The sequence below is a fragment of the Natrix helvetica genome, assembly GCF_964273705.1.
Source record: "Natrix helvetica genome assembly, chromosome: 4".
Taxonomy (NCBI): Eukaryota; Metazoa; Chordata; class Lepidosauria; order Squamata; family Natricidae; genus Natrix; species Natrix helvetica.
This window is the reverse complement of record NC_138550.1, coordinates 146,444,693-146,930,834: the sequence shown is the minus strand read 5'-3', so window position 1 is coordinate 146,930,834 and position 486,142 is coordinate 146,444,693. Positions and strand designations below refer to the sequence as shown.

The 486,142-nt window shown below is 39.1% G+C and overlaps 7 protein-coding genes and 1 long non-coding RNA gene across 14 annotated transcripts; 2 read left to right on the top strand and 6 right to left on the bottom strand.

Annotated features, from left to right (window-relative positions):
- Positions 1-26,689: 26,689 nt before the first annotated feature.
- Positions 26,690-337,066, bottom strand: RIMS2 (regulating synaptic membrane exocytosis 2; the record flags this gene model as incomplete). 4 transcript variants are annotated; one of them, XM_081953026.1, is made up of 31 exons in its annotated part: positions 26,690-29,714; positions 37,614-37,753; positions 38,769-38,870; positions 40,209-40,321; positions 43,238-43,379; positions 64,931-65,172; positions 79,135-79,307; positions 101,598-101,698; positions 137,569-137,678; positions 138,718-138,891; positions 147,787-147,849; positions 149,085-149,156; positions 151,573-151,680; positions 153,317-153,382; positions 162,176-162,289; positions 165,211-165,367; positions 176,466-176,534; positions 183,018-183,171; positions 183,460-183,631; positions 185,549-185,679; positions 187,888-187,935; positions 195,848-195,960; positions 197,025-197,071; positions 197,543-197,666; positions 199,335-199,434; positions 204,505-204,624; positions 205,820-206,028; positions 228,627-229,540; positions 262,127-262,389; positions 288,262-288,490; positions 336,900-337,066. In XM_081953026.1, the coding sequence occupies 31 exons, from the start codon at positions 337,064-337,066 to the stop codon at positions 29,496-29,498; spliced, it is 4,956 nt and encodes a 1,651-aa protein (XP_081809152.1). In that variant the 3' UTR covers positions 26,690-29,495. The 4 variants fall into 4 exon arrangements, with proteins under 4 accessions (XP_081809152.1, XP_081809149.1, XP_081809150.1 ...); XM_081953023.1 differs by lacking the exons at positions 147,787-147,849; positions 149,085-149,156; positions 151,573-151,680; ... (10 more) ...; positions 288,262-288,490; positions 336,900-337,066 and adding an exon at positions 192,390-192,424; XM_081953024.1 differs by lacking the exons at positions 147,787-147,849; positions 149,085-149,156; positions 151,573-151,680; ... (11 more) ...; positions 288,262-288,490; positions 336,900-337,066 and adding an exon at positions 192,390-192,424.
- Positions 337,067-342,177: 5,111 nt separating this feature from the next.
- Positions 342,178-360,061, bottom strand: DCAF13 (DDB1 and CUL4 associated factor 13). Its single transcript, XM_081952582.1, has 11 exons — positions 359,840-360,061; positions 358,175-358,374; positions 356,940-357,047; positions 355,104-355,193; positions 354,063-354,218; positions 352,633-352,710; positions 351,718-351,800; positions 349,885-350,049; positions 346,165-346,300; positions 344,098-344,261; positions 342,178-343,108 (listed from the first exon to the last, which is right to left on the bottom strand). The coding sequence occupies exons 1-11, from the start codon at positions 359,907-359,909 to the stop codon at positions 343,021-343,023; spliced, it is 1,338 nt and encodes a 445-aa protein (XP_081808708.1). The 5' UTR covers positions 359,910-360,061; the 3' UTR covers positions 342,178-343,020.
- Positions 360,062-360,165: 104 nt separating this feature from the next.
- Positions 360,166-370,115, top strand: SLC25A32 (solute carrier family 25 member 32). Its single transcript, XM_081952583.1, has 7 exons — positions 360,166-360,502; positions 362,783-362,933; positions 365,607-365,692; positions 366,188-366,348; positions 366,879-366,992; positions 368,799-368,944; positions 369,771-370,115. Exons 1-7 carry the CDS (start codon positions 360,307-360,309, stop codon positions 369,883-369,885), a joined length of 969 nt encoding a protein of 322 aa, XP_081808709.1. The 5' UTR covers positions 360,166-360,306; the 3' UTR covers positions 369,886-370,115.
- Positions 370,116-372,453: 2,338 nt separating this feature from the next.
- Positions 372,454-381,825, bottom strand: CTHRC1 (collagen triple helix repeat containing 1). The gene is made up of 4 exons (XM_081949918.1): positions 381,531-381,825; positions 376,943-377,164; positions 374,572-374,788; positions 372,454-373,270 (listed from the first exon to the last, which is right to left on the bottom strand). The coding sequence occupies exons 1-4, from the start codon at positions 381,696-381,698 to the stop codon at positions 373,128-373,130; spliced, it is 750 nt and encodes a 249-aa protein (XP_081806044.1). The 5' UTR covers positions 381,699-381,825; the 3' UTR covers positions 372,454-373,127.
- A 9,588-nt stretch (positions 381,826-391,413) lies between these two features.
- FZD6 (frizzled class receptor 6) lies at positions 391,414-415,747 on the bottom strand. 4 transcript variants are annotated; one of them, XM_081950566.1, is made up of 7 exons: positions 415,615-415,747; positions 414,034-414,381; positions 406,151-406,347; positions 403,435-404,452; positions 401,717-401,865; positions 397,614-398,051; positions 391,414-396,932 (listed from the first exon to the last, which is right to left on the bottom strand). In XM_081950566.1, exons 2-7 carry the CDS (start codon positions 414,238-414,240, stop codon positions 396,767-396,769), a joined length of 2,175 nt encoding a protein of 724 aa, XP_081806692.1. In that variant the 5' UTR covers positions 414,241-414,381; positions 415,615-415,747; the 3' UTR covers positions 391,414-396,766. The 4 variants fall into 4 exon arrangements, with proteins under 4 accessions (XP_081806692.1, XP_081806695.1, XP_081806693.1 ...); XM_081950569.1 differs by having other exon boundaries at positions 415,666-415,747; XM_081950567.1 differs by lacking the exon at positions 415,615-415,747 and adding an exon at positions 414,471-415,570.
- An 87-nt stretch (positions 415,748-415,834) lies between these two features.
- On the top strand, positions 415,835-424,128 carry LOC309390802. The gene is made up of 3 exons (XR_014175180.1): positions 415,835-416,047; positions 416,716-416,816; positions 424,012-424,128. It is a non-coding gene; the product is annotated as an uncharacterized lncRNA (long non-coding RNA).
- On the bottom strand, positions 423,244-439,895 carry BAALC (BAALC binder of MAP3K1 and KLF4). The gene is made up of 3 exons (XM_081950570.1): positions 439,657-439,895; positions 428,991-429,163; positions 423,244-425,890 (listed from the first exon to the last, which is right to left on the bottom strand). The coding sequence occupies exons 1-3, from the start codon at positions 439,829-439,831 to the stop codon at positions 425,777-425,779; spliced, it is 462 nt and encodes a 153-aa protein (XP_081806696.1). The 5' UTR covers positions 439,832-439,895; the 3' UTR covers positions 423,244-425,776.
- Positions 439,896-456,610: 16,715 nt separating this feature from the next.
- ATP6V1C1 (ATPase H+ transporting V1 subunit C1) lies at positions 456,611-477,043 on the bottom strand. Its single transcript, XM_081953020.1, has 13 exons — positions 476,905-477,043; positions 472,566-472,710; positions 470,342-470,409; positions 468,859-468,944; positions 468,324-468,418; positions 467,103-467,194; positions 466,505-466,603; positions 464,887-464,955; positions 462,293-462,385; positions 462,119-462,212; positions 458,441-458,538; positions 457,534-457,660; positions 456,611-457,212 (listed from the first exon to the last, which is right to left on the bottom strand). The coding sequence occupies exons 2-13, from the start codon at positions 472,695-472,697 to the stop codon at positions 457,117-457,119; spliced, it is 1,149 nt and encodes a 382-aa protein (XP_081809146.1). The 5' UTR covers positions 472,698-472,710; positions 476,905-477,043; the 3' UTR covers positions 456,611-457,116.
- Between the last annotated feature and the right edge of the window lie 9,099 nt (positions 477,044-486,142).

Sequence of the window (486,142 nt, the reverse complement as noted above, 5' to 3'; positions counted from 1 at the left end):
GCCTTAGAATGGAAAATTCGAAATTAGAAGAAAAAAATACTGATAACGGAAAGCTATAAAGGTGTAACTGTGATTTTAATGTTTAAAAAATGTTGAATAAGAAACATATTTTTTTAAATGGTAAGGAATGATTATAAACATACAAAAATATAAACTGAACATCCACAGCAGTCACTATTCCACTGTAATGTAAATACTGAAATGCAAATGTAATTTTAAAATGCCGGGAGAAAGATAACTATTTTAGCTTGATTCTGGAAATACATCAATGTAGGTAGCAGGCGGACCTTTCTAAGGAAGGTACTTGAGTCACTTTCAAAGTAACATAGAAGGGATAAAAATCTAATAAATAAATAATAAAATTTGTATCACTTTAAAGTGGCCATGTGAATAAATCTGATTATCATGATATAGCATTTGTGAAAGACTACATGGTTGTCTGTAGGGGAAGGCATGGAAGAACCTGAAGGTGAAGTTAAAATAAGAATCAGCCTAAAATCTCTACGTAGCCACAAGGAAAATAAGTTCAGCCCTCCTTCTTGAATTCCATTGACCTTTATCTAATCTAAAGTAGGCATTAACTATCAATTGAGAGCATTCTTTGGCATAGGCATGATTAGCAATAAATCTGTTGAATTGGACCTTCATGTGTGGATCTCATCTTTCATGCTTTACATCAGGGGTGTCCAAACTTGGGAACTTTAAGACTTGTGGACTTCAACTCCCAGAATTCCCCAGCCAGCATGGCTGGCTGGGGAATTCTGGGAGTTGAAGTCCACAAGTCTTAAAGTTCCCAAGTTTGGACACCCCTGCTTTACATTGTCCCAGGGACAGAATTCTACCTGACTGTAATAAATCAACTTTCTCTTCAAATTCAGTCCATATAAAAAGTGAATAACAGTGTGAAAGATGAAAACTATTGATATAGTTATATTCCTCACTCACAGCCGTTCTGACTGGAATTGTTGTTTGTTGTGGGAAGTAGAATAGAGCCCAGTTATCTACTGTAACTGACTTAATCCTTTCCAGAGACAATTTTGAGTCACTGAGCTATGCTGGCAGAAGAATTCTGTGAGGTGGAGGCCAACCATCTTGCTGAGGCCAAGAAACCCTGCTATAGATGATCAGTGCCCTTTCCAAAGCAATGCCATGTGATCACACTCAGAAAGTGTCAGCTATAAATTGTAGTGTGGTAACTTAGGTTTCTTAGTAATATTGTCCATTCTTTCAACATAATGTGGTCTTGTGAATTCCCAGTAATCTGAGCGAATATTGTAGGGCAGGAGTCAAACTCAAGGCACTTGGGCTGGATCCGGCCCATGGGGTGCTTAGATGTGGCCCATGGGGCCACCATGGAAATAGAGAAGGACCAGTCTACTGTGCCTTTGCACAGTCCTCCCAAGCTCCGTTTTTGGCTGCGACGCCCTCCTGCAGCCCTCTGCCAGCAAAAATGAAGCCTGGGTGGGCTGCGCACAGTCCCCCGAGCTCTGTTTTCACTGGCAGAGGGCTGCAGGAGGCTGTCTCATAAAAAAAACAGAGCCCAGGAGGGCCACGTGCAGCTACCCCGGGTTCCATTTCACTGGCAGAGGGCTGAAGGAGGCCATAGCGACCAAAACCGGAGCCTCGACGAGTGACGTTGAGCTGACTATGCCCCCCTGGCCATGCCCCCCCAAGGTCAAACACAACCCCGATGTGGCCCTCAATGAAATCAAGTTTGTCACCCCTGTTGTAGGATAAAACTGTCAAATAAAACTTACTCAGGAGTGACTGCTGCAGAGCAATTGGGGATGCCAACTCACTGCCCCAGTTAACAACTTCCATAAATGCTAACACAGAGAGAGAGAGGGGGGGAGCGAGACACGGTGTGTTGCTGGTGCAGTGCAGATCTATTTTCATGGCCTGAAAGGGCTCTCATTTTAAAAAAATAAAAGAAAAAGAGAGAAGAAAGCTGCAGTAAGAACTGCATTGTTTTTTCATCTTTTCTTTCCATTCAATTCTTGAAATGCCCTGCCTAGCATAATCACAGCCTATCTCCTGGTTGCAGAGCTATGCTGTATGTCCTCGCAACAGTCAAGTTTTGATTTATGGAAGATTTTCAATTAATGCGCAACTGATACAAGGTGATGTTTTCACTCTGTTGTCGTACTATGCAGCGTGGAAGGCTTTCCGCGATGTTCTGTTTGTCCCCAGGAAGACTTTTGCAGAGTGTCTAGCAGAAGCAAATAACAGTAACCTGCCCAGAACCGTATATTCTCTTCCAAGCAATTACATTTATTGTTGTTATCCACATGGGTCTATACGAGCAAAGTCAGCTAACTGTCCATCTCCTTGTTCAGCATTCTGCTTTCAGGGAATAACACAGCCAAGAGATCTGCTTTGGGAATAGCAAATGTTGGTATTTGGAAACACAACTTTTTTCTTTTTCTTTTCTATTTTTCAGCCTCAGAGGAAGGTGCTGTGGAAGAAAAGCGGGATGCACCCAAAATCTTGGGCTCCCTGAGAACCAAGGAAAGCCACCGCGCAGGCAGAGATATTTAAACAAAGGCTACATATTCAACATCATGATCTCAGTGCACAGAGGTCCTGATAGAAACAATAGCATGAATAGTTTATAATGAGGTGCATAGGGTTAGAAACTAGCACAGGACAATACACAACAGAAATGTCAGCGGGATCTGCAGAAATGGGTCAATTTTTTTTTAAAAAAATGGAGGATATAGCCCCGGGCTGAAAGCCCTACTCCTGTTTAATGTGTGTTGCTGAGGTCCTAGGCTATTATCTACTAACAAACTATTAAGAGCCTTTATAAGTCATTAAGTTGCTTTAGTCAGAGCTGCTGTGTTTTAATCACCTTGGCTCTGCCTTTGCTTGATATAGCCATTGTTAGAATCAGCAGTTCGTTAATGCCTACCTTGACACTTATCGGAAGAAGAGACTGACTACAAATGCTTCAGTTATAGGAAGCGTTAGTCAAGCTCAGGGGTGTCAAACTCAAGGCCCAGGGGCCAGATCCACCCTGCAGGGTAATTAGATCTGGCCTGTGAGGCTTCCCTGAAAACAGCAAAGGACCAACCCGTGGTACTTCTGTCAATGAAAAACGGTCTCCCAAGCTCCATTTTTGGCTGCCACGGACTCCTGCAACCCTCTGCCAGAAAGGGTTGGGAGCTCCATTTTTGCTGGCAGAGGGCTGCAGGAGGCTGTGGTAGCCCAAAATGGAGTTCAGGAGCCTGTTTTGTTAAGGCCACCACTGGCGCCCCCGGCAGGAGTGATACGTGCACCCTGGCCATGCCCACCTCAGCCCTCCAACGTCAAACACAACCCTGATATGGCCCTCAATGAAATTGAGTTTGACACCCCTGATCAAGCTGATCAGTTGTGGATTTGTAATTTTGCTAAAGAATTTTGCAAGTGAGCCCAGTAGTGATATAAGGAAATGCAATGTACTACTTTGCTTAAGCTGTGGTCAAGAATAAGCAGGCAAAGGTCTGGAGGTAAAAAGTTTAGCATGTTAAAAGCACAGCCAAAGGTGAAGGGCTAAGCTAATTAAATGCAACCATCCCACTTGCTTATTGTGGGAAGTTAGCCTAAAATGTGCATGTCTTCAATAAATCAGAAACAAAAGTAATGATATATCAGGAAATTCTGATGTGTATATGTTGTTTTTATGGTCTAAAACAGTTTGTTGAATATCAGCAGTCATGCTTGATTTGAACTTAGGTCCCAAGCATTCATATTTACTTCTGTGCAGAAATAGAGTGTTGAACCCTGTAGAAAGTCAGCACCCACCCACCCTCCTAGAGAATGAAATATTTTGGGGAATATTAAAAAGACAAGATAGAATATTTCCCCTAACGGAGAAATAGGGAAAAATCTTAAGGTCGGCAGAAACCAGCTCCAGTCTCCCTGTCCCAGTCTCCCTGCCCCAAGTAGAAACTGAGGAGGCAAGCTTTTAGAAATGCCGATTTAATAATCTATTCAGAAAGACTGGGCCAGACAGAAATTCCAAATAAGCAACAAATTAGGCAAGTCAAAGTTTGACAAAATTACCTCAGACAAACACATAGGGTTCGCATTTCTCCTTTTGCCTATAGAGTCATCCAATACCCCTACATGACCTGATAGTAATCAAGGAAGTGTAAAAAAAAAACCACCTACTGTCAACTCCATTTTGTCAGCTCTCCCAAAACTGCACGTTGTGTGCATGTTGGTTTGCTCACCAATAAACGGACCTTCCTTTCTTAAGCAGCCTCCATTTTATTCCCAGCTTGGAACTGGACCTGGATTTTTCTTCCAATAACCCCAATTTCCTCTCTCAGCATAATTATTGGATCCAATTGCACTGGATAAAATGAACCCGGTATTGGGCTGGGTCAATAATGCCATGCACATAAAAAGGAGCAGGCCTCTAATCAAGGGTGGAATTCTACCAGTTTGAACAGGTTCAGGCGAACCGGTAGTTCCAATCATCAGCTGAGAGCGAACCAGTTCGCTCCAACTTTGACGTGGGCCCACCTGGCTGCCCCGGCACTATACTCACCTATATTTCCTTTTCTGAAGCCCAGTTGATTAGCACGGCAGAGTGGATGACGCGGCTAAGCAGTAATACGGAAGGTGTTTTAAGTAAACTGTGCATGCACATACAGTGCGCAAAGAATGCATGAAGCGTGCACCCAGTGAGCTGGTTGTTAAACTGGCAGGATCCCACCCCTGCCTTTAATCCTATAGTTGTATCCACCATCCTCATCTTCTCTCCCTTTAGACAACTCTGAGTACCGTCTACTCAATACTATCTACCAGTGGTGGGATTCAAAAAATGTTACTACTTGTTCTGTGGGCGTGGCTTGGTTGGCATGTCATGGCTTGGTGGGGCATGGCAGGGGAAGGATACTGTAAAATCTCCATCCCACCGCACTCCAGGGGAAGGATACTGTAAAATCTGCATTCCCTCCCCATTCCAAGGACGGTTACTGCAAAATCCCCATTCCTCCCAATCAGCTGAGACTTGGGAGGCAGAGAATAGATGGGGGTGGAGCCAGTCAGAGGTGGTATTTACCAAACTACTCTCCAAACTACTCAAAATTTCCACTACCGGTTCTCCAGAACTGGTCAGAACCTGCTGAATACCACCTCTGCTATCTACCATTTTAGACCTGAGATCAGAAAGTGGGTTCATTGCTGCCCAAGTCAAGTGACAAAAGGAAGAAAGGAAACTCATCAGCACTTTTCTGCTTCCCCAGGAGTAAAAATAGAAAAACAACACGCTATCTTGTTGTTACTTTTTCAGAAGATCCCAATCTTTCTCCTGGTAATTACTTCTCTTGGCCTATGGCTGAATTCTTGCTGGGTTTTGATTTATGCAACTCAATTATGTACTTCAGAGGAAAAAATAGGATATTTTGTTGAAGGATTAGCAATGTTGTTTAATAACATTATTAAGGATTGTTACATCACAGCTCAGTTTACTGGAGTCTGGTCAAAGAAATATATTTCATTTAGTTTTAAAAGTCACAAGAATTCTGGGAGTTCAAGTCCACTTGACTAAAATTTGCCAAGGTTCAAAAACATTAGCTTATATGACCAAAATAAAGTAGAGGTAGCCAAATGAGACCTTTCTTTTGCTATTTGCTACTGTAGAATTTGAATTTGTAAGGTTTCATTCCTATTCTTTTAATTTTTAGCTGTTGCTATTGTTTTGGTTTAGTGAATTTTAAATCGCTCCATAAAGAATAAAATAAACATAATGGAAAAGTTAGTCATTCATGCTAGTTTCCCCTTAATGTGCTAGTTCCCTATTAAACTTGACCTTCCTTTTTTCCAGTGAATGATGTAAAAGACAAGATCTTCAGATCATGTGACCAATGCTTCTTTAGCTTTGACAGAAGGTCTTGAGTGGCACCATATAATGCCACCTTTCCATAGAGGACATGAATTATCAGTTCATTTAGAACCATAACACACTTTTTTTTAAAAAAAAAACTTTCCATTATGTTATTGGAAACAGGATCAATGTAAAATACATTAATGGTCAGCGATTCATAATCTTGTCCACATTTTCCATTGGTGGCTTCCCTGCAATAAGTAAATCAACTTATGAGACAAAAACATTTGTAGACCATTACTCCGATCCCTAGAGCACATCAGTGGACACAGAGGATACAAAAGACTAAAAAATATAATCTCCCCAAAGTGATTGCCTTCATTCTCTGTTCACTAATAGTTGCTAAACTAAAGCAGGATGGTGAATTTTATTTCCTGATCTAATACTGAAAATAAACAAGATAGTTGTAAATTACTGTAGACCAGGGATATCAAACTCAAAGCCTGAAGGCCAGATGTGGCCCAGGGGTTGTCCTGGAAACTGTGGTGCCGCTGCCAGTGAAAACGGAGCTTGGGAGCCCGTTTCTCTGGCAGAGTGCTTGATCCACCACAAGTGCCCCGACATGAGTCATGTCGAGCTGGCCACGCCCACCATGGACAGCCCACTCTAGCCGCGTAAGGTCAAACACAACCCTAATGCGACCCACAATGAAATTGAGTTTGACACCCCTGCTGTAGACAGATTGAAAAACAAGCTGTTGCCTTGCGCACACTAACTTGGGAATGTCGCCAAAATATTTTTAAGTGGTGCAAACTTGGAAGTAGATGCAAATAAGCAGAGCCACTTACTTAGCAGGTGATTTTATGCAGTTACAGTAACTGAGGATTCCTAAAGGACCAATCTATTTTTGAATGTCTAGAACTCCATATTGTCAGGATTGCAAACTTTACACTGTTTGCGATATATTATATCAACTCTAATTGATCCTGGAAGTTGGTGCACATTCCAATGGTGACTTTGCTGAACAGGGAAATGGGAATTTTCCTTTAGTGCTGAAATTATTGGAGGTCGGCGTAGGCGACATTGATTCCCAAGACAATACTTGCACTGAATGTATACTTGCCTTGCAGGAAGCCCCTTTGAATATTGTGAATTCCTGGTAAACACACACAGGGTTACTCTTTCACAAATAGCAAGCAGGTTTTCTTTAAGATCTGTCAAGTAGCATCTTTTTTATCTCTGTATCTCTGCAAGTCAAGCTGCTTTAAATGATTCTATTGGGTCTTAAAAGGTACGTTTGATATGCAGTTGCTGAATATACATGGAGCTGTTTTTCCCCCCTGCATGATCTTGGATTCTGGAAGAATCTTGTGGCTAACCTGTCTTATTCAATCCCCAAATATAAGTAGGACATTCAAAACAATTTGATCACTCACCTGTCTTTGAAGTCTCATATAGGAAGATCTACCCAGAGACACAAAGTCCCTGTCGCTCTGGATGTGTAAAAACAACAGAACAAGCATCTTTTCTCCAGTGCCTATATTACACAGACATTAATGCTAGCTTGATTTTACTATTATTGTATAAATATACAAGGCACATAGAACAATTCTACACCTCCTTGCTGCTTTCATATATCAGCCCTGCTGCAACATATAATATTGCCAGGTTATGGTAGTCGTAGTTAAAACTCATAAAATAGTTGTCTGTGCCACACTTCAGTTTTAATGTACATGTAGCTCATTATTATAGATTAATAATGTGATTAATAATTACGATAGATTAAATTTTCCCTGTTTTTATATTCATTGTTATTTACTATACTTTAGATTTTTGTTTTTCTATTAGATTTGTATATAATTTTCTTTTTTCTTTTCTTTGCTTCTTGTTCCCTTAGTCTTCTTATGCTGGTCTTTGACCATAAAAGCTTGCTTTGATTTGATTTGGACAAATAAGCAGGTACCATTTTTCATGGAAAAGATACACCTCTTGTTCAATTCTCCATAACAGCATAAAACCTTTTGAAAGGAAGTTTCATCAGAAGGCAAAGATAAGAGGTTAATTTCCTACAGTATTGGAATTTAGGGTAAGGCTTTCGGAGAAGAAGTGATCCAATTCTATTATTACACGTCCAAAATACAGAAATCTGCCTTTTTGCTGAACTAATCCTGTGCCTGGTTAGAAACTGTTTCTATGAATAATTCAAAACTTGGTACGTTGTAGAAATAAAGCATTTGCTGACAATGAATGGAAATGTCAAAGTGAGTAATTAAGCAGCAAAGGCTAAAAATACTTTTTGTTTCCAAAGGATGATAATCACTGGTTCTGAACCATCATACCAAGACTTCTGCTTTTCATTTCTTTTTTTTCATGGGAACTATCATAAAAGGAAGCCCACTTAAGGGACTGTGGCATCACCCATGATCTTTCATAATAACAGCTATTATAAAAACTTTGACAGATTTAAAAGACCAGAAACTGTCATGCTTTCAAAGACAAGGTGGCTGGTCTGGGCCAGAATTCATAAGTCTGGATAAATGCACTTGTCAGAGAAACAAATCACCTTGGCTCCATTTCTTGTCAAAGACAAGCCAGCATTCTGTTAAAACTAATTGTTGCTTGAACATTCTTCAAGAAAAGTGCTGTACAGAGGTAAAGGTTCCCCTTGTACATATGTGCTAGTACAGCGATGGCGAACCTTTTTTGGCTCACGTGCCACAAGTGGGGGGAGCGCAGGGGAGTCGTGTGTGTCTGTGCCACACCCATAATGCAATGCGCGATCCCCCCAGTGCGCATGCATGCACAAAAGGCGCTCCCCCCAATTTTATATGCTTTTTTCGCCCTCCCCAGGCTCCAGAGGCTTTATAGGAGTCTGGGGAGGCCGAAAAGAGCCTCCCCCGCCCCCCCTGGAGGCCCTCTGGAGGCTTCAGGGATCGTCCGGAGGCTTCCCTGCAGCCTTCGGAATGCTTAAAATGACCCTCCGTACAAACCGGAAGTCACTTCCGGTTTGCTCGGAGGGTCATTTTAAGCGCTCCGAAGGCTTCAGGGACCATCCGGAGGCTTCCCTGACACCTTTGGAGCGCTCAAAACGACCCTCCATGCAAACCGGAAGTCATTTCCAGTTTGCTTGGAGGGTCGTTTTAAGCATTCAGAAGGCTTCAGGGAAGCCTCCGGACGATCCCTGAAGCCTCCAGAGGGCCTCCGGGGGGGCGGGGGAGGCTCTTTTCGGACTCCCCAGACTCCTATAAAGCCTCTGGAGCCTGGGGAGGGCGAAAAATGGCTTTTAAAATGGTGAACTCAGCTGGCCAGCGTGCGCATGCACGCTGGCCAGCTGACAGGGCAGCGCCTCACATGCCCTGACAAATGGCACAGGTGGCACGCGTGCCATAGGTTCACCATCACTGTGCTAGTAGTTCCTGACTCTAGGGGGGTGGTGCTCATCTCTGTTTCAAAGCCAAAGAGCCAGCGTGGTCCAAAGACATCTACATGGTCATGTGGCCAGCATGACTAAATACCAAAGGTGCACGGAACACTGTTACCTTCCCACCAAAGTGGTCCCTAGTTTTGAGGCTAACCTCAAAAAGTATTTGGAAGCTTCAACTGGTGCAAGACGTGATGACAAAAAGGAGAAAAAAGTACACCCGCTTACCACACTTTTAATGGGAAACTGGTGTCTAATTCTATCCCCTTCTCTCCCTCAGGTTTGCCCCACAGAAACCTCTCCTCTTCCCCACCTCTCTTTCTCTGTCATTACCGCCATTTCAGCTCATTCCCCTGACACACTTTTTTTGCATGTTTTTACAGTGCTTTTCAAACCGTGGTACACATACCACCTGCTGAAGTACCACCAGTGGTATCTGTACCATGGGTTGAAAAAACACTGATCTAGCCCAATGCAGACCTGTACCTGATTCATACAAATCATCTCAGATATGGCTCACAGCAGACAGGTGGCCCCACTTGTTCAGCCACCATGATGAAGCTGCATCTAGCGTGTCTATCTCAACGTTCTGGGAAAAATATAGTCTACAAGATTGAAAGTATAAGGGTTAAGGCAAGGAAGAAGTGAAGTTTTGGCTCCTTTAGGCAAATAACAAAACATAAACAGTAGAGAAAACAAACACCCAGCTTAAGTTTTTAGACATGGCCAGAATGATGTGGAAAAATATATAGATCTTTCTGTTTGCTGAAATGCATAGCTAATGTGTCTCTGAGAAACTGATCTCTTCCATTACCTGTCATTAATACAGCTACTTGATTGTCCTGAAATATAATTTCCAGGAAGCACTGTCTGGAACATCTAATGCTCTCAGCCACTTCACATTTTCCATCCTTTGTTCTACAATACCAATGCAGACTTTTCTGGCCTGCTGTGAAGAGTCCTCAGTCAATTCTGCTAACCTCCTGCTGATTAATATGTATATATTAGCCCAATGCATATCTACTAAGGGTCTGGTTTGTAAATGATGAGTGTCTCCGCAGTTTCATTCGGCTTGCCAGCCACTATAACCATTCTCATCTCCTGTCTGAGTTTTTCTTTCTTTCTTTCTTAAAATAGTGCCCATTAACACCAAAACTTCCTTTGCATAATGTCAAGTCTTCTGGTGAGGACATGGAAGTGGTTTTCTATTGCCTTCTTGAGGGATCTTTCCAACTTTCCAGGCTAGCCTATAGCTCTTGTAATCCTGGTATTTCTGGAATTACTTCTTCTAGTATATCACGCACTAAGTCCGTGATGAACCTATGGCACGCATGCCCAAAGTGGCACACAGAGTCATGTCGCCCAGCATGCGCGGCCTTGCTCATTCTTGCACTTTTGGGCATGCATACCCATGTGATTATCAGCTGGCCTTCACACATGCGGCAGTGCTGGAAACTCCAGAGCTGGTCTTTCGTTTTCTGGTGTGCGCATGCACATTGGCTAGCTGATCAGTGTGTGTGCATGCATGCCAAAAACCGAAAGTGTGCATGCCAAAAACTGGAACTGTGTGCTGAGAACCGGAAGTTCATTTTCCAGCAGGCGCAGGCGCCCTGGGTAGCTCGTCTTCCGGGTTGCATCCCCAATGAGCGTACACGCTACCTTTTTGGCATTTGGTGCCAAAAAGGTTCACCATTACTGCACTAAGTGCAACCCTGGTGAGCTTAGGGTTCAGTCAAAGTTATTTAAGTGCCTCTACCCACAGGGTTCCCTCAGCAGCACTGTAGGATTTTACTATTATTATCAAAATGAGAAAAGTAGTGTTGTGCATTGTATCAAAAACTCCCCGGCCTTGGGGAAAGTTTGCAACATTAGATGAGGCATGGGTCACAACATGGCGTTTGTCACTCTGATCTCTTTTGCCCCATCGCATGGGTGCCACTTTGAAACACAATTGCCATCTTCTCCATTAAAAAGCCATTCTGCATTCAGTTCATTAGCATATATGATCTCTTTCATCTGAGGACCAAATCATCCTTACTACCGCCTTCTTAATCATTTTGAGAAAAGATGCTCACAAGGGCAACTCCTTCAGTTCTACTTTTTCTGACAGGAACATGTGTCAATTCTTTTTTACTTGCAAGCACAAATTAGGAATCTCTGTTTTATGCCCAATGGTTGTTTTGTTACTGACCCTGATTTTAAACAATTCTCTTTGTAGCTTATACATATTATCTCATGTTGGCACCGCCACTTCTAATTCTCAGCAGGTCCTCCACAGGGGAGTTTGGGGAGTCCTCTTCGCTGCTTGTGTCCCCATTTTGTCTCCTCTCCTCTCCTCCCCTCTCTTCTCTCCTCTCCTCTTTTCTCTTCTCCTCTCTCCTCTGCTCTCGCTCCCCTCCTCTCTTCTCCCCTCCCCTCCCCTCTTCTCCTCTCCTCTCCCTCCCCTCCTCTCTTTCTTCTCTCCTCTCCTCCTCTCCTCTCTATTCCCTCCCCTCTTCTCTTCTCTTCTCCTCTCCTCTCCCTCCCCTCCTCTCTTTCTTCTCTCCTCTTCTCCTCTCCTCTCTATTCCCTCCCCTCCTCTCTTCTCTTCTCCTCTCCTCTCTCTCCCCTCCACTCCCCTCTTTCTTCTCTCCTCTCCTCCTCTCCTCTCTATTCCCTCCCCTCCTCTCTTCTCTTCTCTTCTCTTCTCCTCTCCTCTCTCTGCCCTCCCCTCCTCTCTTCTCTTCTCCCCTCCCCTCTTCTCTTCAATTCTCTTCTCTCTGTATGTTTTCCTGTGACTGGCAACAACCACCACTTCTGCCACCAGCAGTGTGGTCCGTTTTTGTTGGGCAATCAGTTCATGCCATCATAGTCCCGAGTAATTTTAAATAAAAAGTTTCATCAAAGGGGTAGCGAAATAAACCAATCATGACATTGCTAGGAGATAGACTAATGACTGTGATTTATTTTCTTGACTGCACATATTCAGTAGAAGAATTTCAAAGATTCTGTATTTAGTCTTTCCATGCTGAATAATTCTTCTTTTTTAATGAGGTTCTACAGCAACTCATCAACACTGACATCATGGAAAGGCATTGAAAGGGGGTGGTGACCTAGTTCATGTCTCAATCAAGACCCGAAATAGTTGTTTAGATCAAGATGAAGTTATCTGAGTTCATATAGTCCAGTATACTACTTTGTGTCCTTCAGACATATTCGTTGCCAACAAAACAGCTTAAGGTAGCCTTTCTAAAATTATCACTCTTCAAATATATTACTGTAGAATTCCCATTATTAGCATCATCTACTAGCTGAGAATTCTGGGAACTATAGCTTAACACATCTGAAAACCATTAAGCAGGCAACACCTGAGCTAAGCTAATCCTATTTATATTGACTGGCTAGAGTGCTTCATGGACTTCAGTGTGTCTTTTTGCTACATAGCTGTAGTCTAAGCAGAAGAGTCTAGAGCAGAGGATCTGACCTTGGCAGCTTTAAAACTTTGGACTTCAACTCCCAGAATTTCCCAGCCAGCCATTTCTCATGCTGGCTGGGGAATTCTAAGAATTGAAGCCCACAAGACTTAAAGTTGCCAAGATTGGACACCCCTGCTCTAGGAGGAAGAGAACATTCATACACATAGATATACTTGATTGATCCCATGCCTTAGAAGGCATCTAAGAGCACACCTAGTGTACTGCATCCGGTTTTGGTCCCCTCACTATAAAAAAGATGCTGAGATTCTGGACAGAGTGTAGAGAAGGGCAACCAAGATGATTAGGGGACTGGAGGCTAAAACATACTATGAACGGTTGCAGAAACTGGGCTAGTCTAGTGAAGAGAAGGACCAGGGGAGACATGATAACAGTGTTCCAATATTTGAGGGGCTGCCACAGAGTGGAGGGGGTCAAGCCATTCTCCAAAGCACCCAAAGGCCAGACAAGGAATAATGGATGGAAACTGAACAAGGAGAGGTTCAACCTGGAAATAAGGAGAAATTTTTTGACAGTGAGAGCAATCAACAGCTTGCTTTCAGAAGTTGTGAGAGCTTCATCATTGGAAGGTTTTAAAAAGAGACTGGGCTGCCTTCTGTCAGAAATGCTGTAGGGTCCGCTTGGGCATGGGGCGTGGGGGTTGGACTAGATAACCTACAAGGTTCCTTCCAATTCTGTTAATCTGTAATCTGTAAATTTTTGCATTCAGATATTCCACCTAGATATTTGTGTCATGTAATTCTTTGGGGCTGAAGTCAATGTTCAACAGCCTCTTTCAAGAGCAAATCAGGGAGTTGTTAAAGAAATGGAACACAGTGTGTGGCTATTCAGCACAGTACTGAAAGGTGAGTCATACCATGAGAACATTTGCAGTTGTTTTGCAGGCAGATAGGAAGGTGCTGCTACATTTTTAATAGGCTATCTTTGTAAAGAGGATCAAAATGAGAAAGAAGCTCCAGCTGTCATGGTTGCTCTGTAATACATAGGTTTTTTTTCCTGTAATATTTTCTATAATGCAGAGATGTTTTCAGTTCCAGCTTTAGGCACCCAGGATTTCGGCATGATTATTGTCATCCACACAACAGGGGGGGGGGCTTCAAAAATTTCAACAAGGGGTTCTCTGCCTGGTTGCTGGGTGGGCGTGGCCAATGTGAACATGGCCTAGTTGGCCTCCTGCACCATGACAGAGGGGCAGGTTTGCCTTCCCCAGGCTCCAGAGGCTTTCCTCAAGCCTCTGGGAGGGTGAAAACTGCCTCTCCCAGGCCCTCCGAAGGCCGGAAATGGACCAGTTTCTGGCCTTCCGGAATTTCCAAGAGGCCCATTTTTCCCCCTCCCCGAGCCTCTGCACGGGTGCTGCACTTACCTCACATCCAAAATGGGCCGTGTGGAGACTCCTGGGAGGGGCGGGGGTGGGAGGGATGGGGTGGGCATGGCCAGCCAGAGGTGGGATTTGGAGGTTCTCTGAACTGGCCATAATGTTAGCTACAGGTTCTCTCGAACCTGGGCAAACCCGTAGCAGCCCATCCCTGCATCCACAGAAGGAACAATCTTGATGCCACCAAAATAACCCCTCTTTAGCATATTAAAAAAACAACAGGCAAATTCATTATGGCCACTGCGTTTACTTTTTTTATCACATGCTATGAACACCCATCCCACAGACCTAGATGGAGAGAGAACATGTTATAAATGGATGGTAGTTGATTCATCAAAGTTAGGGAGGGTAAGGTGTGGGGTGAGATATGGGGAAAACTAGGTGGGTCTGCTGCAATGGGAAAATGAGTTATCAGTAGCTTTGGGGGCAGGGGGAATCTGTTGCAACTTTGAATGATCGCTAAGCAGTTGCAAGTTGAGCTCTACCATATCAACCTTGGGATGTTAGAGGTTTAAGCCAGCTCCCCTACTTAACCTTTTCATCCAAACAGGGACAGCAGGGACCCTCCTAAATCAGAAATGAAGCAGGCAGTGACTTTGACATAATTCAGGTGCATGTTGAAAATATTTAGCTTCTGAGATACAACAGCACAGCTAAACTGCTTGAGGCTATTATTGTACTGTATTATATTGTATTATGATTGTTACTGTACTCTCTATACTTTAATTCTCTCTCTCTCTCTCTCTCTCTCTCTCTCTCTCTCTCTCTCTCTCTCTCTCTCTTTCTCTCTCTCTCTCTCTCTCTCTCTCTCTCTCCCTCCCTCCCTCCCTCCCTCCCCCCTCTCATTATCTATCTATCTGCCTTCAAGTGTTATACAAAAGCTACTTCAAATAAGATAAAGTAAACATCAGTATTAATAGAAAATGAACAGACTGCAAGATTTATCAACTTTGAATAACTTAGGGCTAACTTAGGGCAGTTACCATATTTTTCGGACTATAAGATGCACTGGAGTATAAGACGCAGCATGATTTTGAAGAGGTCAATTGAGAAAAAGTTTTTGCACTGTGCAGGCCTCCCAAACCCTCTGCTTGCCTCATTTTTTGTAAAATAAAAAAAGGAGGGCATGCAGAGCTTTGGGAGGCTTGTAGAGTCCTCCTAGGGGCTGGGGGGGACAAAAACGAGCAAAAAAGGTTCGTTTTTTGCTCATTTTTGTCTTCCTCAGCCCCCAGGAGCACTTTGCAAGCGTTCCAAACCCTCTGCATGTCCATTTTTGCAAAGGGGGTGGGATTTCGGTAGGCCAAAAATGCTGTATTTAGTGTATAAGACACACCCAGATTTTCACCCTCTTATACTCCAAAAAATACGGTAGTTTGGATCAATGTTTGGTAATCCGTTTGTCTAGTTTTGCTTGCCAAGGTGATCCTTATCCTCATTATTGTTACCACTAATTTTTATTTACTGTGCTAAACTGATGGCAGGAAGCCCATGTACAAGGCATGTAGGTGCTCCACATCTATTCTTGTGGAATTGTACAGCAAGCCATAAATTAGATTGGTAGAAGATTGTATCTTATACTTGGCTGTTGACTGATGTGTGACAGGCCTCCTGCCCCCAAACATACGTTAGCTAATGGATTTTAGTTGTACTATAAGACACTTAAAAGCCAGCCCTAACATTTTCTCTTTCTCACTCCCTTGCTGTACATGGTTATTTTGCAGAGGTATTCCTCCAGCTCTATATAAAACAATAAAGTCAGCTAGTAGAACAAATAACTGTAAAATGACAGACCGAGTACATTTCTCAAGCTACAGACTTGTAATGATGGATCATATAAATGGAGATTCATACAGAAGTACATTCGTCTAATTCCTGATTCCCCAGTCCAGCTGCAACAAAGACAAAGATCTTCATTTTTATTGATTAATTAATTAAATGTATATGCTGTCCATCTCAGCAGTAAGATGACTCTTAATCTTCTACACATTTACCAAGAGACCTATGGGACATAATAAGTCAGAATCAGAATAAAATAGAGCTGGAAGGGACCTTGAAGGTCTTCTACTCCAACCCTCTGCTCAAGCAGGAGACCCTATACCATTTCAGAGAAGTGACTGTCCAGGTTCTTCTTAAAAACCTCCAGTGAGATTACAGATTTCAAGATACAGAAGAAGAAAAAAGAGAAGAATGGATGGATTTAAGGAGAGAAATTTTGATCAAAACACTACTGATAACCAAAGATAAACTGATTAAGGAAGCTGATGGAGGGTTTCGAGATTTTACAAGATATGTAATAAGCAACAAGTTGCAAAGAGAAGTCCAAACAAATTTGATTAAGGAAATAACCAGCAGACCAATTCCACAAATGGCAAAAGAAATAGGACTACACTATTACTGGAAAGACACAGGTTGAGATATGAAAATTAATAATAAAACACTGGTTAAATTTAGTTAAAATTAGAGCATTATGTTAAAAATGTAGTGATAATGATAAAGTTAGGTTAAATAATTGATAATGATAATGTACACATATATATTGGTTTGACAAGAAGAAATTTGGTATAAATTTTTAAAAGGGGAAAAAAGGGGGGAAAGTAAGTTAAACATAGTCAAACTATCGCTAAATAAATAATGATAATAATGTAATAATTTGTATTGACATGATAAAAGGGAAAATTGGATATAAATTGTATACACTGATTAAGAAAAGAGGCTTAAATTTTTGTGAAATTAGAGCATTATGTTAAAAATGTAGTGTTAATGAATAAAGTTAGATAAAGGATAACATTGTATATGTATGTATTGGTTTGATAAGAGGAAACTTGGTAAAAAATTTAAATGGTGAAAAAAGGGGAAAAAGTAAGTTAAACTTAGTCAAACTATTGTTAAATAAACGACTGATAATGATAACAATGTAATAATTTGTACTGACAGGATAAAAGGGAAATTGGATACAAATTGTAAACAATGATTAAGAAAAGAGGTTTAAAAATTTTTGTTATTAAATATAATTAATTTTTTTATTTTGAATGTGTTATAAAGGTATAATGTGGTTGGATGATATTGAAAATAGATAAGGGAATGCCACTATGTGGTTTTGTTTTAAATTTGGAATGTTTGTTATAAAGGGACGTTAAAACAACTATAGTCATATGAAGGATGAAGGATGATGATAACAATATATATAAATATATGTGATGTAAAATAGATAATTTGATATGAATCAGAGGCGATGACTGTGGAAGAGATGCACGAAAACTCTTTGTAACCAATTGACACACTTTCTACAATTTGTAATGGAGGATGATTTTGTTTGTTTTTTATTAAAAAATAAAAAATGGGGAAAAAAAACCTCCAGTGATGAAGCACCCACAAGTTCTGACATTCAAATCTTATGTCCAAGTCAGATGTTCCCAATCTCTTCAACTCATCCACTCCTTCATGAAGTTTCAGATTATTCCTCAACCCACAAAATTCCAATATGAAAATAAACTGGCTGTGGTGGTCACAGTGTTTAGCAGCACACTGAGTGCCAAATCAAAATATCTTGGCGGGAGGGGGGTCCTTTTGTTAATTACAAAGGGCCACACTGCTTGGATCCAGATACATACTACCTTGATGTATTATAACAGCCTAGACTTGTGGGAAGAACTTGATGTATCTGAATGCCAACATCAGTTAAAGAATTGGCTGCAGTGATTTCACATTGTTGTGCATATAGTAAAAATAATAACATGATTATTTTGTTAGTCCTCAACTTACAATGACAATTGAGCCTGAAATTTCCATTTCTAAGTGAGACAGCTGTTAAGTGAGCTTTGCCTCATTTTATGACCTTTCTTGCCATAGTTGTTGAGTGAATCATGGCAGTTGTTAAGTTAGAAAGAAGATTGTTAAGTGAATCTGGGTTCCCCATTGACTTTGCTTGTTGGAAGGTCTCAAAAGGTGATCACGTGACCCTGGGACACTACAACCATCATAAACCCATAGCAGTAGGCAAATGTCTGGATTTTGATCGTATGACTATGAGGAGGCTGTAATTGTCATAAGTGTGAAAAACAGTCATAAATCACTTTTTTTCAGTGCCGTTGTAACTTTGAATGGAACTAAATGAATGATTGTAAGTCAAGGACTACGGTACTTGTAATAAACAACCTCGGATAGTCCCATCTAACTTTGGAGGCTGATACTTTGTGGAACCCTGGCATTGGCCAACGGGACTGTGCTGCCCGGTCTTAGAATTCAAGAGAGGAAGAAGAGCATTAGCATCTGCCAAAGGCTCTCTGGTCCAGCAGCACCTTTCCACAATGGCCAATCAGAAAGCTAGGGAGAAGCCATATGTAGCAGTGGTGGGATTCATTTTTTTTACTACCGGTTCTGTGGGCGTGGCTTGGTGGGCATGGTAGGGGAAGGGTACTGTAAAATCTCCATTCCCTCCTGATCAGCTGGGACTTGGGAGGCAGAGAATAGATAGGGGCGGGGCCAGTCAGAGGTAGTATTTACCGGTTCTCCAAAGTACTCAAAATTTCCGCTACCGGTTCTCTAGAACTGGTCAGAATCTTCTGAATACCATCTCTGATATGTAGACAGAAATCTATGGAAACTTTAAATATAGACTGGACTCCATTGAATCCAGGAAATAATGACTGCTAAGCTCTCCAAATGTGGAAACAATATTTCACAATAATTTATGTGTGCATATATTTCCTGTAAAGTATATTTATGTAGCTGAAGAAAGACATCAAGACTATTCTCTTGTGTAAACAGGAGTCTCCATTTTAACTAATGGCTCTAATAGTGAATTAGTTGTGTTTAACTGTAAGATGAAACTTATATACCAGAATAAGAGATATATTTTTTGTTGAAAGACATTAGACAGCAAACCTCTTGGAAATAAAAACCCACAGGATTTTCATCAAGAGAAATATAGCTTTACTTTTGGAGTGTTTGTTGTTTTGGGGATAGATTTTGTCTTGAAACTTAGGACCACTAGAAAAACTAAGCACGAGTGGAGATGTCAGGAGATTGTCTTTTACTTCATTTTGTTTTATTTTATGAAACTAATTATCTATGTTATTGCTCTCTTTATCTGTTGGAATATTTTATAGATTGTAATAAAAAAACCTGAGAAAGATAAGATGTTGTGTGTGTAAACAAAGTAAAAATTAATTCATTTTTGGGAAGGGTTTATTTTTCACAAAGTTTCTGTCAATCTCCAGAAGAATAAAGCTAAAATCCTTTCACGTTCTAGGAAAAAATATTATTAGAGATAGGGATCTGTTTCAGTGTTGAAACATCTATGGAAACATCATCCAATTTAAGTTTATCAAGATATTCTTCACATATAGGTACATAGCGTGATTCATAATAATTAACATCCTCCTGATGCTTCTCATACATTCTTTTAAAAAACTGTATTAGTCTAACATTCATGCTCTCTAAACAACAAAAAAGGTCCCAGTTATATTTAGACATGGGCCTTCTTTCAACCTCCAGATGGCAGAGTTACTTAGCCTAGCAATTCCAAAGATGCAGCATCTTTGAGTGAAATATATCACTCACTGCAATGAAAAAATAACAGCCGGCATATTTCTCTCTTTTTTTATATAGTTTTATTATTTTTCAATTACAAAAATAAACATTCCATCTTTCATCAGGTGCTTTTTGTAACAGTGTTTTTCTGCTCAAAATAAGAAACTCAAACAAGGCCTTCCTTCCTTCCTTCCTTCCTTCCTTCCTTCCTTCCTTCCTTCCTTCCTCCCTCCCTCCATCCATCCATCCATCCGTATGTCTAGAGCATGGGTCACATCTTGTGGTTCTTTCATCTCTTGGCTGCGGTTCCGTTGCCAGTCGCCTCCACAATTGATAGGGTTAGGGCTTTTGGTTAGGACAGATAGAGGAAAAAAGATGCCACACTAGGAGGAGATTCTATGGTGAGGGAACCAGACTTCTGGCTAGCAGAAGGAAAAAGGACGCTGTGCTAAGAGGAAACTCTATCGTGGGGAAACCGGACTTCCGGTTGGCTTTCGGTTAGGACTTTTGTGGCTTTTTGAACATTTAAGGTTGCCGACCCCTGGTCTAGAGGATGTCAAAGGTTGCCTTTAGAACATGGTATGGTTTATGCAGCTACTGTTGCTGCTGAAGATAAGAAAATAAATTAAAGCTCCCTTTTGCACACTATGCCTAATTGCTTTTCCTCTTATTTGACCCATCAATCAGATTTTGTTGGGATGTGCTGAGTCCACCTAGCAATAAATTGGTTTTCCCCTGCACACACGCACACACACACACACACACACACACTTGCTCAACTTGATATAATGATTCTTACACCGAATTACTAGCACATTTCTAGGCAAACTTCTGCCTACTGGAGTGTCTTGTCTGGAAGACAGTCTGGAAGATTTTGTTTCACTGTTTGTTTCACTGCTGGGTTTTTTATCCCTTGAGTTTTGACATTGTCTGACATTATTTGGTTCCATGTTTTCTCCCAACATCCTTCCAGACAAAGCTTCACACAATCTGTTGCCTGAAATGGACTCACAAATCGAAAAGGGCACTCTTTCCTGTGCAGGTTTCTATGAAATCAATTCTTTACTCAACTTCTGTGGCTAAGTGACAAACGGTCTTCAGATGTGGCATTTGTGTCGTTTACCTCAGTTTATCAGTAACTCTTTGTCCAGTGTGGAATACACACATTGATCATCTTAGTGACTGCATTTCATTCCAAAGACCAGACTGGCAAGCAAAATATGATGGTTGTTGCCTCATTCAGGTAAAATTATCTCATGCAACTATGCCACTCTATACTCTCACTTTAGCATGCCCTGTTGTCAGGTGCACAAAATGTGGTCATAAATGTGTGCATTGGTTGGAAAATGTTTTTTTTTTAAATACTGTTTATTACAGTCATGTTTGCAAATGGTACCCCTTGACATAAAACATTTGGTTTAGTGACCGTTCAAAGTTAACAAATTGTCCTGGTCTTCGCATTTATGACAGTCACAATCTCCCCACAGTTACCTGATCAAAATTGGGGCACTTGGCAACTGGCATGTATTTATAATTGTTGCAGTGTCTGATCTGATTGCCATTTGAGACATTCCTAGTCAGCTTCCTAGAAGCAAAAGTCAATAGAGGAAACCAGATCCATTTAACAACCTTAATTACTGGAGCAAAAAAAAAAAAGGTTGTAAGTTTAGATATTAACTACCTTGCTACCTTCCTGTCCCAATTGTGGTTATAAGTCAAGGACTACCTGTAGTCAGAAAATGAGGAATGGCTACACTCTTTTGTTTCCAGCTTTATTTGTCAGGAAGCAGTGAATGAGTACACATTCAGCTAAGGCAGGGGTCAGCAAACTGCGGTTCTGGAGCCACATGTGGCTCTTTCCTCCCTCTGCTGCAGCTCCGTCACCGGTCGGCACCACAATTTTGAGAGGAGCTTTCGGTGGGGTGGGGGGGAGAGAAGCACATTGCGCCAGGAGAAGACTCTATGGCAAGGGGAGGGTTTTCCAGTTGTCTCCACAATTGATAGGGCTTTCGGTTATGACAGGTAGAGGAAAAAGTATGTTGCGCTAGGAGGAGACTCTATGGTGAGGGAACTGAACTTCCGGTCAGCTCCAGAATTGAATAGGGGGCTTCTGGTTAGGACCTTTGTGGCTCCCGGTGTGTTCTTTTCTGTGGGAAATGAGTCCAAATGGCTCTTTGAGTGTTTAAGTTTGCCGACCCCTGAGCTAAGGCACCTTTTTTTGATAAGTTAGATCCAGTGAAAACAATACTAGAACTCACTTACGTACAAGTACCCTGGCTTAATAACAAGTTCTTAGAGAACTACTGCATGTAATTCCAATATATCTAAGGGAGAAAACTGGGACTCCCACTGTTGTCCCAGTTGCACCCCTGCTGTGTCTTTTCTATTCTTTCAGTTGCTACAGAAATGAAACAAGAATGCAAAAATGCCAGGCCGCCATTGTGGCCAGGCAAGATGCTTTCAATTTACTTTATTTTACTGTGGGGAAAGAGCTTTTGGTTTTTGGCTTAAAACTGCAAGCTGTAAGCTGAGTCACTTTGTATTTGGACTAAAGCTGAGCACTGGTCACCCAGTAGCCAGAAAGAACATGGTTGTTCTGATTAGCTTTTGGTCTTAAGCAGGGATAGGTTTCAATTTTTTTTACTACCAGTTTGGTGGGCGTGGCTAGAAGAGGGGCATGTGACTGAGTGGGCATGGCCAACTTGACGTCACTCATGCACATTCAGTCACATGACCCCCCTCACCAAGCCATGCCCACCGAAAAGGTGGTGAAAAGTTTTGACTGGGGGGGGGGGTCCTCCAGCCGGAGCTAAGGGAGTGCCTGCAAACTACCCAGTAAAGAAAATAAGTTTTTGTCCTCCCCAGCCCCCAGGAACACTGCAGAGTGCTTCTAGAGGCTGGAGAAAGGCAAAAAGCACATTTTTTAAATGAAAAATGGTCACCCGTTTTTCATTAAAATGGGGACATTTATGCATTCCCCCAGCCCTGCTGAACCCAGAAAAGTGCTTCTGGAGGCTGGGGGAAGGCAAAAATGCCCCCTTTTTTGCGAAAAATGAGCCATCTCTAGGATCTCTCTGGGACTGGCATGCGCACACCATTAAAAAGGGGAGGGAAATTACATTTTTTCAATGAAAATTGTTCTGTGCATGTGCAGAACAGAAAATAAAGATGGTGGCACTCAAGATAGAACTGGTATAGTCACGTGTCTGTCCGAGTTACTACCTATTCAGCTGAACCAGTCCGAACTGATAGGAACCCTCCTCTGGTCTTAAGCAGCATTGCAGACTTGCAATACAGAAGTATCTATAGCAGGGACGTTGTTTGTTTGTTTTTTGCTAAGTTTGCAAGTGGCGGAAAAGAAACTTCAGCTTGACACTTCAAATAATAGGTTTTCTTCCTTATTTAGCACTTTTATGTTCACATTTTTATGCTCACACATTTTTCCTTAATAGCAACATTCTTTCTGCACGACTGCAAGATCACACACACACACACACACACACACACACAGGATATATCTCACCAAAATATGTTGATGCAGGTGGGAGGGGGGAGACTGTCTGAATTTCAGTCAACTCCCCTATTTTCTCCACTTTGCAGTTGTTAAAGAATTGGCTAAGAAACAATATGGGCACATACCACAAAATAAAAGCTGATTTAGTTATTCAGAATGACCAGAATTTCAGAATGGGGAAAGGACAAATCATGCTTTGGCAGCCCTGTGGCCAATTACATTAATTAAGTGCTCCAGAAGTCACATGATGTTTCTGGGAATTTTGACAGGACAGTCTGCCTGAAAATTAGCTAGCACCACCTGGGCTGGTGGTGCCCTGCTCCTTTAATACCTCCTGTTAGCGACCAACAATAAGCAGCTATAAAAACCAAGCCAACAAGCAGCCAGGTGTGGTGAATGCTGTGGTGGAGTTGTTATGGGAGTGAGAGGGAAGATGTTTTCTGTTCTTGGTGGAAATAGAGCCATTGGAAGCACTGTTATTTCAGCTAGCCATACCCTTACTGGGATTCGAACCTGGGCTGTATTATATCTTAGGCAGAAGTCTTAGCCACTAAGCCACAGGCTCGCCTCCTTATCAGTAGAGCCAGAGAAATAGGTATGTATTTGTGTTACAACCCCTGGTATGCCTAAATATGGGAGGAAGGTCACTACTCCCTCATTTCTGTCCTTCGGCTTATCACAGAAGACCATGCAGGCAGAAAACCATATTTTTATTTTTAATGTTGCCTTTTTATATTTGTGTTGTATTTGTACTGATAAATAAATAAAGGGAGACTAGTATAGATCTATTTCGAGCTAATTAGCTCTCATCAGCTAGCCATACCCTTACTGGGATTCGAACCTGGGCTGTATTATATCTTAGGCAGAAGTCTTAGCCACTAAGCCATTATATATATATAATGCAATGTAATATAATAAATAAAGCAACATATAAAAACTAAAATTAAGTTAGGATTAAAAAAAACTTTATAGAATAATCTCATAAACTTCAAAAGGATAAAAATCCCAAGTTGTCCATTTAACATTGGCTATTACAAGAGGGAGAGGTATTCTTACGGAGCTAGCCAGACTCATGGTTGCATGGGCCTCTGTGTCCTCCACTCAAGGCCGCAGAGCCAAGTTTTTACTCCATTGCAGAAGGCCAAGAGAGTGGGGTCCCTCCTCACCTCTGGGGATAGGGTGTTCCATAATGTGGGAGCAATGACAGAGAAGGCTTTCTTCCTAGACCCTGCTAAATGAAACTCCTTGACAAGTGGGGTTTGCAGCATTCCTTCCCTGCCTGAACAAGTGATGGGCAAAGCCGGTTGTTCCAATGCCATGTAGGGCTTTGTAGGTGATGACCAATACCTTGAATTGGACCCAGAAGCAAATTGGTACCCAGTACAATTCAAGGGGGTGGGGTGATTTAGTGGCTAAGATGCTGAGCTTGTTGATCAGAAGCTGGACAAATTAGGAGGATAGTGGAGTTGGGCTAGAAGAGGAGAGGAGGATGAAGAAAGCAACCTATTGAAATTGGCTCCTAGTAAACAGAGACTAAAAGGGACCCGGTGACTCAGTGGCTAAGATGCTAAACCTGTCGATCAGAAAGGTTCAGCAGTTCAAATCCCTAATGCAGAGTAATGGAGGGACGCTCCCGTTACTTGTCCCGGCTTCTGCCAACCTAGCAGTTCAAAAGCACATAAAAAATGCAAGCAGAAAACTAGGGACTGCTTTGGTGGGAAGGTAACAGCGCTCCATGCATCTTCGGCATTTAATCCTGCTGGCCACATGACCATGAAGACGTCTTCAGACAGCGCTAGCTCTTCAGCTTTGAAACAGAAATGAACACCACCCCTAGAGCTGGAAATGACTAGCACACATGTGCGTGGGTGTGACGTTTACCTTACAATTCATGGAGCGATGAGGTTACATTCTTCATTCATTCAGTATGGTTCAGACAGCTACACTCTGCACCAGCTGAAGCTTCCAAATACTTTTTGAGGTCAGCCCCTGTAGAGCGTATTGCAATAGTCCAATGAGATGATGACGAAGGTATGAGTGACTCAGTGAAGAGCTTCCTTTTATTATTGCTTCAAGAGCCATTTATTTAGCAATACATATTTTTCAACCTTGTGAAAACCTCAGCTTTGATCAAAGATTCAAAGGCATTGGACATATGTGCCATTGAATTGGTTTTGACAACAAACCATAGATTTTCTCCATGATGATCTATCCTAACTTGGTCTTTTAAGTCTCTCAATTGTATACTCAATCACACTGTGACTGGGCCCACTCACATTGCAGCTGGGCATCCTCTTCTCTTTATTTCCATCCTCCCCCCTCCCCCAGCATTGGAGCCTTTTCCAGAGAGCTAGATCTTCACACAATGTGTCTGAAGTAGGATAATTTAAGCCTGGTCATAAGAAACACTTTGCTTTTAATGATTCATCCTTTGAAACTATCTTTGCTCCATGTGGATAGGCTTAAAAGATGAATCACTAAACGCTAACAGAGTTTTTTTTTTCCTTAATAAAGGACAGTATCTCAAGAATTTGCGATTCCATTAAATTGATTTACACAAGCAATTGTCTTACCATAACATATATTTTTCCATAATCTTATGGAAGTATTTTCTCATCTTAGATTGTGTGGGATAATATTGCCTCCACCAATAAGTCACTAGATCATACTGTATATTTGGGACTTGTGTGTAATCATACAGGTAAAATAAACCCTGACAGGAAAACTGCTGGAAAAAAAGTCAAGTAGAGAAACTATCTGTGACTATTATGTCCTCCTGGTCCATTGAATAAAAACCCATCATCCTCAATCAGCATGAAGGCTGAAATCAAGTACATATACATCTTGGGGAAGTTTTCTTGAAAAAATAAAAGAACTGAAGCAGCTTATTGGATGGTGAAACATCTTTAAGGAAAAACAAAGCAAGTCCAATTGCTTTTTGAAAAAGCACCTTTGGGATAACCATGACCTAGAGGACTTAGAATTTCCATTGACATGCTTCAAAAGAATTTGGCATAAAATAATTTTAAAATTAGCCTTAAACTAATAATTTAACCAAACCAAAGCTATTCCAAGAGCAAAAAGGTCCAGGATGAGCAACAGTCTCTAATCTCTACTTAATTCTCAAATAATCATGTAGCACACAGTTCAATACATCAGATTAGCTTTCAGGAGTAAATGAGGTCAGGCCTTCTTCTTGATGGCTAGCTAGAAGGATTAGCAATACAAGTATACCAGAAAGCATTTTAGTGTGGCTAGGGCTCATAATCCAGGCACTAAGATCCCCAGTAATCATCACTGCCATCCCAAACCAACACACAGCAGGTTGATGGCCTCTTTATTGAAGTTACAGACAGGTTCATAGGTGCTTTTCAATTTTGACAGATGGTGTCTGTCTGGAACTTGGAGGACCATTTGGCCAAAGTCATCCAGCCATCTGAAAGCATGTTCATCCTTGTTCCTACTCTAGTATACTAAGTATTACCATGCTGGTTGTCAATTTTTATTTTAATAAATTCATGTATAAATATATATACATGATAAAAAGAACCACAAATTCTCTAAAGAAACATGTTTTATTTAAAGTCTTAAATACCATCACCAGAATGAGTTTGATTTACATTGATTGGTGTTCATCAAAAGGCCTTCTGTCTGCCTTTTCTCTCCCAACCTTGATTCCAGTTACTTTTAAAACAGACTATGTACAAGACAGCTGTGGTCACTGGAGGTATGCTATTTACATGACTAAATTATAAGTAGAGTTGCAGACATGTGAATATTTTAAAAAATACAATCAAAAATAAATACTGCATGATGATCAGTTACGTACACACTTTCCATATTGTCATGTCCTCCTTGTGTGAATTAAGAAATATTTTTATAGGAATATGCATAAAGTGTGCACCCACTGCATAATCACAGTATCAGGAAAAGAGTCGTACACTTTAAAAATGTTTTTTTTTATTTTTAGGGATTAATGCATGTGTTAGTATTCATTGATTGCTCATACAGGTGATTAAATTATTTCAGTCAATATGTTTTTAACCCATCATCATTAACCTATACATAATCTTGTAAAAGATCAATTATCTTTCTTAGCTAGGTAATTCTTTTATGAATGCAAAAGGGTTTGGTACGTAAACAGAACTCCTGTCAATAAGAATTCCCTTTGGGGTTCAGGTGCTGTTTGAGATCACTGCAAGGGTAGAATTCACCAAGCATTTTGACTGCATTAATTCCATTCACATTCAACGGTACTCATGCATGGAACATGTGCAAACCTTGAAGGAATTCTGTTCTGTTTTAAAATTGAACCATATAAAAGAAATGGCAGTATACCCATTTTTCCTTTTGCCCTCCTATAATTCATGTACATACAGGAATATGTAAATACAAAAGTAAAATATTCATGAGTATGGCCTTAAATTAATAGTTGCACATATTAAAATATTATTGCAATGCCTCATCATTAAACAATAGGTCTGTAAGGCATCTAAAGATACAGGGGAAAAAAGGATGATATACTTCAACACGAACAAGTTACATATCTTTTTATCAGGAAAAAATAAGATCTGGATTTAAAATTATCCACATTTCCAGTTACCCTAAATTACCTGATATAGGAAACAGGTGTTTGTTTCTTCAAATACCTGCAACATGTGCATTTTAGGTTCTTGGTGACGGGTGTCAAAATTAATAAATGTTATGTATTTTGTTTAAGGCGTTTAAGAATTTAAAAAAATCTGCAATCTCTTTGGGCATGTATTTCCCATTAATAGAAAGATTAAGTAGATACAGGACTATAGCTCAAATTATGACTTGAATGTCAAGTTCATATTCACTGATTTCCCCATCTGAGTTTATGAAAACTGAACAGAAGAGTTTAATAGGTAGCAATTTATTTGGCTCAATGGAAGTGATAAGATGCTGATATTTACCAAGACTGCTCTGATATTTCTTTATTTAGAAATGATAGTTCAACCTTTGAATGAATGATGCTGGTGCTGAAAACAAATTTATTGAAGATGTTTTACAAATGGCCACATGATTCCAGTATTTTGCTGTATAATTCAATTTGAAGGTGAGAGGGAAAAGTTTTTCATGCACTGTACAATAAACAGCAAAAAGTTCAATTTGTTATCAAATACATGCTGAATTATTGTAATGTACTCCCCAAGCCATGTTGCAAAATTCTTTTCAACATGCTTGAAAAAAGTTCTTAAACAATTTTTTTTTCTCAAAGATTTCAGAAATGCAGAATCAGTCTGTATCCCTGAATCAAATAGGGAGCTTGAGAGTAGTAAGTCAAAAAGTAGCAATTTCGAAGGATAATGATCATCCTGGGAGCCAGGACAGCAACGAGAGGGCAAAAGGAGGATGGGGGAAACGAGAAGGGGAAGAAGTGTACAATTTGCACATATTTTGAACTTTACAAGGCTTGTACCTTTTACATTTAAATAAATTTAATATATTACATTTATTTCTTGTCACATAAACATAATTTGAGTATTTGCTAGAAATTATTAATTTTTCATTGTTGTCTGCAAAAACACAGACCATGATTGGTTTAAAGAATGATAACTTGGTGTGTCTATCACCTTGTTGCATTCTCTCCCTTTTAAAACCATGCACTAGTGAAATTTATTTTTAAAAATAATATAAATTGTTGAAAATGGCTGATTTATTCTTCTTTTTTTTTGCAAGTTGCAGCCCCAAGAAAATAATTTTAAATGTTCAGCATAATCTGTGTCCATGCAAAAAAGTGTCTTTTTAATTCATACAGTACAGTATAGCCACAGAATTTTACTTTTCACTTAGTCCACGCTGGATTTGATTCTATTAGTAGCCGGAGTTACAAAGCCTGCCGCTCTAAGTCTTCAAGCTTTCTGATAAGGCAAGTTTCCTCTGCTGTTAATGAATGCAATGACAGCTCACTTTTCTTTTTTCCTTCTAGCACAACTTCTTTGGGTAGCTCCATATTTCTGTGGCATAACCAGGCTTGGGTGGGTGCGGGCAGAAAAGGGCCAGTAAAGAAAAGAGAACAAGAAAATAGACGTGCCATTGAAGGGATTCTTGTTGCATGAGACAACTTGATTCTTTAGTTTAATCCATGGCTTCAAATTGGATTAAAAGTTGAGTGTCACTGAACTCCAATCATTCAGTTCTTCCAGTTCCACTCCTTCACCTGAGGACTACCTTTAGAGCACAATGTGTGCAACTTCCTCTGAGAATACAGGATCGCTTTCTAGCCCTAGAAACAGGCTCCAAAGACGCAACATTAAGCATGCAGTGTTACCAGAGCTTGCGACCTGTTAAATATTTATTTTTTGTAACGCTGGTTGCTATGATAAAGTTCACAGCTGCTATGAGCGAGCGTACGACGGTCCTGTTGAACTTTCAAGAGATGATTGGGAAGCCCTTCTTGTAAGAGGGGCCAAAGTTGGATCTATTAGGGACGAAGGAGGAAATAGTTTAAACCAGCCGATCACCATATTGGACAGGTCCAGTTCTTCCAAAAGTATCTGTGCCACTCCCATAAAGGATTTATGATCCATACGCCCATAGTCTCCCCATACAATAATCTGTTGGATTAAAAAGAAATAATACATTTTAAGGAAGTAGCAAAGAAATGCACTATTTTATGGAGAATAGTTCTAAGATGGATAGACTGATAATGTGCTGATTTAATGAACCAAACAAGAAAAATATGAGCTGGAAACACTGCTTGGGGTCCAAATTACTTTGACTCAAGTTCATTCCTGGGTCTTTTCTAATTTCATCTTCTCCCTTCTGAGCCATATGATGATGTACCTAAAAAGTCCCTTAACTTTTGAAGAATGGAATGGCCTTGGATGGGTCATGTTACATTTCATCTCAAATGAAGATTAGAATTTAGATTCCAACAGAGCTAAATCCAACAACAACAAAAAATCTCTTCATTATTTAAAACATGGACTGATACATTTGATAACATCAAAAAAAGACTTTGCAAATTATGTTTGCAAATGCAAAAAAATATCCCCAAAATTTAATTAACACTAACCAGGGTTTAACTCTAAAATCCTAAAAGTCATTTATTTCACCTTTTACCCAGGGGTGAAATCTACTTACCTTTTCTACTGGTTCACAAATATGAGCATGCGTGTGTGCGCTACGTTTGCCCAGGCCACCTCCACGCATGCGCAGGACCTTCCATGCACGCGCAGAACATTCAAAACAGATGGGTAGGCGGAGCCTGCTACCAAGTGCGCCTGCAAACGTAACTAGAACAGCGGGGGGGGGGATCCACTGTGCCACACGATTTAGATTAGCTAGAAATCAGGAAATCCTGCCTTGTAGTTAATATAAATCGTGCGTCACAGCTGATCATTGGAATTTCTGGTTCGCTCAAACCGGTAGCATTTTTTTACTATTGGTTAGGGTGAACCGGTCTGAGCTGATAGCATTTCACCCCTGCTTTTACCTATAAGAGAAGGTAATTAGAATAAAAATATTTCTTTGAAAGGGTAAGGACTACAAGTCCAAGATAAACCTCTGATGATAACCTGGCAAGACTTTCAAAGTAATTTGCCACAGCCTTTTCTTAAAGTGTTCTTTCCACATCAGTCTTCAGGCCTGAAGGTCCTGATCATCCCCATTCAGCAAAGGTTATGAGATCTGTTCCTTAATAGTTAAGCTATTAACTATTTAAGGTGCTAGTCAAGCTAGCATCTTAAATTGGACCAGTGTAAAGACTTGAAAAGAGTTCAGCACTGCAACACTGGAGAGATTAAAAGTGGAACTTCATCTGAATTTAGGTCCTTTCATACCAGAATGAGTGGTAATCTGTCTTGAATCTCATTACTGATCTATCACTCAGATTTTTTTTCTTTTCAAACACTTTAAACTTTTTCAGGATGATAGATGTTTTTAAAAAATAAAGTTGGAAAGCGTTTATCTATTTTCTTCCAAAATAGATTGAAATTTATCAACCCAAATAATTGTTTACAATTTAAAATATGGCTATATGAATGATAATCTGGAAGCAGCTCCCAATAACTACAATATACCAGTTCACCAATTACGCTATGGGGCTTTTAATCTGCAGTCTTGGACTTCATTTTTATTTGCTGCGGTTTTCAGTTGTAATGTTGTATTGTACTTCTATTTAGGTCACAGCAGGAGGGAGCATCTAACTTACTTGGGCTAATTTTGGAAAAATGAATCAGGGTTAGACCTGATTAGCATAAGAATGGAAGACCACTATTAAATCTCCAGGCTAGACAGTTTTTGACTATGAGAATAATGCAGTTTTTTCTCCCTTCTACAAAGGGAAATAGAAAGAGTGAATGTGGAAACAACAGAGGATTAATTTTGTGAAGTATGCCTAGGAAGCTGTTTGGTAGAATTCTGTTAGAAAAAGTACAAGAAGTAACAATGACTAAAATTTAGGAGACACAATGCAGCTTTACACCATATAGTGATGGGTATAACACTTTTTTACACTTCAAATGGCTATTAATAAGCATGTGAATGTAGCAAAAAAATTGCTTGTTGATTTAATGAAAGTATATGACAGAATAAATCAGCTAGAATTCTGGAACATTTACGTGACTATAGAGATGAAGGCTAATTGCTGAACACAGTAAGAATGATATAGGATAAGAAATCAGGGGTGAGAATAAATGGAATGCCTAATAAATAGTTGAATGTTGAGCAGGGAATAAGATGAGAATGTGTATTGTCTTCTTTTTTTATTAATGCATTTACAAATAAATGTTGATGTCATTAGCAGTAAGTTGGTTGGGATGTGAATCTTTGAACAAAGATGATACTGTGTTGTTGGATAAGAACCCAAATGATTTGCAATAAATTACAGCTGTATGATACAACAAGTAATATAGAAAATGATGTAGCCTGAGGAGGAGGATATAACGTCGCGATGACATGACGTGCAATCTTAGGGCTCCAGGATCGCAGTCAATATATCTGTTGGTGGATGGTCCTTTTGGACCTAAACCGTCCCATAGATATGGTGAAAGGGAAGAGTATGTCCTGGTGATCTCAGGGACATCGCAAAGTCCCTGATCGATCCAGGAGAACCTCTTCTTGCCGGCGATAGAAGTGCAGCCATTGAAGCTGCTGAAGTTGCAGTGCAGCTCCGGAACGGGAGGAAAGCGGAAAGAGAAAGTGTGCCGTTTGGTGAGGAAATTTTATTATTAGACAAGAGATTACCCAAAAAACTCAAAGCTAAATTAAATTTGAAAACAGAAGAAAGTAAGTGGCGAAATTAAGCTATGTTAGACAGTGTGTTATCCCAGTTTTTAAATCTTTTTTCATGGATGGAACTTTTGCAAATGTATCCTATTTTTTAAACTGAACGGATTAGTTTTTCTTCTTCTGCTTTTTATTTCTTTTTATATTCCAATGGATTAAAAAAAATCCTTTATTTTTACAATGTTGGACTGGATGGTCTTTTGGTCCTTTTAAGAAGTTTTTTTTCTCTTTAAGCTTGGATTATAAAGAAGATATTAAAAGGAATACAAAGAGGCTGTAATAATAGAAGGAAAGGAAGTAACACTGTCACTTGGAGACTGGAGGCTTGGAAACACTGGTTTTTTTTCTTGCCTTTGATCATTTGATTTACACTTCAAGGTTCCTCAGCTTGTTTATTGAGAGTGATAGTGGGAAGAGCATGGGTTGTTTACACAGGTGCTCTTCAGGAGCTCTCTCAGCAGTTGGAGTGAAGAGAGGAGAGGGCCTTGACTTGAAAGAATATAAATGAACTTGCTTCAAATCTAACAAAAAGTTTTGAATGCTATAGTGGCAGTGTTTACAAGTTGGAAGAATGGCGCAACAGGAAAAAGAAACCTTAACATTGCAAATGATTATGTTTGAAACCCAAATTTTTTTAGCAGTAACAGAGAAAATTGAGAAGAGATTGGAGAATATGGAATGCAGCACAGTAAAATTTGATGGAAAAATTGATCATGTTTAACAAATGGAAAAAATGGAGGACAGAATTCTAAAAATTGAAGGAAAAAATAAGCAAAGAAACAAGATAACTGTTGATACTGATAGTAAACTGAGCCTGGCTGGAAATGGAAAGAGTAGAATATGGAAAGGGGAGATAGATGGACTGGAACTCTATCCAAAACTTCAAAGCACAGAAGAAGAAAAGAGAGAAAACTTGATGGGAGTAAGGAGAGGAACTTTATCAGAAGCACTACTGATAACCAAAGATAAGCTGACTGAAGTAGCAGATGGAGGGTTTCGGGTTTACATAAGAAATGTAATGAATAACAACTTGCCAAGAGAAGTTCATATAAGACCTACTAAATTAATCAGAATGCTAATGCTACAAATGGCAAGAGACATAAGACTGCACTATTACTGGAAAGATACAGGTTGATGTAATGAAAGCTTATAATAAAAATTAAGTTAAACATAGTCAAATTTAGAATATTATGTATAAAATGAAGTGATAATGGTTATAGTTAAACAAATTATTGATAATAATGCATACATATGTATTGGTTTGATAAGAGGAAATTCTATATAAATTGCAAATGGAGACTATGAGAGGAAGTTTAGAAATTAAATATAACCAATTCTTACTTAGAACATGTTATAAAGACGTAATCTTATTGTATGATTTTGGGAGGAGTTAATGGAATGCCATTATGTGGTTTTGCTTTAAATTGGAATATTCTATATAAAAAGATGTAAAAACTATTACAGTCAAATGAAAGTTGAGGTATGATGATAGCAATGAATATAAATATTGCATACTTGATTTAAAAATGTGTGATTTGATATGAATTATAGGTGATGACTGTAGAAGGGACGTACGGAGGTTTTTGTAACCAACCGTCACACTTTCTATAATTTGTAATGGAAGATGGTTTTGTGTTTTTTGTTTTGTCTGTTTGTGTTTATTTAAAAATTTAAAAAAATCAAAAAAGAAAGAAAATGATGTAGCCAAGATAAATATAGCTGTTATAAGAAAAAAATGGAGTTAATATTGGCAAGTTATACATAAATGACAAAAGACCAAAGCAAGGAGATAGGCTGTGTACTTTGGTAGAAGAACAAATGGATGAAGACATGTTCAGATGTGCACAGATGAGAGATAGCAAGTAGTATATTGGTATGTTACAAAATAAATATGTGGGGGGCAAAGCAAGAATTGTTATGTGTTTCTCTCCATTTTGTAATATGAAAGCGAGAGTTGATATGACTGGAGAAATAGAAAAGTAAGTTGACCACAGAAGGAATGGGTTATTTAAGAGGTATGTGTGGTAAAACAAGAAGGTAGAGTCAAACAATGATTGATTGCTAAATTAATGCAGATTGAATACAAAACAGAGTAATCAGTATTGGTTTGGGGTTCATAGAGAGGATGAATGAGAAATTCCACAACTGATATATGAAAGAGTGAATGGTTGACTGAAAGGCAAGGCCTGAGGCTGGGTGATTTTGATGACTTCCTCAGAAAGACATGAGAAGTAGAAAGAAGAAATGCATGAAATGAGGTATGGAGATAGTTGGAAAGTAGGATGGTTTGCAAAGATAGAAAACTTGGCAGAAGCTATGGTAGATTGTAATAGTATACAACAGTTTTAGCTATATTTTCTTTTTCTTATTATTTAATTTCTTTAGCTAACTCTTTCTTTTTCTCTGCACTCTGCATAAAATTGCTTATCTCAAATGGGAAAAACAAGATGGATGTCTGTATGTGTATGTTAAATATTTATGTAAAAGCAAGGTAGGATATTATTTGTTTATAAAGTTGGAAATGGATTCGCATAATAGAGAGCTTAAAACATTATTATGCCATAAAACAGCTGGGGGGAGGGAGGTTAGCCTTCACTATATTAAATTAATATCCGAGAGCAGAACAGGCCACAAGCAGAAAAACAACTTGCAACTGAGGCACAAAGGAATTGAAGGACAGGGGAAAGGCATATAGCTTAACCCAAAGGTGCTTTTTCAAGAGGCAACTGGACCTTCTGGTTTTTCTTTGTATGTATGTATGTATGTATGTATGTATGTATGTATGTATGTATGTATATCTCAACCTTACACGGGAAAAGACCCGAATACAACAAAACCAGTATATATATATATATATATATATATATATATATATATATATATATATATATATATATATATATATATATATATATATATATATATATATATATATATATATATATATATATATATATATATATATATATATATATATATATATATATATATATATATATATATATATATATATATATATATATATATATATATATATATATATGCCTTAAATTGCAACTTGAATAATGTCTCAGGTAGCCACCCAGCAAATCCTTTTGTACACTTCACGCTGAGATGGACACTGTTTTTGTTGTAGTAGCTACTGAGGTGTTCAGTGCACCATCTGGTTCATTACAGTACACAGAATTAATGTAAATGCTTACGATCCAAAATCATGAAGAGGGGTTTTATTGCCATATTGCTACAATGTTCTTCTCTTAGCTACCAGTTCACTCGAACGGGTAATAAAAATAGCTACCAGTTCACTCGAACTTATAGTAAGAAAATGCTACCGGTTTGGGCGAACTGGTATTTCCGACAATCAGCTGTGACATGCGATTTATATTAGCTAGAAAGCAGGATTGCATGGCACAGAGGATTGCCCCCCACGTTGTTCTACTAACCTTTGCAGGCGCGCTCGGTAGCAGGCTCTGCCCACCCACCCGGACATCATCAAGTCCATTTTTGACGCTCTGCGCATGAGCGGAAGGTCCTGCGCATGTGTGGAGGTGGCGTTCACATTTGCGAACTGGTAGCAAAGGTAAGTAGATTTCACCCCTGGTGCCACTCCTATAAAAACTCTCCATTTAAAAGTTTACAGTAAATAATTAGCAGGTGCTTCTACAGTTATCATTGTCACAGACTTCTGACTTCTGTGGTTAGCATGCCTATTATCAACCTTAGCTGACTCAGCAGCTGTGTTGAGTCTTCCTGAAGAGGAATAGTCTTCTTGTCCAAGTGCTAATGACCTATAATGGTATGTGGGAATGACCTTGGGAGACAGGCACGAGCAGATATGATGCCTGTGGATTTTCAGTAGTTTGCCATTCATTCTTTCTAGTGCTAAGAGAAAGTGTCTGGTCCAAGGACACTCCGCTGGTTTGTGTTGAAGGCAGGGCTAGAATTCATAGTCTCCTGGTTTTAGCATGGTGCTTTAATCGCAGCCCCCAACTATCTTTTGAAACAATTCTACTAGCTAGCTCCACTGGTGGCTTATTGGCTCTTATTGCCAGCTACCTAAAAGCTTCCAGATCATCACTGGTATGTTAAATCTGTAAACAACTTGGTAAAAGAAATCTAGTAATGTTCTTCCCACAGCAGGTATTAGAAGGTGGCTACAGAAAAATTCCCTTTGCTGAATGCCCTTTGATGTAGATGCAATGGAAATCACAGTCCATTTTTGTTGTTGTTATACTGCTAATTCTACAATGACTCTCTTTGCAATTGATCTCCTCACTCCTCTCTAAATTCCCAGGACAATTCTGTTTTCTTAAACAATGCTAAGTTGTCTTATACCATGTAAAGTTTGCCCTGCAATGAGTAGTTATTGTTAATGATTATGCAATGTATTACTATAGTGGTCTTTTCTTTTGGGGTCTGTGGTCATAATGTGGTCTATTCACCCTCATCTGCAGCTTCTAGTAGGATGCCTTCTCCATTATACACTTGTTTAAGCACTTCCATTCCCTAGGGAATCCTATTAACAATGCTATCCAGTGGTAGGATTCAAATAATTTAACAACTGGTTCTCTGCCCTAATATTTGGCTGGTTGGGAGTGGCCATGGTGGCCATGGGGTATGACAGGCAGCACTTGGCCTCCTGCACCCCTGGGAGCAAAAATTGGCTATGGGGGAGGGCGTGACACTCCCCCCCTCCGCATCCCATTTTTGGCCTAATAGGCCTCCTTGCACTTACCTGCGAGCCAACGCAGGGCATGTGGGAACTCCTGGAAGGGGCGGGGCAGAAAGGGGCAGGTTCAGCCAGCAATTTAACAACCAGTTTGGCTGAATCGACCTGAACTGGTCTGAACTGGCTGAATCCCACCACTGATGCTATCTTTATGGTCACTTACAGAAAGAGCTCCTTAATGCGGTTGCCGGCTCTTTGGAATGCTTTTCTTCCTGCGTGAGGGCTGCTTACCTTTACATTGGCTACTGAAACCCTACCTTTTCAGGGAGGTCTTCTCAATATTAAAGGTGGAGGCAAAGGTTTATTTATTTGCATTCATTCATTTATTCCTCTTCAATTGTTTTTTTTAATATGTATATTTTACATTAACTGTTGAACGGGAGTTTTTCAGGGTCCTTTTCAGTTCAACTGAAATATTTTATGGGAAGCAGCACAGGCATTTTTTTTAGATCAACAAATAAATATGATTCATCTGCATAGCAGTGATGCAAATTACCTGTAAAACTTTCCCTTGAGAGTTCTCTTCAAATGACAACAGCTGCTGGTAAAGAGGCTCCAGCGTCTTTCTTGCCACTTTTGTTTTCTTTTTGGCTATGCAGACCCCATTTTCTAATAGATACACCTTTACATAGGGTGCTTTGGAAGGAAAAATATAAACAACTGTTAAGAAAATGTTCACATTAGCTATGCCCTTGAGCAGTCAGTGATATTTAGCTTCAACCGAATATATCTTCACACAGTGTATTTATGAATGACCAAAATAGATTACTTATGCAAGCTTCTCATTCTCTTTGTCCCTCTTCCCTAGGAATAAGCAAATACTATTAGTATTGCTTCAGGGTTCAAAGCAGGAGGACAATTTACAATGGTAGCTTTGGATCCCAGGAATGCTAACAGTTTACCTTGGGATTCAGAGTTAACATAGTTTCAATTGGAAAACTGTGACCATCCTAGACCAAAAATGCTATGGAATATCTAGAAGCCTGGCACTCTGACAAATTAGCTATCAATAGACACCTGGACATAAACAATATCTATATATTATGCAAAAGAAACAATCAAAAGCCAAAAAGGGAACAAAAAGACCAAAGCACCTCCCAATCATCAATCAGCACCCAGATAAATATAGATTAACTCCGACAGACCAGTAATCAAGTAAACAATATCCTAATCAAGGAACTGCCAAACAAGATTGCCCAACCAAATAACTTTTAAGACTACCCTTATCAACACTGACAGGGAAAGTGACTACTATATAAACTGAAAGCAAACCCCACTCCTTACTAGCACTGATGATGTTACTTACTTTGGATAATCAAACATCTGCAAGAAAATAAAAAGCTCAGAGAACACTAAACATCCATCATACTAAGAGTTTCCATGCATATGCCCATATAGCATGATTAATTAATTTCATATATAAAAACTGACAGGGACAGAATTGAGAAAATTGAATTTAAAAAGTAATACTCTGTATTGTGCAGATCTCATCTCTAAAGAAAAAGGCCCTGCAGGGATGGTCAGTACTGTAAAGCTGAGGCTACTTTCATTAAAGGTTATGATTATGGAAAAGTTAAGGTTATAGACAAACAAATTGCTCCCATACTATCACAGCATTTATAGTTCTGGGAGCTAAGCACACTTCTTTTACCTGGCAGTGTCTTTGAACCTGGTTTTACAACAAGGCCTCGTGCTCTTATTATTTCTACTTCCAATTGTCCCTTTTTGTCCATCATTCCAACTTGGATATCACCTAAAGTGACAAAAAATGCAAGTACGTAAATAAAAAGCAGATACAAGGGTAGGAATGCATGCACACGCCCTTACACACATACTCACAGTCTGTGATTATATAAATAGACATTAAAGTAAATAATTAAATCTCTTCTGTACCTCGTCATCAGTTCAGTTGAACTGAAAACTACATTTGATTACTCTCGATTGTGCCAGAGTCTTACTTATAGGACTGAACAATAGAGTTTTTATTTCTATTGTTAACAATTTAAAAGGTAGGACGCCCTGGGATACTTCAATGGGGATAAAGTTGAAAAACATAGAGTGGGGGATCATGGGATGTACCAAGGTAACCAAAAATAGTGATGTGTGTGATGCTGCAAATACTACCTAGCTGATGCCAGAAAAGGCATTGTTCCATGTTGGTATCCATAATAGAACTTGGACAAGGGGTCCCAGGAGGCATGCAAGGTTGAAGTGACCCACGGAAGAAAGAAAGACTGCTAAAGGATATATTTTTCCAAATCAGACATATATCTAATTATAAATTTCCATAAGACTACCGTGATGTTTTCTAGCGGTTAGCTAGTCACAGTTGCAAGAAAGCCATATAGAATAGTATTAAAGTGCTGGATTATGAGAGAGGAGATCAAGATTTTATTCTTTACACACAGAAGTCACCTTGGGTCAATCTCTCCTTGTCACTACTACTTAACCTAGGGGTGAAATTCAGCAGGTTCTGACAGGTTCTGGCAAACCAGTAATGGAAATTTTGAGTAGTTCAGGGAACCGGCAAATACCACCTCTGGCTGGCCCCAGAGTGGGGAGGGAATGGGAATATTGCAGTATCCTTCCCCTGCCATGCCCACCAAGCCACGCCCACAGAACCGGTAGTAAAAAAATCTGAATTTCACCACTGAATTAGCCACAAGGTATATATTTATTTATTAAATTTGTTTGCCACTCATTTCACTTCGAAGTGATTCTGAGTTGCTAAGACATTAAATTACTTGAAAGAAAATCCCCGTCACTTGTGCACTGATAGTTTAGCTGTAAGAATGAGATAAACACCATGCAAAAACAAATGGGACTTGTGACCGCGCAGGTCAGCTGTTAAAGAAAACGACAACAGAAGCTCATAAACACCCTGAGATATGTGAGATTGTGTGTGTGTGTGTGTGTGTGTGTGTGTGTGTGTGTGTGTGTGTGTGTGTGTGTACGTTTAATGAGTGTTTTCCTTCCTCTCCAAATCTATTCTAAATCAAAATTATTCCAAAAAATCTAAAGTGGATATAGTGCTGGTTGACCAAGAGCAATTCAGTTTGAGTGTGATTAGTCAAATGCCAACATTTCTTACCCATTGCTGGAGTAGCCAGGGTCTGGCGTCCAACTAGCTGTGCAGGGCCAAGTCCATCCAGAAAATCACTGAATTGGCTGTCTGCTGCCAACCGCACACCAGGAAAGATCAAACTAATAGAAAGCACATTTATTTTTACTAAGGTGGTTCTATCCCAAAGATCCATTACAAATTATATTACAAATGTGGGCAACTTTAGTTACTGTATTTTTCGGAGTATAAGACACATCAAGGTTTTGAAGAGGCAAATTTAAAAAAAAAGGTGTTTGCACTCTGCAGACCTCCCCCAAATGTCCTGTTTTTCACGAAAACGGGCCTGGTTTTTGTTTTTTTTTAAGGGCATGAATAGCCTTTAGGAACCTTGCAAAGTGCTCCTGGGGTCTGGGGGGGGGGGCAAAATGCACAAAAACACCCTTTTTTCACTCATTTCTGCCCTCCCCAGCCCCCAGGAGCACTCTCCAAGGCGCCTAAAGTCTCTGCACGGCCATTTTGGTGAAGAGGGCAGGGATTCGGAGGCAACAAATGCTGTATTCAATGTATATGATGCACCCAGATTTTCAGCCTCTTTTTTGAGGGAAAAAGGTGCATCCTCCCACATACATCCCTGCGGCCAATTCGCTCTCACAGGGAGGGCCTTCTCCTGGTGCCGTCCACGAGGCAATGCCAACGGGCGACACCGAGGAGTAGGGCCTTCTCTGTGATGGGCCCAACCCTCTGGAATGACCTCCCCCCCGACATTAGAACCACTACTGACCTCCGCTCCTTCCGACAGAAACTGAAGACACACCTGTTCCGACTGGCTGGTTTGGCATAATTTATAACGTCTACCTCCTGGCATACACATTCTTACTGGTTTTTAGAGGGATAGTGTTTTAAATTTAACCTGATATTTTAAACTTTTGTATTGATTTATTTATTAGCTGTACAGTTTGGCATATTTTATCCTCCTCTCATACATGTATTTTATGTAGTTATTTCTATATTTTAATCTGTTGTATTTTAATACGGACTGTACACCGCCCCGAGTCCCTTTTGGGAGAGGGGGCGGTATATAAACGCTAATAAATAATAAATAAATAATAATAATAATCTTATACTCCAAAAAATACGGTATATCTAATGTACATTTACAAATATTATTTTATGACACAAAAATAATTTATTACTGAATATGCTGAATATTTTATTTGATCTTAAACATATTTTTGATCATATTACTTTGCAGACTGACCTGGAACCAAAAGATTCTAATATGAAAAAAAAAGCATATTTCACATTCTTTATTGTATGTCACAGTGTTTCAAATGTGGCTTTTAATATGATAATGCAATTGAGTGAGAGTTGCCTTATAGCACTTAGACTTATATACCATTTTACAGCCCTCTCTAAGCAGTTTAGTCAGGCTATTGTCCTCATTTAACCCACCTTGGAAGGATGGAAGGCTGAGTCAACCTTGAACCTGGTGAGATTTGAACTGCCAAATTGCAGGCAGCCAGCAAGCAGCAGAAATAGCCTGCAGTACTGCGCTCTACCCACTGCGCCACCAAGGCTCTATGGTTTCTGAAAAGAACCAAACCGGGCAGAACACATTTCCTGCTAATATTTTCAGTCAAATACTGAATTTAAATGTTGCTAATTAAATATATGTCATGTAAGCAGCTCCTCTGTTCTCAAGAGTATTTCATCTTCAAGAGTTACTCTTAGTCTCTTTCAAATGATATGTGAAGTATGACACAGAGTGAAGACAAAAGAGTTTGTTTTCAGCTAAGCATATCTGTTAGAATATTACAAAATGCCCTGCTTTACCAGATGGAATACAGCTACTGTGATGTCATTCTTATCTTCTAAATAATCTGGCATTTTTTTTGACTGGCTGAAAAGATATTTGAATCAACGTGAAGTATTTCTTTTGCAGTGTCATTGACAAATGATTGCATGGCTTGTTTTACCTCCTGTCTCTTCAAATGAACGTTGCTCAAGATAGCTAGCTTCATACATACAGAATAGTGTCTAAACTAACATTTCTGAACCTTAGCAGGTTTAAGATAGGTAGATTTCAAACCCTCATAGTTAGGGAATTCTAAGAGTTGAAGTCCTGGGAGACTGGAATTTCTGGACTAGAATCCTGGGAATGGCAGTCCACCCATCTTCAACTTCAAAAGGTTGAGAGAAACACTGGTCTAAACAGAGACCGTAAAACTCAAGATGGTAGTCATGGTGGTGCACGTGAAGTCCTGTCCCTTTCGTGCAGGTATGTGACATGCACATACAAAAGATTCGAGCTTTGATTATACTGCAGTAACCAACATCTTGGCTTTGTGCTGCTTCTAGAGATGCCACCGTCCTTTCACAACAGCCTTTTCCTACTTGGTACCTACCAACTGTGTTGAAGTAAAATTCCCATCATTCCCTTCTATCTTGCCTATTGGTCTACAGCGGTGGCCATGCATGCCAGAAAAAAATTGTGGGGGAAGCAGGACAGGCTAATGTTTGTATCCCATTAAATGCATATGCTATAACTGTCCTTTTACTTTGTTACATTTGTAAAGAAGGTGATAGCCTTATTTATATGATAGCCAGTCCAAACAACAGGTCCTGAAATTAGTATTGTGGGATATAGGGAAGTTCAGCAGGGGGAAGAGTAGCTGGTGGCAGTCTGGGTAGTCTCACGTCACCAAGTGATAGCAAGTTACTATCAACTACTCAAGTGACGAGCTCTGCTAAGATCCATGAAAAGCAACATATTTGTAGAATAAAAATATATATTTCATATCTGTCTGTCTGTCTGTCTGTCTGTCTGTCTGTCTGTCTGTCTGTCTATCTAGTTCTTGTTGGACAGGAAGTCGGGTATCAAGAGAGAGAGGGAGAATCACACTTATTGCTTTTTAAAATGATAATTCTACATTCAATTAACCTCACTGGGATTTAGAATGATGCATGTTCGTGTGCAATGTTGTGATCTTAAACCTAATTTAAATCAATGACATTTGGTTGAGTGATATTTACTTACAATTACAGTCAGGACTTACTTTCCCTCTGAGCTATAACTGTTCATGCTGCCATCTGCAGACTCCCTGCTGGCCTGACGTGTCATCCAATTTCTCATCTCCACAGCCAACCCAGTTTCTGTGCTTCTCTGTACTGTACTCTTCAGTTTTTTACCACCTGCTTCTAAAAAAAAGTAAAAACACTTAGTTGTATCAAGTATCCTTATAAATAGAAATGCATTTAAACGGCCAATATAAACACAGAAATTCAGAGTTGTACAATAACACTAAAATTGCTTAGAAGACATTATTTTAATGGTAGTTCTTACAGCTATCACCGGCATATGATCTTCAAAGTTAAACATGCACAGTCAACCAGTTTTATTTGCACTGAATGTATGAAAATAATTTTGCCTGGGTAATTCTACCTAGCAATTAAATTGGAATATAACTCAATGGACAGTCATTGCAATAATCATTGCATTAAGGGAAAGAACTTATAGTGTAAATTAGTTCAGGCATAAATAATTATATTTGAGCCAAGAAGTATCCTTTTATCTAGCCAGTAGAAACTACAAAAAGAAAGTGAAACAAGATATGGTATATATGCTTTGCATTTGTTGCTTAAATTCTTCATTATATTTCCCATTTCATTCAGGAGCTCAGAGGAGATATATATATATATATATAGCATTTTCTTCTATTTCCTTGAACAACTTCTAAATCTAGTTAAGTTAATTAACTAGAAGAATATTATTCACACAACAATGTTGTCTTTTTACAGCAGTCTCCCCATGTATCCACTACTTCGGCATCAGATATTGCTCGGAGGGTCGTTTTAAGCGCTCCGAAGGCATCAGGGAAGCCTCCGGACGGTCCCTGAAGCCTTCAGAACGCTTAAAACGACCCTCCGAGCAAACCGGAAGTGAGATATATTTGCAAAGTAAAATGGCATTTCCTTTCTAACAAAGGGTAATGTTTTAATCATCGCTTCCTCTGAATTTAGCAGGTGCTCTACTGAATTTGACCATAACAAGAAACTAGTATAACAACAGAAATATTTTGCTAATCCAAATGCTTCCCATAAACAAAACACTCTGACTGCTGTTTAATATTTAAATGCTGAATATTATTATGAATAGTTACAGAGGTTTAAATTGAGTGACAAAACAAACTCCAGTTTAATACTCAAACTCTTAAGGTAAAGGTAAAGGTTCCCCTTGCACATATGTGTTAGTCGTTCCTGACTCTAGGGGGTGGTGCTCATCTCTGTTTCAAAGCCAAATGGCTCTTTGGCGCTGTCCGAAGACTTCTCTGTGGTCATGTAGCTCTCATGACTAAATGCCAAAGGCACATGGAATGAGACCCACCAAGCTGATCCCTATTTTTCTACTTGCATTTTATAAGCTTTCAAACTGCTGGGTTGGCAGAAACTGGGACAAGTAATGGGAGCTCACTCCGTTACGCGGCACTAGGGATTCAAATCGCTGAACTGCTGACCTTTCTGATCGACAAGCTCAGAGTCTTAGCCACTGAGCCACCGTGTTCCTGACACTCAAACTCTTTTAAGTTTTTTTTTAAATTTATAGCATTTATCAATTGTTCCAATCCTGAATTAATACAATAAAATAGCAGAATTGGAAGGGACCTTGGAGGTCTTCTGGTCCAACCCTTTGCCTAGGCAGGAAACCCTATACCGTTTCAGACAAATGGCTATCCAACATCTTCTTAAAGACTTCCAGTGTCGGAGGCAAGCTGTTCCACTGATTAATTGTTCTAACTGTCAGGAAATTTCTCCTCAGTTCTAAGTTGCTTCTCTCCTTGATTAGTTTCCACCCATTGCTTCTTGTTCTACCCTCAGGTGCCTTGGAGAATAGTTTGACTCCCTCTTCTAATTATTCTAAGCAGTGTACTAAAAAAAACCACATAGTAACAAAGTTGTATATATGTATATTAATAATTATTCAACAGTTCGAATTTAAATATTTTAATTGTGAAGAATGAAATGAGTGTTAAATCCTGAATAATGTACTCATTTAGGAGGAAGTATAGTAAGCATAGAATTTATTTAAATGTATATCTTAATATGTTTTGAAGCATATCCAAACTGGTGCATCTGCTATTTTTATATCTTGCAGCATAAAGTACAATGCAGAACTGTTGACTATATTTAGTTAGGAAATAGTTCGCTATAGAAAGCTTGCTAAATAAGATGTCAAAAAATGGTCTATCACATGGAGAATGATGACAAGGGACTGTGATTTTAAATATTTGATACACTTGTGATTCAACAGTCAAACTTTCAGTGTTACAACAGTTTATTATTATTATTATTATTTTACCGTGCTTCTAGACCGCCCCCTCTCCCGAAAGGGACTCGGGGCGGTGTACAGTCCATATAAAGAATATATCAAAATACAATAAATAGAAGAATTAAATATGTACAGTTATATATGGAGGAGGTTAAAATAGAATTAAAAAGAACTGTACAGAGCCAGTATATATAAATATAGTTTTAAAACCCCTAGGACACACACAAATTAAATTAAAAACAATACCCCTAAAATAACCAGTTAATAGTACGTTTACCAGGAGGAACAGTTGTAATTAAGCCAGGCCTGCTAGTCGGAACAGGTGAGTCTTCAATTTTTGCCGGAAGGAGCGGAGGTCAGTGGTGGTTCTGATGTCGGTGGGGAGGTCATTCCAGAGGGTTGGGCCCATCACAGAGAAGGCCCTACTCCTTGGTGTCGCCCGTTGGCATTGCCTAGTGGACGGCACCAGGAGAAGCCCCTCCCTGTGTGAGCGAATTGGCCGCAGGGATGTATGTGGGAGGATGCGATCCCACAAGTAACTAGGCCCTGTGCCATGGAGCGCTTTAAAGATGGTAATCAGGACCTTGAAACGCACCCAAAAAACCACAGGTAGCCAGTGCAGCTCGTGCAGGAGAGGTGTTACGTGGGAGTACCTAGTACTCCCCATCACAGCCCGTGCGGCTGCGTTCTGAACTAACTGCAGTCTCCAGGCGCGTCCCAAGGGCAGCCCCATGTAGAGAGCGTTGCAGTAGTCCAGGCGGGACGTCACCAGCGCATGAGTGACCGTGCGTAGGGCATCCCGGTCCAGTAAGGGGCGCAATTGGCGCACCAGGCGGACCTGGTGGAACGCCCCCCTTGCCACGGCTGCCACATGGTCATCCATTGACAGCCGGGCATCAAGGAGGACGCCCAAATTGCGCGCCCGTTCCACAGGGGGCAATTGTTCGCCCCCTATGGCCAGCGATGGAATCAGCTGGCTGAACCGAGGTGCCGGTAGCCACAGCCACTCAGTCTTAGAGGGGTTGAGTTTGAGTCTGTTGTCCCCCATCCAGACCGCGACGGCTTCCAAACACCGGGACATCACTTCGACAGCCTCGTTGGGGTGGTTTGGGGTTGAAATGTACAGCTGAGTATCATCAGCGTACAGGTGGTACTCAACCCCAAAACCACGGATGATCTCACCCAGCGGCTTCACATATGTGTTGAACAGGAGAGGCGAGAGGACCGACCCCTGTGGCACCCCACAAGTGAGTGGCCTCAGGGTCGACCTCTGCCCCCCTGTCAACACACATTGCTTCCGGTCGGAGAGGTAGGAGCCGAACCACCGCAGAATGGTACCTCCGACTCCTATCCCCACCAACCGGCGCAATAGGATACCATGGTCGATGGTATCAAAAGCCGCCGAGAGGTCTAATAGGACCAGGATAGAGGAACAGCCTCTATCTCTGGCCCTCCAGAGATCATCGACCAACGCGACCAAGGCTGTCTCCGTGCTGTGCCCGGGTCGGAAGCCGGACTGGCGTGAGTCTAGATAATCGGATTCGTCAAGGTGTCGTGGAAACTGCTGCGCCACCACATTCTCGACAACCTTCGCTAGAAAGGGAAGGTTGGAGACTGGACGATAATTAGCTAGCTCCGTTGGGTCGAGTGAAGGCCTCTTAAGTAAGGGCCTCACCACCGCCTCCTTCAAGGCGGTTGGTAAGGATCCCTCACCCAATGAGGCATTCACCAGGCCCAGAAGTTTCCCCTTTGCAGTTTTTAAAGCTACAAACCACACTAGTAAAGTTAATTTATTCTTCATTAAAGTACTTCTGTTGCTTTTCCTCAAAGTAGTATATGGGAAAGGTAATTAATCTCTATCCTCTAAAAATGTATTTGTAAGTACAGTTTTCTAACTCCTTGAAACGTTTTCTTACTTATGGGTTCATATTTTTTCATGCCAACTTTCTAGACAAATTTTCAAAAAGAAAATTTGAGTAAATAACCAAATCCCTACCAATCTTGAGTATTCTCCCCCATTTAATACATATTTCTTTGCACCCACATTTAAAAGTACACTATAGTGCCAAAAGTATTCGCTCACCCGTCCAAATAATCAGAATCAGGTGTTCCAATCACTTCCATGGCCACAGGTGTATAAAATCAAGTACCTAGGCATGCAGACTGTTTTTACAAACATTTGTGAAAGAATGGGTCGCTCTCAGGAGCTCAGTGGATTCCAGCGTGGAACTGTGATAGGATGCCACCTGTGCAACAAATCCAGTCGTGAAATTTCCTCGTTCCTAAATATTCCACAGTCAACTCTCAGCTGTATTATAAGAACGTGGAAGTGTTTGGGAACGACAGCAACTCAGCCACGAAGTGGTAGGCCACGTAAACCCGTCCAACATCAGTGTGTGACCTCACAAATGCGCTTCTGAAAGAATGGTCAAAAATTCCCATAAACACACTCCTAAACCTTGTGGACAGCCTTCCCAGAAGAGTAGAAGCTGTTATAGCTGCAAAGGGTGGACCGACGTCATATTGAACCCTATGGATTAGCAATGGGATGTCACTTACAGTAAGTTCATATGAGAGTAAAGGCAGGTGAGTGAATACTTTTGGCAATATAGTGTATATGCATATATGAAAGTAAGTTTTTGTATATTTGCCAGAAACCTCACATTGCAAGAAAGTACCCATCCAGGACACACCAAAGTATTAATTATATATAAACTACATATTTAAATGTAATTAATGTTTACTAATTAAAATCAATTGCCTGTAAAATAAGGTACTGTACTGTACTCATTTTCAGCCACATAAACTGCTTAGAAGTACCAAAGAACAACAAGCATACACAGTACATGTATTTATATACAGATATAATTCCCTTCTTCTTTCCAGCAGAAGCAGTGAAAGGAGAAGGAACAACAACAAAAATAACAACAATAAACAAATAATAAGAATAGACTGAATATGGAATAAGGAAGACTATCCCCATTAGACATGGAAGGAAATTAGAAAGGAAGAAAGGGAAAGAGATAACCAGTCAAAGAAGGGGGGAAATGAGAAATAATCCCTCTTTAGGTTTTACAAAAAGATTTAAATATGTCAAATTAGCAGTGTTCCAAGTAACAAGTAATCTTCATATACACCTTCAAAAGCATCCAAACTTTAAACATCAAAAGTTATGGATGTAGTTATTTGCCCCTCCTCCTACTTGCTTAATTATGATCATGCCTTCTGTAGTTTCCAGCCAGATGTACCCATTCCCCCGCCTACCCATTTTATTTTGTAATGTTTAGAAACACTGCTCTTCTAAACATCAGTTGTCATGAAACTTAGGCAGGAAAGAATTGTTCTGACCAAGGCTTCCCGAGAACATAAAGCAAACTCCTTGTCCCGACAAAAAACCCTTTTCGTAATTTACTGTGAATTCTGCTCATTCACATCCAACAAAGTCTTTCAAGGGAGGATTTACCGTCACAAACCTTATCTGGCTTGGAGAGCTGACAGGCCGATATCTGCAAAACTTGTCAAGGAGTCTCGGAGAGTCACAAACCAATTAAGCGAACTAATGTTCTCCTGCAAACTCCGCTCCCCCTTCGCTCCTCTTTTATTTCTTCTGGGAGGGGCCATTCATCGTCCACCTGTGGCCTTACTCCCAAGTCTGTCAACTCTGTGCATGCGCACACTGGGAACAGGCTCCAGCTGTTCATCTGCCTCATTGATGTCTGACTCTGAAGGCAGTCGATAACTGGCATATGGCTCTTTCCCCCTCTCTGCCTCTGACACAGAGCTCTCATCAGAGCCTTCCCCAGACTCCCAGACTGGTCCATGTTCCTCCCCAACCTCCTCACTGTCTGAATCTGCTGCCAGCTCTGCTGGCTGCTGGCGGGCCACAACAAGAATTGAAGTTCTGGCTGGTATTCATGGTGCAAATTAGGTTACTGGAGTTAGACGGGCTTCAAACGCCTTCCCTTCTAATCACGGAAAGGACAATCAGGTAGTTAGCAATTTAATAGTGCATACCACAGAATTTATAAATTTGCATAATAAAAGCCAGGAAATCACATTAGCAATAAAGAGGTGAGAAATTCAGTTAACATATTTTATGGAAATTATTTTATTTTGGAGAAAGGTTTTATTTTAGAGATAGGCTAAGCCATGATGAAGCATCAAAGCTATATTCCAGTGATAGAAGTGTTATGGATCTAAAAGGGAAGTTATCTATAAATGTCAGAGAAAGAGGATATGGGGAAAGAACAAAGTTGGTTCATTACTGTATATGGAGAGGCAACTCAACAGAGCAAATAGTGTCTCAGTTCAGAAGGAAAGACAGTTCACAAGAAAACAGTTATGTACAGTTCATCCTGCATTAAGAAGCCAATTTGATTCGTACAAAATACAAATAGGCAAAACGGAAACATCTATCAATATCTTACAGGTTTGCCCCCATGGATTATCCATGCAGCAGCAAGTAATACCTCAGGTAATAGGCACTGCAATAGTCTTATTTCACTAGTGGTATGCCTTCTGGTCTTGAGCTGTTCCCTTTTGTCTGTCAATACAGGAGGTATTTTTATTTATGTGGCAAGTTTCTTCTAGTGTTGAAGAATTCAAAGTCTCAAGCACACAGAGAAAGCAAAAATGAATGAGTCCTTGACTTACGGCCATTTGTTTAAAGATGGTTCAAAATTATAGCAGAGAAAGTGACTTTATGACTTTTATTCACATTTATAACTGTTGCATCACTCTTACAGTTATGTGATCACGATTTAGGCTGTTGGCAACTGGCTTGCACTTACAATCACTTGTGGTTACGTGATTGTAACCCACAACTTTTTTTTTGGAAATTTCTGTCAAAAAACACCAACTGGGAAAACAGTCATTCACTTAATGACTCTGTGATTTTTGGTAACAGCTACAGTGATTTATTTAACAATTGCTGTAAATTTTGTCATTGGACCTAACTTGACTTATGGTTGCAACATCTTAAGACAGAAATCCCGGTCCCAACTTGTGGTCATAAGTTGAGGACTAGTTGTATTGCAAAGGACTGATAGTGTGACCTCCCATGAAATGGCTGTGAGACTCAGCCCTTTAATGAAACTAATTTAATTTGTTAAATTAAATTTTAATTTCTAAGTACTCAATATAGAGCTCTAAAACAGAATTCCAATTTGAAATTACATAAGCTAAATAACTGAAAATTCATCTGTGAGACTATAATTTAGCGTGAATTAAAATATTGTTGCCTTGTATACAATGTACAAAATTACGTAACATTATGAATACTTAATATGAAATGCTATATTTTGGAATAGACATGCATGTTTTGATGTGATTGGGTACACCAAACATTGCAAATAAAAATGCTGAATAGAAAACCGAAGTTGAATAGATGATAAGCAATTTTAAATATATTCTGTCACTGAGATTGTAAATCCTCAATTTAAATTGATCGTATCTTAACTCTACTACTAAATATGCACGGTCCTTCCATGAAACCCTTCCATAAGTGAGCATATGCAGCAATAATCATATCCTTAGCTGATCATGGACTACTCTGGTTCTATCAAAATGGCTGCCATTACACATAGTCAGTTCAAAAACATATTTACAACCCCCCCCCCGGCAAAATAAACATTCCAAAACTGACAAGGATGATCCCCATACCCACCGCCATCACCAGTTTGTTTGCATAGAATATATTTTTATAAAGATGACTTGCTTTGTGGCATGCACCTTTTCTTTAAAAACTGGAATGTAAAATAAAAAAAATTAAGCCAATGAAGGGGCAAGTAATGGCAGAATCAAGAAAGATTTTAGTTGGCTCCAATTTACCTAAAAACAAGAAAAGAGTTAAGGAAACAATTGGTCCATTGCTGGGAGAAAGTGGCAAGAAGGTGACAAGCAACAGGGAGAAAGCAGAACTATTTAACTCATGTTTTGCACCTGTCTTTACACAAAACGATAAAACAGTCCAACCTATCAAAAACAGCACCACAAAAATCAGATTAGGAACATAAGTTGAAATAGGGAAGAAAATGGTAAGTGAGCACCTGTCTACCCTAGATGAGTTCAAATCACCAGGATTGGATGGATTACACCCCAGGGTTCTGAAGGAACTGGCAGACGAGATCTCAGAACCACTGAACTATATCTTTCAGAGATCCTGGAGCACCGGGGAACTACCAGAGGACTGGAAAAGAGCTGATGTGGTTCCCATCTTCAAAAAAGGGAGAAAAACAGATCCAGGAAACTACAGACCTATCAGCCTGACCTCAATACCAGGAAAGATTCTGGAAAAGATAATCAAGCAACGAATTAGCGAACACCTAGAAACAAACAAAGTAATAGCCAAAAGCCAACATGGGGAACTCATCAAATTTGCAGATGACACCAAGCTGGCAGGAATAGCCAACACTCCAGAAGATAGGCTTAAGATACAGAAGGATCTTGACAAACTTCAACATTGGGCACTATCTAATAAAATGAAATTCAATGGTGAAAAGAGTTAAGTTTCTACATTTAGGCAAGAAAAACAAAATGCACAGGTACAGTATAGGTGGTACCTTGCTCAACAGTAGTAACTGTGAAAGGGATCTTGGAGTCCTAGTGGACAACCATTTAAATATGAGCCAGCAGTGTGCAGCAGCTGCCAAAAAAGCCAACACAGTTCTAGGCTGCATCAACAGAGGGATAGAATTAAGATCACGTGAAGTGTTAATACCACTTTATAATGCCTTGGTAAGGCCACACTTGGAATACTGCATTCAGTATTCCATGATGTAGAAAAGATGTGGAGACTCTAGAAAGAGTGCAGAGAAGATTTGTTTCCTCCTCCGTGTATGTATGAGTGTTGTGTATGTATGTACGTTTTTGTGTTGTTATATATCTTTTATGTTTATGCTCCATTGTACGCCGCCCCGAGTCCTACTTGGAAAGGGAGCGGCTAATAAATCCAAATTTATTATTATTATTATTATTATTATTATTAAGAGCAACAAAGATGATTAGGGGACTGGAGACTAAAATATATGAAGAACGGTTGCAGGAACTGGGTATGTTTAGCTTAAGAGAAAGAAGGACTAGGGGAGACATGATAGCAGTATTCCAATATCTCAGAGGTTGCCACAAAGAAGAGGGAGTCAAACTATTCTCCAAGGCACCTGAGGGTAGAACAAGAAGCAATGGGTGGAAACTAATCAAGGAGAGAAGCAACTTAGAACCGAGGAGAAACTTCCTGACAGTTAGAACAATTCATCAGTGGAACAGCTTGCCTCCAGAAGTTGTGAATGCCCCAACACTGGAAGTCTTTAAGAAGATGTTGGATAGTCATTTGTCTGAAACGGTATAGGGTTTCCTGCCTAGGCAGAGGGTTGGACTAGAAGACCTCCAAGGTCCCTTCCAACTCTGCTATTGTATTGTATTTCTAAACACTTAAAGTTTGTATACTGAATGTTTTATAGCTCATTTTAAGGTCTTTGTGTATTGGCTGCAAAAATAGGGCAAATTTCTTGAAGTACTAATCTTTATCACATAATGCCGCAGTAGCTATGCTTAATAAATGGCTACCTGCGTATGTGCATAAAATGCAGAAGTAAGCAACTTTTTGATGACTGGGGGCTTCATTTAATGTATTTTTTAATGTTGAGCAGATATGGCACGTAAGAAGAGAACTTGGGGCAATGGTGCATTCTTTCTTTGGAAAAGCAATTTGTGGGGGCAGGGAGTTAATTTTTAAAAACTGCATTAAGTATCCTTAGAGATATAAGCAGCAGTTTTTCTTAAATTTTTTAAAAATGGCATGAAATTATGTTACCAATTTTGGTCAAAAGTATTTCTAAGGAGCATAGAATGGGATTCAGAGTTCCACGAGGCCTCAAGGAATCTTTATTTCGTGGATCTACATTTATTACTACATATATTAAGATCTATTCAGTGCCAGCCATTATATATGACTGGGATATAATTAGTATTAATGTTTGCAACTTTAAACAAAATGAAATGCAATGAAATAATTTCCTAATATTTGTTAGGAATACAGTGATTGGAGTGTCAAGTCTATATAATAAATTGAAACGGAACATTTCTGACCCAGTTAAAAGCCTATTTTTACCCAGGCACCTAAGAAATGTCAGTAAGCTCTTTTCTGCCTACTAAATTTAGCTTTGATTTGTCACAGTTGAAATTATGTTTTAAAAGTCTTAGGATTTTAGAAATCTCATATTTAAAAATCATAACTTCCCTGCTATGATGTACATATAATATGCATATATACTTGTGTGACTGATTAAGCTTTTAGGCAGAATAGCACTTTTTAGTCTGTAATGCAACTGCTGTATTTTTATAGTGGAAGCAAAGCTGATTAGAAAATTATACTAGCTGGGGAAAAATGCTACTTTAAAAGTCAGAATCATTTTGCAGTTGTATGACATTAGCTGAGAAGACATCAAGTGAAGTAGAAAATTAGGAAATATTTCCACACATCTGATTGTGATGCAAGCATCTATGAGAAAAATGAGGAAAAAATATACACATTGAAAAGATATCACAGCTGAAAGTAATAATATCCTAAATATTGTGCATGCAGTATAAAAAGTCACAAACAAAACTTGGTGGTGAAAATGAAATCCGTATTCCTTTTATCTGAGCATGGGGCGCAATATTTTTGCACACAACAAAGATGATATTTCTGTTGAAAGTATCAAACTATGTCCTCCTCCTTACCTGCAGGACAGCTGTGCCATATTCTATAATGTTTCTGAGTGAGCAAGATAGTTTTTCTCTATGATTATGTCAATTGTGAATCCCTATACAGTATATCTTTAATTCCCATTCAATTAAAATTGCAAAGGATGTTTGATTTTATGACTAATACAATAATGAAGAAGAGAAGGTTATACTGACTCTGGAATGTAAGGGAAAAGATACAATTCATGGACACATCAGTAGGACTGCCCTTGATCTTTTGTTAGCAGTGTCTACATAATGCACACACACTGAGAGAGAGACGGAGACAGAGAGACATATTTTAAACTATAAAATACAAACTAGCGAGAGCATTTTAGTCCTAGTCTATAATCATATATAATCATCATCATCATATGAATAGCAAACTTATGTCTGCAAAATAAGCATTCACAGGGAAACAATCTCAGGATAATCTAATTTTAGTTTAAAGATAAAAAATGGGAAAAAATATTCCTTTACGTCTAACTTACTTTTCAATTTACAATGTTAAATTTAAAAATTGATGTAATTAAAGGCAATTATCACATCTCTGTTTTCTATGTCAGAATTAGGGAGAATTAAAATGCACCTTTTATACATTATACTAACAGCCGCAGGAGAAGAAATAATTTTTTATTTGCTTTTACCGCTCACTGATATAATACAGTCTTGACCAATAACCCCCTACACATATAAATATAATTCCTTTTTTTATAACAGCCAAGTCTATCCGCAATAGCTATGTCACATGTCACCGGAATAAACATGGAAGAAAGGTTTTTAGTTGATTATGTATTGCAAGCTGATTTTCAAGCTTTTTATAAAACCTGTCTGTACACTTCAATGAAAACTAAATTACTGCATAAATATGGTACTAGAACCGATTTCTATGTTGCACTCTATGTGGGGTTGTATTCGAAGACTACTCAAAAGCTTCAGTTGATTAAAAAAATACAGAAGATGACTTGTTGGCAGATGAGTGTTCTGCTATTCACATATAACACCAGCGTTACGGACTCTACAATGGTTACTAACAGGCTTCTGAATACACCACAACGTGCTAACTTTGACCTATAAAGCCCCATCTCACTTTGCATTCCCATAACTGTAAACTCCTTATTCCAAGTGGAATGCTTATTGTTTATGTGCCACTCATCTCAATTTCCAAAGCAAATTCACCAATCCTGTTTGTGTGTTCTGATGACATGCAAGGCAGAGGTAGAATAACTCCATTTCAACAGTAGTGCCATCCCTCTGGAATTACCTCTCCAGAAATCTGTAACTCTTTTTTGTTAATATTTAAAGAGGCTGTGAAAACACAATTTGGATATCTTTGGGATACTCATTCTCTCACAATCCTCGGAAGGAGATGCTGACAATAGGTGGCTCGTTCCTGGTATTGGTAAGTCAAGGATCTCCGTCAGTATAAGGCAGTTTCATATGTTCCCAGTGTATGGTTGTGCAAATAATATAAGTAAAAGGCAGTGATTCATTTCTGCTATAAACCCAAACAGGTAGCTCATAGGAATTCAGTCTTCCATTTCTTTGGTCACTTCACTTTTGCAACCCTTCAGTCTCTGCATGATTTCAACAACCACACTATATAGGATGCCATATTTTTATCAATTGGAAAAAAATGTGTAGATGCCAGTCTCGGTATAAGAAGCAGGAGAGGACACGACTGTATACTCTTGTCAATGAATGTTACAGTTGCTTACCAAAATATTTCAGAGTTGCACTACTAGCCTAAAATTAAAACAGAAGATATGGCAATTTCTTAAATTAAAATCAATGTAGTTCTGTAATGTAGTTTTAATTCAGGGTTTTTACTTATTATCATTTTTAAGCTGCTATTTTCACAACATTCTTCATCGTAACACATTCCTAAGATATTTAGTGGTGAAAGCAGTATGAATGAAAGTATTACCACCATCACCGGCCACCCTCCACATTAGCATGTCATCTTGTAGAAAAGAAACATATCCAAGGGTCTCCACAAATCATTGGCCCTCTTAGTGCGCCACTCATGATAGCAGCAATGTTCTCATCCACCAGGCTATCATGCACCCAACCTTGTGAGATTTGCAGAACAAGCCATAGTCCACCCAGGCTGCCAGGTGTCTGGGAGTCTGTCTTCCTGCCTGCTCTGCTGAAACAGTGAACAATATCTTCTGGGCAGTATCTTCTGCTGCTCATATGCTCCTCTAAGCTGCTTCACTTCATATTCTTTATAGAGTTCTTGCAGGGAAGTAAAGGATGGCCATTTCAATAGAGAAGCAGAGGTTGCTCTGGATCTGTGCCCAATACATGTTGTAACCTTGTATGACATAACCATTACTCCAACAAGTTTTTGTGTTGCAAAGCTGTCATCATCTGGTAGTAACTCAGTTTATTAACCATAACAATAACAACAGTGATCACAGAAGGGATGTCTTCCCTATTATTTAGGAGCAAAAAATAATCAAAGACTGCTCACATTTGAAGCAAGAATCTGGATTCTTTGGCCTCAGCCAGTAACCCAAGGCCCCAGCCTCTACTTATAACCACAACTGAGCTAAAAACTTTCCATTTCTAAGCAAAACAGTTATTAAGTGAGCTGTCCCCCATTTTTTACCACAGCTGTTAAGTGAATCATGTGGCTGTTTAAGTGAATCTGACTTCTCCCATTAACTTTGCATGTTGGAAGCCAGATGGGAAGGTTACAAATGGTGAACACCTAACATGACCCCAAATTTAAATACATGCCAGTTGCCAAGTACCAAAATTTTAATCATATGATCATGGGGCTGCTGCAATGGTCGTAAGTGTGAAAACTGGACATAAATCACTTTTTTTAGCACCACTGTAACTCCGAACAGTCAATAAACAAATGGTTGTAAGTCAAGGACTACCGTGTTTCCCCGAAAATAAGACAGGGTCTTTTCTTTTTACACACAAAATATGGCTTGGGCCTTATTATGAGGGGAGGGTTTATTGCTTTGGGGTTGCGGGGCGGCTGCTCTCTTGCGAGCGGGCTCCAAAAGAGCCGGGCACAGACTCATGGGTGAATGGCTGTGTTGCGCTGTCGCAGCAGTGCAACACAACAGCCATGAAGCAACCACGCTCACGAGCAGCCACCCAGCAAACCCCCTTTCCAGCCATGCAGAGCACCATTCACTGACTTAGGGGTATCGCCAAGCTGCGTGAGCGCCTGTTCGCCACTGCCCAGCTGCCACGGCTTGGCGCCTTCAAAATGCCAATGAATGGCACTCTGCACAGCTGGAGAGGGGGGTTGCATGAGCACTGGGCAGAGCCAGGGCACCTCCGCTGCCACCGCCATCCCAGCATGGCTTTTTCGGCAGCTTCCAAACTGAGTCTTCTGGCAGTGGCCACTCTGGGTGTACGCTCTATGGTTGTATGCTCTGCTGACAGCCAGCCCACAACCATAGAACATATGCCCAGAGCAGCCACTGCCTGAAGACTCAGTTTGGAAGCTGCCGAAAAAGCCATGCTGGGATGGCGGCAGCGGCAGTGGAGGTGCCCTGCCTCTGCAGGGAGAGCTGGGCCAGGGCATTGTGAGGCTGGGAGGCGTGCGAGCGGGAATAGAACAGCCACTCGTGCAACCGCCTTCTCCAGCTGTGCAGAGTGCCATTCACTGGCATTTTGAAGGTGCCAAGCCACAAGAGCCAGGCGGCAGCGAACAGGCCTCCACGTGGCTTGGCGATACCCCTAGGTCAGTGAATGGCGCTCTGCATGGCTGGAAAGGTTTGCCAGGTGGCTGCTGTGCCCGGCTCTTTGGGAGCCCGCTCGCAAGAGAGCAGCCACCCGGCAAACCTTTCCAGCCATGCAGAGCGCCATTCACTGACCTAGGGGTATCGCCAAGCCCCTCTTCAGCTGGACACAGCGCCGCTCACCAACCTAGTGGTATCCCAAAGGCCCCAAGCAACGCGATCACCTTTGTCCCCTCCGTTCCCACGGCTTAGCACCTTCGGGATACTGGTAGGTTGGTGAGCGGCGCTCTGCCTGGTCGGAGGTGGGGGGAGGTACAGTAAATGTTTTAATAACAAAAAAGGGGGCTTATTTGTGGGGGAGGGCTTATATTTTTGCCCACGAGAAAAATGTGGCATGGCCTTATTATCTGGAGATGTCATATTTTCGGGGAAACACGGTACCTGTATAATAAATAATTATTTTTGAAGTCAGTCATTGTAAGAAAAATCCTAAAGCAAAAGGCAATCCCCGTATAATTTGTTTTGTGCTTCTGGAGAAAAGCTTGATAAATAAATCTATGAATTATGGAAAAGAATTTATTTAACCTCTGGAGACTCTTCAATGACTTTCAGGAAGCTTTGTAAAAAACTGGATTTTATTGTTACTGTGGAAATACACAACTATAGCAGCAGGAACCTTACGAAGTATGATACACATACTTTCATGTGTATCATAATTCATAAAGTTCCTGCAGCTATATTTTATAAATAAAAATAATAAGAGCTGGCACACTTCCATTTAACATCAGCAGGACTTTGTCATTTTCCATCTCCTGTAGCTGTCTGTGCCAATAACAGAAGCAGAAAGAGAAGTACAATATACCAGCAATATATTTGAACAATGTTTATATTGGTTATTTTTTCTTAGCTCATCATTTGAAAATAAAGACATCTGTTTAGGCCAGTGTTTCTCAAACTTGGCGACTTTAAGTCCTGTGGACTTCAACTCCCAGAATTCCCCAGCCAGCTATGCTGGCTGGGGGATTCTGGGAGTTGAAGTCCACAGGACTTAAAGTCGCCAAGTTTGAGAAACACTGGTTTAGGCCATTGCAACTCTGAAAGCAAATCAAAAGATGCAGACAGTTGAAGCTGCTATGATCATTTTCTTTCCCAAATGAAAGCCAGGTTTGCCAAAAACCACTTTGGGTTTAACATTCCTAGTATTAAAAGACTCTCAGAAGCTGCTTCAGACCAAAGATGTTTGTCCTAACTGTTCCTCACTATGTTCCAACTCGGGGATGTCAAGCTCAATTTCATTGAGGGCCGCATCAGGGTTGTGTCAAGGAGCCATGGTGGGCATAGCCATGGTGGGTCTGTTTCTTTATGTCATTTCTATACTGACACAATCCAAGGAATTCTTGGCAACTTCCATAACATGGAAACATTAATACATCCATGTTAAATTTTAAAATACAGTAAATGTTTTTATAACAAAATAAACCACAAAGTTCAAGTAAACAAAGATAAGGGTAACATTAAGAAATAACAATAATGTAACTCTACAAATAAAAGATACCAGCAACTAAAGCACCTGTTAATTAGAATGATCTCTGGAATAATTTGGTTTTCAGCATCCTTCTTCAGCAGCCTCAAGAAGGAAAATAGTTTGATCTGCACCAGGAAATTGTTCCAAAGGATTGGTACTACTATTAAAAAGTAGAACTTCTTGCCTTCATTTCCAAGAATTGGGAATTAGGGACAGTTTCCACCTGTTGGAATACCTTAATGTTCTACAGGTACCCAGATGCCAAGCCATAAGCAAGTTTATAGAATAAGCACTTTAACTGTACCTAGAAACCATCTGGTAACCCATGAAAGTCCTGCAGCATAGGTGTACCATTCTTGCAGCATCCAGTATTGTATCCAGGACTAATTGTAATTTCTGAGTAGTCTTTGAAGCATTTGTGTATAATATTATATTATATACCGCCCAAACCTCTGTCTGAGAGAGATGGGCATTTTAGGAATATGGAATATAAATAAATAAACATAAATAATATAAATGTGTGGTTCACATTGCAATAGTGGTGGTAATGTGGATGCTACTGTAGTCAGGTAAAGTTGCAAAAATGGGAAATGTTCAATTGTCCCTGTAACCATTGCTTTCACTTGCTAAAAAAGCCATGAATCCAGTAAGTCTGCACACCTTAAATATATTCCTTCAGAAGTAGAAATTGTCTGTCCAGATATAACATTAGTATGAAAGGAGAACTGCAATGTATAAGCAGTCACAGTAACTGTACGGCTTGTGTTCAATTTAAATCTATTCTCTCCCTTCCAGAGATTTACAGCTTTCCCCCAGGATAAGATGTCAATGACATCTCTTCTTGAATGTTTACTTGGTTAAGAGCAGAACAGTGATCAGCTATTCTCCCAAATGGTCAGATGACCTTTCCCAGTGACTTCATATGGATGTTAATATGTAGGACAGAAGGACTTGAAGCATTAAACAAGACAGAGACCACTGAGGCAACCTCTTCTCCCTCACTAGTCCTGACTAAAACTACCTACTTTATTTGTGTTTCTTGTTTTGTCTCTTGTTTGTTCTGTCTACATTTCTATTGCTGGAGTTATCTTTCAGTTAGGACAAGTTAGTCCATTTCGCCTATCAGTCTTCCAAATCATCTTGCTTTGAATCTTCACGTTTGTAGGTAGTAATTTGCAAGATGATTTTTTCCGCCTGCTACTGTTGATCTTGTTCCATCACCTCTAATTTATGCCATACCATAAGGAATGCTTGATCAAGTTACCAAGTTATTATTATAAAAAAGGAATGTTTTTCAGCTCATATCCAAAGGGCCCCATTAAATGTTTCATGAGAGAACAGTATAGCATCCTTGAATAAAACTTTGACAAATAAATATTCTACAGTAAAATCAAAAATTTCTTTTGGTGTGATTTCTAAAAGGCACAGCAAGATGCCTTTCCTTTACAGGCCCTGAGCATCTCTCATTGTGTACAAGGAGAAAAAAAATGTAGATGCTTTATTTCTTTTTCCCTAAGGAAGCTTTGCATTTTAAGGGTTAATGGCGTAAGCTTTATAGATGCTTAAGAAATCTAGCTCATCCCTTAGAACTCCAGAAATACCCTTCAAAATAACCCTGTGCACTTTTGGAACAAGAAGTATAAATACATTATTGTTACCCTGAAGTATTCTAATTTATTATTTAGAACATATGGACAGTATATTTAAACATCTAACTTATATAATACTCAATTTAGTAGAATACCCAAGATGAGGAAGATGAGGAAGAAAGTATAATTTGCGTACCTAACTATATTCCCAGCAAATCTTAAGTAATCCTCCACCATCATATTTTATAGAAAAATTATTTGGGGGGGGTGTTGTCTCAGGCAATTATAATAATATAATATTTAATAAACTGTTACAATAAATCCAGGTTCACATATAAGAATGGGATATCAGAAATCCAAAGCAAACTAAGTCATTTCTTTAAGAGAGAAAGGAAATAAATTTCTGAATTATGCCATTTAAATATAAAGATTCTGAAATCTTTTGATAAATCTATCCTCACTCTAAGACTCTGAATAAGAATTGTAAAGGAGAGCCACCATTCCCATTAAAAGACTACAAAACTTTTAGCAGAGATGACGATAATTATTCCGCCCATTCCATCTGGTATAAAGAAAATAGAACATAGTGTAACTCATTAAATTTAAATGATTGGTTCCTCCATTATATCCCTATGTGTGTGGTAACCAACTCCATGATATAAATGTGCAAATCACACAAGTGCTTATTAAAGTTGCTGTTAAAAACTAATAAAAACAAAAGGATTTTTTCCAATACTTCTTTGCTAAAGATGACAGAGAGTATCATTCACTTCATATTCTGATACAAGCTTATAAATAATACAAGTTATGAATCAATATCTAATGTGAATTGCAATGCTGCTGTTTGTTCAGTACTAGCACTTCTCAGACATTGTAATATAATTCTCTAAAATTGCATAGCAATGTATACAGAATGTTTATATTAAGAATAGATGGGACAAAATGCATGAATTACAGTAGTAGAAAGGAAGAATTAGAAAAGGAAAAGTCTAGGAGATGCCTGCATAAAATTACATACAAACTTTCAGGAAGATATAGAAAAGGCTAGAAGGAACAAATACCTAGAGAAAATGAAACATTCTGAAAATTTGACAAATACACATATTTTGTGCTTTTTCTATATAATGTGATTATTACCCCCTTATACTCTAGTGAATGTAGCAGATAAGGAAGACCTTTGCCTAAATCTCTTCCAAATATGATCCTGTTTTCCAGGGCTTAGAAATGCTTCAGCCCTCTTTGCCTGCATATTTCTGTTGAGGTCACCGTCCTTATTTTCTGCACTTATCTTCTGAAGTACAGTACTTATTATTCCACTCCTCAACAATGCCAGTCAAATGAGATGATTTCTACAAATACTTTGTTTTAAACATAAACACCTGCAGGACAAAAATATTCATATATACAAAAATTCATCAATTCATCAATTTTCATATGAACCTTGCTTGATCAATTGAACTTATGAATTCATACAAAAAAGTTGATGTAATTAGACTAACGTTGGCAGCAGCAAAATATTAGTTAAGACTTCAACATAGTTAAGACTTCAGAATTAAAACCCCTGTTAATGTCAAGCATAGAGGTAATCACAATTCTAACAAGTCACAAGCATGACAGAGAAAGGATTGGGAACCATTTGTTCTGCAGCTTGCTAAATATGACATTTTCATTTAGATTAAAAAGGAGATTATTTTATAGGCATAAATTATAACTGCAGGTAGTCCTTGAGTTCTGTCCATTCATTCAGCAACTATTAGATGTTATGACAGCACTAAACAAATAGGACTTTTGATATTTTCCCAAAGTTGCAGATCATGCAAAACCCCTGTGGTAGTGTGATCAAAATCCAGGTGCTTGACAGCTCGTCAAAATTTACTACTACAGGGGCACTTCAACTCCCCCCACTCACCTATCTCCACCTGATCTCCGCCCTTTTGGTTGAGCAGAATCCTTGCCAGATCTTACTTCACAAGGGCTGAAGTAAAGGCCTGGGGCTTTCAGCAGTTTCAGCTGGTCACCACTTGTTGCAGGTTTCTGGTTTAGTCCAGCATCACTTGATCATTATCTTGAGTGCCACCTCAAGATCGTGCAATGCAAACCACCGCCCATCTTGTGCTCTACTCTCCCTGCCAATCTGCTGCCGATGCTCCACTTGTCCTGCCATCCTGAAGGTTTCCGCTCCTGCACTCTTCTTGCCTTGTCGGCCTTGCTACCTCCTACTGATCTTCACCATCTACCTCCTGCTGCTGATGAGGTGCAACCAGCCTGGCCCTATGTGATGCCACTGCTCGCTGTGCCAGGCCTTCTTCCCGAGACCACACTGTTCTTCAAATTGCACAGAACATTCTCACAATGCTTCAGGAGGCGTCATATGTTTTCCAAGCACAGAGCCAGCAGGGTGGCAGTGCGTATCACGCAGCCCAAAAGGCACAGGGACAGGGGAGGAGGTTAGGGGAGTTGAAGAGAAGGCATTCCATTATCTTCCTGAGGCCCAAAGCCAAGAGGGACCAAACTGAGAGTGGCCTGGATCAGGGTGTATCCTCACCTAAAATCCGGTGGGATTCAATTAACTCTGGCAATGGTGAGTGATGGGATTGCCATTGCTAAGTGATGCATTCATGTGACCACATAACCTTTCAGTCCCAATTACCATCATAACTCAAGGACTACCTGTATGCTCATAGATGCTTTATATAAATGAACAGATACCGTAGGAATACATCTTCAAATACAGTTAGATTGAAATTGCAAGAACATGAAACTGACGTCATTAAGTGCACCCTTTGCTGTACAAATATTTAGTATTTATAGATATAACAATATATATTTTAGGAAATGGACAGTTTGGTTGAACTGACAATTACTTGCTTTTTATGTTTAGTGCTAGCACTAGTAAGAGGAAATAGTTATTCTCCAAGCAATTTTGCATTGTTCTTAGTACGATCTGTCTCAAGCCATTTTCTTCTAATCCATACAACCGCTATGTTATATAATGTTACTATATAATAGAAATTAGGACACAAGTCAACCACTTCCTTTGAATGTATGATAAATAATAACTGAAAGCCAGATTTAGTTGTGCTTCTTGTATGAAATGTTGATTGATTGAAACCATTAAGAGGGATACATTTTGAGCTATTCATTCACAGGGGCTGAGCCATGCAAAGGATGCAAGAGAGATATTAAGGCACCATAACTGCATCCTGACACTTCAAAGACAAGTATTGCTATTTAAAACTCTATTTCAGATTGTTACATAACTTTGCACATCAAGTAGGAAAAGCCTCAATCACGCTTAATCAAGCAACAGTGTCCTACAGAGAACTTTTTCAATTAAAATGTTTCGTATAGTTACTTTGATTATCTAATTCATAGACCATTTTGAAACATTGATTATATTATTTGCTATGGCATTGTATTTGAAAATTAAATATTGTTAAAAACATAGTTCAAAAAAAATAAACGGACATCTTTAATATTCAGCAGAAGTTAAATAATAATCTAAGTAGAAGTTAACAATAAACTGGATGAAAAGGGATTATTTATAAATATATATATTTTTGCTTTTGTTTGTAAACTTCTTTTTGTGCATAAACATTTTAGTTTCGAAATATGCTGCAAACACTCTTACAAAGCATTCATTATAGCAATGCATCCCATCTAATGGTGATGAATTGAGAACATTTCTCCCTTTTCTAAATTTAGACCTTCAGATTTGCATTTAGCCCCAATACTGTGGTAGTGCTAAAGAAATGCTGAACAATCATTTTCGTAAGTCATAAACATTCTGAACTACATTAAATTTCCCCTAAGAATGTAGATTATAAGCTTAAGGTTCACACACAAAAAAAGAATGGAAACTGGAATTTTAATCCTACCAGTTTGGCTGAGTTGTGAGGTGCTCCTGCTTTTCCGTGAAAGTCCCACGATAGCTACCATTTTTGCACCAATACTGGATCGCCGTTTTTTGCCACCTGCAGCCACAGTGCCCACCGCTGTGTCGGATTGGCTGCCATCGTTCTTCTCTAGTGTATACATCTCCCCACTGATGCTGGTGCTTTTAGATATGTTCTGTCCTGAAGCGCCAATCTGTCTGCTTTGCATTTTAGATGTGAAAACACTGTCAGCCAGGAGATGAATAGACAACGGCATAAAAGAAATAAATAAATAAAAGAAAAATAAATCAGTAAAGGAAGGTTTCAGACCGAAAGTTTGGGATGACTTTTGGGAGAAGCAATTAATTCACACAGACATTGGTTCGTCACCGAAGTTCAAATGATTTAGATTTCTTTGTAGTTCATTGTCCAATAAGTTTTGTAGTTATTATTTTGTCTCATCACAAAACTTATTTGTAACTTTACTGAAAAGCTCTGGCATTGTGATTATGGTACTCTAAACAGTAATATTATAACCATGTAAGAAATACATCGTGTATGTTTTTATCATTTATTATTTTTATATATGAATATCAGTTATCCACTGATGGCTTGCAGGTAGTCTTCGACTTATGACCATTCATTCAGTGACAGTTCAAAATTACAACGGTGCTGAATAATGTTGTGAAGTTCTGGCTGTTGCAGTGTGCCCGGAGTCATATGATCAAAGTCTGGGCACTTGTCATCCCTTCTGCAATTACAACCAGAGGGATGCTGCAACTCCCCCATTTACCTATCTGTTCCCATCAGTGCCCTTTTATCCATCTGCCACGCAGATGATCATTTTTGCCATATTTCTTGCTCCATCTGCTAATGAGGTATGCCCAGTCTAGCTACTGAACTGTGTGAAGCTGTTTCTGCCCAGGGATAAAGCACAAACAATCATATTCCTGCAAAGGGGTATTTCTTTGCAAATACTTCCTGGGTAGGGCTTGTTCTGATCTAGGCTTTCCAAGAGCATGTAGCAAACTCCTTGCCCCGACAAAAAACCCTTTTCATAATTTACTGTGAATTCTGCTCATTCACATCTAACAAAGTCTTTCAAGGGAGGATTTACCATCACAAACCTTATCTAGCTTGGAGAGCTGACAGGCCAATATCTGCAAAACTTTGCAAGGCGTCTCGGAGAATCACAAACCAATTAAGCGAACTAATAATCTCCTGCAAACTCCACTTCCCTTTCACTCCTCTTTTATTTCCTCTGGGAGGGCCATTCATCGACCACCTGTGGCCTTACTCCCAAGTCGACCCCTCTTCTTTAGCTGTTCCCTTCGTCTGGCAACTCTGTGCACGTGCACACTTGGTACAGGCTCCAGCTGTTCGTCTGCCTCACTGATGTCTGACTCTGAAGGCAGCTGATAACTGGCACACGGCTCTGGCGCCCTCTCTGCTTCTGACACAGAGTCCTCATCAGAGCCTTCCCCAGATTCCAGGACTGGCCCATGTTCCTCCCCAACCTCCTCACTGTCTGAATCTGCTGTTAGCTCCGCTGGTGGGGTGAAAGGGGTTAAAGACTACTTTTAGCTTTCACTCCCCCTCCCCTTTTTATATTGCAAAGGCAGCCTCATATAGTGCAGGAGCTCAGTGCAAAGTGGTTTTGGGGGGCACTAAAGCACTTTTAAGCCGTTCAGTACTTTTTCCCCCTTTTTCACTGCACTGCAGGAAACCAGTTCCATACAAGCTGGCACCCTGGCAGGGGCATGAAGATGGCAGTGTAGGTCAGCTAGAAGTGTGGAGCACAAGGCAGCAAGTGCAACTGGAACTGTTTCGGGGTATGACAAGCAGTCACAGCGCCACATCATTCTGTGTCTGCTGCTTTCCCTGCAAGAGCCGCCAAAAGTGCAGAGGCAGTCCCTTATTTACTGAAGCTTGGAGCAAGAAGGGACCAACCAGGGGTGAAATGCTACTGGTTCGCCCAAACCGGTTGGAAAAAAAATGAAACTAGTTCAGGCAAACCTGTTTTTCCGACAATCAGCTGTACCGTGCAATTTATACTAGCTAGAATTGTCAGATTTCCTGCTTTCTAGCTAACCTAAATCGCATGGCACAGCAGATTCCCCCCCCCCTCTGTTTCCTTAACTTTGCAGGCACTTAGTAGCAGGCTCCACCCACCCGCACAGACGTCATCACATCTTTTTTTACGCTCTGCGCATGCGCGGGAGATCCTGCACATGCTTGCACTCACATTGCTACCGAACTGGTAGCAAAGGTAAGTGGATTTCACTCCTGGGACTAACCTACTTGTATGCATATTTATCCAATCAGTCATTACACAAGATTCTTGTTTAATGACAAGATTCTTGTTCAATGCTAAGGAAACATGCTAAAGAAAACATTACATTATCTATGAAACTTAATTTTTTAACATTATATGTGCATTCAATCATAGAACGTGCATCCTAATCTATAGTCTAAATTGCTGCAGCTTAGAAATAGTTTTCATGCTTCACAGAAAGTTAGTTTATTCTTATAAACAGCTGAATAACTATGATTTTTTTGTTTTAATTACATTTATCTTGGCACTTCTCAAGGAACAATCGCTGATAAAATATTTTGTTATTTTTCTCAAATATCTCTAGTCCAGACCCTTGGAGGTGAAGATTAAATGAAGGATTGACACAAATTCAATTTGGGGTACATATATGCAAATTGTAGGTTATGTTATGTTGCATTATTGATTGAATTATTATTTAGTTTTGTGGGAAAACGAGAGGAAGCTGTGTATGCTGTCTTGACCTCCTGCAAGAAAGGCAGAATCTATATCTAACAAATTGGATAATATTCTGATTATCTTCAATAGGGCTTTACTTACAAAGAGGGAGTGTAAAGATAAAGGTGATCTGAAATATATGCTAATATGAATATTCACAAGTATATCAGACCTACAATGCAATGAATAGTTTGAATTCTGTTGCAGACATGCATACTTAGTGTATTTAAGAGTGTAAAACACAGTTTAAAAGTTGATTTCCTTGACACCCTAACCCAGTGGTTCCCAAAGTGGGCAGTACTGCCCTCTGGGGGGCAGTGGGATGACTTAGGGGGGGCGCTAAGAGGCAAGGGGGGCGGCAGGGGGCGCTAAGAGGGCGAGGAAAAAAAGATAATGTACTGTGTTGGCTGAGAGGGCCCCTAGATTGGTAGCTTCCCCTTAGTTAATTCTCAGATGGAAAGGAGAAATTTGCTGAGCAGAAGATGGACTGTTTAAAGCCCATCGGCACGGGCAGAAGGACAAAATTACCCAAACAAACCTAGAAATAGTTGCGGGTTTCCCTTTAAGCAATGTCACCACCCTCCCCTCCAATCACTGCCTTCCTCCCAGGAGAGGGGCACGCGCCGCTTCAACCGCTCGCCCGCCAATACCTCCATCATCTTAACCGACCGGCTTGGCTTGTGAAAAGCTTTTTTTTAAACGGTTGGTGGGTGGGGAGATCGTGCACAGTGTTGTTAGGGGGGGGGGGAAACCATCAATCGAATTCTAGTTGAGCTTGCGAGAGAGCTCTTTACCACTGGTTTAAAAAACGGTCACATATTTCATGTCATCCTTTTCCTTTGAATGGATATGCTGCTGGGTAAAAGTAACTGGGGGGAGGGGGGTGATGAGTGGAAATGTGGTCGCTCCCTTTTGGTGGTGTGGATTTTGGTTAGGGAGGTTTGGAATACCAGCAGGAGGGAGCTCGCATTGCAATCTTCCATTCCTAGCCTTGGAAATACGGGTGTTGTTAAACTCACGGGAGCTTTCTTTGATATAGGTATAGTATACTATATGTATATACTACTATAGTATAGGTCAGGAGTCCCCAGACCTGGCAACTTTAAGACTTGTGGACTTCAACTCCCACAATTCTCCAGCCAGCATATCTGAGAGTTGAAGTCCATAGCTGTCTGGAGAATTCTGGGAGTTGAAGTCCACAAGTCTTAAAGTTGCCAAGTTTGAAGACCTCTGGTATAGGTTCTCCTGCTTGAGCAGGGGGCTGGACCAGAAGACCTCCAAGGTCCCTTCCAGCTCATTTGTTCTAAGTTTATAAAAGCTCCACTCAATGCTGGTCGCGGGTGGATTTTCATCCGGAAACGCCAACATTTCTGCCTTCGCCCTCCGCAGCTCCCGGGCGCGCACGGACGGAGGTAGCCACAGTGACACCGAGGCGATCCGGGCGGACAAAAGAGCGAGCGAGGCAGCCCGATCCTCGGTCACTCGCCCGCCGGATCGGATCGGCGCCATTCTGCCTACCTCCGTCTGCGCGCCCGGGAGCTGCGGAGGCGGAAATGTCGGCGTTTCCGGATGACGAAGGCACAAAAGCGACTGTCGACTGTCGCTTTCGTGCCTTCGTCATCTGGGAGCGCCGACATTTCTGCCTCCGCCCTCCGCAGCTCCCGGGCGCGCCCGGACAGATGTGTAATATTATAATATTATATATATATATAGTATATAATATTATATACTATTATTTCATGAAGAGAGGTGAGGCTCAGCCTCCCTTGCCTCCCCTGACCGCACATCACTGCACTGGATCATGTTCAACAATTTTGTTGAATTAATATTAACCAAAAGGTTTTTAAATTGGATTTTGAATAAATGTGCAATTAATTGTTGCAGTTTTGAATTTTACTGTTACTGTCTTCCTTCCATCATGCAAACCACCCAGTCACATGACCCCCCAGCCACGCCCACCAAGCCACGCCCACAGAACCAGTAGTAAAAAAAATTGAATTCCACCACTGGGTGGGGGCACTGAGGATCAGTTTGTAGCACCAAGGTGGCGGTGGACTGAAAAAGTTTGGGAACCACTGCCCTAACCTATAATGGAAACAAACAATTTTTAATTCATTGTCATTCAGAATTGTTATAGTGGATATTTATGTAGCCCAATTACATTTATGATTTTAGATTTTACACATACACATACACACACTGAAGCTTCCTATAAGAGAAATACTATATATTAAGCTAAACTGAACATAAAAATTCAGCTGAATCAATGAAAGTGGAGCATAAAAATGTCATAATTTTCTAAAAACTATTTTCACTATGTTTTTAAATTTAAGGCAATAAGCCATCAAAAATACATGAAATAAACAAAATTGTAATACAAGCTTAGGTAACATGATATACTGCTTATTAATATTATTAAATAAATTGAAAGCTTGCGGGAAAGATTTCTATAATAAGCAGTTATGACAGGAGTTAAAAACTAATACATATATTGTTATATGTAACGACTAAAAATAACCCATTGACTCAGATAATGGATTTAAAATAGGGCATGCAGAGGCTTTAAATAACTAGAAAAACCATTGGGAAAGTTAGTAAAATTAATGCAGTATTCGTAATTAAACATATACTTTTTTTTTACAAATACGTTAATCTCTGTTAGCAAGACATTTCGTTTTATTGTTTACAAGAATGCTTTTCAATTGGAGGATATTGTTCATTTTTCACTGCATTCTATTATAGACTGAGAGCCAGTTTAGTGCAGGGGTAGAAGACTATGACTGTGAGCTCTAACCCCATTTTAGGCACAACGCCAACTGGGTGACCTTGGGCCTGTCACGCTCTCTCAGCCCTAGGAAGTACACAATCACAAGCCATTTCTGAAAAACCTCACCAAGAAAATTGCAGGGATGTCTCTAGGAAGTTTCCAAGAATGAGACATGATTGAACAGAAGAGGAAAAAACTTTTACTTTTCTGCAACATTTTATTATATATATTTTTGTTGCAAACAATGTTTTGTTGCATAATGTCACCATTGCAGGTATGCTTTTGAAACAGAAGACTAGTGTGAGACAATGAGATCTCAACTCTTGCCATTTGTTTCCTCTTAAGAAAATTTTCTAAAAAACCAACATTTTAAAAAAGTATGGTTGTATTGTTCTTGGAGAGAACGAAAATCATGCAAAACAGAATATGTGTAACAATCTTGGAGGAGGTTTTTTGTTTGTTTGTTTCAGTACTTTTGTCCACTGATTGAATGATTTTTTTCTAGGTTGAAACTTTTCTGTTCCTGCCTTCTGGATTCTTATGGCCTTTTTGTCTCCCGAGAAATATTTGGCCATGTATATATGCCTTCAAAATTTCCTTCATACCGTTGCTCATTTCTTCTCTCCCTTTTGCTGTCCAATGGCCATACTCTGCTTTTAAATTCCCAATCCCAGCATTATGGATTCCTTTCCAGTTATTTCTACAACCAATTCTCATGTCCGAGAGATTTTGTTCCGAATAAAAACAATAAAGTCAAGTCCAAAAACTTCTCTATTACTGGAGAGAGATAGGAAAAGAGATAAGAGCAGGGCAGTACATTTTATATATTTTATTTTATTTTATCTTATTTTATTTTAATATTTTATTTCATTATTATTCTATTTATTTCATTTCATTTATTATTTTATTTTATTTACTTTATTTTATTTATTTTATTATTATTTTCTTTGCTGCCCATCTTACCATAGGATAACTCTGGGTGGCTTACAGTTACATATACAGTTAAAACATAGAAAGTTAAAATCAGACATAAAAACTAAAGACACATGAGGAGGACAGGAGCTGGGTGGGGAGGAGATGGGACCTGTTATTACTCAATCAACCACTTCCATTGGGCTGTTCCCCCGCTATTTTAATTGTTGTATGCCGCCCAGAGTCACTATTTGTCATGGTACGCCATAAAAATTTAATAAAAAATATAAAGGAGGAGGAGCTTCCAACGATGGCGGTCGCCTCCTGAGCTCCGGAGTTGAACTATGGAGCGCCCGACCGGGTAAGGACTGCAACCGGCCCTATGACATCAGAGGGGGCTGAGAGTTGATAGCCCGACCACCCTGGCTTGTTTTGGGCCAGTTTTGGCCTTCCAGGGTGGTCGGTGAAGATCGGAGAGCAGGAAGGAGTTGAAGATCGTAAGCGGCAATCGGCTGGGAAGAAGCCTGTGAACATGGCGACGGCGCAGTGCGGCTGCGCGGGCAGCGCTGATGCCGGCAAATTTAAAAAAGCCGAAAAGCCGAAAAGTAAAAAGAGAAAGGAACAAAGGGAAGGAACCCCGGAGAGCCCCCAGAGAGTTACCGGAGGCACCGGAGGGTCATTACCAGCATCGGGGGCACAGGGAGGAACAAGGAAGGAGCAACGGAGTGCCGGAGAGCACCGGAGAGGCACCAAAGACATCGGTGAGGCTCTGGAATTATGGCTGGGGATGATTTGGAGCCTGGAGGCCACTGGAGATCATGGCTTGGGGATATGGACAGGCTTGAGCAGCTTGAGCAGGCACTTGGAGCCATGGACAGGTCTGAGCAGCTGCCCAGCCTAAAACAATCAGGACAAGAAGGCCCCCCCCACCCATTAAGGAATTTTTATTCACCTGGGGCCATTTGAACCATCTTTCTCCCATTTACCATCTTTGCCTCTCCCCACCATTTGCGACACTTGACTACCTCCCATTTCCCCCCCTCCCTCTGAAGTTACCATCTAGTTACCATTTAGACATTATTTACCATCTATTTACCACCTATTACTTACCATCTTCCTCTGAAGTTACCATCCAGACATTACTTACTATTATTTACCATCTAGACTTTAAGACTCTGGTCCTTCATTGAGACCCTAGCCCTGCCGGCTATGACCTATCAACTTTGTTTTATCAGTACCTTACCCTATTGGGACTTTTAATAACGTATTCGAGGTTAGACTTGCTCCGCCTGCGGGAGGCCCCTCTCTCGCAGGCTTGGCCCTTGGCTCTTTCAAGGGCCCGCCTCGAGGACGGGTTCGTGGACCCCGAGAGGTGCAGGAACCGGAAGCTAAGGGGATTTTTAGTAAAATGTTTTTTATCTTTTTTAGGGGGTCCCAGGGTGGGGGGGAGGGTTAATCAGACCGGGAGGAGGGCCAGAGCCGGACAGACAGGTGAGTCCAGGAAGGACAGGGATGCGGTGGAGGGGGGGAATATAAAGGTCACTAAAGCAGAGGGTTGTCCTATTACAACGGTCGCGGGGAGGAGGGGATGCGAGGACAGGATAAGATCCCAAGGTCGGTTGGGAGACCGCGGCTGTTGGTTACGCCCGGTCGCTTGTACCAACCCCTGCAGTCTAGGTGGACAGGTCCTACAGAGCCAGGGCCTGCGGCTGATGCTTTGCAACGCAAGGTCTGTCATCAACAAGGCCCCCCTCATTAATGAGTTGATCTCAGAGGGGGAGCTAGACCTTGCAGGGATAACGGAGACCTGGTTGGGCCACGAGGGTGGTTTACCCCTCGTGGAAATGTGCCCACCGGGTTTCCGTGCATTCCATCAGCCTCGGGCCCTGGGTAAGGGTGGAGGGGTGGCGGTGGTTATGCGGGAATGTTTAGAGCCGAGGGAGTTCACTGTCCCTCAGATACCCGGGTGTGAGTCCCTTGGTGTGAACTGGGGCCCAGGGAGGCAGTGGGGCTTGCTGATTGTATACTTGGCTCCTCGCTATGCATCAGCAGCCCTGCCCGAGCTCCTCGAGCTAATCTCAGCGACGGCAGTTGAGACTCCCAGACTTTTGGTCATGGGGGACTTCAACTTGCCGTCAACGGGAGCGGCTTCCGAGGTGGCTCGGGAGTTCATGGCTTCCATGACGGCCATGGACCTGACCCAATTAGTGCAGGGCCCCACTCACGAAGGGGGCCACACACTGGACCTCATTTTTGTATCTGAACAGTGGACGAGTGATCTGGGAATAGGGGATTTAGTCATCACGCCCCTGTCATGGTCAGATCACTCATCCCTCCGGCTGGACTTCCCTGGCGCTATCCCCCACCGCGAGGAGGCGGAACCAGACTCAATAAACTGGTACCGCCCCAGGCACCTGATGGAATCTGATAGATTCCAGACAGAGCTTGGGCCAATTCCTGTAGCCTTGTCCCGCTCCCGCTCCGAGGACCTGGTGACCGCCTGGAATAGGGCGACGACTGGGGCCTTGGACCGGGTGGCGCCTTTGCGACCTCTCCTGTGGCATCGACCCACCCGGGCTCCTTGGTTTACTGAGGAGCTTAGGGTGATGAAGCGCCACAGGAGACGTCTAGAGAGCAGGTGGAGGTCCTCACGCTCCGAATCTGACCGAACACAGGTAAGAGCCTATTTGCGGACTTACCTTGTGGCAATAAGAGCGGCCAAACGTAGACATTGTGCTGCTCTTATTGCGTCCGCGGATAACCGCCCTGCCGCCCTGTTTAGGGTGACCCGCTCCCTTTTGTCGCAGGGGGCGCGGGAGACACCCTTACAGGGTAGAGCAGAGGAGTTTGGAGAATATCTTCAGGACAAAATCGATCAGATCCGGAGCGGGTGGGCCTCCGTCAGTGGACCAGACGAGCTGCCAACAGCGAGTCTTGAGAGACCATTCTGGGAGGAGTTTGACTCTGTTGCCCCCGAGGATTTGGACAGGTTGCGTGGACGGCTGCGACCTACTACATGTTTAACGGACCCGTGCCCCTCCTGGCTGGTACTGGCAGCCTGGGAGGTGACACGAGGCTGGCTCCTGGGCCTGGTGAACGCCTCATTGGGTGAGGGATACTTACCTACCGCCTTGAAAGAGGCGGTGGTGAGACCCTTGCTCAAGAGACCTTCGCTCGACCCAATGGAGCTAGCTAATTATCGTCCAGTCTCCAACCTCCCCTTCGTGGCGAAGGTTGTTGAGAATGTGGTGGCGCAGCAATTTCCACGACACCTAGACGAATCCGACTATCTAGACCCACGCCAGTCCGGCTTCCGACCCGGGCACAGCACTGAGACAGCCTTGGTCGCGTTGGTTGATGATCTCTGGAGGGCCAGAGATAGGGGTTGTTCCTCTATCCTGGTCCTATTAGATCTCTCGGCGGCTTTTGATACCATCGACCATGGTATCCTATTGCGTCGGTTGGAGGGGATGGGAGTCGGCGGCACCGTTTTGCGGTGGTTCGGCTCCTACCTCTCCGACCGGAAGCAATGTGTGTTGACAGGGGGGCAGAGGTCGTCCCTGAGGCCACTCACTTGTGGGGTGCCACAGGGGTCGGTCCTCTCGCCTCTCCTGTTCAATGCATATGTGAAGCCGCTGGGCGAGATCATCCGTGGTTTTGGGGTTGAGTACCACCTCTACGCTGATGATACTCAGCTGTATATTTCAACCCCAAACCACCCCAACGAGGCTGTCGAAGTGATGTCCCGGTGTTTGGAAGCCGTCGGGGTCTGGATGGGGGACAACAGACTCAAACTCAACCCCTCCAAGACTGAGTGGCTGTGGGTACCGGCGCCTCGGTTCAGCCAGCTGACCCCATCGCTGGCCATAGGGGGTGAACAGCTGTCCCCTGTGGAGCGGGCGTGCAATTTGGGCGTCCTCCTCGATGCCCGGCTGTCAATGGAGGACCATGTGGCAGCCGTGGCAAGGGGGGCGTTCCACCAGGTTCACCTGGTGCGCCAATTGCGCCCCCTACTGGACCGGAGTGCCCTGCGCACGGTCACTCATGCGCTGGTGACGTCTCGCCTGGACTACTGCAATGCCCTCTACATGGGGCTTCCCTTGGGACGCATCCGGAGACTGCAGCTAGTTCAGAACGCAGCCGCGCGGGTTATTATGGGAAGTACTCGTTACTCCCACGTAACACCTCTCCTGCGCGAGCTGCACTGGCTACCTGTGGCCTTTCGGGTGCGTTTCAAGGTATTGATTACCATCTTTAAAGCGCTCCATGGCATAGGACCTAGGTATCTGCAGGATCGCATCCTACCACACACGTCCCTGCGACCTATCCGCTCACACAGAGAGGGGCTCCTCCTGGTGCCGTCTGCTAGGCAATGCCAGCGGGCGACACCTAGGAGTAGATCCTTCTCTGTGATGGGCCCAACCCTCTGGAATGACCTCCCCCCAGACATTCGAACTACCACCGACCTCCGTTCCTTCCGGCAAAAGTTAAAGACTCATCTATTTCAATCAGCTGGCCTGGCACTTTCTTAGTTTTACCTCCCGGGGATATTTTAATTGGGTTTGGGGTTTTAATAAGCTTTTAATGTACTATATTTATTATTCTATATACAGTCTTGCAGCCTCCTCCACCTACGTATTTAATTATTTAATTTTTTTATGTATGTATTTTATAGCGCATTTTAGTGACTGTACACCGCCCCGAGTCCCTTTCGGGAGAGGGGGCGGTCTATAAATATGAATAATAAATAAATAATAAATAAATAAATAAATAAATTCAGTAGTGAAAGAAAAGTTTGTATTTTGCCTGTGTGATCTGAAAAAGTCCTCAAATGTGGTTCTTCATCAAACTGAAAAGAGATACCAACTGGATGCAACCATGTTTAGACCTGAACCCAGTATTCTATAACACTTTTATTAATGACTTGGATAAAAAGGTAAAAAATACTAGTTATGATATCAGTAGAAGAGATAAAACTGGGTGGGATAGTTACTAGCCTAAAATACAGAAGTAAAATTGAAAACGATCTTGATAAGTTGGAAAAATAGATAAAAGCAATAGATTGAGATTTAATCAAAGTCTTCTCCTAAGAAAAATAAATCAAGTGTAGGGCAAGAGATATTTGGCTTATCATTAATATTTGAAAAATATTTTGTGATTGCAGTAGAATGGTGTGGCTAAAAAAATCCAGACACACTTTTAGGTTACAGCTATATAAATCTATTTTCCAAATCACAATTCTAAACTCAACCCGTTAAGGAAAATCTGAAGAACAAGAGAGTTACGTTAACATTCTTCAAATATCTAAAAGAATGTCACAGAAGAAGTTATAACAGATTGCAGGACACCAAATAGTGTACTTCAATTCCAGAAAAGTTTCCAATTGGGGGAAAAACAGTAAAGTCCAGTTGAACCAGTTACCCAGAGAGCTGGTTGGCTCATTTTCAACAGATACATTCAAGCATCCAAGATATTTCAGTTTTAATTACTGCACTTAATGTGGTTTTGGATTCAATGGCTAAATGGCTTCCTAGAGGATCTATGATCTGTGATTTCGTGAAAAGGCTCATGTTCAGAAAACAAAACCTGTAATAATATCCCTATTTCTGAAAGCTTTAAAAGATATAATACTAATAATAGCATTAATAATTATTGATCAAAGTATGTCCCCGCCAAATAAGAATAGAATTTTATAGCATATTCCCTCAATTTCCGAAAGATTCTGCACATACATTAAAAATGGATGGCTTGAGTAACCCATTATTATCCTCACTGATAAAAAATATTCTTTTATGAGAACAAGAATAAAGAAAAATATAGCCTTTTCTTCATATGGGTTGTATTAATGACACTAAGGCCATCCGTATCAATATCCATTCTGCCTAAAGAATTCTATGTGCATTGCTCCAGAATGTTATATTTCTATATTGTGAAATATGTCGATATGACAGAATTCTGTTAAAATGACAAAAATCTAAAAACTAGATGGCCTTTCTATACTTATCTCATGAATTTCAGCCTAATGTGAATCAAGGTCAATTGTTGGCCTTAATTTCTATACTATACAACAGTGGTTCTCAACCTGTGGTCCGCTGACCTCTGGGGGGGCATGATGTCATCACAGGGACTCTACGAAGGCTTGAAGAAATGTTATGATTTAAATCCTGAATTAAGTGTTGGGGGTCCGTGGCCATGAACCATGGCCACAAAAGGTATTTAAAGGAGATCAGTAGTGAAGAAAAGGTTGAGAACCACTGCTATACAAAATGGGCAACATTTCTGTAATTTGTTATTTATTTTGTAAAATAATTTAACAAAATAGAACATTGGTTGACTATTAAAATAGTAAGCTAAAATGTAATGATGGATACAAAAAGGAAACACAAAGATGCTACTGCAAATGATAGAACCCTCTAATAAATGGAGATCTAATTTTACCTGAGATCATCCTGTGAGTATCTCCTTTGCAAATCCTCTTTATTGCTTGTTTCTGTTCCTTCCTCAGTTATCTCCTCTTGGGCCCCTTCATCCTCTTCTGCTTCTTTATCTTCCTCATCACAGTTCTTTGTCACCTCCTCCCCTTCCCCCTTTTCATCATCTTGTTCATCCAACTTTTCCTCCAGTTCCTGATTCTCCTCTTCTTTCTCAAGGAATACTTCCCCATCCCCTTCCTCCCCTCCCTCTTTTCTTCCCTCGTGTGATCTTCCGAGGGTAACAAAAATTGAGGAAGCATGCAAGCAAATGAAAAAGAAGACAGAACCCAGTTAGGAAAGCAAGACAGAATCAAAACCTTTACTGAACTGAGGGTGGGAGAGGACAGCCACAAAATAAATACTAAATGGCAATGATGAGGGGGGGGGGGGAAACATGCACTCAATTCTATGAACTAATTAAGATAGACTCTTACTATTTTTAAGATCAGAAATGGCAAGAAGTCTGTACAATAACATAAATGACAAAAATATCTATATAACCTGTTTCCCTGAAAATAAGACCTTCCTGGATATTAAGCCCAATTGGGCTTTTGAGCACATGCGCTAAAATAAGCCCTCCCCTGAAAATAAGCCCGCCCCAAAAATAGTGCAACACAGCAACAGCCATGAGGTGATCACACTCGCCGCCTCCTGCACCTCAAAAATAATAAGACCTACCCAAAAATAAGGCCAAGTGCTTATTTCAGCGGGTCAAAAGAAAATAAGACCCTGTCTTATTTTCGGGGAAACACGGTAGATATTCTTTTAAGATTCAGGGAAAAATATTTATGAATCTTTCTGCATGTGTTGTACACAAATACACATCTGTAATACTGCTCTATGGCTTTGTGAAATTCATAACAACTACCAACATTAAATATTATATTGGAGGAATCTGAAGGTGCATACAGCTGTACACATAATGAAGGCATCATGAGCTCTTCACATGGAAGACAATTTGGCTCTCTACAATCAGAATTAAAGCAGGCCTATTTTAGCAACATCCTAATGAGGTTTACATTACCATACTGTATATTTATGAAATGTAGTCATTAAGATCCATACATGACTTGCTATTATAATACAGAACATTTATTTTAAATTGTCCTATGGTGTGGAGTTTTAGTAAACAGTTTGTTTTGAAAGTAAGTAACCTACTTTCAAAGAACATAAACGAATACAGACGGCTACACTGAAATTTCAGAAAGTGTACTGGAAGAGATAGGTACTGGGATCCAGCTCAATTCATGGAAAATAAAATTAAAGCAGACCTGTAGTTTCTTACCTAATTTTCTTGTTTCCTCTTGGCCGTTCTGATTGCACAGACATGTAACTAGTGCTGCTAAAACGGGATGCACTGCTGGTCCTCGAGACTGCTGATACATCGCTGACATCACTGTCTGAAGACTTGTTGGAGACATTATCAGAGCCCCGTTGAGGGTCCCGCCCAGGACGATACTGTAATACAAAGGAACTATGATGTTCAAGGTAGCCTTAAAGGGATCTTGTTCTTTTAATAATTCACTATGCAGGCTTTTTATTTGTCTACAGAGGGTAATTATTATTATTTTAAAATCTCAATATTCCCCAATAGCGAAGATTTAGCTTACTTAAAAAATCTCAAATAATTTTTCTTTAATGTGCTCAAAGCAGTTTGTGTGGTGTAAAAATGCAATCAACAGTAAAATAACATTACACAAATATTTTTTAAAAAGAAGGCTATTTTAAAGTGTATGAAGGCCTGCAAAATCTGAACCAATGTCTGTACCAATATAAAATTCTTTTTGCAAATTTTTTCATACATTTCATAAAAACTGAGACAGTGTTTTAGGTTATCATTGTCATCACCCAACAGTGAGATATAACAATCAGGGAAATTCATATTTAGTTGTAACAGGGATATTACGAACTATCTCAAAAATGTTGCCAGAGTTTTTATTCTTTGTTTTAGCTTTAACTTTACACAAAATATAGAATAAATCAGGGGAGGTCTGCCACGGGTTTGCCCAGTTTCGGGAGAACCCACACCTAGTGTTATGGCGTTTCTGGCTTTTGCAGGGCCTCCGGAGCCTGGGGGAAGCAGTTTTCGCCCTCCCAGAGGTTTGAGGAAAACCTCCGGAGCCTGGGGAAAGCAAAAACACCCACTCACCCACTCACATGGTGCAAGAGGCCGACTAGGCCATGTCCACCACGGTCACGCCCATCCAGCAACCGGGCAGAAAACCCATTGCTGAAATTTTTGAACCCCACCCCTCGATTAAATAGTTGTCAACTTTAACATAAAGGTCTTTGTAAGTCGGATGGTTTATATCTTATCTTGTATGCAACCAACCAATTTAATTTATTCTATAAACCACAGTTTAATTTAATTTAATTTTATTAAATTTATAGATCGCCCCCTCTCCCCGAAGGGACTCGGGGCGGTGTACAGACCACAATAAAACAATATACAAATTAAATATTTTTAAATACCCATAAAACAGATTAAATAAAAGGCTGTACAGTATAGTTAAAAATTAAAACAACCTAAAAAATCTACCCCTAAAAATTTAAAATACAGGCTAGAGGGACACAGAACTACAGTTAGGCCAGGCCAGCTAAGTTGAACAGGTAGGTCTTAAGTTTCTTACGGAAGGAGCGGAGATCAGTCTTCATTCTAATATCGGGGGGGAGGTCATTCCAGAGGGTCGGGCCCATCACAGAGAAGGCCCTACTCCTGGGTGTCGCCCGCTGGCACTGTCTAGTGGACGGCACCCGGAGGAGTCCCTCCCTGTGAGAGCGAATCAGCCACAGGGATGTATGGGGCAAAGTTAAACAAATGTGTCCATAAAAGATTATATTAATTTTTACAGCAACGTATCGCAATAAATGGGCATTTGCATTCAAGCTCTGTATCTTAAATAATATATACCTTATTATTCTATGGAACTGCATTCATTATATTAGGATTGGTGAATACCTTTTCCCCAAACACATTACAATATGGCAGTACCAGATGGCTGGAGAATTTACAAAGAAAGAACTAAACCGAACAGCAGATAAGTCGTTCTTCTGATTGTTTGAAACATTTGAGTTTCTTGCTAGGTAATGTATTGAGAGAGACTTATGAAATCTAGAAAACTGTAGGAATGTCAGAGAAACTGTTTTGGTAACAACGGAAGGGCAACCAATGAAGATAATAACCTGCTAATTCCTTTCCCGGAGTTAATTTGTGAAACATGTTGCAACAACATTTTGGGATAACTTTAAAATGAGAAATTCGATTAGCTAACAAAGATTCATGGCTGGCATATGGGCCATATTACCAATTTCCATGTTTACAGGCAGTTCATCTTTATGCCAGATGTTAAAATATACAAAAAGCCTGATATTGATTTTAATCAATGATATTAACTCTTCTTGATTCTAATAATATTGTTTTTATAATTTTATAATTTTGAATTTAGAACCATACTAAGTCTTGTGTAGAGAGAAAGTGACATAAATAAATCCATAGCAGTAAAGAAAAAGCATGAATTTTAGAAAGAAAGGCAATGTTAAATATTTTCACAACCTCTAATTTAGTAATGCTAATAAAACATTTGAAAGAATTAAAAAATAGGAAATTATTTTTAAATTTCTTTAAAAAATAAATTATATTTACAGCATTACATTGTATTATATTTGTATTGTATTTAAATGTGTTTTAATGTGTACTTTCTGCACACACTCTGCATGGCAGGGAGAATTTAAACTCAAAATTATATATAATATAAAAGTATAAACTAAACGGTTACTATGCACAGATATAAAATATATATTCTAAAAATTAACAAATTGTTATAAGAAATTGGAGAAGAATTCACTTTAGAAATGAAATAAAAAATTCAGAGAATAACAAATGATTAATGGGATAATTTTTTATTCTATTACTAAAAGTTCTAGACCAACCTTTCCCATTCTAAAAGCTGACTAGAATGAAGGTATATTTAGATATATGAATTTAAGATCTAGATTTAGATTACTTTCTACTCCAAAACATTTATAGTACAAGACAAAATAAAAATATGAGATATTGCATTTATTTAAAAAAAAATTAATGCAACTTCCACTTGTTTGCACTCAACAGGATTTTGACCAAACAAGGCAGTTTTTCAAAACTTCAAGAAATGTTAGACCGGTTTCTATACATTAGGAAATATGCATTTTTAAAAACAATGTGAAGGAAAGATGCTTATCTGGTTTCTTTAAATATTCTCATAGCAATTTAATTTCTAAGCTCTTTGGTATTTTTTCTGAAATGTGCAGAGATACACTGTTTTCAATAGTCTGAATTCAAAACATGTATGTTCAGCTCAGTAAACAGTCAATACTGATATTCATACTGATATTCATTTTATCATCTGCTATAAATCTTGTATGCTAAACCATAAATAAACCATATATAAATCATATATGCTTCTAATCAGTTTTCATTCAGTTCGCATTTATTGGACTGGTTCCAAACTTATATTATAAAAGAGAGCATCATGAAATAATAGAGCTGACTGTAGTAATAATTATAATAGACCCACAGGAATCAGTATTATTTTTAATCCATTAATTTGAGTCCATTATCTTCAAGAAACTTTAGTTTAAGCTTCTTAAACTTAGTTACCACATATTCAGTAATCATTAATATTTGTTGTTTGTCATTTTCCATATTTCTTCTGAATGTGTTCATTATATCATATATACCTCTGAAAGAGAAATGTATTATTTAATGTTCCGAAGACAGAAATTACCAGTTAAATTTGTTCTAGCTAAAAAGATATTTTTTTAAAAAATGTATTTTTAATAACAAACGTACTTGAAGCATTTCTTGCTTTTTGCTAAAAACAATTCATGCTTTATCTGTATATATTATTTCATGTTTTCTTAAACCTGGATTAAAGCTGTTTAAACAGCATCTGGGAGTCCTATCATTATTGCAGATATTTAGTAAAATACAGTTAGTCCTTATAACCATTTGTTTAGTGGCAATTTGAAGTTACAGCAGCACTGAAAAATTATAATCATTTTTCACACTTATGACTATTGCAACATCCCCACCATCACCTGATTAAAATTTGGATGCTTGGCCTGTATTTATGACGGTTATAGAGTCCCAGGGTTATGCGATCACCTTTTGTGACTTATAGCAAGCAAAGTCAATGGGGAAGCCAGATTCATTTAACAACCATGTTACCAACTTAACAAGTTCAGTGATTCACTTAACAACTGTGGCAAGAAAGGTTGTAAAATGGGATAAAAATCACTTAACAACTGTCTTGCTTAGCAATGGAAATTTAGGATTCAATTGTTGCCATGAGTTGAGGACAGCCTGTTATGGGATCCAATGTCATGGGAGTATCTGAAACTGATAGGAAACATTACAAACTAGAAACAGTTAACTACCCTGATTCCAAGTGCTTATTTCGGAGGTCAAAAGAAAATAAGACCCTGTCTTATTTTCGGAGAAACATGGTATTAGTGTTTGAAGGCAATAAAAATCAGGAAATACCAGCAACTATATTGAAGTGGATCAACACTCTTTGAAAGGGGTGAGGGACAGAATTATACAAACAGAAACTATATATTGGCATATGGGTCAATTTGGGTCAAAGAGGCCATCTACATTTCGTTTGAACAGCCCTCTTTCAACAGGAGGAGGGGATACAACACTACCTATCTTTTGTTTACAACATAATCCTTTCAGCAGTTCCAAGAAGGTTCCACACCCATTTGCAGTCTTTGGGTGATTCTTGAAGTACAGATAAACCTCCAAGTGGCCTCAACAGCTCTCAAAGAGTCCTAATGACCAGAGGACCACAAGGAATATACATAAATCCTTCCATCCTCCACCCTTCAATCAGAACCGAAGAAGCTTCTTGGAGGAGAAGCAAAACGTCTTCAAGGAAAAAGAAAGTCCAATTGCCTTTTGAAAAAAAGCACCTTTGGGCCTATCCTGCAGAATTAAGTTTCTCAATGAATTCTGAATGAAAATTCACAAAAAGTGACAAGGAATAGTCTACTAGTAACATTTTGCCTTTTTGGTCAGAAAATATACATAATTGTAAACAATTTTTGAATCACAGCTTCTTTTTTTCACAGATGGTTACTTTGGAATAATTTGGGATAACAAACAACTTTTTTTCTGAATCATTTATGTCATAGAACCTTTTCTCTTGAGAACCTTTTATTTTTATATGCCACCAAAAGCCAGAGTATTCTAATATTTATTCTAATTCTAATATTAATATTGCTTAGCATGTTGAATGATAGCCAGCAAATATGTGTATTTCTTGATAATAGAATAATATTTCAATTTCTTTTCTCTTTTTTTTTGTGGATGTCCCAAGAAATATTATTTTGCTTTTTTTGTTGTTGTCATTATTCATTTTGTTTGAAGGGCTATATTGTGCTTGGTCCTCCATTCTTATGGTAACTTTTCCTGTTTATTTATCCCAAGAACGTTTAGAACTGATTTTATACCAAAAATACTTTTGATCAACATTTGCAAGTCTTTCTTTCTGCTCCAACACTGGAAGTTTTTAAGAAGATGTTGGATAACCATTTGTCTGAAGTGGTGCAGGGTTTCCTGTCTAAGCAGGGGGTTGGACTAGAAGACCTCAAAGGTCCCTTCCAACTCTGTTATTCTATTATATTCTTTTGCCTCATAAGGCAAGCCAGATAACATTTTTCCCTTCAACTTCTTACTACAAATCTGGTATTTTTCATTTTAGAAAACTTCTTTTATCACTTGTACAAGATGACTTCACAATATATCTCATTGCACCTACATTTTTAATTACCATACTTTTCAGAGTATAAGATGCACCAGAGTATAAGATGCACCAAGATTTTGAAGAGGTAAATTTAAAAAAAAGGTTTTTGAACTCTGTAGGCCTCCCAAATCCTCTGCACATCTCATTTTTTGTGAAAAACGGGGCCTGCAGAGAGTTTGAGAGGCCTGCAAAGTGCTCCTGGGGGCTGCAGGGGGGGTATGGTAGTGCAAAAACAAGCAAAAAACGTCTCCCTCTTTTTGGGGGGGAAAGGTGCGTCTTATACTCCAAAAATATGGTAGTTACAGAAATGAAGAGAAACTTTTTGTGAAAAAAAGGATACTTTAGTCTAAACTAATAAACTGATAATTTAATAAATAGGAAAATTGCCTAAACTAATTGTTTAGCAGATAATTTATGATGACATATGCTTGTGGGGGAGGGGGATTGCAATTAAAAAATGTATTTAGCTAGGCTAAAATTTCAGGGGAATCTATCACTATTTTCAATGCACACATAAGACTTCATTTCTAGCCACTGGGATATACTATATGATAGAAGAAAAAACAGATACAGAAGCACAACAGCACACACATGAAGATGTTGTGACAGATGATTGTTGGAAAAATGAAACCTGTTTTCCTTCTTCCTAGATAACAGTAACAAGTTTACTGAGCTGAGGAAGAGATATTGTATAAAGCAAGACAGCTTAGAGGAGCCCATCCATAGGGAAGTTAAATAACCATGTGATGGATGCTACTGTCACTGATGCTAGTGGTGGGGAAAAGACTGAACCCTAAGAAGTAATTGTGAAGGTCTGTGTGTCTTCCTAATGATCCATTTCAATAAGATTAGTAACTGACCCAAAGAAATTTGATGTGAATAAAGTAGTAAAGGTAAAGCCAGACAAAATCGAAATCCTTTGTACAAAGAGTCTATTACTATACAGGAAAAAAGACCGTTCTAATTAAATTTTCCTTTAAAACAAGAATGACTTGGGAGATTACTATTAAATGATCAGCTATTAATTAAAGCATTTAATTTGCATAAATAAATAAATAAAATTGATTTTGCATTACTTTGAGGTAGATCATTGCTTTCCATCTTGGTAGAATCTGACAAGATCACAATCCTGCATATATTAGTAATGTCTTAATGTAATTACTATAATGTATTTTATTTCAAACTGAATTAAAAGCAATTCAAAATTTTCAATTCAGGTATCACATGGCATCTTTATTTTAGCTACTGCTGGGGTTACTAGTTCACCTACAAGTACAATTCAAATTGCAGAGCATTACTGCTAAAGATATATACAGGACAAGATACTTACAGGGCTATTACTCTATCAACCAAGTATTTAAAACCCTTGTATATACCTCAACACCATGACTGTGCCTGACAGAGCATTATGTAAGGTCAGCTGCTTCTTCACCTATATTCCATCGGAAATTGAAAATTCTCTTTTAAACCAGCATTGGATTATGTTGTCACTTAAGATCAATTATGGATCATGAACTTCTGTTCCTTATTTCTCCTTCTATTTCATAATTAATGCAGTGATGTGTTTTAATGATTTAACATTGCATGTATATTTTAATACTTATCAGTTTCTTTCAGCAGCTATTTTAAGCAAAGAAAAAAGGAGATTATTTGCCTTTTAAACTTCTGATTATAAAAATTTTGGGCGGTATATAAAAGTGAAGCATATTAAACAACAAATCCCATAGTAGCATTAAATTATAAACTGCCACCCAAGATTTTTAAAGCATTTATTTTAAAAAAATACACAATGAAATATTGTTACAGGTCAACTAGAAAAGATATTTTTAAAGCATTCTTTAAAGTGCAAATAGCAATTCTAGTACCTCAGAAAAAGTCAGCCCCACCCTGGAGACAGACCTACCCAGTTAATCTGAGTAAATTGTAAAAATTTTGCAGGAAGAGGCGTCTTAGCTAAATGTAAGTAAATACAATCAATAGTTGGCATTCAATAGGTTGGGCTGATCTACCATGTACCTGTAAAGTATCAAAAGTGATTCACAAATCTAGGATGAAAGATTTTAAATTATTTTGACAGAGCAACCTAATATTGAGAACTTTTTAGAATGGGATGTCATCCAACAAAATCTTAAACAGGATAGATTGGATTGTACCCGGATATATGATTTTAGCTACTACGGAGATCAGTTACATGTTGTAGTTGTATGTTAACCTAACTTGCTTTTGCCTTTTGATATTAACACAGGACAAAACATAATAAGCTTGCTATCTATAATCGTTGACTAAGTTTTCAGTCTACCCTCCGAGATGGACCTAGACATACTGGTATGTCAAAGAAACATTTATCGGACTTTGTGTCTATTACATTTTAAATGCTGGGGGGGGGGGAGAATCTGCAGGTATTTTTTTAAAAAAATCATTCTTGATAGTTTACCATTCATATGAATCAATCAAAAGATATCTATAGCAGTGGCCCCCACCTTTTGGGCACCAGGGACCAGTTCTGTGAAGAGAGGTTTTTCTGTGGAGCAGAAGGGTTTCATCTGCATCCAGTAGATGGGGCAGAAGGGTTTCATCTGCATCCAGTAGATGGGGCTTTGTTTCTTTGCACTGCCTGGTTTCTGGCCTACGTGGTCTATTGCCAGTCCACCGACAGGGGATTGGGAACCCCTGGTCTCTAGTATGGTTCTTTTGATCTTAAACATTCAATCTCCACTTTTCTTTTTTATGAATGTACAGATTGGGAGTAAAGGACATGAGAAGAGCCATGATGGCACAGTGGTTAGAATGTAGTATTGCAGGCTAATTCTGCTGACTGCTGGCAGTTTGGCAGTTCGATTTTCACTGGTTCAAGGTTGGCTCAGTTTTCCATCCTTCTCAGGTCGGCAAAATGAGGACCCAATTGTTGGGGACAATATGCTGACTGTAAACTGCTTAGAGAGGGCTGTAAAGCACTGTGAAGCGGTATATAAGTCTAGGTTCTATTGTGATTGCTATGTGATTCATGATACTCTGCTTCCATCTGAAAACAAGTGAAATGCTTTCTAGAATCTAAAATTTATTTATTTATTTATTTTATTTTATTTAATTTATAGACCGCCCCCTCTCCCCAAAGGGACTCGGGGCGGTGTACAGACCACAATAAAACAATATACAAACTTAGATAATTATAAATACCCATTAAAACAAATTATATGGTAGGCTGTACATTATAGTTAAAAATTAAAACAACCTATAAAATTTATCCCTAAACATTTAAAATTTAAAATACAGGCTAGAGGGACACAAAAGTTACAGTTAGGCCAGGCCAGCTAAATTAAACAGGTGGGTCTTTAGTTTGTTACGGAAAGAGCGGAGATCGGTCGTTATTCTAATGTCGGGGGGGAGGTCATTCCAGAGGGTCGGGCCCATCACAGAGAAGGCCCTACTCCTGGGCGTCGCCCGCTGGCACTGCCTAGTGGACGGCACCCGGAGGAGTCCCTCCCTGTGAGGGCGAATCGGCCGCAGGGATGTATGGGGCAGGATGCGATCCCGCAGGTAGCTAGGTCCTGAGCCATGGAGCGCTTTAAAGATGATAGTCAATACCTTGAAACGCACCCGAAAAGCCACAGGTAGCCAGTGCAGCCCGCGCAGGAGAGGTGTTACATGGGAGTATCTGGTACCTCCCATAACTGCCCGCGCAGCCGCGTTCTGGACCAACTGCAGCCTTCGGGTGCATCTCAAGGGAAGCCCCATGTAGAGAGCATTGCAATAGTCCAGTCGGGACGCCACCAGTGCATGGATGACTGTGCGCAGGACACCCCAGTCCAATAGGGGGCGCAATTGGCGCACCAAGCGAACCTGGTGGAACACCCCCCTTGCCACGGCCGTCACATGGTCATCCATTGACAGCCGGGCAGCCAGGAGGACGCCCAAATTGCGCACCCGCTCCACGGGGGCCAGCTGTTTGCCCCCAATGGCCAGTGATGGAACCCACTGGTTGAACCGGGGTGCCGGTAACCACAGCCACTCCGTCTTGTAGGGGTTGAGTTTGAGTCTGTTACTGCCCATCCAGATCCGTACGGCCTCCAGGCACCGGGACATCATTTCGACGGCCTCGTTGGGGTGGTTCGGGGTAGATATGTACAGCTGAGTATCGTCAGCGTACAGATGGTACTCAACCCCAAAACCGCAAATGATCTCACCCAGCGGCTTCATATATATGTTGAACAGGAGAGGCGAGAGGACCGACCCCTGCGGCACCCCACAAGTGAGCGGCCTCAGGGTCGACCTCTGCCCCCCGTCAGCACACATTGCGCTCGGCCAGAGAGGTAGGAGGAGAACCACCGCAAAACGGTACCCCTCACCCCCAACCCCTCTAGACGGCGCAATAGGATACCATGGCCGATGGTATCAAAAGCAGCCAAGAGATATAATAGGACCAGGATGGAGGAACAACCTCCATCTCTGGCCCTCCAGAGATCATCCACCAACGTGACCAAAGCTGTCTCTGTGCTGTGGCCAGTCCGGAAACCGGACTGGCGCGGGTCTAGATAATCAATTTCATCCAAGTGGCGTGGGAACTGTTGTGCCACCACACTCTCTTCAACCTTTGCCAAAAAGCAAAGGTTGGAGACAGGATGATAGTTAGCTAATATAGCTGGATCCAGGGAAGGCTTCTTGAGTAGGGGCCTCACCACCGCCTCTTTTAAGACGGCTGGCAAGAACCCCTCTCTCAAGGAGGCGTTGACTAACTCCTGGAGCCAGCCTCGTGTGACCTTCCAGGATGCCAGTACAAGCCAGGAGGGACACGGGTCCAGTAAACATGCGGTGGCTCGCAGTCGACCACGCAACCTGTCCATATCTTCGGCAGTAACAGAGTCAAACTCCTCCCAAGATGGTCCCTCAAGACTCGCCTCTGGCGCCCCTCCTAGACGACTGCAGGAATGACAAGGGTGGCATTTGGGATTCCTTCAAAACTGTAAATTCTGAGGAAATAACCCTATCCTCTATGAGAGGAGCATTGTCATTGTGGGCATGATCCTTCACCTTCCCGATTGGTTTGACCTACAGTCAAGAAAAATGGGAGTGGGTTTAAATGATTGCAAATTCCTTTGGGGGCAATAGTGCCAAACTTAAAAGTCAGTGGTGTGCCCCCTTCTCAAGACACTACCATTGAACCAGTTAATGTGGATGTTTAAATAAAAGTGGTTGAGAATGAGGTAGGATGTTAGTTACAGAAGATTGTGAATACTTAATGAGGAGCATTTGCTTTTCTGATACTGGAGCTATATCCTCATGCTTACCTATTGTCAAGTATTAAATACTAGAAAGCAATAATTAGTATTAATTTTTCAATTAAGTTTGGAATATACATACATAGCACCTTTTATTGAATTTTCCTGTAAAAACACTAAAACTCTGGTATCTCTGGAAATAATTGCTTTATGTTAGTTAGATACTTATGCAATGGAATATTATTATTCAAACTTTTTTCCCATGCCAAATTGACTCTATTTGTAAACTCATAGAAAAAGATGGTGTTATGGAAAAATTGATTGGAAGATTTACTTTTTTTCTTTATTAAGTTTTTGGTCAAATTTTGATCAAAATTCCAACAACTGGCAACTAGCTCTTATTTATGGCGGTTGCAGTGTCCTGAAGTCATGTGATCACCTTTTGTGACAAGCAAAGTCAATGGAGAAGCTGGATTCACCTAACAACTGTGTTTCTAATTTAACAACTGCAACAATTCACTTAACAACTGTTGCAACAAAAGGGTCATAAAATGGGGGGAAATTCACTTAACAATTTTCTTGCTTAGCAATAGCAATTTTGCACTCGATAAAGTTGTCCTTTGTACAGAACTACCTGTATAAAAATAAACAGTCTTTGGAAGCTTAATTTGATTGATCAGATTTTCTGTCCATATTTCTAAAAAGTGCTCCAAATAGGATCATTCTTGAGATTCATTATGTTATATAACCTAGTACAGTACATCATTCTTCTCAGCAATCCTACCCAAATTTGAAATTATTCTACATGTTAGATCGGGTAAAGGATAGGCACACTCAGGCTTAGGCAGCAACAGCTCTTTATTAACTCTTAAACAACTATGTACAATTCAGTGAAGGTTCAGTCTGACAGCAGCCCTTTTATAGGGAGCTGTCAGACCCTTCGACCAATCAGGTTGAATCTCTGTTCCCGCCGGAACAGAGGACCTTGGTGTAAACCATTGTAACTGACTCTGGTATCTAACACCCCTCCCCTCTTAGATGGGATCAACCGACTTGTGACGTAGTCACGCAGGTAGGCGTGCTTTCTGATGGCTCGCCCAGACCTGCGCTGTTCAGTTGGTGGGTGTTCTTCAGTCAGGTTGGACTAACCTGTTGACTCTGCAGCTTCGCCTGGTGGAAGCTTCTGGAACTTTTCCCAGACCACGGCTGGAGCTTCTAGAGCTGGTTTGCTCGGAGCTCACTGCGGGTTTGCACCGCTAACAGATAAGTGCCCCAGTACCATGCCAGTGTTAGATCGGGTAAAGGATAGGCACACTCAGGCTTAGGCAGCAACAGCTCTTTATTAACTCTGAAACAACTATGTACAATTCAGCGAAGGTTCAGTCTGACAGCAGCCCTTTAATAGGGAGCTGTCAGACCCTTCGACCAATCAGGTTGAATCTCTGTTCCCACCGGAACAGGGGACCTTGGTGTAAATAATTGTAACTGATTCTGGTATCTAACACTACAGTTCCAAAAAATAGAACTTAGACTGGCTCAAGACATTTTGCTGCTTGAGGCCAATCAGGCAATTACACTGCTACGTATCTATTTTACCATAATGTGGAACCAATGCCAATTAATTTATTTTAACACTTGAAACAGAAGATCCCATAAACATTTCTATTCAGACCTTACAATATAATTAAGTGACATATTAAATAACTAAACAGTTTCTCCTTACTTTTCAAGACATTCAAAAATTGCTGCTAGAAGTGACTGATCCTTCTTTAATAGAAGCATAAAATAAATTTTACTTTCAAGGTAACTTGTCTTTGCTGGAAGTACCACCCAATGCAGCTGGAAACAAATAATATTAAACATATGTATGATCTTCATTGTCATTATACTTAAACACAGCGTAATTGGTTATATATAGATATAGATATAGAAAGAAACCTTAAAATATATTTTTAAGCTTTATCTAAGTGAATAGCTATTCCCTTGTCAAAATTGACAAAACATGTGCAAGCTCTGAATACCACATTGTGTATATGCGAAGACATTTTTGTTGTTATTAACTTCTAGCAGTTGTTTTTTATATCTACGTATCACATTGGCATAAACAAATTTCTTTTCACAAAAAATATAGTCTATAACAGAAACATTTCTGTGTCTCACATTTCTTCAAACCTGAGCCCTGAAAGTTTCCAAAATATTGTAAAAACCTAGTAAAACAAACAATACTCTTTTTTCCAACTGCACATGTGGTTTTCAGGTCTGAAATTTAGATAAATTTATATCAGTATCTTATCATTAATTGTCAAACAAGAAAACTGTCAGTATAAAATCTTTCATTTGTGGTCATAGTTTTTTTGAAATATGATAATGTAAAAAAGCAGCAGAGAATTGTAAGCTACGTGAAATATGTTTACAATACTATAGGTAAAGGTTCTACTCGCAGATGCGTGCTAGTCATTCCTGACACTAGAGGGCAGTGCTCATCTCTGTTTCAAAGCCGAAGAGCCAGCGCTGACCAAAGACTTCTCCGTGGTCATGTGGCCAGCATGACTAAACACCAAAGGCGCACAGAACACTGTTGCCATCCCACCAAAGGTGGTTCCTATTTTTTCTCTTTTTATTATTATATACATTTTTTTAATTTTTAATTTTCAAAACAGACACAACACAAAGAATCCTCCTTCTTTACATACTGTAGAAAGTGTATCAATTGGTTACAAAAAACTTTCGTGCATCTCTTCCACAGTCATCAACCATAATTCATATTAACTCAAGTATTTTAACTCAGATATATTTATACATATTACCATCATACTATCCCCATTATCATTTGACTATAATTGTTTAAATGTCTATCATAAAATATATCAAGATTTAAGACATAACCACATACTGGCATTTCATTTGCTATTTCTAACATCCTCCAATAACACTGAATCCTTATGGCCTATTCTGGCTAAACATCCATAATATTTAGTAACAAAAATTTCTAATCCTCCATTCCAAATCACTGTTTACAATTTACACCCACTTTCCTTATGTTGTACCCATGCATATATATATATATGTTGTTATCATTATCCCTCCTTTATTTGACTGTGTCCTTTATCATAACATTTTCCCCCCAATAAACAAAACTTAACTAAATCTAACTAAGTTCTTTTTTATTAACCTTTATATATAACCAAAAAAATTCTAATCTTCCTTTCATAGGTACCATTCAATATTCATATCCAATTATTACTTATCATAGCAATAAATATGTATACATTATTATCATTATCAATTATTTATTTAACTATATCTATTGTCACTAAATTTCACTAAGTTTAACTAGTTTTAGATCATACCCTTTCATCTATCAACCTGTTTAGGTCCAATTGGACCACCCAGCGGCAAAAGTATTGGCTGCGGTCTCGGAGGATCAAGACCGCAGGTCCATATCGTCGCGACGTTGGCTCCTCCTCCCTTTGTTTCCTATTTTTTCTACTTGCATTTTTTTACCTGCTTTCGAACTGCTAGCTTGCCAAAAGCTGGGGAAAATAACGGGAGCTCACTCCGTTACGTAGTACTAGGAATGTCAACCTTTCTGATCGACAAGCTCAGCATCCTAGCCACTGAGCCACCACGTCCCTCTTATACTATTGTTTTAGACATAATATGTACAGTGAAATCAATGAAATCCTGGCATTCCAGCATCTGCTGTTGGAGTCTCAACTACTCTGAAAGAAATGTGGAGCCATCTCCTGGATAATAGCATTGTGCTTCTTAGGAAAGGGCCTTTGCGAGGCCACTCAAATACCCCCAGGCTAAAGCTGGCATAATTCATCCCCAACTTTATTTCAAGAAAATAAATCTATTTAGGTAAAAAATTCAGCAAAATTCCTTTCCTATCTCCAGCCATAGCTGGTATGTCCCAGTAAACTTTGTAAGTACAGATGAACTTCCCGAGTCCTGGTTTACCAGCAAATCATGTTTTGTTACCTTTGGTTTTTATACTTTATTAATCATTTGCTGTTTTCATAGAAATAAGTAATATTTAGATTCGCAGAGCAAAACAATATTTGTTTATATCCTATACAGGTAGTATTTGATTTATAGCCGTTTGTTTCGTGACCATTCAAAATTGCAACGGCACAGAAAAAAGTGACTTATGACCATTTCTCACTGTTGCAGCGTTCCCTTGGTCACGTGATTTACATTCAGATGCTTGACAACTGGTTCATATTTATGACGGTTGCAATGTCCAGGGGTCATGTGATCAACTTTTGTGACCTTCTGACAAGTAAAGTCAATGGAGAATCCATGTTAACTTAACAACCATGTTATAATGTAACAACTGCTGTGATTCACTTAACAAATATTACAAGAAAAATTGTAAAATGGGGCAAAAGTCACTTAACAGCATAAATTCTGTGTTCAATTGTGGTCATAAGTAGAGGACTACCTGTACTTATTACTCAAGGATAAAGAAATAAGATAAATTACTATTCTCAATTCCAAAGCATAGTTTTTTTCAATTCTAAACTCCAAAGTATATTTTTCAGAACTCAAAAATATATTTAGCTTAGCAATGACATATGCCCGTGATGGCGAACCTATGGCATGTGTGCCACAAGTGGCACGCGGAGCCATTTGTCAGGGCACGCAAGGCAGCTGAGTTCACCTTTTTAAAAGCTATTTTTCGCCTTCCCCAGGCTCCAGAGGCTTTATAGGAGCCTGGGGAGGGCGAAAAGAGCCTCCCCCGCCCCCCCGGAGGCTTCAGGGACTGTCCAGAGGCTTCCCTGAAGCCTTCGGAGCGCTTAAAACCACCCTCCGAGCAAACTCCGGTTTGCTCGGAGGGTGGTTTTAAGCGCTCCGAAGGCTTCAGGGACCGTCCGAGGCTTCCCTGATGCCTTCGGAGCGCTTAAAACGACCCTCCGAGAAACCCGGAAGTCACTTCCGGTTTGCTCGGAGGGTGGTTTTAAGCGCTCCGAAGGCTTCAGGGAAGCCTCCGTACAGTCCCTGAAGCCTCTGGAGGGCCTCCGGGGGGTCGGGGGAGGCTCTTTTCGCCCTCCCAGGCTCCTATAAAGCCTCTGGAGCCTGGGGAGGGCAAAAAATGTAAAAATGGGGGGGTCGCGCGTTGTGCGCGCATGCACACTGGGGGAGTCGCGCGTTGCATTATGGGTGCAGCACGCCCACACTCGACCCCCCTGCGCTCCCCCCACTTTTGGCACGCGAGCCAAAAAAGGTTCGCCATCACTGACATATGCTGAGAAAAAATATTCTAGAAATACAACATTTTTCTTCAATTTCTATTACATTGGCTTGTATTTCCAGATCTGTCCCTAAGATATCTAAATTACTTAAATCTTCTAGTATATTCAAAATTACATTCATGCCTCTCTGATTAGGTATCCTATCTGCATTCTAGTTTCTTGACAAAATATTAGTTGTCATAAATAACACATCCTTTATAATAACAATTTCTCTGTTGATGTTATAGGCGGAAGAAATAACCTTGAGGAACAGCCTCAACCAAGAAAACATAAAATGAATCTGAGTAGGGGGCAGAAGGGTAATTTGAGAGTGTCTCAGATATGACTAAAGTGGGGGAGGAGGAAAGTGCATTCAGACTTGCATGACTCTGTTCCTAAGACCTTATAATAAAAGTAGCATCAGCTAAACTGTTCCCCCCCCCCCCAAACGAGCAAAAAGTGGCCTGTTTTTTTGTGAAAACAGGCCCATTTTTGTTTTTTAAAAAGGGCATGCTAGCCCTTAGGAGGCTTATAGAGTGATCCTGGGGGCTGGGGAGGCAAAATTGAGCAACAAAAGGCCCATTTTTAAAATAATTTCTGCCCTCCCCAGCCCCCAGGAGCACTCTGAAAGCCCTCTAAAGGGAAAGCAGGGCCATTTTGATGAAGAGGGTGGGGTTTTGCTGTATTCAGTGTATAAGACGCACCCAGATTTTCAGCCTCTTTTTTGAGGGAAAAAGGTGTGTTTTATACTCTGAAAAATACCCTATTCCATAACATTCTGGTTAGCCAAATAGCTAAGTCTACTATTAAGTTGATATGTAACTGGTTAAAAAATCATAATCATGAATGATTCCTGACCAAACCAAAGGAAATTAACAAGTAGGATAATATCAATCTAATTATAATGTATTGCATTTGTAAGGTTACTGAATCAAAATAGATTCAATGTCAGATAAACACAGTAATCACACAGGAACACACAAATACCAACATGTTGGGGAAATACTCAAAAACAATTCTAAATACCGATCATCAATTATGTGGATTCTTCTGCAAGATTCAATGCTACCCTCTTCATTTTATTAATGACTTGAATTGAAGGAATCCTTATCAGATTTTCTAACACAATTTTTTACAAAACTAAAATGACATTCAATAAAATTCATATTAATAACTTTATTGTAATTCATCCAGAGAATGAGAAGTAAATTAAGATGTTGAATGTCTATGGAGATATACTATAGTTTAATTTCTTCCCATACAGCTACTGTGTAGCTTTCTCAAGAGAAGCCTTAAGTAAATGCCAGTTTTCCCAAAACTAATTTTGTTCAGCCAGTTTAGCCTAAAATTCTGCTTATAACAATGTTAGAATATTAGCTGATTCTATTTATAACAAGTGGAAATGTTCTGCTTTTTATTTTATGAAACAACTATTTCCAATGTCCAAAGAAAAGAAACACAAGACAATACTTTACAAAATAGAACAGAATTTCTAAACTAAAAAAACACATTGGAAGATGGTAAAGATAAGTCACTTGTTTTAATATTGTCAAGAAAACTTCAGCATTTCTATATAGATAAGGGCTGCAGCTATCTTTTTTGAAAGGGCAATTTTATTCATTAAATTTGTTGCACCTGTATGAGTAGAAATGCATAGAACCATAACCTTCGCAAATCAGTGGGAGTTTGCATGCAGATGTAGTGATTTTTACAGTAGAAACCTCTTTTGTACTATTTTGTTTTGCTGAAAAACCTTATTTTATGCTCAGAAGAATTTATTAGAATATAAAATAATAGGATTAAAAGAGGCCTTGGAGGTCTTCTAGTCCAACCCCCTGCCCATGGCAGGAGATCCTGTACCATTCTGGACAAATGAATGTTCAGTCTCTTCTTGAAAATCTCCAATGATAGGACATCCACAACTTCTGGAGGCAAGCCATTCCACTGCTAAATTGTTCATTAATTATTGATTAAACTTATATGCTACCCAACTCTAGATGACTTTTAAATAGTTTAAATGTAATATAAATAGAGATCTTAAATTTAAAAGTCGGTTAAAATAAAATGGATTTAGATGGAGAGAAAAGAAGCAAAGTAGGGGGAAGGTGGAGCGTTATCTTTAGACATATCCAAAATCCACACGCCCATTGGGACCCCAGGCTAGTTGACATAGCCATGTTTCAAGCCTTCTTGGAAGGCCAATAGGGTGGATGTGGTATGACATTCCAAAGGGCAGGAGCCATGGCAGAAAAGGCTCTTCTTCTGGACACTGCCAGCTGAAATTCATTGACCAATAAGGGCCACAGCGTGGCCCTTCTGCTGGGGGGATAGGCTAGTCCCATATTGGCAAGGCAGTTCCATAGATAGGCTGGATTCACAGATACTTTGAATTGGACCTGGAAGCAAACTGGCAACCAATACAGCTTGTAGAACAGCAGTGAAACATGGGCCATCCTAGGGCTTCAGGAAATGCCTATACAGATGTGTTTTGCTGTATAGAAGCGTCTGGATACTCTTCAAGAGTAGCTCCATATAAAGTGCATTGCAATAGGCCAAATGTGAGATGACCATGGCTTGAGTGAGTGCACGGACTCCCAATCCAGGAAAGGACGCAGCTGGGGCACAACACAAAGTTGCACAAAACCTTTCCTAGCCATGACTGCCACCTGTTCATTGAACAGGAGTCATGAGACCAGGAGAATCTCCAAATTATGCACCAAACCTATCTGGGATAGTGCCACAAATATTTGTGTGTGTGTGTGTGTGTGTGTGTGTGTGTGTGTGTGTGTGTACTGCTCTTACTGCCATGATGTAGGCCTTACAAGCATCTCTAAATCATGTCCCGTCGGCTTCATCCCTTGTTTTCCTCTAGCAGCACTCTAGATGTCTCTTAATTGTTTTCAGAACTCGTAGTTCCTCCATGATATAACCAATTCTATTCTTTTACTTTCACATAAAAGTCAGCAGAATTGCAGATGTAGGAATAAACCAACCACCAGATTTTGCTCTTGCTAAAATAAATGTAATCCTGAAATATTACTTTATATGCAATCCTTACTTCATGCATATGTAAAGAACCACATTCTTCGTGTTAATTCAATGAAATCATTAAATTTGATTAACACACGCCTGCAAAACTTGACTAGTTTAAATCAATTGATTTAATTTATTAAATTAAATATCCACAGACTTTTTTTTCAAATGTGCTCCTAAACAGATTAGATATCTGATTGCCTACAGAAGAAGCAATTTCAGGTTTAGCAAACAAATACAGTGTAAAAATATATCCTATAGGTTGGAATAATGATTCAGTCCATAAATGTCAGATCAGTAATGATTCATTCTAGATATGTTTCATCAATGTATTAGCCTCACATATATTCCAGCATGGTATTTATAATGTTTGGTCGTGCCACAGAGTACAGCAGAACTTGAAATCTCTTGGTAATCTCTGACTGTCATCTGGCCCATGGAGATGGGGATAGAATGAAAAATATGTTGTGATGTCAGGATGTAAGTATGAAAGTATCGAGATTTACGACATATATTTTCATTTTTAAATCATTATAGTACATAGCAGTCATCTGTGATAGAGTCTTTGCTCAAAGTGATAGAAGTGGAATTAGCTTCATCCACTGGAAAGAGGGAATGATTACTACTTTATATTTTATGTACAAAATGTGTATATCTAAAGATGTATATTTCATTTCTGCTTATGAGATTTATGAGCTAAGCCACTTTCATAATGTCTGAGGGTTAAGCTCTGTAAGAAATCTGTAAGAGTGTGCAAGCAGCAGAATATCAGAATATTGAAGCTTGTAACTTTCATGCATATGTAATGTAATTAGTCAATCAGTCAATTCTCAAATGTGTAATCATCCAAGATGTCCTACATAGCCAACTACAAAACTGGAATCCACACTATCTACTTTTCATTTTGATAATATTAATTTAATGTAGAAGAGTTCAATAATCTTAATGAGACCAGAACCTTAGTTGAACAAAAAAAAAAAAAAAGCATTTTGTGAAAGTCCACTGGCCATCTTAAAAGAAGGCTAAAAACTATCAGGCCCAAAACCAAGAATGCCACTTGCCAATTCTTCCAAGCTTTTATTGTTTCATAACTATAGCCAAAATTTTGCCAAAGTAAGAAGTTTGCTGATTTTATCTGTGGTGCCTTTGATGTAAGGGAGGAAGGCGATGCCGTTGTCCTGTTCTGTGTCTTGGTTTTTTTTTTTTTGGGGGGGGGGGAGTCTACCTTTGGATTAGGTTCATTCCAAAGAAAAACAATTACCAACCTAATCCAAAGGGAGACTCCCCCCCAAAACCAAGACACAGAACAGGACAACGGCATCGCCCTCCTCCCTTACATCAAAGGTACCACAGATAAAATCAGCAAAATTCTCCACAAACACAATATCAAGACAGCCTTCAACACTGACCAAAAAATAGCCAACATCTTAAGAAACCCCAAAGACAAAATCCAGCTAGAAAACCAAGGAGTCTACGAAATACCATGCAAAATCTGCCCTGCAACATACGTAGGACAAACAAACAGGAGAATAAATGCACGCATCGCAGAACACAAGAACGCAGTAAGAAAAAAAGAAAAAACTTCCTCCCTTTTCCAGCTACAAGACATGAAATTAATTTTGAAGGAACCAGGTTAATCTCCAAAACAGAACACTTCAACAAGAGAATAATTATGGAAGCTATCAAAATAGAGAAACACCCCAACAACATGAATAAACGTGACGATACCTCCCACCTACCAGACATCTAGAAACTAGCCCTAGTCAACAAACGAGCCCCACCCACCACCCAGGCCATTACAACATGAAACAACAATGTACACACAGCCAGCACCAATCAGCACCAATCTACCAATCATGATACAACCACACAACCAATCACTCCACTTATTGAAACAAAGCCAGCACTCCATACTCCCCCACCAAGATTTATAGAAAGAGGGCAGCTCCGATCACACTTTAAGCCCAAAACCCAGCCTGAAGATGGTGAGTGAGACCTCGCTGAAACGTTGCCAAGACAATCTCAATCTTATACGGGAAAAGACCCGACTACAACAAGACCAGCATATATATATATATATATATATATATATATATATATATATATATATATATATATATATATATATATATATATATATATATATATATATATATATATATATATATATATATATATATATATATATACACACACACACACACATGCATACATGTCAGCTACAAATCATTTGTATCAATATTTCTAAGATCATAATGAATATAAGGAAAACATTTGCTCATAATTTGCCACATAATGAACAGTCAAATAGTGCACTAATTTACTAAGAGTATATCAGTCTTTTTCTTAATCAAATTAGATGAATAAGCAGGACATAGTGTTACATTGTTTGACTAATGTTTATTGTGTTCCAACAGCAAGGTTAATACCATCAGCCAATCATTCTATACAGAATTCAACAAAATCTATCTATAGGGTTGCACAGAGCTTTGGATTGAGTCACAAAATGGTGTTGCAGAATGTATGAGGCACAAATGTAGCAGCAGTCTGCAACTCTTTCAAGAAAGTATGTCTTTTCCTAGAATTGTGAGTAGTTGCACAGAATACGTTATAGGCTACCTGGGGAAAATGTAGCTCTTCCAAAGAGCTAAGAAATTGAATTCCTCTGCATTTATCTTAATGGATGCCAAAGTAAATCCATATGCATCGGAGCAACTAAGCACACCTCATATTTATGTGTCAGATAGTAATCATCTGCTCACATCCGTAATACATTACACAAAGGATTGGATGTGGAAGCCCTCAATGTTGAATTACAAAATGAAGGTTTCAAGATATTTCCTCACACAAGGGTAAAGAATGGAGTATAAGGCTTTAACATTAACTTCAAATATTTATTTCATCATCATTTATGGGCTACTAAACTCATGGTTGATTACTGCACTTCACCACAAAATTAATTTGACATTTAATACTTTTAAAATGGACATTTGTTTAACATTCCTGGTAATTTCTAATCTTGGTAAACTAGCTCTTATTCACATAGAATCATGAAGAATTTGGCACAATTATTGATTTGAAAATGTCCCAGAATCTTTTAGCTCTAGCTATACACATTCCCATGGGAGAAAATACCACTGCAAGAGATTGTCTTGCCTTTTATACTTTTTGCAGAGAGCACCTTTTGAGTGCAAAGAAAGAAAGTGGGGTTTCTGTCAGAGAACAAAGCCAGATGATACTCTCAAAATCTTTGACCTTTGTAAGGGCTTTTCTAGAAGCTTAGGTAAGGGGAAAAGTAGAAACTGAAAAAGAATTCTTGTAGTCTAATTTACTTCCTAGTGAAAACATGCATATATCAGCATTGCATTCTTAATTACCGGTAAATATGCTACCCATGAAACAATTACTAGCATCTTACTGCCTCATCAAGTCAGACAATTACATATTTTGCTGTTTTTCAAAACAAAATGTCCTTGCCTTAGATGGATAATCTTGCTCCAGCCTGGAATCTGATCCTGCTACGTGTTTGTACTTGTTCATTTTCATTTGACGATTTCTTTCTTCAATATCCAGAGTACCTGTCAAATTCAAAATAAAACATGAATGTGTAATTCCAAACCAGTTTCAGTATTCTTAACCAAGACGGAGAACATTTAAGAATTATTCAAATATAACTTCAAATTAAATCTATGATTTTGTTTATGACGAGTAAGACAACTTCATTGCCAAATATCAAAAGACCATTATGAATGTAACAGTTTTAATTTCAATCATATAAGTTATGATATTTTAATTTAAAGTTAAGATTGCACATAAATTATCAAAGGGGGGAGGAATCAACGTCTTCTTATAAAAACAGCACATTAAAAAAGACAAGTTTGAAATCAATAACATATAATATCTACTATTCATCCATATCCTTTTAAACATCATAGAGAGACAATGTAGGCCTGGATAGCTTAATTGTAACATGACTAAGTATTTCTATTATTTTAAACACATTGGATTCTATTATTCATTCATTGAATCAATGATCTAATGACTTACTAGACATGGGTGATAATTCTGATAGCATGACTCTCGGAGGTATTCAGAGCTCTTGACAGAGCTAGATAATATCTGAAGAATCCCCCAAAGTGTCTTTTTAAAGATATTATATTCCTCAGATTCTTTTGAGATCATCAAATCTCATAAAATTTGCCAGTTCTTATGTGAGCTATTTTGAGCTCTGAACGGTAACAACTGAAATGCTGGGAAATTTTGGCTGGATTCTTTTTGAGATTTTTTTTTTAATAATGTACACTTTTATTTTTATTTTTTGTTCCCAGTAACTGACAGGTTTGCCAGTTCCTGATTTGGAACATGCTAGTATATCATGAATTATACATGTACCGTTTGCAAATCTTGAAAAATAGGTTGACTTTAATTTTCTAGAACTACTTCTTTAAGGATAAAACCTTTAAGCAGAAAATTGCTTCCCCCCCCCCCTTTCAGCTAATAAATAATATTTGGGAGCAAATGTCAAACAAAAGCAGGTGTAAGAGAACATTTTGAAGGAAATGCTAACAAAATATGCCAACAAAATGGCTACTTTAGCCATATCGTACAATTAACTAGTCTGGTCTAGATTAAAGAACACTACATAGTATTTGATATGACTTCCGTGCTAGCATGGAACAACAAAACCACAAAAGGCTTTGTGAACTCTATAAACAACATCAAAACTGAAATCTGCGAGAAGCAAGAGAGAATGAACAGATGAGGGCATTTTTCAAAATAGACTCCTTTTTTCTAAGCCATTAAACAAATATAGGAACCGCTGAACTACACCCAATATTCAATAATTGTAATTAAGAGAACTGCACATGTAATTTGCATATCAATCACAACTGAGCTCAGCATAATGTTTTCAAAATAATACATGTGCATAAATTAATAAACAGGACAACAGAATGAGGTCAAAGTTTTCAGGTGTAATATTAACTTTTAGAGGTGAATTATATGATTGTAAGATATAAACTGAATAGTGTTTTTTTCGAGACTAGAATCAACATTGGAAAATGTCTTTCGTGACATTATAGACAGATAATTAAAACAGTGACATTATGGTTTTTAGAGATCACAGATGATTTACCCAGTTCTTGTTCTAGCTGAATATTACCTTGGCTGCCCTTCGATTTATCTTTTCTACTTATACAAAACACTTTTTAAAGGTATATTATAGTCTAAATTTGATCATATCAGTTTTGTAAAAAGGCATTAGAATATTGGCAGTTTCAATTCTTCCTTTAATAAACCCCCATATTTTCCTGTTTTAAGGAAATTTAATGAAGCCATTACTTCATTAAACTTTATCAGTTAAATGGTAGATTAGCTTTCTTGTGTATCCTCACTAATTCAAACTCACCAGTGCTTATAGAACAATTATTTTAGAAGGGCAACTGTATCAAAACCAATGACAGCAGTTAATGGCACCTTGAGTACTAATTTATTTATTATCACATAAACTTTTAAGGGTCACAGTACATCAAGTGATAATTTTCTTAATCTTTAGAGATAAATAATTATTGTTTTATAGAAATTAAGTTGATTCCCCCTCCCATGCCCCTTGGTGCATATCTTTAGGAACGTACTTACAATGAATCATTTGTCCTTTTAAATCCACTCCTATAATCTAGGGAAATTATTTTGGCAGAGTTTGTTATGTCTTTGTTTTAATTACCCTAAATAATTGGCATCATTAGCAAATGGGGGCGCTATCTGTAACTCCATATACAGTATTGTGGTTAAAATCTGTAGTATCGAAATGCTGTAAATATAAACAAAAAAAAACCAAAACAGAAGAAAAACAAGCAAATCATGTGACTTCAAATGCTCGATTTATGCTGTGTGCCACCATGTTTTCAATGTTATAAGGATCCCAGTTATACTGTATGGAAACTTCTGGCATATTGGCATGTTTCATGGTTAAAATATAGGCTGCTGGTGTCTCATTTCCCTAAGGTTGTGATTTAATCTTAAAAATCAATGACCCACCAAATGGCTTCTATCATTCCATCACATTTGTAAAACATAAAGATTAATGAAATTACATTACTACTTACAGCACTGAAAAGGATCAAAATAAATGATATTTAACATATGTTGCTATTTTGTTTTGAGGGACAAAATCTGAAATGTTTTTACAGTGAAGTCAGCAGTTTCCCAAGACACGCATAACATTTCTGAATAATATTTTGTTGGGCTTCTTTCGTTCTCCCACTGGTAAATAGACTGTAGTTCCATTAAGTGTGGTGATTAGGGCCTGTAACTAGTAATTGCCTTATAATCCATAAAATATAGGAAGGGCCTTTTGAAATACAGTGTTTTTAGTACATGGTGCATAATCTATGTACAACCATATGCTGTATCATCTACAACAGTGTTTCTCAAACTTGGTGACTTTAAGTCCTGTGGACTTCAACTCCCAGAATTCCCCAGCCAGCTATGCTGGCTGGGGGATTCTGGGAGTTGAAGTCCACAGGACTTAAAGTCGCCAAGTTTGAGAAACACTGATCTACAATAAAAATAAGGAAATATTTAATCATTTTGGCCTCATTCTTGGGTACTGAAATATGAAAATGAGTGGTGGAAGATAGGGAAAAAACAGAAACGATGGATTAAAAACTGAATTAAATTTATTAGAGTATTTATTTTATTTTATCTTATTTTATTTTATTTATATTATGCCTTTTTTATTATTACAAATAACTCAAGCCAGAAAACATACCCAATATGCCTAACTCCTCCTATTTTCCCACAATAACCCTGTTGGGCTGAGAGAGAGTGACTTTTCCAAGCTCAACCAGTTGGTTGTCATGGCTAAGGTGGGACCTAATTCAAAAGTGTTCTCAATGGAATGTTAAGCAAATAACTAATGTGTAACAAAGCTTTGCTTTGAGTGCTGAATGTCCCGAATACTAGCTTGTTAGGAACTGGTTAAATGAACATTGAGAAAGACAATCCTTTGGAAGATTCAACTAAATGTAAGTGAAAAGAATAGATTATTGGTTAAATAAAACTGCCTAGACGGCAGTGATATTGTAGTAATTAGTTGGGTAGCACATGTGGACAGCCAAGAAAACAAATATTTTACTTATTTATTTAATTATTTTGTCAAATATGTATGAGATAGATCATCAAACAAATCAACCCAGAGTTTTCATGACAGGCACAAATGACCAAAATGGCTCAAATTATTTTACTTTAGACACACCACGTGAATACTCCCTATAGAAGCCCCTATGCTGGAAATGGTAGCCGGAAAGAGAAGAGTACAACCAGCAAGGAAGATGGACACATATATGATGAATGCATTGTTGGAAGACTAGGACAGATCATCATGGAGAACATCTACCTATGTAGTTGCTAGGAGTTAACACTGATTTGAGGGCACATAATCAATCAATCAAGTAATCCATCAGTATGTGTGTGTGTTAGTCTCTGCTTCTGTCTTTGTCTCTCTCTGTCTCTCTCTGTGTGTATATGTATGTGTGTGGGCATGCGTATGTGTGCACACATATGTATGGTGTGTATAAGAATCCCAACAATATTCCAGTAAGCTGGCCTCTGACCAGAATCCCATGTGGCACATGGATTTTTGAGTCACATATTGAATTTCTGAATGATGCCAGCAATACTAGATGTGATGTAAAATATAGGACACCAGCATACCTACGCTAATTCAGTGGACAATCAAATGATGGTTTCAAGTTGCTATGTTACTTAAATAAGGGACTCACCCATTTTGACTAATAAAAATATCCCCAGGTCAATGGTACATATTCCTGACAGGCAAGATATTGCTATAATGCCAAACTAATAGGAATTAATTAGTTTGGAATTAAGTTTTTAAAAAATTATATAGCTCAAATAAATCCTTTCATATCCCTCAGTTTCTCTATGGATACAAGTAGATAATTTAAATTCATTTTATGTGAATGCAAGTATGTTATCAGCCCTTAGGAAAATGTTAAGATCCATATATTAACACTAACCCACTTACCACTATAAATGAAGTATTTATTAATACTTATTTATTAGTACTTATTATTATGGTGCACATCCCCCGTAATTTTTTTCATTATATGTATATGTCCAATTAATTTAATCAAAAATGCTACCAATAAAGAGATTCACAGCTAGTCATTAGTACAATTATTGAACACTGGATGAGAAGCAACACAAACAATATTAGTTAAAATAGAGAGATTTTATATACCTCATTATTAATTGTAGGTATCTTTTCAGAAATACACCAACACAAAGTAATACTACCCATTCAAAGGAAAAAAGTGATGACAAACTAATTTAACTTTAGAGGCAAAATAGATGTAAAAGGCTAAAGCTGCTTTGGTGACAGCATAGCCCCACGAATTCTAAGGAATCCCTAGTAAACTCACTTCTTGAAAAGCAAAATCTAATGACAGGCTTATTATAAAAGTTTGTTAATGCAAAAACTACTCGGAACTATATACTGTATAAGGAAGGAAAGAGGTGTTCAGACCCAAGTCACGTTGGCAAGGCAGAGATTAAATAGAGTCAATTTATTACACACTTAACACAGCGCCAAATGACCCATCAATGCTGCCAGTGAAGCTCTGCCCCAGCCTCAGTTTTTCCTCCATGGCCAACTCCTCGTAGGCCAAAAGGGAAGCCACAATATCCACAAGTACCAAGTCTGCCACATCAGTCCAAGGTTCCAAAAACCAAAGCATGGTCTAAGAGTCTTTAGTCAAAGAGCCAAGTCCAATGTCCACAAATGGAGTCCGAAGTTCAGAGCCAAGAAACATGATGCAAGATTCTCAAGGCCGACAAGGTGTGCATCAAAGAAAATAGGTATTCCTGATAGATTTCCCCCTAGTGTCTGGTTAAATCACCCTTCCCCAGGTGTTCCTTGTGAAGCATATGGGGCTGCTTCCTCACGAGCAACCTCACCAACTTCCTCTGTGCCTCATTGCACTCTGCTCTCCATGCCATTAGGCAGGGGAGACAACTGTTCCTTGTCAAAGGTGGCCTGGAGCCTATCATCTCCACTGTCCCTCTGCAGCTGATCTACTCCTGCAGGCGTCTTTCTATCTGGTCGACTGCCTCCTCCCACTGCCAGACACCCCTGGGACTGTCTCATCTTCTGCCCCGGAATCTCTGCTTATTCCAAGGAGACTGTGTCACCAACTCTTCCTCCTCCAAACCAGGATCTCACAGCACCATGACAAAAGGTATGAGTAACAACTGGATTTTATAATTGGAAAAGCAGGGATCAATTTTGTCTCTACTGATATATACATCCATAACCTTAAGTTTACCTCAGTTATGGCCATTCCTGGACCAAAAAGTTCACCACCACCCCAAAAAAATCCTTCAGAACCTCAAGGACACAAGAAAGAAGGAAATATTGTGTTGTTATTCACACATAAAAAGAACAGACTTAGAATATCCTCTGGCAATTTTCTATTATTCAATTTTTTAAATTTAACTCATTAAATTTCTAAGTTACCTATCTCATGGAATAGCAACTTTTTGTTGGCTTACAATATAATAAAGAGTTGAAAAATTAAAATAAAAAAATTGAATAGAATTATAATAATAGAATAGTTAAAAGTTAAAAACCAAGATGATAGGGATGAGAATCTTTTTGTCAGGCCTGCAGCCAATTCCTTTTGGGACCATTTGCGTCATCAGCCACCCTCAAGTAGTAGGCCCCAGGCCAACGGCAGAGTCAAGTCTTTAGGCCTACCTGGAAGGCCAGAAGTATGGGGGGGGCAACCTCACCTTCAATGGGAGACTATTTCAGAGCGCAGGGGCTAAAGCAGAAAAAACTCTTTCCCTGGACCCTGCCAGCTGAAATTCTTCGGCTGGCCCTTTCAACTGGAATGAATGGGGCAGATTGGCATAAGATGGTTCCTCACATAGCCTAGACTCATGCCACAAAGGACTTTAAAGATAATGAGCAACACCTTGAATTACACCCAGAAGCAAAATGGCAGCCAGTGTCACAAATGTACCACCCAAGTGGTCTCCAAAAATGTCCATGCCATTGCCTTCTGTACCAGGTGCAGTTTCCAAATACTGTTCAAGGGTAGCCCCTTGTAGACCATGTTGCAATTATCCTTCTGGGAGATGACCACGGCATGAGTGACTGTGCACAATAAGTTCTTTTTTTCCATCTTGATCATTTTTAGTTCCCCAAACAAACCTAACCATAATCCCTTCATCCATGCATACTCGATGTGGATTAATAATGATCACATATATCTTAACTAAAACAAAACTGGCTAAAATGAAAAAAAGGAGCACATTTATCCAATCTTTTCAATATAAAATGGATATTCCAGATTAACTATCTGTCAGGGTGTATTGGGAGATGGCTTTTCAGGGATATCACCGATGTGTCTTAGAATCTGAAAGAAATGTTCACTACTCCTTCACATTTGCATTTAAACTTTACATTTACATTTTGATTCTCACCACCCACTGGAGTACAAAATGGGAGTGATCAGAATCCTCCCCCACCACATTGAAGGATTGCCTACCAGAAAAGAGGGAAAAGAAAAAGAACTAAAACACACTAAGGAAGTCCTCAGAACTTATAGCTATCACAACTGGGTCTTTATGAAATTCCGAAAAAGACCCAGCAGGAGTTCCTCCATACCATACAAAGATGAGAACAACAAACAAAACCATGTTGTCATTCCAGACATACATTGCAGAAATATCCGAAAAGCTCAGGAAGATTTTTCAACCAACACAATATGCATGCACACCCAAGAACACACTAAAGCAGAAGCTTGTCCACCCCAGGATAAAACATCCAGACACAACCTGAGTAGTATGATATAAGCAGTAGATTGCAGTACTTGATCTGCTAATATTCAATAATAAAGCTGCTGCTAGGGGAAGTGAAAGCGTTTCACAATATTTTTAATTAGGATTGTCTAATCATTCATGATATTCTCCTGTATCACATTCCTTCTCAGGCTGGTAACAAATTCATATTATGAACTGTAGATTTAAAAGAAGAAGAAAAAAGGACTGGCTACAAACAATAAATCATCAATGGACCAAGTAGAAGACGTTAGCAGTCTTCCTCTGACTCTTTTTAGAACTACATGGTTCTGGAATGAATGAAAAGTTTATTACAGTCAGAGGACGCAAGGACAAACATAACAGCAAAGAAAGAAAAATTATATACATGTTGACATTCATGGAAAACAAATCATTCAGGACATTTCTTCCTGAATCTAATTATGGCAACCAAAAATTTGGCTACCACCAGACACACTGGGCCTAAAATTAGTATATACATATTTAAACAGCCTGGTTGAAAATTAGTAAGATTTGTCTCAGATCAGTTGCAATCCATAAATCAGAAGTATGCATGCCACCAACTCTATTTCAATTACTAAGACAGATTCTTTGTTCAAAAGATAAACCCAGGACTGTTTCTTAAGGACCTGTGATGGATTTAATTACATTTTTGCAAAAATGCTCCGATTGTTAGTTAAATATGTGGTCTTCAGCTGCTGCTACTTAATGTCAGGTCAACTTGCAATAAAGCCCACCTCATCCACAATTTGATCGTAGATACTTGACTTGCATTATCAAGACCTGGTTTAGCACGGTAAAGGGGGTTCTCCTCTCTGAAATGGGCTTTCTGGATTTCAAATGTGGCATAAGCCAGGACACCAGGGGAGGAGTGAAGGTATGACGGTTGTTGTTTGTGAATTTCTTGTGGCTTCCAGGGGCCTTGCCACAGGCATCATCAGATATGAAACCCTCTTTAAGATGCTGAGCCAGAGAAATCAGTGGCTGTTGATTTATCTTCTTCCCTGCAGTGTAAGTGCATTCCTACCTGAGTTCCTAGACCTAGTGGTGGAATTGGCAGTTGTTCCCCAGCCTCATATGTCTGGGGGATTTCTCTGGGCCCAGGGCTTGAGACAACACAGGAGTTCATGACCACCGGGGCAACATGACCTTGGTTCAACTTATTCATGACCTGATCCACTGGATCTAGTGTTTGTTTTGGCACAGTGGCGTTGTAATCTCTTTTGGTGGGCAGTTAACATCAGTACAAGGGTACTGTACAGTACAGACACAAGACCACTCCCTGTTGGTTCTAGAGTTTTTAACAGCTGCCCCTCAATGCAGGGAGGTGGAATCTATTATGATAGCCTATCATAGGTTTTAGAGGAAACACGCTTTTTTCTGAAAATATGATTCAGCATAAGCCCTTGTTGTCCCTTGGAATTAGAAGGGAACGGGGATAATGAACTAAATTGTGCCTATATGGATTTTCTGTGTATACAGATCTCACTGAGCAGCTCGGTTTACCGAGAAGGTCCGCAATGTAGCAACACAAGACACATAAAGTGATAGGAGTGAGACAGAGTGAAGCCAACCGAGCACAGATAACATACAAGGACTATTTATGGGGATAAGGGTGGTGAAGCATAATTATTTCTCTGCATCAGGAGATAGCAGCAGTTTTAGGTAATCAGGTCCCTTCTAGATAAAGACAGATCACCCTTCAGGGCTGCTGTGAGGAATATTCCTCAGAACGTGGCAGATAAAGTTTATTGAGTTTGCTCTGAGTTGAACATTGGCTGGGTAGAAATGACAGAGGCATGTCTGAGCCTTTTCATTGGCAGAGACACAAGCCAGTTGATCTCAAGGAAATCAACAGAATATTAGTAGCTATGAGCTCAGCCATCAGTGTTCTAGACTCTGTCCCTACTGGGAGGTGGCATATGGCTGGTTAATAAGGGGTGGTACTGCCTGTCTTGAAGGAGAAAATGGTGCACCCATTTTTTAAGAGGCCATCCTTGGACCCAGCTGTTAGATACATTTTATCTAGGCTCCAATCTCCCTTTCTGGAGGAAGGTTGTTAAAAGGATGATAGGCAAGCAGCTGCAGAGGATCCTGGATGAAGCAAATTATCTGAACCCTTTTCAGTTTGGGTTCAGGCCAGGGTATAGCACCGAGACGACATTGGTCGTGCTTGCTGATGACCTATGGTGAGCCTGGGATAGAGTGATGTAACAGTTCTGGCTCTCCTAGATATTTCAGTGGTTTTCAAAGCCATTGATCATGTTATCTTCTGGAGGCTGGGAATGGTAGGCAGCATTTTGTGTTTCTCAATGGCTGGTTTTAGTCAGTGTTGCTGGGTTAAGAGTTGCAGTATGGGTTGGGCTCAGGTCTCTCCCCTCTCCTTTTTAACTTCTACATGAAACAGTTGGTTGACGTCATCTCATGGCATGAGTATGGTGTCATCACTATACTGATGATACCTACTATACATCTCTAACCCTGACCGGACGAGTGATGCTGTTGCAGTGCTGCTTGAGTGCCTGGAGGCTGTAAGAGTGTAGATGGAAATAAACCGATAACTGATCAATTCTGCCAAGACCAAGTGGCTTTGGATTATTCACCCCTCTCCCCACATTCTAGTGACTTATCTTTGCATGCGCCTGGAATGAGTTGGGGTACAAATTCGGGTCCTCTTGGACTTATGTCTCCTCTTGGACTTATGTCTCCTGCAAGTGGCACCATGGCTGGGGAAGGGTTGCACCATAATTGCACTCTTTCCTGGATCAGATGGCCTTGCTCACAGTCACTCATGCCTTAATCACCCTCCAGTTAGATTATTGCAATGCACTTTACATGAGGCTGCCTTTCAAAACCACTCGGAAGTTACAACCAGCTGCTTTGCAATGTTACACCTTTATTAGGCAAGCTGCATTAGGGACTGGTTATTCTTTTAAAGCCCTAAATGGTACAGGGCCTGGTTATTTGCATCACTCGTAGACAAAGTGCCTGAAGAACTATTGATGGAGGTTCATAAGATTGGACAGCAACTAAAAACCATCACAAAGAAAAAGAAATGCAAAAAAGCAAAGTGAATATCTTATGGGACCTTACAAAGAGGTGAGTAAAGAAAAAAAATGAAAGGCAAAGGAGAAAGGGAAAGATATACCCAACTGAATGCAGATTTCCTGAATAGCAAGGAGAAATAAGAACCCCTTCTTAAATAAACAATGCAAAGAAAAAGAGGTAAACAATAGAATGGGAATGATTAGATATTTCTTCAAGAAAACTGGAAATATCAAGGGAATGTTTCATGCAAAGATAGGTGCAATAAAGGACAAAATGGTAGAGACCTAACAGGAAAAGAGATTAAGAAGAGGTGGCAAGAATACTCAGAACAACTGTACAAGAGAGGTCTTAATGTCCCTGATGCTATAATTGCTGTCCTCGAGCCAGACATCCTGGTGTACAAAGTCAAGTGGCCTTTAGCAAGCATTATCAACAACAAAAATGATGCAATGCATATTTAAGTATTGCATTCAATATTCCAGAAAATGTGAAAAACATAACAGGATTGGAAAAGGTCTGTTTATGTTCCAATCCCAAAGAAGGGGAATGTCTGAACTGAGAACTATCAGTAATACAAGCTGGATTTCAAAGAGGCTGAGGAACTAGAGATCAAATTACCAACATTTATGGATTATGGAAAAAGCAAGGGAGTTCCAGAAAAATATTTACAAAGACTATGCTAACGTCTTTGATTGTGTAGATCACAACAAACTGTTGCAAGTTCTTAAAGAGATGAGAGTAGTAGACCACCGTACCTGTGTCCTGAGAAACCTGTGTGCAGATCAAGATGCAACAAATGGAACCAGAAATGGAACAATTGATTGGTTCAAAATAGGAAAACGAGGATGACAAGACTGCATATTTTCAGTCTGATTATTTAACTTATATGCAGAGTAGATGATATGAAATGCCAGGCTGTATGAATCGTAAGCCAGAATTAAGATTGCGGAAAGAAATACCAACAAATATGCAAACAATACCACTCTAATGGTAAAAAATGAAGAGGTACTAAAAAGCCTTTTGGTGAGGGTAAATAAGGAGAGTGCAAAGTTGGCTTGAAACATTAAAAATACCAAAGATCATGGCATCCATCACTTCCTCACAAATAGAAGGCGATGAAATGGAAGCAGTGGCAGATTTTATTTTCTTAGGCTCCAAGATCACTGCAGACAGTGATGGCAGCCATGAAATTAAAAGGCACTTGCTTTCCTTGGGAGCAAAGCTATGGCAAACCTAGAGAATATATTAAAAAGCAGAGATATGATCTTGCCGACAAAGGTCTGCATAGTCAAAACTATGGTTTCCCAATAGTAATTTAAGGCTGGGCCATAAAGATAGGCTGAGCACTTAACAATTAATGCTTTCGAATTGTAATGTTGGAGAAGACTCCTGAGAGTCCCTTGGGCTGCAAGGAGATCAAATCAGTCAATTCTACAGGCAATCAACCCTGACTGTTATCAGAAAGGATAGATACTGAAGATGAAAATCAAATACTTTGGCTCTCCAAATGAGAAGAGAGTATTCATTGGAAAAGACGCTGATGTTGGGAAAGATTGAAGGCAAAAGGAGAAGGGGACAGCAGAGGATGAGATGGTTAGATAGAGTCATCAACGCAATGAACATGAATTTGGGCAAACTCCAGGAGTGGAAGACAGGGTGGTTTGGAGTGCCATGGAATCGTGAAGAACCAGACACAACCTTGTGAATGAACAACACACTACATTAAAAAACACCCCCCCCCCAAAAAAAATCTCCCTCAATAGTGGGGGGGAAATCCTACATTTAATTAAAATTTAAAAAGAGCAAACACCCCAATATATAGCTTATTTTTTTCTAAATATGTGTTCATGTATATAAAAGCCCACTCAAAGGCAGATTGGTTTCTAAAACATTAATTGAACACAGACAATATGGTATCCTATAGTCCAGTCTTGCCTCTCTGTCAGTATAAAAGTAATTCAAAGGAGGAGAGCTGACTAATTTCATTAAGATGAGATTTACTATCGGGAGATATAACATTTTCTATGAGTATATAATCATCTTTTTTGCAACACTCCAAATACAATCTATCCGATGTTTTTCATAAGATGAAATAGATAGATGGATGGATGGATGGATGGATGGATGGATGGATGGAGAGAGAGATAGGTAGGTGAGTAGGTAGGTAGGTAGGTAGGTAGGTAGGTAGGTAGGTAGGTAGGTAGGTAGATTTTAATGAAATATTGACATATGTAGCCTTTAACTTTTTGAAGCATCTGGTACACCATAACAATAATATCTAACTAACATGGAATCAGCCAGTTTGGTTAAAATATCAGGTTAGAAACTGGAATATTGTGAGTTTTAATCTCCCCTTAGGCAAAAAGCCAAGTAGAATCTCTCTCAGCTCTTCGAAGAAGGCAATGCCAAAGCACTGGAGAGCATATATACTATATACTAACGTTCTGTCAAATTTATTACGGTTAAAACCCAATTTTATTTAATGATACACTGAGAGGTCCAACAGATACCCACAATTAGGATAGGCAATTCAGTCATTAAATGAAGCAGTCACTAAGTGAAAAATCATGACTCTGACTGTGCTTACAATCTTACTTCACTTTTCTTTGTTTTACAGTACCATGAAGATTTTAAATATGACCACTGGTCACAAAATCACTTTTTCTTTATAACAGCAAATGATTGTTCCCCCTTAGCAAGTACTCTTTGGATTGTAAATTGAGTGAATGTGACCCAAATGTATTTATTAAATCTTATTTTTTTGATAATAATAAATGGTTTAATTTTCATAAAAAGTCATTAACAACTTTAAAAGGGGGTGTAACTGAGATTGCAAGGACATCAAGCCCAAACAATGTAGACGCTAAATGTTTTAACTGTATATACAGCCATGTAGCCTTTCTAGGTAAATTATATTCCTTTTGTGGAATTGCAGATGTCTTAAATGCATTGTTACTTATAGTTCATTAGAGATAGTAATTTCATTATGAATCCACATTCCCCCCCCCCAAAAAAACCCAGATTTTACCAGTCATTTTCAAATAATGCCAGAAAGTAACCAAATCCCTATTCTAATTAGTACCCAGTACTTATCAAGATTGCAAGAGTACTAAATAACAACTCTCAAACTGAACCCACAATCATATGCATTTAATATTATTTCCATTGGAATACATGATCCAGGTTAACAAATAAGCACAAGGGTATTTGTGTAAAATCACCATACTCTTAAAAGAAATGTAACTCTTAACAAAGAGTTAAGAAATTCTGACTTTCTGTTCCTTCTATAAAAAAGTTTGCCATTAACTTATTAATCTGCTGAAATATTTAAATGGAACAACATATGCATGCTCTCAAAATGTGTATAGTCTTGAAGTGAGATTTTTTTACAGCATTAATTCTTCCTTGCAGGTTCCAAATATAGCCCTTTCATTTCTTCTGAGGTGCAATCTTATTTCTTGTCAGGAATCTTGCATCTTATTCTTAAAGAATTCAAAGCACCATTCTTGCTGACATCATATGTGTAGTCAATAGATACTTCTTGTATTCTTCTTGTTCCTTCTGGGCCATATTGTTGACAGAAAGCAATTAGTGAAGAAAACACCCCAGAGCTTCCAGATTCTTAGAGCCTCATAGTCAGGGGTGAAATTCAGCAGGTTCTGACAGGTTCTAGAGAACCAGTAGCAGAAATTTGGAGTAGTTTGGAGAACCAGCAAATACCACCTCTGGCTGGTCCTAGAATGGGATGGGAATGGAGATTTTGCAATATCGTTCCCCCAGGAGCGGGGAGGGAATGGAGTGGGTGGGAATGGAGATATTGCAGTATCCTTCCCCTGCCATGCCCACCAAGCTACGCCCACAGAACCGGAATTTCACCACTGCTCATAGTCCCTTGAAGTGTCTTCAAATTTGTCCCTCTCAGTAAGTTTCCAATCATTACTACTTCCTTTTCTTCAGGGCAAAAAGAGAAATCTTTCCCTCTGCAGAACTCTGCAGAACTTGCAAAGTCTTCTTCCCTAATCTGTGAAGCTCGTTTTCATTCAGAAATTTAAAAGTTCATAAAGGATGCCCTGGAATCTATTCTGCAGCTCTTTTTGACACTGAATTTTGATAATTTTTGCCTTTATGACATATTTTTCCATCTCTCTCCACCCAGTTGATTTTATGACATGTTTTTAGAGGTTTTTCGGTAATTGTGCTATTTTCCAAGTGCTTCCTGAGTCCAGTTGAAGAATTCTTCATCTTCCCTGATTAGCTGGAAGATGGACAGTTTTGTTTTTAGTTCTGTAACAGTAGATTCACAGCTCAAGAAAGATTCAGAAAAGAGATGGGAAAACATTGACAGACACAGACAGAGTTTTCTGGAAAATGAGTAGATAATCCATTAATTCAGAATAAAGGTAGAAAGAAATGAAAAAATCTCCATCCCAATGAGGTGAAAGATATTATAGCATATTATAATGTGAAAATAATCCAGTGGTTTAAATTTCTACAATTTAATCTCAGGGCATGCTCCTGCATAGCTTCAGGACCTTCTGAAAATCACACAAGATACAGGCATGCTTTTGTGCCATTTTTGGAAGCTGCAGAGAAGCATTCTTCAAAGCCACTTCAAGAATGAACTTCTCCTGCCTTTGATAGGCTGCAAGGGCCTGTCAACGAAAAGAGAGCTCTCCTTGAAGGTAAGTGGCAGATCATTTTTTTAAAAAAATGAATAAATACAGGAAGATTAGTTTCTCTTTTGTTCGAGGGAGGGGTGCGTGACATGCCAGCAAAATCAAGTTAGACATTTTTTGAATTTTTGACATACTGAGTCTACAGGGTTTACCATCATTATTTTATTACTTACATTCAAAGAAAGAAGCACAAATTTGATTCAAAAATACTTTGTTATCAATCAATCAATCTGGTCTTGATTATTGCTTTTATACCATATGTACTTTTTATACACAGTACCATAAATAGATCCTTTACACTGTTGTATTGGAAAGAAAATGTAACTAAACACACTTTCTTGCTGAGATTGCAATGTGATGTATGTCATCCTGGGTTGTTAGATGCGCAAATCAATGCAGAGTCTTCAATCGGTGCAGGGATGGCTGACTATTATATTCCCAGGAAAATCAAAAGTGCATTTTTCCCCTTAAAAATCTGTAAAGCCAGAAAGATCTTGTAGAAAGGACTGCAAGAACTATGTATACCAGTCAGTACAAATATCACTGTAATTTTAAGGTAGAAATAAAACATAATTTTGTAATAAAACTATTTATGAAATTAAAGTATCATAAAATGTATAAAAGCGGATATGTCTGAGACCTACTGAAAATTACCTAACAATTATTTATCCAGACAATTTATATCTATTCACAGAAACTCTGGGCAGATTAAAATATTGGAGTCATGCTGCAAATCATCATCAAATAGAAAATAAACTCCATAGAGAATTACCAAAATAACATTAGATTATCATCATTTAACTAATTCATTTTTGACAAGTAAATGGTTAGAAACTGAACAAAAATTAACACCAATTCACACTGAAGTATAAAGATATGAATGTCATTTTCGCAGTAAATGTACAGAAGTATGACATAGGAGCACTTTGGAGGCAGTGAATGCTTTCTGAGAGACTTATCTATATACATAAGACTAGCTGAATACCCGTGCTCCGCTACGAAACTATGTGATCGGGCTTGATAAATTGACACTTGAAAATTAATGAATAGTTACCATTGGCCTCTCCTCTCCCCTTCTTTCTCTCAGGCTTGCCCTACAGAATCCTCCCTTATCCTAGCCTTTTCTCTCCCTCAGGCTTGCCCCACAGAAGCTTCCTCTATCCTATCCCCTTCTCTCCCTCAGGCTTGCCAAGTTCAAGTTTTCAGTTGGGAGGGCGAGTAGAACGTCTAACTCCTTAGCATCAGAGCATGTTAATAATAATATAATAAATACTAATGCTCTGATGGTCATTTCGAAATATCCTTTATTACTGAGCACCTAGAAGCCAAGAGGAACATACGTGCCAAATTTCAAATCATTTCCTGATTCCTGTGTGAGTGTTTTCACGTTTATATATATATAGACGTCCCTTGGCCAATGTCCTGGGTGACAGAAAGTTTCAGCATTTGACTAATGCTTGTGCTTTCCATTGAGCACGCCACCTGTTTTAGCAAGCAGAATTGTCACCAATATTTCTATAGCCTAAATGTCAAGTTCTTCTTTTTCTCCACATCCAAGTTACTATTTAAGGTACTAACTTACAACTACTCTATGAATAAAAAAATATAAGAAAGAATTATGGTTCTTTGAAACTTTAACCATTCAGTGATTCGCATCAGGTTCTAGTTGCTTACATACAATGCCTATCAACCATGCTGCTCCCTTTCAGGGAATAACAGAAAAGTGAGTTGTGAGCAAAAAAAAAATCAAATCTCCTAAAAGAATTAAAAAGAAGAATAAATCTATTTACTAGCTTTCTTTACTTGTGAACCACTCATTCATGACTTTATACATTCTCTGTATACAGTAGTATATGTACATTTGTATCCCCAACCAACATGCCATGATAATTTTAATTCATTTATCTATAAATATGTTAAGCAACCACAGAGGCATCAAACAAAGTTCTCTGATCAGTGTTAACATTCACTATGCATTCTATTTATTCCCAAACATCAGAATTCTGACAAACACTTCCCCAGCAGGATTAATAAATGAATCTCTCTGCAATTTATCTTTCCCTTTGATTTATGAAATAATAATAATAGCATTCTTCTAATACACAGTAATGGAATTAGGAAAGTTTAAAAAATCCAGAAGCAAACCACTGCTGTGTTTTAGCTTTTCCCCAGTTAAACAATTCATACAAGCATTTTTTAACCATGTTACAGAATTTATAACTTACAACATTCCTTTCAATGACAATCATCAACATATTATTATCATCATCCTTAAAATATTCCTGCCAGATTTCTCTCATTTCAGCTTCAGTCCAATAATTTTACCACTTTTACTTTTAAATTTATTCATTATGCAAAAGGCTTCCCAGTTATCTCTTTTCAACCACTTCAAAAATATTTTTATTTCAACTTTTTCTGTAGCTCTTTTTATCTTAGCCATTCCTTGCTCTCTTTGAACTACATTTTATGCAATTACCTTTTCCCCCTATTCACTTTATATAGTACCTTTTATCATTTTTATCAACTATTTTATATGCATTTTTCTTCATCTACAGCCTTTTCATTTTATACCTTCACTATCGTTTTAATGCTTCCAATTAGAATAACTTCAAATACTTCTGTGTCATTCCATAACATTCTTTCAAACAGTTCCCATGCCCTCTTTTCTTCATATTCAGTCTCTCGTTCAGACTGTTAAAAAATTTATCATTCTTTTAATATTTTTTTCATATAATACTTGTAATTTCTTTTCTCATCATTGTTCTACTTTAGCTTCCTTCATTAGTTTCCTTTTTCCATATGCATTTCTAAGATGTATTTTTGATGCTATGAAAAAAATAGTCTGCTCTTCTTTCATAGTCTTTCATTTTCAGTAATTCTAGGTTTCATCATGATCACTCAAGCCAATCAGGCTTCTGAATTCCTTGTCCATGTGCACACAGAGCAAACTTAAGTCACCAAACTCCAAAGGAATCTTTACCCCAACCTATGAGTCCATGTGCAGATGCTACGCCCATACATTTTATGCTACCGCTATGCATTCTGCTGAACTAAGAAATAAAAAATTATGCAGAGTTCTATTGTGCATTCAATTCTTTCAAACTCATTTCCTCCAATTTGATAATATAGTTTTGGACTTCCCAATCCTCTATCATACTCTGACAATATTTACCATAGAAACCTATGGTAATGTCAAGAAGATACATTGTGACCTAATTATGAATTTTATTGCTTTGTCTTTTTGATTATTAAGAAAACAATGTTCTATTTTCACGTTCTGGTGAAAAAGTCAGTTTTACCTTGAATAAATAATATTGGCATTTTAATATGAACTGATGTAATCTGAACTAATATAAGAACCAAAGCACAAATATCCTTTGGCTTCTGAGCTTCTGGAAATATTGCAGTGCAATAAATATGGATATAACATTGAAAATTATGCATAAAATGTATACATTTTAGAGAAAATATGTACATGACATAGATTGAAAAAAAATGTTTCCACAATGCATTTGCATATAAATTCCATATGAAATTTCATGCAGTTTTAATGTGGAAAATGTGAGTGAAACAGAAATGTTTGAAAAAGTCAAGCATTGTAGAAGTTGAAACAAAGATTTGTCTATATCTTCTTCTAGCAATATTGGACAGGGGGCTGACTTTCTCATCAAGTAAATAGCAATTCTGCAAATGTGATTGCAGAACATTTTAGCTTAAGTGCATATCACCCTCTAATTCGTCAAAAGTTTGCAGTAAAAAATATTCTAATTTTACCTGACTTAATATTTTAAGATAAAGCGAAATAAGTGAAACAAAATCTAATTTAGGAATTTTTAACTCTGAGCTTATGGCTTTTAGAGAAACACTCTGGGAGTATCTTCATAGCATGACTGATCCATATAGCTAGGCCCCAATTAACAGATTCTCTTCCATGTCATCATTGGCAACCCACTATGTTAGGCTTCCTGGCCACTGCAAACATTTCCTAGTTTGTTTATCAGAGCAAATCTACAATGAAGTTGGTGATACCATAGATAAAATAAATCCTGAATAGTATGGATGTTGCATCATAATCCCTTTCTGAATCTTTTTACAGTATGTGAGATACATCTTTAAAAGATAACATCTCACTTGAATTGGTGTTAATTTATTGGTAACAATATAGAAAAGTGTTGGTGTTAACTTCTGGATTTTGTTTTATGCTCAGTTTATTCTATAGCCCTGTAATTTCCTTTTGGTCTCACATCCATCTATTCATTAGTTACATCTGAAAAGACACAGATAAGTATACGGATCTTGAGTACAAGTATTTGATTTAAAATTCAAAGCCACATCTTAAAATCTTCACTTGCATTATTAATTTAATTTAATTTAATTTATATCCCGCCTTTATTATGTTTACAACTAATTCAAAGTGGAGAACATATTCAACACACCTTTACTCCTCCTATTTTCCCTGGCAACGCTGTGGGGGTTGGGCTGAATGTGACTGCCCCAAAGTCTTACATACACACATACACACACACACACACACGTTACAATCAAACATTAAATCTGAATTGCACCTTTTTAATTCTCTATCACTGTAATTCAGCAATAAATCTGTAATAATAATGCTAATATATTAAATACCCAGAAATCTTAACCCATGGAAGGCTATTAATATAAATTTGTAGGATGAAGTATAATGTTTTGATATTATACTGAAGTGTACACATTTTTACGTTATGCATTAAAGCATATAAATTAGGGGAAGGACTGGTGACTATTTCTATTGATCACCAATTTCCCCCTAAATTTTTATGTTTTAATGCACTATTGACAAAATTAGGGAGGGAGGGAGGGAGGGAGGGAGGGAGGGAGGGAGGGAGGGAGGGAGGGAGGAAGGAAAGAAAGAAAGAAAGAAAGAAAGAAAGAAAGAAAGAAAGAAAGAAAGAAAGAAAGAAAGAAAGAAAGAGTAGAGGTATAATTATCAATGAAAAATGAAACATGAGAGATGTATTGACAAAGATCACCAGACAAATTAAAAACAAAATAGAACAGTAGAAGAGACAGACCTGGGTTTCTTCTCCGTGATGAGTCCACTTCTTCTGTTACCACATCGTGCAATGGACAGACAGAGACACAAAGAAGATGGACGTGAGTGGATGTACTCAGAAGGTAAAAACTGACACTGAGGGAAAGGGCCACAATTGTTTGAGAAAGAAACCTGTAGTGCATAGTCAGTCAATGGGAAAAAGAAAAGACAGCAAATACTAAAAGGAGTAATTTATCCATTTGAACAAGAAAGGATCAGAAAAGGATCAGAAAAATAAGTTAGTGATCTTTTTTTTTAAATGCTTCATCTATCTTTGTATTCTATGTTCTATGTTTTCCTATGCCTAGAAAAAACAAGAAGCATTGTCTAGAAATGTTAGTTTTGCTCAAGGATATTCAGCTTAAACATTTTGAGATAAAGTTAAAGAGGAAACCTAATATACTGCTATATTGGTTACTCTAAATTTTTAAATAAGTTGTGGTGTAAGACAAATAAAAATGATTTTTTCTAGATGGCCCACTATAATGAACATTTGTAAATAAATGCATATGTGAGATTGCCACATAGGATATATTAAAAGTGACTGATTTCACCTGAATTGGTTTTACACTAATAATGAACTCATGACATCCTACTGAATACTTCTTTCACAATATTGTAGTACTTCATTCAAATATTTTATATCTCATTTAATGATCAAGTAATTAACAGAAGCAAATTTAAGCAGAGTAACTCAAAAACATTCTATTAAAATTTATCTTTCAAGCAATATTGTTTCTCTGGGAACATTTTCAGTTTCTTTTATGGGCGTCTACAAACCTCTTAGCATAACTCATCAGCTTTGAATCCATTCTAATTCACAACTTTCCTATCTAGACTATCACTTCCTGAAATAATTGAATCTCCAATGGGCACAGTGAAGTTTCACTGGTGGACTAGATTTTCTGTTAAAGGAAAGTAAAATCTGGCATCAGGAATCTGGATTATAGGAAACACTATAATACTGCAAAATACAAGAAACATCTTCCTTCAGTCTAGGGATAGAGTAACCTAGATTGAATTACACAATTCACTAAATATGATTTGATGCTATGTTACAATTGATCATTAAATGCAAACTGTTACTTTACTATTATACTGTGGTCTCTGCTGTTCAAACTATTATACTATTAAAGTGATTTTATTTTATTTCACCTTAAGCACTTTATGGATTGTATCCATTTTAGAGAGTATGAGCATATTGGGTAAAATATAAGTAATTGAATAAATAAAAATAGCTAAGTAAGAAAGTAAGCATTGCCAATATGTCATCCAAGGAAACATGATGCTCAAGGTGCAATCTTGCATTGATAAAAGTCTTAATATATTGGGAGCTATTTGAAGTGCAAAGCATCCTTTGTAATAAATCCCATTAGGTTCAGTGGGATTACTGCCAGGAATACGAGGCCATGTCTTTTTCATTCAGTATTATTAAAACATACAATTTTTAAAGATACAGTCATCATTTTAATTAAGACAATAACTTATTCTTACCAAAACTTAAACTTAATAAAGCTTTACTATTCATAAAAATCAACTGGCTTCTCATTATTTTATTTTATTAGTTTATAAGTCACCTGACCGCAAGCAACTGAAGATCACATTTAAACATTTAAAAACAAGTCATAAAAAGTATATTGAAAGAAACCACAACTCTTTCCATGGAAACATTTCTGAGCATCAAAGTCTACAAATGAACAGAATGTTATATATATTCTTATAGATACCATATATATCAGCCCTTTGCAGATATTCAAACTGAAGATAAAGGAAACATAGAGAAAGAATCAACTCCCATCTTTAAAATCATCCTCTGTCATTGAAACTTATGAAGATGATATTAACCACAATATCAAAATCCATTTTTACATTAGAAGATGGCCCAGTGTAAATCTAGAAATAATCATCCCACAAAGGAAGAAAATATTTTAATGCAGTATTTCTTATTTTTAAATCTTCTATCAAAAAACATCAATAATGCATAGAAAACATATCTGGAATAAAGAAATACAAAAATCATTTAGTGCTCCTTTAAAAGAAAAGCAACTCCGTTGTGCTATAATAAACAGTTACACCTACAACTTCCCATATGTTGTTTTAGACATGTTATAGATAATGAGGAGGGAGAGAAGTGCCAGAGCTGAAAAAGTAAGCAAGGAATTAAGAGAAAATACTGCTTCCCAATTAGACTACTTATTGGAAAGAGCAATTTCCTCTTCATCAATAAAATATAATTCGAAGGAAGAGAAAGAAAGTACTTTCTCCTCACAATTCATTATGAAATTTAGGACCCACTTCCTTAGCAGGGAAAATAAGACCTATAACCTACTGCTTCTATCAGTACCTCTCTTTATATGTGCTTCTAGGATACTCAAAATTCAACTTCCAAGTACAACAATGGCAGTTTTCTAAGGATTCAAAGTTCTAATTAATTGTTGTTGTTTTTTGCTTTGTTATTTTCCTTTCTTGTTAAGGACAAATCTCCTAAAGGAATCTCATAATCTACTTGGTTCTTTCATCTTCTTTAATTATTCCTCCCCTTTGCATTTAATTTTCCCATCCACAACTCTGACTGTCTTCTTCTATCTCTGTCAAATAACCTCACTGTATTCCCTTTTCCCAATGTGAAAATGTACCAGTCAATCCTTCCAAAATAGCTTTTGATCATTCAGGAAAACTTCCACACATTTGAATTTGGTTTTCAGGCGCACATGTTATGACAAAAGGAATGAGCTCAATATCTAATTTATGCCAAGCACTTTTTCTATTCGATCTGCATTCTAACACAAAATTTCTGCTACTCTAAAAAAAGAAACTGTGCCACACGAGTAAATCTAAATCTACATACTAAAAAATAAACAAAAGAACCACAAATTTAGAAAAAAATTACACACACACTGATTACAAAAGCATGAAATGCAACAATTTTATAGTATCATGCTTTCAGATGGTTTCCAAAACCCTGACAAACCTGGCGGGGTATGATGTTTCTTTGTCAGAAATGATTTCTCATCAGTTACTGTATCATTCACCTTTTTCTGCTGGTCTTCCCATGTAACTTCTAGCGTAAATCAAAAGAAACCAGAACTTGTCAGAAGGATTAAGCAATTTCTACAAGATACCTGTCATTATTTGATGCACTTTATTATTGAATAGTACATAATTACTGGCAGGATCAATTTATGTTCTATTCTTTATTCATATTGATTATATGGGATTTGCAAAGATTTAAGCACATTTAGTTTGGCATGTATTATTGTACACATACCCTACATGAATAATACCCCCACACGATATAAACAATACTATTCAAATTCATAGATTCTAACACATTTACTCTGTGCCAATATTGGAAGAGATCACAATCTTAAATTTGACAGAAGAAAGTGAACAGAGAGAATAATAGAAATTGGAGGCTAAGATAAAAGTAGACAATCCATAGACTTCATTAGCAGTTAAATCAGCTTACGTAGCACAAGTATAATTTGCCCACAAATTCAGAAGAAATGTTTTCAAATAGGTATAATATATAAAAGATATATAAAGTTAATGTATTGCCAGTTAATAATTTAAATAATCAAGAATTATTTTACAATATAGTAATAGCAATAGCACTTAGACTTATATACCCCCTCAGAGTGCTTTACAGCCCTCTCTAAGCAGTTTACAGAGTCAGCATATTGCCCTGAACAATATGGGTCTTCATTTTACCGACCTCGGGAGGATGGAAGGTTGAGTCAACCTTGAGCCGGTGAGAATTGAATCATGCTTCCAACATTTTAATGTTATTTTACGAGTATGCTAATACTTTTTTTTATTTTGAGTTTTAAAAATGACCAGGACACTTTGTTTTTCAATAATATAAAAATATGTATTTAACAAAACAAAAACCTTATCCATCTTTTGGATAATAATATTACAAATTAATGAAATCATTTAAACAACCATACATCTATAGGTTTCCATGAGACTATTTTTGTATAATTTATTATATAATGATTTATATATATATTTATAATATAGTAAATAATCATCAATAATCAATTTATTATACAATAATACATACTTCTCTTTCATACTTATAATTATCAAACCCTGGTTAAGGTATTCTACATATTCTAGGTACTTAAAATCCATTAATGAATATGCAGATCTTAAAACAGGACACACAAATAAACACTAATATATAAAAAGCCTGTATTAAATAGATGCTCATTAGCAAATATTTTCTTTCATTTGTTATGAAACTCCTCCCATTTTGCTTCACTGATTATTCTGAATTCTAATATTTGGAAGGAACCTTTCCATGTGCAGTTCATAATTTTAGATACTACTATCACATTCTCTTTTATTCACATTGTTTTTATGATCTTTGTCACTGAATTGCTTCAGACCATTTTATTTACCTTTTATGCATTTTACTAGCTACCTTTCTTCAGGGATCTGAAATCTTCATAGTATTCCAAATATTCATTAACCATTTATATAAAGAGTTTATTATACTAGCAGTCTCATTCTTTTCTTTCCAGATGATTTGCAACACAGAATTTTATTTTTGTTCAGCAACCACACATTGTGACATTTTGCTATAAAATGTTTCAGCAGCAGCACACATTTCCAATTCTGCAAAACTAGTACCGTTCAACATAGACTTTCTGAAATGTCACAAAGAAGCAATTAACAATACATGCTTTGCTTCAGAATTCAGAATACCAGAACATTAATAAAATCTATGAATATGAAAACAGTATTATTAGCACTATTCCTTTACAAGTTTGACATTAAAATGAGGGGCTTAGAAGGCAATGTGACTGCAAAATTGAACATAGTTACATACTTACTTGGGGCCTCACAAAAATGAAACCTTTTTGTGCTCACAAATAATGGAATCAATATGAAACAAAAGACTGAACTTATAATAAAAGTTTGATAATACCAAAGAGATCTGTTATATGGGGGGAAAAGAATTTTGTTGTATTTTCTTAGTAATAGCAGAGCATTAGAATTTAAGCTATATATCTCCCCCAGTGCTTTACAGCACTCTATGGGAGATTTACAATGTAAGCATTATTTGCATATTTTCCCCAACAATCTGGGTTCTCATTTTACCGACCTCAGAAGGATAGAAGGCTCAGTCAACCTTGAGGCCTGTCAGGATCGAACTCCAGACTGTGGGCAGAGTTCCACCTGCAATACTGCAATTTAACCACTGCACCATCGGGGCTCCTTTAATGTTACTTTGCAAGGTTCAATATTTCAACAGTTCACTGCATTCAGCAAGTGACAATATTGATTTTATTCTGGTACAATCCAAACGCTTATCTCAAGTATTAGGAATAAAAAACAGCAGCATATCTATTAATCTGAATTCTCAAAAATTTAGCAAATATAACCCAGGTTATACTTTTTTTATTTATTAGCATTATATCTGTCTTTTCTAGAGGAACTCAGATTGATATGCATAGTATTCTCTCCTGTTTTTCAAATAAATATGCCCTGAAGATTGAACCAATAAGAGTAACTGGCCCAAAATCACTTAGTGACTTCTATAGATTAGATCTTGGTTCTGTCCAGGGCCAATCCAAAACCTGAATTGCTAAACCATGCTGGCTCTCTGTTAGGATTTCATGTGTTTACTGAAGTTATTATGTTCTTTCATTCTTAAAATGCAATATCCTGAATTATATGATATGCTATACTTCAGTACTAAACAAATACATCAAATATGGAAAAGCACAGTACCAATGAGTGATTGCCATTTATAGGTATCTTTAGAGCAATGTGCTCCAGGCGTAGAACTATAATCCTAATAGTAGTATAGCAATAGAACTACCCCTTTTACAAGAGGTATTATATTGCTACGCTAGATATTTAAAGATTTAACAAAGTAATTATGGTGAACAGATTTAAAAGGCCACGCTTTTTACCTTGCATTCACTATAAAGCTAAACTTAAGTTTAGATAGAAATATATTTTGCATTTAGCATACTTCTTAATTCTTCAATTGGCATATTTTCTAATTTTCCATGGTTGATAAACAGTGTCCTGGAAAAGTACTGGTCATTAGCAAATCTATGATTAAATTTTGAGAAAAGAAGAAGCTTTGAGAATGATTTCCTCTAGTAATAGCTCTACTTAGGTAAACACATAGAGTAAGCACTAAGCCAATGGTTGTCAACCTGTGCTCCACAGCCCCACCAGGGGTGTGCAATGTCATCACTGAGGTTTGCAAAGGCTTGAAGAAATGTTATTGTCAATTTCGAACCGAACCCAGCAGCAACTATTTTTCAGTTCCTCAGTTGTCACACAGAGGGGAAAGGGGGCTGTAATGCCTTACTAGACACAACAAAGAATTTTCTCGTGAGAACCAAGGTCATCTCTACCAGAAACGGATACGGTCGGGGAAGGCGTGCCTGGAGAACCTGCCAATTAAAGAAATTGGCCAACATGATCTGTGACATTTGGGGATGAGGTTAGTTCCTATTTTAATTATACTGAAACCATGGGAAAGATATAGAGTTGGTTTTGCTTTAGAGCTGTGCCGATATGAGGTACTCTATAAAGAAGATCTTTGAGGAGAATTCTAGTATCAGAGTTTTGATTTGCTTGGGTACATTAGTTGGAACCTTGATACTTATGATTTAAATCTTGTCTTGGTGGTCTGTGGCCACAAAAGATATTTAAAGGGGGTCCAAGGTGAAGAAAAGGTTGAGAACCACTGCACTAAGCAATAAAGAAATAGCAGAAAAAAAATTGGTTGGCCAGAAAAAGCTCTTCTGGTTTAACAAATTCCTTGGTGAAATAAAAAATATTTAGGTATTTTTGCAAAGGTTTTTGTTTTAGATATTTTATGAAAAATATAGCTGATTATAATGGACAGATACCTATTATTTTCCTATAAATACCACTGAATATAAAAAGAGCAAATAAAAAATTATTGATACCTATCTTGTATATATGAATAGCTAATAAAAACCCCTTAAATAAAAAAGTAATAACGCTTAATAAAAATTGCAGATACAATAGATACTGTCCTTACAACAAAATGTTGCCATGCATCTTCACATCTCTAATAAGAATTCATTTATTCAGAATTCCAGCAGAAGAGAGACCTTGTTATTCACAATCTCATTATTCACTTTTGCTAAATATAACCTATTTGTATTATCATGGTAAATAGTTTCACTATACTGTATTTGCAGGTGACGCCATGAGGTTCTGAAGTACCAGCCGTTTTGCACGCAGACAAAAAAACTGCATCTGCGTCCAATCCATTTTTCTGAGCAATCTGCAACATTTATGTATTCTTTATCCAAGGACAGGGGTGCAAAGATTCTGGGGTGGCCAAGATCTAACAGCCTCATTTCTGCTTTTTCTTTATATTGGGAGAGAGTGGGTGATTTTTCTTTTTAGTGGGTGATTTTCTGTGTGATTTATTTTTGGGTCAGTTTTCAGGGTTCCAGAGCTAAAGTCTAACTGAACATAACTGTACACTGAATGTAAGCCCCCCACCCCCACCCACCCCGAATGTCCACCTGTGTACCATGCTCAGATAGATAAATTTATTATTCATCTTCAAGATTCCACTCATTGACTTAACTTCATCCCTACATAACTACTTTAACAAAGACGCCTCTTTTACAAAGAGAGGGATTTTGCACAAATATTGGCTTTCAAGCATGGTATATGCTAGTATATTTGTTCCTTCCTTCTCAGTGGACACTCTTTGATTCAGTGGAATATCAAGGGCAGAGCCGCAAGAACAATTGTTTCTGGGAGCAAGCAATGGGGAACTACAGTATCTGGCAGCACAGCAGCAATTGAGGAATGGAGACGTTAAAAAAAAATCTGCTCTGGATATTTAAAAATGCAAGATACACCATTGCTTTGATTACAATCTTATTTGTACATAATCACCTGAATTAGTGTCAACGGATTGCAGAAAATTAGATTTCATACTAAGGTTTAGAAAAAAGTACAAGTTGACTTTTACGAATGAAATAATTGTGTCTTTTCCACAATTTTCACCTCAGTTGCCTTTACATAAGTTTTTCTAATACTCATGAACATGCTGTAATTTTTTTCATTATTAGTAAGACCTGATTTTTTAAGAGAGTGTGCACATATCATGATAGAAATGGGCATACATGCTACAGCAGAGCAAAGCTAAAAAGCTAATAGCATAACAACTAATACGTAAACATCTGGAGTATGCTTTCTGCATATAAATAGCAGCAAAAGTAATATAAAATCATACTGAAAAAAGAGAAAAACATCAAGCACACAAACAACCGATCTATTCTTCAATCAAAATCCATTTAACCTACATTCTGTTTTCAACAGTATCCATTCCAATGTTTCTCTAATAAATATAAACACGGCATGGCATGAAGGCATGTTGGAGCTGCTCTCCAATATTGTCTGTAATCTGATTGTGAGTGCATCATAGATGTAATTTCTTACTAGAAGTTTAACAAGGCAACTCATGCATATATTTATTTACACAATCCACATTACATTATGTTGCAATAAGAGAATATATATCCTCAAAGAGATGCCTATTAATCGGAGGAGCTTCATCAGATTAGACCTCTACAAATTCTAACTCACCAAACCAAACCAAAGGCAGCATCATACTAGTTTGTTAAATGTATCACAAAATTCAAGTTTTCACTTGCTGTCCCTAACTGCAAAAACAAAGGGCTTTTCCAAGCATGACCACAAAGTGCCAGCAGTTTGATACATCACTATTTATAGCATTTTATTCCAAATACGAGAGAAAATTAAAACTGTTTTAACCAAAGATAAAATTAACACTTAATTAATAGTTTAGATTTTTCTGTTCATTGGTATATCACAAACGATATCCATTTTTTAACATTTTCAATAGCAATCAATTTTAACATCTGAAATAAATAAGAAAATAAATTAGCTAATTAAGTTATCACTGAATTTCAGTAGTAATTTTTAACAGAGTTGCTAATTTTACTTCATGTATTTATCTGACAGGATATCCTGTCAGAGCGAAATGTCTTCAAAAGAAAAAAAAACCAATGAAGTCCAGTTGCCTCCTGAAAAAGCACCTTTGGGACAATCATGACCTGGAGAATCTCTACAAACTTTAAAAAGAAGAATGCCTTCTAGCCTCAGCTGCTTTCAAATGGGTTATAACCAAACACTTGGCCCGGGGTGAGCATGCTAAAAGGAAAATTCTGGTTGAAGAAGACAGTTCTGCAAATTTCTAAGCAGCAAGCTATATAGGGACTTATAGACCAAAGCCAGAATTTTACATGCATCTAGAAACCTATTGGCGATCAATGCAGAATCTGTAGCAGAGGTGTGAAATATAGCTGTTGTATAATGCTTGTCTCTAAACAGACAACTGCATTTTGTGCATATTGTAGTTTCCAAGTAATTTTCAGTTTCAAATAGTCCACATTGCAGCACATCCACTTCTATTTAGTGATTACCTTGGTTAGTGAATGTTTGCATATTACAATGGTAATAAAAAATAATAATTTTCTAACCAATGCATTTACAACCAAATTGTGTATACTTGTCAACAATGCATGCTACAGTAAGAGTAATGTGGGCATAGCTCTACAGGATAACTTTATCTCAATGAAATGACAGTAAACAGCAATTTTTGCAGTATCTCTGTCTCTGTTTCTCTTTCAGTCTGGTCTTGCTCTTACTAGATGATCTAGTCATTCAAATGAAACTCAGTCACTAAACACAGAGTGGGTGTAATCCAAATGTTTATTAATGAAGATGATTTACTGTTTTAAGATCTTCATGCTGTGGTTAGGGCTGCAAATGGCACACCAGCTAAAACTGAGTAAATACCCTCCTGTCTTTCCCCTGGGGACTATACTTGCCCCTACCCTGTTGACTTTCCACAAGGCTCTTAAAAACTGGTTTTATTGTCGAGCTTGGGGCCTGTGGTATGATTGAGACTGTATCCTGAATATGTTACATACAGTGCTGTATGTAACATATTCAATAAAATACAATTTTATTTTGGCTCTTACTCTACATTTATTATTTATTGTTGTGCTATGATGTTCTTATTTTGTTTTTATTCCACATTAGCCATCTAGAGTAATAGGGTTAAGATGGGTGCCCATCAGTGGTGGGTTCTGGATCCTGTTCCAACTGGTACGGTTGGAACGAGCTCGGCGTCGCCCACAAGGAGGCGTGTGGTGCACACGCATGCGTTGTAGCTGCAAACTATGCTGCCGCAAGCCTCCACAAGCTCCAACTCCTCGGCGGAGCGTCACACAGGCGCTGTACACGCCATGCGTGTGCACGGAAGCGCCAAAAGCTTTAAACATGGTAAGGAGTTCGGGCGAGCAGGTGGGCCCTCAAGAGCACCGTACCGGAACGGTACCTGGTGCTCCGGGCAGGCTCCGGTACGCCTGTACTGAGGCGTACCTCCTGCAACCCACCACTGGTGCCCATATAAATTGAATAAATAAGTAAGCCTGAATTCTGATTGAAAGGGATTCTTCTAACATCTTTTAAGGAATTCTGTGTATTCAGGGAGCCGCCGACTTACAACCAATCATTGACTGACTGTCACAACAGCACTGAACAGTGACTTATGACCATTTTTCACACATACAGCCATTGCAGCAACCCCATGGCCATGTGATCAAAATTTGGACACTTGGCAACTGGCAAGTATTTATGATGGTTGCAATGTCTCGGAGTCATATGATAAGCAAAGTTAATGGGGAAACCAGATTAGGTCCATTGTCAATAAGGCCCCCCTCATTCACGATCTAATTTCGGAGGGGGAGCCGGACCTCGCAGGAATAACCGAGACCTGGTTGGGCCACGAGGGAGGTCTACCCCTCGTGGAAATGTGCCCGCCAGGTTATCGAGCATTTCACCAGCCTCGGGCCCAGGGAAGGGGCGGTGGGGTAGCAGTGATTATCCGGGAAGACTTGGAGCCGAGAGAGTTCACTGTGCCACAGACATCCGGGTGTGAGTCCCTCGTCGTGAGATGGGGCCCAGGGAGGCAGTTGGGCCTGCTGATAGTATACCTGGCTCCTCGCTATACATCAGCGGCCCTGCCTGAACTCCTCGAGCTGATCTCATCGGTGGCGGTTGAGACCCCCAAACTTGTAGTGATGGGGGATTTTAATCTGCCGTCGATGGGAGAAGCATCTGAGGGGGTTCGGGAGTTCATGGCTTCCATGACAGCCATGGACCTGACCCAGTTAATTCAGGGCCCTACTCACGAGGGAGGCCACATGCTGGACCTTGTTTTTGTCTCTGGCCAGTGGACGAGTGATCTAGGAATAGGGGACCCAACTATTATTCCCCTGTCATGGTCAGATCACTCACTTCTCCGGCTTAACTTCCCTGGTGCTACACCCCGCTGCGGGGAGGCGGAGCCGGAAGATATTAGATGGTTCCGCCCCAAGCGCCTGATGGAACCAGATAGGTTCCAGACGGAGCTTGGGCCACCTCCTGTGGACCTGACCCGCCCCCGAGTAGAGGACCTGGTAGACGCATGGAATAGTGCGACTGCCGGGGCCCTAGACCGGGTGGCGCCTTTGCGGCCTCTCCTGCGGCGACGAACCACCCTGGCCCCTTGGTTCACCGAGGAGCTAAGGGTGATGAAACGCCACAAGAGACGCCTAGAGAGTCGTTGGAGATCCTCCCGTTCCGAATTCGACCGAGCACAGGCACGAGCCTATTTGAGGACGTACCTTGTGGCATTAAGAGCGGCCAAACGTCAATATTGCGCCGCTCTTATTGCGTCCGCAGATAACCGCCCTGCCGCCCTGTTTCGGGTGACTCGCTCCCTCTTATTTGAGAGACCGCGGGAAGCCCCTTTACAGGGCAGAGCAGAGGAGTTTGGGAAATATCTACAGGACAAAGTCGCTCAAATCCGGATGGGATGGGCCCCTTTCAGTGGTCCAGCAGAGACGCCCGTGGCGAGTCTTGAGGGACCGCTTTGGGAGGAGTTTGACTCGGTTGCCATCGAGGATTTGGACAGGTTGCGTGGACGTCTGCGACCCACCACATGTTTATTGGACCCGTGTCCCTCCTGGCTTGTACTGGCATCCTGGGAGGTTACGCGCGACTGGCTCCTGGGCCTAGTGAACGCCTCGCTGGGTGAGGGGTCTCTACCGGCCGCCTTGAAAGAGGCGGTGGTGAGGCCCCTGCTCAAGAAGCCTTCCCTGGACCCAACGGACCTAGTCAATTATCGTCCTGTCTCCAACCTTCCTTTTTTAGCGAAGGTTGTAGAGAGTGTGGTGGCACAGCAGTTCCCACGCCACCTGGAGGAAAATGATTATCTAGACCCGCGCCAGTCCGGCTTCCGACCCGGGCACAGCACGGAGACGGCCTTGGTCGCATTGGTTGATGATCTCTGGAGGGCCAGAGATAGGGGTTGTTCCTCTATCCTGGTCCTATTAGACCTCTCGGCGGCGTTCGATACCATCAACCATGGTATCCTGTTGCACCGGCTAGAGGGGCTGGGAGTCAGGGGCACCGTTTTACGGTGGTTTGGCTCCTACCTCTCTGACCGGACGCAACGTGTGTTGGCAGGGGAGCAGAGTTCGACCCGGAGGTCACTCACATGTGGAGTGCCACAGGGATCGGTGCTCTCGCCTCTCCTGTTCAACACATATATGAAACCGCTGGGTGAGATCATCCGTGGTTTTGGGGTGGGATATCATCTGTATGCTGATGATACTCAGCTATACATTTCCACCCCGAACCACCCCAATGAGGCCGCCGAAATGATGTCCCGGTGTTTGGAGGCCGTACGGGTCTGGATGGATGGCAACCGACTAAAACTCAACCCTTCCAAGACGGAGTGGCTGTGGCTTCCGGCCCCCCGGTTCAACCAGGTGTTTCCACCCCTGGCCATTGGGGGCGTGCAACTAGCCCCCATGGAACAGGTGCGCAATTTGGGCGTCCTCCTAGATGCCCGGCTGTCCATGGATGACCATGTAACAGCCGTGGCGAGGGGGGCGTTCCATCAGGTCCGCCTGATGCGCCAATTGCGCCCCTTATTGGACCGGGATGCCCTACGCACAGTCACCCATGCGCTAGTGACGTCTCGCCTGGACTACTGCAATGCTCTCTACATGGGGCTTCCCTTGAGATGCACTCGGAGACTGCAGTTGGTCCAGAACGCGGCCGCGCGGGTGATTATGGGGAGGACTAGATACTCCCCTGTAACACCTCTCCTGCGCGAGCTGCACTGGCTTCCTGTAGTCTACCGAGTGCGTTTCAAGGTTTTGATTATGATCTTTAAAGCGCTTCATGGCACAGGGCCTAGTTACATGCAGGATCGCATCCTGCCCCATACATCCCTACGACCAATCCGCTCACACAGAGAGGGACTTCTTCGGGTGCCGTCTGCCAAACAGTGCCGGGGGGCGACACCCAGGAGCAGAGCCTTCTCTGTGATGGGCCCAGCCCTGTGGAATGACCTCCCCCGTGACATCAGGACTACTTCCGATCTCCGCTCCTTCCGGGTACAGCTGAAGACCCACCTCTTTCAATTATCTGGCCTGGCTCAACCGTAAACTTCTCTTACTCCTCCTGACAGTTCTTTTAAATTTTAAATAAAAATCTTAAATTTTAAATTGTGCTTTACAATTGGGGTATTTTTAATGGTGACTTTTAATTGTCCAATGTGATGTAATTTGGTACCTCCTCCGTGTATGTATGTCCTGTATACATGTATGTTTATGTGTTGTATATGTTTTTATATGCCCCACTGTACGCCGCCCCGAGTCCTGTCTGGAAAGGGAGCGGCTAATAAATTTAAGTTTATTTATTTATTTATTTATTTAATTAAACAACCACGTTACTAACTTGACAACTGCAGTGACTCGTTTAACAACTGTGGTAAGGAAAGGTAGTAAAATGGGGCAAAACTCACTTAACAACTGTGTGGCTTAGCAACAGACATTTTGGGCTTAAGTGTGGTTGTAAGTTGCAAACTACCTGTATTATGGCCATGGTGCCATTATAACATTCTTACTTACAAAAGACCATATACTTTATTTTTTTTATAAATTAAAAATCCAATTTTCTTATAATTATTTATTTATAATAAAAATGTTTATATTTTATATGATGTAAATTTTAACAGTTGTAAATATCTTCAAACAAAAAAGACAAAGTGAAATGCAAAGTGAGTTTAATGGTTTTCTGAAGTTATCTATCTCGGGGAATTAAATTATGCCACTCTAATATATAAAATAAATGAAAAATCTCATAAAATACATAGGAAATAATCCATGTTAATAATTGGACAATCATTTGACAGAGAGAGTATAAGATCTCCTGCCTTGAGCAGAGAGTTAAACTAGAAGACCTCCAAGGCCCCTTCCATCTCTATATTCGATGTTCTTTTATGATATACACAATGGCTCTATGTGATTTTTAAATAGTTTTTTAAAATGTATTTATAGACACAGTCTATATTATGACAGTGTCTATAAAGATATGGAAAACCACACTTAAAAAAATAGATTGAAAGTTTATGTTGAGGGATAATCTTGTATTTAAAATATATGAAGTTCTTTTTCAGGGATAAATTGTAATTCATCTTACACTGTCATTGCGTAGGAATAGTATTCTTCACTTGAAGAAGATTTAAAAACATTCACTGAACTTAAAACTTTTTAAAAGTTTGATTTATATCCAAAATCAGTTTACGACTATTTAGCAGCCAGATCCTCAATCCTTTTTCCCTTTAGCTATGAGCATATCTAAATATAGATAAATAGTGGAGGGGAGGTGTATGTTCCAGCATAACTCTGGAATGCCTCGAGCAATTTCAACCAAACTTGGTACACAGATGACTTACTCTCTTGAAAAAAATATTGTGGGGGTAAGACATCCATAACACCCATGGGGGGGGGGGTGTTCTGTTAAGATACAGCCTGTTGTGTCTTAAAAATGGTTTCCACTGTACTGCCGTAAAATGACTTCTACTGTACAGCGCAGTAGAGCTACCATGGTAACAGCTTCACAGTACTCCACAAGGGAGCTTGCTCTGATCAGTGGGGAAATCCAACATTAGAAATTATGTTTGGTCTGGACATTTCCCCTCTATAAATAAATACCCGGGCAACGTTGGGTTATTGGCTAGTTCTAAATAAAAGATGAATAAAATTGGCTTGTCACTCTCTTAGTCAGCTATATCTGTGGTTCTGAGAAAGTGGTTTAGGCTAGAAATGTGATGTCACCTAGCCAGCCGTTTATAATGTGGGGTATTTATTAATTTTTAACTAGGCGAAACAATCAAATTTTGATATAACATTCTTTGGCTGTTCATAGTAGCACTGAACAATCATTTTTCTCCAACATCCATATATAAACTCTATCCCAGAAACCTCTGAACAATTAATATATTTATTAGAATCTGCAGCTTAATTTATGTTGCCATCTATAACTGATTCACATAGGTGGTCCATTACGGGTAGAGTATCAAAATTCATAAATTTTAGCCATGATATATACATACAGTATTCATACATTATTTTCACTGTTAGAATCTTTATATGGCTTCTATAGTACAACCATCCTGCATAGTCCAAATTGCTATGAATAGAATAAAACTAATAAGCATTTGCAACCCTCTAAAAGACAATAGTAATGCCATTTTAAAGATAAAATTCTAACCTACATTTTCAGAGCTCTGGAAATAAGACAAATTAAAATTCAAATGTTTTTAAAATATATAACTATTTTCTTTTCTTTTTTAACGTCTTATAATTTCTTTTAATTTAAAATGCTCACTTACTTCTCTCCAGGGTCCCTTTTGGTGGGAGTTGTGGCAACTGTCTACCCCTGCGTCCTGCCACCGGAGTACTTGATGGGCTTGTTTGGGCTGACCCCGAATGAGCATGTGACCTACAGGACACATCAACAGAAACCCATCAATTGCAACATATATTTATTCTTACATATAGTTTGAGAACAAAGGAATGATTAATGGCTTTTGTGCATGTTGAACTTTGATTGAAATTGAAATGATGACAGTTCAACCTTAAAGATTTTTAAAAGCGTAGTTACCAATAAGATTTATCTGGAAACTAAGAGAAGTGATACTAAAAAGATGGCACAGAATATGTTTTGTCACTGCATCTGTTAAACATATAAAGAAATATATGTAAAGGTATATGCATACTGAGACATACTGAAAGAAAGTAAAAAAAAAAAGAAGTATATGTATAAATATGACTATTTCAAATTCCAACTAATATTGAGATGATGATTTACACAGTCATGAATTTGATGGCAGGCAATAAAACAAAAGTATATTTCAATGAGTGAAATAATAACATCATTGTTACTGATTCTTATAATTCACTATAGAAAAGCAAAGAAGCCAGACAATAATCTGATTTGGACAAAATTAGATTAACAAATACCTTCTCCAACTTCATTCCATCATTTATATTTTTTTAAAAAAAATCAACACTGTGTAATCATGAATAAAATACATTACAAAAACAAGACAAATGCAAAACATGCACAGAGCAAATAAGAGAAAACAGTGATTAATATATCAAATTAGTACAAATTTAAGAAAGTATCATTTGATGTTATGATTATTATTATTCCATAAGCGATGTCTGATGATCACATTTAACTACTTCTTCTGTAAGAGAAATACATGAGAAATTATGAAGTGTTTGAGAGTAAGAAATCACACAGGATTCCTAATAAATGAGAGATCACAAACAAATGTAAGTAATTGTTATTAATTATTGTTAGTAAACAAATTACAATGGCAGCCACACCATTATATCCCGATGGAATATAAATAGTGTGTTGACGTTGGCAGGGTTAGTATCTACAACTACTGGTGATCAGCCAATGATGAAAGGAAGTTTTTGAAAAAATAAAAAAGTGAGCTGGTGGGGCAGGATTAATCCATCTGTTTCACCTCGATAATGCAGGTGAGGGAGGGGCAGATCTTCCAGTCATTAATGAAGGCATCGATCTCATGAGGTTTGACTCAGGACGCTCAGTGGATCGGGAGCGGGGGCTGGGCCGCTCTAGCACTGGACGCTGTTCTGTTGATCTGGATCTTTGATATGGTAGTCTAGGTTCCCAATTCCTGTAATGTTAGTCAAAAAGCAGCTCAATTGACTTTTATCTGTGGTTATGCATTATGCTGCAGCACATTGGATTTGGAGCTATCCAACATAAGCTACTTTTAATAACTTTTTAAAGTTTTCTTCTTGCTAACATTAAGTGGGTATAAAGAAGTATACTTCCTTAAAACGGTCATGTGGAGAAAATTATTTAGACAGTTTAATAATGCAGTGGAATAAAATCTATTAATTTTGCATCAAGTCGCATTACTATTTTGGGAAAATTCAAAAGAAAAGATGCAGTTCTCTAGAAATATTAAACAGATTATTATTATTTTTTTTAAAAAACCATATATTCCATTATCTGTCAGCAGTTATTTATGGTGGTTCATTTCAACAGGATCACTAAATATGAACAAAGGATTTTTGAATCACAAAAATCCTGAATAACATTTCTCATTTACTATGCATTAGTTTAACAGTCAGGTATAACTGTAGCAAGAATTAAACAATTTTAAATGAGAATAAACGTATTTGTTATTGAATAAAGTATTTGGCATATGCACATATTGCATAAGCTGTTCTTTTCTGCAAAGAAGATCCAACACATCAGATTCAAGGACATCCAAGAAACCAAATGGAAAAATATGGAAAATATTCAAACAATTATCCAAAATTGCTCTAGCAGAAATTAATTTTAGGCACTGGCTGTAAACTGGTTCTATAATATAGTAGGATTTTTTCAAAGTGTGTTATTCAAAGATCCTTACATTCTATAAAGTTTTCTCTCAATAAAGATAACATATTGACTGAGAAAACAATTAAATACTGTCATACATTTATTTTAACTCATGAATTTAGCTTCAACTGAATATTTAAAGTTTTACCTATTCAGAAAATAAAATTAAAATTTAGCATTAAAGAGAGCCAAATAACACTAGAGAGTTGTATTTCAGTAAAGCATTATCTAGAGAAACTCAAGGGGGGGGGGGGGGGCGGAGAGTGTCTGATTCAATAAAGTTAATTTAGGTTCTTTTAAAACAACTGAAAAATGTGCTACAATATTGTTCCTCATTTATTTACTGTCAAAAGAGAAAAAAGTGAGAGTCGAATATACACAGAAGTGATATACATTCATTTTTAAAAACCACGATAAAATAAAATAATATAGAAGAGACTCTATGGTCAAATTCTTGCCTGCTGATGCAAATTTCAACATAACCAAATGTAGATATTTTCATGAAGATATTAGTGAACTGATCCTGTGATAAATATATATATATATATTACAAGTAGTCCTTGACTTACAATCATTCCTTTAGTGACAATTTGAATGGCACTGAAAATAGTGACTTACAATTGGTCCTCTCACTTACAATTGCTATAGTATCCCCACAGTCACGTGATCTAAATTTGGGCGCTTGGCAATCAACATTAATTTACAATGATTTCAGGCTGCTGGGGTCATATTATTGCCATTTGCAACCTTCCAGCTGGCTTCCAACATACACAGCCAATGCAGAAGTAGGATTTCCTTAATAACTTGCTTAACAAGTGCAGTGATTTACTTAACCATAGCAAAAAAAAAACAACAATCGGGCATGACTCACTTAAGAACTATCTTGCTTAGCAACAGAAATTCTGGTTCCAACTGTGATCACAAGTTGAGGAGTACCTAAACTTCACCTTAAGGCCTACTAAAGAGATATTATTAGGAGTGCTGGGATATAATAAAAAGAACAGTGCAGCAATATGCTAGGAGAACTATGTCTTCCTTTGAGCATTTTAATAAGACATCAAACCTCACTAAAATAAAGATTTTCCGATGAAGAACAGATACCAATATTGATATAAATAACAGACATCAATAAAGATATATAAAACAGTTCTCTATTGCAAAAGTTCAACACTTACAACCGATCGCTTTGCAAATCCAAATTAACAACTGATTAATGTTCCTTCCATTTGATTGTACATGAAGGCCTCACAGAAAAGATCAAAATAATAATTTCAGGGAGCAGTGCTCATCTCCATTTCAAAGCCAAAGAGCCAGCGCTGTCCGAAGACTTCTCCGTGGTCATGTGGCTGGCATGACTAAACACCAAAGGTGCACGGAACACTTTCCCACCAAAGTGGTTTCTATTTTTCTACTTGCATTTTTACATGCTTTCAAACTGCTAAGTTGGCAGAAACTGGGACAAGTAACAGGAGCTCACTCCGTTACACGGCGCTAGGGATTCAAACCGCCGAACTGCCAATCTTTCTGATTGACAAGCTCAGCATCTTAGCTAGCCATTGAGCCACAGGATTTACCTTCCTACCAATAAAATGATTGGGGGTTTTATTGGTAAAATATTCAGAATGCCTGTATTCTGAATCCCTGTATTCATAAAATAGTTTAAGCACACTAAACTGCATGAGTTGAAATGTATAGCTCTTGACATGCCAATATCAAAGGTGTATAAGGAAGGAGAGATACCCTTGCAACAAACACAGAAGAACACTATAAAATAATTTTGAACATTTCCTTAACGGGGGGAGGGAATATATTTAATTAGAATTTATGCATTTTTATCCTGCCTTTATTATTTTTTTAAAACAACTCAAGGTGGTGAACATACCTAATGCTCTCTCCTCTTTTATTCTCCCACAACAACAAGCCTATGAAGTAAGATGGACTGAGAGAGAGAGAGTGACTGGCCCAAAATTACCTAGCCGACTTGTATGCCTAAAGTGGTACTAGAATTCACAGACTCCCGGCTTCTAACCTGGTGCCTTCAACCACTACACCAATTAACTCTATTTAGTTGCAAATCTGAACAAGAATGTGGCAGCCAAGCAGCAAATTACCAAATTGCACATAGTTCCCTGAATGTAGGCATTCAATTTCTGCAAATACTTCAAAAAGTAAAAATAACTTAGAATACCAATGCTTCATATTTTAACCAGAAGAGTTTGCAAATGAAAAAAACCTAAAGTGTCTATCAGAGTCCACAAACATTTTAAAATTTATCTGAAAGAATGGAATAAAAATAATGGAGAAGAGTTGATTTTACTATCTATCTACTATCTATTAAGAAGCTTAATATGAAAAAAGAGTCCCAATGTTAGAAAGGAAAACACGCATATGAAGATCAGAGAAAATTGATTTTCTCAGTAATAACCAGCTACCTTAAACCATTTTGTAGTAGACAATCTCATTTTTTAATTTTTTTTTTAAAAAATTCCTTTTAATGTCTAATCTATTTCTATTACTTCTTGGATTTTAAAAACTTTCAGAGAAAATTCTTGTTTCACTTTATGTTGAAATGCTTTCTAACAATATAAAGTGAATTTAAATCCTAACAATTCATGCATAATTTATGGTTTGACTAATGACTATGTAAAGCTATGGAAGAATAAAAACAAAGTACTCACAGTTATTTTTTGCATTATGAAAATTATTTTTACATTCAATTATTTTATCAGTTGGTTGAAGATCTATACAATAACAGGAAAATAGTACTGTACATATTTATACTTTTTAACTGAGCATAATGGACTAAAAGTCATTTGGAATTTAGGATTTAGGTATTTGCCAAGTCCTTCAAGAGAACAAAATGACATTAGTTAAAAAATATTTTTAGCTAAAACGTCTCGTGATAAGAAATGAATTTGCAAAATTACTTTGCTAATGTTGAAATAAAACAATGGAGATTATCTTGAGCTTTCCTTTTTTTATAATTATACATAAGTAGAAAATTGCAGACACAAAAGAATAAGTGGAACAAAGTTGAATTCATCAAGGCCAAAGTTTTTAAAGTATAGACTTTTAAACTAAACAAACAAGAACCACAAGATGAAACAATAGAAACAATTCATTGCTTTCCAAAAAAATATTTATCTGCCTTTCTTTTGCACTACATTTTGTTTTCTGTGCATGATACGTAGCATGTCATGTGTTCAAATTAAACAATGAAAGCAATAATGTCAAATAAAAACATTAAAATGCAGCAAATTATGGTGCATTTTAATGATCACATACATACAATGTTCTCTAGTTTCTAGAGACAACAGAAGCACTATAAGAGAAAACACACAAATTATGCCTAGGAGTCACAAGCTTAATCTAACCCAAATACTTTTTACTGGGAATACCTGTCAGTATCTGGGGAATACTGTTGGATTTCAATCCTTGGACATGCTATTCTTCTATTAGCTATTGGAATTTTGCTGGTGGTCACAGATATAAGATAACCTGTTAGCACAATGTTAATAACTAATGGTATAAATAAATTTCTAAAGTTAACCAACTGTTAAGCTGTAATAGCAATAGCACTTAGACTTATATACTGCTCCATTTATGATTTATATCATTCTCTGAAGGGCTTACAAATCTCAGCATATTGCCCTCAACAATCTGGGCCCACATTTTACTGACCTTGTAAGGATGGAAGCCTGAGTCAACTTTGAGCTGGTCAGGATTTATCTCCTGGCAGTGGGCAGAGTTAGCATGCAATACTGCATTCTAATCACTGCACCACCACGGCTCAGAAACAAAGTTAAAATAACACAATATTGTGTAGCTTGGCTGAATTACTTTCAAAATAATAGTTACCAATTAAAGTTTATACTGCTAATTCAAATACCCAAAATTTACACACACACACACACACACACACACAAACACACACACACACACACACACACACACACACACACAGTATTTATTTTAAAATCTGGTGAAATATCCGAACAAAGAGTCACACAAAAAAAACACCTTATATTGTATATAATTTCTGCCATGCATATAAATAACACATCAAACTGCATATGTTGCTACAGAACTTCTACACCTGCAGAGGATTTTATCTTTTCTGCCATGCCTGTGTGAGAGTTCTTAAGCAAATATTAAAGAAAGCAAGAAAGTCCCTTTCAAAATATGCAGCAAAAATTTATGAATTAGAAGCAAATAACAATTACAAAAATATTTTCCTTTTATGGCAACTTTGTAACAAATTCCTTTTATGGCAACTTTGTAACAAATTAACATAGTCTGTTAGGAATCTACAGACAGAAAAATCAAAATCCAGATTTTAGAATCTTTGAAAATTTACATTAACAAACACTTTAACATTTAGCTTAATCTTAGATTTTTTTAAAAAAATATATGATATATCTTGACATCAGATCTCTCTACATAATTTTATATCCTTTTTGTAATGTATATTTATATGAGAATAGTATGCAAGGCACCTAAAATATCAGAGTACATAAAAATCTTATCTCTTACATAGCTCATCATATTTGACAATTCTTTAACACTATCATTCCTTTATTATGAATATGGCTTGAATATGTTACGGTGAAAGTCCGAAATCTGGTGAATGTCGACATTCACCGGTGAATGTCGACATTCACCAATCTCGCTTGGTGTATGTCCGAAATATTTGCTAAATGCCCTTATTTCTGACTTACACTGGCGAATGTCGACATTCACCAAGTACTAATGGTGATGTCGGAGATTTATTTGTTCTTCTCCGTATTTCGGTGACGTAACGTTTTCGCCTCTCTTTGAGAGAGGAGGAGTGCGAGAGGATCGCCTCTCTTTGCGAGAGGAGGAGTGCGAGAGGATCGCCTCTCTTTGCGAGAGGATCGCCTCTCTTTGCGAGAGGAGGAGTGCGAGAGGATCGCCTCTCTTTGCGAGAGGAGGAGTGCGAGAGGATCGCCTCTCTTTGCGAGAGGAGGAGTGCGAGAGGATCGCCTCTCTTTGCGGGAGGAGGAGTGCGAGAGGATCGCCTCTCTTTGCGGGAGGAGGAGTGCGAGAGGATCGCCTCTCTTTGCGGGAGGAGGAGTGCGAGAGGATCGCCTCTCTTTGCGAGAGGAGGAGTGCGAGAGGATCGCCTCTCTTTGCGAGAGGAGGAGTGCGAGAGGATCGCCTCTCTTTGCGAGAGGAGGAGTGCGAGAGGATCGCCTCTCTTTGCGGGAGGAGGAGTGCGAGAGGATCGCCTCTCTTTGCGGGAGGAGGAGTGCGAGAGGATCGCCTCTCTTTGCGGGAGGAGGAGTGCGAGAGGATCGCCTCTCTTTGCGAGAGGAGGAGTGCGAGAGGATCGCCTCTCTTTGCGAGAGGAGGAGTGCGAGAGGATCGCCTCTCTTTGCGGGCCTCCTCTCTCTCGCAAAGAGAGGCGATCCTCTTGCACTCCTCCTCCCGCAAAGAGAGGCGATCCTCTCGCACTCCTCCTCTCGCAAAGAGAGGCGATCCTCTCGCACTCCTCCTCTCGCAAAGAGAGGCGATCCTCTCGCAAAGAGAGGCGATCCTCTCGCACTCCTCCTCTCGCAAAGAGAGGCGATCCTCTCGCACTCCTCCTCTCGCAAAGAGAGGCGATCCTCTCGCACTCCTCCTCTCGCAAAGAGAGGCGATCCTCTCGCACTCCTCCTCTCGCAAAGAGAGGCGAAAATGTTACGTCACCGAAATACGGAGAAGAACAAATAAATCTCTGACATCACCATTAGTACTTGGTGAATGTCGACATTCGCCGGTGTAAGTCAGAAATAAGGGCATTTAGCAAATATTTCGGACATACACCAAGCGAGATTGGTGAATGTCGACATTCACCAATTTCGGTCTTTCACCGTAACAAATATATTATAATCCGTTAGTGTTCAACTACTCTCATGTATAGTCTGTAGCATCTACAAAAACTAAAATAAAGTAGGAAATTGCCGTTTATACAATAACATGATTTACCATACTTTGTCCAAAAATGTATTTGTCACCATTGTTACTTTATGTACAAAGTACATGCAGTTTTGTGTCTTGGTAAGTAAACACAATTGGTTTTATTTATAGCTTAATACCAAAGGCAAGACGGATGTTTCAGCAGATTTATAGCAGTACAAAACATCTATTAAAAAACTACATAAACCTACTGACTCGATTTAATAGACCTGGGTTTTTTTGGGGTGAGGAGAATGCCCTTTTAGGCAGTTTGGATTCCTCATGATTGTTTGGACTAGTCCCTGCAGTTATCTCAGCATGTTTCAAAAATATTTTCTAAGTTACAGGTAGTTCTTGACTTACAATGACAATTGGGACCATAATTTCCATTGTTAAGCAATGCATCGCTTAGTGATGGCAATTCCGGCAGTCCCTGCAGCAATCATTAACCGAACCCCACTATCATTAGGTGGGGCAACTTCCCGCCAGCTTCCCACAACCAAAGTCAATAGGAAGCTGGTGAAAAGTTGCAAGTCCCAGATAAGCAGGCAGGCAAGTAGCTAATGCCGGGTGGAGCAGGGGGGGGGGGTGTGGGGTGGGAGGAAAGGTCAGGGAGGTAAAAGAGTAATTCAGCACAGGCCAGGTACACAGGATTGCAGAGGTGCATGAGGGGTGAAGCACACATTGGGAAGGGGGTGCAAAGGGATGAGAGGCCTAGCACTGGTCAGGGAAGGTGCGCAAGTGGCTGGTGCTGTACAAGCAAAGAAGAGGTGAGAGAGCATGTGTAGGTGGGTGAGATTAAGCTCAGCACTTTGCAGCCTTCCCTCCTGACTTCTTCATTTACTTTCTGCGTTAGCCAGCAAGGAAGTTGCAAATGGCAATCAGGTAATTGCACAGGGCTGCAACCAGTTGTAAGTGATATACCAGTTGTCAAGTCCCTGATCACAATCATATGACCGTGTGTGTGTGTGTGTGTGTGTGTGTGTGTGTGTGTGTGTGTGATGGGATGTCTGAACCTGGGGGACCTGTTATAACCACCATTTGTTCAGCGCTGTCCTAAGTTTGAATGGTTGTTGAAGAATGGTCATAGGTGAAGGATTATCTGTATTCAGAAGTGGTGCAAGCACACTGTATACTATTCAGTACTCTGGCCTTTAGTTTTGAAGCACTTCTTCCAATTCATTTTTATGTAATTTTTAAGTTTTTATTTCGTTCTTTCTATCCACAATAAGTCAATGAAATAATTATGTTGTTGGCATGATTTATGTCTAAACTGTCACCCAATTTAATAAAATGCCCTATTTGTGCATTTTGAATACATCACTATCATAAAATGTATTGATAGGTGAGCTCTATTAACAAATACAAGGGTTGCAGATTAGACCGGGAGGTAAATGAATCTGTCCATGACAGAATTAACAGAATAACAGAGTTGGAAGGGACATTAGAGGTCTTCTAGTCCATGAAGTTGAGAAATGTTTGGAAGGTCTCTATTTACTTCACTTCATGAAATGATACCAGAAATTGTTTTTTTCCTTCAGGTTTTTTTTTTTTAGATTGTAAGCTTGTGACCATTTTCTGTGACAATCTTCTTTCCACTGTTTTAATCTAAGGCACTAAGATTCTTTTAGGTTGTTATAGAAGAATAAAAATGCCTAGCAAATCCCTTTCTCAAAACATGAACATATGTTTAACTCCACTAAAAATCTGCTACCAGAATGTGTTTATAGCCTTCATAGAATTCCTTCTCAAAAGGTGAATCCATTCACTGATATTTTTGATATGACACAAATACAATTAAAATAATTAAACAGATTCATCTTTTTGTAGCCAAGGGCCCAATTCATTTTGGATGGCTAAAAATGTCTTTTTTTTCCCAATGGCAACAAACTAATTAGGACTTACATTATAGATTTCATTAGGTTCCTACCGATACCTTGAAATGGCAGGAAACTATGCAATTACTTTTCAGTAACCATAAGTGGAGAGAACGTATAGGGCTACTAAAGGGAACCTGAGGGCTGCATGCATCCCTGTGGATATAGGGTATCTATACCTGAATTTGTAAAAATGACTGGATTTGTAAAAATATTACTAATATCTAATGCTCATAGAATTGGGTTTTAAAAGGGAAGTAAAATATAAGCTAAAATAATACTCTATTTAAATTCTAAATACATATCCTATATTACAGAATCGTAATACTTTATTCTATACTCACCTGTGATTTTCAGCTGTACCATTGACTACATGATCTGCCCATGAACTTGCACCATTGTAATACCTTTGCAATGCAGTTAAAATAAAGACAAGTTATAAGTATGAAGTTATTTTCCAAACATTTTTTTCATGAGATGTATTTTTATCTCAGTAATCAGGCAAGGATTTCAAATGTTCTCCTTATATCCTTTTCACTACATCTTGAAATACATTTGGAGAATTAAATCTTTTGAAAAAAAGTAAAGTATTTTATTCTATAAAAGTATTTACCTTTTGATTAGGGCGTTTAACTATCTAATACGTAATATCATATCATAATTTATTGTAAGTCACCTAGAATTGCCATGCAGTGTGAAATTTTTTAAGTAATTAAATAAATATGTCAGGTCTTGATAGAAATATTAAATGACATGATATTTATTTGATGTAGCATTTGATCCAAAGGACTTTCATTTTCTTTTCAGGTACAATCTGCATAGCCTAACAATCATCACAATCTTATTTTGCATCTGATTGTGAGTATACTGTAGCTGCCACAAGAACTCTGCAAAGGCAATAAATATAGGAGAAATCTATCATGAGATAGATGTTGTTTATGATACCTATTGTTGGAAATAAAATAAAGCCTTCCCATCAACAGAACAACTCTGAATGTAGACTTTGCATTTTGTCTAAGTAAATTTATTTATTATACAAAATAGCCCAATAAATCTGATAGTGATATGCATACTTATAAATAATAGCAGCAACAAGAATAGTGAAGTTATAAAATTGCCAATATCTATATAAGCAGTAAACCAAACAGATATTAAATATATGACAGGTGGGCTTTATTATAGCATCCTTAGCTATTTTTAAGACCACCCAATTTAATGAATTATATTAGTCTTAGATATGAGCAAACAGTTCAAATTTAATCACCCTAGATATTAAATAAGATTGCTCAAGCTTCACCAGAATGGCAATCCAATTTTATAGAGTATTCCACTCACAAAATAGCATTTCAAGATCAGATATATTTGAAATAGTTACAAAATCATTGAAAAGTCAAAGCAGCCTATTTTAGCTCAAATTGGTTTTAATGCAAAACGTTTTTCACACTTCTGATTAGCCTTAATCATCCTGAAATTACATGTTCTTCTACCGTATCTACAGTATGTTAAACCAAATTAAGATTCCCATCATCTATGAAGGGTGTGAAGTTGATATTCCATACTCTATAATCCCATGTCTACTATCTTCTTCCAAATTCTTAAATATATGTATTATTTACATATCTATCTATCTATAAGTAAATACCTTTCGAGAGCAGGGGAAATAAATGTGTCATCAACATATGCATTAGGCTCTCTTCCCTCCTTCCTACTCCTCCTGAACATAAAATAAACAGTAAAGATATTTTAGAATAGCCTTGCATACTTCTGCTGATGCATGATAATGGCCAGCAAATATCAAGCTACTTTTAGCACAATACTTTTAGCACAAAAATAACGTGTGTCCTGAAAACAGTTATTTTCCAAATAATTCCATATTCAGACAAGACTTACATGCTTGTGATGACCTTACATTCAACAACTATGTTAAGACATTCTATGCCCCAACTAACAAAAGCAAGGCTTTCATAAATTCAGTCATGTGAACTGGCCTATTACTGAGGCAAATGAACAGCCAACAATATGTAGTGCAATATATCCAAGATAGTGAAATCAGGACATGATAAACGCTTATCTCTGATGGGCGATTCACCAGGTCAAGCCAATTTTTGCAAACTTTTAAAAATTTGAGAAAATGAAATATTCATTTCCAACAATTCAAGTAATGGTGTTCCAAGCCTCTCACTAAAATGTTTAGCTTAGCTATTAAGTCAATCAACCTTGAGGACTATGTGAGAGGGCGGGGTTGAAGGTGACATTAAAATGCTTCTGCACGTAATATTCAATATTACTTATTAGGGATGTTATAGGGGTTTTTTTCAACTTAAATAATACAATTGACCAAAACGGAATCTGTTATAGCACAAAGGGGAGTATGGATACCTTTTTCAAAACATTCTGTGGCTTAAAAGTAGTATATAAAAAGTATAAATATGGGAATGATGAGTAATAGGTATAATACTAGCCAACAGGATGTTCTTTCACCATAAGCTGAGTGTCGTCCAAGTTACATTCTTACTTGTGGCCAAAAATGAGGCCATGATCATTTATAATTTAATGATTTTTAATTTAGATTACAGAAATCACTTTATATGGAACTGCCCTCGAAAAATATTCAGTGTTCAGTTAATGCAAATGCTTCAAGTAGACTTTTATCTATGATGCCCTTTTAGGTCATGTAACTATCAGTTGTAGAAGAATTTAAATGCTTTTTGTTTCTGAGCAGATCCAAAATACTGATTTTGTTGTATAAATCCTTAAAAGATGTTACATCCAAGCTATCTAAAAGTTGATTTCTTCATTTTCAACTTGTAAATAATTTCTGATCAACACTAGAATTACAACAACCATCAGCCACAGAAATTATTTATTTATTATATGTATAATAAACTAGACTTCATTATTTGCGTATGAAAATGCTATTGAAGCTTACATTAGATTTTTATTTCTCCTATCAAAATGGCCAGGAACCCATTACCCTAGGAAAGTTTGGGGCTGTAAATGAGAAATCCAAGGGCTGCAGAATGTTCATTCCCACTATGTATTATAAATTATATTAAGTTTCAGTTGGCTTTCTGAAGGTCATTGAGGTCAGTGCTAGCCCTATCTTGTGAAGGATCATTCCGACAACAGGTACTGCAACAGAAAAGGCACTTCTCCTGATTCCATCAGATGACTTGAAGTGTGTCCATCCTAGAACATGTGGACAGGCACATATCACATATTTGGGAAAAGCAATCTCAGTAACAATACAGTCCCGTTCCACATAGAGCTTTAGATCTTCAAAATAACCTTTTCCTAATCTAATTGGAATTGTCTGGAACAAATATAAAATCCTACGTAGTATATTCATCTTGCTTGTTGATATTCTCCCTATTAGTGACAGTTGTAAATTTTCCCAGTTTGCCAGGTCTGTCACTATCTGTTGTTTGCGTTTATGATAATTATTCTCTTTAAGTTAACTGCATCTTTACATACCACACAGAGCTTTATATGTGATAACTAACATTTGTAATTGCACCCAAAGGCCAACAAGGAAGCCAGTGCAGTTTGAGAAGTAGGTTAGTTACATGAGCATATGACTGATGTGCCCAAGACTTCCTGCACTGCGGCATTCTAAGCTTATTATAGCTCCTGGAGTATCTTTAACTGCAATCCATGCAGTCATGTTGAAGTAGTCCAGCTGGGAAATGACTAAGACATGAGTGACAGAAATGAAGACCTGCTGATCCAGGAACAGATACAACTTGCACACAAGATGGTATTGTCCTGGCTACAACTACCAACTGGACTTGCAGACTGCAGACTGCCTGAGTGGGAGAGCGCAACTGTACAATGTATCAGAATCGAACAAAGAAAATATCTAGTTCCCAGATCAGAGTAATTCAAAACCAAAATACTATTTTTGACATTGAATAGTTAATAGTGTGCCGTGAATTCTACAAATATCACCTTCAAACGTTTAAGTGCTTCAGATACATTGTACAAAATAGTATTTTCTCTTCACTTTGTGGAAGTTGCGTTCACTGAATTCCATGTCTCATTCAAAATAGCAGTGACAGCTTTTCACACATCGGTATATTATGCATTTATGCCTAATGTTGTTAACTAATGATACTTGGTATATGTTATACCTCTCAAACTCAGAGTAAGCACCCTCAGAATAGGTACGGCACATCCTATGTGATCGAAGTAATCTGATTGCATCTTCACAAACGTTAGGATACAATGAGTGATCCTTGCTGCCAAAACATAAGCAATGAAACATGAAGGTAAAGTAAGAAACAGACAAATGAACATAGGCATGAAGGTATACATGAATGATAGAAGAAAATAAAAGGGTATGAAAAATGTATTCATTAATTCCCGTATTTTAATGTATAGTGTGGATCAAAATAAGAGATTAAGCATCAACGTGTTTTGGATTGAACATTTAAAAAGAAGGGTATATTTGAGCACTTCTGAATTTTATGTGAAGTAGCCTAAGAGACAGCTACAAGAAACTTTATTCATTATCCAATGAAAATATAATTAACATGCAAGCAATATGGCAAAAAACCCAGCCAACTACATAAGTGGCTCAGAGGTCAGTTGCAAATCCCGGTGCTACCAATTCGCTTGTGCTCGCGCGCGTTTGTGCGACACTTCTGCGCATACTAAGAAGCATCCGGGTGGGTAGGCAGAGCCCACCTGATCCGGGCAAATCAGGAGCAACCTACCTCTGAAGTGGCTCTCCAATAGTATCATTAAGGTAATTCTGATATAACATTTCCCAGTCATACAAGAGTTGCTTTCCAATAATTAAAAAAAAGCATATATCTGCAGCTGAAATTCATTTCTCCCAGACATAATATATATTATTAATGCTAAATACTGGTAAGCATGGCTGAAGTCTGAATTGCTCCACTCTTAATTAGCAGTATAGGAGAACCCCTTATTAAGACAAGATCTCCAGACTTTTAGACACAATTTTAAGTTTGTGAAATTATTATAGCTATCATAATATAACTACCTAGTTCAGGTGTTGGCAATCTTTTTATGCAGTGATATGGGATCTCATTATAATGATACAGACGGCAAAAAATTAAGCAGAAAATCTGACAAGATTTGGCCTTCATTAATTCCTGGGATTTTATGCATTTATACAAAATCCTTGGTGATCTCAAATGACAACCCCAAATCTCTTATGTTTTAAAAAACTGAGTAGTGTTCGGCTATTTTTTTTAATAGCATTTGATTGCATTAAATTACAGATATTGTAAAATATACAATCATTAGCTGCAGAAAATGGGAGAAAGCACTCTTCTTACTAGCACAAATTCAAAATGGCATACTATATACAACATACTAAATATTTTAGTTGCCCGATATAATAACAAAGTTCCTTTTTAAAGACATTAGCTAGTTGTTATAGAATTTACAGCTGGCTAATTCCTGCTGGATCCCTGTTCTTTCTGTATTCAGATCCTATTTTATTAAATATTATGCAACTGGGAAATCATTGATAGGCACAGGTAAGATTGCTAATGAGAGGGAGGGGGGGAGAGAGAGAGAGAGAGAGATTGTGGATGATAATATGGAATAATGGTTTACAGTGGCATGTGTGGAAAAAGTTATAGCAATGTTGAGCAGAAACTAATATCTGGAAATTCATAAACAAAGCATGATAACTTTAAGAACAGGGCAAAAAGTGTTATTGCATAACATGCTGTCAATTGATTAGACAAACAATGAATGTAAGGTAGTACTTTTTTAAAGTCAAGTATTAATATTTGCAAAAGGCTTTTTATTAAGCCATTCAGTGACTTAACTAGTATGAAGCAAAAATATAAGTAAAAGCATGCATTTATACACAGTCACACACAGGAAAGCAGATACCTGGCATCTCTATGATGGTAGTCAATGGATTGAGTGTGATGGGACCAAGGCAGAGTGAGATAATGACTGAAAGCATAGCAGAAACAAAAATAAAATTATAAGACAATAAAATTAAGATAGAGTAACATATATAGATATATATTATAAAATAGAAGATCTTGAGCTCACAAGCACAAAGATGTAATTTTTATACAGAAAAAATATATACATAAAAGGGATTGATATATTAATGTGCTTCTCCTGATGCAATACTACTATAAGCAATTAATCCTGTCCCCTGCACACCTGAAATGTGGATATTATGCAACTCAGTTCAAGGTACTATTGCTTTGATTAATGAAGGTGGCTGTCCCATCACTATCATATTTAGAAAAGACTTAAGCAGTAGGTTGCAAGATATTTACAGATATTTAGGAATATTCCAGAATAAGATATACACAACTATCTTGGCATGTCAGATGGTTGAGGACATTACATTGTACTGATTTCACCCTAAGCATGATTAATCAAAAAGTTCATAAAGATGGAAGCAGTCTTTTCCTAAAATTCAACTAACAGAAAAAATATTGAGAGTCAGAAGAAAAAGGGCATGGAGAAGAAAGAGGATACAAAGACTGACATGCTAAAAAAAGAATCACTAGATTCTGTCTGGTAAGCCATAAAGATACAGGTAGTCTTTGACTTAATGACCATAATTGAGCTCCAAATTTCTGTTGTTAAGTGAAACATTTGTTAAGTGAGTTTTATCCCATTTTATGCCCTTTCTTGTCATGAATCAGTGCAGTGGATAAGTTGGTAACATGATTAAGTGAATCTGGCTTCCCCATTGATTTTGCTTGTCAAAAAAAGGTTGAAAAAGGGGATCACATGACCATGGGGACACAGCAACAGTCATAAATATGAACAACTTGTCAAGATCACATGATCATAGGATTGCTGGAAGGGTTGTAACTGTGACAAACAGTCATAAGTCACTTTTTCAGTGCCACTGTAACTTTAAACCATTACTAAATGAACTGTTGTAAGTCGAAGACTACCTGTATTGCTTCAGATTATTAGAAATTCTTAACAATTATTACATTATGAATTTTACTAACCCTTATAACATTGCCTACTTTTGTCAACTTGAGTTTGGTTCAAATATTAGTTCTAAAGGATTGTGATAAAATGTTTTCTTTATGTCTGTTTTAATCCAGGATTATTTACAGAAATAATGGATGTTTTCCCTTTTTAATATATTGTAATATTTATGTAATTTTTCTACTTTGAATATCCTTAATGTATTCCTTTTATCCTTTTTTCTTTTTTCTGTCGTATAATAAAAGCATACATTTTTTTAAAAAAAGAATCTGACATTCCTGTGTGAGAATGCTGTGAATAGAAAAATCCTAAAGAGAGACCAGTGGCCTGCAGGGCTTCACTTTGCCTGCTGCAAGATTGTCCACTCCCATCCATCTGCAGGCCTCTCTGACTATTTGCATTTGGGATGCAAAAAACAGCCTTTACTGGCAGACAGTTTCTTTAACAGAAGAGACATCAATCTCACCGATGACCTTCCATGAGGTCAATGCTTTCTCTTGAGCACAGGCATACACACACACACACACACACACACACACACACACACACACAAAATTAAGGGATGGCTCACCCAGATTGCACCCTACCTCAGCAGCAGCTCATAACACCTGCCTCCTTGTTATGGTCTACTCTAACTCATCAGAATCAGGGGCTGAACAGCCTGATCTGGCACACAGTAAGGCTCAGGAGCTCCAATCACCTGGAATAGATCAGGGACCTAATGAGAATGAGCAGGTGACTCAGATGTAATAAGAGACCAGATCCTGGCAGAGTGCCTAGACCCACAATGAGCCAAGTGGTTTAAATGACAAAACAAAGATTTCTCAGCAATAGAGGTTAACAACACTTCAATCAAGAGACTGACAATACTGGATCTGTGATCTTATTATTCTGGCTCTTTGCTCTGCTCTTGGCTTGAAGTCTCAAATCAGCTGTGAAATATTCTGGTGTCTGAACTCTGATACAGATCACTAATTTCTCTTCCATTGTCACATCCCATTTACCAGGTGTGGGTGCTATTGGTGCATTGCCTTTTGTTTCTTTTAGCTATGATCTTAAATTGGACTCTGTTGATCTGTCTCTGGATCAATTCATATTCAAACCTACCCAGAGCTGCATCCTAATTGTACAGAAAGATCTCACATTTCCTGTGTTTATTCTGGAACTTCTGTGCAACTGCTCAGCTGGGCATTCTACCTGTCTTCTGAGGGTTTATTATTACCCATCATTAATCCAATTGTAAACCCAATGGTACTGTATAACTGCTGATTCTAAAACAAAGTACAGTTTGATTCTAACCCCAAAATAGAGATATTTGCTCCTTTCTGCTTTTGCAACCAAATTGGGACTTTTGCTGGCAGAAGAAAAACTCAAGAGAAAAACTTTCTCAGCTCACTCTTAGTGTTTACATTGTGCAACTATGGCGTTTCCACATTACAAGTATCCTGAAGCTAACTGAAAGACATTTGAGAGATTCCTAGACTGATTCCCAGCATTTCTGGAACAGTACCATCTTTATATGAGTCCCACCCATTGTTGGCTCACACAGTGTGCTATCTGGGCTAGCTGCTAAATGGGCTACTCTGCTGTTTCACTGGAGCATCCATTGAATAACGTTCACCATTTCATCATAAGATTGAAAACAAGCAATTAGCATGTCAAGAAGCAAAACCAGGGATGCACTCAGTAGCGGGATATGTAACGGATTGTCAGGCTTTGGCTCCACGCTTGAACTGCAATAAGGCTTTTTTGATACAACAGTCCCAGAAAAGTTGAGTGGATAAAAATATAGGTGATTCATCCAGTGACCATTCAAACTTACATCGGTGCTGAACAAGAGGTATTTCCAACTGCTCATCACACATACGATAGTTGCAGCGTCCCTGCAGTCGTATGATCATAATCCAGGTGCTCAGTTACTGGCTCACAATTATGTTATTGCATTGTTCTGAGTTCACGTGATTGCCATTTGGAACTTTCTTTGCCTGCTTCCTACAAGCAATGTCAATGGGGAAGTTGGCAGGAAGTTGCAAATGCGAGATATAATGTTGCAATTAACAGCCTGGGATTTACTTAATGACAGAAACTGGAAATACCGGAATTTCTGAGTGATATAGTCATATAACATTGCATTTTGCAATCACATTGATTAGTGACAGAAATTCTAATCCCATCATTAAGTGATGACTACCTCTAGTCTATAGGATAACATGGTCAAACTTGAAGGCCCACTGCATTCAGTAAACTGCTAGAGCAGGGCTGTCAATCTCACAGCCTGCAGGCCAGATGCATCACGCAATGGCCACGCCCATGCCCGGTTTAGGAAAAGTGGAGGGGAAGTCATGATATGTCTTTAAATAGATTAACTAAAAGTGTCTAAATAAATCTGGTCTTGTCTTTTGCTAGAGGAGGGTTTATGTTAGTGATAGAAAGAAAAACATGGTCAGTCCTCCTCATTTAACCGATGCTTTTTCAGTAAGCCATAATTTCTTACATTCAGTTCTAAAGGCATGAGATATACAAGATTTCTCCTACTAACTTAACTATGGGAAGAAAAAAACATTGTTTGCAAGAGGGTCATAAATCAAGGTTTGGCATCTTTTTTTCTCTCTTTTTTTCAAATGAAGAGGAATTTTGTCCTCTAACTGGTAGAGCCAACTGGTTTTATCAACCCTCCAAATAAGGGTTGCCAATAGCCAGATCCAGCCTAGTTACTCAATGTTTCAACTTGTTTTCTCCCAAATCACTTTCTTTTTCTCTTCCTACTTTTGCCCGGTATATGGATTATTCTTCTGTCAGGCATGTCTCCCTCTCTTCTCTAGCTGTTAAATCATCAAGTCTTTAATTGTTGGGATATTTTCCCTCATGACACCAGGTTTTTCCAGTGAAAGGTCTGAGTACTCATGAATCTCATGCTAGTTGCACATATGTGCTAGTTCCCCTTGCACATATGTGTTTGTCATTCCCGACTTTATGGGGCGGTACTCATTTCCGTTTCAAAGCCAAAGAGCCAACGCTGTCCAAAAATATCTCCATGGTCATGTGGCTGGCATGACTAAATGCCGAAGGTGCACGGAATGCTGTTACTTTCCCACCAAAGGTGGTTCCTATTTTTCTACTTGCATTTTTACATGCTTTCAAACTGCTAGGTTGGCAGAAATTGGGACAAGTAACGGGAGCTCACTCCATTATGCAGCGCTAGGTATTCGAACTGCCACCCTGCCGACCTTTCTGATCGACAAGCTCAGCATCTTAGCCACTGAGCCACCATGTCCCTTTGAATATACATACATACATACATACACACACACACACACACACACTGTATCTATATATATAAATTCCTTTCAGATATAGTGATAACATCAAATAGGAATTCTTCAGAGAAAAGGTTATTTTTTTTGTTTACTATCTTTCTTCCCAAAAACATTTAGGGAGAATAAACCTAAATCTTTTCATCCGATCAGTAAACATCATTAGTAAGAAAGCAACACAGTCTATGCCTAAGCAAAGGTGGCTGCTTTAATGAACAACATAGAGATCTTACTCTCTTACTGAAGCAAGTTCTAAAGTACTTTTCCCAAATCATTTTCAAAGCAAGCACAGCATTGTTACATCTATTGTTATTTTTAATTAAATTACATTTATATGTCAATAAAATATACCTTATGTTTTGTTATGCCATTACAGTACTCCTAATAAATTTACTAGTACTGCTTAAAATTTTTAATGTACTGCATTGTTTACAATATTAAATCAGGATTAAGTTTTAAGGCTGCATTCTTTCTATGCCACAAATATTTCTGAATGACTTGGAATCAGTTACTGCCTCTAGCCTAAACTCTCTTATTATGTTGCCATTACCGGTAAGAAAATATAGAAATCAAGTACCCTGATTCCATGGATACAGAGCAAAAAATAAATAAAAATGGCATGGATTGGCCCTGTTTATATTTCCCTTAATGTTTGGCAGTAACAAATAACTATAGATTTACTACATTTTTCAATACAGATTTGTGCACACAAGCATTATTTTTAAGCTGGTAGTACCACAACCTCCTAAATCATAATTGAATTTATATAAACCTCTCTTCCAAATATTTCTATGGGCAAGAAATAATTAAAATGTGTTTCTATATTACGAAGATTTTCTAACTTGGTCACAGCGCAACTATTTGCATAAACAAAATAAGAAAAAACATCCTAAGTGATTTTTGACAGATTTATCAGTTTCCCTCTGCTAGTTTAATCAGGTTTTTAAAAATGTTGAATCTTGCTGAAATTGCTTATGACCCTGGGAGATCTCAACTCAATATGAACATGAAATAAGTGAGTGTATGTACTTGATAGTCTTTATTTTTAATTTTATTAATTTTAAACTAGCCCCAGTAAGATTCCGGATCTATTTTTTTTTTTAATCTAGTGTTATATTGAAAAGAAGAAAACGGGTATTTATTTGTGGGGACAAATGGAAAGGAACTAGGGAAAAATCCTTGGAGCGTGTCATTTAGTGCAACCATATTGGTTCAGCAGTTATTGCATTAAAAGGAGTTCATTGTCACAGACCAGATCTAGGAGCAAAAACAGCAAAGAATAACATGCAACAAATAAACGTCTTATTATAATTTACTGGACTAAGAACAGTTATTTCAATATTTGCAAAGTTTCATAGTAAATAAAGAACATAATAGAAAATAATTCTGACACAATTTTGACAGAATTCTGTCAAAACCTTCCTAAGATAGAGACTGTAACTCAGTATTATGTATATTCTTTCAAAAACAATTGAAAGAAAGCTTGTATAAATCTGAATTTATCAAGTAAAGTTATTCCTACTTAACAGCATCCAATGTGAAAGTTTCTGCACTATAGATTTTAAAAATCTCTTGAACAATAGCACATATCAGTTCTGAAAAGTATCTTTCCCTTTTTGAAATTCAAAAAAATCCTTGTTTTCTAACATAGCCTAAAACAAAGGGGATTTATCATTAAACAGTCTTATCATATTCCTCTAAAATACTAAGTCAAAGTCCCATATATAATAAATGATATTCCAATGAAATAATATTTTTATTTAAAACTATTTCCATATAAGAATTGCTTCTCACACTGACAAAAATTCACCATTATATAGACAACCCGAGGCAGGTCCACTAACATAGCACTTAGACTTATATACCGCTTCACAGTGCTTTACAGCCCTCTCTAAGTGGTTTTACCGAGTCAGCATATTGCCCACAACAATCTGGGTCCTCATTTTACCCACCTCAGAAGGATGGAAGGCTGATTCAACCTTGAGCCTGGTGAGAACTGAACTGCTGGAAGTCAGCAGAATTAGCAAAACTGCATTCTAACCACTGTGCCACCACAGCTCAGGGAAAAGTGCTTCCCTTCCTTCCAGTATACCATATGACAAGGAGAAAAACACTCAAAATCTCTATTCCTAATTAGCTACATTGGTTTTAAATTGAAATGTAGTCCACTTGCTGGAATTCTTGTATTAGTGCTTGTTTAGCTTTCTAAATCTTGCTAAAGAAAGCTATGAATTCATGCTTGGTAAAAATTGTTTCATACCTTTCATGCCTCCATACCTCTGGAGAGAATGAACCTGGTCTCAGAGATTAGAATTTAGTTTAAGAATGGGAAACTAAGAGAAGGAATAAATGTAATTTTTTATATTGGAAAGATGTGCAAAGTACAGGACTGGGACAGGACTGGAGCTGGAATTTGTGCTACTTCTTAAATAATAATCTGTAGTTAGGGATAAGCAGCTAAGTGCTCATAATTGCTAATGACAATTAGTAATTTTAACAATTGTTCAAGAAAGTAAAATAATAATAGCTCCAAAGTGCTATTAAAATCACAAATAAAGTAATAAAGTACAACGTGAACCCATTGAAATATAAAAAACTGAGCTGGCAATGGCTGGTTTTAAAAAATGAATCTTATGGTCTTATTATGGCTAGTTCAATGAAAATGTTAAGCAATGTGTGATGGTTACAAAAAGATCAAATTAATTTTTAGAATGGAATCATTAGGACAATTCATTTGGATGACATTAGGAATGAAACTGAGAATGAAGGACCCAATACAGTAATGTTGTTATAGGAATCTATTGTACTTGAAAAATAGTGCCACATCTGAAAATATTGTGAAGCTGAAGATTTGATAAGAAAAGAGAGGCATGACAACAGAGATATAGAAAATAATGTATGGTGTGGACCAAACATGAACCAGAGTGAGTGCCTAGTTAGAACATATACTCATGCATGGAAACGAATCCAGCACCATTCAGGACTGACCAACAAAAAAATACTTTATACAAAACTTGTAAATCATGAGATTCACTGTCTTTTGCAGTGCATGACTTCTGAGAGCCATATTTTGTAAGTTTTATAAAGAAAGACAAATTAACAAAAGCCTGGGTTACCTACCTATGGCTAATAGCTTATGCAATTACTACCATTCACAATCCACAATCTTGCCCTTTAAATATAAGATGCTATTGACCAACAGTATAACAAAGCCATTGCTTTTCTGTCTATGGTTATGAGTTTCCAGAATGCCTCTGGTAGGCCACTATATAAAATAGCATACTAGAACACATGGAGACATTGGTTTCATCCAGCCAGGTTATTTTTTTTTTTATCCACTCTTGATTACCAGCATGAAAACAAAAGCAGAAAAATCATTAGCATCCTAGAAAGGCCTAGAAAGATCTTTTCATGCATTACTAAAATGTTGGAATCTGCTGGCACCTTAACATGTTAATTCAAAGATCTGGATCAACGTATCCAGTGAGTTGGCAAGTCATGCACAAAAGAAGCAGTAGTAGATCTTAAAACCAACATTCTAGATACTGTGTCTTACTTAAGAACATAAGACTTGGCTGAGGTACTGGCAGAGCATTGATATCTCAAGAATCCTGGACCAGTAGTGATGAAGGAGCACAAACAGGAAATTCACCTGATTCTGATTAAAGGGATATGATTTCCTCCCCTCCCCCATCCAAGCCACAAAAGCAACAGCTTTTCAGCTGTAAAGAATGCACATTTTGGCATAGGCATGGAAGGAAAAATTAGCAAGATTGATTCTGGTCCCATTTCTAATTCAAATATACAGACCAAACCATGGAAAAATAATTAAAATGAATACATTTATATGTATTTATAAGAGAAGAAATATTATATTTAATAGAGATTCTCAAAAGACACTTTTGCACTAAGCCCAATCTATGAGATGAACATACTTTGGAGGTCAACAGCTGTACTACATGTGTTTTCTGTCCAGAGATAAATGCTGCCTAAAAGATAAGTATATATTGTTTAAAATATATTTATGTATAGGCAATCGGTGCTAAAATCAAGTATAGAATGTACCAGGAAGCTTTCCAATTATTTGATATATAAATATCAAATTATTATATTGGTAAATTATTATATATTCCTATTTCTAAAGGCCTTAACAGACTAATTATTATTTACCTTAAATGAATTACTATTCAAAATCAAATTAATAGTCAAAATAAAATAAAAGCCTCATAGAATAAAACTCTAACTTCTTTAAGTTAAAAGGTACTTGCTGCCTTCTATTTTTCTGACAGGAAAAATGCACAGTATAAATACATAATATACAACACAATACCTCTAACAAAATAATAATTTCAAAAACAGGAACAATCCATTTTTTTCTACCCTAATTTTGTAAACCAGAGAGCTGAAATGGCTCTGCCTGTAATCTCTGTTTCCATTGTTTATTCTGTTACTTCAGAATATCTACCTCTCTCTGTCAGGACAGTTGTGGTCATCCATTATTCGATGTCTATCCATTCGATTCATGGTATTGTAATGTGCAGGAGTAGATCGGGTCCCTCGAGACCCATGTTCCACATTCCTTGAAGAAACAAAACCATCAATGTTATAGTGGGGGAAATGAGCAAATCCCTTTGCTAATCTCTAAAATGATCTTTAGTAAATAAATGCAGACTGTCATATTTTTCTCCCTAACAGTTTTTTCTGGTCATTAATACATATGCTGGTTATTTAAATTCTGGCATCTGATGCAGCATTTTGGAAAATGCTTTAGCATCCTATAAATCTTTACAATCAGATAATTGTAAAACAGGAAGTCGGTAGCCTCTTAATCGATGAGAGAAATTTGAAAAAATTAAGCCAGATTCTAATGCCTCCAATAGGTGGGAAAATTGTTTCCTGAATATTTAGATTTGCTTTTGCCATATCCTAAAATTGTTGTGCTGTTATATACAATTCTATTGCCCATTAACTGACCAATCTTATTTGGAAATAAAATGAAATTCCAAACAATCTATCCACTACAGAGTAAGCATGTAATTTAAAATTATTCATGCAAAATAACCAGTATTTATTGAAACAAATTCTAATTATGATAAATAGGTATCTTGATGAATTTTATTGGTAATTCACATTATTTTCTCCAACAATCTGGGTCTTCATTTTACTGACCGCGGAAGGATGACAGGCTGTGTCAACCTTGAGCTTGGTGAGATTTGAAATCCAAATTGCAGGCAGCCAGCAGTCAGCAGAAGCAGCCTGCAGTACTACACTCTTAACCACTGCGCACCGCAGCTATGTATGCTGATATATTAAATATTATAAAATATAATTTAAGTATTTTCCTCCATGTCTTTTTAAAAACAATGTTTAACTTTTGGCATGATGAACACACCTTTAGAAAATTTGGCAATTGATATTTAAAATGAACTTTTAAACTTTTAAAAGAAGTACATAATTTTCATAAACAATTGAAACTTTCACTCACTATAGGCGGGAATATTTTTTCACAGATGTTATAGGAGGCGTATATTAATTTTATGATATTAAAAAATCAAAAGAATGGTAGGACCTTTTCTGACTAGTACAATTTATATTTTTAACTTTTTTGTCAATTAGAAAACTTAAAATATGTGTTAATTGTCCCTTAATGGGCCATTGGACGAAAGATAAATACTCTGTAACTAAACATTAGGGTAGAGGAACAAAAGTTATAGGACCTTTAATAAAATTATTCAAGTTCAGGGGTTTCAAACAGCCTTGGCCAGACTTTTCTGAACAGAGTGGTATCTTTGACAACAGCACACACACACACACACACACACACACACACACACACACAAAACTTGTCTTCCTCTTTACAAACATATAAATAATTTCTAACCAGTCTTACACCAACTGAACCTCAGCAAGATGGCTGCATCATCATGTCTTCTCAGGCAATTCCTAATGTGTAAGGCTGACTAATGTTTGTTATTATTATTCCCAGTTACAGACAAGACAGGAGTATAATTCTGATATTCTCCACTTATTCTTCCTATCCCCATGCATTTGTTTTCTTCAGTAGTTTGATATTTCTTGCTTTCTTCCATATAGTATCCAGGACACAACTATGTTGAAAAAAATTACATCAGAACTGATATCTATAATGGCTTCACTGAATATTTTTTGTAAGTTAATTCCACACACTACCTAGTTAGAAAAGCTCATCTACTGTTGTTTGGAAGATATTAAAATAATAAATTTTGGGGCTTTCATCTACCTGCCAAAAACTGAAAGTCAGGGCTTCTTCTCTCATGACACATATGTATAGACACAAGTTTCCAATTAGATAGCACTTTTGTGTGGATTTTAACCTTCCTGTTATTGAGCAACCTTGAATAAAATAATGAATATAAATGGTACATGAATAAGTAGTCTAATCATTTTCTTGAGATAATATTTTCAGATGTTAATATGGCTGTTTATACATTTCATTTTGTGCATACACATATATAAACTTAACAAGTCTCATTAAAATATTACCACACCACTGACTAATTATTAATGTGAGTCTGACTATTTTGTTATCAAGAGAAAAAGATTATCTATAATATATACAATGAGGACCTCAATAAAAAATATTTTCTGGCTTTTGTATTTATTTACTGAAAATATTTTACTATAACCAATAAATTTTAAACAGGCAGAATATATCTCAGACCAAGAGTACAATGTAGAAACTGCCACTAGAATATGGAATCACTGATATTCCAGCATGAAATTCTCATATTAAAAATAAATAACTGTTAAAATCTCCCAAGAAAAAATGGTAAGCAGAATAAAAAATGATTATTTAAAATAATGGTAATTACTATCAGTACCACAGTTCTAACAAGACCATTGTATACTTTTCTCACCTCAGTGTTTCTTGTCTGGGTGCAGAAAAATACTTACAGCTTTCCATATTAAACAGAATTTTAAAAAGTAGAATATCATACTACACTCAAATGGAAGATTTATCAGATACTGGACGTAAAATTCATCTGAATGGTGATAAATGATACTAATATAAAAAGTATTTTAATCATTCAATGTTATAACATAATCTTTGTGTATGTAAATATTCATTATCTAATTTCTTTATATTATATAAATTCATCAATGAATAATTAACAAATGTTATATATTATTATACATCATTTATTTTGTGGACACTTGTACTGTTTTAATGTTTTTTGCCTTATTACTTTACAGTTGTTTTATAATTTTAGAATTGTAAGTGGCCCAGAGTCACTTGGTTGAACTGGATGACTATAGAAATTGAATAAACGGCTAAACAAATAAACTAAGCACAGACAAATATGAATAAGCTAATAAAACAGAGTTATTTGTTTTAAGTAAATAATTAGTTTAAGATTTTCTCTCTTTCATTTTTAAAAAAGTTTTATAAAGTCATGTTTTATCACGGTGTATTTTATATTGAACCCCAGCCTTCCCCTACAAGTTTCAACTACAAATTACCTTTGTAATGGAGGAACACTGGGAGACCACGATCTAGTTCTTCCTATACTGTCACCACGGTGAGGAGAGCCTGATCGAGAGCAATGGTTGGATGACATCACTTGTTCTGGCACTGATAATGTTGAGCTTTGAAGATCTCTTCCATTATGTCTGTAATCTACCAAAAAAAAAAGAAGAGAAAGCTAAAGAAATATACAGGCTTATTGATTGGGTTTTTTTAAGTAGCATAGATAGTAGAAAATTTTTCAAATTGCTCACATCAAACCACATAAATTCACAAAAGTTAGCCTTCGTCAAATAGGGCCAAAAAACCCATATAATTAAGTCATTCATTTCCAACAACAGTCAGCCAATAATTTTGGAAACCCCAAAAATGAAATAGGTTTCTGTTAATGTTTTATTTCTTTCCCAAATAAGTATAGAAAGCAGAGGCACACACAATACTGTATCTAATGCTTGGCGACATCATAGACAGCTGTGCATGCAAAACTATTTTCACCCCAAAAGGAATTATGTAATATTTATTAACCCCGAACAGAATGGATAACTTTTATTTCTTATTCTTTTTGTGGGGAACAATCTTTTTGAGATTTTCTGAAATCTGAATCATATCTACTTATTTTTCAGGTATTCTTTTGCTTGGGCCCTCTTCCTACTAAGTGTCGAGGCTCTGACTAATAAACCCAAGCAAATCAGAAATCTGAGACATGGCTCCTTCTCAAAGGTCTTCCTTAATGAGTACATCATATCGGCACAGCTTCAAAGAAAAACCAAATCTATTTTTTCCCGTGGTTACAGTATAATTAAACTAGGAAATAACCCCATCCCCAAGTGTCACAGGTCACATTGGTCCATTGGATTAATTGGCAGACGCTTCAGGCACTCCTTCCCCAACCTTATTGGTTGCCAGTAGAGATGACCTTGGTTCTCATGAGAAAGCTCTTTGTTGTGTCTAGTAATGCATTCCAACCTCCTTTCCCTCTTTCCCCCTCCGTGTGAGGAACAGAAAAATGGATGCTGCCAGGTTCAGTTTGAAATTGAAACACTTATTCATAGATCCTACAGAAAGTATTTTTGTGTAGTCTTGGCCCCAAACAACTTTAAACTCTTTAATAAAAACCGATTTCCTTAGTTTACCTGATGTAATGTCACAGAATATTTCCTGCCATCACAGAATTTTCATTGTAATTTCTAAAGATGATACAGCTTTGGGGGTGGGAGAGAAAAGGCTAACTGCTGGTATAAGCCTTCCTTAGGGAAGTGTCAAAAAAGATAATGCCCTATTTATTCTTATTGATAAAATTTCTCCATAGGTACATAGTTGTAAGCAACAAAATTGAACAAAAATTCTTCAATTACATGAGGGAGAAAACCATTATTGAACAAGTTAAAAACATAAAGATTAATAAAATGAATGGTATATAAAATGGAATGATATTTTAAATAAAGCTGCCCATCATCTAGCAAGTGCTAATTCAGAGCAAGCTACTTATATATAATGTGTTCATTATGCCTTTTCATTGCTTCCCAGAGGAAGTTCTTTAACGGAGCCTACCGTATCTTAATTAAAAACCTGGAAGCTGGGGGAGTTTGTCAACGAGTCTATATAAACTGATGATTTTATTACAAGCAAGATTATAAAAACACAAGGGAGGACATCAAAAATCATGACACAAGGTATAAGAGAAGCTGAAACTGGAAAAATGTAACTTAATAAATCTAAAACGAAAGAACCATCACGGTTATTTGCAGGATAGTCACAACATATACAATGTGTAGAAGGTGGCCCAGATTCTTGGACTTTGAACTATACCATTGACCAAAAATTTGGTATACTACTTTTATCTGGCATGTGCCAGATAGGAACAGCTTTGAGAGGGACAAATATGGAGTAGCAAGGGCAAAAGGTGATACCTGCCTAAAAGTCAGCCAAATCAACCCTGACAATCAGTGGGGTGACAGATGTTGCAGCTAGATTGGGGGTAACTTGCAACAGAAAAATGGCAAAAGACACTCTCCTCTGGTCCTTGTTGCTTCTCCAAAGTCTCTTTTCCTGCCATGAGATTCAAACCTGGAAAATCAATTTTGAGGGAAATTTTGGAATTTAGCATTTAATCTTGAAAAAACGAGGCATGGAGGAAGAAGGAAATGAAATAGAAGGAGGACTGCGTTTGCATTTAGGGTATAGTCTTACAGCTAAAAGAAGTATAATTTGCACTGCAAAATAATTCCCGAATGAGAAATAATTCATTACAATATTTTCAAAAGTGTATGGGTAAAGGAAAAATAATTTGTCATAGCTTGTTATGGTGCAGGTTAATGACAACTGCTTGAAGATTCAATTACAAATAAAATGCATCAATGAATATATGCAGATACTTTTAAAATGTCTCACCCTAATAGCACTGCTATTATATCTGGTTCTATTTCTTTTTTCCCTAAATTTCAGTCATTCAATTTCAAAATTCAAACTGCAGTAAGAGGAAGAAATAATTAAGGTATTATAACCATGCAGTCTCCATGAAAAACATGCATTGTCACCATATGGCATTAAGCAAAGAAGAATTGTTTGCTCTATGGAATGGGACATGGATTCTCGAGCTTAGGAACCAGAACTGCTATGCCATTTGTAACCTAAAGAGAAACTGCAAATATTGTGGGTGCCTAAATCAGTGTTTCTCAACCTCAGCAACTTTAAGATGTGTAGACTTCATCTCCCAGAATTCCCCAGCCTACATGAAGCAAAAATATCTTAAGGCTGTTGATGTTGAGAAACACTTAATTACTATAGCCTGGAAGTCCCCTTCAGTACGAGGTATTTCAAGCAGATCACAAAGCATGCAATTTATTTATTTTATTTTTATCCTGACTTTATTGTTTTAGAAATAAGTCAAGGCAGCGAACATAGTTAATACTGCTTCCTGCTCTTATTCCCCCCATAACAACTCGGTGAGCTGAGCATGACAAGCCTTCCTAGCTGGGCTAGTTTTATGCCTGAAGCACAACTTTGGTATAGTTGTACCGAAAACATTGTACGATGGTACAATGGTACAGTTCATTATATCATTGTTTTCAATAATTTGCCCTATAAGTGGAAATTTTATTTACGAAAAGAAAGGTCTATTTTAGCATTGGGAAGATACGGTAACTGTTTTGCTTAAAAACACTAATCATTACAGTGCTGTCCTGTCCAAGATTTATGGGAGTAAATGTAGTTTACACCAGAAAATATTTAACAAGTGGAATATATATTTTTCTCACTAAGAAATAATAGTAGCCTGGCAATGTTCTTGAAAACATAATGAGAGAGTTTCACATAAAAACAGAACACAAATTAGGTGGTTATTTACAGCAAATAAATTACAAAGTTAATACCTCCCAATTAATACTGAGAAAACTCTTTATCCTCAATGGTTTTAAAATATTTTAATTAAAGAAAAGCTCTAAGTGCCTCTCTCTCTAATCTTACTTATTTAGAAATAAATGTATTTTTTTAAAAATTTAAAGTACATATGCTGTTCCTCCCATTTTTTACTTTTGAAAATGCAAATTAAAATAACGGGGAAAAATAAGACAGCCATTTATCACTACTATAATGCTACTTATCCAGCAACTGACTGTACTCACAAGTGTTAATAAGATAGGTAGTAAAGAAATAGTAAGAAAGGAATTGCTCTTGAAGCAATATAGTGTTTAAACAGAGGCTGAATGGCTGTCTGTCAGAAATACTATAACAGTGAATTCTTGAATTACCTGATCCTTATGAAGAAACCATTATCCTTATGAATCAATCAGAACTGTTAATAAAGTTTATTACATTTGCTTCTCAGAAGTTTTAGTAAGACTGTATAACCATGATTATGTAAATACAAACAAAATAGGCATTTTCTTGTCCAACCATTTAAGCTGCAGTTGCCCTTAGGGAAAGCAACTATCAAGTCCTTATCACTGTGTTTCACCTGAAGGTGGAATAAGGACCATACATGTTATTGCCAGCAATATATAATACCAAAAGGGTGCTACAACTTTTGCAAAAGCGAAAAGCAAATATAGCCCATGGCGTTATCAATCCATAGCTCCAATAGTGGGTTTCCATTGTTTTTACTACAGTTCGCTCATGCGTGCACGTGTGTGCGCGTGATGCTTCTGCATGTGTTGACGCTTTTGCGTGTGCGCAATGCTTCTGCGCATGCGCAGAAGCATCCGGGTGGGTGGGCGGAGCCTCCCGCCTCTGCCACTACACCCAATCCAGGCCGAACCGGCAGAAACCTCCTCTGCATAACTCTAGTTATTGCTAGGGCAGTTTTACTAAAATATAAAGTTGTACATTTTTTCTTTTGAGGCAATGGCTTATTTACATCTATGGGTGCAGGGGCGCAGCAAAAACAGAAAAGATGTAGTAAATGTAATCAAGTGAATATATCCATTAGGAATATAAGAACAGGATGAACATAGGCTGAATTCAAGGTTCTTAACTGAAACATAGATGCTAAACCAATGAGAAGAAAAGCCCCTCTATAGTGACAGCAGGATAGAAAACAAAGAAAATAATCATCTACCATTTCAACTTTATTTCTCAAATTTCATGCTATCCCGGTTAACTACCATAGGGTTTTTACGAAATAATACAAGCTCAAGCTCATCATTGTAAAATTATTAAATTTATATAAAAGATTTCCATATATTTTATTACTACATGTAATTTTGTTTATGGGGTTTTAATATTTTTTCTACTCTTAATCCAGCAATCCATATGTTTTGCCTAGGAATAAGCATATATCATTTTTTTCAACAATCCAATCAAAGTTTGTTTCTTGTTCCCTGCAATTTTTCCAACAATTCTTGTTATCTCTATGCATAACACGATCACAAAAACTTTTCATATTTTCATATTATACTCATATTCTTTTCCTTCCTACTTCTTTCGGATAAGATTTAGTTCTTACCTAATGAAATTTTTTTTTAAATGTGTAACTTTGCATAATATTTGAAAATCATAATTGCAATCAAAACCGCCTATTGTGAACTAAAAGCAAACATACTCCCAAAAGAAAAACCACACCAAAAGAAATAAATAGGTTCAAATCCTGTTTTTTTTCCTTACCCCCAAAACGGTAGGATATTGCTAAAAAAAAAGTTTGATTCATTTGCCAGCTGACTGAAGTTATAACTAATTTCAAGCTTTATGGTATTTCTACACCAGTTTTCCCTTTATGTCCTTAAAGATGGTTTCACTAGTTCAGTAGGAAGCAATGCTCTAATCACATGAAATGCACATTCTGTTTGGAATCAATAAGAAGCAGTGGTGGGCCCAGCATCATCCACATGGACGAGCGCATTTGTCTTACTGCCTCCGTGAGGCTCCGCAACACTCCAGCTGCTCAGTGGAGCATCGCGCAGGCACTATACATGCCATGTGTGTGCACAGAGGCGCTGAAGACTTAAAAGACCAGTAAAGAGCTGGGGCGGGCGGGTGGAGGATCTCTGCTCAATACCTTTACAATTACCGGCTGCCAATAGGGAAGATAAGAGCCTGGAAGATGATTATTGAATCCAACAACTGATTTATTTATTTTTTGGTTAGGAAGGGATGCACTATTATCTCCTTTAAAGGTCAAAGAACCACTCTGTCAAAAACACTGACACCATCATATGCACCCAATACCAGGTCATCTCCCAGGCAGCTTTAACAATCCAAGAGGAAACTGGGTCTAATAAACAAATGGCCATGTTCATAGTCTGAAGGCCCCTGCCCATGTCATAAGGTATTACAAACTCAAACTCAAGCCAGATCACTCCACAAGGCCATGGTCCAGCATCTCAATGGGACCAAATCATTTGGGATCCAACTAAGTACATCTAAGCAGCTTCCTTTGCATGATAAACCAAGTATTCTTACATCAGCCCTATATATATATGCCTAAAGATGTTTTTTATCTGTTTTAAGGGATTCCAGGGTGGGGGGGAGGGTTAATCAGGCCAGGAGGGGGATTAGTGCCAGGCGAACAGGTGTGGTCAGGAGGGGAGTGAGCGGAGTGGGGGAGGGGAGGGAGAATGATATTCCAGTGGAGGGTTGTCCTATTCCAACGGTCGTAGGGAGGGGTGGGTGCGAGGATGGATGAAAATCTTGTAGCTGGTTGGGAGACCGTGGCTGCTGGACACGCCCGGTCACTTGTACCAACCCCCGCACTCTAGGTGGTCAGGATCTACAGAGCCAGGGCCTGAGGCTGATGTTGTGCAATGCAAGGTCCGTTGTCAATAAGGCCCCCCTCATTAATGATTTGATCTCGGAGGGGGAGCTGGACCTTGCAGGGATAACGGAGACCTGGTTGGGCCACGAGGGTGGTTTACCCCTCATGGAAATGTGCCCACCGGGCTACCGTGCATTTCATCAGCCCCGGGCCCTGGGTAAGGGTGGTGGGGTGCGGTAGTTATACGGGAGAGTCTAGAACCGAGGGAATTCACTGTCCCACAGATATCTGGGTGTGAGTCTCTTGGCGTGAAATGGGGCCCAGGGAGGCAGTTGGGCTTGCTGATTGTATACTTGGCTCCTCACTATGCATCAGCGGCCCTGCCTGAGCTCCTCAAGCTGATCGCAGAGACGGCGGTTGAGACCCCCAAACTTCTGGTTATGGGGGATTTCAACTTGCCGTCGACGGGTGAAGCATCTGAGGTGGCTCGGGAGTTCATGGCTTCCATGACAGCCATGGACCTGACCCAACTAATTCAGGGCCCCACACACGAGGGAGGCCACACGCTGGACCATATTTTTGTCTCTGGACAGTGGACAAGTGATCTGGGAATAGGGGACTTGGCTATTACACCCGTCATGGTCGGATCACTCATCTCTCCGGTTCGACTTCCCTGGCGCTACCCCCCACCGCGGGGAGGCAGAACGAGATTGTCCTAGATGGTTCCGCCCCAGGCGCCTGATGGACCCGGATAGGTTCCAAACGGAGCTTGGGCCACTTCCTGTAGCCCTGACCCGCTCCCAGATGGAGGACCTGGTGACCGCATGGAATAGTGCGGCTGCCGGGTCCTTGGACCGGGTTGCGCCTTTGCGGCCTCTCCTGTGGCAACGAACCACCCTGGCCCCTTGGTTTACCGAGGAGCTAAGGGTGATGAAACGCCACAAGAGATGCCTAGAGAGCAGATGGAGGTCCTCACGCTCCGAATCTGACCGAACACAGGTAAGAGCCTATTTACGGACCTACCTTGTGGCATTAAGAGCAGCCAAACGTCGACATTGTGCCGCTCTTATTGCGTCTGCAGACAACCACCCTGCCACCCTGTTTCGGGTGACCCGCTCCCTCCTGTCACAGAGGCCGCGGGAAGCCCCCTTGCAGGGTAGAGCAGAGGAATTTGGGGAATATCTGCAGGACAAAATCGCTCAGATCCGGAGTGAATGGGTCCCCTTCAGTGGACCAGGGGGGACGTCAGAAGCGAGTCTTGAGGGACCACTCTGGGAGGAGTTTGACTCTGTTGCCGCCGATTATATGGACAGGTTACGTGGGCGACTGCGAGCCACTACATGTTTATTGGACCCGTGTCCCTCCTGGCTTGTACTGGCATCCTGGGAGGTCACATGAGGCTGGCGCCTGGGGCTAGTGAACGCTTCATTGGGTGAGGGGTCCTTACCGGCCGCCTTGAAAGAGGCCCTTACTCAAGAAGCCTTCTTTGGACCCGGTGGAGCTAGCCAATTATCGTCCCGTCTCCAACCTTCCCTTCTTAGCGAAGGTTGTAGAGAGTGTGGTGGCACAACAGTTCCCACGTCACTTGGAGGAAATCGATTATCTAGACCTGCGCCAGTCTGGTTTCCGGCCCGGTCACGGCACGGAGACGGCCTTGGTCACGTTGGTGGATGATCTCCGGAGGGCCAGAGATAGGGGGTGTTCCTCTATCCTGGTCCTATTAGACCTATCAGTGGCTTTTGATACCATCGACCATGGTATCCTATTGCGCCGGCTGGAGGGGGTGGGGGGCACCGTTTTGCGGTGGTTCTGCTCCTACCTCTCTGACCGGACGCAATGCGTGTTGGCAGGGGAGCAGAGGTCGACCCTGAGGCCGCTCACTTGTGGGGTGCCGCAGGGGTCGGTCCTCTCGCCCCTCCTGTTCAACACATACATGAAGCCGCTGGGTGAGATCATTCGTGGTTTTGGGGTTGGATACCATCTGTACGCTGATGATACGCAGCTGTACATCTCCACCCCGAACCACCCCAACGAGGCCGTCGAAATGATGTCCCGGTGCCTAGAAGCCATTCGGGTCTGGATGGGGGACAACAAACTCAAGCTCAACCCCTCCAAGACGGAGTGGCTGTGGCTACCGGCGCCCCGGTTCAACCAGTGGACTCCATCGCTGGCCATTGGGGGTGAGCAACTGGCCCCCGTGGAGCGGGCAATTTGGGCATCCTCCTAGATGCCCGGCTGTTGATGGATGACCATGTGGCAGCCGTGGCGAGGGGGGCGTTCCACCAGGTCCGCCTGGTGCGCCAATTGCGCCCCTTATTGGACCGGGACGCCCTTCGCACAGTCACTCATGCGCTGGTGACGTCTCGTCTGGACTACTGCAATGCTTTCTACATGGGGCTCCCCTTGAGATGCACCCGAAGACAACAGCTGGTCCAGAATGCGGCCGCGCAGTCTATCATGGGGAGTACGAGATACTCCCACATAACACCTCTCCTGCACGAGCTGCACTGGCTACCTGTGGTTTTTCGGGTGCGTTTCAAGGTGTTGATTACCATCTTTAAAGCGCTCCATGGCACAGGACCTAGCTACCTGCGGGATCGCATCCTACCCCATACATCCCTGCGACCAATTTGCTCTCACAGGGAGGGACTCCTCCGGGTGCCGTCCACCAAGCAATGCCAACGGGCGGCGCCCAGAAGTAGGGCCTTCTCTGTGATGGGCCCAACCCTCTGGAAGGACCTCCCCCCCGACATTAGAACCACTACTGACCTCCGCTCCTTCCGTAAGAAACTCAAGACCCACTTGTTCCAATTAGCTGGCCTAGCCCATCTATAGTTCTATTTTTATCCTCCTGACAGTTATTTTTAATTTTTAATTATTTTTAATTTTGGGGTAGATTTTAGGGGTTGATTTTAACGTTGTTCTTAATTGTATTTTACTGTACAGTTTGTATATTGCCTCCTCTATCTATATGTATGTATGGTTGTTTTTTACCCTGACTGTACACCGCCCCGAGTCCCTTTGGGGAGAGGGAGCGGTTTATAAATTTAAATAAAGTTAAAGTTAAAGCTGATTAATGTTTACCAATTAATACTGAGAAAATTCCTTATCCTAAATGATTTTAAGTATTTTAATTAAAGATCTGTGAATGTATTTCTGTCTGTTCTCCCACATTTGGAAATCAATGTAACAGGGAGGGCCTTCTCCAGGTGCCGTCCACTAGGCAATGCCAACGGGCGGCGCCAAGGAGTAGAGCCTTCTCTGTGATGGGCCCAACCCTCTGGAATGACCTCCCCCCCGACATTAGAACCACCTTGGACTTCCGCTCCTTCCAACAAAAATTGAAGACTCACCTGTTCCGATTAGCTGGCCTGGCATAATTAATTATAAATGTTACAACTATGAACTCCTGGAAGCATACTCTCAACTGGTTATTTTAAGGGTAATGTTTTAATGTTTTAATTTTAATCGATTTTAGGGCTTTTAGAGCCATATTTATTCTTCTGTACAGTACTTTAATTTTAACCTCCTCCACATATATACGTATATTTATAGTTGTATTTATATTTGTATTTTATCTGTTATTTGTTGTATGGACTGTACACCGCCCCAAGTCCCTTTTTGGGAGAGGGGGCGGTTTAGAAATGCGAAGAATAAAAATAAAAAATAATATGTTATAAATAAGAAAAATAGGACTGCCATTTGTCACTATTAGAATACTACTTATCTAGCAGTTACCTGTACTTCTAAAAATTAGTAAGAAAGGTAGTAAGGAAGTAAGTTTTAATTAGCAGTCAGAGCAGCCAGAAACCAAGACCACTAAGGCTCTGATGACCAGGAATGAATGGTGGAGGTTGATGGCTAAACATTGTGATTGTTTTCAAGCAGTGAACCAAATGTCCCTAAATGCAGCCATGCCCCAATATCTGCCAGCCTTTCTCTGCCCATTATAGCAGGTATGTTCCTCTCAATTCTTCTTTCCCCTCAATTCTTCACCCATTATTGCCATCTCCAAGGCCAGGGCATACATATTCAAACTTGCACTGATCTCCCCATACCCCAAAAGCCCTAAGAATCTATCCCAATATCTAGAGCAGGCATGTCCAAAGTGCGGCCCGGGGGCCAAATGTGGCCCTTTTTCAAATTTCAAGCGGCCCGCAGCCTCTTCTCCCCACTGGAGTTATTTGTTTAGTCTTTCATAAAATACCGTATTTTTCAAAGTATAAAGATGCATCTTTTTCCCCTCAAAAAAGAGGCTAAAAATCTTGTACACTCAATACAGCATTTTTTGCCTCCCAAAACTCTGCCCCCTTCACCAAAATGGCTGTGCATAGCCTTTAGGAGGTTTTCAGAGTGATCCTGGGGGCTGTGGAGGGCATAAATGAGCAAAAAACGGGCCATTTTTTGCTCAACTTTGCCTCACCTAGCCCCCAGGAGCACTCTAGAAGCCTCTTAAAGGCTACTCATGCCCTTTAAAAAAAGGCCCATTTTCGTGAAAAATGGGCCATTTTTGGGAGAGTGCAAAAACTTTTTTTTAAATTTGCCTCTTCAAAATCTTGGTGCGTCTTATACTCCGAAAAATACAGTAGTTAATTCGCATTTAATGTTAAGGGTTCAAAGAATGTCAGGCTGAATGATCGGCCGCACACATTTTCACATCACCAAATCTGGCCCTCCTTGCAAAAAGTTTGGACACCCCTGATCTAGAGGATTCAATTTCCCTATCAACTATACCTGCCTAAGCACTCAGTGACCCAAAGAGGGAGCTTAACCCTGGCCCCACTCCTTGCCCACCTACCCCTCCTAAAGATAGGGAAACTCACACCACTGGCCGAATTGCTTTCTAATGTAGCTGCATGTCTTCTGTTTTGGAAAACAAATCCTTCCAGATAAATAAAATAACCAATATGAACTCTTTCGTTAGCAACCAAATTATTTTAAAACATTGCAGAAATAAGCATGGCAACTTTTCATTCAGACACGATTGTGGAAGAAAGAAGAGTATGAATTCATCATGAAAAATAATATTTAAGAATTTTAAAAATATGTCTATAAATGTTTTACCTGATACTACTCCTATACCATCATCACAATCATAGTCTGAGATTTCACTATCACTTATTCTTTTGGATCCTGCAAAAAAGAAAAAGAATAATTAAAGATTGATCATAGCTATTACAGTAAAGAAGTGACATGTTTATTAAACTTTACTAGTAACGTTAGTAGAAATAGTTAATTTTGCATACATTCATTTTGTGAGTAGACAGAAAAATGCTATTTCAAGAATTAATTTTGCTAGCATATGCATTGAAATAAGTTAATAAAAAACATCAAAGTCAATTGCTACATCTAAAAAGCCAGACACATAAGAAAAAATATATTAGGTTTACCATTTTATCTGCTTGTACACAAGAGATGTCCTAATATTTGCAACGAACCAAATATAATTGATTTATCAACAGTAAAAGAAGCAGAAAACATAATCCTCATTGGGATTGCAAATATATGATACGAAAACTCTTTTTAAAAAATATATAGTTAATGACTAAACATATTTTATAAATACAAGATCATAAGATTCCTCAGTCATAATTGAGGAAATAGGAATCACTCAAATACATTTTTTCCTCCTTTTATCTATTATACAAATTTTCTTTGCTATCTTTTATCACAGTCAATTGATCTCTCCTTTGACAATTATGGTTAACTCTAATTGTATTTCTTCTTAAACTAGCATTTAAAGTTTTTTGTCCTTGAACAAGTTCCTACAAACTTCTTGGCAAGGTTTTTAAGAAGAGATTGGATAGCCCTTTGTCTGGAATGCTTAATGGGTCTCTTCATGAATGGGAGATAGGGGGTTGGACTAGAAGATCTCCAAAGTCCTTTCTAACTCTGTTATTCTGTAGTGAAAGAGTTATATATGAGCAACAGAAATTACAGAGAAGGCAATATTCGATTCTTCAAATTGTCCTCAGTGCTTTCTCAGAAATTATGTGTTGATTCTTTGGGTTGTGAAACAACACACTAAAAAATCAGAAGAGAAAGAACTTCAATGATAACCTTTATTATTACAAATTAATAAGTAAAAAAAGCATCTTATCATTGCCAATACTGAGCAAGAAAAGCTTCAATGGTGTGTGCTGTTGGGTGGGTGAGGATTTAAAATCTGCATGGACTACCTTTCATTGCTGGAAGCAACTTCTGCATTTGCCTTCCTGTTCCCATATTTTGTGCTTTCTTGTTTCTAACTCCTACTCTCAACCTCAGCAGGTTCCTGATCAAGTCTCTGGCTTGTCTCATGATTCTTTCAAAATATTGGGGTTTTTTTTCAGATTAAAAACTAAATGACCCAGTTTTACATATCCTCTTCAGCAGGGGTGGGATTCAGCTGGTTCGGACCAGTTCGGGTGAACCGGATGCTAATTTTACATCTGGTTCACCAAACCAGTAGTTGCAAGGACTGGCTGGCCCTGCCCACCCCTCCCCTCCCTAGAGTCTCCATATGGCCCATTTTGGATGCCAGGTAAGTGTAAGGCCGGTGCAGGAAAACGGTCCTCCCAGAAGTTCTGAAAGTCCAGAAATGGGCCAGTTTTCAGCCTCCAGGGGAGACTATTTTCGCCCCTCTGGAAGCTCGAGCAAAGCCTCCAGAGCCTGGGGAGGGTGGAAACTCCCCCTCCGCTGTGGTTCAGGAGGCTCAGGAGGCCACGCCCACCATGGCCACATCCACCCAGCAACCCGGCAGAGAACCTGTTGCTAAAAGTTTTGCATCCCACCCCTGCTCCTCAGGTACCAATAAATACCAAACACACGTTCCTCTTTTGCCTTTTCTAACATTACTCACTTCCCATCAATGCTTCTCCTACTGAACCTTTTGTCCACTATATGCTATGCCCTAGTATAGGAGTGTCAAAGTTGATTTCATTGAGGGCTGCATCAGGATTCTGTTTGACCTTGGTAGTCCAGGTTGGATGTGGCCAGTTCGACATCACTCATGTCAGGGGCGCCAAGCACTCTGTCAGCAAAAATGGGCTCCCAAGCTCTGTTTTCTGTTGCAATGGCTTTCTCCTACCTTCTACCAGTGAAAATGGAGCTTGGGAGGGCCAGAGGCAGCCTCCCGAGTTCCATTTTCACTGGAAGAGGCACCATGGGCTGGTCCTTTTCTGTTTCCAGGACAGCCCTGATGGCCAGATCTAAGCACCCCATGGGCCAAATCTGGCCCCCGGGCCTTGAGTTTGACACCCCTGCCCTACTACCTTCTCAAGATTCATACACAATCTTACACACCATGCTTGCATGAATGTTGCCTTTCTGCTAAAGCAAGGATGTGAAATTTAATCCAGATGACCAAGGAGTTGAAAGAGGAGGTGGTCCCTCGGAAAACCAGGTCCAAAGCCATTTAGGGTTTTAAAGGAAGGTTGATTTAATTTGAGGCTTTAATGTAAAACAGAAAATTGGAGGTATTTATTTGCTGAATTGATTTAGGAAATCATATCCAATTCTATGGTGGTTTCATTTAAATACAATATTTCTCAGAAGTTCAAGTTAATCCATTTCTAATCAAATTTCTGATTCAAAACAAATGGTCTTCCAACAGTTGTAAAAAAAATCAATATAGAGCTACGATTATTACAAATAAGATTGGTTATTTACTGGGTTTAAAAAAAACACAGCTGGAAGAGAATTATTTATAAGTGTACACATATACTTTATGATTGATACCATTGATACTATAAAGGAAACATTATTGCTCCATAATAGTCCTGTATAGTGTCATATCAGTAAGGAACTATAAGTAAGTAGTTAGCATATTAGTATAATTTTTAAATTTAACTCAAATTGTCATAAAGTCAAGATATTAATATTAATACTATATTTACTTTATATTGAAACACAGTGAATGAATAGTTAGGAAGCTGTTCTATTTTTTTAGCAAACTGTTTATATCACTAGCAAGAACTGTACAATTAGAAATAATGCAAGGATAAAGTCTAATTTTTAAAAACAGAATAAGAATCCAAAGAACAAATAAGCAACTGAACTGGACCACAACTAATAGCAGAGGCACATCAATAGCATTAGAAAAAAAATCACAAGCAATAAATGGCATGCTTTTAAATTACCTGGATTATATGAATATGAGCCTTTATCTGGAAAATTTTAAAATGAAGTGATATCAGAAAAAAATATATGAGGTTTTGACGTGTAACAGAAATGTACTTAATTTGAAAGGTTGTCTATAATTAAGTGCAACCGCTATTTTTATTTGACAGCGCGTACATGAATTATTAGTTTTTTAGAACTTTTTAGAGGTTATATATACACTGTATTTATGTCCAGTGGCACTTACTCCATAATGATCTGGTGATCCTAAAACCCATCAGGGTACTTTAGTTATTTACACAGAGAACTTCATTCTGTTAGTTCTATTTGGTAGCCAAACACAAGATAGAGTATCGATATAATTCCTTAACTGGTGATTGACTCAATAATCTTATTTCCCCCGTAGTTTCCTACTTAATTATCAGGGTTTCCCTACTGTAAATACACTTGCATTTCTCTCCAGTGTATCATCTCTCCCTATTGCAAGGTAACATCCTCCTTTTCTCACATTGGTACAGACATGTTCAGCATTATGAGTAATGTCTGTGAAGTTAGTGGTATCATCAAAGAACTTAAAGCCTTTTCCTTACAAAAAGATGGCCAGTTTGGGGAAATCTGATATCCAGGGGAATTATGTTCCAGAAATAGGCGCCACAGCAGAAAAGGCATATGCTTCTCCAGTCCTGTAAAACGGCAATGTTTAATGGAAGGGATCTGGAGTGTGCCCACTCTGCCAGAATGTACCAGAAACAAGGGGAGATGGACAGTCCCTCAGATCAACAGGTCCTCTGCCATGAACTGCTTTATAGGCACCTTCAATTACAGCTGGAAGCCAACTGGAAAACAGTGCAGCTAATGGTGACACATGGGCTTACTTAGAAGGGTCTTGCACCAGTGCATTTTCTACCAGCTATAGCTTCCTAATGGACTTTGAAATCAGCCCCATGTAGTGCACATTGCAACAAACGAGTTGCAGTGATGGTACCAAATTCTGAGCTGATGAATTTCAAACAGAGTCTGCCTTAAGACACTGTTTAAAAAAAAGCCCTTGGGAAATTCCTATTAATGTTTCCAAAAATCAGCTTTATCGTGAACTAGTATTGAAGACTCTTTATTGAATTGTTACTTCTTTCTTGATTTTGCCACCTACATGAGACTCGAGAGGGTTCATTAAAAGCATTGTTCTATTTTTTTAAATAAAAGACACATACAATGCCCAATTGTGGTTTGGATTCAGGATTAGGTACCTTTAATTCTCATGATTGGTTATTTGTGTTCCAATTCCTTCTGCCGCAGCTTTAAAATGAGGCAGTTCTAAATCCATCATGTTGCCTGTAAACCAGAGGACAAGTCCCAATTCAAACTTGAGAGGTCCTTGGTGCTCTCTGAGTTGGGTTGTTTACTTGCAGATATTTCATTACTCAAACTAGGTAGCATCATCAGTGCTAGTGATGTTGATGACTAGTACTGATGATGTTACCTAGTTTGGGTAATGAAACATCTGCAAGAAAACAATCCAGAGCACCAAGGACCCTTCATATCAATCCTGACCTACAAACAGAGGTGGATTCCTACCAGTTCGGCCCAATAGATAGTAACTCAGCCGCTCACAAACATGAACCAGTTCTATTGTCATTGGCGCCATCTTGATTTTTGGTTCATTGCATGAACAGAACAATCTCCATTGCAGAAATGTAATTTTTCCCCTTTTCTAACATTCTGCACATGCACAGACCTTTTTAGATATAAATCTTTTGCACATCGAACCGGCAGTAATGCCAGTAGCAACCCACCCCTGCCTACAAATATTCTCTTTTATTAGTACCCAGTTCAAACTGTTCATGCTCTGATACGGACCCAAAGTGTTTATGGAAAATACCGTTTTATTTAATTGACACACCACACAGTAAACTATGGTTCACTCCCACTAAAAGTTGATCATATTATAGAAGATTTTAAAAACTATGACTATAATCTATGATGGAAAAATTGAATTATTCTTTAATTATTCACTACTGGAATAATTGAACTAGACTACTGTTTGGTAACATTACATATTACATAAGGAATCTATTCAAATAAGTACATTAGCCTAACATGCCCAAAGCATTTATTGTACAAAAAAAAGCAAAAAATTAAAAGAAGCATGAAGGTTATGTTTGAAAACAAAAAGAGAAACTTTTTTTTAACCTTACACATCACACAATGGTAGATCCTTGAAATATTGGAGAATTTTAATCCTTGAAGCTTAAAATACTATAAAGATTCCTCTAGGATAAAAGATTGAGGCAGTCTGGTTTAGAGAACAGGGCTCGTATTTCATTCTTCACATACTGAATTGCTCAACTATGTGAACTGCATTTCATAATTCATAATGTACCAAGTTTTGATTTGTTTATTAAATGTATAAGCTGCCTAATTCCACCGTGACTATGGGTGGTAAAACTTGCATACAAAACAGAGGGGCAACTTTTTTTTAATATTTCTTTTGTTTTTCTGTCCAGGAGGAAATGTCAAGGAATCCAACTGATCTTGGTATGATGCTCAAAGGATTCTACTGCCTAACATGTTATCTTTATAATCATATATTTATACACATGTTAACATGTAGCTATAAGGAAGTTTAACGATTTTAAGTAAGACACATCTGACATATTTGTGATGCAAAGGGAAGCATAACGTAAAAGAAGTTTTTAAATTTATATAAGATTTATATTCATGGATTTACAGATATATTTGTTTTAAAAGTCATTTTCAAATCATTTTTTAAAATATTTCTTTTAAATTAATGCATTACAATTTAGGTTTTTTTTCTTCAAAATGTATGACTGAACCTCCAAATATTTTTTTATTATAAATATTAATTTTTCCAATGCAGGTATCTTAGTTAACCATTTGTTCAGTGACTATTTGAAGGGATGAATGATGTTGAATAAGGAGACTTATTGTCATTCTCAAAGTGTTGGTGGTCACAGTGTCCTGAAGTCATGTGATCACCATTTGTAACTTTCACTGCCAATTTCTGACAAGCAAAGTCAATGGGGAAGCCAGCAGGAAGTCACAATAGCAATTACATGACACCACACCTAATGATTGGGATTCACTGAACAACCACAACTGGAACTGCAAGAACCAACATTAATGGTAACATGATATGATTTACAACCATGTCACTTAGCAACGGAGTTAGAAATTACCATCATTAACCGAGGACTACCTATATTTCTAAACTGTTGTAAAGGCCACAATTGCATTGTGACAGCTACATGGAGAAAGTAATACTGTACATAATATAAATAGGCAAGACAACAAAAAGGAACTACAGAAAACAAATACATTTCTCAATAAACAATGATATATATATACATACATACATACATACATACATACATACATATATATATATATAAACCGAAGAGATACTATATTATTATGGTATGCATTTTCGCTCCAGAAGAAAGCATTTCAATTAGCCCGTTTGCAACAAACACAAACTAATAGTATTCTATAACCTACTTTGCAACCTTCGTGTAGGGCTATCCCCATGAAGCTGTCGGCGTGGCAAATATGGGGAAGGATGGGGAAGTGGCAATGAGGACATATCATGAGTCTGAAGTTTGTACCAATGAGGCTCATCATCCAGCAATGCTGTCTCTAATTCAATAAGAATCTAAAAAAAAGATAATAAAATAAGAACTGTTCAAATAAAACACATCATTTGTGCTATAACTGTTTTATAAAATACGTACTATGTGATATTTGTATATTTACTTAAGTTAATGGAAACTGAACAGCTTCAAAACATAGTTTACAAGGTATATAAAAAAGATAACTACCAGCAATAAGGCAGAATGCAATGTGATGCAGATTTCTTCATTGTAGAATTTACTGTACCTTTGTGCCTATGGAGATAACATTAAATATTTATTCCTTATAATCAATAAATAGCATTGATTACCTCTCCTAAAAATTCACTTTCTTCCTCACGAACACGAGCTTGGTCCCAAAGAGTAATTTCCAACATTCGCTCTCGAAATTCTCTCCGATGAACTGGAGAATAAATAAAGGTTTGGTTCCACTTGGGCTCCAATGTTTTTTTTACTGTTTTTGTTCTTCTTTTATTTTTATCACTGTAATTAAGAAGTACATATTAAAGATGTTGATATTACAAAGAATAGTGAAAATAAAATATTTTTAATGGAAGGACAAGTTTAATTCCTTTTACAAAATTCCTGAAATTGGGCTTTACTTCTGAAGTAATTACTTATTCCACAATATTTTTTATTAGTAGTTGCTATTTCAATATGAACTGTAGAAAATCATGATTAGTACAAATAGGATGTTGTAAACAAAATCATACGTGCAAGCCGCCTCGTTTAATAATTTTATCGGTTCTGCATTTGATCCAAAATTCAAGGACATATAGGAATTTTATTGTCAAGCAAACATTATAAGGGATATTCATAAATTGCTGCCCTTCGATAGTAATTAATATAAAAGTTATCACTGAAAAATGTATTTATGTACTGAATAGGTTCACTCACTTCACACAAATATCTACAAATATTCTGAAAACTATGGATAGGCTGCTACGCAGTACACTGGTTGAGATGCTAGAAACACATCAATATTTCCAAAATAAGCTGAACTAAATTATCAAAACAATGGATTGCCAACAGACTGATACATTATCAATACGCATCAGATGTTATATTCTGCAGAACTGTTTTCCTTTTTCATTTGACTAAAAACCTCCACTCTACAAAAATTTTTATATTTTAATCAAAATAGTTATAAAACATCAGCAATACTTTTGACATGACAAATTTTAGCAGATAAATTAAAATATTTTATAAAATAGGTATGCAAGCATTAAAAGAGTTCATTTCAAAATAATGTCTGGCAAATAATCTAAAGAACATACTATAGTAAGTGACAGAAATGTTATTTGTATGTTTAGTAATGTTCAAAGGTCTGAGCTTAACTATTATGCCTAAAGCAAAATTTATTTAAAAACCCAATTTTGTACCCTGCCTTGAAACTCCCCTACTTCAAGAACCCTAACTAAAAACATAACTCAACATTCAAAATGGAAATATTAACATGATTGTAATTGCAACAATTAAAGCAAATTGGGGAATGTCAATATAGAGAAACTGCTATATTTAACAAACATTTCAACATCAAGAAACTTTTTGCTAAATAAATATTATTTAAAATTTATTTCAAAATATTTAATATAACACCTGTAATTCAGTACAAAATGAGAAGCTTAGAAAAGAATTACATATTAATTTAAGTAGTATTTTGTGGGCTTGAGGGTGAAAATAAAATACAGAAGGACAAGATTGGCAATGACCATTTGGGGTACAGTAAGACTGATTTCTAATAATTAATAAAAAGGTTATGAAAAATAACTATTACTTATTAAAAAATAAGAAATATGGGAAATAGAAATCCTTTTGTCCTTCCTTCCTTTCTCTCTTTCCCTCCCTCTACAGTCCCCTCTACATTTCCCCCCCTATATTTGATGTGTCCTAAAATTTGGGCAAGAATACCATAGACTCCTAGATTCTCCAGACTTTGCTTTGGAAACTTCACTATGTTGATAAAAGCAACAAGACTTCCCATTAAGCATCCCATCAGGCCAAAGACAGTGTTCTATGATGACTTAAAGATCTAGATGTATTATTGATTTTGGAAATTAAGCTGTATGCCTTGGAACCTGTTCAACCAGTCACTGTCCACACCAATAAGCATTTATATTGCAGGCATGATCCATAAAGACAATAATCTGAGGAAGCACATCAGCATGTCTGATTTATATATTTATTTATTTATTTACTCATTCATTCACTCACTCCTTTTGACTTAAAAGGTTAAATGGGGGATATGGTAATCCTTCATTATTGTTAACAGACAAGCCCTGATAAAATACTTTATTATTTAATATATTTGTACAATTATATATTATATGGTTACATTCTGTTAGATATTATTCACAAAAATTCATTTATAACAATACCCACTAATTTTGTTCATACTACCTTCTGTCAGGAAGAAAGTAAATCTTAACGTAGGGATTCCTTGGTCTCCCATCTTCTCTTGAAGGGAGATCTTTTGCTCCCAATATTGTGACTATTAATTGATGGCCAACTTTGTCATACCACAACTTTATCTGTAAAGAGAAATTATGAATTAGGCAATTTTTCTAGAAAATTACAAGATGAAATAAGTAAATTTAAGATAAATAAAATGCTTAATCTACACTGTATTTTATTATTGCAATGAATATTCTAATTTGGCTGTCTGGTGTTTACCTACTCAGAATTAATTGCCAGTGAGTTTTATAGGTAGGTTTGTGTCAAGGTTACATTTAAAGCACAAAATGGGGGTTATACTATATTAAATGTTTTGTACATTGAAATGTGAACCCTATGGACTTTATAGAATACAATCATTTATCTGTGAAATGATTTTACAGACTTTTCTTCAAATATATATTTCAATTATATTAACATTTTACCATCCTGTTTTGCAAACTGAAAATATTATTTAATCCCTTACATAGCTCTAAATTTCTTTTCCTCTGAAATTTTATATTAAAGTTTACTTCCCAAATTTGCTTAAAATTCATGTAAAGATGTAAACAAATAATTGTTATTCTAACCTAAGCATTATGCACACCCAACAAATCTCTGCTAAGTTAAAAAAAATAGAAAAAATTAAAGTTAGAGACCATATAGATATGTCCTGATCTACAATTATTAAAATCAAATGCAGGATAAAAACGAAGTTTATCACCCCTCCACTAAGATAACTGATGGTTTTGAATGAAGTTGAAGTTTTCTTCATGGACCGCTGATTCTTTCCTACATTATACGGAAAAGGGTAACTGTGTCTGGCCATGCCATTTTAATTGGATTACAAATAGTCTTCAAGTTATGACTGTGATGAAGCCTGCCTATGATGGTTGTAACTTATAGTGGTTGTAAAAGATTGGTCATGTGACTGATCCAACTTTAGGGCCTTTTTTGCAGCAGTTATTAAGCAAGTTGCCATGGTTGTCAAGTCAACCAAGGATTCACTATAGGGGGTCATTTGTCAAAAAAATGGAAGTAAATCCTGGTTTTCAGCAAAACTGTCATAAAATGCAGTCACATGACCATAGGATGCTGCAAACGGCCATAAATCTAGCCCAGGTGCCTGAAGTGCAATCACGTGAATGGGGGGTGGAGGGGCAGCTGTTAGAACTTCAAATCCAAGTTGTTAGTGCCCAACTAGGTAGGTCTGTCAGAACTTCAACCACTCACTAAGGGACTGATTGTAAGTCAGGAACTACCTGTAACTAGTTATTTTCATTAATATCAGATGAATAATACAGTTGTAATTCCAAAATATTTTGATCCAATGAATGTCACAATCAATGTGACAATCAAAATGTGCCATACTAACTTCTTAATTTCAATTCAAAGAGTCTCCTATATACTGCTCAAATATAGCCTGGTTTTAATAACATTCAAGTGAGTAGCTTGTAATATTATATTTCTCAAGGACTATTTTGGGAGGATTAAATTGTTCAACTAAGCTGGATTTATTAGGAATTGAACTACATATATCATGTCTAAATTCAAAATCACCGAATATTATAAAAATGAGTAATGTTCCATGTTCAAAATAAAAGAAAATAAAAATAAAGAGAGCATGCAGCAAAGCAAAATAAGCATAATGACATTCTTATACAATCTACAGGTTGGTTGATCTATAGTAGCTTAAGGAATAACCAATGAGAAAGGGCAAACAATTTGTATTTGAATAAAACAGGCAAATATAATCAACAGTAAACATCACAAGAAATTATAATCATTTATATTTCACAATTTCAATTAAAATCTTAAAATGCCTGCAGATGCAAATTACTTAGATGAGAACAAATTTATTTGCCCATCTTCTCAAGGAAATGTCATTTAGAAAATGCAAAAAAAAAGAAGAGAATGATTTAAAGAGACATCAACTTTAATATACAAGGACAAATATCAAAACAGATCACTTATTTCAAGGTACACAGTTGCAGAAGAGTTTCAAAATTATTATTACTATTAATATCTAGTAATGTCTATGGCTCTTTAAATGTAGGTAAAATCAAAACTAAAAGCTAGTTGTCTCTTTAAATTTCAGTGTAGGGTTCTGATAACCATGCAATATTTTTCAAGCTGTACACAAGACAATATATTTGTTAAGATGGTGTAAAACAACACATTCAAAAATTAAAATGGGAAAACGGACCAACGGTGACATTTTCCTACTATCCATTTTCCAAGAAAACAACAACAACCAAAAAGGAAAAAAAAAACTTTAGTTTCTGTCAGGCAGATTAAGCCTTTACCTGAACCCTAGGAACAAAAGGCGCTGTTCTTCTACTAAGGCTTTGGCTCTGGTAAGCAAAATTAAAGAAAAAGCAGTAAAACAAAGCCAAAAAGACAACACACTAGAAACTAAAAGACCAAAATTAAAACAAGGACACACAACTTTAAATAGTGCCATACACCAAGAACACATTTATTTAAAAGCAAGTGTTAAAACTGATGTATTAAAACTGTAAACATCCTTTATGTTCCTCCATTAATAAGATTTTTATTCGACTTGCTTCACATTGTGATTGGCGTGTCCTGAAGACATGTTTGTCTTTATTCACAGTTGTTTAATATTCAGGTCCTTTCCAATGCCTTTATTAAGAGACTTCTTTATGTACAATGCAAGTTAAAATAACGCCACTTAAAAAACAGTACGATGCAAATTTATAGCCCCTTAACTGAGTAAATCCCATTAATCTCCATTGGTCTTCCATTAGAATATATAGGATTATATTACCCAATGTCATGGAATAGAAACGAAAATACCTCAATTTACCCTTACAGCTGGCCCTTAAAATGATTTAATAGTGAAACTCGTTACGGGGTCTCACTAGCATTTTCAATGAGCTCATTTATTTTAGCACACTACCAATTAATATGGTTTGCTTTAATAGTTTCAAAGGAGTGGTACAATTTATTTATTATACTGAGTCAGTGCTTAGACTGTAAAAATGCATTTCATTAGCTCACTTCAATAATCTCTAGATTATTAAAAGATCATCTTTATACGCTTGTACCTTCTCATTAGGAGGATAAAAAAACTAATAAATTGTTAATCATATTTCTGGAAGTGGTTTAATCATGTTTGCTGTACTTTCTATATTACTGTATATATTTATCTCCTATTTGTTTACATATTCCCTTATACTTTTTCTTGGAAAAAATAAGGAAATGAATTCTTCATATAGCTCAAAAGCATTTATAATTGGACATCCACAAGAGGATGTCATTAGGTCATCACAGACATACGGAAATCAAATTCTATATAGGTGATCTTCCTTAAACAAATTATGTAATTCACATCATTATTGTAACGATGTCATGTCATAAATGACATCTATGGCTTCCATTAGGCGCCTATGGGACCTATTTATTTATTCATCCATTAGACATGTATTTATACAATTGTCAATTTATTTTAGTGTTCAAGACCACTTTAGAAAAAGCTGCTTTGCAGATTATTGTCAGTTTCAAAAGTGACACTGGGAAAGTCTCTGCATATTCTACGGCCTCTCTCTTTTTTTAACAGTTTCTTTCTCTTTTTCATTTGAAAGAGCAAATGGTAGGTCCAGGATAGCGGAAGCTGAGATATTCAGTTTCCTGGCAACAATATATAACAGTCATAGCATGAAAGAAAGGAGACTTAGAAGTATAGGTAGAGGCATGAAGGTATGAAATAAAGGAATGAAATAAAGGAAAAGCAAGGCATTGGTTTTCAATCCGTGAGTTGTAACTCTCTAAGAAGCTTTCAGTCAAATTAAGAGAAATTGCAAATCCCAGATCCACAAAGGGAGCAGGGAATGTATGACCTAGGAAGATGAGCAGATGTAGGCAGGCATCAAATCAGATCAAATCAAATGAAAGCAAATCAAACCTTTACCGCGGCCGTAAACCCAGCAGTCAAATACAAACAGTTAAAAATGAAATATATGTTTGTGTGTATGAATAAGGAATTAATACAATTTTTCAAACACAAGGAGGGAGGGATGGTACATATGGAAGAACACAATTGGGCAATCTGGGAGAATACATCCAACTAATGGTAAGACAAGAGAAATAGCAAATAGAATTCAGGCTGTGTCAAGAAATCTCTTCAGGATAAGATGGATAAAAGCCACCTGAAATTTCTTATATATCAGAGTGATAAAGGAACCTATGGGCCAGAATCCACTGGCAATGATGATAATTGGGATAATTGTAAATTCCACTGCTAAGTGATGTCAAAAAGTGTGATGCCACATGATTGCACCACTTAGCAACCATAATCGTGGTCATCCCTCTGCCATCATTAAGCAAGGACCTCCACACAATTTTCTGCTGTGGAAGAAGGAGGAGAAGCCGGCAGGAAGTTAGAAGTTCCAGGCGGCTCACAAGCATGCAAGCAAGTGGATACTGCCATGTGAGGGAGGGTGTCCAATTGGTCGATGAGTGCAATAGGAACATGAACCGACTGGATTTGGGCAGAATTACTAGAGTGAATGAAATCATCCCTCCCCATTGACTTTGCTGGTGGGAAGTTGGCAGGGAAATTTGCAAACGACATTTAACCGTGGGATGCTGAGAGCCAGTTGCTAAGCTCTCAGATCGCAATCATAGAACTTTTTGGGCAGGTTATAAGTACTACTTATTCAGTACAATTGTAACTTCATACAATTGCTGAATGAGTATTCATTAACCAAGGACTGCCTGTACTAAGTTGTTCCTGATAATAGGTGGTAATATTTTTGTAATGCTCCATCAGTAGAAAGCAATGTGTCCAGTTTGGCCAAACTGAAAGCCCAGCAAAATTTCAGAATATTGATGGTAAGAGGTTGAGGCTGGCACTTGGGGAAAAAAAACCCCATCAGCTAAGGGGCTGGGAACCAGACCTAAATTGATTTGAAGATCAATGTCCCAGATATTCTTCTTAAGAATATTACTATTTTCAAAGTGTAATGGCAACGGTTCTCCAATAAGATTCATAGGAAGTGAAGCTTGCCAATAACTTAAAGGTCATTTTAAAGCAGTCTCCAAAAACTAATGATGCCAAAAGTTAAAAAGATACTACCAAGCTTCAGTATCCACAGAGATCAAAATGGTATCTAAATATAAATCAATATTTTGAATTCATTTTAGAATTGCAAGTTGTAATAGACTTAGATTAAACGGGAAATTTAAATGGATTCTAGGAAGTCAAGCTTTCTTCAAAGAAAAAAAAGGCTTGAAAAAGCTGAGTAAGGATCTTGGCTATAAAGTCTTTGCGTACTGCATGGATAAACTGAGTTCCATTTGAATGGGAAATCTCAAGATAGCTAAAACGTTATAATGACCAACACTTGTCAAATATAAGTAATGTTTTCCCTAGAATAGTGGGAGGCCTAAAACTGCACTCTAAAGTCAGAATGGGATAACTTGCCGCAGCCAACTCACCACAGCCAATTCACCACGGCCAACTTGCTGCGAGACAATTTGATAATTCAATTTAATTATTTAAAATAATTTTTAAAAATATTTTAATTTTTGTCATTCACATTTCATTTTGTCACTCTTTTGGCATCCTTTCTTTAATGATTGTATTCCACTGTTTCTTCGATATTAGTGTAACACTTGTTCCGTGGCAAGTTGTCCCACAGCCAGTTGGCTGCGGTGAATTGGCCTTGACCAGTTGGCTGTGGCCAGTTGTCGCAGACCTCTCTAAAATATTTATGTATGTACCTGCTTGATAAATATGTATGCATCTCCTATTAATTTTCCAATTATGACTTTTATGGTGCACTTATTCTGGGTTGTTGTTGTTGATAGATAGGATTACAACTGTGTGGTCTGGTCAGTAGGAAAATATGATGAAATGTCAACATGAGTCAATAAGACATATTCATATAGCCCAGCAATCTCCTCCCCCACACCCACTTAGTAATTGCAGAGGAATAAAACATCCTCCAGAGTAAAGGCGATTACATAAAAAACCAACACAGTAAGTTATGTAATGCCATATGTACTGTAGTATTTTAATTGAGTAAGGTTTCTGTTGTGGCCCAGCCGGTGCCGCTGCCGCTGCCACCAGACTCCGAGAGTGATAGTCCCTACGAGTCAGCTCCAGAGGAGATGGGCGACCCTGGACAGGATTCGGAGGCTGAGCAGGGATCCGAGAGTCTGGTTGGCCACCAGGAGGCGCCTGAGGCATGGAGCAGCAGTGAGAGCCAGAGGAGGAGGACTCCCGATGCCATGCCTTGGAGCAGCGGGGAAGAGTCACGTGACAGTGACTCAGGACTCAGTAGGGAGTTTCTGGACGCCCGTTACCGGCGCGCCCACAGACACAAGGAGCATGGGCGTAATTATAGGCGGTAAAGAGCTCTCAGGTGCTGTTTGGGAGGCACCCTTTTTAGGTTATAAAAGGGTTGACTTTGGATACGCCCTTCGCAGCAGTCAACAAAAGACTTATGCCAGAAGCTCTAGTCTGGGATCCTGGCAAGCTGGATAGCTGCTTTTGTGTTCTGTTCCTGTGAGTTTTGTCTTGGTGGCTTGCTGCCACGGAACCTCTTGTCTGTTTGTGCAATAAACCTTGTTCCCTTGTACTGTTCCGGAGTGTGTGTGCTGTGTGGGCAACGGAGGAGGGGGGGTCAGAACAGGTTTCTATATGGTTTTTGCATGTGCTGTTTTCTACCCAAGGTGTTAATATTTAATATTTATTATATGCAACATATAATTCGCATTTAAGATTGGCAAGCTATATAAATTTTATAAAATGAATAAGAGTGAAAATAAAAACCCTTACAATGAATGAGAATAGTCTCACTCTCATTCTTTTCCATTGACTGACTCTCAAGGGAACATCTGTCAAAAAGGAAAATATTGTACATAATACTGTAACTGTTCTAAGTTCTACATCTTTTCTCTATTCCCGGTCATGGAAAAAAAAATTCTATTCAGCATCAGAATGAACTGTAGAGGCAAAACAAGCCTCCTTAATTATAAAAAGTTTTAAGTATAGTTCAAATAATACAGATGAGTAGGTTACTATATGGAATGTGCACATGAAATATTCAAAACTAAATAACATCTCATAATGTTGACATTCGTTTTTGGTGAATCATAATAGTCTATTACAAATACTCCTCAACTTACAACAGTTCATTTTGTAACCATTTAAAGTTACAACAGAACTGAAAAAAGTGACCATTTTTTTGTTACAACCTTTCCAACATCCGCATGATCATGTGATCAAAATTCAGAGGCTTGGCAACTGATTAATATTTATGACTGTTGCTGTGTCCCAAGATTATGTAATCATCATTTGTGTCCTTCTGACCAGCAAAGTCAATGGGGAAGCCAGATTCACTTAACAACCAGGTTACTAACTTATCAACTGCAGTGATTCACTTAACAACTGAGGCAAGGAAGGCCATAAAATGGGGCAAAACTACTTAACCAAAGTCTCATTTATCAACATACATTTTGGGATCAATTGTGGTTGTAAGTTGAGGATTACCTGTATATTTATATGGCCATATAATTTCTTACTTAACCAAGATAAAATATGGGAAAGTCAGCAGGAACTATTATCCATCATTAACTTCATTCTCTCTTTTCTTTCTCTAGGATTAGATTAGCATTCTCCAATAAAAATATATTTAGGGACTTGCCAGGGGAAGAAAGAACACATCTTTGTGCTTTCTTTTCTTATTATTAATATTCATTATTAGTGTTTATTAATGAGTCTTGATGTAAGATGTTTGCAATCTTGAGATCTTACAGTAAGTATTCTGGAAGCAGAGTTATAATAAATAAATTCATCATGTTGGGTCAAAAGTAACTGTAGATATCCTGCAGTTGAATAGTTTCAAAGAAATCAGACCCTTTCTAATTCAAAAACTCTTAAAAAGCACAGTTTTCAACAAAAATAAGTATGTTCGCAGAGCACTACTAGATTACAATACAATAGCAGAGTTGGAAGGGACCTTAGAGGTCTTCTAGTCCAACCCCCTGCCTAGGCAGGAAACTCTATACCGTTTCAGACAAATGGCTATCCAACATCTTCTTAAAGACTTCCAGTGTTGGGGCATTCACAACTTCTGGAGGCAAGCTGTTCCACTGATTAATTGTTCTAACTGTCAGGAAATTTCTCCTCAATCCTAAGTTGCTTCTCTCCTTGATTTGTTTCCACCCATTGCTTCTTGTTCTACCATCAAGTGCCTTGGAGAATAGTTTGACTCCCTCTTCTTTGTGGCAGTCCCTGAGATATGGGAACACTGCTATCATGTCTCCCCTAGTCCTGCTTTTCATTAAACTAGATATACCCAGTTCCTGCAACCGTTCTTCATGTTTTAGTCTCCAGTCCCCTAATCATCTTTGTTGCTCTTCTCTGCACTCTTTCTAGAGTCTCCACATCTTTTCTACATCGTGGCGACCAAAACTGAATGCAGTATTCCAAGTGTGGCCTTACCAAGGCATTATAAAGTGGTATTAACACTTCACGTGATCTTGATTCAATCCTTCTGTTACAAATTATTCCATCACAGCATACCATATTTTGGAGTATAAGACGCACCAGAGTATAAGACGCACCAAGCTTTTAAAAAGGCAAATTAAAAAAAAAGTTTTGCACTCTGCAAACCTCCCAAAAATGGCCCCGCTTTTTTTTTAAAGGGGCATGAATAGCCCTTAGGAGGCTTGTAGAATGCTCCTGGGGGGTAGGGGGGCCACAAATGAGCAAAAAACGGTCTGTTTTTCACAAAAATGGGCCCATTTTTTATCAAAAAAAGAGCATGGATAGCCTTTAGGAGGCTTATAGAGTGCTCCTAGGGGCTGGGGGGAACAAAAGTGAGCAAAAAAACCGCACGTTTTTTGCTCATTTCTGCATTCCCCAGCCCCCAGGAGCTCTCTGAAAGCCTTCTAAAAGCTATGCATGGCCATTTGGGTGAAGGGGCGGGGTTTCAGGAGGCAAAAAATGCTGTATTCAGTATATAAGACGCACCCAGATTTTCAGCCTCTTTTTTGAGGGAAAAGGTGCGTCTTATACTCCAAAAAATATGGTAAGTACGCTGCAAAGTAATTTACATTTCAGTGTGTTAGCTCAGAAAAGTAGATTGAATTTAAACTAACTCAAAAAATATGATACACTTAGATAATTGTGTCATGCCACCAGCCATGGTGTCATAAATTCTACTCATCAATTCAAATGTTCTCTGTTTATGTCTTTTCAAAAAAAGAATAGCCTTTCAAGGAACTTTCAAAGAATGAAAATGATGAATGGTAATTTTGTATGATTAGTATAATCAGCAAAAGATATATGGCTTCTGTTGGCACATTATCACCCCAGGCCCATCTAAGTTAGTTACCCACCTAACATTTAATAATGAAATAAGTAAAATTTTAATCTCTTTTATACTTTTGCTGTGTATTCCTTTGCAAAATATTATAATTATGTTAATATTGTGCAAAACACATTGCACAAGTACACACTACCCACTCACCCAATCTCCAATGTAAACATGTACAAATTTTGTTACATTTTAAAAGAATGTTGAAAACTGTTCTACTGTCCTTCTTGTCTGGATATGTTGTAGAATGGAAGCACTATTATGATTTCAAAATAAAGAAACAGAAGAAATAAGAGCTGGTAGAGAAATAACCAAAACAGTCCCATAACAAACTAAGACCCTGAGAACCCCTCAATTTTTTTTAACTTTCTTTTAATATTTAATATTTTAGAAAATAGAAATGATTAACTGCACATAGAGTAAACATATTAATTTAATTTAATTTAATTAGATTATATTATTGTGGATCAAGACATGCCTACTTTTTGGGAAGCATCTTCTGGTACTTCAATCAAAGACCAAGTATAGGTTACTTGGTATTACCTTGAAATAAGACTACCAGTCCCTGACATAACTATCTGTCAGGAAAGTTGTGCGGGTGGCTTAAATTACTGTACATGTAAGTCTAATTATCTAATTCTATCAATAGAGGATTGTATTCCCCTTGAATATTGGTTCATAGTTGGTGCATGTAGATACAATTCTGTTACATATAAGATTCAATGAATTTAGTATTAACATATACATATTCCCAAAACAGTATAAAATGGCTGTAGACTACTTGAGAAAAATACTGAATGAAAAAATAAATCAAGGTAAAACCATTTTAGTACATACTTGACATTGACACTTAAGGAAAATTTTATTGATTAAAAAAAACAAGGATTATTACACTCAACAATTGTTTACATACTGAAAGTTGTCCAGATAAAAACTGTGGAACATCTCTCAACATCCCAGGACTCATGGGAGAAGTGACTGATATGGAAGGCCGATCCATTTTCTGAGATTCAAATGAACTAGAACCTGAAAGTATAATTCATTTTAATTCATTAAATTAGCAGATACATAATTCTGTATGTGTATATGTAAAAGAAAAAGCATTCAAACATTGACAAGCATACTATAAAATGTATATATATATTATATACCCAAAAATATTTAAATATGGTAGAACATTAAGCAAATGAAAACAATACAGCTATAGCTGAACAAATGTGGATCGATAATTAAAAATAATAAATTATAGATATTATAAACCATGACAAATCTAAAGACTAAAATTCTGCAATTTGCTATGTTTGGCTGTATTTGGCTCGTTAATGGAACTGATTTGTTTCTCAAATTACTCCTGGATTAAATAACCTTCCGTAACATTTTACAATTAGAAAAACAAATTATAAAAATGGGTATTTTTCTTTTTCCAGAAAGTATATTGCAGGTTTTTTTCATGCTGTGCTAGTAAAACACTGAAGCTTCTGACAACTGTGTGATATATTTAATGTTTGAATTTTCCTAAAGCCATAAAAATATTGGGAAATTTAAACAAATTCAGAAAGTCAATATAAGGGGAAAGTTGTGTGGTTATTTTACAAGCATTTTATATTGAAACTGTTGTTCCTTTTGGTATCTCCCACTGTACAGTAAACGGTGGGACAAAGCTAAATCTTATACCGCTTTATCTGCAATCTTCTATAAATTTACTTGAGCCCATTAAACGCAGTACAGTTTATTTCCAGATTAAAAAATAAATAGAATTGCTAAATCTGAATGACCGAGACATTTCTCAACAGTAACAACATTACGATTTTAAACTCTCTATCATCATAATGTACATTCTATTTAATGATTGCAGTAAACAAAGGAGATTTAAAAAACCTTAAAAGATAGGAAAAACATCAATTTTAATTTACCGATAATGTTTTATATTTTTCAGTATAGTAAGAACCCATTAACATTGTATTTACTGACTTCTGACAAAACAGTTATTAACGAAAGAGTAAAATATAACAAAGATATGTGTGTAGAAATAGAGAAGTAGCTATACCTCAGTTTTCAGATGGATATTACATCTAAAAAATAAAACTTACTGGACTCCAACTGTGCATGCGTACTGTCAGGTATTCTGGGAATATCCCTGCAATTATGAAGAACAAAATATAATCATATTGTATCTAGCCATCACAGCTAGCTAGTATATAATAAATGTGAAAATAAGGGAAATATAATAAAACACTAGAAACATCAAAAATATACTTATTCAGAATATGTTTCTGAATATCAAAATCAAATTCGAAACAGTATTTTGTCTTCTTCTATTCAGTTGTATAAAATGCAATACAGAAAAATATATGGATGATCTTCATTGTCTTAAAAAGCTTTAAAAATGTAACATTACATAAGGAGATCACATTTAACAGATATCAATAATCATTGCAGTAATTTGATTATTAAAAGGAAGCAAAATAATGATAAACATTTATTGGTTACAGAACACTAAACCTTCTCTAATCTTTTTGTTTTTGTATGATATAAACTCAGCATGAACATTAATGAGACTACGTGAAAGTTTTAAATAATTAAAGAAGCATTCTATGATATAACTCACCCTATTGGCCTTGAAACTACAAGTTCCACTTGTGGCTCTGGTTTGGATTCGAGAATGATGTTATACACTTCTTCAAAAGTGGCTCCTTGTAAAAGCCTTCCATTCCATTCTAATACTTCATCACCTAAAAGTATAACCATCATAATATCTTTAATGAAGAAAACTATCTCGGAACCCTTATCAGTATAAGTGTCATTTGATCATTATAATTTGCTAAAGTTTTTTTTAAAGGCTATATGTGAGCTTTGTTCAATAATACATAATGCATTTATACTTAAATAGAAAATATATCCATTAAAAGAAAAATTTACTTTAATTAGCATATTACTCCTTAAAATAAAGTATGTACAACATTATTTCACCTTGCATTACTTATCTTTTTATATATGTTCTATAGAACACTGCAACTGAAAACAAAATAAATAATAAAAATATGCAAAATAAGACAATGACTTCCACAACCTTCATGTTAGATGTTGATTTTAAATAGCACTTGCAACAAGTGGCTTCTCCTGGATATAACTGAAGGACACATTTAAGTTGAGGATGAAACCATATGCCACTCTCCGAATGAATGAATGAATGAATGAGACAAATACATATAGGGTAACTAAGATAAATAAGATAAATAAATAAGATAAATAAATAAGATAAATAAATAAGATAAATAAATAAGATAAATAAATAAAAAGATGGAAGAAACACTGATGATGGTTGTACTGTACATTGGAAAATCTGAAGAAGTAACTTGGGGAGAAAATCTATCCATGTGGTCATTAAGAGTCAACCAAGTTGATGGCAAGTAACAAAAAGATGGGGATCTACGAAATACGTTAGCTATAATCCATTATAGCCACGGTGGCACAGTGGTTAGAGTGCAGTACTGCAGGCTACTTCTGCTGACTGCTGGCTGCCTGCAATTTGGCAGATCGAATCTCATCAGGCTCAAGGTTGACTTAGCCTTCCATCCGTCCGAGGTGGGTAAAATGAGGCCCCAATTGTTGGAGGCAATATGCTGACTCTGGAAACAGCTTAGAGTGGGCTGTAAAACACTGTGAAGTGGTATATAAGTCTAAGTGCTATTATCCCAGGAACTTCGAACACCAGTATAAGCAAATTATCTCAACCACATTATAGACAACAAATGTTCTTTATTTTCAATGGAACTTCATTAAAAATGCTTAGCCTTAAAAAAAATCTATCTCACTAGTAATATTATCTCAGACACCACGAAGACAAGATTCTATGAAAAAAAGAGAAATGTCTGTTTTCTTTTTACTATCTAAAATATTTTCTCTTCCTTCATGTAATTTAAATAGCAAATTTAATTCTAATTTCTTTTAAATTAAATAGACTCTTAGTGTCTATTTACTACTATAATCAATTCAAAATATTGAGTTTTAGCTTTAAAACTGTAAGCTATAAGGGACAAAGTTATTTGAAAAAGTTTCTGAATATGACCAAATATTAAAATGCCCAAAGAAGCATTTTCCAATTCACACCTTATTATTTTCAACTAAATAACAGATACGGAGTATCGTATCTTCTCACCATTATCATTTGTTTCTTATTTATCTGCCATAATTGTAATTATCATTATAAAAATATACACATCACATATGTAGGGGGGGGAAATCTAAGAATGAATAATCTCAAATGTTACAACAAAGTAAAAAATATACTGCTACAAGCAAAGGTTTTTAATAATACAGTTGTCCATCTCAGTGTTGGTTACCTACATTAAACCAGAACTATCATTTCTCAATTATAAAGTTTAAAACAGTTCTCATACCTGGCCTAAGATGTCCAACTGTGTCAGCTAAACTTCCTTTTTTTACTTTGGTGATAAATGCACATAGTCGACCTGATTCAGTCATCTTTCCTCCAACCACCTGTTTAAACATATGATTAAAATTACATTTTAAAAGTTCATAAAGATCATTTTCCTGAGCTTTAATTTGGTACCCAAACTTACATCAAATCTATTAGAATTACCCTTGTTTCCCCCAAAATAAGAGAGGGTCTTTTTTATTTTGACCCCCCCCGAAATAAGCCCTTGGCCTTATTTTTGGGGAGGTCTTATTATTTTTGAGGTGCAGGAGGTGGCGAGCATGGTCACTTCATGTCTGCTACTGTGTTGCAATATTTTTGGGAGGGCTTATTTTAGTGCATGTGCTCAAAAGCCCAATTGGGCTTATTATCTGGGGGGAGGGTCTTATTTTGGGGGGAACCAGGGTAATTGATCAGGGCACAAAAAATAGGCCAATATTTTCTTATGGGTATTTTCCAGAAATATTTGTAGCTGGTTTAGTTCAGATCTGTTAGTTCGATCAGATTATCTCCATCATCTCAAATTTGCAGATGACACCAAGCTGGCAGGAATAACCAACACTCCAGAAGATAGGCTAAAGATACAGAAGGATCTTGACAAACTTGAACATTGGGCACTATCTAACAAAATGAAATTCAATGGTGAAAAGAGTAAGGTTCTACATTTAGGCAACAAAAACAGAATGCACAGGTACAGTATAGGTGGTATCTTGCTCAGCAGTAATAATTGTGAAAGGGATCTTGGAGTCCTAGTGGACAACCATTTAAATATGAGCCAGCAGTGTGCAGCAGCTGCCCAAAAAAGCCAACACAGTTCTAGGCTGCATCAACAGAGGGATAGAATCAAGATCACGTGAAGTGTTAATAACACTTTATAATGCTTTGGTAAGGCCACACTTGGAATACTGCATTCAGTTTTGGTCACCACGATGTAGAAAAGATGTGCAGACTCTAGAAAGAGTGCAGAGAAGAGCAACAAAGATGATTAGGGGACTGGAGACTAAAACATGAAGAACGGTTGCAGGAACTGGGTATGTCTAGTTTAATAGAAAGCAGGACTAGGGGAGACATGATAGCAGTGTTCCAATATCTCAGGGGTTGCCACAAAGAAGAGGGAGTCAAACTATTTTCCAAGGCACCTGAGGGCAGAACAAGAAGCAATGGGTGGAAACTAATGAAGGAGAGAAGCGACTTAGAACTGAGGAGAAACTTCCTGACAGTTAGAATAATTAATCAGTGGAACAGCTTGCCTCCAGAAGTTGTGAAAGCCCCAACACTGGAAGTCTTTAAGAAGATGTTGGATAGCCATTTGTCTGAAATGGTATAGGGTTTCCTGCCTAGGCAGGGGGTTGGACTAGAAGGCCTCCAAGGTCCCTTCCAACTCTGCTATTGTATAAGGTAATAGAATACTAATAATTGTATAAGCTAATGACAAATTTCATATATAGAAGCTCTATGTATCTACAGAGCATATAAATATGAGCTGCATATTATTGCTACAGCAACTTGATTCACTATAGTTTATATGGTATTTGGACACACAAAAATTGAACATACAACTAACCCTCACTTATCAGCTGCCTTGTTTAGCGACTGCAAATGGCAATCACATGACCCCAGGATATTGTAACTGTTGTAATACACGCCAATTGCCAAGTGCTGAAATTTTGATCATGTGGCCACGGGAATGCAGTCGTAAGTGTGAGACTCAGTCAGAAGTCACTTTTTTCAGTGCCACTATAACTTCAAATGGTTTTCTAAACAAATGGTTTGAAGTGGTATACAAGTCCTCTGTTATAATGACAGAAAATGTATCACTTCCACAAACTGAAAACATTTTTTGCATATGTATATAAGTGTCCAGGTATTTATGCATAATTTCATTAAACAATTTTTTGTAACACTGCAATTCATTCCAAACTATATTTAAAAGTGTGTAATGGAATCCTAGTGCATTTTTAAAAACTTCAACTTTTAATGTTTAAATTATAGTTGTGGAGAAGCAACCTGCACTGTGCAAATATGAGAAATATTTGTTACACATAGGGAGACAAAGATCTACTGAAGAAAAAACATATACACAAGAGATAGTATGAATATATTGAAGAACTGTAAAAAAAAATCCCTAAATCAATTAATATGTACCACTAAATAACATTTTGGAAAGTGAAGTTGAATGGGTCCTAGAAAATACTGCAAACTGCAAAGCTGTAGGAATTGATGAAATGCTAACAGAAGTGTTTTAAACTTTGCAAGGTGAGGTAGTTAGAGTGCAAATGAGAATTTATAAGTCGCTAAAGTGAAAGTGAGCAGTGGCCAAGCGATTGAAAAATATAAATGTGTATTCCAACATCAAAAAGCACTGTGCTAAAGGATGCTCAGATTGCTAATGAACTGTATTTCACACGATAGTAGACTAATTATCAAGATTTTGCAATATAGACATCAACATTACTTGAAAGAGAACTGACAGATATACAATCTTGATTCAGAAGAGGGAAGAGCAATGAGGATCATACTACCAATATTCAATGAATAATTGAGAAGGCAAGGGAGTTCCACGAAGATATCTATTTTTTTTCACTATCATTTTGATTATAGATGGCAAAAATGTAAATGAACTGGATCATTTCATTTGCCTATTCAAAAACGTGGATGATGATTAAGAAGCGGCAAATAAGAATAGAATATTACGGAACTAAATGCTTTACAACTGGGAACAGATTACCCCAAAATTGTATACTGTCGTCCAATTTATTTAACTGATATTGGCTCAAAAAAACTAACAGGGATTATAACTATATCCGCTACTTGGGAAAAAGACTGTGACAGATACAGGCAAAATATCTTTAGAATGGTATATTGAGTTCACTTTCTCTTTTTATCAAGCTCTCAGATCAGAGAAATACAGGTGTTACATACCCTCATTTACAAGGTTTGATATGACTTCCGTAGCCTCAGAGGGAGGAATTCATTATTACACAGTATATACTGTGTAATATACTGTATATATACAGTATATACCTTGTCTGGCATTTTTACTTATAGAGACCATCAGGGAGCAGTACATAACAGGTTTCATTCTTTAGTTAAGAATTATCACACATCTATAGCCATGATCTTTCAATGGGGCTCAAATCCCTTAATGGGAATTGAATTTATGTAAAATGAATGAAGTCATACAACTGAGGGCATGACATATATAGCATCTGTACTTTTCAATCTTGAGGGATTGAGTTTTATTCTCCAGTTGCTTCCAACTACATTGTCAAGGAAAGATCATCAAAAATTTAATCAGTAATGTACATGTAAATAATTATATATAACACTTTGGGGCAGATCAGGCTAAATATACTAAATATAGCCACGTATGAAAATGATGCACAATATTTCTAGTCTATATTAAGCCACACTAAATATAACTGATCAGATAAAGTTCCTGAGCAGCCTATATTTATTTAAATTTATGTTAGTTGAGGTCAGTTTAAACTTAAGTGAGTATAGGCCTGCATTCATACAATATTATTTGCCTTTTCATTCCAACTTTCTTGTTTCTTGCAAACCTGCTCCAAATTTGCTCAAATACTCTTTTTGAAGTTCTTTTGAGTTGAGATTTTGAATTGATAATACTTTAATTTGATGTTTTTATTTATTTGTTCAAATTTTATTGCTGCCTAACTCACATATGTGATAGGACAGCTCAGTTAAAAAAAAACCAAACAATACAAAGAAATGATCAAAATATTAAGAACAAAAATTTTATTGCTGCCTAACTCACATATGTGATAGGACAGCTCAGTTAAAAAAAAACCAAACAATACAAAGAAATGATCAAAATATTAAGAACAAAAACTATTAAGACACACTTAAACAATTAAAAATTATTAAAGTCCAGAAAAACAAATTGCAGGAGATTGCAATCCATTTTACTAATAGTACTACCATTCTGCAGACTCCACATCATCACTGGATCCCCAGAAATGATGACAAACCCACTTCTTGGAGCCCTTTTGGAAGGCCAACAGGATTAGGACCAATCTAACTTCATGGAAAATGATTTTCCATAGGTGGAGTGACCTCCTCCTGGGCCCCGTCAGATAATATTCCTTCGTGGGTGAGACCCGTAACATGCCCCTTCTCCCAGATCTGATGGGATAAGTAGTTGTGACCAGAAAGAGCCAATCCCTCAAATAACCCAGTCCTATGTCACTTGGGACTTTATAGGTCATTGCTAACATCATAAATAAACCCAGAAGAAAAACTGGCTACCAATGCAACTCACAGAACAGAGTTGTAATGTGCTCTGATTTTAATTAATTTTAATTAATTAACTATTTTTAATAGTTCTTAATAAATTTATAACAAGAAAAAATAAAGTATCTAGAACTGTGATGGCGAACCTATGGCATGCGTGCCGGAAGTGGCACACAGAGCCACCTCTCCAGGCACGTGAGCCATTGCCTGTTGCTCTTCCAGATTCCGGTGTGCCAACCAGCTGGTTTTCACATGCGCAGGAGCACCAGAAACCAGAAGAGAAATCACCCAGTGTGCATATATACACCAGGAAGACGATTTTCCGGTTTCCAGCATGCGCATGAGCACCAGCCAGCTGGTCTTCCCATGCACCAGAAACTGGAAGATCAGATGGCCGGTGCATATGCATGCACCAGAAACTGGAAGTTCATCTTCCCAGCACGTGTATGCGCACCGGGCAGCTGCTCTTCCAGTTTCTGGCACACACACATACGGGTGTGCTCCCGTTTCAGCACTTGGTGCCAAAAAGGTTGGCCAACACTGATCTAGAGAATATTTATTTATTCAAACTTATTGGCAATGGTGGGATTCAACCAGTTCGCACCACTTCGGAAGAACCAGTTGTTAATCTTCTGAGCAGTTAGGTAAACTGATTGTTGGAAGAAATCATTAGGGCAGAGAACCGGTTGTTAAATTATTTGAATCCCACCACTGCTTATTGGCCACCCAATTCCAATGGACTCTGATGATTAAGAACTTTTTGTTAATTGGTTGTAAGTAGTAGCTTTGTTTTGGGAAACAGTATTAAGATATATTAAAAAGAACAATTATTTCTAATAAAAATATTTGCATCTGAACTGAAAAATGTGACTACTAACCTTAAGTCCAAGCATTGCTCCTGAATCTCTAGGCACGCTTCCATCTTTTAGGCGTTTATTTAACAAAATTCGGCCAATTAAGCCATCTCCCTCTTTGGATGGCTGCCAGGTTACAGGATGCTACAGTATACATTAAACAAAATAAAAATCAGCAAAATTAAATTTGTGAAAAGGAATCCCAGCATCACATTTATTTGGCATTATTAAGTACTGTGAAATGCTATGATTACACTATTACTGCTTTTGCAGTAGGAATCAAAATTCGTATCGTTCTATTAGATTATCAGAAGTCATTTCTCATTTCTTCCTAAATAACTATACCAAATATACCTAAATCATACCTACACATTGAAAACAAATTCAGCTTATCATTATGGATCTGAAAACAGTGAACATCATTTCTGAATATAGAGAGCATGAATGAGGGATTTAACACAAAAAATACTTCAAAACGTAACAAATGAATTATGATATTCAGTAATTAAAAAGCCACATATTACTTGAAAATAAATCCCACCATGTTCAGTCTCTAAAATTCATTTAAATGAACTAATAATTTAAACTTTTCTCTTAGCTTTATCTGAACAGTTAATTCTTATTTACTATACATAGGTACCAGCATAATACCTATCAGTATTTCTGAAAAATTTAGCCAATGATTTCAAATTTAGAACATCTGGTTTTGTATAATCATAGCACTTTTTCACATAATGTACTAGTTTCATGCTCTCACATGTACACAAATAAACATGCACATTACATTTGGCAACAGTGATAGCTTATAACAGAAAGCAAGAAAGAGCAATAATAAACCACATACAGCAGATATAACTACTACCCCATAATGCAGATAATATCACGGTGACAAAACAAATGAACATGGCAATGAAAGGGAAAAAAGAAAAACAATTCTGTCCAAATAGATACAGTTCCCCCTCTTCCATTTTTTTTCAATCTGGGAATTAAACTATTAATTTAATTTCCAACCCCAGGGGCATTAAAGTGGTAATTAAACATGCCAATCCAAAAATAATTCTCATTATTTAATCATAAAGATAATATCACCAAAATAGTATTGCATGTCCATAAAAGCAATGCTTCTTTTTAGTGCCTGGATAATTTTGTTCTTCCTTATACTTTTGGGTGTTAATACCCACACAGTGATCCATAATTGTGGTTTTGTTTTTCTTTTCTGCACCTCAAGAAATGTTAGATTAGACCTGCCTTTGGATTCTTGATCTGTTTTAAATGAGTGACAGAGAGCAAACAAAGACCAAATGAGCAGATTAAAATGCAGGCACCACAAAGCCAATACCTTTTCACTATGGCTATGTTCCTCATTTAGAGTTGTGCTACTACAAGTGTCTACCCCAGAGTCCTTAATCTGAGGTTCACACCATTCCAAGTCCTCTTCCAAAGACTGGCCACCAAAACACACCATTTTCTTTTGTCTTTCAGATAAGATGTTAGAGTCCGACAAAACTGCCTGCTCACTAGTTTTTCTTTTTCCCCTTTGACTGTCCCCTACAGGCATGGGATAAAAAAGGATACAAGAAAGAAAACATGCTGAGATGTAAATAAAACAAAGAAAACATGAAATGGTAAAGGAAAACTAAATGGTAAGGCTCCACATGTCTCACCAAAGACATTGGGGATGCCTCACTGCTATGCCAAGATGTATGGTCCCAGCTGTAGTCCATGTCTCCTGTGAGAATCAGACAGACAAGATAGTGCAGCAAAGGAAAGGTGAAAGGAGGGATAGACAAAGATATAATAGATTTTGCATTTCTATCATCCTGCCTTTATATGCTTTACTCACTAGCATGTTATTTGGAAAAAGAAGAAATCCCAAGGAAATATATATAGTACAAGATAACATTCATGTTTGTGTGCATGTGTTTGTATTCTGTATATATGATATGTAAGATTTTACAGATTTGGTATCACTAATAATACATTACGTGCCAAACATAAAAAAGATATGAGTACATGACTGTTAAAACCTTATGTATTTCATAAAAAAACATAGACAATTTATTGAAATAGAGCTTTTATCTGATCATTTTGAAAATGAGTAACTCCATTGAAATCAGTAGCTATAGAACCATGATGGCGAACCTATGGCAGGCAGAGCCCTCTCTGCAGGCACGCCAGTCATCGCCCCAGCCCAGCTCCACCGCAAATGCACACGCACCTTCGGGTCCCTGCCGCGCACGCAAGGGGTGAAGCACATGCGGGGGATGTGTGCATGGGGCACATTCGCATTGCATTTTGGAGGCTTGCACAGCACCCCCACGCCCCGTTTTGGCTTCCATGTTGGTGCAGGAAGTCTTCCAGGCCCAAAACAAGGGGGCGCCATACGAGGCCCCCTGCGCCCTGCTTTGAGACTGGAAAGCCTCCTGCACCAACATGGAAGCCAAAAATGGGGGAGGGGCACATGTGTGGGGGCAAGGGAACATGGGAGGGTCACGGGTGCACGCATGGGGCATGCAGGGGGGTTGTGCATGCATTGCATTATGGGTGCCGGTGTGCTTTCAGCATGCAACAACAAAAAGGTTACCCATCACTGCTATAGAATCTATATATTCTTTCTTAATACTGTTCTATAAAATGGCTTTTAAAAGAAATCTTATTAAATAAAACATTTCTTTCTTCTAATCTCTTTAAAGTACTGATACATATAAACTACAAAAAGGAATTTGTGCAATGCTAATTTCCTGTCTAAAATGTTCATTTCATATTTTCACAAAAAAATGAGGCAACACCAATAAGGGATTTGAGACAGATATAAGCAAAAGTGTTGTCAATTTCTGCAATTTTACTTGAATGTATTTATTTAAGCAACATGGGAAAAGCTGAACGTTCATTAATTCTTTTCGGAGACTCTATTTTCCCTATTCTACAGTCTCCCCAATGCACTATTAATGAAATGTAAATCTTCTGCTTCGGTAGATACAAATATTTCAAATTTCTGATACATATATGATGGAAGTGAAGTAATGATTAGCACACAGAGACATATAGCAACTTCAGCAACTCTTAAGTAAGCTACACCTTTTCCTGGGGTTATGTGTATGCCACATAATCCCCCCCTCCAAAAAAATGATTTAAGAATTTAATGACAATGGAATTTGAATTTAATTTTATAACAGATACTTGTTACAGTTCAAACAGGTTCTATATTATATTGTTATGCCCCATTATATTGCCATTTTTGTTTCAAAATGCTGGCAAAATATTATTGCCTCCTTTAAGATAGTACAAAGAGTCACTAAACAAAGATGCACTAAAGCAAAATGAGACATATGCAAATATAACCTAAAAACATCTTCCCCAACAGCTTTCTTTGGGCCCTAATAAGATGAATTAAGAAATGAGGATTGTGCCTTTTATGGTTACAAAAATAGATGTGATTTCAGAAGATATTAATATTCATAAATACGCTGCAGTGGTTTTAGACTGCATTCCAATCACTTTAGTAAGATTCATGTGGAATATTACACCCAGTTTTGGATATAATAATTCAGAAAGGCATAAATTAGTTAGAATGAACAGTCCAATATAGGAAAAACTATTTTATTAGAAAATGTTGAAGGAATATTTAGAATTGAAAAGTGTTAGGAAATTTATTTACATTTACTGGCCATTCCAGTAGACACTGGGTCATGTACAAAACTAAAATATATATATTAAAACAGCTAAAAATATTCAGAAAGACAGCACAGACTAGAGCAGTGATGGTGAAACTTTTTCACCTCAGGTGCCAAAAATGGCCTGTTTTCCAACTTCCGGTGGGCCTGGTAGGTCCGTTTTTTGCCCTCCCCAGGCTCCAGAGGCTTTCTAGGAGCCTGGGGAGGGCGAAAAATGGCCCAACACGAAAACCAGAAGTTTGGGAACTGACTTCTGGGTTGCCCATTGGGCCGTTTTTCTCCCTCCAAAGGCTTCAGGGTCCAGAGGACGAAAAACGGCCAAAAATCAGCTGTCCAGCACACACATCAGTGGTGGGTTTCCAACATTTTTAGAACCTCTTCTGTAGGTGTGGCCTGCTTTGTGGGAGTGGCTTGCCGGCCATGTGACTGGGTGGGAGTGGCTTGCCAGCCATGTAACCGAGTGGGAGTGGCTTGGCAGTCATGTGACTGGGTGGACGTGGCCAACTTGTAAAATGTAGTGAAACTCACTTAACAACGCTCTTGCTTAGCAACCAAAATGTTGGCTCAGAAACTCTGGCATTTGAAGCACGCAAGTCTTAAAGCTGTCAAGTTACAAGACCCTTGCACCCCTAACCCTTTAGAAAAAAAACCCAAGGGGTGTTCAAACTTGACAGCTTTAAGACTTGTGGACTTCAACTCCCAGAATTCCTCCTCCAGTCATGTTGGCTCAGGAACTCTGGCATTGAAGTGTGCAAGTTTTAAAGCTGTCAAGTTACAAGACCCTTGCACTCCTAACCCTTTAGAAAAAAAACCCCAGGGATGTTCAAACTTGGCAGCTTTAAGACTTTTAGAAGGACTCTTAGAGGTGGGCAGGGCGATTGGTGCGTATTGGCAGGGGGAAGAAGCTGGAACCAGTTCTAAATGTTACTATGACTGAACACTAGGTAATTGTATACATACATACATACACAAAAAAATAAATAAACAAATTTATATTAATAGGATATTAAATTACCTTGTTTCCCTGAAAATAAGACCTCCCCAGATAATAAACCCAATTGGGATTTTGAGCGCATGTGCTCAAATAAGCCCTCCCCCCAAAATAAGTCCTCCCTGAAAATATTGCAACACAGCAGCAGCCATGAGGTGACCACGCTCACCACCTCCTGCACCTCAAAAATAATAAGACCTCCCCAAAAATAAAGCCAAGCACTTATTTTGGGGAGTCAAAAGAAAATAAGACGGGGTAAACATGGTAACACCTAAAATATTAGGCATAACATCTCATGTGAAGATTCTGTTTTGTTTAATTCACGGGTTTAGAGTTATTGTATGTTGTGTGAATTCAACCTAGGTGCCAAAAAATCAAATCCTCCATTAGAGTTAGACAACTATTAATCTCACATTAAAATATCTTAAATAATAAGACAGCTGAATATCTAGTAACAAAAATAAATACTCTAAAAAACAGTCAATATATCCAACGTTGGATTTAGATATTCAGATGTCTTAATTAGATATTTTTAACATGAATGTAGTGAGGTAATGAAACCATTATTACTTAAAAGCTGTTCTCATTTGTGCCTTAATGGCTGCCCATTCGTTCTGACTAAAGCATGAGATTTCATTATCACTTCATTTTCCAAATCAGGCCTATAAATTTTTGGATCCCAAATAAGAGGAAAATTAATCTTAATACTTGGATCATAGTCACCACCACCCTTTATCTTCTAAAACATTAATATACATTTTTTTAAAAAAATTCCAAAACAGTCTTATTTGTACTTGTGGATTTTTTGAAAAAAAATGTAATTGACAATTACCACATTGGTTAAATTTGAACAACAATCCAGGCTAAGACATGTGGGTGCTATTTTGTATGATCAGCATATTGTAAAAACTCAGAAATTTGAATTAATTCAGTAAATTAAATTTCTATCCATTACAAGCTAGCATATTATGTGAATACAGTTTTTTTTTAAAAAAATAGGACGTTCATAAGAAGTCAATTAATTAACTGATGAAATAAACCGAATCTACTAACAAAAAAATAAATTGCTTTTGGCTCACAGCAAAAAGGTCTTAATTTAGGATTCTATTTCTCACAGCAGCCACCTATATTCTTGCATAAAATCCATAAGCAAGACAAAACTGTAGATATCACCAGCTCTCAAGCACCTGGTATTTAAAGAAACACTGTCTTGTCATTATATCTACCAGCAGTGACGTGCGGTGAGTTTTATAGCTGGTGAGGCTGGTGACGTCATCAGGAAGACGGGGAATGGGACGACGTGTGCTGGAGGCTGAGGCTGCCTCAGCCTCCAGCACACGTGATCCCATTCTCCATCATCCGGGAGCGCCGACAACATTTCTGCCTCCGCAGCTCGCGGGCGCGGACGGACGGAGGTAGCCAGAGTGGCGCCGAGGCAGTCCGGCGGGCGAGCGACCGAGGATCAGGCTGCCTGATCCTCCATCGCTCGCTTGCTCGCTCTTTCGTCCGCCTGGACTGCCTCGGCGTCGCTCTGGCTACATCTGTCCGTCCGCGCCCGGGAGCTGCGGAGGCAGAAATGTTGTCGGCGCTCCCGGATGACGAAGCCACGAAAGCGACTGGGGAACCCAGTCACTTTCGTGGCTTCGTCATCCGGGAGCGCCGGCAACATTTCTGTCTCCGCAGCTCCCGGGCGCGGACGGACAGATGTATATAATATTATAATATTATATATATATATATAGTATATAATATTATATACTATTATTTCATGAAGAGAGGTGAGGCTCTGCCTCCCCTGCCTCCCCTGACCGCACGTCCCTGTCTACCAGCCATCAAAGGGGGACTTAATCTTTATTTAATCTTTTATTTCTTCTTTTAATGCCACTCCTAAATTTAAGTGTGCTGCAGCCATTTTTTATATACAATTTCACCTTTAACCTTCTCCCCATCCACAGCGAATAAACTATTTTCTCTTCTATCTTACTTGCCATCATTCATCTAATTCCACGGTCGGAAACTATGGCCTCTTTATGACTTGTGGATTTCAACTCCCAGAATTCCTGAACCAGGTGGCTCAGGAATTCTGGGAGTTGAAGTCCATAAGTCATAAACGGGCCATAGTTTCCCACTCCTGATCTAAATTGAATTTTACAACAAACTCAAAAGCAATAGAATCATTTTGCATTATGATCCTAAAACGTTTCATCATTTTCTTTAAAGATGCTCCTTTTTCAAGAAGTGTCATTCATTTAATCCACCAAAAACTTAGCTGAAAAAAATGCAACCAGATAGACAGGGAAAAAAATTCAGTCTTCCTAATTTAGACCAAACTTATAACTTCCTTCCTAACAGGATAAATAAATGAATAAAAACACAGATGAGATACATGCAAATACTAGCTTGAAGAACAGTTCTTCCTCTGAAGAAAACTTTGCTTCTCATTGTATCACATTTTCAGGTTCATCAATATTATTTTACTTCTATGATTTTAAAATAACATATTTTTGGAGTATAAGACACCTTCAAAAAAGAGGCTGGGTGCGTCTTATACACTGAATACAGCATATTTTTGCCTCCTGAAACCCCACCCCCTTCACTAAAACGGCCGTGCAGAGCCTTTAGGAGGCTTTCAGATTGCTCCTGGGGGCTGGGGAGGGCAGAAATGAGTGAAAAATGGGGCATTGTTTGCTCAATTTTGCCTCCCTCAGCTCCCAGGAAGACTCTATAAGCTTCCTTAAGGCTATGCATGCCCTTTTTTTGAAAAAAAAGGTCCATTTTTACAAAAAACGGGCCATTTTTTGCTTGCTTTTGCGCCCCCCCTCCCCCAGGAGCACTTTACAAGCCTCCTAAAGGCTATTCATGCCCTTTTGAGGGGTGAAACGGGCCCGTTTTCACAAAAAACTGGCTGTTTTGGGGAGGTCTGCAGAGTTTCTTTTTAATTTGCCTCTTCAAAACCTCGGTGTGTCTTATACTCCAGTGCATCTTATACTCTGAAAAATATGGTACATGCAATCTTTGTCCCTAAATAGATAAATAAATATTTAATTATCTATGTTCCACAATTCTGCTAGATGCAGTTGTCATGGACAGTCTTCAGATAAAACTTATCTCCAGTGGTGGGATTCTGCCAGTTCGCACCACTTTGGGAGAACCGGTTGTTAACTTTCTGAGCAGTTTGGTGAACTTGTTGTTGGAAGAAGTCATTATGGCAGAGAACCTTTTGTTAAATTATTTGCATCCCACCACTGGTTATCCCACAAGATAACTAGGAACAAAATGCAATTCCCACCTATTCTGTTTTATTAAGTCTATCTAGCTAGTAGCCAGTACTTTTAATTTCTATACCCAGTAATATTGGAACAACTTGATTCCAGAAGTTGTGAATGCTCTAGCACTGGAAGTTTTTAAGAAGACATTGGATAACTATTTGTTTGAAGTGGTGTTTCCTGCCTAAGCAGAGGGATGGACTAGTAGACATCCAAGGTCCTTTCGTATTTCTATGGAGTTTACATTTGCTTGGAGCCTTTAACTTATGGAAAATTTGTATTCCTTCTGAGATCAAAATTAAATTACTGCTTTAATCTGTTTACCTTTAATAAATTTATTACCTTTAATAAATACTGCCTTACAAATAGCAACAAACTTTCTTGATCCACTAATAGCAGTGGTGGGTTGCAGGCGTATGCCCCGGTATGGGCGTACCGGAGCCAGCCCAGAGCACCAGATACCGTTCTGGTACGGTGTTCCGGAGGGCCCACCTGCCTGCCCGAGCTCCTTACCTGTGTTTTAAGGCTTCTATGCTTCTGCGCATGCACATGGCACATACAGTGCCTGCTTGACGCTCCACGGAGAAGCTGGAGCATCACTGAGCATCGCGGAGGCGCTAAAATGGTACTGGTTGGAACGGGATTTGAAACCCACCACTGACTAATAGCCTTAATATTATTTTACAAAATAATACTCTGTGGGCTTTGCATAGACCCTTTGTTTCAAATGTTTTTTCTAACATTTATAGCCTGCTTTTGTAGAAATTATGTGTGCTAATTCCACAGTTCCCACTACTTCCTAAATCACCATTCTGGGTTACAATAAGGGATTAATAATACATCCTTGCAAGCTTCTTTTAAAAGTTTCAGATCATATGTGTAAATTATTTTGATAAATCAAAAACAACAAATTCTGCTAAAGTGTTCCAATGCAACTGCTAAATATTATTTCCAAATAGTAACAATATACAAGATGTCCTGATTCACACTAATACAACTGATAAAATTTGGCTTGAAGTTGAGAAGTCTTTTCAATAGATTGTAAGGGAATGGTGTAAAATAAATAGGAAACACTCTTAGTAAGAGCCTTTTTTTTTTACTACTACTTCTCATAAATCTAATTTAAAACTAATCTTGCATGAAGGCTAACTAAAACGTAATATCAACTCAATGAATGTGATTAGTTATGCATTAATCCTTAACCTCCATTACTGGCAAAAAGCAGCATCATAACATTTACCAAAAACTTTGATTTAAGCAAGAGTTAATAGTTACAAAAATTACAAATTCATTAATGCATTGAAAGTAGGGATTTACTTTTGCAAATTTAAGCTGCTCCTTTTAACTTACATTTTCCTTAAACACATTCCGTAATATCTCATACTGTGATCACATGCAGGTTAGACTATATACACAGACTGAAAATAAATATTATAGGGTAGAAGGTGCCAGTGTCATTGTTCCACAATTCCTTCTCAATCTCTTTATTTCTAAAGAAAGACAGATGTTGTTTCTCCCACTATAAAGTTAAATACCAGGCAATTTTATTTATAAACGTTTTGTGTTAATTGGTATTGAGAAATCTATTCCGGTAGTACCTATTTACCAATATCCAACTCAGCATTTAATATCTATCTTATATCACCCTTCTACCATCTATAAACACTGCTTCTACCATTAGTAACTAGAACAACAATTTGCATATGGATTCCTGAATTTCATTGTTATTCAAACTCATTTTGGTAAACCATTAAGTTTGAAAGACCAACAGGCACTAATAGGCAACAGAGGTTTAATCTGTAGAATGCTGTTACATTGTTAAATTATCTTTTATTTTTAAAAATCTAACAAATAAAAACAATGTAACATAAAACCACTAACCCAAAATAAAAGCATTTTTAAAAAATTTAAAAAGGTGTTAAGAGCCATTTAAAAAGCCAATTTAGTTAGATGTGTCTTAACAGCTTGTCCAAATAGCAATTGAGCTATTTGCAGGGAAGTTAAACCAATGACGGTAATTTACAATTTGTATTCTTTTTTGCTGCAGAAAAAAAGTCTTTAACTGATGAACCAAAATATCTGGAGACAGTTAAAACTAAGTTTCTTTTTGTGGCATGCCCAACTGGGCTCACACCAAAATAATTCAGTGGAGTCCTAAAACAAACCCATGTGACCAGGGGTGGGATTCTACTGGTTCGGACTCGTTCGCTCGAACCGGTTCGCTCCCACGATCAGCTACACCCACCCCTGCGCTTATCCTACCTTTATTTTCTCAGCTGAGTTGCGCGGCGGAGTGAATTGCCGCGCGTCAGCTGTTTTCCTTCCCAAGCAACAATCCAGAAGGTAAGAATTCTTTGAACTGCGCATTCAAGTGCAACACATGTCCTGGCGCATGCATGAGCAAAATGACTGTGCACAAAGCAAACTGGTAGTTAAACCGGTAGGATTGCCCCCCCCCTGCATATGACATGTTACACACTGTCGGTTTGTTACACGATAATGATAAAAGAAAACATCGTAAACTGGAATGTCTTTGACAAAAAATTGATTGAGCAATGCCATCTATCAGGACCATCGAAATACACCTTCTCTGTAGCCTTACAGCTTAAGAAGGTAGTCACTAAAATTATCTTCCCCACAAAACCTTCACACCAAAAAAAATGGAGAGAACTTTGGTGATCCTGAATAAATGCTATTCCACTTGAAGTGTTTTAAGCAAATTTAAGTTTATACAGGAACACTGGTGTTCTCTCCATTTTATTTTTGTTCTTTTTGGTACACTGAAACATAAAATAAGCAAGTGCTTCCAACAAAGAAAGGCAGCTTTGTGCGAAAAACTTCAGTATGACTGTAATTCATATTACATAACTGGCATCCACATATTCTCCAATTTCTAAGTAAACAAATTATATAACAAGAGCCCTCAAAATGAATCATTCTCTAAATGTTCACTAAAGCATCAAATATAAAACTTGAAATAATGTAATTTACATCCCCATTAAGAAAATAACACATTTTTGTAACTTCTTTTTGTGACTGCAGAGAAAGATCATGATATCTATCGGTCAAAATTTCTTTCTTAAGATTCATTTTCAAAATAGCAGTCACGACAAACATAACATTGGTGTGGATGTTCCTAACTAATCACCTCAAACCTTCAGTCATAAATATTTTGCTACTGACCTGCATCTACTTTGCAATTTGTTCTTTGCAGGTGGGCCTGCTTCTAAACAATACATAGAGCTGTAATCACTCGCTATTTCTAAAGATCACCATGGGCCAATCTGAGAAATTTTTGGCCTTTATTGGGGCATAGATTAGATTTTCATATTGGGATTCATGAATACTTAATTCTTTGAGGAAAACCAGTTAAATGGGTAGTACCTAAGGGGCTTTTTTAAAGAGGCAACTGGACTTTCTGGTTTTTCCTTGAAGACGTTTCGTTTCTCATCAAGAGCTGAAGAAGCTTCTTGGATGAGACGCAAAACGCCCTCAAAGTGAAACAAGGAAGTCCAGTTGCCTCTTGAAAAAAACCACTCTTGGGACAACCATGACCTGGATGACTTAGAATCTCCATAGACAGTTAAATAGGTATTAAAGGTAATCCTCAACTTATGACCAAAACTTGGACCAGAATTTAAGTGAATCCCTGCACCTATTAAGTGAATCATGGGGCTGTTAAGTAAATTCGGCTTCTCCCATGATGTTGCCTTGGGAAGGTTGCAAATGGTGATCATGTGACCTTGGGACGCTTGCAACTGTCTTAAAATACATGTCGGTTGGTAAGCAGCCAAAGTTTGATCATGGGTCCACAAGGATGCTGCAACGGTTGTTAAGCATAAGGATCAGTCATGTGTCACTTTTTTCAATGCCACTGTAACTTCAAACAGTTGCTGAACGAACGGTTGTCAGTCTAGGAATAGTGACAAAGTCAGAACAGCGACTTTGAATCAATGTATAATTATTACTTTAAGAATTTTTCATAAATTTAAATTGAATGTGATCTCCCTAGTTCACAACAGTGGCAGCATTTTGAAACAGGTTTTGATGGCACAGCTTGGGCTTTGATCACTTCAATGACATCTGGGATGCTGGAATCTCCAATAATATCATATCAGCCATTGAAAGTCCTTAAAAATATTAAAGTGGGAATGATGGATGTAAAATTAAAATTGATTCATCAAATGTTGCATTTCAAGTTTACTGGAATCCATGAACAACATTTTGAAAGAATGGGTATCAGTTTTCCTTTGTTGGAAATGTAATAAATTTGAGAGATTGCTGACCAGGATTAAACCAACATAAATCTTCTAATCGTTAAAATTCCATATGATACTTTGTCATTTTCATTTCATTTTCCACTAATCTATGTATTTAATAGATAGATGGCTATATTAAACATATCCAGATGTCTTAAAATATATGTTCTTAGTAGTTGGCACAAAGCTGTAAAATATAATTACTAATGATGTGCTAGTAAATAAATCGCATCCAATAAGATTATTTCTATAAATAACAAACAAAATTCAATGTGTAATTCAAATTAGTTTATATACACAAGTAAGAAACAAAATAGATATGTTACCCAGCTTGAATAATTAAAAAAATTATCAGCAACTATCAGAAATATAAAACAATTTTTAAGGTCCACATTATTTTTATATTTTGAAAAGTCAAGCATTTAAAAGCAATCTCTGCAAAGATAGTCCAGATTCCTTATAAATACAAGTAGTCCTCGACTTACAATTATTCATTTAGTGACATTTTGAAGTTACAATGGCACAGAAAAAGTGACTTACAACCATTTTTCTTACTTACAACCATCGCAGTTTCTCCGTGCAGGGGGGGGGGGAGATCAAAATTCGGATGCTTGGCAACTGGTTCATATTTATGACGGTTGCTGTGTCCCAGGGTCATATGATCATCTTTTGAGACCTTCCAACAAGCAAACTCAATGGGGAAGCCAGATTCATTTAACAACCATGTCACTAACTTAACCACTGCAGTGATTCACTTAATAATTGTGGCAAGAAAATGTGTAAAATGGGACACAATTCACTTACAAATGTTTCGCTTAGCAGTATAAATTTTGGGCTTAATTGTGGTTGTAAGTCGAGGACTATCTGTATCAAAAGTTAGAGTCTAAAAGTATTACTATACACAAAACCTGGGGGGGGGGAGTTTGGTGTAAATTATTTCATAGAAATTTTCAAATCAGCAACAAGGGGGCTAGGGGAGTGAATGGTGACATGTGCAACACATGGATGATAACATTGTCACATTTTATGTACCCACATTAGATACCAGGATGTAAATAACTTAGCTCATCGTATCATTGTTAATTGTGTCTTTTGGCATCACCATAGTTTTCTACAGACACTAATAGATAAAGCAGATATAAATCGCAATGCCAATTTACCATATATAATTTAATTGAACTGTGCATTATGATGGCTTATGTTGAAAAAGAAGCAGAAACAGGGACCACAGTATGCAGAAGCTATGCCGTACAGGTAGTCCACAACATGGGACCATGAACTGGAGTTTCCATTGCTAAGCGATGTGATAAGAAAGCACAACATCACCCAACCGCATTGCTTAGCAATGGCAATCCTGACACTCCTCATTGCCAGCATTAAATAAATTCCACCATGAGGCAAGGACTTAGCCCAATACTAGTCGCTCTGAGTTTGACTCTCCCAACTAGAGGTGGTGTTCTATTGGTTCAGACCAGTTCGTCCGAACCAGTAGCGGAAATCGCGGGTGGTTTCACCCACCTGCTCCGGATCCATGGCATCCCATTTTGGCCTTTTTTCCACCAAAAGTGCATGCGTGGAAGGTTGTGCACATGCGCGGAGGTGGCGCTCTCTCACACACATTTGCAAACCAATAGGGAAGTTAAGTTACCACCCCTGCTCCCAATCCCAAACCTCAAGTTCTTCCAAGAGATTGTAAATATTCCCCCAATCTCTGCCTTTCAGGTCACTCTTCACCCTGTCTTGCTGGCCAGCAAGCAACCCTAGAGCCACACGGCTCTTGCCATACTGTAACTCAAAATCTTCTTGGCATGCCCGGCTTGACTCCTGCGCTCTGAAGCCCCTGGCACTGCAGCTGTCTGTTGTCTCCTTTCTCCCATATGACCGGCTTGGCCTTTTGCAAAACCTTTGCTAGTCACTTGAGGCCATCATTCCCAGGTCTCATAAGGAAACTGCCGTATGTGTTTAGGAAATTCGTGAGGAAAAAAGCTTTATGCTGATGGCAGCTATCTTGCAAGGGGCCAGGCCAGGCTGCCTGGTCAGCAACAGGAGAAAGACAGAGTGACAGAAGCTGTGGAGTGAGGGCCCTAAAGGGCATATATAACGGAGGGAAGACAGGTGAGGATAGGAGTTGAAACCACCCTGCAATCATAAATGCAGGCGGGTTGCCAAGTGCCCAAAGGACTCTGCAATGGCAATAACTTAATGGACCAATCATAAGTCCCTTTGTTCAGCTAATTATTCAAAGAGGGCAGAAATAAATCATTAAGATCTCTTATGTTATGAACAAAGAGATGTAAAAGAATTCTCTTTCCATTCAGAGTCACGACTCTGGCTAAGCACTCATTCTTAAAATAGGAGAGACACATGGCAGTAATGGAGGCAAGCCATAGAAGTAAGGCAGCCTCAGGCCTCAAAGCTCCTGTTAGAAACTATTTCAAAGAGTAAGAGACTTTGAACAGGAGTCCAACCCTTGCAGCTACAAAAGCACCATCACTCTCACCACTATACAGATAACCAGAAGTCACGAAGTGAAAATGTAGAGCTGCACTGAGAAGGGCTTGCTGGCGTTGGGATTGAAAGCTGATTAAGGCCAAGTATGCTCATAGGCTAGCGATTTCTATATTTAAGATCACCTAAAGCCATGATGGCGAATCTATGGCATGCGTGCCGGGGGGGGCACGCAGAGCCCTCTCTGTGGGCATATGCACCATTGCCAGCTGCTCTTCCAGGTTCTGTTGCATGCATGCGTGCCGGACAGCTGGACTGGTGCAAATGCACAACAGACCAGCTGCCCGGTGCATATGTGCGCAATGGAACCCGGAAGAGCAGCTGGCCAGTGCTCTCTTCCGGTTTCCGGTGCTCTGATGCTCAGGCGCACGCACGCATGGACACACGCTCCAGTTTCGGCACTCGGTGCCAAAAAGGTTAACTGTCACTGACCTAAGGGGTCCTTGGTGCTCTCTGAGCTTGCTTGTTTTCTTGCAGACGTTTCATTACGCTAACTAGGTAACATCTTCAGTGCTAGTAAGGCATGGGTGTCCAAACTTGGGAACTTTAAGACTTGTGGACTTCAACTCCCAGAATTCCCCAGGCAGCCGGCTGGGGAATTCTGGGAGTTGAAGTCCACAAGTCTTAAAGTTCCCAAGTTTGGACACCCCTGTAGTAAGGAGTGCTGTTTGCTGTCAATTTATATTCTGGTGTCTTGCCTCTCTGTGTGGATGGTCTTAGGAATTCTTTGGTTGGGCTGTTTACCGATGGCTCTTTAGCACTTTCTTGATTGGGGTATTGCTTACTTGATTGTTGATCTGAAGGTAATCTTGGGGTTAATCTATGTTGATCTGAGTGCTGATTATTGGTGGAGAGGTGCTGGAGTCTCTTTTTTTCCACCTAAGTACAGTACAGCATTGGAAAATATTCCATTACAGCATAACCTTATATATCAATTATATAGATCTTTGCAGTTTGGATTTTATATTACTGCCAACTATAATGCAACTACTTCCTCCCAAACAGCATTTGAAGACATCAGGGCAACTGATTCAAACATTACTTTAATCAAGGGGAATATTTGTAGCTCTCAAGGTTGACATGAGAGGGTCCTTGGTGCTCTCTAAGCTTGCTTGATTTCTTGCAGATGTTTCATTACCCAAACAATCATCATCAGTGTTATTACTTTAATCATGTTATTTTTGGGGAATTGAGCAACATAAATAGAGATTCAGTATGGCCACTTGTCAGATGGCTTACCATTTGAATAGCTAATTAACGAACTTGATGGCCAGGACAATCCAATACAAATGGGCATACAATCTATTTAGGATGGTTATATCAAAAAGGTGTCTATAAAAAGTATAATTGGGGATAGCTCCATTAAGAATAAATTAAGGAAAGCTACTTCAAATACAAATATTAGAGAAATATGTCCAGAAAAATATTTTAAGAAAAATTATGTATCCCAACAGATGTAGATTTTAATTAATTTTGTACTTTTTGTACTTGTGCTTTCCTTTTTCCCCTAGTGTCTTTATTTATTTTAGAATCAAGAACATAAAAAAGAAAAATGAAATGAAAAAGAAATCTACAAATGATATAAAATTAAATAAAAATATTTTAGTGCCACATATTGAATCAATATCATATTAAATCATATCATATCAATGTAGCATTCAGATCATTATTACAATTGAGTTGATATTTGTCTAGAAATAACAGTAAGTATAATTAATCACTATATTAAAGCCTTCTATTAAGAGAAACACAAAGTTTAAATGCAGTACATGTCCATTTGTAGAATTATAATCCCCAAATGTTTTCCAAGTTGAATTAAATTTTGTAGCAGACTTGTTTTTCAAATATGACTTTAGTTTTCACATTGATAGTTTACTTTGCCCTTAGTCTATAGATTCCTGGATAATTTCTGAAGTTTTGGGGGCAAGAAGTTTGTAAATGGTTCGCTATTACTTTCTTCATAGGACTGAGAAAGAGTGGCTTTATGACTAAGGCAGGATTAGAACTCACAATTTCCTGCTTTCTAGCCTTGTGCCTTGTCCCGATGCCAGATAGGCTCTCCATAACTCTTTTAGGATTCTTAAATAATCCTTCAAATTTAAAAGAAATAAAAACACTGGAAAATCAATTATTTTTTGTTGGCTCAAGCATTTAAAGGAAAAATTGAGTTGCAAAACATGCTAATGTGGACAATGGCCTGAATTTTATCACAACAGAGCTACAGCAGGGCATCATTTGTCAAAGCCAGTTCCATGCAGTGGTTTAAGGTGCTGACCTGAAAAATTGGAAATTGTGAATTCTAAGCTTCCTTTAGCCATGAAACTTGGCTGGGTGACTTTGGACCAGTCACGCTCTCTCAGCACAAACAATCTTATAGGGATGCTGTTATGAAAAAAAAGTAGGACGCAGAAGTATTAGCTGCATTCACCACCTTGAGTTGGCCACATATTTTAAGAAAAGATGGGATTAAAAGCATAATAATAATAAATATGTTATCATTCAGACACGCAGTTAAAGGGATAGCTGTTCAGATAACCTAGTGCTTGACTTAAAACAGCAATTGGAGCTGGCATTTCCATCACTAAGCAATGTGCTTGTAAATAGTGTCCAATCCATACAGTCTTAGTTGCTATTGCTAATTGCAACTTTGAATAATTTGCTAATTGAATCCATGCCATTAGGCAAGGCAACTTCCTGTTGGCTTCCCACAAGTAAAATCACTAGGGAAACTGGCAGGAAGTTACAAATTCCAGGCCTGCAAGTAGTTATGTGGCCATGGGGATGAAGGAGAACAGACAATGAGAGTGTGCAAGGGTGTAAAGAAAGGTGAGTGTGCACATGAGGCACCAGTCAGAAAGCACTGCATGACTCAGGGAAAGTGCACTCGTGTGCACAAATAGCCAGCATGGCACAAATGCTGACGAGTCTCGGAGGTTACACAAATGGGGAAGACTTGACCCTGTGACCTATGACCTCCTTTCCAGCTTCCCAACTTCCTGGAAAAGTTGGTGGGGAAGTTTGCAAATGCAATCATGTGATTCCCCGACACTTGACAACTGGTTTTAAGGGTAAACGAGTTGACAAGCACTAAGACTGTGATCATGTGACCACAGGACTACTCTGACAGCCTGAACTCCAAGGGCCCCTTGTAATCACCATTCATTCAGCATGGCTGTAATTTGGAACAATCACTGACCAAATGATCAGAGGTCAAGAACTACCCGTATTTCACACATACGTAACTTTGGAACTGTAAATTTGACATTTAATACTTTTCTGGGCTGACTTCTTTTTCAAACATTTTATTTAACTTCTACATTTTATGAGTGATACCATCATGGATAAAGACACTTTTGGTTTAGCAGAAGATATATTTAGATTTTAGAGATTTAGGTCAGAGGAGGAGCTGACGTCGCGACGATACGGACATGCGATCTCGGAGCTCCGAGATCGCAGCCAATACTTTTACCGCTGGGTGGTCCATCTGGACCTAAACCATCCCGAAGAGATGGTGACAGGGAATAGTACGTCTTGCTGATCTCAGGGACATTGCAAAGTCCCTGATTGATCCAAGATAATCTCTTCTAGCCGGTGATAGAAGTGCAGCCCCAACTGCTGAAGTCGGGACAGCTCCGCAACCGGAGGAAGCGGAAAGAGAAAGTGTGTCCATCTGGTGAGGAAATTTTATTTTTACAAAAGAGACTGCCCAAAAAAGATTAAAACCAAATTAAACTTGAAAAGAAAAGAAAATAAGTGGCGAATTTAAGCTATTTTGGACAGTGTGTTATCCTTTTTTTAATTGTCTTCTATGGATGGAAGTTTTGCAAACACTTCCTACTTTTTAAAGTGAAAGTATTGGCTTTTCTTCTACTTTTTTTTTTTTACTTATGGATTAAATCTTTTTTTTTCACAATACTGGCTTGGATGGGTTTTTTATTCTTTTTATTTTGTACCATTTAAGAGCCTTGTTTCTTTTAAGCTTGGAATATAAAGTGGATATAAAAGGAATATAAAGAGAGCAGTAACATCAGAGGGAAAAGAAATTACACTGCCACTTGGAGGTTGGAGGCTGAGTTCTGGAAATATTTTTCTCTCTCTTTTCTTTGATCATTTTGACCTTGCACTTCAAAGGTTTTAGCTTGCAAAGGGATAAGATGAGTTGTTTATGCAGGTGCCCTTTGGATGTCTCTTTGGCAGCGAGGGAGAAGTGAAAAACAAAGCTTTGTTTTCCAACTAGAGTGGCAGTGTTTATAAATTGGACAATGACACAATACCAAGAAGAAACCATAACATTACAACAGAGTATGTTTGAAATTCAAAAATTATTAGAAACATCAGAGAGAATTGAGAAGAAATTGGAAAATATAGATGGTAATATAGCAAAATTTGATGAAATTGAAGATAGCCAGCTAATGGAAAAAGTGAAGGTTAGAGTCTCAAAAACCCAGGGGAAAAATGAACAAAGAGGCAAGATAACTGTGGATATTGACAGTGATCTAAGCGTGGTTGGAAATTGAAAGAATGGAACATGGAAAGGGAAGAGAGATGGAAAGAAGCTCTATCCCAGATTTCAAGGTATAGAAGGAGAAAAAAGAGAAAAATTGATGGATTTAAGGAGAGGAACTTTGACAAAAGCACTACTGATAACCAAAGATAAGCTGATTAAAGAAGCTGATGGAGGGTTTCGAGAATTTATAAGACATGCAACAAGCAACAAGGTGCGAAGAGAAGTCCACACAAAGTTGATTAAGGAAATAACCAGAAGATTAATCACACATAAGGCAAAAGAAATAAGACTGTACTACTACTGGAAAGACACAGGTTGAGATATGAAAACTATTAACAAAATACTAGCCAAATAGTTAAAATTAGAGCATTATGTTAAAGTGATAATGGATATAGCTAGATAGATAATTGATAATGATATAATGTATACATATGCATTGGTTTGACAAGAGAAAATTTGGTATAAATTTTTAAATGGTGACCATGAAAGGAAGTTTAGAAATTTTGTTATGTATGAAAGCCTATAATATCGAAATTGGATTGATCATGGATATAGTTAGATAAATAATTGATAATGATATAATGTATACATATATATTGGTTCGACAAGAGAAAATTTGGTATAAATTTTAAATGGTGACCATGAAAGGAAGTTTTGAAACTTAGTTATGTATGAAAGCCTATAATATTGAAATTGGATATAAATTGTAAACCGAGATTAAGAAAGGAGGTTTAGAAACTTTGTTATCAAACATAATTAATTTTTATTTAGAGCGTTTCACAAAGATAGAATGTTGTTGGATGATATTGAAAATAGACAATGCAATGCCATTATATGGTTTTGCTTTGAATTTTGGAATATTGTTATAAAGGGATGTTAAAACAACTACAGTCATATGAAGGATGAGGTATGATGATAGTAATATATATAAATATATTTGATGTAAAATATATAATTTGATATGGATTTTAGGTGATGACTGTGGGAGGGATACACGAAAGTTCTTTGTAACCAATTGACACACTTTTTATAATTTGTAATGGAATATGTTTTTATGGTGTTTGTTGTGTCTTGTTTGTTTGTGTTTAAGGGTAATCAGAAACAACAACATAACTATTACACTCTATATCTAATAAACCCACTTTAAATCCTTTCCTTGCATTTATTAAACACACATACTTAATATGCAACAAATAATCTCTTTATCTCTTAAGGATAACCAAAACCTTTGAAACAATATCATCCAGTGCTAGTAAACAAAAAAAATTAAACCTTAATGGAAATAATAGTCCATCAATTTTAACCTTGATCTAATAAATTGCTTTTGTATTATTTCCTTTTTTTTCTGACAATATTTAGTACCTCTGATTCTCTTTGTTTCTTCTTTCAAAGTCATTGGTAACTTTAGGAAGATCCTTTTGAATATCCACCACAAATAAAATATCCAAGTCTCTCTTCATATTCTCATTGTCTCTTCTCACAAAATCATTGACAACTTTAACAAGCTCCCTTGATAAAACCCACAAAAGAGTCGTAGTGGCGCAGTGGATAGAATGCTGTGCTGTAGGCTACTTCTGCTGTCAGCTGCAGCAATTCGGCAGTTCGATCTTAACCAGCTCAGGGTTGAGTCAGCCTTTCATCCTTTCAAGGTCAGTAAAACGATGACCCAGATTGTTGGGGGTAATATGTTGACTTTGTAAATCGCTTAGAGAAACCTGTAAAGCACTGTGAAGCGGTATATAAGTCTAACTGCTATTGCTATAAAAAGGTTCTCCACATTGCTCTTCTGATTTAGTATTTGTGTGTCTTTTTTTACTTGTGAAAACATCAGCTGGTTTTGTTTGTATATACAATATTTCCTTTTTCTGTTTTAAATTCACATTGAAATTCATTTCAGCTTATCTAATGAAGTTTGTTCCTCTTCTGTGACACCTTCTAATATATCTATAATAGCAGATGCCTTTAAAATTATTTCCTAAATCTAATAATTGTTTTTTCATTGGATCCACAGTTGTATTTGTTTCCTTCTGGTGCCTTCTAGTCATCTTATCAAGTCATTTTTGTTCCCAAATGTAAACATGGGAAGTTTCTCACAGGGAGGATTTAATTAATTTCCAAGACTTAATTCAAGTCTATCTGAGCCCTTAGTCCATTAGAGCTTTCTAAAATCTACATTCCAATCACCAATTTGTAGACTATTCCATTTTTTTCAAAACCTTCAACTAGTAATTAAGTCATTAAAACTTTTTTCTTAAAAGATTAAAGGCTTAACTGGTGAATACCGGAAAAACCTCTAATTCTGAAATTTCTCAATCTTTATAGAACAGTAAAAAATATACAAAGTAATTAAGATTGGAGATTTGGTTGAACTTAAAGTCCATTTAGGATATATTGAAAACTATAAGCTTGATGGAATTCTATGAATCCCAGCTGTTTGCAAGCTGACCATAAAAAACTCAATTCCTATCTACTTTAAAAAACAAACACCACCAGCTGTTTGGAGTGCATTTGGGTGATTTCTAGATCTCTCCTTTCTCCAGAGAGAGGCTTCAGCAGTCCAGCTCCTGCATCCAACTGCTGTTTTCAACTGTAATGTCTCCTGCTCTTCGTGGAACATCAGTTCACCATTTCTCACCTTGTTCATGAGAAAATAAATGTATGTGTGGCTCTTAAGAGTACCAACATTTTTTTTGTGGGGGGGAATGTAATGCTTGTAGTCCTGTATTACAGATCAAAAGTAAAATATTGAAGAGGGCAGCAATAATTTATAAAAAGTCAGGTTTTCTCTCTTTTTTCCTTTATAACACAAATATATTTCTTCAAAACAGCAACACAGAAGACATATAATTGCAAGGTAAATGTTGCAGTCCAAAGAACACTTATAAGGAGATGAATATTTTTTTTATTTTCAATTACCGTAAACATATTTAGGTTCCTGATATAAATATAAAACATAAATCTAGCAATACATACAACTCTTTAAAATAGTGTAAATATTTTGGTTTTAATAATTTAACCCCATAGTTCTGAAAGTTTAAATCCTTATAATACCTCTTTTGACAGGAAAGGAAAAAGAGATGCAATTATAGTACCTTGTTAAGAATAAAAGAACCAATTGTCCTAGATCAGTGATGGCGAACCTTTTTTGGCTCGCGTGCCACAAGTGGGGGGAGCGCAGGGGGGTCGAGTGCGGGTGTGCCGCACCCATAATGCAACGCAAAACGCGCGACCCCCCCATTTTTACATGGGTTTTTTTGCCCTCCCCATGCTCCAGGGGCTTTATAGGAGCCTGGGGAGGGCGAAAAGAGCCTCCCCCCGACCCCCCGGAGGCCCTCCGGAGGCTTCAGGGACTGTCCAGAGGGTGGTTTTCGGAGGGTGGTTTTAAGCGCTCCGAAGGCATTAGGAAAGCCTCAGACGGTCCCTGAAGCCTTCGGAACGCTTAAAACGACCCTCCGAGCAAACCGGAAGTGACTTCCGGGTTGCTCGGAGGGTCATTTTAAGCGCTCCGAAGGCATCAGGGAAGCCTCGGACGGTCCCTGAAGCCTTCGGAACGCTTAAAACGACCCTCCGAGCAACCCGGAAGTGACTTCCGGTTTGCTCGGAGGGTGGTTTTAAGCGTTCCGAAGGCTTCAAGGACGGTCCCTGAAGCCTCCGGGGGGGGCGGGGGAGGCTCTTTTCGCCCTCCCCAGGCATCTATAAAGCCAATGGAGCCTGGGGAAGGCGAAAAATAGCTTTTAAAAAGGTGAACACAGCTGGCCAGCGCGCGCATGCGCGCTGGCCAGCTGACAGGGCAGCGCCTCGCGTGCCCTGACTAATGGCTCCGCGTGCCACTTGTGGCACGCGTGCCATAGGTTCGCCATCACGGTCCTAGATTATTTGCATGTAAAGCTCAAAGTGTAATATTTTAAGAATAGTAATAATATGAGGTTTTAATGGGAAAAAACCACAGAGTAAGTTCACTATACTATATTCTAATATATCATATTACAGAATTACACTTTTTACAAGTACTTCACTTACCCTGCATCAGTTTGATATCACTGCCTTCAAATGTCACATTTAAAAGCATAAAATTTCCTACACAAGACAGATGAAATCTAGAATTATCAATAGCTGTAGTTTATTACTTTCAATCTGTCAACTTCAATTGTTTAGCAAATTCTTATCAGTTATTAGTACACAAAGATCAGTAGATTTTTCAAAAAATTAAATGTACATTTTTGTATTGCACTGTTTTAGTTACATATAACATGGGGGTAATTAAATCACTTGATTTTTAAAACCTTAAAGCTGCCCCTGGGGTTAGGTTGAACTGTATCATGACATGAATATTAGTGTGGGAAAGGTATTTAAGACTTTCCCCAATTCTATTTTATTGACTCAAATTGATCTTCCTGATGTTGCTATAAGATCCATCATAAAACAGAATAATACAAAAATAATATACCATAATACAGAAATTGGGATTTTTGCCATAATAAAAATAATAGATTTTTGTGTTTTGTATTTATGTGAGAGGAGTAAAAAAAAAACCAATTAACAGCCTCTAAGAACTATGTTATCTTCACACTTCATTCACAATTCAGCGCTATCCACTTACTGGTTCTGTGTGTTTGGTTTTAAACTAGGATGCATAGTTAGTCAGAAAAGCAAGAACTAATCTATAGTTTCATTCAACTTTTGCCCTGAAAACATGTTTATAAAAAGCAAATAAAAACAAAAATATTCTATCGACTACTGATTCATGTAGATTTGAAACTATTAAAAAAGAGAAGATAAAATTTGTTAAAACTCTACTGAAATTAGACAAACCACTTTTTAAAGCATCAGCATGAAGAACGTAACCTCACAGTAACTGTGTACTTCTATTGTCGTTTCAAATCTCGTACGTAAAATAAATTTCCCCTCTACTTAAAAGGCAAACAGAAAAAAAGGCCTTACCTTTTTCACTAACACTTTCACTTTCAATCTCTACATCATCACAGCTTGTATATTCTGGTGTAGAAGCCAACTCTTCTTCAGAGCTGCTCAATGACACCTGACGCATTTTACCTCCTTTTTTTGTTTTATGAGGCTTTGGTGGTGGAGGCCTAACTGATTCCGACTGATCTGAACTCAACGAATCATTTCTTAACATGGTTTCCATTTTTTCACGTTTTGTCTTCCGCACGGCTGAGCTTGGGTCTAAATGATGCTGTTTTCTTAATGGATCAGTTCTCCTCATATCTGGTCTATCAAAAGGTATTGGACTCCTCCTAGGTGTTGGAGGACTGTGATTTGCAGTTCTCTGCCTATTGGGACTTAGTCCCTGAGTCCTTTCCATTGAATACGAACGTTGGTCCATGGCAGCTCTGCGTTCAGAGACAGACCTTTGCCTGGATGGTCGGTCCATTCTCATCATCGAAATCCGGGAATCTTCCAATTCAGTATTGGCCAAAGACACATCACTGTGTCTTCTTTCATGACGTGCACGCGAGACTTCAGCATGAATGCGCATTTGCTCTTCATATGGTTGGGGTTTGACAGGATAACGAGCCAAATTAGGATCACTTCGGTATCGTGCTTGATATTCTTCCTCCCTCCGCTGCCTTTCATATTCCCCTCTATTTTGCATGTCATCTTCCTCTAAAGGATATTCCCGTGAACGTCTGCGATTTCTCCTGCTAGAATCCCTATAGTCATCGATTTCAGGTTCTTCGTATGGTTGCAACCCATGTTGTGAATGTCTGTCTGTATAATCTGATGGTGATCTTGGCATTGCAGCATCTGATGTTGCATACTGTGGATAGTCGTCTCTCTCCTCCAGCTGATTGAAACTTCTGTTCTGATCTCTGGGTATTGATGGGCTTCTTTTTCTAAGCAATTTAAAAGAAAAGAAAAATTACTAAACGTGTATCTATTGCAAATTGATTCAGAAAGCATTTATTCCAAATGACTGAGATACAATAATGTGTTGCTTGCTATACATAACCTAACTATTCATAACAACTCCAATAGATGACTGTTATTTTAAGTTCTACCTTGTTTCCCTGAAAATAAGTCCCAACTGGAAAATAAAACCTAGCATGATTTTTCAGGTTGCTCGTAATATAGGTCCTACCCCCAAAATAAGCCCCAGTTAAGATCATCAGACAGATGGACGCAATTAGTGCCATATTTTACCTTATTTAACCAGAAAATAAGTATGCGTGGAATGTCAACAAGGAAGTTGACAATAAGCCCTAATGCATCTTTTGGAGCAAAAAATAATGTAAGACCTGGTCTTATTTGGGGGGGAACACAGTAGAAAGTCAAATACTTAAGGATTGTGTATGCCAGCTTTATACAATTTTGCAATACTTGTTAATAAAATGTAGTATCCAAAGCATAGATAACAGATTCAAATGTCATTATTTACATCCACAATGAAATAGAGATAATGTACATTATATATATGTCAGCATATGTAGAATGCTGCATAGGTTAAGCAGTCTTTTTTCCATATATTTTGCCTTTATCAAAATGTATTTTTCCCAAGTATAAGTTTTAAAATATTTGCTTGCAGCAGATAAAATTATGTTCTAACTTGCTTTATTAATGTTATTAATTCTTGTTATAGTCTCAACCTCTCATCTTCTATGTCTTATAGGATCTCTATACAAGGTTTATCAAGATGATTACCATGAAAACATCTTTACATTCTAAATATTCACTAATATACTGTATTAGCAATAAAAATACTTCAGACTAATGCTAGATGCAATAAAGTAATGCAAAGAAACTGAATAAACAAATAGTTTTTGGGAAATTCCAACTATACTTCACTACTGTTTTTCACTTAGTTTTGCAAAAAGCATACATTTCAAGTATTTTCACATTATTTTCCAAAACGTAATCTGGAACTAAGCTGATGTCCATGAAACTAATAATAATAATAATGACCAACTACAAACGCAGGTAGGAAAACTTTAGTCCCTAAAACATACATCATTTAAATCTAATTAAAATCCCATTGGAACAATACAGTGATCTCTATTAAATGTAATCAATCTCATTAATCTCTTGAAATTTTTGTAAGCTATATTTTACAAGAAATGTTATATTATTATTGTTTACATCATGCCATCCTATCCTGTTATCAAAATACAATCTAAGATAATAAACTACTTTGTTTCAAAGGGAAAAAATATTACAAGACTCTCGTCTAAATTATCAACTTCCCATTATATAAAAATAGATGTTATATATTTTGTAATGGAACATACGAATAGATAAAATGCTTAGAAAAGAGAATTGAATACCAACTTAGTCACATTTCAAATAGACCACTGAGATTTCAGATATCATTTGTAATATAATAAGACTGGCACTAAGCGTATATATTTGAATCCTTTTTTTGTTTCTTAGAAAATACAGAGTATTCTACTAGGCATCCTTTTCTTAGCATTTATCAAATACAATACAAGGAAAGCAAATCATATTTTAAGTACAGTATGTTGTTTCTATTAAGTGAATATCAATTGTATTTTCAAAACTCTGCCTGTAAAGGTGACAGACAGGTCACAGTAACACTCTTTAAAATCATGAATTCTGAGAATATACTTGCTAAAATATAAAACAGTTAGGCATGCATTTCTTTTAAACAAATTGTTTCCTTAAATATTCTTCTCTGGCTAGACAAGACTTTTATTAGTTTCATAGTAATATACAAAGCTCTTTCTTTACCTGTTAATCAGCCGCTGTACATCTGGGAAATCAGAAGTATCAATTTCTGGGCATCCTATGGCTTCACTAAATCCTGATAGATTTGAGGATACCATATACAATTTCACTTGTTTTAGGAGCCCAAAATAGCCTTTTCATATAAGTTCCCCACCTTAAGTACAAATTAATGAATATATGAAGGGAACAAATACAGGTTTTAAAAATTACTAGTCTCTAATCTGAATTGTGATCTAGAAGAAAAGTTACAGAGAACATGAGATAGGAGCTAGTTTAATACTGTTGTGATGTGCTGTATATAGCTGGAGGTCAAGTAAGTATTACCCGATAAGGAGGATTATAGTACTTAGTTGATTAGTGATTTGTTACAGTATTGTTTTCTGCAAAATGCACATCATCAGACATTTTTGAACTATTTAAAGTATCTTTTTAAAAAAAAAAAAAACCCTACATATTATATTTTAAAAAATAAGGAAAAAATACCTTCCAAGTTTAAAAGTTTATATTCTTTTAAACCTGTACTTCTAAAAATATCTTAAGTGTAATGTTACTGGAACACGAAAACACCAGCACTTTCCATTAAAATATATTCAAAATTCTTAAAAATGATTTATCTGAACTTAAAGTCGTAGGTTTCCTTGATGGTTGGGTGACTGTTCTAGTTTCCAGGATCATCTGCCTACCATAACATCTGTCAGCTGAGTCAATCTTGAAAAGTTGGTGTGCTCTGGGTTTTTTTATTAGACATCAGCTCTCAAGAGCTCAGAAAGCACACCTTTTCGGCAGCAGCACCTGCTGTCTGGAACGAGATTCAGATGGCCACCCATTCTGCTGCTGTTTAGAAGAGGTATAAAAGCCTGGGCTCCTCACCCAAGTCTTTGGCAAAGGAGAGTGATATTCTCAATTTCACTGCATTTTCTGTCTGTTATTTTTTATATTATATTGATTTTACTGTAATTTATTTGATTATTGTGAATCATCAATAGCCAGTCAGGTATCATACAAATTTAATAAATTATTATCTGTTCACAACAATGTGAAGTCACACCTACGAGTTCTTTAGTTCATGTTAGCCTTCATACGCATCAAATCCTTCCCTAGAACCTAGGATGCTGTAATGCATGGGTCATCAAACTACAGCCCTGGGGCTGGATACAGCTCACCAAAGCCATTAAACTGGCCTGTGTGGGAACACAAGGCTTCCCCGCCCACATTGCCCTCCCTACCCGCCGGCCCCACCAGCCTTTTGGAGGCCAAAAACGGAACACGCTGAGGCCTCGGGAGACCAAAAATGGGCGTGTTTTTTGCCACCCCAGCCTCCACAGGGAGAGAGGGAGGGAGGGAGGGTGGGACACACACACACACACACACACGGCAGCCACATCCCTTCACTACCCTGCTTTCCATTCCCGGGAGCATAACAAATTAAAGTTTCATTTGTGTGTATTGCTTAATGGACTGCTAAATTGCCCATGCCCACCCAGTCACATGACCACCTAGCCACACCCACCCAGCCTGAGGAACCATTAATTGGCTCCCTGTTTAAAAAGTTTGAGGAATCCTGTTGTAATATATCAGTGCAGTAGATGAATGGATCCAAGCACTATGGCCTTTTGCAATTGACTGATGGAAATTTTGTCAATGTGCGGTTCTAAGTTTCTGCACACACTTTTCTAAAATAATATCCAGATTTTTTTTGGCTACGGCATCCAGAATTGAAACTGTTCACCCAATTCAAGTTTACCTAGGCTCACACACTAAATTCTATCTAGCGGTTTCAATCAGCATATTCCTATTGAATATGTTAGGAAAACCTATGTTCCATAAGAGCAGTTCAGCAGTACAACTAATTACTCACACAGATAGTCAACTTTCTTTTATTGGATGTGTTCAAGCAGATTTAATTTGAAATCCTAACTGAGCAGAGCATTCACTTGGTTTAATTACCTGTTCTATTATTTCATATTCTCACGATTATCCCCAAACTGATTCTCCAAAATAACTTCTTATTTTCATTCTTGGACTTATAATGGCAGGGGTGTCCAAACTTGGGAACTTTAAGACTTGTGGACTTCAACTCCCAGAATTCCCCAGCCAGCATGGCTGGCTGGGGAATTCTGGGAGTTGAAGTCCACAAGTCTTAAAGTTCCCAAGTTTGGACACCCCTGTATTATGGCATTGTCTGAATGATATGCGAAATCAAAATGTTTATCATAATGGCCCAGTTTAGGCTATGGGTCATTTAATGAACAAAAAGGAAATACATCTTAAAACCAGCTATGCCTCACTTTTCTTTTGTTGACTTCTGCAGTAAGTCCCGTTTTGTTCTGTTTTAGGAAAGTTATCCTGCTGACGGACTTTAATAGCTCAAACCTGCCCTCTACTCCTTTTTATTTTTTTCCAGACCAATGGACCGTCAGAAAGAAATTATGTAAATGGATTTGGGCTCTGTCCATCTGTCTTTCTGTCAGCAGAATTTGGTGTGACAGCAAAAGCTTAACAACAACAAAACTTCAAGTTAGAAAATGGCTTGAATTTAGTTGGCAACTGCAGGGCAAAAAAAATCAGGAAAAAAAAAAACCCAACATGTCCTAGATTTTATCTCACCATATTTATTCTTGGTTTTGATTATATAGAATAGCATAAAATAAAATCAGCAAGACTGCAACAAACCTACAAAAAATGCTAGGTTTTCAACAGAGAACAGTTCCTACAAATTTTGCTGCACCCTTGGATTCTGATCTGGACAGCTACTGTACATTAAGAATTAGAGAACTGATTCTTAATTTATAGATACCATATTAATAATTGGATTGATATTGATATCTGAACAAGTACTGTATACATACTAGTAAAATTAAATAAAGCTCTGTTTAAATTATTATACTGACACAACTTACATGAAGTTCCAAAATAAACTAGAAAGGTATATGAAATCAATATTATTTCAGAATTATCTGGACTAATTTGAATGCAGTGGACTTTGTATTAATGTAAATTAGATTTCTCTTTATGTAAATAGAATTGCCTAATACAGTTGCCCACAATCAGATTGCTTAGACCAGTGGTGGGCAACCTTTTTTTTCAACTGAGCCAAATCTCGCCAAAACCACGATTGAAATTTACTTTGAGAGCCACATTTTTAAAACCGAAAATACATAGGATGGTACACTGTTTTTAGTTTCAATAAGTTTTTATTGAGAATATTCTGCATGCAAGTATCCACATAGGTCGGGAGGATACAAATAACACAACTAATAAAACAAAAACTTTAGAACGATATTATTTATCGATAACGTTACATTCCGTAAAATTTGCCTTACAATGTAGAGAAAATTACATCCTGACATTGACTGACAAAGTCACAACCACTAATGTGAACATTGGCCTTGCATTTCCTTGGATAGTTTGAGTAAGTCAGGTTTGTATGTTGTTGTTTTTAATTTCATCTCTCTCTCCCACTTTCTTTCTTTTTTTCTTTTTCTCTCTCTCTCTCTCTCTCTGGCTCTTTGTCTCTCTCTCCCTCCCTCCCCCATCTCTGTCACTCTGTGTGTGTGTGTGTCTGTCTGTCTCTCACTCACTCTGTGTGTGTGTGTGTCTGTCTCTGTCTCTCCCTCTGTCTCTCTCCCCTCCCTTCCTCTCTCTCTGTCACTCTGTGTATGTGGGTGTGTCTGTCTCTCACTCATTCACTTAATCACTCACTCTGTGTGTGTCTCTCTGTCTGTCTATCTTTCTCTCCCTCCCTCCCCCTCTCTGTCTCTCTCTCTGTCTGTGTGTGTGTGTGTGTCTGTCTGTCAGTCTCTCTCTGATTCCCTCCCTCACTCCCTCTCTCTGTTCCTCTCTCTGTCTGTCTTTCTCACACACACACACACACACACACACACACACACACTGTGGTCACCTTGTTGAGTGTTCCAATCACATTTGAAACACTCAACAACTGGCCTGCATTTATGGTATTTTGCAGCATTCTGCAGTCATAGGACCAAAATTGGTTATCACTCGCCCAGGCTTTTGCAGAAGCTTCCCTCCGAAGCCCGAGAGGAGGGAGGGGAGCGGGCACCCGGCACACAGAAGAGCAGCATTAAAGGGTGTAAAGAGCCGCATGTGGCTCCCGAGCCGCGGGTTGCCCACCACTGGCTTAGACCAAAAGCCTATTGAAAAGAAGAACTTTACTCTGTTTCTGTAGTTAGAATAAAAAGTACCTATCACTGGGTTTTATTATTATTTTTAAGCATTTATTCATACAGTATTATTCTAATTTAACATGCTACTTCAACAACTTACTTTTACCATACTTCTATTCTACCAGATTTATCAGAGGTTTTACTCTATCAGATCTATCAAATTTCTATTTTCACCAACTCGGCTTATACCTCTGTTTCACCACTTGGCTATCATCCAATACAATTATTCACTGTGTCTTTGGATTATCACTGAGTTCCTTCTTCTCGCCCTGTCTGACTCTTGTCCTGGCTTGAGAGAGCCGCTATATATTTCAATTACCCTTGACTTTCCAGTTCCCAATCTCACTTCTTTGCCATAGATCTGCCAGTGGTTGAATCTGCTGTAAACACGTTTGATCCACTAATACAGCCAGCAGTATCATGATCAGCTCATAACTGGAATAAATTATGTTCATACTTCTACTACATATTTTTGCCATCCTACAAATGGACGTGCAACTGACATTTCAATTCTGTCCATTATAGCAGCCCTGTGGTTGCATGATCACAATCCAGACATTTGGATGCCCAGTTCAAGATGACAACTTTGCAGGAGTTGCAGTCATGTGACTGCCATTTGCAACCTCCCCCACTGTCTTCCACACATACAAAATCAATGAAAAATTCATCAGGGAAAGTCACAATTCACTCCAATATGTTCTCACTGGTTTTCCTAAACTAGCATTGTGCCCTCCATCTCTTGGCTTTCCTGCACTTGTGCTACTTTGCATCTTCCACAGTCTACTTTCGCTCATACTGCAATGCACCCTACACTCCTTCCTGCACTCACAATTATGTGGCACAACTCCCTTCCTTCCCTGACCTCCCTCAACTCATGCATGGCCTATAGCAGGCCTCCCAGGGCTTCCCAACTCCCACTTCTGCAGCATCCAAGCATGTCTTATCTGGGACTTGCCACTTCCTGCTTGTTGGGATTGCCATCACTAAATGATACAGTCATGTGACATCATACATCATGACCGTTTTGCTTAACGACAGGAATCCCAGTACTAATGAACCATGGTTATGCAGTGGTTAGAGTGCAGTACTGCAGGCTACTTCTCCTGATCACCGGCTGCTAGCAGTTTGGCAGATCGAATCTCACCAGGCTCAAGGTTGACTCAGCCTTCCATCCTTCTGAGGTCAGTAAGATGAGGACACAGATTGTTGGGGGCAAATATGCTGACTCTGTAAACCGCTTAGAGAGGGGTGTAAAACACTGCAAAGCGGTATATAAGTCTAAGTGCTATTGCTATTGCTAATTGCCTTCATAACCTGAGGACCACTTGTATTTAATTCAAAATTTTCTAATGACTCTTACTTTTTTTGAGGACACACTGCATACAAACACTGTACACATTGGTCTGTATTGCAGCATTCTTTTTCAGTTTAGGGAATTTCAGGAACAAATAGCATTGTGTAATTTTTAAGTGTAAATAATAAAAAATGAAAAAACACCACCACATATTGCTAAAATAATTTATTTTAATATTATTTTAAGAATATGGTCTGGTACATTTCAAACATTTACTAAAAAATATTGTATTGTAAACAAATCAAATAAAAAAGTTACTAGATTTTTTTGGTGACATCTGCAAGAGAATAAAACTTCTAGTTACACTGTTAAACTAAAGGAAGGCATTCTGGATACAATTTGGTACTAAAATTTGGGACATTATGTTAAATATGTCACCATTTATATTTGCTATGATAGTTACACTGCAAAGACATTTTTAATACTATGTGCCACAGTTGCAAAAAATATTTAAATTGGGTTTAATGAAATGCGAGTAGCCCAATTAAGAAAAAACAATTGTAGCTGCAGAGCTATATAATTGTTTCAAAAACAGCATGCAAAACACTGTTCATTAATCTATAGTTTCTAAAATATTGGTACTAATATTACCAGTTATTATATATTGTTTTAAAAATCTAAAAAATAGTAATTATTATAGGCAAAAACGGAGCTGGGCCAAAGACAGATAATTAGAGAACTTTAACATTTTTAGCTTAGGAAGGTTACTATTGTGATATTTATTCCAAAGAAAAGCATGCTCTTTTTCTTTTTTTGCAAAAGGAAGACTTGATCAATTAAGAATTTTCAGCTCTTTTGTGTCTCAACTATGAACAATTATCTACATTCAGAAATCAATTGTCATGTGTGTCCCTCCCTCCATAGGGAAGCCTTTTCTTTATTATGAGCAGCAATTAGAAACAGGTAAAAATAATTCCGGACAATAAATTTTCTGTTCTGATCCCAAATAGTTAAGAGAAAGGTAAATTCCAAGGAATTGTATTGCTCTGTCCAGTTTATACCAATATCACAAGAAGATTATACACACACACACAGACAGACAGACAGACAGACAGACACATGTGTATTGGCAAATTATATCTATATCTATATCTATATCATCTATATCTATTTCTATCTATCTATCTATCTATCTATCTATCTATCTATCTATCTATCTATCTACCTGTTTTAAACACACACATACACACCTATATACATACCAGTACGTACATACATACATACCATACATATATACAGTGCTGTATTCAATTATATGGGTCAATGAAATTTGCCCAGAGCAATTCTAAACTCCACTAGAGTTAAAATATTTTTTTTAAACATCAAGCCTCTGATAATCCAATATTGGGTTATTAAACTTCGAAAAAGCAACAGCACTTAGAAATAAGTATATTGCTGGTTTTTATAAATGAATAAATTTTAAACTGCTTATGGGTCATTAGACCAAAAAAAGAACCTAGCCCTACTTTAACAAGTTTAAGATAAAATCTGATTGATTGATTGATTATGTGCTATCAGGTATTTAATTAAAAGCATATTTTTGGATCGATGGAATAAATTTGCATTTTCCCCTATAATTATAATACAGTACTTCAGTTGCAATATAAAAGAGAAAAGACATGAATTATTCTGTGGAGGAGAACACTGAACAAAACAATAAAACAGGTTTTAGTGAAAAAGTTATATTGGTGGATAAAATATAAACACTGAAATAAATGTTCACACTGGATGCATATTGGCAATGATTTACTGTAACAGTCCTGGGCTTGTGCAGAAAAATATGCAGCTTCAACACAGCAGAGTTAGGAATTGTAGGAAAATCACTCTTGTTTAGGAGAGCATAGAATTCCACAGTATCGCATGCCTATAGGCCAGAGTACAGTAACATTAAATGCAGTGGCATTGCGGTGTTGTTAGTATAAGCAAAGGAATTATCGTATAAACAGGAAGCTGTTTATAGCTAATAAAAGGAAAACCACTTAATAAGCTTTTTAAGTGTGAGGGGGACGAGACACTTTAATAAATGTTATTGTTAATGTGCAAAGAATGTGAGGTCAACTTCTCGATATGCAGAAAATAGAAGTCCTATATTATTAGGACAGTACAAAACCATGCTGCTGTTGAGTATTAGCTTTAACATATTGTTTCCCAAATGAGCTTTCAGCATCTCTTCACGGTTTATTTTAGCTGCTAATAATTAAGGAACATTTCCTGCTTGGCTAATTTCTTTCTTTTTATTCTCTTCTCCAAAGGAATGTAAAATATGATTTCTTTAAAAGATGTGTCGTTCTTGTTATTATACTAAGCGTTATTTTAAAAGTGAAACCTGACATTAATTAAGTCGCAAAGTTCCAAATATTATACACAGCTTTGTTTTAAATAAAACCTCAATGGGACATACCTCTAGGTTAGTATACACATGACCATGGTCTAAATCCTAATAATACACATTATTCAGTTAAGAAAAACTGTGTAGTTACTTTTATAATATCATGAAAAGAATGACAAATAAATGCATATCAGTTGGATTAACCCTTGAATTAAACACAAATGTGAAATAAATAAATGTTCCTCTCTGTCTTATAGCTAATAAGAAAACTGAAACATTCAGTTCCTTATGAAAAATGTGGAGGCCCTCATAAGTAGAGACCTTTAAAAGATCAGCAATTTGTACAATTGTGTACATTTAATTACAAAAATAGAAAGGACTGAACCTCTATTGATGCCCTATTTAAATTCTTCCCAGCATAGTACTGAAAAAAAAACACGTTAGGATCTTTTAAAGAAGCGAAATATTCCTAAACCTAAAATGATTATATTAAGATCAAGGCTTCTCTCATTAACAAGTCAATTGGAAAATGCATATTGCTACATTTCATATTAGATTTAAAGGCACAAAAATCATACAGAGAAAGAGGGATGTTTTCACAAAAGTAAGCATATACTCTGAAGACTAGGAACTGTAACAATAAAAATGAAGAGGCTAGAACAGATTTTTACATGGCTGAAAGGAGTGATCTGAAGGCCTTGGGATATGCACTTAGGAGTACATGCTGTGTTTTGTAATAATTTTTGTTTTGTTTTTTAAACTGGTAGGATTATAGAATCTTAAATAGGGACATAGATTTATATGGCTACACAATGTATTTATGCTTCAAAAGGTAAAGATTATGGTAAGATCAAGGTAGATTTAAATACATTTAAATGCTTGAATAAAATTAACGACATTCATTGTAAAGATGTCTTTTTTCTATCATTTTATTAAAAAGCAACCCACAACCCCTAATGAAACAGTGGTTAAAACTGGATGACCGACTGCAAAGTGATGGCTTCATTGTTGTGTCCACTTAAGAAATATTTTTGAAAGTGCTAAACAGAAAATCTTTCTTCCCCACCGACACTCACACAAACACACATCAAGAATACATTTTGCACATTTTGCAAGTAGCAAGCAGTATTGCTAATTAACACCTACAGTGTATTGTTAATGATAATAGCATTTTGAAATTAGCAATTATTTTGCTTAACATTCTTTGAGTATTTCGTATCTGAATGAAATCTGTACTTGCAGCTACCTAATCATGCTATTTAAAATACTTGCAAAAAATACCCACGTTAGCATGCATGTTTTAATGCAGTAATGCAGTCCTATTATTTTAGCATAATAAATTTAAATATATTTAACCAAAGCAACAGATGACCAAGGATGGATTCATTAGTGTGTCACGCATCTTTATACATCAAGATCTGTTTATGTAATTGCTCACTGAAAAGCAGACAACAAACAGAAACACAGAGAGAGAGACACACACACACACACACAAACACTGCTGTTACCACCGTTCCAGTGCTGAAGGGGAAATGCTCTATTATTACTTACCTAGCATTATCCAACGTTTGTGCAAAAAGATCATTTTGTAAAATATTTGGAGATGAGAAAACCCCATGAAAATGTGATAACACTGAATTGCAGACCTGTCGCAATGTCTCAAATTGCATTTTTTTCCCTCCTTCTTCCCTGCTATTCCTTCTTACTACCTGTGCAAAAAAGTCATCTATTTTGCAGTCACCATCAAATGCAGATACGGCAATCAAGTTCCATATTTCTCCTGGTCTCGATAAAAATCGTAGCTAAATGTGCAGGGATGGAGAAAGAGTTGTAATGTCATTCTTCTAATTCAGTTGTAAAAAAACGTAGGACGCACACTGATTTCTCATCACTAGAGCAGGAATTCCAAACAGCAGCAGCAATCTTCCTGGGCATTCCCAGCTGAAGTGTGAAGCCGAGCTGCGTTCATGTAGCCTCCTCATATTTCTTGATGCCCTCTTAAAAACACACACGGAATAAATGCTGCCCTCAGGAGTTTCAGCACATCTGGCTGCCAGCAATAAAATCTCAGAAGTAATAAAAAACCAGGATGAGCACCCGCACAGTTACTACTGCCTAAAAGGAGGAGGAGGAGGAGGAGGAGGGGACATCCTCTGCAGCTTCTCCTCCACCCTTCCTCCTCTGGGAAAAAAAATGACTAGCACCAATGACAGAATACATAGGTCTTTTTTCGTTTTAGAACTTGACGGCAGTGGCACAAGCTGAAGGACCCTTCTAAAAATAGTAAGAGATTTCTAAAGCATCCTATGGAGTAAGGAGACGATGGGAATACATTCATTGCCTCCATTTTTTTTAAAAAAAAGCTGCATCATTATCTGCATGTGATAAGGCTTATTCTGTGATAAAGGCAATTCTGTCCTTTGCCAGTTTAATTTGGTTTCCATGTACAGCTAAAGAACGTTACAGCCGGGGCTGGATTATGTTGCATTAGTGACTGCACACCTTGCGCTCATGCCACCAAGACAATTGTCATTTTTTTACCCAAATTTGCAAAAAAATCTCCCACAGCAATTTTCCTGAGTGATCCAAAGGCAGAAAACCTGCAGCAGCCTTTTGAAATTTGCTGCATTCTATTCAGTAACGGAAAAAGGAAATTAAACCAAGAAAAGAGTCTTGACATATTCAAAAGCATATGACTGAAACTTAGCACCCCTTGAGCTGATCAACAAGACAGTGGCTAGATAGGAAAGGGGGGGGGGAACCCTGAAATACAACTAGACTGTATAACAAAACAATTCCACTTGAATAGGTAAATATCATGCCACTGTTATCCATGGTTGTGTGTCCTATTGGATCAAATTACTGTGCAAGAATACAAGCTTGCAGATACGATCACCACTAAAGGGAAGAATACCAATTAGCACATTATACTTTGGAATGTTTAATTTGTACCAGCCACTTACAATAAGAAACACCATTAAAGTTTGTGCACTGAAAATGATTCAAAGAGCTAAGAAAAATGGAGTGAGGAAACTACTGTGATCATTGGAAAGTTTTATATTTGGTATCTGAAGGTAAGTATCATTGTTGTTCTCAGATTGACCTACATGTAATAAATGCACAGAGGTATTCCAATGCAGCATAGAATTTAACAAATTTATTTACAATTTTAATCTTATAATACTACGTATATAGATCTACTCAGAATAAATTCCGTTAAATTCACTGGTATTCATTATTGTGTATCAATGTAGTGATGGAAAGAACTGGAGTTAGTGTTCTGTACACTACTTTGCTGCCCCCTAGTGTTCATTTGGGCAATATGCCTAATTTAGATTAACCTTAAATACTAATTGTATTTAAGACTGTATGTTCCTTTTTTTATTTGCTCTCATACTAAAGAATAGCTAACGAGTAACTGAAGAACAGGGAAGTATGGGCCTATTTGTTTTACTTCCTATAACATTTTTTTCACTTTCTAAGTATATGTTCCATTTTGCATGAATTTCTGACTCAAGTCCAAATATTTATATGTGTATCAAGATTTTGCAATATATGCAAGAAATTTTCCATAATGCATGCTTTTTGCATACTATTATTTTCCATGATATATATCAATTGCAGTTATACTCCATATAGAGAATTATTACAATAGATAACCAAAGCAATCACAGGAACACTTTTGTCCATAAATTTTACACGTAAACAATTTCGCCAGTCCTATCAAATGTTTGTCACCAGATTCTGAAGGAAAGTTACTAGTAGAAAGAATTGGGAAGCAACAAGGTGAAGAACCTAATCTGAGATTCTGGATAATACTAGCCAGGATAGGCAAATTATTTAATATTAAAATTATCTTCTTGCTCAAACTACTTCTGTTCAGTGACTGAAAGTAAGAACATTGCTGGAGTTGGTATCAAGGGCTCGCCTGTTTAATAATAATAATTAATAATTTATTAAATTTCTAGACCGCCCCCTCTCCCCGGAGGGACTTGGGGCGGTGTACAGGAATAAATTTAAAAACATACAAACAATCATATACATAGCTATAAATCAAATTAAACAACCCCTGTACGAATTTATAAAAATTAAAAACATTAAAAACAGACCCTAAAACCAATCCTAAGAATTTAGAAATAAAACTGAGGTGGGAAAGATGGAATTAGGCCAAGCCGGCTAGCTGGAATAGGTGGGTTTTAAGTTTCTGACGGAAGGAGCGGAGATCCGTAGTCATTCTAATGTCGGGGGGAAGGTCATTCCAGAGGGTCAGGCCCATCACAGAGAAGGCCCTTCCCCTAGGCGTCGCCCGCTGGCACAGCCTAGTGGACGGCACCCGGAGGAGTCCCTCTCTGTGTGAGCGAATCGGCCAAAGGGATGTATGGGGCAGGATACGATCCCGCAAATAACTAGGTCCTGTGCCTTGGAGCGCCTTAGAAGTTGCTAAAAGGGGAAGGGCATAGAAAAGCGCAACCCCAACAAAATCGGCGGAGTCACAGGCTTGGGATTTCTGAAGTAAACTACCCAGGATCGCAGTGCTTTCCAATAATATATTCTTATAGCAAACTGAGCTGAATGGCGACTCAACTTCTGCTCCTGTTTAGAAGTATTGCTCCCTGTTTGCTGCCTGCCTGCTGCAGCACTTCCAAATAGGAATATAGCCAACAGTCAGTGTTTTCATCTGCAATATTTATTTACTCCCGAACACGAAGCCCAGTGTCAGGCATCATACCAGGAGCATTCTAACAAAGGGAAGAAGCATTGCAGAAGTGCCACCGTGAATGCTGAGCAAGGCAAAAGTTATTAATAGTGGGAGAGCAGCAGGGTGGCAGCAGACCAGGAAGAAAACTGAGGAATGGACTATCAGAAAGCATCGACGGGGTTATGGTAAGTCTAAGAGGCCTGGCACTTGAGGGGAGTTGAAATCTGAGCCAAAATTAGTACATTAGAGGAGAGGAGAGGTTAATTGGCGTGATTTTGCTTCAGCATCTTAAAGAAGCAGGTTTTCTGGGACTGGGCTGGCCTAATATAGAGCAGGGATTTTTTTTTCTTCTTTTTAAAGAATAAAGTTGTGTTTCTTCTAGGAGGAGAGAATTTTTTACTTCCTTTGCTTTCTATCTACAGTTGTCCAGTGGAAAACTATTCCCTTTGAACTTAAAGGAAAGGAATAACCTTTTTGCTGAGGATTCTGAATATCTAAGGCAGAGGTGGGGAACTATGGCCCCTTTGTGACTTGCATAGCTGGCCCAGGAATTCTAGGAATTGAAGTCCGCAAGTCATAAAAGGGTCATAATTCCCCACCCCAATCTAAGGGATTCCACAGCAGTGGCACATATTAAAGCCGTGATGGCGAACCTATGACATGCGTGCCAGAGGTGGCACATAGAGCCCTCTCTGTGGGCAAGTGCGCTGTCACCAGTGGGTCTTCTGGTTTCCAGCGGATGCATGCGCACCAGCCAACTGGTCTTTGAGTTTCTGGCACTCCAGCGCACACAAAGACTGGCTGGCCAGCATGCTGGCATGCCTGCATGCACACCGGCCAGCTGGTTGTCAGGTTTTCGGTGCTCCAGTGCATCCGTGTTCAAGTTTGGGCACTCAGTACCGAAAAAGTTCACCATCACTGTATTACAATATCACCAAATGGAACTACATAAGAATCAATAGAATGCTAAAGTATTTAGATAAATATTCCCAAATTCTTATTCTAACAAGGTAGCACAGTGGCTACAATTTCAGGGGCAATCTACCCCAGCCTCAATCATAATTTTTCAAAGAGATTATTGTAGATCCCTACTTATTGCTTCCTAAAATGAAAACAATGATGTTTATAGACACTATCTTTGGGAGACACAAACTTATATAGGGATGTGTTTTGTGCATACTTCTAAACTATTCAAAAGAGAATCACTTCAAATCTTCTGTGACCACAACACTTCTCTGATATTCATTAAAATACCTTGACTTCTTGACAGGATTTTGCACACAGAGAGCTATGCTTGCCTAAGAATGTTCGAACACTTCTTCCAATTCATTTTTCAAATATGTGTAGCCATAGTGAGCTTTATCTAACAAAACTGTCACATATTGGGTTCATCCACACACCATGCTTGTGGCAGTACAAGGACAGGCCACTAACCATTTCCTGAGAATAGGAGCACACAGCACACAAAGTGTTCAACTATCCTAGCCCATCACAAAGGTATATTTTCCCCACCTTTTCTTGCTTTGAGTCAAAAGAAGTATTTCCCAGCTTCTGCCAAAACAAAGAGTGTTACATGGTTCACCTGCGATGCTTTATTTCAGAGATGTCAAACTCAAGGCCTGCGGGCCACATCCAGCCCGCAGGGTGGTTAGATCTAGCCCGCAGGGCTCAAACAGCAAAGGACCAGCCCGTGGTGCCTCTGCCAGCTAAAACGGAGCCCGGGAGGACCATGTGCAGCCCTCCCTGGCAGAGGGCTACAGGAGGCCAAAAACAGGCCCGTGACGAGGTGGCCACATCTACCCTAGCCATGCCCTCCCTGCCTCCCCCGAGGTCAAACACAACCCTGATGTGGCCCTCAATGAAATAGTTTGAGATCCCTGCTTTATTTTGTAGTATGTAAATGCCTCTGATTGGCAACTGTGTTTTTTTTTGTGTGCCTTCTCCTCTCCATTAATAGGCTGCTGCCCTTCAAGGCCATTTCATCCTGGGCTGCTGGGGTCCTGTCCTCTTCTGAAGAAGCTGAACATGATGAACTAGTGAAATAATGGGTCTTTGTTTTCCTTTGTTTTACCAATAGACTATTGGAATGACAAACTTTGCTTTCCTCCTTTTTGTTTCATTAGCCTTTAGGTGCAGCAATAAAAGGCTTAACTTTTGTTGTCTGTTTTGAGCTTGTTCATTGGTCATCAATGACATAGTAGAGCTTTTCTTGAAAAAAAATAGATGAACTTGACCAGAGTTCTCTCAATTATTTCTTCTAGCCCAAGTGACAGGCAGCACAATACAACTGTGTTGTTGTTTTTATTCCTACTGTCCAGCAATGGATGGATGGGAAGTCATCGGGGTGGGGCATAGCAGGTCAGAGGGGAGACATCATGCCCTCAGAGACTGACCACAGAAATAATTGCTACAAATAAGCAAGTTGCAGTTGCCATGGCTGGTTCCAACTTAACAAATGTGTTGGTGCTGAGTGAGCAATGAATTAATGAATACACAGTGAACCTCAGCAGAGCCTCCTTTCTTCATTATTGTCTGCAAGTTCAGCTACCGTGAAGACTTTTGATATTTACCCTGATGACTGAAACTATAGTTCCAAAAATATGAAATTAGAAGCCTAGGTAACCACTGTCTATGACAGTGTTTCTCAACCTTGGCAACTTTAAGTCCTGGGGACTTCAACTCCTAGAATCCCCCAGCCAGCACAGCTGGCTGGGGAATTCTGAGAGTTGAAGTCCACAGGACTTAAAGTCGCCAAGGTTGAGAAACACTGGCCTATGAGAAAGGAAGGAACAGCTCACTCAAGATTCACTTCTTATATCTTGGAGGATCAAACCTGGGTCGGTCACCAGGACCAGAGGTTTAGTCTTCTGAGCTTTCAGACTTGTGCTGAAGCCTATCCTCAGGGAACATCTCTCTCACCAGAATGTTCTCTCCCATTCTGGTTTGAAAAAGGAGTCAAAGAGGCCATCTACATTAAGATTGAAAGGGGAAGAGATACGACACTGGCACTTTTCTGTTTATAACAATTCAGCAGTCCCATGAAGACTCCACACCCATTTGAACTCTTCAGGTGACCCTGAGGGCCCAGGTAAGCCTCCAAATGGCCTCAACGACTCTCAGAGAGAGTGCTAACAACCAGATAACTGCCAGGAATATAAATCTTTCCATTCTCCACATTCATTTATTCTGGGACATATATATTTGCCTTCTTTCGTGACTTGTTTACATCTGCCAATAACCAATGACTACAGCAGCCTAATACATTCAATTTTCCTATAAGCATCTAAAATGTTTTAGCATCTTATTGTGACAGGATTAACAATCAACACTATTCACTGGCAACATTAAGTTCTATGCTCATTTTCCTTACTGTCTTGGCTTGTGAAACAGAAATCAATGGATAATCCATTTACACTGTGTGAAGCTACTTATTGTTGTAGCCAAAATCTGGCTCACTTAAAGCAACCACATCACATCAAGATACAACTTAAATTTATTAGCATGCATACTATATAATGTACACTGAACTTGTAGCAAAGCATTGCTGAGCTGTCTTAAATAAAAGCAACACCAAGCTTATATATCTTTGGCCTACTACATTTCAAAGGAAAGAAAAAGGTAGACATAATATAAATTACAACATGATATTAGGATGTTTTTGATCAATCCACCTGGGTGATCTTCACATTTTTTCTCCCTTCCTATTAGTTCAGCATGTCACCTGAATCATTTTTGAGATATGGCCAATAAATCTATTTGAATTGGATTCACCACCATCTATGATTTGCCTCTCTATACTGGTGAACTGTTTAAAGTGCCCTTATAAGAAAATATTCACCTATTTTGGTTTACTGGGCCACTGATCCCTATTCAATTCCTTCCTCTGTCATCATTCAGGGTCAATTCAGCTTGCTGTGAATGTTTTGTTATAAAGGGAAAGGGAGCTCACTCCATTACGCAGCACTAGAGATTCGAACCGCCGAACTGCCAACCTTTCTGATCGACTAGCTCAGCATCTTAGCCACTGAGCCACCGCATTTCTGTTTTTTATAATGGCACCTTAAATAGTTCATGTGTATGGAGAGGCACCCCATAAGCAGTGGTGAATCCAATCTTTTACCATCATAATACTGAAAGTTGCTGGCAATTTATCACATTGTTTTCATATGTGAATCTAAGGGGCTCTTCCCTCCAGCTATCATGCTTAATGATATCAATATATAGGTCTTAATATTATATTTTGGGGGGCCTTTTAGTGTAGAGGATCCTTATTTTTATTATGATTTTGTAATTGATTGTGTTAACTTGTAATACAATTGCATTTTTATTCCATATTTATAGTTAGTTGTACTGCTACTACTACTGTATTAGTTCCAAGTGAGGTATTGAATAAATAGACTTCAAAATTGTAAACAGGTACTTTAGGAAATAATCAACTAGAGACAAAAGGGGCATCAAAGGCATTTCGTCTGGGATAATTTTATCATAAAGAAAAAGATATCTAAGAGTAAATGGAAGGATAATGTTAAAGCATTGTAGCACGAAAATGCTAGTAAAATTATAGTAAGGTAGTAAGTACAATGCAGCCCAAAATTTCTCATTAATTTTGGATTGATTGATTGATTGTCATGAAGAAAACCAAGAAGTTCAGGGAAAATATAAAAAAAAATATACCAGTGAAAAAGATGAAATGAACATTAGCATATTGTTGTAAGGCCTGCATGTACATTTTAATAAAATATGTTATTATTTTATTAAAGTTACCCCAAATTTTCTAAAGTGCTCTGCAAAATATCTCAGCCTAGCCATGATGCCACTGTAGCATTTGCTTGAAAATGGGAAAGTGAGGGATTGTACACCCAAAATAATGAAAACTACAATATTCTCATTTATTATGCATCAAAACATACCTTCAAGGATGTAGAAAGGACAGTTCTTTATTTAGATTAGGTGAATCTACTGCCTGTCTTTTATACCTGTGTTCCCCATGGTGAACACACAAATAAGATGCATCATCAATAAATTGTTTTGAGTGTTTCCCTTTCACCACAAAAGTTACTAATCACTGCTAAAGCTACTGATACACATCTCACTTGTCTCTACTGTTAAACTAAAACTGAATATTTAAGTAATGTTTTTAAGTACAGTTTGAGACTCAGCTGTTGTATTTTTAGGATGCACAGAAAACCGCAGTGATAGTCAGATTGCACTTCAGAAGATAAATCAGATACTTAGTACAGGATTTGCAACAATACAATCAATTTATTTTATGGATTTTATTCATTTATACATCGCCTTTCAAAGTAAAATATTTCAAAAATAGCCCATATGAGTAATAAAGCAACAATAAAACAATAGACTACTGCAATGCGGTCTACATGGGGCTGTAAGAAGCTGCAACTGGTCCTGAATGTGGTAACGCAGACAATTAGGTGCATAGCTCATCTCAGGCTCATGTAACACATTTCCTGTGTGAGCTGCACTTTTTACCAGTAGGGTCCTGGAAACTATTCAAGGTGCTGGTTATTACCTATAATGCCCTTCATAGGTGCCTGTTTATCTAAAAGACCATCTGTCTTCTCTGTCTTCTGTCCAGCTTGTATGGTCAAGCAGAGTTGGCATGCTCCAAATCCCATCCATTAAAAGTGTCACATCATGAGATGTAGGAAGGGTGCCTTCCTTTGCCCTCTGGAGCACCATTCCCACCAAGACACATATGGCCTCACCTTGGCTGTGTTCAGAAGAACTCTGAAAACCTTGCTCTTTTCCCAGTTCTTAAGTCAAAGGATGGCAGATCTCGCATGCCTGACTGCCTTTTAATGGTTGCTTTTCTTATGTGTGGTTTGCGGTTTTCATTGAATTTATTATTTTAAAAGGTTTACATCGTTGCCCATATTTATCTTTATGTTTTAATTTCTATTTCACCATTATTGTAATTTATTTTTACTTATTACATGCCACATACTGCTATTCAAAGCAACACTGGGTGGCTTACAATGTACTAAAATAGAAATATAAAAACAATTATGAATATAACAATTAAAAGTACAATAATTAAATATAGGCAGCCCTATGAGGTGGGTTGAGCTAAGAGAGTGTGACTGGTCCAAAATCTAGTCCTACCTTTCATGCCTGAGGTAGGACTAGAACTCATGGTCTCCCAGTTTCTAGCCTGGAAACTTCACCGCTAGCCAAACTGGCTCCATTGTAACCATAGGCCTAGATGGCTCACCAGACATTAAAAATACCGTGTTTCCCTGAAAATAAGACAGGGTCTTATTTTCTTTTGACCCCCAAAATAAGCATTTGACCTTATTTTTGGGGAGGTCTTATTATTTTTGAGGTGCAGGAGGCCCTTTAACCTCGGCCCGCAACCTGCGGATCAGCTGATCCAGAGAGGGCCAGAAGTTCTGTCTTTGTTTCTGGCACACTCTTGCCACCTCTAGTATTACTGGGCCTGCCGCTCTTTTTGTGGCTGCCACTAAGAGAAGAGGCATAGTATCTAGGGTGTGCGCGTGGATGGCAGGTGCATGTGGGGCGCGTGGGGCATGTTCCCCCAGGAAATGGCAGAGACCAGCTGTGCATGCATTTAAATATTTTAGGGGAGGGCTTATTTTGAAGGGAGGGCTTATTTTAGTGCATGCATTCAAAAGCCCAATTGGGCTTATTATCCAGGGAGGTCTTATTTTCAGGGAAACATGGTATTAAACCCCAAATAATGTAAAATAAAATAAATAAAAACTCATGGTGCCCCAAGGCAACACTCTCTCACATAACCACATACCATCATGCTCAGCAACAAACCCATCCTGTCCCAATACTTATGGGAAGAGACCATTCTTCAAGGCCTTCTGAAACACGAGGAAGGTGAGATCCTGGATCTTGGGAGGAAGGGTTTTACACTGGGCAGGGGCAGCAGTGGAGAAGACATGTATCCTAAGTCCCACTAGATGACAACATTTAAGGAAGGAACTTGGAAAACTCCTCTATATCTGACCTAATGGAATGGGGGGAAGTCAGTTCCATAAATAACCTGATCCTGTTCCACTTAGGGCTTACAAGCTTTATAGCACTTTGAACTGAATCTGGAAATTTACCACAAAGCAGTACTGGAAGGCAGCACAGCTCTCACAGCAATGGTGTAATATGGGTAAAGCAGGAAGTGCCCAGAACTGTGCTGCTACATTTTAGATTCTACATTCTGTTGTAATTTCTGCATGATCTTCAAGGGCAGCCCTATGTAGAGCAGATTACAGTAATCAACCAGGAAACGACCATGTATGAATGACCATGAGAAAGGCTTCTCGGACCAGGAATGGGTGCAACTGATGCACAAGATGGATCCATACAAACAAGTGTCCTTAGACAGGACTGCTATTTGTTCTGCAAGCAGTAACCATAAGTCAAGGTGGACCCCCAGGTTGTACACCAACTATGTCTGGGAGAGCGCTACCTGAGCAAGAATGACATATCAATAGACCCAGGAGAATCAAAACCCCACAGCTGGTTTCTCCCCATTCCCTTCAACTCTTCAGCATTAAGCCAACATATTACTTGCCTGGCCAATGTGGAAACGTATAACTTGAAATCATCAGCATATTGGTAATACCATACCTCACACTACCAGATAAGCATTTTCAGAAGTCTCATGTAGTTATTTAAAAAAGAGCAAAAGACTTGAGTAACCAGCTCAAATTCCTCCCAGATAACCAAGCTCAGACATGGCCCAGTCACTACCTGCTCAGCCAACATCTAATTCCAAGACAAATTGAATGACATTATCTAACAGATGCCGCAAATATTACTCATAGCTACTCTGCAAAGGCTTCTCCAATCCCTCCTTACCCAAAAGGGACCTAATCATTCTGAATTAGGGCCATTGGCCAGCTAACTGCAGCACAAAAAGAGTAGATTAGTAGACTCACTTTGCTGCTCTAATCATCGTAAGATAAGTCTTAATAAAGGCTTTTATCTGTGACAGATCAGTTTCACTCCTCATCTTTCACCAGCAGGGCTTTAGGGATCTCTTGGGTTTATTATCTCCTGCAGTTCCTCAGATAACCAAGGAACCATGCAAGATCCACAAGTGCAGAATCCATACTCTTAATCCTTTAGTCACTTGGAATGAACTGATTGAAAATGCCTCTCTTCCCTTCAGAGAAGTGGTGGGTTGCAATCGGTACGCCCCGGTACAGGCGTACCGGAGACTGCCTGGAGCACCGGGTACTGTTCCACTGTCGGGAGAGAGGCGTTGCTGGCAGGTACTACGCATGCGCGCACCACGCGTATGTGCATGCGCGCTGTGGACATCCATGTGGATGACACAGTATGGTTGGAACGGGATCCGGAACCCACCACTGCTTCAGAGGGTGAGATCTGACCATAGCTAAGGGATTGACGTTGACACTATGTCCTGGTTCAAGACAAAGACCAGATCAAGTGCATGACTTCAGTTCTGGGTTAGATTCTCAGTAGGTTGGATGAGGTCCATGGTTGCCACAGTAGCTATGAACTCCAGGCTGAAGACAGGCAGAAGTCGCCCAGAATCTAGGAACTTTTTCATCAACTCAATCACAGAATCTAGGAATTTGGACAGGATGCTTCTATATTGGAGGGACATAGGTAAGTAAGCAGCAGTTCCAACTTATTCATATGGCCTAACCTCGTGGCATGCGTAATGAGCCCTCTCTATGGGCACACGCGCCATTGCCAGCTGCTCTTCTGGTTTCTGGCATGCATGATCTTCACAAGTGCTGGAGCCCTGGAAACCTGAAGACCAGCTGACTTACGCGCACCCAAGACCAAGTGGTTGGCGCATGCATGCGCACCAGCCAACTGGTCTTTGAGTTTCTGGAGTGGTGCACATGCTCTGGTTTGGCCACTTGGGGCCGAAAAGGTTCGCCATCCCTGGCCTAACCTCACAAATAAAATCTCACATCCATGCCCAGATGGTGCCACCCTTGAAATCCAGGAGAGAACATGCCAGAGAGGATAACCCCGTGCCCAACCAGGTTTCAATCGTGCTAACCAGAACAGTCCTTTAATCCATAACCTAATCATTGACAAGGAAAGTATTTTTTTGCTAGCCAACCTGATATTAAATAGCAACAAGCAAGCAGATGTTGAAGCTCTGGAGACCAGTCTTGTGGCTGAAGACTGGATGCCAGAATATGTCATACTTCCCTGTGCTGTTCATTAATTCAGTGCTTTCTCCTCCTTCCCCTTACCCAGGTCCTCCCATTCCCATCCTGAAGAAACCCAACATAAGCAACAGGAGATACTGGTAGATTAGCTCCCACCCAAGTTAATGGTGCTTCCGAGACCACTCAGTGGCTAACCTGAACAATCTCCCCTATCAAACCTTCTCTATCCTCTCCCTAGCCACCCCACTCTCACCTGAGTCACTTAACAAGCTTCACACTCCATAACCCTGGCAGGCTGAACCTGGTCTTCTTCTTCTTCTCCATTTCTTACCCAAAGACAGGAGATTCAGCCCCCTCTCCAAAATAACAACTTAAATATATATATGCTTGCAAGTCTTTCCCTACAAGCAGAAGTAGGTTCTTACCGGTTCGGACCGGTTCAACCAAACCAGTAGTGGTTTGGTGGCCTGGGTTGCTGGAACCAGCAGAGATCAAGGCCTGCCACGCCCCCGAACTGGTTCGCGTATGGGGCCGCCATCTTGATTTTTGGTTCTGCGCACGCGCAGAACAATTGTAATTGCACAAATGTAATTTTTTCTCTTTTTTTAATGTTTTGCGCATGCACAGACCTATTTTTGTGCAATGTGCACGCACGCATAGCAGGCGTCTGGCATGCATGCACACGTAGCGCGCGTCTGGCATGCGCACACAACATATTTGTGTGCACCGAACCATCAGTAATGCTGGGAGCAACCCACCCCTACCTACAGGCCACCAGCCACCATAATTGAAATAGTGCCAATTCATCTAAATCCTGAGTCCCAGAGAAAGAGAAGAAGTTGCCAAAATGAGTGCATCCATAGGAGAAGAACAGGTCAATTCTTCCACAAGACCACCACCTATTCCAGGTCCCACTGCTTCTGTCTTGGTATCCATCCTCTTTCAAGCAAGGATTCTTACTCCCAGGAAGCTGTAGCCACAGACCCCTCACTATAGTCTCCTGGTCCAGCCAAGTATCCTCCTGTTCTCGGCACAAGCCAGGAGGTGGAGAATGAAAAATAAGGTTGCTGTTAACCTGACTTCCTCCTCTCTGCATCACTGTGCCTTCAGGAGCCTGTTAAATGCCACCAGTCAGCTGCACTGAAAGTAGCTGATCCTAGCCCCACGAGGCACTGCTGACAGGCAACCATACCCTTCCACACTTTTGAAGCTGAGACGCTCCTGCCCCTCCACCAGTCTACCACTGTCCAGCCAGATTTAGACAGGATTTTCTCAGCCGCTGCCTCTTTTGCTCTTCACATCTCCCTTGGCAACCTTTGGCTCCCCAGCATCACTTGCAATGCATTGCACAGCGGAAGAAATCACCAAACTTCACACACCCACAGCAACATACAAAAACTCTCAAAAATTATCCCAGCCATCACCCATGGTACCCAGGGCCATAATGGGGGGGGGGGGATCCTGTATGATTGTTTTTACTGCTCAGAACTGTAGAATTTAGCAGTCTTATGCATTTATAGAATAAAATAAGATAATGATAGTGAAGAACATACAAACCTCTGGTGACAAATGCAGGCGTGATCTAACATTTGAATACTTGGCAATAACAATTTCCTTATGCTTTGCTCACCACCGATTTTGGTCTTTTTATAAATGAACACACACGGGTGAAAAGTGCCTGGGAGGCTATGCTTCAAAGCAGAAGTGTGACAGCACATTGGGCTACATTCCAATGACGTGCTTGTGCCACAAGCGAAGTGTGGGGCATGAACAGCTAACCTCAGTCAGCTGTGGGACTAGGAAGGGGTTCAAAGAAGTCCACATGGATTTGAATTAAAGTGCCTTTTCTGGCTAAACATGTCTTGCAAATACTGTGAGCCTGTCAAAAAAATGTGGCAATTCCTCTTGCCTAAGAAAAAGAAATGTGGCTAAAAAGCGGAACAAAAACCTTGCTTTGCATTATAGAACTCATTGCCAGAATCTTTGCAGAGAGTGATAAGTTTCCTAATACTGATTGGCTTCAGGGGCTAGTGAACCCTTATCATTCTTTGTTAGGCTTCGTACAGGCATTCTTCCTGTAGCAATTTTAAACACTGTCCTTGCCAATGCAGGTCAACAAGCAATGAACATCAAAAAAAAAAGCCTCAGTAGAATCTCTCATATCTAAATAAGCTGAATATTTCTTTACACCCATGTTCCTAAATATAAGCAAACAACATCCTAAACAAAGCAATTTGGGAACACCATTTATATGCCCAGCATGCATTAGGATGCAGGGACCCACTGTCCTATTTGCAAGTTCTTTCTTGTGTCCTAAATACCAGGGATGTGCATTTTATATGTGTTTCATTTCTACTTCCTTCATGGGTTTATGCCCCCACTAAGCTTGCTATGATAAGAAACAGCTGGCTTCTTTGTTGTTGCTTTTCTCTCTCATTTAAAGGCTTTCTTTGTCTTGCAATCGGGCTTAAGAGTGTTTTGTCTTCTGGCAACTTATTTTCTTCCCTCTATGGGTAGGTTAGGGAAGGGGATAGAGGCGATGCTTGACCATTAACAAAGTGGATGTTATATAATGAGAGGAAGGATCTTGCTGAAAGGGACAGACATATAGAACAAGTAAAAGCGTGGGGTTTTTTTTCCTCCTCTTGTTTTCTTTCCTTTGCACTCAGGTCTGATCTGCATGAGTACAGATTCTCTACCATGAGTACGGACCACTGACCTCTTCTTAATAACAAGAACACACAACACCAGTGTGTGCCTGTCCCCAGTCCACCAGGAAGGACAATCTCTGACTTGTCCATGCTAAATGTTAAAAGTAGCATTTTATAATTTATGCTGGCACAAGCAGAGTGTCCAGTTCCCCGTGTCATTGAAGGTAAAGATATTTCAATGTAGTTCATAACTATATGCCGCCGCCTCCTCCTCCTCCTCTTCTGCCTCTCCACCAATTAGCACACAAGAAGTGTTGAATATGATGAGAGGTCAATGGAGGACAAATCATATAAAAGGTTAGTCAATGGAAGCAGCATCCTCAAAAGCCCACCCAATTAAAGAAAAATACTTAAGGATTACAGAAATGGGAATCTACTAATTGGGGGCTTTGGAAAGTGCAGTCCAGGCAGAACGTAAGCCATCATTCTTACTGAAGTGCAGTAAGGGGTTAACATCTGGAAGTGTATTTCTTTATCCATCTTAATGCCAATCAGTTTACATACAATAGTCTAGCAGCTTAATGTTGGAGCTGGGGGAAATCCTCATTGTCTAAAATGGAGAAGGAAGTGGCAATGAAGCTTTACCAGTATTCTCTAGGTCAGCGGTTCTCAACCTCTGGGTCGTGATCCCTTTTGGGGTCGAATGACCATTTCACAGGGGTCGCTGAGACCAGCGCAACTCTAAAGTTTAGACTCTACCTCACGTTCCTTGAAATCCCCGTGGATGGGCTCTGGAATGGCCACGCAGCGTGTCGCCGCAGCTCCACGCCGTAAAAAACATAGGTGCACGCGCACACCTCATACAATTAGCCTCGGAGACTTCGTAATGGCGGGAAAGTGTTCCTGCGAGGGAGGAAGGGGCTTAGGTCCTGCTCCGGGCTGTAATTGTGCGGGGCGTGCACGTGGCTATGTTTTCCATGCCTCTGCCAGGTACTTTTAACTATATCTAAATCCACAACCAGACCTGTCATCAAGAGCCAAGCTCAGGAGCCTGAATTGGCCCCATTCACACAATGAAAACCTGCTTGCTAAAAGTACCATAAACAATGCACAAAGGAAAAGAGCAAAAATAAAATGCAATGCAAGTAAAGAATGTAAAAAATGATACAAGTGGAATTATTATTAAAAATAAAATGTAACAGAGAAAATGATATGTATGAAAATATAAAGTTGGGTTTCCTGAAATGCCACTCCAAGAACCCATCAGAGGAAGTAAATAAGCAAGGGCAACAACGGAAAGGAGGAAAGATGAGGAGGAAAAGGAAGAAAGGGTAAAGCAGAGGGAGTAAAGGAGGGGAATCAAGTGTAGGAGAGAGGGTAAGAAGGAGGAGGAGAGAGGAGGAGGGGAGGAAAGAGAGTGGAAGAAGAAGAGAGGAAGGAGGAGGGGGGAAAGGAAGAAAGGGTAAAGCAGAGGAAGTAAAGGAGGGGAAGTAAGAGTAGGAGAGAGGGTAAGAAGGAGGAGAAGAGGAGGAGGGGAGGAAAGAGAGGAAGAAGGGAGAAAGGAGAGGAGAAAAGAAGAAGGCAGAGAAGGGAGGTAGAGAAGATAGAAGGAGCAAGGTTGTTGCAAAATAAAATGGGGTGGCAAGAAAGTGACCCAAACCGTATTCTATATATTTGTAAGAAAATGATGATTAATGATTAATGATTAATGATATAATTAATGGTAATTATAAGAGTGTATATTTTTGAATGAACTTGAAAGAGAAAATAAAAAACTTTTTAAAAAAAATAAAAATAAATAAACAATGCACGATGTTTGCCCAATAAATTAAGGTTAAGCTTACCACCACCACCAAGGTTAAGAGCACTCCTGCAAACAACCCCAAACCAGGTTGAAGATCCATCCAGGCAGGGTAAGCAAGTTTGTGAATGCAGCTGCAGGCAACTTAGTTAAGGAGGCTGTGGGAATAAAGCCACTCTGTGTCTCTGTGTATGTGCGTGTATGATTGTATAGCAGTCGAGGTTGCTTCCTCCAGGATGTGATTCTTTTCAGACCCAAAATTTAGGAGGAGACAAGATATTGGCTGCCTCTATAAAAAAGATGTGGAGACTCTAGTCTAGAAAAATGCAAAGAAGAGCAACCAAGAGGATTAGGGGACTGGAAGCTCAAACATATGAAGAACAGTTGCAGGAACTGGGTATGTCTGGTTTAATGAAAAGAAGGACTTAAGGGTGATATGATAGCAGTCTTCCAATATCAATATCTACATTACGATTCATAACAGTAGCAAAACTGCAGTTATAGAGTTGGGGGTCACCACAACATGAGGAACTGTATTAAAGGGTCGCAGCATTAGGAAGGTTGAGAATCACTGCTCTAGGTAGAAGGGCTCCGTTTCACTGAGAGAGTGAAATGGAGACTCTATGTTTCCTATATAATTATTGTTAATAAATATGAATGTTTTCTGACAATCAAAATATAGATATGATTGGGTTAAATGCACCGTAAACAGGTGCTATGACACAAAAGCATATCTTTGAAAGGCATAAGAGCAATAGCTCTTAGATTTATATACCGCTTCACAGTGCTTTAAAGTCCTCAATAAGTGGTTTACAGAGTCGGCATATTGCCCCCAACAATTGGGGTCCTCATTTTACTGACCTCGAAAGGATGGAAGGCTGAGCCATTTAGAATAGTGATGGAGAACAAATGGCACTGCAAATTTGAAAAGTAGCCAAACATCAAACATAACGGGGAGAGTGTGTTGCAAGGCAGAGTTAAAAGTGAAAGCCACAGCAGCTCAGTTTCGCCAGGATTTGGTCAGCGTCTCCCTCGTCCAAATCCTCACAGCCTCCAGGCACTGGAATAGGACTTTAGCAGGATTGCTCTTTGTTCCCTTTTAATTATACTGTTGAACATCTTGCTACACCGTGTTGCTTCAACATATGACATGATTAGAATTTATTAACATTCTAACATTTAGATAGCTTAAAGCAGAGGTGCCCAAACTTGGCAACTTTGAGACTTGTGGACTTCAACTCCCAGAATTTTCCAGCATAGCATAGCTGGCTGAAGAATTCTGGGAGTTGAAGTCCACAAGTCTTAAAGTTGCCAAGTCTGGGCACCCCTGGCTTAAAGTATTGAAAATATAGCTTCCGCAGCATTATGTGTGTTTGGCCCAGGGTCAAGTTGTACAACCAGGAATCATCCACTTGCTGCTACTGCTACTATTGTACCCCATTCTGATGGGTGACCTAACCAATGGCTTCATGTAAATGTTAAACAGGAGTGGCATGAGACTAGAGCTCTGACACACTCTGTAAAGCAGAGGCCTTGGGCTTGAACTTCTCCACCCCCAATGAATACTGACGGGAACTAGAGCAGAAGAGGAGAAGCAGCATAACATAGTATCTCCCACTTCCAGTCTTCTACGTCAGGCCACAAAGGCACTTTGAGGTCAGTGAGAAATCAAGGAGAACACAGGCACCATCCAATCCCACGCGAGGTCATTGACAAGTGCAATCACGGGGATCTCGGTACCAAAATCAGGTTTGAATTCTGACCAAAAGTAATTCATATAGGCACCACTGCTAAAAGTCACTGCATTCCAGTGTTTTTCCTGTTTCTTCTCATTTTTTTAAGAAACCTAGTTACCGCTATCATACTAAAACCATGATGGCGAACCTATAGCACGGAGCCATATCTGCCAGCATGCAAGCCACCAGCTCCAGCCAACATGTGCACAGCGTTCGGCTGATTTTTGGCCTTCCGGAGGGGGAGGGGAGGCCGTTTTCATCTTCCCCAGGCTTCAGGAAAGCCTCCAAAGCTTGGGGAGGGTGAAAAACACATACCAGAAGTTCATTTCCTGGAGCCTGGGGAGGGCGAAAACACCAGGCTCCTAGGAAATACCAAGCTCCATTTGGAGGCGAGCAGTGTGGCGCATGTAAGGGGGGAGCATGGGGGAGATTGTGCGTGCATGGGCATTTGGGGGGCGTGCTTTACATTATGGGTGCCAGCACGCAGGCACGCTATTGTGCATGCGCCCTTGCATTTTTGGCACCCAATAGCGAAAAGGTTCACATCGCTGTACTAAAACAAAAGTAAGCAATATTTTTGTATTGGATTACTTGTTTAATTTTGAGAGCAGATTGAAGAGCAGAAACAAAATGAATGCTCTATAAAGGGCAGCTGGATTCAATATGGCCAGTCACAAAATATATTTTTTCAGAAGAACTACTTATATTTTCTTGATGCAAAATAACTCTGAATTTTAAACAGTTTTCATGAGGAGTGGGGGGGGGGACTGTGCCGTTATTAATTTTCTTGACCTCTTTAACGGACATACAGATACCAGTAGATAGACAGACAGATTTAAAAGTCATGGAATATATTTAGGCCTTGAAAACATTATTTTGCAATGGTTCCAGTTCTTTGTTTCAGTAGTATCAGATAAGTGGATAAAATTTGTCAAAGATATCCAGGCAGTTTAATATGTTGCCTGCATGAATCCACTAGTTGTCTGAAGCCCTAGAGTAAGATACCAGTTTATTACACTCAGTCTTGATGTCAAATGTGTCCATTAATTTTGGGGACAATTCATTTGTCCTATATAGAATCCAGAGGGTCATTGCTGGCAGACGATGGCATATATTAAATTGTAGGAAGAGCATGTAAAGGCACTTCTAATCCTGTCTTCCTATTTGTTGGGGCAAACCGCAGAGTAGACCAAATAGGACTTAAAACAAGAGTAAAGTAATATCCGACCATTTCAATTTCCCAGGACACTTCATGATAGACTTTAAAGTGGCTGTTTTGGAAAAATTGAATTTTAACAGCACCATCTAGTGATAAATTGCTGAACTCACATACATCAAAAGGTTTCACACAAACTCAGATCTCAGTGAATACAATGGGGCTTTTTTCACACATTTTGCTTTTTTTTTACAACTGCTAATAGATAGTCCTGAGGAGAGGGAGGTACAGCCAGTACATTGTTCCGGGGCCCATGGAGCTCAAAGGGGGCCCATGAAGGGGAAAAGGAAGATTTACTTCACGGCCATGTGATTCACTTAATAACTGCAGATATTGACACAGAGTTCGAAACAGTGAACTCATGGATTTTTGGCAAAGCAGTGATCCACCGCCACACATGCCCCACCCCCCACAGCATGCAGGGCAGGGCACATGCGGGAGGGTCATGCGCTCATGGGGGGCATGTGGGGGGCATACATGCACAGGGGGTGCGCACACTGCATTTGGGGGGGGCATATTAGTCTTGTTGCAGCACATAATAATCCTCTCGGTGACCCTGCTAATAGATATGATATGTATAATCTGCATAACCAAACTATCAAGTGTTTACATAATGTATCATTTCTGACTGTGGGAGGAAAGACCCCACAATAGATCTTTATACCAGATGGAAGGTTTAAATATGAAGATATGAAAATATGAAGAGTTAGTGAGGGAACTAAACTTCATCTGTAACATTTCCATACAGCAGTTTCATCACTACATTTTACACGAGCTGCAGTTTGTGAAGCCTATCAAGAGCTCTTATGCTGTGCAATATAAAGTTACCAGATTATGAACTAGCGTGATTAGGCTTTCACTGCTAAGGAAAGGGATTAACCATACTGGCCGGTCAAAACTTGCCAAATAAGCTCCAAAACACATACTTTTCCAGTAATAACGATAGACTACATTTACTACTGTTGCAGTCAATCTACTTGGTTTCCCCCCTCACAATCTTTGGTGCCCCATATCCCTCCGTTGCAGTGAGTGTGGCATGCCGGTAAGACCAAGGCATTAGACCTGCCTGGAAAATGAAGGGAGAGATGGCAGCAGGAATGGGGCTGCAGCCATAAGGAGGTAGAAAGAGGGAGGGAAGGAGTGGTAGTGGCCAAGACGTGTCCCTAATTTACTCCCATCTTGCTCTTGAGCAGAGGTCCCAAACTTGGCAATTTTAAGACTTGTGAACTTCAACTCCCAGAATTCTCCAGCAGCAGGCGGGAGAATTCTGGGAGTTGAAGTCCACAAGTCTTAAAGTTACCAAGTTTGGGGACCCCTTCTCTTGAGCAACAAACAGCATAAAGCCTTATATTAATTGATGTGTCCTTAAGATTTCATATTACTTAAATAAAATAAACATTCATAATTTATTATGTTTTATTATTGTTGTTTTATATTTATTTGCTGAAAAGGTGAGTCTGGTCCATCATCAACTCTCAGATGTGGCCTCACGTGGTATCGAACTGATATATAAAACAGACCTGCCAACTCCTAAAGTAGTTAAATATATCCTTAAATTCTTGTTAATAGAATATATTAACAAGATAGCAACTGTTTTTTTTAATAAACTAAGTCAGTTCCTTACCTGTCTGCTGGGTCACCCACCACCTTTCCTCCAGAACCGTTTATGGACTCTTGCCTTGTAATCCCTTGGGATCTACTTCGTTCTAAGGCTGACTGTTCTTGCAGCTTTGTTTTTTTGTCCTGAGGTGCTTTTTCATTCTGCAGTCCTCTAAAACCCTCTTGATCAGACTTCTGTGGGGTGTTAGTTCCGCTATTATAAAACCAGGCTCCAGATTTTGTGAGGATTTCTTGTTGCTTTCGACATGAATTACACACCCACATTACCTACAAATAATACACAGAAAATGTTTTTGAAAGTAATCTTGACAAATTCATACTAAAATGAGATGCAATACCCTATTTCCCCGAAAATAAGACCACCCTGGATAATAAGCCTAATCGGGCTTTTGAACGCATGCGCTGAAATAAGCCCTCCCCGAAAATAATGCAACATAACAACAGCCATGAGGAGACCATACTCACCACCTCCTGTACCTCAAAAATAATAAGACCTCCCCAAAAATAAGGCCTTATTTCGGGGACAGTAAGTTATTATAGAACATTAAAAATAACATTAAATGGCAATGTTTTAAATTAATACAATTTTAACCATTGTTTTTTTAAGATTAACTACTTATTTAATCCTATTTAACAAATAAAGTCCAAGGTTCTTTTCTTAATACAAGAGCATAAACAACGTATCTTATGGAATTTAATCCTTGATAAGAAATTGTTTTAAAATTATAATCTATACATTTTATAGGCATTTATTATTTCTAAAATGAGTGATTTTGACAATACTGTCAAATCAGTTTCATTTTATTTAACTATCAAATTTTAAGAGTCAGCTGAAGTTTTCCAGCTAAGCATTCTGTTTTCTGTAGTATCTCCAGAACCCAATTTTCCAACAAAAATTGCCATTATTGCCCAATAATTAACATATTATCTTGGATCATAGAAATGAAATCCTGAAATGTTAATAAAATATACATATTTTATTAATAACATTATTTTATGCAAGAGACTGCTACATTAAATGCCCAAACCCCAACCCTGAATTCTGAAAAATATTATCAATAGGCTATTTTTATAGAAAATCATGTAAGTGCCCATAACTGTGCCACTGTTTAGTAATATTTTCTCCCAAACTAATAATAGAAAAGTATGAAATCTCCAAGTATTTTACTGGTAGTAAAATGTTGGTAGCACAATCAGAAATAGTAGAATAGTTCATCTTTGTTGATTCAGAGCTTAACAACCAATGATTATCTTTAATCTTTAGTCCTAAAACCTTTCAAGGAGTTTTAGTTATATTAATGTGCCACTGTAATTTGACATCAGAGAAATATGTTTGTTTACTCAGAAAGATGATCTTTTTATCACTTGAAAAACTAACAAAATCACAACCAAGTTCAGAAGAACATAGTCAATTTAGTATTATTGCTAGGCTAACACATCTGATTTTATAATATCAGTCCTTCCACTTTGCATATATTTCCAATGGGTTTAGACTAAAACAATCCTCCTAGAATTATAGTTTTCCTATTTTGATGTATGTAATGTGTTTATTTTTAAGACTGAAATTGTAGGTAACCTTCAGGGAAATACTTGAAAATACACAAACCTACATAACAGCCAAAGAGAGGTGGTGTATTTAGTCTGTCTGGTATTATTTTTGAGGTCGTTCCAGTTACCCTATCTCCCAGGCCTTGTGACCTCCCATCAATTGCTTCATCTCATTTCTCTACTAGAATAATAGTTACACCAAAATCTTATGATGATGGGAAGCATTTTGGATATTTTTTGTTCAAAAAAAAAAGTCTATCTAAAATGTTCAGGAGAAGAGGCATCAAAAACCTTAGAAAAGTTTATTTTAAAAAAAAACCCTTCATAGAAAAGGAAAGGGGATATTGGTTAACAGGTTCCTTTAATTGCTGAATCAAGCGTGCCTCATAAACCTCATAACATGCCAAGGCCTTTGAATAATCCTTTGGGGTGGATCATATGCAATAGAAGCAGCGGGTAGATAAAGTGGGAAGGAAGGCCAAGAGCTCTCTCATCAGGAAAAGAAAAATAGCCTCAGGCTTCATTCTCTGCAGATCAGCATCAATTTCAGCTGAGAGTAAAGTTGTAGGACCAAAATCAGTTATTACTGCTTGACAGGATCTATTTACCAAAAAAAAAAAAATAGCAAAAAAAGAAAGAAGGAAATAAACAAACAACTCTTTCAGCTGTTCTGTTCTCTACTGTACATATCATATAAATTGCACAACTATTTTCCGTATATATTGATACAACTTCTGAAAATAATTTCAATTGTTCTACAATGTCATTGCTCTGCTTGGTATTGGAGTCCCTCACAACCGCTTTAAAACAAACAGGATAAGGAAAGTATAGTTTCTGAAATTTTTTCCAACTCTTTCCCAGTAATGATCATGCAGTCATCTGTATTTTTCTCTATAAAAAAATGTTGTGCCTCTGTATATTTGTGCACATCTGTGCACAGTTGAGCTTCTGGTTTCTGGTGTGCACAAGCTGGTCTTTGCACCCGCATGCACACCAGAAACTGGAAAACCAGATGACCAGCACACATGCACACATCGGAAACTGGAAGCTTAGCTTCCCAGCACGCGCATGCACCCCGGGGAACTGCTCTTCCAGTTTCCGACGCTCCCACACGTACGTGCTGGGGAACTGCTCTTCTGGTTTCCGGTGCTCCCCACGCACGCACTCCCGTTTTGGCACTTGGTGCCAAAAAGGTTCGCCAACATTGCCATATACCATTGGCCTTTGCTTATAGGAAACCAGAACATCGCAATTGGCAACCCCATGATTCTGGGATGCTGCAACCTCATAATCATAAGCTGGATGCCGAAAGCCTGGATCGCAATGGCATGACCACAGGGATGCTGTGACAGCTGGGACTTTGAGGACTGGTTGTATCATAATTCAATGTTATCACACATTGCATGCAATAGTGCAGTACAGCCAGCTCTGCTTACAGCTCTTCAGGTAGCAGTTCATCTGGCAACTGTAGAACTGGCTGCTTACTCACTGTCGATTTTCTCTCAGAGTCTGAGCTGGCCATGAAAGCACCCTAATATCACCTGAAATTCTAACAAGAATCAGAGATCCAACAAATTTGTATCCTCTTTTGCTGACACTTTCATTTGTCAGAAGGAAGAAGGAGAAGGAGAAGGAGAAGGAGAAGGAGGAGAAGGAGAAGAAGAAGAAGAAGAAGAAGAAGAAGAAGAAGAAGAAGAAGAAGAAGAAGAAGAAGAAGAAGAAGAAGAAGAAGAAGAAGAAGAAGAAGAAGAAGAAGAAGAAGAAGAAGATCTGATAGCCCCAACCTAATCCCTACCCAAAGAGAGGAATTGGTTGAAGAAGTGAAATGAGAGCAATTTACTATATTGTTGCCTTTAATTCATTTACACTGTTTTAACTAAATGTATTGCTAGGTAAGTTAATAAAAATAGTTTGGTCATTAAACAAAACAATATAAATAAATATGGCATAAAAAGATCTTGATCCAGTATCCCACTTTTAAAATCATTACAGTTCTTAAAGGTAAAGGATCACCTCGTACATATGTGCTAGTCGGTCCTGACTCTAGGGGTCAGTGCTCATCTCCGTTCCAAAGCCGAAGACCCAGTGCTGTCCGAAGACGTCTCCATGGTCATGTGGCCGGCATGACTAAATGCCAAAGGTGCACGGAATGCTGTTACCTTCCCACCAAAGGTGGTTCCTATTTTTCTACTTGCATTTTTTATGTGCTTTCAAACTGCTGGGTTAGCAGAAGCTAGGACAAGTAACAGGAGCTCACTCCATTATGTGGCGCTAGGGATTTCAACCGCCAAACTGCCGACTTTTCTGATCGACGAGCTCAGCATCTTAGCCACTGAGCCACCTTTACAGTTCTTAAATATATACAATAAATTACTATCATATGTCTGACAAATTTGGGAGAAATAGGGTGAATTAATTACATTAATAATGACAATTAACATTAAGAATAATAATTATGCAATAACTATAATTGTATGTTGGATAAATTGTTCACAATTTTCTCAAATGACAACATTTTAGAATGTTTCAACAATTTTCCATGACATATCTATATATACCACTTAGAATTTAATTATATTATAATTTGTATTCAAATAAAATAACATTATATTTATATTATACATGTCTTAATTTTAAAAAAGTGGAAGATGGATTATTTTGAAAAATAACAACCTTTTTTTCTCTGTTCAATTATGTCTGATTCTTACAGACTACCAGGACAAGTCCCTGCAGTTTTCTTGGGAAGGTTTTTAAGAAATGGTTTACAATTCCCTCCTTCCTTGGGTTGAGAGTAAGCGATTGGTCCAAAGTTTCCCAGCTGGCTTTGTGACTGAACTCACCATCTCCGGCTTTCTAGTCTGAGCCTCTCACATAACAAACTGAGCCTCAATCTTCATTTTCACAGGTCTTTTTTTCCCCTCCTTGTGAGAAACTTCACTATTTATAGCAAAAGATGAGACACCATCTTGTGTTTCATAGTGGTATTGCTACACTCTGAAATAATAATCTAGCATGATTAAAAAATTGTCCTCTGCATGCTTACTTAGAAATAAACATTGTATAATCTGGTATTATCTAGTAATATATTTAACTGTAGATCTCTTTTTAATACCAGACACTTTAATTCCTTGCCAAAAATAAAATGTGTGAAATCTGCTTTTTATAGCGTAGAAGCAGTAACTTAAAGCTCGATCTAAAATTCCACCCCTTTTGAAAATTCTCTTGAGGAAAATACACTTGAAAAAATGTTATTTATTGATCAAGTCACAACTAACTACAAGAGCCCCTGACTCAAAAACCAGTTATTTTTGACCTTTCAAAGTTATGACAGCCACAGAGTAGGTAGTTTATGATCTGTAGAGCACTCCTAGCTGTTGTAAATTGTCACACCTCACACATCACACAGCCACATGATTGAATGTGCGACAGTTCAGCTTTGCAACCCATTGTGGCATTCTGTGACCGCATGACTGTGATTTTAGAATTTTTTTTCTGGTTTCTGGCATTTTGTTTGCAAATTTTCAGCAAAAAAAAAATGCAATCAAATGAATGGGTTCACTTAACGACTGCCATGGAAAAAAGCCATAAAATTAACTTCTGATTCATGTGAGTCATTTGACCTACAATTGTAATGATTTATAACCAGATTTCCAATCCCCGTTAGGATTGAAAGTTGAGAACTACCCACGTGGTTATTCTTCAAAGCAACTGTAGATTTAAATTTGGGAAAAGACAACTGAAGGAAACAATACAACAGTCCTCCTCTATCTGTGAAAAGTTGTCATCTAGAAGAAGATTGCAGAGCATTGGACACAAATATGGTCTTAAGTTACAAGAAAGCAGATTCTGGTTGAATGTAAAGAAAAGGAGGCTTTTATCTGGGAATGGTATTATTACTTTAATTTTAACTTTATTTCATTATTTTATATTAAAAGTCTTATTTCTTTTTATAGCATATACAAGTACACCATGTGCCATGATATATAAGGATAGTGATAATTGAGAGTATAAATATTAAAAGAAAAAGAAAAATGCCAAAATGTTCACTTCTGTACTAACTTTATAAATTTGAATAACGATTCATAAATAACAGAATTACAAAAATAAAAACAGCCTTCAGAACTCATTTTTAATCAATTACCCTATTTTTCAAATAGATATAAATATCTAGAATATTTTGGTGAAAAGTATTCACTTCCTTTTGGATTTCTGCATTTTTGCTTATCTTTGTCACTGAATGTTATAAAGAGTCTTACTGATGTTATCAGAATAATTTTTCCCCATTCAATTATGTCAATTCTGGAAGAATGCCTAGACCGGGGATGGCAAACCTATGGCACGTGTGCCACAGGTGGCACAGGAGCTCTCTCTGTGGGCACGTGAGCTGTCACCCCAGCTCAGCTCCACTGGACATGCGCGCACTGCTCCCACCACTCAGCTGATTGCTGCGTATGTGGCAGACATGCATGCGTGCGTGCGGGGGCTCCCCCCGTGGGGCATTGCTGGTCCCAGGAGGCTTCAGGCAGGCATACTAGGCCCAAAACGGGGCACAGGGGGTCACACATGCATGTGCATGCGCGAGGGGTCGCACGGGCATACACAAGGGAGCACAGATGGGGGTCACACGCACATACACAGGGGGGGCAGGGGTATTGCAGGGTGCATTGCATTATGGGTATAGGCACGCACATACGTGCTGTCACACACGCATACGTGCTTTCGACACATGAGGATAAAAAGATTAACCATCACTAGCTTAGATCAATTCTTGCAGTTTTCTTGACAAAGTTTTTCAGTAGTGCTTTGCCATTGCCATCTTTCTAGGGCTAAGAGCACATGCCTGGCCCAAGGTCACCCAGCTGGCTTCGTGCCCAAGGCAGAACTCAAGCTTATGGTCTCCCAGTTTCTAGCCTATGCCTTAACTTTGCCAGATTTTCTCTCACCAGAATCCTGCTGATTTATAAATGGAATCTGGGTATACAAATAATAGAAAAGAATGCATAAAAAACATTGATATCAGTCTGGAAAAGATTTCAAACCTGTTTAAGCAATCCACAGACAGAAACAGTATTGAATCTTTCAAAGAATGGTTGTTCTGTTAAAATTACCCCACGTGTGCAGCCTAAAATGATGCAAAAAGTCACACAAAAAATCCATAACACATCCAAGCAGCTTCTGGCATCTCCTGACTTGGCTCATGTCTTCTCCCTCAGAAAAATATTGTGTACATATTGGGATTTGAAAATAGCAAATGGAAGCCATTACTCTCTAAAAAACATTGATGCTCATCTCAATTTGCCAAAATGCACCTGGATGACACCCCAAAAAAACTTTAGACCACTGAATCAAAAGTAAAACTTTTCAGACTACAATATTGTTATGTCTGGTGAAATGTGAACACTTTGTTCCATAATAAGAAGGTCAGAGTGTTAAGCATATTAAGCATGAATAAAGTTATGATTTGGGAATGCTTTGTTGCCCATAATCAGGACAATTTGCCGTCACTGAAGGAAGCATGAATATTGCCTTGAATCAGAGAGCTCTACAAGGACAGAACAGAATGCAGAATAATAGAGTTGGAAAGGACCTTAGAGGTCTTCTAGTCCAACCCCCTGTTCAAGCAGGAAACCCTATAGCATTTCAGATAAGTGGCAGTCCAATCTCTTTTTAAAAGCCTCCAGTGATGAAGCACCCACGATTTCTGAAGACAAGCTATTCCACTTGTTAATTGTTCTCACTGTTAGGAAGCTTCTTCTTAGTTCTAGGTTGCTTCTCTCCTTGATCAGTTTCCATTCATTGTTTCTTGTCTTGCCTTCTGGTGCTTTGCAAAATAAGTTGACCCCCCCCCACTCTTCTTTGTGGCAGTCCCTCAAATATTGGAACACTGCTATCATACCATCCCTAGTCCTACTTTTCTCTAGACTAGACATACCCAATTCCTGCAACTGTTTTTCATATGTTATAGTCTAGATGTCAGTCCATCTATTTTTAAGCTGAAGCGCAAATGAATCATTCAGTAAGCCAATGTTGTCAAACATATATACAAGTCTATAAGACAATAGCTAAAGATGAAATACATTTTGTATTTTGCAGTGGTCTCATCAAAATCCACTTCTAAACCCCATAGAAATGTAGCATCAAGAACGGAAATAATCAGAAACTAAAAACTCTCAAATGATGCTAGTTAGTTCAGAAGGAATGGATCAAAATTTCTCACAATGTGAAAGACTGAACACTAATAATAGGATTTGATTACCTTCATTTGCATTTCAAAATGGTGCGATTAGTTACTGAATGTAAGTGACCTATTTCATGTTGAATTATGGTATACACTTTGAGATCTATGTGGACTCACATTCCTGCTTGAAGAGAAGGATACCTGTTAAGGATTGTATGCAATGCTTCAAGTATTTTTAGGCCAATTCTTTTTATGTAAAATAGTTTTTTGGGACATTGATCGAAGTATAAAAATTGTCACAGCTTTACTTTGGCATAGCAATGAATCAAGAAATTAAAAGATGCTTCTTCCTGGAGTGGAAAGCTATGACAAATCTAGGCAGCATACTGAAAGGCAGAGACATCACCCTGCCAACAAAAATGCATATAGTCAAGGCTATGGTTTTCCTAGTTGCAATGTATGGCTGTGAAGGTTGGACCATAAGAAAGGCTGAGTGCCAAAGAACTGAGGCCTTTGAACCAGAAGTGGTATTCTGGCGTTTCGCCCCGGTTCAGGTGAACCAGTAGCAGTGGCAGGAGACTCCACCACCTGTCCAGATGTTATCACGGACACTCTGCACATGCACAAAAGGTTCTCTGAATGCACAGAAACGGTGCGTATGAGCGAAGCAAGCACGCGCATGTAAACGGCTCCAAACTGGTAGCAAAGATAATAGGAAACAATTACTTCTTTGAACTTTGGTGCTGCAGAAGACTCTTGCGAGTCCTTTGAACTGCAAGGCGATCAAACCGGTCAGTCCTAGAGGAGATCAACCCTGGCTGCTCTTTAGAAGGCCAGATCCTGAAGAGGAAACTCAAAATACTTTGGCCACCTAATGAGAAGGAAGGACCCACTGGAGAAGAGCCTAATGCTGGGAAAGATTGAGGGCACAGTAAAAATGGGATGACAGAGAATGAGGTGGCGGGATGGAGTAACCAAAGCAGCAGACGTGAGCTTAAATGGACTCCAGAGGATGGTAGAGGACAGGAAGGCCTGGAGGAACCTTGTCCGTGGGGTCGCGATGGGTCGGACACGACTTTGCAACTAACAACAACAAAGCAATGAATCTCTTTTCAGAATGCAAATATGTAGTCATGAACTTAACAAAGGAAGATCCAAGAATGCAGTTCAAATATGTTTACTACAGATGAGAAAGGTAATCTTATAACTAGGAATCTAGCAATGCTTATGTTAGCTTCAGATTAAATATTTTTTTCATAATGACAGACTTTGGCCACCTGATTTGCAGCCTTGAACTCTGAGGACACCTGCCCAGCATTTTGATAATGGGCTTGTCTGGCATCAAATGCTTCGCTTCATTTATTTATGATTCAACCCTCACATAAATTAATAATAACAATGTTTGATTACCATTATAGCATTAGCATTTAGACTCGTGTGCTTCACTGTACTTTACAGCCCTCTTTAAGCGGTCTAAAGAGATAGCATATTGCCTCCAACAATCTTGGACCTTGGAAGGATGGAAGGTTGAGTCAACCTTGAGCCTGGTGAGATTCAAACTGCCAAATTATATTGTATTTTGTTTATGTTGTTGTTGTTTATGTTGTTGTTGTTATACGATTGTATCACAGCGGCCAGTTGATTCGCCGGATTTGGCATTGATTACTAGTCGGGCCCCACCCAGGGGCCTAGGACGTCGTAACGTATTTTCGTAATATACGTGCGGATCCAAGCAGTGCGGCCTTTTGCATTTGACTGATGGTGATTTTGTCAAGTTTTAACTGTTTTAAATGTAATCCCAGGGCTTTTGGAATAGCACCCAGTGTGCCGATGACCACTGGAATTACCACTGCTGGTTTGTGCCATAATCGTTGAATTTTAATTTTTAAGTCCTGGTATTTCGCGACTTTTTCATGTTGACCCTGCTATCACCTGGTATTGCAATGTCTATGATTGTAACCTTATTTTTCTCAACCAGTGTGATGTCTGGTGTGTTATGCGCCAGTATTTTGTCTGTTTGTATACGAAAATCCCACAGGATCTTGACCATCTGATTTTTGGTATTATTATTATTATTATTATTATTATTATTATTATTATTATTATTATTATTATTGTGAGACCTGAACCCTAGGGGTAGAAAATAGAACTGCTATTAAATTCTGGCAGGTTTGTTTGTGGTTATCCATTTAGATAGAGTTGTAATGTATGCTACAGCATATAGAATCAATCAAAATGTGTTACATTGCAAACAGAATAACAGAGTCAAAGAGATGGAAGGGATGTTGGAGGTCTTCAAGTCAAAGACCCTGCCCAAGACAGGAGCCCTTATACCATCCCAGAAATTGGTTATCCAATCATTTATTGAAAACCTCCAGCCATAGAAAATCCACAGCTCCGAAAGACAAGTTATTCCACTGATTAGTCATTCTCATTGTCAGGAAGTTCTTCCTTATTTCCGGGTTAGATCTCCCTCTAATGAGGCTCCACCAATTGTGTCTTGCCGGGCTCTCAGGTGTTATGGAGAATAAATAGATCCCCTTCTTCCTAGTGACAGTAGCTTAAGTATTGGAAAGCAGTCCTCATGACTCCCCTAAGCCTTCTCTTTTGGGGCTAAGCATACCTAGTTCCTTGAACCCCCCCTTACCATTTTTGTTATTCTTCTCTGCACTCTTTCTAGAGCCTCAGCATCTTTTCTGTATCATAAGAATAAAGGGAACAGAACATTATCCTTAAAAGGTAGCAGGGGTGGGTTCCGGCAGGCACTACTCCTGTTTCGCTCATGTGTGTGCCGTGCATGCGCATGCACAGTGCAATCAAAATTGCTCTGTGTATGCGCAGAACTGAAAAATAAGAGAACCGGTTCGAGAGGGTGGAAGTCCTGGGTTGCTGCCAGTTCCAGCGACCCAGCCTGCCAAACCACTACCGGTTTGGCTGAATCGGTCCAAACCAGTAAGAACCCACCACTGAGAGGTAGGATACTGGGAACCATAAGTTCAGCTATCTATACATTGGACTCTTGGCCCTCCTTGTCCTTTTGAAGAAATGTCATGCAATCAGGTTCTGACAACAGTGACAACTTTTCTCTGAAAGAGGTGCTAGTTTATTCGTTTTTTATTTGATTTGCTTGTCATTCCTTTCTCCTAGTTCCACTGGCTCTAAAGAAGGTGGTTGCCTGCTCTAGTGGTGGGTTCTGGATCCCAGTGCAACCGGTATGGTGCAATGTGGCTGGGCACCCACTATATGAACATGTGCAGCACGCACACGTACGTACAGTGTGTGCATGCGTACTTACTGCCTGCAATGCTCCGTGACGCTCCAGCTGCTTGGCAGAGCGTCACGCAGGCACCGTACACTCCGTGCATACGCGTGGAAGCCCCAAACAGCTCAAATACAGGTAAGGAGCCCAAGCAGGCAGGTGGGCCCTCCAGAGACTGTACCGGAACAGTACCTGGTGCACCCAGCAGGCACCGGTACACTCGTACCGGGGCGTACCAGTCGTAATCCTGCACTGGCCAGCTCCCCTTATAGAATTGACCATGTTGAATAATTTTTGTCTTGTTTCTAACCTTCCCTTTCTAGCTTTCGTTCAAGGAACAAAAACTTTGCACAATTTATTCTTATATGCCAGGTGAGACCTTTCTTTAATTGAAGGATCCACTCAAGGTCTCTCACCTCCCGACTGGATTACTGCAATGTGCTCTATGAGGAACTACCGTTGAAGAGCATGTAGAAGATGCTGATGGTGTGTGGACACTGAGGGAGGGAGAAATGAGGCAGCTATGAACATATCACATGTAGTATGTTATAGCCTTGCACGTGAATTGCCTTGTCAGTATGCTTTTAAGTGCAATTCAAAATTGTATGTCTTCTTCATTCAGCATTGTCATAACCTTGAAAGGTTGCTGAATGAAACCTTTCAATACAAATAAATCAATAAAATAGATAAGCAAAAGTAGTATTCCACAGAATTACACTTATTTGAGATTATAAATCTGTTCCTTGCCAATAAAATAGTGTTGACTGAAGAATGCCATTTGACCTGAACTGCTTCTTATTCTCCTTCTTATCAACTGTTATTTTTAGAAAGATATATAGCAGAAACAGTGTTTATTATAAAGTATAACCAGGGACCAATGCCACTAATTTTAACTACCAAAATATAGATTCAGTACTTTTAATTTTATACATTTATATCATTCCTTGTAGTTATTTCAATGATCAATAACTTCCTATTTCTTTCTAAGCATCATATTTCAAGGGTATTGATAGTGTAGTTACCAAAGAAAGCATAGAATAGTAAAAGTGGATGAAAGAAGATATTTTTACCCTAGAACAAAGAGAATTAAGAGTCCTGCCAAAAAGAGTCAACTTATCTTATGTTGCTCCACAAACACTAGAATTAGATCCTGAACCACAAAACTGAATTAAATGCAATAAATAATAATGATACTACTACTACCTACTAAATATAATTTTAACTGAAAACACCACACAGATGTAGACTACCGTATATAAAAGTAGAGACATTTCTCTCAAACTCCAAGGGAAGGGGGGGTGAAAGTTATATAAAATTTTGTGTAAGGGGACATGATGTAATGTAACATCTGTGTCTCTGCTCTTGACAGCTCAAGGGAAGGTGGAGTATGTAGTACATTCTGAAAGATTAATTATATGATCAGTTCGTTAGAAGACAACACTCAGGAGACAGTACTTTCTTATTTTCAGAAGTACTTAAACAGAGACGATCAGCTCTGTAATTTCATACATCTTGCAGGTTCTGCATTAAAAACAAAATGGGGACTACCTTCATGATTCCTTCCAAATTTGACCATGTGATTGTGCTTACATGGCCTGAGGTATGGAATTCTTTCTAGTCCAATTCCTTTGGGAATTAATTGCAGGGATTTAAATAAAATAGCTTCAGAATCAGTATCTGGATCAGTGGTAGGTTGCTAACCGGTTTACTACCAGTGCGCTCGCACGCACACGCAATGCAAAAGTGTCTGGGCAGGTGGGTGGAGCATCCCGCTACCGCCACTACCGGTTCGGCCGAATCAGGCTGAACCTGGAGCAACCCTCCTCTGATCGGGATCTATGTGGAGTACTAGAATCAATCTTTCACAGTATGATGGCGCTATAAACTATTTTTTCCTCTTTTGCTATATTTACTCCTTGCTTTATAATCAGTGATTGCTTTGTTAATCTCAAAAAACCCATTGATTTTATATGACACCAATGACAATTGTAAGGTAAATGAGGTAACACATAAAAGTATAGGTTCTGTTTGTGCTACATTAGACAAATGAACCTATTTTTTCTTAGCATATAGTCACCCAAAAAGCTATTGATAAGATCTGGATTGATGAATGTGTCTACTTTGAACCTCTTCCTTCCTCCCCCATTCAGTTCAGGACTATAGAGTCTCTTATTTTGGCCTTTTCTCTGGAATGTTCTGAGTCCTCCCTAGGAAACCCCGTGCTCTCGCCAACATTCTCTCCATCCTCCTCCAAGTACACATTCCCTCACATTCGTGATCGTTCTTCATTTTTAGGTGAAACAAACCAAGATGGACAATAATTGAAGATACACGTGATCACATGAAACTGTCCAAAAATGTGTCTATGTGCTTTGGTGTCAGTTGGTGGAATTCATTCTATTCTACTTGTCAAAAGAACTCTAGCTATATTGATTAGGAAATTATCTCTGCTAATGTATGACTGAACTAACTGTGGAATTCATCATAAGCACAAATTTATTATATTATATTTATTACATTTAATCCAGCAAGGAAATTCAGTGTGATCAATTCCCTTGCTGGATTAAAATATAATAATCCTATCGCTTTCCAAAGTGGCTGGATGGCATTATGAAGAAGTAATTATAACCACTGATACATTCAAATGAATTCAGCATAAATCTTCAGTAGCCAGTATGCACAGAGACAACTCTTGTGATAATTACTTTGGAATTAAATCACTGTTATACTGAGTTTTAAACTTTATGCTTTTTTTAAAAAAAATAGCACATCATAGACTCCCATTCTTATCTCCATGCTTACGAACCCAACCATGTCTTAAGGGTCTTCTGAAACACCAGCAGGATTGGTACCAATCTAATCTTGGAAGGAATAGTGTCGTAAGCAACAATAGTCCAAAAGTGCAGTAAGAAGCAACAACAGTCCAAAAGGCCCAACAGTCCTGCAAGATGGCGTTATTTAATTGATGGGACGTGCATTATGTACTTCTTGCTAGCTTAATAAGACATGTAGGGGGGGAAAGGGGGGGTCCTGCAAATAACCTGGTGAAATTCAGCAGGTTCTGACAGGTTCTGGAGAACTGGTCGGAAACTTTGAGTAGTTCGGAGAACCAACAAATACCACCTCTGGCTGGCCCCAGAGTGGGGTGGGAATGGAGATTTTGCAATATCCTTCCCCCAGGAGTGGGAAGGAAATGGAGATTTTGCAGTATCCTTCCCCTGGAGTGGGATGGGAATGGAGATTTTGCAGTATCCTTCCTCTGCCATGCCCACCATGCCACACCCCACAGAACCAGTAATAAAAAACATTTTGAATTTCACCACTGGGTTGGACTAGAAGACCTCCAACGTCCCTTCCAACTCTCTTATTCTATTCTATTCTACTTAGGTGCAAGCTCCAAGTTAAGCTAAAGAAAAAAGCTGACCAGTTTCCATGATATGAACTTGAAACGAAGCAAGATAGAAAAAGTTATTAATACTTTGACCTTGGACGTTTGAGAAGGCTCCCAACAATACTGCGGACAGCCAAGAAAACAAACCAGTGAATCATTGAAAAAACAACTCAGAGTTCTTACTCAAGGCACAAATGACTAGGCTTAATTACCCTACATTACATTATATGGGTCCTACATGACTTCGCAACTAACAACAACATGCGAAGACCCAATTCTCTGGAAAAGTCTCTGACGCTAGGAAATGGGGAAAGTAAGAGAAGACTATGACCAGCAACAAAGTGGCTGGACTTAATTGCAGTGATTCTTCTCATTAGGATTACAAGGCTGGATTAAAATAGAAGACTCCTTGGTTTGCCTGCTCAGAAGTGTAGCAGAGGTCTCTGATCCCGGAGGCTGTGGCTTCCATTGATATGTATTTTGAGTCTGGATAAAGTGTGTTGGACGCTCATAATTAAACCTGCTGGATTGATACATAGAGGACACAGATGGGAGACTTGAAAGAATGGTTAGGGATTGATCATCACAAGAAAAATCAATCAATGGCAGGGGTGTCAAACTCTTGACATGCTGTCGTCACATGATGTATCACACTTTTCCCCCTTCGCTAAACCAGGGGTGGGGGTGCCCAGCGCATGACACATCCGGCCCACGGGCCGTGAGTTTGACACCTCTGATCTATGCCATTTTTAGTAGTAAAAAAAAATATTCATGGGAAATAATTAATTTAAATTGGAGAAATCCAAACCTATTTCCTTTATTCAGCAACATTTACATTTTAAAAAACTGGAGGAACTTGTTCCTAGCTCCCCATTTTTATGACTCAAAAAGCTACTACGATAAAAAAAAAACCTGCTTCGCAATGAAAAGAGGTAAAATGTAGCCACCCTAACTACTCTTTTTAGCTCATAAAGAATTTAGAAGTGTTTCAGTGCTGATTCGCACTTGGAACATCATAAATGCTAAAAACAGAAGTACTATCTTCAAACACCTAGGCACATGTAAAAGAATGTGCTATAATCAGAACAGCCTTCAGATTTGAATATTTATCTTCTCTTAAAATACTTCACCACAGAAAAGACAAGTCTATGTTGCTCATGAATGGTGTGAATTAATTTTCAGTCATACATCTCTGATACGTATCCAGGTTTATTCATAGATTACTTTATTTCCATATTATTATTCCCTAACTAGATGCCATACAGTATTTGGAACTATATCAGTCCCAGAGAATACAGCCAATACAGAACTTATAAAGTTGTATACTAAAACATCTGAAAGGTGATTTACCGTATTTTTCAGAGTTTAAGACGCACATTTTTCCTGCCTAAAAGAGCGTGGAAATGTTGGTACGTCTTATACACCAAATACAGCCATTTTTGGCCTCCAGAAGCTCCATCCCCACATCCCATTTTTGCAAAAAAACGGGCTGTTTTTGCAAAAACGGAGGCTTTTTTGCCTTTCCTCAGCCCCCAGCAGCACTCTGCAGACTTCAGCAGGGATGGGGCAAGGCAGAAACGGGGGCATTTTTGCCTTGCCCCAGCCCTGCTGAAGCCTGCAGTGCTGTTGGGGGCTGAGGGAAAGCAGAAACTTTTTTTTTTCTTACTTACCTCTTTGAAATCTTGGTGTGTCTTATACACCGTCTTATAGTCCGAAAAATATGGTAATTCTGGCAGTAGCTATTTATTCTCCTCTTCACTATCTTGAGTCTGTGATTCATTTTGTTAATAAAACTGTTTTAAGTTGTTAACTAAAATATGCAAATATCCTGAACAGATCGACGGTAACAGAAAAAGTCAACAAGTTAGTAGAAATAAATTAACAGGATTTAATAGAATTAACAGTGCAGTTAAAATGCATCAATGTCTATATTTTCCAGCAAGTACATATTCAATATTAATTGGAAACTATATGTTAGTCTACTATTCTGTTTTGGTAACATGCTACTATTCATTTAATATTACATTTTTGAATTATATGATTAATCTTAAAAAACAGCAAATAGCAAACAAAATTCTATGGTTATTTATGACTACCTAACCAATTAAATTGTTACCTAAACACTTGATTTCATGGAGAAAATCTATGTTGTCATTAGAAGTAAAAAATGACAGCACATATCAATCAATAAAGTACTTGATTTTTTTTATTAAAAAACCTATTCTACTAATAGTTAAAATAGATACTGAGCATTTTCTGATCAAAACTGACAAAAACTATCCAAATATGGGTTTTATAATTAAGTTTCAAATATGTAGATCATAAAAAATGTTATTTCTATGACATTTGGTGATAGTGGAAAATGAAAATATGTAAAGATATTTATAGTAACTGTACTTTAGTAAATACACCCATTTAATAAATTTCATTTGTGCATGGAGTTTATGACATAAAAATACATTGCAGCTGCTATAAATTGTTATATATGCCAAAAATTGATTGCTTTATAAATTCAGAGAGTTTTTTAAGCCAGCTTACTGATCAAATTATTTTACTAATATTAAAGACCGGCTAATTCATAACATTCACCCTCAAAAATCAGTCCACACAAATTAAGAAATGGATAACTACCTGAATTCCTTTCTTTTTTCTTGATCTTGTGGATCATGACCGAAGGCATCTCTTGATAATTAAAGCAATTGCAACTGTAATTATTCCTTTACAGGATTTTATTTTTAAAAAATAGAAATGTCATTTTACAGACTTAGTGAATTTAAGCCTAAATTGCTTCTTTTAAACCTATTCTTCATAGGTAGTTTTCTCTTAAATACAGGAGGTAAATAAGAGGCTGCTCTAAGTATTAATTACTGTTTCAAGCAAGAAAAGGAGGATATCCATTTGCAAGCAAAGACTTATAAGTAATTCCCAAATTTAAAGTACCAGCTATATTCTATAGGAATTGTCAAGACAAAATTCTAATCACAAAGCCCAGGCAAAGGCTAGATACATTCAACTTTATTCTCATGTCTTCATTATCTATCTAGCAATCTATCTATTCCTCAGACGGCTTTCCAGCAGCTGAAGCCAAGTCTATCTTATTAAATGTTAATAGCCTGCTACTGTGGCATGAAGCCCAACTGTACTCAAAAGACTCTTAGGTGTGCTATTACACACCTGTGGTTAAAACAACGGCTTAGCTAACTTTTATAAAGGCATATGACTGAAACCTAACAACATTTGATATTGTTTCAGAATGCCTCACCAGGTGGCAAATACAATTTAACAGTCAAACACCATTCTGGCTGTAGAACTGAAAAGACTTTAGCCTATGCTTCCGCTAGGTTATAACCTATGCTTCCGCTAGGTTATAACATTTATAAGTTATAAAGTTATGGTAGAGTTAGAGCCTTCACTTTGCTGTGTATATCAATCAAATAATTTAAGTATCATCTCAGAGTCATTGCCCTTAACAAACTAATATAATTTTAACATTCAACCTCCAGAGTTGGTTTGTGTCTTTTTTGCTAATTTCTTTTGCTCATTGCCCTGGCTCCAAAGTTTATATATTAGTAGAATTCATATGATAGGAATTCACATAATGTCTTAACGGTGATATTGAGTTCCTGAATGAAAAAAGGAATATACCTAATAAATAAAACCACTTCTTTTGCCAAAATAAGTTTTAAACGGTTACTTTCAAGTTAACCTATTTTTAATCATAGTGTCCTGTGTTACCCAAATCTAGGACAGCGAGTTAATCTATGACAGGCTAATTTATAACCTCTCAATTTGCAAAACAGTCACCGGATCCATGGATAAGGTAGTTCCAGCCAAGCCTTGATGCATCACATAGACATACTTACTGTGACCCAAATTAACAAAATATAATATGAGGTAAGTGATCTCATTAATTTTAAAAAAAGTTTTTTCCAAGATCATTACAAGAAGAAAATAATATAATGGAGATTATCTTGTATTAATGTGAAATAGCTACCATTTCTGTATGTTATTGATCCTTCAGCCAAAGAGAAATAAAGCATATGTATATCTCTTAGCTATTTTTCTTAAAAGTTAAGTATTTGCATCTGTTTTTATAGACGTAACTGGCTGTCACTGGTTTTAGAGAGATATGGAAGAAAACAGGCAAGTAGGAATCAGAATGGACAATGTTTATTGGCAAATTAAATAAATATTAGATTCAGATAGCATTTACTCAATTTTCTTAAACAATTCAAATGTGAAAGCGCATCTATAATTGAGCAAGGATAGCTACAGCATACTAGGGCCTCCTTTTGCTCTGGTGCAATCAGGGCCTTCTTTTGCATGCCTGCATTTTGGCAGTAGGTAGGGCTGAGTGACGTGGCAGCTAGTGGCAGCAGGTAAGCAGGTGGCCCAAATAGCAGAGATGGGGGGAAATAGGTAGATGGGGGAAGCTTTTCCTTATTGAAGTTTGGGACTGGGAGGCACCAGGTCAGGAGTCCTCAACTAACCATCGGTGGGATCTGGTTAACAACAGCAAGAAAAACTGCTGGGATTACAGTTGCTAAGTAATGGGGTCACTGGAGTCACTCTTTACAACCTTATAACTTAGTATCAAGGGACGTGGTGGCTTAGTGGCTAAGACTTGTCGATTAGAAAGGTCAGCGGTTCAAATCCCTACTGCCGCGTAATGGAGTGAGTTCCTGTTACTTGTCCCAGCTTCTGCCAACCTAGCAGTTCGAAAGCATGTAAAAATGCAAGTAGAAAAAATAGGGACCACTTTGCTGGGAAGGTAACAGAGTTCTGTGCACCTTTGGCGTTTAGTCATGCCAGCCACATGACCACGGAGACATCTTTGGACAGCACTGGCTCTTCGGCTTTGAAACAGAGATGAGCACCACCTCCTAGAGTTGGGAACGACTAGCACATATGTGCAAGGGGAACCTTTACCTTAATTTAGTATCAGAAATTCTGGTCCCAACTGCTGTCATAACTCAAGTATACCAATACCAGGACCATTAGCTTTTTACTTTGCTGAATTTAAATGTTCATTTTTAATATTGCTTTCTTGTGCAAATTTCATGCCACCCTCAATTTCAACCCACAAAATCTGATCTGTCAAATCAGTCAACATTTTTAATCAAGACACAAGTATCTGTAATTTTTTTTAAATCACGTTTTAGGTTTAAGAGAATGGTTGTTTATTTAACCTACGTGATTAGCCAAAACGTTGGGTAGCTCACAATAAGCCAGACAAGAATCTGGCTCCCAACCAGTGGTGGGTGGCAGGCGGCATGCCCTGGCACATGCGTAGCAGTGCCTGCCAGAAGCAGCAGCCACCGTACCGGAACAGCGCTTTGGAGGGCCCGCTCGCCCATCCTCGTTCCTTACCTGCATTTGAAGGAAACGGGCTATCTGTGCATGCACGTGCAGAATATGGCGCCTGTGCAATGCTCCACCGAGCAGCTGGAGTGCACAGTTGGTAGGTGCACATGCATGCGCAGCGTGCATGCTCATGGTGCATGCCCGGCTCTCGTTGCAGCGTACCTGTTGCAAACAGGAGCCGAAATCCACTACTGCTCCCAACCCAACACTCTATAATACATCAACAGTCCCCCTAGACTCCAAACTCATCCTCCCCCAATGGTTAGGGGGGGAATCAAGTTTCATGGTCTTCCAAAATTTTTACTTCAGTGTCAGTGTTTCAAGTTTAATTTCAATTTTTACAATCATTAATATTACATTACACTCGTAATAGTAATCCTAAATTCTATCAGGCTGATAAATCTTTCTTTTGTCAGGGACTCCAGTGTAAAGCAGCAGAATGAGGAAACTCACACTACTTCCTTTGCCACTTAATTTCAGCCACTGGTTTTCCTTGATCATATATAGAGTGGCATGGGAGTTCACAATAGGTCAGATCAGAAGCTGTATTTTCTGTACAGGGGAGGTGTATATCTACCAAAATAAACTGGGACAGGGACTTGCCTCCAAATACTTGTCTCAACCAGCACTTTAAATGACATAGCCATGATCTATTTCAAGAGATGCATTTGTAACTGTTATATAGTAATCATAGAGTACTCTTCTCCTACTCCTCAAATTCAAATCAAAAGTATTACAAAATGCATCATTATTTTGTAATTCACATCTAGTTTTCAAAGGAAAAATCTGCTGAGATCTCAACAGATTTAAACATATCTTGGAGTATGTAATAATAGCAATAGCATTTAGACATATTCTGCTTCACAGTGCTTTATAGCCCACTCTAAGGAGCTGACAAAGTGCATATTGCCCCAACAATCTGGCTCCTCATTTTATCGACCTTGGAAGGACGGAAGGCTGAGTCAACCTTGAGCCTGGTGAGAATCGAACTGCTGGCAATCAAGCAGTATTAGCATGCAATACTGCATTCTAACCACTGCACCACCACGGCTCCTAGTAATAAAATTATTATACAAAACAACCATGAGTGAGTGAGAAAGTCCTTAAATATATCCCAATGATGAAAGTAAGTAAGAATTTTGATAGGTATAGAAACAGTGGTGGGATTCAAATAATTTAATAACCGGTTCTCTGCCCTAATGACCAGCTGGGTAGGCAGTGGTGGTGGTCATGTGACTTGGTGGGTGTGGCCCACTCAATGTCATTCACGTTTCGCCTTAGCTGTTACAATGTAATCAGGGTTAACTGGAGAGGCAGTTTCTGTAAGCAGGGCAATAAAGATGAGGCTAGAAACAACATCAGAATGTTTCCTTCCTGCCTGCCTTATCCCTGTAAAGTGGAAAAAAACAAAAGGAGATTTCTTCCAACAGCCAGTTCTCCGAACTGCTTAGAAAGTTAACAACCAGTTCTCCCGAATAGGTGCGAACTGGCTGAATCCCACCACTGTATAGAAACCATCATATGTGGGGGCAGGGGGACGACAACTGTATATGGCAATACAGTAGTTTAGTTCATTGTTAGATCGCAATTATGGAATATATATTTATTTGTTCATAGATGCATACATCTAAATACTCCTAAAATTCTTGTAACTGTTGAATACTTTATAATATTCAGCTGGGTGAAACAGTGCATCATAGGGAAAAACTCTGTTTAAAAAAAAAGTATCTTAAGTGAGCTAACATACAGAATGCCAGGACAATTACTCTTGAGAAAATGAAATCTGGGGATATTTCTTTTACCATTTCAGTGGTGCTACACCACTGCTGTTCAGCACTCTGGTGTGCTATACTCAGCCATGGTCATGTGATCCTTATTTTTAATGTTTCTTGATAGCTTTCCACAGGTTGCTGGGGGACATAGAACAAATGGATATAATTGTTGATGCTCCTTGCCATATTCCCATTATCAAAGTATTTGCATGTGTGAAACTTGCAGGGGGAAAGTAAATGGAGAAAGTTGCACCTTTCTCAAGTTAATCTGCACTTGGGCTGAACTGGCCTTTTGTGTATTCTCTTGCTCCCTTCCCCACCCAGTAGCAGCTACTTAAGGGAAGGGAAGGGAAGGGAAAGGGAAGGGGAGGAGAGGGGAGGGGAGGGAATGGGGTTTCCAATGCTCGCTGCCAGCTTTCCACAAGGAAAGCACATGGGAATGCTGACAGGAAGTTGGAAATCTCTCACACACACACTGATTTTCTGCCCAGCCAGGCTCCTTCTATATCTCTGTTTAGTAAGGAAATATATCATGGATATTTCTGGACTCAGAGTGTTTAGAATCATAGACTAGCAGGAATAAATAAACAATTAAAAGCAGAGCAACACTTTAAAATATGCTGTTGTTTGTATGATACAAAGTAATTAATAACTGCCTGCACATTTAGTCAAAACTTGCAAATAAATAGATATAAGTCAATATAAAAAATGATGAAATAATATGGAAGGTGATATTTAAGCCTTCTAGTCAACACCTTGACAGAAGGTGACAGATGGAGAGAATTAAGCACATGACTGAGAAGTAATTATAATCTTTTTTTCCCTTGGAGTTTGGAGGAAGATACAAGAGAATCAGTTATCCTTGATTTGAAAATAAACATTGTACATTTTATTTACTTCGTCAAGGAAACTAAAGTAGCAGGAATATTGGGTGAAAGTAACCACATAATGTTGAATGTTAATAAAAAGGGGAAAACTAAAGCTGAATATAATTATTTTATTTATTTATTTATTATTTATTTATTTGATTCAATTTATCAGTCGCGCCCTCTCCACGAAGGGACTCGGGGCGACGTACAATCAAATATAAAGGTGTGTGGCATGGAGGAGGTAAATACATCAACAATTAACAATACAAAAAGTAAAAGCCACAAAGTTAAAATAAATAACAATAAAATTAATACAATTAAAACAATTAAAATACCCAAAAGATTTAAATATACAGTTTAAAATTTGCCAGGGAGGTTAGAAGTTCTGATTAAGCCAGGCCAGCTAGTTGGAACAGGTGGGTCTTGAGTTTCGTGCGGAAGGAGCGGAGATCCGTCGTTATCCTGATATCTGGGAGGAGGTCATTCCAGAGGGCTGGGCCCATCACAGAGAAGGCCCTACTCCTGGGCGTCGCCCGCTGGCACTGCCTAGTGGACGGCACCCGGAGGAGTCCCTCTCTGTGAGAGCGGATTGGTCGCAGGGATGTATGGGGCAGGATACGATCCCGCAAATAACTAGGCCCTGTGCCATGGAGTGCTTTAAAGATGGTGATTAACACCTCGAAGCGCACCTGGTAGACCACAGGGAGCCAGTGCAGCTCGCGCAGGAGAGGTGTTACATGGGTGAACCTCGTTCGCCCCATAATTGCCCACGCGGCCGCATTCTGGACCAGCTGTAGTCTCCGGGTGCATCTCAAGGGGAGCCCCATGTAGAGAGCATTGCAGTAGTCCAGACGGGACGTCACCAGCGCGTGAGTGACTGTGCGAAGGGCATTCCGGTCCAATAGGGGGCGCAATTGGCGCACCAGGCAGACCTGGTGGAACGCCCCCCTCGCCACGGCTGCCACATGGTCATCCATAGACAGCCGGGCGTCTAGGAGGACGCCCAAATTGCGCGCCCGCTCCACGGGGGCCAGTTGCTCGCCCCCGATGGCCAGTGATGGAGTACACTGGTTGAACCGGGGGGCCGGTAGCCACAGCCACTCCGTCTTGGAGGGGTTGAGTCTGAGTCTGTTGTCTCCCATCCAGACCCGTACGGCTTCCAAACACCGGGACATCATTTCGACGGCCTCGTTGGGGTGGTTCGGGGTGGAAATGTACAGCTGCGTATCGTCAGCATACAGATGGTATCCCACCCCGAAACCACGGATGATCTCACCCAGCGGCTTCATATATGTGTTGAACAGGAGAGGCGAGAGGACCGACCCCTGCGGCACCCCACAAGTGAGCGGCCTCAGGGTCGACCTCTGCTCCCCTGCCAACACACATTGCATCTGGTCAGAGAGGTAGGAGCGGAACCACCGCAGCACGGTGCCCCCTACCCCCAACCCCTCCAGCCGGCGCAATAGGATACCATGGTCGATGGTATCAAAAGACGCTGAGAGATCTAACAGGACCAGGATAGAGGAACAGCCCCTATCTCTGGCCCTCCAGAGATCATCCACCAACGCGACCAAGGCCGTCTCTGTGCTGTGCCCAGGTCGGAAGCCGGACTGGCGCGGGTCTAGATAATCAGATTCCTCCAGGTGACGTGGGAACTGTTGAGCCACCACACTCAATTGAATACATAGGGATTAGAAAAGTCATTTTAATCCATTTAGAAATTGGACTCAGTGCCTATTGGCCTCATCCAAGCTACTAAATATATACTACTAAAATTATTTGTATTTGTAAAATTTAACTGGACAGAACAGAGCATCATAAAGGCAAAACTTTTTGAAACAAGATACCATATTTTTCAGAGTATAAGACACACCTTTTTTCCTCAGAAAAGAGGGTGAAAATCTGGGTGCATCTTATACACCGAATACAGCATTTTTTGCCTCCCGAAGCCCCGCCCCTTCACCAAAATGGCTGTGCATACCCTTATGGAGGCTTTCAGAGAGCTCCTGGGGGCTGGGGAGTGCCGAAATGAGCAAATAACAGGCTGCTTTGCCCCCCCCCCCAACTCCCAGCAGCACTCTATAAGCCTCCATAAGGCTATGCATGCAATATTTTTGACAGAAAACAGGCCCGTTTTCTTTTTTTTTCTTTTGGAAAGCTCTTTAACTGATTGATTAGAATTAGATTGATCAAGCGCTGTGCCAGCAGAAACAAAGTCTTAGGTGCTGCAGATTGTCAGCCATTTTCTTCTCCAGCACATGGATAAATACACCTGGAAACATCTACCTACCTACTCACACTCTCTCCCTACCTACCTACCTATCTACTGTAGTTCTCTCCCACTCTATCTCTTTCTAGTTCTCTCTCTAACCCTCTACCTACCTACCTACACTCTCCCTCTCTCTCCCTACCTACCTACTGTGTTTCTCTCTCTTTCTTTCCCTCTCTAACCCTCTATCTATCTACCTACCTACTTTTTTAAAAAATTGCCTCTTCAAAACCTTGGTGCATCTTATACTCCGGTGCGTCTTCTACTCCAAAAAATACAGTACCTCAAATGGAAAACTGACTGAATATGTGTAAAATTTGGGACCCATGAGTCCCATGGAATTTGGCAAAGTTTATAAAATATTTTACGTTCTTAAAATTTACCGTGTTTTCCTGAAAATAAGACAGGGTCTTATTTTCTTTTGACCCCCAAAATAAGCGCTTAGCCTTATTTTCGGGGAGGTCTTATTATTTTTGAGGTGCAGGAGGGGGCGAGCATGGTCACCTCAGGGCTGCTGCTGTGTTGCAATATTGTTGGGTAGGGCTTATTTTGGGGGGAGGGCTTATTTAGCGCATGCGCTTAAAAGCCCGATTGGGCTTATTATCCGGGAGGTCTTATTTTCAAGAGAACAAGGTATCATAAAGTATTTTATCACATAATATATCATAAAATATCTCCTGAGGTCAACTCTTGGTGTTTGACAACTCTAAACAGTTCAACATGGGCTATTTTTAAGGCAGAAAAAATCTCCCTACATTTTAAAGATTTTTTTCCAGTGAAGGCAGGATATTAGCAGCTCTGCTGATGTTGAAGGCATGGAGGAATTTGATGAAGAATTACCTCTGAAATGATGAACCAAGGGTCACAGGTTGCTTAGTAATAAATATATTTAATTTTAGCAATCTCTGAATGAAATCAAATTTTGTTTTGGGCCCACCCATTACAATATGTAGTGCAGTCTCAAGTATGCCAATTAACGTGTGGGTCTTACAAATTGACAAAGGAAATTCAAGGAAAGGAGGAATCAGAATACTATTCAGTTTGGGGAAAATGGTACAAATGGGTAGATGATAGAAATAAGAAATAGGGAAATGTAAAAGTAATGTATAGTAGAAGAATTAGGATATAGCGATAAGAAAATGGGTAGGAAAGATAAGTTAAGATACACTAATGTAAGAAAAATATGTACTATATTTAATATATACAATATATTAAAGGCAATATGATAGTCTAATATAAACGGCTAAACATAAACAAATAAGGAATAGTACATGAAAAGGAATGTAAAACTGGAATGTATAGGATGGGAAACAATAAAGATGCACCGATAGGTATCTGCTGTGCGATGGAACATTTAGTTCCTGTGTTATTTGTAAGTTACGTGTTCATTTTTGTTGATATGTTTAAGTGTTTTAAATATGACTTGCAAAAGTGGTAGACAAATGAAATAATCAACGTCAGAATAAAAGTTTATATAACATGTACATACCTTGTTTGAACGTAAAGATACTCGTCCTCCACAACGTGCACAAAATTTAGTTTGGCAATATGAACAGTTATGGCCACAGCCATCGGCAAATTTTGTTTTGTGGCAAATGCCACAGGTTGGAGCATCGCCCTTCTGTTGCTGCTGCTGCTGCTGCTGTTGCTGCTGCTGAGATTCTTCACCCATTTTCTTCACCTGTTCTTTATACATTTCAAACTGTTGGTGTAGTTTCCTGCACGCACCCAAAAAAAAAAATTGTAGATAAATATTCGTATATATGTAAGAGTACCCCCCAAAAAATGTAAAAAAAATTATACTGAGTTTATTTTTTAAAAAAGTTAGGATGCATTATCCTAATGAAGATCAATTTGGTTGTTGTTTTCATGCGATGAATTAACAGAGCCTGGTGTTACCTTCAGCCTAGTGCTTCCTCCCTTGAAGGTAATGGCTAAAATCTGAAAGCAATAAATGCACACCATTCCACTCTATTGTCTCTATTATGAGAAGCTAGCCTACACGGAACAGAAAATATATTATGAGGATATGCATCCATTCTACGGAAAAAATAAATTAGGTGACCTCCAGGTTACAAAGTTTTCCTAAGAAGAGAATGAGTACGTAACATTCACTTTGCTGGTAATATTAACAATCCTCTCAGCAATCCTAACATTAATAAAGCTTTTTTTTTTTGTGAAGACAATACTTAACTCCTGTGATTTTACAGACATAGAAATATTTTCTTGGCAGCAATAGGAGAAAATGCATCATTGCCTTCTGAGATGTTTTTTTAATTTCCCAGTGTGGCCTAAACCCCTAGATTTTCTTGCTAGTCTCCAATGGAAGTATTAAGCAAGCCTGATTCTGTTTCACTGCTTCACTGCTTCCATAACCTGGGCCCTGCATTTTCAGTTCATATCATTTCCATAGATATGTTTCCATGGTTCTATTATACTTTGACTACCTCTTTTCCATAACATTTCAAGTATATTTCTTTATCTGAAAAACAGAAAAGTATGGGACGACTTATAAATCTTGGGGGTGACTGACAGGTCCTGTATTCCAGAAGTAGATTAAATGATTTTCAATCTGCATTATATATACAGTACATTGAAAATTGTGGATTATCAAATATAGGATCTACTTTCCACTCTCTATATGAGGCAGAAGAGATATAAGCTTTTTAGCTCTGATTTTGTCTATAATGTACATAAAATTTATACATTCTAATCACATTACAGGCTAAGATCAATAACATTTATGAAACAGTTCATGAAGACCATTTAGACTCATATTGAGTATATGCTGCAGATAAGATTTGGTCAAAAGAAGAAATTATCTGAAATAAAGTTGGAAACTCCCAAAATAGTGCTGAATTGAATTTTTTTCCAGAGCTTGTTAGTATTTCAGAAATATGTAGACATGTAAATAATTATGGATGGATGGGCTGGATGCATGGATGCATGGATAGATGCCCATCTATCTAAGAAATACTTAGCTACTCATCTTATGTACAAAAACCTTGGTCACTCATAGAAACAATAATAAGCTTCAAAGAAAATATTAAAGGCATTTTTTTTTAAATTCACAGTGCTCCAAATCAGCATTTCTTAATATATAAACAATTACATTCTCTGAGCTCCACTCTCATCTAAACTCTAGGCTTGGGGAAAGTGCAAGCTTTTTGAGGCTTTCTAGGAGAGTGATGGTGAACCTTTTTCGGCTCCCGTGCCAAAAGTGGGGGGAGCACAGTGGGGGTCGTGCGCTGATGTGCCATACCTATAATGCTATGCGCATGACCAGCACCCCCCCCCCCACTCCAGAGGCTTTATAGGAGCCTGGGGAGAGTGAAAACAGCCCCCCCCGGACGCCCTCCGGAGGCCTCAGGAGCTCCCCTAAAGGCTCTGGATGGGCCGGTTTTTCGAGGAAGCCTCCGGAGGGCGAAAAAGGCCTCAAAAAAAGGCTGAAATTAGCTGGCCAGCACCTTGCGTGCCCTAACAAATGGCTCCACATGCCACCTGTGGCATGTGTGCCATAGGTTCGCCATCACAGTTCTAGGAGGTTAAAAGAATGAGGCCTCACTTACAGAGAAGCAACTTTCCTAGGTCACTTTAGATACCACATTTAAAAGAAGAGACCTGGAGCATGCCCACTTTATCTAATTTGGTAGAAGGGGAAGATTCCCTTTGGGAGAGACAGTACTGAAAATAATTTGGCCCCATGCCATTCAAAAGCTTTAAAGATGATAAACAGGACTTTGCATTGTATTTGGGGGAAAAATATTTGCCTACTGGCCAAAATTAGAAGATTGCACTTAGTGAGCAAATCAACTCTCTCAAGGAATAGGTGAGAAATCCGGAGATACTTGCAAGAAGCAAAGGTACCTAGAGATTTTCATTGCACTGTATGAATACTTTAATTTTATTAAGACAAAATAAATGATTAGTAACATAGAATGCTATCATGTTGAGTTGCTGAATTAATCCAATTCTCCTTAAAAATAACAGAACTGATTTCTGAAATAAAAGGGGTACAATGAGCATTAGAAAGTAAAAGAACATGTAGTTAAGAATAATATATTGTAAAACTACAAAATATAAAAGGAGAAATGGAAAAATACAAGAGATTGATGAATGTGGGATACCTGTTTAAGAAATTGGATAAATATAGATAAGGATAAAAATGTTTAAACGCTACTGAAATAAAGTATATAATTTCAGTAACACTAAACAATCTCGGTTTCTGTAACAACAGCCCTATGAAAACAATTACACATAACAGCTCTGAACAAATAAGTGATAACTAATGAAAGAAAATAAGTTATTTTGCATGTCAATTTTCTTGTCCTTTTCATTGAAAATATACAATAGTGAATAAGTTTGTTGTATTTTATTAATCTGGGAATTCTGATTTAGCCTGGCAATGTTCCATCTACCAAGTATATTTTTATACTTCTTTGCAAAATTAAAAATTAACTATAGAGAAAAGGCCCATATGGCCAATAAAACATAAGAGAAACAGAAGTTAATTTCTAAAGGTTAATTTCTAAAGGTTAATTTCTACAAGGCATTCATATGAAATGTGCTTTCTTCAGTCTACATCTCATACTGCAAGCTTCCTCTGAATGAATATATATTTTATTCTTGTTGATAACGCATTTACGGATTATTCTTTGGTTTCCACAACTTTAATTATTAGCTACTTCAGAATACAGGTAGTCCTCAGGTTACGTCCATTCATTCATTCAGTGTCCATTCAAAGTTATGGTTTGCTGAAAAAAATGAATATATGATCAGTTTCTGAAGTTCCAGCTATCGCAGCACTGATCACGATCCAGGCCTTCAGGTGCCAGCTTGCTATTGCATCACAAGGAGCTATGGTGATGTGATCATCTCCCTTGCACAAGCTGCATTGGTTATTAAAGAAATTGTGGGTGTGTTTAAGGGTGCTTGATGTCACCTAAGGTAAACGTTCCCCTCGCATATCTTTCCCAACTCTAGGGGGCAGTGCTCATCTCAGTTTCAAAGCCAAAAAGCTGTCCGAAGACATCTCTTTGTGGTCATGTGGCTGGCATGACTAAATGCCAAAGGCACATGGAATGCTGTTACCTTACCATCAAAGGTGGTTCCTATTTTTCTACTTGCATTTTATGCGCTTACGAACTGCTAGGTTGGCAGAAGCTGGGACAAGTAACGGGAGCTCACTCCGCTGGGGATTCGAACCGCCAAACTGCCGACCTTTCTGATTGACAAACTCAGCGTCTTAGTCACCGAGCCACCGCATCCCTTGATGTCACCTACAAAGCTCTTTATGCCATGGGTTGACTCTCTGATGGAGAGTCTTTCTCCCATTGTTTCTGTCCAACTTCTAAGTTCTTACAAAGTATCATGTTCCCATTCCTATCTATTAAGCAATCCTATTTGATGGAATTTGAAAGGATGCCTTCTCTGTTGCAGCAACTGCCCTTTGAAAAAGTATCCTCCCTAGCCCAGGGTTTAAATAGCTTTTACCCTGCTCTGCTTTGAAGATAGGTGGAGTGTATATCTACCTGAATGGAGACACTTACACAGCAATGTAAGTATTGTTGGAATTTGTCAATTGTCCCTGGCTATAACCATTTTTTCTTACTTTTTATTTATAAGTGTTTTTAATTTGCATGACCCATAGAACCATCATTGGTTGGGTGGCTTTATCATTTTAATAGTGTGTGTGTGTGTGTGTGTGTGTGTGTGTGTGTGAAGACACAGCTATTGGAAAGGAACTAACCATATTATTAAATATAAGTTAACATTCTGCAATGTTATGACCAATTCTCATATTGTGAAAATAAAATGCCCAATAATATATTAATCTACTTTTAACATTGAAATGTACACGCCCCCCCCCCCAGACATTATAATAACAGGAATTAGAACGAGATCATTCCACATCATTTACAAATTCATGAGAGTGCTAAATTATTAAGCAAGTTGTATCCTTTTACTACTGCAACAGTATTATTCTTACTTGATGGTTTCCCCTTTAAATGAATAGAAGAAAAGCACAGACAATGGTAGGGGTGCTAATGTAGTCAGAAATCAGAAGCATTTTCCACCCCATCATCTAACCTTACAATATTCACATAAACTTATTATAGAAGAAATAGGAGTAATTATTCATGAAAGAAAAGTGATAGTGATAGAGACAGTGATGACCTACTACCAGAAATAATAATTATTATTATTATTATTATTATTATTATTATTATTATTATTATTATTATTATTATTATTATTATTATTATTATTATTTAGATTTCTAGACCGCCCCCTCTCCCCGGAGGTGCTGTAATACTGTAATACTATTTGTCATATGAATTTGGGGCAACAGATCTTAACTATTTGTATAAATAAAGCTTCAAATAAAAGAATAAGGTAGAGGTACTAGCAATAAACACCAGCCTACACAAGAACAGACCTATTAAGCTAACAAACTAAGACATGAGTGCAGGAGTGGGTTCTGGCTGCTGCGACTGCCAGTTCGTTCAGGGATGCACTTTGTGCGCGCGCTCGCACATGCCCAGTACTAAAAAAGCTTCTGCGTATGCGCAAAAGCAAAAAAAAAAAGATGGCGATGCCTATGGCGCCACCGATAGAACCAGTTCAGAGGCGTGGCAGGCTGAGTTACTACCTACTCAGCCAAACCAGTGCAAACTGGTAGGAACCCACCTCTGCATGGGTGTCAAACTCGCTGTGTCACATTGATGTCACGTGACATATCATGGTATTTTTTGCTGTCACAAAGCTGGGGTGGGCGTGGCCTGCATGTGACGCATCCAGCCCATGTGCTGCCAGTTTGACACCCCTGAACTAAGATAAAATCAATCAGGCTACACTACACATTTTCACAATGATATTTCCAACAGACACCTATCCAATTCAAGCTTTGGATTTATCAAATAAACAATGTTATATATACTACACACTTCATACAATGCCTATTATTTAAATGGCCAAAACTTTCAATCTACCTCCTCTTTTTAGTAGACTTATTCTTGTAAATAACCGCTCTATTTGAAATTTGCTTAAAGCATGCTATGAAGGAAAGATACTAGCCACTTTCCCTACCAACAAAGGCACTTACTGGTCTGACTAAATACTGGAATCAATCAGCATGGAAATTTAGCCAATATGACAACCAGAAAATTAATTCTTCCATATTTAATTAAAACTAATTTAAGAAAATATATGAAACTCAAAAAAAAAAGATAGAGGTAAAGCACTTTTCATTGCCATACATCATATTCTTAGAGGCTGTTTTCCAAGTGACATTGTTGTCTGAATTGTAGTAAAATGTGTTTTTGTGGTGTTAAAAATATTCTTTCCTGTTTATCAAAGGTTTTTAAGTATTTACATCTCAAGGAAATGCTGTCCTATTCTTTTCAGCTTTTACTGATTGCTTTTATTCAGTAGAATTTTTGTTGTTGTTACTGTTACAACTGGGATTGTTTTATTTGGGCTGTGACCCTCCAGTTTTGTATTAGACTTGACTTAATTTTCCCTCTGTAGATTCGTTTATTTATCTTCCTATGGGGTTTTATGACTTAATCAATTACTGTTTTATTTTAGGAAGAATTTCTGATTTTTAGATTAGTTCTCTGTCAGTACATGCAAAGCTTTATTCCAACTTCTACTTAATTACTGTTTCATTTTGGAAAGAATTTCTAATTTTTAGAGCAGTTCTACTCAGTACATCAAAGCTTTATTCCAGCTTGATTCTCTGAAAGTCTTAAACCATTGTATAAATAAATATCTTATTTTACTAGCTCTAATTTTAATGTGTAGTTATTCATTCAACCTACTTTTATTTTATAATGACATCTAGGTGGTATGTACAGTAGATAAATTTTCTGAAGAAATACCTCCCCAAATCATAAGAGTATAAAACTTCCTTTACCTGCAACAAATACTATGTAATGTAGAAGTGCTAGGAACTGTTCTCAGTTAGAATCATCATATTCATGATGATTCTGTAGTAACTGAAAATCATATCTCTCATAAGAATCATATTTATGTCTGGCCAGGAGACCAGTGACTTGCTACTTTTCCTACCAGCTTCCCCATTGGCTTTCTTTGTGGGAAGCCTACAGGGCAGGTTGTAAATGGCAATCATATGAAAGAGATACTGAAACCGTCATGAATGCAAAATGGTTGCTAAGTGCTTGCAAACTCCCATTAGAAACAATGTAAATAATTTTAATGCGTTCCCGAACCAGACAATGTACATTTTAAGGCAATAAGTAAAAATATAGAGTTGTATATCATTATTTTACATGAATTATGCATAATTAACAAAAATTAATCAATACCGCACTTCTATTGAATAAAATGAAAACTGAATCCATGTCCTAATGGGATTATCCTGTTCCAGTCCACATGCATAAACTCACAGGGAAATTTAAAAACTTTATTAGGAAAAGTCCCACTCCCACCAACTGCAAAGTCCCCCTGAATCCAAGACTGTACAGCTTAGGCACAGGGTTGTATAGTCTGCAGGCAAAGGCACAAGACAAGTCCACGCACCATCTGAAATCCAGGCACAATCCAGAGTCCACACACGATAATTCCATGTCAAGGCACAAGCCCAAAGTCCTAGAAGCAGATCTGAAGTCCAAACAGGCAATCACACGAAGCACAGGTCCGAAGTCTCATAGTTGGAGCACATGCATGGCAGAGAAAATGGGTAGCTGCTTCCAATGTCACATTGCTCCATCTGTTGAGCTAAATAGGTGCATGCTGGTGAAACTCATTAGGAGGGACAAAGCTGCCTCCTCACCAGTGGCATTGCTGACCTCCCTTGTGCCTTCAGTTCAGCCTCTCTTGTGTCCTTCAGTTCAGCCTTATGCATTCTAGGATCTGGTAAAGGAGGCAGTTTCTTCTCATATCTGCTGACTGGCTGAAGCTATGACTCTTCTCCACCCTATGCTTAAGACTGGGTCTCCAAGCCCTCCAGTTGCAGCTGTATCTCTCCCTTCTCTCCAGGCAGGCACTCATCTGGTCGTTCCCCTGACAGCCCTCTGAGGTTCCTGGCCTTGCCTCTTCCTCTGACATGTTCACTCTCTGCTCAGAGGGAACAGAGACTTTGGCATCTTCCTGACCCTCCCCTGAAGGCCACGGAGTCAGCTCTTCCTTGTCTTCTGGGAAAGCATTACAGGGATGGTGGGAGGGGACTGGTGAGGAGGAGAAGGTGCATGGAGTGTTGCTTGAAAGGGGAATCCCCCTCCAATAGAACACTGGAAACATGCATTGCTGTGCCCAGTCTTCCCTCTGGTCCATGCCTGACACAGAAGCTGCTGAACCCTGATTGGCTGAGGAGAAACTGGTGCCACTATATAAGGAGCTATCAAAGGACTGGCAGCTGCTGCTCCTGTTAGCTGAATGAATTTGAATTGTAGGCTTATAAGCCGCTCCCTCTCCTCGAAGGGACTCGGGGCGGCGTACAATAAAAATACATATCACATATTGCACGGAGGAGGTATAAAAAACTCACATCAATTATCACAATTCATAAAATGACACAATAATAATAGGATTAAAAACAATTTAAAAACCCTAAAATTTAAAATTGCCAGGGGGATTAGAAGATAGAGCTATAGTTGAGCCAGGCCGGCTAGTTGGAACAGGTGGGTCTTGAGTTTCTTACGGAAGGAGCGGAGACTAGTGCTTACTGTCAGCCTCCAATGTTAGCAATAAAGACTGTTAGCTTTTACCAAATGTCTCACCTCAGTATGTAAGTCCCCTCGCACTGGGACATAACATGCATTTCAGATGTTCTTTCTCTTTTCTGCCTTTTTTCAATTTGCACCACAGGCTCTGAAGCATTTTTGTCACCTTCACTATCCAATGAGGACTGCTTCTGTCTTCTTTTCAGAATTCCTCAAAAGTGTGAAATTGTTTGGTCATTGAGTAAATTCACATTTGTGTTTGCCAGAGCTTTGTCCAGATGGTACTTCTTCACCAAGTTTTGAACTTCTACCCATTTTGCACACATTTCTTTTATCAAGGAACTGGGGACATCCTCTCTTATCTCCTCCTCACATGGAGAAATCTCTTTAGCCTCCTCTTGTTGATACTCCTTCTGTAGTTCCAGCAGCTCCTCAGACTCAGGTCTTCATGATGTTCTTCCACTAATTGCTCAACATCCGCAGCATTGACCTCCAAACCCATGAAAGAAACAATACCCTGCACAATTGTCAGGCTCAAACCCTTAAAAGTCTCTCTGAGTCACAGCTTCTAATCACAAATTCTTTGATGCCCAATTCATTGTCCTATAAAAGACTTCGTTCCAGGCCTTATCAATAAGATGAAGGCAGTGCAGGATATTGAAATGCTCCTTCCAGAATTCTGTGAGGGTCACCTAGATGCCGGAGATGGTCTCAAAGGCCTCTGGAAAAGCACCTTAGTGTACAAATTGGTGCACAACTTTTTGAAGTTTAAAATGGCCTGCTAATTCATGGGCTGGATGAGATAGTGGGGGGGGGGTAGAAATCTTACAGTGATGAAGCTGAACTCCTGCAGTTAGGAATCCTCCAAACCTGGAGAGTAGGAAGGTACATTGTGGATTATTAGGAAAGCTTTCAGAGGCAAATCTTTCTCCAGCAAATATGTTTCATATTGTTTCATAAACACTTCATTTATCCATTCGGTAAAACATTGCCCCCTTATCCAACTTTCCTGTTTGCCCTCCATATCACAAGTCTGTTTGATGTTTATGACACTATGCTTCTTGAAAACTGACAGGTTTTCGCTATGATAGAATAGTAGAGGCTTGGTTTTTAAGTCCCCACTAGCATTCCCACACAACAATAGAGTAAGCCTGCTCTTCATTAGTTTGTGGACTGGTGATACCTTCTCCTCTTTTGTGATGTAGACTCTACTTAGCATTTTTTTCCAAAAAAGTTTGGTCTCATCAGAGTTAAAAATTTGGCTGGGAATAAAACCTTCAGATCCTATGAAGTCATGAATTTCAGGGACAGATTCATCAGCAGCCTTTTTATTAGCACTCGCTGCCTCGCCATGCCTAACAACACTATGGGTATCGGCCCTCTTTTTAAAATGATCAAACCAGCCATGATTGACCTTAAAAACTTCAACAGTCTCACCACTTGGTCCCGGTTTGTTTTTCAAGAGATCAGCATGCAACAGTTTTGATTTTTTATATATCATGCCTTCCGACACACTGTCGCCCACTTAACTGCTTCTCGTTTGCCCAAATTAATATCAGCGTTTCAACTTCCTTGAGTGTTTGGGAATGCTGCTCTGTTACTCCTTTAACTTCTTTCACAACATCAGCTTTTTAATTGCTTCTTTATTCTTAATGATGTTGGAGATCATTGTTCTAGGCATACTGTATTCCCTAGGAAGATCAGTAATCCAAATACAAATACCAATCTCATATTTGCCTACTGTTTCTTTTCTTTTTTTTGATCCATGGAGGTGCGAAGTAATTTTCTGCTCAGCACTACCATTGCTCAATTTCTTAGGACCCATGATTAGAAAAAAGTATAAAAATACACTAAATGACCATAGAAGCTAAGATAAAACCTCAAGGAGATGTGTATAGGGCAGTGATGGCGAACCTTTTTGGTACCAAGTGCCCAAACCAGAACTTGTGAGTGCTGGAGCACTAGAAACCCAAAGACCAGCTGGCCGGTGCACATGCACGTGCCAGCCACCTGCCCTTTGGGTTTCCGGTGCGCGCATGCTCACCAGCCAGTTGGTCTTTGGGTTTCCAACGCTCCAGCATACAAGACCAGCTGGCTGGTACGCATGCATGCACCAGAAACCAGAAGAGCAATTGGCGACAGCATGCATGCCCATAGAGGGTTCTGTGTGCCACCTCTGGCACGCGTGCCATAGGTTCGCCATCACAGGTATAGGACAAGAGTTATCGCATGATTAATGTGTGGCCCTTTGTTTGGGCTGGAAAGGGCAGCAAGTCACAAGGCAGCCAATATCAACAAGCTTTAGCTTGCATGTCAAGTATCAAACAAGTGACAAGAGCCAGGACACAATTTTCACATCAAGTACTAAACTTGACGACTTTCAAAGCCATCGAGGACCAAGGTACCATTGTACAGGCATAATGAGCACCATTGTTGAGCTTCCATTTGAATTAAATGGATCTGAGTCAAAAGCATTTGTCTTCAGTTTCTTGTTGAAGGAGAAATAATAAATTTGGAAAACAAAATTATTAATTAAAATTAGGTTCGTCAAAAACACTTTTTAACAAAAACATTCCATCAAATAAAATTCTTTGCAACTCTAGTAACAAGTAGGCTTTGGAGAGTTTAAGTTGGAAATTAGATTGCAATTAACGATTTAGATGTTTGCATGTGAATTAAATCTTTTTTGAGCAGTGGGAATGCATTTTTTTCTCTAAACCAATTAAATAGATTCACTGTGTATAACTGAAGATACCAAATTTTTATTTTGATTGACCACAAAATGTTTTTATTTCAACAATTGTTATTCGAGGGGGGGGGACCCAAAATACTGCTAATGTATTATCATTATATTCTCTATAAGACTAATTATAAACCACTGATTAACAAATAAAAATATAACCTCTAAAACTACTAGAAATTAATTTGGATTTCTTATCCTTTATTTAATAATTATGTTCATTATTTATCTCCTTCTCAAATCTTAATGGGACAAGTAAAGTGAAAGCAATATCACATTCACAATTCACATCAGCAACTTAAATAGCAGGATTTTAGAAGAAAAACAATATATGTAGCATCTTTCCATAAGATTGGAAATCTCAACCCACACACAGACAAGCAAGACTTTGTTCAAATTTTCACCTGATATAGATCTGTCAGGATAAATGGTTACAATCTGTTGCTTGTGTGTTTAGCATTCATATGAATTTTATTTTACTAGGGCACACTTCATATATTAAATTAAAAGAATTATAATCACAGTGCTGAATTCTTCACTTAGAATCTCCCTGTCAATTGGGAAGTTATGCTCATGTAATTAAGCATATAATATGTATTATTATGCTTAATTAATTGTATATTGCATTCCATGAGAAAGGAAAATCTTAATTGTGTATATGTATTGAAGCTTAGAAAATAGAGAACTGTTCTTGAAATATTTTAAAGATTTTGAGCGTGATGGGGAGTGGGTAGGGGAGAGAAATATTAGAGTCTTAAAAAGTGACCCCCAACTATAAGCAGCAGTAAGGTTAAAGGAAGCCTGAGAATTCTAGAAGGATGAAAATAGTGAAACTGAATATGCAAAGCTACTAAACAATGGTATATTGAAATAAAAAATATCACTCAACAAATACAAGTCAAAGTCATAGTTTTAAAAGCACATACAAGATGCTTCTACAGGCGTCATATCTGTCTGAATGATTACGAAAATGATCTTTTTAAAATGGAGTGCAGGACAGATAAAAAGAGACCAAGAAATGTATCATCTCTTAACCAGCAGGCGTTTTAACCTTGATAAAACTATATCACACCAGCTAGTTCAGGGTTTATTTTTAGTCACTTAAAAGAATTCTTATCCAAGCAAACAGATAACTTCACAGTTTCTGTTTTGCTACATCACAGTCAAAATAGCATTAAGAAGGTCAGTGGATTTCAATGGAATTGTTAGTAGACTAGTTGGAAACATCGAATATTTAAAAAAATAAAAACAGAATTAAGATTCATAAGTTATGAATGGATATATTTGTATATAGCTCTGATCTAATATTCATGTTCCTATCAATTCATAAATAACATATCTCTTATGATAGTAGTATTATATCCTAGACTAATCCCAGAAATATGATCTTCCTCAATTATATTACCTTATGTATTATGAATACTACATACGTAAGTGTACCTAAACCATGGCCTGCATTTTTCAATATTATTATAGTTTGTATAGATAAAAACTAGCGTTGAAATTTAAATTCTAATTATCATATGGATGGCAATAAATAATATAAAATATACCTATTAGAAATTTTCAAGAAAATTGTATATAATAAAGATAAAATGTTTTGTCTCTCCCCCAAATTATGCAACAAACCATTTTCAATGCCTGAATAACTTTCATAAATTAGTAGAAATGTCTGACAAAGTTATATTTTCCTCTTTTATCTTCATGTATTATTCTGCTAGTACTGAAACAATAGTAATTTATGTGCCAAAATATTTAAGAGGTGAATATAACCAATACATAAAGATAGAGTTTAATCCATTCCATCATATTCAATCCTCCAAAATTGAGACACTTTTAAAACTTTAGAAAATATAATATACACTGTATATTCTGCTTTAAAAACTATTGATGTTCAACTCTTTTAAATATACACCTATGTATTTTATTTTGAAATTTCCGTTACAATCACTGTATTTTTTAAAGGAATTAATTTCTGACTTTCTCCTCAAGGGGTAGCCATTTATAAATGTCACCCAAACCAAAAACATTGTCAGTCAAAGCCTTTGACAAATTGACAAATATTGACAAAGAAAATTCAGTGGCGATGTATAAAGTATTAGATGTATATAAATTTTTTAGGCAACTAAAATGGATTGAAATTTCAATTGTACAGTCATATCGATCATGTATATTTATTTATCTAAAAGTTAAATATATTTAATATTTAAAGTATATTTATTTATGTGAAAGTTAAGCAATGTTACTTAACTTTCTATATGTTTTGGTTCTATATGAACGCAAGTGGCGCCTTGCATTCCCATCAACCAAATTAAAGGCCAGCTACAATTCATTTTATCAATGAAAATTTGAAAAGCAACATTGGTTATTTAGTGTAGTTTTATACCTGCTAACGAATTAGTATATAACACTGTATTCAGTGGAATTTACTCCCCAGAAAAACTGTATTAAGAATTCAGCCTCAATTTAAAAGATGTTGTTTTAGAGTTATTACTTAAACATACCCTTTGGTATGTATCAATGTTAGAGTGAAACTAAATCTACACACAGTAGCTTACTTACGTCTGGGGTTCCTTCTCATTTTGTTGTTTTTGCTGTGGCTGAAGAACGTTATTTACCAGCTCAGTGAACCCACTAAAGGGAAACCACCTGTTCAAATAAGCAAATAATGTGACTGAATAATCAAATGAAATCATAGTAGTATAATTTTTTTTCTATAATCATTATCATCATCATCATCATCATGTAAATGCAGGAAAGCTACAGCCAATGGAAATGTTCACTGCAATTAAGTCAGCCACAATTAGGATTTAGGGGAGAATAGTTTTAAACCAGAATAATCCGCAAGCAGGTAGCAAGAAACCACATCCAACTGAAATGTGGATGAAATAACACACTGAAAGCAGCTCTTACAAGCCAATCCGAAAGCAGAAAACTAACTGCAGCCTATCTGGTATTAGTTTAAAACCATCAAAGGTGCAGAAAGCAGAAAATGGCAAAAGTAGAGAAGTAAAGCCCACTGCACTTGTGTTTTTGGTTTTTTACTTACTGTGTCACTGGTTGTTTTTGTTCTTCTTTATCCCTAAAAAAATAAGTGCACAACTGAGTGCAGTGTATATAGGACATAAACCCTTTTCTATATCTCTCATATCTGAGTGGTATCAGAAAAATATTTTTTTTATTTAACTACACCTTGCATCCAAACCAGTTTTCCACTAGACAAAAATATTAATGTAGTATCATAAAACATAAAATGTACAATGACTCCAGGAAATAAGATACTATGGTCAGTATCAGTGGTAGGATTCAATTTTTTTTACTACCGGTTCTATGAGGGTGCAAAATCTCCACTCCCTCCCAATCAGCTAGGGCTCAGGAGGAAGAGTATAGATAGGGGTGGGGCCAGTCAGAGGTGGTATTTACTGGTTCTCCAAACTACTCAAAAGTTTCGCTACCGGTTCTCCAGAACTGGTCAGAACCTGCCGAATACCACCTCTGGCCAGTATCTAATGTTTTTACAGAATTAATTGAAATACTGGAATCTTAAGACATATAATTAGCCATACAATCTCCAATTTAAATTTGTAGTTTGAGTGTCTACAAAGTATATAAAAAGCAATTCACTATATAGAGTAGTAAACTAAATGAAACAATCAAAAACATTGTTATTGATATATTCATGAGGTAATCACTATCTTCAAAATTAGTTCACATTTTTCAAATATATTTGTGATAAAATAATTATTTGATTTCCTTATAGCCTGCCCCACAAGATTCAGTTTTAAATCCATAAGATTCAGATGCTCCAACCCTTCCATAGGGCTTTGAAAATCTGGTTTTTCTCTCAGCCTGGAGGCAGAATGCTGGATGAACCTGTCTGTAACAACTGGAATACTGAATGATTGTAGATTGGCCTCAGTTTATATGATAGCATGTTCTCCTCTGGGCTATCTTAACTGTTTGGTTTTGGTTTTAATTGTGTATTAGCTGCCAGAATCACTATTGGTAAGTTGGAAAGTCCTACAAAGTGAATAAGTGAATAGCTCAACGAGGCCCTCATTAAAATATCTAAGGCCAAAACAAGTTTCAAAATATGACAAACTGCCAAATAGATATCCAACTACACCTCTGATGTGCTTCCAGGTGGCAGGCTTATTGTTTCATGGATTCTGACTATGTCTGAGATTTTTATAGCAGTTATGCTCTTGATTATACCTTGACCTCAGGGATTTGGAATCTCCTTGTTATCTATGCATCAGTTGGCTGGTTGGACATGTTTGTTTCCTCTTTGTACAAATGGTTGGAAATACCTTTTGCCTCCTGCTTGACTGGTGCCAGACATGCCTCTTCTGGCAATTCTTTGGCTAATTGAATGGATCTCCTGCTTTACAGATATATTATAGTAAATACTCTTCTTGGTTCATTTGCTTCAAGATTTCACCTCACTGCATGTTATCAAAGAATGAATTGTTGCACATGGTTGCTCTGTATAACTTGGGGTTCACCTTGCTGTATCCTTTATTCTTCTTATTGTATCTAACCATTCTGTTCTTCTTCGCCCTGTTACACAGCTATGAACATTTCTTACTTGAAATGTACATACAAGCTCGGTAGCCAAAAAGATGGTTTTAATGGTCTATATTAAGATTCATGCCATGCCATCATTCATATAGTGTCTTTTCTATGGCTTCTGTTGGTAGCCAAGTTTGTAGGTAGCCAAGTACCATAACTTCCTCTCCCTAGAACTTGTTGAATAGATTAACATCTATCAAAATGCTTGTTTTCAGATCCTGTTAGACAACCATTCTTTCTGTCAATCCAGTTTGCTCTAGAATATAGGTTACATAATCTGGTGTTTCATGTTCTGTTACTTCCAGTGTCTCTGTGTTCTACTCCACTGTTATTTCAGAAGTTAATTAACTGGCACTAGACTATATTGCTTACCATCTTCGTGTATTCTTTGAGTTTTAGACTCTCATTTTGCACGTTTTTGCACTTTATAGCTATGTCTTCTGTATTGCATGGTAATCAACGAAGATGATGAAAAATCAGTGGCCTGAAAGTCACTTTTCTTATCATTCCCATATAGTCACTATGAATTACATCCAAGGGACGACTTGATCAGCTGTTGATGATATTCGGTAGTGACATGTGAGTTGTCTTTGTCATTCATTTACCATAATGATATAGTCTTATGTCTGTTCCATTGTTTTGACTTGTAAGTTACTTTATGGCTTTAGAGATCACAATTCTGAGTCATCTATGCCACAGGCAGATGCAATTCTAGTGAAGAGGTTTACCAGAGTTGCTTACCACTCTGGTTTCTTCACTCTTTACCTCTAAGGGAGGTGTGTGTGTGTGTGTGTGTGTGTGTGTGTGTGTGTGTAGGATAAATTGCAACTGCCTCAACAATAATGTTCACTTCATTAGAAACTCTACATGTTTCCATTGCAGTGTACAATCTTTATCAGGCATTTCATAGAAAGTAGACTTCTATCTATTACTTATACAAACAGATATCTTTTGTTGGGTTCTTGCATTTCAGACTGGTGGTGAAACATTTTACAACTCCATTTCCAATTCCTTGCACTATTAGACCCTTCTCATATGCTAGGTAAACTTTTTCATTGTTTCATCTCATTCTATTAAAAGTTCTTTGTTGTTATGCAGTTCAGAGATGGGTTGCTCCCGGGTCGGCCCGGATCAGCTGAACTAGTAGTAGCGATGGTGGGAGGCTCCGTACACCTGCCCAGATGCTTCTGCTCATGCGCAGAAGTGTTGCGTGTGCACACACATGCACAAGCGAACCAGTAGTAAAAAAAATTGGAAACTTACCACTGATCCTGGTTCCTGAATCTATCTTCCATCTGACTCCATTGCTTCCTTTGGCTGCTTTATAGTATTCACTCTGTGACTCCAATTGCTTCACTTGCTGTCATTTTTCCTGCTAGTTTCTCTTTGGTGGCTCCCATCTTATTTTGTTCAGTTTTCCAAATAAGGTAGTTTCTCTTTAGGCATACTGCTTTTTTGCAGCAAAATAATATAGAGAGCTCTCCCTTTCTTTCTGTCTCCCAGCATAAATACAGTTTACTTGCCTTCGTTCTTCCTCTTGTAGTGATGCGTATATATCAACCAAATTCCTTCTGTCATATTCTAGCATAAATTCACAATATAGTCTTCCCCCTAGGCTGTGCATAAAGCGCTATTTGTTTGCGTGCACCTTCAAATCAACAAGTGTCCACATTTTTCTTGGCAACATTTTTGGAAGTAGTTTGCCATTGCCTTTTTCTTAGGGCTGAAAGGGACTGACTAGCCCAAAGTCACTTAGCTAGCTTTCTACCTAAGATTGGACTGGAACTCATAATGTCTCAGTTTCTATGTGGTGCCTCAACCACTATAACAAACTGGCTGTCATAAAGAACTATAGGCTTTGAATTAAAAGGACAGCAGCAAAGCCTCTACACGTTTATCTCTAATTTCCTCTCCTCTTTTTAAACTTTTATTAAAACATTATAATATAAAATACAATGAAAATAAAGATTAGACAAGGGGGAAAGAGGGATGTAGGATAATAAGAAAAAAAGAGGAGAGGGAAGCATTGACTTCCAACTCTTTCCACTACAGTAAAATATTAACTATAGTTACAGCCTCCTTTCTGCATTACATTTAGTAATTACCAGCCATTTCTGTAACTATACAATTGTACTATCTTCTAACTGAAGTCTAAAGGGGTTTTTTTGCTTCTATTTTGAGCAAAACGTCCAGAAGTAATTCCCAAATGGAAACCAAACTGGATTAAAGTTTATCTTAGTTTAAAATAGTTAACATTGCCATCTCAATCAAATCCATTTTTCCTGTCCATTTTTTCTACTGTAAAAAGTAATATATATATTTCTATTTTCATTAATTAGATTTATGCATTGTCATAATCTATAATAGCAAAAATTGCATATATTCTTTCAAATTCTTTATCAAACAACCCTAAAGAAAAAAAACTTCCAATTCCAATGTTATATTCATTTTAAAATTGAAGCTTTAAGAATTGTCATCTTTACAGATACAATTACTTCTAATACATTGTTTTATTTTTTAAAAAAACTTTCTACTTATAATTCATTATAAATTTCTCATTGCTCAAACATTTCACACAGTATTAAACATATTTATTTTCCAAATTCAGTTTCAGCAATATTTTGCCAATCATAACAGTAACTTGTTCATTTTACTTTTAAACCCACTTATTAGCAGTACAAAATAATAAGTTTTCTTATCCAAATTTAATATTTCTTTTAACATGTTAAACCAGTAAGGGCCCTAGCTTTCTGACTCCAATTTTCCTATTACATTTAAGTCACCCCCTCCAACTTATCCCAGTAAAATAAAATCTTTATCTTCAAAATAGCTACTGAACAGGTGCTAACTATTTTTCCCTCAGAATGTTCTCAGATACTTCACCCTCATAATGAGCACTCTTACTGTCAATTCTTATATTGCAAGAAATCAACTTTATCATTCACTTTGTCCTTTATTTGTGATCTCTGGGTCATCGATCTTTCTTCCGAATGCTTGAATCGTTTGATTTATTTTGTCCTGAGCATTCCTCCAAGACGTTTCTCATGAGATCGAGCCATCTTACCGGCCTCCTGTGATAGTATTTCAGTTTGTTTTCCATCTTGTTTGTCTCGGGGTTTTATAGAGTGAAAAAAAGTTTCTGTATTCTGTAGTTTTTGGCTCCCTCTCATGGTCAAAGAGTAAATATTTTAAATATATATTTGCAGATCAGCAGTTGTGTCTTGGCCAATCGGATTCAGTTACAATCCGAAGATTTTACCCTCCCTCCATAAGAATTCAATGTCACAATTTATAACATCCAATGTCAAATGATCTTAACAGATTATTATTTTTTAATTTTTTTAAAAAAAAGCAAAATTAAGCCACTACATTTTATATCCAGATGTTTCTCAGAAAAAGTTAAGGAAAGGAAATATTCTATGCTTCCTGATTTTAGCTCCCTGCCTATAATCCTCTTCCTTGTCATTTAGTAATGAAAATATCTCTAAAGCAGCACTGTTCTTTCAAAAAGGAATATCAGACTGTGACCAAAAAAGGAGTTTCTTTTAAATCTGTAAAGATGATAAAGTTACAGATGCAATCTGAGTTGGTCATTATGACCAGAGGTTTATTTTTCCAAGTCAGTCTCTCTCTCTCTCTCTCTCTCTCTCTCTCTCTCTCTCTCTCTCTCTCTCTCTCTCTCTCTCTCTCTCTCTCTCTCTCTCTCCTCCCCTCCCTCTTGCCCTCTCTCTCTCTCCAGAATGTCTTCTCTCATCACACATTCTGGAAAGAGGGAAGTTCCCCGAGGATGGGCTCCAATCCGAGTCCAAAAGCTTGGAAGAATAAACCTCTGATCCTGGTGACTAACTCAGATTGCATCCTGCAACATTATCTTGGGATGAGTATATTTGTCTTCATCCATAAACGATAAAAGTGTTTTAGAAGTAGAAAGCACCACTTATTGTCTCTTTGAAAAAGAAAGTTTCCAAAGCAACAGCTTTTTCCAGAATGAACTGGCTCACTCTGTCTACCAGTTGGCAATTCACCAGCCAACACTGTAGTGCCATTACAGGGTCCTTTGTCAAAGCACTACTGTCTGGAGGATCTTGTGGGGTCTGAAATTGACCACATTTTACCAGACGTCATTTCCTATTCTGTACAAATTCAATTTCCTATGCTGTTCAATTTCTACCACTAAATTCACATTTTCCTACCTTTTCTAGGAGTTCTGCAATTTCCTAGGAGTTCAGCATCCTACACAGCTTTGAGCAGATATAGTTCACTGTTTAAATCAGTCTGCTCAAGAGGTTTCTGCAACAAATCCCTCATTCCTTTAGCACAGTGGTTCCCAAAGTGGGCGGTACCGCCCTCTGGGGGGCGGTGAGATGGCTTAGGGGGGCTGTAAGAGGCAAGGGGGGCGGCAAAGGAGTGCTGGAGGTGGCCTCCTCTAGCGAGCCATTCAGAACCAGTTTGCTCACTCACCCCCGCCCATCCAGAAGCTGCTCAATTGCTCGCTCCCCCACCCATCTGCACTATGCTAGCCCTGCCCACTCACTGATTGGCTGGCTCACCAATCGCCCCGCCTACCTCTAAGAGCCCTATCTAAACCTAGTTATCTTTTTTTCTGCTTGGCTTTCTATAGATAGGGTTCTTAGAGGTGGGGGGGACAATTGGTGAGCCAGCCAATCAGTGAGCGCAGGGCTAGCATAGTGCGGACAGGCAGGGGGAGTGAGTGATCAAAGGGAGGCCACTTCGCCTCCCTTGGCTCCCACTTTGTCTTGATGAGGTCGCTGCAGCTGCGGGCGCGGACGAACGGAGGTAGCCAGAGCGGCGGGAAAGCCCAGGGGGCGAGTGAGAGAGCTACCTGATCCTCCATCGTTCGCCTGCTCACCCGCCCGGGCTGCTCTGGCTACCTCCGTCCGTCCAAGCCCGGAAGCTGCAGCGACCTCATCAAGACAAAGTGGGAGGCGAAGGGGCCTCGGTGCCCTGCCTGATCCTCCTTCGCTCGCTCGCTATTTTGCCTGCATGGGGTGCCTCAGCGGAAGCCAGTTGCTGGCGGCCAGACCTCGCCTCCCCAGGGCGACGGCCCATCCATGCTCACCGTCCCAGTAGCGCTGTGGCTGCCCCGCCTGCGAAGAGAGGGAGGGAGTAAGAGTGAAGGGTGGGGAAGAGCAGCAGAAGGGGTGGGGGCTCCGCATTCCCCCCCACCGGAGCCTTCCCAGAGGAGGTGGGGCTGGGGAATGTGGGGGGGGGCGCTGTCTGGGGTTGGACTAGATGACCTCTGGGGGTCCCAACCGGCCCTTCTGACTCTGGAGACCAGAAGCAAGCAAACACACGCACACACACAGCAGAAGTGTCTGGTTTTGAATATAATCCTCCCTAGTGCTTGGGGAAAAAATAAGAGGAACATTTGGATATACATTTTGAATTAACTTGGGAAGAAAATTGCTAAAATCACTTTTAGCTGTGTTCTGCATTAAGGATTCATGCAGCAGCATTTCTTGTTGAATTAGCAGAGTAATATTTACAACAGCCAGCTAAGATAGTTTTATCTGTCTTATAATGTGCGTGGGTCGAGGAGTTAGGCATAAGTGCAATGTTTGCCTGTGATTATATAATAAATTCACAGCTTATACATTTGAATTAGATGTTTTTCAATTCATGTTTAACCTATACTTGATATACTTGTATTCAATACATAAGGTGTTAATTATGTCAATGGAAGAGATAGGAAACTGCATTAGTGATATATATGTCAATGTGTTGATTTGTACTAAAAATGTTTAGTTTAAAGAAGTTATAAGGAATCACAAATATGAGTGTGGAAAATGTAATGTAGTTGTGGATGACCCTTTGCATGAGTTGGGAAAAATAAAAAATCATAATAATAATTAAAAATATAATGATACCCCAAAGAGATAAAAGGCTACATTTTGCTAGAGTTATTCTTTGCTTCCAAACTGTTGAGGAAGGGGATTGGACTCCATTGTCTATATTTCCCTTTCCATCCCCATGGTTCTTTAGTGAAAATTATAACCCAAGAATATATAGATCTGTTAAAATGTTCCCATTCTCACTTTCCATATTGGGAATCCCTAGGTACCATGCAATAGTCTCATCAAATAATTCAAGCAAATGTTGGTGACATTGAGCTGAAGCCAAAGTTCAAGAAATCGTACCAAAAGTTTTGGTTACAGAAAGAAATTTCTGATCACTATCCTGCACTATGGACAGTGGTTAAGAAGCTCCTTGTTGCATTTCCAACATCATATTTGGTGGAACATGGCTTCACTGTGGTCATCCAACTTCCCTCCAAGCAAAGAAAATGACTCCAGATTACTGAATGTGGTGATTTAAGACTCCTGCTAAGTGACTTAAAACCAGACATTGGGAAACTGGTATCACTTCATCAAGCCCATCCATCACATTACGAATTTACTGAACAGTGAAGTAGTTACTAAATTTTACTAAGTTTACTAAGTTACTAGTTACTAAGGTTCTTGATAAATGACTATCAGACTTTGAAAACCTGGTATCACTGGATCATGTTCAACAATTTTGTTGAATTAACTAACTACAAAGGTTTTTAAATTGGATTTTGAATAAATGTGCAATTAATTGTTAGAGTTTTGAATTTTACTGTTACTATCTTTATTCCTTCATGCAAACCGCCCAATCACATGACTCCCCCAGCCACGCCCATCAAGCCACGCCCACAGAACCGGTCGTAAAAAATTTTGAATTCCACCACTGGGTGGGGGGCACTGAGGATCAGTTTGTAGCACCAAGGGGGCGGTGGACTGAAAAAGTTTGGGAACTACTGCTTTAGCAGCATTTTCTCTTCTTATTTAGTCACTCACTTCCACACACAAACTTAGTATAAATCTTCCTTATCTGTCTTTCCTATCCCAAGCTTTTGTTTTTTGTGCCGGTCTTTTGTGTTGTAATTAATTTTCATAAATCATCCTTAGACTGCAGAATTTCTATTTTAACTTTTGATAGAGGATGATTCTGAACAGTTTAGCCTCGCCTTTTTTAGGTTATAGCTTTTGCCTGCCATAGGTATGACTATTCATATGGTTTTACATATTTTACGCACACTTTGGAAGTAGTAGTTAAGATGCTAGCCTATAAACCAGGAGATTGTAAGGCTGCCCTTCGGCATGAAAGCTGGCTAGTTGACCCTGCGGCAATCTCTTTTTCTCAGCCCAAACCATTTCACAGGGTTGTTGTTGTGGGGAAAACACAAAGTAGGGGTATTAAATATGTTTGCCACTTTGATTTACATAAAAAGGTGGGACTTAATAAAAAATATTATGAATGATCACACATTCCATCAGAATCTGCTTTCCAAGGACTCGGAAGAGGCAAATGTTGTTTAATACTGAAGTATTGCTGCAGGATATAAACAGTTCCAAGGAAAGCTGCTTTTGCAATTGGCTGGTTTTCTCAAGGCCAGTGGTGCTCAAGCAGTGCTCCAGTTGTTTTGGGTTTGCCCCAAGGCACCTATTACTCTTATTACTAACTTTGCTTTCTTTTGGCACAATCGATCTACTTCTATTTGCATGTCTTTATATTTTATGATTTTCTTCTATTCTTTCTCTTCTATTCTGCTGTCCTCAGGTATTGTGATATCCATCATCCAGACTTTTTTGTTTTTCTTATCAATTGTGATTACCGTATTTTTCAGAGTATAAGACGCACCAAGGTTTTGAAGAGGCAAATTTTTAAAAAGTAGATAGGTAGATAGAGGGATAGAGAGGGAGAGAAAGAGAGAGAAATACAGTAAGTAGGGAGGGAGGGAGAGTAGTTAGGTAGGTAGGTAGATAAAGGGAGAGAAAGAGAGAGAGAGAGAGAGGAATACGTATAATAGGTAGGTAGGGAGAGAGAGTGTGTGTAGGTAGGTAGAGGAAGAGAGAGAGAGAGAAATACATAGATAGGTAGGGAGAGAGAGAGAGTAGATAGGTAGGTTGGTAGGTAGGTAGAGGGATAGAGAGAGAGAAATAGAGAGGGGGGAAATACAGTAGGTAGGGAGGGAGAGAGAGAGAGTAGGTAATAGGTACGTAGGTAGATAGAGGGGGGAGAGAGAAATACAGTAGGTAGGTAGGAAGAGAGAGTAGGTAGGTAAGTAGGTAGATGTTTCCAGGTGTATTTATCCATGTGCTGGAGAAGGAAATCGCTCACAATCTGAAGCACCTAAGACTTTGTTTCTGCTGGCACAGCACTTGATCAATCTAATTCTCATCAATCAGTTAAAGAGCTTTTCGAGGGGGGCGGAGTTTTTGCATTCTGCAAACCTCCCAAAAATGGCCCATTTTTCACGAACGTGGGCTCATTTTTTTAAAAAAGGCATGAATAGCCTTGGAGGGGGGGCTTGCAGAGTGCTCCGGGGGGGGGCAAAAACGAGCAAAAAAATGTCCTTTTTTCGCGAAAACAGGCCCAATGTTTGTCAAAAATATTGCATGCATAGCTTTATGGAGGCTTATAGAGTGCTCCTGGGGCCTGGGGAAGGCAAAATTGAGAAAAAATGCCCCGTTTTTTGCTCATTTCTGCCCTCTCCAACCTCCAGGAGTTCTCTGAAAGCCTCCATAAGGCTATGCACGGCCATTTTGGTGAAGGGGCGGGGCTTTAGGAGGCAAAAAATGCTGTATTCAGTGTATAAGACGCATCCAGATTTTCAGCCTCTTTTTTGAGGAAAAAAGGTGCATATTATACTCCGAAAAATACGGTATGTCTGGGGTGTTGTGTGGCAGATGTTTGCCTGTTTGAATTCTAAAGTCCCAGAGAACTTTGTCATGTTCATCTGTTATGTGATCCCATAAATTCTCGCTTACAGGCAAGTGATCTTTTTTGCAGATATTACAATACACTACCGTCTTTCCCCGAAAATAAGACAGGGTCTTATTTTCTTTTGACCCCGGGAATAAGCACTTGGTCTTATTTTCAGGGAGGTCATATTATTTTTGAGGTGCAGGAGGCAGCGAGCGTGGTCACCTCATGCTGCTGCTGCTGTGTTGTAATATTTTTAGGGAGGGCTTATTTTCGGGGGAGGGCTTATTTTAGTACATGCGCTCAAAAGCCCGATTAGGCTTATTACCCGGGGAGGTCTTATTTTCAGGGAAACAGGGTATTGTTGCTACCTAGTCTCATCCTTGTTTGTAGACAGTCTATACAATATTCCTGCAGCAGCTAACTAGGCGATGCACTGTTTCTTCAGCTTCTTTGCAGAGATGATATTGGTTAAGGTGTTGGCCTAGAAACCATCAGGCCGAATCCTAGCCCCACCTTAGGCATGAAAGCTGGCTGGGTAACTCTGGGTTCTCTCTCTGCCAACCCACCTCACAGGATTGTTACTGTGGGGGAAATAGGGAGAAGGGGGGAATGTTATATACAGTAACAGTGGGATAAAGCTAACAAATAAATTTGCTATCTATTGCTGCCCTCAATTCTAGCATTGTATGCCTGTGTCTTAAGGCTTGGTCTTTTATAGCCAGAATTAGCCTCTGTCTCTTCAACATTCCTGTTTTTAATCATTGCCAGGTCATGTTATTTGCTTTGCCTGCTAGGTTTTTATGTACTGGCCACATAATACTTTTCTTTGCCATGTATCTTTTACATGGCCATTGGCCAATGCCATTGCATTAAAAAAAAACTAGCAGGCAAAGCAGATAAGAAAATCACAATTTATGGTTGGTCGTACAGCCAGCCAGATGTTTAGACTGAAAATAGTATTTCTATCTAACTTACATCCTTCCCAAAGATCTAGGATAGGAGATATTGTTGTTTGATGGTGTTGAAAGTATTGTCGCAGGATGTAAGCTGTTCCAAGTAAAGCTGTCTTTTGCAACTGACTGATGGTAATTTTGTCAATGCTCGTGGCCTTCAAATGACACCCAAGTTGTTCTGGGATTGCAACTGACGTGCCTATTACGATTGGTACTGTTTTTGTTTTCTTTTGCCAACCTTTCTACTTCTATTTGTAGGTCTGTGGTTTTCTCCAATTGATTTCTATTGTGCTGTCTCCAGGTACAGCAACATCTGCTATTTATTTGTTTGTTTGCATTCTGCCTTTAGGGCACAGTGGCTCACTGGCTAAGACACTGAGCTTGTCGATCAAAAAATCTCTAGCGCTGCATAACTGAGTGAGCTCCCATTACTTGACCCAGCTTCTGCCAACCTAGCAGTTCGAAAGCATGTAAAAATGCAAGTAGAAAAATAGAAACCACCTTTGGTGGGAAGGTAACAGCATTCCATGTGCTTTCAGCGTTTAGTCATGCCGGCCACATGACCACAGAGGCATCTTCGGACAACGATGGCTCTTCAGCTTTGAAATGGATCAGCACCACCCCCTAGAGTCGGGAATGACTAGCACATATGTGTGAGAGGAGCATTTACCTTTATCCTGCCTTTATTATTTTTTACAAATAACTCAAGGCAATGAACATGTCCAACACAACTTCTTCCCCCTAGTCCCCCCATTGTAACAACTCAGTAGAGTGGGGTGGGCTGAGAGAGTAACTGGGCCAAAGTCACCCAGCTTTCACAGCTAGGCAGGCCTTGAACTCAGAGACTCCCACTTTCTAGCCTGCAGCCTTAACCACTAGACCAAGCAATCCAGATTTGAAATGTTTTATGGTAATTTTCATCTGACTTGTGCATTTTATCTTGGCCAATATCTTATCCTGGCTTTTTAAAAACTCTTTAGGATAAAAGTTGATGCTTTGAATGAATGTATTTCAGAATATTTAAAACTTTGAAATTCAGTCTTCTGGGTGATTCATGCACCAGTTTAACCACATTTTGTTTGCGCTTCATTTCCGCTAAATTTTATTAGTCTGTTTATTAGATGATTTTGTTCCACATGAATAGATTTAAAAATATAATTAATGTTTTATTTAGTGTAGTAAATGGTATAGGAAGGGTAACCATGTTCATTCATGCAAACGCTTCCTTCAACCTTAAAGGTAAAAGTAAAGATTTCTGATTCTAGGGGGCAGTGCTCATCTCCATTTCTTAGGAGCCAAGGGATTCAGTGTTGTCCAAAGACATTTCCATGTTCATGTGCCCGAGGTGCATGGAACATTGTTACCTTCCCTCCAAAGTGGTACCTATTGATCTACTTGCACTTGCATGTTTTTGAACTGCTAGGTGGGCAGGAGCTGGGGCAAGTAAGAAGAGCTCACCCAGTTGTGCGGCATTTGGGTCTTGGACCCAGGCTGTTAGCTTTTCCAGCTGACAAGCTCAGCATCTTTAACCACTGAACAACCGCACCCTCCTCCTTCAAACTTAGCTGTTACTGATTCACCCAATCAAATTTCTGAATAAGGAGGCTAGAATTCATAAAATAATAATACATATAGTCAATTTATGGCTGTAAAGGAGCCTACCCCACTACCCCATAAGTGATGATGGTCATAAAGTTGATCATCATGTGTTTAAGGGTTATTAAGCAAATCACCATGGTTGTTACATGAACCCATGTTTTGTTATGGAATTTTTTGTCGAAAACCAGAAGTAAACTGTAGTCGTCCTGTAACTTCAAATGGTTACTAAACAACCGGTTGTTTGTCGAGGACTATCTGTAGTCATAATAATACTTTAAACATCTGGCTGATGATGAGAAAGACAGAAAAAGTCTGGATTGTTTGGTCTAGTGATTAAAGCTCCAGGCAAAAAAGTGGGAATCTGAGTTCAAGGCCAGATAAAATCTGGTTGACTTTGGGCCAGTTACTCTCTCTCTCAGCCCACCCCTTGTTATGGGGAGCATAGGAAGAAGAAGGTGTGTTGAGCTATTTGTAAAAAAAATAAAAATAAAGGCGGGATACAAACAAACAAATAAATAAATAGCAGAAGTTGCAACACCTGGAGACAGCACAATAGAAAAGAACTGGAGAAAATCGTAGACCTACAAATAGAAGTAGAAAGGCTGTGGCAAAAGAAAACAAAAATAGTACTATCAGTAATAGGCACCTCAGTTGCATCCCCAAAACAACTGAAGTGTCATTTGAAGACAATGGGCATTGACAAATGACCATCAGTCAGTTGCAAAAGGCAGCTTTACTTGGAACAGCTTACATCCTGCAACAATACTTTTAAAATGTTTTCTCAAAAACATTAAAAACAGATTAGTTCAAAAATTGTTAATCATTTCCCACTTCACACCCTATTGAAACATTCCTAATTTGGTTTATTAAAATGGAACCTTTGCAAGACGTCTTGTTACATTCGCCTTAAAAATAAAGCCAGGATTAAATAGATTCTTTGCCTAATGTATGTATAAAGCAGTGGGTCTCAACCTTCCTAATGCCATGACACTTTAATACAGTTCCTCATGTTGTGGTGACCCCCAACCATAAAATTCTTTTATGTTTTCCGTATTTTTTCGAAAGTATGTGTTTTCCGATGGTCTTAGGCGACCTCTGTGAAAGGGTCGTTTCACCCCCAAAGGAGTCCCAACCCACAGGTTGAGAACAACTGGTATAAAGTATGTATAAAGTATAAAGATACAGAGAATATCTACGGAGAACTCCTTTGTCAGCCACCAGGCTCCTTGTCTTACTATGGTTTTTAAGTTACATTAATAATTACAAAAATAAATATACACAACAAGCAAGAGAAATATAACAATCATTAGTCATTAACACAACTATGATATCAGTCCCTTCACACACTCAGGAGCCTAGGCCTAGGCCGCTTCCAGTTTGCTCGGAGTGTCATTTTAAGCGCTCCGAAGGCTTCAGCAACCGTCAAGAGGATTCACAGAACCCTTCGAAGCGCTCAAAACGACCCTCCGAGCAAACCGGAAGTCACTTCCGGTTTGCTCGGAGGGTCATTTTAAGCACTCCGAAGGCTTCAGAGACCGTCAAGAGGCTTCCCTGAAGCCTCCGAGGCAGTCAAAACTGCCTCACAGAGAGGGACTCCTCCGGGTGCCATCCACCAGGCAGTGTCAGAGGGCGGTGCCCAGGAATAGGGCCTTCTCTGTGATGGGCCCAGCCCTTTGGAATGACCTCCCCCCAGATATCAGGACAACGACCGATCTCCGCTCCTTCTGCACGAAACTCAAGACCCACCTGTTCCAACTAGCCAGCCTGGCTTAACTAGAACTTTCTAACCTCCCTGGCAATTTTAATATTTTAATATTTTATACGTAAATTTTGGGGTTTTTAACTGTTTTAATTGTTTTAATTTATTGTTATTTATTTGAACCTAGTGGCTTCCATTTGTATTTGACTGTTAAATATTGATGTCACCTCCTCCATGCCACACTTGTATTTTGATTTAATTGTACGTCGCCCCGAGTCCCTTTGCGGAGAGGGGGCGACTGATAAATCGAAATAAATAAATAAATAAATAAATAAATAAAACGACCATCTGAGCAAACAGGAAGTCCGTTCCTGAACTTTCGGTTTGCCCGTAGGGCCGAATTTTTGCGCTCCACAGGCTTCAGGGAAGCTCATGAAGCCTCCGGAGGGCCTCCGGAGGGCCTCCAGAGGGGCAGGGGAGGCTCTGCGTGCCACCTTTGGGTTCACCATCACCGGCCTAGGGTATATCAGAAAACCAGGTCTTTTGGAGCTTCAGTAAGGCCAACAGGTTCAGGAGCAAACTAGGTCTAGAGGGAAAATGTTCTAGAGGAGAAGTGCCTATGGCAGAAAAGTCTGTGCCTACCAGCTAGCATTCTGCCCAAAGCATGCCCATCTTGCCAGACTGGACACTCCAAGCCACTCCCACCCGGTCACATGGCCAGCAAGCCACTTCCACAAAGCAGGCGACACCTACAGAAGAGGTTCTAACATATTTTGAAACCCACCACTGACTGTAATATAAGATAGGTGGATAGATAGTAATAAACAGATATTTAAATAGAAACAAGCATGGGATTAGCTTTAAATTCTGAAGTAAGGAATAGGAGTTTAACTTGGTACAGTAAAATAGTTTTTGTGGCAAACAAATGCAGTCTTTGTATTTGTGTCTCATGACATAAGAAAAAAATACTAACCAAATAATAAAATCTGTATCATGAAGTCATTGTGCAAATACTGCAACTTACATGTTTGCATCAAGAATAAAGCTGTTTGTACTATACAAATTTCACAAGGACCGAATTTCCATCAGGATGTTAGAATAAGTGTCTCATCATTTTTGTGTTAATGTTGTTTGCTAGCAATTTAGTTATCTTTCACATTTGTATTTACTGTTAAAGTTCAATTTGGTAATTGTACACAATTAAATAAGTCTCTTCAGTGACTTTTAAATGTGAAAGCTGAAAATCTAAACAAACTATTTTATTGTGTTTTTCCAGAGCAGATATGTTTTACTTGCCCCATATTTCTTTTAGTATGTTTGGTGGAACACTCAGATGTCTACCATATCTGGGTTGCAAAAATCCAGATGAACTCTAGGTGACAGAAGAAATAGAGAAAGCTCTATTTTTTTGTTGCCATCTAGCAGTTGCCTAAAGTCAAGCAGACCAGATATTTACTTTACTTTACTTTATTTCAAACTTTTATACCGCCCCCTCTCCCAAAAGGGACTCGGGGCGGTATAAATAGATATGGTAGACCTAGTCCTGTGGTGGGTTTCAAAAATTTTTAGAACCTCTTCTGTAGGTTTGGCCTGCTTTGTGGGAGTGGCTTGCCAGCCATGTGACTGGGTGGGCGTGGCCAACTTGTAAAATGTAGTGAAACTCACTTAACGCTCTTGCTTAGCAAAACCAAAATTTTGGCTCAGAAACTCTGGCATTTGAAGCACGCAAGTCTTAAAGCTGTCAAGTTACAAGACCCTTGCACCCCTAACCCTTTAGAAAAAAACCCAGGGGTGTTCAAACTTGACAGCTTTTAGACTTGTTGACTTCAACTCCCAGAATTCCTCCTCCAGTCATGTTGGCTCGGGAACTCTGGCATTGAAGTGTGCAAATCTTAAAGCTATCAAGTTACAAGACCCTTGCACCCCTAACCCTTTAGAAAAAAAATCCAGGGTGTTCAAACTTGACAGCTTTAAGACTTGTGGACTTCAACTCTCAGAATTCCTCCTCTCACTCTTCATCTTGATGATGTGCGGACGGGTGGGGGAGGCAGCTGGAACCGGTTCTAAACGGCACTGTAGGTTTGTAGGACCTCTTCTATAGAAGAGGTTAGAACTGGCAGGAACCCACCCCTGATTTGTCATAGTTAAGTTCTGGTACAAAGAGAATTCCTGAATGTTTAATGAAATAACGATCCTAAGTCATATTTACCAAATAATTGTTCTGAAGTAGGAGCTCAAGGCTCTAGTTACCAGCAAATTAGGGACATTCATTTGTGTTTGTTTGCAGTTGTATTCATTTAAAATGAATAGAAACCTCATTCATGAAAAGACAGCATGAACGTAGGAGTCTCTAAATACAAAAGTGTCATTAATAACTAACCCAAATAACCTGAATGTAAATTAAACAGGAGGAGGAAGGAGAGGTATGGATGTTCACTGCCTTGAGTTTCTTATGAAGTAATAAGGACAGGATAAAAATCTAATGAATCAGTAAATTAAATAAATAGATAAGTGATGAAATGCTATTAGGTCTGGGGCATTATGTGGCAGGTATTTTGTCGGTTTCAATTCTAAAATCCCAGAACACTTTAGCATATTTATTTTTTATTACTTTGTGGGTTTGTAGCAACAATTTGGTGGGCCACTATTTCTTCGGCTTTTGTGCAGAGGCAGCATTTGCTACCTGTAGCCGTCTTCTCAATTCTAGTCTTGTATGCATTTGTTATTAAAGCTTGGTCTTGTGCAGCCAGAATTATCCCCCGTCCCTTTCTTCAGTTTTCTTGTTCTAAGCCAATGCCAAGTCTTATTATCTGCTTTGCCTGTTTTTTATGTACCATCCATGTAATGCTTTGCCTTGCTATGTCTGTTTTCTGTCCTTCATTTGGTATTTGTTATAGGCCAGGTTGGTGTCTACAGCATCTTATCACCACTGATCAGCAACTGTGTCTTCAATTTTGCCACTGATCTTTGCCCAAAGTTTTTGATGTTTCTATTGACACCTATTATTTCAAGGAGGAGGAGGAAGAGGAAGAGGAGGAGATGGTTGAAGGTAGATAATATTTTATTTTGAGATTGTAAGGCCAGAGTTTGGTTCAAGATGGGCAACTACACGTTTTAAATATTTAAATAATTAAATAAAATTAAACACCCCTTTCAAAAAAATATTTATAGAAGAAGGAGGCAATAGCAAACCACTTTTGAAAATGTTGCCAAGAAAACTGCATGGAGTTGCCCAGACATTTGCCAGGAGTCAAGATTGATGCAACTGCCACTCCAGTATATCAAAGCTGGAGATGGCATCTAACACTAGAGCAAAGGAATAAGTGAGCAAGATGAGGGTGCTACTATTTCAAATCTTGCCAGAGTTTTACTAAGAAAACTCCAGAAGTTGTTGAGGCGATTGTGACAAGGCACAGAGGGGAAAAATAAAGGCGAAGGCTTCAACTTATTAAATTACATATATATTCTGAATATTATACAAGGGTAAATTAAAAAACACATACCTATGGATAGAAAATGTTCTTATATGTACCAAAACACTTTTAAACACGGTATTATGCTAAGAAAGCTGACAAGTGGTTTGTGACAAATGCTGCTCATAACTCTTTATTTAACATAGAGCATTGTGTTGATCAGTAACATATTTTGCACATACAATAATTCAAAATGGTAGAAAATGGATCAGCTGCCATTTTGTGTCATGAGTTTCTCTGGTTCTGATTACTAGTATCTTTGATGTGACTTCTCCATAACTTTACTAATATAAAGTAAATATTAGCAGTTAGCATCTAGGATTTGCAGCATTTTCTTTTAATGAGCTTTGAAACTGTAATGCTTAATGCATGTTTAGTACCACATCCTATCCTCAAACATCAAACAAATATAAAACCCAAAAGTTATTGTCATGAGGCTTACTGAAGAATATCAATGTTTTTAATCTTACAATGAAATTGGCATTGTAAGAAACTTCGGAAATTGCTCTCAGATGGCGAAGGTAATAAAATTACCATTTATGCACTGATTTTTTCCTAAAGTTTTGTACCTTTAATGAGATAATTAGCTCATAATTAATTAAATGTCCTCCCTCAGGGAGTTACCAATGGAGAATTGTATGTGATCAGGGAAGCTATCACAATCAAAAAGCCCTTTGATGTGTTCTATTTAGTTAGATTCTTACAGCATTTCTGCACCACAGCCTTAAATTTCTCTTATCTTTTATTGATTGTTGCTGGACTCTTAAGACGACTTAAGAAAATTATGTGTGAATTGGGTCATTTCAGCAGCAGCTTGTAGACTTTCAGTTATTACAATTCCCTTTGGACAATTCTTCTATTCCCAACTTTCCATGCCAAAGCATTTATAATTGCTTTCATTTCTCTGAATGGATCTTACTGGAAATATATACTGTTTTGAAAACTGTTAATGCTATTTACAAAGTTAAGCTGGGGTGAAATTCAGCAGGTTCTGGAGAACCTGTAGTGTAAATTTTGAATAGTTTGGAGAACCGGCAAATACTACCTCTGACTGACCTCAGAGTGGGGTCAGAATGGAGATTTTGCAATATCCTTCCCCCAGGAGTAGGGAGGGAATGGAGATTTTTCAGTATCCTTCCCCTACCACGCCCACAGAACCAGTGGTTAAAAAAAAAATTGAATTTCACCACTGAAGTTAACACATGAAAATGCACAGATACTCAGGCACAAGTTTAAAATAAGAGTTTAAATTATTTGTGTTGGGTTCAAAAATAACTGTGAAAAACACTTTTGGGGTGACAATATCTGGAAGATTTTCATGGATATGGAAAGCAATCATGAAACTTTTATCTATCTCCCAAAATCTTGCCCATATACTTCCAAATTAGCCCAGACAGACTTCAAAAGAAGAAACTACTCAATTTCTTAGAGTCAAAAAAAGAATTTGAACTACTGAAAAGTTCTGTGATTGCCAGCATTTACAGGAGAAAGAAACTGTATCCTTATAGTCCAACAAGAGACAAGATGATTAATTAAGAGCACGGAGGATGATTCCAAGCCTCATTATTGTATTCTTGAATTTATGGGCTTTTTCCAATTTTAGAACTGAAACAGCCTTTTGCTTCTGAAGGGAGGCAAACAAATGTATATTTGCATGTGCACAACCCCATTTGCGCAAGTGGCAGGGGCTCAAGTCAAGCATAACAGATATAAGTATAAACATGATTAAGAATATAGGAAATGGATATGAATAAGTGGGGACAGTGGACGGTAGGCATGTTGGTGTGTTTATGCACAACTCTTTACAGACCTCTTAGGAATGGGTTGAGGTCAACAGTAGACAGTTTAAGGTTAAAATTATGGGGGTTTGGGGATGAAACCACAGATTCAGGTAGTGCATTCCAGGCATTGACCACTCTGTTGCTGAAGTTATACTTTCTGCAATTGAGTTTGGAGCGGTTTACCTTAAGTTGAATCTATTGTGTGCTCGTGTATTGTTGCAGTTGAAGCTGAAGTAGTCATTGACAAGTAGGACAGGTAGGACGTTGTAGCAGATAATTTTGTGTACTATACTCAGGTCAGACTGAAGGCAGTGTAGTTCTAACTTGTCTAAGCCCAACATTTCAAGCCTGGTGGTATAAGGTATTGTGTTGCAAACAGAGGACTGGAGGACTCTTTTCGTGAAATATCTCTGGACTTGCTCAATTGTATTAATGTCTGACAGATGAGCTGTATTCGAGAATAGGTCTAGCAAAGGTTTTATATGTCCTAGTTTGCAATACAATATTACCGGAGAAGAAGCTTCGCAATATTTGATTAACAACTATTAATGCCCTTTTGGGAATGCTGTTAACAACTATATTCTCTTTCTCATCTCTTTCCAAATCTCCTGTTTTTTCTCTTCAAGCAAGCACTGATCTGATTTCTCTGTTATCCCTTTCCCTATTGTACTTCCTCTCTGGCCACCATTTTTCTTTGCATCTATCATCCTATCCCTATTTTACTCTCTTTGTATAACTCATCTACTATCCTTAAAACTTATAACAATTGTTAACACTGTGTCGTACTTGTTTAAGATAAATTTATCTCACTTTTCAAACTGAAAGGCATCATAGGTAGTCCTTAACTTATGGAGACAACTGGGACCAGAACTTCCATCACTAAATGATGCCGTTGTTAAGTAAATCCTGCCCAATTTTATGACCTTTATTGCCATAGTCATTAAGCAAATTATCACCATCATTAAGCAAATCACACAGTTGTTTAGCAAATCTGCCTTCGCCTATTGATTCTGCTTGTCAGAAGCCAACTGGGAAGGTTGCCAAAGCCAATCTCATGACCCCAGGATACTGCAATCATTGTAAATACAGGCTAGTTGCCAAGTGCCCAAATTTGGATCACATGACAATGGAAATACTGTGATGATGTTTAAGTGCAAAGACTGGTCATAAAGCACTTTTTTCCCCACTGTTATAACTTTGAACAGTCATTAAACAAATGGTGGTAAGTCAAGGACTAACCTATCAATAGTTTACAATTAAAAAAAAGACGTTGCCCTCTGTTGTATAGAATATGACAAAGAAGGAACAGAGAATAAACAGGAAAAAGAAAGAAAACAATTCATGTTTCAGAAAACCTCTAACACAGGAGTGTCAAACTCAATTTCATTGAGGGCCACATCAGGGTTGTGTTTGACTTCGGGTGGGGCAGGAGGCATGGCCAGCATGACATCACTCAGGGGCACCTGTGATGGCCCGAGCGCTCTGCCAGTGAAAACAGGCTCCCAAACTCCATTTTCAGCTGCAACAACTCCTGCAACCCTCTGCCAGCAAAAGTGGAGCTCAAGGGGGCCACGTGTGGTCCGCCTGAGCTCCATTTTTGGCTGGGGCGGCCTCCTGCAACTGTCTGCCAGCAAAAACAGAGCTTGCGAAGGATACACGCAGCCCTCCCCAGCTCCATTTTCACTGGCAGAGGCACTGCAGGGCAGTCTTTTGCTGTATCCAGGGCAGCGGCATAGGCCAGATCTAAGCACCCCGTGGACCAGATTCGGCCCACGGGCCTTGAGTTTGACACCCCTGCTCTAACAGCTAAATATGGGCTGGCTCAGGAAGATCAGTGGTATTCAGATAATACCACAATCCTACTGCAAATGTTCATGTTGCTATTCTTTATGGCTTCTCTGACCTTTATAACCTCAGGATCAGCAAAACAAACAGAACAACAAAAAGTCACTTCTGATAGCCTAGATACAAAATCAGTGATAAGGATATCCTTTCTCACTTGGAACATCTCCCAACATCCCCTTTTTTTCCTCTTTGCTCACAACTTCACTCTCACCCTCTTTTCAACCTTTATAGTACTCGTTGCTTGCTAGCCCTCTGTCCCTTTTGCTTTAGTTGATTCTAGTATACACAATTGGTGAGCACCATTTTATTCTTTATCTCCTATAGCAGAAAATCCTGGGCTGGCTTAATTCATATCACAACATGAACTGTTTATGGAACCACCATCTTTTAGGCTCACGGGTTGTTGTTTTTTGGGTCCTAGTCTAAATATATAAATTAATTATATTTTTGAGAAAGAAACGCAAGAGATTGACGACAGGATCTTCTGCAATCCAAAATGTGCTTTCTTAATAATAGAAGTATTTTTAACATGGAACTCAGCACAGGAAAGCCAATCTCTACAACAGATTGCTTAGCTTGAAGATCATGTTTATTCTCATCACTCTTTATCTGTAGACATATGTTTCTTATCTATCTTTTTTCTTAATTCAATATGTACTTAACAAAGTACATGCACAGGCGAAAAAGAAAAAAAGTGTTAGCATTTCCAATATGTTTAAGAAAGGGCTAGAGCTTCAGTAAATATAAGGAAACAAGCCAAAATTAAATAGATTTGTTAAATTCAGATCTCACCACATCTGCTAAACTGTTGTTATTATTATATAATAATACTGAGTTTTATTTTATGTTGAACTGATATATCTGCTGATAGAAATATAAAACTTAAAAGTACACATACTAATTACTAGAAACAGTTCTGACTTCATTGTTTCTTTTAACATTTCCTGAGTCCTTTACCATCTATGACTAAATTAGATATATTTAACTCTAAATTGGATGCTATTCTTGTCTTTACCACCCACAGATATTTGCTCCTTTAGAGACATTCACTCACAAACTCTCAGTGTTAAGAGAGATTTAGGGAGAACTGTATTAAAAGAAAGGCAAGTTGTGACACAGACTAAGACATCATGCACAACATATTTCCATATTATATCATTGAAGATATTGACCATCATCCAAATCTCTCTCCATATCTACAAATATATAGAACATAAAATCAAAGGGCTGGAAGCAACGTTCTAGTCCAACACCTACTCAAGGCAGGAGACCTTGTACCATGCTGGTCAAATGATTGTCCAATCTATTCTTGAAAACCTCCAAGGTTGGAGAAAACGCAGAAATTATTTTAGTATGCAAAGCAGCACATATGAATGATTCAGTTTGTGAATTTATGCTATTCAGGAAGTCAGTTCTTTGTGCTATTCAAGAAGTTAGTTTTTCAAACTCTCCAAACTTTCAGACAAAAGAGATCATTTCATTTTTTTTTAATATAATTAAAGTTCTACTCCCAAGCACAGGATATAACTCAGACTTTATGAGATTATCTTTTTAGATAAGCAGCAGATTGCTAAACATCATTTTCTAAATCTGCATGGTGAATTTCAATTCATTATTCACATATTAGCTTTGTATATAGAAAAGTCTAAAAAAATGTAGTCAATGCTTTTCTAAAGTCCAATTAATTAAATATGAGTATAAGATCCAGAACTTCAAAAGTCCTCATAATTTAACATTCTCTCATGCCTGGCTCACTTACAATAATTCAATAATTACATGAGTTCCTAAACATCTTAAAAGATACATTTTCCATTTGTATGTTTAAAAAAATTAAATCATGTGAGGGAAAGATTCATTATTTAGTTAATAAAAAAACTAATTGGCAATTTGAACAACAGCCAAATTCATTTTATATGAGCATACAACTTTCTATTTCATATAGGAAATTCTTTTCATGCTTACCCAGGAGTAGAATAAATTTTATTTAATTAAATTAAATTAACTTCTAAAAATATGAAATAGATCATACAGTAAGGGAGTCTTACATATAATAAATGAAGGAAATCAAAGTACAGAAGATGACATTTATCTATGATGTAATTCAGTGCACAAAAGAATTGCACCTTAATGACTAACATTATTGGAAAGTATTCATTATTACAAGACAACATTATCTACTAATACTTATTTTAGAGTCATACTTTATTTATTAGAATAAAATATGAGTTGTTAGAATTATAAAGTAATTTATGAGAATCAATTAAATAGAATAACAAACTATTCCTAAAACTATGCATATTATCCTAAATTGTGCAGGGCATTCCATAGTTTGGATAAACAAATTAGAATGGCTAGCAACATTTAAGAGGGAAATTAAAAAGCCAGTAATAATGATATTAATGCTAAAACATCAGTGGTCATTCATAGAGTATATATCTTTGCTCAGGGCATACAGAAATAAAATAATAGAGCAAAAATAGATATTATCCTCTTAAATCAAATACAAGTCAAAACAATATATTCTTATCATTTCCTTCAGTTTCTTTCTGTCTTCCAGACAGGACTAAATGTCCCATAATTCTCAATTAAAATGTTCTCAGGTCATAATACCCTGGGATCATTAAGGTTATAGTCAGAGGTGGGTTGCTACCAGTTCACACCGGTTCGGGCAAACCAATAGTGGAAATTGGGACTGAGTCGCTGAACCAGTAGGGATGGCAGGCCGGCCATGCCCCTGAACCGGTTCCCCGGACGCCCCTGCCATTGCTGGCTTGTTTTTTAGTCATTTTTTTTCATGTTCTGCGCATGAGCAGAACAATTTACACTCAACTGCACATGTGCACGCGAAGCACACACGCAGTGAACCAGCAGCAATGCCGGCAACAACCCACCCCTGGTTATAGTGTTATATGTCTGGAGAGATGTCCTAGCACCGTGATGGCGAACCTATGGCACGCGTGCCACAAGTGGCACGCAGAGCCATTTGTCAGGGCACGCGAGGCACTGCCCTGTCAGCTGGCCAGTGCGCATGCGCGCGCTGGCCAGCTGAGTTCACCTTTTTAAAAGCTATTTTTCACCTTCCCCAGGCTCCAGAGGCTTTATAGGAGCCTGGGGAGGGCGAAAAGAGCCTCCCCCGCCCCCCCCCCGGAGGCTTCAGGGACCGTCGCTGAAGCCTTCGGAACACTTAAAACCACCCTCCGAGCAAACCGGAACTTCCGGGTTGCTCAGAGGGTCATTTTAAGCGTTCCAAAGGCTTCAGGGACCGTCCAAGGCTTCCCTGATGCCTTCGGAGCGCTTAAAACGACACTCCGAGCAACCCGGAAGTCACTTCCGGTTTGCTCAGAGGGTGGTTTTAAGCACTCCGAAGGCTTCAGGGAAGCCTCTGGACAGTCCCTGAAGCCTCCAGAGGGCCTCCGGGTGGTCGGGGGAGGCTCTTTTCGCCCTCCCCAGGCTCCTATAAAGCTGCTGGAGCATGGGGAAGGCAAAAAAACATGTAAAAATGGGGGGTGTTGCGTGTTTTGCGCGCATGCGCACTGGGAGGGGTCACGCGTTGCATTATGGGTGCGGCACGCCCACACTCGACCCCCCTGCGCTCCCCCCACTTGTGGCACGCGAGCCAAAAAAGGTTCGCTATCACTGTCCTAGCATATCACAATTGCTAGTTGCTTATTGCAACAGGTATTTGCTATAGAAAAATCTCCCTTCACTAGCAACAGGACCTCTTTCCTTTCCTTTCATTGTTTTTACAGTTGAAGGACGAAATGTACTATATATAAAAAGCAACATACACTTGTTTTTTTCTAATTTTGTGTCTGTCAGAATATACATAACAAATGATTCTGACTTTTTTATTAGAGTTGCTGTCTATCCCAATAGATGTACACTCTTCCTGAGAGATTAATGAAATTTAGAGCACAATTGTAATTTCATAAGGACCGAGTAGGATCTTGATTCCACTTGGTTTCCAGAATGTTATGTCTATTAATTATGCATAGATTGAATCTGAATATAAAAATAATAGCCAAGTTTGGTTTCATTTAATTCATAAACAAGTAATCCAACATGTGATATGCTAGCATGAAAAAATAATACCACTACCCCAATTCAGTCAATTCAATTAAAAGGATAAATAGGATCAGTTATATTAGTACTTCATTAAACAATCAGGACTGCTTTGGGCAGCCTTTCAATATAAAACTTATAAACACTAGTTTCCTATTGACAGTAAGGTTCTCACCATGTAGATTCAAGAGGCAATAAATGGGCTCTAGGAAAATTCTAAAGATTTTCATAAAAATGTAATTGATGCCAGCTTGTCAGGAAAAGATTACAATACCATTTCTAAACTCACCACTTTACAATCAGAGGCAATGTCAAATTTATTTGGGACTTGATTAACAGTAACAGAGTTGGAAGGGTCATTGGAGGTCATCTAGTCCAACCCCCTGCTCATGCAGGAGATCTATACTAGGGATTCAAACCGCCAAACTGCCAACCTTTCTGATCGACAAGCTCAGCATCCTAGCCACTGAGCCTCCTAGCTTATAATAATGAATTTTTCAAAAAGAGACCACCCTGTTAAAAAGCACAAAACATCCTGAAAAGATTTAACAATATAGCTGCTTACTTTAAATGTCCTTAATAATATATTCAGTTAGCAAAACTTAAGTACAACCAGTTTTAGCATATCAAGTTTTAGGACCATTGAACCATAGAGTTCAAAGGAGCAATTAAGCTAACTTGTTCAATATTATGCCATCTGACACTGCTAAGCACTACCTTAATTTTCTTTTTTTCTGTTCTTTTGGGGTTTTTTCTGTTCTTACTTTTTCCTTCCTTTTTTCTAGATTTATATGGCCATCCTTCTTAAGCAATCTGGGTGGCTAACAACAATAATAAAACCAATAAATAGAATAATCATAAAAATAATAAAAACAAAACAATAAACAAAAACCCTTACTGTAAATGGGATGTCACCAACAGCTCTTGGGATGTCACACTCAGCTACTCTATTTCTATGTCTTCCACCCATACAAACTCAGTGACTCAGTAAAAAGGCAGGTCTTAACAACCTTCTGAAAGGATAGAAGGATCAATGGTGTATTAACCATTAAGCAGACGAAGCACGTGCTTAGGGCACCAGTCCCAAAGGGGTCACCACAAAGTTGAGAAAGAAAGAAAAAAAAGCCAATGAAGATTTGTACAATATGTACAAAGGATGTGGGCACCAAGATTTGTCAGTGCTTAGGGGACCAGTGAGCCTTAATCCGCCACTGAGAAGGATGAAGGGTCTGTCAAATCACCAGTGGGAGGGTATTCCACACTGTAAGGGCAGCCATGGAAAAGGGATCTTTCCAAAGTTCCATTGGATGGCAAGATTTCAGGAAGGGAACATGGAGAATGATCTCTCTATATTATTAGTGGCACAGCAGATATGCTTAGGGAGAGGAAGTCCCTCAAATAGCCAGGTCCCATGCCATGCAGGGCTTTAAAGATAATTAACCAGCACCTCGAATTGCACCCAGAAGGAAAAAGGGCAGCTTGTGCAACAAAGTTGTAACACGGGCGAACCTATGGCTACCCAATACTGTGCATGCTGTTTTGTTCTGGACAGTTATAACTTCCAAGTGCTTTTCAACCATAGCCCAATGTGAAGCAAACTGAGTAATCCAATCAGGAGGTGACTAAGGAGTGAGTGATCCTGAGCAAGGCCTTTTGCTTCAGGAAAAGGCATGACTGGTGCATTAAAAAAATGTGCAAAGCCCCCGCCCTCCTCCCCATAGCTACCACTGACTCATTAAACAGGAGTGTGAATTCAGAGCTCCCAAATTATGCATCCGCTTGGTCCAGGGAAGTGCAACCCTGACCAGATGACAAGTCATCAGATCCTGGAGGTCCAAATACCCAAAGCTACGCCATCTTGCCGGGGTTGAGCCATCCAGACTCTTGCACCCTCCAGGCATTTAAGACAGCATATAACATCATCATTTGCCCAGCCTGGAGTATAGATGTATAGCTGGATATCATCACTATACCGATGCTATACCATGTGCCATCACATGATTTACCCAGTAGTTTCAAATAGAGAATAGAATAGAATAGAATAGAATAGAATAGAATAGAATAGAATAGTTGGAAGGGACCTTGGAGGTCTTCTAGTCCAACCCCCTGCTTAGACAGGAAACCCTACACCACTTCAGACAAATGATTATCCAACATCTTCTTAAAAACTTCCAGTGTTGGAGCATTCACAACTTCTGGAGGCAAACTGTTCCACTGATTAATTGTTCAAACTGTCAGGAAGTTTCTCCTCACTTCTATGTTGCTTCTGTCCTTGATCAGTTTCCACCCATTGCTTCTTGTTCTGCCCTCGGGTGCTTTGGAGAATAGCTTGACTCCCTCTTCTTTGTGGCATCCACTGAGATATTGGAACACTGCTATCATGTTAAAAAGGAATGGGGGGGAGACTTGAGACTGTGGTACCCCACACTGCACCCACCAATACTGATTGGAACCAACCACAAAGAAAGGAAGAGAACCACTGCAAAACAGTGTTTCCCATTCTTGGTTCCCAAAAGTGGTCCAGAGGATATCACTAAGAGCTCTAGGAGAGCCAGGATAGTTGCAACACTCCAATCCCAGGCCATTCAAAGGTTATCAGCAGGCATGACCTCTGCCATTTCAGTGCTACATACTAGCCTGAACTCAAGCTGAAAAGGAGCCAGATAATCTGCTTCATCCAGGGCCCTCTGAATGCCAATCACCCACTCCAAAAGAGAAGGTTGGAGACTGGACAAAACTTGAAGTGGATGGTACCTTGAGATGAATGAAATCACATCTCCTTCATGTTGAGCTTGATTCCTCCTGCAGACACCTCTGTTCTTTTGGCAAGAACACTTGGCTGTCTGAAAGACTGATACTCCAATTGGTATTGGCCTGGCCAATTAGATTCACCAGGGAGAAATTGTGATAGATTCCACATGTTGAAGAGATTCAGGGTTCTGAGGTGAAGAGTAGCTGTAGTGAGGGCCAGCTGATAAGAACTCTAGGGCCCACAATAGGCTGACCATGGAGTGCCCCCAAAACCGAATCACAATGTCACTGCCCCAAGGCAAAAAGATCCAGCATCTCACACTCCCGCATGTGAGTTGTGCCATGAATAAGTTTTAGATAGTCAACTACAGTTATAAAACTGTCTCTCATGCAGTATTCTGCTTCATTTGTTTTGTTGTTTATGCTTTTTTTAGTAGTGCTGACATTGGGCAGCAATTGTCTCATGGCAATCAGCTTTCTTTCTAAGGTTTGGGGAGGCGGGGCTTGGAAGCCTTTAAAGTCTCAATGTTTCAAACCATGTTCTCCTGATTAGATGTTGCCATCTTTCTCTTTACTATCATATATGAAGGCAATGAATATATTACATTTGTGTAATATGGTTGTACGATATTGCTTGCCTGTCTTTCTATTGTGTATGTCTTGTATTGTATTTTATCTATGAAAATCACAGAGAGTCATTCTGATTACAGCAGCACAGTAGTATAGACAAGCTAGATGAGCCAAACAGATGGAGCTTTTTTCCTTCTATGCTGATTCTGTCCTGATTCTTTCCAACTTCTCAATTTGGTCTACAATCTTCAGATTTCCTACCCAAGTACTAAACAGGCCTGACACTGCTTACTTTATTTCATACATCAGCAACAATTGGCTAGTTGCTTCCATCTATCTTATATCTAAAACCATCTTAGGACATGGCTTATCATGTCTTGTAAACTCATCCAATACCTCAGTACAATCCAATGCTCAAAACTATTTCAATAAATTCGATGGAGTAAATTCACTGGATGGGTAGCATTTAAAAGTTTCAGGTTGCTTTTAGCTGGTAGAATTTGAATGGTGGAAAGTGATACATTTGCTTCAGGGGGACTTAACACTCTGTTAGTACCTTTATTTCCACCTAAAATAACAAGAGAATGAAGCCCATAACTGCCATTTTATATATATATTAAATATATATATAAAAAATAAATATATATTATATTTATTACATTTATAGACCGCCCCCTCTCCCCGGAGGGACTCGGGGCGGTGTACAGACCACACAATAAAAACAGTATACAAAATTAAATATACTTAGATACCCCTAAAATCAAATTAAATACTAGGCTGTACAGTATGATTAAAAATTAAAACAACCTAAAAACCTACCCCTAAAAATTTAAAATACAGGCTAGAGGGACACAAAACTACAGTTAGGCCAGGCCAGCTAAGCTGAACAGGTGGGTCTTAAGCTTCTTACGGAAGGAGCGGAGATCGGTGGTTATTCTAATATCGGGGGGGAGGTCATTCCAGAGGGTCGGGCCCATCACAGAGAAGGCCCTACTCCTGGGCGTTGCCGGCTGGCACTGCCTAGTGGACGGCACCCGGAGGAGTCCCTCCCTGTGAGAGCGAATCGGCCGCAGGGATGTTCTTGCTATTGCAGGGATTTTCTTGCTATTGTTTGGTGTTCTGATTTGAGGTTGTTATAGAGGTTGTTATAGAGCTTGCATAATCAAGACTAGGAGACTAATGTGGCCCTGAACTGGCCATTTGAGTTCTAAAGCACTTCCTGTATACCTTGTGGGTGGCTCAAGATTGTTCTTCACCTTTCTAGCTATATTCATATTGAGACCTATTAGTCAGAATGCTACAGAAGAAATATTATTGGTCTTGGTAGACTCTTCCATATTCCTCAGATTAGAAATATAATACAAGAGGACACATGTTTAAAGTCATATGAAAATAAACTACCTTATAGAGAAAAATGACATTCATTTATGCATGAGAAATCTATACTTTATGACACAGATTAAAGTGAGGCAAATAAGCTAAAGACAATCAATCTACAGACAACTACTGAAACTGTCACATAAGATTAAATTGTAATATGTATATAAGTACATAAGATAAAGTAGTAAACCTATGGTGATATGGGCAGCAAACAAATTTAATAAATAAGTAATATTTACTTGTCAGATATTTAACACATAGCCCACCATCAAAGGAAAAACCTAATTTTAACAGCAAGATTTCCCCAGGACAAGCCCAAGAAAATCTGTCAATAAGAACGCTTCATGGCTTTACCCAATGCCTTCAGAAGGCACAACTTGCCAAAAACAGATACCTCTGCAAAACAGCCATTTTATATGTCATCAACTTTCAGCAAATCCCAGCAGGAGTGAATAATGCCCTTATCAGTATGAACTCCTGCTGATTCTAACTTTGCACCATTTCTCTTTGTTTCTTCAAAGAAGCATAGCAGAAAAATCCTTGACTGCAGTGGGTTTATATATATAATCATATAAATTATATATGCATGATTTTGCTCTAGGAAAGGGAGAAAAAGAAGGGGGGAATGGTGTGACAGATGCCAGTGACATTATTGAATGCTCTTCTGATAAACACTTCAGTACCATAGTGATACTCATTAGAAAATCTGAATAAAACAGAAAGTATACAGGAAAAAAGCAGACTTAATTATCCAGCTGGCTTCCATTCATCATTTATATAAAACATTGTATAATTTATTCTTTAAAACACAAACTTTTGTTAAGAATGCTTTCAATGTCAACTACTTTTTTGAATATGAAAATTAACTGTCAACCCCACTAGGTAGACCAAATCAAGAAATCAATGCGACAGGAAGCCTAGATTTACAATTATTCTGCATGACTATAAATAACAAAATTTTGCAAATTTCATTGTGTTGTACTTCCCTATCCCTACCTCTACTTATGCCCCAATGAATCAGGGATGCGGCTGAGTTGAGCCACTTCCAAATATTATTTTTGTTTCCCAGGGCTTAAAAAATGTTTCAGTTCCTTTTGCTTAGGTAATGACAGTTGCATATTTTTGTCAAGGTCATCTCCCTTACTTCTATACATTAACCTTTGGTGAAGAGATATTTTAATTTCATTGGAGAATATGGCTACACTTTTTAAAACCACTGGTTTTAATATTTTTAATAAAGACTTAAGATACAGAAACATTATCTGGAAGTTACTTCAAGAGGAAACAAGTTATTAGATTTGAAAATTACTTTTGCAATTATTGACGAGAAAAAGAAAAACAGTATTAAATCTTTAAGCAGTGAAATTCAGTATTTTGCCAATTATTGTTAGAGAAAAATTTAAAAGAATTTAAATATCAATCTTTTAGCAATTAATTCAGAAAATATATCTTTAAATAATATTGAAAAGCAATAATAGAATAAGAGGTAGAAAGGAAATATCTCTGCTTTTAAAGAGCCATATTATTAAGAATAATACTTATAGTTCCAGTAGGTTAGAAGTTGTCCAAATAAACAATATATCTGAGAGAGATTATAACGTGTGTTAGTATACCAGCATTACATGTGCAACATGTGTAATATGTAGTTTTACAGCGAAAATATGTGCAAACAATGTCAGGAATTTCCTATCTTCACAAGGAATATGTGAAACTATTTCTGTGACTTAACAGAAAAGATACAATGGGCAATATTTGAGATGTCTGTAGTCACAAATCAGCCTTCCAATCTTTTCAAGGACCATATGAGGCCATCAAATGACATGCTGATGTCATTCAAAGGGCACAGTTGAAATTTTTTCTTTTTGTTGGGGGTAGGTTGGTGTTATAGCAGGGATGAGACCAACTCTTGTAACAAATAGCTTCGTATCTCTTTCTCACATGATTTTTCTCTTCTTTTTCTTATCAGTCATTACTACAGAAGTCTAATTGTCAATCTTCCAAATTTGATAAGTTACTTCATTTTTAAAAGATGAAGTACTTATAAATAATCTTTCAATGTTTTATTTAAAATACGTTAAAAGTTCTGATCAGTCAGTTTGGCTTTCTTAAAGATCTTTTTCATGTGTTAGCTATGTGACTGCATAGCATGTGCTAGCTATTAAAAAAAAAGGACTGACACTTGTGGAGTCCAGTTAATGAACAAGCCTTATTATCATAAGCTCTATCAAAAATTGAAACACTATCAATGGAGTTGTAAAATATATTTCTGCTTAAATACTTTTTATATCTATTTGAATCTTCCTTTCAAAAAAATTGGTCAACGATTCTGCATTAATTTGAAGCTACATCATTTAATTATAAAACCATTTTACTTTTAAAACCAAAGTTAGGTGTATTTTCTGTCTGTAGAAACAACATATTCTAAATCAAAATTACATTTTAATCCCAAAGACTATTGTTAAGCAGTCATTAGAATAATAATTAGAAATATTTTTGTAAATGTTAATTGTTATTAATCATTTAGAATGTCACATAATTTAAAAACAAAACTACATTATTAATCTTTACGGAGTCATTTAGCATTAATAGAGAATACAAATTGTAATTTTAGAAGTTACTGTAAATTATTAACTAGAGTTGGACTAGCATGTATGGGTATGGGGTGTGGGTGTGGGTGTGGGTGTGTACATGTTGCAGTGGCTTCCCTTTAATGGACAAACAAGGTTTTTTTGTATTTTTAAACTTAACAATACAGTAATGACTTCTACCTCTCTCTCGACTGAAGATAAAAATAATCTAAGCAGAGTAATTTTTTGTCAACCACAGTATTGTTCACCATACACTAATTCTAACACAAGTCATCAACTAAGCCCACAAAGAGCTATCAGTTCCAAATTTGAATCAGTTGTTCAACAAAAAAATGGCCTAATATAACTGATTGATCTGATTGAATATTTTTAGAAATGTTTAAACTTTAACATATTTATTCTGATCTCCTTTCGTTTTCAAAAGGCCCTATGCTGTTAAACAAAAAAAAATGTGATTCCCCCCCTCCCGCCCCCATCTTTTATAACATTGTATTTGAAGAATATAAGCAAAAACAGGCAACTGCTGACCAAGAAAATATTAACAGGCAAAAACACTTCAGATGATCCAATGTACAGGGATGAACTCCATGCATTTATTGTCCATCACTAAAGTATTTAGTCAGACAGGAAATTTCATTATCCACAACACACACACACACAGTGTGTGTGTGTGTGTGTCTTGTTGTATTCGGGTCTTTTCCCATGTAAGATTGCATGGAAAAAGACCCAAATATAACATACCTACACTCATGAAAATCTACGAAAACAAATGAATATATATATATAAAAAAATAGACCAATGCTGATAGACTGTGCCAGAGGAAGGTAGCAAGAAGATAAACGAGGAAGAAGCACAGAGGCAATTGACAGAAAGCCGGTATCCTTAACCCTGCCTGGACAGCTCCTGGTGCTGAAAGAGCCTGAAGCGGAGCTCTCTCTAAGCAGCTATTAGCCCACGACTTAGCGGGACCCACAGGTGCAGAGACAAGGTGCGCCTCTTGGGAAGCAAGAGGCAGGTGGAAGGGGTGGGAGGGCTACACATTATTTGGGGGAAGATGGCGGCGTCTCCGAGCCCACTCCAAGACCGGCAGCAGAGAGAACCTGGGCTTCGGAGGGACAGCGATGCCCGGGGCCAGCTGCCTGAGGCAGGCGAGAAAAAGCGGCGAAAGGAGCAGCCGCCAGACTCGACTTGTCTAAAGCCCCGCTGGGGCGAGACGCCCCCTTTAGACCCGCCATGCGGCCGCCGCCACTTCCTGCTTCCGAGACCATCCGCTTCGCAGGGAGCGAGTGACAACAGCACCTGTGCGGCCATGTTGGGTGCCTGGCCCCACTCCACGCCTGGACGGCGGAATAGGAGCCTGAAAAGCCGGGAGGAAGGGAACTCTCGGCTCTCTGCCTTCCCACCTCCAGCTAGGGTGGACGGGACCAGCGGCAGCCACAGCCGGGAGCCAAGACACCGCCGGGCAGCCTCCTGCGCCGCTCCCGGGCGATCCTACCAAGGCCTTCCTGCCCGCCCGATGCCCGCCGCTAGGCTGGCAGCCCTCCCCGAAAGCAGACCCTGTCCGTGGGGTGGAGGCCCGGGCAGCTTTCTCCTCCCGGGATGGAGAGCCAGAATTTGGGAGGGTGGGGTGGGGAAGGCGGGGGTATTGGGGCGGGGGAGAGAAACGTAGCGCTTACTTCAGCACGGACTGCTCCTTCTCTTCTTCCTTCTTCTGGCGGTCCATGACGGCTTGAATGATCTTCCTCTCTTCCTCCGTGAGGTGGCTGAGGTCGGGCATCTCGGGCGGAGGCGGCGGAGGCGGAGGGGGAGCAGGGCCGCCTCGGGGCCCAAGAGGAGCCGACATCTTTGGTCGAGGGAGCTTCGGCGACAAACACTCTAAATTGGGAAATACTGGGCGAACTCAGGCGGAGGCCGCCGAACAAGCAGCGGGCGCCGCCGCCGCCGCCGCCGCCGCCAACGGCGCTGAGTGAAATACATACAAATCAATACCCTTTAATCAATGGGCAGCTTAATTAATGCCCGGCAGGGGTGAGGGCGGCGGGGAGAGGGGACCGTCGCCCGTGAAGGCGGGGGGGGGGGGCAAGGCGAGAGGAGCGGCGACCAACCCTCCCCTCCTCACCCAGCCACGCACCAGCCTCTCACCTGCTCGGCGGCGGCGTGGAGGAGAGCGCGGGAGGGGGCGGCAATAGCGGCCGGGGGGCGCGGGACGCTTGGGAAGAGGGGAAGGGGGCTTCTCCGGGGACATGCACGGCGGAGGGTCTCGCTCGACATCCAGAAAGCGAGACGGAGGGGGGGAGGAAAGGATGGGAAGGGGGAAGGAAGGACAGGGGTGGCCGAGGAGAGAGTCGGGGCTACGCTATCTGCGGGTGTCCCTCGCTTGCGGGGAGAGCGGGGGTCGCCTGGCCCCGAGGGGGCCCTAGCGGCTCCCGGAGAGCGGGACGGCGGCGCGTGCTGGAGTAGCGGCGGCGAGGCGAGCGGAGCCCCGCGGGCGCCCCGAGGCGCAGAGCGAGGAGAAAACCCTTCGGGGGAGGGCAGGTCCCGGCCGCCAGCAACTCCAGCCGGCTCATAATTCCAGCCCGCTGTCCATGGAAAGGACCGTGGGGCAACGCAGTTCCAGCCGGAGGCTTTTCCCTACCGCGCCGCCGTTGCCGCCGCCGCCCCTAGCGGCCGTTTATTCCGGCCCCCCCCCACACCGTTCCTCGGCCAGGCCCTGCCGCCGCGGCCGCCCCTCGTGGCTGCTTCGCTCGGCGGCTCGTCTCCCGGCTGCGTTGCTGTTGCTGCTGCTGCTGCTGTCGCTGGCCGCTCGCCTAACCCATCGCATCGCGGAGCGGACGGGGACGGTGCGCAGATTAACGCGGGGATCACGGAAAGGAGCCGCTCCTCGCCGCCCTCCTCTCCCGCCCGCCGTTGCCGTCGCCGCTCCCGCGCGCGTCCCCTCCCCGCCGCGGCCGCCAACCACGTTTCTGCCTCGTCGCCCAAGGCGCGGGAAGGAGGGGGGGAGGCAGGGGGGACTGAAAAGGGTGAAGCCGATTCCACCAACCGCCAGAGGGGGCGCCCGGGAGCGACACGTCACGGCCGAGCCTGGGTTGACTGGCAGAGGTTTGGGGGGGGGGGGGGTTGGTCGATTCCCTGAGCGAAGTCGCCGGGAGGGGAAGCGTTGCGATAACAATCACATGAGGCAGGCGGGGGGGGGGGGGAGGTGAGGTGCTCAGTGACGAGCACCGAGGATCTGCTGAGCAGAAGCGGTGGGGGAGTCGGGGACAGAAAGAGGCGGCGCTGCGGCCGTGGACGAGGATGACCAAGATGGAAGCGAGGAAGTGACGGGGGGAAGAGGCCCAAACGCCGCGCTTGGGGATTGGGGTTACGGGTGAGGCTGGGCCGGGAGCGGGAGGTGCAAACCGCCAGAGTGCAAAGGACAACAACTGAGAAGAGAAAAACATATGACGAACACTTGCAGGAATTGGGTATGGCTCGTCTGGAGAAAAGAAGGACTAGGGGAGACATAAGATCACTATTCTAGTATTTGAGGGCTGTCACAAAGAAGAGGGAGTCAACTCTTTTCCAGAACTCCAGAAGACAAGGCAGGAAACAAGGAATGGAAACAAATCAAGGAGAGAAGTAATTTGGAATTAAGGAGAAACTTCCTAACAATGAGGACAATTAACCAGTGGAACAGCTTGCTTTCAGAAGTTATAGGTGCTTCATCACTGGAGGTTTTTAAGAAAAGACTGGACAGCCACTTATCTGAAATGGTATAGTCTCCTGCTTGAGCAGTTGGACTAGAACAGAGGGATAGAATCAAGATCACGTGAAGTGTTAATACCACTTTATAATGCCTTGGTAAGACTTGGAATACGGCATTCAGTTCTGGTCGCCACGATGTAGAAAAGATGTGAAGACTCTAGAAAGAGTGCAGAGAAGAGCAACAAAGATGATTAGGGGACTGGAGGCTAAAACATATGAAGAACGGTTGCAGGAACTGGGTATGCCTAGTTTAAGAGAAAGAAGGACTAGGGGAGACATGATAGCAGTGTTCCAATATCTCAGGGGTTGCCACAAAGAAGAGGGAGTCAAACTATTCTCCAAGGCACCTGAGGGTAGAACAAGAAGCAATGGGTGGAAACTAATCAAGGAGAGAAGCAATTTAGAACTGAGGAGAAATCTCCTGACAGTTTGAACAATTAATCAGTGGAGCAGCTTGCCTCCAGAAGTTGTGAATGCCCCAACACTGGAAGTCTTTAAGAAGATGTTGGATAGCCATTTGTCTGAAACGGTATAGGGTTTCCTGCCTAGGCAGGGGGTTGGACTAGAAGACCTCCAAGGTCCCTTCCAACTCTACTATTGTATTGTATTATTGTATTGTATTATAGAAGACTTCCAAGGTCCCTTCCAGCTCTATTCCAATTGATTGCTTTGGGAACCGAAGTGCTCAGAGGCTCTTCAAAGCTTGACCAGGATCCGCCACCCCTCTCAGTTTAAGTGCTCTGCCATTAACTTTACGGGCACTTGAACGAACTAAAGCGGGGAGACAGCTAACGGGGAGCAGCAGGCAGCTGCTCCTTGGCCTGGAGATAGGGAAAAAATTAGATCCAGGAAACTACAGACCTATCAGCCTAACCTCAATACCAGGAAAGATTCTGGAAAAAATAATCAAGCAACGAATTTGCGAACACCTAGAAGCAAACAAAGTAATAGCCAAAAGCCAACATGGATTTGTCAAAAACAGATCATGCCAGACTAATCTTATTGCATTCTTTGATGATGTGACAAAATTAGTGGACCAGAGGAATGCCGTTGATATAGTTTACTTGGACTTCAGTAAGGCTTTTGATAAGGTAGACCATAACCTACTACTAGATAAAGTAGAAGAATGTGGGTTAGACAGCATCACCACCAGATGGATTCGTAACTGGCTGACCAACCGCACTCAACGTGTAGTTCTCAATGGAACTGCATCTACATGGAGGGAAGTATGCAGTGGAGTACCCCAAGGCTCTGTTTTAGGCCCAGAACTCTTCAACATCTTCATCAATGATTTGGATGAGGGAATAAATGGGGAACTCATCAAATTTGCAGATGATACCAAGCTGGCAGGAATAGCCAACACTCCAGAAGATAGGCTTAAGATACAGAAGGATCTTGACAAACTTGAACATTGGGCACTATCTAATAAAATGAAATTCAATGGTGAAAAGAGTAAGGTTCTACATTTAGGCAACAAAAACGGAATGCACAGGTACAGTATAGGTGATACCTTACTCAGTAGTAGTAACTGTGAAAGGGATCTTGGAGTCCTAGTGGACAACCATTTAAATATGAGCCAGCAGTGTGCAGCAGCTGCCAAAAAAGCCAACACAGTTCTAGGCTGCATCAACAGAGGGATAGAATCAAGATCACGTGAAGTGTTAATACCACTTTATAATGCCTTGGTAAGGCCACACTTGGAATACTGCATTCAGTTCTGGTCGCCACGATGTAAAAAAGATGTGGAGACTCTAGAAAGAGTGCAGAGAAGAGCAACAAAGATGATTAGGGGACTGGAGACTAAAACATATGAAGAACGGTTGCAGGAACTGGGTATGTTTAGCTTAAGAGAAAGAAGGACTAGGGGAGACATGATAGCATTGTTCCAATATCTCAGAGGTTGCCATAAAGAAGAGGGAGTCAAACTATTCTCCAAAGCACCCAAGGGTAGAACAAGAAGCAATGGGTGGAAACTAATCAAGGAGAGAAGCAACTTAGAACTGAGGAGAAATTTCCTGACAGTGAGATCAATTAATCAGTGGAACAGCTTGCCTCCAGAAGTTGTGAATGCCCCAACACTGGAAGTCTTTAAGAAGATGTTGGATAGCTATTTGTCTGAAACGGTATAGGGTTTCCTGCCTAGGCAGGGGGTTGGACTAGAAGACCTCCAAGGTCCCTGCCAACTCTACTATTGTATTGTATTGAACAAATTGTACTCCCCAATTAATGTGTCTGACTATTTATACAATATATGGTCTATATGTGGTGATGAAGTTATATCATTTCACCCGAATGTGACTATAACTGTTAAATTATTTTTGCATACAATCTTAAATATATGAACTTTATATATTACTTTAAGTATTATAAGCTTTTCAAATTGTTTCAGAGTTGTTTAATAACACCTTAGGTTTTTGCTTCCAGATGTCACAGCATACAATACTTTACAAAAGTTTTGGAATACAAACATTAATATTTTAAATACAATTGTATTTAATATCTAATCATTTTAATATATATGTAAGTTTCTTTCCTATTCTTATTTGCATATGGTTTTTTACTTTTCACTTTTTATATCTTAGTTTATCTTAGTAATGTTTAATAAAATGAATTAAAAATAAAAATATGCAGTTAATATAGGATTAAATAATTTGCTAGTTTCCATAACAAATTTGAAGTTCAAAGAAACAGCTGTTTTCCAGATGATAAGCAAGAAAATGGTGATATTATCTGTTACATAAGACAAATTATTTAAAACTTTAATTGCATGCTAGCTCAAAGAATAATTGTTTGATTTTAGATGGCGAACTGGGTATAGAAAGTTTTGTAGAAAATCTCAGGCTTGAGCAAAGTTTATAACTGAGGCTGGAATCATAGAATTCATAGAAAGGAATGGCATGCCAATCTCTGAATACAGCATTTTCATTACTATATTAGGTGAATGATTTGATTCAGTCATATATAAAAATGCAATATAAAAATATTAATAATCTATAGATGGTACATACTTAATGTATTTCAATGTTATTACTAAAAATAATACAGCCAAAAATTAAGACGCTGCTTAACCTCTTAAACTTTAGAGAATGTGTTATTAATTTCAGTACTGTGTAATAAACAAACTATATGGATCAAGAGTTGAAATAAAATAGTGGCAATAATCACATTCAAAATATAATTATTCCCATTTTACATATAGGACGGTATACATTTCTATTCAATGAAGTTTTATTTACATATACACAAAGTAAAAATACAGATAGTCCTCAACTTACAACCGTTCATTTAATGACTGTTCAAAATTACAATGACACTGAAAAAAGTGACTTACGTTGTTTTTCACAGTTATGACTATTGCAGCATACCCAGAATCATGATCAAAATTTGGATGTTTGGCAACTGGCATGTATTTATGATGGTTGCAGTGTCCTGGGGTAAAATGTGTAACCTTTTGTAACTTTCCGACAAGCAAGTCAATGTTACTAACTTAACAGTTGCAGTGACTCACTTAACAACTGTGGCAAGAATGGTTGTGAAATGTGGTCAAATTCACTTAACAAATGTCTTGCTTACCAACAGAAATTTTGGGCTCAGTTGTGGTGATGTTGGGGACTACTTGTGATAGCTGAATCAGGATGCATACTTACAATAGATGTAGTTTACAATAGAAAGTGAATTTGACGCAGTTTTTTTTTTAATTAAATGGTATCCAAATATTTGGGGAGCAAATTTGCCAATCTAAGAATACTTTTATTCACATTCTTTTAAGGCACTACAACTTAACATTTTAGAAAACTTATTGCAACATTCTGAGTTAGTTCCGTCTCCTCTAGTATGCAGTATTTGCATGTACTTTTCAAGATACTTTCACTATCGCTGTTTACAAGCAATGCAGCAAAATAAATACTATAAAGATACCACAATTAGCCACACCATAGCAACTACAGTCTCAATTTATTATTCTCATATCAAAAAGCAAGATTTTTAATTACATATTGTAACAAAGAAATATATCTCACATATAAATCATGCCCATAGTAATCTTATATATGTTTATTTTACTACAGCCATAATGTGTTTCTGCTTTTCTGACACAAGTGGTACAGATCCAGGCTTGCTATGTTTACGACGGTTCAGTTCCCTGGAAAGAGACATTAATATATATTTATATATTTCATTGTTTATAAAATAAAATTACTGCTACATAACCAATATTCATATATTAGAATGTATGATTATATTTGGAATACAATTAATATATTAGGTACTGGATTATGATCCTGGAAAGGAAATAAATTTTGAGACACTCCTTCAGGGCCAATTCAATTAAAATTAAAATTAAATTTGGAATATATAATCAATATTCTCCTGTACATGCTGTGCACTGGGCTAATATAGATCTTGTTCAAAGATAAGATCACCTCACATTTGTACAAAAGATGATTAAATTAACAGATGAATTCTATTCAGGTAATAAAAAAAAGATGGCATTGCATCTACTGCTATCTGAACAGCAGTAATTTCTGCTGTATCGGAACAAGAGCTCAAGGAGTGCATTCTCCTTTTTGCTGTCCTTCCCACCTCAATTTAATTAATAGGATGAACCTGATTGGGTAGCCTAAAGAAAAACAGAAGTTCTATTGGGAGACTAAGTTAGCTTTTAAATACTTACACAGATACCATTAAAACAGATTTTAATTCTGATGATTGCATGGACAAGTGCTGACCATCTCAATCTGTCTCTCATAATAACCTGTAGGTCTTCCAGGATATTCCAGTAATGACTCTTATCCTATTCCCCTTCATTATCCATTGTCTAATTCCCTCAACATAGCCAAGCTAATTATTTCTATCCTATTGATTTAGATACTCCAGCTAATTATTTCAGCAAAGACATGTTATTATGGAATTAAGCTTGGAAAGGAAACAATGTATTGTCCAATCCAGCATCCTGTACTTTAGAAACACATCTAATAAATCAAAGCATGTTACTGTCAGATTTGTTTTATAATCAACTAGAAAAGACTCCAAAGTCTCTCTAGAGAATTTCCACAGTCCATTCAAAAGTAAATAGACAAATGGAAAGAATAATAGAATACATTTAATTTTAAAAAATTAAATAAAACATACTTCCGCCGACGAGCTTCTTTCATGATGCGTAGCTCTTTGGCTTGACTATATATCATCTTTGGTAAGTGACGATGGCGATTTATGCGCTTGATCTGGGGATGATGCTGGAATTTTTCTTTCAGTTTCTGATTATAGTTAATAGCATCTCTCTCTCGGGGAGTAAGCTAGAGGGAAAAAATCATAATCTTAAAACATATATTTAACAATGATGAATTCCACAATACCAGAACAGATTTATGAGTGTGCCATATTTCATGAAATCTAGTTACCTTCTATATAACTGGGGAAAGTCATGGAAGTGCAAGATCTCAAAAAATTGCACAAAGTAATATTTGGCAAATAAGTGTTAAATTGGACATGGGAGGGAGGGAGGGAGGGAGGGAGGGAGGGAGGGAGGGAAGGAAGGAAGGAAGGAAGGAAGGAAGGAAGGAAGGAAGGAAGGAAGGAAGGAAGGAAGGAAGGAAGGAAGGAAGGAAGGAAGGAAGGAAGGAAGGTTCATTCTAAATTTGTACTGAAACCAAAGAAATTGATTTTAACTGAGAAAATCTCTGAAGATGTATACATCTCTGATTATTTTTATTCCAATAGAAAGCACACCAATAAATTCAATTAAAAGGCAATTATTTCATTGTGCTAAGTCTGGTTGATAAATCCCTGATTTAACCAGGTTAAATGAGAAAAAGTCCTTATTTTGATCATCAGAATGATGCAGAATATACCTCAAAGTCCAATTGGATTTAACCTAGCTCTCAAGCAGAAGAAATGTAATTCTTTTTCAAAAACTGCTCATTTAGAGAGACAGACTAAACATTAACCTTTATTAGCTGTAGGAGGTATTTTCCACCACCCATCGTATTTCATTTCTTTTCCTTAGTCAGCAGTACATTTCAATCATCTCTATTGTGCAAAATGTCAATACAATCCAAATTAAAAGGTTTTCATTTTAATTAAAGGCAATTACATTAAAATGGTAGCTGACACAACCCTATTTCTTTCAAAGGAATTAGCCTTTTTAAAAATATTCACAGCATGTCTGGCTTGATGCTGCTCATTCTAATTATGAAATGAAGCATATAGAAGAGTAAGAATGAGCTCTTAAACAATCAGTGACCAAATTTGTAAGCCCAGCCAAGCCCATTTTAACTAGGGCTTAGAATTAGCAAGGTAGCGCTTCATATTGCAACATTTTATACCAGCTTTTATTTATTTCCACTATTTATATGCTGCCAATATTATAAACATTCTAGGCAATTTATAAAGATAATAAATTAAGATGTCACAGAAGTCTCCAAAATGCAACAGATTGTGTTTACAGGTAATCCCCGATATATAACCGGTTATTTAATGGCCATTCAAAGTTATGACAGCCTTAGGAAGGGCGCTTTATGGTCTTACGACTGCAGGATGCTGTAAGCATCATAAATTGGAACCAGCTGCCAAGTACCCAAATTGTGATCATGTGACAATTGGAGTGTTGTGACAGTCATAACTTCAAAGGCATATCAAAAATCATCTTTTCTGAGGTCATCAAAACCTGGAACAATTAACAGTCATAGTGAAGGCTACCATATTTTGGACAAATTCTTGACTGCAATGGAAGCAGTAAATCAGTTTCATCCAGGTGCATATGGAGCCAGGAAACCAGCTTATTGTTGTCTTTTAATCATTTTGTCTAAAAAATGAAATATCTGAGTTGGGTCTATATTATTATATTATTGGGTCAGCAACCTAAACAAAATCAGAATACTACAAGGCCCCAACCACTCTAAAGTAACAGCAAATACACAGTACTGGCAGACTCTTAGATGAGATGGAATTCCATAGCAAACTATGCTTGACCCAGTCACTCAGCTTTCATTCTTAAGGTGGGAGTAAAACTTGCAATCTCCTGGTTTTCTAGCCTGGTGCTTTAACCACTAGCCCAAACAGACTTTCTCGTTTAAGACAAAATAATTACAATGAATTATAGTTATTACCAAGATTTAAGGTTAGCAATCAAGTGCTTTTTTGCCTGTCTAAAGGAAATACATCTGCTTTAAGCCTAACAATGAATTTGTGGTTACTTACCACACCCAGCTTTTCAGAAGCATTTGCTTTCCACAAACGAATGTTCATTTCATCAGAGCCACACAAAATGTATTTATTGTCTGATGTCCATTTGACAGTGATGACATGTTGCATTCTCTTTGTATGATAGATCTCCCTAAGAATAGAAAATAGCTTGCTTTCATTTTTATTAGAAATATTTTATGGTATTTTTAGAGGGCTGTGCAGCTTTGGGGATTCAGCTCCAAAGTGTGCTTGGAATGGTGTCAGAGCATAAAAGCAGCATATGAAAAATGCTACACTTGTGAAACCAAGCACTTTTTACAGATTCATCCCAAGATCTATGAAGCCCTAATATTTCTAAAAACTATCTGATTATACTGATCTCTATTATCAGGCAAATACCTGAAAGTTAAAGTCAAAATAATAGATATGAACAAGTGGGTCAGTAATAATCTATTACTTTGTTTGGAATAGAATAAAATAATTTTAGAGAAAAATTAGAGATTCAGAGAAATTAACCATCTTTTTTCTATTAAAAGAGTTTTTAATAGTGAGCAGAAAAGCAAGGATTGAAAAGAGCAGCTATTTTTGAACTCAATCCCATATTTGCCTTACGTTTCAGCTTTTGTTTTGGCTTCTGTGAAAATAATCAATTATATTGATTATGACAACTATGTTGAGTATGAGCATAACCATTCCATAATATTTTCAACTTTCATATATACAACCCATTAAAACTCTGACTTCCAGGCTGCCCTCTTAAAACTAGTCTAATATTAAACAAATGATATATTTTATAATAGTCATTACTTCCTCAAGTAACAAATTAATATCCAATTTTTTATGGTCTTAGTACAATTTTTAGTGTCACAAGTTTCGAATTCTTTATGGATTTTAGGCCAGGAATGTTCATGGTCATTCACAAATTGGATCACTTCCCATTTGGATTACAACAATTACAACATGGGGTTACCATAGAAGACCACTCAGAGACTACCATTGGTCTGGGATTCAACATCACACATCACACAGTGTTGCACACTAGGTTTGCCATGTTACACACCAGTTGTGTGAGCTGCATTGGCTCTGGTTTCCTTCCAGGTGCTAGTTATTACATTTAAAGCCCTACAGGTAGCCCACTGCCTCTGCCACCAAATGCCCACTTGATCTTCCTCATCCTTTGCCCGCCTCACCTCAGCTAGACTCGCCATCCTGACCAATGCATGTAGGAAGTACCATGGAAATCTCCCATAGGTCAGTGGTGTTCTCACCCACTGCAGGCAGTTATGTGCCACACTATGCACAAATATGGGGCCTCCTTTCATTGAAGAATGACTTGTTTGGTGTGCAAAAACTCCAGTGCAGTAGAAGGATCTGGCTGGCTCATGAAAGGAGGCCATGGTCAGTAAGCAAAAAAAGACTGGTCTGAAAGAAAGCTACAATGGCACAAAAGAAGAACCCAGTTTGTAGTGTCCCATGGTGCAGGGGCAGGCAAGAGGGGCAGCGGGCAGTAGAATGCAACATCCTTCTCTCTGAATTCTAATAGTCCCTACTCTTTAAACTTGAAAAGCATTTTCTCCTAAGCACTCAGATAGAATGTGCTTGGCATGGAGGCACATACTGTGGGCTGCTTTTGAAAGTTTAGTTATGGTGCTAGGTTTTGGTGTTCGTTTTACTGTTTTTTATATTACAATACAATACAATAGTAGAGTTGGAAGGGACCTTGGAGGTCTTCTAGTCCAACCCCCTGCCTAGGCAGGAAACCCTATACCGTTTCAGACAAATGGCTATCCAACATCTTCTTAAAGACTTCCAGTGTTTGGGGCATTCACAACTTCTGGAGGCAAGCTGTTCCACTGATTAATTGTTCTAACTGTCAGGAAATTTCTCCTCAGTTCTAAGTTGCTTCTCTCCTTGATTAGTTTCCACCCATTGCTTCTTGTTCTACCCTCAGGTGCCTTGGAGAATAGTTTGACTCCCCCTTCTTTGTGGCAACCCCTGAGATATTGGAACGCTGCTATCATGTCTCCCCTAGTCCTTCTTTCTCACAATTACCGTTGTTATATTGTTCATACTTGGGTTGTGAGCCATTCAGGCTTTAAAATAGGCAGCCATGTAACTGTTATAAGAATTTTTTTTAAAAAAAATTGTTGGAACTAATCTAACAGAAGCAACTATTCCTCTTTAAAAAAAACATTTTGTTCTCATAACAGGTTGTGAAAACAAATTACTCATAGAGGACACCTGTAATAGAATATCATAGGGATGAATAAGCTGATTCTTTCATTTAATCACTCAAACATCTGGCTCATTTACCAAAAGCTCTTAATAAAATTAATAAACAAAGTATGTCTTGTTTCTTCTGACTTCTAAAGTTTCACGTTCAGAGTTTAATTAGGAACATAAAATAAGCCCTGGCATCTGGGGCAAGAGCACTGTGATAAAAACCTATATAATTAAGTCCATAAATTTAACATGCTTTTTTGCTATGTATAGAGTTATGCATATTTATGAGACCCAAAGCTTTTGAAGGGATATTGTCAAAAACATAGTAAAGCCTTGAAAATTTTCAAGAAGAAACTCTTTCCCAAATGAGAGTTATGGATATAAGCATACTGAAGAATTCTTTAGAAGCTTTACTTGTTCCCAAGCTGAAATTAACTATAAAACATATCTCAAAACATTTAAGAAAGAAATTAGCGTAAATGTTTCTGATTTTTATTTAGTTGTTTCTTATCTAGATTCTAGAAGCCAGCTGATATAATGCAAAATCACACTATGAACGTGAGCCTTCTTTATGAGATTTCCTATGCCCTAAGCACATAGAAAGCACATATATCATAAAACCTGCATCACAGCTGCAGCAATCATGCCAAGAGCACTAATTGCGAAAGCAGGGAAAAATACAGATGACAGCTTGAACGTCTTATGGAGAAATCTGTATTCAATCTCCACATCCATTACAACTTTGCGCAAACTGTGCTGCTGATTCATCAGCATGTATCCCTTTCTATAAGCAAACCATATTTTCTATTTCATCTAGAGATGAAATTGATCTTAGTGCCCATTTCAGCAGTGAGCATCTAAATCCCTTCGCTTAGCAATAGTTAAATTGCACTTAACAATAGCTTAACTTTCATGACTAGCAATTTATATGACATAGTTACAATCATGCTGGGGAAAAAACAAAAAATCCTGAGTAAAACACAAATTCATCTCCATTACTGGATTCTGTCCTAAGAAAGTGCACTCTGTGTTAGATACATGAAACAAATCAGAAGATTTTTGAACCCCAAAACATTTTAGCCCAACTATTTTTTATAGCAGTATCAATGAAAAGCAGAACAAAACACTGAAATGTACCAGTAAAAATTTCAAAGCTTAATGTAATTGTAAACTAGGAATTGTGGTGCTGCAGTGGTTAGAATGCAGTATTGCAAGCTAATTCTGCTGACTGCCGCTGCCAGCAGTTCAATTCTCACTGGTTCAAGGTTGACTCGCCCTTTCATCCTTCTGAAATCGGTAAAATGAGGAGCCAGATTGTTTGGGGCAATATGCTGACTCTATAAACCGCTTAGAGAGGGCTGTAAAGCACTGTGAAGCAGTACATAAGTCTTAAGAGCTATTGCTATATCTTTACAAGCTATTCAATATATTAAAATCAAATTGAGAGATTTAAGACTGGTAGCAAAGGAGGAACTCCAGAAGTGTATAATTATTATAAATACAGTCACTGACCTGCTATGACCTTTATCTGCAGGAAAAATGCGAATAGATTTATCAAAGCTGGCAGACACAAATTCTTTTCCTGTAGGGGAGTAATCCACATCCAGGACTGCAGACACATGGTCCATATGAACCATTAAAGCCTTGCCAAGGAACCGCATATCAAAAGTATATAAGCTACAAGAAGAAGAAAAAGGTAAAAGTATTACTTCTACTTACTTTATAATTGTTTGATCAAATGCTTTGGTAGAGATTTACCACCCAGTGCCTATGGATATCAGACACTTATCAGAACAGTGCCTCTAGTCCTCATCAAAAAAAAACTTTTTTTAAAAAAAAGCTGAAATCTGTTTGAGAAAATATATCTAAGTTATCATGAAAATGTTCTTGATTTAGGACTGACTGGTTAATGATCTGGGAAGCTGAGAATACTGCCACTTTCATATTAAAAGCAAGTGAACAGAATAATGATCAAATCTAAACTGCCTTAAATTCAACTATTCTGCTAGATTTTGGGATAACCCCTGTATTTGTTCAGAAATAATACTCTTAAGCTGTCACTGACATTCAAGAAAACATGAGGAATAGAAGACATTTTATCTGCTTTGATAGAGGACCACATATTTTGGAATTAGGATAGGAAATTGTATTAGCATTTCTCATATTCTGCTTGAATAGAACCCAGCAAAGTGGCGGCACTCAGCTGCCTTTTGTTGACCTCAAAAAGCTAAGCATGGCTGGATTTAGTTAGCTATTAATTTGTAGTTTCCCATTTTAGGAAATCCCAAAATTAGATTGAGAAGATAAAAATGCATTCTGGAAGACAGAGATAAATCATTTGTTGGCAAGAAATATGCCTATGAAGTATCTCAGCTTGAAGTGAATTTGAGCTTGCCTACTTAAATAAAAGGACACAATTCTCTTTCCCAAATACAATTCAGCTTTCAGCTTATGTGGAATCCTGATACCTAGCCAATTTAGAAAAAAATAGTTCATTACAGCAGAGAATTTAGAATATAAAATAGAGTGTTTAACTCAGATACTTAAGTATCTGAGGCAGTGCAACATATGAAACCTTATATATGGGGATACACAAGAGGCACTACATGAGTCAGGAAGATGTGCAATTAGCATCACTTGGGTCAGGAAGGGTACACAAAAGGCAGGGGAGACAAAGTGAGGGTTGGAAAGGGTATACAGGGATGTGCAAGTGGCCATCACAGTGCCAACACAGAGTATCTGCGGGACTAGCTTACACCAGCAACTTGTAAGCTTCCCTGCCAGCTTCCCCGCTGACTTTCTGGGGAAGCAGGCAGGGAAGCTTGTAAATAATGATCCCACAATTGGGAGGTGCTTTGCCACCGGTCATAAGTGTGAACAGATTGCAAACAGAGTTTTTCTGAATTTGATATCCTCTCAAAATAGGTATTGTCAGAAATACACCAGGTGGTAAATCCATTCCATTGATGTTTGTTCTTGTACTGCTTCCATTTAAATGTCCTGATCAGTATTTTATTTGTATCTGCAATGTACATTTCTAATTACATCAATTTTTAAATTACCAATTTGTTGCTAACAAAGTATCTTCATTAAGCAAAGAGTATAAAATATTGGAAATAGTTCCTTAGACTCCAGCTAAAGTTAAAAATGTAATAGTATTTTAATAGAATAACCTAATCAATCAGATTGCACTGTGCTTATATTCTCTTTTTAACACAATCTCTCAACAAAAGATTTCTTATGGAACAAATTACAAATATTATTTATTAATGCATCAACTTTTACACATCTTCTGAGAATCTAAAGCAGTCAAAACTGAGAGCAAGCAAAATCTGTATTTCTTACTTGTAATCCTCATTTGCTGCAGTGAAAATGAAAGCTTCCATAGGATTCCAGCAAAGTGTATTTGTTCTCATATCCAAAATAACCTGAGAAAAGTTAAATATTATAAAGTAGAAAAAACGATCAATAAGCGTGTACTGTTCATCACAATAAACTATACACTAAAAATAAATTGTATAACAATATAAATGTATGTATAAATATATACTAATTATTACTCTGGGTTAGCTGTTCTCTCTCAGCACAGCCACCTTATAGAGTGCTACTGTTGCAGAGAAAATAGGCAGGAGCCCTATTTAAACATGCCACCTTGAATTGACCAAAGGCAGGATAGAAACCAAATAAATAAATAAACATTAAGAAAATGTGCTGTTACTGGTTAAAGAACTGTGCAATCTATGCAACTTCTCATGTTGATGAAAGCATCACCATATCCAGATAAGTCATAAAACTCAGATAGGTAAAAAAAATCCAGCATAATAAAAATAATTAAAGGTAGTCCTCAACTTACAATAGCAATTAGGACTGGAATTTGTGTTGCTAAGTGATATGACTGTGAAGCATAACTCCAAATGTGGAAGCCAGCAGAAGCCCAGCAATTGGCTGCTGCTGGAGGAGGAGTAAGTGAGAAAGATACAGTGAGACTAAGGGAGATGACAAGGATGCGAGGAAAGCACAATGAATTGCACACAATGCAGTGAGGCTTAAGGAAGGTGCAAGGGAGATGGGCTGACTGTTGGGTAGGATGTGCATGGGAAGTGAGGCAAAGATCAAGGAGGGTGTGCATGGGTGTGTAAATGGCTGGTACAGTGGCATGGCTAGCAAGCGCAGAATCTATCCAAATATCAAATGAAATGGTATTCAGCACAATTAATATGCATCCCTGCAAATGGGTGTTTTTAAGAGCACATTTATTACCTTCTTTAGGGCTGTTGATTGTCTCATATCATACAGCACAATATTTCTGTCTGAAGTACAGCTTCCCAAAAGATTCATCTGAAAATAATTATTTAATAATTGTATGTCAAATATGAAAGTGGACAGATTTAGAATTTGATTATAATAGCATGACAGTTTAAATGTCATTATTTAGGAAATGAATTTCTTAAATGTAACTGAAATTATTAATCAAAAAGAGATGTAATATGTAAATGACCTATTTTAACTAGCATAAATATCCTTATATTGGTAAACCTTTCAAAGACGTGTGTGCAAAACAGCTGATCTTTAAAAAAATATGTTGCTTAAAAAAGAACAAGTAGGCAGGATTAAACTCAAACATTTTCTAAGTATTCAAACTGCCAACAATAATCCTTCATCCATTTTTCAACTGTTCTTGGGTAAAGAGGATAGGCTTTCTTATATTCCCCAAATAGTACTTCAGTGAGAACAGGATTCTAAAAAAATGCAGGATTCACAAATGAAACTATCCACACATATTATTTTTAAGCCTCACTGCTCTCAAGCTAAAGTGATAAGCTAGGGCTCCTCCCGCTCCCTTGTCTTGTTGCAGACATTCACCTTCTACAGGTGGACAGGACTGCCCTTCATTGTCTTAGCATTCACTTGCCATGAGGTTTGTACAGATCTCTTCATTTCCCAACGTTTAATTGTATTGCTCTTCTTTCTGCAAACTTATTACTGCTATTCAGCAAGTTACTTTGCCACCATTTAAAAAATCCATTTGCACCTTAATATTTGATCCAACTGTAGTTTGCTATCCATGATTCCCAAGAGTTAAAATTAATTCAGCTTAGCTGAATTAGATTTATTCTTGCAAAACCAAACTATATCCTTCCTTAAATATCAATATTTTCTTAAAAATGTAAAACCATATTTGCTGAATAATGGCCTTAAAGAACTGTTCAATTGAAGACTGTTTTATTCAAATGAATTTATCTAATCATTTGCAATTTGTCATTCTCCTTCAGCTTTATTTATGAAGGTTTACCTCTAATTCCTGTGGCAGACATCAACGTCCACATGGTTTATGGCCATATCCATGTTGCCAGTATTATTTAGTGAAAATAATTTTAGCATCATATATAAACTAATGGGTGGAAACTAATGGGTGGAAGCAATGGGTGGAAACTAATCAAGGAGAGAAGCAAATTAGAACTGAGGAGAAATTTCCTGACAGTTAGAACAATTAATCAGTGGAACAGCTTGCCTCCAGAAGTTGTGAATGCCCCAACACTGGAAGTCTTTAAGAAGATGTTGGATAGCTATTTGTCTGAAACGGTATAGGGTTTCCTGCCTAGGCAGGGGGTTGGACTAGAAGACCTCCAAGGTCCCTTCCAACTCTACTATTGTATTATTGTATTATTGTATTGTAATGAAATTATTACCTCAATTGGATTGAATTTAACACTGTTTATGCTATCGACTCCCCAAGTCAAAGAACATATAGGACTAGTTCTCTGTTCATCCCAGATATCAACCTGATGACCACAAGTAGCAAATATAGGTTTCTTCCAATGATGATCAATCCCAGTGTACACTGTCTTGAAAATATAAAAAACAAACATAATCAACTACTGGATATAATAGTCAAAGATTTTAGGTCAAAGACATTAGTAACAGTCTAAGCAAAGACATCTTTTTTGTGAAGGACCTGTTAATAGTTCTTTAAATGGTCTCTATATGGCAGAAGCTATTTCTTCTACAACTAGCTATGATCCAAAAGATTAACTATCATCATGGCAATTGGCTCATCTGAGAACAGAAGGAAGTTTACAGATGTTGATTCCTCTCATTAATTCTTGAACCTATCCATAGCTTCAAGAAGCATGTGCAGTAGCCTCTTTCTTACATTTAAAATATTATATATATTTTAAAAAATTGTGTTAGCTGTATAAATATTAAGCCCTCTTGAAAGATTTTTAAATTATATACATTATACTACCACTACATAGCATAACACAAATAATCAAATTTATGGCATTTTAGTGAATTTGATATTAGAATAATTCATTTGTGTGCGTAACCTATGCCTTCCAGACAACAAACTTCAATGCCCATCAGTTTGAGCTAGCATGGCTAATAACAAAAAGATTATAGTAACTATAATTCAAAACAACTGAAGAGAATCAGATTTTAACTATATGATCATACTTTCATCAAACCTACAGCAAGTTAAAAACAAATCCCAAATGAGCAGCTACTGTTGGTTTTAATAGCTGCTACTACAATTAATAGTTAAATCATAGCTAAACAATGACTCTTCTTTTAATCAAACTTCTAGAAAGTTTTACAACTGCTTATCAAACCAATCTATTTCATTTCTGTTAAAGGAAATGAAAAATCAGTTACAGAAAAAAAAATCAGAGTTTTAATTTTGTACATTGCAAAACAAATTTAAGAAAATAATAACAATTAATAATTAGTACCTTTCCAAGAATGGTATTTATTGGTTCTTCTGCTTCCCCATAAGCTGGTGCCTCCATTTTCCAGTGCTTCACTGTTTTATCATCACCCACCTGAAGATTTGGAAAAACGAAATATTACTTTTTTACAGTATCAGTTCTTTCTACAACTAAAACTTCAGTTCTGAAGCCTAAAAAAAAGTCTGGAAAGGGCACAGGCAGTCAATCAAGTCAAATATATGCTCTGTAAGCCCATCTACAATGCATCTTTTCAACTTTGAATTCAAAGCAGGGTGGATAAAAAAATTATGCTTTTAAAAAAAAACCAGTTTTTTTTTTCAAATTTAAATCGGGGTTTTTTTAAAATTTAAATTGGATTTTTTAAATTTTTATTTTTTTATTTTTATCTAATTTATTTTAATAAAATCCCTTTGGAGTAAAAATCCACCTCAAGATAGTTTTCTATTTAAGATACATTAATAATTTAACTTATTCAGCATGAAATGAAGCTTAATTATCTAGCATGATAATATTCTGCAATGAGTATTGAATGAGTAAAATCATTCAATGAATCCAAGCTCTGCAAGGAAATAGGAAACCTTCATTTTGTTTGCAAATAGTAATATTATAGATTTTAACTACCAGCAAGAATGAATCCTTGCATTTAAAGAGCACCTTTCATTTCAGATCCATCATGTTAGGGCCTGCTAGTGGGCATCCACTCAACTGCTGCCTGCATGCCTCTCACCTTGCTATGTCACTGCCATATCACCAGTCATCCTATTCAAGTGAATGGGACTTTTGGTGAGTCAACAGCAGGTCAGAGGAGGAGCCGCTGTGGGACAGAGATGACAGTTGCTTTTTAAAAATTATAGTTTAAATCGTGTTGATTTAAATCAAGCCTTTTTAGCAGTGATTTAAATTGATTTGATTTAAATCAAGTCCACCCTGATCCAAAGCCTAACACATGCTTAGTAATGGCTTTAGAAGCAACCCTTTCCATTGTAGGTTGAAAGTATTATGTAAATGAAAATATTAATCTTAAATATTTTCCAACCTATCCAACCTATCAAGTAAATGCAGTGCCAATTTTTCATATTGTTTTCAAACTTGAAGAAATATTCTCTTATTCCATTTTATGTTTATTCCATAATCTTGGCATTTTTATAAAACAGAATTTAAAGAAAAATAAACAACATCCATTCAAAACATTTCACTGAATATCTGACACAGTGTAGTGAATTGTATTAATGTCATAAGTCAAGACAGTTACTTTTATCAGAAAGATCTAAAGAAAGTAGTATATATTCTATGTGAAAATACACTGAATCAAGCAGCACAGTTAATATAAAAAAAACCCAAATGGACTAATATAGTACTTTATGGAATAGTTTTAAAATAATCATAAATAAATTCATATTCCCACCAAACAGAAATTATATTATCTACAGTGAAGCATATACTGCAGGGCCACCAGGATATAATTACTAAATTGTTAGAGTGAAGCAAAACTAACAATTGCACAATTTACTAAACGTTTAAATCACATTTACCTTTCCATTCCAGCTACCTATTATCTTCAAAGAGAAATCTAGCTGTTTTCGCTAGTTTTGAGACTTCAAAAAAAAATGAACAGGTTCTGCCGCAAAAGGTTTATCTCACAATTTATACTTCCAGGAAGAAGAGTTTATATTCAAAGTGAAACATTGTCACAAAAAATAAACTATAATAAGAAACAAGAATTGTAGACTAGAAGTGCTACAATGTATAAACTGTAAGCTAAACAAAATGCAGCACAAAAAGTAGCAAAGGGCAACAATAAGCATTAAATATCACTCCTTAATTTTCAAAATTACTCACAGTGAAGAAAGAGGTGCCACAAAAACGGGTACACATTCCTCTTACAAAGCCCTCGTGTGCTTGCAATGTACGGATGCATACGCGCTTCATCAAGTTCCAGATTCTAACCTTATAAATCAACAACATGCTTATATCATAATAATTCATAATGAAGTATAAATATACAACTGTTCATCATCATGTGAAATTTAGAAATAGGAAATACTGTATTTAAATATATACCAGCATGTTACAACAGAAGCAAACTAGCATTCTGGGAGTTAAGCAAAAATTTAAAAAAAAAAACAAAGCTGAAGAGTATCAGGAAATTTTTGTAATGGTTAAATTGACAGGCTTTCATTTGACAGTTTAATTTTTCCATACATTTCATAATAAGACTTTACATTGATGCAAGGCTGAAACTTAATAATTTTCCAACAGTTAATGTCTTATTTCCAACAGTCAAAATAGAAACAAATCCAATTCAGAACTAAACATTTGTACATCTTTTGGGGTATAAGCAGAGAAAGACATGGGAACTGTTCAGATAATATTGCCTTTAATCTCTATATGCTTCCCATCCTGGCTAAAAAACTAAATAAAATTAGCTAGCAAATCCCTTATATTATTTCTAGAGATCACACATTTCCTGTTGTATTTCCTCAGACACCTATATTTTAAGAAAGAACAACATTAGTGAGAAAACAAGAACAAAAGTAATGGCAGCCATAAGTTACAGACTCCAGATTTGTTGAGGTATCCATAAGGTTTTAAAGCAGTGGTTCTCAACCTGTGGATCGGGACCCCTTGGGGGGGGTCGAACAGCCCTTTCACAGGGGTCGCCTAAGACCATTGGAAAACACGTATTTTCGATGGTTTTAGGAACCGAGACACCAATTTTAGGTTGGGGGGTCATCACAATATGAGGAACTGTATTAAAGGGCCGCGGCATTGGAAAGGTTGAGAACCACTGTTTTAAAGCAAGTCTATAGTCTATGCCAGTGATGGGTAACCTTTTCGGCACCGAGTGCTGAAACTGGATCGCATGTTCATGTGCCAGAGTGCTGGAAAAAGAGCAGCTGCCAAAAGCACGTGTGCCCACAGAGAGGGCTGTGTGTTCCATGTCTGCCATAGGTTCGGCATCATGGGTCTATGCCACAGGAGAACAGTTAGCAAAATCCATGAAAAGTTTTCAGAATTACACTTAACAATCGCTAAGAAAACATACGCTTCAGTCATCTTAAAGTAATATTTACCTCTCCATCACATGCTCCAGACAGAACTGTAGACAAGCTCTCTGGATGTTTAGCCATGCAATTAACTCCATCTCGATGACCATCTAACGATGCAAGGAAAGGTTTCGCAAATATGCGATCTAATTTAGTTGCATTTAGTGCCCTTGTGTATTCCCGTGGAATTTCAAATGGATGTAACGCAGGATCGTAATTTCGCGGAACTGGAAAGAAAGCGAATGACACATATATAAACATATTGCCATCCATGAAGATTGTCTCTTCCCCAAGATGAGACCAAAGATGATTCTGGGAAATAATTTTTTTCCCACCTTAGATTTACAATTAATTTCTCAATGTTTTAATGTGTGCACATATTCTTTGGTGTCCGATTTACAAAGACTGCCTGGACAGGTTTTGTAGGCAAAGTTTTTGTTTTTTCAGAAGTGGTTTGGCACTGCCTCCTTTTTAGGGCTGAGAGAAGGTGATTGGCTCAAAGTCACCCAGCTGGCTTTGTACTTGAAGCAGCACCAGAATTCCCACGCCCTAACCCAGTGGTGGCCAACCTTTTTGTCATTGCGTGCCAAAAGCATGAGTGCGTGCACCCCCCCATGCACCCCCCCTGTGCATGTGACCCCCTTGCGCTCACCCTGACCCCTATGCATGCATGCACACACGCGCACACACCCATGCCCCGTTTTAGGCCTCCCTGCAGCCTCTTGGGAGTAAAAACAGGCTGTGAGGGAAGGGGACGCACTACATACCTCCACACACCCCATTTCGGACCTAGTAGGCCTCCCGGGACCAAAAGCGCGGACTCACACACACACACACACACACCCCATGCATCTCCCGCATGCGCAGCAGACACCCCAAAATCAGGTGGCCGGCGGGGAGGTGCACACACAAGCGGGATGGAGCTGAGCTGGGACGATGGCTCATGTGCCCACAGAGAGGGCTCTATGTGCCACCTGTGGCACGCATGCCATAGGTTCGCTATCACGGCTCTAGCCTTATACCTTAACCACTACGATCAATTTACATGCACCATCTTTCAAATCCTAATTATGGCGACACCCCACCCCACCTCCAAGAACTGAACTCCATCGAGGGCACCTCATATCTAAAAAGGGGACCTAGAGCTGGGCTCACCAATCTTGGCCACTTTAAGACTTGTGGACTTTAAGTCCCAGAATTCTTCAGCCAGCTTTGCTCCACAAGTCTTAAAGTGGCCAAGGTTGGAGACGCCTGAGTCCCAGAGACAAACTCAGGGCTCAGACGGAAGGCTAAATCCAACCTGCTAATTCTCCAGGTGGGGTGGGGGGGAATCTTCCTCAGCCTGACGAGAACTGGGCCAGGCGAGAAAGTTCATAACGAAAGCAACGGGTCCCTTCATAATTCCGAATAAACTGTAGGCCAGGGGTGTCCAAACTTGAGAACTTTAAGACTTGTGGACTTCAACTCCCAGAATTCCCCAGCCAGCATGGCTGGCTGGGGAATTCTGGGAGTTGAAGTCCACAAGTCTTAAGGTTCCCAAGTTTGGACACCCCTGCTGTAGGCACTTAGTAGCGCGCCCCCCCACACACATACACACACTCGGCTGCTTGGAGTGAGGCCGGTTTCCTAGGGAACGCCCCCCCTCCTCCCGCTCCCTATCCTCCCCCCCCCCCTTCCTCTTCTCGCGCTCACCCCGCTGAAGGTCCTGCTTGGTTTCGCGCACATAGTCGTCCGGGTTCCTGCTCAGAACCTTCACCCTCATTTTCCGCCGTCGCGGGGGAAGTCAATCCGCCTTCCGAAGGCCCCACCACTACCACGTGTGGAAGAGGAGAATCTCTCCCGGAAGGACTTCCGGATTGAGGCGCTACCCCAGCACGAGGCCCCGGAGAAACTTTGAAAGCAAAAAGAGCTCTGTAGTAAGGCGAGAAGAAGCCGGCCGCCGCGGCCGCTCACGTGACTACTAATCCCGCCCTCGTGGAGGGCCCGGCTGCGAATGCTGCCGGGCGATTGGAGGATCAGCCCTGAGCGACTGTCTGTGGCTGCCTATAACAAGGAAACGGCGGGGAGGTCAAAGGGAAATCTAATGTCTACGGGTCTCGTGCGGGGTCTTTTTTTTGTTTTCCTCCGTCCCCTCGGCTGTCTTTGCTTCTTTCCGTTTCATGAATTCCGCCGCCGTTCCAGGCGTCCCGAGTAAGCTGGCGGGCTCTGCTGCTTCCCCCTCGGCTACTTCGGCCCCCGCGACAAAGTCCTTCTTCAGGAACGTGCGCTACGAGAACCTGCTGGCCGGGGTGAGCGGCGGCGTTGCCTCCACGCTGGTCCTTCACCCGCTGGACTTGGTCAAGATCCGCTTCGCAGGTGAGCTCCCTTCTCTTCTCCCCTCCCGCTGCCAAAGGAGCGGGCGTTAAATGGGCGCAGCGGGATCGTTGCTTGCGGGGTGGGTGGGTATGTGGCTTTGAATTCACAAATGCAAGGTGGGGTATAAAAGAAACATTGAGAAGAGAAGAGAATAGAGAATAGAAGATAGAATAGAAAATTGGATTGGGTTGAATTGAGTTCTTTATTGGCCAAGTGTGATTATTATTGGTCAGGTGGGATATAAAAGAAACAAGAGAAGAGAAAATAGAGAATAGAATAGAATAGAATAGAATAGGGAGCAGAATAGAATAGAGAATAGAAAATTGAATAGAAAATTGAATTGAATTGAATTTGTATTGGCCAAGTGTGATTGGACACACAAGGAATTTGTCTTTGGCTCCTATGATTTCAGTGTACAGAGGAGAATAAAATATATTCATCAAGAATAAAAGATACAACACTTAGTGATAATCAAGGTTACTAATAAGCTATCAAATCGTACTAGGAAACAAATAAAAACAATATAGATTGAAAGATACAAGCAACATGGCTATAGTCATAAGTGGGAAGAGATAGATACTAGGAAGGAAGAGAATAATAGTAATACAATCTTAGTAAATTATTTGACAGTGTTGTGGGAATTAGTCGTTAAGCAGAGTGATGGCATTTGGGGGGGGAATAGTTGTCTTGGTGTGCAGTGCCCTATAGTGGCGTTTTGAGGGTAGAAGTTGAAACAATTTCTGTCCAGAATGTGAGGGGTCTGTAGATATTTTCACAGCCCTCTTTTTGACTTTTTTTAAAAATAAGAATTAACTTGTGCTCCTTTGGGTGTATTTCTGTTGCTATTTTGAAGTAGATTTATTTCCAGAAATTTCCCCCATCAAAGTTAATTCCTGAAAGGGACCAAGGACTGCCTTCCATCCAAACTTCTTCCCTGTTTCAAATTCCAAATTGGCAAGCTGAGGCTTCCACGATACTACAGTAGTCCTCTACTTAGGATCACAATTGAGCTCAAAATTTATGTTGCTAAGTGAGAAATGTGTTAACTTTTGCCCTTTTGTACGACCTTTCTTGTCACAGTTAAGTGAATCCCTGCAATTAAGTTAACATGATTGCTAAGTGAATCTGTCTTCCCCATTGACTTTGCTTGTCAGAAGGTTGCAAAATGTGATCGCATGACCCTGTGACACTGCAACTGTCATAAATATGAACCAGTTGTCAAGCATCTCAATATAAATCACATGACAATTAGTATTCTGCAATGGTCTTAAGTGTGAAAAATGGTCATAAGTCACTTTATTCAGTGCCGTTGTAACTTTGAATGGTCACTAAATGAACTGTTGTAAGACGAGGACTACCTGTACTTGGAAGGACAACACATAAAGGAAAGAACTACTCACACTGTGCATCCTCTTCACTAGAAATTGACAGGACTTTGATATGACAAGTAGTCACTGCCCCGATTGTATTCCTATCTTCTTCTTTAATGTATGTGTGAGCCTTGGTGGTGCAGTGGTTAGAGTGCAGTACTGCAGGTTACTTTTGCTGCCTGCAATTTGGCAGTTCAAATCTCACCAGCCTCAAGGCTGACTCAGCCTTCCATTCTTCCGAGGTGGGTAAAACACGGACCCAAATTGTTGGGGGCAATATGCTGACTCTAAACTGCTTAGAGAGAGTTGTAAAGTACTGTGAAGCAGTATAAAAGTCTAAATGCTATTGCTATTACTATGTATATGTCACCAAACACTGAATCTAATCTTTGGTTCATTCAGTCTTATTATTCCACTTTAGCACACTATGCATCTATTTAAGTTAATCTTTTAACCTGAGTCCAGATACTGAATTTTCTGCATAAAAAATGCTGTTCCAAGAAGTTCTTTATTACCTGGATGCTTCTGTTAAATGAATTTAGAGATGTATACATCAGCTGCTTTATCTGCCTGTGGAAGAGATGCTGTGGACACTATTAACTATTAGGGAATCAGGATGAGTTGTTGTTAGTGTAATTATGGAGACATAATGCATAAAATTGGGAGTTTTGTTCTCACCAGGAGGGAAAAAAACATACTGAGGTTGTCTTAAAGCAGGGGTGTCAAACTTGCATCGTCACATGACGTATCGGGACTTTCCCCCCTTTCACTAAACTGGGGGGAGGGGGGTCAGGATGCGACGTATCTGGTCTGCGGACCGTGAGTTTGACACCCGTGTCTTAGAGAGACTCACGTTGACCATTGATTCAAGAGCATAGTTTTCAAAATGATTTCCAATTTTTTTGTATAGTGAGTGATGGCTTGGAGCTGAGACCAAAATACAATGGTATCTTGCATTGTTTGTCAACCATCTGGAAACAAGAAGGATTACGTGGTCTGTACCAAGGAGTGATTCCAAATGTTTGGGGTGCAGGTGCCTCTTGGGGTCTGTATTTTTTCTTGTAAGTTGAAGCTTTTTAAATGTCTCCCAGTTAATCCCAAAATAGTTTGGGTTTTTCCCTTTTTTTTCACTTCCCCCACAGCAGATTAAATATGTTAACTTCGTCATCTATTCTAGGCTTTAATTAGACGTTTTTACAGCATTAATCTAATACTTGTCAGTAGCCGATACTTGGTCTCACTACTGCTCCTTCGGATTATTCTTTCCCAGATAATATCAAAAGCTTAACTTACTGTTATGAACTTCAATAATACTAGACCACTATTTCTCAATCTTGGTAACACTACCCTAGATCATTCAGTCATTTTCATACAATTGGGGCTTTTAAATTTCTCTCACTACCATAGCTGTCAGAAATCATTGTCCAGTGGTTGAAAGGCAACTTGTGCAACTGATTTTTCTTTTCCTTTCCTCCTCCCCATAGCCTCATGTACTCCCCAAGGTCTTCTCTGGAGATTTGGAGTCTTATCTAAGATTATTGGTTCTATTATACAAGACTGCACGGGAGAGCAGAAGCAGGTAGCAAGGGATGTTGCAAGCTCCTGTCCATGATTTCAGATAATTTCTCTCTTTGCATCACATCTATCAGAGTTACGTGTCGTTTTGGACTGAGCTCAGAGTTACGTGTCGTTTTGGGGGTACTAACATGGTACCTCTCTGCAACTCTTTGAAATGTTTTTCTAAGAAAAGATAAAGCTGCATTTTAGAATTGAAAACAGTGCTACGTTTGCATCCGTGTTCTCTCCAAAACATTTTTTTAGAACCAAATCTGAAACACTGCACAGCTCCTATTTTTTATATAACACAGCACTGCTGTTTAGGATTGTGTCTTGATCACCTGGAAATATTTATAGTTTATACCAGGAGCTTCAACAGGGAAGAAGGGAAGAGAAGCATCAATTGTGTAAACTGCCCTCCCATTTATTGGCCACTGAATATAATTAAAGATTGTCAAATATCATCTGTTGGGCTTTGGATTGTCACTTTCAATACCATTTCCAAGCCTCCTACTTTGGCATAAATATATTGAGAATCCCATTTAAGTGAGAGCAGGCCATATCTTATCATCCATCGAACAAAGTATGAAAAGCTTTTTATCAAAGAGCATAGGGTCAGTTTAAGAAAGCTATTCATATTAACCAGGCATGTCTGAAATGGCTATTTAATTCAAGACTATATTTGGTGAGTTTATATTCTAAATTCCATTCCTATAAGAACAATATACACAAATCTGGGATCATACAACGGCATGCAAACATTCAAATTCCCCAAATTTCTAATCAGCAAGATGGTAAATAAGCAAAAACGAGGGTTATTGCAATCTTACTAGATTTTGTATTAAATGTATACAGCAATCCAATAAATCAGTGATGGCGAACCTATGGCACACGTGCCATAGGTGGCACGCGGAGCCCAGGGCACGTGAGACGCTGCCCTGTCAGCTGGCCAGCACGTATGTACGTCCTGGCCAACTGAGTTCACCCTTTTTAAAAGCCATTTTTCGCCCTCCCCAGTCTCCAGAGGCTTTATGAGCTTCCCTGAAGCCTCCGGAGCACAAAAAAACGGCCCTATGGGCAAACCGAAAGGTCAGGAACGGACTTCCTGTTTGCTCGGAGGGTCATTTTGATTGCTCCGGAGGCTTCAGGGAAGCCTCCTGAAGGTCCCTGAAGCCTTCGGAGCGCTTAAAACGACCCTCCAAGCAAACCGGAAGTGACTTCGGTTTGCTCGGAGGGTCGTTTTGACTGCTCCCGAGGCTTCAGGAAAGCCTCCTGAAGGTCCCTGAAGCCTCCGGAGGGCTTCCAGGGGGGCAGGGGAGGCTGTTTTCGCCCTCCACATGCTCCTATAAAGCCTCTGGAGCCTGGGGAGGGCGAAAAAAACATGCAAAAATGGGGGGTCGCGCCTGTAGTGCGTGCATGCGCACTGTGGGGGTCGCGCATTGTATTATGGGTGCGGCACACCTGCACATGATCCCCCTGCGCTCCCCCCACTTATGGCACGTGAGCCAAAAAAGGCTCGCCATCGCTGCAATAGATGGTGACTTGGACAGCCTACAAGAATAAATTCCCAATTAGCAAACTCCCACCCACCTACCCCCCACCTGACAACAACATCCACTTGATGAGCTCCATATCATCCTGGGATCCCCAGGTCCACTGACAAAGCCCTTTTGAAACAGTAGGAGGGGGAGAGAGACGATGGCCTCTCTGCAGGCATGACATTCCACAGGGAAGGAGTCACAATGGAATAGGCTCTTTTCTTAGCCCTAGTAAGTAGACATTCTTGATAAAAGGGACCCATAACATACCCTGTCTTCCCAATCTGGTGGGTCAAATATGTAGATGTATTGGGAAAGGACAGCCCTTCAGATACATGACTCCAAGCAACATAGGGCTTCAAAGGTGATAACCAGCATCTTGAATTGGATCCAGAATTAAATTGGCAGCCAATGAAGCTCTGCAAGTGAGTTAACATCTGTACAAATCCAGACTTGCATAGGCAAGTAGATAAAGAGTTTTTAAAAACTCAAAAGTCTGCATGGCGTTTTGTGATATTCCCGTAATATACTGGTATTTTTATTAACAGCCAATATGCCTCAACTTTACTTAAACAGGTTATTTTAATGATTATATAACAAGTAATCTGGATTTGCTAATCTTCATATTTGATTATTCAGCTACAATGCTATTAAAGCCAACAAGACAGAGAATAAGATGGAAAACCTTGGAGCAATTGAACATCTAGTGTCAGCAGCTGAAGCTGGTAAGAAATATATGAGCTATTTGGAGCTATAAGTATATGCTATACTTTGTTGAGTTATGTTTAGTTCAGAAAACAATTTTGAACATCTAAAAATATATGTTTGTCCTATTGAAAGTACAAATGCTCAACTTGCTGAGTATTAGATCTTTAAAAATGATTTTCTCTAACACTTTTTAAGAAATTCTTATCCATACTTCCTGAACTCAATACAAAGATACCACATATGTATTCCCAGTTTTACAATACAAGTTATGCTGAAATCCATGTATCAAATGGATTTTCCTTCCAGGAAAGTTGATTTAGGATTATAATTGCAGTTCTATAAAACTATTTGGTAAATATTTGCTACACAAGTATAAATACTGAGTTTTTGGGGAAATTGAAAGCATAAATTCCATGTGATGCACAAATCAGAAATTTTCAAATTATGTTTGAAGTGCTCTCTGTAATACTAAGATGCTAGCATTGATAGGATTTTCAAATTATATTTGATAGGCGTGATGACTTTGTGTATTACAAACCCAATATGGGTAACCAAGACTCGGCTTGTGTTACAATATGAAGCTGGCGCTGACCTGTCAAAGAAGCAGTACAAAGGAATGTTTGATGCTCTTATTAAAATATACAGGCATGAAGGTATACGTGGGCTATATAAGGTAAGTTAATTAGGCTGGTCAAGAGTTCTAGTGTTAGTATTTTATTATTAAATATCCTGAACAGATATTGTATGAGTTTCGGTGCAAAAGATTTGTTGCTAAACATCAGTTCTTGTTCATGTATAGTTGAAATATCTAAATTGCAATAAAGAGTTTAGTTTATTTTAAAAAAATATTAATAATTGTAGAATGCACATCATGGAATCATTGAAAGATTGAAATTAAATGTCAATTAAAGATAGGTTGAAATTGTTAAACAAAGTTTTATTGGTTTTTTTAGGGAATAATAAAGGAAAAGGGTAATGGAAAGGTTACAAATTTAGAAAATGACTAAGATAAACTGGTGCTTAAATCGGCATGGTCTTTATAGAATTCATAAAGCAGACTGAATCTTTTCTGTACAAAGTATAATTTTGACCATTCCATCACTGTAATGTATTGACAATGCTGGATTTTAAACTTATAACTGTACAATTGATATGATCAGTTGGATGATTTTTACTTTTTTTTTTTACATTTAACTATTTCAGGGATTTGTACCTGGTCTGTTTGGAACTTCACATGGAGCCCTTCAGTTTATGGCTTATGAAGATTTAAAATCCCGATATAATAAATATAAAAATAGACCATCACATATGAAACTGGTAAGATAAATTATAAATTAGAGGCTTTACATAAAATAAAATGTTAGGGCTGTGCAACACATTCAAAGGATATATCACAAAGCATCATAACTTGAAATGTTTAAGTCAAATACATCTTCCAGAAGACATGAAGTGGTTATTTGGAAGGCTTTCCGAGGTCTTCACTGGGGGTATGTGTGTGTGTACAGCTGATTCAATATATGTATACTATACAATACATGTATAATATATGTATACTTCATGTACATTTTCTTGTTCATTAAGATGTTTTTTCTCATGTTTAATTTGATACTGCAATAATTTGGTGTGTGTCTCAAGAATTGAAGGATATACTAGACATAAAAGTGGCAGTTCAACTTTGTTATAGGATAATGATACAGTATGACTTAATTATTTGACATGGTACAACAGTTTGTTAAGTTTTCAATTGCCTGATTAACTGGAGTACATTTTATGTACTTCTTATACATTTAATGTATATGTACGAATTTGTGAAAAGCAGGGCTCCATCGGTTGTTCGTTTATTTGTAGAGGTAAACATTTCAAACTCTTTATTTCAGATTAATATTACAATAAATAGTAAAAAAATATCATCCTAAAGGTGCTTTTTTCAAAAGGCAACTGGACTTTCTTTGGTTTTCCATGAAGACACATTTTGTGTGTCATCCCAGCTGCCTCAGTTCTGAGAATCTAAATGTCTATGGAAAATCTCTGAGAATAATAGACCATATTTTTTAATACCAAAAATGGAAAAAGATAAACACTGTTTGTGATCATTGCCTCAACATTGGACAGATACTTACAATGATCCTATGTAAATGTTTTTTAAAGGGGGGATTCTCATTACTGTGGCTCTTGTTTGAGGCTTGCCCATATGAAGAAGGAAAGCTTTAAGACCTTGGTTCTGCTGTACCTGACATGCACTTATAACCAAGTCAGGAAATATTGGTGTCAGGTGTATTCTGTCCTTGCCTGATTTGGTATGTAGGCATATACTAGTCTTGCATAAGGAATGCCCAATTTGTAGTAGATCAGATTCATGGGATTAGAAAAGAAAGTGGGCTAGTAAATTATTAACGTTTTGAAGGACAGCTTCCTAAATTTTATTTAAATTACTCTTGCATACGATGGTGGATTTTTACCCATCTTGACTTTCTTGTTTCTTGCTGGATATACCAATTGATGCCATGGCAGGACCCTCGTTCTTTTTCCATTAAGATTTTGCTGGATTTGTCATGAAAGGCTGAAAAGCATATTTTGAAGGTATAATGTTATGAAGAACAGTGGATTTATCCATCATGGAGCATGGTTAAAAAAAGTGTATTATGTTGTAATGGAAAGGTGCTGCTGCCTTGGATTATTGTCTTGGATTGATATGCATGCCTCTCAATTTTTGAACTGTCTAGCAAAATAATGTAGAAAGTTACCAACATTACTTGACAGCCAGGAGTTTCGTGTTGTATTTAAACATGAGCTATTGCAAATACATGTGGTGTTTTTCTCCTTTTTTTTATTTCGGTATGGTCAAACAAATACCTAAAACTGACTTTTCGGAAAGAGAAATTGCAGTAAGCTTTCCAGAGGGTGCAGTTACCACAAGTTTGAGTAAGGGTGCCTCACCCCCATCAGTCTTTTGTGACGCGTTTCTGCAATGGCTTTGCACAGCTGTGTAAACTATCAACATAACTTTGGAGCAACATTTGCATAGACTGAAAAAAAAAGAATACACTGCTGAGTTAAAAATGGTACATTTCTTTAATTTTACGAAAGAGTTGAGAACTAATATTGGTCCCTTTCCATTTTTAGAGCACTTTAGAATATATTACCATGGCAGCATTATCCAAAATATTTGCAGTCACAGCAACATACCCGTATCAGGTTGTGAGGGCACGTCTCCAGGATCAGCACAACAGATACTCTGGAGTACTTGATGTCATCCGTAGAACATGGAGGTAGGCCTGGGAATGAAAACCTATTAAGATTTTTTCTTTATCCTCACCTTCATTTTTTCAAGATTATTAAATATTTATTTCGGAGGGAAATGTGGAGATTTCTGCATTGGAATTAAAGCAGAGAGCTGGGAACGTTCCCCTTAGAACTATGAACCAGGGTGAGAAGATTTTTTCAGGTTTCAGCAGAGGGAAACAAGAAAAGCCAAATATGTGACCTTGTTTTTCTCTCTTCCCCACTTATTTTCCTTCAGTGTAATAGCGTTTAGAATATAAGCCTATGAACACGTATAGTTTTTACATGGGGACCTAGCAATACCAGTCACCATCCAAATATGTGCAAAAACTTTTGACTGAGATATTAGTACATGTTTATTTGTACCTTCCTAAAATCAGAATTTATCTAGGAATTATGATTTAACATTTCTATATTTGGAAATATAAAATTCCTATAAAGAATTAGTAATGAGCCAAGGTGGTGCAGTGATTAGAATGCAGAATTGCAGGCCAATTTTGCCAACTGCCAGCAGTTTGATTCTTACCAGCTCAAGGTTGTCTCAGCATTCCATCCTTCTGTGTTCGATAAAATGACCCAGATTGTTGGGGGCAATGTGCTGCCTCTGTAAACCGCTTAAAGGGGGCTATAAAGCATTATGAAGCAGTACATAAAGTGCTAGTGCTAAATGCTAATTACATTCACAGTCCGGTTTTCTGCAATAGATAAATTGACAATAATCCAGGAGTACAGTAAGAACAGTATAAAAGTAACATTTGAGTTGGTTATAAACCAATTGGAAGTTTTACAGAAATCTCTTCTGCTTTTCCACAGGAAAGAAGGAGTTCGTGGATTTTATAAAGGAATTATGCCCAATGTAATACGAGTCACTCCTGCATGTTGTATCACCTTTGTAGTATATGAAAAAGTATCTTATTTGTTACTTTGACTTAATAATAAATAAAGATTGAATATTGACTCCATATATTGTTCTGCACTTTTTCAGTAAAGCAGGAATGCCAACACCTGTATGTCATAGATTTTTTTTCTGGATTCATATTTGTTAGTTTCATTTGTAATACCTTTTAAATGACCAAGGTCACCCGCAAGTTGGTATGTTTAAGATATATTGTATATTGATCTCTGTAAGTATCTCAAAATAAATTGTTCACATTATCATCCTCAGTGTATTTTCCTTTTACTCCTTAGTAAACAAGGCTTAATATGAATTTTAAAAAATAATGAATAGGGCTAGTCATACATGTAGTCTTCGCTTAACAACTACCCTTTATAGCAACTATAGTACTATTATAGTACTATTCAAAGTTATGACAACACTGAAAAACTAATTTTATGACCGGTTTTCATACTTATGACTGTCTCCATGTTCCACAGTTATCATTTGTATGCTTCACAGCTGGCTTCCAACAAGCAGAGTCAATGGAAAACCTGGAAATAAAATTGCAAGTCATAGTCACATGATATCTTGCTTAACAACCATGGAGGAAATTGACATTCTAAATCCAGTGTGGTCATGTCATGTCTCACTTAATTGTATCACTTAGCAAAGAAATTACCGTTTCCAATTATTATTAAATGATGACTTAGTAATGCAGTAACATTTTGCTTGATAAGCGAGACTATCATGCTTTTCTTATTATTATGAAATTGGGACTAAAACTAAAGGTCTGTGCTGAAATAGTTAAATCAATATTTATAGTGAAACAATTATATGACATTGGAATGAATAAAAAGCATAACAATGGCTTGCAGGTAAAAATATAGCCGTTTCTGCCATTGCTCCAATTGTATTGCTGTTTGATTTATATTTTGCCTGTCTTCCAAAAATGTAGACTTTTCTTTTAACCACTACCCACTCAGAATGATTTGTTCACCCAACATATTGCTGTTCCTGCTACCCCAATCTACTACTTCCAATCTAACCAAGACAGGGGAAGGAATATTAGTAACTGCTGAACAGTCTAACTACATTGGCCTTAATTGTACTTGGATTTGCTCACAAAGAAGTATCACTGAGTTTTTAAGTTTGCCTAGAAATATATAATTTCTTGTATATTTATATTTATCAAAATATTTGTAATCTATCTATCTGTGGGTCTGTGCTACTTAAAGTAGCACCGTAATCCTTAATAAAGGTTATGAAAACAAGTTTATAAATCTTTGAAGAAAAATCAGAAGGGTTCACATATAAAATATTTTCTACCTGCTTTAACAAAAAAAATACCAGAACAAACATTTCTTCTCAGAAAGGAAAGGAAAAAGTTCATTACATTTAGGGCCAAGGTTTTTAAAAATGTGAATGAACTCACTGTTTTGCCTCCTCTTTGGTATGACCGGTATTCTCTTAAAATTGTGGAAAACTTGAACAAATTATAGTAAGATTTTCAAAAGGTACAAAAATCTAAATTTCACATTTTAACTACTAAGACATAGATAGTTAAGAATATTTTGTTTGTGATCTAGTAAAATGATTTAAAAAGTTATATGCTACAGAAACACTATACCTTTTCTAAGTTAAAGAATCTGTTGACTTAATTTTTAAAATTCTGTATAAGCTAAAGGTTTTTTAAAACGGTAGCACTCAACAAAATTGCAAAAGAATTACCAGTATGAATATAAAACTCTTATATGTGTATTTCCACACAATCTAATTTTGGAGGTTTCATATATCATACTGATATCAAGTCATACAAATAGGAACAATGGGCAATGTCTCTAAACTCTGCCAGCAAACAGCTAAGGCTAATATTTAAGAGCAAAAGTTCCCCCAAAAATTTACCATATGTATTTGTAAATATTTTAAAAATTAACCTTTTGTTCATATTTGTAGTATCCTATAGTGCAGGGGTGTCAAATTCGATTTCATTGAGGGCCACATCATGTTTATGTTTGACCCCTGGGGGGGCTGAGGTGGGGGGGGCAGGGGGGGCATGGGCAGCATGACGTCACTTGTGTTGGGGGACACCTGTGATGGCCCGAATGCTCTGCCAGTGAAAACGGGCTCCCGAGCTCCATTTTCGGTTGGGACAGCTTCCTGCAACCATCTGCTAGCGAAAATGGAGCTTGGGAAGTCCTCACGTGGCCCTCACAAGCTCCATTTTACTGGCAGAGGCACCACGGCCGGTCCTTCGCTATTTCCAGGGCAGCCCTGCGGGCCAAATCTAAACACCCTAACGGCCAAATCTAGCCCCGAGCCTTGAGTTTGGCACTGCTGCTATAGAGGTTAAATTGTATGGGAATATGGTGTACATAGATTTTAAAATCATGTTCATTTATACATTTCACTAACTTTTGTTTAAACTTTTAGATAATGATTCACATTCATACATTGACTTGCTCTTACATTTTTATTTAAATTTTAAAAAAAACATATATCTTCCGCCATGCCTGGCATAGCTTCTATGCATATATAATACATCAAGATGACAGCTACACACTAGATAATAAAAATACAGGTTTACTAAATTACTGTACTACAATAATATTTACCAGGTCATTTTTCAGATCAGGTCAGGTTTATTTTATTGTTTCCCACATCACAAGAAAATTAGTTTTCTAATTTCATTTCAATAGGAACTTGAAGCTTAGGAAACAAATCATACATTGGGGGAATGGAGAAGATACACTTGAATAAAAAGTTGCTTTTTAAAGATATAAAATTAACATTGGCTATGTAGATTTTATTTTTGAACAAATACAAGGATATATAGAATTGATAGAAAAGTAACCATTAATACAGATTGCTCTTTTAGGATCTATATTCCAAAATGCTGTAGAAAAACGCTAAGGATACAAGGAATAAAAAATGGAACATTAATTGTCTACTGGTATTTCTGTAAAACCTCCACGGAGACCAGCACCAGGCTGCCTCCTGTGGATTCAGGAGTTAAGTAGACCCAGGCTTGGTTAGCACAGACCATGAATTCCCAAGAAATCCAAAAACATCTTGGAAACAAATCACGTTTGTGTAGCTGGCAAAAACTACACATACACTTAACTGTCAAATCATCTAAAGTCAAACGTGGCTCAGAAGAGATTTTTACCGTATTTCTATAAATAGATTTGTGCACTATAATCCAATGTATATTTTCATGTAGAAAAACAAACCAATAAGAGGTTGCATAAAGTCCTGGATGTTGTTTTGGGGATAGCAAGAAGAGGTTGAAAGCTCTATTTTGGCAGTTCCTCTATAATTATGCGAGACACCGAGTTCCATCCCGTTGATGCATCTCCTTTTGGGTAATCTGAGCAAGTCCCAACCCAAATAGCAACATCCACCAATCCAGCATTGATTCCTTCACATAATCCTTCCACTGTTTAAAATACAAAATGCATTGATTTCACCCATAATTCATTGCAAACATTAAAGACTTAACTAGTGGAAAATGGTATTGAGCATCGGTAGAGGCAATCCGCAGCTACAGTATTTGGTTGGCAAAGATACAAAGGGAAAGAAGAATGCCTAACTAACCTCACCTCCCTTGCCATGCAAAGGGAAACTGAGGTCACAGCCTTTGTTGCTTTTCAATGTTCCTTTGGGCCACATGAGGAACTTTCTTGCCCAACAACAAGAAAGTTTCCTCTCGAATCTCTCACGCCCTTCCATCTCAAGTTCCATACATGTTATCCTTTTAAAATACATTTTGCACATAAGAATTAATATGGGAGAGAAATTGCACTTCTTCCTTGAGGTTTTTTTTTAAGGAAAGTGAACAGTCATTAAAATATAAAAACCGCATTGCCCTTTTAAAGGTAAAGGTTCCCCTCGCACATATGTGCTAGTCGTTCCCGACTCGGGGGGGGGGGGTCATCTCCCTTCCAAAGCTGAAGAGCCAGTGCTGTCCACAGACGTCTCTAAACTTTGAAGGCGCACAGAACGCTATTACCTTCCCACCAAAGGTGGTTCCTATTTTTCTACTTGCACTTTTTACATGCTTTCAAACTGCTAGGTTGGCAGAAGCTCGGACAAGTAATGGGAGCTCACTCTGTTACGCGGCGCTAGGGAGTCAAACCGCTGAACTGCCGATCTTTCTCATCAACAAGCTCAGCATCTTAGCCACTGAGTCACTGCTTCCCTTCATTGCCCTTTTAATAGAAAATAAATGGATTTTTATTTAACTGTTTATCATTTCTTTTGGATGGCTGTTTTTTTAGTCTGGGTTTTTTGCTATTGAAATGGCACTGCAGAAGATAAAGATTATTATTCTCTGCATGACTTTTATTTATAATTAATATTGTACTCTCAATTTTCTGGATTTAGATGGCATACCATGTACCATAACTTAACAAGTTGATTCAGTTTCTATGAAACCCCAAGCCAAAATATGTTTGGCTAGTTTGTCGTCCAGTGTTTAGTGACAATCCAGAATTCAGACATGGTTAGCATTTTATCTGCTTCACAGCACTTGAGTGAAATGCTTTAAGATTGGGAAAGATTCTAAATTTAAGCTCCTCTGACTATTTAGCATCTGAAAAGAATATTGAGCTATACCAATCCATTGACTTGTAAGAATTTTATTTGCTATGGATGATTACATCTCCAATCTCTTCATCATGTAACAGTAGGTGCTTTAGCATCAAATGCTTGCTTTTATGATATGACTCCAGTACATACCTGAAGATGTGCGATGTATATTAATAGTAGAATTTAACTCCGGACTTCCTTGATCTAAATAAATTATAGCTTCAATGGGAAGTGGTCCAGAGCACTCAGCCCCATTAAAAGTAAAATACCAGCGTTGACAACAGGCATTTCTACATTTAAGTCGAAGTGATCCACTGAAAAGAACTCTTAAAGCACTGTTGGTACGCATCTTGGTGAATGTACATTCCTGTGAGACAAAAATAAGTGAAATTTTGTAGAAAATACAATTATCTTAAACATTGCTCTTCTGCAACAGGGACAACCCTGGAGTTATTCATAAAGACCACTTTCTATAAAACTCAGATAAAAAAGTGATGGGGGGGTGGAAGTTGGTAAGTGCCAGTTGGTAATGATGAATGAATTGTTCCAATTGAGCATTCCTTGTACTTAAGATATTTTTTTAACTAAAACAATTTATCCATAGTGAAACAGGCAAGGCATCATTTCATACAATACATTTTCTGACTGAGTAAGCTTCTTTGTGTTGTGTGTATTGATGAAAGTGCAGTCACAGTTTGGGTAATTTGCTGAAGAAATCAGCTGAATGTGTTGGCTGAGTTCACACCTAAGCCAAGTTTACAAACATCAGTGGCTGGATCACAGACTAAACCAAAACCAAACAAGCCATATTGTGGCTTAATGTGCAGATCCAATCAACGGATACATCTAGATCAAAATGTCTAGTAGAAAATCTGGAATCTTTTTCAACCCCTCTCGGGATATGCCAGACATGTTTTAATGCAAAATATGCATTCAGCTACTAAGCTCTGTCAAAAGTTAAAGGTTTATAATCACAGATACTGTTTTGTTTTAAATGCCTTTCTCTTGAATGGCTTTCATGTATTAATCAGTCACTCTGAAGCTGCAAAAAGTGACTGCCTATTTTGAATAATAGTATTAAAAGCCCATCTGCTATTAACTCATTAAAATTGTTACTTCCTCACATAGGGTTAGGCAGACAACTTGATTGCAATCATGTTGAGGTGTTTCCTGTCTAAATCCTACTGCTGTATTTAAATCTATGAATTATTGGTTTTCTGCCAATGCTAAATTCAATTTGAGGATCCAACTTAGGCTTACTAGGACTTTGGTCAATGAGGTCAAGATGTCACCAAATAGGACCAGGCCAAACATTGGGTGCCATCCGGGGTCATAGTCAAGTGGTTTAAGGGGGGGGGGGATGAAGCCCTGCAAATACCCACTGTATCCCTTAAAGCAGGGGTGTCAAACTCAAGGCCTGTGGACTGGATGCAACCTACAAGATGCTTAGATCTGGCCCATGGGACCACCCTGGAAACAGCAAAGGACCGGCCCACGATGCCTCGGCCAGCAAAAATGGAACTTGGCAGCCCCTTTTCACTGACAGAGCATTCAGGCCACCACAGGCACCCTCCGACACGAGTGACGTCGAGCTGACCACACCCACCCCGGCACCCCAAGGTCAAACACAACCCTGATGCAGCCCTCAATGAAGTCACGTTTGACACCCCTGCCTAAAGCATCCCCCAAATATTAAAAAAATTACAATTTGGGGGTTTTAAGAGTGCCTGGAGTTTCTGCAATGCTTAAGGTACACCAAGGCATCCACAGGGGATCAAAATGATGGCTGTAACTGTATAATCAAAGACCCACTTATAAAAAGGGGCACAGCTTCAGTTTTACGGTTGAAACATCAAGCATCCATTTTGACTCTCTCCCTTACTGAAACCTAAAAAACAGGACAAACATTTCCGCCAACTCCAAAGATGATCTAGAACCATACATGGCTGCAGGCAGGGGTGGGCTGCTGGGGGTTTGCAGGAGTTCGGGAGAACCTCTAGCAAGATTCTATGCAGTTTGGAGAACACCCCAAACCTACTCCTGGCTGGCCCCACCCACCCTGTCTCTCCCAAGAGTCCCCACATGGCCCATTTTGGATGCAGGTAAGTGCAGGGCACGTGTGAGGCTCGGGGAGGGCGAAAAATGGGCCTACCAGAAGTTTGGGAAGGCCAGAAATGGGCCTGTTTCCACCCTCCAGAGGGCCTCTGTAGCCTGTGGGGGCCGTTTTCGCCCTCCCAGAGGATCGAGGAAAATATCCGGAGCCTGGGGAGGGTGAAAATGCCTCCTGTGGTGCAGGAGGCTGACTAGGCCACGCCCACCAGGGCCATGCCCACCCAGCAACTGGGCAGAGAACCTCTTGCTAAACTTTTTGAAGCCCACCCCTGGCAGAAGGCAATCTACCTTTGCTAAAACTGGAGCCCCTAGAAGTGAACAGATGATTAGTCAAGCAAAAGCAATATGGAACAGATTTCTCACCATATCTTGGCGGCCTACATGTTATGCTATAGTTGTGCGTACTTACTGCAATTTTTCCAAGGTCTATGCCGTAGTTCAAGGCACTCCATGAACATTGCTTATAGTTAGGGGTCCAGGATTCCTCAAAGCTTTCTCGCAAGCATTCTCCTTTTTCTCCTTTAAGCCCATCTCTGCCCGGGATACCTGGAGTTCCAGGTATTCCGTTGATTCCAGGGTTTCCATCCCTTCCAGGAAGACCAAGAGGTCCTTGCATACACATGCCATTATACTGAGAAACAAAAAGGTATGTTGGCATCATACAGGCATTATTATTATTTACTTAAGATAAAGAGAACAAATAGTACAAACATGATAGATTAGATGGGAGGAAACCCACCTATTTAGCAAACTGAAGATGAACCTCCCATTTAGGGAAAATATAGTCATAATTTCAAGTGAATATAGAGGATGATGTCAAATAGATAATTTAGTTTGTATTTACATTTTTAAAACAACTTGAAATCGTAGTTCAGTATATAGGAGAACATGTATCGCATCTAGAGGGAGAAGAAATACTTGTATAATTAGCCAGTCCTTGAAACACTCTATAAAATCCAGATTACAGTCTTTGAAACACAGAACCAGGTAAATTGCAGTACAAATCAATCCCATCAAGCCTTCAATCTCTAGTAGTACAACCCAACACATTTATATTTCAAAATTATTCTCAGTGAATCAAATGGATGTAAATTAAAAATATAACTTCACATCAGTCATTAGGGCTGACCTCATCAACACATCCATGTATTACCTTGGCAATGTGCAAAGTGTTTTTTCAGCTTTTCAATCTAGGCTGCAATCTTGGGGTTTTCTGTATTGGTCTTCCACCGAAACATTAACCTGGTCAGCTATTCGACCAAAATTATCTTCCAACCTCAGAAAATGTTGGTCCTGATGCTGCCCCCTGTTGGTGGGGCTTGCTCCATTGGTATCAACCATTTAGAGCAGTGGTTCCCAACCTTTTTTTTCGCCATGCCCCACCTAAGCATATCTAGAATCCTGATTCCCCCCCCCCCATGACATATAATTCTTACTTTACTCAAAAAGTGAACTCTACTCACACGGAGGAAGCCTAAAAGGCCATTAACTTGGTTTAAACAAGGTTCAAATTGCCCCCATTAAAAATCAAATTGCCCCACTGTGGGGCATGCCCCCCTCCCCGTTGGAAACCACTGATCTAGAGCAAATCCTTCTTTCTGGCTCAGCCGATTCACGCAGCACAGCTGATTTCTATGCCTCCGCTGTTCTACATACCAGGGCTGCCCTATAAGTTAAGCAGCTGAGCTTCAAATTGCTGTACTTTGAACGCTGCATGCAAGCTCATTAGGCGCAAGCACGTGCAAAGTGCATATGTGTGTGCAAAGTGTGCATGCGCACACGAAGCATGCGATCACCAAAGTGGTTGTCAAACCCGTTGCAGCCCACTCCTGCGCAGGGGGCTTGTGTTTCCTCAAGAGGCTTTTAAAATCAGTCACCCATTGAGGAAGAAATGAAGTAAGCATCAAGAATCCGCCCACATCCACTTGGCGTTATTTTCTCCCTCCTTATAAAGACCACTGAGGGCAACTGCCTTCTCAGAAGATTGTGAGATCCTCTGCTTGGGGAATTCTCTTCCTGAATCATCAATTCCCATCAGAGGTAGAGTTATTAAGCAACCATAAATATTCCAAATTAGGGCTTGAGTTGCTTTGTTTTCATTTTCTCTCTCTGTTGTCTTTTCCTTCTGTGCTATGAATTTGAGGACTAGGGCACCAAAGTTGTTCATATTAAATGTATCACAAAACACAAACTACCTGTAGGTCTCAGAGACCACAACTCTCATTCTCTTTTTCTGTTCCAAATTATGATAGGCTACAGAAGTACAATTTTGTTCCAACTGCTCTTAATCCTAATGCCATACAGTGTATTCTAAATTTTGATTGTAGGTTTTTAGTTTGATTTATTTTTTTAAATCCTTCTATATCAGTGGTTCTCAACCTTCCCAATGCTGCGACCCTTTAATACAGGTCCTCTTGTTTTGGTGACCCCCAACCATAGAGGAGTGGAGTCTTGGTTCCTAAGACCATCGAAAATATGTGTTAGGCGACCCCTGTGAAAGGGCCGTTTGACCCCCAAAGGGGTCCCGACTCACAGGTTGAGAACCACTGTTCTATATCTTCTTGAATTAGTTTTGTTGTTCTGGTTAAATAAAAATAGCAGCCTACAAGTATTGATCCTGTTTTCTTTATGCTCTGTTGTTGTTTCACTTTTTGACAAACTCTGCTCTGAAATGGATAGTACAAGCTTAGTAGGAGCCAAGAAAAATAGAGCAGAATATATAATAATAGGTTATTTCTTCCAAGCCTTCTCTTAAGAAGAGAGGGCAGAATTAACCAGTTTGCTACTACGATTGTCAGTGCCAGGGGAACAGCATCTTGAAAGCGAATTGCTATTTCTAGAAATATGAGGAAAAGTAACCAGCATAATGATCATTTCTGAGGTAACCAGTGAGAAGATTGTATGAGGGGGTTGAAACAGCCATTCCTAAAAGTATCTGGCTCATTCTAAGAGTATGTGGAATTTCTGAGGCAGACAGGACTGTCTAGAAGATCAAACCACGTCTGAGGAAAGCCACGTTTTGAACAAGTAAGGCAGACAAAAAGCTGGTTGGTGGGTGGATGGGAGGGGGAGGAGGAGGAAGAGGTCTTCATTAAAAAGTGAGTTTACAGCAAAAGTTCATTTCTGAACCAAATTCTAGCTACTGAGCACTGAAACAGCCTTCCCCAACATTATGGTGGCCCTCAGAATGGCTTTGTTAGCTAGGAATTGCAGCCTGGAAGGCACAGTTTGGAGAAGGGTATCCTGGAGGCTTCATAGCTTTTCTTCAAATTAAAGGATTTTCAATGAACTCAACGCCTGGTACAATTCTTTACAACAGTACGTCCCCTCCATTTGATCTTGCTTTTATGCCTGAACTGCCAACTATGTTTAGCTGTCACTTAGGCAGATGGCAGAATCTCTTAGTATTTGGAAAGACGACTACCAGAAAAAAAAAGGATTGTAAGCTAGATGGGAAATGAAAAGAAATTCTTGGATTTAATGGCTGCGTCTATGAAACCAGAAGTCAAGCTCAACTTGAAGTCTCTACAGACACTCATGCCAACAAATGTGCTATACAGCTGAGGTCTAACCATTTTAATTCCAAAGCATTTTGCTTTCAGATAGATTTTCTCGTACAAGTAAACTCCACTCTCCCTACACTGTAGAAATAAGGTACAGTGATGATTAAAGATATAATTCCCGAGACTAAATATAATGATTCCTCCAGCTTACAAAGGAATGCCTTCAGTGGGGAAAAATGTTTCAGAAGCCACTAATCTCCCCTACATGCTCAACTCAACAAATCACCAAGACCAGAGGAAACCAACTAAGTTACTCATCCTCTGAGTCCCACCACAGCAGATGGCCAAGCTGTCTTTCCTTCAATTGTTGGTATCCAAACTCCAATTTCAGCCTGATCTTATTTACACAAGAACTCTTGAGAATAAGACGGCTTTCCTTATTTGGCAGACTAAGAGGAAAACTGAGATTTAATTTAGGAGAAGACAGCTTCATTCAACTATGCCTAGAGATATTTTTGCACAGGGAAAAAAAGTTCTCTGTTGTAAGCCATGCTAAACAAAATGGCACACAGGCTTGATTACAAGGCTGAGAGTTAGCAAAATATAAAATACAGGATCCATCTCTTTGCTGCCCAATGTCCTCTCATCCAGTTTTCCTATGTTTTATCTTTATCATGTTTAATTTTAATTGAAATCACCAAACCCTTTTGTGCTACTATTATTGTTAGAACCAATATGGTTGTCAGTAACAGAAGAGCAACCTACTCCTGTAACAAAACTGTGCATCAGAGGAAAAGGCTACCTAGGCAAGATACTACATTTAGGATCCCCCCTCCGGCTCCCCCATCCAGAATGTGCATACAGGAAGTCCTCAACGTATGGCCACATATTAAGCCCAACATTTCTGTTGCTAAATGAGAAGGTCATTCAGTGAGTTTTCCCCCCATTTGACGATCTTTCTTTTCCACAGTTGTTAAGTGAATCAGGGCAGTGGTTAAATGAATCACCCAGTACTTAAGTCAGGGGTGTCCAAACTTGCATAGCTGGCTGGGGAATCCTGGGAGTTGAAGTCTACAAGTCTTAAAGTTCCCAAGTTTGGACACCCCTGACTTAAGTGAACCTGGCTACCTTATTGACATTTACTTGTCAGAAGGTCACAAAAGGGGATCGCATGACCCTGGGACACCGCAACGGTCATAAGTATGAACCAGTTGCCAAGCATTTGAATTTTGATCACTTGACCCTGGGGATGCTGCAAGGGTCCTTAAAATGCAAAAACCAGCCATAAGTCCCTTTTTCAGTGCTGTAATTTCGATCAGCCACTAAAGGAACGGTTGTAAATCGAGGACTACCTGTAAATACCTGTATCTTTACAGAAGAAAAAGAAGCCAAGGGACGGAGCGTGGCCCCGGGGAAAGGGACAGACCTCTCCTCTCCAGCGGTGCCCTCTTGCCCCTCCGCACCGCCTGATCGCCCGCCTGGCCCTCCACTCACCACGTCCACCACCTCCCGCTGACGGAACGCCTTTTGTTTCCCTTTCTGCGTCTCCGTCGAGGTCCCGGGCGACGAAGCGGCCGCCAGCAGAAGCAGCGAAAGCAACAGAGCGGCGGAAAGCGCGGCCGGGCAGCACGGCGCGGCGGCGGCGGCAGGCGACGGTTTCATGGTCGGCGAGTGCTGGCAGCTGCGAGCTGGCAAGGGCTGGCCGCTGCGCCGGTGAGCGCAGATGAAGCGGGCAGCGTCCCGCCAGGCGCAGCCACACAGACGAGGCTTTCACTGCCGGAGAGCGCCAGTTCTCCCTGGGGGCGGTCAGGAATGCGCCGCTGGCTCCCCTCTGATTAGCTGGGGCCGGGGGAGGAGGAGAGGCAGCCGGGGGCGAAAAAGGCGGCGAAAGGAGCTCTCCCCCGCCACTTTACTCCGGGCGAGACAGGAGGGAGGTCGGCGTTGGGGCTGGGGGTGATGCGGTTTCCCGCTCGGTCCCTGCGGCGCTCCCTCCTTCTCGACCACGTGGGGGCGCGGCGGGGCGCCCCTGCTCGCCATCCCGTCACAGGTTGGTCTCTCCGGCTGGTGGGGGTTGTTTGGGAGGAAGACCAGGCAGGACCGCCGAGAGGATTATGAAACGGTAGGGTTTCCTGCCTAGGCAGGGGTTGGACTAGAAGACCTCCAAGGTCCCTTCCAATTCTACTATTGTATTGTATTGTATTGTATTGTATTGTATTGTAAGTGCTGGAACAAGACTAAGATGGGTCCCTTCACCTACACATGGACACTTCCATCAATAATGTCATCATTGTGCTTTTATTTTAATTGCATTCAAAAATGCTTGCAAATATATTAAAAAGAGGACAGGCACTCCTGTAAAAAGACATTTAAAAACAACAGCACACCTATATAAACAGTAATGAAACAATATACATACGCAATGAGTTTAAAGCTAGATTGATTGCAAGCTCTAACAGTTGTTATAGTTGAGATGTGGCATTTATATTTTGCTAAACAAAGGTGCTTTCCTAGCGTTCTTCCTGGAAAAATTGCAAATCGCATCATCAAAATCAATCATTTTTGCAAGGTCAGACTCAATACTGAGTCTTGCTAAATCTACCAGTCGCCCCTGTGATGTAATTGATCTTAGATAATTTTTTTATCAGATTTAGTTTGCTGATTTCCCCATCATGGGCCCCCTATGAGCTCCAGAGGCCCCGGAACAATGTACCGGCTGCGCCCACCTCTCCTCAGGCCTGAGACCAGGCTTTGGGAAGTGGCCTCGTCTTTTCCACCTCAAGGGTCCTCCGATTCTGACGGGTCACCTGCGGGCCTTGCTGGAGAACCCAAGTGACGGCGCGGCTCGCTGGCGGTTGCACTCACCCAGTCCTCATGTCCAGTGGGCGATCTTCAAAGCAACACATTTCAGACGGGGGCAGGGGGGGAGAGACGACACGTGGGAAGCAGCAAAGCGTTTCAATTTCCCATGGAAATAACGGGGAAAATGGGGTGGGGAGAAACCCAGGTGAAGCGATTGTCTGTTTCAAATTAGGAAATAAGCAATGGAAACAAAGTGTTTTCTCCAGTGGGAAGTTTTTAAATGAAGTATAAAGCGATAATTGTTGAAGTCGAACTGTGCTATTTATTGCAATTAAATTCTGCTTTTTCTTTGAGAATATAGAGTCACTGCTTGGTTTTCATGGCCAACCGTCTGGCTGACTGGGTGCGATTGATACAAAGACGTTCAGCAGGCTTCCAAAAATCAGAAGCATTTTGTCAAATTAACAAGTTTTGTTAAAACTACAGTACATTAAAAGATTATCTGTGTGGTCATTACAAGTAGAAAAATTATGGATGTCACATAATCTTTTATTTATGTATTTATTAAATTTGTTTGCTGTCCATCTCGTATCCAATGACTCTGGAGGGCTTACAACATTGTCATCTTACAATCTCACTAGACTTTGTGGTGAAAATGAGTCCTTATCCCTGGATCTCCCTGGCCTCAGTTTAAAAGAATGAAATGTAGACACCTTAAAGCAGGGGTCACCAACCTTTCGGACCTCAGGGACCATTAAATTCATAATTTTAAATCCTGCAGACCACTAATATGATCTGCCTAGTGACCACTTGGGTGGGTGTGGCTAGGTGGTCATGTGATTGGGTGGGTGTGGCCAACTCAATGTCACTTACGTCAAGGGGAACCTCACCAGCCATTACTCACCCCTTCCCTCTCAGCCACTCCTCGCCTCCCTACCCGGGCTCCCTAGGGCCCCAACAGGAAGCAGTTGTTGGAGCTAAGCAGCCACCAAGAGAAAGAGTTGGCAAAACAGCTGGCTCAGTTCAAATTGGATCTGACTGAGAAGGAGGCTCAGCAGAAGCACCTTACTGAGGACTACGAGCATAGGCTTTCCAAGCAGAGGGAAGACCTGAGGGAGTGCAAGGCCAGGTACCCACGCCTGGAGGTTCAGTGGGCTGAGATGGTCAGCCAGTTCCAGGCCATGATGCAGTTCCACTGGAACAAGGCCTTCCGGCTCTTTGCCACCAGCGGCACTTCCCTCCAGCCTTCGTCCAAAGCCCCACACTAGTAGCTGAAGCAGACCCCAAGTTGGAATTTCTCCCCCCTCCCCCCACAACCCATACAAAAAGACTCCGAAGCGGGAGACTCTCTGCAGCAACACAAGCATTCATGGCACGTATCCAGCCCAGGGGTCATAGTTTGAGGACCCCTGATTTAGTGCAATATAAAAAATGTGAATAGTTTTTCTGTGGACCACCAAAATTTTCTCATGGACCACCAGTTGGTGACCGCTGACTTAAAGCATCGTCATTTAATATCCTTTGTGATCTCAGACATGGAATCATTCAAGTAGAATACAATCTACCAAGAAAAGCCTTTCCTCATTTTTATCTCTTTAGAAGGCATGATATTTGGTCCCCATGATTTTCACCTTGTCTCATTTCTAGTTGTGATTCACACAACCTTGTCCTGCCAATTTCGTACTGCATAGCATCAGCTGCAAAATCCTGAGGCCTGCAGAGCAAATCTAGGCAGTGGGTTATTAGGCCATCAGCTCTGTAACTATGCCAAGTTCTGGGTTTGGCTAATATGGTCTAATAAGGAGAAGCTAAATTAGCCACCATTCATCAAAAGTTTATACCAGCATTAACTAGTGGTTTTACAAACATGTTGACAGCAGGGAAAAAATCATGGTAACAAGGAGAGTAATTGCTAGACAATCAGTAGACATATATATATAATTAATGTTTATTAATGTCCACTAATGTCAATGTTTTTATTGGTAGAATCTAATACAAGAAAATCCAGATCTGATTTAGAAAGAAAAAAACTTTACATTCCTTTTGACTGTACCCCCAAATTATAGATGATTTTTTTAAAAAAAACTATCATAATATATAAAATACATTAGAACTATAACATAATAAACAGTTACATAAATTTAACATAATAAAAGGGTCAAGGATCAACTTCATATGTCCATATTGACATGTCATATGCTTTTTCTTTTGCATCTCTTAAATGTTTAACGCAGCCCTCAAACTTTTTCTTTTCTTGCAAATGAAAACTCTTCAGTGATGTGAATTATGGAACATTGTGTGATTTTCCACATTTTTTCTCTCTTAAAACTTTGATGTGGGTGAAAATAAGAAAATAAGCTCCACTGAGAATTCTCTTTGGCTGAAATTTCCAGAAACATTTTCATGAAGCAAGATTTTTGCAACATTAAGGTCTCATTTAGGTTAAGCCTGTAGAAGGAATGACAGAACGTGGGGTGAAGTTAAAAGAGGGATCAGCCTAGAATCCCTACAATAGCCACAAGCAAACTAAGTCCAACCCCCCCCCCCAGTTCCATTGATGCTTATGTAACTTCAAGCATGTTTGTTGATTGAGAGGATTCCTGTGCATAGGCAGGAACAATAATATATCACTTTTAACTGGTCTTCTTTCAGTTGTTCTTTACCAGTGATGGCTCACCCTTTTGGCACTGAGTGCCAAAAGTTTGCGCTCACATACACCCATAATGCAATGTGTGCATGCCCCCAACATGCCCACCCCCCCCGCATGCGCGCACAACCCACATGTGCCCCACCTCTCGGCCCAGGGACACAGGACCCCACGCATGCACCTCAACATCCCCCGTGCATGCATGCATGTCTCCCACATACGCTTCGCCCCTTACACATGCGCAGCAGAGGCCCAAAAATCAGCTGGCCGGCAGGAGGCACGCATGCATACGTGGCGGAACTGAGCCGCTGTGACAACTCATGTGCCCGCAGAGGTCTCTGCATGCCACCTGTGGCATATGTGTCATAGGTTCGCCATCACGGTTCTATACTCTCTCTGGTGTCCTCTGAGATGGTATCCAGCCATCCTGTTCTTTGGCGGCCTGGTTTCCTTTTACAGCTAAGTCTTCCAAACATAATTGCTCCAGTGAATTTCTCCACATGACACGGCCAAGGTGAGATGCATGTTTGTGATTTTGCCCTCCAGTGATATGTCTGGTGTTATGTGCTCCAAGATATATTCCGTAACATCCTCCAGCATTATTATTCTCCTTTATAGTCCTCTCTGTGTTCCAAGGTTAGGAAATGAAAGAAACATAAGTGATGTGAAGATAAAATCCAAGGCATTTTGATCTTCCATTATAAGTAGGTTATCTTACCTTATTAGAAGATAAAACTTGTTCAATTCTAGATCGGGAGCCTGATATAAGGAAGCAATAACTCGAGACCCATATTTGTTCAAGGTGCTGATTGTTTTCTCTGACAAAAATGTGCTCTGCACCAACAATATACAATGGAACATGACTCAATCCATTCTCCGTTGTCTGTTTCTTAGTCTTCTCAGCTGTTGCCAAGAGAGCTAGTTAACTTCTCCAACTTTTTGACATTTCCTCTTGCCCCACCTTCCAGTGAAAATTAAATAAAAATCTGTGCAATTCAATCATGGCCAGCACTGTCAAGGAAACAGCTACAGGGAACAAAACCAACTGTCTACATAGCTACAATAGAGGTGAAAACCACTGAAATAAGACTGGCTAGCAAAGTCTTCTTTTCATGAGGCCTCTCTTTGATATCTCTGCAAATGGGCAAGAATTTATCCCTGATCAAACTGTTTGGATTACATAAATAATTGTTTCTCAACTTTGACGGCTTTTAGATGAATGGACTTCAACTTCCAAAATTCCCCAGCACAGCATGCTAGCTTGAAAATGTTGGGAGTTGAAATCCATTCATTTTAAGGCTGCCAAGGTTGAAAAACACTGATAATAAATGATGAGGGGACAGTTACTATATTCCTAAATTAAACCATGGCTATTTGGACTACAAAGAAAACCCCATCCCTTCAATACTGACTATGGCCAAGATAGGTCAATTGAACTGCCTCGTGTGATTCAGTTAAGCATGCCATCCATAGCCCTGAAGGGAGGTGAGTACTACTAGTACATGCAATCTGTAAGTAACATTGTGGAGTCCTTGGTGCTCTCTGAGCTTATCTGCTTGAAGACATTTCATTATCCAACTAAGTAACAATGTAGTGGCATTTCTAATTATTTTTCTATGTTAATGAGTTAAGCAGGGTGGGATTGCTTAATAACTTGGTTGGACCTGGGTGTGGAAAACTAGGAAATTTCAAGCCTGTATTTGAACTCTCTGTCTGAGTAACCGTAGTTGCCAACACCTGTCAGTATTTCTGAGTCATAAGCAAAGCATGTTTGATTGCATGTTATGAAGCTGGCTTTGAGCATCTCCAGTCATCTTATTTATGAGGCTTGCTAGCTTCCAGTGAGATTTGATTAATACAATGCATCTAGAAATATTTAAATACTACTACTACCACGTGTATGTAGTGACTTGTTTAAAGCAAAGGTGTGTGCAGTTTAAGTCAATACCATTTAATCCAGTAGCAGTAGAACATTTTTTTAAAAAATATGAATAGGAACATGGTTACCGACTTCTCAGCAAAACAAAGGGGATATACTACACATGGCTATGCAGGGTTTTTCAATGGGTAGGATATTTTGGTGTGTTTTTCAATTATATGAGAATACTTTTCAGACTTACAGTAATTCAGTTTTTGGTAGTTACAATATTTCCAGAATTGTTCAGGAAGCCCTTCCTAGCAGTAGTGAGTTCCGGATCCTGTCACAACCGGTGTGCTGTGACAGAGCCAGGTATCCTTGGCGGGCACGAGTGCTGCGCATGTACGCACACGCCACCGTCCAGCAACACTCAGCTGCTCAGCTATACACACGTGCACAATTGGCCCGTTTGCCTCAAAAAACGGTAAGGAACGCGGGTGGACGCACCATTCCAGTACAGTGGCCACTGCTCCCAGCTACAGTGGTGAGTTCCGGGCTGTACCACCGGAACCCACGACTGCTTCCTAGGCATATTAGTATTTGTACATCTAAACTAGCTTCCTGTTCCTATCGTAGCAGTATCCGTTCTGACCTAGGCTTCCCAAGAGCATGAAGCAAACTCCTGGTCCCGACATAAACCCCCTTTATTCATTTACTGTGAATTCTGCTTATTCACAGACAGCAAAGTCTTTCAAGGGTGGATTTACAGTCACAGACTTTATCTGGCATAGTGAGCTGCCAGGCCGATATCTGCAAAACTTGACAAGGAGTCTGGAGAGTCACCAGCCAATTAATCAAATAAATTGTCTCCTGCAAACTCCACTCCCCTTTCTATCCTCTTTTATCTCCTTTGGGAGGGGCCATTCATCATCCACTTGTGGCCTTACTCCCAAGTCAACTCGTTCTTTAGCTGTTCCTTTCATTTGGCAACCCTGTGCATGCACACACTGGGAACAGGCTTCAGCTGTTCATCTGCCTCACTGATATCTGACTGAAGGCATCTGATAACTGGCATACAGCTCTGGTCCCCTCTCCGCCTTCAACACAGAGCCCTCATCAGAGCCTTCTCCAGACTCCAGGACTGGCCCATATTCCTCCCCAACCTCCTGTTTGAATCTGCTGCCAACTCTGCTGGCCGCTGGCGGGTCACAACAGTATGCTAAAATTCACTTGGAAATTATTCAATTTATTACCCATTTATGATACTGAGATTTATCATGGGTTTTCTTTTGTTTTGTTCAATATCTTCATTCTACAGCTTTTTTTGGGTTAACGGGTACTTGGTTCTCGAGTGGCACAGTGGCCTAGTGGTGAAGACTTAGCTCCCACTCAAAAGGTTGAGAATTCAATCCTAGGCAACAACAGACATTTATCAGGGCACAAAGATAAAATATCTGCTGTGAATTTCATGTAGGCGTCAGGAAGGGCATCCAGCCAGTAAACGCTCAGCTTCACTCAGTCGCACCAATTCCACCCCAATAAAAGGGATTACAGGGTCATAAAAAAAATGAATGTTTTGCTCTTGCTCCTTTTTCTGCCCACTGCTACTGTTAAAATCTCATGATTTGCCTTGCCATATTTTAAACATAATTGATTGGTACAAGATCTTTGTTGTGATTATGGTAGAGTAGATAAATTCAGAGGAAACTGTCAACAGTCAATCAATAACTCTAATCCATTTTGCCATACCAAAAAAAAAAAAAGATCTGAAATAGCCAAAATAAATGGATGTAGTCAATGGGTGCACAAATTTTTTGTTAGGCTAAAAAGAAACAAGAGATGGACTTTTTAAGAGAATGGCAACACAATTTACCCAAATGGACGCCTCTCCCAGTATTATAAACCTTATTTTATTTCAGTAGGACGTTGCCTTTTTTAAAATGAATTGTGCAATTTAAGATGTCAAATATTCAGAATAAACGTAATCGATTGCACATGACTGCAGTAATGCATTGTCAGCTATGTTCTCCAGTGAGCTGTTAATACAGACAAGTCCAACAGTAGAAAATAATCACACTGCAGCATTCTCATTCTGAAGAGGCACAGAAAACCAAGCCTATTTTCCACGTCCGAACTAGGGGGGAAAATATAATCCATGCTCCAAGCTGGATCAGATAAATTAAAACTCTGCTTAAGAAGCAAATGCAATTTTCAAAAGCTTTTATGGACTTGCATTTGATTGGTAAATAAAAGAGATCAGTCAACCGCAAGACAATTACAAGATGATTATTTGCCCCTGAAGAAATGAAAATAGGTATAGAGCCGAAGAAAGATGCAAGCACTAGGAGCCAAATTGCCTTTCGTTTTTTAAAAGTTGCACGTAAATACAGATCAGGTCTGCTGGCCAAACTTTTGCTCAAGTAGGAAAAGAAACAAGCAATCCCATTTTTCAAAGCGCTACTGAACAGCAGCAGGGCTAGCTGATGGATGCATATTTTTTTCTTGTGATGTGGCATTTTAATGAGAAACTCTACTGAATAGCTGGTCAGACTTCAAAGGGAAATCTTATTCATCCTGTTCAGCTGTTTTTCTTCAAAGGAAACAACTGTTCCCATTTTGCTGAATTAGAAGATCTCACCACAAATTTCTTACCTGCAACTGAAAAATGAGGGGCTACAATTGGGTCAATTCACCCTAATTCAAGGAACACAGCAATTTGCATCTTCTTTGGCTTCTTGCTCTTTGCATTGATTCCAATTTTAATTTTTAAAGAGGTACCACAGAAAAAGTATGTTTTTTTGGAGAAAGGGACTTAAAACCAAAAATGCTTAATACAAACCACTGTATTGGATTGTACATATTTAAATTAGCTGTTATCACAGAAAGCCTATTAAAATCTATACAATCTACAACAATGAATAAACAATTGGAAATTAGGAAAGGGAATGAACTTTGTAGATCAACATCAAAATTCCTCTATATTCATCTTCATGGCGTTTTTCAAGGCTTTCCTGTGTATTCTGATTTTGCACTTATATAAGCAAATCTATATAAAAATCAGGTTAGTATTTAAAGATGGAACATTTAAGCATACACAAAAATTGAAACTGAATGTCTATTCAAATACCAAAATAATACTCATTTTTTATTTTCCATATTTCATAGTATTTCAAGCAGACCCAATAAATTCAGGGTGCTGTATTTGTTGATCTCAATGGGCTTGCTTCAAGTATGACTGAATCTGGAGCCAATCCACGAGAAATGCATGAGATTCTTATCATAAAATACTCTTTGTTGATAAGATAAATTCACAGATGTAGCTGTCAATGGCCTTTAATTTTCAAAGCTGAATACTGGATGTACATATGAAAAAACACATTCCTTCTCATTGCTGGTAGCCCAAAGAAACTGCATTCCCTTCCCCAATGAACTTTGGAACATTATACAATCATATACCGTGTTTTCCCGAAAATAAGACAGGGTCTTATTTTCTTTTGACCCCCAAAATAAGCACTTGGCCTTATTTTCAGGGAGGTCTTATTGTTTTTGAGGTGCTGGAGGCGGCGAGCATGGTCACCTCATGCTTGTTGCTGTGTTGCAATATTTTCAGGGATTATTTTAGCACATGCACTCAAAAGCCTGACTGGGCTTATTATCCGAGGAGGTCTTATTTTCGGGGAAACAGGGTAGTTGGCACTGTTGGCAGAAAGCTGAACAAACCAAACCAAACACTCATTTTCATCTTGCAATGTTATTCTCAATTAACTAAACATCTAGTTTAGTTGCCCAAAAAATATAGTCTTGCCCAGGGCTGCCGTATGTAAAGAGAAAGGTATTATAAGTGCTTCTCATTCTAGATAAATAAACAATAGTAATGGTAATTGTATCTTACTTCTACAAAGGTAATGGGACATTTTCATCATACAGAAGACAGAAAGCTAGGTTAGAAGATGGCAATTCTTTCTGCAAAATCTCATTGTCATTCCCTCCCACAGCCTTTTATCTAACAAGTGATGTGTCCCTGTCCTATATTTTTAAAAAAACCCACAATAAAAACATAAAAGAACATGCCATTATAATAGTACAGAATACTTTATTGAGTCCAGGAATAAAAATACACGTAGTAGAATGTATACAAAAAATAGATTATTTGTCATAGGGAATGTCAGTTTCTCTGAACTGCTACAAGACAGTAATAAAGGTTTCAATAAGCAATCAATACTCTTTTGTTTAAAGTATTTACTGTTAAAGTTATAAATGCAGGAATGTAATGCATACAAAATTCAGCATACTATAGTTAAAACAAAAATCATAGTGTATTGACAGAATTACTTTCTTGTTCGGTTAGAATTCACCTTCGCATTTTTAATGAAGAATTTTATTCTGTAAAAATTAGGGCTGGGTGTCAAGTTAAGTATGCTAGATTGAATATTTGTAAAAGAAAATCACCATAACAAATATACAAATGCAAAAAAAAAAAAAACCAACAGTAATGTAACAGTAATAGTACATAGATGTTAGTGTCCTACAATCAGCTTCACCATTTGTTTCTGTAATCATTAATTACCTAACAGAAATGCCCAATGAAGATAATAAGGCTGTAATTGTCAGGGATCTACAAATTCAATTGAGCAGTTAAGTTATAAGAGGGTGGGGGTGGGAGGCATCTAATCTAACCAAAATAAGGAATAAATAAATGAATAAAACTGAGGGAAAGAGATCCTTCTTCCCTCCAGTGAAAGTAGTTCCTGATATGTACTTCTGAGATTAGAACAAGCCTGCCTGGTAATGTTGCAAAGAACTGGAGATGGAATAGCCACAGGTCCAGAGTACCACACAAAAGGTCCCACTGGAAACCAACTTAAAACTTGTGCTTTTAATCAGTGGGAAGACTAGAATGAGTGGTGGGTGAAAAAGAAACTGACAGGATAACAAGAAAAACACTGGCAAGGTGTTTTATTTAAAAGGAAGAAAACAAAGCATTGTTTCTGCTTTTTGGCTGTTGCTCATTAGATTCTGAATTCTACAGCAATGATGGTGACCACATGCATCTATCTTTGAGTCAGTGTTGGCTCTTGGAGACTGCCTGGAGATGTCCCTGCAGTTTTCTTGGCAAGATGTTAGAAGTGGTTTGCCACTACCTCCTTCCTAGGGCTGAAAATGAGGGACTAGCCCAAGGTCACCCATCTGGCTTTTTGTGATAAGATGAGACTAGAACTCCCCATCTCTCTCTTTCTAGTCTGGTATCTTATCCACTATGCAAAAGTGGCTCCCAACGGTGGGGACTATAGTTCATGAATTCTGACCATAGGTGAAAAATGAGCTGTGGTGATGCAGTGGTTAGAATGCAATATTGCATTCTTACAGCCAGGACTTTGATCCTGACGGGCTCAAAGTTGACTCAGCCTTCCATCCTTCTGAGGTCGGTAAAATGAGGACCCAGATTGTTGGAGACAATACTGTATGCTGACATTTGTAAACCACTCAGAGTGTTGTAAAGCACTAGGAGTGGTATGTAAGTGCTATTGCTAAAGGTGAAAATTACAGATTGACAAGCTCTAACATGAGTAACAGTCTGCATTTTTATTCCAAAATATGAAACAGCCACGAGAGAAGCAAACTGCAAACAGCATGGCAAATGGAAGGTTTTGCATCCTTTTGTTACTTAGGAAAAATACGTGATGGCCAAAAGTATATATAATATTAACACTTGCCTTCCTTAGTGTAACTGCTGTGCAAACCCATCTTTAGCATCATGGGACTGAGAAATGAGGATGTCCTTCAGGAGAGAGGACTGGGAACAATAATAGCCTCTGACAGTAGCAACACTGGCAGTGCTGGTATCTGCACCAGATCCAAATCCAAAAATCTGAATTTCTTTTTCCCAGGCTTTCTGCATTAAGTTTCCATACATCAGTGTTTCTCAAGCTGAGCAATTTTAAGTTGTCTGGGAATCCAACTACAGGAATCCTGGGAGTTGACGTTCACACATATTAAAGTTGCCAAGGTTGACAAACACTGGCATACGATGTAAGCTATCCACTGCCACTATCTCTTCATAGTTTATGTCTGCCCTTTCTCCCATCCCTTTGCCAGGTATCCTACAATCTCCCACATTATCTCCATGGTACCTAAACAAGTGTGCCCAGCAGGTTCTCCCTAAGGAATTTCCACCCTGAAGATTGTTTAGATGTGGCCATGGACATCCACCGAGGCTTTTTGCCCTTATCAAAATGACAAAAGCACTGCCGTGTCATCAGGTAAGTCCATTTCATAATGTGTATTCAAAAAGGGTGCCATTTGGGCCATAACAACATGATGCTACTTTGCTGATCGGTCCATCAACCCTCTTCTGAAAACATTGCTGTATAATAAAAGTTATCAATGGGCATACAGACAGAACCATGTTTAAAACCTGAATTGCTAAAGGCTTCAAATAAACTGTCATCCAATGGTATCTCTCTACACTTTTGATCTATATATATAAAAATGGCTCTGTGTGTGTGTATGTTCCAGCATAACTCTGGAACGCCTCGAGCAATTTCAATCAAACTTGGTACAGAGATGACTTGCTCTCTGGAAACAAATACTGTGGGGGTAAGACACCCCTAACACTCCTTGGGGGGGGGGTGTTCTGTTAAGATACAGCCTATTGTGCCTTAAAATAACTTCTACCGTACTGCCATAAAATGGCTTCTACTATATAGCCCAGTGGAGTTGCTTCACACTACTCCACAAGGGGGCTCCCTCTGGTAAGAGGGAAAATCCAACATTAGAAATTAAGTTCGTCCGCAATTATTTTTGAGGACAAATGTATGGATTAGGATAAATAAATATCCGGGAAACGCCGGGTTATCAGCTAGTAAGGAATAAAATCAGCAAGATTTTACCCTGCATTCATAAAAATAATTTTTAAAAAGATTTAATACATGAACACTGAAATCTTGTAAGATTTTGAAAATGGGAAGACAATAGACCATTGTGTGAAAACCTATTTTCACAGAAGAGAAAGATTGCCAACTATTCAGAATAGTTTCTGAGCAACATACTTTAAGAATTGTAGTTTGGAATTAGCTGAATTTACACTGAACTGGAAGCAATTCGAACTGTATCTGCTGACAACAATAATGGAGAAATCTGATTTACTATTCATAATCCACAAATTCAGTAAATAAGTTCTGAAACCATACAATCAAAACTTTATAATCTCTCATATTACAAGGTAACATATTTATCTCTTAGGAAATAAATGGTTTAAGACAGTTAAAGGTAATCAAAATTACAAAATTAATTCCATGTATATAATGGACTATCAGATGTACATTCAAATTCTATTCCAATCAAGCAAATTATTCTTTTTTTTAAAAAAGGAATATGGTACAATGTCACATTTATGCAGGCATTACAGAGATATAACAACACAACCCCAAAACAATAGTAGTGCTAGTCCGTGAGAAATAAACCTTGCATCCTTAGTAAAACAATACCTTTTATCAGGGAAAATCAAAATAGCACATAAATGGGTACAAACCTTGTTCAAAATTCAGTAGGCAACATGTTACAAAATATTATTAAAGACAATATATATATATATTGTCTTTCACATGTATTAATGTGAAATAATATTCAAGATTGAAAGGCAGCAGCACCCTAAATATTCAACTACAGTCCAAAAACTCCTCAACAGTGATTTATTCCTGTCCTCTCCTTCCCACCCCTGCAATTCTGCAAGCAAAAATCCTGAAGGACTTGCCGGCGGTATCTAGATATTAAACATTCTATAACATAGAAGATAACCGACATGGCATTCTAATGCTCTACGAAAGTAGCTGATTTAAATTACTTTTGGTTCCAGTTCCCCTTCCCATTTCAGTGTATAACCTACTATAATATATTACCAGTGGCTCAAATCTGCAAACTGAGGATTATAAAATAATAATTGTTTCAAAGAAAATCCCAATATAACTTAAGTGTCTACACTTATGAGTCTTGGGCATCCTTAACCTTTCCTTTCTTAGTACCCCAGCAAGACTTTCTCCAAGAGACTTTAATTCAAACATATCAAACATTTGATGTGGAGGAAACAGGTTCTCCAGCAGAGAAGTACAAAACATTTTGAGTGTGAAACTCAATTTTTAACCACTCTGGAAACATTTCAAATACTAAACCTGTTTGGAATTGGAACTCAAAAAAGGAATGTTTCAAGTTTGAAATGTTTTGCACTCATCCAACCTTAATATCCTTCTGACCATTTAATCGGCAGGAATTTTAGGATTTAGTACAGGTAGTCCTTGACGTTCAACCACTCGTTTAGTGACCGTTTGAAGTTACAATGGAACTGAAAAAAAGTGACATGACTATTTTTGACACTTACAATCGTTGCAGCATCCATGTGGTCACGTGATCAAAATTTAAACGATTGGCAACTGGCATGTATCGATGATGGTTGCAGTGTTCCGGGGTCATGTGATCACCTTTTGCAACCTTCTGACAAGCAAAGTCAATGGGGAAGCCAGATTCACTTAACAACTGTGTTACTAACTTTAAAACTATGTCAAGAAAAGTCATAAAATGGGCCTCGTTAGCAATAGAAATTTTGGGCTCAATAGTAGTCATAAGTCGAAGACTACCTGTACAAGGCATGATCTTGCCCAATTAGATAGTAAGAAAGATCTAAGACTAAAAGGCCAGAGAGAGTTGATAGGAGGAAGAGAAAGATTCAGCTCGTTTCCACTGAGAAAGTCCCAGCTGTTACCTGAATTTTTTTTCAGTGATCTTCAGAGATTACTGAAGGAATGTCCTTTTATTCTGTTAGGATGCATCCAGTACTTCACCTCCTACAAACTCTGCATAATTTATTATTGTATGACACAGCAATTCATGTTAGTTTAATCCCTAAGATGAAGAACAGGGGGATAAACAGATGTTCTTGTAGTATGAGTTGCATCGTCCTTAATCATGGGCAACTGGAGTTGAGGCTTATGGAGACGGACTACAACATCTGAAAGGTCAGCAATTCATACTCCGTTTTAAAGTATAAATAGCACTACTAAAAAGATCTTAAGGCAATTATATTCTTCAGAATATAACATATTTCCGTTTATTATTTCTCCAGTTTGACATAAAGCAAATCACACATTTGCCCTTTTCTTCTTTTATTTTTGGTAACAGGTTCCATAGAAGGAATAAGTGCGCAATGTCTCTCTACAATATTATTTTATTTTTTCCTGGTTGCAATGGGTATTTGTGTGCTTATTTACAAGACACAATGCACGTCTCATGTCCAGCATTAACCCAGAATGGAGTCATTTCTTGACCTCAAATTATTCGTGAAACATATTTTTTCCTGGCCTGGTAGCTCCCCAGAGGTCCTAGACTTCAAGGAATTCCAAGGTAGAGTAGACAAATTGATATCGGTTCATCTTCTCAACCATTTGAGCTATGACCAGACTCTTGAGCTTTCCTTGAATCTGAAGATGAGTGGGCAAACAGCAATCCTGACCCCTTGGTACTGCCAAGTTGGGAAACACTGCGATGTGAATGACCAAGTTGGAGTGGAAGAGTTTCAGTAATGTCATTTTTAGGAGTTGTCCTAATACATACACAAAAAGAAACATTCTACATTGAGGTGAATAATATAAAAGTAGAGCAGTGAAATGAACATACATGAAAATAAACACTTTTATAAACAATGCATAGGATGTAATGAGTAATATATACAGGTCACATGCTTTGTATGCATGATGCACAAACTCCATATTTTCAATTTGAGACCTTGCGTAGCAGAGAAGGAAACCAGCTCAAATCCTGCACATACCATTTAGCATTTTAACATGCAATACACTATAGTACTCATGCTCTATGTATCCTCACTGTGAAGGAAGATTCATTTTACAAATCAGTAACTGACCTGGGGATCTCATAGACCAGGGGTAGGCAGCCTCTGGGCCGCGGTCCACTAATGAGCTGTGAGCTATTTGCAACCGAGCCACGAACATGGCGGGAGAACGCATGCACTTATCCCCCCTCCACCTGCATTTTATTGCATCTGACCAAATTACTGTCATTGTCTTTATCAGCAAGGAATCTACACTATTATTTGGGTCTTTTGGCCATGTAAACATTTACTATCTGAATGACCGCATCTAATATTTTATGTTTTGTGCCGACGTGTATAGATGCATGAAATGTTTATTTGCATTTTTGCTACCTTTGCAGTTAGGTAAGACGAACATGCAGTAGTTGATATGAACTAAAGCAGAAACCTTCTTACCGTTCTTCAGCTGCTCTCTTCATGCTTTCAGATAGGCTAGCGATATCTTGCTTGTTGTCTGCTTTGGTCTCTTGTTCTTGCACAGGCACTGCAGGGCTGGATCGCATTTGTAACATGCTTTGTTCATTATGAGGAAACTCTTCTTCCTCCACTCTCTGACTACGTACGGCATCTGCTTCCATCTCTCTCTCAGATGCTTCCAGACAACTTTTGATCTCAGTTAAAGCTTCATGGCTTAAGTAATCATGGTTAGCAATGGCCACTCCGGAAGTCCCATGATTACTTGTAGCACCTGTGCTTGTCCCCATTGATTTCGAAATCACTTTCAGTTTGTGAGAAGTGGGTTTGTAGTGTTTCTTCTTGTGCTTTGCTTTAGAGTTGTGCTTTAAGAAAAATTCACATGATTCTTGCAACACTCTCCGACTTTCACTGATTGGACTGATGTGGGAAAAGATAGAAATAATGCTAATTACCCCTTCTTTCTATAATTATTTAGATATATCAACTCAACGTAAAACCTCCAACTTATTCAAGATAATCTCAAAATACTTGCAGATTTCATTTTATGCCAGATTGTACTTTCAATATTTTTCAGTTTTTGTAGTAAATCTGCAGAAATGAAAATAAACTGCAAGGAAAGCTTGTAATATTTGCAGCTGACGTAAAGTTGGGAAAAGTAGCTAATACTTTAAATGAAAAAAAAAAGAATTACAAAATACCTAGACAATTTAAGAAGTAGATGGAAATGAACACGAAAGGAAGACATATAAAATGCATCCAGGGAGAAGAAACATAAGATCTAAGTATAAAATGGTGGAGATTAGCCTTGACAGTGTGAAAAGGATCTGTCAACCAATGCAAACCATGTGATCAAGCTGTTAAAAAGTACTATCTGGCAAACTCATTAACTGGAGCATAGATTCCAGGGCACAGGAAGATATTTTTTTCTATTCTGCCCTGGTCAGACTCCTTTGGACTGCTGTGTTCCAGGAAGCACTATTCAAAAGATATTGATAAATTTGAGTTAGTTAGAGAAAAACTACAGACATGGTTGAAGGTCTGGAAACTAAAGCCTTTGAGGAATGGTTAAAGATCTGGGTATATCTAATCTATAGAACAGGGGTCCCCAACCTTTTGAACTTCATGGACCACTAAATTCATAATTTTAAATCCCGTGGACCTAATATGATCTACTGAATAACTGACTGGGTGGGCATGGTTAGGTGGTTGTGTGACTGGATGGGCATGGGCAACTTGATGTCACTCACGAGTGCATCGCCGGCCTCTACTCACCCCTCCCCTCCCAGCCACTCCTCGCCCGCCCGCCCCAGGAAGCAGTTGTTAGAGCTAAGCAGCCATCATGAGAAAGAGTTGGCAAAATAGCTGGCTCAGTTCAAATTGGATCTGATTAAGAAGGCTCAGCAGAAGCACCTTACTGAGGACTAAGAGCATATGTTTTCCAAGCAGAGGGAAGACCTGCGGGAGGCCAGGTACAGGTGCCTGGAGGCTCCACGGGCTGAGATGGTCAGCCAGTTCCAGGCCATAATACAGTCCCACTGGAACAAGGCCCTCTGGCTGTTTGCCACCAGTGGCACTTTCCTCCAGCCTTCGCCCAAAGCCCTGCACCAGGAGGCTGAAGCAGACCCCAAGTCGGAATTTCTGCCCCCCCCCCCTCTGACCCGCACAAAAAGACCCTGAAGGGAAGACACTCTGCAGCAACACAAGTATTCATTGCACGTATCCGGTCCAGAGGCCGTAGTTTGAGGACCCCTGATTTAGTGCAATATAAAAAATGCAAATAATTTTTCTGCTGACCACCAAAAGTTTCTCACAGACCACCAGTTGGTAACCGCTGCTATAGAAGACTGAGAAGAGATATGACAGCAGTCCTCAAATATCTGAAGGACTATCATACGTAAGAGGTAGTGGATGTTTTTGCTACTGCCCCAGAGGCAGGACCAGAACCTGCAAATTAAAACTCCACGGAAGCAGATTCAGGCTAAACACCAGGAGGAACTTCATGGCTATGGGAGTTGACAGATAATGGAAGAGGTTGTTAAATACAGAGGTGTGCTCTCTTTCTCTGGGGACTTTTTCCAGATAAAAAAAAATGAAGAGGAAAATACAAACAACTCAGTGAAGGATTAGAACACTTGAAAACAAGGAGGATAATTACAAGGTTAACTTTAAGTCCAAAGTGAAGAGATGGGGGAAAAAAGTTGTAAAATCAGGTCATGCGGGTGACCTGCTTTATGACCATCATGATTTATGACCATAACAGGCAGACTCCAATTGTAAGTCGAGGACTATCTGTACCCAAAGTTATGCCATGAAGAAGTTTAAGACCTGTTCTTTATCAACTCAGAGGTTGGAAAACAAAGTTGGAAAGCAAAATTAATCTTGGAGCAGGGAGAACAATTAAAAGCATAAGAAATTACCAAAAATGGTGATGGGATCCCTCTCACTGTATGTACTCAAAGTGTGACTGCAGTCATCTGTCCTAGATCCTTTAATTTAGATTTTTACAAAGTAGCAGATTGGACTTTGTGGCAAAAATGGACCTTTTAACTTTATGATTCCATTATCTAGCTAAATGGTGGAGTCTTTGTTGCCCCCCCCCCCAAAAAAAAATGTTGTTAGCTCCCACCATCCCTGTCCATTGGCCATGCTTACTAAGGCTAGCAAAAGATTTTAAAAAAAATATTTGGAAGATGAGAATTTCTCCAAACTAGTCTAGTAGTTTATTTATTTATTAAATTTGTTTGCCACACATTTCGCCTTGAGGCAACTCTGTCAGATTATACCTGAATGAAATCAGGTGGGAAAAACGATGGGGCTATAGGTATTTATCCTGTTAAAATCAATGGAGTTTGTAACGTGCACATCCTGTCTGAGAAGTAGCCTCAGTAGTAACTCGAATCTCACTATATCTGGATGGCACCATGCTAGGAAATGTTGCTCTACCAATCACACATCCTTTGTCTTTTCCTTTGTTAACTCTATAAAGCCACCCAACCAGCTTGTAATATTTATGTTTCACAATCTACCTTCTTCTTATACTGTGCGACTGTCAGTAATATATGGGGACGACTTTGGAAGACAGGTTGAAGAGATGCTGCTTGGGGAAGGGCCATATAACAGTCAGCATAGTCCGCAACTGGAAAGTTGGGTAGAGCAAGAGGTTCAGAAGGGACTTTGCCTAGTTTCTCAGTTGTAAAGGAGATGGTGGGAGAACTACACTATAAAATTCTGTTAATATAACTTTACAATAAAGTACAATCAACATACCTAGTCATGTTTTCTGTCTGGTCCATTTGGTGAGGCTGACAGTGCTGTGTGTGTGTATATTCATTCTCTCAGTCTGGCCTATTTTTTTCTTGCTATTTTATACCTTCTTCTTCAATTGTTTCTCTAGACCTGCATCTGTATCTTTGGTTTCTCAGCTTATTTATTCATTTATCAAATTTATCTAGCTGCCCTGCCTGCTTTGTTCTGGAAACCATTCCATTAATTGTTTCTCTGCTATTTAGCTCCATTCAACATGTAACTTGTTGGCTTGAACACAGCACTAACAGTTGCCTACAAATTCCTGTATTTTCAGAGCATGCTTGCCTATCATTACTAAACTATAATGTACTGAAAATGCACTATGTAATACATTAGCTTATGGGACTGGGGTTTAGTGTTGCAAAGCATTACAACACATTAAGCTAAAAATGTTACTGACTTATTTGGCTTCATGTGAACATAGCTAGACTCTGGATAAATTGTCAAATCTTGAGTCCATAATACATTCATTCTGAACTTGGACTGTTCATAAAACTAGTCCACTTTGTCACTTAGAATCTAAAAGTGCTCATATGTTATTTACATATGCAGTTTTTAATAAAACAAAATGGTTATCTCTAGATCACAGTATTCATATCCCTAAAGCACTTTATCCCTGCAGTACAAGGAAAAAGTTACAAAGCATCCTAAGATATATACTTGAAATATGTATTTTCCAAGTATGGAAGTATTAAGGAATTTTAATACATTCAAACATATATATTAAGATATTTTATCTATAAGTAAAAATGGCAAAATACAAAAACACATCTTACTCTCTTTTGCGATTTCTGTTGAAGAAACTTGCCCATTCTGAACAGGTCTTTTTACTTCCTATCCAGAAGACTGGAGAGATGCCAACAATTAAAGTCATCAGGTACTTCATTAGAAACAAAGTTATTTCCGGTCTAGCTAATGTTTTGACCTGGAAAACAATAAGCATTTACTGAAAATACAATGGAGAAACGGTTTTCCTGCACTACATGTCAGAGGACAAAATGAAAAATAGCAGTTTCTGATTTATAGTGGAAAAATTAAAAACTTAAGACTAAGAATATCTACTCTACCCACTCAAATCTTTAGAAATGTTAATGGTACAAATGAAAGATGGAATTTTCTTTCTTTCTTTTTGCATATTCGAGATTAGAAGTAACTACCCTACCAGCCTTTGTAATTTCATAGAACATAAAACCTGAGATATCGTGTAGAAAAAAAATTAAACTGCTTTAGTGCTTCAAAGTTTTATAATACTGAAATGACACTCTGAAATGATACCAAAAATATTTAACTTGCAGTTACTTATCTTGCTTATTTTTTGTTTCTAAATGACTTTATGTGACTTTATTGGAGGGGTACATATTAACCTCAAATGTCCATTTAATTAAGATGTTTATTATGCAAATTATTTTCTCAATTTTAAATGTTTGAGAATGTATATATGTATACATCCAATGCTGAGGATGCTGCTAACTAGTCTATGAAGATACCCTCAAAACGACGCTATAGAGTACTGCACACCAAGACAACTAGACACAAGAACAGTTTTTCCCCCAAATGCCATCATTCTGCTAAATCAATAATTCCCTCACCACTGTCAAACCATTCACTAAGGCTGATTACTATTACTATTCTTCTCTTCATTCCTATCACCCATCTCTTCCCACTTATGACTGCAGGATTGTAACTTTGTTGCTTGTATCCTTACGATTTATATTGATATTGTTTGTTTCCTGATTGCTTATTTGTACCCTATGACTATCATTAAGTGCTGTATCTTATGTATCTTGTCTTTTAGGTACCCTGAGAGCATATGCACCAAAGACAAATTCCTGGTGTGTCCAATCAGACTTGGCCAATAAAGCGTTCTATCTATCTATCTATCTATCTATCTATCTATCTATCTATCTATCTATCTATCTATCTATCTATCTATCTATCATCTATCATCTATCTATCTATCTATCTATCATCTATCTATCTATCATCTATCTATCTATCTATCTATCTATCTATCTATCTATCTATCTATCTATCTATCTATCTATCATCTATCTATCTATCTATCTATCTATCATCTATTTAAAAAAATATCTTCTATAACAGGAAGACACCAGATCTGAAACTTATAAGATTATGCTCCAGTAACAAATGTTGTATTTCAAATGAATAATATGGTCCTTCTACCATCTTCAATTTAAAGAGTTACAATCATGAAGCCCTTAACTTGTTCTAACGGATTCTATACACTTCATGATACATGCAATGAATTTGGCCCTCACAAAAGAAATTATACAACCCTGAGCTACCATATTTAACAGTTACAGAAACTTTTCAGGTCTCCTAAAAGTACTGGTAGCATCAGATATTCTTTCAAAACAGTGTTCTCCTTGCCCGTGGACTAATTGATTCATCAAAACATACAACCCCGACCCCAAAATCGTATACCCTATTCCTTGTTATTCAAGCATTAAGTTTGCTAAGAGTTCAATCTTACCTGATAAGGACAGGGTATATGGAATTGATCACAGTGGTCATAAACCCAAGTGGTTTCCCAGATCTTCCTATACACCTGCTCATAGATGTAACAGCCCAAGAGTATCGCTAGAGGTACAAGGTATAAGCCGCTGAAGACGCCAATTCGAATCATGAATTTTTTCAACTTCTCTTGATTCCTGCCATCATTCTGTATGACTTGGCGCACATGATTTAGAGAAATTATACCCGCTAAAAGGAGGGATAAACCGACAAAGACACAAATGCACAAAGGCAGGAGAACAAAATATCGAGATGTAGCTAAGTCGTAGAGGCCAATAAAACAGACGCCACTAATGTTGTCACCTTCCACTTTGTTCATGGCAAGGAGCATCACTGTCAGAAACCCCGGCATGCCCCAGGCAGCTGCATGGAACCACATGGCTTTTTGTTCAATAGCTTCACAGCTCCATTTTCTTCCAGCAGCAAGGAACCAAGTGACTGTCAGGATCACCCACCAGACAGTTCCGGCCATTGTGAAAAAATACAAAGCCATGAAGACAAGGGTGCAACCTTTGTTCTGAGACCCAAGAACGACTGTTTCGCCAAGCTGCACCTTTTCATCGCTCATATTACAGGCTGTTTTGTTTCCCAGGACAAACCCGAGGAAGTAAACGAGAGACACTATGCTATAGCAAACAGAGTAGTATATAATTGGCCTCTCTGGATACCTGAACCTTTTAACATCTATCAAAAACGTTAGGAACGTAAACAAAGTGGCACAAAGGCAAAAAATTGAAACAATGCCAATAAAGCTTTTGGCAACTTCTAGCTCACGGTTATTGAAGTACATGTTGGGGCAAGGGGGTGCGCACTGCTCAATGCCTAAAAACCTATAGCCTTGTCCACTGGATGTCTGCAAATGACGTGGACACCAAAATCCATAGTCCCTTTTGGGCTGCCCTGGGACCTTCCATGTGTCCTGGGCTCTTGTAGTAAAAGAAGCAGTGACAGCAGCAGTTTCATCACAGTCCTCCAATCTAGAAAGACAAAAGAGGGGAAAATTGTGGTTATGACACTATAGAATTGGCTGCAAGCTACCCAGCGTTCCATTTGCCTGTTACTCTAAACACACACACAAAACTTCTCAAAACACGAGATGTCTGTTTGTAAGCATACTCTAGGTATATTTTATTTGTAAATCTTTATTAAATAAGGTTAAATATTTTAACAAGATGTTAAAGCTTTTATTGTAATTCCAACTTAAATGTTTTGTAAATATACGTACACTTCATCATTTTTATGTAATCTTTTAGGTAAAGGAAAGCAAGTTAGTTTGTAGAAAATTGTAATCTACATATATATACAATTTAAACAGAAAGAAAACAAAATTAATAGGCAAGAATCCACAAAAAGTCACTATGAGGGAACACAGTCTCAGGTACACTGAAACAATAATGTGCCTCTTGTGCCTCAAATACAAAAGTTGCTAAAAGTCAATCCAGAGCTCCGAGAATAACTTCCCCACTTTACAGACTGCTTAAGGCCAGGATGGTGAACCTGACACATGTGCCAGAGGTGGCACACAGAGCCCTCTCTGTGGCCATGCACACCGTTGCCAGCTGCTCTTCTGGGTTCCGTCATGCGCATGTGCCCCAGACAGCTGGTCCAGCATGCATGTGCACTGGCCAGCTGCTCTCTTTTGGATTCCGGCATATGAAGAGCAGCTGGCCACCACGCATGGGCACGACAAAACCCAGAAGAGCAGCTGGCCGCCACGTGCATGCACATCGGCCAGCTGCTCTATTCTGGGTTCTGATAGCGCGTGCGTGCTCACATCCATAATGCAATGCCCTGCCCCCCCGCAAGCGCGTACAACCTTGCCCCCGCATCCCCCCCCCCATGCATGCCTCACTGAAGCCTCCGAACTTCCGGTAGGCTTGTTGGGCGTGTTTTTTTGCCATCCACAGGCTCCGGAGGCTTTCCTGAAGCCTGGGGAGGGTGAAAACAGCCTCCCCTTGCCCTCCAAAAGCCAAAAATCAGCTGGCCAGCACATGCATGTGCATTGGAGCTGACATAGGACAATGCATCACATGCCCTCAGATATGGCTCCACGTGCCACCTGTGGCATGCGTGCCATAAGTTTGCCATCATGAACCTAAGTCAATTCTAGTAGAAATAGTGTTTATTTTTTATTCTTTTTTATGTGCCAGCGGGCGACACCTAGGAGTAGGTCCTTCTCTGTGATGGGCCCAACCCTCTGGAATGACCTCCCCCCCGACATTCGGACTACCACCGACCTCCGTTCCTTCCGTCAAAAATTAAAGACTCACCTATTTCAATCAGCTGGCCTGGCACTCTCTTAGTTTTATCTCCCGGGGATTTATTTTAATTGGGTTTGGGTTTTAATTGGGGATGTTTTTTAGGGTTTTAGAATATATTTATTTCTTGTACAGCCTATCTCCTCCATCCAAATGTATTTAATTGTTTTATGATTGTATTTTTTATTTGCATCGACTGTACACCGCCCCGAGTCCCTTTTCGGGAGAGGGGGCGGTCTAGAAATCCAAGAAATAAATAAATAAATAAATATGTTGTTTGTGTTTGAATTCTACTAGGGTTGTTTTATTATTATTTTTCTTTTTCAGTTCTTGTACATTGCTGAATCATGAGACTGCCACAGAGTATAAATTCAACAAATAGAAATAAGCGGGTAAAAAATATGAAAAGCGCTGTACCTGCTACATTCAAGTTCCTTAGGCCATCCAATTTCAAACATGTCGATCATCTTTTTACAGTCCTCATACACTCTTGCACAAAGGCTCCGGCAAGGGTATACAACACGTGTTTGTTCAAAGCAAGCAGGCACAAAGGCTTTGCACAGAAATGCATGGACATCTGGGGAGCACTGAAGATTCAGAAGGGGAAGAAAGAGCTTTGGGAGAATAAAATGAGATGTGGATTAGCATACAAAGAAAATTCATAACAAATCAAAGCAAGAGTGGCTTTAATCCTTTTTCCCTTTCCTTTTCTGAAAGACTACCAGCTTCCATAAAAGAATGACTTCCAAACTATAGTATTTTAGTAAGGCTGACACCCCCAAAAATCCTGTCAACGTGTTTTTGTAAAAAGCCCTATAGCATGGGTATCAAACTCAAGGCCCATGGGCCAGATCCAGCCTGCAGGGTGCTTAGATCTGGCCTGCAGGGCTACTCTGGAAACAGCAAAAACCACAGCCCTCCCAAGCTCCGTTTTCACAGGCAGAGGGTTGCAGGAGACCATCGTGGCCAAAAACAGAGCTCGCACCTGAAAATGGAGATCAGAAGCTGGTTTTCACTGGCAGGGTACTCAAGCCACCACAGGCACCCCTCAACTGAGTGACGTCAAGCTGGCCACGCCCACCCTGGCTACACACCGAGGTCAAACACAAACCTAATACGTCCCTCCATGAAATCGAGTTTGACACCCCTGCCTTATAGAATGGGTTTTCATGTCTCAATTAACTTCTTCTGAAACTCCAGTTCTGACAAGAGAAAGATTCCAGCAACATGATTTCAGAGATTTCCAGCAAAAAGTTGAAGTGTACCAAACAGATTTTACTATGAACCAAAATTAAAATTCTGTGGGAGGGGGGGGTGCAGTCAGAGGTTGAAAATGTTATGCTGCAGGGTTAAGGTGAGGTACTAATCTCACCTTTTTAACACATACTTAGATTTTCACAGAGATTGACTCCATCCTTTAAAGGCCATGGGGGATTGAGAGCAAGAAAAAGCAGGCAGATGTTTTCATAGCCACCTGCACTTGAAGATGAGGGCATATTAATTGCTCCCATTAATTATAGTCCAGGTTTCTATGGCAAAGCTTATAAGCTGTATATTTGAAGTCATTTCTCTTGTATAATTACACTGAACATTAATTAAACATCCACCGTTCCAATGCTTAATGTGCCATAGGTTTGACCTCTTCATCCTGTTTGTGACAGGTGCCTTTTCTAAAACATCAGGATAGATGTTTATCTAATTAATGTTATTTTGTTCATTGTATTCAATGGCCGCCCAGAAAATGTACAAGTCAATAGCATGTTTCTTTATTTAGGGTATCCATTGTATGGGCCAAATGAAAAAATTCTATTGTACAATAAACCACATTTCCTGGCAAACACACACAAAAAAAGTGAAGGAAAACAAATACCAGTTGAATTGTTGAGAAGAAAGACTGAAAATGCTCTAAGACAGGATACACAAATTATGCCATGCTATGCAAAACATATATTAATAGCTATAATGAATCAAATGTTTTATATAACTATCATATTCGTGTCAAATATGTAAAAATAATCCTAAACCTAGGTTAGCAATGTAGGGAGAAAGCATAGGGTGCATAGACATATCAATTATTGGGGAAACTGCAGTACAATAATTTAAAAGTTCAGTAGTTGAAATGTTCAGGAAGTTGTGCGATGATAAATATGGGGTCTTCCCACAGGGGTCTTCCTTAACTCAAATCCACTTGATATTTTAAGCATAGAATCAGAAGCAATTTGCTTTCCAAAGGTCTTTTGCACACACATATGGCACAATTGCCTTCCTCTTTTCCTTCAGTTTCTTCTGTTCTTGTGTGTTTCTGCGTATGTGTTCACACCTTCAAGTATCTTTGTTGCACTAGAGACTGCCTGATCAAGTCTCATCTAGGATTTTAGACATTGTTTACCATTGCCTCCTTTCTAGAGAAAGTGATTGTCCCAAAGTCACCCAATTGGCTTTGTGCCTAGGGTGGGACTAGAACTCTCGATCTCCAGATTTCTAGCCTGGTGCCTTAATCACTTCATCAAACTGACTCCAAATGAAACAAAAATTATTCTTGGAAATGTAGTTTTAAGTTATCTATGAATTATCTATCAGTCATGCGAGTTTCCATTACATCTATTAAATCTATTTTCCTTTCTACATTAACATCTTAAAATGATTTTGTTGATTTCCCATACATTAATGACTAGATAATAAAGATTGTAAATGTTCAGCTTTTTTCAATGGCTCAACAGGTTTTCAAACTGTATTCTGCAAAATTCAAGTGATGCACACATACACACCGCACAAATGCAGTCAATTTTCTCTCATTAGAACTCTTCATCAAGGTCCTGGGTGTTTTAAAAAAATTAGCAGGTTCTATGGCCTGAAAAGATTTGTAAAACCTGGTTTAAAAATTCATTTCTATTTTCTGCATGATTAACGTTGAAGTTCGCCTAAAGAATCTTGCATATTTTACCTGTTTTTGTGAGGTACAACTCATCTCATTTTAGCAGTTTATGCTAGATAAATCAGAACATGATACAAGAAACCAAATATGACTGATTTGCCCTGTCAATCATTCGTCTACAGGATTCTTTTCTTTTTAAATCTCTTCCATAAGTGGATTCGAAAACCATCTATCCTCTGGTTGTCTTGGTTACTTGTTTCTGGAAATGTTTAATGTGGTGTAATGGATTAGTTTATAACCCCTATTAAACAACTTGTGACCCACTGGATCATCATTTCAGATATATTTCAGATATACATTTCAGATATATATTATCAGATTCCTCAATTGCCTTCAACAATGGCAGATTTTGTAATGTACTGGAAAAGTTTTTTTTTAATATAAGGATATATTCAGAAGTATATACCAGCCTTGAAAGTAGCCCTATAGAACTGTATAGCACAGTCAAACATACAGTAAGCAGTTGACCACAGGAAATGTTTTATGACATGTTATATTATGTCAGTAAAATGGTTTCTGATCATTTTGTCATGTTTTATAAAATTTGCCAAATTTCAATTCCAAAGGAGTCATGGGTCCCTGATTTGGGATGCATTCTGTAAGTTAGTCCATTTGAGGGAGCTTACTTGAAAAATCTTTGGCCTATGAACTGTTTCACCCAGTTAAAGATTACAGACACAAGTTTTAGTTAGTCCTTGATTTACAGTTGAAACTTAATAGTGGTCCAAAGTTACAACAGCCTTGAAAAAAGTGACTTACAACCCATCCTTGAAGTTATGACCATTGAGTAACTCTCAATGCACACTTTTGACAGCTGGCTTGCATTTACAATGGTTGCAGTGTCTTGAGGTTATGTGAATGTAATTTTTTACTTTTCCAGCTGACTTACGACAAGCAAAATTAATTAGGGAAGCTGAATTCACTTAATAACTATGTGATTCACCTAATGACTATGGTGATTAGCTTAATGATTGCAATTTTGGTCCCAATTGTGGTTGCAAATTGAACTGTACCCATATATAGATAAATGTTACTACTTTTCATGTATAAATAAGAGGCTACTATTGCTGGTAATGTTTAACAGTTTATCCTTTTCTAATCTATAATTGTAGTTAGATTTTGATCATTAAGTGAGGGATTGGAGGTTCTTTAAATGAAAGGTGTACTGATGTTATTTATGACTGGTAACTTTAATTGGATCTTTGCTGGTTTGTAAGGAGAGTTGAAGTTTTCCATAGATGTAGATCTATGGAAAATGGGGTATATAAAGATATATTTGTATTTTAAGAGACAGACATATGCTGTTAATGTTGAATATACTTATTGGGATGAAGGGAAAAATTATTTTCATTTTTGGGAAGCTTTTTTCCTGCACATTTAAAATATTGATTTCTTTTAAAAAGTATTTTATGAGGTTCCTGTGTTAATTTTATCTGTTTAATATAATCCTTAATAACGTGGTGGCTCAGTGGCTAAGACGCTGAACTTGTCGGTAGTTCGACGGTTCGAATCCCTAGCGCCGCGTAACGGAGTAAGCTCCTGTTACTTGTCCCAGCTTCTAGTTGTTTTCAGGGCAAGAAGATAAAGATGCCAGAAGCATGGATGTCACAACATTTTCACTTTTTCTTCATTCTTGTCTCTAAGGTAAAGGTAAAGATTCCCCTTGCACATATGTGCTAGTCATTCCTGACTCTAGGGGGCGGTACTCACATCCTTTTCAAAGCCAAAGAGCCAGCACTATCCGAAGATGTCTCCGTGGTCATTTGGCCGGCATGACTAAATGCCAAAGGCGCACGGAATGCTGTTACCTTCCCACCAAAGTTGGTTCCTATTTTTTCTACTTGCATTTTTACATGCTTTCAAACTGCTAGGTTGGCGGAAGTTGGGACAAGTAATGGGAGCTCACTCCATTATGCAGCACTATGGATTCAAACCACCAAATTGCTGACCTTTCTGATCAACAAGATCAGCATCTTAGCCACTGAGCCACCACGTCCCTCTATTCTTCTCTCTGCTGTCAGTTATAGAGAGACTTGTATTTCTTATTCCTTTCTCTGGCCCTCTTCATGTTATTCAAATACAAAGTCTAAATTTACAAGGACTTCCTCTACTCCAAGTAAATTCTTGCTAGCTCTGTTAACTCAATCAGGCAGTGCTGCTTGAATCTATCCAGCTTATATCTACCTTAAGCTGTTTCATAAGCAGGAATCAGTCAGCCAATCTCTACAATGGGCAATCAGCAGCTCCCAGGATCTATCAACTATTCCTGTGTGTTCCTCTCCACAACTCTGCACACAATCCCTCAAGAGACACAGTCCTTTTGTCACTTCCTCCCATTAAACTCCCTGACCAATTTCCCACAGGTGTGGATTCAACATCTAAACTGAATCTAGTTCCCTGCTCCACCTATTTAAAGTGCCAACTTTGGTTCTTAAAATCATCCCAAATGTAAAACGTAGCCTAAATTGGGGAGTGGGGGGGAATGGACTTTTTCATGCAATACCTATATTAATCCTTAACCCAAGAGTTACCTTAAGGGCACCCCATTTTGCTGATTAAAGTCTTCCTTAGAAGCAAGTCCTGCCAAATTCAATTGGACGTACTCCTGTATAATTGTACTTAAAATTGCAGCTTTAAAAAGCATTCTCAATGTTTAATCTTTCATCTTTGTTTCTACATGTGTTGACCTGCCTCAGTTATCCTAAAAGGTATAAAGTGAGTGCTCAAATGCTATTTATTTTTGGGCATGTGTACATGACTTCTTTATAATTATGTTGAAATGATTCAAATAATTTTCATTGTTAATAAAGGCATGCACTAGCATCTTGTGTCCGCCTTCAATTGCCAACATACCCTTCTTCTGCAAAACTCTCCCTCACATGCAAATATACAAATTTAGTAGATAGCCATTATTAATGGGCAGATGGTTTAAATGCATCAGACATATTTCTACTGTATTTGAATGAATATATATATATATATATATAAAATCTATCTATCATCTATCTATCTATCTATATATCTATATATCGAAAGAAATTAGTTTTTATGGTGGCAGATGCTTGAAGGCCTGAGGAGATCTCATAAGAGGCTACCTGCTATAAAAACCTAGAAGCCTTTAGTCTGATGATTAAAATACCTCAGCTGAGGAACCAAAACAGGAAACTAAACATAGGTTCAGGCAGGATACATAAAAAGCTGTTTTTGAAACTATTTCAGGTGAAATCTTATCTCTGGATAGCTAAGAATTCTTAATTGGATTTTTAAAACTGAGAGAAATGGGGTTATTCTTGTAAAAGAAAAGAACCTGAGCAACTCCATTTTTACACTTTTCATAACATATTCAACTTTTGACATTTCACATTTATAACACATTCTACAAAGATTCTTATATAAAGTGGGGAGGAAACAAGGCTATTAAGATGGTTGACAAAGTCCAAGCCCAATCAGCCTTACATTACTGGAATCAGCCCAAATCAGTTTAAAGAAGCTATCATAATGGGATTGATGATTGTCTTGTTATGTTCCTGTTATTTCCTAATATAGTGAGAGGAGGCCAAGGGACTTTCCAGAAGGGGATTTTGGGGCTTGAAACTGTTTGTGAAGTTGCCAGAAGATTGTATAACATGAACATATAATAGGGATGGACTCTTATTCCAAAATGTATTTAAGCCATGTATTCAGATCTATCGAACATTCTCTTTCTATCTTTCATGATAGGGAAATCCTTTTGCAAAAGCTTATATACAATTGTATTTTAAATAAATCTGCTTTTTATTGTTCATGGTCTCCTTGAGAATTTTATTTCTGACAAAAACGTTAAAATATTTTATTTTAAATTGATAAATTTAACGACTCATGGAATTGACATTTAAGTATAAGAAAAAGAAAATATAAGAAAAATTAGCTCATACTACAAATTAGGTAATTCTAGAAAAACAAGATGCAGTTTATATATGAAAAGTTAAGATGTGTCAATAATTTTCAAAATTATACTTTCAAAAAAGCAAACTGAAAAAATAGCTGTCAATTTTGAAATGAAAGCATTCCCCAGGGGAAGGCCTAATCCAGCTGACAATCATGCTTCTCTCAATGGATGCTTAACACAATCCTTTTATGCAGAGCTAACTCATAACAAGACAGTCCCCAGACAGCTCGACTCTAAACCATTAAGACTAAGTCAACACCTTGACCTGTGTATAAAATTTAATAGGCAACAGGGCAGATCTTTCAGTATCATAATGATCATAATTATAATATACCAGCTGGCAACCTAAATACTGCCTTTTTCATCAACTGTATCTTCCCAACACTCTTCAAAAGTAAAATACGGAACATTTTACAATAGCCTAATGCAGGGGTGTCAAACTTAATTTGAGGGCCACATCAGGATTGTGTTTGACTTTGGGGAGCCGGGGTAGGCGTGGCCATGGTGGGTGTGGCCAGCTCGACATCACTTGTGTCAGAGGTGCCTGTGGTAGTCCAAGCACCGCCAGTGAAAATGGGCTCTCAAGCTTTGTTTTCGGCTTTGATGGCCTCCTGCAACCCTCTGCTAGCGAAAACGGAGCTCAGGACGGCAGCCCTCCCAAGTTCCATTTTCACTGGCAGAGGCACCGTGGGCTGGTCCTTTGCTGTTTCCAGGGCGGCCCCACGGGTCAGATCTAAGGGATGGATCCAGCCCCCAGGCCTTGAGTTTGACACCCCTGGTCTAATGGGTCACAATTTGCAGAGCCTGAAATAAAGGCTCTGTTCCATTCATGTACCCAACCAACCAAATCCAGATATTTATTTATGTTTCCATATCTTGAAAAAGACTCAATTACCAGCTCTTGCTCCTAACACAATAAAAACATTGAAAAATGGAACTGAGTCAAACTGTCAAGACATATGACAAAATCAGAAAAATATATTTAAAAGCAGATTGAAAAGGAAACATCCTAGGAAAAGCCCTTTTCACTGCATTAACTGCTTCACACACATAATAGATGCTGTAAACTGTTTCTTGAATTACCAGTAATTAAGGTTTCTAAAATAATAAATTAAGAGTCAGTGTGGCCTAGTGGTTAAGGTGCTGGCCAAGAAACCAGGAGACAATGAGTTCCATTCCTACCTTAGGCATGAAAGCCAACCAGGTGACCTCTGGTCACTCACTCTATGTCAGTCCAACCCACCTCACAGGGTTGTCATTGTGGGGAAAACAAGAGGAGGAGGAAAGAATATTTATTATGTATGTTCACCACCTTGAGTTATTTATAAAAGTAATAAAGGCAAGATAAAAACTAATCATCTTACATTGTTGTACTGCAAAAAGTATCTGCATTGCAAAAAAAAACTGCTTATAAATATGTGCAAGGACAAAACTCACCTTCAAGTGGGAAGCTGCAGTGTCCTGATCATAATGTCCCATCATATTAGGAAAAAATGTCATATTGTAAGTCATTCCAGAACATCTTGGAATAATAATAGGCTCACAGGTGAACAAACTGTGTCCATAGGTCAAGTTTAAGATTAAACTCCAGATCAGAAGGAAAACAAGGACCCCCATCTTCCCAAATATTTCCAGCTTCACCATAAGGATTTGTTGTTGTTGTTTTTTGGAAGGAGGGGGGAGTCCTGCTTTCTCTCTCAAGACATTCAGAGATTACATTTGTTGTTTCTCTTCATATTTGCATCCGCTGTGCTTTTAAAGATAACATTTTCCCCCCACTGCAAACTGCAAAGCAACCAAAAGAAGTTAATTGATAGCCGCTTTTAACTCACATCAGGAATCTTGTAAACATTAAACAGACAGGAAAATCGTACTTTAGAACTGTAAGCAGCAGCTTCCTTCTCTATTTAGGCCAGACAAAAGAATACTGGATTTACTCTCTTCAACCAGGGAGCTGGGCTAAAAACCAGTTACTACCACAAAAAAAGCACAAGCCTCTGCATGTTTACTCAACAGCATTCCACTGCATGCAGCGAGATACTCCCCGAAGTGTTAAGAAAGGCATCCAGGCGGAGAAACTATTTGTTCCCAATAGTTACGCACACAGGCTACAAGCTGTAGCGAGAAGCACCATCCAAACTTTAAAATCAAACCGATTACATCCAATGCAAAATCACTCGCAACTTCTCCACGGGGGAGAAGTTTTACAGCCGCTTTATGTTTGCGATATACTATGGATTGTCAACAGACGCTCCTTTTTTGTCGGAAAGCATAGCCGGCCCGGGATTGAGTAAAATAAATAAAAAACTGTTGCTACCCAAACGATACTTCCTCGCTCCAAGTGTCCCCAAAACTCTCCGTCCTCCCATGCGTGCAAAGAGGAAAAAAGGGAGATAAACTCCAAAGGAAAACTCCCAACAAAACCAGGCTGGGGAGGCCGTTGCTCGCTTCCTGCCGCCCTCCGGAGGCCACCTGCGACTGCGGGTCCTACCAGTCTGCCACTTACCAGACCCCCAAGGCGGGGTCTTCGGAGCCGGGGCGCCTGCAAAAAAAAACAACCACCCAGCAAGCGCCGAACTCTTCCAGGCGCACGGTTTGCCTTCTCCGCGTCTGAAGGCGGGGAGGGGGGGGAAGCGGAGCGAGTTTTTCAAACGCCCCCTGCGAGCTGCGACCTTCGCTCCACCACCCCCCTTCTTCCCTCCCCCCCAAAATCCGGAGGGAGAGAGCACAAAGAACGCCCCGCGACTTGAAACCCGAGCAATGGAGGACAGCGAAGAGCAGCTCCAAGGGAGGGCGCAAAAGGCGAGGTTTTTGAGGAGGCTTTTCCCGTGGGATTCCCGTCGCGGGAGGAAAGCGCGGAGCGCAACCAAGCCAACTCGGGCTCCGCCTCCCTTTTTGTGTGTCCTCCACCACCACTACCACCACCCGGGGGAGAAAAGTGCCAGCGCCGTCCCGGAACAGGCTGCGCCAAACGGCCGCGCGCCCAGCGGGAGGCCGAGCCCGCGCGCCCCACCTCACCTGCGCCAGTCGGGGGAGGGGGAGGAAGGGGGAAGGAGGCGAGCGCCGCACCTGGCCGGCCTCGGGGAGGACATCGCCGCGCCGCCCCCCCACGCTCCCTTCGCCGGTAGGATGTGACTTTTTTTTTTCCGCCCCCTGCCGAAAGGAAACGAGGAGAATCGCGAGTCGCGCGATATTTGAACGAGCTGCGGAAGGGGGTGGGGGCGCGTGGTCACATCTCTCCCCCATCACCTGAATCTCCTCCCGCTTCCCTTTCCCCGGGCCCTTCCAAAGGCGCATCCTTTCCTCCTCGCCCCCCCTCCGGACCCTCTGCGCGCGTGGCTGGAAAGATGAGCTTGCTGGTGTGGAGGGATCCCCCCAAAAGTAACATTTGTTTACCCTTTGCATTAAAAGAAATGAAAACTTTTCTCCAGCAAAGGAGAAGTTCAGAAAGGTGAGGAGGGCTTAAATTCGAAGCTTTTATTCCGTGCGGGTTTTTTTTTTTTTTTGCCTTACTTATAGGTGGAAGTTGGCGCGTAATAGGAATCAATAGTAATTAAAGGAAAAATAGTAGGAAAAAAAATATATGTCGCGACGGGGCAAACAAGACAAAGGGGAAGGAGTGGATGCAGTAGTAAATCTGGCCCAATCTTTTTTTTTTCAAACTGCAGTTTGATTCTTTATTAAAAGGACCGGATGTGCCAGTTTCAATGCTTTGTAAACCAGGCTTGGAAAATAATGTGCAAATAAAGGCATGGGGTGAGGTGGGGGAGTATAATGAAGACAGCTATAGCCAAAGAAAGAAGACAACCCAATAAAATCCCGATTTCTCTTTCCCCAATTATTCCTGGACTTCTTGTTTGGTCCAAAACTCGTATTAGAAAAAAATGGCCCCTGCAGATCTTGGGACTCACTAGGCACCCTGTGTAGTGTGTGTGTGTGTGAGAGAGAGTAATTTTATCTGACCTTTGCACTAAAATATTTAAAATATCTAAAATATTTTTTAAAGCAAAAAAGGGAGAACTGTAACTTTCAATGTATTTTGCCCCTCATTCAGTTCCACTCCCCCTCCTCATCCTAATATTTGTAGGTTGTGAATATTTTTTTTTAATCCCTTAAAAGACTATGGGGAGAAACCTTCCACTTCCATGGACCTGTAATCTGGCCCAATCTTGTGGGATGGAGTTGATAAATAGGTAAATAAGTGTACGGAAGCAAAAGATGTAAGTAGAAATGTATGAAGAGGCTAAATCATGTCTTAAAAATTGGTAGCCGTGATTGTGTCATCTCTTATTGTATAAAAGTAGGAATCTATAACTTAGTTGCATTACACTTCATTGATTAGTGATAATGGAAGGAGCAGCAATGCCCTCTGAAGACAGTTGTGTAAACCTCCTGTGATCCAGCAGGAATTTTTCTTTCTATTAAATGACAAACTTGGAAGGATATAGAAAATAAAAATTGGGCCTCAAGAATGAAGGAGAACGGTGCCCATTTGGTGGACAACTACTTAGATTTGTTGTTTTGAAAATAAAATTCAAGCATAAATATGTTCATGTGTAGAAACAGAAATGGAACTGATCAATAAGCAATCTGATTGCCTATGATTAAAAAAAACAAGAGACTTGTGGGTGGATAATAGGAAAATTGCTCATGAGGGAAAATAAAAAAAATCCCTTGTTTTTTTCCCTTCATTGTTGAAAATAATGATATATTGTTTAGAATACTAAGAATATATAAAGAATAGATGGAGTGATTGGATTTTGTCAATGCCCGGAGTTGGGCTGTGTCAAAATCAAATAAACATCTGCATTGTTATCAGATGTGAGCGGTTTCCTGTTTCCAGGGTAAATACTATCAAAGGAAAAACAATTGGAAAATAAATTTTAAATATTTTTAAAAGTCAAAATACCTGTCCATGGATTCTGGATAAGGTTTGCCATAAGTTCTAAGGTATTTGAAATTTGAACCATTATGAATTTACTGTTCTTTGTTATAAAATCATTTAGAATATTATTAGAAACTGAAAATAACTAAAATTTAAATATCTCAGAAAAAAGTCAGCAACAAATGTTTTTGTTGCTGTCATCATTATTACTGTGCAACTGAAACTATAATTCAAAATTTCTTTGTTGCTGGGCCAGTTGTGACATAAACTTGTTACGTAGCCTTGAGCCAGACATACAAAAGCTGTGCTTTGTCTTTATGAAATGCAGATAGTCGTAATATTTAAAATTCTTGCAAGTGTTCATTAGTGTAAGTAAATTGTGTTGAGAGGTGCACATAATTACAAGCTGAGAGTGAAAGCACTGAGACAATAGAATTGGTATCAGCACCTCTCCCAGGAAACATTCAGGAACTTCATTCCTCATTCTTATACCAAAGATGGATAATTGAACTCCAGCAAGTAGAATGAAATGTTTCTAAGCAAGGTAATTTGCAGAGCCACAGAACCATGATAGCAATTCTCTCTTCAGGGTCTGTTAGCTCCAAGTCATTGCATGTACCGAACTGTACCAAAAACAACTTTTAAGATTGTTCAGTTGATAATCTAAGCATGTAGAGCCCAGTTAGCACAGCAATTGGTCTATCATCTAAAAAAAATGATCTAAAAAAAATTAAGTAATACAGCTGTGTCAAACTCACCTCGCCATGGCAGTATCACGTGATGTATCAGGACTTTTTTCCCCTTCACTAAACCAGGCGTGGGCGTGGCCAGCACGTGACACATCTGGCCCAGGGAGTTTGGCAGCCCTGAACTAATACCTGGCTAAGAAGCCTTCAGAAAATGCCAATTCTGTGAGCTAGACTGGGAAGTTTTTCTTTTAAAAAAAAACCCTCTAGAAATCAATAGCAGGCTATTTCTATATTACCAAGACTTCTGTAGTACATAGACAGTCAAGCACTTTCGTCTTTTTTTTTTCCAGCCACCTAGAATACTTCTTCTGCCGTATCAATCATCAGCGATCCTATTTTTATCAACAGCCACATGAAAAAGTGCTGCCGAGTTTTGTCCAAAACAGTCCCTTAGATTACAGAATGTGAAAACCAGAATCATATACAGTCTTGGCATCATGCCACTCTACCAGCAGAATAACTCTCCAAAAACTGAATTTAAAAAGGACCAAACTTGATGTTGGGGGAGACATTGCTGGAAGAAAAATCAGTTTTTAAAAATGGGCCATATCTCCTTGGGAGCAGCAAGGGGAAAAAATGTCCCCAGTGCACCCCTATAGGAAAGGCATTTGGGCAGTTGCTTGGAAAGTTAATGACTATTCCATTCTAAGTCCTCCTCCTTTTCCTGGTTCCATGATCCAGAGTGGAGCTATTATGAAGCTATTGGTAAGAATCCCACAAGCTATGTTCTGCCTACTTTTTCTTAATTTCTCAATATTATAGTGTCCAACCCAGACACAGAATGTTGGAGGAAATTGATATAAAGGGGCCAGCACTCTATTGACAGCCCTCGACAGCAGACATGGGTTGCTACCAGTTCGCAGCGGTTCAGGCGAACCAGTAGTGGAAATTGGGACTGGGTCGCCGAACTGGTAGGGACAGCAGGCTGGCCCAGCCCCCGAACAGGTTCCCTGGTCACCCATGCCGTTGCCAGCATGTTTTTATAATGTTCTGCGCATGCCGGCAGCAACCCACCCCGATCGGCAGGAATGAAAACTCAAAGAGAACCAGACCAAATTTGTAAATGGGGAATAGCTGGCAACAGAAAGATTGAATTCATTAGTCAGATCCCAGACACCCAATGGAAGAGGTGATTGGTTGCCGCTTAGAACAGTGGTAGTCAACCTTTTTCTACCTACCGCCCACTAATGGATCTTTCTTGATGGAAAAATTTCCTTACCGCCCACCAGTTTTGTCCTTCGACTTCTCCTCCTCCTCCTTTCCCCACAACCCCACTCCCTTCTAGCAGTGATGATGTTACCTAGTTTGGTAATGAAATGTCTGTAAGAAAACCACCAAGCTCAGAAAGCAGTAAGGATCCCACTATCCCCCACCTTCTCTTTCTCCCTTTCATTCTCCTTTTTGTCTTTTCTGCTCCTCCCCCCCCCCCAAGCTCAGAAAGCAGCAAGGATCCCACTATCCCCCACCTCCTCTTTCTCCCTTTCATTCTCCTTTTTGTCTTTTCTGCTCCTTCCCCCCCCCTCCTTCTAGCACTTCAGCTCAGGCGCGACCGGAGAAGTTTCTCTTCTCAGAAATGTCTTCAGTGGAGCGGTGGCAGCCTGGCAGGCTGAGCCTGCGTCCCTTTCAGGAGCTTCACTGAGGAAACTTCTCCGGTCGGGCCTGAGCTGGTGAAGCGCAGGCAAGCGCCGTCCCATCGCCAGGGAAACAGTGAGTGAGGTGGAATGCGTGGTTGCTCAGATCACACGGGCGCAGCCCAACCGAAGAAGTTTCTCTTCTCAGAAATGTCTTCTCGGGCTGCGCCCGTGTGATCTGAGCAACCACGTGATTCACCTCACTCACTGTTTCCCTGGCGATGGGACGGCGCTTGCCTGCGCTCCACCAGCTCAGGCGCAACCAGAGAAGTTTCCTCCCCTTCCTCTTCCCACGTGTTTGCTTGTGCACACGCTTGCGCTCGCCTGCCCACTCGCACAAAAGGAGGTTTTAACCTCCGAAATCCCTAACGCACGCATTCTCGCACGCGTTAGTTCAAAAGGAGGTTTTAACCTCCGAAATCCCCACCGCCCACCTGGAATCCCAAAACGCCCACTAGTGGGCGGTAGGGACCAGGTTGACAACCCATGGCTTAGAAGGTTGTTGACTGCTCTCTTCTATGCTTTCCCTCTTATTCCTTGATCACATAACATGGAGCAAAATGTATCAGCTGCCTTGTGCTTCCCAATACACATGTATACATAGGCTCCCCATGAGTAGAGTAGAACTACACAGATACAACACATTGCTTCGGTATAGAGAAGAAATATAGAAACCTCCAGTGGCCATTCTTGGTAAGTGGATTGGGAAGGATTCCAAAAGTTGCACTCTGCATGCTTTCTTTTGCTTAAGGAATATAAGATGTCACATAAGTGAAATGTGTACACCACCTGTTTAAGTTGTGCAAGTATTATATATTATCAACTTCTAGTAGATATCCAGGTTGGCTATCCGGTGGTAATGTAACCAGCAAAACATTATATGTAATGGTACCTTAAGAACTAAGAAAAAACTCTGGACCATACGTACTTTTGTATATAAATATGTGTATCTCTTGGTGCATTTTACCAACCCATTGCAGGGTGAAAGGTTTATTTCCAACTGTTTCGGAGGCAAGAAATTCAGAGAATTGCAGTGTATCTGTAAAAATGTTTAATAGAGTTTAAAAAATAACTCTGGAAAAAATAAAACAAAACTCCTACATTGCAAAGATATATCCTTGTTTTTCAACACAGAAAAAAATACTTCTTCCAACTGTTTCATAACTTGTCAGGATCTAAACATATTATTTAAAAGGTTATAGTTTTATATATGTATCTCCAAATGAGTTTGGAAAAAGTCATGTATTCTACTTACAATTTCTCACTGAATCGGTGTGTGATTGAAACAAAAGTAATAAGAAGCTATGGGAAATCAGTATTGTTTTAGTGGGACTAACTAAAATCCCACACTGGCTGAATTGCAATAAAGTAAGATTTGCTGTGGACCACCAGCTGTTCTACTAGGTCAGTGGTAGCCAGATAAATAATTCTGACTCCAGAAAGGAAATTTGTTTGAATGTGTGACTGAACAAACTATTTATTTTAAATTGTGTGAAAAAGCATGAAATCTGTTGTCTCCAAAAAACAATCTCTTAAGACCATCCCTACCCACACAGACAAGCAGCACTCCTTACTAGCATTGATGATGTTATTTAGTTAGGGTAATGAAATGTTTACAAGAAAACAAGCAAACTCAGAGAGCACTAAGGACCTCTCATTCTTTATTTTGGAACCCAGTTTCTGTTATCTTAACAAATTGTGTTTTGGATTAATTCCTCATCTTACACATGAATAATACTGAATTTATACATTATTTTGTTTAAACTTCTGTTTATATGCACTCAGAAATTATATTTTATAAACCTAGCCTTTTGTAATTTAATTAATAAACCCAGAGTTAGCCTTAAGTGTGATCCTATTCACTGATTGCATTCCAAGCTCTTTCTAGAACTGAGAGTACTTTTGAAGAGTTGATTGTATTTAACTTTCAAACTCTGAAATGTTTCACAGATCCTTGACAGTCTTACAGGTATATACTTAACATTGCCCACTTAAATGCTGATACAAAAAGAATGTTATTTGCAATCAAGAATTTGTTTTAAAAAGGAGTGTAGGCCAGAGAACTCAAATGATTGGCTTATAATGACTGTAGCAGTTCAGCCTTCCTGGAGGCTACTTAAATACTGCTATGATCACTTAACAGGTATTAAAATTGCTCATTTAAAAAAATATTTTGTGACTCACATAACATGCCAATTTTACTGCCTTACCATTCTTTCCCAACCAAATGTCCTTCAAATATATTTAAATACACACCTCACTGTTCCCAGCTAGTATGGCTAAGAAATAAGGCTAGCACAGATGATGGAAGTTTGTATTCCAGTATATCCAGAAGGCTGAATCAAAGTGATGTAACTCTTAATATTAAATAAAACAATAATTTGATCATTTCTTCACCAGATGATGACACCACCCTTATACAGCTATGTAAAATCAGGAATCTGGTAGCACTTTTGCTGACTAACAAATTTTACTTAAAAGGTGTAGGTTTTGGGGATTGCAGATCAGTTCATAAAATGTATAGAGTTGCTAGCCAAGCATCTCTCAACCGTGGCAACTTGAAGATGTTTGAACTTCAACTCACAGAATTTCCCAGCCATCATGCTGAGTAATTCTGTGAACTGAAGTCAGCATCTTTAAGTCGGCAGGACAAGACGTATGTAGGATTTAAATGTGGGTGATGTGAGGGAAAGGGGGGGATCAATGTATTGGGGGTACATCCATCTAGACATTCAGAAGCAGCTTCACTTCAGATTTATAGCATAGGCTTTATGTATGAATTCCCCATGTGTGCATAAACCTTAATTATGCAAGATTTTTGACCAACAGAGAATCTGTATGCATATATCCAGCAATAGGCACGCAGGCATTTAAATGCCCCAATGGAAAGAGCAGACATAAGAGTATTGAGTAGGTTAATATTGTCGTTATGGAGCGTGAAATTGCCATCTCTCTCTCTTATGGTCAGTTAATTTTGGAGGCCTCCACAGAGGGTAGTACGTTCTGGAATTCAATGTCTGATAAATAGGTTGCTAAATTTAATGAGACCTCAGAGGCTTACCTGTGAACAGATTACAGTCTAGGTTAGCAGATAGGGGGTGATCTATAGAAAACCAAACACTGTATACTTGCTCAGAAGCAACTGAGACTTATTCATAGGAAAATGGAAATAATTCATGCATGCTGAGTGCAAGCTCTATTGAATCATCACGGCTCCTTTCTAATTAGGTATATTACACACACATACACACACCATTTGAATTAAAGCTTGGGCGTACATACTTAAGTAATGCCAAGAATGATTCAAAGGTTATTTTCACTTATGCAATCCTGCAGTGCTATAATTAAGACTAAAAACTGAATATAGAGCTCAAACACTGGATTTCTGTATCAAGCAATTTCTTTTAATACACATTTTTCTAGTTACATTTCCAAAAGGTCGCTGTTCGGTGCTAATTAAGGTTCTCATTCAATACATTGATAATTGTTGAACTTTGATTCTCTTCAGTAATCTGGTCACTTAAATTTGTTTATTGATTTATATTTTATTAAATTATAGATTAGACATCCGCTTGGAAAATGTAGCTCTGCTTTAAAACACCTCTGCTTCTCCATTGAAATTAGATATTCGAATATATAGTATATACAATTTTTCTCTTTTGAAAACAAAAGACAATCAAGAGATCATTTCCCCACCCCTCCCCTCTATTTGAAGCTCTTATTAAGTGTACAGTACGTTAAAAAGGATTTTTACCACAAGGTGAGGGATTACACACTTTGGGAAGTGTATATTATGCAAATGTGAAATATGGAAATTCATGAAAAAATATGCACTTCCCTCACACTGTCACATGTAATTTCATCCTAAAACTTACTTTTTCCTGCTGAGACCATCAAAAATATCTTTTATCACAGTGTTTCCCAATCTTGGCAACTTGAAGATGTCGGGACTTCAACTCCCAGAATTCCCCAGCCACCGAATGCTTGAAGTCTAGACATCTTCAAGTTGCCAAGGTTGAGAAACCCTGTTCTATCACTATTAAGCATTTTGAACTTTTCATCAGTTGCCCTTCAAGTGAAATCAAAACTATCTTTTTATATTGTTATATTTAGTCAATTTTTAAAATCTCTTTTAAATCCTATATGGCAGGGGTCCCCAATTCCCAGGCTGCGGACTGGCACCAGAACTTGGCATGCCAGAAACCAGGCTGCGCAAAAGGGCGAAACCCCATCCACGGGATGCCAGCAGCAGACGAAACAATGCCACTACTATATGGCACTCAACGTTCTTTTTGAATTGTGTAGCCTTACAAAAACAATAAATAAACAATGCATTTGGCATAATTTTACTATTTTATAGCAGCATGATTTTTAGCAGAAATAAATGCAGAGGCCAATGTGAAACTCAAGACCTTCAGTCAGGCTTTATGTTATCAAAATAGTATCAAAGCTGAGCTTAGATCAGGGGTGAAATGCTATTGGTTCGGACTGGTTCGCCTGAACCAGTAGTAAAAATGCTACCGGTTCAGGCGAACTGGTATTTCCAACAATCAGCTGTGACGTGTGATTTATATCAGCTAGAAAGCAGGATTTCCTATTTTCTAGCTAATCTAAATAGCTTGGCACAGCGATTGTGCCACGCTTATCTTTGCAGGCGCGCTCGGTAATAAGCTCTGCCCACCCACACGCATGCACGCACATGCACGCTCACATTGCTACCAACTGGTAGCAGAGGTAAATTGATTTCACCTCTTAGATGAAATTTTCCTCATTGTCAATGCAGAGACCACCTCCTTTCGGAACCATAGAAAGATGGTTAGAAAATCGGAAAATGTCCGCCCCAATGTTGGTGGACACAGGTTATTTCCACTTTGAATATAATTTACAGTTTGTTGCAATTCTTCCTTTTCATTTCATGCTAGGGAGCTTTGTGAGAATTATTCTTGAGAAAGAATCACTTTTGGTTTTAGACACCTGCCTGTGAGACTGACTGTTGAATTAGGCCTTTTCTGTGTGGCACATTGTGTGGCCCACACACCACATTGTGGCACATTGGCAGAGGGAATTGACTTTCCCCCCAAAATGAGCACGTACCATTAGCTATTATAGCACAACAACCCAGTGCAAACTTCCTATATGGCCAAACAGGTTACTGCATTCTTAAATGTTTTATACCTGCCACACAGTTACTTACAGTGACACAAGTTTGAGCCATCTATTTTAGGTAGCAGCAAGTTATCTGTAATAGTACTGTAGCACTCTCTTGTGGTATCTCAGCACATTAATGACAGGATCACTCGGGGTGCTATTTTGCACGCAGCAATTGCTGTGATCGCATTTTAGTTTCAGATGATATACATTTAATATTAAACTGGAATTAATCTAGATGATAACTGTGCACCATCAGAAGTGCTGAAGAGCCAATCCAGGATCATCCTAGGAAAAGAGTCTACACTACCTTGATGGCACATAATGAATCAATCAGTCAATCAATCAATACCTGATTGTATGAATGAACAGCTTTCATGCCTCTAAAAAATTATGTTGCATGTAGCCCTAGTTTCTGAGAAGTTGTTCTAGTGCCCCTGGATCATTTGATTTACATTTTTCTTCCTAGGAAATTAATTTACCATGAGTTAGTTACTTAGCTAGTAGCAAAGTAAAAATTACAGACCAGTTACTTCCTAATTGGTGGCCAAGCTCATCAAATACAGGAAAGAAAAAGTATTCAAGCTTCCAGTGATGACAGAACTGCAGAGCTAATGAAGTCCACCATTTTTCCAAAGGCACTCAGCATGAGTTGTCCGCCACATTCAGCATAACGTCAACGTTGAAATTCCAGATCCCTGCATTATGCAGTCGGGTAAAGTGCAGCAAGATATTGCAGAATTCATTCACCAGTTTTCAGTGCTTCCTTAATTGATACCATTCTTTGCGACTCTTCTGTTGCTATTTATTTGTTTGAATTTGTCTGTTTTGGCAGTGGTACTACTAACTTCTTTTGTGGCTCTTTTCTTGTCCCATTTAGCCTGTTGGAAAAGGAGTTTATAAAATATGATTTATGCTTAGAATATATTCTGTAGATGCACCATATTTTTCGGAGTATAAGACGCACCTTCCCCCCCAAAAGAGGGTGAAAATCTGAGTGCGTCTTATACACTGAATACAGCATTTTTGCCCTATTGAAACTCCGCCCCCTTTGCAAAATGGACGTGCAGAGGATTTGGGAGGCTTGCAAAGTGCTCCTGGGGGCTGGGGAGGGCAAAAATGAGCAAACAATGGGGTGTTTTTGCTAGTTTTTGCCCCAGCCCCCAGGAGCACTCTAGCCTCCCAAAGCTCTGCATGCCTTTTTTTTTTTGCAAAAAACAGGCCATTTTTTGCTCGTATTTTGTCCTCCTCCCAGCCCCCCAGGAGCACTCTACAAGCCTCCCAAAGCTCTTCATGCCTTTTTTTTTTTTTTTTTTGGCAAAAAATGAGCCGTGCAGATGGTTTGGGAGGCATGCAGAGTACAAAAACTTTTTTTTAATTTGGCTGTTCAAAATCATGGTGCGTCTTATACTCTGATAAGTCTTATAGTCCGAAAAATACGGGTAACTCTTAAACAGGGAAACAGGATTGGAGAACAGTTTTTTAAAAACTGATTGACTGATTAAATAGTATTCCTAACAGCATTGGAACTTGAATGATCCCTAGGTTCTAGTCTAAATTAGGTATCATAACCTATTAATATAATTATTTCAATTCAAAATTTGCAAAAATAAAACAAACTGTCAATTTTCTGAGTGGGCGTGGGAGAATGAAAGCTATAAAAGATGTGGAGCTTTTTAGTTCAGAAAACAATCACAGAATGTAAAGAGTTACCAGGGATCTCGAATATCATCTAGTCTAGCCCCAGGTAGTCCTCGACTTATGACCATAATTGAGCCCAAAATTTGTGTTGCTAAGTGAGACATTTGTTAAATGGGTTTTGCCCCATTTTGCGACTTTTCTTGCCACAGTTGCTAAGTTATTACTGCAGTATTACCACACTGCAGTTATTACATTTAGTAATGTAACACACTTCTTAATTGAATCTGGCTTATTGACTTTGGTTGTCAGAAGGCCGCTGAAGATGATCACATAAGTCCAGGACACTTGCAAATGTCATAACTATGAGTCAGTCGCTAAGCATCTGAATTTCGCTCATGTGATCATAGAGATGCTGCAATGCTCATAAATATGAAAAATGGTTGTAAGTCACTTTTTTCAGTGCCGTTGTAACTTTGAACCATCACTAAGTGAATTGTTGTAAGTCGAGGATTACCTATACATCATACTTCAGAGATGACTAACTGGGCTTTTTAAATTATCTTTAAAGTCACTTCCTCACAAGCCGATTGGCTTCAAAACAGTTGAAGTTAGATCTCAGACATCTTATTCATGGAACTGTTACTATTAGAACATAGAACCTTGATGTCTAACTGAGATCTACTTCTGTATTATTATGTAAATAATCTATTCTTGCTTTGTCTTGTCAAACAGCTCTGAAGAATTCCTCAGAGGGACACGATAATCCCTCAGAGAGTAGGAGTATAGTAAGAATATAGTAGAAGGCAATTATCATGTCTTTTCACAGCCTTTTTTCTGCAGACTAAACATATTCAGTGGCTTCAAGCATTCCTCCTGTCATTTTCTTTCCAGCCTTCTTAACATCTTGATTGCTCTCAATAAATAACTGTACAAGATGGTAAAAGAGGAATCAATACTTATAAATGGAAATAGTTTATGGGGAGAATAAATAACATTCTCCCCACCCCTTTCTTCAATAACGTCAAGGATACACTGCATAATGCCATTCTTAGAAAATGGAATGGCTCAGCATTTCATCACACTATATTCTCGATCTGCCTGAAACATTATGTGTGACAAGGCTTTGTGTTTTCTGAAGAAAACAACAGAGGTTTTATACAAATTAATTCTAACTGAATCTGGCTATAACCATGGGGGAAATTAACCCTTTGCCTCAGTGGTAAAATTCAATTTCTTTTTACTACCGGTTTTGTGGGCGTGGCTTGGTGGATGTGGCTTGGTGGGCATGGCACAGGAAGGATACTGCAAAATCTTCATTCCCACTCCACTCCAGGGGAAGGATACTGCAAAATCCCCATTCTCTCCCCACTCCTGGGGGAAGGATATTGCAAAATCCTCATTTTCTCCCCACTCCTGGGGAAAGGATATTGCAAAATCTCCATTCCCACTTCAGGGGAAGGATACTGCAAAATCTCCATTCGCTCCCCACTCCTGGGGAAAGGATATTGCAAAATCCTCATTCTCTCCCCACTCCTGGGGAAAGGATATTGCAAAAACTCCATTCCCACTCTACTTTGGGGCCAGCCAGAGGATTTGCCGGTTCTCTGAATTACTCAAAATTTCTGCTACCAGTTCTCCAGAACCTGCTGAATTTCACCCCTGCTTTGCCTCCTTCAACCTGAGAAGATCTGAACATAAAGGATAATTGTGCGAATAGAGGGGACAGGGAATGCCTAGCTGAATACTTTTTTCCTTATAACTGCAAAATACCGTAGAGTTTAATTACATTTGAGTAAAGGCCTTTCTGCAGGATTGTTCTGCAGCACCTGAGGACTTACTCTTGGTGTTACACTATCGCCTGTTTCAGGGAGCTAAATCTATTTTTTCTCTGCACCAGTTGATTGGCAGCTGCAATAAAGGTGGTGGGTTTTGTAAATGACTATAGCTCTAAGGACCTTGCTGTATGAATTGGTGCCAATTTTTGGTACCACTGGCAGAAATTTTTGCTTCACTCTGCCTCCCGACTCCTGGCCTCAAGCCAGCCATCAATCTCTTCTCGTCTTTGACTTCCTGCTCTTAAAAGGTTTGGGATTCTGTTCCTGGATCTTGTGTTTTGCCATCTGTGCTATTCAAAACTTGCCTTCTCTACTCCCTCAATCCAGTTGCTATAGTAACATGAAACCACATCGCAAAGTACCTAATGGCAAAATTGTTTTACCTTTAGAATTCACAAGGGTTTTTAAACACAGTAGTGGAATAACAGTGGGATTTGAATTGGGTTTAGGTTTTTTGTGCAAATTAATATTTTACCACATAGACGGAATGTAATCCTACACTCACTTCTGAGGTTTTAAAGCTATTTTGTGGCTTCTGGGCTGCATTTCCAGTGGTGTGAGTTGACAGTTTTGTACATTGTGTAGCACAATGAGCTCTTTTTTCAGGAATAGCCATGCCACTTGAAATTGAAGATTTTGCCATGCAGGTCTGGGTTGATTTGCTGTCCTCCAAAATTCCTGAAAACACAAAATTTCAGAGTGAAAGCCAAAATATTTTGTTATTTGTTTACATATGGTATTTTTCAGCTGAAAAGAAAATGGACAAAATTATTCTGTGTTATAAAAGGATGTTTTGTCCACGATAAAATTAACACAAGATACATTACATTACATTTACATATTCTTATACCTCTTCCCCCCTTCATATGTATGTAGACACCAAGCATTTGCATAGATATTTGCCTATTGACTTTTAGCAAATGATAAGAATTGACTTAGCCACGTGAGATAGCAATAGCAATTGCAATTGGGCTTATATATCGCTTTACAGTGCTTTACAGCCCTCTCTAAGCCGTTTACAGAGTAAGCATATCCCCCCCCCCCAACAATTTGGGTCCTCATTTTACATACCTCGGAAGGATGGAAGGCTGAGTCAAATTCTAGGGTATTTGTAAAAACAAAACAAAACCTTGTGATCCAAAACCTGGGATGGTGAGCACTTTACACAGCAACAGAAATAAGCTTCCCCTCGTCTTTGGAACAGAAGGATGGTTTCCTGATAGAAAACCACTCCCCACAGGCATCGGACACGTTTATAGCAGTGAAGGTAGATTTTTAAATCTCTGAGAGGAAACACTGAGGCCATTCCGTACTCCCTGGAAATAGGAGCAATTCATGCAGAAGACAGTGGCCTTTTCAGTATGTATATACATGCCATCCATGCTCCCAACACTGTTGAAGGGCTTGGAAAGAATAGAGGCAAAACAATAGAGGGTCATCCTTGACTTACAACCACAACCAAAAATTTCCATTGCCAAGCAAGGTAGTTCTTAAGTGAGTTTGCCCCATTTTATGACCTTTTTTGCCAGCATTCTTAAGTGAATTGCTGCAGTTGTTACGTGAATTGTGTGGCCATTAAGTGAATCTGGCTTCCCACATTGACTTTACTTTTCAGAATCCAGGTTGGTGGTTTAGAAATGGTGATCACATGACCCTGAGACAGCGCAACTGTCATAAATACGTACATGCTAGTTGCCCAGCCTAAATTCTGATCACGTGATCATGGGAATGCTGCAACAGTCATAAGTGTGAAAACTGGTCATAAGTCACTTTTTTCAGTGCCCATAGTAACTTCAAAGGGTCATCATTCAAACCAAATGAATGGTGGTAAGTCAAGGACTACCTGAACTCTTATTTAAAAGAAAAGAATAGAACAGTTTGTAAAAACGACAAGTTGAGACAAAAGACTTTGTCCCCGTCACGTGTGGGTTTCTACCGGCATTACTGCCGGTTTGGTGCATGCACAATTCATTGCTGTTCACTCAACGGATCCTGAATTTTCCTCATTTGGTTCCTGAATTATATGCCTTCCATTTTTGTTCCACTTTAGCACCTTTTGTTCCCCTAGGTCAGTGGGTCTCAACCTTCCTAATGCTGCGACCCTTTAATACAGTTCCTCATGCTGTGGTGACCCCCAACCATAAAATTATTTTATGTTCTCCGTATTTTTTCGAAAATATGTGACCTCCCCCCCGATATTAGAACCACCACGGACCTCCGCTCCTTCCGACAAAAATTGAAGACTCACCTGTTCCGATTAGCTGGCCTGGCATAATTATAACTGTTATAACTGTTACCTCCTGGAAATATATTTTTAACTGGTATTTCAAGGATATTGTTTTAAATTTAATTGATTTTAGGGGTTTTAAAGCCATATTTATATTCTTGCTGTACAGTTCTTTTAATTCTTTTAACCTCCTCCATATTTATTTATTTATTCATCTGTTTATCTATTTAATGAATTTTACTGTGGATGATGTATTTGCTGTGTGGACTGTACACCGCCCCGAGTCCCTTTTGGGAGAGGGGGCGGTCTAGAAGTGCAAAGAAATAAATAATAAATAAATAAATAATTTTCCAATGGTCTTAGGCGACCCCTGTGAAAGGGTGGTTTGACCCCCAAAGGGGTCCCAACCCACAGATTGAGAACCACTGCCTAGGTCTTGATCACTACCCTGAGGTTTCTGAAGGACACCAACCATATTTTTAGTGTAAGCTCCTTTTGTTCCCTGCTTCTTCCTTTTGGTTGCTCTCGACTCCAACCTCCTCCTCATCAGACAGTTTTCTAGCTACTCTAACCAGAAGTGTTATTCAGCCGGTTCTCTCTGGTTCAGGTGAACCAGTAGCTGCGGCTGTGGGAGTCTCCGCCCACCCGCCCTGACGTAACGCACAGACGCACGGGGTCTCACATTTGTGAACCGGTAGGGAAAGTAAGTGAATCCCACCGCTGATTCTAACTATAAAATGTATAAAGATGATTTCATGGCCAAATACAGTAACTCAACAATTTAGCAAGAATAAAAAAATACATAATGCTGTGGAAAGACTCAGAATTCATAATTAACACACTGGCAGTTAATCAAATGTGGTGGTTAGCAAGAGCCATTTCTAGAGCCTGCGTGGTGCTCAAAGGCCAGGACAATAAGGTATAGAAACTTATGCTTTGTACATATCTGAGAATCATGACCACCTGAAAAATGCACAGCAATTTTGAGAGTGACTCATGCTGCGTTCTGTGATCAAAGAAATAAGATTGTATAGAAATATTGATGATTGCATGAAGTGCACACAAACTGTTATGTTGATTTTTTTTTGTTTCATTACTCAATTTGAGACAGAGACAGAGAGACTGACTGTGTGTGTGATATCTGTGTATTTGTTCTTTAAATTAAAGCAATTGTGTCTGGGCCACAAAATTCCAGAGGGACTGTAATGGCATCACCCCAACTCTTTGCTGCCATCTTATGGTCATCTGGATTAAACAGAAGGATTCCCATTACCTCAAGAAAGCAAATTTGCAGTCTTAAGAGTGGTAATAAAAGGTCAAATGATTCTTTATGCACAAAAAACCCTTATATACACAATTTATCTTGTGGTAATTGCATTAGTTTTTTCCTCCTTTCACTATGCTAATTATTTTTTTCTTTTTCTTTTCTTTCTGTATATTAATTAAAGTCAAAAGAGAAAAATGCTAACTAGAGAAGAATGAAAGACCTCAGTAACCAAGATCTGGTCACTGTTGTTCATTTTTCTCATCTTTGTTGGGTTTGCCAATTGTTTGGGGTCGTGTTTTAATGACAAAACCTAGATAAAAGAAATTTTCTACTTAATATATCAATAGGAAGTTATGACACACACAGAATACAAAACTTTATTTGCCGTGTTTCAGACTTGACTGTAGACTGTACAAATTTTCACCTCTCCTGCAGACCTTCCGGAGAAATTAAACAAGTCACTTGGATCTCAGGTTTTGTGGAAGAAAACAGGAAGAAATAATAATGACTTCCATCACAGATGCTTTTGTTATGTACTGTTTGTCTCCAAACACAGGGAAACAAAGCTATTGCAGATGACAACCCTAAGCTCCAGGAGAGGTAGGGGAACAATTTAAAAATATGGCTGTTTAAGCAACATTTTTTTAGATAATGGGAATATTGCAAGGCAATATCCTGGGTGCTGCAGGTGAAAACAGATAGGTAGGCAGTTAGGTTGTGAAAACCACATTTGCCTTAAGCTGAAATGGCTCAGCTGAATTAGAAGTGATTTTTATCGATCACTTCAAGTTGTAAATAGCCAGGGTGTACTAGGAGAAAAATCATTAATTTCTGTTATGTGACGTATTTTCCAAATTACTTACGTTCACAAAAAAAAGGAAATAACTACCCCCTGCAATCTTCTGCTATGGTGCCACTTCAGTTATACAAAGCTTCCACAAAGAGATTGCAGAACAAATCGAAGTTTATACTTGCAAAACATATTCAGCAATTAAGGAGAGAAATGGCTACCTTTGTAAAGTTTGCCTACTGCCAATGAATCTCCAGGTACAACCTAGTTACTTGCTGTAAATCAACAGAAATACACTTTAGACAGGAATATAGATAAAGAATCATATGCTGCAAAGCAAATATGCTGAGGGTAAAACACTAGAAGCAAAAAAGTGCTTAGTGCAAACTAGAAACTAGCAGTACTCCAGAACAAAAATAGCAAATCAAAAGGAAAGACGTGATTACTAACATTGTTTGGGAGATGACGGAGCTGAAATGCATTATTACAATGGATAAATCAGCTTGTTATCATGTGGTTTTATTGCAACAAAAAGATGCACTGTACAATCTTATGTCATTTATCTAACCTAATTTATAGCTCTGTTCTAATCGAAACCCAACAAGACGCCTCAGGGAAAATAATCAGCATCCACCAAAGGCCATTTGTTAGTGGTACCCATTTCATTTTCCATCTGAAAATAATATAGAAAATAAAAGCCACCTGAATAATTGGCTCATTGAAAGAAAATCTCTCAAAAAACCATACAGGAGCAGCCTTTGAAATGACTCCCAGGGGACAGCTGAAAGGAAAGATCCAATTTACAATAAATAATCCCAAGGTCACAAGAAAAAAAGAGAGAGAAAAATCAAGATGATTAGAATCAAGGCTCTGCTTTCTTCAAGGGATTCAAAGCATATTTAGAATCCGATCATTATAAAAAATACTCTAGGTGCCATTAAAACTTAATTATAGTAAGGAGCTCTGCCGGTAACAAGTACTTGGTGTGCCTTCTCTTTTCTGCTTGGGTTTAAGACAATTTTCATATCTTTCACGTGTTTTGACTTGTTTTTCTCCAGCCCTTCCTCTGCCTGCTGTTATCCTCAACTCCATCCTGGTGAAAAGCTGCACTGCTACGTCTAGCTAGTTTCCTTTTTATGTGATTTCTCTCCACTTCTTGGTGGATGAATATGTTGCATAGTGAGAACAGGCCTAGCATTCCTCTTGTTATTTATATACAATGCTTTGTGTGGTGTGAATGCCCCAACACTGGAAGTCTTTAAGAAGATGTTGGATAGTCATTTGTCTGAAACGGTATAGGGTTTCCTGCCTAGGCAGGGGGTTGGACTAGAAGACCTCCAAGGTCCCTTCCAACTCTGCTATTGTATTGTATTGTATTGTATTGTATTGTGTAGAATCCTTGGGCAAAAAGAAAAAGATACTGGCAGGTGGAAGTCAGAGTTTCACTACTGTGTTTCTCTGAAAATAAGACTGGGTCTTATTTTCTTTTGACCTCTGAAATAAGTACTTGGCCTTATTTTTGGGGAGGTCTTATTATTTTTGAGGTGCAGGAGGCAGCGAGCGTGGACACCTCATGGCTGCTGCTGTGTTGCAATATTTTCAGGGAGGGCTTATTTTAGCACATGCACTCAAAAGCCCAATTGAGCTTATTATCCGGGGAGGGCTTATTTTCGGGGAAACAGGGTACGTATTCCAACAGTTTTAAGAGCAAATGGAGTCTGCACTATCATCGGACAGCTATAAAACTGGTTGAATAATCATCCCAACAAAGATATGTCACTAGCTCTGGGTCAGGTTGAAGCAAGTGTCAAATAGGGATACCATTTTAGGCCCTCTGCTGTTCACCATATTTATAAAGGATATAGATGAGGGGTTAGAAAATATTATCAAATTTGCAAAAGTATAGAGGACAGTATATTGACCAGAAACTAATAAGCTATATTTCAACCAAGATAAATGTATAGTGATCTTTGGATAGGAAAAAAAAATCAAAGATATGAGTATAGGATGGGGAGGAACCATGCTGGGTACCTAGAAAAAGCATCTGAGTATTTTAGTGGATAACAAACTGTTAGCCAACAATGACACAGCAGCAAAAAAAAAAAAAAAGGAAAATGCAATCTTAGCCTCCATCAACAGCAGTGTCAAAATCTAGAAAAACCATTAATCCTTTCCATCCTGCATCTAAAATATTGCTCAGACCTCACCTATAATATTGTGTCCACTTCTGTGCACCAAATTTTAGGAAGGATGTTGATAAACTGGAAGGTATCCAAAGAAGAACAACCTGGAAAGAAAAATTTATGAGGAACAGTTGAAGCTGTTGGAAATATTTAGCTTGGAAAAGACTGGAGAGACATGGTAGCTGTCTTCAAGAAGATAAGGCACAATTCTTCAAAGATGTTTCAGAAAAGAAAAGAAAATGGCTTAAATTACAAGGAAGGAAATTTCAACTGGGTATCAGGAAAACACTAATGGTAAGAGCTGTTTCCCCCAAAATTTTCCTTCAGAAAGGGTGTACTCTTCTTTGCTGGAGATGTTTAAGTATCCCATAGGGGATGATATAGCGATGAATTTCTGGTACATTCTGTTATTCTCCAGTTCAAATTGCTTTGGGCGATTTTGAGCTGGAGAATAAGTTCAATGGAATATCTTAAGAAAGCAAGCCAATAATATATAATTATCATCCTGTACGCTGTTAAATATGTGCATTACGGACAGCAAAGTGATAATATTTCTAGATATCTCAGCAAATTACTACCCACCAAAAAGGAAAAGCAATGTTGACCATAATCAGGAAGATTATAGTATGAATGTTTGCAGCCTATTAAATATGATTTCATCTACCCCTTTGTGCATTTTTCATTTTATCAGGCTAAGTTAAGATAACCATCAGTTCAGGTTCCCTGCACAAAGCAAAGGCTCTTGATAAAGGTAATATATCTCTTACGAGGTTTGTTTTGTTTCTTGGTTCTAAAAAAGTCTGCTGGAGAAATGAAAGTCAATATTACTTTTTGCAAGTGACAGCAAAAGCAGACAGGATATGTTATTGATTGTTCAGGATATAAAGACCAGCCTTTATATTCTGTCCTCTGAATATAACAAGAAAAAGTGTTTTTCCAAGCCAGGCAGAACACTAGTTTAGTCTGGAGTCTAGGCCAGGGGTGTCAAACTCAAGGCCCAGGGGCCAGATCCAGCCCACGGGGAACTTAGATCTGGTCCGCAGGGCCGCCCTGGAAACAGCGAAGGGGCAGTCCGCGATACTTCTGTCAGCAAAAATGGGCTCCTGAGCTCCGTTTTTGGCTGCCAAAGCCTCCTGCAATCCCCTGCCAGAGCGCAGCCCTCCCGAGCTCCATTTTCACTGGCAGAGGGTTGCAGGAGGCTGTGGCAGCCAAAAACAGAGCTCAGGAGCCTGGCAAAGCGCTCAGGCCATCACAGGCGCCCCCGATAGGAATGACATCGAGCTGGCCACGCCCCCCCCGCCCCCCAATTTCAAACACAACCCTGATGCGGCCCTCAGTGAAATTGAGTTTGGTACCCCTGATCTATACTGACAACCAATAATGGTAACGAAAGAACATTATTTGATATATACAGCAACATTGTGCGTCATTATGACAAGCTCACAAAAGACTAATCCATCCACAAAAAGAAGAAAAACATCAAATTCTACTTTTATCTGTATTAAATTTTTAAACTTTTAGATCCACGTAAAAGGATTAATATAAAGATATTTGTTGGAAAACCAAACAACTTGAGATTATGCTTTGAAAGGATCGAATAAAAACGTTTCCTACAAAGGACCCCTTTTCTGATTAGGGCAGATTGATACGTATTTCCCTCTAGCCTATCTGCAGTAGAGGGGGAAAATACAATCCTATCTCTGGTATTAAAAGTTAATGTCAGAATGACCCAAACAAGCTTTACAAAGGTGGTATCGTGGACTAAGCCAAATGAATAAAATGTTTTTCAAGCAGGTCAATAGATCATATAAAACATTCTTCCAATGTGTCAGATCTGATCACAGCTCAGCAGTAATCCTCAGCGCATAAGCAAGAAACAACAACTGGGGAACAAAGAAAATTAAGCCAAAAGAAATATCTAAAGCTGTTCAGATGTGTTTATCTGTGCTTATCTGGTTCTCTTTTGTACACATGAATTTTCACATGAACAATCAGACTGTTTTTATAGAAGCATTTGTCACAAGACAGTCAAATGTGGAAAGTCAGCCGTATTATTTTGTGCTACACAATTCAGTGGGACAGTTTTTGGCATGGGGTGAAAAATCTGAAATAAGGATTTATAATGCACTTTCAAACTTATTTCAGTTTCTTACAGGAGTCATCTAACAACTTCCAAAATTCTGGACACTTTCACAACATAAGTGGCACTTTGGAACCCAAATCAAACATCCAACTTAACATTTATCTTACAATATTATGAACACTTGGGGTCTTGGATAGTTTTTTTTAAGTATTGTTAAGGAACACTTTTTATTTTGAACAAATTGTTAGTCTTTTTTATTATCTTTGTTCTCATGGTACATATATGCTTTCTCAATCAAAAGAATTTTGCCACTCTACCATATTTCATGTCCTATGAAAATATTAATATTTTCTACATTGCACAGCTGTTTGATAAAATATATATTTATATTCTGAAACATGTCCTTGTATCTTTATATAAGCAGTGACAATACTTTTAAGAATATGAAAACAGGACATCTTGAAGTTCCAGAAAATTTGTTTCTTTAGTGAAGATTTAATATTATTCAGAATTATGTTTTTTAAAAAATTGTGTGGGTAGTCCTCAACTTACAACCATAATTGGACCTGACAATTACATTTTTTGTAACAGTTTTTAAGTAAACCTATTATTTGCCCTGTGACATTTTCACTGTAAACCAGAAGTATATCTTAGTTTTGAACAAAAACAACGTAAATCACAATCATGTGATCATAGGATGCTGCACACAGCCATAAAAGTGTGCTGGTTGCCAGATGCCCAAAATACAGTCACATGACTGGCAGGGGGGGGTGACAATTGGAATTTCAGACCCAGGTCATAAATATATTTTGGGTATTGTAACTTCAGACAGTCACTAAGTGACCCATCATAAGTTGAGGACTATCTATAGGTGACATAAAAGTTTTTTTTTAAAAGCACTACAAGGAAAATCACAAGTATGGGATCTTTTTGAAGGCAAGATACTCTTTGGGGCCAGGCTATCTGTTTCACATTAGTGAAGTGTAAGTGTGGGAAATTGTCCTTGCATTGAGCAAGTTTTAACAATATTTCATAGTTTATGCTGGATTTCAGATCACACCAGTAGCATCTGGTAGTACAGCTCTGCTAATCATGAAACCATTTGACTCAGTATAGGATTTTGTCTTAGCTACAAATATTTACAGAGTAGAGGTTATTTAGGCAATCGCTGGCACTCATTTGGTTGCCACGATGTAAAAACGATGTTGAGACTTTAGAAAGAGTGCAGAGAAGAGCAACAAAGATGATTAGGAGACAGGAGGCTAAAACATATAAAAAACGGTTGCTGAAATTAGGTATGTCTAGTTCAATGAAAAGAAGGACAAGGGGGTGACATGATAGCAGTGTTCCAATATTTGAGGGGCTGCCACAAAGAAAAGGGAGTCAAACTATTCTCCAAAGCACCTGAAGGCAGGACAAGAAGCAATGGATGGAAACTAATCAAGGAGAGAAGCAACCTGGAACTAAGGAGAAAATTCCTGACAGAACAATTAACCAGTGGAACAACTTGCCTCCAGAAGTTGTGAATGCTCCAACACTGGAAGTTTTAAAGAAGAGATTGAATAACCAATTGTCTGAAATGGTATCGGGTTCCCTGGCTAAGCAGGGGGTTGGGATAGAAGACCTCCAAGGTCCTTTCCAACTCTGTTATTCCATTCCATTCCATTCATTTGAAAGTGACCTGAGAAGAATTGCTATTTATATTAGTGGAGGAGATGAGATGATACTATCTTGCACACAGCTTGCATCTTAAAGGTTTCAAACAGATGAATATAAAAGCTAGATGTTCCCAAGCTATTTAACGTATCATAAGGCAAGCTGTGGCTGTGTTAATATCATTTGCAATCTAGTCAACCGTATTTTATCTTAGAATGTTTCTCAGCCTGGGCAATTTTAAGGTGTGTGGACCTCCCCAAATTCCCCAGTCAGTCTGGAAAATTTGGGGAGTTAAAGTCCACACATCTTAAAATTGCCAAGGTTGAGAAATACTGGCCTAGAATTAAAATCCAACTGGCAAATGTGCAATGAATTTATAGCTGCATCACAAGAAGCCCGCAAATTACACCGAGTAAATTATGGTTAAATTAACCCCAGGCAAGCATGTGCGCCCAAGGTAGGCTGCCATCAGTTCTCCCCCCCCACCCCTTCTTTCTGGAACCAGAGTCCCTTGCTGCCAATGAGACAGCTCGGAAAGTAGCATCCCAAAGAGGGAAACTCCGATTCCTTGCCTAAATTGCTACCCAGGCAGCAGAACCAGGACTTTTCTTAGGTAAGCAATGGGAAGGTACTAAGGCAGGGGCCTCCAAACTTGGCCGCTTTAAGACTTGTGGACTTCAACTCCCAGAATTCCCCAGCCATCTGGCTGGGGAATTCTGGGAGTTGAAGTCCACAAGCCTTAAAGCGGCCAAGTTTGTGAGACCCCCCCTAAAGCAACGCAAGCATTGATGCACAGCAAGGCGGCTATTTTGGCAGCTGCTCCTTCCGATTAGGACCCCATTCCGGCTCGGAGGCTCAGACGGAGGGAATTGGGAGGCGGCGGAGTCCGAGCATCCTCTCCGCCGGGCAGCCAGCCGCAGTGGCGGCGGAAGGGCGGCCCTCCACCCCGCGCTTTCCCGACTCACCGGGGCTCTTCAGGCCGGCCTCGGCGTCGCCGCTCTCCGGGCCGGCGGCGGCGGGCAACGTCTGCTGCTGAGGCTCGGCGTCCGTGTTGGTCAGCCAGGTGGACTCGGTCTCCCTGGTCCAGCTCTCGTAGTAGCGCGGCTCGATGGCATCGGCGCGGCTCCCGCCGCAGCCCATCCCGGCCGCAGTAACCGCCGCTCCCTTTCGCCTTCGGCTCCTTCCGCTGAAAAGCCTCGGGCTGCCCGGCGAGCCTGGATGCGCCTGCCTTGCCCCCCCCCCCCGGCCCCTTCCCTCTTCCCCCGCCCCGCCGCTCACGGGCTCCCCTCGTTTCGCCTTCCCCGCCTCTGCTCCTGCTCGCTGGCGGAGGATGGGGAATCGCCGCCTCAGCGGTGGTGGAGGAAGCCCCTCTTGGTCGGGGGAAGGGCTCCTGTTGTTGTTGTTGTTGTTCTCCTCCTCCTCCTCCTTTCTTCCTATCCTCCTCTTTTCTTCTTCCTCCTCCTCCTTTCTTCACTTTGTCCCCTTCCTCCTTTGTCTCTCTCCTCTCCCCTTCTTTCTTTCTCGTCTTTCTTCGTCTTTCCCTCCTCCCCTCTTCCTTTCTCCCTCTCCTCCTCCTCCTATCTTCTCCTTCTCCTCCTCCTCCTTTCTCCCTACCCTCCTCCTCCTCCTCTTTCTTCTTTCTCCTTCTTTCTTCACTTTATCACCCTCCTCCTTTGTCTCTCTCCTCCCCCCTTCTTCTTTCTTCCTCATCTTTCTTCGTTTTTCCTTCCTCCCCTCTTCCTTTCTCCCTCTCCTCCTCCTCTTCTTCTTTCTTTTTCTCCTTATTTTATTTATTTATTATTCGTATTTATAGACCGCCCCCTCTCCCGAAAGGGACTCTTCCTCCTTTCTCCCTATACCCCCCCTCCTGCTCTCTTCATCTTCCTTCTTTCTTCATTTTGTCCCCCTCCTCCTTTGTCTCTCTCCTCTCTCCTTCTTTCTTTCTTTCTCATCTTTCTTCGTTTTCTCCTTCTCCCCTCCTCCTTTCTCCCTACCCTCCTCCTCTCTTCTTTCTCCTTCTTTCTTCACTTTGTACCCCTCCTCCTTTATCCCTTTCCCTTCGTCTTTCTTCTTCTTTCCTTCCTCCCCTCCTCCTTTCTCCTTCTCCTCCTCTTCTTCTTTCTTCTTCTTCCTCCTCCTCCTCCTTTCTCCCTACCCTCCTCCTCCTCTTTCTTCTTTCTTCTCCTTTTTTCAATTTGTCCCCCTCCTCCTTTGTCCCTCTCCTCCTCTCCCCTTCTTTCTTCCTCATTTTTCTTCTTCTTTCTCTCCTCCCCTCCTCCTCCTTTTTCCCTCCCCTCCTCCTCCTCTTCCTTTTCCTCCCCCATTTTTTTCTTTTTCCTCTTAGAATAGAATATAATTCTTTATTGGCCAAGTGTGATTGGCCACACAAGGAATTTGTCTTTGGTGCATATGCTCTCAGGGTGCATAAAGAAAAATAAAATAGAACACATTCACCAAGAATCATAAGATACAACACTTAGTGATAGTCTCTTTCTTTCCCCCCCCTCCCCCCAATACTCAAGCAGTTTAACATAACCTGCTCCTCAAAATTTCTTAGCCTCGAATTAAAGAATTAAAATGAACAGTTTGTGCCAGTTGGCAGGGGGAAGGAAGAAATCTCAAGAGCAACTTTGAAATGTCTCCTTTTCCCTGTTGACTATTTGCATGTTGGATATTTAAATAATATATCATTTTTTTCTTTTTTTTTAAAGGTTAATTTCATTTATCCATTGTGAGATTGGGCTATCTTCTAAGGAAGTAAGGAAAATGAGCTGGATCCACTGGCCTCATGCTTTGATGTTCTGTAGCCACAAGATGGCAATATAACTGCTATTTCATTTTTTTTTTTTTACTTTTTGTCAATGACTGCACAAGATGTGAAAATCTGAGCACTTACCCATACCAGGGGTGGGTTCCTGCCAGTTCTAACCTCTTCTATAGAAGAGGTTCCACAAATCTACCATGCCGTTTAGAACTGGTTCCAGCTCCCTCTCCCCACCCGTCCACACCATGCTTGCCCCCCCACCGCTCACTGATTGGCTGGCTCACCAATCACCCCGCCCGCCTTTAAGAGTCCTATCTAAACCTTAAAGTCTTAAAGCTGTCAAGTTTGAACATCCCTGGGTTTTTTTTTCTAAAGGGTTAGGGGTGCAAGGGTCTTGTAACTTGACAGCTTTAAGACTTGTGTGCTTCAAATGCCAGAGTTGAAGCCGGAACCAACATTTTGGTTGCTAAGCAAGAGCGTTGTTAAGTGAGTTTCACCACATTTTACAAGTTGGCCATGCCCACACCGTCCCATGACTGCCAAGCCACTCCCACTCGGTCACATGGCTGGCAAGCCACTCCCACAAAGCAGGCCACACCTGCAGAAGAGGTTCTAAAAAAATTTGAAACCCACCACTGACCCATACATACCAATGCTGTATTGGCGCCAACTGCTGCTGTATAATGATTAAAGTGTTGGATTAGAATGGGGAAAGGTTCAAATCTATCCTCAGCCCTTGAATAATTTTGGACCAGTCGTTCTTCTTAGGCCTATTTGTTTTATAGAATGTTATAAGAAAAAATTGAGAAATTGTATATATGCTTTTCCTGAATTCTTGAAGTAAAGAGGGGGTGTACATTTAACAAACATACATTGCAAAATATCCTAGCTTCATTTGAGTTTGGGACTTGGTCATTTTCTGGAGCCGTCAATTTCTAAATTATTTCTACAGCTTTTTATATAATAATTGAAGCCCAATTTAAGTACTTTCATTTCCTATATGTTGTTTTTGGACATTAGGGCTTTCTTACCTTATTGATCTTCTTTTTACTGATCATAGCTTATGTGCATAAAGGCTCCTTGCAAAAACACATGGAGTTGGTGAACTATTTTTTGAAAAAATATTATTATTGATTGCACACCTACTTAAGGTTTACTATCAACAGTTACTCAAATACTTTGGCTACCTAATGAGAAGGAACTACTCACTGGAGAAGAGCCTAATGCTGGGAAAGATTGAGGGTAAAAAAAGGAGACGACAGAGAATGAGGCGGCTGGATGGAGTCACTGAAGCAGTCACTGTGAGCTTAAATGGACCCCTGGGAATGGTAGAGGACAGGAAGGCCTGGAGGAACGTTGTCCGTGGGGTCGCAATGGGTCGGACACAACTTCGCAACTAATAACAACAACATTAACAATTACCAATTTAGAGGAACAGCTAATATAATGGAATTACTTTTTTGCAAATATGAATAGGCAAGTTATAAAATCCTGAGTGAAGCCATATTGGATGCTCCAAGTTCCTTAAAATTTTTTGAATGGTGATATTGTCAGTGTTGGTTTCATTTCAAACCATAAGAATGTCAATCAGACCAGATTGGCTTTGCATACTGTGGTGAATAGGAAATTCTATGGTTCATGTGTAAAAACTGTAAAAAAAAACTTCCTTCATTTACTCTGTTCTAAACGTCCTGCCATTCATCTTCATTGATTAGCCTGAATTTTACATTTTGGCTTTCGTTAGTCTATGTAACATTGCTGGTTTTTTTGTTAAATCTAAATCAGGAAGCCCCAGATTTTGTAATCTTACTTCACGGCCAAGATTTTTGATTGTCTGGATACTTTTTCCTGTATTTTTCCACTTCAACAGTAACCTTTTTCTTTTTCAGATTTATATAAAGGCATTGTATTAAGGTGTGTTTTACTTCAGGTTCTTTTTCTATAGATTTCTAAAATTAAATCCACCATGATGTAAATAGTAACGATCCCAACAGAAATTTGGGGGATTCCATTGTTTCAAAAATTATAATTGTGTTCCTACTTGGGGTTTTCTATTAACAGTTACTAATATACTGGAAAACAAGAAAGACAGGAACAAGGGAGAAAATAAATCTTTTGACAGGCCAACACACCTCTTATATGTCACTTGTTTTCAAAGATGCACAGAAAGCCATTTTGTCTATGAATGCTAGGTTTAATTTGACTTCAGAAAACAGCTAGTTATAACTATGCCTTCAGTTCATAACTTCCATCTTCAATGCTTGAACTGCAAAGTGCTTTATCTTAGGACTTCAAAGGTAAAGTTTTCAAAGTACACTTGACTTCTGCTGACCACATGTCTGTGTTCACATTGATTATTGTTTATTTGTAAGAATATAAAAATAGTTTACCATGTTTCAGAATAATAACGAGGATGAATTTCTGGTCTGTTCTATCATTGCTTCTGAATTTAATCTACTGTGGCTGAAACATATGGCTTAATATTTTTTGTTTCAAATCCTCCCTCTTTTTTTTTTTTTTAGCATCTTGCTTTTGGTTAATTCTAGTAAAAATGTTAACCAGCCATGTGATGGATATAGAGCAGCGATGGCGAACCTCTTTTGGCTCACGTGCCATAAGTGGGGGGAGTGCAGGGGGGTCGTGTGCAGGCATGCCGCACCCACAATGCAATGCGCGACCCCCAGTGCACATGCGTGCACTACAGGCGCTCCCCCTCCCATTTTTACATGCTTTTTTCGCCCTCCCCAGGCTCCAGAGGCTTTATAGGAGCCTGGGGAGGGTGAAAACAGCCCCCCCGCCCCCCCGGACGCCCTCCAGACGTGTCAGGGAAGCCTCCGGACAGTCCCTGAAGCCTTCAGAGCGCTCAAAATGATCCTCCGAGCAAACTGGAAGTGACTTCCGGTTTGCTCGGAGGGTCATTTTGAGCGCTCCGAAGGCTTCAGGGACTGTACGGAGGCTTCCCTGATGCCTTCGGAGCGCTCAAAACGACCCTCCGAGCAAACCGGAAGTCACTTGTGTCCGGGTGAGAGTGGCTTGCCGGCCATGTGACTGGGGGGAGTGGCTTGCCAGCCATGTGACTGGGTGGGCATGGCCAACTCGTAAAATGTGGTGAAACTCACTTAATAACGCTCTTGCTTAGCAACCAAAATGTTGGCTCAGGAACTCTGGCACTGAAGTGTGCAAGTCTTAAAGCTGTCAAGTTACAAGACCCTTGCACCCCTAACCCTTTAGAAAAAAAATCCAGGGGTGTTCAAACTTGATAGCTTTAAGACTTGTGGACTTCAACTCCCAGAATTCCTCCTCTCACTCTTCATCTTGATAATGTCCGGACGGGTGGGGGGAGGGAGCTGGAACCGGTTCTAAACAGCACTGTAGATTTGTGGAACCTCTTCTATAGAAGAGGTTAGAACTGGCAGGAACCCACCCCTGGAGGGCGAGCTTTTAAGGTATGCTGTACTGTGTTTTTAGCAAATATAGAGTGTTAGGTTCCAATAAAGGGGAATATTTGTAGCTTAGGGTTGAAACGAAGGGTGTTCTTTGATCTTCTTGTCTCCTTGCAGATGTTTCATTCCCTAACTAGCACTGATGATGTTATTTAGTTAGGGTAATGAAACATCTGCAAGAAAACAAGCATGCTCAGAGATTGTTAGGTTACATGAATAACATTTCCAAAGCTTGCTGAGAAGGAACAAGTACATATTTGTATGGCCCCTGACCAGAATCACTTAGTTTGGCTCTTAAAAGCCAAAACTGTTTCTATCCAACGTGATACTCAAATCTTTTGCTTAGTGGAGAATGGGAAAAATTGCCTAGGCTGCCATTATATTTAATGAAGTTGGAAAGAGTTTACATTGTTTTTGATCTCAAAGTAAATGCAAGCCAAATCTGCAAGAATATATAGAGATGGAAGAAAATGCAATCTCATCATACAGTGACGAGGGACTTAAAGACAGACAGTCTTGAGTTCTCTTAAATTAAGCCCAGATTAGTAACAGTTACAACTCCCTCTAGTATGAGAACATGTAAGAAAACAAAATGAAATATACCTGCATAGGTTCTGTGATACCTCCCTTCCTGCAAAGTACCAGTGATTGCACCAAAACTGCTCTAAAGCTAAATCAAAGCCTGTGGGTTCAAATCCCATTAAAAAGTTGAGCATAAACTAGGGAGCATGAAGTAAAACTACTACTGAAGAGATCCCGCTAAGGGAAAAATCCATTATGCTGGGCCTCCAACTGGTCAATAGCTAACATAATACCTTAGATAACCCCAGGGTTCCTTGAGCCATATAAAGAAAGAAACCTGACAAGGTAGTGGGGAATGGAAGGAGCTGAATCCTGTCAGAGCTGAAGAAGCTTCTTGGATGAGAAGTGAAACATCTTCAAAAGAAAAAACAAGGAAGTCCAGTTGTCTCCTGAAAAAGCACCTTTGGGACAACCATGACCTGGATGACTGAGAATCTCTACAGAACACTTTACCAGGTTAATCCTTCCAATCTCAAGGCAGAGCCATCCAAAGATGAGAAGCTACAGCAACTGTACCACCAGGCCAATTCATTGGGAGAGCTTTTCACTGGCCAGCAATTGCGGATGAAAATAAATTGGGGACAACTTGCAAAGTTGTAATCTGCTTGTAATTATTGAAAGCTAAAGCCAAAGAGAAGAGTAGCTCAGGAGGGTAAAAGGTCTCCTACCTCAGATTCAACTTACATTCCAAATAAATGATTGTGCTGCCCTTATTAATAAAATATAAACCTATTTGAGTAAATGTCAGGGTTCCAAATAGCATCCAAAATTAAATCAGAATCCAAGGCAAAGTATTGCTCGAAGAGAGCCATGTTGGCACATCTGGGAAAACCCAAATCTGAAAGCTTCCCGGTTTTCCCCACCCAGTTCAAAATTTAAGATCTTGCCCCACACCCACAAGCCCATCATATGGTCCAATCTTCCACTGCTATGCTGGCAGTTCCTCCCATCCAGTTCCGGATAGGTGCAGAGGTGCAGAGACAAAGGATGACCTTGGCTTTCTAGAGAGAATTTTGTTTTAGCTACATAGCATCTAACTCCGTACAATCTCCCCTCCCATTTTCTCACAACAGAAAAGGCATAGTAGAATAATAGAAAGTGTGGCAAGCCAAAGCTCCAATAGGAATATGGCTGCAGGCCTGACAGTAGATTTATATGCAAACAAAGTTCAAATGTTGTGCTAACCTACAATATGTACAATGTTTCTCAACCTCGGCAACTTGAAGATGTGTGGACTTCAACTCCCAGAAATCCCCAGCCAGCCATGTTAGAACAAGTAGCTGAGTTCATATATCACACTAAGCATCTAAACTTAGCCAACAAACCACAGATCAGTGTGTCTGAACTTCCCCTTTGGATTCATGCAACATATTAAGTTGAAACTAAACAACCATACGGTGGCCTAATAGGACGTGTGAAAGGAACTAGTATGTAACAAAAGATCTTTCACTTCCAGGATACTGGCAATCGTTTCATTCTGGAAAGAACACAATTATTGCTAATGGAGGGAGCAACAGAATCGTGTTCTGAGAGAAGGGGAAATGAAGATGATACCATCATGTTTCAATATTGATGCAAAAACCTATTCATAGTGGCATTTTAATGAGTCAGTTTAGGGAGGGGGAGGTAATCTTACGGAAAGTGGAATCTTTCATTATGTCTATTCCATACAATGGCCTCGCAGCACACAGCCACTGCCTGGCAACTGGTGAGTCAGGATTGTGTACACAAATAAAATGGGTTATATTTCTAAACGCTGACATATGTTCTTTCCTTTGTAGGAAACCTTTTGTGCTCAACATCCCGCTGGGGGAAAACATTTTGAAATACAGAATTTATGCAGCTTTAGATTCTAGAAAACATAACCCATCTCATCCCTTTTTTTAATAAAAAAGACTGGAAACAAAGTATTACAAGGCAAGATTGAGAGAGCAGGGTTAAGGATAGCAGGAATAGCATTTAAAAAAAAATCTGGAAGGAAATCATATGGAAGGTATGCTCTCTGCTGTCCCACAAGATCATCATAGACCCGTGATGGGAAACCTATGGCACATGTGCCACAGGTGGCACGCGCAGCCCTCCATGCAGGCATGCGAGCCGTCACCCCAGCTCAGTTCCACCGTGCATGCGTGTGCGCCTCCTGCTGGCCAGCTGATTTTTGAGCCTCTGCCGTGCATGTGGGTGATGTGCGCGCATGCATGGCAGGCGGGTTGAGTGCAGGAGAGAGCGCAAGGGAGTGTCTCTTCCCCACAGCCCAGTTTTGGTCCCAGGAGGCTTCAGGGAGGCCTGCTAGGCCCAAAACGGGGGAGGGGGGAGGGGGGTGTCGCACATGCATTGCATTATGGGTTTGGGCATGTGCATGCATGCTGTTACGTGCCCGCTTTTGCCATGCAAGGACAAAAAGGTTAGACATCACTGTTATAGACAATAGACAAGAGCATAGACCAAAATTGAGGGGTTGGGGAATTCCCAATTGTAGGAGGTTTTTTTGACAATTGCAACAATTTTGAGGAACATATCTGGCTTTCTTTTATTGAATGTATCCATGCAGAGGCCAAAAATGCTTTAATTTGGATTCTGGCACAAGAAGTGAGGACTTGGACTGCATGGCCAAAAAGGTTCTTCTTCTCTTTCTGTGAACCTATGAGCCACTGCCTATTGAGGAGCAAAAAGAATAAACCAGCTAGTTTGATTGTTTTTTTTTTTAACTTTGCTAAATTGGTTTCCCGTTTGCTGATATATTTTCTGTTGTGTCCGGGCAGATGACGTCAGGGAGTTCCCTCCGTCTGCCGGCATCTGCGCTAGCAACAGCCAGGTCGCGTCTGATTGGCTAAGACGCGACCTGGCTGAGAGCGGGGAAACTCTGGCTTGGGGATTGGCTGGTTCATCTGACAGCTCCGTATAAATAGCTGTCAGATGAACCCTGCATTGATTCTCTCCTGTATTTGGACTGTGAATAGCTTGTTCAATAAAGTTGGTTGAATTCTCCTCACGTCTCCGCTCGCCTTTCGTTCGAACTTAACACTGGCGACGAAGGTGGGATCCCGCCGCTAACCCACCGAAACCCACCGAGCGTGTCATTTTGCCACAATCGCACCGGCGACCCGTTCCTGGCCGGCCTAGCTCGTTCCTGAGGAGACCATGTCGGCAATGCCAACCTTCGTGCCTTTTGGCTGCGACGGCGAGACGTGGGAGGCATTCATGGAGCGCTTCGAGTGCTACCTCATAGCCAACGGCCGTCGCGACGTTCCAGACGACGAGAAGTGCAGCTTCTTCTTGAGCTGTTGCGGCACGCCAATGTTTAGCGCCGCTCGCTCGTTAGCCGCCCCACAGCCAGTCCATTCTCTGGACTGGGCGACATTAACCGAGCGTCTTCAGCGCCACTACGCCCCCACTCCATCCTGGGTGGCGAGGCACTACGCTTTCCGGCGTTGTGTACAGAAGCCGGAGGAGTCGGTGAGCCAGTTCCTCCAGGCGCTTCGCACCGCGGCGATGAGGTGCGAGTTTGCCGACCTCGATCGCAACCTGACGGAACAGTTCGTCAGCGGCGTAAAAGACCTGCGCCTTCGCCGGCGGCTCCTGTCACAGGCAGACATCACGCTGGCTGGGGCCATCGAGCAGGCAAGGGCGGCTGAACTCTCCGACGAGTCAATGGCGGAGATGTTCAACCTGCCGCCCCCGCCAGGCCGCACCTGCCTGGTGGACGAACTAGTTCCCTTGCCTAATGACTATCCTGAAGAGGGAGCGGTGGCGCGCATTGGCCAGTCCGCCAGAAGACGCGTTCCTCAGCGAGCCCGGGAAGCTGTGCCCGCTTGCCTTGGCTGTGGAGGCAACCACGACCGCTCGGGTTGCCCTTTTAAAACCGCAATTTGCCGCCGCTGCCTGAAGAAGGGACATTTGGCCCAGGTCTGCCGAGCGCAGCTTCCCTTGCCACAGCGAGCAGACGACGTCCCGACCACAGCCGCCGTTAAACAGCGACCGGGAGGCCGTGCTGGACGACAGCAGCAGCAGCAGCAGCAGCAGCAGCAGCCTTCGCGCGGAGGCTGCTACGCCGTGGACGCAGACTTCCACGCCAACCCCGCAGAGTTGGCCTTCCACACGGGTGCAGGTGCGGAGCGCATCAAGGCGTCGCTCCTCATAGAAGGCTCCCCCTGCACCATGGAGGTGGACTCGGGGTCGTCTCGATCCCTTTTGTCGTGGACAGAGTTCTCCCGCCTCTGTCCAGGCATCTCAAAGACCCAGTTGGCCCCTCCAGACGCAACCCTACGGGACTACCAGGGGACTCAAATTCCTACCCTGGGTTGTCACCTGGTGCGGGTGGAATACGGGGACTATTCGGGGTGCCTTCCTCTACTAGTTGTAGAAAAGCCTTTACCGGCCCTCCTGGGCCTTGACTGGTTCCCGGCACTTGGCCTATCAGTGCACGGGATTAGACAAGTGGTGGCCACGCCTCCCGACGTGGCCGACGTCCTTGCCAAATTTTCTGATGTGTTTGATGGGCAGCTGGGGGCGTATAAGGGCACGCCCATCTCCTTGAACCTAGATCCCCAGGTTGCCCCCATTAGGCTGAAGGCCCGTAGGGTGCCTTTCGCTTTGAGGGCAAAGGTTGATGCGGAGCTCGACAAGCTCGTCGCGCAGGGAGTCTTGGAGCCGGTGGATTACTCCAAGTGGGAGACCCCTTTGGTCATCCCAGTTAAGGCGGATGGGTCCATTCGCCTCTGCGCCGACTTCAAATCCACCATCAACCTTGCCCTCCAAGCGAACCCCTATCCAGTTCCGGTAGTGCAGCACTTGCTCCACTCTTTGGGGCAAGGCTGCATCTTTGCGAAGCTGGATATGGCGCAGGCCTACCAGCAGCTCCCGGTGGATGACGAGGCGGCGGCTGCGCAGACCATCGTCACCCACCGTGGAGCTTTCCGTTGCCGCCGCTTGCAATTCGGCGTTTCCGTAGCCCCGGGGATCTTCCAGAGCCTCATGGAGCGGCTGCTCCATGGACTCCCTGGCGTGGTTCCGTATTTCGATGACGTCCTGATCGCCGCTAGTAGCCGATCGGGCCTCATCGAAGTACTGGTGAAGGTCCTCGAGCGTTTCAGGGGCTCGGGCTTAAAATTAAAGCGCAGCAAATGTTCATTTGCTGTGCCCCGGGTGGATTTTCTGGGCTTCACGATCGACGCCCAAGGAATTCACCCCACCCCTTCTAAGGTTGCAGCCATCAGGAACGCCCCCACGCCTGCCTCCAAGACGGAGCTGCAGGCGTTCCTTGGCTTGCTTAACTTCTACGCGCCTTTCTTACCGCATAAGGCGTCACTAGCCGAGCCGCTGCATCGGTTGCTCGACCGATCGGCAGCCTGGCGCTGGGGCAGCCGCGAAGCGCATGCGTTCGCGGCTGTCAAAGACTTGCTGACGTCAGAGGCAGTCCTCGTTCAGTATTCGGACAAGCTGCCTTTGACTCTTGCTTGTGACGCCTCGCCCGTGGGTTTGGGGGCGGTCCTGAGCCATGTGCTGCCCAATGGCTCGGAGGCCCCCATAGCCTTTTATTCCCGGACACTGACTTCTGCGGAACGCAATTACAGCCAGATCGACAAGGAGGCTCTGGCTGCAGTGTCAGGGATTAAAAGGTTCCACGACTACCTCTATGGTCGGCACTTTACTTTGTTCACCGACCATAAGCCACTCCTTGGGCTTTTGGCAGGTAACAAGCCGACCCCTCCCATCCTGTCACCGCGCATGACCAGGTGGACAGAGTTCCTAGCTGCATACAGCTATACTCTGCTCTACCGCCCGGGCAAGCATTTAGGGCACGCTGATGCCCTCAGCCGCTGCCCCTTGCCCGTTGCTGACCCCCCGACAGTGCCTTGCCTGTCGGTCTTGGCCATAGCAGATTTGGATCTGCCACTCTCTTCAGGAGAGGTGGCCTCAAAGTCTAGGGCTGACCCTGACCTGTCCCAGGTCATCCTTTGGGTCCAAAGGGGCTGGCCTGAGGGTCCGGTGCCAGAGCACCTTCGTCCCTTCAGGGCCAGGCAGTTGGAGCTGTCACTTCACAGTGGGTGCCTCCTGTGGGGTGACAGGGTGGTCATTCCACCCAGCCTGCGCCATCAGGTGCTATCTCGCCTTCATGAGGGCCACCCGGGCATAGTGCGCATGAAATGCCTTGCGCGCAGCTATGTCTGGTGGCCTCGCATTGATGACGAGATAGCCGCCTGGGTGGCCGGCTGCTCCTCCTGCCAACATTCCCGACCGGCGCCACCGGCTGCCTGTCCTAGGGAATGGGAATTGCCTCGTGGTCCTTGGTCCCGTCTTCACGTGGATTTCGCGGGCCCCTTCAGAGGCCAGGTCTTCATGGTGGTGGTGGATGCATATTCGCGCTGGGTGGAGCTCATCCTCATGAGGTCCACCACAGCCGAGGCCACGATCAGAGAACTGACTAGGCTTTTCGCCACCCATGGCGTGCCGGACGTCATTGTCTCTGATAACGGGCCTCAATTTGCATCCACCGCGTTCCAGCTGTTCCTGGCCTCTCAGGGCATCCGCCATGCCCCAGTCGCCCCATACCATCCGGCTAGCAATGGCCGGGCGGAAAGGGCGGTCCGCTCGGCCAAGGAGGCGTTGGGCAGGATGGATGGGGCTGACTGGCCTTCAAGGGTGGCTGCTTACCTCTTGGTACAGCATGCCACTCCTTGCCCCCTGACCGGGAAGTCTCCAGCTGAGCTGCTGATGGGCCGGCGCCTGCGGACCACCTTGGATAGGTTGCACCCACTCTATTCAAGCGAACAGCCTGGCAACCTGGGGCCCCCTTCCCGCACTTTCCTCCTGGGCGATGCTGTTTGGGCTCAGGCATTCTCAGGGGCAGTTAGGTGGGTGCCTGCCACCGTCACCGCCATAACCGGCCCCTGTTCTTACAGGGTCCAGCTACATGATGGGACCGAATGGCGGCGGCACCTGGATCAACTGAGGCGCCGCCTGCCCAGCACCAGCGACAACACCCCCGCAAGGTCGACCATCAACGTCGCTGCGCCTGAGCCCTCCAACGTTCTGTTCCCTGGTGCCCTTCCACCAGATATCGTCCGGCCGGTCCAGCTGCCCGGGGCTTCCCCATCCTTGGACGCCGCCTCCCGGCCGTCCACTATTGTGGGGGTGTCGCCCGTTAGGCGTCAGCCTCCCGGGTTCCAAATGGCCTTCCCCGAGTCAGGCCAGGCCTACCAACAAGTGCCCAGCTCAAGCCCGCCTTCGGCCGCGCCCCCTCGGCCCTGCCTACCTGGGCCTGGTTTTCCTCCGTCAGGGGTGGGCCTCCAAGATGGCGCCCGGAGCTCCACTCCCTTGCGGGAGGAGCTTCCACGGACACCACCTTCCTCTTCGACGCCTCCTGCCGAACTGAGGCGTTCTGGGCGGGTCCGGCGCCGCCCAGAATATTTACGTGACTACGTTTGTGCGTCGCTTGCACATGCGCAGTCACTGGGGGGGAAGGAGTGTTGTGTCCGGGCAGATGACGTCAGGGAGTTCCCTCCGTCTGCCGGCATCTGCGCTAGCAACAGCCAGGTCGCGTCTGATTGGCTAAGACGCGACCTGGCTGAGAGCGGGGAAACTCTGGCTTGGGGATTGGCTGGTTCATCTGACAGCTCCGTATAAATAGCTGTCAGATGAACCCTGCATTGATTCTCTCCTGTATTTGGACTGTGAATAGCTTGTTCAATAAAGTTGGTTGAATTCTCCTCACGTCTCCGCTCGCCTTTCGTTCGAACTTAACATTTTCCACAGGGGAATGCCATTTTCATAAAAGCTTTCTGGCTAATTGGTTTTACTGCTAATCTGAGGTTTCAGGTGGAAACACAGCCCATCTAAATGTTTTGGTATGTTGTATTGTGTCTTTCTTTTAAACAGAAGTATGTTGTCTTCTGTGCCGTTTTCTTGGTTATTATTTCCCTGGATTATTTTACCCCGAGACATTAGGTGCCTTGAGATACCAGCAAGGATGTGAATTCTAAAATGCTGGAAATAAATGTGAAAAATGAAGACTGACCCCAGATGGTAAAGACTCGCTGTTTTAATTCAGATCAACATATTCAAATTAGACACCTGCAATGACTATTACTCAAGGAGGATATTCTTCCCTGACAGCTTGTGGATACTAAGCTGTGCAGAAGATGGTGTTGCTTGGCAACAGAGAATAATTCTAAAGAGCAACCTTTGCTAAAATGGCAGCTTCTGAAAAATAAAGAGAAATGTGGGACAGGTAGAGGACAAGGGAGGAGAAACTACAACTAAAAGAGTAAAAAAGGGGCTTTCCTCCAAATCAGAAAATACTAGAATCAGTTTATGTGCTCTGGCAGCAATGGAAACATAGCCTCAAAATGAAGCATATGTCAGATAGATAGGAAACCAAACTGTAAAACAGATTCCCTTGCAATTCAAAATACAACTTTAACAAAGTGATATTTGTCACTGCTATCCAAATGTTCAGGTTACCTTGAAGCAAACTTCACAAGAAGAAAGAAAATAACATCCAGAGTCAGCTTGTAGGAGAAATGGGCAGAATAAAAATGTAATTAAAAAAACAATCCGATATGGTCTATATCTATATCTATATCTATCTATCTATCATCTATCTATCTATCTATCTATCATCTATCTATCTATCTATCTATCTATCTATCTATCTATCATCTACCTATCTACCTATCTACCTATCATCTACCTACCTACCTACCTACCTACCTACCTACCTACCTACCTACCTACCTACCTACCTATCTATCTATCTATCTATCTATCTATCTATCTATCTATCTATCTATCTATGGTTTTGTGTAGGTATGTTCCAGCATAACTCTGGAACACCTCAAGCAATTTCAACCAAACATGGTACACAGATTACTTATCATCTGGGGAAAAATACTGTGGGGGGTAAGACACCCTAACACCCCTTGGGGTGTCTGTTCTGTTAAGAGCCTGTTGTGCCTTAAAACGGCTTCTACTGTACAGCGCTGTGGAGTTACCATGGTAACAGCTTCACAATACTCCACAAGGGGGCTCCCTCTGGTAAGGGGGGGGGGGGGAATCCAACATTAGAAATTCATGGAAGGAGGGTTGGGATAAATACCCGGGCAGTGCCGGGTTATCAGCTAGTCTCTTATATTCAAGAGATTGGGTGAACCATGCATTCATGTTCGAGCAAGCATATATGCTAAGGAGAAAAAAAAACTGCTGTACCAAGGGAATTTAACTGCCACCGCTGTGCTGAAATTTTCATACCATCAGCAACTATTGCTGCAGACCCCATCTGTCAAGGAATTCCGGCTGCTGGGGTCCTGAAGAGCTTTTTCTGCCATGGCTTGTTCTCGGAAACATTGTGCCCCTCAAGGTGAGACCTGCCCCCATCCGTTTGGCCTTCCGAAGTGGCCTCAAAATCTGGTTTTGCTGATTGGTCTGGAGGCCCAATGGGATATACCCTAATGGAGGTTGTCAGTGAATTAAAAAAAAAAGACTTTAGCCTCCACCCTGTTGTTTACTGGTTCCAGTCTTGGCTAATTTGTATTAATTTTAATAATGTTCTAATGTTTTATACTGTTGCTTTTAGCATGTTGCAAGCTACCCAGAGAAACCTGATCGTGAGATGGATGACATGTACATTTAATAAGTAACCTATGATTTGCAGACGAACATTTCAAAATAAATATTGAAAGAGTTCCAGAACTCACAGAATTGATTTGTGTGTCTTAAAATTAAGTACAGCAAGAATTTATGGAAGCACACAAGGTTAACTAAGGAGAAATATAGCTGTGATTCATGTGGAATATTATACTGAGACAGGAGGCTTAAGACATGCAATATAATGCTTAATTGCATATATCTTAGCAATGAGGATATAATTGTTTCACCAAACCATTACTTTGATTTTTCTGTACAAGAAGTCCAAGTAGCAGATATTTTTAAACAAGTATTCTTCATTTCTTAGGATTTTGTGTAGTTTTAAACTTTATTTACTACAACATGTATCAGTAAATTTATTTTGCTTTCTCTGTGGGCCATTTGTTGTACTTCATAATAAATTCTTTAATGGTAGTAATTTTCGCTATGTCTATGTCTATGGCACTTGTCAGAGTATATTCAGATATTTTGCCTTTTAACAATTTCTGGAGTTTTCTAGAAGTTCAGATCTTTCATTCTACATCATGTTTCAAAAGCACTGTGTCATTCTCTTAAGCGCTACTTGTAGCTGAGCAATGTATTCTTGTTATCCATAGACCTACAATTTCTATTTTAGCAAAAGGCAGGAAAAGAATTGTATAGAAACATGAGGAAGATTCTACGGCAGTGTTGTGTTTTTCATGTAACAAAACCTTGAAATACCATTTATCATGTTTATTTTAAAATGGCACAGGGGTGCCCCCTAGTGCACTGGAAACATAGTACCCTAATTATACAGCAACCCCCATGACTATCTGAATATAAAGCTAATGTGATCAACCAATCAACAGTCAAGATGTGCTCCTGCATGATAGCTTCTCATGATTCCTATTTTTAAAGCTTTTGTATGCATGCATATATCACATCTGTGAAGTCAACCATGGCAGCTTATACATCATGATTTGTATCTCAGCATAAACAATGATTTCTTTAATGAACAATACTGAAACCACCCATGCCTTAGTACAGGGGTGTCAAACTCGTGGCCCGCAGGCCAGATGCGTCACAAGCTGGCCACGCCTGGTTTAGCGAAGGGGAAAAAAGTTGTGATACGTCACGTGAGGATGTGAGTTTGACCTCCTTGCCTTAGTACAATATCTAAACCAGGTTTATGGAGGGAAAGTGGAACCATAAGTTTCAGTATGACCACTGTAAATGTGACTGCTTGTGACTTATATGCCATGAAACTCTCCCTATACATTTTACAGTGGCCTATAACAGTGATGGCTAACCTTTTTATTGCCACATGCCGAAAGGGCGTGCACACACCCATAGTGCAATGTGTGCGTGCCCCCACGCATGCATGTATGACCACCCGCGCTCTTGCACTTGACCCCACGCAGGAGTGGCAGAGACCCAAAAGCCTGCATGCAACCTGTGACATGTGTGCCATAGGTTCGCCGTCACGGGCCTATAAGAACAAAGTACAAAGTACAAAGGCAAGACAATTGTACAGGTGTTTTTATTTTCTTGGGTGGATGCAATGCTTAGTATCTTGTAAACGTAAAACATTCAGAAAGCATCGACTGAATATCAGTCTGCACATATTTTACATCACAATTCAATTACAATGTTTATAGCACATCTATGAAAAACACAGTGAACAATGGCATGTTTTCCCCACTATCTTGCTGTATAAACAAGGTCTTGATGAGGCATGGCATGAAAGCGGAATGACCTCCTTTAGTTTCTTACTCTTTAAATAAAGGACTATTTATAAATACACTTTTGATTCTCTCAATATACAATTACTGACCTGATCTATTAAAAACAATAATTACATTTCTCTTTAAAAAGAAAATGTCAAGGGATCAACCACCAAGCGGATTGTTCTCCTATGCAAAGGGAGAAAGAAGCAAGCACGGGTTTATGAGAGATTTAGGAGCGACATTCTTCAACCTTTTTTGCTTGTACATCAACACTATGAGAAGATCACTAGATTCAGAAAGAAGCTACTTGAAGTCAAGCAAGTTGCAGTCTATCTTGTAGTACACGTAAGGGTAGTATTCTTGCTGACTGAGATTCAAACCTGGAATATCCATGGTTGCCTGAAAGTTTTAAAAAACATTAATTATAGAGTTAATTTAGCTCCCAAAATTAATGGTCACATCTTTGTTTCACATATATAAAAATTATCCCCCCCCCCTTCAAATCAAAGGAATCTCAGCACTGCCTTTTCATACTTGAAGCTGAGTCTGAGGCTAGACAGACACTATCTTAAATCATTATCTTAATGTTTTAATCTGGATTTCTGCATTGGGCAGGGAATTGGATTCTGTGATCCCCTCCAACAATATGAAATCAGAAAAAATCTACTCAGTGTTATGGCAAAACCTGCAGATAACCTCTTTATAGTATAGATTACTTACATCGATGATTGCTGCAGCACTACTATCAAGATGTTTGTACAATTCATAGAGGACCTCTCTCAATTTCTTCATTGTTCTCTTGTTGGGTTGAAGGAGCATAGCCTGGAAATTAACTGGCAAGCCATACCTAAATAAATGACAAAGTCATTGTTTGCAAAGGCTAATTAACTTGGGGGGGGGGGGGGGGAAGGGAGGCAGAGATGGAGAGAAGAATATTCATCACTCACATCATTATATCTGACACAATTTTTTTTAGTGTTGGGTTCCAATTTCTCTTTCAATTTAAGACATATTTTCAGTGCATTTTTGAAGCACTATAACATAAGTTCGCTATATCATGTATGTATGCATGCATGTATGTATGTATGCATGCATGTATGTATGTATTTCACAGAACTGGTCATTGGTACCCAAAAGGTTGGAGACTGCTGATGTAACTGGTTAAGGACAGTCGTTTTAAAATGATGTACACCTCCCAGATGTATGGCACCAAGTCACTTGTTTTGGGATGGTTATAGAAATAGAAATTAAATCTTTTGCTGCATAATGAAAACACAGATCATAAAATTGACTTGAAGGGATTAGCAACTGGGTAAAAGCAGGATGACATACTAAACTGCAGTATTCTATGCCTGAAGCAGAAGTTACCAATTCTCCTCTCACAATTGCATTAACCTAAGTTGAACTGTATGAGTTCAGATAGTGAGGGGCTTTTATTATAGTTTCATTCTTATTTATATAGATGTAACTTGCAAAGGTTTTTTTATTAGACAATTCATTTCATCTACGGAGTTTGGTACTTTTAAAAGGGAGTTCATCTACCAAGATTTACTAAACTGAGATTATAAAATTGTTGTGTAATTTCTGAAGGAAAAGATAACTGTATCTGGCAACAAAGATTTAATACCTTAGAACAGATTCAACAAAGACTCTTAGGGCTTTCACATGAATCCATGCAATAAAAGCTTCACTGAAATTCACTTTTAGCCACCGGACTAGAGGCCCCTGTGATTAAACAGAGAAAAGCAAGCAGACACTGTAAACATTAGAAGACTTTTTCCTAAATATTTAAAATGTGTATGTGTGGGCGCAAAACAATGGTTATACACTTCTTTCAAATAATAGGCCAAAGCACATCAGGATAATTGAACTAATTAAGTACAGTCAATGTATTTTATATTTTAAGCATTTATACGTTGCCATTTTATTATTCAGAACTCAAATATTATTTAACAACATCAAAAATTGCAGTATCTGTTTTAGGACTAGTGAAACTGAACATCACGTCATCTCAACTGGACAACTTAATAATCCTGCACAGAATCAGATTCTTGGCAATGCAGGATGTAAGTATCCCTGCCAGCATATCATTCATCTCACATGAAGAAGTGTTAGTGTCCACCACCTATTCACACTTTCAAACAACTACCGTATTTTTGGGAGTATAAGACGCACAGGAGTATAAGAAGCAGCAAGGTTTTGAAGAGGAATTTTTTTTAAAAAAGGTTTTGCACTCTGCAAACCTCCCCAAATGGGGAGGAAAAATGGGCCCGTTTTTTTTTCTTTCAAAAAAAGGGCATGAATAGCCCTTAAGAGGTTTGTAGAGTGCTCTTAGGGGGTGGGGGTGGGGCCAAAAACGAGCAAAAAATTGCCATTTTTCACGAAAATGGGGCCGGTTTTTTGTCAAAAAAGGGGCATGCATAGCCTTTAGGAAGCTTATAGAGTGCTGCTGTAGGCTTGGAGGGCAAAAAATTGGCCTTTTTTTTTTTTGCTCATTTCTGCCCTCCCCAGCCCCCAGGAGCTCTCTGAAAGCCTTCTAAAAGCTATGCACACCTATTTTGGTGGTGGGATTTCGGGAGGCAAAAAATGCTGTGTTCAGTGTATAAGACGCACCCAGATTTTCAGCCTCTTTTTTGAGGGAAAAAAGTGTGTCTTATACTCTGAAAAATACGGTAAGTTGTTAGAATATTTCTTGTAGTTTGGCTGAAAACAATATTTACTTTCTTGCCATTTCTGATCACTGTTTTCAGATGTAATCTTTGCAATCTGTTCTCATCTCCTATGCGACAATCTTTCAAGTACTTGAAGATTATTATATGTTCTTTTAATTTTTCCTTCTGCATAAATAAGTCACCTGCTCCTCCAAGGACTTCATTTGCAGACTTCTCAACATCCTAGTCAGTATATTTTGTAATTTCTCTATGAAAAATAGTTTAATCTATTTTTCATAGCCTGGGTATTATTCCTCTTATTATAGCCTATGACTATTAACTTTTTCTTTAAAAAAAATAACCACAATGTTGCATCAAGTTCAATTTGGATTAAGACACTAATCATTTTCTTTCATATCTCTATCAACCCAGGTCTTCCCTACCCTGTACTTGTATTATTCATAACAAGATGCATAAATTTATATTTAAAATTGCCAGAGTTATTTTGAATATTGCTTCTGACTTCTATTGTTGTTGTTCAGTCGTTAAGTCATATCCAACTCTTTGCAACCCCATGGATCATAGCATGCCACCCCCCACCCCCCATCCTCCATTGGCTCCCTTAGTTTGACCAAATTCATGTTCATTGTGTTGATGACAATATCTAACCAGCTCATCCTCTGCTGTCCCTTTCTCCTTTTGCCTTCCAACTTTCCCAGCATCAAGGTCTTTTCCAATGAATGGTCTCTTCTCATCTGGTGGCCAAAATATTTGAACTTCAGCTTCAGTATCTATCCTTCCAAAGGACAGTCAGGGTTGATTGTCTTTAGGATTGACTGATTTGATCTCCTTGCAGTCCAAGGGACTCTCAAGAGTCTTCTCCAACACCACAATTCTAAAGCATCAATTTTTCAGTGCCCCCTTTCATAAGGTCCAACTCTCATTGTCATACATCATGACTGGTTTTCCCAGTAGTAATATATTCTATGGTTGTGAGAAAATAAATCTGAGGCTGCTGGCTACATTTGGGAAAAACAGCTGCAACCTGGCAGAATGCTTTCCATCCCCACCTCCCCAAAGCTCAGTTCAGCTCATGCCTTTTCCCAAAAGATTCTAATAGTCGAAACATGAGATGACATGTGCTTATTCATTCATTCCTCCATTCAGTTTATTCACAAGCATTCATGCAAGAGTTTTAGCTGTTTGGCTAATTAAGCCACACCGTAACATTTTAAAGAACGTGCAGATGTGCGCAGAAAGCACAGGCCCTTCCCTTGTAAAAGAACTCTAAGACCATTGTGAGTGGGTGGGAGAAAAGGAAATAGGAAGACAGCAAGCAGACAAAGAAGCAATAATGTCTGGAAATTGGCATATAGGAAGGCAAGAGGGCTATAATTCCAACAAGTGTAAGGCCTTTTGGAGGGAGCAAATGTTGTATGCCATTTTACAAACTTTAAGACTTTTTTTAAGGTTTGAGCATTAAAGACTTATTTACATGGCTACATCAACTAGTATTTCCAAGGAGGATGAAGTTAACCCAGAGCAACAGTTTATGGGTGTGTGTCACAATTAAGCATTATGTACAATTATCTGCTATGCTAAAGTGTTGCTCATCCTTGGAAAATGAAGAACCCTCATACAGGTAGTCCTCAACTTACAACCGTTCCGTTCAACTGTTCAAAGTTATGACGGCACTGAAAAAATGACTTATGACCGCTTCTCACATTTACGATCGTCCTCATCCCTGTGGTCATGTGACCAAAATTTAGATGCTTGACAACTGGCATGAGTTTATGACGGCCATAGTGTTGAGATCATATGATTACCTTTTGCAATCTTCTGATCAGAAGATAATAAAATGGGGCAAAATTCACTTAACTGTCTTGCTTAGCAACAAAAATTTTGGGCTCAATTGTGATTGTAAATCAAGGACTACCTATGACTACCTGATCATAGTTATCCTTATCAGAACTTGTTTAGCAGCCAAAATCAGAAAATTAATTTTTTAGCAATCTAAAACAGTTCAGTCCAACTCATTGGCTTAATAAATTGTCAGTAAGGACCTGTTAGAAAGCCAGTAAAATGTTTTGCTAAAAAGTGCTATTCTTGTTATCTGCTTGACTATAATTCTATTTAAAATGAGAAAGATGACTTGATTCTTGATAAAGTCAAGTTGCTTCTTAGTAATCGATGTATTCTTTCCTAGACATTCACTGATTCATCCTTTAATAAACTATTCTAAAAATTCACTACAAACTGCGAAAGATTATGAATAATAGTTCTTAAATGATACCTACATGTTCTTTTAGAAAAGAACACATCTGGCGTTTAATACCTAAAGTCACTTCCTTATCTGCCAGGGTGCCCTTGCATCGTTCATTCTATCATTTGCAGGTCAAATATAATTCCGATGGAAAAAAAATAACCTGGAACACAAGTGGGAGTGAGTACTACACCTAAACTAGAGCTTCTTTGATACTTCTTGTTAAATACTTTTTTTAAACATTTAGTAATGACTGAAACAGAGCTTATTTGTTAACCAGTGGCTGCACCATGTTTGTGTGAAAAAAAAACCTAAAAAGAACATCAGCAATGAAACTATTGATTCTGAAAAATTACTTCTGTATTTAATGCAAAAATATCAATGAACTTACAAACTGTTTTTTCTTATCAGTAGACAGCCGGTTCATTTCCTCTTTATCTGCCTTCATTTCTTCTTCATTATACTGAAAGTCACGGACCATAAACCTGCACAGGGAAAGAAGTGCAATTCGTAAATTTCTGTGCAGCTATTCCTTAACAAGAAAATAAGGCAGGGTTGCACTTACTTGTTTTCTCTTGCTTTATGTTTGAACTCATCCACTGCCTTCCTGAATAAAGTGACGCTACAGAGATAACTATCCTGGTCCTCAGAAAGGACGCTGCAAAGTAAAAGATGCCAGGACCCATAAGACAGGAAGCCTTAATGAAACCACAAACTGGAATAAAAACCGAAGTTGTAATTCAAAGCTTGTAAATTGATTTAGTGTTTTGTATTACATTGTAACATTTAGTTTACAATAATAGATTTAAGGCAGTATGGTTCCATTAGAGAACAGTAACTGCAGTTCACCTACTACGCTATCCTTTTAACAAAAGTAACATAGATGGCATATTTTACACAATAAGCCCATTCTTCCCAACAAACAATGGCTATACAAACTTCATTATTTCAGGAAATACTCAGTGCCAATCTAAGTGTCCAACACAAAAGTGCTTTTGGTAGCCACATATACTGAATGAAAAACATGAAGTACATAGTTTGAGGGAAGTGGTTAGAATAAGAGTTCTTCTTGGTCTGCACTCACAAAATTGTGTGCAATTTGGTACTATTTCACCAATATACCATATTTTTCGGAGTATAAGACGCACCTTTTTTCCTTGAAAAAGAGGCTGAAAATCTGGGTGCGTCTTATACATCGAATACAGCTTTTTTTTTTTGCCTCTCAAAGCCTCGCCCCTTCACCAAAATGGCCGTGCATAGCCTCATGGAGGCTTTCAGAGCTCCTGGGGGCTGGTGAGGGCAGAAATGAGCAAAAAATGGGCCGTTTTTTGTCGTCCCCCCCAGCCCCCAGCAGCACTATATAAGCCTCCATAAGGCAATTTTTTTGACAAAAAATGAGCCCGTTTTCGCGCTCCACTCTGCAAGCCCCCCCAAGGCTATTCATGCCTTTTATTGGGGAAAAAAACCCGGGCCTGTTTTCATGATAAACCGGCTGTTTTGGGGAGTTTTGCAGAGTGCAAAAACTTTTTTCCCCTTTCTGAAAGCTCTTTAACTGATTGATGAGAATTACATTGATCAAGTGTTGTGCCAGCAGAAACACCTACCTATCTACTGTATTTCTCTCTCTCTCTATTTCTCTCTCTCTATCCCTCTACCTACCTACACCCTCTCTCTCTCCCTACATACCTACTGTATTTCTCTCTCTCCCTCTACCTACCTACCCTCTCTCTGTCTCACCCTACCTACTGTATTTCTCTCTCTCTATCCCTTTATCTACCTACCTACCTACCTGCTCTCTCTCCCTACCTATCTACTGTATTTCTCTCTCTTTCTATTTCTCTCTCTCTCCCCCCCTATTTACCTACCTACCGACACTTTATTTCTCTCTCTCTCTCTATCCCTTTATCTACCTACCTACCTAACTACTCTCTCTCTCCCCCTACCTACCTACTGAATTTCTCTTTCTCTCCCTCTCTATCCCTCTATCTACCTACCTACTTTTTTAAAAAAATTGCCTCTTCCAAACCTTGGTGCGTCTTATACTCAGAAAAATACGGTAGTTTATCTAATAAAGAATATTACTGAATCATACAGTTGGAAGGGATCTTGGAGGTCTTGTAGTCCAATCCCCTGTCTAAGACAGGAGTCTTCATATCACCCAGACAAATGATTGTGCAATCTTTTTTGGACTGAATCTCCTTCTGAATTTCCACCCATTGCTTCTTGTCCTACCCCCAGGTGGAGAATATGGAGAACAAATCGATGCCCTCTTCCCTCTGGCAAATGATAGACCGCTATCATCAAGAACAATTGAGATCATAACTAGGCTGATGGACTGCATTAATATGTGATGATTTGTCTGTTTTGGTTTTGTGTAATTTGTGTTTAGAGTTAATATATACTCTAAAGAGCCGTGGCGGTGCAATGGTTAGAACCCAGTAATGCAGGCTACTTCTGCTGACTGCCAGTTCCCAGTGGGTCAGCAATTCGATTCTCATCAGGCTCAAGGTTGACCCATCCTTACATCCTTCTAAGGTCAGTACAATGAGGACCTGGATTGTTGGGGACAATATGCTGACTCTGTAAACCACTTAGAGAGGGCTGTAAAGCACTGTGAAGCGGCATATAAGTCTAAATGTTATTGCTATTGCTATACTTCAGATTATATTTTATTCAACAAACCATAGCTTAGCACAGTAGTTTGGGGGGACGGGGGGGGAGCAAAGTGGTAAAACTTCACAGACCAAGCTACACATCAACAGAGTACAAATGGCCTCCACACAAGCGTATTTGAGTACAGAGAACTAGCATCGGTTCTGCAGAATATAGTTTGAGTAGTAAAATTCAATTCAAAATCAAATAACAAAGATGAACGTTTTAGGGAGAAAAAAATATTTAGACTATTGAACACATGGAATCTTTAAAACAGGGGTGTCCAAACTTGGCAACTTTAAGACTTGTGGACTTCAACTCCCAGAATTCCCCAGCTAGCAGAGCTGGCTGGGGAATTCTGGGAGTTGAAGTCCACAAGTCTTAAAGTTGCCAAGTTTGGACACTCCTGCTTTAAAACATATATTCAATCCATTGTGATTTGTACTCCAATCTATTGCTCCAAGAATCAAGTATATTAAAAGGGTATGAAAAGTGAAAGAAGATTACTTGCTGGATCGAGGGACTATCATATCTGTCAAAGTTTCATACTGCTTCATCCAATCAGTGTAATTCATCCTGAAATAAAAAGATAGATTTTCATTGAGAATATTACATCGGTGTGTATCTATGGCAAGAGAAATCGGGGAGCATGAAACTAGTGCCTTTCCACATACATATAGATAACAAATGAAAGTGCCTCCTATCCCTGCAAACTTAGCACACCAAAGTCCTTTCCAAAGGAGGGGCATGTATCAAAAGAACAGTCATGCCATTTTAATGAACAATTGATGACTGTTTTATGGCTGGAAATGAAAACAAGAGTCTAGGACATGGAAAAACCAGTCAGCGTTTTGGAAACGCATTAGTATATGCAAATAGTTATAAATACAGTGGAGTAAAGGACTTGATTCTATCCTATATACACCTGTGTTAAGACTGGGAATTACTGTTTTTTTCTACTGTGAAAGAAAACCTGTGAAATGCTAGTGAAACTAGTTGAACTCCTTTTAAAATTACATTTTTTAAATTTAAATTTGCACTAATTATATTAACAGCTATTTTGTGGCTCAAAAATATGTTAAATAAATAAAATCTGCAATATCTTATTTCTGCCTAGGTTTTTATTAGTTTTAAAGTGTGTTTTTCTAAAGTAACACTGTTTTAGTAGAAATGTTCGTTTTTTTTTCTTCAAAAAATGAACATCATTAATATTTTTCTAAAAATTCAGCTAGAACACAAGTAGAATATACTTTGATTACAGTATTATTACAAAAGAAACAATCTTATTATTAGAATTACCAATATTTTACTGAAATTACTGGGTAGGATGCAGAGTTAGACAAAGATAATCAAGTTCTAAGAAGCAAAATTCAGACTGATTTTGGTAAATTCTATAAACTAGCAGCTAAACAACTCAAGCAACTCAGTAAGTGAAATTGCACGCTGTGGTGATTTTACTTGACTTATTTAATTTTAAGGATGTATATTTTATTATGATAATAACAATTTCAATTTATATGGAACTATAATATTTAGGATTAATTTCAAGTTTGCTCTTTATGAGCAGTCCTTGGTTAATGACCACCCCATTTAGCAATTGTTTCAACTTACGACAGTATTGGGAAAGTAGAATTATGACTGATCCTTGAACATAAGATATTCACCGCATCCTTACGGTCATACAATCACCAATTGCAACAGATGGCTTCCAACAAACAAAGTCAATGAGGAAGCTGGCAATAAGTAACAAGTCAAAGCATTTGACATCCTACGTAACAACCACTGGTGATTGGCTTAACAATCACAGTGAAACACCTAAGTCAGGCAAGATCACGTAATTCACTTAATGACTATGGCGCTTACAGATGGAATTGCCAGTCCCAATTACAGTCACTAAGTCTTGACTACATGTACTATAGTTTCTCTAAAGATTGTATAAATCCTTTCAAAGTCCATCTGTTGAAATTGGGGGCAATCTACTATTTTTAAAAGATGTACCACATTTTCATATATGCCTTTCATTTATATATGCGACTTCATTTAAATCTTTCACTGAACAAAAAGCTCTTTCTCCTCTTGGACTTTTCTTGTCTGTTTTCTTTTAGGACATAAAATATTGACTTACTTTGGTACAACTACTAACAATGTAATTAAGTACTCAGAATCAAGTACAAAGTCATCCTTCTTCACAATTTCAGCCAAACTTCTTGTTAGCAAACTTCCCCTGTCAAAGCAGAAGAAGAAGATGAGGAAGTGAGTGTTCTACTTCAATCTTTAAATGGATATAAGTACTATTCATTCAGGTGGAGTTCCACCTGGAAGTGCCTCTGTGCTTATGACACGAATGCGATTCAGGCAGAGAGCAAGACTTTCCACAGATCTCTCTTTTTTTCCCTCCTTTGCGAAATTAACATTATTGATGTAACTTTCTATAATACATGCTGGAAAACTCAATAGATCTTTATAGGTTTATACTTACGTTTGATTAGATTTGATTACAATGAGGTTAGTGAGGTTAAAAGACATTCTATAAAGCCAGCACAACACTTAATGCTCCTTTACCAGCTAGATATACAAGGTTGCATTCCTATTCAAAACTTGTGTTTTAAAATTCAAGAGGCAGAATAGCTTCCTCTACATGTGCATCCTTTCAAGAATTTGAATATATATCAAATTGATCATCCGGTTCTGAGACAATGTTACAAAACAAGATGACAACTCACGCATTCTTCCTTTCCAAGTTCTGAAGGTTGCCTTTTAGGCTGTTGTATGCAGATGCCCTTGCCTTTAGATCATTATCAATCTGAGTCACTCCCTTTGAGAAAAAAAAAAACTAATTAGGACCTGTGTCTTAGAAGGAGAGACCCAAATTAAATATGTCTATAAAACCTATAACTAATTGCAAGCAGCCAAATAAAAAGAGAACGAATAAACAGAAAAAATGAGACAAATCAAATTAAGAGACTGAACTTCAATGATTCTTGTTTTTAGAAATGAACCAGGAAATATTACCAGGAAATAGGATTTTGAGCAGTCTGTAATTTAAAAAAAAGATGTATTATACTCAAAACCTTTTGTATTTTATGATTTTTTTTCTACTTTAATGTCCACAGAAAACTATGGTCAGATAGAAGCAACAAACCAGCAGTAGTTGCAGTGTTTCTTTGCAACAATTTTACCCACTTGATGTTTCTGGATTAAAACTTTTATCAATGGCAAAACACATTGTCAAAGTTTTACTCTGAAAAAAGCTTTTGTACCTCAAAAATCTACATATTAGATGTATATTTAAGAAACAAGGCCAATTTCTTTCAGTATAAATTACGGTATAAATTTAGCAAACAGGATTCCATTCATGAACTGCAATATGGGGTTCAGGAATGGAGTCTTATAATCTACAGGACACTTCAATATTCTGTTTCTCTGCTTCCTGACCAATTTGGCTGTTCCAAGATTGACAAGATGCAGAGGAGCTACAGAGCATTCTGGAATTTTTCAGAATGCTCCATTCCCTAAATCCCAAGATCTTGCATGTGTCTAGTGGTAACTACTAAAGTTTTAAAACCTCACATGTAACAGGAGGGAGAATAGTTAGCAAAAAATGAAATAACTAATCAGCTGAAGTAGCACAGCAATATAAAAATGTGTGTGTGTGTGTGTGTGTAGGCAAATAAACACGCATCTATAGAAAAACTGAACAAAATGATAAGTACTAAAATTCATACCAAAGATCTGTACATTTTAAAATATTTCAATAGTATTTACTCACAGGGAAATTATGTAATTCAAATGTATATGTGATATAAGTATTTTGAAAAAAAAAATCCTGAATATGTAAAATATTATCACTTTATGGTATTCACTTTATTTATGCAATAAAAATAGTCATTTCGTATTAATAATTAGCATACAAGCTCCATAGTCTTTTACATGTATAATCTTACCTTAGCAATTATTTCTGAAATATTCTTCAGAGACTGTTTGATTGGATACTTGGCCATGTCCCACTGGAATCTTGTTATGTAGGTGATCAAATCAACTGGGGGGAAACGATTAAATATTGAGCTAAATAAGCAAACCCCTACATCCTACAAAAATCATGTCTGATTCTCAGAGATTGACTGGACAAGTCTTTGCAGTTTTCTTGATGAAGTTTTTCAAAAGTGCATTGCCATTGCCTCCTTCCTAGGGCTGAGAGGTCCCCCAATTAGCTTTGTACACAAGGCAGAAAAGAACTGAAAATCTCCTGGTTTCTAGTCTAATGTTTTAACTACTATACCAAACTGATTTTCAGGATTCTCTTTATGACACTGCAAACACAAGATTTAATAAAGGCTGTTTTATTATGTTTGTGTTGCTTTTATGCAAAATATTTTTTTTCCAAAACGGATTTATTTTCCACATAAGAATTGAAGGATAGTCTTCTATATACTCAACCCTCAGTATTCAAATACATTGTAGTAGCAAGACAAAATTTACCTCCATTGGCGAGAAGGTTTTCCTGAACTTTATCTCTACTGTCTTCCAACACATCAGCCATATATTGGGCCACCTTCTTGACAACACTGGAGACCAGAATGGGGAAGATTTAAGATTTTTATCTTAAAGAATATATATTTACTGTTTTTTTCCCCTTTGCATTACAAAAAAACAATCAGCCTCCCAGTTTAATTCCTGGCATCTCTGTATGGTATCCAGGACAGCAGGGGTCCACAACCATTGGGCCACTGACTGGTACCAGTCCGTGGTCTGTTAGGAACCGGACCATGCAAGCAGCAGGTGAGTGAGCAAAGCTTTATCTGCACATGCATGGGATCTAGGCTGCGTGCAAACCACACACACACACCCAGTCCTGGAAAAATTGTCTTCCACAAAACCTGTTCCTGGTGCCAGCCAGGTTGGGGATCACTGCAGGAGAGCTATTCCCAGTCACTATGAAGACATGCCACTAGATGGCCCTAGTAGTCTAACTTGGCCGAAGCTGCTTGTTATGTTCTTCTAGAGTCCATGGTTTAAAATATGTCAGATCGTGTTTATCATTAAGAACTACTGTCTGTCCCAATAAATGTGCCTGTTCTTTCTTCAGTTCTACTATCCCCCTTTCAAACAACATTTAATCCATTTATACATCTGGTTTTCACTTCCTACAGTTGTCTGAATCCTAAACACATCAGGCTTAACAGTTGAAACGTCTAGTGCAATAGACAGCCTCAGGCACAGAAATGTTAGCCAGTTAACAAAACTGCAAACACTTAAAGTTGGCATATTGATAAACTAGAAAGTTTTCAATAACTTTCTCGATTCTCCAAATTAACACTGTGCTCAAATAACTGATACCTTTCACTTCAAACAAACATCAGAAATTTCCATTTGAAACTGTTTCCAATCGTAATTGTTGTTGTCAGTTCCAATCCTAGTGTCAAAGTACAAATCATGAGTTATATTATTAAATATATTATTTGACTGTACAGGTAGTCCACAACCTGTAAACATTTGTTTAGCAACCATTCAAAGTTACAATGGCACTTTAAAAAGCGACTTATGCCTGATCTTTGTATTTACGACCGTCATAGCCTCCCAAAGGTCAAGTGATCAAAATTTGGGCACTTGGCAATCAACATGTATTTACAATGGTAGCAGCATCCTAGGATCATATGATCAAGCAGTCAATGTGGGAAGCTGGAGTCCCTTTAACATCCGCATGACCCAATTAACAACTGCTGTGATTCACTGAACACCCGTGGCAAAAAATCAGGTGCAACTCACTTAACGAGGCCTTGTTAAGAAATTCTGATTTCAACTGTGCTCATAAATCGAGGACTACCAGTATAATCTGAAGGAATTTTTACTGTCACTAACTAGTTAAGCCCAAACAATAGCAGTTAGAATGTCATGCTCAGTTTGACACAGAATAACTATACAGAAGTCATAAAGTGCTGATATATGAAAAAGTAGTGATTACCCTTCCACAAAGGTATCCAGTTTAGCCAGCTCATCAGATAAACCAACTAAGACATCGAGAGTGCCAACCTAAGGAGGGAAAGAATTATTTAGAAAAATATGCAAAAATATAAAACAGAAAAGAAACTGAGCCAAAAAGAAAAGGCTGAGCGTTTTATGGTGACATTTCCACCCCGAACCACCCCAACGAGGCCGTTGAAATGATGTCCCGGTGTTTGGAGGCCGTACGGGTCTGGATGGATGGCAACCGACTAAAACTCAACCCTTCCAAGACGGAGTGGCTGTGGCTTCCGGCCTCCCGGTTCAACCAGTTGCTTCCATCTCTGGCCATCGGGGGCGAGCAACTGGCCCCCATGGAACGGGTGCGCAATTTGGGCGTCCTCCTGGATGCCTGGCTGTCCATGGATGACCATGTAACAGCCGTGGCAAGGGGGGCGTTCCATCAGGTTCGCCTGATGCGCCAATTGCGCCCCTTATTGGACCGGGATGCCCTACGCACAGTCACCCATGCGCTGGTGACGTCTCGCCTGGACTACTGCAATGCTCTCTACATGGGGCTTCCCTTAAGATGCACTCGGAGACTGCAGTTGGTCCAGAACGCGGCCACGCGGGTGATTATGGGGAGGACTAGATACTCCCCTGTAACACCTCTCCTGCGCGAGCTGCACTGGCTTCCTGTAGTCTACCGAGTGCGTTTCAAGGTTTTGATTATGATCTTTAAAGCGCTTCATGGCACAGGACCTAGTTACATGCAGGATCGCATCCTGCCCCATACATCCCTACGACCAATCCGCTCACACAGAGAGGGACTTCTTCGGGTGCCGTCCGCTAAACAGTGTCAGGAGGCGACACCCAGGAGCAGAGCCTTCTCTGTGATGGGCCCAGCCCTGTGGAATGACCTCCCCCGTGACATCAGGATTACTTCCGATCTCCGCTCCTTCCGTGTACAGCTGAAGACACACCTCTTTCAATTATCTGGCCTGGCTCAACCGTAAATATTTTTCTCATTCCTCCTGACAGTCCTTTTAAATTTTTAAATTTTGTTATTACTAGTGGGGTATTTTAATGGTGATTTTTAGCTGTCTAAACGTGATGTAATTTGTTACCTCCTCCGTGCATGTATGTCTTTGTTTGTGTGTGTATTTGGATGTTTATGTGTTTGCACATATGTTTTATGTTTTATATGTTTTTATTGTACGCCGCCCCGAGTCCTGTCTGGAGAGGGAGCGGCTAATAAATTCAAATTTATTATTTATTATTATTATCATAAGCAAGTTCTTATTCAGTACAATAGGGTTAAGTTTCAAAAATGTGCAGCAGCTGGCAACCTGCATTTTAAAAAAAATTATTATGCCTTAATCCAACATAATAAAAATTATTTCATGGAAAACTTTCATCAAATTTAAAACTATTTCATACAGTATAAAAATGCTTTTTCATATATCAGTAATATCCAGTGCTCATTACTGCAAACCAGATGGGAGAAGCACATAGAGTATGAACAAAAGGTCAGTGGTTCCATTGCTAACTCTGGAAGCAAGGCTGTAAGAAATACTTGTCTGAAATACTGGAACCTTATGAGTTAGACACTACTGACTTACACAGACAGCTATGTATATAATATGTTCAGCTCCAAGCATAGAACTGTTTTCTTGTATTGTATAATGCACAACAAGCAATGTAAACATAGTATGTGTGTATAATTAAAAGTTGAATTGCTGAATTGATTAGAGCAAATAGCTTTGATTACATGTATGGATTATTATAAATATGACAGTAACCAGAGAGATAAATTAGATTATTTTTAGAAAATAAAGGGACTCTTTACTGGTATTGAACTAGTGCAAATCAAACCTTTATTGTCAACGCGCAACATGTGCGCAATGCTGTGGATTCAAGCTTCTCTACAGCAACTCCATAATCTTGGAAAGAGATGTCGCTGCTATAATGACAAGCGTCACAATTTTTATACCAGTTCTCCCAAATCAAATACAAAGCATTAGACAGCCCAATAAGATAGTACAGTACTGCCTACTTGCACTTCGTGAGTTAAATAATAATTTACAATTAATATCTTCAATATAAATTACTATAGCTGTATAATATACTTTATCAAAATGAATGTGATATATCCATCCTATTATCTAACCCCCCCCCCCCCCAATTTAAATTGCAATACAAAGTTAAACAGTAACATTTTGAACAGAAAAAAAAATCAGCTATACCTTTAAATCTGGAATGTTAAACTTTGCATTGCTGGACAGGTTATTATTTTTTATAGTTGCAGCACATAACTTCTCCCACGTTTGCTGACATGTCTTCTCCCCAGGAGCAGAAATCAGCCAGAACTCTGTCATTTTGGTCACGTTACTGCAATGATTATTTTGGAAAATAGAGTGATTTTTTTTTAGTTAAGAAGAAAATAAAATATTCAACTAAACAACAATATTCATTTTGAACACATAAGTTTAAATTCTCCATTGTCTTTAGGACAATGGAATTATCCAAATATCCAGTGGGATTACTCAACTATCCAAAGGTAGGAATTATCAAGGAAATATTGTGTAATTTTTCACATTTGCTAAAAATGGTATCATCCTAAAATTCATGTAGATTATCAAATTCTGAGCCATCAGTACCAGTTTATTGCAGACCCAGATTTTTTTTCTATATAGTTTTATTCAGCACATTGAAGGGTTGGTTTTCTCTTTTTTTCCAATGAAAATATACTACTGAAGCTATATTAATACAACAATGAAAATATACTACTGAAGCCATTTTAAGAATTAAATTGTACGGAGGGCGAGGCTGACATCGCGACAACACGACATGCAATCTTGGAGCTCCAGAATTGCTGTCGATATCTCTGCTGCTGGACAGTCCTTTAGGACCTAAACCATCCGGTAGAGATAGTGGTAGAGAAGGGCACGTCCTGCTGATCTCAGGGACATCACAAAGTCCCTGATTGATCCAGGAGAAGCTCTTTTTTCCCGCGAAAGAGAAGCAGCCATTGAAGCTGCAGAAGGTTAGGATAGCCCCTGAATGGAAGGAAAGCAGGAGAGAGAGTGTGTCGAAATGGTGAGATAAATTTTACTATTAGAGAACACCCAAAAAGACTTAGAGTAAAATTAAAATTGAAGACAGAAGAGAGCAAGCAGCAAATTAAGCCTGAATTATACTTAGTGTTATCTTTTTTTAAATTTTGTTTTCTTTTTTTGGATGAAACTTTTACAAATGCATCTTACTTTTTAAATTGGACTGGTTTCTTTTTTCCATCTTCTATTTTTCCTCTTTTTTCATATTTGTGGATTATGATTTTCCTTCTTTTCTTTTTACAATGCTCGGCTGGATTCTTTGCTTTTAAGCACTTTTTTTTTCTTAAGTTCGGAATTTAAAGAGAGGGGTAGAGGCAGGGGAAAAAGAAGCAACACTGCCATCTAGAGGCTGGAGGCTTGGAAACATTGTTTTTTTAATTTCCTTTGAACATCTGACTCATAACTTATACTTCAAGGCTCCTGATTTTGTTTATTGAAAGGGATAGTGGGAAGAGTACGGATTGTTTATGCAGGTGCTCTTCTGGAGTACTATCAATAGCTGGAGTGAAGAGAAAGCCTTGACTGGAAAGATTATAGTGAACTTGTTTGAAACTTAACAAAAAAGCTTTGGATGTTTTAGTGGCAGTGTTTATAACCTGGAAGAATGGCGCAACATGAAGAAGAAAAAGAATTAACATTGCAAATGATTATGTTAGAAATTCAAAAAATACAAATAAGTACAAAAAACATTGAAAAGAGGATGGAGAACATAGAACAAAAAACAGAAAAAATAGAGGGAAGAGTTGAAAATATTTATAAAATGATGATGAATTTTGAGGATACAGTTCAAAAAATTGAAGAGAAATATGAACAAAGTGATAACAAAATTGTTGATATTGTCAGCAAATCGAGCGTGGTTGGAAATGACAGGAGTGGAATATTGAAAGGAGAGATTAACGAACTGGAACCCAATCTCAAACCTCAAAACATGGAAGAAGAAAAGGGAGAAAATTTGGCGGAAACAATGAGAGAAATTCTGGCAGAAGCACTGGTGATAACTAAAGGCAAGCGGATGGAAGGAACAGATAGAGGATTTCAAGTCCTTACAAGATACACAAGGAACAACAAGGTGCCAAGGAAAGTCCACATAAGACTTAACAAGAAAACAATTAGAATACAAATACCACAAATGGCAAGAGATATAGGACTGCACTACTACTGGAAGGATATATGATGATGAAATGAAATGAAAGAATAAAAATTAAGTTAAACAGTTAAATTAAGAGTATGTATAAAATAAAGTAATAATAGTTATAGCTAAATAAATGATTAATAATGATAATAATGCATATATATACACTAGATTGATAATATGAAATTTTATATAAATTGTAAGTGAGGACTATGGAGAGGATGTTAAAAAGCTTTGTTATAAAAGATAAGTAATTATATATAGAATAGAATATAAAGATGTAATACTATTGGATGATTTCAGGATGATGCAATGAAATGCCATAATATAAATTTATTTTAAATTTAGACTATTTTATATAAAAAGGATGTAATAATAGCTATAGTCAAATGAAAGTTTAATAACCATAACAATTGCATACATATATATTAGAATGATGATATGAGTTTTTATGTAAATTGCAAATGAAGACTATTGTGAGAAAGCACAAAAGCTTTGTAACCAATTGACACACTGTAAGTAATTGGAGAAGGGTTTTTATTTTGTGTATGTTTATGTCTGTTTGTCTAAAAGTAAAAACTTTTATATAAAATAAAAGAATTAAACTGTATTATCATTGATATTATTTAAGGAACTATAATTCTAAAAAAGGAGAAGAATGGGAATCATTGCCAGACAACTCTAAATTGCCCAGCCCAATTCTTTGAAAAGAGGAAGCTATAACAGAGAGTCATTATTATTCTAGTGCAGATACAATATGCAGATTTATTTTTTCTGTCTTAATTCTAGAAATTTAGAGCCATAAAATAACCTAAGCAAATTGGTGGGAGTAATGGGAATCTGCACATAAATACTGGACTCTATATTCCACTTCATCCTTCCAAATGATTTTCTAATCTAGCTAATATTAATTGTTGCTCCCCTGATTAAAATGTTAACTTTTATAGAAATCACAATGTCCGAGGAAGAATAAAAGATTTACCTCACAATATCCATGCACATTGCCCTGAGTTTCAAGAACTCAATCAATAATGCAGGTGACTAAGTAAATTAATCAAATCAACAAACTGACGGGAGAAATAATTTATTTATACAAAAAATGTGTGAGTACACCCCTCTTAACAAAAGGCATTATCGTTTGCATTATATAACCACCATAATGGAAGAGCAAATACAGATACAAACTCAATGTAAACCACTCCAAATTTGATTGCAGAAAATACGACTTCAGCAACAGATTGGTCAATGCCTGGAATACACTACCTGACTCAGATGTTACATCTTCAAATCCCCATAACATTAACCTTACATTGTCTACTATTGACCTCACCCCATTCCTAAGAGGTCTGTAAGGGGCATGCATAAGTGCACCATCCTGCCTACTCTTCCTGTCTTACTTTCCCCATTTATTCGTACCCATTTCATTCATACTCATTTTTATTCTTATACCTATTATTTCGTAAACAATTGGCAAATATACATACATACATACATACTACATACATACATACATGTATGTATTGTGTCACAACCCCTGGTATGCCCAAATATGGGAGGGGACACACTGTTTCCCTTTGTCTGTCTTTCGGCTCACTCCAGGAGACCATCCAGGCAGAAAACCATATTTTTTTAATGTTGCCTTTGTTATATTTGTGTTGTATTTGTGCTGATATTTATTTTATTTATTTATCCGCACAAATACAACACACACACACACACACACACACACACACAATGTACTGTTCCCATACTGTGGTTAAATAAAATGCAGGGTTTTCCCTGGGAGATCATTGCATATTTCATGAAATTAAAGATGACCTTAATCTTTAGAGAATTTTAGCCAGAATTCCACCAGTCCTGGGCCCGGAATTTCTCTCCTTGAAGCCCCCCACCCTCGACCCAAACACGACCCATCACAGGGGTCAACTTTTCCTGAGCTACTTTCCATCCCCGGCTGAGTCGCCCTTAGCATAGGAAGATGTGCAAATGCCATGGAGAGAGAGAGAGAGAGACTCCATGGTCGGATGAGCCACGGCAGCCTTTTTCCCTACCCAGCCCCTCTCCAAGGACTAAAGAGTCCGCTGGTGGGGAATGATGGGAGCTGTAGTCCGACCTATCCCACGGTCTCTGCTGTGGGCCAAGAAACGCTCTGTCCTCCCCGCGGGCTCGTGCCCGCGATCAATGCATTTCCCAACCCGCGGAAGAGAAAGCTTCCCGGCTCGCTTCCTCCTTCCTTCCCCGAGGCGACCGACGGCTTTCCCTCCCCTCAGCGACCCGCTTCCACGGCCGCCATCGGGAGCCGACCGAGATACCTCTACCTACCCCCCCGACGCGCACCTGGCGGAAAGAAGCCGCGACCAGCCCGAATCGCAGCGGAGGCGGAACGAGCGCGAAGGAACCGGCGAGCTCTGCGGGACGGAAAACACACGTGACGGGCGTCACGAGGCGCCGCAGGAGGAGCTGGGCAGCCGCAGTGGAGCGGATGCGCCCCGCGACAGAAGCGGCTCGGTGCCGGTGGCGGCGAAGACCCGGAGTGGAGCCGCTTCGCCTTGGAGGAGCTTGCGGGAGCGGGAGGGGGGGTAATGAGGCTCCCTGGTGCGTTTTTCCTCATCTCAATATGCCAGTCATAAAAATAATAAATTAGGAGAAAAAGAAGCTGGGTTGTTTGGTTGGTTGGTTTGCTTGTTGGAGGTCATTTTTTTTATTCTTTTGAAAGAAGAATGATAAACAGTATTAAGTAACTTCATTAACGTAGATCCAAAATGTGCAAAGAAGAAAAGCTATAGAAAATAACAGAAAAACACTACAATTGTGAGTAAAGAGACAGGTACTGCAGAAATTTACTACATATGTAAAGTATACGGTGTTGTTGACCGTATGAGAGGCAATTTGGTTAAGGCACCAGGTTAGAAACTGGGAGACGGTGAGTTCTAGTTCCGCCTTAAGACATGAAAAACTAGCTTTGTGCTAGTCAATCTCAGGATATAAATCAATATTATAGTCCATATCACTATATTATACGATAGCAATCATAAAATCCATCCAGATTTGATCTGGAATAAACAAAAAGGAAGGAAGGAAAGAAAGAATCAGACTGTTCCTGCTTCTGATATCTCATTATTTTAACTGATTTTTTTTCTAATGTGACAATTGCAGAGAACTTGTCAATCCACATCTCAATGGTTATGTAACTAGAATTTTCTTTGTGTGTGTGTGTGTGTGTGTAAAATTTTTAGTTTGTTTAAAGATTAAAAATATTTTGAGTTAGATTTTTTTTCATGTCTTTTGACTCCAAATGACTGCCTAGAATTAGTTGGCTTTCTGTCTAAAGCGGGATTAGCAATCACGGGTTCCTGGTTTCTAGTCTAATGCCTTAAATATTATACCAAACTGGTTTTCAAGTGTTATTTTAATTAAAGATAGTTTTCATAGCTACAAATAGATTTTTCTTATCAAACAAAATTGCTTGCATAAGACTAATACAATCATACCGGTATTTGACATATCTGATCCCTTTTGGATTTCTTTTTTAGCAGTTGCCAAATTTTCTACAGAAATAAATGGAAAAATATTAAGCGTTCTTTGACTTTATATAATTAGAACATAATTTAAGAAATCTTAACATAGTCAATAAAATACTTTTAATTAACCTATGGGAAAAAAATTTCCAGAAGAGCTTTTTGTTTGCTTACCTAGTTGGCTTTGGCTTTTTTGTGACCTGACTGATATAGTTTCAGTAAGATTATCAAAGCAGCTATTGGAGTATAACTATTTGTAATGTATTGATTTGTTTGAATGCATGCACCTCAAACATGGAATTTTTACTTTGGATACAAGTGAATGTGCTTATAGCAAGTTCTTAAAGCATTTTGGAATCATTTATCTACTGCTGCTCTAAGAGGTGATGCATTTTCTAATATTGCATTCCTCTGTTTATTGTTGAGTACTGAAGAGATGAATCTTAGATTAGAAATGCATTCCTCCTTATCAAAGCAATTATACAATAAAGGAGTTTGGTTTAGATGGTTATTACCAGAAGGAATGTTGATCTTCTGGGAGGGAAACAGAATTAGAATCAACACAGTTGTGGAGGCAGAGGTCTTCATTAAAAAACATAGTGCCATCCTAGAAGACAAAAATATAAGAGGTAGTGAAAAAGGTGACAATACACAAGATATGAAGGAGGGAGGGGCTGCAGCTCCGACTGGGGGGAGGGAGCAATATTGAAAAGACTCAGGTCATAAAAATAAATGTATTTGAAATATTATTATAATTGTTGATATATTAGAAAGTGGCAAAAGAGATGATTGAACACATGGTTGATACAATGTATAACAAGATGCTGTTTCTGCTTATCTTTTATCTCTTGGGGTTTTTTTTTCTGTAAAAGTTGTGAGATTTGGAGAGATTTCTACCTTTAGCACGATGGAGCTGCCAAAATCTTTTGTACATCCACCTGCCCTTTCCCATAAATGTTTAAAAATCAATAAAATTCTTTAAAACAACAACAAAAATGCATGCGCTAGAAGTACAGGAAGAAGTGATCTAGAATCTGCTAGATTTCAGTCAAATTACTTTCAAAAATAATTGAAAGCTTCTAAGGAGGCCATGCATGTTTCTCCCTCGCTATTTGAACAAATATCAAGGACTACAAAAAGGCCTTTTACATCAAAGCATCACAAAGATGTTTTCAGATACACTTGATGCCAACTTCTCATGACCCCAACCCCCACACCCATAAAATTAAACTCTCTGATTGAAGTGTGCAAACTCTGTAGTCCAAAGTTGGAAAACAGTTGTGTAACTACTGCTGTTGCTGCCATCTACACTCACATTAATAACGGGAAGTATGTACATAGTTCAGATTGCAGCAAAGCACGATCTAAGTTTGGTAATCAGTAAGACTAGTTTTATAGGCACCTAATCATGCGGTGTTATTTAATTTTTTATAAAGTTTTGATGAATGAATTTCTGCAAGAAGATACAGCTTCTAAAATTCCACTTTCAATCCTAATGAAGTCCATTCTTAACGTATACTACTAATGCAGACATAGCAGCTGTGGGATCAAGCTTCCTTTTCAACTGTGGCCAAAGGGTTTCAAACAACATAAGCAGACTAACATTTCAAAACAGCACATGCTTGGAAGGACATTCTCTTCTACCTAGCTAATTCCTAAAATATGATCTGAAACCAGTGACTAGTCAGATGGAGTCTTAGGTTTATTGTTTGAGCTGAAACATTGCTAATGCAAAAATTCTCAGGCAACAGGGATTAGGGCTGCAATTCAACACATTTTTGTGAAGTCTATCTTAGCTGTTTCTGCATTTACATCTGTAGTACTGTGCTGCAAATAACTTGCTGGGAGGCAAGTTCTCAAAATTAAGCATGCTTTATTTGGGAAATAGATTAACAGCACATGTCAAAAACAAAGGTTTCTGCCGAAACATGAGAAAGAAACATGGAAAATGGTCTTGCTTGGATGAAAACAAGACATAGGACAATTCTGGATTTTTCCTTGACTTTTGAAATTAACCAGAGCAGCTTTGGGTGTAAAAAGTATAGACAAATAAAATATCTAGAGCAGGGGTGTCCAAACTTGGCAACTTTAAGACTTGTGGACTTCAACTCCCAGAATTCCGCAGCCAGCAGAGCACCCCTGATCTAGAGCAAGACTCAGCCAAAAATTGGATATAAGAGAGCAAAGATAACAAGAGAGAGAAAACAAAGAGAATTGTGTTGGCAAGCATTGAAATACAGTAGAGACTACTTGCAACTAGTCTGGCAGTCATGGAAAACTCCCTTGGCCATGAACAGTCCAGATGATGAAGTAGATGTGATTATCACCTGGATATGACAATGATTAATCTGCACGTTTTCCACTGGTTTGAGTACATACACAGCCATGTTGTGTTGAACAAGCCACAATATGTTGAGTGGCACATATTGTTTCACAAACCATACCTTACAACAGCTTTCCATAGAAAGTTAAGATCAAACAAATGGTAACATGGTTTCAGATGATAGGTGAACTCAGTCTTTACTATTATGCTAATATTTCTCTACAGAGTAAATATTTTTGACTCCCATATATTTCATTCCTTGCAGAATCTATCTCTTTATATATATATTGGCTCAGAGAGCCAATGTAAATAGGCTAATCAAAATGCCCAATCAGTTAGCATGCCACTAAGTGAAGCAAAAACATTATAGCAGAAGACAGCCAATATTATTTTGGTTATTTTAAATTCACACACCCTATGGACAAAACAAAATGAAAAAAAAAATAGTAAATTCGTCAGTTTTAACAATGAAACAAGATAAAAATGTTATATAAAATAGATGAACACAGTAACAAGCAGCAAAGGTAGAAAGCATAACAGCAATGTAAACAACTTGGGAGGGAAGGAAAACGCCATTTTTGGGTGCAGACAATTAGTGTAATTGATTATTTCTCTGCATAATTAACTGCATAGGAACATCATTACACACACACACACACACACACACTTCCTGTAATGTTATGTTTCTGTAATGTAACTCCAAACAATAATCAGTCTTGAATTAAACCATATTAATACAATACAATACAATAGTAGAGTTGGAAGGGACCTTGGAGGTCTTCTAGTCCAACCCCCTGCCTAGGCAGGAAACCCTATACCATTTCAGACAAATGGCTATCCAACATCTTAAAGACTTCCAGTGTTGGGGCATTCACAACTCCTGGAGGCAAGCTGTTCCACTGATTAATTGTTCTAACTGTCAGAAAATTTCTCCTCAGTTCTAAGTTGCTTCTCTCCTTGATTAGTTTCCACCCATTGCTTCTTGTTCTACCCTCAGGTACCTTGGAGAATAGTTTGACTCCCTCTTCTTTGTGGCAACCCCTGAGATATTGGAACACTGCTATCATGTCTCCCCTAGTCCTTCTTTCTCTTAAGCTGAACATACCCAGTTCCTGCAACCGTTCTTCATATGTTTTAGTCTCCAGTCCCCTAATCATCTTTGTTGCTCTTCTGTGCAATCTTTCTAGAGTCTCCACATCTTTTTTACATCGTGGCGACCAGAACTGAATGCAGTATTCCAAGTGTGGCCTTACCAAGGCATTATAAAGTGATATTAACACTTCACGTGATCTTGATTCCATCCCTCTGTTGATGCAGCCTAGGACTGTGTTGGCTTTTTTGGCAGCTGCTGCACACTGCTGGCTCATATTTAGATGGTTGTCCACTAGGACTCCACGATCCCTTTCACAGTTACTACTACTGAGCAAGGTATCACCTATATTGTACCTGTGCATTCCATTTTTGTTGCCTAAATGTAGAACCTTACTCTTACTATACTATATAATACTTACTATAGTATTACCTTACTATATTATTCAAATAGTGGGGAGGGGGGAAACAGTTAACTGTGAAAGATACGTTAGTAATAAATAAATTAGCATGTCAGCTAAATAGATAGTGGAACTAATGCTATTTCATATATCCATGTTTTTCCTAAACCAAACTTTTATCTAAGAAAGACCTTTTACTACCTTCTGGGTCAAAACAATTGTCTGTAGTGATTTTAGGAAGAGTTGTTCCGAGGGCATTTATGAGACAAAACTCTGCACTTGCAGGATTCAGGCCATAGCCATAGCAGAACTCACACATTACATGTTGTTTTGATTTCCTAGTGTGAAGACTAAACAAGAGTTGCTTCTGGTTCATTGTGACCCAAAATTCCGAAAATTATGAAATACTTCTTCAGCATCACTCTCCTCTAGTGATATGGGTGGATTGGACTTTGAGGGCAAAGTTGAAGGTCAAATGGTCATCTTGGGACTGCCAGATGATACAACAACATAAACAGATCTGGCATTAATTTATGGGGTAACATTGGCACCTGGGGCGCCACAAGATTTATGATGCTTACTACACTATATTTAATTTTTTTTCATGTATGTATGTATGTAGGTAGGTAGGTATGTTTGTATGTAATACCATTTATCTTGTTCAAAATATAATCTGGAAAAGCAGGTTTGATATCAAAGACCACCAATGAAGAAGGCTGCAACTACTAGACACATACTCAGTTCTGTATAATTTATCTAATATTTTTATAATAGAAAATTTGGTACTGTATAATATAGTAGTTGGTGATAAGCACTGATTCAGATATTACTTGGTTCAAATGAAAGAAAAGATACTGTGTCTCAGCTATAATCCCTGATTAATGTGTAATCATGTATGGGTATTTATTTTCTTCTTTACTTACTTTTTTATGCTATCAGTAAATTCCTCTCCCAGTTTCTAACAATTTTTTTAAAACAACAACCTCAAAAAATAAAAATAACAAGCTGCTTAGTGTAGATAAAAACACTATACAACCTTTCACAGTAAAACAACAAATAAACTATCTTTTCCCAGATTGATTATGTGCCTTCAAATTTGTGTCAATTTTAGTGACTGAATTAAGTGCAGTCTACACCATTATAATTAAATCTGTTCACCTCACTGCTAGTTATCCTCTTTCTTTTCATCTTTCTCAGTATTTGGACTTCTCAAAAGAGATGGATCTAAGCACAGTGTGTCCAAAATATGATAATTTATCCAGGGATCATTGTCATGCTGGCAGGATAATTCTATATAGAAGGCCAGAGGTTAGGGAAAGCTGCAACAGCAAAGCGTAAACATTTGCATAACCCAGGAATTGGGCACCTGACATTTTGAGTACCCAAAAATGAACCCCTTAGCTTTCCATTTTAAGAACTCTTCTGAAAGTACAGAGAGGGACTGATATAATTGAAGTACTTAAACACTCAAGAGTTCTGTGCAAATATGTACAAATAAATATGGTAGGCATGCCTAGATAAGTTGTCCATACGTTGTTTGAGAGTTCAGTACTAGTAATGATGGGGATGACCTCCAACTATATCTCTCCTTTAAGTCCAAATATGAGAAATCTATTCGAGGTCTAATTCTGTTCTGATGTTGATAGTAGATATGAGCCTTAATAAAGAGTTGCTTAGCTTAGAAGCAAATTGAGGCAATAGGGATTTACCCTGTACTAGAGAGGATTACTCTCCCCCTCAAAGACTCAATTTGGGCTTCATCTTGGATTTGAGTAGGGACGTGCGGTCAGGGGAGGCAGGGGAGGCAGAGCCTCACCTCTCTTCATGAAATAATAGTATATAATATTATATCCTATATATATATATAATATTATATACATCCGTCTGGCCGCGCCCGGGAGCTGCGGAGGCAGAAATGTTGTCGGCGCTCCCGGATGACGAAGCCACGAAAGCAACTGCCCCAGTCGCTTTCGTGGCTTTGTCATCCGGGAGCGCCGACAACATTTCTGCTTTCGCAGCTCCCGGGCGCGGCCAGACAGATGTAGCCAGAGCGACACCGAGGCGGTCCGGGCGGACGAAAGAGCGAGCGAGCGAGCGATGGAGGATCAGGCAGCCTGATCCTCGGTCGCTCGCCCGCCGGACTGCCTCGGCGCCACTCTGGCTACCTCTGTCTGTCCGCGCCCGCGAGCTGCGGAGGCAGAAATGTTGTCGGCGCTCCCGGATGACGAAGCCACGAAAGCGACTGGAGAACAACGAGAACCTTCCCCCAGTCGCTTTCGTGGCTTCGTCATCCGGGAGCGCCGACAACATTTCTGCCTCTGCAGCTCCTGGGCGCGGCCGGACGGATGTAGCCAGAGCGACGCCGAAGCGGTCCGGGCGGATGAAAGAGCGAGCGAGGCAGCCTGATCCTCGGTCGCTCGCCCGCCGGACTGCCTTGGCGCCACTCTGGCTACCTCCGTCCGTCCACGCCTGGGAGCTGCAGAGTGCGAGCCGGCGGAGCACGCTCAGGAAGGCGGGGAATGGGATCACGTGTGCTGGAGGCTGAGGCAGGGTGAGGCACCCTGGCTTGTGCTCTCCCTCCCCACGTGTAGTTTGATTGCAGGCAGAGCCACATTGCCTTTTCAAACCTGTAATCATTGAAGCTGGGCTGGATCCTTCCAGGGCTGGGGGAAAGTGTGTGTAGTCCAATCCAACTTCTGTGTGTGTGTGTGTGTATGGGTATGTGTTTGAGAGAGGGGGGAGGGAGGGAGAGAGAGAGGAAGGAGGGGAAAGGAAAAGAAAAAGAAAAAGAAAGAAGGAAACTTATTTTGCAAAGGAGAAAAACAAATGCTGTCGCTTTAAATCGGAACTGAGCATGGCTGGCTGTGGAATTCTGGGAGTTGAAGTCCACAAGTCTAAAAAAATTTGAAACCCACCACTGGGTCAGTGCCTCACCAGCCATAAACCTCATCGCACGTCACTGCTATGGAGCTATTCTCATGAGAAGAAAGTATCATCTTTTCTTGTGAGGTCTTCTGCCTTTTTTATTAACTTTATTGGGGGTGTCGGCTTCAGGCCTCTCTTTGTATCTCAGAGATGTCTCATTAGGGATTCTTTAGGAATACAAATTCATGATGCAATCTTGCTGGAGCCTGAGGTTACCCTGAGGCTGCCTCTTTACTTGATCTGATTTTGAAGTGTTTCCCATGTTCTTCCAAGCTTCCCTATATGGATTATCTTTGGTACAACTGTGGCAATGATGTGACCTTGTCCCTTACTGAGTAGCTTTTAGTATATCTCTTTCATGCCAGCGATGAGCAACTCCCCACCTGTACTTCTTTGGTTTGGGAAGCAAAAAAATCAGATACCCGCCAGGCATTTCACAGGCTCTTTCAGTGCTCAAGTAAGTGATCTAACGCAAGACATATCTATAAACAAGATGTCCTAACAAGTCTGCATAGAAGAGCAACTGACTGAAATGGTTTGCCAAGTTAGTCATTCTGCTGCCAGGTTCCCTGTTAGCCAGAGCATGTTTATTACACATGTGCAGCAGGGGTGGGTTTCAACGTTTTTAAGAAAAGACCTCCGGTCGCTCCCACCATCTTCATACATGCACAGCATTCGTCTCACCAACTGGAGGACTTTTTGGTACCCTGCGGCCAGCGGCGGCTGGGTGGAAAAGAAGCCTCCGATCCTCTGACACTCAAAGAGGTGGCTGAAAGGTTTCTTTGCCGGCCAGCTGCTTCCCAGCTCCAGTCAGCTTGCTGTCTGACAGATGCAGGTGGGAGAGGGAGTGGCGACCAAGGGACCAATTTGGGGCTCCAGTCAGCTTGCTGTCCGACAGATGCAGGTGGGAGAGGGAGTGGCGACCAAGGGACCAATTCGGGGCTCCAGTCAGCTTGCTGTCCGATAGATGCAGGTGGGAGAGTGAGTGGCGACCAAGGGATCAATTCAGGGGCATAGCCAGCCTGCTGGTACTACCGGTTCAGAGACCCAGCCCCAATTTTTACTACAGGTTCGGCCAAACCGGACCGAACCGGTAGGAACCCATCTCTGATGCGGAACACTCTTGCATTAGACATTCTTTTAAAACATATCCCCAATATATTATATTGATCTCTGTGAATCAGGCACTGCAGATGATCCAGAAGGTTGGCAGAATTTTCCAGCAAAAATTTTGAAGAGGCAGATTAGAGCTCAGGATGTTATGCCAGCATATTTTTGTACTGCCTTCTGTACTGGAGGAAAGCTTGTTAAATCAGCTG

Bases quoted from the DNA above. Each gene is read 5' to 3' on its own strand.
- SLC25A32 (XM_081952583.1), top strand. From the start codon at position 360,307: ATGAATTCCGCCGCCGTTCCAGGCGTCCCGAGTAAGCTGGCGGGCTCT. The intron at 366,349-366,878 runs GTAAGTTAATTA...TAACTATTTCAG, and splicing joins GTATACGTGGGCTATATAAG to GGATTTGTACCTGGTCTGTT. The intron at 366,993-368,798 runs GTAAGATAAATT...TTCCATTTTTAG, and splicing joins GACCATCACATATGAAACTG to AGCACTTTAGAATATATTAC.
- FZD6 (XM_081950566.1), bottom strand. From the start codon at position 414,240: ATGGTGAAGCTGGAAATATTTGGGAAGATGGGGGTCCTTGTTTTCCTT. The intron at 406,348-414,033 runs GTGAGTTTTGTC...ATTCTCCCAAAG, and splicing joins CTGCAGCTTCCCACTTGAAG to CTCTTTCTTCCCCTTCTGAA. The intron at 398,052-401,716 runs GTAAGATGTGTT...TTCCCACATCAG, and splicing joins AACAGAAATCGCAAAAGAGA to TCCAATCAGTGAAAGTCGGA.
- BAALC (XM_081950570.1), bottom strand. From the start codon at position 439,831: ATGGGCTGCGGCGGGAGCCGCGCCGATGCCATCGAGCCGCGCTACTAC. The intron at 429,164-439,656 runs GTGAGTCGGGAA...TTGTGTTTTCAG, and splicing joins GGCCGGCCTGAAGAGCCCCG to GAATTTTGGAGGACAGCAAA. The intron at 425,891-428,990 runs GTGAGTGTAGGA...CTTTTCCAACAG, and splicing joins ATAGCTTTAAAACCTCAGAA to GCTAAATGGGACAAGAAAAG.
- ATP6V1C1 (XM_081953020.1), bottom strand. From the start codon at position 472,697: ATGACAGAGTTCTGGCTGATTTCTGCTCCTGGGGAGAAGACATGTCAG. The intron at 458,539-462,118 runs GTAAGTTCATTG...GTTTAATCACAG, and splicing joins CTGATAAGAAAAAACAGTTT to GGGCCTCTAGTCCGGTGGCT. The intron at 457,213-457,533 runs GTAAGTAATCTA...TAAAACTTTCAG, and splicing joins GTGCTGCAGCAATCATCGAT to GCAACCATGGATATTCCAGG.
- CTHRC1 (XM_081949918.1), bottom strand. From the start codon at position 381,698: ATGAAACCGTCGCCTGCCGCCGCCGCCGCGCCGTGCTGCCCGGCCGCG. The intron at 377,165-381,530 runs GTGAGTGGAGGG...TTTGTTTCTCAG, and splicing joins AGCGGGAGGTGGTGGACGTG to TATAATGGCATGTGTATGCA. The intron at 374,789-376,942 runs GTAAGTACGCAC...TTTGTCTCACAG, and splicing joins TAGACCTTGGAAAAATTGCA to GAATGTACATTCACCAAGAT.
- DCAF13 (XM_081952582.1), bottom strand. From the start codon at position 359,909: ATGAGGGTGAAGGTTCTGAGCAGGAACCCGGACGACTATGTGCGCGAA. The intron at 358,375-359,839 runs GTGAGCGCGAGA...CTTTCTTTCCAG, and splicing joins CAAGCAGGACCTTCAGCGGG to TTCCGCGAAATTACGATCCT. The intron at 357,048-358,174 runs GTAAATATTACT...TTGATTTATAAG, and splicing joins CTGGAGCATGTGATGGAGAG to GTTAGAATCTGGAACTTGAT.